We start from the raw sequence: 576,716 nt of genomic DNA, 5'->3' as shown, positions 1-576,716 counted from the left end.
AATAATGATCACAAGAGAATATTTTAATTTTGAGTGTATGTCCTAAACGTTTTCTCTTTCCTTTTCTTTATTCGTTAAATTTAAAAAAGTTACAAAGGATAGATATCTGAAAAACAATAACAATCAGCTCACTGAGCTTCAAAGTTGCTGGAGAGAATGAGCTTTCAGTAAGCTCGCAACATTCTGATGTTCAAAATGTTAAAAACTCTAGGTATTCATTCCAAATTAATTACAATGACGTCAGTAATCTTGTCAGAATACAGTATTAACCGACGTGAATGTCGTGATTAAAAGCAATGCTATCATATGAAACGTTCGATCAAATGAGAAATGGCACAGTTTCTCACTTTCCACGAAGAGTGCTGCGCTAGCATTCAAACAATGCCAAGTTTCAGAGTTAAAACGACGCGGCCGCAGACAGCTGTGAAGACTACTCTGCCGTTTTCCTTTATGTGTGCACACTATCCATTGCTATCAGCGCCTCACAGCAGGGATCGAATAACTGGAATACTATGATAAACCTATGTGTCACGTAGCAGCAGTAACCAGAACGTGTATGAACCAGAAGAAAGGCACGAAAAAAAAAAAAGAAAAGAAAAAGAGTTATGTAACTCTCCAACAACTCCCCGCCAATATTCCGGCAGGCTGTTCTACTCAGGACACAACAGTAATTCCATATTACGGAGATGAGTGGCAGCAGAAGAGACAAAGCAGAATCCAACGAACGTAAGTCAATGTAATGTTATTGTTGAGCAATTTAATGGGCTTTCGATGTCGTTGGTCTTCATGTTTAGTTATTTTCCGATTCTGTGAAATTAAGGCATATAATGTATTTCTCTTATTTTATGACTCCCTCGTGTTTTATTCTTCAAACGATCGTTCCTTTACTACTTGTTTTCTCAATTTTATAATCATCTTCACAATTTTCCTTGTCGATAGGGGCTGCTAACCACAAGGTTTTTCACTCGGGACAATCACGACGAGAAACCTCCAAAATCGCCAGTTATAATAATTTCATGTGGCTATTTCTAGCCGGATGCAGCCCTTGTAAGGCAGACCCTCCGATGAGGGTAGGCGGCATCTGCCACGTGTAGGTAACTGCGTGTTATTGTGGTGCAGGGTAGTGTTATGTGTGGTGTGTGAGTTGCAGGGATGTTGGGGACAGCACAAACACCCAGTCCCCGGGCCACTGGAATTAACCATTTAAGGTTAAAATCTCCGACCGAGCCGTGAATCGAACTCGGGACCCACTGAACCAAACGCCAGCACGTTAACCGCCAGCTGACACGATTAAACAATATTTCCATGGTAGCGATGCTCGGCCTTGATATGGACTAAGCAAAAGTACTCTAAATTAATGAATATTTCTCTTATAATATGTACGATATAAATGACCGGAAAATGTATTATATGAAACTTTTGTTATGCAGTATTTATCGACAGAACCACTAATAATATAGATTTTTGCGATATAAATTTTAGGCCATCCCCTAAACTACCATTTCCATCAGCGTGAATAAAAGTACTTATACCCTAAAGTGTAGCACTTTATTTAAATTCTGTTCTGCCTTTTCTCATGATGCGCGTTCCTTCAGGCAGACAGACAGACAGACAGACAGACAGACAGACAGACATGACCGGAAATTAAGGATTTCATTTCCTTCTTACTGTGGACACGACCGTTACAGAAGTACCATTCTTTTTTAATTCTGAGCAAAGTAGACTACAGACAAAACTCTTATTTTATTTATATAGATTAAACAACGGTCAACTAAGGTGCAATTTGAAATATGGAAATGGCAATAAAATATAAGGTCTTCATAAGCTTGCAATAATTTGTTACAACAAGATTAGACGTATTATATACTGTATAAATAATTCTTATTAATATTCCGGCGTCCGCCTCTGTGGTGTAGTGGTTAGTGTGATTAGTTGCCACACACGGAGGCACGGGTTCGATTCCCAGCTCTGCTACGAAATTTAAAACGTGGTACGAGGGCTGGAACGGGGTCCACTCAGCCTCGGGAGGTCAAATGAGTAGAGGTGGGTTCGATCCCACCTCGGCCATCCTAGAAGTGGCTTTCCGTGGTTTCCCACTTCTCCTTCAAGCAAATGCCGGGATGGTACCTAACTTAAGACCACGGCCGCTTCCTTCCCTCTTCCTTGTCTATCCCTTCCAATCTCCCCATCCCCCCGCAAGGTCCCTGCTCAGCTTAGCAGGTGTTCAGCATAGCAGGTGAGACCTCCTGGGTGAGGTACTGGTCATTCTCCCCTGTTGTATCTCCGACCCAATGTCTCACGCTCCAGGACAATGCCCTTGAGGCGGTAGAGGTGGGATCCCTCGCTGAGTCCGAGGGAAAAGCCAACCCTGGAGGGTAAACAGATTAAGAACAAGAAGAAGAATATTCCGGCACTTTTTCCCACAGCCTGCTGATGTCGTGGGTGCGATCTGTGTGTGCTATGTGGATTTGTCCATTTCTTACGACGGGATGCAATTTTGACGCCTACTGTGAATAGAGGAATGTATTTAACTTTCGCGTGTTTCTGTGGTAGTGTTGTGTGGGTCATCTATATATGAAAAGGGGTGTGCTGGGCCAACACAAGTACTCAGTCTCCAAGTCATTTGGACAAACCGGACGCGGTTAAAATGCTTGAACATGCCGGAAATCGAACTCGGGCCCTCTGTACTGATTGGTAATAGATTTGTGCAAGTTAAGTGGATTGAAATGCAATGTAAAAGTGGTGGGTAATGGTGTGTATCTTCATCAATTGATGTTATTTTACTTTTCTGAACAAATAGCCACATACTGTATAGCCTATATGCAATCTTCATATTCTCCTCCAAATGCAAATACTGAGGTACCAAACTGTTAACAATATGTATGAATGTCCACTCGTCTCATACCAGGGATCACAGGATCACAGATGTTCCAGTACCCTTGATCCAGTAGCTGAAGGAGCTAGATGTTTGGTTGTGAACTAGTGTTATGTGTCTCTTCTCTTTTTTGAGCCATCCGTTGATGAATATTTACGATACAATGGTTTCTTTTGTATTTATAATCTTATATTTATTTTCTATGTGTCATCCGCTAAATAAATAAGTAACCCGTCGCATGTCGCTTCCGTGTGTAGGTCGCCCATGAGCACCGCGCCCACCTGAAGAAGACAACATTAGCAACACTGTAAGCTGCTGTCTGGAATCACTCATTCCACAGACGACATTTAACAATCTGTGTTTGTTAGATCACAACACTGCAAAGGGAAAGAGCAATGGGCTCGGCTTCTCAGCCCAATGACTGTTGACTATTTGCAAATGAATATCAGCGTTAACAGTGTGATGGTAAGGAACTAAATACTGAGCATACCGAACATACATTTAGCCCATGACTAGAAGTTTTTTGCAAGCTGTTTAACTTCACACTAATGCGGCGACGCTGCGGTAAGGAATGGCGTAGACAATGGAAGCAGCCGTGGACTTTTTAAGGTAAAACCACAACGTTTGCCTGGTGAGACATTGGAAAACCGCCGAAGATGTTCTTCAGGGTTGCTGACGGTGGGGTTCTCATCCAGTATCTTAGCTCAGGAATTAAAACTAATAACTACATGAGCCATACCACGTAGCCAACTCACTCTTTCATAAGTGTTGAATCTAGACCAAAGTAGCCTATTTATAAATCTTGGAGTTTTACGTGACTTTTGATATCGTGATCGAAGCCACGATACCTACAGTTTTACGTGAAATCCGAACCAGATGGTCGCGAATTTTCATTTCATAAATATTAATTACATTGCCCGGGATTCTAACCGTGATAGCTTCGATGGCAAGCCACTCGGCTATCCCACGCATAAGTTGTAATGGACGGAGCAAGTGGCTGCGCGGTTTGGATAACGTATCTATCAGCTTGCATTCGGGAGATAGTGGGTTCGAACTCGAATTTCGGGAGTCCTGAACCGAGCTCGATAGTTGTAGTCGCTTAAGTGCGGCCAATATCCAGTATTCGGGAGATAATGGGTTCGAACCACACTGTCGGCAGCACTGAAGATGCTTTTCCGTGGTTTCCTATTTTAACACCAGGCAAATGCTGGGGCTTACGTTAATTAATGTCATGGCCTCTTCCTGCTCACTCCTAGCCCTTTCCTGCCCCATCGTCACCGTAAGACTTATCTGTGCTGGTGCGACGTAGGCCTAGAGCAAAATGATGTTTTTGCGTGGTTTCCCATTTTCATACCAGGCAAATGCTGGGGCTGTACCTTAATTATAGCCGCGGTCCCTTCCTTCCCACTTCTATCCTTTTCCTATCTCATCGTCGCTATAAGACCTATCTGTGTCGGTGCGACGTAAAGCGAATTGTAAAAAAAAAGAAAATAAAAAAAAATATGATTGACACAGAGAAACTATACAACCTTGAAATCTCCATTACAATCTTAAGCTGAATTGGGATTTAAGTAGAAATATTATGATTTATATCATATTTACATAGTAAAACAAAGACGTGTTCGCCTCTGTGGTGTAGTGGTTAGTGTGATTAGCTGCCTCCTCCGGAGGACCGGGTTCGATTCCCGGCTCTGCCACGAAATTTGAAAAGTGGTACGAGGCTGGAACCGGATGCATTCAGCCTCGGGAGGTCAACTGAGTAGAGGTGGGTTCGATTCCCACCTCAGCCATCCTGGAAGTGGTTTTCCGTGGTTTCCCACTTCTCCTCCAGGCAAATGCCGGTATGGTACCTAACTTAAAGCCACGGCCGCTTCCTTTCCTCTTCCTTGTATATCCCTTCCAATATTCCCATCCCTCCCCGCAAGGGTCATGCTCAGCATAGCAGATGAGGTCATCTGGGCAAGGTACTGGCCATCCTCCCCAGTTGTATACCCCGACCGGGAGTCTGAAGCTCCGGGACACTGCCCTTGCGACGGTATAGGTGGGATCCCTCGCTGAGTCCGAGGGAAAATCCGACCCTGGAAGGTAAACAGATTCAGAAGAAAAATAAGAAAACAAAGACATGCACGCATGTGTCATTAAGGCCCTAGGAGGAGAGCAAGATAAAGGATTCCACTAGACTATACGTGACCTCGGCACTAACAAGTGACGTAGAGTGGTTAGCTCTATGTCTTATAGCCTTCCCCCCGAAGAATTAACCTAGTACTCATTTATGTTGTAAACTGAGCGAGCCCCAGAGCTATATTACTCCCAGTGAAGATGGGTAGAGCCCTGCACGGATGTGGATATCCGCGAAGTTAGTGTCTTGGCGGATACACACTGTATGGCAGTGCGGATAATTTTGCTGTAATTTCTAAATAATGACATTTATTGATTTTCACTCAGGTATACTCTTGTTTTATGGGCTGCCTGGCCGAGGCGGTAAAGGCGTGCTCGGTTCCCCCGGAAGGACGTGGGTTCGAATCTCCATCAGGAAGTGGTAAAATTAAAGAACGAGATTTCCACTTCCGGAGGTGCAAATGGCCCTGAAGTTCACTCAGCCTACACCAAAAATGAGCACCAGGTTAATTCCTGGGGGCAAAGGTGGCCGGGCGTTGAGGTAACCACTCTACCCCATCACGTGGCGAGGCTACGAATGGTGGAAGCCTTTACCATCCACCCCTCCAAGGGCCTTCATGGCCTACGGGGATGACTTTCCTATACTCTTGTTTTCGCTTGTGGTTATGCGACCCGTGACACTGGTATGGGAGAATAGTGATATATACAGAGCATTGATACCATAAAGCAGGTGAGACCGCCTAGGCGAGGTACTGGTCATTCTCCCCAGCTGTATCCCCCGACCCAACGTCTCACGCTCCAGGACACTGCCCTTGAGGCGGTAGAGGTGGGATCCCTCGCTGAGTCCGAGGGAAAGCCAACCCTGGAGGGTAAACAGAGTAAGAAGAAGAATATTAGCATAGCTGGCTCTTGTCCTCAGTTAATGGAAGTAACCAATAAAGGCCAATACGTCGGTAGTTGTCGCAAGAGAAAGTCCCTCATGAACCTGTGACTGTAGGGGTTCTGGTGCCAGGTGTCAGGCCTATTGTATTATGTTAACAGATCTATCCGTTTGAATATCATGGGTGCAATATACGTTAGTTAAATATTTACAATATCCGCGGATAACCATTTTGCGGATGCGGATAACCATTCGCGGATGCGGGTGCGGATGCGGAGCGGACGCGGATATTATTTTGTATATCCGTGAAGGGCTCTGGTGATGGGTAGCTCGTGAATGAGTCGTTCAAAATGAAATCTTCACTCCTGTTAAGTGTGAACTGACCGCTCAATTTCAATGAACTGGTAGTTCAAACATTTCACAGTTCTCACTCTTCATAACATTCACAACTCATTTGATTCGTCTGTCGCTCGCTCACTCGCTCTCTTCCTCCCTACCACTAACTACGTCGTCATAAATCTTTCACTCCCAGGCCCATCCTACCCGTCAATTGTGTTCTTACATGCATTTCCTTCTTTATGTGAAACAACTTCTCTGTTTATCTTTTCTTTGTCCCTGTCAAACGTCATCTGAAAGCTGTTAAGTGGGCAAGCCATTGGATGTCCATAATTAAATTGCTCTGCCATCTGTCGGTAATGTGATTAAGTATTATGAAGCTTTATTAAGTGAGACTGTGAACGAAGTCGCTGCTGAATAACATAGAGAGTAGCTTCGTTAGGCTTCATTACTTCATGTACGAACTACTTTATTTGAACGCTTTACAGTAAAGAGTGTAAATGAGTGAATTAGTTCATACGAATGAACTGTCTCGACCCATCGCTACTCCTCAGATGTAGCCATTAGGTTTCTAAATATTTTGCCTTTCTGATGGAGAATCGAACGCATGTCGTTCCGAGTGTGCGCATTTCTCGTCTCGGCAAGACAGGCCTATACACATGCCTTCCAGATTGGTAATATATTACTTTTCACGCTAAATTGTTAGTCATAGAATGTAGGCCTACACAGAAGACCATCATTGGGACTCAGGCTTGTCGATTGCCAGACCATTGACCTGTCATCTGATATCGAATTCAAGATCAAAGCTCTGTTGCGAGAATGTACACAAGCCACTACCACAAATTATTTATAGCAAGAAACAAAACTCCATTTATGATATAGGAACGAAATCAAATGTGTTGCTTATCAGTTAGACTTGGATGTTGGAAGACCTAAAAAGAAAGTCCAAATATACAAGCAAATATACCCTTAAAAATGACTAAATATGAATAAAAATTTCCTAACATGGCCCGAAAAATGACTGTACACGGCCCCTTCAAAACTAAAGATCAGAGTTGTAAAAATTGTTTCTCTAATTTCTTGTCTATTTCTTCTTCTTATTATTTCTAAAAATACGCATTTAAATACAGTCCATTTTAATTGGCACAGCTATCAAACAAATTTTGAGACTGCGTTCGGTAGGCCTACCTTTAAAGTAAGTTCTGTAAGAAGCTATGGAGCATTTTTAAAAGTCGTAATGCAAATACGAGGGGCGTACTATACAGTATTGTTTTATGCTTAATTTTTTTGTAAGTCCGAGCATGGTTCACATTTCACTTTTGAAGGTGGTGACGTGTAATTAGTGCCTTGTTCCACCGTTTGGTAGCAGCACACTCACAGGGGCCAACGAATGCACACGTCATAGCTATTTCATAACAACATTGTCAGCGTGGGAGCAACCGTCAGGGACAGCACTATACGACTTGGTTCCCATGGAAAGAAGGCGTGACCACTGCAGAAATTCATCGGCGCTTGTTGGCAGTCTGTGGGGAACATGCGCCGCCACGGAAAATAGTTTAAAACTGGGTGGAAAGTTGGAAAAGAGGGCGCACTTCGGTGGGCAAGGGAACCAGTTCTGGAAGGAATGTGACAGTGTGAAGACTAGCCAACATTTCCCGGGTCGAACAGGCCATCCAAGGAAATAAATGCATCACATTTACGGAAATGGAGGCAACCACGGGAATAAGCCGAAACACCTTGCAGCGGATCGTGCACGGCCGCTTAGAGTTGGGGAAAGTGTCATCCACGTGGGTGAAATGAAAATGAAATGGCGTATGGCTTTTAGTGCGGAAGTGTCCTAGGACATGTCCGGCTCGCCAGGTGCAGGTCCTTTGATTTGACGCCGTAGGCGACCCGAGCGTTGTGATGAGGATGAAATGATGATGAAGAAACCCAGCCCCCGTGCCGGAATAATTAATCAATGATGGTTAAATTTCCTGACCCTGCCGGGAATCGAACCCGTAACCCCTGTGAACAAAGGCCAGCACGCTAACCACTTAGTCATGGAGTCGACATCCACGTGGGTGCCTAGACCCTTGTCTGCAGACAAAAAGCAGAGGCTTGTAGACGTGCAGAAAACTTTTGCAACACCATGATCAAGATCCAGCCGACTTCATGGCTTCATGCCGACCCCACACTAGCCGAGAGACCACCGCTGCCATTGATCAAATGGGATTCACGGTGCTGCCACACCCACCATACTACCCCGACTTGGCACCAAGTGATTCTCACCTGTTCGGGAACATTAACAAACCTCTGCGTGGTCGCCTTTTTGCGAATTTTTCAGAACTGGACACAGCTGTCAAGGCATGGGTACGCAGCACTCCGAAATAATGGTTTCAGGAGGGTCTGGAGAGAATGACACGTCGATGGAAAAAGTGCATACAGTTACAAAGAGATTATGTTGAGAAGGTGGATGTAACAACTGATGTGTAATGTAAGTTACTTCATTTGGGTAGAAAAAAATAAACTGTAAAACAATATAGTACGCCCTTCGTATATACAAAGCTGGAATTTTGAAAAATAGGTTTCAAGAAAATTAGAAATCAATTCTATATTAACAATGTTAGAACTATAAAGTTATAGCGAAAAATTCGAATTGAAATAGAAACATTAAATTCCTAAACGAATTAAATGTACTTCAGTGCAGTGTCATAAATTACAGCGGCCAGTATCCAGTATTCGGGAGATCGTGGGTTCGAACCCCACTGTCGGCAGCCCTGAAGATGGTTTTCCGTGGTTTCCCATTTTCACACCGGGCAAATGCTGGGGCTGTACCTTAATTAAGGCCACGGCCGCTTCCTTCCCACTCCTAGCCCCTTCCTGCCTCATCGTCGCCATAAGACCTATGTGTGTCGGTGCGACGTAAAGCAAATAACAAAAATTACAAATGCATGTAGGCCTATTTTCTTCGTTCTCCTCCACGGGTGACATTGAACTATAAATATATTATGTCGAACAGTGTGTCAATGTGTAATGAATGAAGAAATTACTTTTTCGGGCCGGATAGTATAAGATATTTTTTAAGTGGCACCTATTTATATAAAAGCAAACGACTTCGAGAAAAAGGATTTCTATTTTCCTACTTTTTACTGTAAATGCACAACCAGAACTGCCGTAAAATCACACATATATGGCTAAAATATGACGGTATTACCAAATATGTTCAAAATATGACCTAATGTAAAAGTAAGGCCAAAATATTTTCTTGAATGGCAAATATAAACCATTCATTTGTGACGAGAATCTCTATAACCAGTTAGGAATGCAAATATGGTAGGGAACAAAATATGACTTTTCATAATCACCCTAGCCGTACTTATCAGCTCAAGTATAAACTTAAATAATATATAATTGACTGTTCCGCACCCGTAGCGGAGATGAATTGCAGCATAAGGGACACAACATACCTCAGCTAATAACAATAGTGAAAATGAAGATCCACAGCCTGTTTACAGTCATTCGACCGGTTCAGGAATGGAATGAATGAAGCCCCTATCTAGCGGCGAGGATAGGAATTGTGCCGGCTGCCGAAGACTGTCGCACTCCTCTGGGGCAATGATTGATGAATGACAGGTGAAATGATATCGGAGAGTGTTCCTGGAATGATACATGACAGGAAAAACCGGAGTAAACGGAAAAAACCTGTCCCACCTCCGCTTTGTCCAGCACAAATCTCACAGGGAGTGACCGGGATTTGAACCACGGAACCCAGCGGTGAGAGACCGGCTCGCTGCCGCCCGAGCCATGGAGACTCTAGCTAATAACAATAGTCAGTCAATGTAATGTTACTCTTGGTAAGTTTTAGTGGCCTAGGACAATGTAGGTCATCATATTTAGTTTTCTTCCAGCTTGGTGATGCTAGTGCTTTCAAGATCTTACGATTCATTTTCGTAATAATAATAATAATACTAATACTAATAATAATAATAATAATAGTAATTGTGCCATGAATTTGATTTCCCTTCTCAATTTATCCTATTTATTATGTCTATTTTAATCTTTACTGATTATTTTATGCATAACTATGGTATTTGTCCCCTTGTGTAATGCCCTTGGGCAAAATGAAATTATGTTCCTAAACTATGGCCCTAGGGTAAAGGAGCTTTCCGCCCTAGGAGCGATCTGCCCTATGCTTCTCCCCTTGTTTCCCTCCCTTACCCCTGCGGATGCGCCGTGCTCTCTTCACGCCGCCTGCGCGGGTCGCCTTGCGCGATTGCCTCGCTTGCCGAGGTCGGGCGGACTCGCTGTGAGCAGCTGTTCACTTCGTGCTTGGCTCTCTTTCTATCTCGAGCACCGCACGGCTCCGTCGAACCCAGGACCGCTTGGGGTATGGGAGGTAGGCGTTTGACTCTTCATTGAATTGTGGATGATGGGAGGACATTTCATTTCTTCTAAGCCCCTTGATGGGCGCTAAAGATTGGTTTAACGCCTTTTAAAGGCCAAGTTGTTTAAAACCTAGCATGTGTATATTAGCAAGTTCTCGGTGAGCCATGCGTTCTGATTCCTGCAGTTTAGAGCATGTTTTCGAAAGTTTGTACCTCCTTGGTAGGTGTAAGAAATGATGTGGGGCAGAGCATTTGCTCTTTTAAGAAACATTTGAAACCATTGAATGGTCGCTAGGGGTACCTTGTGCTCCCCCTTCTTGAGTCACTTGAAGTGGCGTTTTATTGATGATATATATAAACAGAGTTATTTATTGTTTTCGAGTCCACTGTATGTTAAATGGTGAACAGGGCTGGTCCCCTGTGAATTGTACGAGACACGTGTCAATGTAAACCTCAGGGATGTTAGTTTTTGAAACATTTAACATTTTTCCTATTCTCTTCCATGTTTGTTTTCCTTGCTTAATAAATTTTGTTATACTGTTTTCCTGCCGGTTTCACTGTTTTGCCATCTGGGTAGGTTCCATCCTTACATAGTCCAGATCCTATGAGGGCCGCACCTTCTTATGGTTAACCAGAGATAAATTTACGGAACAATAATCATAATAATAATAATGTTGATGATACGCCTCATAGCTACGTTTACGGCTTTCGAAGTTACCGAGATGTCGGAATTTTGTCCCTTAGGCTTTCTTTTAAGAGTCAGTAAATCTACCGACAAGAGGCTGGCGTATATGAGCACCTTCATGTACCAACGGACTGTGTTGAATCGAGCCCACCAACCTGAGCTCAGAAGACCAGCTCTCTACTGTTTGAGCCACTCAGTCCGGCGATTTATATCTCTCCAATTCTTCAAGTAGTCGTTACTTCAGGTTGTTCATCTCCTATCGATTGTAATCTTCATTATATTCCTCGTCAATAGGGGCTAATGAGCACGCAAATCTGGTAGCAGTGCGTTCGTTGGATCTGGACTTGTTGCGTTTAGCCGCGGAATTTGGGCTCGTAACGTTCCTTCCGTTTTCAGGATTTCTTTAGTTGTCGTGTGCCTTGTATTTTTCGCACCATGTCCATTCGAGACATACCTTATCCGGGTTCCCTGCGGAAGGAGGAGCTTTTGTATGAACTTGGGATACGTAACTTTGAGTCAAAAGGCACTGTCAAGGCCGATGAACTTTTGTTACGAAACAACTAAAATAGACCGATTACTGTGCCTCGTTATACCGAAGGTGAGGTCGCTAGTGCGCTGTCCCTTATCCAGGCGAACCTGTCCAATATTGCATCTGTGATGGATTTTCTGGAGAATGACCTGGCGTCTCCTCATCAACTTAAAAGACTACAGGGTAGATTAAATCATTATTGTCAACGAGTGGAAGATTTTCTTACCCTGGAATTGAAGGAAGAAATATCGGGTCAGGTTCTCGAATTAAAGGACACATCAGCTGACCTTTTTAGAGAAAGTCGAGGCCTGGTTAGCTGGGCTATCCATTAAAACAAAGCCCGCTGTTCCCCCACCTGCCCAGGTAGAAGGCGAGTTGAATCAACAAACTCGTAGTGGCGAGCTTGACGAGGAGAGAGCTTCGCTTCCACCGCAGCAGTCTGTTCATTTAAATGCTCCTTCTGATTGTCGCCCGTTGAATCAACAGTCAACTGTGCCATCTTTGAGCTCACCCTTTTCGAATATGCCTCACCCTTTGAATATGATGTTGAAAAGTGCCCCTCGTTACTCAGTAAACTCGGCAAGCGATGTGGTTTCTTTTCTTCGGTTTCTGGTTGAATTTCTGGATCATACCTTAGTGGGTTAACGCATGCTCAAATTCTACAGATTATTTACCCATATACAGTTGGGGCTTTGTCAAATAAAATCGTAAACGCAATTTCGAGCCAATCTTCACTACATCAGTTTCATGCTCATTTATTGGCTCAGTTCATTCCTCCTAGGGCTCTTCATTCGTTAGTCCAGAAATTTTATTTCAGAGTGCAGCGCCTGGATGAATCTCTATCGGAGTTTATTTCGGATATTAAGTTTTATGCCAAGGTTTTCGCGCTGAATTTCACTGAAGAGCAAATTGTGGCTACAACTGTGGAGGGCATTTCTCCTTTATACCGTTCATGTTTATGCTTCGCGTCCCAGCCTCGTAATTTTGACTAGTTAGAAGCGATGGTTGTGTCCGCGGAGGGTTTTCGGCATGCTGATTCACTTCGAGTTGAGAGTACTTCTTCCTTGCCCTGTCATAATTCTGGGTCTTCGTTGGTTAATAAACCTGCCCCATTAAAAAGATGTTCTGGTTGCGATCATCTTCGAAATAAGTGCCCTGCTCGTTCTACTAGCGCACAGGTGTCGGGTGCCAGTTCGTGCACCAGGGTTCAGTCTAGGCCTTCTAATGTTGTATGTTTCAGGTGTGGGGTTCCTGGTCACGTGGTGCGGCAGTGTTCGCGTAAGCCAAATGTTAGCTGACTAGATAGGGAAGCGGGAAGTGTTGGCCTCCCCGATCTATCGCCTGTAGAACCATGTTATTCTCGCCTTTCTTCCGGCGAATATTCTCCTGGGTGCCCTAATCAGTGTTTAGCCATATCTACCGAGGTCAAGGGTTTAGCCCCCTTCGTCAAGGTAGAGATAAATAACGAACCGGTATCGGCTTTTTTGGATTCGGGAAGCGTAGTTTCGTTTATTAGTGAGAAGTGGTTTGCTCTCAATAGTTCTGTTTGTAAATTTTCCGACGTTTTGCCTGTTTCTTTGTCGTTTGTTGCCGCGAATTCTTCGAGAGTTGAAGTTTCCGGCGTGGTAAAGTGCAAAATTCGACTGTCTAATTTTTCCTGGAAATTTCCCCTTTATGTAACTAAAAATTTGCCATATCCTATAATCCTCGGCTCTAATTTTTTTGCGCATACTGGGCTCCTGTTGGATATGCAGGAGGGCTCCTGCTGGTTTAAATTTTGTAATGCTGCTAAGATACCCTTACTATGTTTAATTCTGTTTCTTCATCTGTTGTCTCATCTCCTCAAGACCAAATGGCATTAGACCTTAGTCATTTGCCTGAGGATCAAGCTGAATGTATTAGGGAAATATGTGATGACTTCCCGGACGTTTTTACCGAAGAATTGGGGACGACTAGTCTTTTGGAGTACAAGATCGAGGTCACGGACTCGGTTCCGGTTAGGTCACCGCCCTATCGCTTGGCTCCTCCCAAAATGCAAGCGTTAAAGGAGATAGTTAATAAAATGTTGGATCACGGCATTATTCGCCCGTCGACTTCTGCCTACTCCTCCACCATCTTCCTTGTCCCGAAGCCTCAAGGTGGTTATCGGCCTGGGCTGGACTATAGGGTCTTGAATAAGAAAGTCGTATTGCAGTCAGTTCCTCTCCATGATCTGCATTCTTGCTTCTCATGGTTCAAGAAGGCTAGATATTTTACTGTTTTAGATTTAAATCAGGCGTACTACCAGATTCCATTAGCTGAAGAGTCTCGTCATTTGAGAGCCTTCGCTACGGACTGGAATCTTTACGAATTTTGCCGTTGCCCTTTGGCATTTCCACTGGCGCTGCCGTCCTCACTAGGCTGCTTGATCAACTGTTTTCTGACATCAAGTTCAACTACCTTTATCACTATCTTGATGACGTCGTAATTTTCTCCGAAACCTTCGAGGATCATCTCCGCCATTTGAGGGAAGTATTGTCCCGTCTTCGCAAGGCTGGTCTTACGGTCAAACTTTCTAAGGTATCCTTTGCCAAGCCCCAAATGTCCTTCTTCGGACATATTGTGTCATCCAATGGCGTCTCTGTTGATCATTCTCGCAGAGGCCATTCGCCAGTTCAAACTTCCTCTGGACGTTAAAAGTGTTGCTCGCTTTGTTGGGATGGTGAATTGTTTTCGTAAATTCATTCCAAATTTTGCCAATCGAGCCGGGCCTCTTAACGCCCTTCGACGTAAAGGGGTCAAATTTGAATGGGGACCCTCCCAACAAGCTGCCTTTGATTTAAAGTTGGCCATATCCAACGCTCCGGTGCTGGCTATGCCTGACTTTTCCAAGCTTTTCATTGTTCAGACCGATGCGTCGGCGTCTGCAGTTGCGGCCGTCCTTTTGCAGGACTCGGAATTGGGGAGACGTTCCATTGCATATGCCTCTAGGACCTTGTCTTCTGTCGAAGCCAAGTATTCTGTATACGAGCTAGAAGGATTGGCGGTACTGTTTGCTTTAGAAAGGTTTCGTATTTACCTTGAGCATGTAAGGTTCGAACTCGAGACTGACAACCAGGCTTTGAGTTGGGTTTTAGGGAAACCTAGGAAAACCGGCCGTCTGGCCCGTTGGGCCATTAGGATCTCAGCTTTTCAGTTCAACGTACGTCATATCCGTGGTTCGGACAATGTAGTCGCCGATTCTCTCAGGCGCATGTTTTCGGATCAGCCTAATCAGGAGGGCGAATCGTCAAATTCTGGGGTTCCCTTGTCATTACCCCTAGCGGGGGCTATCTTGTCTGATACCCCATTATTGTATCACGACGTTGCTAAGTTTCAAGTGGAGGACCCTATTTTGGGACCGATTGTTAAAGATCTTAAGGAAGGGAAAAGTATTGATCCTTATGTGTTAAGGAATGGCGTACTGTGTTGTCCCGCCCGTCACGATCATAAAATGAAGTTCGTTATTCCCTCTGTCCTGGTGCCTATGATTTTTAAATACTTTCACGAAACTCCTCTCGGTGGCCACCTAGGAGTATTTAAGACCAGGGAGAAGATTAGGGAAAATTTTATTTGGAAAGGGTTGGACGCTGAAGTACGTGAACTTGTTAAAGCATGTAAGGTTTGTGCGCTCAGTAAGCCTTCTCCTAACACACGTGTAGGCTTACTGTCTTCTAGCCAGGCTACCCTCCCTATGCAGCGTCTCCATATCGATTATGTAGGCCCTTTGCCTAAAACTAGGACTGATGGTAATAGGTTCGTTTTCGTTTGTGTGGATGGTTTTACCCGTTTTTCCTGGTTGATTCCGACGAGGTTAGCCACTTCTGAGACTACTAATAGATGTTTGAAGTCCATATTTTCGTCCTTTGGTCCTTGCCAGTACTTAGTCTCCGACAACGCCAAGGCTTTTACATCGAACCTGTTTAAGAAATTTTGTTTCAGCTTGTCCATTTCTCATGTTACCACATCCCCCTATTACCCTCAACCTTCTTACGCTGAGAGGGTTAACCGAAACGTGCGGTCTGCCCTCATTGCCTTTCACCACGATGATATTTTGAGGTGGGACACGTCGTTGCCATGGCTTGCATTTGTTTTCAATTCTGCGGTACACGAGGCTCATAAATTTTCCCCTACTTCTCTCATGTTTTCTTTCGTCCCTAACTCTCCGCTCACCAACTTGTGGAATATAAATGAGTTATTGCCTTAAAAGATTGACCCCCCTAACATCAGGGCCACTTGGAGGAAGGCTAAACAAAACCTGAAGGTCTCGTATGAGAAGAAACGGGAGCGCTATGATAGGGGGCGCCGTCCTGCAGATCTTGCCGTCGGGGACAGGGTGTTTGTTAAGAATTTTGTCCCGGGGGGGAAGCTTGCTCCTCGCTTTCACGGGCCCTATGAGATTGACTTCTTGACACCAGTCACCTTGTTGGTGAAAGATCTGGAGACGGAGAGGGTGTTCCGAGTCCATTTGTCCCAGGTTAAAGCTGCCTAGTGCTATCTGGGTTTTGTGGCATTTTGTTTGCTATGAGTTTTTTATGTGTTATTCTTTTCCTTGTGTTTACCTTCCCTTCGGTTCCCTTGACACGTGTTCCGCCTAAGGGGGAGCTATTTTCCTCACATTTATTTGAAATTTTGGTAATATGTTAAGCATTGTGAAAGTCCTCCCAGAATCCCCTTCCACCTTCATCACTCCCATACCACGGTCCGGTGGTTCGAACCGCCTCTTGCCTGTATCTCCCCGGTGCTGGGCATGAATTCCACACGTTTGCTGGCGTTTGATTTATTTTACAGTATCTTGGAGTGACCATCTTCGCCCGTGCCTGCATGGGAAGGGCCCCCTGTGTGGGCTGCCTTGGCGTGCCTCGTCTCCAGCTGCCGAGCCTTTCATCGTCTCTTCTTCTCGGACTATGCACTGCCAGCCTACTCTTCACCTAGTGTGTGCAGGTCGCTACTGCTTTCCTCTCGTCATGTGGCGTGTTTCGGCCACAAGAACTGCCCATCTGCCTGGGAAGATATTTTTCGTCGTATTCGTGATGGTTTGTGAGGCCGGGCTGGTCTCGTTAATCTACTGAGACGTTACCTTGTGAAACTATTACTTGTCTACATCCCGGGATATTGTGACAAGAACTTTCGTCTATTGTACTGCAAGATATCTATTTATTAATCTTATTAATTGTAAGGCAAGATTTCTATTATATTATTACTCTCTGTGCAAGTGAATGAACTGTATGGCAAGAATGTTTATGGAGGAACATTATTGGTCACCGTGGTTGGTGTTTAAAGGGGGGAGGTCTGTGCCATGAATTTGATTTCCCCTCTCAATTTATCCTATTTATTATGTCTATTTTAATCTTTACTGATTATGTTATGCATAACTATGGTATTTGTCCCCTTGTGTAATGCCCTTGGGCAAAATGAAATTATGTTCCTAAACTATGGCCCCAGGGTAAAGGAGCTTTCCGCCCTAGGAGCGATCTGCCCTATGCTTCTCCCCTTGTTTCCCTCCCTTACCCCTGCGGATGCGCCGTGCTCTCTTCACGCCGCCTGCGCGGGTCGCCTTGCGCGATTGCCTCGCTTGCCGAGGTCGGGCGGACTCGCTGTGAGCAGCTGTTCACTTCGTGCTTGGCTCTCTTTCTATCTCGAGCACCGCACGGCTCCGTCGAACCCAGGACCGCTTGGGGTATGGGAGGTAGGCGTTTGACTCTTCATTGAATTGTGGATGATGGGAGGACATTTCATTTCTTCTAAGCCCCTTGATGGGCGCTAAAGATTGGTTTAACGCCTTTTAAAGGCCAAGTTGTTTAAAACCTAGCATGTGTATATTAGCAAGTTCTCGGTGAGCCATGCGTTCTGATTCCTGCAGTTTAGAGCATGTTTTCGAAAGTTTGTACCTCCTTGGTAGGTGTAAGAAATGATGTGGGGCAGAGCATTTGCTCTTTTAAGAAACATTTGAAACCATTGAATGGTCGCTAGGGGTACCTTGTGCTCCCCCTTCTTGAGTCACTTGAAGTGGCGTTTTATTGATGATATATATAAACAGAGTTATTTATTGTTTTCGAGTCCACTGTATGTTAAATGGTGAACAGGGCTGGTCCCCTGTGAATTGTACGAGACACGTGTCAATGTAAACCTCAGGGATGTTAGTTTTTGAAACATTTAACATTTTTCCTATTCTCTTCCATGTTTGTTTTCCTTGCTTAATAAATTTTGTTATACTGTTTTCCTGCCGGTTTCACTGTTTGGCCATCTGGGTAGGTTCCATCCTTACATAGTCCAGATCCTATGAGGGCCGCACCTTCTTATGGTTAACCAGAGATAAATTTACGGAACAATAATCATAATAATAATAATGTTGATGATACGCCTCATAGCTACGTTTACGGCTTTCGAAGTTACCGAGATGTCGGAATTTTGTCCCTTAGGCTTTCTTTTAAGAGTCAGTAAATCTACCGACAAGAGGCTGGCGTATATGAGCACCTTCATGTACCAACGGACTGTGTTGAATCGAGCCCACCAACCTGAGCTCAGAAGACCAGCTCTCTACTGTTTGAGCCACTCAGTCCGGCGATTTATATCTCTCCAATTCTTCAAGTAGTCGTTACTTCAGGTTGTTCATCTCCTATCGATTGTAATCTTCATTATATTCCTCGTCAATAGGGGCTAATGAGCACGCAATTTTTTAGCATATAAAAACTATCATGACAACTACTTCCTGCTATATCGCCATTTAGTTTGTTGCCATAGCGGTGGTTCAAATCCCGGTCACTCCATGTGAGATTTGTGCTGGACAAAGCGGAGGCGGAAGAGGTTTTCCTCCGGGTACTCCGATTTTCCCTGTCATCTTTCATTCCAGCGACACCCTCCAATATCATTTCATTTCATCTGTCAGTCATTAATCATTGCCCCAGAGGAGTGTGACAAGCTTCGGCAGCCGGCACAATTCCTGTCCTCGCCGCTAGATAGGGGCTTCATTCATTCCATTCCTGACCCGGTCGAATAACTGGAAACAGGTTGTGGATTCTCAGTTTGTTGCCGCAACGATTGGACGATATTACCATATCGGAGGAGCTCGTCGCTGTCGGATTTAGCAAGAAAACCTAATGAATGTCTCCATTAATTTGGCCCATAGATCGCACGAATAAAATGCATCAGGTATAAAACAATGAATAATGGAATTTCTATCATTTTTGTTACACCTTTATGGATGAAACTATATAATAATAATAATAATAATAGTAATAATAATTTTTTTTGCTAGTTGCTTTACGTCGCACGGACACAGATAGGTCTTATGGCGACGATGGGACAGGAAACGGCTAGGGGTGGGAAGGAAGTGGCGGTGGCCTTAATTAAGGAACAGCCCCAGCATTTGCCTGGTGTGAAAATGGGAGACCACGGGAAACCATCTTCAGGGCTGCCGACAGTAGGGCTCGAACCCACTCTCTCCCGATTACTGGATACTGGCCGCACTTAAGCGACTGCAGCTATCGAGTTCGGCATTATACAGTTTTAATGTGCCGGCTATGATAGTAGAGATATTCATGAATTTAGGTTTTCATTGCTTGGTCCGTATCAACGCCGAGACATGAGAAAGTGGTTAAACAGAATTTCCTGAAAATCGTTATATAATGTCGGTAATTATGGCACTATAGCATGGGCCATAAATTATTTTATTTATGCTGGGTGAAATGGTGAAATGAATGACGTATGGCTTATAGTACCGAGAGTGTCCGAGGACAAGTTCGGATCGCCAGATGCAGGTCTTCTGATTTGTTTCCCGTAGGCCACCTGCGCGTCATGATGAGGATGAAATGATGATGTGGACAACACATAAACTCAGCCCTCCTGCCAGTGATGTTAACGAATTGTGGTTAAAATCCCAGACCCTGCCGGGAATCGAACCCGGGACCCCTGTGACTAAAGGCCAGTACGCTAACCATTTAGCCATGGAGTCAAACGGGTGAAATGGTAGTTTAGGGGGATGTCTAACATTTAATTCCCAAATATATATATTATTAGTCGTCCTATCGATAAATACAATACAATAAATGTTGTACGGGACACAATTCCTATCATAAAGCCTTATACAGTTTTATCGTACCGGCTGTGATAACAGAAATATTCATGATTTAGTCTTTTGTTGCTTAGTCCAAGTCAACGGTGAGGATCGCTGATACGAAGATATTGTTCAATTATGTTAACTGGCGATGGGGATGGATTTCGTCTTGATTGTCTTAAGGCGATAAACCGCGTGGTCATCAGTCCGTATAGGTAAGGAAAATTCTGAAGTTGACTAACAAAATGAGAAAAAATTCATGTAGGTACGTCAGGAAAGGAGGAAGGACTCCATTTACATTGGAAGTCGGAAGAATACCTACCCTATCCGAAGCTCCATAACATTGATTAACAATAACATTCCATTGAATATTGTTTGTTTGTTTGTTTGGTTGGTTGGTTGGATGTGCTTTGTCTGTTCTGCTGCCACTCATCTCCGAGAGGTGGCGTAACTGCTGCAAGCCCACTAGAGCGGTCTGCCTGGATATTGGCGGGAAGTAGCTGGGGAGTTACATAACTTTCGTTTTTAGCATGCCATTCTCTGGTTCATACAAGTTCTGATAACTACTTGTACGTGACACATTGGTTCATCAGAGTATTCCTTCGAGCTATTCGATCCGCTTTAGTATTGCATTCTGAGTAGAATACTGACGTCATTATAATGATATGACCTATGTCGAGTTCAGTTTCATGTTTACCTGTGTATGTTACTGGAAGATGGATGGATGGATGGATGGATGGATGGATGGATGGATGGATGGATGGATGGATGGATGGATGGATGGATGGATGGATGGATGGATGGATGGTGTTAATGAAACTTTGTATTGCAGTTTATAATAAGTTTGAGTATGATCTTAGCTACAAGTTGTGCAAAACGTTCAAGCAGGAGGGTTGCTTCAAAAGGGGCTTAAAGCATTAAACTCGATGTATCTCTCTTACGGTTAGTTTTATCCGAAAATAGTACATGGCGATTGTTTGTTCTATAACCTTTACCGATACAGACAAAAATAAGGGAAATATCAGTGGCAGTCATGTAAAAGGTGAAGTCCAAGAGCCGGTAACTGGCTGTACAGTCTGTAAAGAGAATTGCAATGGAGATCGTTTCAGCAACGTTTTAAAGGCTTTGTACATTTGTCAGTATTCTTTAAATATTAACCCAATTTGTGGTTTTATTTTATACCGGAAGAGATTAAATCATGATCAGCAATAAAGAAAAATACATGAAAGTGCAAAGTGCCAGAAAGAGCAAGGGAACGATACGTCACGACAAGCCGCTGACAGGGAGAGGCATGCCCACTAATGTGACTCAAAATACGGGGGAAAATATGAAGGGTTGGCAATAGTGTAATAATTTTTTTAAGGGAGCCTTACTTTCCAGTGTCGACTCAGTTAAATGTAACTTAAAAGCTCTTCAGTCTGTTGAACACACAAGTTCAATATAACTATTATAAAATAACATATCTGTGCAAAAAAAAAAAAAAAAAAAAAAACATTATTAAACAAGGGATACTATCTATTAATGTTCTTTTGTTAGTTGCTTTACGTCGCACCGACACAGATAGGTCTTTTGACGACGATGGGAAAAGAAAGGGCTAGGAGTGGGAAGGAAGCGGCCATAGCCTTAATTAATTTGCCTGGTGTGAAAATGGGAAACCATGGAAAACCATCTTCAGGGCTGCCGACAGTGGGGATCGACCACACTATCCCCCTGCTTTAATGTTCTTTGTCCAGGTATGTTGTAGAATAATATTTCTATTTTACCTGTGTCCTCGAAAGACTGAACAGCTTTTATGCTACATTCTTTCTTAATATGCTTACCCTCCAGGGTTGGTTTTTCCCTCGGATTCAGCGAGGGATCCCACCTCTACCGCCTCAAGGGCAGTGTCCTGGAGCGTGAGACATTGGGTCTGGGAATACAACTGGGGTGAATGACCAGCACCCGGCCTTTCCTGCTATGCTGAACAGGATGGGAAGAATGGAAGGGATAGACAAGGAAGAGGGATGGAAGCTGCCGTGGCCTTAAGTTAGGTACCATCCCGGCATTTGCCCGGAGGAGATGTGGGAAACCACGGAAAATTACTTCCAGGATGGATGAGGTGGGAATCGAACCTACCTCTACTCAGTTGACCTCCCGAGGCTGAGTGGACCACGTTCAAGCCCTCGTACAACTTTTCAAATTTCGTGGCAGAGCCGGGAATTGAACCCGGTCCTCCGCGGGTGGCAGCTAATCACACTAACCACTACATCACAGAGGTGGACTTATGTTACATTTAAAGTGTAATCTTGCACATCTAAGTGGTTGCCCCGTCGATGACAGGTACCGCAGCTAGTAATGAATAAATAACGTATCTACCTATAATATTCTAATGCCGGGAGTCCCATAAATAAAACTCATTCTTATATGCAATAAAATTAAATTTGCACCTACGCGTTTCAATCGCAAGCTAACTCTCGTTCAAATTTTAACCTTGTATCACTCAGTTGCGCATTAGATTAAAGTAAATACGGTTTCCGGAGATATTTGGAATTGTATGCGAGAGTTAACAATCGTGAGTGCCGTCTACGTCATTGTTGCTCTATGGCAAAAATGCATAAACATTAAAAATACATAGGAAATTACCTTATGTTCAGCTTCAGTGTTTGGATACAGCTAATATCAATGGAGATATTTTAAATTTCCCGTTTTGGCGCCCTTAATATTGCTGCGTCACTGTATTCTATTCAAATAATACACAGCCTATAACTAAAAACTACTCTCCGTTGAATAAAACATCGAGTTTTGAGAAATTCTGTTATTCGGCCTTCTCATAATGCTGCAACAGACAGACACAGAGACAAAAGTTGTCCTGAACCTACTTTCGATTCCTATATGCCTAATCCAAAATAAAAAAGATGTAGGCCTATGAGGCATGATGTTGAAGTGTGCTGACAAAAATTATTTTATTTACACATATGTAAATAGAAATGAGTCAGGCTCCTTGACTGAATGGTCAGCGTACTGGCCGTTGATTCAGAGCACCTCGGGTTCGATTCCTGACCGGGTCGGGGATTTTAACTGTGTGCTGTGAATTCCTTTGGCATGGGGACTGGGTGTTTGTGTTCGTATTAACACACTTCTCTTTTTCTACATACATCACACCACACTACTAACAACCACAGAAATATGCAATAGTAAAGACAACACTCTCCTTAAATTTGGTGTCAGAAAGGGCATCCGGCCGGAAAAATGGATCAAGCCCCCATCACGTGCCGACCATTGGAAAAAAGGTTAAGAAGAAGAAGGAGAAGAAGAAGAAAAGAAGAATAAGTTGATACACATTTAAAAGTGATATTAAACATTAATTGGCTGAAGTCTGCTATATATTATCATGATTACAGACACTCTAAGTCCCTGGTTACCGCATGAACTACACAGTAGTTATTCACCAGTTTCATCAACTGTTTCGCTAAATAAGGAACTCGCTCTCCTGTCGAGCTGCACTCTCCCACTCTTTCTTTTTACGTGTTCTTTAGATTTATTAACTGCGTTCTCGTACATCTTTCTAGGTGGAACTTATTCAGCGATATAAATCTTCTTGAATAGTCTTTTACCGGTGAACAATGAGCAGGAGCTACACCTCACATCCGCTAGTACTGGTCTGAGGGTGAAATACTACGGTGGCCCTAGCCGGCTTTTCTAAGAAGGGCAGCCACTCAGCTATCCCGAGTCGTAGATCTGACAAGCAAAACTATATATTCTGCCCGGCAAATGACCTGTCTTTTAGCAGTGGCAGTTTCAGGTGCCTAAAAACTGGATGGACAGCACATGTGTATATAAACAGAGAAAGGACAATTGCCATAACGAATTTTACGCCCAGTTTGATGTGACATTTTGGAAACCACAATTACGGATTAAGAGAAAATCTATATTAAAACTCCTAAAAATATATTTTTCATACCATGTGGAATATCATATGTTAACGTTCTTCAAAATACTGTAGAAAGTACAACGCGAGTCAAGTCTATTGTTTGAATGGTGGACCCTGAACCGCTCATAATAATGTGCAAATCTAAATATTATTTCAATAAAAATAAAGAATTCTACATAATCTACCTTCTATTTATATGAAATAAAAGTTTTGTTTCTACACTGCTCAAAACTGAAAAAGAATGGTTTTTCTATATCGGTCGTCTCCACTCTAACAAGGAAATGCACATTCATCTCTGTCTGTCTGTATCTATGCGCATCACGAGAAAATGGCTGAACAGAATAATGAAAAACTGTATGTGATGTCGGGGATTGAGCAACTTCTTTCTAGGCTGTAATAATTTTATTCACGCTGAGTGAAATAGTGGTTTAGGGGAAGGCCTAAAATTTGATTCACCGGGTGAGTTGGCCGTGCAGTTAGGGGCGCGCGGCTGTGAGCTTGCATCCGGGAGATAGTGGGTTCGAATCCCACTGTCGGTAGCCCTGAAGACGGTTTTCCGTCGTTTCCCATTTTCACACCCATCGTCGCCATAAGACCTATCTGTGTCGGTGCGATGTAAAAGCACTAGCAAAAAAATAAAACAAAACTTAATTCTCAAATATTTATATTATTATTTGTCCTATCGATAAATACTGCATAACTAAAATTATACAGAATAAAATATACGATCATTTAAGTCTTATACTTTTTTGCCGTACCGGCTGTGATAACAGAGATATTCATACATTTGGATTTTTGCAGTTAAGTCCATATCAACCCCGAGCCACGAGAAAATGGGTAAGCAGTATTTAATGAAAATTAGTATATCAAGTCGGGAATAAGGGAATACAGTTTAGGCTGTAAATAATTGTATTCACACTGGATGAAATGGTAGTTTAGGAGAAGGCGCATATCTTACAACGTGTATACTACTTAACCTAGAATTCTGTACACAATGTAAATTCCTTAGCGGAGCACGGCTACATCAGCTAGGGTGAAATAAAATTATCGGTGTTAGATGGGCGAAATTGTTTCACGTTTTGTTTAAAACCTTCACCTCAACTGATTTGCAAAACCTCCATTTGTACCCTCGTAACGTGAATGACTAAAGTGAAATTGAATAAACGCCATAACCATATCCTTCGCTGTCCAACGGCGCTATCTACTGTGAAGCCCGGATTCTTCAATAGGTTTTCACTCTCTTCTCTTTCTATTCAAAATAGCGTGACATTCAGCATTGCTCATTGTGATTTTACGTATGTTTTAATTGTGTTCTTGACAAAAAAATTCGTTCCACAGTACCACTGGTAAGAGGTAGAATTAACATGATGCACAGTAATTTATTCAGTTCAGGGAATGCCAGTCGAGAAAAAAGTGAAAGCGAAGATCTTCTTTGGGGTGATCACATCAACAAGTTTGTTAATAAAGGTTGCAGGTCTCTTCACATGGTTAAAAGGGTATTTCGGGGATTGTAGTAATGTAAAGAAGAAGGCGCAAATTTCACAGATGAGACATCAATTAGAGTACAGTTCCAATGTATGGGTTCCTTACCAGAATTACGTCTTGTTTGGAGATCTGGGAAAGATACAGAGGGAAGCGCACGATTTGTGCTGGGTGTTTTCCGACAAAAGATTAGTGCTGCGGAAACGTTACAAACGTCGAACTGGGAAGACTTGGGAGTAAGGAGACGAGCTGCTCGACTAAGCGTTATGTTCCGAGCTGTGGTGTGATATTACTAGACGAACAAGCTAGAATTAAGTTTTTATAACTAGGAAAGAACATAAAGTTAGAATTTAAGAGGGCGAAATTGGCGAGTATCCGTCTATAGGAAAAAGAATTAGGGATTGGAATAATAGACTATATCAAGGGAAATATTCGATAAATTTCCATGTTTTTTGAAATCATTTAAGAAAATACTAGATAAATAATTGATAGACAGTCTGCCACCTGGGCGATCGTTGGAGACTGATTATTGTTGATAAAATCAGAAAAGCAGCTTTGGTTATTTTATATTTCAGTTTGTTGCTTATATCCTGGAACTTCTTGTACTGCCGTACGAACTGACTTACATAATCCATGTTAAAGCACCGCAGACTGTATCCCTCGCTGCGCTCCTTATACCGGCCTTGACAATCGCTTGCGAAGCCCAGCATAAAGCTGTAATTGGAAAGTTTCACCACAATGCCGCTGGAGCGCTGGCCTCCTAGATTAAAAAAATATGTTTTCTTCTTTCTATTTTTTCTTTCCTATTTTTTTACTTTTTTACTGATATATTTTTCTTATATTTTTAATTCACTCTTCGTTTTTTCTTAAATTTTCCGTTTAAAACGACACACACACCCATTCCCCGGTCCAGTGGAAATAACCAATTATGGTTAAAATTCGCGACCCGCCCGGGAATCGAACCCGGGGCCCCTTGAACCAAAGGCCAGTAGTCAATGACAGGAAGCTGTATACCGCAAATTGCCTCATTTCCAGTTTTATTTATATTGTTTTGCTGTCGTAAGTTGGCAATATGTTCACAATGAGGTGCTTGTTGGCTTGATATTGAGAGCTGATAGTTATGCGCTAGTGAGTTTAATTTTTTATTGTGTAGTGTGGTGATTATATTTTTTAAATTGTGTCTATAAATCTTGGAATTTGTGACATTATTGTGCGCCTTTTTGTACTTCGAGCAGAAATTTTCTGCAAACAAGAACAAATGTAATGAGTGATTTCTCGCTGTAAGTTCGTCCTAAACGAGAATTTTAATTTATGCGCTAATTGTTTTTTAATGGTGTAGTGGGTGATTTGCTTTTCTTTAACTATGTTTGGAAATACTTGAATATGTATTGCTGTGTGCCTTTTTGTATTTCGTACATGAAAGAAAGAGCAAAGGCACACTATCATTTCACGAATTCTCCGTAGACCAGGACAAAACTACGGAGTGGCTCAAAGCAGTTAGCACTTTCATCCTAGTTTTCCGCTTCCATTTCGGGTCTTTATCTTCTTTCTTTCTTTCTTTCCTTCTTCCTTTCTTAATCGGTTTACCGCTCCATGGTTGGCATTTCCGTCGGACTCAGCGAGGGATCACACCTGTACCAGCTCAAGGGTAGTGTCCTGGAGCGTGAGACTTCGGGTCGGGGTATACAACTGGGAAGGATGACCAGTACCTCGCCCAGGCGGCCGCAACTGCTATGCTGAACAGGGGTCTTGTGTGGGGGTGGGAAGATTGGAAGGGATAGGCAAGGGAAGGAAGCGGCCGTGGCCTTAATTTAGGTACCATCCTGGCATTTTCCTGGAGGAGAATTAGGAAACTATGGAAAACCATTTCGAGGATGGCTGAGGTGGGAACAGATCCCCCTCTACTCAGTTGACCTCCCAAGGCTGAGTGAACCTTGTTCCAGCCCTCGTACCACCTTTGAAATTTCGTGGCAGGGCCAGGAATCGAACCCGGGCCTCCGGGGATGGCAGCTAATCACGCTATTCAGGTACTTTTTACCACGAAATTTTCTCTCGTTCACTAATCCTTTAGACGGAGTCGTATTTGCCATATGACAGCAACAGAACACATTTTTACCCACGATAATCGGAACTTTAACATTTAAACACTGACAAGTGAGAACCATTACTGTTATGACGGTAAGGTCCACGTATGAAGTGTTGTTACCTAAGCAATGAACAGTTTACAATGTATTTACTCAAAATAATTTTCTCTCACTGAACTTTTATTTAAAAATCTTCTTCTTCTTTTTGCTATTTGTTTTACGTCGCACCGACACAGCTAGGTGGTGGGATAGGAAAGGGCTAGGAGTGGGAAGGAATCGGTCGTGGCCTTAATTACGGCACAGCCTGATGTAAAAATAGGAAACAACGGAAAACCCTCTTCAGGGCTGCCGACAGTGGGGTTCGAACCCACTATTTCACGGATGCAAGCTCACAGCAGCGCTCCCCTAACCGCATGGCCACCTCGCCCGGTATTTAAAATTCTAGTGCAAGGTATGAATGAAATGTAATCTGAAACTATATATAACGAAATTAAACCTTAGATTAACATCAGAAGACAAAAATATTGTGGTAAGTCTGCTATGTATCTAAATGCCATGATAATAAAAGCGATTACTGTTATTCCTCACAGTTAAGGAACGTCAGTTGGACTGCTCCATCTCTCCGCAGTTTCATTTTACGACATTATTTTGTCACATATCAATGAACGTAGCCTTTATGAATTATCATTTTAACAGTATTAGTCAATGTAACATACCCTCCTTTATTCCCTAAATTAAAATAAATTGCCAATCGAAGTCAATATCAGAACGTCAGCTGGACTACTCCATCTCTCCGCACTTTCATTTCACGACATTATTTTGGCAAATATCAACGAAAGTGACCTTTAGAATTAATCATTTCAACAGTATTAGTCAATGTAACATACTCTCCTTTATTACCTAAATTAAGATAAATCGGCAATCAAAGTCAATATCTTTTCCATAAAGAAGTATGCATTGCTAAAGCAAAATAGTTAGGCCGCCAGCGCCACGTTTCGAGCTGTGTAACTACTCCGATTACAGTGCGTGGACGCGATAGTTAGGCCGGTAAGGAGCTAGCCAGAGCGATGCATCAAGTCGGCCGTGGTTAAAGAAACGTGTTGTTCTTTGATTAATTACATCAGACGCTCTGCAAAATGTAGGGGTAGTAGGCCTATATCTATATTTTTATTCATTATCACTTTTTAAAGTCTTTTGTTTTTTCTATTCTCAAAGGAACACAACAGACGACCGATATTACAATAGATGAAGAATTGGCTATTTAAAATACTCTGTGGGTAATTGTCTACCCATTTCAGGTCTAGAACCCCTAATGGTGATATATGTTCCCTCTTAGACACTTTATGGATCAGTTGTTGAGTGTCGGTCTCCGGATCCCAAGATAGCGGGTTAAAAACCCGCAGAGTTATATGGATATTCGAAGGGCGGGAAAAGCACATTCGGCACTATATCGTGTGACGTTGGAATGTAAAAGATCTCTCAAACGTAGTGTTTTTCCAACAAGGTTAACTAAAACTCAGTTGTAGATCGCTGAATTGATTTTCAATGTCTCTGTCATCTGGTTGAGAAAAATGAAACCTCGAAACGGACACACAGGCAGGCTAAAATGGCATCAATCAAAAGGCTTGCTCACGAAAGCTGAGGCCATACGATTATTAATAATTGTTAACATATCTTTATCTAAACAACATGCCTGTAGCTTTACCAGACCGTTGATACCGTGATCATAGATACGGAACTTCCAGTTTTACGTAGAATCCGAATAATGTCATCAACTTCATTTGACCGAGCGAGTTGGCAGTGCAGTTAGGGGTGAGCAGCTGTGAGCTTGCATTCGGGAGATAGTGAGTAGTGAGCACTGAAGATGGTTTTCCGTGATTTCCTGTTTTCACACCAGGCAAATGTTGGGGCTCTACCTTAGTTAAGGCTACAGCCGCTTCATTCCCACTCCTAGCTTTTCCCGGTCCCATCGTCGCCATAAGACCTATCTGTGTCTGCGCGACGTTAAGCAAACAAAATCATTTGAACTACGTGCGTTGGGATTCGAACCAAGGCCGCCTTGGTGAGAAGCTACTGACGATGTCACTCGAATATCACGCCCCTTTTCTTCACCTGATGATTCTCCATGGAGATGAAAAGTACTGGAAATTGACCGAGAAAGAGCTGCTAATTTCGATATTAAAGTAAAAATAACTTGTCTCAGTTTATTTACCGTGATTTCAGTCCTGTCTTTTTTCGGAAAATTTTACTTGTTGGACATTGAATATGCACGCAATATTGCTGTCCGCAAACAGGAAGACGTTGAGAATAATGGATGCGCTTAAGACTCTAAAACCAATCCTCCCCATTTCCCATTTCTGGACAGGTTCGTGAACAGTTCTGCCATAAAGACGACCGTTTTAAATCATCATATTTGTTTCGTTAGCAGAGGCATGTTGGATGAATGACATCATCACTGCTTTCTAAATAAGGTGGCCGCAGTTTGGACTCTGGTAATACATGTTGGATTTCTGAAATGCTAATTTGTTTTACGTTTTAAGTCGCCTGAGGTTATGTTTCCACGTAAAATTGACAGTCAAGTGACAAGATCAATATTAATTTTAAAAAATTGCAACCTTGCTTGTTTTATTTCAATTTGAGTTGAAAGAACGAGTCTCTATTAATATTAATAATAATAGTAATAATAATAATAATAATAATAATAATAATAATAATAATAATAATAATAATAAGAGTAATGGCAATTCCTAAATACTGCACCATACATAACTTGCGGATATGAAATAACAGAAATGATTGAGAATGTTAGGACATATCCAGGTTGCTGGAAACAGGTTAATTATATAATCAGCTGTGACCACTTAGGCCTCTTTTCGCAGTCCAGAGGATGATTCTGTGCCAGGACATTAACATTAGATTGCATTATTTCAGTGGATATCATTATACACGAAAGATTTCATAATCATCTATGTGGGGAATGTTTTGCAAATGACTTGTCTTCGACATGTTGGGCCTCTTTCTACCACTGCAGTCAATTGTGCCTTTGAAAAGTACTAGTGTTTGAGATTGTTTACGACCCATTGGGCCTCTTCCTATCATTAGGATAAATCGCACCATCTTGAAGAACATTTCTGTCATTACTGTTTGTTTTTGAGACTGACGACACTATGGTTTATTACAGTATGTACTGAGTGTGTCTTCATCTTGTGAAACAAATTGCGAATGTGTTATCCTCGTTAATCTATTAATTAATTTCTGTTATAGATTATTATTGTGCCGTTGATATAGAGTAATCTATTAAGTGCAAACAAACCGGAAAAATCATACATATGATGAGTGATAACTGTCACCATGATTCAAATTCAAACGAAGCAAGTTTGATTTTCGAGTTGTCCCCTTGCACTTTATTGGTTGTTAGTATTTTAGGAATTGTTTAGAAGAACGTTATTTCTTACTGACAAAGAATGCGAATACTTTAAAAGAATAAAATTTTAAATTATCATATGTGATGAAAGTTCATATAAGCAACATAACATGAAAAGAGATGTTTGAAGATCAGTGTACTACGAGAAAGTCTCATGGAGTAAGAGATCGCCTTTGTTGTATCCCTCTGATGTTCCCCCTCATGCGTAATAATCCATCTCCTTTAAATAAAGCTCCTGCTTCGTTCGTGCCTTTCAGTGAGGTCTCATGAAAACAAATACAGTAGACCGTGTCTTCTGCAGATAACTATATCAGTCCAAAAATGTGTCTGTAATAAGAGATAAAAGCTTAAATATATTTCCTCAAATTAATGAAATTTACAACGAAATTAAAAATCGTAATTTTACCCTAAGGCAGCGAATCAGAAAACATTATTTTATTTTATAATGTTATTATTATTGGTTTTACGTCCGACTAACTACACTTTTTTGGTTTTCGGAGACATTGAGGTGTCCGAGTTTTGTCCTGCAAGTGTTCAATTACGTGCTAATAAACGTACCAACACCGGGCTGCTCCAGGATCGAACTGCCAAGTTTGTCTCAGCAGGCCAGCACTCCACCGCACGAGCTACTCAGTCCAACTGATCTTGTTTTATTCGGCTCGGCGATATTAGAGCACTCGAAATCTAGGATTTCAACCACACTAATCCCCTTTTATGATTCATTTTCCTCATGTTTTTCTTCTCATTTCCGTAGTCATTTTCATAATCTTCCTAATCAACAGGGGCAAATGACTACGTGGTTTTGAACTTTCATAAACAATCACGATTATGAACACAACTATCGTCAGTTAGATCGTTACGGTGACGAAAGAATAATATTTTCACGTCGGTGATGCTCGCCGGTAATGGACTAAGCAATAGAAACTTAAATTCTTGAACTTCCCAATTATTATATCTGGAACAGTAAAAATATAAAGTGCCGGGCTGAGTGGCTCAGACGGTTAAGGCGCTGGCCTTCTAACCCCAACTTGGCAGGTTCGATCCTGGCTCAGTCCGGTGGTATTTGAAGGTGCTCAAATACGACAGCCGCGTGTCGGTAGATTTACTGGCACGTAAAAGAACTCCTGCGGGACTAAATTCTGGCTCCTCGGCGTCTCCGAAGACCTTAAAAAGTAGTTAGTGGGGCGTAAAGCAAATAACATTATTATTAAAAATATAAAGTATGGGAAATTATATTTTCTACAATTATGTTATATGCATTTTAAATAGAACTAATATTTCCGGAGATATAAGAACGTTTGTGAAACAAATAATTTATCTGAACATTTGTATCAAACACAGAAGGTGATTCATGGAATCAAAACAAGAAAAAAATCCATATGAACATATGTCCTACAATGCGCTGTTACTGAGTCACAAGCGACGGAGTTGCAGGACTTACATTGGGCACATCGCAGGAAACGCTCAAAGTGTCCGCCATGAGCAGCCTCAATATAGGCTGGTGAAACCGCTCGAAGATACCTGGGCCTCGTCGGACAGTTGCACAGGCGTTATTGATACGATTTTTCAGGTCGTTGGTGTCGTTAACCGGAGTAGCATTCACCTCACTTTTCATGTGTCCCCACAGATAAAAGACCAGTAGGTTAAGGTCAGGAGACCGGGCAGGCCAATGCACTAGAGCTTGACGCTCCATCATGCAAGCTGAAATGCGCTGGGGCACTATAACGCATAATCCGCATGGCTCGGCGAACTATCAAGGGCACATGTTCCAGAAATACAGGCAGCGTGTCCTTCAAGAATGTCAGATACGCCGGCCCATTCATCACCGGCGGAGCATGTATGGTCCGAACAGTTCGTCTTGGATAATAAGTTACCACATCACACGTCGCTTCCAAAACGCTGTTCGCGATTAGCTACAACCGTACCATGGGTGGGAAAGGTTTTTGGTCTTTTAGTGGACCGAAATCCTTTAGAGTATAGAACGGACAGTACGAAAAAAGGCTAGCTGAAAATAGGAAACCACAGGCATTACATTATCCATATAAGTAGATAAGACCGAACTCTGGAACATGAAAGCCACTTAGAGTGCGGGATAATTAATTGCATGGGATCAACTCATAGGATGATTTAGTATGTAAAAACGGGCTCAGCACTGATAGTTTGTTTATACACTTTCTAATAAGTATATCTCTAAACAGAGAAAGGTTGAAACACGGCTAAGTGTCACAACAATATCTATAAACTAGAATGAAATTGACAAAATATCAAATTTTTTGGATAACATTTTAAAGATTATATACAAATAAATTTTGAATGAAATACATAATTCCCCATAACAAATAAGGAAAGGTACTTCAAAAAACATCCGGATTAAATACTTGAAATGGTAAATTGAGGTGCTGGACTCTTTCCTTCTTCATTTTCCAAATTTCTTATGAGTGGCTCAGATGGTTGAGGCGCTGGCCTTCTGACCCCAACTTTGCAAGTTCGGTCCTGGCTTAGTCCGCAGTCCTCGTGTTGATAGATTTACTGGCACGTAAAAGAACTCCTGCGGGACTAAATTCCGGCACCTTGGCGTCTCCGAAAACCGTAAAATATAGTTAGTGGGATGTAAAGCCATTGTTATTATTATTATTATTATTATTATTATTATTATTATTTTTAATACCTCATGTCATACAGATTTTATGGATGGTCTAGTGAAAGGGCAAGGCCGAGGTACATTAGCTGCTTCATAGACCCACTAAGCTAATATTTACAATAATTAGACTATTCACATATTTACACTCGTACAGTATTTCATTCGCTCGACAACACTTACACTCCTTTCTACTCCCGTTCGTGCACACACAGAGATTTACATTATTTTTTTTACATGTTTTGTGTACTGCGTTAGAGGCGAGGCTTTTATTTTAGAAGATAGCTCATACCAGAGACGTGCGGAGCGGCCGTAGTAACCGGAATGCTAAGAGGTGGTACGGGCAAGTGGAGGGACAAGATTAACGCCTCAGTGGACAGAGCGAAATGACAGGGAAAGGCGGCGAAACGAGTCAAGGTTAACGGAGCCGGGGAGGGATTTTCGAAGGAAGATCAAATCGGTCGTTTTTGACAATGGTTTCTGTTAAGGGGAGTTTAGCCGAATGAAGTTGGGAGCGGTAAGTTCTTAACCTCTCCACCCGACTCAGTATTTTCTGCAGTTTGCTTATATTTACGACTGTGGTGGGACTCCAGGCAGGAAAACCACAGGTTAGTAGTTATTTTATGATATTCTTTTGCAATCTGCTGGGGCGGTGTAAACTTATACAGCTAAGGTAAAACAATTCAAATGTTGTTTATCTTAGAAAATTCGTGAGCAAGGACATCTCTAAGACTGGAACGTGGCAGTAACTACAGTAATCGTACAGCTTTACATATACTAGTACGTAAAACATTCAAAACTCTTAATATTTTGACTAATCTAAATTAATACTCATTTTGACATAAATTAGTGTTTAACTATAAACTAAAACGAAAACATTAATATCAGTAGGTAAGAAATACAAGAGAATTGAATATCAGATTGGTGGTACCAAGCTGGAACAGGTAGATAATTTCAAGTATTTAGGATGTGTATTCTCCCGGGATGGTTATATAGTAAGTGAGATTGAATGAAGGTGCAGTAAAACTAATGCAGTGAGCTCGAAGTTGCGATCAACAGTATTCTGTAAGAAGGAAGTCAGCTCCCGGACGAAACTATCTTAACATCGGTCTGTTTTCAGACCAACTTTGCCTTACGGGAGTGAAAGCTGGGTGGACTCAGGATATCTTATTCGTAAGTTAGAAGTAACAGACATGAATATAGCTAGAATTGTTGCTGGTAAAAACAGGTGGGGAGAATGGCAGAAGGGTACAAGGAATGAGGAGATAAAGGCTAAGTTAGGAATGAACTGGATGGATGAAGCTGTACGCAGAAACCAGCTTCGGTGGTGGGGTCATGTGAGACGAATGGAGGAGGGCAGGTTACCTAGGAGAATAATGGACTCTGTTATGGAGGGTAAGAGAAGTAGAAGGACACCAAGACGGCGATGTTTAGACTGAGACTATTGAAAGATAAGAGTTGCAGAACTAAATGAGGCCACATCACTAGTTGTTAATAGAGGATTGTGGCGACGTTTAGTAAATTCACAGAAGATTGCATACTGAATGCTGGAAGGCATAACGGCCTAAATAATGATGTATGTATGTATTTTTCTGATAATAATGTATTATTCATATTCGAAAAGAACATAAATTGTGCATTTAAGGGTTAAAAGAAGTGTTGCATGGCAAACTTCTCAGAAGGGTGATCAAAAAATTAGTGAATAAAAAAGTCCACCTCATGTTTAGTACATCAACTGAACGATCTTCTTAAGAAATCAAGCTTCATTGACAAAGGTTTGCGTGTTGCATGGTATAGTGTGCCAGCTCAAACCAGGAGACGGTCAACGTCCCCTCTAGTGAGGAATTGGTGCAAATGCATGTCTTGACCTCGGAGTGCGGAGCTTTGCATACAGTAATAAGTGTTGAACGGTGAGCGATGAAGAGAACCAGCCCTTTTGTTTGGAGAATACGGGCAAAGTACACAGAAAAGTGTAGAGCTGGAAAAATTAAAGACTAACATTACCTAACGGAAGTAAGATTAAAAATAATAAATAAATAAATAAATAAATAAATAAATAAATAAATAAATAAATAAATAAATAAATAAATAAATAAATAAATAAATAAATAAATAAGCATAGGCCTTAAAAGAATATTGGTTGAAAAATTAATTAAATATTCATAAGAACATAAATTAAGTTACACAGCCAATCACAAAGCGAACAATGAATCAGAAAGCTGCGGAGGGATCCATTACTCATTCGGAGGACAGTATGACACGGTGAGTAATAATCAATAAGAAAATGACATTATATTATGGGGAGTATGGAGACATGTTTGTCAAAAATGTCCCTGTCCCGAAGTGTTTCATCCTTTTCCAGACACACCAATATTGAAGGTGACCTGCTTGTAATTTTTCCTTAAAACCACGCACCATTACTCCTACCGTTCTTAAGTATCTAACACGGGTCTCCGAGAACGGCAATCAATCGAGTCATGTAGCCATGAGCTTACATTTGCGAGATAATATATTCGAGTTAATCGTTGGCAGCATTGATTATGGTTTTCCATTGCTTTCCGTTTTCATATCAGGCAAGTCCAGGATCTCCACCTCAATGTCTTGACCTCTAACTTTTCAGTTCTTGCCATTTCGTATTCCATCGGAGCCGGAAACCAATATGAGTTAGTGTGATTTTAAACTCGTTTCAAAAACAATGTCTTTCCATAATGAAATATCCAACGTTATGCCAAGTGTTGCAGCGGGCTTATCACTTGAAATACCGCACCTCTCCAAGACGCTGGCTAGCAAACTGTCTAGGAACCATCACAGTCCACCTTTGTAGTGACTGTTACATTACCGACCGCCTTGGCTGTGTGGAAAAGGTCACGTAGCTGTGAGCTTGCATTTGGGAGATGGTGTTTTGGAATCCCATCATTGACAGCCTTGAAGATGGTTTTCACACCAGGCAAATACTGAGGCTGTACCTTAATTAACGCCACGGCTGCTTCCTTCCCACTCCTAACCCTTTCCTGTCCCATCATCGCCGTAAGAGCTATCTGTGTCGGTGCGACATAAAGCAACTTACCCTTATAAAAAAGAAGTTGCGTAGCTGTATGCTAGCATTCAGGAGATGATACGTTTAAACCCCACATCGTCAGTCGTGAAGTGCTTTCCCAATTTCACTCCAGGCGAATGCTAGGGCTGAGCCTTAAACAAAGTCATGGGCGCTTCCTTCCCGGTATTAGCCCTTCCCAATTTCACTGTTGTCGAAAACATATCTGAGTTAATTCAACAATGAATCGATAGCAAATAAACGATTTTTTGTCAGGTTCCTGGGCTGAGTGCCTCAGACGGTTGAGGCGCTGGCTTTCTCTCGCCAACTTTACAGGTTCGATCCTGGCTCAGTCGGGTGGTATTTGAAGGTGATCACATGTCAGTCTCATGTCGGTAGACTTACTGGCACGTAAAAATTTCTGAGGGACCAAATTTCGGCACTTCGTCGTCTCCGAAAACCGTCAACAAGTTGTTAGTAGGACGCAAAAACAATAACATTATTATTATTATTATTATTATTATTATTATTATTATTATTATAATTATTATTATTATTATTATTATTATTATTATTATTATTATTATTATTATTATTATTATTATTATTATTATTATTATTATTATTATGTAATATATGTTACTGTAGTATCTAAAGTTGTGATGGCATTCGTAATTAACTATGACGAAGATCGTCGATGATCGTAAGAATATGAGAAGCCTAGCATTCGCTTGGAATGACATTGCTGGTTGTATCCTGGGAGGAAGGTACTATTTCATGGTCGATAAGTAACATGAAGAGTGATCACAGAGCGCCAACAAGCGGAGCGCACTCTCCTGGGCTGGTTGTTGTGCTCTTTATAACGCCACAGCCTCCCTTTAACGAGCTCACTTTTATCTCCAATCACGGCGGTCGTCTTCCGCTTCAATAAATATTTCATCAATAATCTGCGGCCTTCCAGCGTAAAGGGTCAGATAGCCACTTCCCTCGCGCTAAGAATAGCTCAGTCACACTGTCGCCTTTACGCTTCACAATTTTCCTGTTTTAACCATTGTACAATCTGTTGTGTACCTATTATTAACGGGTTAGTGTTTGTACAATAATTGCGAGAATGACATTCAGCGAGATGAGTTGTAGCAGAAGAGAGTGATGACACCTCAACTAACAACAATACTCATTCAGTGCAATACTATTGTTCACTGGATTCTACAGTACATGCGAATACGCACGCATCGAGTTCGATTTTGCGCCCAGTCATGGAATTGATAATAATAATAATAATAATAATAATAATAATAATAATAATAATAATAATAATAATAATAATAATAATAATAATTGTGTGTGGCATCCGGAGAGGCCTAGCGCAGGCCATTTGAGCTGACGTCTTGTAAAAGACCTGCGCGTCTGTGAGGATTGGGCCCTACGTGTGATGAATTCTAATGCTGAAGACGGCACACACACCCACTCTCCGAGCGATCGGAATTAACCGACGAAGGTTAAAATCCCCGACCCGGCCGAGAATCGAATCCTGGACCCCTTGGACCAAACGCCAGTACGCTAAACAGCTGTGGATCCGGATATGAAATGAAATGAAAAGAAAAGAGATTTTACCAGAATGTGTTCAGTAGTTTTTGACATATGCTGGAACCTACATTGAGACGGTCGAAATTCCCGCTCTATTTTTCCTCTTTCCTGAAATCACCTTAATTTCTTCCTTGCCTTAGAATTATTCTAGGATAACGGCAATTTTTATTAGGCATAATATATTTGCTTCTGCCATCGTTTGTTATTCTATCCAAAGAACAAAATTCCTCTACTTCCTTTAAGACTAAATTTCTAATCTAATATTTCCTGTATCACCTGACTTCGTTCGACTGCACTCGATTACATTTGTTTTTACATTTACTGCATTCTATAGCTTCAGTTGCTTAAGTGCGGCTAGGATCCAGTATTCGGGAGATAGTGGCTTCGAACCCCACTCTCGGCAGCCCTGAATATGGTTTTCCGTGGTTTCCCATTTTCACACCAGGCAAATGCCTGGGGCTGTACCTTAATTAAGGCTACGACCGTTACCTTCACACTCCTAGCCCTTTCCTGTCCCATCGTCGCCGTAAGACCTATCTGTGTTGGTGAGACGTAAAGCGATTTGTAGAAAATATTTCATTGGCAGATTACTTCTTTGTATTTTCAAACTCAATGTAGGCTACACTCCACCAGCCTTCATAGGGTTCTAACGTTCTAGTTGCTACTTTACAGTAGGCCTATGTCCGGCTCCATGGCTAAATGGTTAGCATGCTGGCCTTTGGCCACAGGGGTCCCGGGTTCGATTACCGGTAGGGTCGGGAATTTTAACTATCAATGGTTAATTTCGCTGGCACGAGGGCTGGATGTATTTGTCGTCTGCATCATCATTTCATTTTCATCCCGACGCGCAGGTCGCCTACGGGTGTCAAATCAAAAGAACTGCACCTGGCGAGCCGAACATGTCCTCGGACACTCCCGGCACTAAACACCATACGCCATTTTCAGTATGCCTACATACCTTTCAGAAATGTGTTTTAGTTGAGTGTGTATCCCTTCCATAACACGTATGATTTCAAACACTGATGAAATGAAATGGCGTATGGCTTTTAGTGCCGGGAGTGTCCGAGGACAAGTTCGGATCGCCGGATGCAGGTCTTATGACTTGACGTAGGTGATCTGCGCGTTGTGGTGAGGATGAAGTGATGATGAAGATGACACATACACCCAGCCCCCGTGCCAGCGGAATAAACCAATTATGGTTACAATTCCAGGCCCTGCCAGAAATCGAACCCGGGGCCCCTGTGACCAAAGGCCAGCACTGTAACCATTTAGCCATGGAGACGGACACTACAAACACTGATATGTAATACTGAAGCAAGTTCGTTTATAGTAATGCACCTTTCCTCCCGAATAAGCTCATTAGCTTGATTAGTGTTTGTGAGGGTGATAGAAGTTCGTAGCCGACGATCTTGTGATTCTATCTTCCCTCTGTAGAGGATAGAAATCATTCAAGCAAGCCAGTTCAAGAGATACCCACTTCTCCATACTGTTGTTTGAGTCACTGCAAAATTTGCGATTGTTGGATATCATCTCCGACGAGATATTTGATCATGATGTGTTATATCACGCTTCATCACACTTTCTACTCATTCACCATACTCAGCAGTCCCAAACAAGACTGACGAGGAACGTCCGCAAAGTGCCTCGAAGACTTTGCTATTATACTAAATAAGTAATAAAGTTCATCTATAAGCTATAAGTGTTTATTATTCATGTTCTAGCTGTCCACATTTGTAGTCATACATGTTTATGAGTCTTGATGAATGAATCTTTTAACCATGGAAGGCCAAATTCTCATAATTCTTCTTCTTCTTCTTCCTCTTCTGATGCCGCTGTTGATGCTGCATTTTGATCACACCTTGGTAAGGTGACGGATGCGAACTGTGTCGCACTTCGTCCTACTTAATGACCGGATGCCCGTACTGGTGCCAGTTTCATTTGAAGTCATGTACACTGACTGACAGAGCAAATGCAACACCAAGAAGGAGTGGTCAGAACTTTATGCCAATTGCAGGGTAGACTGACGTCACTGAGGTATGCTCATGATGTGAAATGCGCCGCTGTGCTGCGCACGTAGCGAACGATAAATGGGACACGGCGTTGGCGAATGGCCCACTTCGTACCGTGATTTCTCAGCCGACAGTCATTGTAAAACGTGTTGTCGTGTGCCACAGGACACGTGTATAGCTAAGAATGCCAGGCCGCCGTCAACGGAGGCATTTCCAGCAGACAGACGACTTTACGAGGGGTATGGTGATCGGGCTGAGAAGGGCAGGTTGGTCGCTTCGTCAAATCGCAGCCGATACCCATAGGGATGTGTCCACGGTGCAGCGCCTGTGGCGAAGATGGTTGGCGCAGGGACATGTGGCACGTGCGAGGGGTCCAGGCGCAGCCCGAGTGACGTCAGCACGCGAGGATCGGCGCATCCGCCGCCAAGCGGTGGCAGACCCGCACGCCACGTCAAACGCCATTCTTCAGCATGTGCAAGACACCCTGGCTGTTCCAATATCGACCAGAACAATTTCCCGTCGATTGGTTGAAAGAGGCCTGCACTCCCGGCGTCCGCTCAGAAGACTACCATTGACTCCACAGCATAGACGTGCACGCCTGGCATGGTGCCGGGCTAGAGCGACTTGGATGAGGGAATGGCGGAACGTCGTGTTCTCCGATGAGTCACGCTTCTGTTCTGTCAGTGATAGTCACCGCAGACGAGTGTGGCGTCGGCGTGGAGATAGGTCAAATCCGGCAGTAACTGTGGAGCGCCCTACCGCTAGACAACGCGGCATCATGGTTTGGGGCGCTATTGCGTATGATTCCACGTCACCTCTAGTGCGTATTCAAGGCACGTTAAATGCCCACCGCTACGTGCAGCATGTGCTGCGGCCGGTGGCACTCCCGTACCTTCAGGGGCTGCCCAATGCTCTGTTTCAGCAGGATAATGCCCGCCCACACACTGCTCGCATCTCCCAACAGGCTCTACGAGGTGTACAGATGCTTCCGTGGCCAGCGTACTCTCCGGATCTCTCACCAATCGAACACGTGTGGGATCACATTGGACGCCGTTTGCAAACTCTGCCCCAGCCTCGTACGGACGACCAACTGTGGCAAATGGTTGACAGAGAATGGAGAACCATCCCTCAGGACACCATCCGCACTCTTATTGACTCTGTACCTCAACGTGTTTCTGCGTGCATCGCCGCTCGCGGTGGTCCTACATCCTACTGAGTCGATGCCGTGCGCATTGTGTAACCTGCATATCGGTTTGAAATAAACATCAATTATTCGTCCGTGGCGTCTCTGTTTTTTCCCCAACTTTCATCCCTTTCGAACCACTCCTTCTTGGTGTTGCATTTGCTCTGTCAGTCAGTGTATTTCAACATAGCGTATTTCTGTGGTGGTTGGTAGTGTCGGTCCCGTCATATCTCACTTTATGTATGTATAAATGTGCATCACGAGAAAATGGCTGAATAGAATTTAATTAAAACCGGTATGTAAGGTTGTGGAATAAGGCTCTACAATCTAGGGTGTATATAATTTTACTCGCGCTGGGTGAAACGCCTTTTTGGGAAAGGCCTAAAATTTAATTCTCAAATGATGTTCCTCACGGTGAGTGGAGTGGTAGTTTAGGGGAAGGCCTACAATATCATTCTTATATATATAACTAGCAAGGTACCCGTGCTTCGCTACGGTATTATACTGAAATTTATAATTGAATGCTTATTGTTTTAGATATATAATCCGCCGAAATTCGCGATCTGACACGTTTTCAGCGAGAATCCACCAAAATTCCCGATCTGACTCGTTTTCTATTAGATTACGGCACGTTTCCTCCCATTTTTCAATCTTCCTTTCCAGCAATCGACTTCGTACTTCCCGGGCTAGGCTCAGGTATTCTTCCCGGACACTTGGGTCCGTAAATCTTTGCCATACCGTATTTTCCTATAATCATTTTTAATCTGGATAAAATCCTTCAGGAGATCCGGCGTGGTGTCATATTGGGTGCCTTGGCGGCACTGAACCCGCGGCCGGACTGCATTCTTAGTCATTACCCGTCCAGGAGCCGTTTCCAGCGCGGTCCGCATATTTGACGACGGTCCGGAACATTATTATTATTATTATTATTATTATTATTATTATTATTATTATTATTACTATTATGTGTTGCTGGGATGAATGATGACAGGGAAAACCGGAGTATGCGGAGAAAAACCTGTCCCGCCTCCGTTTTGTCCAGCACGAATGTCACATGGAGTGACCGGGATTTGAACCACGGAACCCAGCTGTGAGAGGCCGGCGCGCTGCCGCCTGAGCAACGGAGGATCCTTATAAGTACATTAAGAACAGTAAAATCAATTGGTCTCACCTCCTTTTACACCCCACCGCCGTTAGTTTTTACTGCCAACCCCCCCCCCAAAAAAAAATTAAAAGAAGGCGTGTTTCTTTATGTTTAAGGGAGATTCCAAACACCAATGTTCACGTCTATTGCCTTCAGTTTTGAGATATAAGTATCCCCATAAATATAATTTACTTTTGTCACTTCATTTCAAACTACTCCCCCCCCCCCCAAGTGAATTTTCCCGCAAAAAATACTTGTTTCTTTAATAGTGAAGGATCTTCTAAATACCAATTATCACGACTCTAACTTCTTCACTTTTAGATTTATGTGTCCTCATGAAAGGAATTCAACTCCTTTACACTCCCGCCCCCCAAGATTTCTTCCCCCCCAAAACGCGTTTTTCTTTGTTTTTAAAGGAGATCCAAATACGAATTTTCACGTCTGTAACAACTTTAGTTTTTATTAGATGTATATATTCTCATACAATTAAAGTCAATTAATTTTTCAATTCTTTCACACCCGTCCCCCCGCTTCATTGGATTTTCCGAGAATACGTGTTTCTTTACTTTTAAAGCAGATTGCAAATATCAAATTTCACGTCTGTAACATCTTCATTTTTAAGATATCAGTAGCCTAATTAAAAGAATTCAACACCATTTTCAGTCACTTTCACCCCCCCCCCTTTCCACCCAAGTGGTATTTCCGAAAATTAAAAATACACGTTTCTTTATGTTTAATAGAGATAATAATGCCATTTTTCACTTCTGTAACATGTTAAGTTTTTTTAGATATACTGTAAAAATTCTCATTTTAAAATTTCACCCCTTTTGGGTTCCCCTTAAGTGGAGTTTCCAAAAACAAATCACCTATGTTTCTTTACATTTACAGGAGATTCCAAACACCCACTTTTACGTCTGTAACATTTTACGTTTCCAAGATAATCTTTCAAAAATTTCACCCCAATTTGTCACTTCTGTTTAACCGCCATTAATAGGATTTTCCAAAAACTAAAAAAATACCTGTTTCTTTATTTTTAAAGGAGATCCCATACACAAATTTTCAGTTCTGTTACATCTTCCGTTTCTGAGATATATGCATCCTCATTAAAGGCATTCAACCCATTTTTTACCCTTTTACACCCCTCCTATTGGGATTTACAGGAAACAAAAAAATACGTGTTCCTTTATATTTAGAGGAGATTCTAACTACCAGTTTTTACATCTGTAAATTTTAAAGTTTTAAGATGTAGACACATTCATTTTTAAAAATTCACCCCCCTTTTCACCCCTCAATATTTGGATTATCCAAAAACGAAAAAATACGTGTTTCTTTACATTTAAAGTAGATCCCAAATACCAATTTTCAGGTCTGTAATATCTTCAGGTTCTGAAATATAAGTAGCCTCATTAAAGGCATTCAACCCATTATTCACCCTTTTACACCCTTCCTATTGGGATTTTCCGAAAACAAAAGAATACGTGTTTCTTCATTTTTAAAGAAGATTCTAAATACCAATTTTTACATCTATAAACTGTAACAGTTTTGAGATAAAAATACACTCATTTTAAAAAATCACCCCTTTTTCACCCCCCATTAATTGGATTTTCCAAAAACAAAAAAATACGTGTTTCTTTATTTTTAAAGGAGATCCCAAACACCAATTTTCAGGTCTGTAATATCTTCAGTTTCTGAAATATATGTAGCCTCATCAAAGGCATTCAACCCATTTTTCACCCCTTTTCACCCCTCCTATTGCGATTTACCGAAATCAAAAAATACGTGTTTCTTTATGTTTAATGAAGATTCTAAATACCAATTTTTACATCTGCAAACTTTAAAAGTTTGGAGATATAGATTCACTCATTTTAAAAATTCACCCCCTTTTCACCCTCCCATTAATTGGATTTTCCAAAAACAAAAAAATACGTGTTTCTTTATTTTTAAAAGAGATCGAAAGTACCAATTTTCAGGTCTGTAATATCTTCAGTTTCTGAGATATAGGTACTGGTATACTGATTAAGGGCATTCAACCCATTTTCCCCATTTTCACCCCTTTTCACCCCTCCTATTGGGATTTTCTGAAAACAAAAATATACGTGTTTCCTTATTTTTAAAGAAGAATCTAAATACCTATTTTTACATCTGTAAACTTTTAAACTTTCGAGATATAGACACACTCATTTTAAAATTTCATCCCTCTTTTCACCCCCTTAGCGAAGGAATATCCAAAATTCCTCTCTTAGCGAGCACCTACATCTTAATATGAATATATCCCCAAAATTTCATTTCGTTACGTCCAGTAGTTTTGGCTCTGCGATGATGAATCAGTCAGTCAGTCAGGACAAGTTATTATATACAGGGTGTTAGGGGTATACGTGCAGATATTAAGCTAGTCGGCAAAGAAAAATACATCTCACAATATATGCTATGTACTTTTTACCTTGTCCTATTAGTTTGCTAATATTTGAGCCAAATATTTCAGGAGCTAATGTGTTTTGAACGGCCGTAGTAGGATACGCCGGTTACGTCATTCTGTCCACGCGTAGTGGAAGTACAGTAGCAGAGTATAGGGCTTGTTGAACCTGTTTCTTATCGCAGCCCAACACATGTTGTTGTGCACTTCCCCTAAAGGCTTGGCAAGTTGGAGAGGTTGACTCACGTGCCTGGCCACTTGCTGTACTCGAAAACCGGTCTAGGGTAGTCTGTGTGAAAAGTACACAGAATTCTTACAGTGACGTCGAAGATCCGTACCACCACATGCATGCGAATCAAGTGTTGTGTAGTTGTGTGTGATTTATAAGACGTCATTGGCATTACTCAGTGACCCAAGCTGACAAAATTAAAGGAAATAGTTAATAAGTAATGAAAAATGGGCGCAAAATTCCTGTGCTGTTATTGCGACACTCTACAATGAACTTCTGACAATAGACAATGCGGGTTGTCTATGCTTATTCATAAACTTTTCAGGTCAATGAAAGGACGGTGGGCACTGAAAGAAAAGACTATAAGTATTCAGTGAAATTGTTATTAATGAGACAAATTTCAGAAACCGTAGTTTCATCCATCGTGAACATTGCTCGAAGGAAAAAGAGCTACTGTGGAATTGCCGCCGGGCATTTGTAATAGAAGGCTTATTCTGCCTTTTCTTAATATGTATACCCTCCAGGGTTGGTTTTCGCTGGGACTCAGCAAGGGATCCCACCTCTACCGCCTCAAGGGCAGTGTCCTGGAGCGTGAGACATTGGGTCGGGGACACAACTGGGGAGAATGACCAGTACCTCGCCCAAGCGGCCCCACCTGCTAGGATGAACAGGGGCCTTGCGGGGGATGGGAAGGGATAGAAAAGGAAGAGGGAAGGAAGCGGCCGTGGCCTTAAGCTAGGTACTATCGCGGCATTTGCCTGGAGAAGTGGAAAACTACGGGAAACCACTTTCAGGATGACTGAGGTGCGAATCAAACCAACTCTACTCATTTGACCTCCCGAGGCATAATGGGCCCCGTTCCAACTTTCGTACCACTTTTCAAATTTCGTGTCAGAGCTCGAAATCGAACCCGGGCCTTCGGCGGGTGGCAGCTAATCACACTAACCACTATACCACACAGGCGGACAGAAGGCTTATTACTGGACAGTAAGTGCCGATAGGTAAAGTGATGACTGTAATGGACCCGCTTAATTAGAACTTCCGTAATCATAATAATAGTAGTACTACTACTACTACTACTACTACTACTACTACTACTACTACTAATAATAATAATAATAATAATGTCTTTACGTTCCACGAACTAATTTTCACGGTTTTCGGAGACGCTGAAATGACAGAATTTTTTACCGCAGTGTTTTTTTTGTGCAAGTAAATCTACAGACACGAGACTGGCTTATTTGAGCACCTTCAAATACCACCGAACTTAGCCGCCATCGAACCTGCCAAGGTGGGATCAGAAGACCAGCGCTCTATCGTCCGAGCTACTCAATCCGGCATTAGAGGTTAGAATAAGTTGGTCGTGTGGTTAGGGGCGCGCTGCTGTGAGTTTGCATTTTGGTGATAGTGGATTCGAACTCCGCTGTCGGCAGCCGGGAAGATGGTTTTCCGTAATTTCCCATTTTCACATCAGGGAAATACTGGGACTGTACCTTTATTAAGGCCTCGAACGTTTCCTTCCCACTTGTATCCCTTTTCTCTCCCATCGTCGCCGTAAGACCTACTTGTGTCGGTGCGACGTAGAACAATTTGTAAGTACATGTTTCGGTAATTCCGGAGACATGTCCGCAATTATAAGATTAATAATAATTCGGACTTGTTAAAAGTTCAGTGTTTTCTGTAGTGTTTTCTGACAGATTACCAGCTACGGAGTTTGAGTGGGGCGTTTAACTTGTATTTTAGTAATAATTAGTAATAATGGACTAACACAGTTTTTATTATAATATTGGTAGGTGGCTTTACGACGAATGCAAGCTGACAGCCGCGCGCTCCTAATCACACGGCCAACTCGCTCAGTAATAATAATAATAATAATAATAATAATAATAATAATAATAATAATAAATGTTTACGTGCCAATGGAGACGCGCGGTTTCGGAATTTTGCCCACGGGTATTCTTTAACGTGCCTGTAATTCTACCGATCAGAAGCGGACGTCTTTGAGCACCTTCAAATACCAGCGGACTGAGCCAGGATCGAGCCTGCTAAGTTCATGAAACCAGAGCTTGAACCGTCTGAGCCACTCAGCCTGGCAACGTTTATTTTGATACGTTTAATAGGCACTGCAAAAGCAGAATGCTTTAATTTACCATTAAACAAGTTCTTTTCATTTGGAAGCACGAAGAGGAGGTACGTTTAATTAATTTATTTTTATAACATGTCCCTTATTGATATGAAGCAAAACGTTCGATGTGCTTTGACAATTCAGTTCTGATACTACTCACTTGGAAATCCTATCCCACGCATTCTTTCGTTTACGTAAGAAACTTTATTTACGTACACGTCAACACGGGGTGTTTCTGCATACGGCGAGTTGGTCTCCCAAGAATCCATGGTATTGAAATCACACTGTGGGAGAATATTTCACGTAAGCAGTTTGACAAATTCACTAGACCTGTCACGTGCCGGTTTGGTCGTGTGCTGTTCCTAGCGACGGGGGTGTTGTGGGACGGGTTCCCGCCCCTACATGAAACCACCGGACTAGAGGTATGAGCTGTCTGTCTGACCTTGACCTGAATAACAGCTGTCAGAGAGGCGAATTATCGTCCGTACTAGTACGCGAGTTACTTCGTAGTAGTACGAGGGCTATTTTTTTTTCAAGTTCCGATCGGTCGCGACAGTCAAACGCCCGCGAATATATGATGAACCGCTGCGCAGATGTGTTGCGCAACGTCGTTGTATTTGAATAATTCCAGTGTATGAATACCACGAATAAAATGTTATGCTGCTAGTGTATCGTGTGGCAGAACAGAACACGGGTCGCCCTCCATGAATCTATCGGAAAAGGCTTCCCAACAGATTGGTGCCGAATCCAGCAACGATACTAGCTGTACTGCAGCGTATTCGCGATGCAAGTTGTGTTACATCACGCTTTCGGAAGCGATGGCCTAAACGGCCACGTGTAATTCTAGACGCGGAAGAAGACATCCTGACAATGGAAATGAAATGGCGTATGGATATTAGTGCCGGGAGATCCCAGGACGGGTTCGGCTCGCTAGGTGCATGTCTTTTGGTTTGACTCCCGTAGGTGACCTGCGCACCTTGATGATAATCAAATGAGGATGAAGACAACACATACACCCAGCCCCATGCCAGGGAAAATAACCATGATGGTTCAAATACCGACCCTGCCGCGAATCGAACCCGGGACCCCTGTAACCAAAGGCCAGCACGCTAACCGTTTTGCCATGAAGCCGGGCATCCTAAGAATAGTAAACGATGACCCCGGGCGCCGTACGCGTAGCATAACACGTGCCGTTGGTGTACCAACTTGGACCATACGTAGGACACTGCATGAAGAACTAGCGCATCCTGACCATATTCAACGGGTGCAGTGTCTTTGACAGCTGATTACCATTTTCTTACGAGTTGATGTACGTCGCCACGACACAGATAGATCTTACGGCGACGACGGGACAGGAAAGGGCTAGGATGGTGAAGAAGCAACCGTGGCCTTAATTAAGGAACAGCACCAGCATTTGCCTGGTGTGAACATCGCAAACCACGGAAAACCGTCTTTAGGGCTGCCGACAGAGGAGTTCGAACCCACTATATCCCACTCATGGGCTGTGGAACATCCATATTCAGTAGTAGAAGGCAATTTCCAGCACCGGTTATGAATTAATACCTGGATGGGTGTAGTAGGAAGTCGGTTACGTGGACTAATCATCTTTTTATTAATGTTACCTTGCTCCTGTAGATACAGTACGTTACTTGAGCTTTCAGAGGACGTATCGCTTCGACTACGCAGAACCACGTGGATTTTACACGATGGTGCAGACATTTCCTCAACGGTGGACAGGACGATGTGGAACTATCAATTGGCCAGCCAGATCTCCAGACCTTATTCCAATTGACTTTAATGTCTGGGGGAACATGAAACACAAACTATATCGAACTGAAGTACCCACTTCGGACGACTTCCGTGAACGTATTGTTTAAGCAGCAGAGGATATTCTGAACAACCCTGGTGAAATGAAATGAATTGAAATGTCGTATGGCTTTTAGTGCCGCGATATCCCAGGACGAGTTCGGCTCGCCAGGTGCAGGTCTTTCCATTTGACTCTCGTAGGCGACCTGCGCGTCGTGATGAGGATGAAATGATGAAGACAACACATACACTCAGCCCCGTGCCATTGGAATTAACCAGTTAAGGTTAAAATCCCCGACCCGGCCGGGAATCGAACCCGGGACCCTCTGAATGGAAGGCCAGTACGCTGACCATTCAGCCAACAAGTCGGTCACAACCCTGGTGTCTTGGCTCGAATGCGTCGCAACTGGATTCGGAGAAGTGAAGCCTGCAGGGAAGCCCAGGGTGATCACTTTGAACAATTGCTACGAGTTTTACTTTGGTACGTCAGATGTTACGCCATTTGTGCAACGTAATGGCTTGGGAGTACAGTACAGTATCGTTATAGTATTTTGAGTCTCGATAGGTCGATATTCTCATAAATCCGAGCAGGGAAACTTATGTACCGGTAACAAAAATTATAATCGAGAGTTTCAGTGCGCGAGTGTGGAAGACGTGCTTATTAAAACGCTAGACATTGACCTTGAACGCATTTCGGCAGTTGCTCAATCCTACACTGCATGTTGTTTTCTTTTTTCTTTTTTTTTTGCTACTTGCTTTACGTCGCACCGATACAGATACGTCTTATGGCGACGATGGGACAGGAAAGGGCTAGGAGTGGGAAGGAAGCGCCCGTGGCCTTAATTAAGGTACAGCCCCACCATTTGCCTGGTGTGAAAATGGGAAACCAGGGAAAACCATTTTCAGGGCTGCCGACAGTGGGGTTCGAACCTACTATCTCCCGAATACTGGATACTGGCCGCATTTAAGTGACTGCGGCTATCGAGCGCGAGTTAAAACAGAAGACACTTTGCGTTTTTAAGGGCCGATGACCTTAAAACAGCAATCATCATCATCATTAACACGTATAAAAATTCAAAAAATGCTTGTTTTATATTCATCACTACTGAAATATGAAAAAAATTCAATCAAATTAGTTATTTCATTCCCACACTCGTAGAGGGGTGGGTGGGCCGTCAGCTATACGTGTAGCTCTTGGGCCATGGAGTAAGGAAGTAGAGTTGTGAGGATGAAATAATTCAAGTTGGACGTATGTCTTGTACATACAATAAATTGAATTGAACATGTTAGTTAATACCTGAACGCACAGAGAGATAACCGCAGCAACAACACGGACCCCAGAGTAGGCCCGCAGAACACACCACCCAGGACAGAGACCCCCCCAAACACCCCGTTTATTGAGTAAATGTTCGTGGTACGATGTTGACATAGTACAATGTTGACATACATACCTGGGTAAATAAATAAACAAACAAACAGATAGAAGTAGTTGGCCTTGAACTTGCTGTGCCGAGTGAGACGAGTTCTTAGTCCAGATATGTGAACAAAACAAGCACTGAGGTCATTGACCATGCTACACTTTTAAAGGCTACAGAGCAGATTAAAGGCGATCTATCACAAGGCCGAACTTAAACATGTAACAGAACGTAAGATGTAACTCTGTCACATGAGAAACGAAACACACCCGGGCTGGGGAAACAAACACAGATCCAGCACTGTCTTGAAGCACAGTACAGAAACATAGAAGTATACCGGCACACGACACAAAAGTTGAATTAAAGACGGAAAAAGTATTGTGTCACATGAAGCTAAACTAAATAATAAAAATAATAATATAAAAATAACAATAATATTAATAACAAAACATCAAATATGAATAACAAGTATACGACTTAAAAGGAGAGTAAAAAGAGGAATAAGACGAAAGTATGAACAGGTGAATAATAATAATAATAATAATAATAATAATAATAATAATAATAATAATAATAATAATCAAACGAGAAAAAAGAGTAATAAGAAGAAGTTCAATATGAGTAGTAGCAATAATAATAAGACTGAATAATAATAATAATAATAATAATAATAATAATAATAATAATAATAATAATAATAATAATAATAATAATAATACCGGTAATGTTATTTGCTTTACGTCCCACTAACTACTCATACTGTTTCTGGAGGCGCTGTAATTTAGTCCCGCAGGAGTTATTTTTACGTGCCAGTAAATCTACCGACACGAGGCTGACGAGCTCCTTCGAATGCCACCGGACGGACCCAAGATCGAGCCTGCTAAGTTGGAAACAAGAAACCAGTGCCTTAAACGTCTGAGCAAGTCAGACTAGCCACTTTTATTTTGCTTTATTTCACCATTACACATATGCTTTTCGTTTGCAAGCACGAAATAATAATGTAATTTTTTACGTCCCAATAACTACTTTGGCGGGTTTTGGAGATGCCGAGGTGCTGGAATGTTGTACCGCAGGACTTTTTTTTAATGCAAGTAAATCTACAGACACGAAACTGGCGTATTTCAGCACCTTAAAATACCCCCGAATTGAGCCTCCATCGAACCTGCCAAGATGGGATCAGAATACCAGCGGTCTATCGTCCGAGGTACTCAGCCCGGCATTAGAGCTTGGAATACGTTGGTCGTGCGGTTAGGGGCGCGAAATTGTGAACTTTCATTGGGAAGATACTGGGTTCGAACTCCACTGTCGACAGCCCTGAAGATGGTTCTCCGTGGTTTCCCATTTTCACATCAGGAAAATGCTGGAGCTGAAGCTCATTTAGGTCACGAACGCTTCCTTCTCACTTCTACCCCTTTTCTGTCCCATCGTCGCCATAAGACCTATCTGTGTCGGTGCGACTTAAAGCCAATTTTGAAAATCATCATAATTAGGACATTATACAACTGTCGAGATCCATAGTTATAAACGATGAGAAGTATTTTCTAGGCAGACATTATTGGCGAGTAGACAATAATAATAATAATAATAATAATAATAATGGTATTTGCGTTACGTTTACGGTTTTCGGAGACGATGAGGTGCCGGAATTTAGTCCCGCAGGGGTTCTATATACGTGCCACTAAATCTACCGGCACGAGTGTGACGTATCTGAGCACATTCAAAAACTACCGGACTGGGCCAAGTTCGAACCTGCGAGGTTGGAGTCAAAAGGCCAGCACCTCAACCTTCTGAGCCACACAGCCCGACAGGAGGCACGAAATGTAGGTACGTTTAATTTATTTATTTGTATAACATGTCCATTATTCGCTTAGGGTAAAACGTTGGCTGTGCTTGCCTAATTCAATTCAATCCCATGCTTGCTTTCGTTGGCGTAAAGACATAGGTTTTCAGGTCATTTCCATACTCATTAGACCACGGGGCTGACGACCACAGATATCCCAATTCCCTAAGTGACGTAACAGCAAATGAACCAGTATTAACGCTGACAATTCGATACAGCTCCAGGGTCCGAAACCGATAATTAGGGTTGTCTGACGGAAACTAAATACTAACAACAAAACCAGTCTGGCGAGAATGTAACGTAACATGGTGAACACCGGTAGCAGCCTTCAGTTGTTATCGTAGTTCAGTTGCTCGTAAACATAAAACCAGTTTGGCAAGTATATTACGTAACATCTCGTGGCATTACAAAGGTAGCGTTCAGCTGTTACAGTAGAACCAGTTTGGTACGGATGGCGTGTGACTTGCCTGTTGTCAACGGAAAGCTATTCATTCGCAGAACGAGGCATACTACCTATTCTAAGAACATTATATCACTTTGCTCTCGAAAATAACTTCCGCGGATTACTAAAAGTTTGATATATAGTGGTTCGTCACATGGTTCTCTATTGCTACAAGGAATATCTGCACGTATACACCTAACACCCTGTATATATACTAGCAAGATACCCGTGCTTCGCTACGGTATTATACTGAAATTTATAATTGAATGTTGTTTTAGATATATAATCAGCCGAAATTCGCGATCTGAATCGTTTTCTGCGAGAATCCGCCAAAATTCGCGATCTGACTCGTTTTCTAATAGATTATGGCAAGTTTCCTCCCATTTTTCAATCTTTATTTCCAGCAATCGATTTCGTACTTCCCAGGCTAGGTCCAGGTATTCCACCCTGTCAGTTGGGTCCCTAAATCTTTGCCATTTTTTCTTATAAGCATTTTTAATATGGAACAAATCCTTCAGGAGATCCGGCGTGGTGTCGTCTTGGGTGCCTTGGCGGTACTGAACCCGCGGCCCGACTGCATTCTTAGTCATTACCCGTCCAGGACCCGTTTCCACCACGGTCCGCACATTTGACGACGGTCCAGAACATTATTATTATTATTATTATTATTATTATTATTATTATTATTATTATTATTATTATTATTATTATTATTATTATTATTATTATTATTATTATTATTATTATAGATGTTCTGGACCCCAGAGCAAGATGCAAGACCGCTACTTGGCGGTAAATTACATCTGCTGCCATTGTTATTGTTGAGAATGTGACCAGCACCAATGTCGCGCGTAGGCAAGTGTGCGGGATTTCTGGCGATACGAATGACATACTTCCGTGCATTATTGACCTTATTGTAGAGGTGAACAATTGGACGGTCAATCTCATTCCTATCGTTTATTTCAAATGTGTTCAAATTTTTATTCATATGCCAGGAGAATCTACTGTAATATAAGAACGTTCTCCGAAGGAAAAGTTGGCTGTTGAAAACGAACCCAGGAAAGATTAAAAAGATCGGTTTATGATCAGAATAAGTACATCGAAAATATACAGCCTGTTTCCAGTCATTCGACAGGGTCAGGAATGGAATGAATAAAGCCCCATCTAGCGGCGACAGTAGGAATTGTGCCGGCTGCCGAAGCACTCCTCTGGGGCAATGATCGATGAATGACAAATGAAATGATATTGGACAGTGTTGCTGGAATGAATGATGACAGGGAAAAGCGAAGTATCCCGAGAAAAACCTGTCCCGCCTCCGTTTTGTCCAGCACGAATGTCACATGGAGTGACCGGGATTTGAACCACGGGACCCAGCTGTGAGAGGCCGGCGCGCTGCCGCCTGAGCAACGGAGGCTCCTTATAAGTACATTATGAACAGCAAAATCAATTGGTCTCACCTCCTTTTACACCCCACCGCCGTTAAGTTTATTTACCCCCCCCCAAAAAAAAATTAAAAGAAGGAGTGTTTCTTTATGTTTAAAGGAGATTCCAAACCCCAATGTTCACGTCTATTACCTTGAGTTTTGAGATATAAGTATCCCCATAAAAATAATTCGCTCTTTTTACTTCCTTTCACACTTCTCCCCCCCCCCTTAAGTGAATTTTCCGGCAAAAAATACTTGTTTCTTTAATAGTAAAGGATCTTCTAAATAGCAATTATCACGACTCTAACTTCTTCAGTTTTTTATTTATGTGTCCTCATGAAAGGAATTCAACTCCTTTCCACTCCCGCCCCCCAAGATGGTTTCCCCCATAAAACGCGTATTTCTTTGTTTTTAAAGGAGATCAAAATACCAATTTTCACGTCCGTAACAACTTTAGTTTTTATTAGATGTATGTATTCTCATACAATTAAGTCAATTAATTTTAGAATTTTTTCCCCCACCCCCTTTCATTGGATTTTCCGAGAATACGCGTTTCTTTATTTTTAAAGGAGATCCCATATACAAATTTTTAGTTCTGTAATATATTCAGTTTCTGAGATATATGTATCCTCATTAAAGGCATTCAACCCACTATTAGCCCTTTTACACCCCTCCTATTGGGATTTACAGAAAACGAAAAAATACTTATTCCTTTACTTTTAAAGGAGATTCTAAATACCAATTTTTACATCTGTAAACTTTTAAAGTTTTAAGATATAGACACATTCATTTTAAAAATTCACCCCCCTTTTCACCCCCCATTATCCGGATTTTTCAAAAACGAAAATATACGTGTTTCCTTATTTTTAAAGTGGATCCCCAATACCAATTTTCAGGTCTGTAATATCTTCAGGTTCTGAAATATAAGTAGCCTCGTTAAAGGCATTCAACCTCTTTTTCACCCTTTTCCACCCTTCCTATCGGGATTTTCCGAAAACAAAAAAAAAACCTGTTTCTTTATTTTTAAAGGAGATTCTAAATACCATATTTTACATCTATAAACTTTAAACGTTTTGAGATATAGATACACTAATTTTTAAAATTCACCCCCCTTTTCACCCCCATTAGTTGGATTTTCCAAAAACAAAACAATACGTGTTTCTTTATTTTTAAAAGAGATCAAAGGTACCAATTTTCAGGTCTGTAATATCTTCAGTTTCTGAGATATATGTATTCTCTTTAAAGGCATTCAACCCATTTTTCACCCCTTTTCACCCCTCCTATTGGGATTTTCCGAAAACAAAAAAATACGTGTTCCTTTATTTTTAATGAAGATTCTAAATACCAATTTTTACATCTCTAAACTTTAAAACTTTTGAGATATAGATGAACTCATTTTAAAAATTCACCCCCCTTTTCACCCTCGCATTAATTGGATTTTCCAAAAACAAAAAAATATGTGTTTCTTTATTTTTCACAGCGATCAAAAGTGCCAATTTTGAGGTCTGTAATATCTTCAGTTTCTGAGATATAAGTACCGGTATCCCGATTAAAGGCATTCAACCGCTTTTTCACCCTTTTTCGCCCCTCCTATTGGGATTGTCTCAAAACAAAAAAATACGTGTTTCCTTATTTTTAAAGAAGATTCTAAATACCAATTTTCACATCTGTAAACTTTTAAAGTTTTGAGATATAGACACACTCATTTTAAAATTTCACCCCCATTTTCACCCCCTTAGCGACGGAATATCCAAAAATCCTCTCTTAGCGAGCACCTACATCTTAATATGAATCTATGCCCAAAATTTCATTTCTTTACGTCCAGTAGTTTTGGCTGGCGATGATGAATCAGTCAGTCAGTCAGGACAAGCTACTTTATATATATAGATAGACTAGCAAGATACCCGTGCTTCGCTACGGTATTATACTGAAATTTATAATTGAATGCTTATTATTTTAGATATATAATCCGCCGAAAATCGCGATCTTACTCGTTCTCTGCTAGAATCCACCAAAATTCCCGATCTATTATTTTACGGCACGTTTCCTCCCATTTTTAAATCTTCCTTTCCAGCAATCGATTTCGTACTTCCGGGGTTAGACTCAGGTATTCCTCCAGGTCAGTTGGGTCCGTAAATCTTTGCCATCTTTTCCTATAATATTTTTAATACGGATATAATCCTTCAGGAGATCCGGCGTGCTGTCATACTGGGTGCCTTGGCGGCACTGAACCCGCGACCGGACTGCATTCTTAGTCATTACCCGTCCAGGAGCCGTTTCCATCGCGGTCCGCAATTTGACGACGGTCCGGATTATTATTATTATTATTATTATTATTATTATTATTATTATTATTATTATTATTATTATTATGTGTTGCTGGAATGGCTGATGACAGGGAAAACCGGAGTATCCGGAGAAAAACCTGTCCCGCCTCCGTTTTGTCCAGCACGAATGCCACGTGGTGTGACCGGGATTTGAACCACGGAACCCAGCTCTGAGAGGCCGGCGCGCTGCCGCCTGAGCAACGGAGGATCCTTATAAGTACATTAAGAACAGTAAAATCAATTGGTCTCACCTCCTTCTACACCCCACCGCCGTTAAGTTTATTTACAGCCACCCCCCCCCCCCCGAAAAAGAATTAAAAGGATGCTTGTTTCTTTATGTTTAAGGGAGATTCCAAACACCAATGTTCACCTCTATTACCTTCAGTTTTGAGATATAAGTATCCACATAAAAATAATTTACTTTTTTTCACTTCATTTCACAATAATCTCTCCTCCCCTAAATGAATTTTCCCGCAAAAGATACTTGTTTCTTTAATAGTAAAGGATCTTCTAAATACCAATTATCATGACTCTAACTTCTTCAGTTTTTGATTTATGTGTCCTCATGAAAGGAATTCAACTCCTTTACACTCCCGCCCTCCAAGATGGTTTCCAAAACAAAACGCCTTTTTCTTTGTTTTTAAAGGAGATCCAAATACGAATTTTCACGTCTGTAACAACTTTAGTATTAGATGTATGTATTCTCATACAATTAGGTCAACTAATGTTTCAATTCTTTCACCCCCCCCCCCCCTCATTGGATTTTCCGAGAATACATGTTTCTTTACTTTTAAAGCAGATTGCAAATATCAAATTTCACGTCTGTAACATCTTCATTTTTGAGATATCAGTAGCCTAATTAAAAGAATTCATCACCGTTTTCAGTCACTTTTACCCCCCCCCCCCCCGCACTCCACCCAAGTGGTATTTCCGAAAACTAAAAATACACTTTTCTTTATGTTTAATAGAGATAAAAAATACCATTTTTCACTTCTGTAACATGTTAAGGTTTTTAGATATCCGTAAAAATTCTCATTTTAAAATTTCACCCCTTTCGGGTTCCCCTTAAGTAGAGTTTCCAAAAATAAATAACCTATATTTCTTTACATTTACGGGAGATTTACACCCACTTTTTACGTCTGTAACATTTTACGATTCCAAGATATTCTGCAGATATAGTCTTTCAAAAAATTCACCCCAAGTTGTCACTCCTGTTTAACCGCCATTAATTGGCTTTTCCAAAAAGTAAAAAATACGTGTGTTTCTTTATTTTTAAAGGAGATCCCATATGCGAATTATCACTTCTGTAATATCTTTCGTTTCTGAGATATGTGTATCCTCATTAAAGGCATTCAACCCATTTTTCACCCTTTTACACCCCTCCTATTAGGACTTACTGGAAACAAAAAATACGTGTTTCTTTATCTTTAGAGGAGATTCTAACCACCAATTTTTACATTTGTAAATTTTAAAGTTTTAAGATATAGACATATTCATTTTAAAACATTCACCCCCGTTTTCACCCCCCAATATTTGGATTTTCCAAAAACGAAAAAATACATGTTTCTTTACTTTTAAAGTAGATCCAAAATACCAATTTTCAGGTCTGTAATATCTTCAGGTTCTGAAATATAAGTATCCTCATGAAAGGCATTCAACCCATTATTCACCCTTTTACACCCTTCCTATTGGGATTTTCCGAAAACAAAAGAATACGTGTTTCTTTATTTTTAAAGGAGATTCTAAGTACCAATTTTTACATCTAAAAACTTAAAACTTAAAATGGTTTGAGATATAGATACACTCATTTTAAAAAAATCACCCCTTTTTCACCCTCCCCCCCCATTAATTGTATTTTCCACAAACAAAAAATACATGTTTATTTATTTTTAAAGGAGATCCCAAACACCAATTTTCAGGTCTGTAATATCTTCAGGTTCTGAAATATAAGTAGACTCGTGAAATGCATTCGACCCCTTTTTCAACCTTTTCCACCCTTCCTATTAGGATTTTCCGAAAACAAAATATACGTGTTTCTTTATCTTTAATGGAGATTCTAAATACCTATTTTTACACCTATAACCTTTAAAAGTTTTGAGATATACATACACTCATTTTAAAATATTACCCCTTTTTTACCCCCCTTAATTGGGTTTTCCAGAAACAAACAAATACGTGTTTCTTTATTTTTAAAGGAGATCCCAAACACCAATTTTCAGGTCTATAATATCTTCAGTTTCTGAGATATAAGTAGCCACATTAAAGGCATTCAACCCATTTTTCACCCCTTTTCACACCTCCTATTGCGATTTTCCGAAAACAAAAAAATACGTGTTTCTTTATTTTTAATGAAGATTCTAAATACCAATTTTTACATCTGCAAACTTTAAAAGTTTGGAGATATAGATTCACTAATTTTAAAAATTCACCCCCTTTTCACCCTCCCATTAATTAGATTTTCCAAAAACAAAAAAATACGTGTTTCTTTATTTTTAAAAGAGATCAAAAGTACCAATTTTCAGGTCTGTAATATCTTCAGTTTCTGAGATATAAGTACCGGTATCCTGATTAAAGGCATTCAACACATTTTACCCCATTTTCAGCCTTTTTCACCCCTCCTATTGGGATTTTCTGAAAACCAAAAAATACGTGTTTCATTATTTTCAAAGAAGATTCTAAATACCAATTTTTACATTTGTAAATTTTTAAAGTTTTGAGATATAGGTGAACTCATTTTAAAACTTCACCCCCCCTTTTCACCCCCTTAGCAACGGAATATCCAAAAATCCTCTCTTAGCGAGCACCTACATCTTAATATGAATGTATCCCCAAAATTTCATTTCATTATGTCCAGTAGTTTTGGCTCGGCGATGATGAATCAGTCAGTCAGTCAGGACAAGCTATTTTATATATATATAGATTATATCAGTTTTTTTTTAAAGCTTGCTTTACGTCGCACCACTGAAAACCGTCCTTAGGGCTGCCGACAATGTGGTTCGAACCCACTGTCTCCCGAAGGCAAGCTCACAGCTGCTTGTCCTTAACCGCACGGCCACTCGCTGTGTATATCAATGTTTTTAGTGTTCCTACTAATACCGACTACATAACAAAAGTTATAGAGAATAAAATTTATAAATTTTTTTTTGCTATTTGCATTACGTCGCACCGGCACAGATAGGTCTTACGGCGACGATGCGATAGGAAATGCCTAGGAGTGGGAAGGAAGCGGTCATAATACAACACACTGCCAGCCACAAGAGAAGCATGTAATGTTGAATACATCCTGCACATTGGGTTGATGTCAGGAAAGACGTCTGCCCATAAAACTAGGCATGATAGGGATAGGAAAGGCCTAGGAATGGGAAGGAAGCGGCCGGGACCTTCACTAACGTACAGCCCCAGCATTCGCCTGGTGTAAGAATGGGAAACCACGGAAAACCATCTTCAGGGCTGCCGACAGTGGGGATCGAACCCACTATTTATCGCATGCAAGCTAACAGCTGCGCACCCATAACCGCACGCCAACTCGCCCGGTAGTACAATTTCTTATCGCTTATTTGTACTGGACCAGCATGGCACATTTGCGATTGCTTTTCTCGCGGAGATATTAACCTGTAGTCTTGTACCTTTAATCAATTAAATATGTTACCTCGACAAATATATTGCCAAAATTTCCATATTCTACATTCCTTATTTCATGGTGTTTGGATGATTTTTCGCCAGTGTGTTATTATTATTATTATTATTATTATTATTATTATTATTATTATTATTATTATTATATGCTTGACGTCGCACCGACACAGATGGGTCTTATGGCGACGATGCGATAGGAAATGCCTAGGAGTGGGAAGGAAGCGGTCATAATACAACACACTGCCAGCCACAAGAGAAGCATGTAATGTTGAATACATCCTGCACATTGGGTTGATGTCAGGAAAGACGTCTGCCCATAAAACTAGGCATGATCCATACGTAATGTCGACTTCAAGTATTTGGAAAAAACCTAAAGTGGAAAAGAAAAGGAAGACTATTACTTACTAAAAGATAAAGCTCCAGGATTTGCTTGGTGTGAAAATGGAAAACCACGGATCTTCAGGGCTGCCGACAGTGGGGTTCGAACCCACTATCTCCCGGATGCAAGCTCACAGCTGCGTGCCACTGACCGCGTAGCCAGCTCGCGTGGTATTATTATTATTATTATTATTATTATTATTATTATTATTATTATTATTATTATTATTATTATTATTATTATTATTACAAGTTTCACCTTTGCTACCGATTAATGAACCTTCTGAACTGGTGCCATCTAGGCTACCAAATTTTGCATTCTGTTTGTGCTGCTGAGTCACAACCAAAATATAATTCTGCTGGACAAATCCTAAGGCTGTGGTAATTAATACTAACCCTGAATAGTCATCGTAGCGGCCTTCGCTTCAGAAGGCCACGGATTCGATTCCAGGACGGATGCGTATTTTAGCGGCGTTTGTTTAATTCCTCTGGCTCGGGGACTGGGTCGTTGTGTTGGTCTTAATACACACTTCTTCATTCGTACATAATGCAGCACACTACCAGCCACAACAGAAGCATGCAATATTGCATACATCCTCTACATAGGGTTCATGTCAGGAATGACATCTGCCCGTAAATCTAGGCTTGAATAGTGCGTAGTGCCCAACTTCAAGAAATTGGAAAAAGGCTAGAAGGGAAAAGAAAAGGTAAACTTCTATTAAAATATGATAGTACAGAACTATAAATAAGGCGTTGGATATTACGTGCGACGCCAAATGTCTCACCAGAGTACTTCAACATGCCACAGTCCTTCAGAAATTGATTAACTCGGCCGAGATAGAAACTCCGTACTTGAAATCAAGGATTTAACACTGTGACATTGGTCTACCGAGGCCAGTGAAAATTGCTTACCGGCTGCAGCACTAAGATCGACCCTTGAAGAAGTACAATGGTAGCTTTACATCGCACAGAGTGTCACTGTGCTATCACTAAGTAAAGGAGCCGGGCTGAGTGGCTCGAACGATTGAGACGCTGGCCTTCTGACCCCAACTTGGTAGTTTCGATCATGGCTCAGTCCGGTGGTAGTTGGAGGTGCTCAAATACATCAGCCTCGTGCCGGAAAAGTTACTGACACGTAAAAGAACTCCCATGGGACTAAATTCCAGCACCTCGGGGTCTCTGAAAACCGTAAATCTAGTTAGTGGGACGTAAGGCAAATAACATTATTATTATTATTACTAAGTAACGGATTTTAGGCACTAATGCAGTAGGTTAGAATACAAACGTATTTAAGCAAGTCGCAAACATCATCTAGCCCGCACAATGGTTCTGTAATGAGATGTTCATAAATATTAGGGATATGGACTATCAGGACCCCTAAAATTTAGAACGGGCTAGATAATACTTGCGGATTGTTTAAATACATTTGCATCCTAACATAGTATGCTTCTTTCACATGATCCAGTGCTTTCCACGCCACTCCACTTCACTCTACCAGATGTGTAGAAAAAGGCCCGTACCATTCACACGAGACACCTCGTGTGGCGCAACCTCCGTCCACTCGCGTCAACAGCAGGCCGCTGTCAACCGGCCTGGGGCGCTATTCCGTACATGCCAACCGACATTGTTCGATATCGGTTACTCGACCTTCCGGCTATGTTCGGCGAGCGCTATTCTGTACTCTTTCTTTACCGACAATAGCAGGTGAAAGCTATTGCTTGGACCGAATGTCCTCGGCTTGTTGAACCATCGTTCGTGTGTTAACGACGGCCGTGTACACTTAATTAGGCCTAAAGTCACATCACACAAAGTCCCTGCGCTCTGCATTTCAGCAAGATCTTGTAAAAGATATATTGGAAGAATGTGATCACTGTATTTTATAGTTTCACACATAATGAATTTTAAACAAATGACCCAACTCTGTGGTTTGTCTTGTCACTTTCAATTTGCCATATTAGCGTTTGTAAGTGGTAGATGAAAGACATTATTGTTTATAAAGATATTTCGTCGGTTAATGACGAGTTGTATTGTATGCTAAGATTAAGGATTGTGTAATACTTTACATTTTGTAGTTGAGTTAAACGAATTAGTTTAGGTAATTGTACGAACGTTAGAAATTGTAAGTTAGGAAATTATACTTTGGGTTAGAACTTGTAAGTGTATATTTTGAGGTTAGGTTAATTACTGAGGGCCTTTTAAATAAATATTGTCCTCTAACTCAAGCATATGGCCAATGCTTGCCTTGCTTTGGATCTCACGAATCTCGAGCATCGAGATTTCAACGGCAAGTAGAAAGAAGAGAGTGGCGAAATAGCCATGACTCATTTTCATTGCACGACCATGATTTCATTGATCATTTTCGATTCCGTCCAGACGCTGCCTTGTACTCAGTAAACGAATCTTTATCAATTTTACTCAGTTTCTTAAACAGTAGGGTATTCATGAAAGGACACAGGCCAGGTAATACACAGGATGAAACTGTCCTTGGAGCTACTTTCAGTAGAGATGTTGCAAAGGAATAGGTAATTACTCAAGATTCCACTACCATCAGTTTATATATTTCTTCTGCAATTAGGGTTAGGGGTAAAGTATAATAAACTTCTATTGTCCAACTATAATAACGTATATAATACACAATTTTATAATAATGCTTTTAGTTTTATCTGCCACCAACTACTTTCGAAGCTTTCGGAGTTGCTGGAATTTTGTCCGATAGATGTTATTTTATGTGCCAATACATAACAATGTGCCACTGGCATATTCGAGAAACTTCAAATACCACTGGACTGAGTCATGATCGAACCTGCCAGCTTGAGCTCAAAAGGCCAGCGCTCTACAACCTGACCTATTCAGACAGATGTAAATTATTTAAAAAAATAATAGATATCTATCACCACATCTTTACATGCTTCGTCATTTGGTAACCTCTGCTCACCAGGCAAATGCTGGGGCTGTACCTGAATAAGGGCACGGCCGCTTCCTTCCTATTCCTAGGCATTTCCTGTCCTATCGTCGCCACAAGACCTATCTGTGTCCGTGCAACGTAAAGCAAATAGAAAAAAAAAGTAACCTCTGAAGACAGGAAGTTATGTAAGATCACTCTCTGCCTGATTTCAAGCTTGGAAGATGAAACCTCAGTCCTAATTATAAAAAGAGGTGTCTACTTCATTTTTATCCTTTTACCCACTCAGTACTGAAAGGCACAAGAGTCTGAAATGCTATGCATTTTACATTGCATTGATACAGATGGCAACGATTATGGGATAGGACAGGACTAGGTCTGGGAAGGAAGCAACCATGGCTTTAATTAAGATACAGCTACGACTGCCTGGTGTGGATTATGGGAAAACAATCTTCAGGACTGCCGACAGTAGATTTTGAACCTGTTATCTCCCGAATGCAAGTTCACGGTAAGTCTGAAATTAAGCAGTGCGAAAAGTTAGGTAATCTGACAGACATATTACATATCGCAATCCTTAGAAAGTTCTGATTAGAGACTAGGAGTTGCCACGTCCTACTGAATGAGGGTACAACAAAAATAGAGGAGGAGGAATAATCACTTTAGTCAAGATATTTACTATTTTTTTCAATTACAGTGAGGAATCGCTCCATATCTATAGACTGATTTCCAATTACTCCAATAAGCCTCTCTGTTGTTTCGTTTTGCAGACGTCCATTTTTCAGCCCGCTGTAGTGCAGCCTTAGCCATAAGCTTTGATGATTCACCAGTCATCTGCAAAGAAAGAAAAATATTAATTTTATTGTTAAAAATCTTTCTTGCTACTGGTTTTATGTCGCACAGACTCGAACAGGTCCTATCCCATTGTTAGCTTAAGATCTGCCTGTGTTAGTATAAAGTGAAACAAATAACAACAAATACCCACATGCCATTACTTACTTGGCAGTAAACTTAAAAAGATGAAATATATTAAGCATTTGCCAAGGAAATCCAATTGGTCAGGTATGTGGACAGCTGGAGTAATAGACATTGGTCACAGTATTTCAATAGGAGAAATCTGCTGTAGACATTAATGGTTATTTATAAATTAATCTCGTTTTGCAGACATAGCCAGTTATTTCCCTTTGAACGGTAGCCTATCTTAGACTTCAAAGGGAAATAATTATAATGAACTGTCCTGGTATCATCGTGTTCACTTGCCAAGAGTGAACAGCATATGTAATAGAGCACGAGCCAACTCTTGATCATACTACATAATGTACAGCGATTCCTTCGTCGTGACGGGTTCTGGACTTTGGAATTCCCTGCCTGTCAGTGTCAGAAATACAACCTCATTACTTAAATTTAAGACTGCTTGCCTAGACTACCTGCTGAATGTAGCTGACTAACTTGTATGACTGGATGATCGAATTAATTTGAGTTAGAAAAGTGTAATGTATTTTTGTGTAGGTTACTATTTACAGTATACTATACAGTACACTATACTATACTATACTATACTATACTATACTATACTATACTATACTATACTACACTATATAATATAATATAATATAATATAATATAATATAATATAATATAATATAATATAATATAATATAATATAATATAATATAATATGTACTCAAACTCTGTCCCAATGATGTATCACTACAGTGGTTAAATGTAAGAGAGGACCATGAGCCCTAACTTTGCCACCTACAAAGGCATAAATAAATAAATAAATAAATAAATAAATAAATAAATAAATAAATAAATAAATAAATAAATAAATAAATAAATAAATAAATAAATAAATAAATAAATAAATAAATAAATACATAAATAAATAAATAAATAAATAAATAAATAAATAAATAAATAAATAAATAATACGTACGTAGCATAAGTAATTGCTTGATATCAAAGTGTAAACTAGCAGAAAATTTGGTAAGGACATAGTAAAAGCATATTTTCCCCTCTTATTGAGGGTCATTTTAGATGGACCACAACCCAACATGTCATCTATTCCCAAACAGGAGAGTTCTCTTTATTCTGGAACTCTTGTAAATATAACTTAAAAGCTTTCCAGGCTGTTGGACACCTACAACATTATAACATACCTGAAAGATGACACCCAATGGTTTTACATGTATATTAGGTGTTGTACTTTGTGTATGACAAAGTTAAAACTTTTAAGTTGCATTAACTGAGTTAACACTGAAAAGCATGGTTTCATTCTTAAAAAACTCTCGTAAATGGAACTTACCATCTGAGTTTTGTTACTGTCTACCTGTAAGACACTAAATTTCTCACGTGCCTACATCAACTGAACTCCAATTCTCTCCCTACTTAGAGTCTTGCGTTTCTTCACAGCTGAAACATAAGACTAATTAAATCCAAGTAAACAAAATATAATGTTTCTAACAAGTATTCTTAACAGAAGCGTACCGCAGTCCAAGCAATGACTGTGCTTGTAGGCCTACCCTGTGTAATAACTTGTGCAATCGCAATCACCTCCGAAAGTGTAATGTTGTTGAGTCATCAGTCCATAGACTGGTGTGATGCAGGTCTCCATGCCACCCTATCCTGTGCTAACCTTTTCATTTCTACGTAACTATTGCATCCTACATCTGCTCTAATCTGCTTGTCATATTCATACCTTGGTCTACCCCTACCGTTCTTGCCACCTACACTTCCTTCAAAAACCAACTGAACAAGTCCTGGGTGTCTTAAGATGTGTCCTATCATTCTAACTCTTCTCTTCTTCTCGTCAAATTTAGCCAAATTGATCTCCTCTCACCAATTCGATTCAGTATCTCTTCATTCGTGATTCGATCTATCCATCTCACCTTCAGCATTCTTCTGTAACACCGCATTTCAAAAGCTTCTATTCTCTTTCTTTCTGAGCCAGTTATCGTCAATGTTTCACTTCCATACAATGCCACGCTCCACACGTAAGTCTTCAAAAACATCTTTCTAATTCCGATATCAATGTTTAAAGTGAGCAAATTTCTTGTCTTAAGAAAGCTCTTCCTTGCTTGCGCTAGTCTGCATTTTATGTCCTCCTTACTTCTGCCATCGTTAGTTATTTTACTACCCAAGTAACAATATTCATCTACTTCCTTTAAGACTTCATTTCCTAATCTAATATTTCCTGCATCACCTGCCTTCGTTCGACTGCACTCCATTACTTTTGTTTTGGACTTATTTATTTTCATCTTGTACTCCTTACCCAAGACTTAATCCATACCATTCAGCAACTTCTCGAGATCTTCTGCAGTCTCAGATAAAATAACAATATCATCGGCAAATCTCAAGGTTTTGATTTCTTCCCCTTGGACTGTGATTCCCTTTCCAAATTTCTCTTTGATTTCCTTTACTGCCTGTTCTATGTAAACATTGAAAAGGAGAGGGAACAAACTGCAACCTTGCCTCACTTCTTTCTGGATTGCTGCTTCTGTTTCAAAGCCCTCAATTCTTATCACCGCAGACTGATTTTTATACAGATTGTAGATAATTCTTCGTTCTCGGTATCTGATCCCTATTATCTTCAGAATCATAAATAGCTTGGTCCAATCAACATTATCGAATGCCTTTTCTACATCTACGAATGCCATGTACGTGGGCTTGTCCTTCTTGATTCGATCCTCTAAGATCAGGCGTAAAGTCAGGATTGCTTCACGTGTTCCTACATTTCTTCTGAAGCCAAATTGATCTTCTCCCAACTCAGCTTCAACTTGTTTTTCCATTCTTCTGTAAATAATACGTGTTAAAATTTTGCAGGCATGAGATACTAAACTAATGGTGCGGTAGTTTTCACACCTGTCAGCACCGGCTTTCTTGGGAATAGGTATAACAACATTCTTCCGAAAATCGGATGGGACTTCTCCTGTCTCATACATCTTGCACACTAAATGAAATAACCTTGCCATGCTGGTTTCTCCTAAGGCAGTCAGTAATTCAGAGGGAATGTCATCAATTCCAGGTGCCTTGTTCCCATTGAGGTCTCTCACAGCTCTGTCAAACTCTGACCTCAAAATTGGGTCTCCTATTTCATCAGCATCAACAGCCTCTTCATGTTCTAGCACCAAATTATCTACATCTTTACCTTGATACAACTGTTGGATAATGCTCCTGCCATCTTTCTGCTTTGTCTTCTTTCCCTAGAAGTGGCTTTCCATCTGAGCTCTTAATATTCATACACTTAGATTTCCTTTCTCCAAAGGTTTCCTTGATTTTCCTGTATGCTGCATCTACCTTTCCCAAGACCATACAGCCTTCGACATCCTTGCATTTCTTCTTCAGCCATTCTTCCTTACCTACCTTGCACTTTCTATCCACTTCATTCTTTAATCGCCTGTATTCTTTTCTGCCCTCTTCATTTCTAGCATTCTTGTATTTTCGTCGTTCATCAATCAGGTTTGGTATCTCCTGAGTTAACCACTGATTCTTAGTTGATCTTTTCTTCCTTCCTAACATTTCTTCAGCAGCCCTACTGACTTCATTTTTCATGACTCTCCACTCTTCCTCTATAGTGTTTCCTTCAGCCCTTTCATTTAGTCCTTGTGCAACATGTTCCTTGAAACAATCTCTCACACTCTTTTCTTTCAACTTGTCTAGATCCCATCTTTTTGCATTCTTTCCTTTCTTCAATTTCTTCAACTTCAGATGGCATTTCATGACCAACAAGTTGTGGAGTTGTGGTCAGAGTCCACGTCTGCTCCTGGGAAAGTTTTACAATACAACACCTGGTTTCTGAATCTCTGCCTAATCATTATGAAGTCTATTTGATACCTTCCAGTGTCTCCAGGTCTCGTCCACGTATACAGCCGTCGTTTGTGGTGTTTGAACCAAGTATTGGCAAGGACACAATTATGATCAGTGCAGGATTCAACCAGCCGACTTCCTCTTTCGTTCCTTTGTCCCAATCCAAATTCTCCTACTGTACTACCTTCTCTTCCTTGGCCTACCACTGCATTCCAGTCTCCCATCACAATTAGATTCTCGTCACCTTTTACATATTGTATTCTATCTCCTCATATATTCTTTCGATTTCTTCATCATCCGCTGAACTAGTAGGCATATAGACCTGCACTATTGTGGTGGGCATTGGTTTGGTGTCTCTCTTGACAACAATAATTCTTTCACTATGATGGTCGTAGTAGCTTACCCGGTGCCCTATTTTCTTATTCATTATTAAACCAACTCCTGCATTTCCCCTGTTTGATTTTGTGTTGATAATTCGGTAGTCGCCTGACCAAAAATCTTGTTCTTCCTACCAACGTACTTCACTTATACCAACTACATCTAACTTTAGCCTATCCATCTCCCTTTTCAGATTCTCTAACCTACCACAACGATTCAAACTTCTAACATTCCACGCTCCGACTCGCAGAATGTCAGTATCCATCTTCCTGATGATCGCCCCCTCTCGTGTAGTCCCCACCCGGAGATCCGAATGGGAGACTACTTTACCTCCGGAATATTTTACCCGGGAGAAAGCCATCATCAGTACATCATTCATACAGAGAGAGCTGCATGTCCTCGGGAGTTAGTTACGGCTGTAGTTTCCCGTTGCTTTCAGCCGTGTAGCAGTATCAACACAGCTAAGCCATGTTGAGTATTATTACAAGGCCGTATCAGTCAATCATCCAGACTGCCGCCCTTGCAACTACCGAAAGGCTGCTACCCCCCTTTCGATGAACCATTCGTTAGTCTGGTCTCTCAACAGATACCCATCCGATATGGTTGCACCTGCGGCTCGGCTATCTGCATCATTGGGACACGCAAGCCTCCCCACCGCGGCAAGGTCACATGGTTCGCAGAGGAGTGTAAAAGCAGACAAAGGTCACTGACTGAATATAGCAGAGTGAATTTTCAATAAAACATTGTCATTTGAGTGCTCCTTATTTTTATCAAACTAAAGAATACTTACAATATTGCCTTGACCCTGAGCTATGAGTAAGTGTTTCTGATGAAGGCATTCCTAAACATACCCTTCCTTCAATTGAATTTTCCAATTCAGGAGGCACCTTTAACTTCTTTTTGTGATTACCTATAAATAAATCACATTATTATTATTATTATTATTATTATTATTATTATTATTATTATTATTATTATTATTATTATTATTATTATTATTGTACCGGGTGGTACACCTCCACGCCGCTAATTCAAACTTTGCGCCAGTTGACACTCCTCTACGAGAGGAAGTCTGAACTTTATCTACTGTGTTAATTATCAAGTTTCTCAGAAGATGTCCCTACTTGTAAATTTTGAAGTTTCTGAACTGGGTCGTTTTCGATGTATTTTTGTTTTGCCTGTAGTAAGAAGTGTGGACATTCTCTTCTAGATGGCACTACTGAAGGACTACAATTATGCACCCTAGTGCGAAGTGAAAGAACTGTGTTTTTTGGAGAAATTTTGAAATCATAAGTTTGTTCTTTGTTAAATTTCTTTCAGTTATTGTTTAAGTTGGCAATATTCACCCTTTCTTTCCGCCAGTTTTGAATTTGACCAATAAGGAATTTCTGTAATTAATTTTCCACCAATAATGTGTTTGTTCCTCATCGAGTGTAGGGATTTTCGTTGTTAGCCAATAAAATGATTGTGGGCGGGTGTTCTAATTCCTGAAACGCCTCGAACTTTCCACGAGGGTATATAAACTGCTGATTTTCGGGTCTCCGCGCCACTTCAGTAACATCTATCAGTGTGTAAAGTACGTAGCAGGGGGCGGGAAGCGCCTCTTTCTTCGGGCAGCAGTTCAACCACCAGGTAATGGCCGTTTAATAACTTCTTTTCTTGCTAGCTCAGCAGTTTAACTCTCGGGGCAGGTCCGAAGCCTTTTACCATGTGACTTTCCCTAAAATGTAAAGACACTTGGTACCAATTCTATCTTTTTAAACTACATATTGGGATAGAGTGTGCTTAACCCTCTCGAGCTCCCACTCATATTCCGTTGAGGTGAACTTATTTTCACAACCGTTTCTTCCTTAATGTAATATAAATTGTCTCCTTCTATAAGTCACCTCTTTAGTATGGGATTAGCCCTTGCAGTAACGGCCTAGTGCCAAGTAGGTTTTATATAAAGTGTATTAGGAGTGCAAGAACGCTCCTCTCAAGTTGGTATTTTAGAGGCCATGTAATTGACCTGTTTCTTTACCGAACAGACCTCAGTAGATTGGGTACTTTTTACCCCTGTGTTATTTGTGTTTGGAGGTCAACTTGAATGTGGAGTTTGGTGTGGCCTTTGATAGGCTTGAACTTAAGAGCGAGTCGCTCTTTCTTAAATTTTGTTTTCTGCGCGCCTCGAGGAGGTTTAACTGTGTAATTGGGAGCAAGTGCTCCTGGGCATGATTGGAGTCTTCTGCCCCTTTGTTGAATTCTGTATATCGTAATGTTGGGCTTATAGCTCAAGAATGGTGTGTCTGGCTCTCGCAGCCCAAATTCTGTAACTCTGTAATTGTACATTATCGATTTGTGTTTCGGCTACTGGGTACCTGTTCTATTTGTTATTTCTTAATCTTGAAAAGAAAATATAACCTTGTTAAATTTTATCTTAACTTTAATTTCGTATTCTGAGACCTGTTCACCCCCGCACCTTCTTTCACCTCTGCTGATCCACCAAACCACGCTAACAATTATTATTATTATTATTATTATTATTACTATTATTATTATTATTATTATTATTATTATTATTATTATTATTATTATTATCATTGTACCGGGTGGTAAACCTCTACGCCGCACATTTGAATTTTCCGCCTTAAAGTACTCCTCTACAGGAGACACAGTGAACTTAAAACTGGACCTACTTAAACCTTTCCTCTGAAGATGTCACTGTGTGAATTTCGACGTGTTTTTGTTTACTATTTATCAAGAAGTTTGGACATTCTCTCATAGATGTCACTGCCTAAAAACTATGATCATGCACCCTGGTGCGAAGTGAAGGAACTTTCTTGGAGAAATTTTGTACTCATAAGTTGTTTTACTAAATTTCGTTCTTTCATTTGTGGGTTGGCAATATTAATATTTCCTTTCCGCCGGTTTTGAACTTAGCTAATCCAGAATTTATGTAATTTATTTTGGACCAATCGTGCCTTTCTTCTTCGATTTTCAGTATACTTTCAAGACTGACCTATAAAGTAAGAGGGTGTGGCTTGATTATTCATGAAAGGTCTCGAACATTCCCCGTGGGTTTATATACTGCTGATTTTCTTGTCTCTCGGCCACTTCATCAACACCTAAGTAAGAGTGTGGACGTGACGCAGGAGGCGGGAAGCACCTCTTTCATCTGGGAGCAAGTCTTCAATAAGGTAATGGCCATTTAACATCTTTATTTCTTGCTAGCTCAGCAGTTTAACCCGCGGGAAAGGTTCGAAACTTTCACCATGTAACCCATCTCTATAAATATGTAAATTTCTACCAGCTTATGTAAAAACTGAAGAAAATTTGTGACAGTAATTCGGGGATAGAGAGTGATTTACCCTCTCGAGCTCCCCTTCATTTTGGTTTGAGGTGACTACGTTTTGGTAACTGAAATTCTTTTCTTAAGCAATGTTCAGATTTCTGTCTTATACGGGTCACCTCCATAGTTTGTCAATAGCCCCTGTTTCATTGGCCTAGTGCCTTTTAGGTTTTAAGAAGTTTCATGTAGGAGTGCAAATTCACGCCTCCATTCGTTTTGTATGTCGGGCCATTTACTTAACCTCTTCTTTTTCTGCTAAGGCCCAGTAGGTTGGGTACAAGATACCCCCGTTTCATTTTGTAAGTTGTGTCTTGAGGGCAATTAATGGTAAAGCCTGGTATGGCCTTTAATAGGCTCGAAAAATTGAGAGCGGGTCAGCTCTTTTATGTATTGTAAACGTGCCTCTGGGAGTCCTGATACTGTAATGAGGAGCAAGGGCTCCGCGTATTAGGGCATTTCTGCTCTTGAAACGAAATTTGGGTTTTGAGCTACCACTCAAAAATTGTAAAACTAAGGGCTTGAAGCCGAAAGGTGTTAAAGATTTAAAATCTGAATTTTTTCCTGAATCTTGTTTTTAATTTGCTATGTAATTGTTATCTCACGAAGTGAGGATTTGTTAACTTGTTGCTGTTTTAAGAATATAACCTTCCATTTCTGTTTAAATTCTTTCTTGACAAAGTAGTTAGACCCATTCACCCCAGTACCTTCTTCCTCCTCTGCTGATCCACCAACCACGGTAACAATAATTATTGCAAATTTCAAATAATGCCCAGAATAAAAACATTTTGCAGTTTGTGAAAAAATTGGCAATTTAGTATCTACCACTTCCAGCAGTAGCGCTGTAGGAGTCGTCACATCTTTCAACATATGCGTTTGAGGAAGAGCCTGTAGAACTGACACATCCCCTGCCTCGAGTTGAATCTATAGTCTCTAAAATACAATATATATTTAAAATCTTTTAAGAATACTATACAAACATGGTTATTACATCTGATGTAAATAGTTATCTCTTCTTCTGGTAAGCTATCACGGCATGCAGATCCCTCCACATACTCAAAGCCAATCACTTCCAACACCGTTAGGTCAATAGCTGTAAGAGGTGTGGCAATGATGGGCTTATTTCCTGTTGTATTTCTCTGGAGTCTGATACTGGCTGCTTTCTTAGAAGCAGAGAACTGAAGATCCCTCCAGGCCTGTACATGAAAACTGTATTAGATAATGATTAAACACAAATATTACTTATAAATGTAACTAAACGTACAACTTGCCACTGTTTACTGTCCTTGACAGTTCCTCTGGGAACACTGTTGAGTATGTCTGTTAAAGCCTTCCACCTTTCACTTAGGCCTCGTTTCCCATATATCGCCAGAAATTTTCCGCTAGGAAAAAGATTGTGGTTCTCAATGAAAGTCACTAGATCTCCTATCTGGCTTTCCGTAGCTCTGAAAGTAATATCCTACTTTGTTTACTCATCATAGCTTATACTGCAATATTTATTAATATCTCATTCTCGTGAACAAAGAGATACCGGTATTGTAGAGAAATTCTACACTTCTTTACAGTAAGCATACCATTATGGCCTGAAAATACACATATTTCCATTACACTGTTGACTGTCATGTCTAAGTGTTCAATTTGCAAGCGTCTATGAATTAACTAAGCACCTCTATACTTCTTAGTTTGCAACTAGCTCTGTAGCTTCGTTTCGTTCCTATTAAAAACTGAACCTAACCATCATAGCTTTGGTCTCCCTCTACTTTTATACAACCGAGTCTATTTTTTTCTAGGCAACATATCCTTGCCCGTTCACCTGAAGAATAAACTAATAATGACATGGCCTCAGAAGGAGCACAAATATGCTACTAGAAAGTTTAATAAATTTAACAGCAATAAAAGACAAATCTACATCAAAACAGACCTTCAAAATCCTATCTCATCAGATATAGATACCCAAAACCTATTACAATTTATGATATCTACATACCGGTACTGTTACCATCCCACAGTGGGGTAAGAAATAGTGTATCGGTATAATCACATAAAAATGATTCGAAGAATATTTAGGGTACCACTGACAAATAACACTAATTCATTCACCAGATTGTAGTAGTTATATAGAAAGGATATGAAACTGGTAGGGTGACACGTAGAGCAGCATCAATCCAGTCTATGGACTTATGACCCAACAACAACAATAAATTCGGTACCGGTGCGGGAGCATCGTACATGCATTAATTTAAAACATGATTTTAAGTGCTTAACCTTACGCGTCTGTTTAAGCTAAGAGCACCGGGCGAGTTGGCCGTGCGGTTAGGCGCGCGTGGCAGTGAGATTGCATCCGGGAGATAGTGGGTTCGAATCCCACTGTCGGCAGCCCTGAAGATGGTTTTCCGTGGTTTTCCATTTTCACGCCAGGCAAATGCTGGGGCTGTACTTTACTTAAGGCCATGGACATTTCCTTCCAACTCCTAGCCTTTCCTATCCCATCGTCCCCATAATACCTATCTATGTCGGTGCGACGAACAGCAACTTGTAAAAATAAGCAATCTTATTCGTGAGAACTACCAGTGTTTTATTTACAGAAGTTAGGTGTAGGTAACAAGGCCGTACTGGTAGCTTAAAAAATCAGTCGTTCAGACTGTTAACATGTGTGCGTCACAAGTTCGAAGTTCTTCTCTCAGAATATCGGTGGAATACATTTTCTCATGTTGGTGTCCAGATGCTGTAAACTTGCTTCAAGGATTGACAACAATTCATCAAACAAATTCCCACTCATACGAAAGTAATTAAAGAAGATTTTTGGATCACTGGTACGTTCATCTAGAAGAAAACGATGAGCTCCTCGTTCTAGGTGACATGAATTCAATGGATGGACCCAATTAACCTTAGTACTTTTCTTTCACCTCTATCTTCTTTTCGTAAGAATATAAATCCCAAGTCTAACGTTCGCTTCCATGGTCCAGATTCAAACTGAGAAGCAAAATATGTGGTGGGGACTAGAAATTGCCGGCAAGTTGCCGGAAGTGGACAGCAAGGATAAACAGTGTCTGAGAAGTGGAGTGGAGTTACGTGGCGTGGCGTGGAAAGCAAGTGGATCGTGTAAAATGAGCCTTAGCGCCTAGAAATCTTTTCTGTAGCTGTCATTCAACTACGCTGGCGTAGCAGGCGGAGAGGCGATACTCCCACGTGGCGTGTCTCAGGTGGCGGATAGTGGAGTCCTAACCGGTTTGTCGGCGGACTTAGCGAAATATGATAGCTCTCGCGGACCATACACGCAACCCTCTGTGGGTGGGGGATGCAGACGAGCTATACACCCACGGTATCCCCTGCCTGTCATAAGAGGCGACTGAGAGTGGCAACCAAGCAATGCTGAATTTTGAATCATGATTTTACGTGAGATTAATACCATCATGCGAGGAACATCACGAGTCGACTTTTCTTGCGATTAACACCAGTATTTGAGTAATAGCATGGGTATGTGGGGGATAACTATGGGTTTACAGTGCCCGTATATAGAATCCGCCACTATAACGGAGGCTCCCATCTGTCCATGTTCGGTTGGAACACCCCAAGAAGAGAAAAGGAGGCTATTTCAGCATCTGGTTGTGGACGTCGTGGGTCTGCGTTCCGAGCAACACCACTATCCACTATGTGAGGAACACCACGGGATAGTACGTGCCCCTGCGATTAATACCCCTATACGAGGAACACCATGGGTTTGCTTTGCCTGTGAGTGGCGCCATTATGTGAGGAACGCCATAGGTCTGCGTTAGGTGTGCGTCGTACATTACCTGTGAGTAGTACCACAATGTGAGGAACACAGTGAGTTTACGTTACTTGTGATTAGTTCCGCTACATGAGATAGGCCTACACCATGGTTCTACTTTACTAGCGATAAGTACCATTACGAGGGGTCGTTGACCTGGATTTTGGACCCCTTTAGACAACAAGCATCATCGATTAAGGATTGTGCTTCGGAAGCAGCACCTTGATCAGTATATAGCATTGTTTTAAGCTAGTTTCTGGGAAGTCGAGGCATTGCGGGTCGTATCCACTGGTTGTTTCAAGTTCTTAACCATTGCTCATGCCTTTGCAGGCAGGACCTAGTGTTTACAGTGCACTATGTCTTCTGGTATGGGCTAGAGCAATTTTGTTACTTTCAGTGATCTGCCTCTGTCTTATCCTTGGCTTTGACAATATGAAAGTGACAGGTATGAGCGATGCTAGTAATGCCATTCCTTCTGCAGCCAGTCCCTGCTATGAATGGTGTGAAAATGTTGCTCATAGGGTCGGTTGGTGCATGCATTTCATTGGGCTTGGCAGACTGATATGTAATAGCTACTTCTGGCTCGGTGAGGAAAGCAACGGGAAATTACCTCACTCCTCATTTCCCTAGGACGCCTCTTCAGTGATGCCTAGGCCATCTATGACAGCTGATGGCAGAGCTGTTGAATCAGTGATTGATTTTGGAATTAGTTTTAACTTTTCATATTTTGAGTTGGATCCGCTGATTATATTACGTTAGTATTCACCCATTCATTCTTCATCATCAAGTTTTGAATACTGGTTAGTGGATGAATTTTGAAAAGTTAAATTGTCATTATATTTCGTCCCACTTCCTACCATTAGGGGCCGATGACCTCGATGTTAGGCCCCTTTAAACTACAAGCATCATCATCATCATCATCATCCTAGCTATCATTATCCTCTAACAGGATAGACTGTGGTATTGCTTCTTCCTTCTACTCAGACAGCTGTTTACCAACGCATTTTCTTATTTTATTTTACTTTTTTTTTACTGCATAGCAACCAAAGTTTGTAACTCCCTGCTTTCTCATATCCGGCCGTTGTGGGTCAGAGTATTAAAAAAACTAAGTACACGTACGGGCATAATAGCTCTGCTTCAAGCACAAAATATCCACTGAACAATGTAAACAATTAAAAACGAACACAAACAAAAATGCGCGTAACAATATCGTTCAAGGATAATGGTTCGTAGCCTGAAATAGAAAGATCAAATACTGTACCTTCCACTTTGAAACGTCCATAAAATAAAATGTCTACAAATATTTTCAATTAGGAAAATCCAGTTAGCCTTTTGAAGTCAAATACTGTAAGTTAGAATTGTGCATAATTCTACTCGTATCTATTTTTCTAGAAATTTCTGAGTATAATGAATTTTGTCCCATGAATTTTGTTCTTTAACGTGCCAATAAATTACATACACGAGGCTGGCGTATTTCAGCACCTCAAAATACCACCGGACTGGGCCAGGATCGAATCAGCCCGGCGTATTTTGTCACACCTTTCATGCCGAAACTTACCTGGAAACTTTGGTGACATAACCGATGTGCTAAAAAAGACGACATGCAAAAGATCAGCTACCTGTATCCACAGCAAGGCGCCAAAATAAACCCCTCATATGATACTGGTCGTTACGGGTTGGATTGTACGGTATAGCCCTCACAGTGGACAAGCCAGCGGTCGAGTGGTGAGCAGAAACTCTTGAGTCATGGTCAATAACACAAGTGAGAAGCCCATAATCAAACCCCGTCATTACAACAAAATATTTTTTTGAGATGTTTGTACCAATCGATTCCTTGCTTCACTCCTTTAAATTTTCACCCTATCAACAAGTTGCAAAACTTGGCCTAACAAGTTCGTATTCTAGAAATAAAAATACGTCCAGTTGCAACAACCGCTATATACTTCCTATCTGCAGATGCAAAATACATTCACATTTTTGAGTCGCTAATTACCTTTACAAAACCTGCTTTGTCCAATGAACAGGCTTTTTACTCCTACTTTCCAGTTTCAAAAGCCGTTAATTCATGAAAGATATGAGGATGTTGTATAATAAGCTGTATTTTCTTTCTTTCTTTCTCTCTTAGACCGTTTACCCTTCAGGGTTGGTTTCTCCCTCGGATTCAGGGAGGGATCCCACCTCTGCCGCCTCAAGGGCAGTGTACTGGAGCGTGAGACTTCGGGTCGGGGGATACAACTGGGAAGTACGAACAGTACCTCGCCCAGGCGGCCTTACCTGCTATGCAGTACAGGAGTTAAGTTTTTGGTAGCTTAACAGAATTTATATTTTTATTCCGTATACTGAAGCCATCAAGGTTCCGAAAGTTCAGTATCGCGCTGCGTGGTATTCAATCAAAATAAAGAGAAGTCTAGTTGATGTTAGTTGGTTTTAATATTATCAACAGCCGTCCAATTAATACAGTGTCTGAACTACATATTGGTTGATATGTTAGAGTCCAATATCTCTGATGGAGAGACGTGAAGCCTAGAGATGTTGTGTGAACGAATCGTGGTTGGCGACTAGTTAATTATAGCTTGATTCAGCTATCTTATATAGTATATTCATCTCTGGATTTACGTGTCAACATCTTACAAAATATGTTATGACAAAGGTGACGTACATTGTCTATTTACTCGGAGATTACAATAACAAGTTACTCATGAGTTGCGCTCAAGGATACGTTGTGACACAATTAAGAAATATACTGTAATATGTTAGGGTTAGTTGTTATTGAAACGAGCCCCTTACCTTATTGACAATTTATATAAGCTTGTCTTATTGATCATTCATATAAGCCTTGTTATGAACCAGCAGGGGGTGAAGTAATTACAATGTACTTCCTAATATTAAGAAAATAAGAAGTTCTGCTTAGAACTCAAATGGATGGACCGTTGCGGTCCTACCTTCGACTACTGGGGTTGGTATACATAACTCCTCCCCACTTAGCGGGTTGTTACCGTCCTCGGTAATATCTATGTTAATTTTTCTTTTCTTAAAATTAGTATAAAGTTTATACAATCTTTTTCTAAAAACTAACAGTATTACACATATTATAATGAGTATAAAAGTTCCACTTACAGCTTGAAATTGTTTTATAGTGGTGTTACCATCAGGGATAGGTTTTAGATCCGGTTTCATTTTATTTACATCAAGGTGGGAATAGTGGACATTTATTTTATTCTTTATTAGAGGATTATTTTGGGTTGACAAAATTGGGAACAAATGGATATAATTCGTTGTACTGTGTTGTAGGGTTATGCCCATACTTGAAATAGGACAAGATTCATTACTATATGTTATATGTGGTCCAGAAAGTTTTATAGTTTTCTGGTAACTAGGACATGTTTTTAATATTATTTTGGGTTCATTATTATAGAACAAAATGTGTTCTTTGTTCAGTGATTGAAACAATTGTACATTATTCTTAATGAAAGCAAATTCACATCCTGAAGTGTTTGTCAGATTACAATTAGTAATTCTGATATTATAGTACGTACATACATAGGATTGTGTATTTTTTACACCTGGTACATTAGACCATTTTAAGGTAGGTCCTTGTAAATAATATCTCTCTGTAGGAATTAATATTAAGTTATTCGTGTTAGGTACAGGAGAGATTGCATACAGTTGATATTGATTGGCATCCGTAATTGGCATTGCTAGAATCACTATCATTTCCTCATTTAGCATTAGAATTTGTGTTTTAGACATTTTTAAGTTTTCAAACTGATGGTAAGGGTGTAACGGACTCTTCACTTCATCGGCAACTACTGTTATGAAATTCGCCACGCACATAACCTCTTTTCTACGATTAGTATGGACTTACCCTCATCATGATATAAACTGCATTTTTTCTCCAACTGGAACTTGCATACTTCTCTGAACTTGCATACTTCATACTTTGCATTAACTCTACTCTATTCATCTTCACCATCTTCGATAAACTAACTTCCTTTTTGCCGGCTGACGTCACGTGACCGCCTGGTTTATTCGCGCATGCTTCACTAATCTCTGGAATCTTCCAGATATATTTCTCATTCTACTCCACACTATAAATACCTGGCCTTCCTCTGGAAATATTGAGATGGACTTAGGCCTGTGTGGAGGGAGCAACATCCTACGTCAACTTCGTCCTTAATTACATGTGCCCAGAAGTCTTCATTTGCGGGCAGTTCAATTTGCTTCATGATGAGGTATGACAAACTGATTTCTTTACTGTAAATACTTTAATTGCATTGGGACAGACTTTCCCTGCAAAATTAAACTGGGAGCATGGCATTTCCAGGCCGAAATTTCACTTCCCCTTTTGTGTTTAAAACTTTTCATTGACGACCTTCGTAACAACTTTCTTTTGAAATGTGCGTGTGGTGTATTGGCAACTCTGCGACTTCTACTGTACACACACTTCTATTCGTTCAGTGCTTCGGGATATTTTGAAACTGGTTCAATGGAACTACATTGTGATTATTCGGCTGTAGAACTACGTTACCTAGTGTTAATCTGTGTGATAACGGAAGTGGTGGTGACCTGCATATGGTATTTGCATTTTGCTCAGATAATTTTTCTGCTGGTATACTCGGATTTGCTAACTGAACATGTTCCCTTTCTTGTCGTTCTGGGTTTCTCTTTTTATTGCAGTATTCATCCTTTCCTTGTTTGTCCCTTTCCTTTCCTGCGGCATTTTCTCTTTTTCCTTTCTTTCTCTTGGATATCTTGTCTCTTTTTTATATAATGAATTTGTAATCCGTGTAAGTGGTTGGGAAAATTGTATATTTGTATAGTCCTCCTTTCATGCAAATTGTCAGAGGTTTGATTTATTATTTCAATATATATATATCTATTTCTAAATTTTATATTGGTTTCTGATCTATTTTCACTTATCATGTCCCTTATTCCTCCTTACATTTTTCTTTAACTTTCCAGGTTATGTAGCATCCTTTCCTTTGCCCAATATCTTGTTACTCAGCAATGCTTGTTGGAGATTTCTAAGACCACGACCTCCATTCTTAATTTGATAGTTACTTCATTGCATAAATCTTACTACTTGAGGGAAACTATTCTTAGATTTTCCCTTAGCACTATTATACATAATATATGTATATTACTCCCATGGGCCCCGTTACAAGGGTCACCATGAATTATTGATTTGGTTGGATAAATTGATCTCAAATGGTTTACAATATTAGTTAAGTCTCTTTGAGAAAATAATTTAACATTTGTCATTTCACTGAATGATAAACTAATCGTCTCTTGAAGCACTTGTACTATTTTATTAAATTTATTAACACTGAATAGAATATATTGCAGATGTTCAAGTATGTTTATCTTGAAGTCTTGTTCTTGCAGGATAGCTTGGATTACCTTCATATTGTTGTTCACCACATTCATTTCATTATAACATTTTTGAGCAATAGAATTGGTAAATGATATTAATTTATTTATATGTTTTATTTCATTACTGTGACTTTGTCTTAATGCTTCTAATTGGTTGTTTAAATTATCTAAATCATCTTGGTCTAGATTGCCTGAGATGAATTTTATTACAGTGCCTAAACCGTATATTAAACCTCTTTTTGTTCTAAAAGTGGTAGGTAGTAATTTATTTAATTCTTTCTCAGATTCTCTAATAGTTTCATTTAGTTCTGTCATTAAATAAGGGAAAGTATTATTACCTCTTTTTATTAGACTATTAGCGGTATTATGAATATTATTAAAAGAACATCTCAAACTAGTGAGGTTGAAATGAAACATGAACTTATGGTAACCATTAATTATTATTGCGGATCCCATTGAGTCAGCATAGATTCCTTGTGTTTTTATGGCCTGGTAGTGGTTGGTGCCATATCCGGTGACGAACCTGGAATAGTAAGAATCCTTTTAGGTTATATATCCCGAAAGTTTCTTACGTGGGTTTTTCCGTCTTTCATTTTGCAGTATACCCTGTTTGCTACATATACAGTATCATTGATCCGATATCTATGATCCCAATTGGAAGAGTTAGTTTTAGTGTGAGTGACTTTTAAGGTCCTCAGTTGATTACCGTGTCTTTCAATGTACTCATTGATTTTGGGTGGAGGGGAGAATATATGGTCTTCTTGGTTGGAGGGCACAGTTTCATTTTCTACATTATTCTGGTATGTATCTGTTCGGTCTCGTTTTCGAGTTGCTTACTCATGTTGAACGAGGCCTAGCTCTTCCCACAGTCCACGAAATGTACTTCAGTAAGTGCAAAGGGAAGGCCAACATAATGTACATTACATACTTCATTTATTCACAAAACTATTTACACTGTACAAAATATACATTAGGACGCCGTGGTCCATGATGTAGCGCACCAAACACAATACCGTCACCCACGCTGGTCCAAGTCTCGGAACTCACTGACGGCGGTGAGGCGCGTGACTCTGTCCCCCTTCCACTGGGGCTGTAGCAGTCTGATTGTGCTGACCTCTTACGAAAAAAACACATGGCGTTCAACATACCGCCACCTAATCTATATATATAAAGTAGCTTGTCCTGACTGACTGACTGACTGACTGACTGACTGACTGATTCATCATCGCCGAGACAAAACTACTGGACATAAAGAAATGAAATTTTGGGGATATATACATATTAAGATGTAGGTGCTCGCTAAAAGAGAATTTTCGGATATTCCGTCGCTAAGGGGGTGAAAAGGGGGGTGAAATTTTAAAATGAGTGTGTCTATATCTCAAAACTTTAAAAGTTTACAGATGTGAAAATTGGAATTTAGAATCTTCTTTAAAAATAAGGAAACACGTATTTCTTTGTTTACGGAAAATCTCAATAGGAGGGGTGAAAAAGGGTGAAAAAGGGGTTGAAAGCCTTTAATCAGGATACCGGTACTTATATCTCAGAAACTGAAGATATTACAGACATCAAAATTGGTACTCTTGATCGCTTTCAAAAATAAAGAAACACATAATTTTTTTGTTTTCGGAAAATCCAATTAATGCGAGGGTGAAAAGGGGGGTGAATTTTTAAAATGAGTGAATCTATATCTCAAAAGTTTTAAAGTTCAGAGATGTAAAAATTGGTATTTAGAATCTTCATTAAAAATAAAGGAACACGTATTTTTTTGTTTATGGAAAATCTCAATAGGAGGGGTGAAAAAGGGTGAAAAATGGGTTGAATGCCTTTAATCAGGATACCGGTACTTATATCTCAGAAACTGAAGATATTACAGACATCAAAATTGGTACTCTTGATCGCTTTCAAAAATAAAGAAACACATGTTTTTTTTGTTTTCGGAAAATCCAATTAATGCGAGGGTGAAAAGGGGGTGAAATATTAAAAAATCTATATCTCAAAAGTTTTAAAGTTTAGAGATGTAAAAATTGGTATTTAGAATGTCCTTTATAAATAAAGAAACACGTATTTTTTGTTTTTGGAAAATCCTAATACGAAGGGTGGAAAAGGGTGAAAAACAGGTTGAATGCCTCTAATGTGGCTACTTATATTTCAGAACCTAAGATATTACAGACCTGAAAATTGGTATTTGGGATCTACTTTAAAAATAAAGAAACGGGTATTTTTTCGTTTTTGGAAAATCCAAATAATGGGGGGGTTAAAATGGGGGGGGGGGTGAATTTTTAAAATGAGTGTGTCTACATCTTAGAACTTTAAACGTTTACAGATGTAAAAATTGGTATTTAGAATCTCCCTTAAAATAAAGGAACACGTATTTCTTTGTTTTCTATAAATCCCAATAGGACGGGTGTGAAAGGGGGAATAATGGGTTGAATGCCTTTAATGAGGATACATATATCTCAGAAACTGAAGGTATTACAGACTGAAAATTTGTAAATGGGATCTCCTTTAAAAATAAAGAAACACGTATACTTTTGCTTTTGGAAAATTCAATTAATGGCGGTTAAACAGGTATGACAAATTGGGGTGAATTTTTTTAAAGACTATGTCTACAGAATATCTGAGAAGCGTAAAATGTTATAGACGTAAAAAATGGGTATTTGGAATCTCCTGTAAGTGTAAAGAAACATAGGTGATTTGTTTTTGGAAACTCCACTTAAGGGGAACTAAAAAGGGGTGAAATTTTAAAATGAGAAATTCTACAGCTTATCTCAAAAAACTTAACATGTTACAGAAGTGAAAATGGTAATTTTTTAATTCTATTAAAAATAAAGAAACGTGTATTTTTATTTTTCGGAAATACCACTTGGATAGTGGGGGGGGGGTAAAAGTGACTGAAAATGGTGTTGAATTCTTTTAATTAGGCTACTAATATCTCAAAAATGAAGATGTTACACACGTGAAATTTAATTTTTGGAATCTGCTTTAAAAGTAAACAAACACGTATTCTCGGAAAATCCAATGAAGGGGATTTGGGGGGTTAAAGGATTGAAAAAATTGACTTAATTGTATGAGAATACATACATCTAATAAAAACTAAAGATGTTACAGACGTGAAAATTGGTATTTTGATCACCTTTAAAAACAAAGAAAAGCGCGTTTTTGGGGGGAAACAATCTTGGGGGGGGGGGGGAGGGAGTGAAAAGGAGTTGAATTCCTTTCATGAGGACACATAAATCAAAAACTGAAGAGGTTAGAGTGGTGATAATTGGTATTTAGAAGATCCTTTACTATTAAAGGAAGAAGCATTTTTTTTCCTTAATATCACTTTGTAAGGGGGGGTGGGTGAAAGGAAGTTAAGTGAATTATTTTTAATGTTATACTTATATCTCAAAACTGAAGGTAATAGACGTGAACATTGGTGTTTGGAACCTCCTTTAAACATAAAGAAACACGCCTTCTTTTAATTTTTTGGGGGGTGGGGGTAAATAAACTTAACGGTGGTGGGGTGTAAAAGGAGGTGAGACCAATTGATTTTACTGTTCATAATGTACTTATAAGGAGCCTCCGTTGCTCAGGCGGCAGCGCGCTTGCCTCTCACAGCTGGGTTCCGTATTTCAAATCCCGGTCACTCCATGTGACATTCGTGCTGGACAAAATGGAGGCGGGACAGGTTTTTCTCCGGATACTCCGGTTTTCCCTGTCATCATTCATTCCAGCAACACTGTCCAATATTTCATTTCATTTGTCACTCATCGATCATTGCCCCGGAGGGGAGCTTCGGCAGCCGGCACAATACCTATAGTCGCCGCGAGATGGGGCTTTATTCATTCCATCCCTGACCCTGTCGAATGACAGGAAACAGGCTGTAGACTTTCGATGTGCTTATTCTGATCATAAACCGATCATTTTTAATCTTTCCTGGGTTCTTTTTCAACAGCCATCTTTTCCTTCGGAGAACGTTCTTAGATTACAGTAGATTCTCCTGGCAAATAAATAAAAATTTAAACACATTTGAAATAAACGATATGAATGAGATTGGCCGTCAAACTGTTCACCTCTATAATAAGGTCAATAATACACGGAGGTATGTCATTCGTATCGCCAGAAATCCCGCACACTTGCCTACGCGCGACAATGGTGCTGGTCACGTTGTCAACAATGACAATGGCAGCAGATGTAATTTACCGCCTAGTAGCGGTCTTGCATATTGCTGTGGGGTCCAGAACATATAATAATAATAATAATAATAATAATAATAATAATAATAATAATAATAATAATAATAATAATAATAATAATAATAATAATAATGTTCTAGACCGTCGTCAAATGTGTGGACAACGCTGAAAAAGGGTCATGGACGGGTAATGACTAAGAATGCAGTCCGGCCGCTGGTTCGGTACCGCCAAGGCACCCAAGACGATACCACGACAGATCCCCTGAAGGATTTGATCCATATTAAAAATGCTTATCGGAAAAGATGGCAAAGATTTAGGGACCCAACTAACCGGGTGGAATACCTGGAGCTAGCCCGGGAAGTACGAAATCGATTGCTGGAAAGAAACATTGAAAAATGGGAGGAAAATTGCCGTAATCTATTAGAAAACGAGTCAGATCGCGAATTTTGGCGCATTCTCGCAGAAAACGAGTCAGATCGCGAATTTCGGCGGATTATATATCTAAAACCATAAGCATTCAATTATAAATTTCAGTATAATACCGTAGCGAAGTACGGGTATCTTGCTAGTTTATATATAAATTACAAACACAAATATTATTAAGAACAATAAAAATTAGCACTCACATTGAAAAGTCAAATGAAAAACAAAACAAAAGGTTTAGCACATGAAAGATTACACCTTTTTACTAATTACACTTTTTTACTATATACAGTTTCAATCTCTTCTGGGAAGACACAAAATTTTGCAATTGGGCGTTTGAAGGTCCCCTTGAGAGTGCGAATAGTGGCAACTCGCACCAAGCCGTCAGCACCTGCGTGCGTATCTACCACGATCCCTGTCTGTCACACGAGAGGTGGCAAGTTGTCTTCCTTGAGAAGAACCAAAGTTCCGAGTTGAAGGTTTATCCTTCCTGCTGACCACTTGGTCCGCTGCTTGAGTTGACATAGATAGTCCCTTGACCACCGCTTCCATAAGTACTGCCCGCAACGCTGAAGTAGTTGCCACCTGGACAGACGAGAACCTGAAACTGTAAGTAAATCTGGCTCTGGGATGGTTGTGAGAGGTTCTCCAATAAGGAAGTGACCGGGAGTCAGGAATGAATAGTCATCAGGATAATCAGACAATTTGGTTATTGGTCTAGAATTCAGGCATGTCTCAATCTGGACTTACAACGTGGACATTTCTTCAAATGTCAGTACAAGATTTCCTGCAAACTTCTTCAAATGAGACTTAGTAGATTTTATGCCAGCCTCTCACAGTCCACCAAAATGAGGGGCATGCGGTGGAATAAAATGCCACTGTATTCCACATTGAGATGCGAAATCATCCACCTTCCTCTGCTGTACTTGAGATCTGAAGACGGTGTGAAGCTCCCGTAGCTCGTTTCTTGCTCCCACGAATGTACTTCCATTGTCGCTGTAGATATTCTGGCAGATACCCCGACGCGATGTAAATCTACGCAGAGCAGCTAGGAATGCATCAGTAGACAGGTCAGAGACAAGTTCAAGATTGATTGCGTTGTTAGTCATGCAGATGAATAGAGCAATATAACATTTTACCTTTGTTTTGCTCTTACGGGTCCCTTGCTTAATGTAAAGTGGACCCCGATAGTCAACTCCGCAGTTCAAAAATGGTCTGTTGGGTTCTACCCTGTGGTGTGGGAGCTGGCCCATGAGTTGAGTTGATGTACTTGCCTTCAACTTGTAGCAAGGGAGACACTTGTGTTATGTGCCTAATGACAGACTTACCATTATGTATCCAATATCGTTGTCTAATGGTTGCAAGCAAAAGTTGGGGTCCAGCATGCAGAAGTCGCATGTGCTCGCACATTACTAACAACCTGGTCACATGATGATTAGGTGGTAGGATGATGGGATGTTTCTGGCTGTACGGAGCTTGAGATTGTTCCAATCTGCCGCCCACCCTAAGCATCTGGTTTGCATCTACAAAGGGATGAAGAGACTTCAACTTGCTGTCCTTTGCGATCGGTCTTCCCAGTCGCAGATCTTGAAGCTCCTTACCATACTCTCGTTCTTGGGCAGTACGAATGATCCTGTGCGATGCCTTTTGAAGTTCTACTACAGTCAGACTTCCCACCTGTCTCCTTGAAGCAGCAAGCCTGAGGTTGTTCATGTATCTCAGTATGAAGGCCGTGACTCTCACCAGCCGTGACCAAGGAGAAAAGCGTTGGACTAAGTCTTCAAGCAAATAACTAACAACAAGTATGCAAACAGCTGGTTTCCGTTGCTCTGCTACATCAGTGAGTTAGGAAGTTTTCTTCATGCCGCTGACAGGCCAGGTTGACGGTGGCTGGTAGAGCCAGTATGGTCCCGCCCACCATAACAGATTGTCTTGAAGAAGATGTGGTACAATCCCTCTCGAAATGATGTCAGCTGGATTGTCCTGTGACGTCACATGGTTCCATTGTTCTACAGATGAAAGTTGTTGTATCTCAGACACTCGGTTACCAACAAACGTTTTCCACGATGCGGGCTCTCCTGCAAGCCAAGCTAGTACTATAGTGGAATCAGTCTAATAGTAGTTTTGTTCAATTTTTAGGTTAAGTGCAGTTCAAATCTTATCCATTAATTTTACAAGGAGTAATGCACCACATAGTTCAAGTCTAGGGAGGGAAATCTGTTTCAGTGGTACTACTCTGGATTTGGAGCTTAACAGCACTACTGTTACATTATCCTTGACATCTATACTCCGCAGGTAAACAGATGCTCCAAAGGCCTTTTTCTGAAGCATCAGAGAATCCGTGTAACTCATATGGTTTAATTTCTCCGTCTCCCGTCACTCTTCGAGGGATGCGATTGTCGTTGAGTGAGGGCAAATGTGCGTGAAACTGTTCCCAAGTGGTTAATAGCTCAGGAGGCAAAACGCTGATCCCAGTCCACTTTCGCCTGCCATAAGTGTTGCAAGAAAATTGTACATTTTATTATTACTGGACCTAAGAGTCCCAATGGATCAAAAATGGATGAAATGCAGGATAACACACTACGTTTTGTCCAGGTTGTGGTCTTTTGGTTGTGACTGGTAGCTACAAACTGGAAGATGTCCTTTAGAGGATGCCACAGTAGTCCCAAGGCCTTAATGGTACCCTCTTCCTTGTCATCCAGACCCCATGGCAGTTGTGATTCTTGGTGCTCAAGAGGTATTTGCTCTAAAAGAGTGGGATGGTTAGCACACCATTTACGAAGAGGAAAGCGTGCGCTACTGAGTAGTTCGATCAGCTCTTGTTGCAGACTGAATGCATCTCCAATGGTATCTGCTCCACTCAGAACATCATCAACATAGAAGTCTGTTCGTAATATCTCCGACGCTCTTGGGTATTGCAGTGCACCATCGTTCGCAAGTTGTACCAAGCATCCTGTGGCTAAAAAAGGCGCTGCTGAGGCACCGTAAGTTACAGTGGAGAGTCGATAAATCTGGATAGGTTCATTAGGAGATGAACGCCATAAAATGCGTTGCAGATCTCGGTCATCAGGATGACCTAGAATTTGCCTGTACATTTTTGTAACATCTGCAGTGAAGGCATATTTATGTGTTCTAAATCACAAGATGATAGAATACAAGTCTTCTTGCACACTAGGTCAAACCATCAGGATATCGTTCAGTGAGTAGTTACTAGTAGTTTTGGCAGAGGGGTTGAAGACGACTCTGACCTTAGTGGTAGTGCTGGACTGCTTAATTACAGCATGATGCGGCAGGTAATATGTTGGCTTATTAGTTTGCGTTGTCACAAGTTGCATGTGATGAAGATCAGCATATTCTGTCATGAATTCAACATAGTCCTTCTTCAAGTCTGGTTGTCGATGTAACCACTGTTCAATTTGACCGAGACAACGAGTGGCGTATTTAAATGAATCCCCAAGTTCCTCATGGTGTGGTTTAATAGGCAGTCTTACAACATATCTTCCGGTGCTGTCCCTAGTGGTGTTGTTCACAAAGTGTTCTTCGCACTGACTTTCTTCCTTAGAACGCGGGGGAGACATATTTACTTATTCTTGTTGCCAAAATCGTTCGACCTGTATGTGCAGTTCATTGCCGCGCACAAGACAAGACATTACTTTCTTGCTGGTAGACTTTAGAGAGTGTGGTGGTATCTTGCCTGATAAAATCCAGCCAAATTCAGTGTCCTGTAGTACAGGATGATTTTCTCTCGTGAGCTGACCACGACGCAGTATGTCAAAAAACACAGAAGCCCCCAGTAGTAAATGAACTTCACCTGGTGTACTAAATTGAGGATCCGCCAATGGAATGTCCTGTGGTAGCTGCCAGTTAGACGTGTCAAGCTGTACTGTAGGGTGCTGACCAGTTATGCGAGGAAGTACAGCACAAACAATAGGGGTAGTATAGTTTGTGACCCTGGATGTAACTTGGATTTGACAGATATGTGATGATTCAGTTGCCATAGTATCACTAATTCCCCTTATAGGCATTGAGTGCCGACTCAATTCAATCCCTAAGCGATCTGCCCAACGCCTGGACATGAAATGCATTTGAGACGCACTATCAAGTAGCGCTCGACACTGATGTGCATTCCCACGTTTGTCTGTAACCACCACGAGAGCTGTTGACAATAGAACTTCTACATGAGTATAGTTGCTCTTCAGGGCACAGTAGGTTTGCTGCCGTGTCTGGTTGGTTTCTGATGTAGTAGAAGCATTGTAGGAAGTACTCTGCTCCTTGTGCAACAGAGTATGATGTCTATTATTGCTGATTCGACAATTTCCTGAACTACACTCCTTTAAAGTATGATTAGCACCCAGACAGTTAAAACAAAGTTTACACTTCTTGGTGAAATCTATTCTATTTCCAACGCTGGCTTCACGAAACTTAGGGCATTTTGTTAGGGTGTGAGAAGCCTTACAAAACTCACAATGAGTTGCTGTTGTGACAAAGGACTTCTTACTGCTCTTATCACCACCATGTTTGGATACGACCTGTTGCTTGTCGCTTTGGTGTTTTTCGGGGTTGATTAGCTCCAGAGTTTGACAACTATTCTCCAAGAAAGCTACTAAATCCTTCAAGCGAGGGAACTTCTTATCTGAGGATTTAACTTCCCACTGTTTTCTTAGACCGAGGCTGATTCGATCTAGCACTAAGCGAGATAACAAAATGTCATGCAGGGGCACATCTATTTCCATTACTTCAATAGCGTTCAGGTTGCTCAGCAGTTGATTTAGCATCACTCTTAAATCCTTAGCTGATTCTGTTTTAACTGACGGAAGATCTAGCAGTTGCTTAACGTGTAGGTCTACAATCAGTTTAGGGTTATTATATCTCTGAAAGATTAATTCCCAAGCTACCTTGAAATTGCTTTCAGTGACAGGCAAGCTTTCAATTAATTTGTGAGGTTCTTCCGATAAGCATGATCGTAGATAATAGTACCTCTGTATGTCTGTTAAGGCATGATGATAATTACTAGGCTCTGGAAGGTATCTCGAAAGTGAATAAATTCAGAAATAATCCCTGTAAATTTTGGCAGTGAAATTTTAGGGAGTCTTATTTCATGCATGCTACTGGTATTTGAAGAACTAGATGTTGCGGGGAAAGTTGCACTCAAATTTGCATTCAACAGAGTTTCCATCTTAGATTCTATTTATAGGATGAGTTCTTCAGTGGATTCCCTATCTGCATCATGAACTTCTTCGGTATCGCTAATTTCTAACTGGGTTTGAACATCGTCATATTCCTCCTTACTTGAACATAGCAGCCTTTGCCTAAATAGAATATCATTCAGATTTGAGCCTTCATTAAATGTACTGACAAAACTAGCTATACGCTTTATACGAGACTTAATAACTGCTCTCATTTTATGAGACCTTTTCGCTGCACAGGGTCCATGGTAAAGAATAACAAGAAATAATGGATATATTATAAAGGACTGGGAATGCCAGACTACTTACAGATCAGGAGGATGTGTCCTTCCACAGCAGGGCTGAAAACCAAAGAGCACTGCGCGGCTGGGCTGCACTCTGGTGGTCACTTCTGGAACTACTGCTACGGATCTGGATTACTACTCCTTGGAATCTCCACCAATTGGGTTGGCAAGACTGTATTCGTCCGCGCAAGATGGCAGCAACACACGCTTCAATCTCGAAGTTTAAAATGAATGAGAACTGTATTAGAACTCAGTTAATCACATCGCAAGTCATTTCATGTAGAAAATGGTTGTGAATCACATACACGGCACGTTAGTTGAAGTCACTCATTTGTACCTTACTGCGCAGTACTTAGCACGTGAGTGGTTGTAAGTTTGGCGGTAAAACGAACACATTCGTACTTCATAAATATAAAAACCAAACCAAACCCCATGGCACTACAGCCCTTGAAGGGCCTTGGCCTACCAAGCGACCGCTGCTCAGCCCGAAGGCCTGCAGATTACGAGGTATTGTGTGGTCAGCACAACGAATCCTCTCGGCCGTTATTCTTGGCTTTCTAGACCGGTCATAAGTATAAACACTTGTAAATAAACTGTAATCACTAATAGGCCTAAATGCGCAGATTATGAGATGTAATATGTAATACCGTCACTGAATCACATCGGGCACCGGAGGACCAAAATGTTCGGTCTCGTTTTCGAGTTGCTTACTCGTGTTGAACGAGGCCTAGCTCTTCCCACAGTCCACGAAATGTACTTCAGTAAGTGCAAAGGGAAGGCCAACATAATGTACATTACATACTTCATTTATTCACAAAACTATTTACACTCTACAAAATATATATTAGGACGCCGTGGTCCGTGATGTAGCGCACCAAACACAATACCGTTACCCACTCTAGTCCAAGTCTCGGAACTCACTGACGCCGGTGAGGCGCGTGACTCTGTCCCCCTTCCACTGGGGCTGTAGCAGTCTAATTGTGCTGACCCCTGACGAAAAAAAACACATGGCGTTCAACAGTATCATCTCCGGGGATGGCTACATTTGAAATTGCTTCGTTATGTGTGTTAATTTCTATTCTAGAGAGTGCATCCGCTACGTAGTTTGCTTTTCCTTTGACATATTTTATGTCAAAATCAAACTCTCCGAGTTTTATCTTCCAACGATAAAGCCTCGAACTGGGTCCTTCAAAGTGAAGAGCCATTGTAGTGGACGATGGTCACATTCAATTTGGAAATGTTTTCCCCATAGGTAGGGTTTGTAATGCTTGCTACTGTCTACTATAGCAAGTCATTTTCTCTCAATTGTAGAATAGTTTCTTTCCGCTTGGTTTAAAGTCCGTGTGTGGAAAGCAATGGGGTGTCCCTTTTGTGACAGAACACTGCCCAAGGCAAAATCTGAGCTGTCCGTGGTCAGAGTAAATGCTTCATTGAAGTCTGGGTAGACTAATACAGGATCATTTATTAAAAGGGTCTTAAGATTCTTAAAAGCGAACTGGTACTCAATATTTTCCGTGTCTACTTTCATTCCCTTCTTTAAGTAGCGGGTCATTGGTTGGGCTACTTTTGAGGAATCCTTTATGAATTTCCTGTAAAATCCTGCTAGTCCAAGAAATTGTTTAAGTCTAGAGTACTGAAATACTGGCATTTGCCAAGATTATCTAGTATTTCTTCAATTCGGGGAAGAGGATATTTGTCTTCAGTTGTTTTAGCATTTAAAGCTCTGAAGTCTATAAACAAGTCTCCATTTCTTTTGTCCCGAAGCATCAATCTTCTTGGGCACAATCCAGACTGGATTACAGTAAGGAGATTCGCTATCAGTGACTATTCCTTGGTCGATGAGTTTCTGGACTTCGTCATTCAATAGTTTCTTTAGAGAGGGTGGATATCGGTAATTCCTTCGATATACAGGGTCTTCGTCTGTAGTGCGAATGAAATGTTTTACTGCACTAGTAAATGTTAAATCGCGTCCTGGGTAATAGAAAACATCTGAGAATTCAGAGCATATTCTTTGAATAGTGCTGTTTTCTAGATTATTTAGGTGTTGTGTGCGAAGGTGTTCTTTAAGATTTCCTTCGGTGATGGAGTTTATTTCTATTGGTTGAATAGAAATGTTTTCGAAAGGTTCCACTAGAACTGGATTTGTGAATTCTCGTTCTAACTGAGTATCCAAGGAATATAATATTTGATAATCTTCCGCGTGTAAAATTGCGTCGTGAAAGTATACGCCATCGTATTCAAACCTAGGAACATATAAGTCTCCTTGTTGAATGTTAACAGGAATAGCAATTTTGTGTGCTTCATTTATAGGCCGGAAACTCTTTTGTTTATTAGAACTATGAAAATAAAATGGTATGTCCTTGTTAGCTAGAGTAACTAGGTTCGATGCATAGTCGATTTTTGCGTCTAGCTGGGCAAAATCGGCTGTACCTATTAAGGCATCAAAGTATTCATGCCATTGCATGACTCTGAAATTTACTGGTGAATTTATGTTATGCTTAGAAAAAATAGGGAATTGCACATTGTCTTCTCCTATGGTTTCGGAATGCACTGATTTAATGCAGAAAGGTTCTTTGAATAAGAATTCTGAAAATAATTAATGTGCTACTTCTGGATTCATTATTGAATTGCAAGCTCCGCTGTCAATTAATATCTTCAATCCGAATAGATTGATAAACGGTAGCTTAGGGGTGTTGCTAATGTGATTCAGGTCTTCGACTTTGATGGCTAGGTAATACGAAAATCCTGATTTTGATCTTTATTTTCGTACTCATTTAACTCATAATGAAAATCATTCTGGTTGTTATATTCGTCTGACTGAGGGTCGAACTCGTCTGTTTCTTGAAACATTTGTTCTATGTAATAAGAAGTTTCTTGTTGTGTGTCTTCGAGTGAGTTCATATTACCTCTTATTGTTGAGACACCAGACATAGGTTGTGGGAAACCTCTGTTAGGAGTGAAACGTCTACCAATATTGCTTGGTGTCGGGTAAGGACGATTTGTGTTTACATTAGTTTTAAAAGGTGCTTGTCTTGTGTCTTGGAGATGTTTGATACTTTGCTGGGTAGCCATTGGGCTAGACAACGTTTGTTTCTGAGGAATGAATTGATTATTCTGTCCCCCTTGAGTGGTGAAGTTAGAGTTTGTAAATGGGTTGTGTCTAGTGTAGTTTAAAGGTGGTGTGTGTTGGAATCCGTTTTGAGGTACTCTATGGGTCTCTCTTAATTGGTCCATATAGTTTTCATGAGCCCTGTCGTTATCATACGACCTTCAATGTCTGAGAGCTTGGTTCAGATCAGTTACAGTGGCATATCTTATTTAGGAGCGATAAGGCTCTAGTATGCCAGCTTTGAACGTGTTTAAACTTAGTTCATCTAGCTCTCTGATTTTTAATTCTAGGATCTGATCTCTATAATTCATTTTGCATAGGCTTTTGCATTGCAGAGTCAATGTGTCAAGTTTATCGTGGTAATCTGTGTATGATTCGCCACGTTTCTGATAGCAATTAGAAATCTCTTGAATTAAGAGTCTTTCATCTTTAACATTGCCATATTTTCGGATTAATTTTTCTTTGAATTTTTCATAGCTGCTGTTAGCATCGAAAGCTAAAATGTTACTTGATTCACCTTTTAATTCCGATTTTACTACGTTAAATAAGAATTCATTTATGATATTAGCATTCGGAGCAGCTGCGGCTCTCCTGTGTGTATTTAAAAATGATTCGCTTCTTGCTATGAAATAGTCTAAGCTGCAAGAAGAATTACCATTGAATTCTGGTAATAATTGTATTTGAGCGTACTCAAGTTTAGATAATAATTCAGTTTGAGACATTTTTAGAAATGTTTAGAAAATTAATTTAGTATTTAACTTGTTAATATTATATAATAGATAATTAATTAATTGAATTTATTCTTTTATTTAATTTATTATTAATTCGAAATTAATGTCACGTTTATTTAAAAGGCAAGAATAATAATTATCATTAATGATTATTTAGTGGCTTCTACTTTGCATTTGAAATGAACTAGGCTGGTTAACAATATTATGGCTCACAAATAAGGTATTACTTGGAGTGGACTTACAGACATGAAAAGATGTTCAGCTTTGACTGCATCCTGCATGAGCTGTGGTAGTCAGGTTGGTCTTCTCTGGTCGTCGTGATGATCCAAAAGGCGCCTGGTCAACGTTGTTGGTTTCACCCGATCGACTGGCGTTGTCAGTAGGCGGTTGTTTCGAAAGGCCCCTTCTTTTGAGGAGTTGTTGCTCGCCTCCGACAGTCTGCGATGATGATGTAGTCGAAAGGCCCCTGGCAGAGTTGTCGTTCTACTTCCTTCAGAGCAGCTTGGCTTTTTTTGTTGAATTACGGCAGAATTGCGAATAGCTAACTTGGTGTCGCTAGTAAAGTCACGAAAGGCTTCCTTGTGAAGTTGTCTGTAATACTTTACTACCTTACTCGTAGAATATCGTGGCTGTTTAGTGTCGCTAGTAGAGTGACGATAGGTCTCCTGTGAGATTGTCAGAACGCTGTACTAGTTACTATCTGGTTGGATAATCATTAGCTATCCCGGACAGGCCTCCAGTAAAATTTTTGGTAGCTTAACAGAATTTATATTTTATTCCGTATACTGAAGCTATCAAGGTTCCGAAAGTTCAGTATCACGCTGCATGGTATTCAATCAAAATAAAGAGAACTCCAGTTGATATTAGTTGGTTTAAATATTATTAACAGCCGTCCAATTAATACAGTATCTGAACTACAGTGACTCGGATAATTATTCGGACAGACATGATTTATTATAGTTTCCTTTGTATTAGTCGTTTCAGTAATAATAAAGCACTCATATAAATTAGAAACAAGTTTCTGTATGGAATATAGAAGCTAAACATACATCATTCTTCTAATGAACACGTTCAATGAAAATATAATCATTAAAAACAAAATCAAAATCAAAACCAATATTGCACAAAATTATTCGGACACTTGCCGTTTTACTTATGGTCCTAAAGGTTCAGTATCTGGTGGGCTTTCCTTTCAATTTAATTACTTCCATGAGTCAACTTGGCATGCTCTCCACTAATTTCCAGATGTAATCGGGTGATATCTTCTGCCACTCTTCTTGAAGTCCATTTTTCAGTTATTCTCTAGATGTGACTGTTGTTTTCCTTATTTCTTTATCCAGTTTGTCCCAAAGATTCTCAATCCCATTCAAGTCTGGTGATTATGGGGGGATGAAGCACCCTTTGCGCTATTAAACAATAACCACACCCTTACATTCCTGGCCACAGGGTTTGGGTCGTTATCTTGATAAAAATTAAAATGTTCACCAATCCCCATCATTCGGCACTCTTTTTCATATTGTCCCTCAGTGTTTTAAGGCATTGAAAGTGGTCCATTTTACCCTCAATAAAAACCAATTCATCAACTCCATTCGCCGACATGCACCCCAACACCATTACCTGTCCACCACCATGCTTCACAGTTGCTTTCAGTTTTTTCTCGTGAAGCTCAGTATTAGGACGCCGCCAAACTGTTATCCTCCCATCAGATTGAAATATGTTAAACTTATTCTCATCAGCAAATATAACGTCATTCCACCACTCATTGTCTTCTTCAACATGCTATTTGGCAAACAGCATTCTCTTTTTTATATATACTTGACTTATGAAGGGCTTCCTTCTTGCAATATGGCCGTGAAAGTTACCTCTTCTGAGCACTCTCCGTATTGTTTAGGGAAGCACTTTCTTTCCGGTGTCTGCAGCAATCTCCGTAGCGAGTTTTGGAGCACTTAACTTGGGTGCCTTTTTAATTTTTCTGATGATATAACACTCTCCCCTCAAAGAAAAAAGTTCTTGGACGTCCCGTATGCGTAGATGTCAATCCTATCTTCCTCCCGGAACCTTTTGATAATATCAGAGACTGTACTTTTCTTCATTTGTAACATTTCAGCAATTTTACGACAACTTTTACATTTAGCATGGTGAAAAGTTACTAGCTGCCGCTGTTCGATTGTGCTCTCTCTTCCTCTGCGGCCCATTTTCACCTACGTTGTACACAGCACTCTAACACACTGAATGTTTACGTTCACACTGTCCGTAGCTCTTTTACATACGGCTTCTGCACGGCAACTGACTTTTGTCCGAATAATTTTGTTGAAGCACATTAACAGCGTTCTGAGGTTCCGGGGTCACTGGTTCTCTCCTGTTTTCTAAAAGTATTCATTTGAACGTCGTGTTGAATCTGTCAAACTGGGTTCTGTCAGAAACTAGATTGCGTGTACGATATTTTCTCTTAAATATAGGGCCAGTGTGTAGCAAAGACTATAATTACTAACGTGTCCGAATAATTATGTGAGTCACTGTACATATCGGTTAATATGTTAGAGTCCAATATCTCTGATGGAGAGACGTGAAGCCTAGAGATGATGTGTGAACGAATCGTGGTTGGGGACTAGTTAATTATAGCTTCATTGCGCTATCTTATATAGTATATTCATCTCTGGATTTACGTGTCAACATCTTACAAAATATGTTATGACAAAGTTGACGTACATTGTCTATTTACTCGGAGATTGCAATAACAAGTTACTCATGAGTTGCGCTCAAGGATACATTGTGACACAGTTAAGAAATATACTGTAATATGTTAGGGTTAGTTGTTATTGAAACTAGCCTCTTATCTTATTGACAATTTATATAAGCTTGTCTTATTGATCATTTATATAAGCCTTGTTATGAACCAGCAGGGGATGAAGTAATTACAATGTGCTTCCTAATATTAAGAAAATAAGAAGTTCTGCTTAGAACTCAAATGGATGGACCGTTGCGGTCCTACCTTCGACTACTGGGGTTGGTGTACATAACTCAAGGACCTTGAGGGGAGATGCGAAGATGGGAAGAGATAGGCAAGGAAGAGGGAAGGAATCGGCAGTGGACGTAAGTTAGGTACCATCCCAGTATTTGCCTCGAAGGGAAGTGGGAAAACATGGAAAACCACTTCGAGGATGGCTGAGGTGGGTATCGAACCCCACTCCCTCTACTCAACTGACCTCCCGAGGCTGAGTGGACTCTGTTCTAGCCCTCGTACCGCCTTTTTTAAATTTTGCAGCAGAGTCGGGAATCGAACCTAAGCCTCCTGGCGTGGAAGCTAATCACGCTAACCACTACACAACAGAGGCGGACACGCTGTATTTATGATCAAGGATGTATATTTTAGAGTAAAAATCATGTTGCATTAACTATGATGTTGGCTACTCTGAACATTTTAAATAGCCGGTAGAAATAGCAACAATGGAAACATCTATTCAGGCGCGAAAACTTGTGTGCTGAGTATTATCACTGGATGTTTTTTATTTGTTATTACTGTACTTTTACAAAGCGTATTTTAGATTAAAATGCTCGACCTTGCCGGCTGAGTGCCTCAGGCGGTTGAGGCCCTGGCCTTCTGATCCCAACTTTGCAGGTTCTGTCCTGGCTCACTCCGGTGGTATTTGAAGGTGCTCAAATACGTCAGCCTCCTGTCGGTAGATTTACCTGCACGTAAAAGAACTGCTGTGGGATTAAATCCCCTACCTTGGCGTCTCCGAAAACCGTAAACGTAGTTAGTGGCCACGGCCGCCTTCCCTCTTCCTTGTCTATCCGTTACAGTCTTCCAATCCCTCCGCAAGGCTCCTGTTCAGCCTGGGCGAGGTACTGGTCCTCCCCCTAATTTAATCCGCCGAACCCAAGTCTCGCGCTCCAGAACACTGCCCTTGAGGCGTTAGAGGTGAGATCTCTTACTGAGTCCGAGGGAAAAACGAACCCTGGATGGTAAACGGATTAAGAAGGAAATATTATTATTATTATTATTATTATTATTATTATTATTATTATTATTATTATTATTATTATTATTATTATTATTACTATTATTATTATTAATAATATTATTATTATTGTTCCGAGGTATCTGTGGAACAGCAGAGGTAAAAGAAGGTGTTGGGGTGTATGGGTCTAACTACACAATCAAAGTTAATTTAAAACTGTAACAAAGGTTATTTTTTTTTCTCTTTTAAAAGAAACAACAAGTAACAAGGTACCAGTACCAAAATTTAAGTCTAGGAAAGACAAGACTGGCGGTATAAACAGAACTTGGGCTTCAAGCCCTCACCTGACAATTCCTGAGCTCTCAGCTCACACAACACGTATTTACCAAAGGGCAGAAATCCCCTTCATACATGGAGCACTTACTCCCAACATTTAATATCATGCCTCTCTGAGGCACGTTTACCACAAATAAAAGAGCTGACCCGCACTCAATTTTCTGAGCCTATTAAAAGCCATAACAGACTTTACTATTAACTGCCCTCAAGGCACAACTTACAAGGAAACAGGGGTATCTTGTACCCAACCTACTGGGCCTTAGCAGAAAAAAACAGGTTAAGTAAATGGCCCACAATACAAAGATGAATGGAGGCGTGTACTTGCACTCCTACATGAAACTTCTTAAAATCTAAGAGGCACTAGGCCGATGAAACAGGGTTATTCCCAAACTATGGAGGTGACTCGTATAAGAAAAATTTTAAGATATTAGAGAAGAGGAAAAAAAACAGTTACCAAACGTAGTCACCTCAAACCAATGTGAAGGGGAGCTCGAGAGGGTAAAGCACTCTCTATTCCCGAATTGCAGTTACAGATCTAATGAAGCTTTTTTACATCAAACAGCGAACATTACATGTCGAAAAGATAGTTTACATTGTCAAGGGCTTCGGACCTTTCCCGAGTGTGAAACTGCTGATCTAGCAAGAAATAAAGATGTTAAACGGCCATTACCTTATTGAAGAGCTGCTGCCTGATGAAAGATGCGCTTCCCGCCTCCTGCTACATGTACATGCACTAGGTTAGAAGTAGATGAAGTGGGCGAGAGACAAGAAAATAAGCAGTTTTTATACCCTCGTGGAAAATTCGAGACCTTTCATGAATAAAACAGCCACACCCACTCACTTTTATTGGTCAGTGTAGACAGTACACTCAAAATCGAAGAAGGACACGACTGATCAAAAATTAATTACAGAAATTCTGGATTGGCTCAATTCAAAACTGGCGGAAAGAAAAGATTAATATTGCCAACCCACAAATGAATGAACGAAATTTCGTAAAGGGAAAACTTATGAATACAAAATTTCTTCAAAAACGTTCCTTCACTTCGCACGAGGGTGCATGATCATAGTTTTTTAGTAGAGACATCTATAAGAGAATGTCCACACTTCTTGATCAATGGAAAACAAAACAAGTTCAAATCCACGCAGTATTGACAAGTTCGTAATCACAAAATTTACGGTAGTGACATCTTCTGAGAAACTTATGAGTTGATTCAGTTTTTAAAGTTCAGAGTTTCTACTGTAGAGGAGGACTTATTGGCGCAAGATTAAAACTGCGGCGTAGGGGTGTACCGCCCGGTACAATTATTATTATTATTATTATTATTATTATTATTATTATTATTATTATTATTATTATTATTATTATTATTATTATTATTATTATTATTGTACCTGGAGGTACACCTATACGCCGCACATTTAAATCTTGCGCCAATTAGAACTCCTCTACAGGAGAAACTCTGAACTTGGAACTTGACCTAATTAAACTTTTCCTCAGAAGAGGTCACTGCCGTAATTTTTTGATTACGAAGTTGCCAGTACTGTGTGAATTTCTACTTGTTTTGTTCTCCATTGATCAAGAAGTGTGAACATTCTCTCATAGATGTCACTGCTAAAAAACTATGATCATGCACCCTGGTGCTGAGTGAAAGAATCTTTCAGAAAATATTTTGTATTCATAAGTTTTTCCTTTACTACATTTCGTTCATTAATTTTTGGGTTGGCAATATTTATCCTTTCTTTCCGCCTGTTTTGAATTTAACCAATCAAGAATTTCTGTAATTAATTTCCAACCAATCACGTATTTCTTCTTCGATTTTGAGTGTAAACTTTGTATCCTCCAATAAAATTATGTGGGGGTGTCTTGATTATTCATGAAAGGTCTCGAACATTTCCCGAGGGTTTATAAACTGCGGATTTTCACGGCTCTTGGCCACTTGATCAACATCTAACTAAGTGTGTATATGTGAAGCAGGAGGCGGGAGGCGCCTCTTTCATCAGGCAGCAGTTCTTCAGCAAGGTAATGTCCGTTTAACATCTTTATTTCTTGCTAACTCCGCAGTTTAACCTGAGGGAAGGGTCCGAAACTTTAATATGTAAGCAACTTCTCTAAAATGTAAGTTCTGCCGGCTAATGTGAAAATCTCATAAAATCTGTAACTGTAATTCGGGGATAGAGAGTGATGCACCCTCTCGAGCTCCCCTTCATTTTGGTTTGAGGTGAATACGTTTTGTGACTGATTTTCTCCCTTCCGTAATGTTTTAAATTTCCTTATTATACGAGTCACCTCCATAGTTTGGGAATAGCCCCTGTTTCATAGGCCTAGTGTCCGTTAGGTTTTAAGAAGTTACATCGAGGAGTGAAAGTATTCGCCTCCTTTCATTTTGTGTTCGGGCCATTTATATATCTGTTATTTCTTTTACACGAAGGCCCTGTAGGTTGGGTACGAGATACCCCTGTTTCATTTTTGTAAGTTGTGCCTTGAAGGCCGGTAATTGTAAGTTTCTTATATTGCCTTGAATAGGCTTGAAAAGCTAAGAGCGTGTCAGCTCTTTTCAAGTGTGGTAACTGTGCCTCTGGAAGGCTTGATATTTGGAGTCGGGAGCTAGTGCTCCAGGGACTGGGGGTTTTCTGCCCTTGTGTAAAATAGTAATCTGTTGTAAGATCGAGCTGAAAGCTGAGGAAATGTAAAGCGAGGGGCTGGAAGCCCGGATTACTAAACTGTCACTAAATTTTGGATGTACTTGCCTTGTATAAACTTTGTACTTGTACCTGGTATGTTATTGTTATCTCAACTAGTGAAAGGTTGTTATATTTCGTTGTTATTGATTGATGAAACTCAAAAAATATAACCTTTGTTAAAGTTTTAAATTAACTTTGAATTGGTAGTTAGACCCATTCACCCCGGCACCTTCTTTCACCTCTGCTGATCCACCAACCACGGTAACAATTATTATTATTATTATTATTATTATTATTATTATTATTATTATTATTATTATTATTATTATTATTATTATTATTATTATTATTGTCTGACACTCCCACGAATCGAGCCCGGCGCTCTCTGAGCTGAAGGATACTATGCTGACTATCCATTAGCCAAAGAGCCGGACTAGAACTATAGTTCAAGAAGTATATAATATACAGTATCCTATGAGCAGTTCTGTGAGGAACAATATGCAGTAGAGCCTTTATAGTCCGACACACATATTATCTGATTTTGTTGGATTGTAGAGATATATCGGAGTACTGGATGTTCAAAGAAAGAACAGAGTTATTTAAACTAAAACGTTTAATTGATTTAAAAATGTTAAAACAATAGTGTGTACTGCTAATATTACATATTAAAAGATAAACAAAATTGTATTTATAAATAGGTATGATATGAACACGGCATTTTACTCAATGAGCAACAATTTATAACCATGATTAATTTATTTGTTTAAAGTCCACCTTCTGCATCAAAAGGTCTATACTGGAAAATAAAATCGTTAATCTTTTGCTTTTAAGGACTGAGGATATGTCACCTGACCGGGGCTCGTTGCGCCGGACTCCTGGACGTGTCGGACTAGCGAGACTCTACTGCATTAGCTCACTTGGCAATGTAATTATTAACGCCTTCACAAATACAGTGAGATTTTATAAATTCTGTAAAATCAATCACTATTGTAACGTGCTCCCTGTTCCTATCATTGTACCTATATTATGCTCCCTCATTCGCTTCTTTCCCTGTCGTTTAATCTGAAGTCTAACGAGGCCATACAATCAATCACAACGCCAGCGTGCAGGATATCGCCAATCAGTCATATTTTTTTGCAAATAAAATCAATAAGGCAATTTATTATCATTGAGTTTTATTTTTATTTTTGCTGCTCTTTTTTAAAGTTGAGGCTGGACTGAATATAGACCCGATAAAGTATTTGCCACCAAATGCCACGTCGCATTAATTGGGATGATTAGTTATGTACAATGATCCCCATGAATCACGGAATGGATTATATGAGGTGACATTTGTTCTTTGGTGCATTTTTGTTCAAGTCGTGAGACTGGCGTTCTAGGGTCTTTATTTGAAATTTAAGTGTTATATTTTTCACTGATCGATGTGGATGCTTGTACTGAATTATGAGGTGACATTTTCCAAACGAGAATTAATTTCCAAGATTACCCGCTCCGTGAATTCTAGGTACGTAGTCATTAGTTTCGATATCACTCAGTTGAATGATTATCTGCGCAGGTTAGAAAATGTTCTTTGAAGTAGGAATTCAATCAAAAACAGCAAATATTACTCGAATTCATTAGTGTTTATTAACATTTAAACGTCGCTCTTATTAGTACAGTCAGACTAAAGAGTGCAAATATTAAAATGGAGTCATTTTAAAAATTCGAAAATATTGAAATAGATTTAAGAGAGCGCCAATATGAAGGTAATTCTTCCTTTCTTTATTTTTTATTCTGCCCGAAGGCAGATCTGAACCTCCTCAGAGGTGTTCCTGAGCCGGATTTTGAGTGCGGTAGGGTGGCCAGTTCCTTTCCGCTCCTCCATTCCCTTACCCCCCACCAACAGCGCGTGGCAACCCATCCAACTCCTGACCACGCCCAATGTCACTTAACTTTGGAGATCTCACGGGATCCAGTGTTTCAACACGGCTACGCCGTTGGCAGTATGAAGGTAAGGTTACGCAATATTGTACTAGCACCCACTGAAAATTTCGTTAATATTCATCATCATCATCATCATCGTCCACCTCTGTGGTGTAGTGGTTAGCGTGATTAGCTGCCACCCCCGGAGGCCCGGGTTCGATTCCCGGCTCTGCCACGAAATTTGAAAAGTGGTACGAGGGCTGGAACGGGGTCCACTCAGCCTCGGGAGGTCAACTGAGTAGAGGTGGGTTCGATTCCCACCTCAGCCATCCTGGAAGTGGTTTTCCGTGGTTTCCCACTTCTCCTCCAGGCGAATGCCGGGATGGTACCTAACTTAAGGCCACGGCCGCTTCCTTCCCTCTTCCTTGTCTATCCCTTCCAATCTTCCCATCCCTCCACAAGGCCCCTGTTCAGCATAGCAGGTGAGGCCGCCTGGGCGAGGTACTGGTCATACTCCCCAGTTGTATCCCCCGACCAAGAGTCTGAAGCTCCAGGACACTGCCCTTGAGGCGGTAGAGGTGGGATCCCTCGCTACGTTCGAGGGAAAAACCGAACCTGGAGGGTAAACAGATACACAGATATGTGTTATGGCGACGATGGGATAGGAAAGGCTTAGGAATTGGAAGGAAGCGGCCGTGGCCTTAATTAAGGTACAGCCCCGGCATTTGCCTGGCGTGAAAATGGGAAACCACGGAAAACCATCTTCAGGGCTGCCGACAGTAAATTAAACAAAATATTCTGTAGTGAATTCCGGAATGACTCCTCATTGGCTGCATGGATACATTATCTTTCGGCTAATTCACCCCGTGGGATGTGTTGCTTATTGGAATTTCAACCCCCTGTTTGACATTGGCTTGAGCAGTTTTTACGATTTACTTTTTTATATTATGGAGCTTCATACCAACGTAAGTTTTCCATCATCTTAATTTAGATTTTCTTTTTGGATTTGGTGTATTTCAGAAATAAGCTTCTCAACTACCATGTGTAGATATTTTAATTTGATGCCACCGAGACTACCTGCGCGTCGATTTCGACTTTCGTTTTACTCTAACCAGATGGCACAGTTGGCTGATCTGTGGCTGAGTTTGACTTAATGTTGCTGGGTGAACAACGAATGTGTCACCCGGGATCATAAACATGCAGACGTCGTAAGATATGGAGTGTGGAATGTACTTTTCTTCCGCCCTTCATAAATCCAGCTACGTCTGCCGTGTTTGAACCCATGATTTTGGGATCCGGAAGGCGATGCTCTACCACTGATTCAATGTGGTAGTTCACCGGTAGGAAATCTAGGTAAATTAGCTATACATTTGAGTAAAACATGCTCGACCTTACAAGGGGGCAATCTCTACTCGTCACCACCGATTTCGCTCAAATTTATGGAACATGCAGGGCTTGGCTAGAAATGAAAGTACCCTAAGTGGGAACTCCAGATGGCCAAGCGTATAGAAAATAAAAATAAAAATAAAAATGTTGAAGCGGCTCTCGCACCGTATAAGCCACTTACGTTACTCCGCACGCCGGGCGTTTTTTGGCGTAGCGGAAAGAGCTCGGGCTGGATATTCGATGGTACTTGGTGCGACTCCCTGTGTGGAGACAGTTTTTTTTCTGTCAAATTTTACATTATCCATTTTCCAATTACACAAAGAGATGAATAATTCATTTTATTTATTTATACGAAAAAGGCATAGAAAAGGTAAAAAAAAAGGGATTTTATTGTCATTGTCTATCTGAGCCAAGAATCTGTTGTTTGTGTACAGCCGCCAGGAGCCACCTTCACTTCTCAGGTGAAAACGAATCTTACAGCGAAACGACTATTCACGTTTATGGCGCATTCCCCAAGGAGGGGTGACAGCCAATAAAGGAGAAAAAAGAAGAATTTCTGTTTGAACACGTCGGAAAGTTCGCGACTCCAAATTCTCTACAGTTGTGCGCTCATTAAAAAAATGACGTCGTATACGCGTTTTGCGTAAGGAAAATAAATTAAAATAAATGAATAATGTAAAAATTGAGAAAAATATTCTCTACACGGCGTGTCGAACCCACGACCACCGAATTACTAGTCCAACCTCTTACCACTACGCTAACCACTGCTCGCCGTGTTCTCTAACGTAAGTGGATTTTACGGTGCGTGAGCCGCGTCAACATTTTTATTTTTATTTTCTATACGCTTGGCCATCTAGGGTACTTTCATATCTAGCCAAGCCCTGCATGTTCTATAAATTTGAGCGAAATCGGTGGTGACGACTAGGGAATGTCCTCTTGTTAGCTTGAAATCGCTGTGTACTTTCAGTGTGGAATATTTGAAGAAGCTAATTCATGTAAACGAAGACCATTATTGGATGATAAGGGGAGAGAACATAACGTAAAGCGTATCTCGCTACCACCAGAGTCTCGCCCGCTTCTTTAATAACACAGAAGTGGTTACATGCTCAATCTCGCCAGGCACTCCGACATCGCTCCGCCTAACTTACCTGCCGCGAGTAGGTAACTGCAGCCCACCTCCTTGTGAAACAAAGAAATACAAGTCAGTGACAGAGTTTATTGAGGTGAATTACACGCTTTCCTTTGATGCGGTAAGTAGGAAGCAAGGTGAACCTTGTTAGAGTTGGCATAAGCGGATTTTGAGTTGCGGGAGGATCTGATAGAAGATGTAATCCATTTCAGCAGAGAAATAATTATATTGGCTCGAGCAGCTGGGTAATGCCAGTCGTCACAATATCGTATACTGAGGGACCGGCTTAAAGTCAATAGGATGAATAAATTGACTAAGAAAACTGAGTTTTAACAACAACAACAACAACAACAACAAAATTCAACGGTATTTTGCAAGAAAGAAGAGTTCTCCCAAAACTTATCTTTCCTGTATGTCGGTCTGTTTTCAGATCAAGTGGAAGATGAGTGGAGTCGGGATATCTGATTCATAAATTGGAAATAACGAACATGAAGCAGCGAGAATGACTCCTGGTACAAACAGCTGGGAACCATGGCAGGAGGGTGCTTGTATTGAGAAGATAAAGGCTAAGTTAGGAATGAACTGGATGGATGAAACTTTACATGTAAACCGGCATCGGTGGTTCGGTCGTATGTGGGGAATGGAGGAGGATAAGTTACCTAGGAGAATAATGGCCATAGAAAATAAGAGAAGCAGATTGTTTTTTGCTAGTGGTTTTACGTCGCACCGACATAGATAGGTCTTATGACGACGATGGGATAGGAAAGGCCTAGGGAGTTGGAAGGAAGCGGCCGCGGCCTTAATTAAGGCACAGTCCCAGTATTTGCCTGGTGTGAAAATGGGAAACCACGGAAAACCATCTTCAGGGCTGCCGACAGTAGGATTCGAACCCACTATCTATCGGATGCAAGCTCACATCCGTACGCCTCTAACCGCACGGCCAACTCACCCGATAAGAGAAGCAGAAGGAGGCCAGGATGTCGATGGCTAGACTCATTTTTCATTTAATTAAAGATGAGAGCACAACGTATAGAAGAGGCAGAGTGCTCACTTCACCTGTTTCAGTGGTAATGTCCCAGAACGGTGCTCGCTGCGCTACACGATAACAGTATTGCGCTCGGCAATGTTAAGTGCTACGAAAAATAGTATATGTTTACGAACAATTTTTGTAGAAACTCGCGGCTTTTTTATGCAATATGCACATATAAACAAATTCCATGCTCTAGACACAGAGAAAGTAAAACCACAGCCTACATAGTATTATCCCGGCAACGATCAGGGAAGGCCCACCAGGCGCAAGCTGTTTTTACAATGGGAAATCATTTTTCCTAAAACGATGATGTAGAGTTTTAATGGGGCTTAAAAGATTTCCTTGAATCTAAATGACCTTTTAAGATCGAAACCACCGAAGGTGTTGTGGAAAATTTCCGGTCAATCCCTAATAAGCTGGGAGGTGTAATTACTTTAGTTATATCTATTGCCATCCTTCTTATTCTGCCTTTTACTGCCAACAATAAATTTCGTGGAATTCAATTCTATCCTATTAACTAAATTTTATTTTGATCAATAGTATCTATTGTAATTCTCTTTACGTGAATTGGTGCTGGACCCGTAGGAGATCCATATATTATACCGGGCCAAATTCTCACTGTTCTATACTTCCTTCACTGGACGAACTTATGCTCCAGTCTCACTTTTACTCCCACTGCTTAGAAAGCATTATTGTATACAAACTGTATTACTGTGGATTCATTCTCGGTAGTCGTTAAATTTTATCCTGTTCCTCATCCGTTTCATCCATACAGACATCTCAGTCGCGTAAAATCCGCCCAAACATGGTCGAAGCTTAGCCATAAGAATTTTAAGAGCCAAATTATTTTATCGTAAAATAGGCCTAAATGGAAAATCATTTGAAACGCCACAAGCCATTAACTAAAATAAAAATGATGGGAAAGATCATTTCGAATGTTCCGTGCTCTCCTGCTTAGTCTCAGAAGATAGCCACTTAATGTCTGTATGCTGAAAGAAAATATGCCTGCAAACTTTGGTATTGTACCAGCTTCTTGCAAAATAAGTCGATACTTCCTTAAGGCTAGCGTTCTGTAAAGTAATTTAACTCATAATTTCACTGATTATTTGTTGGGAAAGTAATTTGTAGTTGACTAAAGTATTTCTCACGTAACTGTAATTCAGCCCAATTACTTTTTCCTTGTACTCCTCCCATCACTGCTCATTATTGACCTTTTAACCCGATACACAACCTGTTTAAAAATTACAAGGCATGACTCCGTGACAGAAATAAGAATGTAGGCCTACTCCAAGAAGATAGAAACTCATTAAAATGCCGTGCTGACTAACAACGGAAGAACAAACTACATGAAATCGTTATGCTGCGACCTAGAATTGTGAAAGTGAGTGCTATCTCGCCAAACCTAGCCTATTTGAAGAGGGTCGTAGAGTAATACTTATTCTTCACAATTATTATTGAAAGATCTCGAGGTTTGAGTGGTGAGCTGACGTTCATAATATTCGCAGATTCAGCCGCGCAAAATGCATAACCCTTTCCTGGCCAGTGGGTGATATAATTCCCACTGACTTTTTTCCGCTATTGGGCCATTGGGTAACCTGATTCCCACATTTGATTTGTGCTGCTATCTGGTATGGACATCAGAAAGTCTAGAAAAGTTCTGCTCTGGTATATTTGCAGTTTCTAGGTTGGTGGATGTGTTTGTTTACATGTGTGTAGTGTAATGGCTGCCAGGAGCGTGCATTTTTGGGAAGTGAAGTGATTTCCTGCCCCAGAAAGATGAATATTAATAATTCTAAACTGTTTACATTATCATAAATTATTATGTAGTGTTTCAGACATAAATTGAGCATATTTTTGTCTCAGTATGGGTAAATAAATAGGATTTATGTAAAGGTGAAACACAGGAACATAAGTTCTTCACCTTGATATGATTATTCATCTCCAGGATTCTTTTGTTATTTTATTTTATTTCATTCTATTATGTTACTGAGTTCCAGAAATTCCATGAAAAGTAAAATGTAATGTATTAGTAGCTTGTTTCATGACAAATAAATGTGTTCAGATTACCTTTCCAATATATAATTGCGGATGTATTATTCGTTTGGCTTTCATTTTGTATACCCCTTATTCTACCTCAAATGATGGTTACAGCTGTATGCAGTGTAAATTATTTATACTTCTGTGTGGTATAAGATGAATGCACATATTCACACTCTATGTCCTGATTTGTGTGTGCTAGCGTTTGGTTATTGGGAAGTATAGTTCCCACATTTTTCTTCACAGTTCCAGTGTTTGAAAAAAAAAATAGCCTCTCATTCCTTGACATTCCATCACTACAAAAACATGTTTAGTTCCCAAAAATTCATTTCATAAATAATTTGGCCAGGAAAGGGATAAACAATAAGCAATGGCCTTCGATTTATTCAGTGTGAAGATCTGAAGGAATATTTTCAATCAAGGGAATGTCACGTGAATATTCACACATTCACGAACGTTAAAAATAAACTGAATATCAGTGCGCAATACGAGGTACCGCATTGGCAACCAGATCAGGTAGCGACCGCCACGCCACAGTTTCGGCCGGACGCGGCGGTGCCTGTTGCAGACAAGTGCACGGGCGCGCGTAGAAGTGATCGCACTCTCTCTTCTGTACGCTACGATATGAGGTATAGGACTAAACGAGGCAACAGGCCTAGTTACAAACATGGTATCTTAAAGACCCATACTTAAGTCACAAAAGCTCGCAGACCGGGCGAGTTGGTCGTGCGGTTAGGAGCGTGCAGCTGTGAGCTCGCATCCGGGAGATAGTGGGTTCGAACCCCACTGTCCGCAGGCCTGAAGATGGTTCTCCGTGGTTTTCTTACCAGGCAAATACTGGGGTTGTACCTTAATTAAGGCCAAGGCCGCTTCCTTCCAATTCCTAGGCCTTTCCTGTCCCATCGTCGCCATAAGACCTCTCTGTGTCGGAGCGACGTAAAGAAAATAGCAAAAAAGCTTGCAGACTGAACGATTTTTTATTTTTCCACAATTTTCTAGGAGCGGGAAGAAAATGGCCCGTAGCCTTAATTAAGGTACGGCCCCAGCATTTGCCTGGTGTGAAAATGGGAAACCAAAAAAAACCGTCTTCAGGGTTGCTGACAGTGGGGTTGTAACCCACTATCTCCCGGATGCAAGCTCACAGATGCGTGCCTCTAACCGCACGGCCAACTCGCTCGGTGACTCAACGATGAAAGATGTACCCATCTCTAATGAAGAAATGTGTACATTTTTAATAATGCTATTAATAACAGCCTAATAATAATAATAATAATAATAATAATAATAATAATAATAATAATAATAATGAAAATTCACAGCCTGTTTCCCTGTTTCCAGTTATTCGACCGGATCAGGAAGGAATGGAATGAAGCCCCCGTCTAGGGGAGAGGATAGGAATTGTGCCGGCTGCCGAAGCCTGTCGCACTCCTCTGTGGCAATGATTAATGAATGACAGATGAAATGAAATGATATTGAAGAGTGTTGCTGGAATGAATTATGACAGGGAAAACCTGAGTACCCGTAGAAAAACCTGTCCCGCCATCGCTTTGTCCAGAACAAATCTCACATAGAGTGACCGGGATTTGAACCACGGAACCCAGCGGTGAGACGCCGGCGCGCTGCCGCCTGAGCCACGGAGGCTCTAATAATAATAATAATAATAATAATAATAATAATAATAATAATAATAATAATAATAATAATAATAATAATAATAATAATAATAATAATAATATGCCAAAAGATGGAAACTGCATATCGACTAACCCAAAATATCTATAACAAAAATTTATCTCCAAGCAAACAAAACTAAGATATTACAATACAGTAATTAAACCAGAATGTCTTTACGGATCAGAGACGCTAATTTTGAACAGGAAAGCAGACATTGAAGCCAGTGAGAAAAAGGAACGCAAAATCATTAAACAAATCTAGGCACGAAACTCACCAACGGACAATACCAATTTAGAGGCAGACAGGAAATCAAATAATATACAATTATTATTCACAGTGACATTAGAAAACCCAGGTTAAGATTATATGGACATATTAAAGGAATGCATCCAGGCAGACTTAACAAACAAATAGGTTAATTCTATGAAAACAGGAGTAAAGCTAAAATAGACTCAAGGAAATGAAAAGAGAAAGCAAAACCGATTTGAAACAGGCAGGAATTACACCAGCAGATGCACAAAATAAGGTAATCTTCAGATCCATTGTACACAAATGGCAAGTTGACCAAGAAGAAGAAAGGAACAACGTGGTCTGAAGACACAAAGGAAGACCACAGTAAAATAATGATTGAAATACTGGTACAGAGGAAGGCAAATCCACGCCTCTAAGTACTTTGCGTAGTCTTAATGGGCTTATAGGCATACATATATGTATAAAAACCAAACCCCATGGCACTACAGCCCTTGAAGGGCCTTGGCATACCAAGCGACCACTGCTCATCTCGAAGGACTGCAGATTACGAGGTGTCGTGTGGTCAGCACGACGAATCCTCCGGTGGTTATTCTTGGCTTTCTAGACCGTACATTTATGTATACTAATAAAAATAAGATATTAAAAACTGAGAATGGAACCAGAATTCAAATCTCTAGGATTGCGTTAATGGGTTATTTGTTTGTAGTGTCTGTCAATTTTCGAAATTGCTGATAAACCACTCCGGGAATTTTGGTGTCAAATCAAAATAATTATTGAGGGAAGGAAAGTTCAGTGACATTATCACTGGTTTCTTACCAAGGTAGTCGTGGTTTTTTGAATCTTGGCCAATGCAAGGAGATTTTTGAAATGCAATGTCACGTTCCTGTGGTTCAGATTCCACGTAAAACTGGAAGTCACCCAACACCAACGCGATGCATCCTTGTGACTTACCGACTGCAGTAAATAATATGAATGACGATCTAGAAAGAATACGTAAGTGGACCGATGACCATGCACTAAAACTCAATGCCCAAACATCACAGTGTATTCTTTTAGCTACCCAAAAACCCCACGCACGCGTCACAGACGTTCATACTCACTCAGTAACATTAAGAGGCACTCAGTTACAATTCAAAGACACAGTTAAGACTTACGGATGATAATGGACAAAAACCTTAGTTGGAACGATAATGTAATAGATTTATGTCAGCGAGTGTTTTATTCCTTACCTTCTTTTAAGAAACTTAGAGATTTACTTCCACAAAATGTAAGAAAACTGCTTATCCAAAGTATTGTACCCTTGGGAATGTCGAATCAGCGGTAATCTTCTCTATCATTCTTCTGTCACGGCGCTCTGTAATAAAATATACTTACCGCTCTGAGAGTCTCATCTGCTTAGGGCGCGATCGGTTCGGTATTCTTCTTCCTCTTCTGGTACATAAGGATACTAAGTACTATGGGTACTATCACTACTAAGTGAGAATGGACCAGCTTAATATTTTTACTGATTTAATTTATTCAAATTGAAATTAATTAAAAATCAAAATAATTTAGTAGGCAAATAAAATTGACTCGGAATGTAAAATAACCATCAATAGCTCGGTTACACCATAAGCAAGAATTCTTCATAACCGATTAATTAAATTGAAATTAATTATTGACACCACAGGTGTGCAATATTGCATAAGAGAACTCTGAGCAGTGTTTACGTTATATTTAGTTTAATTGACAGATATCAAAATATGAAAATCATAAAATGAATTACATTGACTTACGTGAATTGGCACTGCTCCGATAAATAATTAGGAGTTTCCTGAGAATACACCTCAGTTTGGCAGTTTACTGCTTCCTGTTACCTTATTATTATTATTATTATTATTATTATTATTATTATTATTATTATTTAAATTAGCATAACAGTAAATGTGGTCTCAACTGACCACTCATTATCTGGTATCGGAAGGATATTCAAACAAATTTATATTCCTGAGCATTTCTTGATCGCTGTGCTGTCGCCATGGATTCCCTAAGTTAGAAATTGACATTAAGAAATCAACTGAACAGACCTGCCTAACAATTACATGTTATCATTACACATTCAAATGTTTAACCCTACCTAGTTTCCACGATTCGCATACCTTTTTCCCAATTATAAACAAATGTCTTAAGTCTACTGCTTTACACTTACAGTCCTACTTATTTACAATTCTGCAGGGGCTTGTTCAGTGACTTAATTATTAAGCTGCAATTTGCTTGAATACTGTAAGTGAAATGTTGTTTAAAGGACGTAACCAAGATGTCTTCCTCCCCTAAGGTTATTGACCTCGTATTTACATTAGAGCGTGGGTGAATCCTCCCACGACGACTAAATAAAACAAACTACAAAATGAAAGAGACAGCTAAACCTCAGTTATCCTAATTCTACCATCTAAATACACTCCTGGAAGAGAAGACATCCTGTCACATCTAACCTATAGTAATTACTTCAAGCAGCAAGATCAAGTACAAAATTGAGTGTAACTTCCATCTCAGATGCTGAAGGCACTTGTCACTCAAATGACTGAATGTCACCAAATGTTCTACTGATTTCCCTCGTCACAGTGACTATGGTAATATCTCACCGTAGACGAGGTGCTTGACCAAGTCCATTTTCCTCATATCATGGGCACTCTAATAATTTAAAAAAGCAAAGCAAAGCAAAGTCACCTCCATTCAGGCCATGAAGGCCGTTGGAGGAGTGGAATGTAAAAGATTCCAGCATTGTTAACCTCGACACGTGATGGGGTAGAGTGGTTAGCTTTACGCCCGACCGCCTTTTCCCCCAGGAATTATTCTGGTATTCATTTTTGGTGTAGGCTGAGCGAACCTCAAGCCATATGCACCTCCGGAAATGAAAATCTCGTTTCTTAAATTTTACGACTTCCTGACGTGGATTCGAACCCACGTCCTTCCTGGCGAACCGAGCACGCCTTTACCGCCTCGGCCAGGCATCCCCTCTAATAATTTAAACATGCCTGAAACGTCGCTTAACTTCAACATCAAAGAAAATCAGTCTAAAATGAATAGGCCTGAAAATACTTCTGGCTGAAGGATCCTCATAACTTATCCAATGCTCATCCCCCCATGACGAAATTTACGAATGAAAAACCAGTCAAAATTCCTGGACAGAAATAAATAAACCTTATTTAAACTCCGTAGCAATTGTTACTGTGTCACGGATTATTATCATTAATATTCACAGGTGTAATTTTAGGGTATAAAATAATTGGGTATCAATTTAACTCTGCTTCATATCAGAGTATGCAATCTGGAATCCATTCAGTCTCTATTAAATACTCACAGTGCGTCTGGATGTGAGTACGGCGGTCTTATCTTGTGTATCCGAGAATTTTTTAAGCAGACATCCGCCTACCTCTTATACTCAGCGGCTAGTCCCTCTTTGTTTCATTTCTTATTTCCACGTAGATTCTTATTTTTCTCTTATTATTTCATCGAAGCTTCATTAAGATTCTTTCCTTATTCGTAGACATTTACTCACTAGCTCATCGCTTGTTAACCAGGATAATTTCTACTGGTACCTTAACGGTTTATTTCCGCCTCTTGCGGGGATTTCTTCTTTCTCATTTTTTGTTTGTTGCCCGATATTTTCATTTATATCAGACCTCAACTCACTTCTACACATCCGATCGGCACCATATTAGTTCTTCTCAGTGTTACGTAAACAATCCAATACATTTATAATTTATTTCTTACAAGTTCCCAATTATTTTATTACTGCTTGGTCAAACAAATGATGGATCCTCTCAGGGATATCAATATCCACTTATTCTGACCATATGTTGGAAACCTCTTAAAATTACAACTGAGAGTCAGAAAAATCACTCATGCAAATCGCAACGGCATTATTATTATCTGATTTTTAAAAGTTTTCATAAATAGTTATTGTTAATCACGTGGTCGACAAACATCTTGACAAAAATCGTCATTATTGTTGCGATCCATCGATATAAAATTATCATTTGCAACACAACATATTATTATTGTTATTATTTCACTTATTATTATTATTATTCTTAACATGACTTAAAAATTCTGGACACGAATAGATATAAATCTAGATCATTAAACGATACAGTAGACATTCCAACACTTTGCACACAATGAAATAAATAAGCGTTAAGCTAATAGATGAATTAATGTTGGGCCTTCAACATTAATTCACGCCATGTTCGCAATTTATGTTATGTAACCTACAATTTTACGTTTAATGCAATATTAGCTGTCCCTTACGAAACCCTAAAATAAAGCTAAATAGGCATAATTATCTCTAACGGATGACAGCGTGGTCACGTCTATAGTTAATTATTTATACATCAATTAAAACAACATTTCAATAATCTGGTACTTACATTCTTCAAGCTGCATAAGTCAGGCTATCCCATGCGATCCATGGCACCTTCATTGGATCTAATCCATATTAAATATTAACGTTGTCATGATGAAGACTGGTATATATCCAACTTGGCACATTTTGCACTTATGGCAAACACCTTATTTATACACACGAAACACTCTTCTTGAACTTAATTCTAAGCTCTAATATTTTTATTTTTTAACCCACTAATAGGGATGACCTCGCTCTATCGTGACACTGTCCTATATTTACCTAACTTCCTATCAGCTGGCCTGATATGCGTCAAATTAGCCCTCTTAAAATGTCGGTCAAATCTGCTACCTTTTCTGATGGCTAGCTAGGAATTATTCTCACTCTTCATGTTAGCGTTCATTGTCCTCTGCTGGTTTGGCCAAAGGAATGTCCGTAATGAGCTTAAGGACATGCTCCCGGACTGGAAACACAGGTGAGCACTCTCGGGATTTACCAAACTGCTCCCTCTTTACCTGCTGAATGTTGCGTTAGCCTCTGCGGAATGTTATTCTGTACCCCTCACTGTGTTAAAACAAAGTGGCTACTTGTACTTCTCCCATTGACTTATGATATCAACACTGTTCCAGGCAATGACAAGTTAACACGTTAAGAAAGTTCTATACTTAGAGCCTATTTTCTCCACGGCGAGTGAATAAATATAGTTTACTAGCAAGATACCCGTGCTTCGCTACGGTATTACACTGAAATTTAGAACTGAATGGTTAACGTTTCATACATAATCAGCCGAAATTCGCAATCTGACTCGTTTTCTAATAGATTACGGCAAGTTTCCTCCCATTTTCAACCTTCCTTTCCAGCAATCGATTTCGTACTTCCCGGGCTAGGTCCAGGTATTCCACCCGGTCTGTTGGGTCCCTAAATCTTTGCCATCTTTTCCTATAAGCATTTTTGATATGGATCAAATCCTTGAGGCGTGGTGTGTCGTCTTGGGTGCCTTGGCGATACTGAACCCGTGGCCGGACTGCATTCGTAGTCATTACTCGGCCAGGAACGGTTTCCAGCGCGGACCGCACATTTTGACGACGGTCCAGATTATTATTATTATTATTATTATTATTATTACTATTATTATTATTATTATTATTATTATTATTATTATTATTATTATTATTATTATTATTATTATTATTATTATTATTATTATTATTATTATTATTATTATTATTATTATTATTATAGATGTTCATGATCCCACAGCAAGATGCAAGACCGCTACTTGGCGGTAAATTATATCTGCTGCCATTGTCATTGCTGACTATGTGACCAGCACCATTGTCGCGCGTAGGCAAATGCGCGGGATTTCTGGCGATAAGAACGATATACTTCCGTGCATTATTGACCTTATTATAGAGGTGAACAACTGCACCGTCAATGTCATCCCTATCGTTTATTTCAAATGTGTTTAAATGTTTATTTATATGCCAGGAGAATCTACTATAGACTAACCTAAGAGCGTTCTCCAAAGGAAAAGATGGCTCTTGAAAACGAACTCAGGAAAGATTTGAAATGATCGGTTTATGACCAGAAAAACTACATTGAAAATCCACAGCCTGTTTCCAGTCATTCGACCGGGTCGAGAATGGAATGAATGAAGCCCCATCTAGCGGCGAGGATAGGAATTATGATGGCTGCCGAAACCTGTCGCACTCCTCTGGGGCAATGATTAATGAATGACAAATGAAATGAAATGATATTGGAGAGTGTTGCTGGAATGAATGATAATAGGAAATACCGGAGTAACAGGAGAAAAATTTGTCCCACCTTCGCTTTGTTCAGCACAAACCTCACATGGAGAGACCGGGTTTTGAACCACGGAACCCAACGGTGAGAGGCCGGCGCGCTGGCAGCTGAGCTATGGAGGCTCCTAATAAGTGCATTATGGACAGTAAAATCAATTGGTCTCAACTACTTTTTCACCCCACCGCAGTTAAGTCGATTTCACCCCCATTCCCAGAAAAATAAGGCGTGTTTCTTTGTGTTTAAAGGAGATTTCAAATACCTATGTTCACGTCTGTTACCTTCAGTTTTGAGATGTAAGTATCCCCCAAAGAATAATACCCTTTTCTCATTTCTTTTCACAATCTCCCCCACCCCCTAAGTGAATTTTCTGGCAAAAAGTACTTGTTTCTTTAATAGTAAAGGATTTTCTAAATACCAATTATCACGACTCTAGCACCTTAAGTTTTTGAGATATGTGTCCTCATAAAAGGAATTTAACTCCTTTTCCACTCCCGCCCCCAAGGTGTCCCACACCCCCCAACGCGTTTTTCTTGGTTTTTAAAGGAGATCCAAATACCAATTTTCACGTCTGTAACAAATTTAGTCTTTATTAGATGTAAGTACCCTCATACAATTAATTCCATTAATTTTTCAATTATTTCACCCCTCCCCTCTTCATTGGATTTTCCGAGAATACTTGTTTCTTTGTTTTTAAAGCAGATTCCAATGCTAAAGTTCACGTCTAGAACACCTTCAGTTTTTGAGATATCAATATCCTAATTAAAAGAATTCAACACCATTTTCAGTCACTTTTACCCCACCCCCACCCACCCAAGTGGTTTGACCGGAAACAAAAAATGCACGTTTCTTTATTTTAATAGAGATAAAAATTCCATTTTTCATTTCTGTGATATGTTCAGTTTTTGAGATATACTGTAGAAAATCTCATTTTAAAATTTCACCCCCTTTTTAGTTCTCCTTACGTACATTTTCCAGAAACAAATCATCTATGTTTCTTTACGTTTACTGGAGATTCCAAATACCAATTTTTACGTCTGTAATATTTTACGTTTCTGATATATACTGTATATATAGTCTTTCTAAATATTCACCCCAAATTGTCCCTCTTGATAAAACCCATTGATTGGATTGCCCAAAAACAAAAAAATACGTGTTTCTTTATTTTTAAAGATCCATTCAACCCATTTTTCACCCTTTTTCACCCCTCCTATTGGTACTTTCACAAAAAAAATTACGTGTTTCTTTACTTTTAGATATGACTAGCTGACGTACCCGTGCTTCGCTACGGAATTCTACATTGTAAACAGAATTCTCTCTCAGCTGATAGTGGACTCTCTAAAATGTAAAACTTTGAATAATAACTTTCATTTTCAAGCCGTAGCGAAGCATGGATATCTTGGTAGTTTATATATATAAGAAAATATAAAGGTCCAATTATACTCCATTGATGAATTCCCCTCTTACTTATTGCAGGGTCAGACATAGGTTCTCCTACTCTAATTCTCTGAGTTCTATTTTCTAGAAATATAGCCACCCATTCAGTCACTCTTTTGCCTAGTCTAATTGCACTCATTTTTTGCCATTAGTCTTCCATGATCTACCCTATCAAATTCCTTAGACAAGCCAATCGCGAAACAGTCCATTTGATTTCCTTATACTAGATATCTGCTATATCTTGCTGGAATCGTACAATTTTAGTTTCAGTGGAATAACTTTTCCTAAACTCGAACTGCCGTCTATCGAATCAGTTATTAATTTCGCAAACATGAATAATATAATTAGAGATGAGAATTTGCCTTCTTGCCTATTTTATTCCTGTGTTCAGAAACGTAGGCTTTTGATATATAAATCCTTTTTAGTGTCTTTTAGATAGATTTGGTTGGTTTTGTTGTGCCTGTAAGTGATTTTTTTCAGGGCTTTGTGCCTGTTTGGAGTATAATTGCCTATTTGACGCCTTTTGACTATATTTTAAAGAAGCCGATTTTGTTCCAGTACATTATATTTTAGCTGGTATGCTCGACAGACTTAACTTCTCATTTCTCAATATATTTACCCCACGAACAAAAATGGGACTTCTCGGACGTCACCAGGAGTAGTAGTTGGGAAATTTCCATCAGGAGAAACAAGGAACAATTTGATATCAAAGCCTTCAGCCCCTCCTACCTCCTAAGACATATGCGAGAACCAATCAACGTCGAACTATGCTGCACAACCCATAACCCCTATACCTCCCTCTGGATGTGAACTTTGTGATTTATTGTGAAGAAAGAGAAGAAGAAGAAGAAGAAGAAGAAGAAGAAGAAGAAGAAGAAGAAGAAGAAGAAGAAGTGTGTCTGCGGCAATAGCCAAAGAAAAATCGTCGAAATCCTACTGGCTGAAGCAGTGGATCACGAGTATCCCAGTTTCACTACGGATGGAAGGGTAGTCTTCCGCCAAGCTTGCTGTTAGGAGGTAGGCTTGTTTGTCCCTTTTTTCTTCTTTTTCCTGTGATTGCATTTCATTGTAGCATTTATAGGCCTATTGACATATGTATTGTGGCAAGTTGTATTGTTGCAATGCTGTATTGGTCGTGAACTTTCAATATTCTTTATTGCTAAAATGTAAATAATCATTTCATTACTGAACCAGAAGTTAGAGCGTTGGTGGTCGCTTGTCTCAGAGTGGATGAAAATAAAAAATCGGTATTTTGAACTGTGATTGATTTCCTGCGAAAATAGAGATTTACAACTGAAATGAATTTAAAAAAATATCGTGACTAAATTTCACCAGCGCTATGTGTAGGCTATAGTGAACCTTTTTATGCTTCCGCTAAGCCTTCGTGAAACATAAGTTACAGATCCAATATGGCGCGGCTAGTACGAGTCAGATATGCTAGACATACAACATGGCACAACTCGGATGATGTCATAGCGTGTTTCACAAGGCTGCCAAGACTATCTTTACAAGACCTGGCCAGTGAAAATACCGTTGGTCTGGATTGGTGAGGTCCGGTTAGTAACCGTTGTGCTGGGCGGCAAGTAAGGAGAATCTGGGGGGCGTAAGCTCCCAGGTTAAGGCCGCGAAGCGGCCAACAAGCCTCTAGCATCCCCTCTAGGGTCTTGCTGAATTGTGACAAAAATTAAGGTTATGGGCGCATGCCACGATAGTTTCAAATTACGCGGTTTTCTAATTTTCGTTGAGGGAGAGGGGGCGGTGGGGGTGGGGGTGGGGCGGCAGCCTTGTGTGCACACATGATGCAGGATTTATTGCAGGCAACAGAACGTAGTGTTTATGACAGCTGACCCGGCTGACCAGCCAGCGAATAGCAACAAATAAAATGTTCACACATCTGAGATTTATAGTGCCTCCGTTTTAATTTTTGTTTATAAGTAAGGATACAGCCAGGAACAGATTGGTGGGTCGCTAGCAAGCATAAAGGAAGGATCTCTCCTGTACGCTACTCAGGTACCGTTTCACGTCGTTTTTATTATTTTTTCACCCGGTGAACTCGACACGATACTGCCAAATTGTAACTGAAAAATCTTTGATGACGTATTTCCATGTAAATTATGAATTCCCTTGTTCCTACTTTCAAGTCTTGTACTTCTGGAAACATCATCTCTAATAGTCTTTTTCCTTCTTTTTCTGAACAAATGCATGATATAAATACTAAGCATTATTGCCAATTAGCCAACTGTAGAAATGTAAGACATAGGAACGTTGTAATTTAAGTCAATGTTGTTGTTTTTCAGATCAAATATGAAAACAGTACCATATAGATCAACATAGAAATACTGCGATGCATCTAACACGAGTACAGAAAGCTGTATCAATGTAACCTTTCTACCAGTCCACTGTGAACAGCGACCAACAACAATTTTCTTTAGACTTATGCACTGCAATGGTGGGAGCATAAACTGGAGCACCTTCAAACTTCAACAAGCTGCCGGGAGCAATCACTGAGTTGGAGAAGAGTAGCATGCACCTGGTGAAGCCATTTAGGATTGTGAAAGAAGTCAGGGGAAGTTTTTACCGAACCTCCGCGAAGGTCAGCGAAAAGTTCGTTAGGTCCTTCAGCGGAATCCAGGATGGAAAGCGATGGTTAAAATTAACCAGGGTGCTACGAGATGAGGTAAATTGAAACAATAGAACTAAGGCCAGATGAAGTGGCTTCATTGAAGTTTTGTCCGATCACTTCATGTGATGTTGAGAGATCTCTCTATCAGTACAAAACATTTTGCATGACATGAGAACAAGACTGTTACCGGAAAACATTGAAAAGTTGCTTGTTGTAAATGCCTTTTATAGTAATTGAGTGTATTATTAAATTACAAGTAATTTTTTCTTGCCTATTTTGTTGCCTATTTTACACGTTAGTGCCCATTTACATGCACGGGGGCTACTATAACAACTATTCATTCGTTTGGCAAAGCTCCTTCATGCAAACAATAATCAAATAAGTACTTCAGGTATGGTACTATATCTCAACCCATTGTCTTTAGTATATCCCCAGAAATCTTATCTTTTCCAGCTCCTTTTCTAGTTCTCAATTTTTGTATCTTGTTGTAAATGTCGTTGTTATCATGTGCAAATTTTAATACTTCTTTAGTATTAGTCACCTCCTCTATCTCGACATTATCCTTGTAACCAACAATCTTTACATACTGCGGACTGAAAACTTCCGCCTTTTGAAGATACTGGCATACACACTCCCCTTGTTCATTAGAGATTCCTGGAAAGTCCTTCTTGGAGCCTGTTTCTACCTTAAAGTACCTATAAATACCTTTCAATTTTTCACTAAAATTCAATTCCTTCAATTTCTCCTTACTTCCACATTAATTTTTAAATCTAGTTTTTTCCAACCTGCTCCTCCTTTTTTGTGTCTTTATTTCTCTGTTATAGTATAGTAGGTCCTTACCATTTCTTACAGCCTTTAAATGTACAAACCTGTTTTAACATTCGTCAACAATTGCTTTAAATCCATCCCAGAGTATGTTTACGTTTTTATTTACCGTTTTCCACCGATCATAGTTACTTTTTAGAACTCCCTCACACCTGTTTATCAGCCATATGGTACTGCTTATTAGTCCTACTTTTATGTCCTTCATTTCTATCACATTTATTTTTAACTACGACAAAACAGCTTCGTGATCTCTACATTAATACCATCTATTACTTCGCTTTCTCTATAGAGCTCATCTGGTTTTTCCAGCACCACGTCCAGGATATTCTTCCTGGTTCCATCATTTTCTGAATCAGCTCTCCTTCCCGTATTAACGTATTTGCCATTTTTGGACATGCTTCTTATCGTTAGAATTACCTTCCCAATTGACATTTGGTAAATTAAGATCACCGGCTACAATGACGTTCCCTTCCATATCGTTTCCCACATAGCTGATTATCTTATCAAATAATTCCGAATCAGCGTCAGCGCTGTCCTTTCCCGGTCTGTACACTCCAAAACTCTCATGTTGCCTTTTATCTTTAGAGATGAGCCTCACACGTAGAATTTCATGGTTGCCATCTTTAATTTGTTCGTAACTTACAAATTCTTCTTTCATCGGAATGAATACTCACCCTCTTACCATTTCTATCCTATCTCTACGATTCACACTCCAGTTACGTGAGAAAATTTCTGCATCCATTATGCCATTTCTCAGCCATGATTCAACTCCTGTTATAAATATCTGGTAAGTGTATATCTATTAAATTACTTAATTATATTCCTTTCTTTACAGTACTTCTACAGTTCAGCGGTAACATTTTTATGTCATCCCTACTTGATTTCCAGATCCCTGTACAGTTATCACCGCTCCCTAGGCCACACCGTCTCCCTGAATGTACCTCTCTATAACATCTCTAAATAAATTTCCTAACTTATACGTACCTATACGGTTTAAGTAAAGGCCATCTGAGCTTAGATTCCTATCTCCTGTCCACCCATTATGATCTAGAAATCTCACTCCCTGTTTTCCACATACCCATTCCATAGTCTCATTTAAATCCCCAATTACTTGCCAGTCAGTATCCCTTCTACACAATATTCCACTGATAACAATCTCCGCTTCCTTAAACTTCCCCGTGCTGCATTTACCCTATCCCACACATCCCCAACTATGTTGGCACATGTACCTGCTTGCCTTACGTTGTTGGTGCCAACGTGAAACACTACCACCCTCTCCCTTCCCTCCTCGTTCTTTTCTAATTTCCTCAACATCTGCTTTAAGCTAATTCCTGGATAATGCCTGGCTACACCCACAGTTCATACACTTGCACTCCTTAACAATTATTTACGGAATAATGGAAATTTAAAAAAAAGTAAAATAACTTATTCTGTGCACAAGAAATGAAAGGAAAGGAATATTGTCTAGGATAGTACACAAAGATCACACGGCAATAAGATTATTTATATACTACATTACAATATTACTCAGTCTATTATATTTTTATCCTACAACACCCTAACAGGAAGAAAACTGCCCTTAATTACTGAATACCGAAAGGAATACACAAGAATTACACAATTCTAAACTGCAGTTAAGCCTAACCTAATTACAACAACAGAACTGTAGTAAGAGCGTCTCTGGAGAACATCTACTACACAAATATTTCACAATGATAGAATAAGTACGCTAATTTCGAATAAGATACTACAATACACTACAATAATTTTAAAACTACGTTCAGACGTATCCTAATTACAATGGGTTATTGCTAAGCACAAACAGAAATGTAATTTGCAATTAAAGTTTGAAATTCCCAAGAACTATTCAAGGATTACCAACAAATTTAAAAGCGTAAAGAGATTACAATTAGTAATATTTTATCCTATTATGCTCTAACAGAAATGAAAACTGCCGTTTGGTTAAATGCTGAGGTATCGAAAGGGTTACCATGCACAAACATATACACGAATATAGCAGGCAAGATACTATATAATATATCGTACCTATACTAACATTCTCAACTGAAATATGGTTTGTCTGTGTGATTGTTACAGCTGGTGATCAATGTTGTCATGGATCAATTCCCATAAAATGCATACCGGTATGAGATTAGGATTCTATAATCATGGCGTCTACAGTAGGTTCAAACAGCAGACTTACTTTGCTTCTGTTTGGAAAGTTTTCAAGTGCGTATACATGTACTGTATGTTAAGTACACAGTCTGAAGGCTGGTTGCATCCTCAACAGCTCAGCCATCAGCTGTCACATATGGCTTAGGAGTCACCAAGCTGACATACAAGGGAGACGGGGAGTGACGTAGTTTTCAATTGCTTTCCTCCCCGAGCTAGAAGTTGCCCTTACATATCAGTCTGCCCAAGTCCAAGCACACACCATCCACTCTATGAGCAACGTTTTACGCCATTCATAACAGGGATTGGCTGCATAATAAATGAATCGCTAGCATCGCACAAACCTCACTATTATCTTCTCAAAGGCAAGGATGAAGGAAAGTAACAAATTTGTTCTAAGGTGCTCATGTTGTCCATTTCGACCCGCGAGCACACAGAATATAAGTGGGCGGGTGAGTAGGCGAACGATCAGTGTTTGCACTTCAGCAACACCAACGTTATGGCTACGTCACAGGCCGTGAAGATCAATGAATGTTGGACGTACATTTGAGTGTCAAGGGAATAGTGTTTTCTTTTAAATACTAGTGGAGAGAAATCCAGGCCGTTTTCAACATAACTCACGTTGTAAGAAAGTAGTTACTGCATTTGTGTTCTGCTTACGAATATTGACCGGGGTTTATAAGTACTTCAAAATATTTTGGTACTCTGCTCAATGAATGAATATTTTCACTATTGTATTTTATGGGGGTAAGCTTTAGAAATATTTCTAGTATAATAAGGAGAAAAGGGGATAAGCTTTGGCTTCTTGTGTTTCAGTTTAAATGATCTGATAAACTCATCAACAATTCAATCATTTTTACCGGGAGTAACATTAGTTAGATTATTTACGTGAAGGAACACTATACATAGTATATCTACTTATAATTTCATTTACAGTGTTGTTCTACTTGAATAGTAAATATTAAGTCTTCACTAGTGATAAAACTTCGCTACCTATTATCAACAGACGCCTGATGATACACTGACTGACAGAGCAAATGCAACACCAAGGAGGAGTGGTTCGAAAGGGATGAAAGTTGGGAAAAAACAGAGTCGGCACGGAAGAATAATTGATGTTTATTTCAAACCGATATGCAGGTTACACAATGCGCACGGCATCGACTCAGTAGGATGTAGGACCACCGCGAGCGGCGATGCACGCAGAAACACGTCGAGGTACAGAGTCAATAAGAGTGCGGATGGTGTCCTGAGGGATGGTTCTCCATTCTCTGTCAACCATTTGCCACAGTTGGTCGTCCGTACGAGGCTGGGGCAGAGTTTGCAAACGGCGTCCAATGAGATCCCACACGTGTTCGATTGGTGAGAGATCCGGAGAGTACGCTGGCCACGGAAGCATCTGTACACCTCGTAGAGCCTGTTGGGAGATGCGAGCAGTGTGTGGGCGGGCATTATCCTGCTGAAACAGAGCATTGGGCAGCCCCTGAAGGTGCGGGAGTGCCACCGGCCGCAGCATATGCTGCACGTAGCGGTGGGCATTTAACGTGCCTTGAATACGCACTAGAGGTGACGTGGAATCATACGCAATAGCGCCCCAAACCATGATGACGCGTTGTCTAGCGGTAGGGCGCTCCACAGTTACTGCCGGATTTGACCTTTCTCCACGCCGACGCCACAATCGTCTGCGGTGACTATCACTGACAGAACAGAAGCGTGACTCATCGGAGAACACGACGTTCCGCCATTCCCTCATCCAAGTCGCTCTAGCCCGGCACCATGCCAGGCGTGCACGTCTATGCTGTGGAGTCAATGGTAGTCTTCTGAGCGGACTCCGGGAGTGCAGGCCTCCTTCAACCAATCGACGGGAAATTGTTCTGGTCGATATTGGAACAGCCAGGGTGTCTTGCACATGCTGAAGAATGGCGGTTGACGTGGCGTGCGGGGCTGCCACCGCTTGGCGGCGGATGCGCCGATCCTCGCGTGCTGACGTCACTCGGGCTGCGCCTGGACCCCTCGCACGTGCCACATGTCCCTGCGCCAACCATCTTCGCCACAGGCGCTGCACCGTGGACACATCCCTATGGGTATCGGCTGCGATTTGACGAAGCGACCAACCTGCCCTTCTCAGCCCGATCACCATACCCCTCGTAAAGTCGTCTGTCTGCTGGAAATGCCTCCGTTGATGGCGGCCTGGCATTCTTAGCTATACACGAGTCCTGTGGCACACGACAACACGTTCTACAATGACTGTCGGCTGAGAAATCACGGTACGAAGTGGGCCATTCGCCAACGCCGTGTCCCATTTATCGTTCGCTACGTGCGCAGCACAGCGGCGCATTTCACATCATGAGCATACCTCAGTGACGTCAGTCTACCCTGCAATTGGCATAAAGTTCTGACCACTCCTTCTTGGTATTGCATTTGCTCTGTCAGTCAGTGTATGTTTTAAATTCTGTGTTCAGAAACTCAATGAACAGGGAAAGTTATATAGCATTACAACAATGTGGAAATCAACCATTTGGCTCTTTTTTAATGAATAAAATGCTATTTGTTCGGGGCATCGACCTAAGAAGATCTTTCGCCCCTACTTGCACCATATGTGAGGTACCTGCCTGTATTATGTAAATGGCGGAAGTGTAACGTGTTGAATGTGCGAAAAGGAACATAAAGGACGACACAAACACCCAGTCCCCAGGCCACGGATATTCATCATTTACACTTAAAAAGCCCTGAACCGGCCGGGAATCGAACCCGAAGGCGGACGCGTTTCCCCCTACACCGCGGGTCCGGACACAATTAGGCCCTATATCTGTTAAAGTACGTAATATATTTTGTACCCATACTGGGTCATTAAGGGCAACTATTACATAATTTGGTTTCACAAACAAATGTATAGATGGAATAGTTGGATGAGAAACTCCAGAAGTCACTTACCAGGTTTGAAGTCTCGTCCTCCCTACTTTCATTTCGTCACCGGCTGAACTCATAGCATACGGGCAATGGAATCTTCGAAAAAGAAAGATAGGCACTAGATAAAATATAACGAAAGTAGGATTCTATCACGTGAGAGGAATACACTAAATTTATTAAATGAGAAGTGTCTTCGTTGAAATATTATCTGCTGAACATTATATTTATACTGATAAATAACACGAGATGGTGCCATACTACAACATATGAACAAGAAACAGTCAAGAATAATGCAACAATTATATAGTATGCTTTCGTGTCCTTGTAGTTTATTCATAATTGAAGTTAGTCCTCGTCATACATCAAATCATTCGATTATATTCTTTTCATGGTTTAAAAAAGTACGTTTTATTTAAAACACGAGATTGCATCGCCGTATATCAAACACATGGTCCATTTGACCACAACAATTATATATTTACACTGAACACATACGTGTATCCTGGGTTTACCTAACAAATTAAATTCAAAGAAAAATCAGCCAACGCTGGAATCGAACCCATCACCATAGAACACTTTGGGAAATAATAAAACACATAAACACATTGCATAAACATATCAAACTTATATCACACAACAAATCTCGAAGATTATGGCTTAACCAAGCCATGGTATCTGGTAAAATTCTTCGCTCCAACATGTGTCGAACACGGGTACTTTAGCTTCCAGGGCAAAAAATTATGAACTCCAATCACTAGTTAATTCAACGCATGACATGGAAAGGGATCTATCCCTCGCAAAAATCAGAAAATTATCCGCATTATTTATAACGTATCATTAGAATGAAATTGAGACTGCTCTGGTGAATGAAAAGGTTCTCACCAGCAAACATTAACCTGCTGGAAAACGACAAGCATTCCTCCGACCCTAAGTCCACCCAAATAAACCTGTCAATCATGACAACAGCTGTGTGACCAGCTCTGTGGCTACAAACACATTGAAATCGCCGTTCTTTCTTTCTTTCTTTCTTTCTTTCATTCTTATTTTTCTTTCTTTTATATATCATTTCGGCTTATTCTCAAGTACGTATTCATTTGAGAGCCATTACTTCTTATTAATTATTATTTGGCTATATATTCAGCCCGATTCAATAAACCACAACAGCCACAATTATTATTATCTTTTATCATTCCAACAACACAACACGTTACAACTTCAGCCTTCCATGTCATACCACCGCATCTCAAAATCCGATTTATTAATTCACAGAGAAGACTCCGTTATTACAGGTTATTTAATTCTACTCGCATATCTCTATAGTTCGCAAAATACCTCGGTCCGGGACATCTTCAATCATCAACTATTTTCATACAGGATTTATAATACCTGAACCACCCTGAAGCGAACATACAGTTTATATTCAAGCTACTATAAAAATTTTTACCAGATAATAACATTACGAATAAATTATAAGTTTAGCTAAATCGCTATTCTTCCCAAATACGTGCTTCATATACACTACGAATTTAAGGGGATCTATGTAATAATTCATGCAAATAGACCTGCTAAATATCAATGATTATTTTTAAATCATTTTAAAATCCTAACTACAGTAAAATAATAAATCTTTCCCAGTCACACACGTATGGTGTTCCCTACATTTAAGTGAATAATTATACATTTTAATATTTACAAAATAAAAACTGCTACTGGCATGCAAATCTCGTGGTTTATGTATTCAAATAGGTACTTATCACATGCTGGGTATGGTTTGCCGTCATCTCGAGGTATATCTTAGGTTTTTACTCCTTCATGATGAGCGGTCTTCTCTCTGATAGCCCTTGGTTCCTCTCCATACTACCACGATCCAAGTCTCGAACTGTGGTCTTCTTAGTTGAGTCTCTGGATGTTCGCCGTAGAAATGACTGCAGGCACTTAGGCGCTATTCTTTTAGGGTCCAAATCTTGGGTTCGACGATCACTCACGAACATACAGGCAAAATGGGAAATCAGTTATTGAACACTGTTTATGTACTTTCAAAAGAGATCTACTGCTGGCACTATACACCGATAATTTTAAATAGATCAATGCAAATAGGGGCAAGTTTGTAGAAATCACTGTTCATTTCCCCATTAATCACACAGTCTATCACCACGAGTGTCCATGGAGTATGCAAACGCTAAAATTTGTCAGGAACAGTTATTTAATTTTATTGAATGTCACTCACTCGTAAAATGCTTTGGATCGGTTATTACTGATTATTGAATATAATTAACTGTCTCACTACCTCTAAACAATCTGACCGGGCGAGTTGGCTGTGCGCGTAGAGGCGCGCGGCTGTGAGCTTGCATCCGGGAGATAGTAGGTTCGAATCCCACTATCGGCAGCCTTGAAGATGGTTTTCCGTGGTTTCTCATTTTCACACCAGGCAAATGCTGGGGCTGTACCTTAATTAAGGCCACGGCCGCTTCCTTCCAACTCCTAGGCCATTCCTATCCCATCGTCGCCATAAGACCTATCTGTGTCGGTGCGACGTAAAACCCCTAGCAAAAAAAAAAAAATAATAAAATAAACAATCTGACGCGTTTGCCCTTTCACTGATGATTGCACCATGAGCTGCAACTGACTGTTGTTAACCATTAGAACGTTAAATATTAAAATAAGGCTTATATTCACTAATAATGTATATTGTCTGGTACCACACGGCTTATTCCGCGATATCTTGCTTCGCACTGATGTGTCTTTCTTCTATAATACAACATTTCATAAACTGATATCAACCGGGCGAGTTGGCCGTGCACGTAGAGGCGCGCGGCTGTGAGCTTGCATCCGGGAGATAGTAGGTTCGAATCCCACTATCGGCAGCCCTGAAAATGGTTTTCCGTGGTTTCCCATTTTCACACCAGGCAAATGCTGGGGCTGTACCTTAATTAAGGCCACGGCCGCTTCCTTCCAACTCCTAGGCCTTTCCTATCCCATCGTCGCCGTAAGACCTATCTGTGTCGGTGCGACGTAAAGCCCCTAGCAAAAAAAAAAAAAAAACTGATATCAAAGTTCACTCCTAACGTGTTAATACCGCAGCTACACAAATGACAATGAGATACTGTATCCAGGTCCTGGCTCTACTTATAGCCTCCGGACAAATGATCAGGCGGGAAAGTAAATTATGCCCCTGCTGAATTTGAAGGTCCGGTAATCGGAATCTTTCAGCGACGTGAAAACACTCAAATTACAGCTTGTGACCTCTACTTTTTACTGGCCGCATATAGAACTAAAGCGATCAGTAGGTCATTCACAATCTCAAAAGCGTCCTTTTAGAAAATCGCGTGTCATGGTTCATCACGCAAGTTCTCCCTCTTTTTTCCACACGTTGTCAGATTTCAGCAGTCGTCTTTACTCTGCGTACTGCTATATGATAAGCGTCATTACCGATCCACTATTCAAGTATTGCATTTATATGCATCAACAATTAGCATTAAACACATCGGTTCGAATGAGACCTGACTCATAATTTTCCAAAAATTTTTTCAGATGAAGGTGTTCTTATTCTTACTCTTTTTAGTAAATTATAGTGAAGTGGCACCAGTGAATGCGGTGTTGAATTAGTAGAGGACATTTGTTTCTCAGGGGTTAACACACCTTAACTCAGCCCACTCTCCGACAACCTACATCTCCACGCGTGGCGTCATCTTCCCTTCTCGCTTCCTCGGAAGGAGAGCGCGATTTCAAGGTTCAGCGGTACTGCGCTATCCTTTTCTCGTTACAGCGCAGAAAACTGCTCCCTTCGGGCTGGGGTATCGCAAATCACACCCCGGTTCGGCATGTAGACTGCTAATTACTACATTATATGTCACAGAATGTTGCGGAAAGCGGCATATATAATTGACTAGACCTCCTAACATGCGTATGGCATGGTGATGAACGGTTACAATATATTACAATTAACTTTAAGTTTCACCGACACATATAAGTCTTACGGTGTCAACGGGATAGGAAGTGGATAGGAGTGGGAAGGAAGCGGCCGTGGCCTTAATCAAGGTACTGCCCTAGCTATAAATATATCACGTTTTACTAAATGAATAACAGGAATTGTACTGGGATGTAGAATAAAGAACTGCTTTTAATCACTTCTGATTAATTCTTCTGACTCGGGGAAGGAGTGAATGTGTCCGTCCCAACACTCTCCTCATCATATTTAGACAACATACCACACTACCAACCACCACTGAAATACGCAATAGTGATTACACCCCTCCATATAGGGTTTTTGTCAGGGAGGGCATCCGGTCGTAAAACAGGGCCAAATCCACATGTGCGACGCAGTTCGCAACCGCGACCCCACAGGTGTGGGAAAAAGCGGTAGGAAAAGAAGAAGAAGTACAAAAAGGAACCGCTCGATTAAATTCCGGCACCTTACAGACTCCGAACGCCGTAAAATTAGTTAGGGGACGTGAAAACTAATAACATTAAATATTATTAACAGGAATTTTACTTTTCTTAGCGGAAATTCTGTCACTTCCATTCAACAAATTGTTAATCGTATCTTTCAACCATTAACCTCATGTATTTATACATTGAAATATCGAACATGTACATGCCAGTTTTCTTTTAAATTGTAGCTATAGGAAAATAAAACCATGTCTATTAATATCGAGCGAAGTATAAATCCAACCCGAATACTTTTAAAAGGCTGACGTTTCTTGAGATTATAACATATTTCAAAAATAAGTATTCTACTCCAGGCAACATTTCGCTGAATGCTGCGAGGAGAGCTGCGCAGTCACAATCGAACGTCACTGCTCCAAGTGTGTTCGCTCTCTGGCTTGATTGTTACGTACGCTTGGTACGTAAGCTGTCCGTATTTCAGACAAGCGAGCCCGGCTGCACTGGCTACCCTCAGCCAATGCCCATCTGAGCACCTCTGTTCTAGTCCAGACGTAGTGCACCGTAACCGCTGAGTTTCGCCAGCGAAGGCACAAATCAAAGAATTTGTTGACATATATTTCAGGAAATGTGTAACTTAGGAAAGTATTTTGAAAAAAGCGTATTATCATTGTTGATATCTGATAATATGGGTGAAGAACGAGAAGAAGGGAGCTAGTTGCTTTACGTCGCACCGACACAGATAGGTCTTGTGGCGACGATGGGACAGGGAAGGGCTAAGAGTGGGAAGGAAGCGGCCGTGACCTTAATTAAGGTACAGCCCCAGCATTTGCCTGGTGTGAAAATGGGAAACCACGGAAAAACATTTTCAGGGCTGCTGACAGTGGGGTTCGAACCTACTATCTCCCGAATACTGGGGTGAAGAACAGTCTGGGGTTAGATCATATTTAAGTCGCACCGGCACTGATAGGTGTTATAGCGAGGAAAGGGCTAGGAGTGAGAATAAAGCGACCGTGGCCTTAATTAAGGTACAGCCCCAGCACGTGTCTGGTGTTAAGATGTTAAAAAAACGAAAAGCTATCTTCAGTTCTGCCGACAGTGGGGTTCGAATAAACTATCCCCCGAATGCAAGCTGATAGCTACGTGACCAAAACCTCATAGCCACTTGCTCGGTTGTTGGATTATAGTGGGTGTGTCAGGACTAGATATTCAGCAAGTGACTTGTAGTTGAGAAATGCAGTGAATGAAACAAAGTTTTAAATTTGTGTTTGGGGGCAATTACTATCTGACGGCACAAACCTTGGAGGGTGAAGGAAGGTTTTGGACGGGATAGCTACGACTGTGCTGTTGGGAGTGAAATGAAGTCTGTGTCACACTAACGAAGTCGCCAACTATCCTTCTCAGCATCTTCCTTAACCCTGCAGTACGGGCACTAAGTCTCAATGACTTTTTATTTTTTACTTCGGACACCCTTCCGAAGCCCCCAGGCCCCGCTTGGTGATCAACACAAGCTACATCGCCTCCGACATGCTGTTAATTCTAAGAAGAGAAAGAGACAGCAGAGCGGTTTTGTAAGTTGTGGCACTAAAGGAAGCATCGTGCTTGTTGCTACATCAAACATGTTACTAGGCAGATTTGTTATTAGGTTGTGTGGTATTGGAGGTGGTGTCCGGAAAAGTGCGAACACGGAAATTTGTGAACACATCATTAAAGTGGAAATTTGCACACACTAGGGATTATTACTACGTGACCAGAATTTTCCAAGTCTTGATACATATTTCGTTGTCGGAAATTTGCGAACACTATCTTCAAGAAAGGAAACAAGACATGTAATATAAGCGATCCCTGTAAAAAAAATCTTTACCGGGCGAGTTGGCCGTGTGGTTAGGGGCGTGCAGCTGTAAGCTCGCATCCGGGAGATAGTGGGTGCGAATCCCACTGTCGGCAGCCCTGAAGATGGCTTTCTGCGGTTTCCCATTTTCACACCAGGCAAATGCTGGAGTTGTACCTTAATTAAGGCCACGGCCGCTTCCTTCCCATTCCCAGGCCTTTCCTGTCCCATCGTCGCCATAAGACCTATCTGTGTCGGTGCGACGTAAAGCCCCTAGCAAAAAGAAATCATCATGGCAGGATTGAATGTATATAGGACTCTCAATTTGTATAAATGTAAATATTATTCAGGCCCTCCGCCTACTATCTTAAATTAACATTAAACGTGTGCAACTCCACAAGCTTCAAGAAAAGTTTCGTTCTATTTCATGTACATATTGTATAAAAATGTTGAAGCAATAAACTTTTATGTTGTGCCTTGTATATAAAGTTCCTTGTATACAACACAACAAAATTGGCGACGAGGAAAATTCCCAGGTAGGTACCGCCAACACATCAATATTTGCGACGAGGTAAAGCTACAAGAAGGCACGCCAATATCAACAATATTGGCGACGAGGAAAAGTTACCAGTGCATACCGCCAATACACCAATATTAGCGAAAAGGAAACGTTACGCGCAGACACGCCAACAATATTGCCGACATGCAAACGTTCCAAGTGGTTACGCCATATCAACGAAATAGCTACGGGACACAAGTTAGCCACGCCAACACTCTGCTTACATTTCCTATTTGCAGTGCCATTATTCCCAGTGTACGCCCCGTTCGAACTGAGGACATCAGGCCAACATTTCACGGCTCGCACGCAGCACCTGTTCTCCACTGCATTCTCGCTGCACTCTCTTTATCTCTCACTCCCAGGTGTTTGCCCTACACGCTGCTTCGAAAGTCGTGCTCCCTGTCTCATCTGTCAACATGGCTACTAGAGAGCAATTAGCGGCTATATTGCAGGCTTTGCAGCAGCAACAACAGCAATTCATGTAACAGCAGCCGTCCGCATTGCTTACAGCCATACAGGCTCTCTCTTCATCCGCACAAAACACCACCGTTCCTCCATTTTCTGCCTTCGACCCCGAGAAAGAAGAATGGTCAGTGTATTAGCTCGACTTCAACAGCATTTTATCTGCCACTCCATTACGAATGAGAAGCGCCAACGAGCTCTTTTTGTCAGTTCTGTAGGAAATACTACCTGCGAATTACTGCAAAAATTAAGCACCGAAGAGCAGATCTCGGAAGTTCCTTTCGCACAGCTCCTAGCTCACATAAATAAACATTATACTAAGGATCCTCACATCGTAGCAGCTCGCTACAAGTTCTTTCAATGTAGAATGAAGCCGCACCAGACTCACACAGAATGGATTACGGAACTACGTGGTCTCGCCAAGCATTGCAAATTTACCTGTTCTAAGGATGGTTGTAGCACGCCCTACTCTGATTCACTCATTCGGGACATGGTTATTCTCCATACTCCCCACGACAATGTTCGTTTCGACGCTGTCAAGAGTAGTAACCCTTCTTTGGATGAAGTACAGCGTATTGCCACAGTCTATGAAATGACTACCAAGACTGCAGCTGACATAGCTACCAAACATGAAGTCGCTCACGTCAGTCATACGGCTCGCCAGCATTCTGCTCTTTCGAACCGCCAGGTCAGCTCGCTCCCTGCCAAGCGTTCCCGACAGGTTCATTCTCGCTCTTCTCCGAAGACACGCATTCCTAAGAAAACTCCTCAGCTCCTGCCTTCCTGCAGAGGATGATTTAAGCATCACGAACGTCGTGACTGCTGCTTCTTCAAGTACACCTGTGATCGCTGTCATAAAGTCGGACACATCAAGACTGTCTGTCAAAGTACGTCCTGCCCTGCTAGTACTAATCCTACGAAGAAATCTATTCAGAAGACACGACAGGACAAAGAAATTGAACAAATCAACCTCATTCTTCCTACAAGGAATTCTAGTAAAATCATCATTCCGATCGCTTTCCCAGATCACTCTACTGATTTTCAGGTAGATACTGGTTCGCCTGTCTCCATCATCAATATGGCTACATATCACAACTTCGGTTCGCCGTCTTTCCTTCCTGCTGATGTCCAACTTGTTACTTTTAACAAGAAGAAAATTGATATTAAGGAAAAAATCACTATTCCAGCAAGGTATAAAGATATTCATAAGGTCGTTACCTTACTAGTGGCCAATAACTACACTGCATCTAATATCCTAGGCATGGATCTCTTCAATTTATTCGGCTTTCAAATGCATGACAACGTCAATGTAGTCTCCGCCTTACAGCCTACCTCTGATGTCACCGATCTCCTAGAGAAATTTCCTGAAGTGTTCGATTCTACCTTAGGCACGGCCCAAGACTACACAGCTCATATACAGCTGAACTCAGGAGGCAAGCCTCGCTTTTTCAAAGCACGTCCAGTCCCACTGGCACTTCAAGATCAAGTTACTCAAGAATTACAGCGATGGATAGCAGCCGGTATAGTAGTTCCCGTCACTTCCAATAAATGGGCTACTCCACTCGTCGTAGTTAAAAAAGCTAATGGCAATATCCGCATTTGTGGTGATTTTCGCTCTACAATCAACTCACAGATTGAAACCGATGTTTTTCCGATTCCCCGTCCTGAAGACTTATTTCGCCGTTTAGCCGGTAGACAGTTCTTCTCTAAAGTGGATCTCAAAGAAGCTTATCTCCAGCTACTTTTAGACGATGAATCCAAGCAGTGCCTCACAATGAATACCCCTCTTGGACTTCTACAGCTCCAGCGCCTACCTTTCGGTGTCTCTTCCTGCGCTGCGATTTTCCAGCGATATTTAGCACAGCTTACCGCCTCCATTCCCGGTTGTGCTAATTAACTTGATGATATTCTTGTGACCAGCAAAGATCATCAAGAACACCTGCATAATCTGCGCCTACTCCTCACCACATTGAAAGAAAATGGCCTACGTGAAAATCTCGCTAAGTGCACATTCTTTCAACCTCAAGTTCAATACCTAGGCCATATCATTGATAAGAATGGCATTCGACCTAGCGAACAGAACGTCTCTGCCATTATCAACATGCCCGCGCCGCAGAACTTCAAGCAGCTCTAATCCTTCATAGGAAAAGCGAACTATTACAACAAGTTCATTCCCCGCTTCGCTTCAGTAGCAGCTCCTCTGAACGCCTTACGCAAGAAAGGTGCTAAATTTCATTGGTCTCAGCAATGTCAACATGCCTGGCAGACTATCAACAAGGCTCTTGTCCACGCTGTCAAGCTGACTGATTTGCAGCCCGGTAAGCTCCTCACTCTCGCCACGGACGCATCTGATTATGGACTCGGCGCCGTTCTCTCCCAGAAGGATCGTCACGGAAAAGGACACCCTATAGAATTCGCTTCCAAGACACTCAACGAACATCAACGTCACTACTCTCAGATAGAGAAAGAAGCTTTAGCTATTATATTTGGTATTCGCCGTTTCAACGAGTATCTCTATGGCAACCATTTCCTCATAATTACTGATCACAAGCCTCTTGTTCACTTATTCCATCCTGGTAATAAGATCCCTGAACATTCTCTAAGGAAACTTCAGAGATGGTCCATATTTCTTTCTGACTACTTCTATCAGATTGCCTATCGTAACACATCCCAGCATTGTAATGCTGATGCTATCTCTCGCTTACCTGTAGGTCCTGATACTACTTTCGATTCTCAAGAATCTGAATGTCTTCAGTTAGACATAGAACTTGAAGACACAGTCTCCAGTTTTCCCATAGACGCTACTTGCATCGCCAAAGCGACTGATAAGGATAGTACACTAGCTACAGTTCGTACTAATATCCGCAACGGTTGGCCTCTTCAAACCAAGCTTCCTACCAGCCTTGGACCTTATCATCGTCTCACGACTCGTGCCGGAGTAATCCTATTAGAAACTGGCACCCTATTCCGAGTTGTTATCCCACTTAATCTGCGCACACAAGTTCTCGACTTGTTACGTGAAGGTCATTGGGGAATATCACGCACCAAGCAACTCGCCCGTCAACACTGCTATTGGCCCGGTATTGACGCCGACACCGAGAAACTCATCCGCCACTGTTACCCGTGTCAGGTACATCAGAACTCACCGTCATCTGACCTTGCTCCATCGCCTCCTGCTACTTCTCGTTGGGAAAGAGTACACATGGACCTCGCTGGACCTTTTCTCAACTCTATGTGGCTCATAGTGATATATTCTCTATCCAACTTTCCTTTCGTCCTAGAAATGCATTCTACTACTACAGAAGCTACCATTCGCGCACTTCAGAAGATTTTCACTACTGAAGGTTTACCTCAAGTGCTCATTTCAGACAATGGACCCCAATGTACTGCCACTAACTTCCAGAACTTCTGTGCTCATAATGGCATTCGGCATATTCTGGCACCGCCTTTTCACCCTCAATCTAATGGTGAACCTGAACGTTTTGTCCAAACTTTCAAGAAAAGCATGAAGAAAGCTGTATCTTCAGGTTAACTAAGGATTAGGCATTGTTGCAACTCCTAGGAAGATATAGGACTCTGCCTGGTACCGTCAACCTCACTCTAGCACACAAGCTCCATGGGCGCCCTCATCGAACTTTGCTTTCTTTGTTGCAGCCTCTTCCTGCCCAGCCGCAGCGCTCACAACCGAAGTTCAACGCCGCCGACAAAGTATATGTCCGGACTTTCAACTCCAATCCTCCAAGGATACCTGGTATCATCTGCCGTACCTTGGGCCATCGTCTCTACGACATCCAGACCGCCGAGAAACGCATCTGCCGCCACCAGGTCCAGATACGCCTCCGCTATCGTCCATCTCCTTCTGTTGATGCCCTTGTAGCACTTCAAAAATCCATTGCAGACCGAGCTCTGGACCATTTAATCAACATGGGTTCTTTTCAGGACGATTCTACGCTCCTTCGCCCAGACCAGGCTCCGGACAACACAGCAGACACGGCCGACTATCCAGTCCAGCATCGCTGCCGCCGCCAACGCCGTCGCCGCTTCACGCCGTACCGGCGTAATTAGGAGGAGAGGGTGTTGTGTATGTCCTCCGCGCCTACAAGCGCCGCAGCTCGCCCGACATGGATGTTTCCAGTGACCACGAGGCAGAGTGCAGTGCGCTGACGTGATCGTCTGTGACGTCAGCCAGCGCTATAAAAGGAGCAACGTTTCTCGCCTCTCCAGGACTCCTACAGTGTCCAACGACCAGACTACACCGCAAGTCAGGCACGGAGGTACCCTCTTAAAAGTGTTCTGAACAGGTGGACTGATTCCTGGCCGTGAGGTTTCACCTCTGGACATTGCCTCATTCATCCTGCATCCCGTAGCCACGTCGACCACCCATCCAAGCATTCTGCTATTCACACAACTCCCCTACAGTGCTCCGACTGCAATCATGGCATTCTGCTATAGATGAACATAAACGCAAGTTCCTTGCAAGTTATACGCCTCCTCTTAGCATTCTGCTAATACGAACTCTCTCTACAAGTTCCACTTGTTACTATACATGACCGATAGTTTTCGACTACCAAGAACATTCTCTCATTTGAACAGACTGTCTCATCAAGACAAGATTGAATGTATATAGGACTCTCAATTTGTACAAATGTAAATATTCTTCAGGCCCTCCGCCTACTAACTTATATTAACATAAAACGTGTGCAACTCCACAAGCTTCAAGAAAAGTTTCGTTCTATTTCATGTACATATTGTATAAACATGTTGAAGCAATAATCTTTTATGTTGTGCCTTGAATATAAAGTTCCTTGTATACAACAGTCAACATAGTATATTACAATACATATAAATCAAATACAATACACTGCGCCCTGGTGGGTGTGTGATAAGCGTTATGCAATTGTAATTATATATGGAGGAATATATATTTCAATTTCAGAAGCGAGAAGATCGTACTTCGAATATTATAAGTACAGGCCAGGTCGATAGGATGTTGTGAAATCTACACCAGACTGTTGTCTCCACTTAGATTAACAAAAACAATGAACGGCAGAATTAGAATTCTCAGAAATTGTGACAACGAGGAAAGAGAGAGGATAATTTGTTGCCAAAGTTTTCATAGCCCCGGGTAGAATAGGTAGTGGCAACATCGCAAAGAGCCGGGTGCAAATTTCTGAGAAACGATGGCAGGGTATCTCCATGTATTAGCGGGAGTTGAACGCGGAGTTGGCACTGGAAGAAAAAATATGAGCCTTCCCGGTCCCGTGGTTTAGGTGGACCAATGGAAAAATTCACTTGACCAAAGCAAGGCGACAACTTCGTATTGTAAGAAGCACTAGCGAGGCTAACTCCGCGGATTAAACTGATAGAAGGGAGTGAGTTATCAATTCAGAATAAGGTGGAATTTAGGAGCCTCACTATATTATAAAACTTATAAAAAGTTAATAATTGCGGGAGATTGCATGGTGTAATTCTGAGAATTCATGGACGCTATTCGATGATTGGCTACCGGTCAGGGACGCCACAATAGAGCGCGAAATCCTGAGCCGGGATACGGCAGCTAAATTCGCAAATATATCACTTACCAGCGAACGATAATAGTTGAGAATTGGTATAGAGCCTTTGAGAACATAATTACATCATTGGATATCATATTTAAGCCACGGGCCGAAGCGCAAATTGTCGTATGTGGGTATCGGAACTGAGCGTCCCAAGATGACCTCCGGTGAACTCGGAAGAGAAGGGATACAAGTATAAATATGAGGTCGTGGACAAAGACTGACAACTACTTCTGACAAAGTGTTCGGGCTGATACCACGCCTGGGGTGCGTGACAACTTCTGATATTTTGTTCGAGCCGTGATTACGCTAGGGTGCATGTGTATATGTACTCGTGGAGAAGTGTTCGAAGTATTAGAAACGTAGCACAGTAATTCGTGACGTGTAGTGGTTCATATTACAGTCTTGAACAGTCTACTAGCAGGAAGAGTTCCAATATTCAGAACTCATTAAATTAAAACCTACGAATAGGAGTGTGAGATTATACAAAATAAATTAGGGAGTACGTGGTGTGAGAACGATCACGAGTGTTTGATGTATTTCACCTAGTAAACAGTCGATTATAAACGGATACCTGGTCAGCTGTGTGAACGCGTGACGGAAATTCAAGTGCGCGCACGGGCCGTTGTAAAGGGGATCCCGAGGTATTCTATGTTGCTAGTGTCCGGGAAAGGAATGAAGAATGTATATCTACATTAAGTGGGCTAGATACAAGGCCGAGAGTGTAAAATTTGTGAGTAGAATTTAGGGTGGAAATTATTCCAGAGTGCAACAGTTATTTTATTTGTTTTTATTCAAAATGTGTAAAGTTGAAAAGGGTCAAGGATTAATTCTTCAAGTTGGCATGAATACCAGTGGAATGCAGTGCTAAAAACCGGAGGGGCTAGGCCCCTTGTCCGGTTTTAGCAGACTGCAAGGGCAGAGATGAGTAACCTTTTAAAATATTTGTAGATTGCTATCGTTAGGGGGAGGAAATCATATTAATTTATCATGTAACTTAATTGTAAAACGAGCCGTTTCCGGCTCGTATAAATTCAAAGATAGATAGACAAAGGGACAAATTAATATGTACATAATTAGATCAAGCACTCATCATAATTTTGATTATTAAATAGAGTATAGTAGGGTTGATTTGTTCATTCAAGTGCTGGAGTTGTTTGATATGATATGGAGCACGTTTCACGTAAAGGTAACGTTAATATTCATTTAGAAGTGCTTCCAAAGTGTTTTTCCGTTATCGGATGTTTTATAGATATTAAGGCATGTTGTTAAGATAATCCAGAGGTAGGGTTGCCAAGTGATTTAAATTATTGTGGGACGGAATGAAGTCCATTGATTTGTTTGTAAATATCGCGAAGTTCGCCAGTGGACAAAATAATAATAATCTGTACAAGTGTCGAAGTAGTTACATTAATATTGGGTAATGTGTAAAGGCGTGTTTAATAATAATCTTTGAGAATAAAGGCACGGGCCTAGTTGGATAGAATGATTGCAAATCAAAGTAATTTAACTGTGGAGATATTATGTGGTATGTATAATCATAAATAAATTTGGTAGAAACGAGATAGGCATTTGGATAATATGGTCACGCTATGTTTGGGGCCCAGAGTGATTTGAGCCAAAAGTTGAGATTTGGAGTTTTGTGGGACAGAAATCCGGCCCGAAATGAAAGTGAATTGTACTGATGTTGATGAATAAATAGATGGATCTTAAGGCCTACATAGAGGTTGTATTTCTATACCGGTTTATTGAGTGGCAGAATAGAGTCCACACACCGAGGGTTAATTAGCGAAAATGTTTTGATTTGAAGAGTTCCGATGGATAAATGGACTTCAAAATGGAAAAGGAAGGAATAATTTAACACTTGCAGAGATTGGAGGTATTTGCCCAACTGCGAGGTGTTATGGGATTTGAGAATTGTCTTAGGAGCATATGGTCTCCATGAATTAACGACAGTACGAAAATAAGGGTGCGGGTTCGAACACAATTATGTCCCGACCGATGTGAATTCGGATCTTGGTGATTTCTGTTTGGGAGAGAACGTATGTGACTAAATTATAAAGATGGGGAATAAAAATAAAGATTCTCGAAAGCATAAGAATATTAATAATAATGATATTCCAAGTAAATCATGTCTGGATTGATTAGTGCCAAAATAAATCGGAATTGTAAAAGGGTTTATGCGTTAAACATATTAAGAGTGGACTACCGTGTAACAAGCGAAATGAATTTTTTAAATTAATAATAATAATAATAATAATAATAATAATAATAATAATAATAATAATAATAATATATTTGAAGGAGAAGAAGAAGAATTTACTTTTTTATATTTTGGACATAATAATGATGTTGGGAGTTGAAATGAAAAATTTGAGATTTTTAACTAATAATAATAATAATAATAATGATGAGAATATTTGAAGAAGGAGAAGAAGAATAAAGAGGATGCTACTTTTTTATTTTTATTTTTTTGACGAGAATAATAAGAGCGAGAAGTTGAAGTATTATAGCGAGGATGATTACGGGTTACGATAAGCACGATTTCCGCTATTAATAATAATGTTGATAATAATAATAATAATAATAATAATAATGATATTTTTATATTTTTATTTTATTTTATTATTTCGGATGCTGATGATGAATGATACTAGGGAAGTCAGCTGTCGAATTAACGTAATAATGTCAAGTGTTGTGAATAATAAGTTAAGTTAATAGTTGTAAAATGAAGGCAAATCCCTACATCTGGACCATTAGGTTATAGTCTCTTTGTCGTTTCCTTCAACTAACGATTAGCATATCTTGGTTAGGAACCCGGGGAGAGTTTGTAGTTTCCCGGGTTGGTCTCATCTCAATCAAAGTGGAGGCGATAACATGGTCCATGTGATCGCGCCTACTTAGCCAACAGGTAATTGGTCCACGACTAAACATGGTCATGGTGGTAACGAAGGTATATCTGATACCTTCAGATATCAACGGTTCCACCACCCAAATGGAAGGGTGGTCAAAAGTGATAAATATTATGTAATCATTTTTCAGGAATAATTTGCCAAATTACCGGCAAATCAAGGGTCAACAGATTTAGATTGTGTGTAAAAATTATTTTGCATTCTTAAATAAAATGCTCCTTTAGCATTTGCAAGGAAACAGTTCCAGATTCTTGTTCTTGTAGAATAGTAAACCCTTGGTGACCGTTTAAATATCCGTCCCCATTCCTAGGACGGAGCTTTCATAATTTCCCTTTGATCTGAATATATATATAATTTGTGTGTTTTATGATGAGCCTTAAAGTTAAAGATTAGAGTGTCCCGTTCAACCCTGTAGTACTGATTGGATGGCGCCCTTACATTTAGTTTGAGATCTTATATCTCAAAATATTTTTTTATTGTTTATGAGTTGCGATAGATTCGGACCGTAACACTCCCTGAGATAAATGCTGGTTGGGACTCAGGCTTTGAGCGGGTACAGTACATCAAACGAGAAGATTGGTAAACAACAAACACACACCTTTTGTGAGTCAATGTAGAACTGGAGTATTCTATACCAGCGAACACAATATACTATACAATAAGTGAATAAAGGAGCGAGAATTTACATCCGATACACATTCCCTGCCTACAATCATACACACCAACCAACCAGTGTCACAGTAATAGGAGCTCAAGAAGTAAGAAATAACACAAGCTAACCCATATAACTCGTCCACCACTGTGTACGTTCGCGTAGGAAAATGACACTCTTGTGACAGAGAGAGAAGTTGTAGTAGTTAAATTATTCACAGAGTTGCATTGTTAGATGACTGCTACCAGGTTATTAATAAATTACCCAATATAGAGCTTCTTCTGGGGGGACGCGAGTGCTTTTTATACACTAACACTGATGTCTGCGAAGAGCTCTTTTTTGGTGTAGTGTCTTTTGGCTTGTAACACACAATGTACATAAGTGCCTAAGAGGAGCACTACAGTATTATTTAGCTGAGCCGGTCGCAAGTGGGCTGATTTATGATATAATATAGTTTCACTTTAAATTCACTCCACACTTGTTGGGTGACGTCACATTCCGTCAGTCTATGTTGGATTGTATCCGTAGGAGCTCGACAAAGTCCACAGGTGGCGTTGTCCTGCATATGGATGCGATGGAGTATGCTATTTGTAGGAATGATATCATGAACTACCTTAAACCACGTATCACATATTATTTGAGGGAGAATGCGATTTGAGATATTCCACCAGACTCGGTACCAGTTTATTAACATCGCTGTCCGAACTATTTTCGGGGCTTGATACTGCTGTGTATACACATACGTATACAGTTTCTTCTTTGTTATGTCTGGAGACAGGAGGAGACCACGGGGAACGTAGCACATCTCACATCGCATATACCGCGCATGTGGCGCGTGGTGGTGGATATCGTAAAATGCTGGCGGGTTCTTAACCTCTTCCGGGTTACACATTCCCAGTAAAAAATTGCCGGATCTACGGTTGTCTGCTGCTTGCATCATTCTGAGATTCCGTAACAAGAAGAGCACTTTACTTTTAAGCTGTACATCAATAAGACCAAGACCTCCTTCAGATTTAGCTAGCATGAGTGTAGGTGGTGCGACGCGGAAGAGTGGTCCTTGCCAGATATACCAGCCTACTGCTGAAACTATACGGATGCCAACTACTCTTGGCACTGGTAAAATTTGGCTTAAATACCAGTTTTTGCTTAGACTATACATATTGGCATATTGCACTCGTTGTAACACCACGAATTTATATTTAACTTGGTGCAGTACACTTCTCACCGATGCAAGGGCAAGGGACCAATTTTCTTGAATCATCTGATGTATGCCATTACAGAACAGGATGCCGAGTATCTTAATCGCATCAGTTATCTGCATCCATGAAAGAACATTTTCGGAAGTCCTGCTTCGATACCCTATCCGAGTAGTTTGTTTTGGAAGTTGAGATGTGCACCGGAATATTGTCCATAAGTGTCGAGCTCGGTGAAAAGACGCTGGTAGTCAGCATTGCGATCCATAATTAATGTGACATCGTCAGCGTAGACAAAGACGTCGATCATACCAGGGGGGGGGGGAAGGTACGAAATACATTGACAATAAAGGGTTCCAAGGATAGCACAAAAAGCGTCATCGATAAGGGACAACCTTGCCGTACTCCTCGTGTCATTTTGATAGGGTTTGAAAGGTAACCGTTCACAGTTACTTTAGAAGAGCCACCAGTCAGTATCTTAGCCATCAGAGTGGTAAAAGGCATAGCGAAACCTAATGTTTTAAACACTTCGATCAAATAACCATGGTTAACTTTTTCAAATGCGTGATCAAAGTCCAACGAGAGCAGCTGTCGCCGTTGCTTCTCTACGAGTGACCTACTAATAATATCGCGAATGGCACAGACAGTGTTCAAAATACTTCTTCCCTGAACAGCTCCTGACTGTTGGCTGGAGATTACGTCTGCTAAGAAATTGTTGAACCGTTGTTTCAAGCAGCGAGTAAGTAACTTGTAATCAAAGTTGAGGTGTGTGATAGGTCTAAAGTCGGCTGGAGTCATTGGTTTCCCTTTCCTTGGCATTAGAACTATTTGACCTTCCTTCATCTTTGTAATGTTCCTGTCAGGTTGTAGGGCGTTATTTAGTATCAGCACAAGTTCGGCTTTGATGATTGGCCATAGCTGTACATAGAATTCCTTCCCCAGTCCATCTATTCCTGGTGATTTATCGGATGCGCTCTTCTTTATTGCTTGATATATTTCGTCTTCCGTTAACTCAGCCGTCAGACTGTCTTGTTCACGGTGCTGAATCCTTCCACGAATTCCATCGAAAAACGTGTGTCGGTGATCAAGATGGGTTACCTCGCCTTCTCCATACAAGTCTTGCAAGAAGTTTTCAAGTGTTGATTGTATCTGTGGGTGGTCTTGAACAATTTTGCCGTCCTGGGTAGTAAGCTGATGAATATACACTGACTGACAGAGCAAATGCAACACCAAGAAGGAGTGGTTCGAAAGGGATGAAAGTTGGGGAAAAAACAGAGACGGCACGGACGAATAATTGATGTTTATTTCAAACCGATATGCAGGTTACACAATGCGCACGGCATCGACTCAGTAGGATGTAGGACCACCGCGAGCGGCGATGCACGCAGAAACACGTCGAGGTACAGAGTCAATAAGAGTGCGGATGGTGTCCTGAGGGATTGTTCTCCATTCTCTGTCAACCATTTGCCACAGTTGGTCGTCCGTACGAGGCTGGGGCAGAGTTTTCAAACGGCGTCCAATGAGATCCCACACGTGTTCGATTGGTGAGAGATCCGGAGAGTACGCTGTCCACGGAAGCATCTGTACACCTCGTAGAGCCTGTTGGGAGATGCGAGCAGTGTGTGGGCGGGCATTATCCTGCTGAAACAGAGCATTGGGCAGCTCCTGAAGGTACGGGAGTGCCACCGGCCGCAGCACATGCTGCACGTAGCGGTGGGCATTTAACGTGCCTTGAATACGCACTAGAGGTGACGTGGAATCATACGCAATAGCGCCCCAAACCATGATGCCGCGTTGTCTAGCGGTAGGGCGCTCCACAGTCACTGCCGGATTTGACCTTTCTCCACGCCGACGCCACACTCGTCTGCGGTGACTATCACTGACAGAACGGAAGCGTGACTCATCGGAGAACACGACGTTCCGCCATTCCCTCATCCAAGTCGCTCTAGCCCGGCACCATGCCAGGCGTGCACGTCTATGCTGTGGAGTCAATGGTAGTCTTCTGAGCGGACGCCGGGAGTGCAGGCCTCCTTCAACCAATCGACGGGAAATTGTTCTGGTCGATATTGGAACAGCCAAGGTGTCTTGCACATGCTGAAGAATGGCGGTTGACGTGGCGTGCGGGGCTGCCACCGCTTGGCGGCGGATGCGCCGATCCTCGCGTGCTGACGTCACTCGGGCTGCGCCTGGACCCCTCGCACGTGCCACATGTCCCTGCGCCAACCATCTTCGCCACAGGCGCTGCACCGTGGACACATCCCTATGGGTATCGGCTGCGATTTGACGAAGCGACCAACCTGCCCTCCTCAGCCCGATCACCATATCCCTTGTAAAGTCGTCTGTCTGCTGGAAATGCCTCCGTTGACGGCAGCCTGGCATTCTTAGCTATACACGTGTCCTGTGGCACACGACAACACGTTCTACAATGACAGTCGGCTGAGAAATCACGGTACGAAGTGGGCCATTCGCCAACGCCGTGTCCCATTTATCGTTCGCTACGTGCGCAGCACAGCGGCGCATTTCACATCATGAGCATACCTCAGTGACGTCAGTCTACCCTGCAATTGGCATAAAGTTCTGACCACTCCTTCTTGGTGTTGCATTTGCTCTGTCAGTCAGTGTATTTCTGTCGCCCCCTGCGACATTCTCGAACGAAGTGATATATGGAAGGAGCCTCTTCGCTGTTATAATGGTTGTCTCGAGCGCGAATTTTCAAACCTAATTGGTATCTCCTGTGCAGTGTCAATAGCTGGGCTCGTACCTGCTTAATGCGCTGGTACGTTCGCGGGTTGGTAGGATCTGCAGTATAGAGCGGCCGTAAACATCTGTAATAAAAGTCCGTAGTCTTGTTGAGTAGCCGTCGACGTTGGGAACTGTATGCCTTCAATAACCCTATTGTTCGAGGTTTAGCATATAACAACCACCAATCTATATATATATATAAAGTAGCTTGTCCTGACTGACTGACTGATTCATCATCGCCGAGCCAAAACTACTGGACATAAAGAAATAAAATTTTGGGGATATATTCATATTGAGATGTAGGTGCTCGCTAAGAGAGGATTTTTGGATATTCCGTCGCTAAGGGGGTGAAAATGGGGGTGAAATTTTAAAATGAGTGTGTTTATATCTCAAAATTTTAAATGTTTAGAGATGTGAAAATTGGTATTTAGAATCTTCTTTAAAAATAAGGAAACACGTATTTTTTTGCTTCTAGACAATCCCAATAGGAGGGGTGAAAAAGGGTGAAAAAGGGGTTGAATGCCTAATCAGGATACCGGTGCTTATATCTCAGAAACTGAAGATATTACAGACCTGAAAATTGGTACTTTTGATCTCTTTTAAAAATAAAGAAACACGTATTTTTTTGTTTTTGGAAAATCCAATTAATGGGAGGGTGAAAAGGGGGTGAATTTTAAAAATGAGTGAATCTATATCTCCAATCTTTTAAAGTTTGCAGATGTAAAAATTGGTATTTAGAATCTTCATTAAAAATAAAGAAATACGAATTTTTTTGTTTTCGGAAAATCGCAATAGGTATCGTGAAAAGGGGTGAAAAATGGGTTGAATGCCTTTAATGAGGCTACTTATATCTCAGAACCTGAAGATATTAAAGACCTGAAAATTGGTGTTTGGGATCTCTTTTAAAAATAAAGAAACACGTATTTTTTTGTTTTTGGAAAATCCAATTAATGGGGGGTGAAAAAGGGGTCATTTTTTAAAATGAGTGTATCTATATCTCAAAACTTTTAGTGTATGGATATAAAAATTGGTAGTTAGGATCTCCTCTAAAAATAAAGGAACACGAATTTTTTTGTTTCCTGTAAATCCCAATAGGAGGGGTGTAAAAGGGTGAATAATGGGTTGAATGCCTTTAATGAGGCTACTTATATTTCAGAACCTGAAGATATTACAGACCTGAAAATTGGTATTTGGGATCTACTTGAAAAGTAAAGAAACACGTATTTTTTCGTTTCTTGGAAAATTCAAATATTGGGGGGTGAAAAGGGGGGGGGGTGAATTTTTTAAAATTTTCAAACTTTAAAATTTACAGATGTAAAAATTGGTAGTTAGGATCTCCTCTAAAAATAAAGGAACACGTATTTTTTTGTTTCCTGTAAATCCCAATAGGAGGGGTGTAAAATGGTGACAAATGGGTTGAATGCCTTTAATGAGGATACTTATATTTCAGAACCTGAAGATATTACAGAACTGAAAATTTGTATATGGGACCTCCTTTAAAAATAAAGAAACACGTATTTTTTAGTTTTTGGAAAATCCAATTAATGGCGATTAAACAGGAGTGACAAATTGGAGTGAATTTTTTGAAAGGCTATATCTACAGAATATTTTGGAAACGTAAAATGTTACAGACGTAAAAAGTGGGTGTTTGGAATCTCCTGTAAATGTAAAGAAACATAGGTGATTTGTTTTTGGAAACTCCACTTAAGGGGAACTCAAAAGGGGTAAAATTTTAAAATGAGAATTTTTACAGTATATCTAAAAAACTTAACATGTTACAGAAGTGAAAAATGGTAATTTTTTATCTCTATTAAACATAACGAATCGTGTATTTTTAGTTTTCGGAAATACCACTTGGGAGGTGGGGGGTGGGTAAAAGTGACTGAGAATGGTGTTGAATTCTTTTAATTAGGCTACTGACATCTCAAAAATGAAGATGTTACAGACGTGAAATTTGATATTTGCAATCTGCTTTAAAAGTAAAGAAACACGTATTCTTGGAAAATCCAATGAGGGGGGGGGGGGGGGCGGGGGTGAAAGAATTGAAAATGTAATTGACTTAATTGTATGAGAATGCATACATCTAATAAAAACTAAAGTTGTTACAGACGTGAAAATTCGTATTTAGATCTCCCTTAAAAACAAAGAAAAACGCGTTTTGGTGGGGAAACCATCTTAGAGGGTGGGAGTGTAAAGGAGTTGAATTCCTTTCATGGGGACACATAAATAAAAAACTGAAGAAGTTAGAGTCGTGATAGTTGGTATTTAGAAGATCTTTTACTATTAAAGAAACAAGTATTTTTTGCGGGAAAATTCACTTGGGGGGGGGGGGGAAGAGTAGTGTGAAATGAAGTGAAAAAAGAAAATTCTTTTATGGGGATACTTATATCTCGAAACTGAAGGCAATAGACGTGAACATTGGTGTTTGGAATCTCCTTTAAACATAAAGAAACAAGCCTTCTTTTAATTTGGGGGTGGGGGGTGGGGGTGGCGGTAAATAAACTTAACGGCGGTGGGGTGTAGAAGGAGGTGAGACCAATTGATTTTACTGTTATTAATGTACTTATAAGTATCCTCCGTTGCTCAGGCGGCAGCGCGCCGGCCTCTCACAGCTGGGTTCCGTGGTTCAAATCCCGGTCACTCCATGTGATATTCGTGCTGGAAAAAACGGAGGCGGGACAGGTTTTTCTCCGGATACTCCGGTTTTTCCTGTCATCAGCCCTTCCAGCAACACATAATAATAATAATAATAATAATAATAATAATAATGTTCCGGACCGTCGTTAAATGTGCGGACCGCGCTGGAAACGGCTCCTGGACGGGTAATGACTAAGAATGCAGTCCGGCCGCGGGTTCAGTGCCACCAAGGCACCCAATATGACACCACGCCGGATCTCCTGAAGGATTTTATACATATTAAAATGATTATAGGAAAAGATGGCAAAGATTTACGGACCCAACTGACCAGGAGGAATACCTGAGCCTAGACCGGGAAGTACGAAATCGATTGCTGGAAAGGAAGATTGAAAAATGGGAGGAAACGTGCCGTAATCTAATAGAAAACGAGTCAGATCGGGAATTTCGGCGGATTATATATCTAAAACAATAAGCATTCAATTATAAATTTCAGTAAAATACCGTAGCGAAGCGCGGGTATCTTGCTAGTCTAATATATCTCGATAGTGGTGTATAAGTCGTTTCTATCTTTTACATTTAGTGGAGAAGCGGTCCTGTAACTCCTCTTCACGCAAAATATTGCAGTTTAATTTCCATGTACCCCTTCCACGTGCCGGCCCCATAGCCGGCTGTCTGACCTTACAAATATAAGCACAGTGATTCGAAAATTCCACCGGGCATAAATCAACTTCACGCAGCTCGTCTTGTAAATGGGTACTTATGTAAATGCGGTCCAAGCGAGATGCTCCCATGTTGTAAAAATATGTGTAGCCAGGGCTGTGGGGTTTCTTCAGTTCCCACGTATCTTTCAATTGTAAACCTTGTATCAGCGCAGCTAACGCAGGGCAGCCCTGAAAGTTAACTGTTTGGTCTTTAGGCGAAATTGCTGCATTAAAATCGCCTCCAAGGATCATGTTACCGTTAAATTGTTGAAGAAGGGGTAAGATTTCTGTCGTAAAAAAGGTCCTTCGATCGAGTCTTGCGTTTGAGCTTGATGGTGCATAAATATTCACTATTAATAGATCGTTAATACGAATACTAATTCCGCGAGAGTTTAGAAGCAGAACTGGATCGGTGTATTGGATGTGGTCTTTGATGTATATAGCAGTACCACGTTCGTCTTTGTTAACATTTAAGATTTTCTCATATCGAGGTATTGATTGCCAGTCCTCCGTAGCTACTTCTTGAAGAAGGGCGAATATCAACATCCTGGTCACGCAGAAGTTGCCGGAACAGAAGTTGCTTACTAGGAGCATGGATACAGTTTATGTTAAGTGATTATATCGTGTAAGTCAGCAGCATGATCCTAAGAGGGACCATTGTATGTCGTCTTCCTAATAAGTATGGGAAAGGAAAGTGGCGAGTATTCGTCGCAGTCTTGGACCGTTGTGTTTATTGTTTACTAGCTGGCGTCCCATTCAGTAGTGTTGTCTTTATTGTATAGGTTGACAGCCTCATCGTTCGAGGTGATATTCCTGATCGGGCTAAAGAACAGAGTGGTCAGGGGGGGGGGGGAGGGAGAAACTATCTTCTTTCTGCAACTCTACTCCCGTGTGGACGCGGATCTCTTGTCGTGTAGGGCTTATGGTTTCTTCCCGTGAGCGTCGTTGTGTTTTTAATTTTGGTGTGATTTTCGCCATGGCGGCATCTTTTAGTGGTAGTTCATCGACCTGTATGCTTGCTGGGGTCCCTGACCCCGTGTCCTGAGTTTCCAAAAGCGTAGAGGTATCGTCTTCTATTTCTGCAACCCACTGCATGCTAGTGGTCACTGGATCGGGAGTGGAGTTCTGACTCAGGGGTGAGACATTTATGTCCGCCCAACCAGCTGTCTCTAGTACCGTAGCAGGTAATACATTCTCCACGTCAGTGTTGGTAGGTGCGCTGCTAGTTCCCTGTTGAATGTTGTTTATAATGAAGCAGTCTCTTCTTACAAGGCTGTCTATCTGTGGCTGAGTATTGGCAGATGTTTGGTGCTGCTCATGTGTGTCCATCTTTGACTTTTATGTTTGTGGCTGTGTACATATTACAGTTGGGGAGTCGACCCGGCTGACTGGTGTCTGCGAGACGACAGTGGAGTGGCTAGGTGAGTCATCCCTCTGTTGTTGTTCTGCAACTTGTGGTTGGACCGGGACCGAGCTTTCAACGTATGTGATACTTGCGGACATCCGGTCTGACTCTAGTGCAGCCAGGGAGTCACTGTGACATTCATTATTGGCAACTATCTCACTAAGGAGTCTAGGCCCAGATTTAATTTCTTTCTCTCCGCGCCGTATGGGACAGTCCTGTCTAAAATGATGTGTAGCATTACAGAAAAAGCAGGATTTCGGTTGACCTTCGTAGACTACCTGCGCCCTGTATCCCCCTATAGATACAATGGGAGGTAAGGTTTTTTTAACTCTATGAGCATGGCCCTAATTCCACTGTATATATCTATATCTATATCTATATAAATAAAATTGTAGGGGGTCCGATGTCTGTAAATTCTTTTGTTTTGCCAATTTCTCAGATATTTATCCGTTTTAGGTCAACTCAAGACCGAATCGGTGGTTTTTACGTTTCGAAACGGCTAGATAGATCTCAACAAAACTTCATATTTAGAGTACACTCATCCCGTGGAAGTTTTCGATATGCATGTCGTTTTAAAAACTTTGAAAACACGGGGGTTTATAATAAAACCAGAATGGTTTTTCCACCATCACGTCGAAACGGCTGGGTAGATCTCAACCAAACTTCATATTTAGAGTATACTCATCCCGGGGAAGGTTTCGATATGCATATCATTTTAAAATCTTTGAATACATGGAGGTTTATAAGAAAACCAGAAGGGTTTTCCTCCATTTTCTCTTATACTATTGATTTTCTGTAAACTTAGTTTACCGTACGTGAAACGCCTCTTCATTATAAACAACTTTCGTTATGTTCATAATTTACCTTACTCTTCACATGACGGAGAAATTTACAATTTTCCGCTGGTATTGAGTCGTTGTTCCTTGGGTAGAAGGCAAGATAGGCGTCAATCGGCCTATCTGCGGGATATTGGCGGAATACCGTTGGATGTTATAACCGCCCTCGAATAGATTAAGTAATAACACCATTAGTCATCTTCTTATTATTTGTTTACCTAAGAATCATTGGACCTAAATTTCTCCTTTGTTATCGTTTTATTATATCCATAACTCACACTAGCATAATTTATTGAGGGGCATTTGATTTTCCAATACATTCACTTGGCATTTACATATTCGTCTTTATCCGGCTGTCCTCAGTTATAATCCAATTTCTATTACTTTCAACTTTCTTAACTGTATTATTTTCTTCCTTAATTACGCCGTATGTACGCGAGTGCTACAAACTACTGGATGTATTTCCACCAAGACTCATATTTAGAATACACCTGTCCTTGATAGGTTTTAGGGCAAATATTGTTTCTAAATCCCTGAACTGACTGGGGGTTTATACGAAACCGAAACAGTGATTTTGCACTTCCACAAAATATACACAACCAAACTTAATGGAAATCTACATACCTTGGTAGAAATTAATTTCTAAACCTTTTTTCTCATGTGCATCATTTCGATACGAGGATTAATAAGGGAGATATCATTAACGGACCGTTTTTCTGTACAAGTCCCATCGGACTTAACTCACGAGCGGGTGCGTGTAAAGCGTATTCCTTACAACTTGAAAACTACTGAAGACATTCGAACCAAAATGTATATTTAGCATCCACCTGTCCAAAGGTAGGTTTTAAACGTAAATAACATTTCATGTTCCGGAATGAACTGGCGGTTTACAGGGAACCGAAGTGGTGATTTTACTCTTCCACAATATATACAGAACAAGACCAACCTGACTGGAAATAGACCAAACGTGATGGAATTCCACCTCTAAACCTTTTTTCTTCATGTGCATTTTTTCGTCAGGAGGAATAATAAGGGAGATACCATGAATGGTCAGTTTTGCAGGTTAAGTCCAGCGGACATAGCCCAAAAGGTGTTTTACATGGAGCAGATTCCTTATCTATATAATTTAAATCGTAACGACTGTGTGCCTCTACATGACTATTTTGGCGAAATTTTCGTACAGCTTTCCGTTTAAGGGGTAATAATGACTATCTCCATAATTTTTGGTTTAGTTCCCTGAAAGTCCTAATTTTTACCCGCCTCGCCCAAAATCCAGATTGCGGCATAATCTGCCAGAAGAAAAAGAAGATAATTGAAATTTGACAAAATTATACATTTTAGACTGTAACGAACGGAAAACATCCTAGATCATTAAATTTTTAAGTTTTTATCCCCGAAGAATATCGAAATATGCAGACAATTTTAATGATGGTGCAGACCTTCGGAAATTCCTATCACATAACGGATTGCACAATCTCCGTTCAATTTGGAATGATCTACAACTTTGGTCTTATGACATTTGCCGCATCTCTATCCCTTTTACGTTTGATTTTTCTCTATTTATCGATGTTAAGTCAATTTGGAATTTTCACATGCATAATTCATACTTTCAATTACTTATATGAAATACAGAATCATGAAACTCTTCACGAAAATTGGCCCACCCAGTAGCCATATGTGAGCCAAATGCTATGTATGTAGCTGTCACATAATTATCAGAAAAGTAATGTAATGTGAGATAATCTTACAAAACCATTACCCAGTTCCACGTTTCTAACTCAATCTGACCCAAGAATTGATGACATATCATACGACCAGCCATTTAGGCCACTAAATCCGGCGTGTCTTATGGTATAATTCTTTGTCGATATGACGTACGTTTAGCAGCAGTTAATCTGTAAATGAAGGTCTTCAATATTGTAAACACGCATATACTTTCGTATGTCGACCTATATATATTCACTGATGTCGATTTTTAGTGATCGAGAAAGGGTGGGTCTGCTATTGTAACCAGTAGTCCCCACACCGACTTTGACTGGCAGTAGGAAAGGGTTCCTTCTCCAACTCCTGTGTAACTGTCATTAGTAAGGAAGGCATACAATTGTAATGAATAGTTCCCTTCTCGATTTGACTTGCACAAGGCAAGTGAGCATGCAGTTTTGTTTAAAACTCCCCAACCCGATTGTGTTTGGCAGTAGGCAAGGGTCCCCGCCATTATAAAGAATTGTCCTCATCTAAAATGTGACTGGCATTAGGGATAATGGCCTGCTATTTTGATGGAAACTCACCAACTTGATGTGACTGGCAATAAGCTGGCTGGCAGTAGGAAAATGGGCCTGGCATTATAATGATAACTGCACAACTCAATTTCGAGTGATATTAGGGTAATTGCATGCCATAATTGAAACTCCTCAACTGTAATCTGTCTGGAAGTAGGAAAGGGGGCTGCCATTTTAACGAAAACTCCCGAAATCGATTCTGTCCGCGTAGTAGGCAACGGAGCCTGCAATTATAATGTAAACTTCCCAACTCGATTGTGAATGCCAGTAGGCAAGTGAGCCTGCCGTTATATCACAAATCCGTAACAAACACTTTACATTGGAAACAACGTACGGGGACCTCCCCATGCTCCTTCCCGGATAGCGCTAAGGGGCATGCAATTTTAAAACAATCTTATTTACTGCATGTACACTATTTACTTCGATATTCGAATACAATGTATAATACCGTAGCGAAACACGGGTACATTCGCTAGTCTATATAAATAAAAGGTAGGGGGTCCGCTGTCTGTAATTTCTTTTGTTTTGCCAATTCTTCAGATATTTATCCGTTTTAGGTCAACTCGAGACCGAATCGGTGGTTTTTACGTTTCGTGTCTGTTTGTCTGTCTGTCTGTCTGTTTGTCTGTTTGTCTGTTCTACCATCACGTCGAAACGGTTGGATAGATCTCACCCAAACTTCATATTTAGAGTATACTCATCCCGGGGAAGGTTTCGATGTGCATATCGTTTTAAAATCTTTGAATACACGGGGCGTTTATAGGAAAACCAGTATGGTTCTTCCACCATCACGTCGAAACGGCTCGATAGATCTCAACGAAACTTCATATTTAGAGTATACTCATCGCAGGAAAGGTAGTAATATGCATACCATTTTAAAATCTTTGAATACACGGGGGGTTTATAGGAAAACCAGAATGGTTTTTCCACCATCACGTCGAAACGGCTAGATAGATCACAACCAAACTTCATATTTAGAGTATACTCATCCCGGGGAAGGTTTCGGTATGCATATCGTTTTAAAATCTTTGAGTACACGGGGGGTTATAGGAAAACCTGAATAGTTTATCCACCATCACTTCGAAATGGCTGGATATATCTCAACCTAACTTCATATTTGGAGTATACTCTTCCCGGGCAAGGTTACGATATGTATATTATTTTAAAGTCTTTGAATAGACGGGGGGTTTATAGGAAAACCAGAAGGGTTTTCCTCCATTTTCTCTTATACTATTGATTTTCTGTAACCTTAGTTTACCGTACGTAAAACGTCTCTTCATTATGAACAACTTTCTTTATGTTCATAATTTTCCTTATTCTTCACATGACGGAAAAATTTACAATTTTCCGCTGGTATCATGCTCTGCAGTGAGTGACCGACAGACCGACAACGAACCTACAGGTTACCATGGCAACGTCTCTGACTGCATGCCAGCAGGGAAGTAAAGTATTACCATTTTCCTCATCATGCTTTTAAATTCGTCGTTGTTCCTTGGGTAGAAGGCAAGAGAGGCGTCAATCGGCCTATCTGCGGGATATTGGCGGAATATCGTTGTATGTTATAACCGCCCTCGAATAGATTAAGTAATAACACCATTAATCATCTTCTTCTTATTTGTTTACCTAAGAATCACTGGACCTAAATTTCTCCTCTGTTAACGCTTTATTATATGCATAACTCACACTAGCATAATTTATTGAGGGGCATTTGATTTTCCAATACATTCACTTGGCATTTACATATTTGTCGTTATCCGGCTGTCCTCAGTTATAGTCCATTTTCTATTACTTTCAACTTTCTTAACTGTATTATTTTCTTCCTTAATTACGCCGTATGTACGCGAGTGCTACAAACTACTGGATGTATTTCCACCAAGACTCATATTTAGAATACACCTGTCCTTGATAGGTTTTAGGGCAAATATTGTTTCTAAATCCCTGAACTGACTGGGGGTTTATACGAAACCGAAACAGTGTTTTTGCACTTCCACAAAATATACACAACCAAACTTAATGGAAATCTACATACCTTGGTAGAAATTAATTTCTAAACCTTTTTTCTCATGTGCGTCATTTCGATACGAGGATTAATAAGGGAGATATCATTAACGGACCGTTTTTCTGTACAAGTCCCATCGGACTTAACTCACGAGCGGGTGCGTGTAAAGCGTATTCCTTACAACTTGAAAACTTTTGAAGACATTCGAACCAAAATGTATATTAAGCATCCACCTGTCCAAAGGTAGGTTTTAAACGTAAATAACATTTCATGTTCCGGAATGGACTGGCGGTTTATATTGAACCGAAATGGTGATTTTACTCTTCCACAATATATACAGAACAAGAACAACCTGACTGGAAATAGACCAAACGTGATGGAATTCCACCTCCAAACCCTTTTTTCATGTGCAATTTTTCGCCAGGAGGATTAATAAGGGAGATATCATGAATGGTCACTTTTGCAGGTTAAGTCCAGCGGACATAGCCCAAAAGGTGTTTTACATGGAGCAGATTCCTTATCTATATAAATCAAATCGTAACGACTGTGTGCCTCTACACTGACTATTTTGGCGAAATTTTCGTACAGTTTTCCGTTTAAGGGGTCATAATGACCATTTTCATAATTTTTGGTTTGGTTTCCTGAATGTCCTAATTTTTACCCGCCTTGCCCAAAATACAGATTGCGGCATTATCTGCCAGAAGAAAAAGAAGATAATTGAAATTTGACAAAATTATACCTTTTAGACTGCAACGAACGGAAAACATCCTAGATCATTAAATTTTTAAGTTTTTATCCCCGAAGAATATCGAAATATGCAGGCAATTTTAATGATGGTGCAGACCTTCGGAAATTCCTATCTCATAACGGATTCCACAATCTCCGTTCAATTTGGAATGATCTACAACCTTGGTCTTATGACTTTTTGCCGCATCTCTATCCCTTTTACGTTTGATTTTTCTCTATTTATCGATGTTAAGTCAATTTGGAATTTTCACATGCATAATTCATACTTTCAATTACTTATATGAAATACAGAATCATGAAACGCTTCACGAAAATTGGCCCACCCAGTAGCCATATGTGAGCCAAATGCTATGTATGTAGCTGTCACATAATTATCAGAAAAGTAATGTAATGTGAGATAATCTTACAAAACCTTTACCCAGTTCCACGTTTCTAACTCAATCTGACCCAAGAATTGATGACATATCATACGACCAGCCATTTAGGCCACTAAATCCGGCGTGTCTTATGGTATAATTCTTTGTCGATATGACGTACGTTTAGCAGCAGTTAATCTGTAAATGAAGGTCTTCAATATTGTAAACACGCATATACTTTCGTATGTCGATCTATATATATTCACTGATATCGATTTTTAGTGATCGAGAAAGGGTGGGTCTGCTATTGTAATCAGTAGTCCCCACACCGACTTTGACTGGCAGTAGGAAAGGGTTCCTTCTCCAACTCCTGTGTAACTGTCATTAGTAAGGGAGGCCTACAATTGTAATGAATAGTTCCCTTCTCGATTTGACTTGCACAAGGCAAGTGAGCATGCAGTTTTGTTTGAAACTCCCCTACCCGATTGTGTTTGGCAGTAGGCAAGGGTGCCCGCTATTATAAAGGAATGTCCACATCTAAAATGTGACTGGCATTAGGCATAGTGGCCTGCTGTTTTAATGGAAACTCACCAACTTGGTGTGACTGGCAGTAAGCTGGCTGGCAGTAGGAAAATGGGCCTGGCATTATAATGATAACTGCACAACTCAATTTCGAGTGATATTAGGGTAATTGCATGCCATAATTGAAACTCCTCAACTCTAATCTGTCTGGAAGTAGGAAAGGGGGCTGCCATTTTAACGAAAACTCCCGAAATCGATTCTGTCCGCGTAGTAGGCAACGGAGCCTGCAATTATAATGTAAACTTCCCAACTCGATTGTGAATGCCAGTAGGCAAGTGAGCCTGCCGTTATATCACAAATCCGTAACAAACACTTTACATTCGAAACAACGTACGGGGACCTCCCCATGCTCCTTCTCGGATAGCGCTAAGGGACATGCAATTTTAAAACAATCTTATTTACTGCATGTACACTATTTACTTCGATATTCGAATACAATGTATAATACCGTAGCGAAACACGGGTACATTCGCTAGTCTATATAAATAAAATAGTAGGGGGTCCGCTGTTTGTAATTTCTTTTGTTTTGCCAATTCTTCAGATATTTATCCGTTTTAGGTCAACTCGAGACCGAATCGGTGGTTTTTACGTTTCGTGTCTGTTTGTTTGTCTGTTTGTCTGTTCCACCATCACGTCGAAACGGTTGGATAGATCTCAACCAAACTTCATATTTAGAGTATACTCATCCCGCGGGAGGTTTCGATATACATATCGTTTTAAAATCTTTGAATACACGGGGCGTTTATAGGAAAACCAGAATGGTTTTTCCACCATCACGTCGAAACGGCACGATAGATCTCAACGAAACTTCATATTTAGAGTATACTCATCGCAGGAAAGGTTCTAATATGCATATCATTTTAAAATCTTTGAATACACGGGGGGTTTATAGGAAAATCAGAATGGTTTTTCCACCATCACGTCGAAACGGCAAGATAGATCACAACCAAACGTCATATTTAGAGTATATTCGTCCCGGGGAAGGTTTCGATATGCATATCATTTTAAAATCTTTGAGTACACGGGGGGTTTATAGGAAAACCTGAATAGTTTATCCACCATCACTTCGAAATGGCTGGATATATCTCAACCAAACTTCATATTTGGAGTGTACTCATCCCGGGAAAGGTTTCGATATGCATATTATTTTAAAGTCTTTGAACAGACGGGGGGTTTATAGGAAAACCAGAAGGGTTTTCCTCCATTTTCTCTTATACTATTGATTTTCTGTAACCTTAGTTTACCGTACGTGAAACGTCTCTTCATTATGAACAACTTTCTTTATGTTCATAATTTACCTTACTCTTCACATGACGGAGAAATTTACAATTTTCCGCTGGTATCATGCTCTGCATTGAGTGACCGACAGACCGACAACGAACCTACAGGTTACCATGGCAACGTCTCTGACTGCATGCCAGCAGGGAAGTAACGTATTACCATTTTCCTCATCATGCTTTTAAATTCGTCGTTGTTCCTTGGGTAGAAGGCAAGATAGGCGTCAATCGGCCTATCTGCGGGATATTGGCGGAATATCGTTGTATGTTATAACCACCCTCGAATAGATTAAGTAACAACACCATTAATCATCTTCTTCTTATTTGTTTACCTAAGAATCACTGGACCTAAATTTCTCCTCTGTTACCGCTTTATTATATGCATGACTCACACTAGCATAATTCATTGAGGGGCATTTGATTTTCCAATACATTCACTTGGCATTTACATATTTGTCGTTATCCGGCTGTCCTCAGTTATAGTCCATTTTCTATTACTTTCAACTTTCATAACTGTATTATTTTCTTCCTTAATTACGCCGTATGTACGCGAGTGCTACAAACTACTGGATGTATTTCCACCAAGACTCATATTTAGAATACACCTGTCCTTGATAGGTTTTAGGGCGAATATTGTCTCTAAATCCCTGAACTGACTGGGGGTTTATACGAAACCGAAACAGTGATTTTGCACTTCCACAAAATATACACAACCAAACTTAATGGAAATCTACCTTCCTTGGTAGAAATTAATTTCTAAACCCTTTTCCTCATGTGCATCATTTTGATACGAGGATTAATAAGGGAGATATCATTAACGGACCGTTTTTCTGTACAAGTCCCATCGGACTTAACTCACGAGCGGGTGCGTGTAAAGCGTATTCCTTACAACTTGAAAACTACTGAAGACATTCGAACCAAAATTTATATTTAGCATCCACCTGTCCAAAGGTAGGTTTTAAACGTAAATATCATTTCATGTTCCGGAATGGACTGGCGGTTTATATTGAACCGAAATGGTGATTTTACTCTTCCACAATATATACAGAACAAGAACAACCTGACTGGAAATCGACCAAACGTGATGGAATTCCACCTCCAAACCCTTTTTTTCATGTGCAATTTTTCGCCAGGAGGATTAATAAGGGAGATATCATGAATGGTCACTTTTGCAGGTTAAGTCCAGCGGACATAGCCCAAAAGGTGTTTTACATGGAGCAGATTCCTTATCTATATAATTTAAATCGTAACGACTGTGTGCCTCTACACTGACTATTTTGGCGAAATTTTCTTACAGATTTCCGTTTAAGGGGTCATAACGACCATTTTCATAATTTTTGGTTCGGTTTCCTGAATGTCCTAATTTTTACCCGCCTTGCCCAAAATACAGATTGCGGCATTATCTGCCAGAAGAAAAAGAAGATAATTGAAATTTGACAAAATTATACGTTTTAGACTGCAACGAACGGAAAACATCCTAGATCATTAAATTTTTAAGTTTTATCCCCGAAGATTATCGAAATATGCAGGCAATTTTAATGATGGTGCAGACCTTCGGAAATTCCTATCTCATAACGGATTCCACAATCTCCGTTCAATTTGGAATGATCTACAACCTTGGTCTTATGACATTTGCCGCATCTCTATCCCTTTTACGTTTGATTTTTCTCTATTTATCGATGTTAAGTCAATTTGGAATTTTCACATGCATAATTCATACCTTCAATTACTTATATGAAATACAGAATCATGAAACTCTTCACGAAAATTGGCCCACCCAGTAGCCATATGTGAGCCAAATGCTATGTATGTAGCTGTCACATAATTATCAGAAAAGTAATGTAATGTGAGATAATCTTACAAAACCTTTACCCAGTTCCACGTTTCTAACTCAATCTGACCCAAGAATTGATGACATATCATACTACCAGCCATTTAGGCCACTAAATCCGGCGTGTCTTATGGTATAATTCTTTGTCGATATGACGTACGTTTAGCAGCAGTTAATCTGTAAATGAAGGTCTTCAATATTGTAAACACGCATATACTTTCGTATGTCGATCTATATATATTCACTGATATCGATTTTTAGTGATCGAGAAAGGGTGGGTCTGCTATTGTAATCAGTAGTCCCCACACCGACTTTGACTGGCAGTAGGAAAGGGTTCCTTCTCCAACTCCTGTGTAACTGTCATTAGTAAGGGAGGCCTACAATTGTAATGAATAGTTCCCTTCTCGATTTGACTTGCACAAGGCAAGTGAGCATGCAGTTTTGTTTGAAACTCCCCTACCCGATTGTGTTTGGCAGTAGGCAAGGGTGTCCGCTATTATAAAGAAATGTCCACATCTAAAATGTGACTGGCATTAGGCATAGTGGCCTGCTGTTTTAATGGAAACTCACCAACTTGGTGTGACTGGCAGTAATCTGGCTGGCAGTAGGAAAATGGGCCTGGAATTATAATGATAACTGCACAACTCAATTTCGAGTGATATTAGGGTAATTGCCTGCCATTATAATAGAAACTCCCCAACTGTAATCTGTCTGGAAGTAGGAAAGGGGGGCTGCCATTTTAACGAAAACTCCCCAAATCGATTCTGTCCGCGTAGTAGGCAATGGGGCCTGCAATTGTAATGTAAACTTCCCAACTCGATTGTGAATGCCAGTAGGCAAGTGAGCCTGCCGTTATATCACAAATCCGTAATAAACACTTTACATTGGAAACAACGTACTGGGACCTCCCCATGCTCTTTCTCGGATAACGCTAAGAGACATATAATTTTAAAACAAATCTTATTTACTGCATGTACACTATTTACTTCGATATTCGAATACAATGTAGAATACCGTAGTGAAGCACGGGTACATTCGCTAGTTATAAATATAGGTGGAGGACAACCTCTCATTCCGGATTTCACTTACTTTGCCATACTTGCTAAGGAAAGACATTATTCTTTCATCAGGCATTTCTGTGGGGAGGTTCATTATTCTCACTAATTTGCTATCCACGTCTGCACATGTTATCACCACATCAGATATAGAGCCATTAAAGTTTCGTACCTGTGAGTGTCCATTGGTCGTGAGTAGGAACTTCTCTATTAACAGTTTACTGATTAACTTGATGTAGACTGCCGTTTTCAAATTGTCAAGTTGTATGGCCTCCAGTTGGTCGACATTCAACTTTAAAGTTTGCTGTATCCACTCGTGTATTTCCGCAGGGCCGGGTTTATTTGCCTTGTCAGGGAAAGCACATTTAATTGTATTTTTCCGGATGAAGTTAGTTGCCATTTTCAGTTTACGTAATTACACTATAGAATAATAGAACACTACACGTCACACGCAATGAGGCAGAGTCGCGCGAACAGCCTCCTGCCACAGCTCAAGCCGGACTCGGTTGGCGGGAGGCAGATACAGCGCGACGGACCTCCATCCTCTCTGCCCGTGCCATGGCCCCGTATACTGGGAAAATGCTATGCTATGAGAGGCAGGTTGGCTCACACCGGCGCCTCCCAGGTGCCGTGCAAGCTATGTGCTGGGTTCACCAGAACAGCGGTTGAAGCGTACCTGGAGCCCACAGGTAACCTGACGGTGACCCCACCTCATACCGAGGAAACACTTCAAGAGATGTTGAGGAGGGGGTGGGAGCATTTGAATCTCACCTGATTGCCATTTCCTGTTGAGGTCCTCTCTTTGTTGATTCCTTGTTCGACTGCCTCCTTGGGTGCAGTCGTGGGTTGTGGATCCTTTAAAAAATGCTATTTGTTCGTGGCGTCGACGTATAGAGATCTTTTGCCGCTACTTGCACCATGTGATATGAACCTGCGTGTAATTGGAATGGAGGAAGTGTAGAGTGTTGAATGTGAGGAAAGGAACGTTAAGGACGACACAAACACACAGTCCCCAGGCCAGGGATAATAATCATTTACAATTAAAAGCCCCTGACTCGGCTGGGAATCGAACCCGGGGCCACCGGGTGATAGGCGGACGCGTTGCCTCCTACACCGCGGGGCCGGACTGGCTCTCTCCTAGGTGGGAACCTTTTGGTTGGAGGCAGATACAGCCCAACGTACCTCCTTCCTGTCTGCCCGTGCCATGGCCCCGTATACTGGGAAAATGCTATGAGAGGCAGGTTGGCTCACACCGGCGCCTCCCAGGTGCCGTGCTTTCTCCTAGTGGGCCGGCATCTTCTTCCTCCTGGTGTGAGGGCAGCGTCTTCTTCTTGATGACGGTCTCTACTTGCCACGGGATCAGACATCGTCCTGGTAGTGCCCCTCCTCCCGGCCTGGGGGCCGTGAGGGCACGGGCAGTCCCGTTGTAGCTCTGTAATCACACAGACCCATGCCACATATTTTTATACACGTTGGGAGAATGGAGGTGGTTGCTAACCTGTTTCTCTGTGTACCTTCCCCTCTCCTTATCCAGTTTGAGCTCGTACTATTGGGGTAAATAATAGCCATTTGCGGGTGTCAGATTTGGCACCGGTGGTCGTGTACACATCTAACTTCTATCAAATTACGTCTACGCGCACTAGGGTCTTAAAAATCATGTTTTAATTTTGATTACTTTCTTTTTGGAGGGTTTAATAGGGATTGTTATATTTATATTTTATTTAGTAAACTATGACCAATGAGGAATAAAGTGAGCGTATAAGGGTGTTACTTGAAGAAGACTGTGAAATTGATTTAGAATCAAACCCTGAAGAATCGGACAAGGAAGAGGAAGATACAGTAACTAACCATATGTTCAGAAAAGACAATAAGACCCAGTACTGTCGCAAATTTTGTAAGACGTTTTTATTTCTAATTCATGCTATATTTTCAGGCCAGGGGGTGTCCAGTTTCTAAAATATTGTAGTTTATGAATAGCAAATTCAGTTATAGAATGTCAAGCCCAGAGTGATTATTCCTGAAGGAAATATTTTGCATTTTGATTTTTAAATTATTATTTAATAGCAAATAATTGCAAAAGCCAGAACTCAGTACTTTTTGATGTGTGGTAGAGCCCAGCACGAATGCGGATATCCGAGGAAAAAGGGGACAAACTGTTGAAGATACCATACGACAATTCCCGTGAACTGGGATGTGTGATAGGAAATGTTTAGACAGTATGGAAACATTCAAAACATTTAGGACAGACCGCAACTTAACATTTTTTTACATTTAAATTTGTCCTCTTTGAGCACATTACACATCTTATTCAGTTTGCCATTGGCCCAACAATAAAATGATCAATATTGTCGAACCTTACTTCTTTGAGCACTCGCGAAGCTACACATTTTGGCGAGACACCGGCTTTCCTTCCAGAATTATACTTTGAAAAGTACGCTTCAACAATATACTGTAAGAATTACAACAAATCATGAGAACGTGTCCATGCTTGCACTGATGGGAAACAGTACCATCTGCCAGTCCCATTTCTTTTACCTGACTCCTGGTCGGTAAGCAGCCACATTATCGTCTAACCTGTCGACTCCCCCCATTACGTATTATATTTATTGCCACAGACAGATTGAGTTACCATAACTCTTTTCTTTAAATGATTACACAAACGCTGGACTTGATCTAGAGGATGAACACCAACTTTAGTTGATGCAATAGTTACCACATTGTTGTCGTTGTACCGCACTAGCGTAACGCCGCTGACTTTATCGGTAACTTCATTGTATGAGCCTCACTTCATTTTTCTCTCTACAGCTACATCAATCACTCGGTATTTCCTAATTGTACCAGTACAATCATGGCCGAGATTTCCCATTTCCTCTAATAGTTTTGTTGAAGTAAAGAAGTTATCTATGAAAATACTATAGGTTTTTCCTTTAGGGAATTTTGACACTAATGTCATAACAACTGATCTACCAGCTCCTAAATGAGGCATCTTATTCTCCCTTATATGGTATCCCATAGACAAAATATCCGAGACGAGTACACATGGACCAAACCTTGTACCCAAATCTGACAGGTTTACCATGTATGTGTTGTTTAGCAAAATGTCTGCCATAGTACGGCACCATAGATTCATCGATACTTAGGTTAGCATCATTCGGAAAATATTTGAGCCATCTCATATTTAGTTCACACCATAAACGTGCTGCTTTGGCAAACTTATCACTTTTATCTGAGTGTTATCACATATATGAAAATAACATTTGATATCCCTAAATCTGTTTCTGGACATAACTGAGGGCACACCTTGATGATGAACACCACTGAAGGTTTCCGATAACATTCTGTAACGGCTGTAATTGCAAAAACCCATTAGGAGAATTATAGCTATAAATAAAAGGAATTTCAGCGGGCGACGTTTCCCTCATGAAGTGCATACATATTTGTAAAAGAACTAATTATTCCGACAACTTCAGTATCGGAAAATAATTCATAAAGTTCAAATGGTGTCAAACTATCGTTCAAAAAAATAAGCAAAGTCTTCTCCCTATCTCCGAAAAATCACAAATCGGCTTTTGACCAGTCTCCGTCTTTTCCTCTGTCTTTCGTCTTACATCCACTGGATTTCTTCATCTCACGACCGCTAGCATTATCACTTACCGATACTTTATTCTGAGGAATGTAATTTAGTTTGCGACTCTTTGAACTTGATTGTCCTGGACTAACACAATCTTGAAGTACACCCCCAGCATCTCCACCAGTGTAAATATCAAGTTTCTTCAATCAAACACCAGGCAATATCCTCGCTGCTCGAAGTTCAGCTGAAGCTCGTAGTTGGTTCTCCGTTAAGTTGTTAGTGGTAAGAGGGCCCTCTTCCTCAACCCCGCTGTCTTCATCGCTTAGAAGGGGATTTTCAGGTGGCGATATGAAAATATCACCACTAACAATATCAACATTTTCCAATATTGAGGTTATGTCATCTTCTGAAAACCTATAAAAATTACATATATTATAGTAATATACAATAATTACAGATGACTGAAGACCAAAGGAATTAATTTTTATTGTGTTTTGTAAAAGGAAAGGTACTGGTCCCTCCCGTGCCCGCTGTCCTTTTAAATGGACACCTATATAAATCACTTAATTAATCCAAAGGTACCAAATATTATTAACCAGTACTTGTTTTAATTAGTAAGGTCATGACTCTAAACTACAAACTAAAACTTATAATTGTAGAATTAAGAGAAATAACGAAGATATTACTTACCAATCCCGACTTTCCATAGCGCGCGAAATATCTTCACATTTAGACACGTATACTGACACAATAATGGTGCTCAGTAGATTGGAGGCGGGTTCTGCGCTCTCGGTCGCACCAACATAAACCCTTAAAATTATATTTCCCTAAATAAGTTTCAAAGAGCCTTTTCTGTCGTGTGAAATGCTTGGTGTCCTTTTAAAAGGACAGTGGGAAGATATAGTATTATACACGTTAGACTATACTGTATAGGCCTATCACTTGACGCACACCTCATCTCTTCACAGGCTTCTTCCCGTCGCCAAATTTAGAGTGACATTTTAACCTTTGATATCTTAAGCCGCAATACAGTTACAGTTACTACGAGCCGACGTGAACACTCCCGTAGCAACTAGCGAAGTGAACTATTGTCCCCTTTTCACAAAATATAGGGATGTGCAACTAGCGAAGCCGCTGGAAACAATCCCACAACGATTCGGGGGAACATCCACTCTTTCAACTGAAACCCCAATTCGCAATAGATACAGCACTGATGATTCTCCAATTCTCAATTCTGCAAGTCATATAAAACCATTATAATGACTAAGGATGTTCCCTCGTAATCAAATTTTATAGTACTACAATAACACCTAGCAAGTGGCTTATCAAATACGACATTATCCTGTGTATTATTCAAGGTAACATAATTATATTTTATACGTAAACAACTGGTGCACAGCTAATTATTTAATCAAACACATTTTAGTACGAAGAAAATATTTTAAGACATATTAGTGATATTAAGGGGACAGTCTGGAGATAAAAATTAATATTTTGGTCAGTTTGGCAAAAAAGAAAAAATGTTATGGCTGAAATTGAAAGGAGTGAGTTTTTCCTTTTCTGTCACAAAATTATTCCGTTGAATTCAAGCAATTCATCACTTTAATAATGCTTTGTTTGTCGGTTTGCACACAGAAAAAATGGACATGGCGTCTGCCGAACTGTATTTTCCCGCTAATTATAATTGTACATATCATTCCCATTTATCTCCCATAATATTCCGCAAATTATAACAACATATATATTACAACCTTCCAATGTATGTCAGGATGAAGTCGGTAAATACACTGGAAGTTTATGATGAAAATAATGTCAATGAAATCTTATGTCCGATCATCATACGTCCAGGAGTGTATGAATTCAGGTGATTTGTCTAATTATATGAACGATAGGCGGCAGATTGAAGGTATCGGCGAAATGATGATAAGCTCTAAACCCCGTGGTGCCTCGCAAAATGTCAGTAAATAATAAGACGTTGTGGATCACAGTGTAGAACTAAATAAATATTACACGTTCCTCAAGTAAAACTTGCTAAAATGTGTATAAATGGCGGAAAACATCATTGTAGACAGATACCGAAGGCCATGGAAATGTATTGAATTAATCGGAATAAGCAGAGTTCATATGTGAGGGCCATACCTTGCTCATCTAGTCTCGTACGATTCAACGATCGAAATTGAGGACGAAATTGTCGATTAATAACCTAAAATACGATGCAGTAAATTGTTAAACGAGTTCCTTTGCCGACACAGATGATTTGTACGGGATCACTACGCATTAAGTGTCATGTGTTTTAATTGTCAAGAACATATGGGAGCTGGAAGTACAGAAGAATCCTAAAATGCAAACAGTCTGTAATTATTATATTGTAATGTAAAAATTTGTTTCCTGATGAGGGTGATTCTCAGTCTGGTTGTATCTTGGAAGGATCAGAGCTACTGAATACGCAGAGAGAGAGATTGTATAAAGCTAAACATAACCCGATATTGGCATATCATAGAGAAATAACATATTGTAAAACAAAATATATTTTGTTCTGACAGAACGTAAAGACAAGTGTGTTGCTCGAACTTTGTAATTATACTAATGCATGTAACCTTATTCTAATAGGTATTTTAAGTTTCAGGTGACATGGAATCAATGAATATTGGATGTGGTTATGAAATGACAACTGATTCCAACATGAGCAGTTAAAATAAAGGGACCTCAAAGGATCTGGCGAGAGATATGATGGATGGATGGATGGATGGATGGATACCAATGGCTGATAAAATATAAGAACTGGAAGACGAGAGGTGTCATCGTCATGGAGCTCGACTAAGGATGAGTACTTGAATATTATCTCTCTATTCCGCAAGTAGTTGCTTTCTTAAAATGTAGAGTAGTATTTGATTTATGACATGTAATTTTACGACTTGAAGGCGACCGTTCCTTTCATTAATCATTGCGTTGCTTCAAACAAGAGGTTGCATCTGGTGTGGTAGTTCAGTTTATGTTGCGATATAATATACGATAGGTCGTGTGATTTTTTTAATGATTTTCTGGCAAGGTTATACGAAATGATTTTGGCATCGAAGGTGCTTGTGTCGTAATGGTGTCATTGTGAAGATTGTTCATTTAATTCGTAGCTTGAAATACCTCTGAAGAGCCTAATAATCGTGTTGTGCGCAGTTTTAAGGTCATTAGTAATCATGTGCTTGTACAGGATACAGTGTTCGAGAATGTAATCGCGATGTTATCGTGGTGATATTGTGTTAATACGGCAATAAGGTTAGTAGTCTTCGACTTGAAATGCCTGAATAGATTGTTTAAAGGTAATGTGGATTCGCTGTGCATGACATTTGAGTGATATGATGAGGTGTTTAATATAATAGGGTCTTTGAAAAATATGTACATGGTTAATGAAATGTGAATTGCTATAGATGTGTCATTGGGATTGCGTATTCTTAGGATGATGCGATATGAAAGTCCTGGTGAAGGTTATTATGTTAGGAATTGAGTCGGTCATGCGTGTGAATTTTAATGTTGTTATGATGAATGAATATTTGTTTAGGCATGAAGCCGTGTTTAGAATGATTCTTAAGATTTTGTTTCGAGAACACTGATAGAATGGTCGTCAATCTTATTCCAATTAAATACAAGGTAGACAAGCGCGCTCAGTATTAATGGGAACGTTTAGGATCTTCACGAAATGAATAATGTCGTATGACTTCGGATCACGTTAAAAGGATATGATCTTCGACGGTGAGTAAATCAATTCTTTCTGCTAGTCGTATATTTCTGTAGATCATTTGAATTGGTGCCTAGAGCTGAAGTAGTTATTCCGGGCTGAACTTCGTAGAAGACTCCAGAGATGCAGAATCAACGTAGTTAGAGAAGATTATTGTAGATGTTGCAATATTTCTTGATGTCTATTATCTAGGTGCAGACGTTGGTGAATGTCCGAGAGGATCGAACTTATTTCTCACTTGTATCATGTTGATGGATGATGTATTATGGTGTAATCCCATGTCATTCGAACGTTTTCTTGCATGTGCGATGATTATGAACATAACTTATTGGTGTTTTCAAGTTGTTAAGTAGAATTTTCCCGACAATTAATGCAATGATTTAAATAAAAAATAACGAAATATTGAGACATATTTGAGTAGGAATAATTCTTCGATACGGGCGATTTAGCAATTCCCAGTTACCTGTTTGAGAAATGTGTGATGGACGATAAGATTTATTTACATTAAGCCTTCAGCACTAGGACACTTGTCTCTTTTATTTTCGATTTTAACTGATGATATTGTGAATATACATTAACAAGAGCAGGAAGTTAGGCATTTTATTTTCTGATTGACGTAATGTTCAATTTTCTATGTCCGTTTGTGTTGCTTCAATTTAATTATTATGTAGTTGTCATTTGAAATTATTTTATTAATCATTACACGGAAAATCCTTCCATAAAAATATTCTCAGCGTTCTCATTTGTCGTAGTATAAGGAATATTAAGATAACTACTTAATTTAGGATAGAAACAATAATCAATTTTTCATGTCAAATATGCCAATATCTTAAATACTTTTGATATCCATTTATGGGATAATTACCTAATTTAAGGTAGAAAATAATGATCACTCCTTCACAACAACCGTACCAATATCAGTCCACCGTAAGACCTGTGACCCAACTCGTCGAACTTGCACGTCCCTAGAGTGGAGTTTTCATGGATCACCGACTATTTTTCTTGCAGTGGCGTAACCCAGCATTAAGAATCCCGAAATGAGATATACATGAAAGGTCACAATATGGTATGTGCATCACAGCTATATTAGGAAACTTGTGTATGGAATTTTTTTTCAGAACTTTTCAGGTAGTAGGGAATCCAAACCCAAAATTTTAGAACATAAAATTTACAAAAAACATCAGTAAATTATATCTCCTTATATAAATTATGAACAAAAATCATTACCAGTGTTTTTAAAGAAATATTATCTACTTAAATCCAAATTTTTATTAACATCTCAAATTTCATGAAAAATGGAATAAAAAATTTCAAAAGTAAATGTTTTCAAAAAGTAATTTTTGGAAAACTGTTAATTGAATATGAAATACATTTTCGTGATATCCCTACTTTTATTTAGGTGATATTCCCACAATTTTTCGTGAAAATCCATGCATTTGGTAGAAATATCTGTTTATCTTCAGACTGTCCCCTTGATTAACAAGTGATCTGCGCTATTTTAGTATTTAGGATTGTAATTATATGTAGCTGAAGATGGCCTATATAGAAGCCGATACTAGTGGTCTTACTTGAAATATAAATGTAAATACTTTTATATACGTAGTGTATTAATTAAGTGGTAACATCCCATTCTTGTATTTGGATTCGCCCGCATTCAAAACTCATTTTGAAAAGCTATAATCTTTAGTTCTTTTTACCATCTCCATGTGGTCTATAGCTTCATACTTTTCCATGAAGTGTTAAGAAGGAGGCCATTCGTAAATTGATACGATGGCAAAAATAGCTTAGGTTTAGTTTTGATTAAAACAGGTGGATTTATGATACGAGGAAGCTGAACCACAAATCTTCCCTCTGAAGTGCGAGAAGTAGTTTGCTGGAAAAGCTGTTCATGGATTACCTCCTGAACTCTATACTTTGGAATCTCTGAAGAACAATTTTCCAATTTCCAAAATCTTTCCAAGTTACGCTGGTCACTAGCAGTGATGAAATGGCATTGAGACTTCCTGTGAAAATACAACCTAATTTTGTTTGGCGTGCAAGGATATTAGGTAAAATTCTAACGTTTTCGGATAGTAGCATTTTCCAGAAAACGTCAGAACTTAAGAGAAATCCCACTGGATCACTTTTGAAACAGGTAGGGTCAGCTAACTTAACATGAGATGGAATAATCCAATTATGTGCGTTAAAGGAAGAAAGAGGCTTATTATTGCTTATGACGTCAATAGCTAAGCAATTTAAATTGAAGATGACGTTATTTCCCATTGAATCTTTAACACAAATTCTTACGAAATTAGTTGAAGGAGGTTTATTATTATTAATGCCTGTAACTTCGACATCAGTAGGAATTTTTTTCCAAACCCAATCGTCTTATTAGACTTTCACTTATGAAATCATGTGTAGCAGCATTGTCCATCGACCACTAGAGCGTTTCACCATAACAATGGTTGCGGACAGCAAAACTTGAGAACCCCTGATGGAAGACGCCCCTTGGGTTAGCGTCTGCGCGTTATTAGATGGAACATTACCTTAACTATACTCACGCGTGCCGTAATTGGGGCGGTTATTATTATATCTATGTATTAAGGAATGGTGCTTTGCACCACAATGTTTACAGGAGTTTACAGAATTACAATTATTGAATAGGTGATCCCCAGATAAATAATTGAAACGCAGCTTATTAGTTTGAAGCATTTTACTCCTGTCATCTATGGACAATGCCTTAAATTGAGAACAATGATACAAGAGGTGGTTTCCAGAGCAACATGAATATTTAGAAGGTTTAGTTTGTGCAGTTAAAACCTGAGTTTTAGGGAAGTATTTAAACTTACAAGCCTTTATGAGTATGCTCAGATTTATTAACCGAACTAAAAGATTGGTTACTCATCTGAAAAGCAACATCTGAAAGAATCTGACACGTTTGTTTGAGAAACTGGACTATTGCATTATAAGTGATTACTTGTATGTTAGAAGTTTCAAGTTCTCAAGTTCTTAGTGTCTCTGGATCAAATTTAGAATAAATTCAATACACTAGGGAAGTGTCCCACTATTGAACTGGTTCATTTAGGTTTGCTAAGACCTTAACATGCAACTCTACAGTGTCCAATAGTGCTCGAAACGTTTTTACCTTATCTGCCTTGGTGGAGTCTTAAATGAGGGTTTACATATCGCTCTTTTAATAAGTCCAGGGCAATAGAATAGTCATCACTAGTAAAAGTTAAAGACTCAATAAGCTTTAAGGCAGAATCTTGAACAGAAGAACGAAGATAATGGAATTTTTGAATGTTGGGAAGTGTTTCGTTTGTGTTGACTAAAGAGTCAAATAATTAAAAAAAAGTATCCCATTCTTCTTCGCTTCCATCAAAATGAGGAAGTTGTATTTTAGGTAGAGAAACATGGGCAGAAATGTAAGTGGGTTTCACTAAACCGGAATTAGGAGTAGAGTTTGATAATTCTTCCTGTTTTAGAGCTTGAGTAACTCGCCTAATAATTTGCACAGCCTGGGCGTGACCTTCAAAATATAAGTTATTCACCTCCTCCCTGTCCATTGCCTGCTCGGGAGACTGAATTTCCAGATTAGTCTGATTTCATCATATCGACTATAAGCTGCCTCATAATTCTCCAACCTTTGAACGAGATTTTCAATATTGTTAGTTTCATATTCCCATGTGGAAAAGGAACTGACGAAACAAATTGAGCTGACCCTTGTAAGCAGCGCGATCCCGAATCAGTTTGTCCACAGGCAGCGTTCTGGCGTCCGGAACTGGGGCAACTGCAGGATGCATCGGCAACTAGTAGTAGATTGAATTTACAAGAAAAACCTGAAACAGTTACAAGTTGCAATTAATATTGCTCCAATAACAAAATCTGCTGTCCCAGGTTTAGGAAAGGATCAAAAGTTTTTGGGGAAATAGAGAGAACAGAAAAGCGGGTTATAAGGAACAGCAGTTGTACAATTTATTTTAACAATATTAAGAAAAATAAGAATAAATAAGAATAAATAATCACATTAAAGGAAGCAAAAATTTTACAATCCTTAAAGGGAGATAAGTGCGTGAACTTGAGCTAAAAAGCCACGTTAAAAGTGTATGAGACTGGTGTCTTACTGAAACTAGAAAAATTCTGCATAAGCCGAAAGAAATACATAAACTACATTGTAGGCTGACTAATGTCAAACCATAATTTAAGTTAGAAATGTTTTGATAACAAGAAAATAATAAAGTTAATTAAATATTACAAGAAAACGTACAGTTTAAATAGAGAAAAGAATATTGATTAACAAAAATGCACAAAAAGAATTTCACTAGATTACAAGCTCTTGCAGAGAGAAGATTTGTAGCACTCCTCCAAGGAGAAAAAGTTCAGCAAAACTTTAAAAACCAGATGAAAGCATTTAGGGCCTTCAGCCAAAATATTTCGATGACTAGTAGAAAAAACCCGGGTGAACAGATCTTTACTGGCGGCTAGACAAACCGGCCGTCAGCAATGTTTTAAAAAGAAGAGCCATGAGTTCTTAGTGCTACTGGCGAATACGAAGGAGGGCAAACGAATAAATCGCCGTTAAATGCAGAGTACAAACTGCTATGTGATATGTTTCGGCGTGGAACGTGAAAACTCTGCCTCGCAGGTGGCAAATGTAGTTTAGGTTAGCTGCTGCATGGCATGTTGGCGTGACTCAGAGCTGCAGCAAAAGCACGCGTATGCGGTTGGCCTTCTGATGGCTGAGTGCAAGCTAGCAAGTCTGGTGCTAGCATTATGCAGAGGGATGGAACGTTCTCGAGGCGAAAGACAAAAAATAGCCCAGGAAATCTGACAATTACGTTACTTCAGAGAATAATAACAGACTGCAAAGAAATAATACAAAACAATCCGAAAAATGTCCTGAAGGAATATTAGTAATAAATAACATTCAATAAATAATTTAGAAAAGATTAAATAATAAATTAAAAAGAATAACCGATCAAAGGGAAGGCAGTGGCGAAAGGTTACATCATCGGTACCAATCAGCGTGAAAGTTGCCGATGACGTATGCATATCCAGGTGATAGTAGCCAATAAGAAAATTAGGAATTAATGACCACAGAGTCAGAATACCAGCCAAGAAAACACAGGAGATCGTTTTCATTAAACCTGCGACATGAACACCCGCCAAGGGTGAACTTATACTCTTCCAGATTGAAGAGCTACTTGAATTAGGTGCAAGTTCAAGGTAAGATTAACATCAATAAATAACGAAGTTGATTAATAACGAGAAGTACCGAGATTTTAAAAGTGTGAATATAAATTTATCATCAAACTGCGAGTACTTTCATGTGAGGAATGAACCATATTGTATTCCAGTCGAGTTAGGAACGCATGTCTGTAAAGAATGTATTATTTATTATAAAATAAAAGCTCTAGTGACAAGCTTTTTATATGTATTTACAAAGAGAGAACCATACATAACAAGAGAAAGAACAATTTTGAACAGTAGTTTTAAACATTAGACAAGTAATACGTTTTGAATTCTTAAAATACCGTGTAACAAGAGATTGTGTAACATTGGCGGAATTTATTTTTTTTATCTGGTTTATTCTTTTCTCAAGACAATGCCAGAATTCATATTTCATATGGAATTTGGATGAATAATTAAGAAAATTCAAGAATTCTTGCAAACATTTTTGGCGCTGCTTCGTAGTATTACTATGATTTTATTTATTTTGTGTGGCGTTCACAGCCTGGTGCAGCCTTTGTAGGGTAGAGTTTCGCATGAGAGTGTGTTGCTTATACCTTGAAAAGGAAACTGTGTGTTGTTGTAGGCTAGTGTAGGAAGGTGTTAGGCGAGTTACAGTAATGTTGGGGATGGGAACAAACGCCCTGACCTCAGCCAAATGAATTGGTTAAAACATATCACGGTTTAAGATTAGCGAGCCTGCTCTTTACCTGGAAGACAACGGTTCAGTTTCCGGCCATATCATGGATTTTTACCAGAATGGGAGGGCTGGCTGAGGTCCACTCAGCAAACGTGAGAACAATATGAGTAGCTATCTCACAGTGAGATAGTGGACCCGGTCTACAAAGCAAAATTACGGCCGGAAGGACTCACTAAGTTAACCCCGTCATCTGTAGGCCATTGGACTGAACAGCGGTCGTTCATCATGGCTGTAGCGCGGTGGGATATTTGTTTGGCTTGGTCAGAATTTGTAAGCTACGAAAAAGTTAAAGATGACAAATATGAAATTCAAGGTGTAGGCTCATTTCTAAAGATAATAGGCAACTTGATGTATTTGGAGTGTACAGACCTTGAATGCGTAGCGCTGACGCTGATTCAGAATTATCGGATTAGATAATCAGCTATTTGGGAGACTACATGGAAAAGAATGTGATTGTAGCGGGTGATCTCATTTTATCAAATGTCAATTAGGAAGGTAATTCGAACGACAGGAAACATGACCAACAAATATCAAATAAGTTAACATGGGAAGGACAGCTGATTCAGAAAATGATGGAAAAAACTACAGGGAAGAATATTCTGGACGCGGTGCTGGTAAAACGAGATGATCTCTATAGAGCAAACGAAGTAACAGATGGTTTTTGTGGCCAAGAAGCTCTTTTTGTCGTAGTTAAAAATAAATGCGATAGAATGGAAGGTCTTAAAAGTAGGACTAGGCAGTAGGCCGACCATATGGCTGATAAAGCAGACATGAGGGAGTTTTTTAAAAGTAACTATGATCGGTGGAAAACGGAAAAAATGCAAACAGACTCTGCGATGGGTTTAAAGCAATTGTTGAGGAATTTGATAACAGGTTTGTACCTTTAAAGGTGGTAAGGAATGGTAAAGACCCACTTTATCATAACAGAGAAATAAAGAGACTAAGATGGAGAAACAAACTGGAAAGGCATAGCGTTAGAAATGGCTGTGGACGTAAAGAGAAACTGAAGGAACTTACTAGGAAATTGAATGTAACAAAGAAGTCAGCTAAGGATAACATGAAGGCAAGCATAATTGGCAGTCATACAAATTTTAGTTAAAAACGGAAGGGTATGCATAGGTATTTTAAGTCAGAAAAAGGTTCCTCGGAGGACATTCCTGGAATCATTAATGAAAAAGGAGAGTGTGTATGTGAGGACCTTCAAGAGGCAGAAATATTCAGTCAGCAGTATGTAAAGATTGTTGGTTACAAGGATGATGTCCAGATAGAGGAGGTGACTAATACTAAAGAAGTATTAAAATTTACCTATGGTATCAACGACATCTACAATAGGATACAGAAGTTGAGAACTAGAAAATCAGCTGGAAATGATACGATTTCTAGGGATATACTAAAGAGAATGGGTTGGGATATAGTACCGTACCTGAAGTACTTATTTGATTATTGTTCGCCTGAAGGAGCTATACCAAATGAATGGAGAGTTGCTAAAGTAGCCCTGTGTGTAAAGGGAAGATTGATAGATATAAAGCTGAAAATTACAGGCCAGTCAGTTTGACATGCATTGTGTGTAAGCATTCGGAAAGCATTGTTTCTGATTATATTAGCCATGTTTACGAAAGTGGTTCGATAGAAGACAGTTCGGGTTTAGGAGAGGTTATTCCACTGAAGCTCAACTTGTAGAATTAAAACAAGATATAGCAGAAGTTTTTGATTCAGGAGGTCAAATGGACTCTATCGCGATTGACCTATCGAAGGCATTTGATAGGGTGGATCATGGGAGACTATTGGCAAAAATGAATGTAATTAAACTGGACAAAATAGTTACTGAGTGGGTTGCTATATTTCTAGATAATAGATCTCGGAGAATTAGAGTAGGCGAAGCTTTATCTGACCGTGTAATAATTCAGAGGGGAATTCCTCAAGCCAGTATTATTAGATTTTTATATTTTCTTATATGTAAAAATGATATGAGTAAGGAAGTGGAATCAGAGACAAGGCTTTTGCGGATTATGTTATTCTATGTATATAGGGTAATACGTAAGTTACAATATTGTGAGCAACTTCAAAACAACTTCGATAATATTGTGAGATGGACAGCAGGCAATGGTTTGATGTTAAACGGGGTTAAAACTCAGGTTGTGGGTTTCAGAAATAGGAAAAGTCCTCTCAGTTATAGTTACTGCTTTGATGGGGTGAAAGTTCCTTTTGGGGATCACCGTAAGTACTTAGGTGTTAATATAAGGAAAGAACTTCATTGGGATAATTACATAAATGCGGTTGTAAATAATGGGTACAGATCTCTGCCCATGGTTAGGAGTGTATTTAGGGGTTGTAGTGAGCATGTAAAGGAGAGGGCATATAAGTCTCTGGTAAGACCCCATCTAGAGTGTGGTTCCAGTGGAGGGGACCCTCACCATGATTACTTGATTCAAGAACTGGAAAAAATCCAAAGATAAACAGCTCGACTTGTTCTGGATGATTTCCGACAAAAGAGTAGCGTTGCAAAAATGTTGCAAAGTTTGGGCTGGGAAGACTTGGGAGAAATGAGACGAGCTGCTCGACTAAGTGGTATGTTCCGAGCTGTCAGTGGAGAGGTGACGTGGAATATCATTAGTAGACAGATAAATCTGATTGGTGTCTCTCTAAAAGTAGAAAAGATCATAATATTAAGATTAATTTGGAATTCAAGAGGGAAAATTGGGGTAAATATTCGTTTATAGGAAGGGGGTTTGGAACTGGAATAACTTACCAAGGGAAATGTTCAATAAATTTCCAATTTCTTTGAAATCATTTAAGAAAAGACTAAGAAAACAACACATAGGGAATATGGCACCTGAATGGCTGCCCTAAATGCAGATCAGTAGGGATTGATTGAATCGAGCTTGGAACCCTGTTGTCCGAAGGTCCGAAAGTTGACCTTTTAAGCAGGGATATGATATCTGTGAGCACTCAAGGTCTCATGCCCTTGATGGGGAATTAGCCCTTATCGTTATCAAGTCTCAGTTAATGTTAAATACAGGGATGTAGATTCGTGAATTAACACTGGCATCTTTCGGACGAGAAAGATGTTGAACACCACCGCATGTCAAGTACAGTGGAACAATCATATCTACTTTAATTCTACTGCTCTTCCACAAACGCAGTTCATGCATTCCTGTTTTAGGTACTGATTTGTGGTTTCCTAGTAGAACGGTGACCCAATAAATCCCACTTCATCACTCTGCGCTTTCCAGTGAAGACATAAACATCCGCTCCACAGTGTTGCCTCAATTAGCAGTAATTTGTCCAGTCGACTTCCCAGGATCTGATATGGACTGCCCCTTTATAATTCTGTCAACGTCGGTGTTGTTTTATTTGGTCGTCGTCGACTAGCCTTGTCCGTGGCCACGGACTCTAAGCCAGACATTCGCTAACCGTCTGGATATTCCAAAATCAGAGCTTCCCCGTCTGACTGCATTCATCCTCTAGAGTCTGTCTTACCGTTTAATTGAGGTAGACAATATTCTTCACATCAAGGTTCAGTTGTATGAATTTTATACGAAATTCTGCACAGCTGTAGTGAAAACATAATCTAGAACTGAGTGGATCAAATAAAAGAGCCCCGGGTATTCTGACACCAAGGAGGAGGATTTGATCACAGCTCAATACGCTGGTATTTGAAGGTGCTCAGATAAGCCTTCCTGACGTCGATGGTTTTATAGAAACTTAAATGGATCCTATGGGCTATGGGACATTTCCGGCACTTCCGTGCCCTTGAAAGCCTCACAAGTAGTTAGTGAGAAGTATGATCGATAACATCGTCATCATCAGCATCACCACCATCATCTCAATGTCAGGAAGTAAGAATACTTAGGGAAGTATGAATATATTTAACATGGCTTGACTAAATATGTGAAATGATTTTTTAATTCTAATTTTGTTACGTTCCATTAACTACTTTTTCGGTTTTCGGAGACGCTGAGAGGCCAGAATATTCTCCCTATGGAGTTCATTTATGTGCCTGTAAATCTACTACAGTGATACGAGGCTGATGTATTTGAGCACTTTTATATACGGTACCACCAGATTGAGTCGGAATAGAACCTACCAACCTGAGCTCAGAAGATCAGCTCTCTACTGTCTGAGCTACTCAGCCCGGAGAAATGATGTTTCATATCTATGTTACTAGTAAAGCCTTAACGAGGAAAAAGTAAATCCGTTTAAAATTGTTTTCACAATTTGTCAGAGAATATATAGGATTAGTGATTGGTTACTACTCGGAAATGGACTTCTGTAGTAGAGGTATCGGGTTTCTATGCCAGGCTCTGTCACAGATTTAAAATCTGGCATGAGGGATGGATCAGGGTGCATTTAACCTCGTGAGAGTTGCTGAGTCTACCTCGAAGTACATTTCCATAGTTTTTCACTTCACCTTCAGACAAATATCGGGATGGTACTGTACCTGACATACGGCCACAGCCACCTCCTCGTAAATCACTAAGCTGTCCCTTCTTAATCTCTATTCCTGACAAAAGCTCCCATTCGATCTAGTGAAGGGCCACAGTAGGGTGGCCAACTCTGAAAAAAAAAATTACCAACAGCCTCCTCCAACTTCTTTTGATACAAGTGTTTGCAATTCGGCCTGTAGGTAGTTGAAAACACAATGTTTGAAATGAAGAAAATAGTTTTGTAAATTCACTACACGGAATAACAAGCTGGCAAACATGGTCGAAGAAATGAGAAACTAGTCAGTATTCAGCATTTTATTTTTACAGTTTACTATATGTCGCATCGAAACAGATATGTCTTATGGAGACTATGGGATAAGAAATACACTGACTGACAGAGCAAATGCAACACCAAGAAGGAGTGGTTCGAAAGGGATGAAAGTTGGGGAAAAAACAGAGACGGCACGGACGAATAATTGATGTTTATTTCAAACCGATATGCAGGTTACACAATGCGCACGGCATCCGAATCAGTAGGATGTAGGACCACCGCGAGCGGCGATGCACGCAGAAACACGTCGAGGTACAGAGTTAATAAGAGTGCGGATGGTGTCCTGAGGGATGGTTCTCCATTCTCTGTCAACCATTTGCCACAGTTGGTCGTCCGTACGAGGCTGGGGCAGAGTTTGCAAACGGCGTCCAATGAGATCCCACACGTGTTCGATTGGTGAGAGATCCGGAGAGTACGCTGGCCACGGAAGCATCTGTACACCTCGTAGAGCCTGTTGGGAGATGCGAGCAGTGTGTGGGCGGGCATTATCCTGCTGAAACAGAGCATTGGGCAGCCCCTGAAGGTACGGGAGTGCCACCGGCCGCAGCACATGCTGCACGTAGCGGTGGGCATTTAACGTGCCTTGAATACGCACTAGAGGTGACGTGGAATCATACGCAATAGCGCCCCAAACCATGATGCCGCGTTGTCTAGCGGTAGGGCGCTCCACAGTTACTGCCGGATTTGACCTTTCTCCACGCCGACGGCACACTCGTCTGCGGTGACTATCACTGACAGAACAGAAGCGTGACTCATCGGAGAACACGACGTTCCGCCATTCCCTCATCCAAGTCGCTCTAGCCCGGCACCATGCCAGGCGTGCACGTCTATGCTGTGGAGTCAATGGTAGTCTTCTGAGCGGACTCCGGGAGTGCAGGCCTCCTTCAACCAATCGACGGGAAATTGTTCTGGTCGATATTGGAACAGCCAGGGTGTCTTGCACATGCTGAAGAATGGCGGTTGACGTGGCGTGCGGGGCTGCCACCGCTTGGCGGCGGATGCGCCGATCCTCGCGTGCTGACGTCACTCGGGCTGCACCTGGATTCCTCGCACGTGTCACATGTCCCTGCGCCAACCATCTTCGCCACAGGCGCTGCACCGTGGACACATCCCTATGGGTATCGGCTGCGATTTGACGAAGCGACCAACCTGCCCTTCTCAGCCCGATCACCATACCCCTCGTAAAGTCGTCTGTCTGCTGGAAATGCCTCCGTTGACGGCGGCCTGGCATTCTTAGCTATACACGTGTCCTGTGGCACACGACAACACGTTCTACAATGACTGTCAGCTGAGAAATCACGGTACGAAGTGGGCCATTCGCCAACGCCGTGTCCCATTTATCGTTCGCTACGTGCGCAGCACAGCGGCGCATTTCACATCATGAGCATACCTCAGTGACCTCAGTCTACCCTGCAATTGGCATAAAGTTCTGACCACTCCTTCTTGGTGTTGCATTTGCTCTGTCAGTCAGTGTACATCTCCTTAAACCTCACCGTCTAAGAGGTCTGCCTCCTCCTTTAGGGGAGGAATTGAAACATTTTAGTAGAAGCAGTAGGAGAGGGTTAGGAGTGAGAAGAAAGTGGCCGCTGCCTTAATTAAAGTACACCTTCTGTATTTACCTAGTGAGAATTTGGGGAACAACGGCAAACCGTCTTCATGACTGCCGACAGGTAGGGTACGTACCGACTATCTCCCGAATGCAAGAAAACAGCTGCGTGATCTTAACGGCATGACGAACTCTCTCGGTCAACTTTTTATTACTGGGACTACAGCCGTTAACTGTTATTTACTCTTCATTCTTACTCCTTAAACATTCTCAAAGCAGAGGAAGGTAATTGTATTTAAATTCCTTGAAAAATATTGGAACGTAAAAACAAGTTAGTCACAAAAACGTCACATTATGTGTGTGCTGTGAAACCCACTTCCAAAGCGTAATGGTTGATGCCGTTGGGGGCCCGGGCTCGATATCCGGCACTGCCAAAAATTTGAGATTGGCAGGACTGGTTTGTGGTGAGAATTATACATGCAACTCACCTCCACAGAAAGTGTGCCTGAAAAGAGCTCCACTATAGCTGGACAAGGACACGAATTTACATATTGTTTTAAATTTTAAACTAAAAGATTATATTGGAATTCCTTTTACATTCTCAACAAATGTGTAAAATATTGGTATAAGTAACTGTCATCTTGTACACAGTTCGGTTTTGATTAATGGCACACACAGACGATTTCGTCCATCAGTCTATAAATTGTTTATGACACTGAAAACACGTTCAACAAAAGCAATACTGACTGGGATAGCAAAATCTTGTTGAACAATTGCTTGTACTTGTGGTGATTTGAATGATGAACTTCCACGCTACAAGCTCATTAGGCGTACGTGAGGCAGAACTGCGCTCTCCTCGTTAGTGACCACTTGTCGGAGCTCGGTGAGTTAATCTAGCCTTTCTAAGCTACGTATGTTAGTCGGTAATTTTTAGCAATTTTAGCTATATTTTCAAAACAGTTGAGGTACCTTTTGTGTTTATGATTTGGCAACACTGCGTGTATGGCATCCTCTGGCATTGTTTAGGTCTCAGACACGTTATGGCATGCTTGCAATCAGTTGATTGACGCCATTTTGATGAGGAAGGTCCCATTTCATCTGGGTAACTCTAACTCTAACAAAGCCCGGTAGTGCCGGTGGAGGTTGTGGATGATCAAAAACAGTCGTTTGGAACATGTTCCATGCATGCTCAATGCAGTTTATTTCCGGTGAATTCACTGGATAATGCATATGGTTGATACTCATCACACTCATGAAGTTCCTCACTGATGCATCTCGATGAAGGCGAGCGTTGTTGTCGACGAAAATTAATTCAGTGCGATATTCCTCACTAAAGGGTTTGTACGGTACAAATGGTCGATGGATTTCATTGGTATTCTGCTGGGCAGTAGGCGTCGCACGAAATTGTATCAAAGGTGTACGATGGCCATGTAAAATCCCTGCCCAAAATGTCACCCCACCACCTCAAAATGCATTCACTTCTTGAACATACTGGTACTTACCATCGTGTCCACACCTTTTGTATTGAACCCATGACCTTTGTGCCCTAAGAACATTATGCATAATATGACAATTAAACTTAAAGTTGGATTCTTGATAGCATGGATTTGACACGTGACGAGGGGGTGATTACCTTCGGTCCCACGCTCTGGGGTACGTGACGTCAACCACACGTGTCGACGGCGGAAGAATCTCAAGTCATTTTTATGAACTATTTCAAAGCGCGTGTACACGGCGTGACCACGCCAAGTCAAAAAAATATAGTGCCTATCAAAGGAGGTCAATCATCTCACAAATCGAACCCGTAAAATTTTTAAATGTCCATGAACACTACCGCCAGAAATGTAGCAAGCATGTAGTCACTTTCAAAACTCTTGAAATTGCAGTTTAGGTAAGTCAGAAAATTTAGAGAAATTTTCTTGGCGGCAAAGGGAGAGATCCGAAGAGAGGGGGTAACTGCTATAAATATGAAGGGACGCCATGACGAAGCTTCCTTCTCCGGCATTTGTGATACAAAGCGGACAAAATTGTTGAGCTGCTCTGCGAAATCAAATCAACGAAAGTAGACTGAGTTCGGCTGCAGATTTTAGCCATTGCGGCTAAGTCTTGACTCCATGGGGAGATAGTTTTCTTGAGAGAAATAACTGTACCAGATAGGACGGTCAAAGTACTGAAATATTCTAATGTGATTAAGTAATTCGTGTGCGGGAATAATTACAATCCATCGTGTGCGCTCCGCAAACAAGTGAAGGGTATTTCTTTTTTTTATGCTTTATTCCAGGAAACCTGAAGAAACATAATGAGATGTACAGCCATGAATGTAAAGATGGCTAAATAAAATGCCAGGGTCACAGGTGAGCCCTAAGATGAATACTGGCGTGACGACATGAGGTACGTGACTTCCCATCTTACTACCTCTTATATCTCGTATCGTGATTTCTAAAAGTGTATTTGAATGGGGATATACGACGCAGTGGTCGCCCTACTAAGTTTTGTAAGTGTGAGAGTACGACTAAAAGAGTCATTTGTTTTATTTTCCACTTGGATAAAATTTTGAAGTCTTGCGAGTGCCATATAATGTTGTAAAAAGTTATTGAATAGGGTTCCGAAGTGATATCACGTCCAATGTAGATCGTCATCCGTGTGAGTGTACTGCCTATATTTTGTGATGTCAAAGTAAGATGTTCATTCGACGTAAAATTCTTCTGACTGTAATTTGACGTTAATAATAATAATCCATGGTTACTCATTTTCAATCGAGAGGAAGAGCGCTGTCGGGTGAGAGCCAAGGGAGATGAATTTGGTCACGGAGAGAAACGTTCTTTTTAATGCCCATTTTAAACTGTGTCTGACTGACAATAAAAGATCTAGTAGAATGTTTCAGTCATTTCTCGTAAAAATCAAGTTATTAAATACGATATCATTTATGCGAAGTTATTCATGAGTAATGCATTGTGCGATATTAGATGTCGGAATTTCTAGTGAGGATTTTATTCCAGTTCTTTGTCGATGATAATTGTGGAGCTGGGAAACAGAGGTTAGTTTTGTGAATCAGGTTGGACCTGTCATTGAAGCCGGGACACTGAAGCCCGAGGAGTGTTTTATATGAGTTGAGATGAGATGTGCGAATCAGGTTAGAGTCCTGTCATTGAAGCCGGGATATGATAGCCCGAGGAATATTTATAATGTTGAGAATGGAAAGAAATTCATAGAAATCTATAGCGGTATCAATTGGCGACGCGTATAATTAGTGTGGGCACCTTGAAGCATAATCTGTGCATTTTGTTGGTTAGAATATCGTATTTGTTTAATTATGTCGGCAGAGTTTTAAAGGGAACATTTTGAGAAGTCAGTCAACTGTGAATAAACCAGGTGGTTCCTGTAACTGCCAAGCGAGCGAGGGGGGTGAGACACCTCAGCTATCTAACGGGACAGGCTTGGTATTGAGACTGTATTCTCGGCCAGGGAAACGTTAAAATGCTGGATTTAGTTGAAATTTCATAGCCGGTAATGATCTAAGTATTGTGAAATACTGTAATTGGGGACGTAATGAACATTTGAAATCACGAACTTTGAGTATAAGGAACAAAGTAACCCAATTTCAGGGTCGTCCAAAATATAGAGCGATGGTCGTGATGATCGATTTGTCTGTGAGGGGTGTGCAAAATTCATAATGGTAATGACGAGATATGACATCGTAATTATATGGCGAGTTGTTTGGTTTGTACGTAGATTATTAGGATATCCAAGTGTTAAACGGTTAGGATTAGATTAGATTTTTAAGCATGATATCACGAGATGAGATATATAGCTGGACATGAATGATGTAACAAATTCTTTTCCAGCCAGATAAACATCGCAATATTGAATTCACATCACAGCTGTGTAGAAATTTGTGAGGAAACCAGAGTCCGCGGAGATAAAATTTGTTGTTTGTTAATATTTCGTTAAATCATTTAAATTTATTAAATTATTAAATTCAGTGAAACCGCATTTTGAAATAACTTTAATCAAGCGATTAACTTGGAGATGCATTCTGGAAATTTTAATTTGTTGTCTGGGGAATATTAAAAAATAAAGTAAAGATAAAAGGGACATATCCGAAGGAAATGGATTTTCTGCCACAAAGTTTGTGAGCATTGTTGTTGTTGTAATTATTGAACTTTGATTGATTGAGCAGTGAATGTGCTGGGGATAAGTAAAGTGGAACTTTGGTCATCAACCGATGTAACTTAATTGTGTTTAGCCTTCAGCTCAAAAACTTGGATGGTCAGGGGGTCATCAACCTCAGTGACTTAGATTAGGGCCATATGCCATTGTAGCATCATTTCCTTGCGGTCATCATCCACAATGACTTTAAAGTAACTTAGAAGATTAGATGTCGGTCCATGACATAGACGCAGGTCACATCGATTCAATTAAGGGTCCATGCCGTAGAACCACTGTGTGGCACACACCGATTGGACGGCCTTAATTATAACCAGAGTCCAGAATTCGTGTTACGAGGGCTGGACCATAACGAATCACTATGATGGTCCATGTGGTCTCACATGGAAGCCGAATTTAAGGATTTCCAGACTTTCCTTTCTTAAATGATTAATAATTGAGATAATGGTTTCTAGTAAGATTGCCCATCAGGCAGTTACGTTAAAGTCTCACACCAGTGTTCTGACATTTATGTAAAAATGATTGTGGTGTCCAGTGGACACAATTGACTATGACATCGTTGACAAAGTAAATTACTTCATTTCCCTGAATAAATAGGAATCTATTAAATAGACCTTTCATTCCAGTAGATAGATTAGAATTAATGAACCCTACCTTTACCTCAGCAAGTGACGAAGAACCCGAAACGACCCAAGAGACAGATCTCATGAACTTTGCTGATAGGTAAGGAAGGTAGGTATCCCTCAATAAGGACCTAAAGGGTTCAGTATCGGGCCTAAGTAATATCCCTTTTTTAAATGTAAACATGACATTGCACCATTCATCCATAACCAATTAAGGTGTTGGTACCGAGCAAGTGGCCGTGCGGTTAGGGTCGCGCAGCTGTGAGTTCGCATTCGGGAGACAGTGGGTTCGAACCCCACTGTCGGCAGCCGTGAAGATGGTATTCCGTAGTTTCCCATTTTCACACCGGGAAAATGCTGAGGCTCTTTCTTAATTAAGCCCTTTATGCCCTTTCCTATCCCATCGTCGCCATAGGAACTATCTGTGTTGAAGCAATGTAAAGCAAATCAAAAACAAAGTAAAAAATAGGTGTCAAATGGCCCATCTTGTCTTCTCAACAAGATGACGATTCTCTAGTGGAACACTTCGAATGACCTTAATTGTGTATTATGCAGCCGATTGCGTACATTATGTGAAAATACACCGAGATTGATAGCTGCCGTCGCTTAAGTGCGGCCAGTATCCAGTAATCGGGAGATAGTGGGTTCGAGCCCTACTGTCGGCAGCCCTGAAGATGGTCTTCCTTTGTTGCCCATTTTCTCACCAGGCAAATGTCGGGGCTGTACCTTAATTAAGGCCACGGCCGCTTCCTTCCAATTCCTAGGCCTTTCCTGTCCCATCGTCGCCGTAGGACATATCTGTGTCGGTGCGACTTAAAGCAAATAGCAAAAAAAAAAAAAGTGCAAGTACATGGACCAGTTGCCCTCAAGAAGCAATCTCGTACATGTGCACATGAGTTTGGTCTCCATTGCACTGTTTCACGGATGTACCTGTCTTAATGTGGTGTTGTCACTCTCGGTAGACCTTCCCTCGGTATGTCAGTGACATTGTTGGTCTCCTGGTACCTTCGCCTCGTGTTTTACACTACACTTTCAGTAATCCGTACGATGCGTGATACTGGTGCTTGTGTACGTCCACCCTGAATCAATGGCACAATTCGGGCTCAGTCAAACTGGGAAATACTCATGAAACGTAAACGCTAGCTGAAGCTCGTTCTCTGCTGTATACACTACTAGCAGTCTTCACCTGAAATGGCATAGTTCAAACCAGGCTCATCACAGCGACATCTGCTGCATTGTAAACACGCAATTTAATTGCTTTTGTGTATAAAGTAATCTGTACCACGTACAACAGGACTACATACACCCCACCATATAACGTGCCTAATCCCACAATATTCCCGATTCATTTGAGATGTATGAATGCTGTGAGTGTCATACCTCTTTTCTATAACTAAGTTCTATATTACCCAAAATTTATGTAAGTTATATTATGTTTCATTTATTGCAGAATGCAAACAAATTTGTAGCTTTACCTGACTGATGATATTGTGATCATAACCATTAGAACTTCAGTCTTACGTGGAATCCTAGCCATAGAGATGTTATGTTGTATTTAAGAAACTGCAAATGTATTGGACGAGATTCGAAACCCGGCCTCTTGGGGGCAAACCAGCGACTCCGTCATTTCGCTATCACGTCCTAGTTAATTCTTTGTATTGCAGCTGAAATACGCCAGCCTCGTATCGGTAGATATAGTTGCTCGTACAAAAATTATCCTGCAAGTCAACATTTCAGGTACTTCAGTAACACCAACAAACATAGAGTTAATTTGTGGGACGTAAAATCTATTGGGATGCTCATCCTGATGCCAATCGTACACGTAGGTATGTATTCACTATTGTGAGCTTCTGTGTTAGTTGGTAAAGTATGGTGTACCGAGCTCGATAGTTGCAGTCGCTTAAGTGCGGCCAGTATCCAGTATTCGGGAGATAGTAGGTTCGAACCCCACTGTCGACAGCCCTGAAAATGGTTTTCCGTGGTTTCCCATTTTCACACCAGGCAAACGCTGGGGCTGTACCTTAATTAAGGCCACGGCCACTTCCATCCCACTCCAAGCCCTTCCCTTTTCCATCGTCGCCGTAAGACCTATCTGTATCGGTGCGACGTAAAGCAACTAGCAAAAAAAAAAAAAAGTATGGTGTGTTTAATGTTAATGAAGAGAAGAGACAACACAAATACCCAGTCCCTGAGCCAGAGGAATTAACGATACACTGTTAAAATAATTGGCCCAGTTCTGAAGTGAGACAGAAGCCCTCTGAACCGAAGACCAGTACTCTAACCATTCAGGGGAGACGGACCATTATTATTATTATTTATTAATCATAACTGTTACCAGTACTATCACTGAAAGAATGTCCGGCTCCATGGCTAAATTGTTAGCGTGCTGGCTTTGGTCACAGGGGTCCCGGGTTCGATTCCCGGCAGGGTCGGGAATTTTAACCTTAATAGGTTAATTTCGCTGCCACGGGGGCTGGGCGTATGTGTCGTCTTCATCATCATTTCATTCTCATCACGACGCGCAGGTCGCCTGCGGGTGTCCAATTAAAGGACCTGCATCTGGCGAGCCGAACTTGTCCTCGGACACTCCCGGCACTAAAAGCCATACGCCATTTCATTTCATTTACTGACAGAACAACATTCCTAATCATCATCACTTTGCAAAAGCAAAGTTACCTCCGTCCAGGCCATGAAGGCCCTTGGAGGAGTGGAAGGTAAATCTTCCACCATTGTTAACCTCGGCACGTGATGGGGTAGAGTGGTTAGCTTTACGCCCGGCCGCCTTTGCCCCCAGGAATTAAACTGGTACTCATTTTTGGTGTAGGCTGAGTGAACGTCAGGCCCATATGCACCTCCGGAAGTGGAAATCTCGTTTCTTAAATTTTACGACCACCTGACGGGGATTCGAACCCACGTCCTTCCGGACGAACCGAGTACTCCTTTACCGCCTCGGCCAGGCAGCTCATCACTTCATAAAAGTGATTTTAATCGTTACCTAACAATCGGTCGTTTACTGGCAGCCATGCTGTTTACAAATTAATCTCGAAGTCGAGAGATAGACCACTTAATATTTTTTGCTAGTTGCTTTACGTCGCACCGACGCAGATAGGTCTTATGGCGACGATGGGACAGGAAAGGGCTAGGAGTTGGAAGGAGTCGGTCGTGGCCTTAATTAAGGTACAGCCCCAGCATTTGCCTGGTGTGAAAATGGGAAACCACGGAAAACCATTTTCAGGGCTGTCGACAGTGGGGTTCGAACCTACTATCTCCCGAATACTGGATACTGGCCGCACTTAAGCGACTACAGCTATCGAGCTCGGTCACTTAAAATTAATATTACCATGCGTATTATAAATATATAGTAGCAAAGAGTGTGGAGCCTCCGTGGCTCAGACGGCAACGCGTCGGCCTCTCACCGCTGGATACCGTGGTTCAAATCCCGGTGACTCCATGTGAGATTTGTGCTGGACAAAGCGGAGGCGGGACAGGTTTTTCTCCGGGTACTCCGGTCTTCCCTCTCATCTTTCATTCCAGCAACACTCTCCATTATCATTTCATAGCATTTATCACTCATTAATAAATCACCTTGGGAGTGGCGACCCCATTGTAATAACAGTCTATATATGTTTCATTCATTCCATCCCTGACCCGGTCAATGCCTGGAAAACAGGTTGTAGGTTTTCATTTTCAGTAGCAAAGTGTATATAAATGGGAGGCAGAGCGTCGCTATACGAATTACAATTGCGGCTCTCTCTGCCATCTCTTGAGGGTTAGTTAATTTACGTAGTAAAGTGAGACAAAAGAACAGTTCCTTTGTCCGGCATTCGCTCCACCAAGACGAAGCATGGAGCGCTTCTGTGGCTTGGGTCCAGTCAACTAGGTGAAACAACAAACTAATAACACAGAAATGGCCATGGAATGTTAAGCTCTCGTAGGAGCAAGCTCGTGCTGATGATCTTGCCAATATTCTGCTCCAGCGAGTGAATGCACTGCAGGACACGTCGTCATCTCTATATTGTTCTGTGCTCGTTTATATTTGCTTACTACTCGCTTGGCTCAATGATGCTGTTAGGCGCATCGGGAACATGGCCTAGTAAAGAGGAGGGGCTAGAATCACATTCTCGGTCGATCTAACTATGGAAGTGTTTGGCGGTGATTGCTTTCGTATTAAGGGGATTATCAACCATCCTAAGCGAGGCTTTCTGTGATTTCCACTTCCACTCCAGGGTATGTCAGGACATGTACCTAACATGGACTTAATGGTCGATTCTTTCTCAATCATAGCCAATATTGATTAATGGCAAATACACAACGCAACACAGACACACATCCACTCCGTTTATCGAACACATATTTTTAAACAATACCTTTCCATACTTTATGTGGGGGTCAACAGAATATCCTCGCTCAGATTTTATTTTGGCCATTGGCTTAAGGCGAGGTAGATATCCTTCCTGACGTCACGCAGTGGCCCTATTTACAATTTCACCCTGGATTCTAATCCGGGGCTCTCTGGTAGGGAGACGATTGGTTAGACTACTTTGGCATAACACATTCCAGCAAGTTGGAAAATATGTACTTAATGCTATCAATTCCACAACGTCGGAAAAAAGAGGATCCTATAACATCTCTGAAATTTAGCAACATTGGATATCATTGAGGGCAGAACTAAGTGCAGTTAGCAGGCATGAATTAGTCTATATGTCTTAAAGTAAATGAGGATGGTTGCCTAGTTGTACTTCCTCTTAAAACAATAATCAGCACCACCACTCTTAAAGTAAGTAGTTTGTCCATTATACAAAATACGGACGCAACTGGATCTTCAGCCCGGAAGAAGAACCGATGAACTCTACACACAGTGGGAGATTCACGTCTAAGATACGGTTATAACATCTTTGAAATTTCCTCCATTCTGATATTCGCAAGCGATTCTTCAGTCGTCCAGAATATGTCGTGATGGAATGATCGTTTGGAAGTTCCCGAGGTGGGCCCCCAAAGCTCTGAGAGTTTGTCACCGTCGTCGTAATTTGTTTACCCTCCAGGGTCGGTTTTCCCTCCTACTCAGCGAGGGATCCCACCTCTACCGCCTCAAGGGCAGTGTCCTGGAGCTTCAGACACTGGGTCGGGGATACAACTGGGGAGGATGACCAGTGCCTCGCGCAGGCGGCCTCCCCTGCTATGCTGAACAGGGGTATGCTGGTGTGTGGTTGGCCATTTTTGTTCTGTACTTAACATCTCTTCAACACGTACTAATTGTACGTAACACGACCTAATAGGTTGAAAGTCGGTTTCGATCACATTAATTCACTTTCATTCAGAAAAAGTAAGCAAAATTGTAGTTTTATGTGACTTGATGCTCTTTTAATAACCACATAACCTACAGTTTTACATGGAACCTAAACCACGCGGACGCGATTTCTTTAAAAAAATCTCACATGCATTGGCCAGTAGTCGAACAACCGCCGCTTTGGTTAGGAGCCACTGGGCTACCACGGCCTGTAATTTCTATTCTCTGCGGTATTGTTTGAGGCTGAATGTACCTATTCCAGTCTCATAAAATCTGTTTTAAATTCATGTCAGATTTGGTAATCGAAAGCAGAAATCTTTAAAGTAAAATCTTGGACCGCTATATAGGAAGAGGGATGTAGTAAGACGAGAATGGGTTGTTGTACCAAGGAGTCTCTAACTGTAAACCGCATCATTAGAAGTGGAATGGTTTTACTCGAGTGTAAACTACATGGCCATATGCTGCCCATTTCATTGCGGACAGCCGTTGGAATGTCTCGTGCATACAAGCAACACTCCCAAGTCCACTTGCCACGTGATTCAAGTGAATGTTTAAGGCTAAGTTATCTGAACACCGGGGATCGTCTGTTTCGTGTTAAAGCAACTCATTCCATTGTGTGGTCTGCATTTGCTGCAAAGCCGACTGGCTTTATACTAAGCTATTTCACGGAATGTTGAGACGCACTGTAAACCGTCTCACCACTTCCTTTTAACATGTTTTGGCTTTCGGTCTTATTCAACCGTGCAGCCAACCTCTACATATATTGCTTCTTATACTTGTGAATACAGCCTCCGTGGCTAATGTGGCAGCACGCCGGCCTATCACCGCTGCGTTCCGTGGTTCAAATCCCGGTCAGTCCATTTGAGATTTGTGCTGGACAAAGCGGAGCGGGACAGGTTTTTCTCTGGGCACTCTGGTTTTCCCTGTCATCTTTCATTCCAGCAACACTCTCCAATATCATTTCATTTCATCTCTCATTCATTAAGCATTGCCCCAGAGGAGTGCGACAGGTTTCGCCAGCCGGCGCAATTCCTATCCTCGCCGCTAGATTGGGGCTTCAGTCATTCCATTCCTGATCATGTCGAATGACTGGAAACAGCCTGTGGATTTTCATCTTTCATTCACTTGTGAATACAGCATCTCTCTCCCTCTGTATATATGGAGGGAGGTCGGAAACAACGTGAACCGTGTATATGAGCATTAGATGAGTGGTCATTCTGATAAATAATTTGAAAACAAGCGATATCTCACGCCGTTGACAATCTGAAGTTAGCCGATCAGATGGCTCCGCGGGTGAATTCAAAAGGGCTTTGCCAGAAGGTGTTGATAAATATGCCCGTGGCTTCAGATCGGCTTGAGAGCAACAACTGAAGAAAAACTTTGCCAAGGGAGAAATTTGAATACGGTCCTCCGAGCTGACAGGATCGCGCCATAGCCAGTGCGCTACTGTCACACCAGCTGAAACCCACGGTGTGTTTGTTTGATGCTGATTTCTCGGCAACACCGCATCGCAAGGTCCATTTGAATATGGCCGCGAAGTGATTTGATTGGCCAACTTCAGCAGCTGATAAAATGACTACGGAACGAGATAACTATTTTCTTTTTCAAATTATTTATCAGTATGACCTCCAACATTCATATATGCCATTCGCATTGTTTAGGACAACTTCATCTGTCTATCTATCTATCTATCTATCTATCTATCTATCTATCTATCTATCTATCTATCTATCTATCGATAATAACATGTCCTGACTGACTGACTGACTGACTCATCATCCCCGAGCCAAAACAACTGGACAGAACGAAACGAAATTTTGAGGATACATTTATATTATAGCGCTGTTGATAAATAAGGGATAATTTTTGGATATTCCGTCGACAAGGGGTTGAAAAGAGGGGTGAATTGTTTAAATGGGCATGTCTATATCTCAAAAACTTAAAAGTTTACATATGTAAAAATTTGTATTCAGAATTTCCTTCAAAAATAAAGAAACACGTATTTTTTTGTTTTTGGAAAATTCCCAAAAGGGGAGTGAAAAATGGGAAAAACGGGGTTGAATACCTTTTATGAGGATACTTATATCAAAAACACTGAGATGTTACAGACATGAACATTGGTAATTGCAATCTTCTTTAAAAATTAAAAAACACTAATTTTTTGTTTTAGGAAAATCTAATTAATGAAGCGTAAACAGGGGAGAAAAACGGATGAATTTTAAAAAGATTATATCTACAGTATAACTCAGAAACCTAAATTGTTACAGACATGAAAACTTGTAGTTGAAATCTCCTGTTAAAGAAAAGAAACGTAGATAATTTATTTTCGGGAAATCCATATTAAGAAGAACTGAAAAAGGAAGTGAATTTTAAAATGAGAATATCTACAGAACATATCATAACCTTAACATGTTACAGACGTGAAAAATGGTGTTTTTAATCTCTTTTAAAAATAAGGAAATATGTATCTTTTGTTCTAAAAGAAAACACTTATGGGGGCGGGGTAAATAGGATATAAAAAGGGATTGTATTGCTTTTATTAGGATAATGTTATCTAAAAATGAAGATGTACACAGGTGAAAATTGGTATTTGGAGTCTCTTTTAAAAATAAAGACATGGGTATTTCTTTCTTTTCGGATATCCACTTAAGGGGGGAGGGGGTGAAGGAATTGAAAAATTAGTTGAATTCATTGTATGAGGATACTTATATCTGAAAATACTAAGGATGTTGCAGACGTGAAAATTGGTATTTGGAATCACCTTTAGAAATAAATAAACACACATTTTGGGAGAAAATCAACTTGTTGGTGGGGGGGGGGGGAGGAGGATATGTAAAAGGAGATGAATTATTTTTATGAGGATACATATATCTCAAAAACTGAAGATGTTACTGTAGTGGTCATTGATATTTGGAAGCTCCTTTAAAAATAAAGAAACACGTTATTTTGATTTCGGAAAGTTCACTTTAAGGGGGAGGCTGGAGGGAAGTGAATGAAATTAAATTCTCTTTATCGCGTTACTTATACCTCATAAACTGAATGATACAGACGTGAAAATTGGTATTTAGAATCTATGTAAAAACAAGGAAACACACATTTTGGCGGGGGGGGGGGGGATCAGCTTAATGTGGGTGGGAGGCGAAAAAGGAATTGGATTATTTTTATGACGATACTAACATCTCAAAAACTGAAGATGTTATAGACACTAACATTTGTATTTGGAATCTTCTTTCAAAGTAAGGAAACACGCATCCTTCTGTTTTCCGAAAATCCTCTTAAGGGGGGTGGGGTGAATGAATGTAAAAGTTAATTGTTTTCTTTAATAAGGGTACTTATATCTCAAAAACTAAAGATGTTACAGACATGAAAATTGTTATTTTGAATCTCCTTTAAAAATAAAGGAACGCGTATTCTTTTGTTTTCGAAAAATGAATTAAGGGGGTGAAAGAATATAGAAATGTTTTGAATTATTTGTATGAGGATACTTATATCTTAGAAAACTAAAGATGTTAGAGACGTGAAAATTGATATAAATCGAATCTTCTTTGAAAATAAAGAAATATGTATTTTTTGTTTTCGGAATATCGACATGGGGGGGGAGGGGTAGGGTGAAAATAATTAAAGGATTTGAATTCAGATTATCATGACACTTATATCTCAGAAACTGAAGATGTTACAGACGTGAAAGTTGACAGTTTGAGTCTCCCTTAAAAATAAAGGAACACATATTTTTTGTTTTCGGAAATTCCACTTAGGGAAAGAGGGGTGGAATGAAGTGAAGAAGTTGAATTCCTTTATGATGATACTTATATCTCAAAAACTGAAGATGTTACAGGCGGGAAAACTTGTTTTTGGAATCTCCTTCAATAAAAAGCAAGTATTTTTTGTTTTCGGAAAATCCACTTAGGGGATGAAAACAATTGAAAAAGCGGGTGAATTTTTAAAATGAGTACAGGTATAGATGCAGTATATGTTAAAAACGTAACATGTTACAGGCGTGAAAATTAGTATTTGATATCCCCTTTAAAGATGAAAAACGTGTCTTTTTTCTTTTCGGAAAACCCACTTACGTTGGGTGGGGTTGGGGGTAGGACAGTAAAGGGGTTGAATTCTTTTTATGGGGATACTCATATCTCAAGATATTACTGATGTGGAAATAGGTACTTGGAATCTGTTTTAAAAATAAAGAAACAGGTATAATTTTTTCAACTTGTGAGAATACTGTTTTTCAAATGTAGAGTTCTATGTCGTATGGTCATGAAAATGAAATGTCGTATGGCTTTTAGTGCTGGGATATCCCAGAACGGGTTCGGCTCGCCAGGTGCAGGTATTTCTATTTGACTCCCGTAGGCGACCTGCGCGTCATGATGAGGATGAAATGATGATGAAGACAACACATACACCCGGCCCCCATGCCATTGGAATTAACCAATTTAGGTTAAAATCCCCGACCCGGCCTGGAATAGAACCAGGGACCGTATGAACCGAAGGCCAGTACACTGACCGTTCAGCCAACGAGTCGGACTCGTACGGTCATCTTAGCCCCAAAAGGCTATAGCACAAACGTGGTTTACAAAGAGTTTCTGGGATAAATGAAACCCATGTTTATGGTGAGTTTTTATACTTTATTGACTTTCAGATAATGTCTTAGTACAGTACTGAGGAACGATTACTTTTTATTAATTACGAAATCAACGCGAGCGAAACCGCGGGTAACTGCTGTTTCACCAGCCCCTTATTTTTTCGGATATAGGCAACCCAAATAACACGTGTAAGCTAAAGATCCTATTGATTTAGTTTTATGAACGCCAAATAACTTGACATTTTCCTCTCCTTCTGTGTGTCATCATTGTAAATTGATCCATGGATCTAGCAAAGGAAGAACTTCCTTTCTTAATCTGTTTACCCTCCAGAGTAGGTTTTTCCCTCGGATTCAACGAGGGATCCCACCTGCACCGCCTCAAGGGCAGTGTCCTGGAAGGTCCTGGAGAGTGAGACGTTGGGTCGGGGGATGCGACTGGGGAGAATGACCAGTACTTCGCCCATTCGGCCTCACCTGCTGTGCTGAACAGGGGCCTTGGTGGGGGATGGGAAGATTGGGCGGGATAGACAAGGAAGAGGGAAGGAAGCAACCGTGGCCTTAAATTAGGTACCATTCCGGCATTTGCCTGGAGGAGAAGTGGGAAACCACGGAAAACCTCTTCCAGGGTGGCTGAGGTGTGAATCGAACCTACCTCGAACCCCGTTCAAGCCCTCTGTCCGAGGAATTGTTCAGATCGCCAGGTTTCGATTTGACTCCCCTAGGCGACCTGCGCGTCATGATGATGATGATGATGATGAAGACGACACATACATCCAGCCCCCGCGCCAGAGAAATTAACCAATGATGGTTACATTTCCAGAATCGAACCCGGGACCCATGTAAGCAAAGGCCAGCACGCTAACCACTCAGCCGTGGAGCCGGACGGCCAATCCCACTGAAATGCAAGCATGGACCATAGCGGTGTGGGTAGGTCTATAAGAAACTGCAGCGCCTTGGGGCTGGACGATGTAAATGAAGATAAGAGGATCTAGGCAATACAAAACATTGTATTATTGCTAGATGTTTACTGTTTAGTGTGTTTTCTTTCTTTTCTTTCTCTTTGGTTTTCAACTATTTAAGTACAAGAATAAATACGGTAATTAATTTATAGTAACAATGAATAATCCACAGGCTAGCGATAAGATATCTATTAGGTTCAACCTTTTCAACACTAATGAGGTACGTGTTTATGTTACAAATACCTTTTATTCAACTTGGGGACCGGTTTCGACATATATAACATCATCATCAGCCATACAGTCACAAATATATAAGCCGTTACTCATCTGTTATGACACATGGTGTGAATGGTCAGTTACAGATTATGTCTTTGCTTATATATTTGTGATTTTATGGCTGATGATGACATTATATGTATGTCGAAACCGGTCCCCAAGTTGAATAAAAGGTATTTGTAACATAAACATGTACCTAATTAGTATTGAAAAGGTTGAATCTAATAGATATCTTATCGCTGATCTCAGTTCAGTACGAAAACATTAATGAAGTTCATATCTTTAAATAATCCACAGGCTGTTTTCATTCATTCAACCGGGTCAGGAATGGAATGAATGAAGCCCCCATCTAGCGGCGAGGGTAGGAATTGTGCCGGCTGCCGAAGCCTATCGCACTCCTCTGGGGCAATTATTAATGACTGAGAGATGAAATGTAATGATATTGGAGAGCGTTGCTGGAATGGAATATGACAGGGAAAACCGCAGTACCCGGAGAAAAACCTGTCCCGCCTCCGCTTTGTCCTGCACAAATGTCACATGGAGTGACCGGGATTTGAACCACGGAACTCAGGGGTGAGGGACCGGCACTCTGCCACCTGAGATACGGAGACTCTAATTTATAGTAGCAATAAATGTAGAAAACAAAATTCTTGAAGATAACAATTATCAACAAAATTAATACCTCAGAGCACTAGAAATTTGAATAGATATATTTTAGTTCGCACTTTTAAGAGAGAAACAGGACTTTGATGCCTTCAGGTACCGATCGAGCACAGTGTCAAGTTTCAAAACTCGTTACCTTTTCAACAAGATAAGGAAAATAAATGAAATGCCACTTTAAAAATGTTGTGTTTGTCCTCCGCGCTCAAGCGCCGCGCCTACAAGCTCCGCAACCCGCCGCGTCACCGATGTTTCCAGAGCCTACGAGAGGACTGCACTGCGCCTGGCATGCTCGTCGGTGACGTCAGCCAAGCGCTATATAAGGAGCGACATTCCTCGCCTTACCGAGGACTACCCCAGTGTCCAACAGCCAGCCCACACCGCAAGTCAAACACGGAGGCATTCCTCTTAAAAACGTGTCTTGAACAGGTGGACAGATTGCTGGTTGTGAGGTCTCACCTCCGGACATTGCCTCATCTTCCCTGGTTCCCGTCGCCACGTCGAGCCCCGAGTCAAGCATTCTGCTACACTCCCAAGTCCTCACCTGTGCTCCGACGACTGTCTTGGCATTCTGCGAATTAAGATATTGATGCAAGTTCCTTGCAAGCCGAAGTCCAATACCAGCATTATATTAACGCTACTCTCTCTACAAGTTACATTTGTTATTCCACAACATATAGTTTTCGACTATCTAAGGACATTTCCCAGTGAAATAGACTGTCTCCTCAAGACAGGTGTGAATGTGTACATAGGACTCTCTCTTTGTAAATATATATTTGTGCCACAGACTTTCAATCTAGCATTTAACAACTATATTAACTGCGTGGAATCAATGAAGCTTCAAGACAAGTTTCACTTTATTTCTTGTAAATACTGTATAATACTATTGAAGAAATAAACTTTATGTTGTGTTACTGTATATTAAGTTCCTTGTATACAACAGGTAAAACAATTGAAAATTAACAGCAGCAGAGCTCATATTACAACAGGCCGTAATACCCTATATCCAAGAATAAAGTAAAAAATTGAAATTTAGGAAGAAAGCCAATAATACCAAGAGAATAAGGAAATCGAACACCTAATCCACTGCCCTCGAGAAATTACGTGACAACAAAGTATAACGGGGCATAAATGCCCAGTGATGCAGAGGTTAAGCCTATACTACACTTTGACTAGGATGAAGGGAGAAAGTTATCATAGAAAAAAGCTACATACGATTAAATTTAGAAACTAACAGTTGCAGAGACGAAAATATAAAGATTAAATATAGAAACTGCCAGTTGCAGAGACGAAAAGTTGATGATGGGAAACGAGGGTTCACATTCGTGCTTCTTTTAGAAGTTTATAGCCATAATCTGACGCCTACATTTCTCCTGGGAAAAAGAAGTAAACTGGAGAAAATCTTACATTATTGAAATAAGAAACATTGTAAGATCACACGAAGGATCTCAGTCAGCCATTAGATTTTAAGGGTTATATTAAAGAGGTAGCCTAGTCCTTACCTCCCAGCGGCCAGCCACCCGACCTAGAGAGGTCTGTACTCTAGCAGACGATAATCAGTAAAACATCAGGAGCAACACCTGGCTGCTGCCTAGGTGGAGGTAGTGACAACTTACGGAACGGAGGAGTACCAACTCTAAAGAAACACATTGCTCTGCGATCGAAGAACATAGGTGCCTATGGGGCGGGCAGAGAAACATAACTAAGAATACTGGAAGAAGGACACAGTTCCACGGTCACCGCTTGTGCAGTGCCATTAGTGATGGACCCGAGGGTGAACTAGTTTTGACATTTGAGTCACAGTGCCACTAGCGTACAGAGGAATGACGCTACTTAAGTAGCACGCGATTTGAAGTTCTTACGAAGGAGGGGCTAAGCGATTAAAATTGAGAGACCGAGCAAGTTGGTCATGCGGTTTGGGTCGCGCAGCTCTGAGCTTGCATTCGGGAGATAGTGAGTTCGAATCCCACGATCGGCAGCCCTGAAAATGGTTTTCCTGAGTTTCCCATTTTTACACCAGGCAAATGCTGGTGCGATAACTTCCCAATCCTATCCCTATCCCATCCTTACGTTAAGGAATTCCTTCGATGAGTTAGTGCGACCTTAAACAAGTCGCAAAATAAAACAAAGAATTGATAACATATCTGTGCAGTATTGCGAGTGTACGATTCGTTATATGCAAGTGACAGAAGACATCTAAGCATGGCATGTTAATGATACTATAACACCATGGAAAAGAATGTGAAAATGTCAACTGTTGGCGCTAATCAGAACTGCGTGCCCCTTCTTAGATGAGCACCTCAATTATTATTTGAGACGAGCCTGTCGTCAGGATTCGCACAAAGTTTGCAGACCATATCCTCATGACAGGGGTTCGGAAGCCCGGTGGACTCCACTGATCCTCACGGTTTACCGTACTCGGCATTAAATGTTAAACCAAATTACATCAGCAGCTTTTTATAGCTTTGATATTTTCGTATTAGTGTATAAATACATTTACGCACCTCCACAGTCGCTATCATAGATTGTGTCTTTCCCGCTACCTATTCATTGACTTTTATCACATAAGACCACGGCCGCTTCCTTCCCACCCCTAGCCATTTCCTATCCCATCGTCGCCATATGACCTATCTTTGTCGGTGCGTTGTAAAGTCTTTTGTAATTTTGCAATGTTTTAAATCACGTTTTAAATCAAATTTATCGGCCTCCAGTTTGATCGTTATATTTACAATGTCTTTACCTTTGCATATTTAATCCAACTTTAGAACGTATGACCTAACCTCCAAAAGCTTTGTAACGTTACCCTCTGCTGTGTATTTGTGGATGACCTTCCGATTCCTTTATCCAGTTCAGACTACCTTTTCTTCGTCCCTTCTAGGTTAAGTTCAAGTCTTGCTATTGCAAGACTAGCCAATTCTACTTCATTTTTAACGGCTTTGATCTGGCCTCTTAACCTTGGATATGATCTTCCATTAGTTGCGTTGAGGGTGCTGTGCCAACCCTCCACTCAATTCATGGTGCGATGCCTTCTCTTGAAACAGTTCCATATCTTCTGAAGTAGGGACTGGCTGTCCAGCCATTGTTCAGCGACAAGGTCCCAAAACTGTGTGGTCAGGAAAAAATGCAGATAAATTTCATGACTCAACATAATATTTTCATTCAGACGAAATATAGCGAAGAGTGGATACCATTGATTGAAACGTTATACTTTTAAATTTTGTGATAGAAGAATCGATTACATCTTAAGGAATAACCTAACACTGTCGTTTTGTGAAATTATTTTAAATATATCACGAAGGAAGGATTGCAACAACTATCGAGGTATTTCATTGATTAGTATACCAGGCAAAGTATTCACAGGCATCTTGGAAGGAAGGGTGCGATCAGTCGTTGAGAGGAAGTTGGATGAAAACCAGTGTGGTTTCAGACCACAGAGAGGCTGTCAGGATCAGATTTTCAGTATGCGCCAGGTAATTGAAAAATGCTACGAGAGGAATAGGCAGTTGTGTTTATGTTTCGTAGATCTAGAGAAAGCATATGACAGGGTACCGAGGGAAAAGATGTTCGCTATACTGGGGGACTATGGATTTAAAGGTAGATTATTAAAATCAATCAAAGGCATTTATGTTGACAATTGGGCTTCAGTGAGAATTGATGGTAGAATGAGTTCTTGGTTCAGGGTACTTACAGGAGTTAGACAAGGCTGTAATCTTTCACCTTTGCTGTTCGTAGTTTACATGGATCATATCCTGAAAGGTATAAAATGGCAGGGAGGGATTCAGTTAGGTGGAAATGTAGTAAGCAGCCTGGCCTATGCTGACGACTTGGTCTTAATGGCAGACTGTGCCGAAAGCCTGCAGTCTAACATCTTGGAACTTGAAAACAGGTGCAATGAGTATGGTATGAAAATTAGCCTCTCGAAGACTAAATTGATGTCAGTAGGTAAGAAATCCAACAGCATTGAATGTCAGATTGGTGATACAAAGCTAGAACAGGTCGATAATTTCAAGTATTTAGGTTGTGTTTTTTCCCAGGATGGTAATATAGTAAATGAGATTGAATCAAGGTGTAGTAAAGCTAATGCAGTGAGCTCGCAGTTGCGATCAGCAGTATTCTGTAAGAAGGAAGTCAGCTCCCAGACGAAACTATCTTTACATCGGTCTGTTTTCAGACCAACTTTGCTTTATGGGAGCGAAAGCTGGGTGGACTCAGGATATCTTATTCATAAGTTAGAAGTAACAGACATGAAAGTAGCAAGAATGATTGCTGGTACAAACAGGTGGGAACAATGGAAGGAGGGAACTCGGAATGAGGAGATAAAGGCTAATTTAGGAATGAACTCGATGGATGAAGCTCTACGCATAAACCGGCTTCGGTGGTGGGGTCATGTGAGGCGAATGGAGGAGGATAGGTTACCTAGGAGAATAATGGACTCTGTTATGGAGGGTAAGAGAAGTAGAGGGAGACCAAGACGACGATGGTTAGACTCTGTTTCTAACGATTTAAAGATAAGAGGTATAGAACTAAATGAGGCCACAACACTAGTTGCAAATCGAGGATTGTGGCGACGTTTAGTAAATTCTCAGAGGCTTGCAGACTGAACGCTGAAAGGCATAACAGTCTATAATGATAATGTATGTATGTATGTATGTATGTACGAAGTTTCTAGACTTAAGTCGCGCTGTTCTCCCCACAACTTTCATTTGAAAATGACATACAACGAAGTAAATCTTTATGGTCTATGATTCTAACATTTTATTAATAATGCTATTTCCTTTAGTCCCACTAAATATTTTTACGGTTTCCGGAGACGCCGAGGTGCCGGAATTTAGTCCCGCAGGAGTTCTTTTACGTGCCAGTAAATCTAGCGACACGAGGCTGACATATTTGGGCACCTTCAAATACCACCGGACTGAGCCAGGATCGTACTAACATTTTATTTGTAATCAAACTAAATACTTTAAAAATATTTCGGAATTTAAAAACAAATATTGGTTTTGTCTTATAAATAAAATAATTGTTCATTATAAAATTATTATTATTTTCGAGGAGGTTGGTAATGTCCAAATAATTATTAATTTCGTGTGACTATTTCTAGCCGAGTGCAGCCCTTGTAAGTCAGACCCTCCGATGAGGGTAGGCGGCATCTACCATGTGTAGGTAACTGCGTGTTATTGTGGTGGAAGATAGTGTTATGTGTGGTGTGTGATTTGCATGGATGTTGGGGACAGCACAAACACCCAGCCCCCGGGCCACTGGAAGTAACCAATGAAGGTTAAAATCCCCGACCCCGCCGGGAATCGAACCCGGGACCCTCTGAACCGAAGGCCAGTACACTGACCATTCAACCAACCAGTCGGACAATGTCTAAATAATCATCTGAAACCTTTTCTTTACACAGCGAATCTCCGAAAACCGTGAAAGGAGTTAGTGGGGCATTAAAGCCAATAACATTATTATTATTATTATTATTATTATTATTATTATTATTATTATTATTATTATTATTATTATTATTATTATTATTAGACAGTGACTTTCATATACGTACAGCCAACCCTCGTCAGCATTTTCCAGCGTGAGCAAGCTAACGCTCCTCACATTCAGACAGTTTTACGGACCTTTTGATCATCCTTCCATTGAGTTGTGAGCAAAATATTCTAGACATACCTTCACAGATATTAAGGCATGTGGAAAAAACAGCCCTATACCTTTGCCATCAAATAAACTTCATTCAAAGCTCAAATAGCTTCAGTTTCGGAGTGAACATTCATTGTCTTAGGATTCCACACTGGGACGTCTAACACTATTATTCTGAAGAGCCTGACGTAAGTTACTGTCTTCTTGTTCGGGAGCAGAGTTAAGACAGCTGGAACATCGGTAGTTTATTCGCATGTGCTGCCTAGGTCGACATAAATGGTATAAATTTGCCAAAATTATGTACTGGAATACTTGAAGGTTCCATCCATGAAAAACAACGTTTTTCTTTCAATATTTCCTTTCCTCTGCTGCCTGCAATATTAGTCTTCTATTCGGGTGTTCACCATCTGTCATTTGACAGCTATGCCCGTCAGACATACGGAGAGTTTCCTTGATGATGGTCACTTCTTCCGAATAATTTGGTCCTTTCTGTGTGTCCTGAGCTTCATTGCGGTTTCATTATGGAGAGCTCTGTAGGTTTGTAAGTTTGGGCAGCCGAGTGATTAGCTCGTAGCCTTTGTTTTTCAATACTTCCAACTTCTACACGTATAACTAAAACAAAACAGAAATTTATATAAAATTTACTTTAATTTTCGACGTATAAATTATGAAAAAGGTATGTTTTAACATTCTGCTGCTAAATGCTTAGAAATCAAATACTTTTAAGAAGACAAGCCTCTGGAGACACACACATCACATCTTAAACAATATTGGAAGATAATTCAAACTTAAAAAAACATCATTTAACACAAAATCTTACATACCTGACGTACTGGTACATTGTCGTCCTTGCGGCTTCGCTCCCTCCAAATGGCCACAGCCCTCCTCACATCCAGCGCTGCTTCATCATTCTCAATAATTCATTATTTTATTATTTTATTATTCATTATTTTAGTAACAAATCTTTCACTATACTTTTCTTCCTTTCATCTTTTTGACACACAACCACATCACTAACAAATGTGTTTTCCATTAGTCGCATGGAGCCATATTCCTAATACACAGTTCAAAAACATCAGGGGAACATGTTTTGTAACGTCTGGTATGTGAAAATTAATTTGGCAGATGGGGTTCCAATGGTCGTACAGCATACCTCGAGACCTTAGCGACTCAGGGTATGTCAAATCGAAGCTATATTACATCTGTAGGCGTAGCCAAGCATTAAACTGTCAGGTGTCACCTCAAAACAAAGTGAATAGCGGTGCGACTGTGCGTCGTTGTGAGGTACACAGAATACTGCGGCCATTTGAGCACGTTGTACGTAAACCAGCACATCCCATGAGACATCCTGACGAGGTTCAAAGTGCAAGGGGCCGTCACTTTGATCCAGAAAAGATGGACTTTTCGTCGTGTTGCTGCGGATCTTAATAATAATAATAATAATAATAATAATAATAATAATAATAATAATAATAATAATAATAATAATAATAATAATAATAATAATAACAATTTCGTGTGGCTATTTCTAGCCTTGTAAGGCAGACCCTCCGATGAGGGTGGGCGGCATCTGCCATGTGTAGGCAACTGCGTGTTGTTGTGGTGGAGGATAGTGTTATGTGTGGTGTATGAGTTGCAGGGATGTTGTGGACAGCACAAACACCCATCCCCCGAGCCACTGGAATTAACCAATGAAGGTTAAAATCCCCGACCCGGCCGGGAATCGAACCCGGGACCCTCTGAACCGAAGGCCAGTACGTTGACAATTCAGCCAACGAGTCGAACGTGGATCTTAATGTATCTCCGTCACTTATTCAACGATTGTGGAATCGCTACCATGAGACAGGCCAGTTCATAATGAGGGTTGGACAAGGTCGTGGACGCATGACAACCCCACAGGATGACCGATATATGACCATCTGTGCTTTGCGGTGTCGTTCAAGAACTGCCAGAGAACTGCAACAAGACATCAGTTGGGTCACTGGAGTCACGGTGTCTGACCAGACAGTAAGGCCGCTATTAGCCGTGGGCGACTAGTGGCGCAACTAGTTGCGCCACTAGTTGCCAGCGGATTTAAGTACCGGGCGATCAGTGGCGCAACTTGTGAATACTTGCTCGGTTCATACCGGGGAATAGCCAGTTGAGAGAATGGCGTCCTACGAAGAACTTCTTCTTCTTGAGCATCTATTAAAAAGGAAAAACCGAAGGGTTAGGAAAGTGCGGAAACATCCTATATTTGTTTCTCGGCTGACTAGAGGATTATATTATACATTGTTTGACGATCTAAATGGGGATGACAGTAAATTTCATTTTGCGAACTGCTTGGCCACATAAAAGAAGAAATAACGGGAAACGACATACGACTAAACAAGTGTTTCCCAGTTGAGCTGTAATTCACTAATAGAGCCATATAATGGACCAATGGTACTTGTAAATGTAAACGATTATTGAATTTATATGGGCATTACATACTGTGTTTCCATATAAGAGTAGTAAACGTTTTATAATACTCACACACCGGGAGAGTTGGCTATGCGGTTAGGAGCGCGCAGCTGTGAGCTTGCATCCGGGAGATAGTGGGTTCGAATCCCAGAGTCAGCAGCCTTGAAGATGGTTTTCCGTGGTTTCCCATTTCCACACCAGGCAAATTCTGGGGCTGCACCTTAATAAAGGCCACGGCCGCTTCCTTCCAACTCTTGACCCTTTCCTATCCCCTCGTCCCCATAAGACCTATCTGTGTCGGTGCGACGTAAAGCCTCTAGCAAAAAAATATATATATAATACTCACCTCAAGTTCTTTAAAATGCTGTTCCAAGAATTCAGTGTTTTTATTTTGTCAGTGTAGGCCTAAGCTTCAGTTCTGGAATCCCAAGTGACCGGTTTTCATTCTAAGTCAAAAATGGTCTTCATTATTTATTTGACTTTCAAATTATTTTGCCATCTCCTTCATTTGCTGTTGTAGTTTATTTGATGTCTCCATCTTCAATAAATAAACTATCACAATAAGTAAAATATTCACTCTGCCACAGCATGATACCAAACAAGGTAATGAAGAAAGATAATGGTTAGGTGGATCGCTGATTCAATTGCGTTCCATCGTCCGCATTACGTCAAGCTGGTGTGAGAACACGAACTTGAGTGACGTTTCCGTATGCGCGGAGAGGTACATCCGGCGACTAGTTGCGCCACTAGTCGCCCACGGCTAATAGGCTACATTTACTGCAATGCCCCGTCACGCAGTTGAGCAACTAAAAGTCGCCAGAGCAGTCGCCGGCTCAGATGACGGCCGGCAACTAGTTGCTCAGTTGCGCCACTAGTCGCCCGCGGCTAATAGGCTCCATTTGATCCAATGGTCCGTGACTCGCCAGAGCAACTAGTTGCGCCACTAGTCGCCCACGGCTAATAGCGGCCTAAGGAACAGGTCCTTACGACCCAGACGTCCTGTTGGAGTGTCCGGTTTAACGCAGCAACATCGCGCAGCTCGCCTTCTGTTTGCCCGTACCCACGTCAACTGGAAACTTCGCCAAGGGAGACCTGTGTTGTTCACAGACGAGTCCCTGAACAGCATGATGGACGTCAACATGTAAGGAGACGCCGTGGTGAGCAGTACATGCCAAATGTTGCCCAGGAAGGTGACCGATTCGGACACGGTTCTGTTACGGTGTGGGTTGGCATCAGTATTGATGGCCGTACGGATCTTGTCCACCACAGACTCTCCAAGACCTCAAACAGGCTCTCATTGAAGAATGGGACCTGGTACCGCAACGTGACCTCCGATGACTTATACGGAGCATACCATGTAGGTGCCAAGCTGTGATGAATGCTCGTGGAGGATATACACCATATTGAAGCTCTCCAACTGTGATAAAAATCCACCCTGGAGGACTATTATCACTTTGTTTTCGCCCCTATTTTGACATATCCGTTTGTGTTCTGAAAATGAAAGCGAATCCATCGATGTTCTTTTGTATACTTCAATGGTAAAGAATAAATGTTTAGTTGGTAATATACCTGGGTGTGAGGTATTGTTTTGTGGAGCATGGCATACGTTCAAAAACATGTTCGCCTAATTTTTTTGAACTGTATATATAAAGTAAGGTTTACCTCACTTCGTCGGCGTTTGCAGAGTAGGCTCCGGTCTACTTGTGGCCACGGCTGGTCGATGGTCCGACTGCTCTGTGTTTCGACCGACCAATCGAGTAGGAGAGGGGTGGCCACGGCTCTACCGTGGCTCTACGCCTCTGTAGTCGGGAGATGGCGAGGGTCTGGTCCCTGCCGTCTGCTGTCCTGAGAATAGTTTTTCATATTTTTCAATTCTGCTGCAGTAAGGCGAATTTCGGGATAGTTTTTAGTATAGGCCATGGCCACCAACCATCTCAGCTTCAGCATAAAACTCCTTCTCCAATACAAATCTCCTGGCTGAGAGACGGCGTCATCATCTGAAGGGCCTTGCCTCCCCCTTCAGGGGAGGAATAAAAACAAGAATAGTAGTAGTAGTAGTAGTAGTAATACTTACCTTACTTATTTGAAATAAAGTCCATAATGACCCGGAATGAATCGAAGTTGGATACTGAATGACGAATTATGAAAACATGGGGTAGTATTTATATCTCAAAAATGTGTGCTGCATTCTCAAACATGGGTTTTCAAGCGAGCTGTCACAATTAGGCAGCATGCCGTCGCTGATGGGAAACTCAGGACAAATTTATATTTCGTCACTAATGTAACACTTTATGATCACTTAATGATCCGCCGCTAATGGGAATCTTCACGAACGGGAAGACATCTCACCGCTAGATGCCACTGAAGAAATATATCCAAAGTGTAGCCTAACTGTAGGGGAAGCCTGTTCTACATGTCACAGGAAACATTGGCGTACGGCTGTAGTGCCGGGAGTGTCCGAGTTCAGGTTCGGCTCGCCAAGTGCAGGTCTTTTAATTTGAATCCCGTAGGCGACCTGCGCGTCATGATGATGATGAAATGATGATGAAGACGGCACATACACCTGTCCCCGTGCCAGCGGAATTAACCGACGATGGTTAAAATTCCCGAACTTGCCGGGAATCGAACCCTGACTCCTGTGGCCAAAGGCCAGCACGCTAACCATTTAGCCATGGAGCCGGACACAGGAAACATTTGGTGACTATTTATGGAGTAAACTTTTAACAGGCATTGTATGTTTTCATATTAATTCCTGAATCTATGGATTATTTTATTATCTGAGTCAACGTATAAAGCAGAGTTCTTACAAGCATTTGTGAATCAATTATCAGATTTATGAGCACGCAGTGAAGTTCTATGCATTATTAATTACTCGTTTATTACATTATGAAACCATTCGGTGGCTAAGCATAAAATAATGGCCATGATGAGACGAAAGGTGCTTACAACTATTACTTTCAGGTGGATAAATGATACTGTTGACAGCGAATAGGCTATGTATAACTGAAATATAGGACACATATTGTGAGAAAATCTTGTATTTGAACATCAGGCTCCAACGAGATTGAATAATCTGTCTTTAAATTAGTTAAGTATATCGTTAATACGTCACTTTCAGATGTCACAGCTGAACTTCACAAGTGCAATTGGTCACTTCTAAATCGTAGAGAAATCAAGTTAGCAAAGTGGCAAAATATTTCGATTCACTGACTGATAGTGGTTGCCTCGATTGTTGCGTATAACGTAAGGATGAAAGCTGAATACCAACTTTAAGACTTTGATTCATTATTAACTAAGATCTATGAAGCGGAGTTCCGTAGTCGTTAAATATTGATAATGTTGATTGGACCAAGCTACTTGAGATTCTATAGGTGATCGGGATCAGATACCGAGAAAGAAGAATTATCTGCAATCTCTACAAAAATCAATGTGCATTGATAAGAATTGAAGGCCATGAAAATGCAGTGACACTAAAGGAAAGAGTGAGGCAAGGCTGCAGTTTGTCCCCTCTCCTTTGCAATGTTCATATACGATAGGCGATAAAATAAATAAATAAAATGCAGACTGGTACAAGCAAGGAAAGTCTTTCTTAAGAAAAGAAACTTGCTCACTTCGAACATTGATATAGTAATTAGAAATATATTTTTATTAACTATTAGTTATTAATGACATCGCTTTCGTCTGGAGCGTGGCATGTATGGAAGTGAAACATGGTCGATAACTGGCTCTGAATGAAAGGAGAATAAAAGCTTTTGGAATGTGGTGTTACAAAAGAATGCTGAAGGTGAGGTGGATAGATCGAATCACGAATGAAGATATGCTGAATGGAATTGGTGAGAGGAGATCGTTTTGGCTAAATCTGATGATAAGAAGAGATAGAATCATAGGACACATTTTAAGACACCCAGGACTTGTTCAGTTGGTTTTTGAGAGAAGTGCAGACAGTAAGAACGGTAGGGATACACTAAGGTATAAACATGACAAGCATACTAGAACAGATGTAAGATGCAGCAGTTATGTAGCAATGACGAGGTTAGCACAGGATAGGGTTGCATGGACAGCTGCATCAAACCAGTCTATTGACTGATGACTCGAACAAAAACATCTCAGTCTAAAACGATAATAATATTGGTTTTTCACCACGCTAACACCTTTCATGGTTTTCTGAGACGCCAAAGTGCCGGAATTTTGTCCCATAGGAGTTCTTTTACCTGCCCATAAATCTACCGACAAGAGACTGACGTATTCCAGCACCTCCAAATACCACCGGATTAAGCTGGTCCGAACCCGGCAGTTTGAGTTCAGGAGGCCAGTGTTCTACCGGCCGAGTTATTCAGCCGGCGGTTCAACTTTAAAGTGGACTTTAAACCTCTCTGTGAAATTTCAGTGTCGGTATATACCTAGATTTTAGAATGTACTTGGCTCCATCATGTCAACGGAAGCGGCGGAACATTTTGTAATAGTAGTTACTTTAAAATCTTGTGGTAAATTTGGAGAGTAGTGGCATGACCTGTTCTGGGAGAGGTAGTTAAACGATACCTAGCTGACAACATCATTCAGATGACTCCAGTACAAAATTCAAACCTGAGCAAAACTGGAATACGTGTCACGTACTCGAGACGGACTGATCCATCTTTCATTTTATGGTCGGTGTCTCCGTCGTATTTTAAGCGAGGATATTCTTTATTACCCCAACGAATGCGTGACTACACCGCAGAAGTATCGGCGTGACCGTGATCAAGAACCGAGAGATCCAGGGATGTCGAATCCAATAATTTACAAACTACAAGGTGAACTGAGTGTTACTAGTGTGATTCTGTCTCCCAGTGAGAGGCTAGGCTTGCTCAATCTGCAGAAATAATTCTCGTTAACTTCAGAATTATACTCCTCACGCCAAGAGATGAGTTCTTTGTCCTCGATATTGGTAAGCGTTTCCCTCTATGCAGGAGTCTCTCCTCAAGCTATAGTAGGTGCAAGCGTTAATGGCATATAGAAGAGGTGTAAACAATTCAATAATTAACATTCACAAAGTAAGAATATTACCTGTATAATTTTGATACTGATTTTATGCACTGGGCTCACGCCCGAATGCGTATACCTACTTAAATGTTTAACACCGCACCGTGCAAACACTGGCATGGTTATTCCCTTCATGCCTTTAACTCTGCAAATGTTGACTATAAATGTCGATATTGAAGCAGAAGTCCATTCCTCGCGCTAGGAGACGTACATTTCTTTGTCAGTAGTGAGAAATATTTCCCTTCGAGCAAAACTCTATCTCTCACGCTGATGAACATGGTGGTATACATACTTATCTATATATCGTGTCCGCCTCTGTGGTGGTTAGTGTGATTAGCTGCCACCACCGGAGGCCCGCGTTCGATTCCGGCTCTGCCATGACATTTGAAATGTGATATGAGGGCTGGAACGGGGTCCATTCAGCCTGTGGAGGACAACTGAGTAGAGGGGGTTCGATTCCAACCTCATCCATCCTCGAAGTGGTTTTCCACTTCTCCTCCAGGCAAATGCCGGAATGGTACCTAACTTAAGGCCACGGCCACTTCCTTCCCTCTTCCTGGTCTATCCATTCCGATCTCCCCATCCAACACAAGGACCTTGTTCAGCAGAGCAGGTGAGGCCGCCTGGACGAGGTACTGTCCTCCTTTCCAGTTGTATCCACCGACCAAAATCTGACGCTCCAGGACACTGCCCTTGAGGTGATAGAGGTCGCATCCCTCGTTGAGTCCAAGGGAGAAACCAACCCTGAAGGGCAAACGGATTAAAAAAGGAAAAAAAGAAAGAATGATCAATATTTCATGACACAAAATAAGAGATTTTCTGTACATTTCTCAGAATTAAAAGGAATGGTATTTCTGTATCTCGTGTCCACGGAAAGAAAGAAATCTAGTTTTCAATTTTCGGTTTTTCTCTGTCTGTCTGTCTGTCTGTCTGTCTGTCTGTCTGTCTGTCTGTCTGTCTGTAAACACATGACGAGAAAATGGGTGAACAGAATTTCATGAAAATAGGTGTGTAAAGTACCCTCGGGCACTGTCAACTATCAAATCTCTGACCAGGCCCCAGCCAAGTGAACTATTGCGAGACTTGACATGCAAAGCGCATGTTCCCAGCCCATGCAATACCCGTTTCTTGTCTGTGTGTGTACCTACTTCTGTAAGATACGTGTTCTTGGTAACTGTGCTCGTTTTACGGGTTCATTTGCAGTACCCATAATGAATTAATAGTGGCGCTCACGATTCCTGCTGTCGTCTATCCCGTAACCAAACATCTCGTTATATTACCCTGGTTTAGGGAGCGGGACCGATATATTTCAGAATTTTAGTAAACGCGGCGGCTTGCATGAAACTGGATCTCAAAGGGTGTGTGGACCACCCGATATAATCCAAGTTCTTGAAATGATCCACCAGTTTGTATTTTGTATTTGCTACTTAACATTCAGTCTTCCTAGGATTGTTTCCAAATGACATCACTTAAGACTTTGAAATGGTAAATTCACACTGCCCTCGCTGCACCTCCTTACAAGCTCCAGAATATCAGATTGCAGGCTTTCAGCACTCTCCGCATTAGGACCAAGTCATCGGCATAGGTCCAACTGCTTGCTAAATTTCCACCCAACGGCATCCTTTCTTACTTTTTCTTAAAAACGCATTTCAGCAAATGATCCATGTAAATTATTAAGGGCGAACGACTACTAATAGCCCTAAATTTATCACCTACTTTATCTTCAAAACGAAACTCATAAAATCGGTAAACATGGAAGTAAGAAATAACAAATGCTCTATGGGCAATATTTTCATTGAAGTTGACATCCTATACACTCCTCTAAAATCTCCAGCAGTCCCCGAAATTCACTGAGCAAAGAACTGAAAATATCTTCTGAGCCCTACTATTCAGTGAGATCGGTGCAGTTGACGGCTAGCAATCGCTTCTATGTGACAGGAAGCCCATGTCCGTTGTTGAATACGGGAACACGAAATGAGGTGAAATTTAGAAGCAATGGGCATTCCAGTCGATTCATGAGGCACTCTTACACCAAATTAGCACACAGTTTGCACAATTTGTTGTCTACTGTTATGCTGTCTATCGCAAAATAATTCCTGGCCTCTTTCCAATTTCTTGGTGTGGAATCGCGTGTGGATTTGGCCCAGTCCTAAGGCCGGATGCCCTTTCTGATGCCAACCCATTTGTTTTCGCTACTACATGTTTTTGTGGTTATTAATGTGATGTGTTATATGTAGATATGTACTGGGACGAACACATATATCCAGTCCCCGACCCGGTTGGGAAGCGAACCAGGGCCCTCTGAACCGAAGCCCACTACGCTGACTATTCAGTCAAGTAGTCGAACAAAAAATATCTTCACCTTATCGCAGCTATTTCCGTGGTCAATGGAGTCACTTAGGCTCAATTTGTTTAGGCCGGGGGTATAAGGCCGGATACACTTCCTAAAAACACGTCATTTTTGGGATGAAAATCTCGCACCAAGATCGATTGGGTTTCGAACCTCACCCTTCCGGGTGGCAATCCAACACGTAAACTACTGAGCTAAACATTCAATAATTATAACTGACGAACAACAACAACAATAATAATAAAATATAATAATAATAATAATAATAATAATAATAATAATAATAATAATAATAATGCCCGACTCGTTGGCTGAATGATCAGCGTACTGACCTTCGGTTCAGAGGGTCGCGGGTTCGATTCCCGGCCAGGTCGGGGATTTTAACCTTCATTAGTTAATTCCAATGGCCCGGGGGCTGGGTGTTTGTGCTGTCCCCAACATCCCTGCAACTCACACACCACACATAACACTATCCTCCACCACAATAACACGCAGTTACCCACACATGGCAGATGCCGCCCACCCTCATCGGAGGGTCTGCCTTACAAGGGCTGCACTCGGCTAGAAATAGCCACACGAAATAATAATAATAATAATAATAATAATAATAATAATAATATCACCGAGCGAGTTCGCCGTTCGGTTAGGGTTGCGCAGCTGTGAGTTTGTGTTTGGGAGATAGTGGGTTCGAACCCCACTGTCGGCAGCCCTGAAGAAGGTATTCCGTGGTATCCCATTTTCACATCACGCAAATGCTGGGACTGTACTTTCATTAAGGCCTCGGACACTTCCTTCCTACTCCTAACCCTTTCATGTCCCGTCGTCCCCTTAAGACCTATCTGTGTCGGTGCGACGAGAAGTAATGCCAATAATAATAATAATAATAATAATAATAATAATAATAATAATAATAATAATAATAATAATAATAATAATAATAATAATAATAATAATTGTACCGGGGGTACATCTCCATCCAGTTTAACTGTACGGCTTCAAGAAGGTCATCTGTGCGGTGAATCCTAAACTATGTATCTGAAGATACTGAGACCTTTAATATTTAGATGTCTCTACTAACGGCTTATGTGTCCCCTCCGGTAGGAGGACGTACAATTAATTTTTAAGGGAATTTTTAATTTTTAATAATGGTAAACCTTATGTGTTTGTAGATTGTTTCATTATGTGCTAAGGTTATCAACACTTCTACGGCTGCCTACTTCCTTCGTTATTAACCAATCCGGAATTGTGTATATTTCTCTAGCCTATTAAAATTGGGTGTGTGTACTGGAATTCTGCCTAGGTCAAGAGAGTTCTGGAACATTCCCCTCTGAGTTGCTATAAAAACTGGGGGCTTTAAGACCGTATTGCCATCTTCAGTTCTCCGGTCTAGTGTGTGTGTACGACGTAATAGGAGGCACGCAGGCCCAACAACTCACGGTAATGGCAGACATCTCATAGCATCTAATAGCTCCAGGCAGTTAACTTGAGGGGAAGGTTTCAAACTTCTTCTTCAATCAATCAATCAATCAATCAATCAATCAATCAATCAATCAATCAATCAATCAATCAATCAATCAATCAATCAATCAATCAATCAATCAATCAATCAATCAATCAATCAATCAATCAATCAATCAATCAATCAATCAATCAATCAATCAATCAATCAATCAATCAATCAATCAATCAATCAATCAATCAATCAATCAATCAATCAATCAATCAATCAATCACTACTGATCTGCACATAGGGCAGTCGCCCTGGTGGCAGATTCCCTATCTGTTGTTTTCCTAGCCCTTTCTTAAATGACTGCAAAGAAATTGGAAATTTATTGAACATCTCCCTTGGTAAGTTATTCCAATCCGTATGTCCCTTCCTATAAACGAATATTTGCCCCAATTTTTCCTCTTGAATTCCAACTTTATCTTCATATTGTGATCTTTCCTACATTTAAAGACACCACTCAAAATTATTCGCCTAAAGATGTCCTCCTACGCCATCTCTCCACTGACAGCTCGGAATATACCACTTAGTCGAGCAGCTCGTCTCCTTTCTCCCAAGTCTTCCCAGCCCAAACTTTGCAAAATTTTTGTAACGCTACTCTTTTGTCGGAAATCACCCAGAACAAATCGAGCTGCTTTTCTTTGGATTTTTTCCACATCTTGAATCAAGTAATCCTGGTGAGGTTCTCATACACTGGAACCATACTCTAGTTGGGGTCTTACCAGAGACTTATATGCCCTCTCCTTTACATCCTTACTACAACCCCTAAATACCCTCATGACCATGTGCAGAGACCTCTACCCTTTATTTACAATCATATTTATGTGATTACCCAATGGAGATCTTTCCTTATATTAAGACCTGGGTACTTACAACGATCTCCAAAGGGAACGTTCACCCCATCAATGCAGTAATCAAAACTGAGAGGACTTTTTCTATTTGTGAAACTCAAAACCTGACTTTTAACCCCGTTTATCATCATACCATTGCCTACTGTCCATCTCACAACATTATCGAGATCATTTTGCAGTTGCTCACACACTTCTAACTAACTTGTTACTCTGTACAGAATAACATCATCTGCAAAAAGCCTCATATCTGATTCCACTTCTTTACACATATCAGTGATATATATAAGAAAACATAAAGGTCCAATAATACTCATTGCCCCTGTTTAAATTGTCATTATTTAGGGACGAGTGTGTAACAGACTGCCGAGCAGAAATGACAGGAAACACAATTTTTGAGGTTAATCTAGGGTAAATTTGGTAAGAAGAGTGTGCCTTTGAGAGGCTGGACATTAGTAAAGTTTTGGAGCTCAGTCCCCTAGAATGTAAGTGAACGGAGCAAATATGCCCTTGTAAAATATTATACCTTCTCACTTGTACCCGATATTTTGACCTTAAGCCATTATTATTGTGGGAGCTAACGAGCTATTTGTTGTTGCTTATTCAGAGTATCTATCAAATTTTAAACTAAAAAATGGGAAGATTTAAAATTTCAAAATTGGGTACTTTAATTTATGCTCTTATCTTTTCTCTGCCCACCCATTCACCCTAGCACCTTCTTACACCTTTGCGTTCCATGAAATCCCCGGAATAATAATAATAATAATAATAATAATAATAATAATAATAATAATAATAATAATAATAATAATAATAATAATAATAATAATAATAATAATAATAATAATAATAATAATAATAATAATATGACTCCAGCTCCCTTGTGTAGGCATTTCTATTTGACGCTACTGAATGCCTGCGTGTCAATTTCAACGTCTCATTTCTCCCTAACAGATGGTGAAGGAACATAAAATCAACTTTGCGACCTATTTGAAAAGTTTTAGTTGCTTTTACCTGTAAGCAAATGTGTCACCAGAGATCGTTTACATGGAATGCCGAGTGGACTTCTTTTCACCCTTCGAAAATCGGACTTACTCTTATTCCACTGATCCACAAAGGCAGCCGCACAATAAAGGGGACGCTTCGAATAGTAAGGTTATTTGTTTTACACCCCTCTACCCATTTTCAAGGTTTTCGGAGACATCGAGGAGCCCGGATTATGTCCCATAGGAGTTACTTTATGTGGTGGTAAATCTACCGAAGCGATGCTGAGCTTCGTGACATACCACCGGCATCGAACCCACCAACTTGGGCTATTTGACTGCACTGCTCGATCTCTCAGCCCTGCGGGCACTCTTTGATATTCCGTGATCTCCCTATGATGTTTAGAGGACTACATTCAACGAGAACCCCCTGTTGACGGGATTGTGGTTTTCCCTTAGTTGACAAACCGTATAAGCTGGTACTATTGATAAGTATTTGTAATTAATAGTCCAGCAGAGAAATAGGGACGCATCTCCTTTGTTAAGGTGCATTCCCGACCTCAAATATTCTCACTCTCTTTCCTTCCCATTAGAATAAATTTGGTTAGGAATTTAACCGTGATTTGACTGCAATCAGATCTGCCTTGTTAGACATGAATGGATCTAACAGCCTATAACGATTAGACCAGTGACCTGGCGAGTTCATTCTAATCGAGTAGGTTCATGTTACCGCTCGGCCGGTACAGTTGCCACATACTTTACACAGCATTCATACCTCACCTGCAGCCATTAGGCCTCGTCCATAACGAAGCACCGCACCTTCCGCACTGAACTGTAAAATGATAAATGGTAGCCGTCACAACAGAGTAGCGAACTTCACACTAACCTCAGTACCATGCTACGCCCCAATCCTAACACCGCACCTGCAAATTGATCTTCCATTTACTTAGCTTAGTACCTAGCAGCTCATCTTATTGATTTTATTGGGAGTTGCCGAAGATCTTACGAATGTATTGAACACCAATGAATAGCCATAGAAAAACAAAAAACAAAAAAAACAAAAAAAATACCCAAGGCACTTAACGCCCTCGAAAGAGCCTTTTCCTGCCCAGCGACCGCTGCTCAGCCCGAAGGCCTGCAGATTACAAGGAGTCATGTGTTATTCTGGGCTTTCGAGACCGGGGCAGCCATCTCACCGTCAGATAGCTCTCCAATTCTAATAACGTAGGCTGAGCGGAACTCGAACCAGCCCTCAGGACGAAAGAAAAATCCCTGACCTGGCCGGGAATCGATACCGGGGCCTTCGGGTGAGAGGCAGGCACGCTACCCCTACACCACGGGGCCGCCAATGAATAGTTATACATTGCTGTAATTAATTTTGTCTAGGATGTAATAATTGTCATGTTCATATTATCAAAATGATGCTGTCTTAAATCACTATACTCGTGATAAAATTATCTGCATTGCTGTCGGTTTTGTTTTAATGAATGAGCTCCAGCCTACTGTAGGATTAATATACCATAGTAGTATAATACAGGGATTCGGCGGCCACCACCTCCTACGGGCTTCCAGGGCTCCCTCCACCACCCGCGGGAAATTTGAATTTTGGCGGGAAATTTGAATTTTGGCGGGAAATTTGAATTTTGGCGCGAGATTTGAATTTGTAAAAACAGCCACGTGCTTTTTGACAGCTGTCATCGACAACAACGCATCGCTAACCTCACTGCTGCCATCTTGACGGGCCTAAAGCTCAGTAGTGCCAACTTAACCTAACTAGCGCGAGGTAAACAAAGCCACGTGTTTTTTGACAGCCACGTGCTTTTTGACAGACAACAACGCATCGCTAACCTCAGTACTGCCATCTTGACGGGCCTAAACCTCAGTAGTACCAACTTAACATAACTAGCGTGTGGTAAACAAAGCCACGTGCTTTTGACAGCCACGTGCTTTTTTGACAGCTGTCATCCGCCATCTTTAAACCACAGAGCACTGTGCTGCCCTCTTTATCGTAGTAGATGTAAATTCGTCACCTGTCATCGGCAGTGCTGCCATCTTGGCGGGCCTAAACCTTGGTGCTACCAACTTAACCTCATTAGCGTGAGATAAACAAATCCACGTGCAGCTCTCATCCGCCATCCTTAATCCATAGAGCACAGTGCTGCCCTCTTTAGCTACTTACCTTTGAAATGTGGTACGTCACAGGTGTCATCCGCCATCTTGCATCCGAAACCTCAGTGGTGCACTGTTTAGCTAGATACATTTGAAATATAGTGGCGGCAAATTCTTTATGCTCTTGTTTGGAAACAAAGCCACGTGCAGCTGTCATCCGCCATCTTTAATCCAGAGAGCACCGTGCTGCCCTCTTTAGCTACTTACCTTTGAAATGTGGTAAACAAAGCCACGTGCTTTTGACAGCCACGTGCTTTTTTGACAGCTGTCATCCGCCATCTTGCATCGCAAACCTCAGTGCTGCACTCTTTAGCTAGATACCTTTGAAATGTAGTGGTGGCAAATTCCACGTGCTCTTGTTTGGAATCAAAGCCACGTGCAGCTGTCATCCGCCATCTTTAATCCAGAGAGCACCGTGCTGCCCTCTTTAGCTACTTACCTTTGAAATGTGGTACGTCAAAGCTGTCATCCGCCATCTTGCATCGCAAACCTCAGTGCTGCACTCTTTAGCTAGATACCTTTGAAATGTAGTGGCGGTAATTTGAAAAATTCTTTATGCTCCTGTTTGGAAACAAAATTATGCGCTTTTTTGTCAGCTATCATCCGCCATCTTTAATCTAGAGAGCACCGTGCTGCCCTCTATGTGGTGGTGGTAAATTCTACACGCTCTTGTTTGGAAACAAACCCATGTGCTTCTCTGACAGCTGTCAACCGCCAGAGAGAACCGTGCTGCCCTCTTTATGCCGGTGGCAAATTCTACGTGCTTTTTGACAGCTGTAATCCGCCATCTTTAATCAAGAGAGCACCGTGCTGCCATCTTTAGCTAGATACCTTTGAAATGTGGTGGCGGTAAATTCCACATGCTCTTGTTTGGAAACAAAGCCACGTGCTTTTTGACAGCTATCATCCGCCATCTTTAATCAATAGAGCACTGTGCTGCTATCATGCGGGTAATTTCGTTGGCCGTCATCCACCATCTTTAATCTACAGAGCGCCGTGCTGCTCTCTGTAGTAGCGGGCAATTTGAAAAGTTCTGTTACTTGTCATCCGTCATCTTTAATCAACAAAGCATCGTACTGCCATCTTTAGCTAGATACCTTTGAAATGTGGTGGCGGTAAATTCCACGTGCTCTTGTTTGGAAACAAAGCCACGTGCTTTTTTGACAGCTATCATCCGCCATCTTTAATCAATAGAGCACTGTGCTGCTATCATGCGCGCAATTTCGTTAGCCGTCATCCACCATCTTTATTCAACAGAGTATCGTGCTTTTATATCTAGCTACATACATTTAACATGTGGTGACGGCAATTTGAAATTCTATCTAGATACCATCTTTAATCAACAGAGCACCGTGCTGCTATCCCTTTGAATTGTGGTGACGGATAATTTGAAATTCCGTTAGCTATCATCATTAAACATTAGTGCATTCGCTAACCTAACCTCTCATCTACTATCTTAAAGGAGACTATACGACACCTCCTCTACCTCCTCCTCCTCCCCTACCACCCCCGCCTCCTCCTCCTCCTCTGTCAAGGCATAACTTTATCGAACACGCATCGCGAAGGCAAGAGTGTGCAGCGATATGCATGTTTAGACTTGCGGATTACGAAAGAAACATAACAAGACTTGAATCGAACACTGCACTCGATGTCGTTAACTTCAACATGTGATTAAAACATTGTCTGGTGTGTTCAGAACACTACATAAGTAGAATCGAACGCTGTACAACATGCTAGGGGAGACCTTTGTTCTAAGAAAATCAGATTGAAACATAGCAAGACTAGAATTGAACACTGCACTCGATGTCGTTAACCTTAACATGTGAGCAGAACATTGAGCGATGTGTTCAGATCACTAAACAAGTAGAACCGAACACTGTACAACATGTGAGGGGATACCTTTGTTCTAAGAAAATTAGATTGCAAAATAACAAGACTAGAATCGAACACTACACTCGATGTCGTTAACCTTAACATGTGATCAGAACATTGATCGATGTGTTCAGATCACTAAACAAGTAGAACCGAACACTGTACAACATGTCAGGGGATACCTTTGTTCTAAGAAAATTAGATTGAAACATAACAAGACTAGAACCGAACACTGTACAACATGTTAGGGGATACCTTTGTTCTAAGAAGATCAGATTGAAACATAACAAGACTAGAATTGAACACTGCACTCGATACAACATGTGATCAGAACATTGGTTGATGTGTTCAGATCACTAAACAAGTAGAACCGAACACTGTACAACATGTTAGGGGATACCTTTGTTCTAAGAAAATTAGATTGAAACATAACAAGACTAGAATCGAACACTGCACTCGATGTCGTTAACCTTAACATGTGATCCGATACAACATGTTAGGGGATACCTTTGTTCTAAGAAAATTAGATTGAAACATAGCAAGACTAGAATCGAACACTGTAAGAACATTGTTTGATGTGTTCAGGGCAAAAGTACAACTTCAATGATTTACCTAGTGTAAAAATCAAAAACACACACTGTGCATATATCGCATAGCTATCTCGCCTATCACTTGCCTAGTATGAAAATCTAAAACACACTGTGCACATATCGCATAGCTAACTCGGCAACACTTCAAATGATTTGCTTAGTACGAAAATAAAAAAATCTATACCGCGTAGCTAACTCGTTCATCGCACTGCTAAGACGCTTAGTAATTGCAAATACACTGATATATGTCATACGAAAATCAAGAGAGCACACTGCGTAGCCAACTCGCTCGGTCACTCGCTTAGTAATTGCAACACGACTAGAACACTGATACACGTTACTCTTTTTTTCTCGAAACACACACACACGGATAAGAATGTTGCGAGATACTACATACTTACATGTTTTTTAAAAAAATAGGGGGATGAAAGATCATAAATTATATGTACACATGTTGTCTCCTCCAAGTTGTAAGACGAAATAGACGCAGTACTGCGAGTTTCCGCTATAGCTGGCGAACGGAAGTAGCATGATATCTCAGCAAAAAAAAAAAAAATACGCGTGAGCTTGCATACACGCAAGTCAGACACAATGATGGATACCGCGATTCAAATCCTGGCAACTTATGCCGTCAGGAAGGGCATCCGGTGAGCATCTAGCTGTAAATCCCCGATTCTCGTGTTAAAAAGAGCATCTAGTTGTAAAACAGATGCTTAATCCGAGTTCTTTGACGTCAGGAAGGGCAACCGGCCGAAAACAATAGTGTATGATGTAAGAGGCTAGATACTGCCAGTTTTGCGTCAGGAAGGGCAACTAGTCTTAAAACAAAATCTTGCGATTTAAAATCTTAGTTTTGCGTCAGGAAGGGCATCCGGCTGTAAAACAATAGTTCATGATACAGCGATTTAAAATCTAAGAAGAGCATCTAGCTGTAAATCCCCGATTCTCGTGTTAGAAAGGGCAAGTAGTTGTAAAACAGATTCTTAATCCGAGTTCTTTGATGTCAGGAAGGGCAACCGGCCGAAAACAATAGTGTATGATGTAAAAGGCTAGATACTGCCAGTTTTGCGACAGGAAGGGCAACTAGTCTTAAAACAAATTCTTGGGATTTAAAATCTTAGTTTTGCGTCAGGAAGGGCATCCAGCTGTAAAACAATAGTTCATGATACAGCGATTTAAAATCTAAGAAGAGCATCTAGCTGTAAATCCCCGATTCTCGTGTTAGAAAGGGCAAGTAGTTGTAAAACAGATTCTTAATCCCAGTTCTTTGACGTCAGGAAGGGCAACCGGTCGAAAACAATAGTGTATGATGTAAGAGGCTAGATACTGCCAGTTTTGCGTCAGGAAGGGCAACTAGTCTTAAAACAAATTCTTGCGATTTAAAATCTTAGTTTTGCGTCAGGAAGGGCATCCGGCTGTAAAACAATAGTTCATGATACAGCGATTTAAAATCTAAGAAGTGCATCTAGCTGTAAAACTCCGAATCTCGTGTTAAAAAGAGCATCTAGTTGTAAAACAGATTCTTAATCCGAGTTCTTTGACGTCAGGAAGGGAAACCGGTCGAAAACAATAGTGTATGATGTAAGAGGCTAGATACTGCCAGTTTTGCGTCAGGAAGGGCAACTAGTCTTAAAACAAATTCTTGCGATTTAAAATCTGTAAAACATATTTTTATTCCCAAGAGAATCGAACCCGAGACTGCCGGGTGAGAGGCAAGCACACTAAACCAAACTGTAGGCTATGGGTTACCTTTTTCTTGTTCTACAGTCTTTGAAGTTGTATCGGCGCAGTCATTCAGAGCGAGGTACGGAATGTATGTGTTGGCTGAAATTGTACACGCATCTTCCGGCTGTAGTAAACTTGAACGAAGACACTGTGTGCTGATAAGCCACTTGTAACTCACGGAACGTCTTCTTAGCTGTGTGTAGCATTTAGCCCGTGTAAGTTCCTAACATAAAATATCATGATTGTAGGGAGAGGTTAAAACACAGTGCCAGCATATAGCCTACCCCTATCGAAAGAGCCTGCACGGTGCTGGCATATAGGCTACTCCTGTTGAAGGAGCCTGTACAAGGTTTAACACCCCTCCATCAACAGCCCTTACTTAATGCTGGCTTTTTGCATGCCCTCGAAACTACCTAAGAATGTAATATACTACCGTAGGGAGAGGGTAACACCCAGTGCCGGCACATAGCCTACTCCTACCGAAGAAGCCTGCACACAGCTTAACGCCTCCATCCAACAGATGAATCATCCTCAACATCTTGTACTCACAATCATTTCCGAAGGAGTCTGCACAAGGTTTAACGCGCCCCCATCAACAGCCCTTACTTAATGCTGGCTTATGCACACCCCGCCCCTTAGATCATACACCATAGTTTTACGACCGGTTACCCTTCCTGACTAGGATTTTAAATCGCAGTATACGTGACAAATCAGTTGTAGCGGGTTTTATAACTAGATATCCCGGTACCGGCACATAGCCTACTCCTACCGAAGAAGCCTGCACAAGGCTTATTGCCTCCATCCGACAGATGAACCACCATCAACGTCTTGTACTCAAAATCATTTTCGAGGGAGTCTGCACAAGGTTTAACGCCCCCTATCAACAGCCCTTACTTAATGCTGGCTTTTTGCACACCCCACATCTTAGATCATACACCATAGTTTTACGACCGGTTACCCATCCTGACGAGGATTTAAATCTCAGTATACGCGACAAATCAGTTGTAGCGGGTTTTATAACTAGATATCCCAGTGCCGGCACATAGCCTACTCCTACCGAAGAAGCCTGCACAAGGCTTATCACCCCCATCCGACAAATGAATCACCCTCAACACTCTTCAATCATTCTCGCTACTTCGGGAGATAGCAGGTTCGAACTCCTACTGTCGGAAGCCGTTAAAAATAGTAAATGCTAGGCGAGGGACCTGCGCGATCGTCATAACATGATCTAGCCGGATGCCCTTCCTGACGACATACGTTGCCAGGATTTGAATCGCGGTATCCATCATTGTGTCTGACTTATGTGTATGCAGGCTCACGCGTATTTTTTGGCTGAGAGATCATGCTACTTCCGTTCGCCAGCTATAGCGGAAACTCGCAGTACTGCGTCTATTTCGTCTTACAACTTGGAGGAGACAACATGTGTACATTTAATTTATGATCTTTCATCCCCCTATTTAAAAAAACATGTAAGTATGTAGTATCTCGCAACATTCTTATCCGTGTGTGTGTGTGTTTCGAGAAAAAAAAAGAGTTACGTGTATCAGTGTTCTAGTCGTGTTGCAATTACTAAGCGAGTGACCGAGCGAGTTGGCTACGCAGTGTGCTTTCTTGATTTTCGTATGACATATATCAGTGTATTTGCAATTACTAAGCGTCTTAGCAGTGCGATGAACGAGTTAGCTACGCGGTATAGATTTTTTATTTTCGTACTAAGCAAATCATTTGAAGTGTTGCCGAGTTAGCTATGCGATATGTGCAAAGTGTGTTTTTGATTTTCATACTAGGCAAGTGATAGGCGAGATAGCTATGCGATATGTGCACAGTGTGTGTTTTTGATTTTTACACTAGGTAAATCATTGGAGTTTTACTTTTGCTCTGAACACATCAAACAATGTTCTTACAGTGTTCGATTCTAGTCTTGCTATGTTTCAATCTAATTTCTTAGAACAAAGGTATCCCCTAACATGTTGTATCGGATCACATGTTAAGGTTAACGACATCGAGTGCAGTGTTCGATTCTAGTCTTGTTATGTTTCAATCTAATTTTCTTAGAACAAAGGTATCCCCTAACATGTTGTACAGTGTTCGGTTCTACTTGTTTAGTGATCTGAACACATCAATCAATGTTCTGATCACATGTTGTATCGAGTGCAGTGTTCAATTCTAGTCTTGTTATATTTCAATCTGATCTTCTTAGAACAAAGGTATCCCCTAACATGTTGTACAGTGTTCGGTTCTAGTCTTGTTATGTTTCAATCTAATTTTCTTAGAACAAAGGTATCCCCTGACATGTTGTACAGTGTTCGGTTCTACTTGTTTAGTGATCTGAACACATCGATCAATGTTCTGATCACATGTTAAGGTTAACGACATCGAGTGTAGTGTTCGATTCTAGTCTTGTTATTTTGCAATCTAATTTTCTTAGAACAAAGGTATCCCCTAACATGTTGTACAGTGTTCAGTTCTACTTGTTTAGTGATCTGAACACAAATATTAATGTTCTGATCACATGTTAAGGTTAACGACATCGAGTGCAGTGTTCAATTCTAGTCTTGTTATGTTTCAATCTGATCTTCTTAGAACAAAGGTCTCCCCTAACATGTTGTACAGCGTTCGATTCTACTTATGTAGTGTTCTGAACACACCAGACAATGTTTTAATCACATGTTGAAGTTAACGACATCGAGTGCAGTGTTCGATTCAAGTCTTGTTATGTTTCTTTCGTAATCCGCAAGTCTAAACATGCATATCGCTGCACACTCTTGCCTTCGCGATGCGTGTTCGATAAAGTTATGCCTTGACAGAGGAGGAGGAGGAGGAGGCGGGGGTGGTAGGGGAGGAGGAGGAGGAGGCGGGGGTGGTAGGGGAAGAGGATGAGGAGGAGGAGGTAGAGGAGGTGTCGTATAGTCTCCTTCAAGATAGTAGATGAGAGGTTAGGTTAGCGAATGCACTAATGTTTAATGATGATAGCTAACGCAATTTCAAATTATCCGTCACCACAATTCAAAGGGATAGCAGCACGTTGCTCTGTTGATTAAAGGTGGTATCTAGATACCACATGCTAAATGTATGTAGCTAGAGATAAAAGCACGATGCTCTGTTGAATAAAGAGAGTGGATGATAGCTAACGGAAGTTTTTTTCAAATTATCCGCCACCACATGTTAAATGTATGTAGCTAAAGATAGCAGTACGATGCTTTGTTGATTAAAGATGACGAATGACAAGTAACAGAACTTTTCAAATTGCCCGCTACTACAGAGAGCAGCATGGCGCTCTGTAGATTAAAGATGGTGGATGACGGCTAACTAAATTACCCGCATGATAGCAGCACAGTGCTCTATTAATTAAAGATGGCGGATGATAGCTGTCAAAAAAGCACGTGGCTTTGTTTCCAAACAAGAGCACGTGGAATTTACCGCCACCACATTTCGAAGGTATCTAGCTAAAGATGGCACCACGGTGCTCTCTTGATTAAAGATGGCGGATGACAGCTGTCAAAAAGCACGTGAGTTTGTAAAGCACGTGGAATTTGCCACCGGCATAAAGAGGGCAGCACGGTGCTCTCTGGCGGTAGACAGCTGTCAGAATAGCACATGGGTTTGTTTCCAAACAAGAGCGTGTAGAATTTACCACCACCACATAGAGGGCAGCACGGTGCTCTCTAGATTAAAGATGGCGGATGATAGCTGACAAAAAAGCGCATAATTTTGTTTCCAAACAGGAGCATAAAGAATTTTTCAAATGGCCGCCACTACATTTCAAAGGTATCTAGCTAAAGAGTGCAGCACTGAGGTTTGCGATGCAAGATGGCGGATGACAGCTGTGACGTACCACATTTCAAAGGTAAGTAGCTAAAAAGGGCAGCACGGTGCTCTCTGGATTAAAGATGGCGGATGACAGCTGCACGTGGCTTTGTTTCCAAACAAGAGCACGTGGAATTTGCCACCACTACATTTCAAAGGTATCTAGCTAAAGAGTGCAGCACTGAGGTTTGCGATGCAAGATGGCGGATGACAGCTGTGACGTACCACATTTCAAAGGTAAGTAGCTAAAGAGGGCAGCACGGTGCTCTCTGGATTAAAGATGGCGGATGGCAGCTGCACGTGGCTTTGTTTCCAAACAAGAGCACGTGGAATTTGCCGCCACTACATTTCAAAGGTATCTAGCTAAAGAGTGCAGCACTGAGGTTTCGGATGCAAGATGGCGGATGACATCTGTGACGTACCACATTTCAAAGGTAAGTAGCTAAAGAGGGCAGCACTGTGCTCTATGGATTAAAGATGGCGGATGACAGCTGCACGTGGATTTGTTTATCTCACGCTAGTGAGGTTAAGTTGGTAGCACTCAGGTTTAGGCCCGCCAAGATGGCAGCACTGCCGATGACAGGTGACGAATTTACATCTACTACGATAAAGTGGGCAGCACAGTGCTCTGTGGTTTAAAGATGGCGGATGACAGCTGTCAAAAAAGCACTTGGCTGTCAAAAGCACGTGGCTTTGTTTACCACACGCTAGTTATGTTAAGTTGGTACTACTGAGGTTTAGGCCCGTCAAGATGGCAGTACTGAGGTTAGCGATGCGTTGTTGTCTGTCAAAAAGCACGTGGCTGTCAAAAAACACGTGGCTTTGTTTACCTCGCGCTAGTTAGGTTAAGTTGGCACTACTGAGGTTTAGGCCCGTCAAGATGGCAGCAGTGAGGTTAGCGATGCGTTGTTGTCGATGACAGCTGTCAAAAAGCACGTGGCTGTTTTTACAAATTCAAATCTCGCGCCAAAATTCAAATTTCCCGCCAAAATTCAAATTTCCCGCCAAAATTCAAATTTCCCGCGGGTGGTGGAGGGAGCCCTGGGAGCCCGGAGGAGGTGGTGGCCGCCGAATCCCTGTATTATACTACTTACCATGTACAATAAATTCAGGTATTCTTGGGATACCGGTAAACTCGTGACAAGCAAGTGGCAGCGCAGTTTGGGTATCGTACAGATACTCGAAAAAGAATTCGTACACTTGAAAATGCTAACTATGTATACATTCATGGCGTCTCTGGCTAAATATATTGATATGCATCGGGATTGTAGGGATTATTATAGAACGATACGTAATGTCTTAACGTCGTTTTCCCCATTTCATTGCATTAAGAGGTTTAGATCGTTGATTTTGCAGGTTGCGTATGTCATTACGCAGCTCGTAGAAGTACTCATACCGGGCGAGTTGGCCGTGCGCGTAGAGGCGCGCGGCTGTGTGCTTGCATCCGGGAGATAATAGGTTCGAATCCCACTATCGGCAGCACTGAAGATGGTTTTCCGTGGTTTCCCATTTTCACACCAGGCAAATTAAGGCCACGGCCGCTTCCTTCCAACTCCTAGGCCTTTCCTATCCCATCGTCGCCATAAGACCTATCTGTATCGGTGCGACGTAAAGGCCCCTAGCAAAAAAAAGGAAGTACTCATATTAGAGCTGGGAACGGAGCAGTTGCTCCTATGATTGCAATCGGTAGTGCGAGTGCAGCGCTCCCTCTGGTATTCTCTGGTAGTAAACTGTTGCTTGGAAACCAATCGGTGTTTTCGGTGGGCGAGCGGAGGACGAGCGGAGGATGGAGCAACAGTACTGAATGTGTGCCTCGCTTGCCGTTCCATCCGTGGTGCGCAACGAATGTGCTAGCGACATAGTAAATACTGCTTTATAAGTATGATGAAGGCGAATACATGAAATATACACATTCTCATTTATCGTTCGTGTTTCGCTTGTCGATTACTTTTGTAACAATTTGCTTTACGTCATGCCGTCTTATGGCGACGATGTGATAGGAACGGCCAAGGAGAGCATTTTCTAGGCGTGAAAATGGAAAATGACGTAAAACCATCTTCAGGGCTGCCGACAGTGGGGATAGAACTGACTTTCATCCGGGAGATAGTGGGTTCGAATCCCACTGTCGGCTACTCTGAAGATAGTTTTCCGTGGTTTCCAACTTCTCCTCCAGGCAAATGCCGGGATGGTACCTAACTGAAGGCCACGGCCGCTACCTTCCCACTCCCAGGCCTTCCCTATCCCATCGTCGCCATAGGATTTATCTGTGGCGGTGCGACGTAAAACAAAACAAACAACGTATCCCCGACCCAACGTCTCACACTCCAGTACACTGTCCTTGAGGCGGTACAGGTGGGATCCCTCTCTGAGTCCGAGGGAACACCCAACCCTGGAGGGTAAATTGATAAAAAGATTATTGTTATTATTATTATTATTGTTATTATGATTATTATTATTGTTGTACTCCCATAATCACTTCTATGGTTTTATGCGACGCTAAGATGCCGGCATTTTGTCCCACAGGAGTTCTTTCATGTGCCGGTATACCTGCCGACACGAGACTCTCGTATGTGACCACCTTCAAGTACCACCGAGCAAAGTCGGAATTGAAACCGCAAGCTTGAGCTCAGAAGGCTCTACCGTCTGAACTACTCAGCCCGATACAGCATATAACCAGTTCCAAGCAGTTCGTACTCTTCAGTAAAAATTGAAATGGCGTATGACTTTTAGTGCCGGGAGTGTCCGAGGACAAGTTCGGCTCACCAGATGCAGGTCTTTTGATTTGATTCCCGTAGGCGACCTGCGCGTTGTTATGAGGATGAAATGATGATGAAGTCGACAGATACACCCAGCTCCAGTGCCAGCGAAATTAACCAATTAAGGTTAAAATTCCCGACCCCGCCGGGAATCGAACCCGGGACCCCTGTGACCAAAGGCCAGCACGATAACCATGTAGCTATGGAGCCGGACGTACTCTGCCGTAATAAATGAGCTACGAGTATAATTAATGTAAGAGCATCGTATATAATACATGTTTACATGCAATGGAATATAATTATTCCTTAAACTCTTTTACTATTAATAATATTGTAAATGTATTTGCAACGGTATAACATATGCCAATATTCAATCCACCTGTACCTATTGCAAACTGAATGTCAGCTGATTCACAGCGTAACAAATAATGCGGCGATCTTGAAACGACTACAGCATTTGAACGACAAGCGTATGGGAACACATGAATCTGTGGAATTAGTAATGAAATCTAAATTGTAATTCCTCCTAAGATCACCGTTACAACATTGCCCACATTAAAGCATTTGAATTTTCCGCCAGTGAATTCAATCGGAGGACTACTGGAGGTCTCCGGGGGACGAGCGAAAACAACTGCTCCGTTCCGCTCCTACCGTTTCCAGCTCTAACTCGTATACCAAGAAACAGGTCTTTGTAGTCACATGCAGGGCCTTTCCCAGGCCCGTGTACATGCAGTGGCACTCGAATACTACAATCGACGTGCAATCGCTGTGTAAGCCTGCAGTTGACGCGAAGTCCAAACAAGCGCAATGGGGCGAAAAGGGCACGAAACAACACAAGGGGAACGGAAAATAATTATCAAGCTTCACAATGAAACAAAGTCCTTGTCTGAGATTTCAGGAATAATCAATCGACCTCGGTCGACAGTTCAATCCATCATTGACAGGTATTGCGTGGCTAAATTGTACGGAACAGGCCCAGAAGCGGTCGTCCCCAAGTACTGTCTCAGAGTGACAGGGCGTTTATTGTTCGAACTGTGAAAAAGTATCCGAAATCTAGTACCCATCAGATTGCTGCTGAGTTGGAGAAGCGGGGCAAAGGTATGTACGGATACTGTGTGAAATACTTTGAAAACAGCAGGGTATAACGGTCGAGTGTATAGGAGAATTTTTTTGTTTGTTAAAGGAACCGCAAGAAACGTCCAGAATTCGATTTAAAACATGTGGATAAGACGGACAAATTTTGGAAACGTGTGATTTTCATAGACGAAAGTAAATACAAGGTATTTAGTTCCGTTGGGAGAAGATTAGTGTGGCGAAAACCGAACACAGGAGTTGGACCCGAGAAATCTCACTCCTACAGTCAAACATGGAGGAGGCTCCGTTCTTGCCTGGGGCGGGGGGGGGGGCATGAGTGCTGACGGTGTTGGAAATTGGTGTCTTATGGATGTAACCGTCAATCACAAATGCTACATAAATATTCTCAAAACACATCTTATACCCAGTGCTAGGAAACTGGTTGGAACATAATTTCATGTTCAAGATCCAAAACACACACCACCCATAATACAAAGATGTGGATACTTTACAATGTGCCAATGCACCTTCCTACACCCCCTCCCCCTCAGTCCCCCGATATCAATCAAATAGAGTAAGTATGGGAGCTATTGGACAGAAAATTACGATCCAGGGTAATCTCCAACAGGAATGATCTCCAAATTGCTATACCGGAAGAATGCAACAACTTTGCGTCATCGGTTACCGAGAATTTCGTTGCTTCCATCCCACGACGAATGCATGCATTAATATCGGAAAAGGGGAACCCGATGAAGTATTGAAAAGTGAACAAACGTCTCGGACTGGGTATGGTATACTGATACTTTTTCCGTGTGTAATTCTTAACAGGGAATTCGGATGTCTTTTTTGTTTCAGACGTACCATCATATTGTAAGCAATTCTTGATGGTAATACACTGACTGACAGAGCAAATGCAACACCAAGAAGGAGTGGTCAGAACTTTATGCCAATTGCAGGGTAGACTGACGTCACTGAGGTATGCTCATGATGTGAAATGCGCCGCTGTGCTGCGCGCGTAGCGAACGATAAATGGGACACGGCGTTGGCGAATGGCCCACTTCGTACCGTGATTCCTCAGCCGACAGTCACTGTAGAACGTGTTGTCGTGTGCCACAGGACACGTGTATAGCTAAGAATGCCAGGCCGTCGTCAACGGAGGCATTTCCAGCAGACAGACGACTTTACGAGGGGTATGGTGATCGGGCTGAGAAGGGCAGGTTGGTCGCTTCGTCAAATCGCAGCCGATACCCATAGGGATGTGTCCACGGTGCAGCGCCTGTGGCGAAGATGGTTGGCGCAGGGAAATGTGGCACGTGCGAGGGGTCCAGGCGCAGCCCGAGTGACGTCAGCACGCGAGGATCGGCGCATCCGCCGCCAAGCGGTCGCAGCCCCGCACGCCACGTCAACCGCCATTCTTCAGCATGTGCCGGTGGCACTCCCGTACCTTCAGGGGCTGCCCAATGCTCTGTTTCAGAAGGATAATGCCCGCCCACACACTGCTCGCATCTCCCAACAGGCTCTACGAGGTGTACAGATGCTTCCGTGGCCAGCGTACTCTCCGGATCTCTCACCAATCGAACACGTGTGGGATCTCATTGGACGCCGTTTGCAAACTCAGCCCCAGCCTCGTACGGACGACCAACTGTGGCAAATGGTTGACAGAGAATGGAGAACCATCCCTCAGGACACCATCCGCACTCTTATTGACTCTGTACCTCGACGTGTTTCTGCGTGCATCGCCGCTCGCGGTGGTCCTACATCCTACTGAGTCGATGCCGTGCGCATTGTGTAACCTGCATATCGGTTTGAAATAAACATCAATTATTCGTCCGTGCCGTCTCTGTTTTTTCCCCAACTTTCATCCCTTTCGAACCACTCCTTCTTGGTGTTGCATTTGCTCTGTCAGTCAGTGTAAATAAATAACATTCCAAACTATGCAATCTGTGTTTAATTGATATTACCTTTTGATATTTGCCCCTAAATCTACGCACATGTACGTCCCGTTCTCGCATAATGTGACGTGTTCTAATACTTTATCGAGTATCTGTAGCTATCAGCTTGCGGTAGGTTCGAGCCCCACTGTCGGCAACCTTGAATATGGTTTTCTGTGGTTTTCCATTTTCACAACAGCAAAATGCTGGGGCTGTACCTTAAATAAGGCAACGGATGTTTCCTCCCCACTCCTAGCCATTCCCTATTCCTTCGTCCCCGTAATACCTAACTGTGTCATGACTTTACGTGAATAGACAGAAGTTTGAAATTGCATCGATATATGACAACATGCCGCTTACAGGAAGATTTGTTCCACCAGCTAGTGGCAGTGTTAGCATTTGTGCGAGCTGTTGTGTGAAAGGTGAGTAAAAATATGTTCATTAGATATATATTGTTTGTTATTAGTATTATCAAAACTTCCCATGCAGGCACTGACTATTAACTTATTAATTCAAAATTTTCTATACTAGTAGAGCATACTTTGAAGTTTATACCGGGTTATTCAGCTACGTTCTCCACCTCAAATAACTCGTGAACGGTTAAAGGAATTTACATTGTTTTCACTTTCTTTGCCAACGGCCGTAGCCGTGTTGAAACACCGGATCCCGTGAGATCTCCGAAATTAAGCAACATTGGGCGTGGTAAAGATTTGGATGGGTTGCCACGCGCTGTTGGTGGGGGGTAAGGGAATGGAGGAGCTGAAAGAAACTGGCCACCCTACCGCACGTAAACTCCGGCTCAGGCACACCTCTGTGGAGGTTCGGACCTGCCTTCGGGCGGAATACACCCTTACCTTACCTTACTCACTTTCATTAATGGTACCAAGGGGTTCACAATCGAACTTACAGTACTTTTTCGTGGCTTCTTTCTTAAACGGAACTACACTGTTTTCTATGCAAGCCTTAAACTTAAAAACATTACAAATTCAGCACACACACACTGGGCGAGTTGGCCATGCGGTTAGGAGCGCGCAGCTGTGAGCTCGCATCTGGGAGATAGTGGGTTCGAACTCCACTGTCGGAAGCCCTGAAGATGGTTTTCCGTGGTTTCCCATTTTCATACCAGGCAAATGCTGGGGCTGTACCTTAATTAAGGCCACTGCCTCTTCCTTCCCATTCCTGGCCTTCCCTGTAGCATCGTCGCCATAAGACCTATCTGTGTCTGTGCCACGTAAAACAAATGGCAAAAATATAGATTCAGCACAGAGATTATTTTGAAAATCGGACAAGTACTTCTCGAGAAAATCAAACGCGCTTCGTTTCCAGCTGGTGACTGCCCTGTTCGATTTGCGCTACGTATAAACATGAGCTAGCTGTTAACACAGAGAGTTGCTTCACCTTTTTCTGACAGATAGGTATTATCTGTACTGTATGTATAATTTAACACCTTCGATATCGCAGTAGGTGACAGGTAAATGAAAAACATATACGCGATTGGTTTTATAAGACGACATTATTATCCTGACGTGACATAAAACCACACTGGACCGTGCGAGCTAGCTACGCGGTGTGGCCGATTTTTGGTGCGAGTGGACTCGCATGATGCGTGCGCATGTTTGGCCCGCCACTCGCATCATGTGAACAGTTCATGCGAGTCCAGTTGCCTAAGTTTGAGAGAAGCGAGTCAACTCGGACCGTGCCCAACTTTCTACAAGCGAGTAACAAATTCAAGATGGCGGAAAGCTTGAAGACGGTGCAAGGAAGGAAGTGGAGCGATACGCAGACAATAATACTTGTACAATTATACGAATCTGAAGAAGTGTTGTGGAATGCTAGGTTTCCCAGTTATAAAATAGAAGATGCCAGGGATTCAGCGTTGCTACGGATTGCTGAAAAAATGAATATTCCTGGGGTAGGCGTCGAAGAAATCAACAAAAACTAAAAACATTCGTAGCACGTACAGAGAACTACTATTAAAAATTAAGAAATCCAAGAAGTCAGGCACATCACCGGAAGAAATTTATTCACCGACAATGTAATGGTTTAACATCGCTGATAGATTCATGAAAGGAGTAATGAATACGACAATTTCACCAACTTGGTAAGAGTGTGATATTTATTTATTTACCGGTATTTATTTATTACTCCGTTGTCGTCTATCATTTATTAAAGGGTCAAAGAATATAATACCTACACTGTAATCCATTCAATATTACCGGGCTGAGTGAATGTTTAACAATGTATTATATTATTTGCGACTTAATAATTGATACATGCGAACACACTATGATGTGCATCATAGATCGCATCCAACACAGCCGACACAAACGTGGATATTGTAGTCTTTGGAACTCGATATAAAGATTCCAAAGATCTGAGACAGTCAGAAGTCGCCAAGTACCGTAGTGTAACCTGGAGTTTCAGACGGGCAGTTGAAGCCGCTTTCATATTTGTGTTACGTTTCTGTATTTGTACTTTAATCATCCGTAGAAGTTGATCGAACTGGACAGCTGTGAGTCGTAGTGTGACTTTTCAATGTGTTTTCACCCCCCTCTAGAACTTCACGTAAAAAATGTGTCGACGCACCGAATGCACTACGTCATGCAATCCACTCTCGCGCTCACATTACATTTTCTTTTCTATTTATTTTTACAACACTATTTACTAACTCGGCAATTAACATATCAGCAACCTTCCGAGGTCCGCCAACTTACTTCAGACGCGAGTACAACGTCGTGTGAATACCCATTATATGCGAGTAGCTGGCCAGAAGATGCGCACGCATCATGCTAGTCCACTCGCTCCGAGTCCACTCGCACCGTGTGAACCCAGCTTAAGCGTTTGGGAGATGGCAGTTTTGAATCCCACTGTTGGCAGTCCCGAAGATGGTTCTCCGTCGATGGCCATTTTCACACCATTTTCACTTTTATTAAGGCTATGGCCTATGCCTTTCCGGTCCTAGTACTTTTCTAACCCATCATAATCGAAAACCCGCCTGAGTTATTGCTAACACTAGAAAAAGAGAAAACCATACGTGTTTGACGTCACGAAGGACATCTTGTTGTAAAACATGAGCCAAATCCAGATGCGTGACACGAATCGCAACAAATTTCCACCAAGTTGTGGGGAAAATTGGCAGAGAAAGAAGGAGAAACATTAATAAACAAAAATAAAGAGAGGCCTAATTTGAATGTTTTGAAGTAATGGAGGTAGTGGAAGTGAGTATTATGTGAATAAGAAGTATAACTAGTACAACTTGGCAACCACCTTTCCTAACACTTCAGATTGAAAAAAGAGTGGTTCAATTCTTCCAAGAATGAATGAAAAAATAGATCGGCCACGGAGGCTGTAAAAATCAAGGCTCCCTAGGCTTCGCGGACCAAATACCGTCGAGATGAAAAAGAAGAAGAGTTGTCTAAGAGAAGTCGGTTATGAAAGGAAAGCCTTCGCATATCCGCTTTTCTTTTTAAGTTACCTACGGGGGTATTAAAGGTGTCAAATCATACCTTTTATCATAGTATATTTATGAACACAGTGCAGAGAATAGCTAATGTATCTGTCAGAAGAATGTGAAGCAACTCTCTATGTCAAACAGCTAGCTCATGCCTCATGCGCAGCGCGAATAAAACAAGGCAGTCCCCAGCTGGCAAGTGAAGCAAGTTTGAATAAATTAAATTTTGTCAGGAAGTTCTTGTCCGATTTTGAAAGTAATCACGGTGCTGAACTTATACAGTTTTCAGGTTTAAGGATGTGTGTAGGAAAGAGTCTCGTACTATTAAAAACACGAGGTTAGTACCATTACCTCAGACGATATTGACGCTATGAAAAAGTACTGTAGGTCTGATTTTGAGCCCCTTGGTACCATTACTGAAAGTGAAAACAGAATGTCGGTATCTTGCACGGTTCACCAGTTATTTCTGGTGGACGACTTAGCTGAATAATCCTGTCTGTTGTTACTTTTATGGCTAAACTATTATAACTACGACCTCGATAACCTTACATTCCGAGGTCAAATCTTCACACAATCTCTGGCTCTGCCATTTTGCTACGTTCATTTTGAAGTCTATATATATTTTAGAAAGGGATTATAAATAACGAAACCGAGCTTGATAGCTGCAGTCGCTTAAGTGCGGCCAGTATCCAGTATTCGGGAGACAGTAGGTTCGAACCCCACTGTCGGCAGCCCTAAAAATAGATTTCCGTGGTTTCCCATTTTCACACCAGGCAAATGCTGGGGCTGTACCTTAATTAACGCCACGGCCGCTTCCTTCCCACTCCTAGCTCTTTCCTATCCCATCGTCGCCGCAAGACCTATCTGTGCCGGTGCGACGTAAAACAACTAGCAAAAAAAAAAAAAAAATTACAACGAAGATGTAGGATTGAGAGAGCACCTTATGTGAGTCTGTCCGTCCGTATTTCAACCCTATCCCCAACCCCAAAATTAATTTACCTCAATTCAAAACGCATGAATTGATTTCAACACAATTTTATCATTCTCAGTTATTTGTCAGATTCCGGGCAAAATGAGTTCCGAAAATATATATGACTTTTCCTTAACATCCGAACCTAAAGCAAAATCTAAAAATATGCCTCAACATCTGGCTCCTTCAAACAGATATGAATCATATAATCAATTTCACCTACGATAATTCCTTCCAAACACCACAGGCTATTAAGCGTACTATCATTACTGTTCGAATAACTCCACGTCCAATAGTCAGCTACCAGTGTAATAAATTTAGCACATTGATCATACTAAGTAAAACAAATTACGTCACTCTGTACGTTGAGCATTACCACCCTTGTTATGCTATTTTATCGTGTAAATATAGGACTTAAAAGATAGGAAGAACATTGTAAACGTATCTGCAATTTATGGATACATGTAGGATTTAAAATCGTTTTTCAGTGTTTCATTTAAGTAAAATTTAATACTTTCCAAATTTCCTTTCCGCTATTTTTCACAATGTTGAACAGTTGAATTTGGAACGTGTGACGTAATCTGCATCTCATTTTGTATGATGTTAGTAGGCCTACCAAACGAAAACATTGTCTTTTTAATTGCTTCTTTGTTCGGCTACTGTAGTAGGCCTACATGTTGTAGTAAAACAATACAGGGAGAAGAATAAATACAATATTGGCCCACTAGGGCCCCACTTAACTGATTTTCCGGGTTAACCGAGTCGCTAAAAATCGTGTGCAATTGTGTTTATGTGGGAGCACCAGAAAAGCATTCCTGAAATACCGGTATTTTTAACGATCCCTTCCGTTGTACAGTATTGATAAACATTAAAACGGGAGAAACACTAGCATTTATATAAATATACCAACAGCGACGCACATTAGTGTATTTGTTCTGGTCTAACTGTCATTTATCATTGTACCATTTCTCAGTGAGGTGTATCCGAGTTCACGTCGAGCGCTCAGCTGTACTAATACTAAAATATTTTCATTCCTCCCCTGAAGGGGGTGGCGGGCCTCTTAGACGGTAACGCCGTCTCTCAGGCCAGGAGATTTGTTACAATGAAGGAGATGCACAGAGAATGTGAGGGGTTTGGCGGCCGTGGCGTATACTGGGAACTGTCTCGGCATTCGCCTTAGTGCAGGAGAATGGAAAACCACGGAAAACCTTTCTCAGGACGACCGAAGTTTGGGGCCAGCCGTGAGGTCCAGCACTGTCCCGTCTCCAGAATGCAGAGCAGTAGAGCCACGGTAGAGCCGTGGCCACCCCTTCTCTGCTCGGTTGACCGGTCAGAGTGCAGAGCTGTAGGACCACGGACCAGCCGTGGCCACTTGTCGGCCGAGACCCACTCTGCATCCAGTATCGCTCTTATGACAACAGGGTTGCCAAATTGAACGGATCTGTTCAACAGCATCACGGTAAAATGGCGGCACATTAATTTGTGAAATTCAGTACTAAAGCTCAAGACAAAAAGCGGAAGAAACTAACCTACAAATTAATTTTACGAACAAAAGGGGATGGGGGATTTACAGGGGCTATTTTTGGTTTGTACGGAATCAGAGGTAAACTACGGCACGTAAAACACCTCAGCACTGAAGTGCAAAAGATCACAGTATTAATGTTAAAGAAAGAAATCACACACGTAGACTTATCGCATAACTGTCACTCAACACAAGACAAGTACGCACTGATTTAAAGCCTAAAAACACTCGCGGAACAAATAAATACTGTAGATGAGTTCACTACAAAAGTAAGCTGCCGGGTGTTTACGGAGTGAGGGACTACAGGATGCTTGTAGCAGAGCAAAAAGGAAAATGAAGGAAGGCAACGAAGCGATAGCTATTTCTACCATTGTGCTTCCTCCCTACAAATGTATTAATGAATATAGAAATGTTATGTAGTTATTTTAATAGCTTACGGGCAAAAATGGCTCATCCTTTTTATTTATCTTTCATAATGCATTTTAAAATACAGTTTAATATCCTATAATCACGAGGAATGATGTGCGTCACAGAAGGGTGTGTGTTCACTCTTTGTAGGTGCATAAGAGCAATACTGTTTTCTTAACGTGGAATGGTCTGTAGTACAGTGTTTACATGTTTAATATGTCTATGTATTATTAGCATTTATTTATCTGCTGGTAGCATGTTGACTGCTTTTTCTTTCCCTTTTGTTTCAAATACCAGTTATATCAGTTCGAAAATATCGTTTGTGTGGATGTAATTTTCTATGTGGCACCTGACACGGGTCAGGTAATTAATGTTTCCTTGCAAACATGCTACGGGAACATTCCGCCGATAAGTTCGGACTTTGCTTTTAGTGCCAAAAGTGCAAAAAAAAAAATTCACAACAACCTGGTCGCCACAACATTCACTAATACCCGTAGTCATGTCAGCAAGTGATGAAGAACCTGCAATCTACCATGAGATATAAGGCTCCTAGCCAGGTAAAATATAATTGCTACATGGCCACAATTAAGAGTTCAGTATTTACCGCCGGATGCCCTTCCAGGCGCCAACCTCAGTTGAGGAGCTGATGAAAATGAAATGAATGTTGGTGACTTAAATTGGGCAAGGAGGAACTTTCAAGGCATTTTCCTGGAAGTGAAAACGGGAAACCACAGGAAATTATTCTCAGGATAGTGAATGATAGGGTTCAAACCCGAACGGCACCCGAATGCAGAGATTGGCTTCTTAAACGGTAGCGCTTTAACATGCGCGGCCACTCCACTTGGTTAATTTATGATACACTATAGTTTTAGAAAAGAAACCCTTAAGTGTTAAATGAACAACTTACCAAATATATGGGATAGATTTTTGAATGATCAAGTTTAAACTAGGCCTATATACAGGATATCAACAGAAATTCAGTTTCTCCTGATCCTGCTGAAATTACTGAACTCCATTCCATATTTTCCTGACGGTACACACAACTGTAAAATTAAGCATCCTGTAACAGAACTTCACATGAGATATTCTTTGAAGATACTAACATTTTGCACAGTTATTCAAGAGGATATAAATAATCCCGTTATTGTAATTATGAGGTATATTTTTGAACTGCCTCTACGCGGCTGCAATAAATTTCATTGTGATTCCCGACCACAAATATATTAAATATAATCAAGTTGTGAATCAAATGGCTAAACAAGCAACATGGGGAGTACAACCACCAAATGCCATTCAACATTTGCCAGACCACAATACCAAATTCAAGAGGATAGATTTAGAATGATTATAAGTTTACAGTTTGGCGAGTTTCATGCACTATAAAATAGTGAAGTTCATCACAAATTCACACCTTTATTAAATAGAACATCTTGAGAAAACATGGATTTGTTTTCCTTCTACCAACTATTCACCTTACGCCTCAGAAACAGTTAATCTCATAAATGGGAACAATGTCAGATCAGGTGTAAAAAAATGCAAGTTATATGTATATGTATTTTTCAAAAGACACCATTTCAAAAACCGTAAATGAATTCAAGGATCCTGAATTTTTACAATTTAGACGATGATGACAGAAAACATAAATATTATTGTACAGAAAGGAAGTACTGAACGATTCATCTTTTAGCAATAGTTTAAGTGATGATTTAAAATTCTACACCTCTTGATATTTGAAATCCCATGCAGAGAGATGACTACAATATCTACTATGTATCTTGTATCGGTTTAGACGATTGTGTCTCTCAAGATAATGCCGAATGTTTATTATGCACTTGTCAATTCCGTATTGCAGTATGGAATTATAGGATGAGGTGGGGCACTGGACAAGTCTATAATCCTTCTATTCTTTACCCATAAGCAGACACTAAAAGCTATACATGAGAAATCTTTTCTCCTTTTACTCTGATAAAATTTTCAATTTAGCTCATGATTTAAACATAAGACAGTTATACGCAAAAAGTTTTGATAACACACATCGTAAAGAACTACCACAGATTCCAGGACCAGAAACGTACATGTCATAGCACTAGACTACAAAACCTCCCACAACTTGTCCCACTTGACTCAGTCGAAGGCCTTTTTATAATCAAGGAAGCAAATATAGGCAGGGACACAGAATTTCAATTATCTGCCTCATGTTTGTTATTGACTTTCGTGTACTTTTAGCTGCCACAAAACCTGATTGTTCAGCAGAAGTCTGAGACTGAGAGAAAGATTTTAGTCGTTGATTCATTATGTACAGCAGGACTTTGCTAGCATGTGATATTAATGCTATGGTGCGGTAATCAGAACAGTCCCTAACTGGCATTTTTTTGTGAAAGGGAATGAGAACAGATGTAGTCCAGTCTTTATGCCATTCTGCAGCTTTCCACACTTTATTACATATTGAATGTAAAGCATGGAGGCCTTCTTCTCCCATTAGTTTCAGCATTTCTCAAGTAATACTGTCTATGCCTGAGGTATTGTTATTTTCCAAATGTTTGATGGCGTTCTCAATTTCATTAAATGGGGTAGCAGGCTCTATGTCACATTCCTAGCATTTGTTCTCTTCTCTTATGCTTACCTTTGCAGTGTAAGGTTTCGCAGTGTTGTTTCCACCTGGCTATTGCTTCTTTCTTGTCACCAATTACATTTCCCTCTGCGTCGTCAATCACCCATGTACGTGGTTTGAACTCTTGAGTGATGTTGTTTATCTTCTTGTAAACGTCACGTATTTCATTTAGCTTGTGATGGTGGTCTATTTCATCACATATATTGGTTAGATACTGTGTCTTGTTAATTCTGAAATTACGCTGTATTTTTTGGCAAAGTTCTTTATATGTTTCCTCATCTTCCGCAGTTTGTATACCACATTTCTTGAACGTGCTCCTTTCTTCAGTGCGTAGACTTTGAAATCCAGGGACGTTTTGCTTGAGGGGTCTTAGGAACTGACAGAGCTGCTGTAGGTAGGCCTACATTAAAACTTTGTACATTCATTCAGTAGCTTAGCCCTGAGACACAGTTCTCACTCTGTTCTGAAGAAGGGCCAAGAAATGACGTACAGAGCATGCTTTTTGGTATAGGCAGATGACATAGATGTTAGGCCTTTAAGCAGCAAGCATCATCAAGCAGATTTTAGGTATTTGTCGGCATACGTCCGTAGAGCATCACGTCTTCTAAACCTGGTAGCTATCTCTTTCGAGAAAAGAAAGAAAAATGTTTCTAGTACAGTATTTTGAAATCTTTTGTTTTGAAACTCGACATAGATAAAATGTACCTTTATAAAAACGATGCCTCCAATTAAACAAAAATATCGAAAATATAACCAAATATGACCTTATTTCACTAATACGACTACAATATAGTCAAAATATGCAATATAAAATTGTTTTAAACGGGACAGGGACCCATCATACTCAGTTATTTGTCAGATTCCGGGCAAAATGAGCTCCGAAAATATATATGACTTTTCCTTAACACCCGAACCTAAAGCAAAAGCTAAAAATATGCCTCAACATCTGGCTCCTTCAAACAGATATGAATCATATAATCAATTTCACCTACGATAATTACTTCCAAACACCACACGCTATTAAGCGTACTATCATTACTGTTCGAATAACTCCACATCCAATAGTCAGCTACCAATGTAATAAATTTAACACATTGATCATACTAAGTAAAAGAAATTACGTCACTCTGTACGTTGAGTATTACCACCCTTGTTATGCTATTTTATCGTGTAAATATAGGACTTAAAAGATAGGAAGAACATTGTAAACGTATCTGCAATTTATGGATACATGTAGGTTTTAAAAACGTTTTTCAGTGTTTCATTTAAGTAAAATTTGTACATATATAAAATCATGATTACGTTTTACGAATAACTTTTTGAATGGTGAAGGGAAAATAGGTGAATAAAGCAAGATTAAACGGGTACCATATTTTCACTTCACAATAGTCCAATTTCTAGCACTTGTTATAGAAGTGACTTTAAGATGTAAGTCATGTATACAAGCTGAAATATAGATTAAACTATTGTAATTGTGCATAATGCTAATTAAAATAAATAAATAAATAAATAAATAAATAAATAAATAAATAAATAAATAAATAAATAAATAAATAAATAAATAAATAAATAAATAAAATAATGTTAAGAATAGAATTTGGACATGCACTGTATCTCGAGAAAGTAGATAGTGATTATACTTTAGGCAGTAACAAAAAAGCTCTTAACCTCGTAATGGAGGGGAGCCTTTCAATTTAAGAGCAAATATTATTAATTTCCTGGACTTGCTTCTGTACAGAATTAAAATAGACGGATGCATACGACAAAGTACTTTAGATACTTCGTTTCATGATAGTTGTTTGCTAAAACTCCTTTGTGTAACTTGGGAACTGCCATATTGATTACTGGTAGACAGTAACAACTAAGAATCTTCGGAACGAGGTTATCTTCTCCCTTTGGAGGCGGGAAGTGTAATATCTCTCCACTCCAGGTAACATGATCTCTGGGACTAATTACTTTGAGCATCTCACACCAACGTTTAATTTCATTTACTTACCAAAGGAATCGATCTCACATTCCAGGAGGCGAGTCTGTCATTTATGTCCGTGAAATTGCTTTTCTCTTCGCCGCAATTTTGTCCTCCAGCAGTTCATTTTATGCTCGTTAAAGAGGAGCAGTGTAGATAGGAATGCTGTGATGTATCCTAGTGTATACATTTTAGTCATGAATTAGTGATAAAGGCCAAATATTAACGCAATAAATGCATATTTTGACCATGTTTATGGGAAACTTTCCTGAATATTACTACTCATTCCTTATAGCAGTTTCTAAGCAAATCCTGTTAATCTGTTAAGAGAACCCTTCAATGGTTTTCGAGTTTGTGGTTGTTGCTGTTGTTGTTGTTAATTTAGTACACCAGTCAACAAGCTTTGAACTTTCAAATAAATTGGACGAGTGGTAAATTTTATAATATAAAAGCACCTTTTGAGTAAGAGTAAAACATAGATTCAGATATATATATTATTTAGAATAGAGCTGTCAAACTGGAATAAAAACTTAAGTGAACGAGAGAAATTAAGTAAATAACCAAGGCATGGACTAGGCACATCATGCACAGTGTAATTTATGGCTAAACTTTTAATTTTCCTTAAAATGACGAACTGCCCAATTAATTGAAGGGGTCGCGGCAAAAGAGTGCCAAGCAACATTTTTGACAAAACTGAGCTGTCGGTGCCATTTGTTGAGGATTATGATAAGCTATCAGTAAACAGTGGAAACTTGCATAGAAACACATTCAAGTGGCACTGCATGTGACTTTCATATCGTTGCCCCCAACAGTTCTTAGAAACACACGGAGCAAAACAGTGTCAAGCAACCAGGAGACGCAGATTACCATGGATTGTAGGAGGAAGCTTGTGTTTTCGAGTGATTCTGAAGAATATCTCAGTGATCCTGATGTAGAACCTGACTATCTTCCTCACATAGCATGTGAAATTTCCTCTCAAAGTGGAAGTGAGGTAAGTGTTGCTTGGCATTATTTTGACCATAACTAAAATTTCCGCCATTGTTGCTGGGGTTATGTAACTTATTAAGTCATTAGGTTATGTTTTAGGAACCGGTATAACACACTCTTGGATCTATAGTAAGTGGCTTTTACAGTTCAAAGTTTACTCTGGTTAGCTTAAGGCCTTTGTTGACCAACATTCACAAATATGCATTGTGTGGCTTGGCACTATATTCTTCCAATTTTAAATCTGTTGCTGTCAGTCATCATTTTTCTCAAGAAAGGTTACATTGTCACTTGAGACCAGAGGTTTATACAAGTTAACAGAAAAACTAGTGCATAATTTTGCAGCACTCTGGTTAAAGTATCGTTATTAGTTACATAACAGAGTATACAACATGGGTATTTCTCGTACTAAGACTTGGTGCTTTGCACTGTTTAGGATATCCTGGATCATTCAAGGGTACCGTTACATTCTCCTGAGAAAGGCCCGAATTCTTGGAAGAGAAATACACGTATTAAGATACAGATGAATAAGAAGAGGCGAAACGAAGGAAGAGAATATGTAGCGCGTAAGACCGGAAAACTTGTTCCAGGAGCAAAAGTTGGAGAGCTATGTCGCTGTCCCCTGAGATGTTTTGAACTTGAAGAAGAACAGATATTGTCAATATTTAATGGGTTTTGGGATCTGGCTGATTTTGATAAGCAAAATGCTTATTTATTTGGATGTATTGGAGCTATTCCTGTAAAAGGGAGATACAGGACACCTGAAGGAGGGCTAAGCTGCGGAAATTGTGGACATACAATGTAGGCATTCATGACTGTGGTAAAGACTTAGTGTGCATGTTTTTGTGGGATGAGAGTACTGTAGGAAGAGGCAGTGACGAAAAAGGTAGTGCAGTTTTGAAGTATCTGAAAACAAACGCCGTCGATGCTAAAAAGCTTGTGATTTTTTCTGATAACTGCGGGGGCCAGAATAAACCTGGAATATAATGGCACTCTGGCCTTATATATTCATATTAAACGATTTAATGAGATCGAACACTGGTTCTTAACATCTGGCCACACATTCTTGCCATCAGATAGAGACTTTGTCAAAATTGAGAAGTACCAACGAAATTAACCGTCTGTGTGCGACGCTGCCGACTAGAAACGTATCATTCAAGAATGTGGGAGAAAGAAGAAGTTCAGTGTAACAGACATGAAACAAGACGACTTTTATGACCTGGCAGCACTAAAAGTTGGACTCCTGATCACCAGTAAAAAAATGTGTAAGTGACATGGAGTTTAAATTCACAGACGTAATTTGATCAAATCTGAAGCAAGTAATCCATGGTTTATCAAACTAAAAACAAGAGTGAATATGGGTTTTCAAGACTGTAGCGTGCGAAAAAGAGGCAACACCACAACGTTGAGCTTGAAACGAAAGTTCACTACTGTGCGAAATATAAAGAAAAACAAACTGCAAGATGTGTTGAAACTCCTGGACTATGCCCCAACTGTCCATCACCAGTTTTATCTGAGCTTGATTCCTGATTCTGAAGACACTAATGAAGTTGAAGAAGTGTAGGAAAGGAGCAGCTGATCTGTTAGTTTTAATGTTATGCACGTGCAGTTGTAAGTTCCTAAGTTCCATATTTTGAAAAGAACATAATAGTTGAAAGATACAAACAGACCCTTTTCCGTGACGGATTTATGTTGATTTATTCAAATTTCTTTCCAGTTGCCAGTTCTACCCCGATTTCCCGATTTAAATATTATTCGTGGAAATTTTATTTTAATTGAAGATTGGTGTTAGTTTTCATTTCTGATTAAAATAGTTGAAATATCGGACATTGTTTCATTATCATAAAGTAATATTCCTAAGATAAGTGTCACTCCCATTGGGGGAATAATGTGCCAAGCCACAGTATTCTGTGACGTGGTATTAAAATTATTGACTTTTTACTCTGCAAATAGCAGCCCAAAAGAAATTATGCCTGAAAATCACATAAAATGAAAATTACTAAACCTTTCAAAGCTATTAATACATCATTCCCGTGAATGGTAAGATTTCATGATTTGAACAAACTTTCTAACTGCTCTCCCTTAAAGTTAAGAAAATGTTGCTTGGAACTCTTTTGCCCCGACCCCTTCAATTAGAACATTAAAAATATGACCGATTGGAAACTCCAAGATTTGACATTAATTCAAACTACACAGCAATTAACGTTGCCTTCTAAACATATCAATGTCCTGTATTCTTATCTACTGAACGTCACATTCATTCAGAGAGGTTTTCGAGGACGCAGGAATGAGTAAGGGCTTCGAATGAGAAGGCAACGGTTGTGATCTTGAAGGGACACGAGCCTTGGAACACTGAGAAGAAACCTTCTGTTCGATGCCAGTGAAAAATAGTCACATGGAATATGAAGGGTCTTTTATCACATGGAAACCTACAGCGTGTTGAAAATCAAAATGGAAAATCACAGCATTCAAAATACTGTGTCTGTCCGAGAAGCATTGTCGAGGAAATGGATTGTTCAACACTGTCAAATGTAGCATGGCGGACTTCCCGGAATGCGAAACCAAAGTGCAAATGACTTTTCTGTCATTGTTCCCATATTACACATTAACATTTAATTTAATTAGTGCTTGTCCATGTAACACCATGACGTCTCTATACACTTCAAATGTTTCCACCGGCACCTCTTGCTGACAAAGATGATACCGTGAAATTCTTTGGTGAACTATACCGGTAATATTCAAATTTTTGGTCGGCGCAGCCACAAAATCCAATCGTTTTACCTTCGTACCCCTGAAGTACGAGTTTACAAGATAATATCCGAAATAAAACAAAATTATTTCTGGATGCCAAGTAATATTAAAAATAACCATCATCGACATCATCGTCATCGTCATTTTCCGCATGTTTGCTCACGGTCCCTGCACGTGGGATTTAAGGTCGCATGCCCTTCCTGACACCACGAGATTTTCAACTGAAAATCCCACCCCGACAATACCAGGAATAAGATAACGGTCATCGGACTGACAGGCAAGCAACTAAGCCACTTCACCACCCTATTCTCAAATAATAAAAATAATGTATTGTGGGCATATATAAGAGCCTCCCTGGCTCAGGCGGCAGCTCGCCGACCTCTAACCGCTGGATACCGTGGTTCAAATCCCGGTCACTCCGTGTGAGATTTGTGCTGGACAAAGCGGAGGCGGGACAGGTTTTTCTCCTGGTACTCCGGTTTTCCCTGTCATCTTTCATTCCAGAAACACTCTCCACATCATTTCATTTCATCTGCCAGTCGTTAATCATTGCGCCAGAGGAGTGCGACAGGCCTCGGCAGCCGGCACAATTCCTATCCCCTCCGCAAGTTGGGGGTTTCATTCATCCCATCCCCAGACCCGGTCATTGACTGGGAAACGGGTTGTAGGTTTTCATTCATCAATGTAATGTATATGATCGTCGCTGGGCAAAAGAAATCTCGTAACTCCTTCGGAGTAAAGTTTACATTAGTAGTTCAAAACTGAGCGGTCAGCAGTGGCCGAAGAAGAGTTACTGTTTTTTTTCATTACTTTGTAATAGCTCAGTTATTTTGCAATTGGAGTCTTCCATTCCCTTCTCGGGCAATGCCGCAAGAAACGGTTTTCTCGATAGTGGAATTACGAGATTTTTATTGCCTAGCAGGGATATGTACACGAGTATTATTAATGCAACAAGTACTATGCACTATATTCGCTGCTACTGAAGAAATGAAGTGAATGAGTGGATTTCGAAAGAAAATTAAAAAGAAGAACAATACAGATTAGGTCAATGGGAGGTACAAACTGACACATATTTTAGAATGCATAGTTCAGAAATGGGACTCTGTGTACTGGTAGACAAAAACACTGAATCAAAGCAAGACTTTATTGAAAATGAGCAGGCTCAAATCTTTTATGAACTGCTCACTGAAAGCAGAAGCTACGATGAATCTGCGTACCCCCAATGGTACGCGTATGTCACTCTCAATACCACTGAACTAGATGATGTGGTGAACAACTTCTCGAGCAAGGAAATAATAGTGGTTTTTGGTGATTTCAATCCAAATATCCGCGCAATGGCCACCCTTTGAAGTATTCAGGAATACTAATGAGGGTAATGACAAATATCGCATTGGCAAAAGAAATGACAGTAATTTTATATAGAACATCAGTTATCTGTAAGGAGTATTATTTTTTTCAACAACATTACGCACATGATGTTCACGTGGTGAATGTTACTGGAATCAAATATTCTTCGCAATGATCAAACGCCGCTGGAGATCTTCTGTTATTTACTTTCATACCTAACGAGGAGTTTACTGTATAATAGACCATCAACTATTGTTCATGATTTATAAACTATGATCCAGAAAAACGCGTCATGTGTCGTGCCAGACGAAAATGCTGAATGAAGACAATCGTAAGAAATCTGGGATGAAAATACAAATTGTCATTGAAAATACCCGAAAAGCATCAAACACAGTAGAGTACACATGGGAAGTTTTCATGAATATATAGTGACAACTGAGGTGAATTTTTTCCACAAAATAGAACCATCGGGAATGCCGGATAAGATATCGCACGCGCCATATAAAAACAGCAGAAACAGCTGGAAAGGTATGGGCACTGGCTGCTCATCCCAGGGTCATAAACGGGCATACCCTGGTGATATTTCGAAAATTAAAAAAATTAAGTTAATAGGCAAGGAAATATAAAGAGTAAAAAATAAGACGATTATGAATGAGAAATGTTTACAACATTAAGTTTATTTAAACAGTTGACAGTACAAAAATAAAGAAGTATCAAAAATAAATCATTGTCATAATCACAGACTCAATTGACATGACATTCACACTAATACATCCACTCGGATATTGAAAAATTCCGTTACTCTGCCAAATTTTATTGTTCAATTGAGCACAAATGCGTCACTTCTTTGAATATGTTAAAATTGGTTTAATTTTAATCTCGTTTGCACTCATTAATTCTTTAACACTATGAAAACACTCCCTCAAAATCTTGAAATCCTAAGAAACATCGAGTGGTTTAAGTTTTGTTCACATTACTTTAAAAATACATTTTCACGGGCTATTTACAAAGAAAATATACCCGACGTAAATCATTAAAAATCATTACAATTTGTTTTTTCTCTTGTCGGGATTCATTATTTAAATCATTAACGTCATTATTGAGAAAAATAATTGATCTGTAGGATCTGTTTGAAATTAAATCATCATTTAGCCGAATTATTCCTCAGATTTATTAATTCGAACCGAACAAATACTGAACGAGTACATCAGATTTAATTCACTGACATTAGTAGATCTAATTGGAGCCTCCGCGTCTCAGACGGCAGCGCGTCGGCCTCTCACCGCTGGATACCGTGCTTCAAATCCCGGTCGTTCCATGTGAGATTTGTGCTGGACAAATTGGAGGAGGGACAGGTTTTTCTCCGGGTACTCCAGTTTTTCCTATCATCTTTCATTCAAGCAACACTCTCCATTCTCATTTCATAGCATCTATCAATCTTTAATAAATCACTTTGGGAGTGGCGACCCCATCGTACTAATGGCCTATATCTGCTTCATTCATTCCTTCCATGACCCGATCAATGACTGGAAAACAGGTTGTAGGTTTGCATTTTTAGTAGATCTAATTAAAAATTCAATCACATAAACAAACAACCAACAAGTACATCTACGTTGAAAAAACATCACACTAATAATAAATTTGTAGCGAAGGGCCCTACGTGATATAAACAAAATACAATCCCCCAAAATCTTGTAAATACACCGGCTTCATTGCAGTGGGAATAAAACCCCTGCCGCCCAGAATTGTCAACCACATGGAAATGAGTTCACAATCGACAAAATATAATCAACCGCAAATCAGAACTTGCGTTGTCATACATACAAAAAAAAAAATACATATGAGCACATATAAAAATAATCCATTGCAGCATCGATTAATGGGGAAATTCCGAACCGTGACCTGTCGAGAATCGAAATGCGTTCCTTCTGGACATCTGATGCAATGCACCTAAAATTTCGTAACTATCTAACCAAAAAGCGCATTCCAAATAATGTTCCGTAACAAATGACGCTAGTGCTGTGTGCCTCTCTCATCCGTCTAATCATTTATGAGATTTACATTTACCGAGCTCGATAGCCGCAGTCGCTTAAGTGCGGCCAGTATCCAGTATTCGGGAGATAGTAGGTTCGAACCCCACTGTCGGCAGCCCTAAAAATGGTTTTCCGTGGTTTCCCATTTTCACACCAGGCAAATGCTGGGGCTGTACCTTAATTAAGGCCACGGCCGCTTCCTTCCCTCTCCTAGCCATTTCCTGTCCCATCGTCGCCGTAAGACCTATCTGTGTCGGTGCGAGGTAAAGCATCTAGCAAAAAAAAAAAAAAAAAAAAAAAAAACGACATTTAAATATTTGGTATTCTTCTAAGAACCTGTTCCAACGTGCCAATGCTCTAATTCAGATACGGTTGTGAGGGAACTGCATTATCAAGAGTATCACATATCATTCGACACTTCACTGATACTAAATCACACGGGCCGCACGTTCAGACTGACTCCTTGACACAGCAAATAAACATTCCTTAGTCTTCATTAACTAGGCCTACCTTGGCACTTCTCGAATTATACTGGTTCATATCTCACCAGGGCTACTATTTCATTCGTAACATCATCGTAACCTGTAATACACAATTCTTGTCCCACGTCAAATGCATGTGTCTTATCGTGTCTTTCTTATATTTATCATTTATCGTCTTTGCCTCTCACTTCCGTTCTATTGGTTAAAGAAAAGACATCCCTTATCAACTAATGAAATGAAAAGCTACAATAATCACTTCCATACAGCACTATTATCTGGTCTCGACTCTCGTTAAATTAACATCTAATTCTAAGGATTCTAATAAAAAACTGCTGATGATGATTGCTGGTTCGCTTCTATGTCACGTCTCTCATGAGTTTCATCGAAGAAAGTAATATTTCATACACTACGCGCAACTAACTTCAGTATGCCCATGCAAATTTACGTTAGTGTACTGACTGCCTTCTAATTTTATTTCCCCATTACAATAACATACGCTGATATTTCCTTAACACGGAAGATTATTTCTAACACAAGCTCGGGAACGTATTTTTAGGATAAGACATCATTACTCTAGAACTATTTACACTAAAATAAACATCCCCAAGGCATTAGTACCACAAAACTACTTATTCTAAACTAGCTGACCCTTGCTACATAATTAATTCAAATAAATTCAAACGTCACATGCAATAAATAACTGTATACAAATTAACATGACGACCAGCTGTTATTGTTCGCAGATTAAATCAAATCAGATTTACTCATCCTTTTCCACGTCGTTCCATGATTCAGCAATTTAGGCCATTAGGTCAGCCCAACTATGCCACGCTTACACCATCATGATACTGTTAATGCTCCAATCCTTAGAATTCCTCTCCATGGTCAGCTTCCGACGTACACTGTCCCGCAACGACACGATTCACGACAAAGTTTTGCAGTTCGCGTCAAGCACAAGACGAAATACACTGAGCATAGGGAAAAGAGACAGTAAAAATTATCACTCAGCACAGACAAATACACAGTATAATTCCGTCTGCATACTAGTTCAGTCCTGTAGTCTATTCATCTCCAGAATCTAGTACAATAATACAATACACTTTATTTTCCTCCAGATCTACATTATATGTATTGATCCATTAATGGAGAAAAATAACATGTCGACCTAACCAAGCTCAATCTTTCTAACTCCACATACTCTACAATAGGAGAAGGAAAAATAATACACGCAAATAAACAGAGAATGAACAAAACTAAATTAATAATAATAATAATAATAATAATAATCAAACGAAAAGATACACGGTACTCGTTGGACATGACATGGGGTCCATCGACTACTCTGGAAACGTGACCCCCAAAGTAAGGGTCCCACAGTAGTCATCCTCAGCCCCTGCATGCCGCATCCAATGCCCTCCCCTGTATATGCAATTTAAATAAAATATACCTAAAACGTAATAAAGTTGAAATAAAATAAACGGCATTACGAATGTCAAAGATCTTCTTGTTCCTCCTGACTAGACACGCAACCTTTCAACAATCCATTCCTCCTACCTCCGCGTGTGTGTACCTCATTCTGCTTTCGTTGCAACTTTATCCTTGTACTGGTTCTCTGCTACTACTCATCATATTTAACCATGCTTAATCTCATTTAAATACCAAACCATTATCCACATTAAGTTTTGCCATCACGTCTACCATACCAAAATTTACCAACCCTGTCTATTTAATAAACACAATCATTCCTTACCACACATATTAAATTCACTATTCATATCGAACACAGTTAACATACAAATAACATAAAATGTCCATATTCCATCACTTCTCCATCTCCACACGTCAGCAATAAATCAACACACTTCATTACCTTCCAAAAACTTCATCCAACTCCACAATAATTCATTTACACTTAACACTCCAAATCAATTCCAAATTACCTTACTACATACCAATTACAAGTTACTCCATTAATTCATTATACCTACTATACCAACACATACCATCATCACTATCAAATTCACTATACAGACACCTACCTCCAACTCCACTTCATACCAATCAAATGATACACATATTAGACCAGACACATACAGATACCTCATGTCGAACATATTCCGTTCATAAACACGTTCATCATCTCCTTGAACATAACCATCAGTCGAAATAACTCCATCTCATCACCACCTCTCCTGTCAGCCAAACGTTCTTAAATTTCAAACACATATCCATCTATTATTGTCGTACCATCTCTATAAAATAGCTGCTCTTTTCTCCCCTATGCCACCAAACCTGCCTCTTAATACACACCTTATCGATCATTCATCTTTATGCTTTATATACAACACACTAGACATTTCAAATACAATTACCTCTTACCAAACATATACCCTTCAAAATCACGTTCATCATCTCTCTAAGCATATACACATACCACAACTTACCATAATGACATATCACCAAATCTACCCCTTATGCATAACAATCTAATTTCACTACTCCCAAACTCCACATTAAATTAGAATTACATGACATCCTCACTCTTAGCTCACATATCCTTCAATCACAATCACTATTAAATCCACTCACCCTAATAATTAATTATACCCTCACATTTTGTCATCTACAGGCAACCACCTCACTTCTCCAAATATAGAGTCACACTCTTATTTTATATTCACTAGACCTTCCAATTCTCTTTCCTCTCATGCCACCACTCTTTCCTTCACACGAACTTAACACTCCCAAATCAGCTCCAATATACCTTAGTTAACACTCACTACACCAATCATTTCAAAAGAAAACCATTTTACTTACTACTGCTACTTGTCTTTTTGCTTCTCGTAATTACTCCTTCGTTATTTTTGCTCTTTTTACCACATATCTCCTTCTAACTCAAGCTTCTCCCTTTAGCCAAGGCACCTCTTACTTCTGCTTCTTCCGTCAAACCATTATATTCGTTTCGTTTAAGTCTACCCGTTATTTCCTGTGTCTCTGATTCCATCTCCCCTTCCCGTATCCTCCTTTCTTCTCTCGCGCTGACCTCCATCACTAGTTCATTTATTACTTTCCTGACTTCTTCCATCCTCCTTCCATTTACTTTTTCCTCTGCTCTGTTTACGATCGCTTCGAAGGAATCACTTCTGCACGGTGCTCCTCTCTTGATGATATGCACATTTCCCACACGAACTCCCTCATCTGCACTCGTTTCTTCCTTGTTTAAATCTTCCTCCATAGATAAAAGTTTCGACACTCCCCAATTTTGAGACCATTTTCCATTGGACACCACCAGCACTTGGCCACTAATATAAGCTCTCATCCCTTGAAGTCTTGTCCTAATGATATGTTTCTCCAAGATTTTAAAATTTCTATTCCCATCTCTACCCCAGTCTTTCTTAATCCACATTTTTTCTTCCCGTAGGTTTCCGGCATTTCTGAGTACTATGTCTACCATCAGTGAAGGTAGCAACGTGACCTTCATAGGTCTGCACCCCCTCAGCCTTCCCATCCGCTTCACGTCATCTTTATCGACCTCACTGAAGTAGATTTTCATTTTTTGCTGTATAACATCTACCACCTTGTATAATATGTCCACTTTAGACTCATTCTTCTCTTCTTGTACTCCAAAAATAAAAATGGCTTTCTTCGTGCTTTCATGTCTGTGGACTTCAACTTCTCCTCCTCCACAAATATTCGGTATGTTTAAAATCTTGAAGAATGACTTGTGGTTCAATCTTAAGAACGTATAATTAGGTCATATGTATTTAAAGTTTAAAACATGAGATCGGGATAACAGTTTATGTTATCCTTTGAGGATAAGAGTCTATAAAATTCTCAGATTTCGTCATCTTGTTGATTGTAACATTACCTTAGACGTACCAAATGTTTTTAAATATTTAAGGGCAAACGTATTCTACCATAATTTTAAATGAATGTATTTTTATCAACTTTTACACTATTAATTTCTAGTTAATAACGCACGCTACCAATGATTCTGCCTTCTATGATATTAGTAAAATAAGTTTAATATGGTAAAATACACAAATAATTTTTAAGTCATTAGTTGTAAACATAAACCAACCTTTGAGATTCTAGATTGGCTGATGATGCTCTATAAGGGAGAAAAACATGTCAAGCTTATAACTTTATATCAATGGTGAAACTCTAAATGTAATAACATTTTAATGTATTGGATAGGTGGTTTATAATAAAAACATTGTTTATTGTAATTAAACAGACTTTCAATACGGATTAAAACATGAGGTTAGTTACTTGTCATTATCTATGCCTACAGAAATGCTCAGCGCCCTAATTCCACGTTTTCTGACGGCACTCTTAAAACGCGACTGATCCGTTCAATTCAAACCATCAGAGTAATCTCTGGTTATTGCGTGGCGTCATCCGTTGCTTGCTTGCTTCCTGGTATATATATTAGGGCTTCCCCTTAACATTTCACCATACTTCCTATCTCTGATTATTACATTTTTCAACTCCACAATCAGCCATTATATCTTAACTTAATTTATACATGATTATATGTGCCTTATTTAAATTTTATAATCCTTTCTTCTGGACTTCAACCGTCCTTTGTAGTGTATTTGTTTTTAGTTCTACTGCTATCATACCGACCATGCATTTGCATGTCGATCTGTTATTCGTTGATTCAAATTTTCCTAAGCTTCTTTTTCTACTGAAAGGAAAGTTCTAGTGACATACGTGTTGCAACATCTGTCAATCCTTTACACGTGTAGCTCTGGAGACATAATTCGGCTTGCCGCATTTCTGCACACATCCTGTTCCAGTACAGAACATTCTTCCCCATATCCCATTCTCATGACATCTTATTTATTTACCAATGACATTGAAACCAGACGGTTTCACTATATTTGTGAAGAAATCGAGGCGCATGATAATCGTGACGAAATACGTGACCTTTACCGCAAAAGTTACGGCTGTCTTCAAACACATTTAAACCCAAACTGTGGTTAATAGGGGATGACGTTTATTATAAAATTCACGACTTTGAGAATGTGTTAAATAGATTGAAGGAATGCTGAGAGCACCTCTGCAAAGAGAATACATTACAACCAAGGGTGATCCTCTGACATGGGTTTGAAATAGAGCCAAACATCCTACCTCAGGAAATGGAACAGGCAATTGAATCGATGAAGTTGCACAAGGCATCTGATCCATTTGGCGTAGCAGCTGAACTCCTGTAGGAGACGGGTGGCATAGGTGTGCAGGTCGTCACGGTCATTTGAAAAAATCTGGAGATATGGCGTTTGTCAAGCTGAATGTGTTGCATACATCTTTGTCCCTCTGCACGAGAATGTTACCACGGCCAAATGTGAAAATTAAAGGACGCTGGCCTTCATTTTTCTTGCAAGTAATATATTTAAAGAGAAGCTTCAAGCTTCCTTTGCTTCACAGATTCCCCCTGATCAAGGTAGGATTGTACGAGAAAAAGTAACAAGGGAATACATATTAAAAGGGAATACATATTAAACATCCGTTAGGTGATTGAGCAAATTAGAGAATTTCAAGTTCCTCGGATCATCTGCTTTTTAGACCAGTAGAATGCCTATGTTCTGTGGGATAGAGTGTGACGAGATTGATCGTAAATAGGAGTTACTGCAAATCTAGTTTGACTGATAAGCAATTTGGTTTGAAGCGAACTCAGCTATGGTCAAAATAAGTGATCTATTGCCTGAGAATTTCAAGATCCGGAACGATGTCTGTAGACTGTATATTTTCTCCGGTACTCTTTCGTATCTATGCCGAGTACATCATGAGAGTTATACTTGAGAAATGGGATAGTGATTTCCTGTGGGTGGTAAGAAGATATCCAACCTAAGTTATGCAGGAGATGCTGCCTGCATTCATCGCCACTGATGACATGGAAATTACTGAGAGTTTCTCGCGTTGTAGCAATGAGACTGAAATAAAATACTTATTCATTTTTACTGTTGTAAGTGGCAGGATTCTTACTCTTTAAAGGCTTGAAGGGTGCCAGCATTTAGAACAAGAAATTTTCCGTGTAAAGAGCATGACGATTGCGCAAACTAACTGCAACAGCTGACAGCAATAATTATGATATTAAAGTTGATGCTTCCACGGCCCATAATAGTAGACACGATGATAAGCTTTGTGGCTCTTGCCGTGTCAAGAAAACGTTGTTCCGCGTCTTCCGATGAAAATCTTATCTGTTCATAACTTAACAGGACTGTGTACCACAATTACTGCCTCACCAGCGGTTGAATAGTTGGGCAAAGAATCATCAAAACAGAATGATTAAATTAAGGCCTTTTGAGCTTCTTTATGGTATAAATGGCCATCAAATTGTGCTAAATGATGAAGAGTCTTAATGGCAAGGAAGGCTGAGTGTTTCAATCCGTGACCGTTTTAGGACGGAGTACTTTGATGTTTCTGTAGGATGATCACGCCATAGAATTCTCTGTAAATCTTGTTGGGCAGGGTCAGTCAAAATTTTGCTTGCACATCTGTTGAATATCAGTCATGACAGCAATGGGGAACAACCGAAAAGTCAGCAAAACGGTAGAACGATCAGTCAGGATATTAGGACCTATAACAGAGTACTTTTATTTTTGATGTAATATCTGAAGCAATCCGTATTCGGTCAATTTGTAGCCGTTAGGTTCTTCAGACTGCGGAACTAATTTTGAATACATAAATCAATAAACTACCTGGAAAGGAAACATACGGTAACAGAATTATGCCTAAAAACAACTCACTAAATCTTCCTTTTCTGTTGCCATATAATTTCTTTTTCAATTAGTTACATATTACTTATTCAAAATTAGTTTCGGTATACTGAAAGAAAAAGTTCTTTTATATATATATAAAGTAACCTGTCCTGACTGACTGACTGACTGACGGATTCATCATCGCCGAGCCAAAACTACTGGACATAAAGAAATGAAATTTTGAGGATACATTCATGTTAAGACGTAGGTGCTCGCTAAGAGAGGAATTTTTGATATTCCGTCGCTAAGGGGGTGAAAAGGGGGGTGAATTTTTGAAACGAGTGTGTCTATACCTCAAAACTATAAAAGGTTACAGATGAAAAAATTGGTATTTATAACCTCCTCTAAAAATAATGGAACATGTATTTTTTTCCGGAAAATCCCATTAGGAGGGGTGAAAAAGGGTGAAGAAGTGGTTGAATGCCGTTAATGAGGATTCTTATATCTCAGAAAGTGAAGATATTACAGACCTGAAAATTTGTATTTGTAATCTCCTTTAAAAATAAAGAAATGTGTGTTTTTGGAAAATCCATTTAAAGTTGGGTGAAAAGTGGGGTGATTTTTTTAAATGACTTTATCTATATCTCAAAACTTTAAAAGTTCACAGATGTAAAAATTGGTATATAGGATCTTCTTTAAATATAAAGAAACACGTATTTATTTCGGAAAATTCCAATAGGAGGGGCGAAAAAGGGTGAAAAAGAGGTTGAACACCTTTAATAAGGATAAAATATCTCAGAAACTGAAGATATTACAGACCTGAAAATTTGTATTTGGGATCTCCTTCAAAAATAAAGAAGCAATTATTTTTTGTTTTTGGAAAATCCAATTCATCGGGGGTGAAAAGGGGGGATGAAATTTAAAAATGAGTGTATCGATATCTCAAAACATTAAATGTTTACACATGTAAAAATGGTATTTACAATCTCCTTTAAAAATAAACACGTATTTTATTGTTTTCGAAAAATCCCAATAGAAGGGGTGAAAAGGGGTGAAAAACGGGTTAAATGGCCTGAATGAGGATACTTACATTTCAGAAACTGAAGATATTACAGACGTGAAAAATGGTCTTTAGGACCTCTTTTAAAAATAAAGGTTTTTGGAAAATCCAAATAGTGACGGGTAGTGAAAGGGGGGTGAATTTTGAAGATGAATGTATCTATATCACAAAACTTTAAAAGTTTACTGTTGTAAAAATTGCTCTTTAGATTCTCCTTTAAAAAGAAACACGTTTTTTTCGTTCTTCGTTGAATGCCTTTAATGAGGATACATATATATATGAAACTGAAGTTATTACAGACATGAAATTTGGTATCTGGTATCTCCTTTAAAAATAAAGAAACACGTATTTTTTTTCTTGGATAATCCAAGTAATGGGGTTAAACAGGAGTGACAAGTTGTGGGGAATTTTTAGAAAGACCTTATCTACAGTATATCTCAGAAACGTAAAATATTACAGACGTAAAAATTGGTGTCTATAATCTCCTGTAAAGGTAAAGAAACATAGGCGATTTGTTTTCGGAAAATCCACTTAAGGGGAACTAAAAAGGGAGTGAACTTTTAAAATGAGAATTTCTACAGTATATCTCAAAAGCTGAACATGTTACAGAGGTGAAAAACGTTATTTTTTATTTCTGTTAAAATTTAAAAACGTGTACATTTTGTTTCCGGTAAAACCACTTTGCCAGGGGGGAGGGTAGATGTGACTGAAAATTTGGTTGAATGCCTTTAATTGGGATACTGATATCTCAAAAACTGAAGATGTTACCGACGTGAAATTTGGTATTTGGTGTCTGCTTTCAAATTAACGAAACACGTATTGTCGGAAAATCCAATGAAGGGGCGGCGGTGGTGTAATCATTGAAAAATTTATTGAATTCATTGTATGCAGGTACTTATATCTAATAAAAACTAAAGTTGTTACAGACGTGAAAATTTTTATGTGGATCTCCTTTAAAAACAAAGAAAAACGCGTTTCTGGGGTGAAATAATCTTGGGGGGTGGGAGTGAAAAGGGGTTTAATTCTATTTTGAGGACACATATCTCAAAAACTGAAGGTGCTAGAGTCGTGATAATTGGTATTTAGAAGATCCTTTACTCTTAAAGAAACAAGTATTTTTGCCGGAACGTAGACATAGGGATGGTGGGGGGGGGGGGGATATCGTGAAAAGAAGAGATAAAAGTTAATTATTTTTATGGGGATACTTACATCTCAAAACTGAAGGTAATAGGCGTTAATATTGGTATTTAGAATCTCTTTTAAACATAAAGAAACATCCCTCCTTTTAGTTTTTTGGGGCAGTGGTAAATCAAATTCACGGTGGCGGGGCAAAAAAGGAGTTGAGATCAATTGATTTTACTGTTCATAATGCACTTATTAGGAGCCTCCCTGGCTCACGTGGCAGCGTGCCGGCCTCTCCCCGCTGGGTTCTGTGGTTCAAATCTCGCTCTCTCCATGTGAGATTTCTGCTGGACTAAGCGGAGGCGGGACAGGTTTTTCTCCGGGTACTCCGGTTTTCCCTGTCATCATTCATTCCAGCAACACTCTCCAATATCATTTCATCTGTCATTCATTATTCATTGCCCCAGAGGAGTTCGAGAGGCTTCGGCAGCCGGCACAATTCCTATCTTCGCCGCTAAACCGCTGACTCTGTCGAATGACTGGAAACAGGCTGTGGATTTTCAATGTACTTATTCTGATCATAAACTGATCATTTTTAATCTTTCCTGGGTTCGTTTTCAAGAGCTATCTTTTCCTTTGGAGAACGTTCTTAGATTACAGTAGATTCTCCTGGCACATAAATACAAATTTAAACACATTTGAAATAAACGATAGGAATGCTATTGACGGTGCAATTGTTCACCTCTATAATCAGGTTAATGCACGGAAGTATATCATTCGTATCGCCAGAAATCCCGCACACTTGCCTATGCGCGACAATGGTGCTGGTCACATAGTCAGCAATGACAATGGCAGCAGATGTAATTTACCGCCAAGTAGCGGTCTTGCATCTTGCTGTGGGGTTCTGAACGTCAATAATAATAATAATAATAATAATAATAATAATAATAATAATAATAATAATAATAATAATAATAATAATAATAATAATAATAATAATAATAATAATAATAATAATAATAATAATAATAATAATAATAATAATAATTATTATTATTTATTCAATGGAGCACCAGCTCCGTACTCACAATATGAAGCCTCCTATAGGCACTTTTACAATACTTGAAAAGAGCTGACGTGCTCACAGTGTTCCCAGCCTACTCAAGGCAACACAATGTGAAAATCTAATAATCACTGGCCTTACGAGGCACTGATTAAAAATAGCAATCTTATTACACAGAGGTATCTAGTACCCAACCTACGGGGCCTTAGTGAAAAAGAACAGGTTCAATAAACGGCCCGAGTACAACTGGAATGGAGTGAAACATTGAGCTGTCCCCCAAAAATTTACAGACCTATAGGTCACTTGGCCAACGAAACAGGGGCTAATCCCAAACTACTGAGGTAGCGCGAATGGAGATATCTTCAATATATTGGAGAAACAAAATGCGGTACCTCAAATCAAGATGAAGGGGAGTTCGAGAGGGTATATCACTCTCTATCCTTGGTTTACAGATAAAGATTTATGAAATTTTACATGAGCCGAAAGTAGATTTACATTTAGAGAAGTTAGTTACATAGTTAAAGTTTCGAACCTTTCCCTCGGGTTAAACTGCGGAGTTGTTAAGTGGCCATACCTTGTCGGAGTACTGCTGCCTGATGAAAGAGGCACCACCCACCTCCTGCTTGACACACACACACACACACACACACACACACACACACACACACACACACACTTAGTTAGATGTTGATCAAATGGCCAAGAAGCGCGAAAATCCGCATTTTAAAAACCCTCGGGTAAAGTTCGAGACTTTTCATGAATAATCAAGACACACCCACAGATTTTTATTGGTAAAATTTGAAAGTTGCCCTCAGAATCCAAGAAGAAATAGTGGATTGGTTGGAAATCAATTACAAAAAATAGGTATTGGCTGGATTCAAAACTGGCGGAAAGAAAAGATAAATATTGCCAACCCAAAAATAAATGAACATCAATTAGTAAAGTAAAAATTATTAATTCAAAACTTCTTCAAAAATGTTCTTTAACTTCGCACCAGGGTGCATGAGTATAGTTTTCTAGCAGCGACATCTATGAGATAATGTCCAAACTTCTCGATAAATGGTAAGCAAAACACGTAGAATTCCATACAGTAGAATTTAATACTGGAAGCTTCACAATAACAAAATTACGGTAGTGACATCTTCTGAGTAAAGGTTTAAATAGGTCTAGTTTCAAGTTCAGTGTTTGTCCTGTAGAAGAGTTCTTTTAGGCGCAAGATTTAAATGTGCGGCGTAGAGGTGTACGTCCCGGTACAGAACTCCCCCCAAATGACCTTCCAGGGTGTGACACAGAAGAATTTTGAAAAATATATTATTTAACTTTGAAGAGAAAAACATTTCTAAGCTTTTTTAAGTAGTCGGGTAGCAACTACTTAAACTTCAGCTTTTGGGGTGTCTTTGTTGCCGCAGAATGTGAAATAATTATGAATATTTTTGACGGCAAGTCCTGCCGCCGCTGCCGATATCCAGTTGTGGTCGCCCGGACCTCTCAAGTACCCTCAGATACACCTCTCACTCAACTATGAGAGGGGTAGTCGTGGTGAAGGACGCCGCAGATCAGAAGTGTATTTACAGTCCCCAGATGAGTTGGCGGTAGGAGCGCCGCCCTTTAGCCTTTGCCGGGAGATGGACTCCGGCGCTCCGTACACAAGTAGACATCACGGGAGTGTAGTGGGCCCGTACCCCACCTCAGTGGTGGTACGGCGACGAACGGCTGCGGGGCACTGAAACAGAAAGATCTCGGTGACAGAAAAGTGTTGTTGGTGACTTGAGAATAGAGGGTACGATCTTAATTGGTGATGCTGAGGACCGGGCGGCGGGTAAGTTTTTTCGTGCCACGGTGTGGATATGCGGGAGGCGGGTGCTTGGTAATGTCCACTCAGGAATGGACAGCAGGAAATCCGGAGGGAAAGACCGTACATTTAGTATACATATAGATATCAAAATACAAGCAAAGTGCAGAAGGCCTTAGATTAAAAGTAAATATAACCTTCTAAGCTCCTGCTAAAGTTCAGCGGCTATGAACAAAAAAGAAAGAAAAGAAAAAACACAAACGAATTTTACAGGCTTAACCTGGGAGAAGTGGGCCCTAAAGGTCCTCTCCGTGGCAGGATTGCTCACTAATAAGGTAACCAGTGTCAAAAAATCCAAAATGATGCACGGCCCATGAAATCTGGGGGGGGAAGCTTGCCCGCGGGAACAAAGTTTCTTATCATGACTTTATCTCCTACTTTTAGATTGGTACCTTTCCCTAACCTTTTCATGTGAGGCCTTAAGATCGGCCTTAGCCTTCTTCTTACGATCTCTAATATTTCCGGGTTCTATTGTCTCATGTAGAATATCACTAAGAGACCAAAGGTTAGAGAGCGGCGAATTAGGGACAAATTTAAACATCAAAGAAGCAGGAGTGAACTTATGGGACTCATGAACCGCCGAATTCAAAGCAAAGGCCAACCAATGCAGAGACGTATCCCACCTGGAATGATCATCATGATGATAGGCAATTAGAACCGATCTCAAATTACTATTGACCCGCTCAGCCAGCGATGGTTGAGGATAATACGCCGATGTGGTTACATGTGAGATGGACAGATCAAAACATAATTTACGGAAGAGATTGGAGGTAAAAGCCTTAGCATTATCAGAAACTAAATATTGACATGGACCAAAAGAAGCTAAGATGGTATTTAAACAAGGAATGGTGGACTGAGCGGTAGCCAGCTTATTCGGAAATAACCAGGAAAATCTTGCGAAACCATCTACACATACGAGAATTAATTTGTTGGCATTCCCCTTTGATTGGGGGAAGGGTCCTACGTAGTCGATATAGAGGCGTTCCATGGGGCGCGACGCTTGATGAGAAGATAGAAGACCTAGCTTCGTGGACAATGTGGGTTTACTGAGCAAACATGATTTACAAGCTTTCACTAATTCTCGAATTTCACCGTCCATACCTTTCCAGATGAACGTCTCTCGGATCTTTTCTCGAGTTTTGAAGATTCCTAAATGCCCCCCTAATGGAGTCTCATTGTAGTACTTGAAGATCATGAGTACAAGAACAGCTGGAACTACTACTTTCATCTTTTGGTCATGCCTCGACGGGCAGCATAAAACTCCACTCCTCAAAACATAAGGAACGGCATGTTCTCCAGATGAAAGGGTTTCCATAATAGGAGCCAGCACAGGATCTTCACGTTGATATTTTTTGAGATCCCTAAACAACATGGGGGCATTAGTTAGGATGACATTAATGCCCGAAGGTATGGGCGTGGGAAGAGACGAACTATCTTCCAATTCGGAGGTCTCCACATTATGAGCAAACATGCGGCTTAGTCCATCCGCAACAACATTTTCAGATCCTCTAATATGCCTAACGTCAAACTGGAAGGCCGAAATCCTGATTGCCCATCGGGCTATACGACCAGTACGGCGCGGCCTAGCTAAGACCCAGATTAAGTCTTGATTATCTGTTTCCAAGTCGAACTTGATATGTTCCAGATAGAGGCGGAACTTCTCTAGTGCAAATAAAACTGCCAAACCCTCAAGTTCATAGATGGAATACTTGGCTTCTTGAGCCGATAGTGTCCTAGATGCATAGGCGATAGGTCGCCTTCCGAGTTCAGTCTCTTGAAGAAGCACCGCAGTCACCGCCTACGACAACGCGTCGGTTTGAACGATGAATTTCTTCGAAAAATGGAGCATAGCAAAGACAAGGACGTTGCAAGGAGCTAATTTCAGGTCTTCGGAAACGGCTTGTTGAGAAGGTCCCCAGTCAAATTTGACATCTTTCCTACGAAGTACGTTCAAGGGCGCCGCTCTGTGAGCGAAGTTAGGAATAAATTTCCTGAAGAAATTCACCATGCCGATGAACCTGGCAATACATTTGGTGTCCTTAGGAGGTTTGAAATCACGGATGTCCTGTGTTCTAGAATGATCAATAGAAACACCATCGGGTGACACAATATGCCCTAGAAATGACATGGACGGTTTAGCAAACGCTACTTTAGATAACTTCACAGTGAGCCCTGCTTTACGAAGGCGATTAAGGACCTCTTTCAGATGATCTAGATGTTCTTCAAAGGTCTCAGAAAATACGACGACATCATCAAGATAATCGTATAAGTATTCGAATTTGATGTCGGAGAAGACCCTATCTAGCAGTCTCGTGAGCACGGCTGCCCCCCTAGAGAACACAAAAGGCACGCGGTTGTACTCGTACAAGTTCCAATCCGTGGCAAACGCTGTTAGATGTTTTGATTCTTCAGCTAGAGGGATCTGATTATACGCCTCATTAAAGTCTAAGATGGTGAAGACCTTAGCTTTCTGAAACCATGAAAAACAAGAGTGATTTAAAGCCCTATAGTAAATCACAGGCCTGAAGCCGCCTTGGGGTTTCGGAACCAGGAAAATAAGCGATGAATACGCCGACTTAGAGGGTCGAATTATACCATCTTTTAGCATTTGATCGATGATCTCCTTGAGGGCCTTCATTTTAGGTGGAGATAACCTATAAGGTGAAAACCTAACGGGGATCGAATCCGTAACCTCAATCTTTTATTCAATATGGTCAGTAACACCAAGAGTATCGGAGAAAACATCCGGGAACGACTGACACAATTGACGAATACTCTTAGCCTACTCCTCAGGTAGATGTCTAAGGTCGAACAACATCTCATCCTGGGTAGGCGAAACCGATGAACATGACGCAGAATTACATTTAAGCAAGGGAATTTTATCATATTTGGCAAATTGGAAAGTGCACGACTTGCTCTGAATGTCGAGCACTAGACCAGTAGAAGGCATGAAGTCTGCTCCTAATATAATTGGGCAAGACAAGTTCTTAGCTACAAACAATTTAACTTTCCAAGTAAATTTAGAAATCCGAATTTTGGCAAAGATGAAACCTAAAATTTCTAATGGAGAAGAATTAGCCGAAACGCAGTGAACCGAAGACGAACAATAGTCAGGAAATTTACAGACAGACTTTAATTTTGAATACCACTCAGCCGAAATAATGGAACAAACACTCCCTGAGTCTAATAGAGCGTTAACGGATTCATTATTCAGCTCAATTTTGAGAAAAGGTACAAGTGCGGGGGTCTCCGCCGCAATTCTAAGACATTATTTCGGGCATTCAAATGCTGGGTTTGAAGAACTGCTACGCTGTTCTGAGCCTTCGGTGGTTTTAACCGGGGCTGAGCCATGTGGAGATGAATTGGCGGACTCTGCCGATGCCACTAGTCACTTTCGATCATTCGAATTGGTGGATGTTGCACCGGAAGTTGAACAGGAGGGGGTGCTATTGGCATTAGGACAGTTCTTGGGGAGGTGATTAAATGAGCCACACATGAAACGTCCTTGTGATGACCCTGCTCCATTCTTTGTACCATTGGATTTAATCAAAGGACACATGTTCCGGAGATGATCTGCCGACCCACAAGCATAACATTTGCGGGTTGTGAAAGTTCGGCGCGGAGGAGGCCGATGGTTACTCGAAGACGGAGGGGGTTCTTTAGCGACTCGTAAGGTGTCGGCATACCTAACTCCTTCGGCTGAGATAGCCATCGCCTCTAACTCCGCAGAAGTTTGCGGACGCGACGCAAAACACAAATATGACCTATAGGGTGGGGAAGTGCCTTCCACAATGGTCTGCACAATTTGATCTTCAGGGAAATGAAGAGAAAATACCCTTGTGTAAAACTTAATATCTTGGATGAAGTCTGCCAAGTTTTCATCCAGTCGCTGTACTCTGCAATAATATTTTTGTATTAAGGAAGACATGGCTCGAGCCGGAATGAAATTAGCTAGCAGATGGGCGTGGATGTCTTCTATAGACAATTGTTCAGCAATTGCTTTAACTATCTTATCCGAGAGGACGCCTATGGAGTACGGGTAAATAATTTGAAGGATTTGCGAAGGAAAGAGAGAAAACACTACAGCGTGATCTTGAAATTCAACCAGAAACCTTAAAAATGCAATTACATCATTGGTAGAATTAATGGAAAACTTGGAAATTCCCCTAAGCAACATAGCCAAAGGGTGAGGCAAAATACTAAACGCAGGTGCCATAGTGGGTAACGGCCAATGAGGTGGAGAAGCTTCGGAGACAGCATTATTAAAAAAGAAAGGTAGAATTGAGATACGACGATCAGATTCATTTCCTAATAGGGCAGGAGATTGTTCCGTAACTACCGATTTTCCGCTTTCTGTATTCTTGGACGGGTCTTCTTCCCTTACGATGTTTACAACAGTGGCTTGGTCGGTTTTGGGAGTAGCAGTCCCAGTTAGCAATTGACTAACTTTACTGGACATATTGGACAGGTGTTCAACAAGATTACTTGCCTCCTTACCCTGAACTTCGTTTAATTTAAGAGACAATAAATCGTTAACTCTATGGTAAAAATGAAACAATCTAACGTGCACTCTTTTAAGTTGGTTAGCAGAAGGATCACTCACTTCAAGAAAACTAACTACAGAGGCTAGCTCAGTAGTGTTGTACGTGATAGTGGAGAGAGCCTCATCAATGTCCTTCTAACGCTTCATACGCATTTATGTCCTCGTAATTCACATTTTCTACTTCACTCAAATCTAAATTCTATTCGTTCCATCGCCCCACCTTTCTTTAATCAGCTGCTTGGATAAACACCGGACGACAAATTTCCGTGTACTGGGCAGTGTACTGGAGCTTCAGACTCTTGGTCGGGGGATACAACTGGAGAGAATGGCCAGTATATTAATATATTATGATTATTATTATTATTATTATTATTATTATTATTATTATTATTATTATTATTATTATTATTATTATTATTATTATTATTATTATTATTATTTCAACCCAGATGTGTACATTACAATATTAGAAATTTATCCTGGCATATTAATAACATGATTGTCTCAATATTTTCTTACATAATGCACTATAATAATATAATGGCGTATGGTCTGCGGAGAGGCGTGGTGCGGGTCTTTTTCTTGTAGATGGCCTATTAGGCGACCTGCGTGTCTGTGAAGATGAGGGCCCTACCTGGAATGATTTCTAATGCTGCATACGTCACAAACACCCAGCCCCCGAGGTATTGGAATTAGCCAATTAAGGTTAAAATCCCCGACACGGCCGGGAATCGAACCCGGAACCCTCTGGAACAAAGGCCATCATGCTAAGCATTTAGCCATGGAACCGGACACATAATGCACTGCTACACAATTATCATAAAAACCAACCAGACAGCCGTGAGTGTAACATGGTACATGTTACAAACTGTGCCTTTCTTCAGTTTCATTTCGTAAATCAATTCCTTGTACGTCGATCACTTACACCAAATATAGTTCTACTTTCTGCTTCTTCCTCTTTTTCTTTACCTGTTTACCCTCCAGGGTCGGTTGTTCCCTCGGCCTCGGCGAGGGATCCAACCTCTACCGCCTCAAGGGCAGTGTATTGGAGCTTCAGACTCTTGGTCGGGGGATACAACTGGGGAGAATGGCAAGTACCTCGCCCAGCTGGCCTCATCTGCTATGCTGAACAGGGGCCTTTGAAGGGATAGAGAGATTGGAAGGGATAGATAAGGAAGAGGGAGGGAAGCGGCCGAGGCCTTAAGTTAGGTACCATCCCGGCATTCGCGTGGAGGAGAAGTGGAAAACCACGGAAAATCACTTCCAGGATGGCTGAGGTGGGAATCGGACCCGCCTCTACTCAGTTGACCTCCCGAGGATGAGTGGACCCCGTTCCAGCCCTCGTACCACTTTCTTTTTTTAATTTCGTAGCAGAGCCGGGAATCGTACCCAGGCCTCCGTGGGTGGCAGCTAATCACACATACCACTACACCACAGAGGTGGACCTCCTTTCTGCATTACCATTTAAATACCCATCTATTATATCTCCTTCCATACTCTCTTATGTATACCCTCTAATGTGATCATTTTATTCCTCATCATTAACTTCTTTACCGGGCGAGTTGGCCGTGCGCGTAGGGGCGAGCGGCTGTGAGCTTGCATCGGGGAGACAGTAGGTTCGAATCCCACTGTCGGCAGCCCTGAAGATGGTTTTCCGTGGTTTCCCATTTTCACACCAGGCAAATGCTGGGGCTGTACCTTAATTAAGGCCACGGCCGCTTCCTTCCAACTCCTAGGCCTTTCCTATACCATCGTCGCTATAAGACCTATCTGTGTCGGTGCGACGTAAAGCCCCTAGCAAAAAAAAATCAGTAACTTCGGGAGGAACCGATACTTGCACAACGATTAGAGGTCTCGCATTTGATGCAAATAGCGCTCTTATTAGCCTATGCGTGCATGGATGACTCACCTCCGAAGAAAATTCCGCGTATGGCATGTAAGGAGCAAATATACAACATTTGTACGTCCTTCTTGTTAATCTTTTCTGAGTACAACAGTGTGTGCCCGTCAGACGATTTTGTCTCATCCTTGTTGTTAATCTTTTCTGAGTGCAACAGTGTGTGCCCGTCAGACGATTTTGTCTCATGAAATGTATTTTATTGATTTCTGTGAAGGTTCCGATTTCCAGCCTGGTCTGCGCTTATTAGGAATTCTTTGAGCCTGTATAATTACTGCATTGCTGCAGTATTGAAAAATAACAGTTTGAGGGATAAATTGAGAATCATCGCAGACTACCCGACTGTTTGATGTGGAAGTTTGTGTACAGAGGTTACTGTCTAACGTGTTCAGTGTGGTAGTTAATCGATTGAAGACTAAAATAAAAATATCTTCCCAAGGCTCCAAAGACTTCAAAATAGCGTACTTGTGGATAAATCATGAGCTCGATAGCTGCAGTCGCTTAAGTGCAGCCAAAATTTAGTATTCCAGAGATAGTGGGTTCGAACCGCACTATCGGCAGCTCTGAAGATTGTTTTCTATGGTTTCCCATCTTCATGCCAGGCAAATGCTGGGGCTGTACATTAATTAAGGCCAAGACCGTTTCCTTCCCACTCCTAGGTTCCTCCTGTCCCATCGTCACCTTAAAACCTATCTGTGTCGGTGCGACGTAAGGCAACTTGTAATTAAAAAAAGAAAGGAAGATCATGTTGCCTGTTACCATTTCTTAATTGTTGATTTATCTGTCTTATAACACAGGCCAGATTAACGTGTAGCTTTAACTAGAGTCTCATCTCGTTTTGACTGCATGGAAGTTGTTGAAGTATATATGGTCTTCAGCCGTGACCTTTGAAACACAAGAAAAGAGTTTGGATGCTGTGAAACGTGTTACAGATTCAGTCATGCTGCATTACCACTTTCTGATTCAGTTCGGAAGGTAATGGTGAACTACCTCGTTTCTCATTTTGTCTCGTAGGCCTACGCCTCAGTTTGTACCACCATAGGATTTTCGGAACAGTGTAATATCCGGTGCTGTTTGAGAATCCAACAAGCCTCCAAGCTGATGGATGAACCATGAAGTTAAATATTAATAAATTCTCTGAAATACGTCTTCATTGTATGTGCATTCTCCTGCCGAATGGATTACCCTCCATGTCCAGGAAGGCCCTGAAGGAGACCATTAGTTTCCGAAATCAATCTTCACTTGCAAGGTAGCTGATGCTGAAATTTGGCAATCTCTTCTAACCCCGATATCACACGTTGCATTGCATTATCAATAAAACTTTGTCCTGTTTGTTGAGCTCTACCAGAACTGTATTCGTATGCAAAAGAATAAATTCTTCCCGGCATTTCCTTACAGTTTGTTAAATTCTGAGGGTATAGTGTCTAAATAGAAATTCAAGATCTATCAATATTAACTTATTTTAATACATTCAAGAGCCACCGTGGCTCAGGGGTCTCTCACCGCTGGATTCCGTGGTTCAAATCGCGGTCACCCCATGTGAGATTTGTGCTCGACAAAGAGGAGGAGGGACAGGTTTTTCTCCGGGTACTCCGGTTTTCTCTGTCATCTTTCATTCCAGGAACACTCTCCAATATCATTTCATCTGTCAGTCATTAATCATTGCCCCAGACGTCAGGCTTCGGTAGCCGGCACAATTCCTGTCCTCGCTGTTAAGATGGGGCTTCATTCATTCCGTCCCTACCCCAGTCGAACGACTGGAAACAGTCTGAGTATATATTACGTACAAGTCAAAGGTGAAATCTACTTTTATAGAGAAAAGTCGGCCTATATACGATTGAAACGAAAATAGAACAACATTATATCCGTAAGCCGCTATCCGGAGTTTCAATCTGTACTGCAGCTATGAATATTTCTACCCCTTTTGGATAGATGGTCTGAGATGCACAAACCATGACTTTCAGAGTAAGAGCATCTGATGTGTCTCTTGCGTGCTGTTCTAGTCTGATGTTCCCACGTGCTCGTGACTGCCCACCGACCGTTCATACCCGTCGCTCTTGTCCTTCTTTGTCACTGTAAACTTTTCCTTAAAGAAGCGTCGACGGTGAGCAATATTTTCTGATACAAAATTTGAGGCATTACTTGGTGTAATGTGTTGTAACTCTTTCACACCAAATGTCGAAACATTAACAGAAAAGAAGGACGAAAAAAAGACGTTAAAATTAAATCGCGAGTTTTCGTAGTTCTCTATTTCCCCAGTTAGGGTACTGGTACTCGCATGTGATAGTTTATTCTGTCATTATGTTTTCTTGTTTTTGTTTTTATCATTATTTATGTTCTGGTAACTGTTTTATTTTGCCTATTACGACGTAGACTAATAAGAGGTAGCTATTACTGCACGTCCTTCGGACAGTGATATTTGTCCTTTATTTCTAGGTTCAACATTGGAAGGTATGTACAATTGAGCACGTAATATCATGTAAACATTTGTGTCCAAATATTTTTCTTATTCACGAACACCACACTCCTATTCGTTACAAGTGCCGTTCATCACCATGCCCGTTATACTACATCTTTGCACGTAAGGCAGCTCCGTACTTCGTTCCGTATCACATGGTGGCTCCAAGAGTACAGCGAGACCTGCTTTCGCGTTTACGCCCCCCCCCCAGCTTGCGCTTTTTAATTAAAAACTGCCTAAATTATCCCTTCGAACCACAGAATAATGACTGGTCATCTGCTGTATATAAATATCATCCTATTTATATGATACCATAGGAAGGTATTTTACTATTTGATCATCGAATAGTAGGAGGAAAACTATAGTCGTAAAAACCATTGTTGGGAGTCCTGCTGTAATCCTGAATTAACGAGCTATGCTTCGAATCTGGGTTATGAATAGTCTATACTTGACTCGTGTAATAGAAAACACTTGTTCATTTTTAACATTCCACAAACACAAAACACATGCAGGTTTTCGACGACAGTTTAGGGAAGGACTAAGACCGCCATCTTTTTCTCTCTGCATACAACTTCTGTCCAGGATGTCCTCCCACTTGAGACCTCTCTCCTCCACATCTGATCTCACTGTGTCTATCCAGCGTTTCCGCGGTCTTCCCCTCGGTATTTTTCCTTAGAGAGTAACATCGAAGTATTTTCTGGCAAGTCTCTATCGCTTCATCCCATACCACTAAAGTCCACGTTTTTTTATTGCATTGATAATAGGGAGCTCAACGCCAGCTACCTTCCTGTTTACTTCATTCCTGATTATGTTCGAGTAGTTTGATTCAGAGTTCTAATGAAACTCATTTCTGTTGCCTGAATTCTGCTGTCGTCATTGTTTGGTAAAGTGCATGCCTCTAAACCGTACAGTATGTGAGAATCGGTACGAAGTAGGTGTGGTACAGGATTGTTCTTGCGTTTTGTGGTATTTTGCAGTCCCAGAGTAGATTTATGACTTGATTGTAACAGTTTGGTGCTTTCTGCGTCCTGCTGAGTATTTCCTGCTTGACAGTATTGTCTCTGGACATTGTGCTTCCGAGGTACTTGAAGTGAGAAACTGATTCTAGTTTTGCACCTTCCAAGAGGAGGTTTGAGTTTGATACTTTCCTGTTGATGGTCATTTCTACAGTCTTTGTATTTCTTATCTTCATATCAAATATATTGAACATATTGTTCCACTCAGTCAGTTTTTCTGTACTTCAGCTTCTCTTTCTCCCCATAACAGCACATCATCAGCAAATACCAGGGCATTTGGCCTGCTGTCCACTTCCTTGATAGACTTTATGATCTTGTCCATTACTATTATGAACAAGAGTGGTGATAGGGCACTTTCTTGTTGGTCATCTCCCTCTGTCTCAATCCATTTTGACATTCCATTGCTTATCTGAACACAGATGTAGTTCTGGCACGCAATCCAGTGGTTAGAAATTGTACTCAACCACCTTTTCTACTGTTCCGGCAACATTCTGATAGTGAATTGGGCGACTTGCGTGTCTGAGTATGAGATTATAATGATACTGAGGTGAATAGAGGGTGAATCCCGGTGTCGGCACATAGCCTATTCCTGTCGAATAACACCAAGGAGTCCGCTCAAGGCTTAACGTTGTCATCCGACAGAAGAATCACCATCAACATCGCAATATGCCCTTGCTACATATGGACGCTGCGGATAGGTCTGGTATTGAATCCAGGCATTTGGCACGCAACATATTGATCAGAAATCGTACACCACCTGTCCTACCTTGACCGAGCTCGATAGCTGCAGTCCCTTAAGTACAACCAATATCCAGTATTCGGGAGATGATGGGTTCGAACCCCACTGTAGGCAGCCCTGAAGATGGTTTTCCATGGTTTCCCCCCAGGCAAATGCTGAGGCTGTACCTTAATTAAGGCCACGGCCGCTTCGTTCTCACCCCTAACGCTTTCCTGTCCTATTGTCGTCATAAGACCTATCTGTGCCGGTGCGACGTAAAGCAACTTATAAAAAGAAAATATCTTACCTTGCCGGCCAATATTTTGATGATGACCATATTTTTTCATTAATGGGACTCGAACCGGCTAATCACGGTTTCAGACCATAAATATTTTATTTCTGAAAAATGATGGGCCATCGGGCAGGCACATTTGCCTCGTGCGAAAGTGGAAAACCCCCGAAACCATTTTAAGAGTTGCCGAGGGTTAGCTTCGAACCCATTATCACTCGGATACAATATTATAGCTACGCGACCCACATCACGCTGGCAACTCGCTCACTAGAGCAGCACGAAAATGATCTTCATTGATCGCTAACAAGACTTCTCTCTCCCTCTATCATACAAATGGCGAGATAGATGCCGGTACGGATCTCTCCAGTAACTGCCATTGTGAAGGTATTAAAAGATGGGCTATACATTCTATCCAAGGATTTAATAGTAGTATTTTAACATGTGCCTGAATAATGGTACAGAAAATGGATGACTTGTGGTGATTCATCAGTTTTTTGTGAAAAGACTGTTAGCATCTGGATTCCAATATCATGGCTTCAAATCCGGATAAACGGATTTTTGAAGCAAGGAAGCTTGTAACAGGCACGCCGATTTCGGGTAATTATTGGGCAGGGGGCGGGGCCATGCTGAACATGAACACAGGCATGTGAAATGAGGAACAACTATTAATGCAAACAACAATATTCTCAAACAAACAGAAAAGAACAGGACAATAAAAGAGCTTGTTTCTCAAATACATTTTTGAACAGTCCTATGCAGGGAGTTTTCAATAATATTCACAAGTAAACAGAAAAAGAGGACTTGATTCATAAATACAGTAAATATTTTGAAGAAATGTTTGATTTACGAAGTTATCTGTACTAAAATTTTAAAGAGAAAAAGATGTATATGTTTCTATATTAGTTTGTAATGGATAAACTCAAAAACTACTGAACCAATTTAAAAAATTCGTTCACCTATAGAAAGCTACATTACCAACGAGTAACATGGGCCGTATTTTATTTTCAAAAGTGTTCGACATCCTTACGATAATTGAAAAATCTATCTATCTATCTATCTATCTATCTATCTATCTATAAATATATAAAATAACATGTCCCGACTGACTGACTGACTGACTGACTGACTGACTGACTGACTGACTGACTGACTGCCTTCCTGACTGACTGACTGACTGACTGACTGATTAATCATCGGCGAGCAAAAACTACTGAACATAACGAAATTAAATTTTGAGAATACCTTTATATTACAATGTAGATGCTCAGTGAGGGAGGATTCTTGGATATTCCGTCGCCAAGGGGGTGAAAAGTGGGGGTGAATTTTTAAAATGAGTGTATCTATATCTCAAAAACTTAGCAGTTTAAAGACGTGAAAATTAGTATTTTGAATTTTCCTTAAAGATAAAGAAACACTTATTGTTTTGTTGCCGGAAAATTTTCTTAAGGGGTGTGATAAAAGGTGAACAACGTGTTGAGTACCTCTTATGAGGATACTTATATCTCAAAATCTGAAGATGTTACAGTCCTGAAAATTGGTATTTGAAAGCTCCTTTAATTATAAATAAAAAAGTATTTTTTTTTGTTTTTGGAAAGTCTTCTTAAGAGGGGATAAACGGGAGTCACAAATGGGGTGTATTTTTAAAATGCGTATATCTACTATATATCTAAAAATGTACCATGTTACAGACGTGAAAACTGGTATTTGAAATCTCCTGTAAAAGTAAAGGAACACCCATAATTTGTTTTCTGAAAATCCACTTCAGGGCAAGTGTTAATGGGGGTGAATTTTTAAAATGAGCAATCTGTAGTATATCTCAAAAACTTCACATATTACAGAAGGGAAAATTGGTATTTACAATATCTTTTTTAAAATAAGGTGACACATGTTTTTGTTTTCGGAAAGAAACACTTAAAGGGGGGTTAATTATCTGACAAAAGTTGAATAATTTTTATTAGGATGCTGGTATCTCCTAAACTGAAGATATTACAGGCATGAAAACTGGTTTTACGAATCTCCTTTTAAAAAAAAAAAACTATTTTTGTTTTCGAAGAAAACACTAAGGGGGGGGGGTTAAAATGCCTGAAAAGTGGTTGAATTAACTTCATTAGGATACTGGTATCTCCAAAACTGATGATATTATAACGTGAGAACTGGTAATTGGAATCTTCTTTAAAAATAAAGGAACATGTATTATTTTGTTTTCGGAAATTGGCGTCTCCGAAGACCGTAAAAGTAGTTAGTGGGACGTAAAACAAATAACATTATTATTAGTTTTCGGAAATTTCACTTAAGGGGGTGGGTTGGGTGAAAAGAACTGAAGAAAGTGTTGAATTATTTTTATGAGGATATTTATATATCAAATGCTGAGGATGTTACAGATGTGAAAATTTGTATTTGGATCTCCTTTAAAAGTAAAAGACCACGCATAATTTGTTTTCTGGAAATCCACTTAAGTGGAAGTGTTAAAGGGGGTGGATGTTTAAATTGAGCATGTCTACAGTATATAAAAAAGTTACCCCATATTACAGGCACGAAAATTTGGTATTTTTAATCTATTTTAAAAATAAAGTAACATTTTTTTTTCGGAAAATTCACTTAAAGGTGTTGTAAAAAGGACTGAAAAGTGAGTTCAACTCTTTCTATGAGGATACTTATACCTCAGAAATTGAAGATGTTGCAAACATGAAAATTTATATTTTGAATGAAAATCCACAGCCTGCTGCCGGTCATCTGACAGGGTCAGGAATTAAATGAATGAAGACCCCATCTATCGGCGAGGATAAGAAATGTGCCGGCTGCCGAAGCCTGTCGCACTCCTCTGGAGCAATGATAAGTGACTGACAGATGAAATGAAATATTAATGGAGAGTGTTGCTGGAATGAAAGATGACAGGGAAAACCGGAGTACCCGGAGAAAAACCTGCCCTGCCTCAGCTTTGTCCAGCATAAATATCACATGGAATGAACGGGATTTGAACCACGGTATCCAGTAGTGGGAGGCCGGCGCGCTGCCGCCTGATCACGGAGGCTTCTGTATTTGGAATCTTGTTTTCGGAAAATCGACTTATGGGGTTGGGGTGGGTGAAAATAACTGAAGAAAGTGTTGAATTATTTTTATGATGATACTTACATATCAAATACTGAAGATGTTACGGACGTGCAAATTGGTACTTTGATCTCCCGTAAAAGTAAAGGAACAGGCATAATTTATTTTCTGAAAATCCTCTCGAGTGAAAGTGTTAAAGTGGGTGAATTTTTAAAATGAGCAATATCTACAGTATATCATAAAAACTTACCACGTATTACATACATTAAATTTGGTATTTTTATTCTGTTTCTAAAATAATATAACACGTATTTTTTGATTCGGAAAAGACTCTTAAGGGGTTATGGTTGTAAAAAGGGATGAATTCTTTTTATGAGGATACATATATCTCAATTACTGAAGATGACACAGATATTAAAATTTGTATTTTGAACCTCTTTTTTAAAAAAGAAACACGCATTCTTTCGTTCTCGGAAAATCCAATTAAGTGGGGGGAGATAAATGAATTGAAAAATGAGTTTTTTTTTTAGGTTACTTATATCTCGAAAACGAAGGATGTTACGGACGAGAAAATTGGTATTTGGAAAATCGTTTAAAAATAAAGACACGCATATTTTGTAGCGGGGGAAGGGGGATCAACTTAAGGTGGTGTAAAAGAGTTGAATGATTTTTGTGAGGATACAAATAAGAAGTGGAATTAAAACAACCCCTAAGGGGATTTTGTCTCGGGGGTGAGGATTGATGACAAAAATATGCATTTATATGAAACCGTTTGAATTATGAAATTGAAATTTAAAATATCCTAGGTGTTAAATAACAGAAGATTTGAAACAAAATTAACCGCTCAGAGACTGCAATGGGGGTTAGGATCCGAAAACAAATGTACCTATTTATTCCTTCTTCCGAATCGGTTTAACGTACGAAGACAAAATTCCAATTCAAAATCCTAGGTGTGAAGCACGAACTATCTTTAACGTTCCAATCCTAAATTGTTAAATGAGGTTAGCTCCGTAAACGAAGGTATTCATTCCTCCAAAACTGTTTGACGTACAATGTTGTAAATTTACGAGAAGGGTGTTCTTTTATATCCTTGGTGTAAAATATCGTATACTTCAAAATATTTATCTCCTAAGGGGTTTAGATGGTGGTCGACCCTCAAAAACACAATATCCATTCTTCAGAAACCCTTTCAGACACTAATTTACTTTTTATGGGGTGGGAGCGAGGGGGCAATGAGATATAAAAATAATCGAAAATAGTGTCGAATCCATAGTTTTCGCGGTCGCTGAGATGAATAGTGGCAGTCCGGATTCTAAAGTCCAAGTTCAGCCACCTTTGTGTTGGGTAGCGAGGGGGGGGGGAGTGGGGTATAAAAAGAATCGAAAATAGTGTCGAATCCACAGTTTTGAGGTTCGCTGAGGTGAATATTGCCACTCCACAATTTTTTAAAGTACAAGCGAGTGAGATATAAAAATAATCGAAAATAGTGTCGAATCCATAGTTTTCAGGGTCCCTGAGATGAATAGTTACATCCGGATATTTTATTTCTTAGGGATTGGGGAGTGAGGAGGTACAATAAAAAATAATGTCGAATCGACAGTTTTTGGAGTTGCTGAGATGAATAGTGACACTCCGGGATCTTTTTTGCTAGTTGCTTTACGTCGCACCGTCACGGATAGGTCTTACGGCGACGACGGGACAGGGAAGAGCTAGGAGTTGGAAGGAAGCGGCCGTGGCCTTAATTAAGGTACAGCCCCAGCATTTGTCTGGTGTGAAAATGGAAAACCACGGAAAACCATCTTCAGGGCTGCCGACAGTGGGGTGCGAACCTACTATCTCCCGAACTGGATACTGGCCGCACTTAGCCGGGATTTCTTAAAGTCCAAGTTCAGCAGTAGTGAGATATAAGTTAAAAATAAACGAAAATATCGTCGAGTCCGAAGTTTTTTCGGGTCGCTGAGATGAATAGTGACACTCCGGATTTTTGGCATGGAGGAGAGAAAGGGTGAGAAAATAAAATGCCCAAAATGACCGAGATTATGAATGTATGTGTGTTCCAGTGAATCTATGACCAAAATTGATAAAAGTATGGCTTACTATCTAGAAGAATCCTGTGGGGGTAAGAGACCCATGGACCGCTGGTTTAGGGGTAAAATGTGAAAATACCGGGCGATTTGGCCGTGCGATTAGGAGCGCGCAGCTGTGAGCTCGCATCCGGGAGGTAGTGGGTTCGAACCCCACCGTCGGCAGCCGTGGAGTTGATTTTCCGTGATTTCCCATTTTCACACCAGGATAATGCTGGGGATGTAATTTAATTAAGGCCACGGCCGCTTCCTTCCCATTCTTAGGCCTTTCCTGTCCCATCGTCGCCATAAGACCTATCTGTGTCTGTGCGACGTAAAACAAATAGCAAAAATGTGAAAATAATCGAAAACATCTGATATTTGTGTCAAATCCATGGTTTTCTGCGTCGCTGAGATGAACTGTGACACTCTGGATGCCGTTGAAGACGAAGTTCAGCACCAGTCGGCAATGGGGTGAGAACGGATGAAGAAAAGATAATGTCCAATGTGACCGAGTTTACGGAAGTATGTGTGTATGTTCTAACATATCTTTCAACCAAACGTGGTACGTATATGGCATACTATCTGGAAGAAATTTCTGTTGGGGCAAAATACCCCTAGCCCCCCTAGGGAAGGAAGAGAATAAGTCCATGTTCAGCACTCATCGGCATAGAGATGAGAAGGGATGCAAAAGAAACTGTCCAAAATGACCGAAATTACGGATTATGTGTGATTCTTCCAGCATAAATCTCATAAAAAATTGGTGTACATACAACTTACTATCTAAAAATATACTTTTGAGGTAAAACACTCTTAGGGGCGCGGGTGAAATATACAAATAAATAAAGGAAAATGACTGATATAAACGAGGAATGCATTGTTTACGCGGTCGCTGAGTTGAACTGTGACGTTCTGGATGGTTAAGTCATACTTCAGCTGCAATCAGTACGGAGGTTGAGTAGGGGTGAAAATGGATATAAAAATAACCAGGATTATGGATATATGTGGGTATGTTCCAGAACAGCTCCCAACACATACGACTTACCATGCGGAAAGAAATATTATGGAGATAAAACGTACCAACCACCGCTGGGAATGGGGAATGAAAGGGGATGACATATAAAAATAATGGAAAATAACCTATGTTAATGCTGAAACCACTGTTTATGTGTCCCTGGGACGAATTGTGATGCTCTGGATACCGTTCAAGTCCACGTTCAGCCTCCATTGAGACGGAGGGCTGAGAGGGGATTCAAAGTAAATAGTCTAAAATGATCGAGATTAGAGTTGAATCCACTGCTTTTGGGGTTTCAGGGCTTATTGATGACAGTCTCAATGACAGTTGAAATCGTGAGCATCATATGTACAGCTCGACGGGTAAATAAACATAGTTATCACTTGGTATTTTTTGAAAGGATCATATACTTCTCGGTCAATTCGAGCTTCCACAAGGACAAATTTTTACTCGAAAAGTAAATAATCTAAACCTTGAAAGCAAACACATATAAATAACTCTAAAACTGCATAATAGGTTGTCAAATATCAACATCTTGAAATTGAATTCTATAAAAATTCACTTTACACATAACTAACTTGTAATTCAAATTTTAAAGGTAAACGTTAAAAAACTATCCGTGCAAGGCCGGGATCTATAGCTAGTCAAAAATAATCAAAAGTAAAATTAAAAATATAATTTACTTCATAAAAAACTTTTTCTTAATAAATATCCTTTACTGTTGAGCCCTTATTAAGGTGCTCACTTTTCTGCTGTACAATAATTGATTGAGAGTACAGTGAACATTCATGTTATTATGTCCGGGAAATTTCGAGTGACCAGGGCATATGCTTCATAATTCGACAGGAAGTTTGGCGCCGGTGGTCTATTGTCAGCAGGCTAAATTAAGGAAGAGGGTTGCTATCTGGCGCACACACGACCTTCACGTACACGCTTCAGAACAAGGGAACGATGGAAGACGATGGCAGAGACAAACGGACGACATTTCGACAGACCGACACGAGGTAAGAATGTCATACGGCCTAAGTTTAAAGTAAGCGTAGGTGACATCATTATTTGAACCAATGGAAAGGCAGCATCATTTCAATACTGGAAATACATTGGTTAAAACGAGAGATGTGCTCTGAACGAGCGTAGGACAACGTCTGTGGAGGCGAATCAATAAAAGTGACCAGCACGTGGGCTATCTGTCGATTCGGCAGGAGTCTTCGAAGTAGTCAAGTCCCAAGAAGAGGCATCTATTTACCGCGTGTGCCAAGTTGGAGAAGTCAGGTATTATAAGTTTTGATCGTGTGTCGGGACATTCTAACACTAGCTCTATATGCTCAGACTTTACTTAGTTATTCATCATTAGAAGCAAGCTAAGTATATTGTAGGCATGGGACCTGTAAGAACAATGCCGCCTAGATAACAACTCGATCATTACGTACTAACATTTCTGTGTGGAAGTGAACTTGATAAATTCGAAACTTTAATGTCTGAAAAAATTAAGTTGAAAGAACAATTTAATATGAACATTTACACGCCTTTCATGTTGATACCTGGGTAGAGTGAAGCAGATTTTCATAGGACACAAACGCGTGATACCCAGCACAGTTTCTAGCCCAGCATTGTGTACTGTTACCATATGCGTAGTTGTGACATAATACAAAATTAACATAGTAACGATGTTAGATAAGGAGTGAGTTGCCGCGCGGTTTAATGAGAACTGGTTTTCACGGTCACGGGAAATACGACCACCGTGTGTTGTAAATGTGTGTGGCAGGTGGCATTGAACCATTTGTAATTCATGAAGAACGGAATGTTGTAGTCAAGTTCCGGACCGACAGAAGCAGCAAGACACCAGGAACCTGATTTCTATGCCAGGATGGAGATCCACGGACTGCGCGAGTTTCAGCTTTAAGATATCACATTGACAATGTCTGGCTAAGAGGAATGGGGGCCGGCTGGCCGAAAGCACGCGGCGGGATCGACACAATACGAGTATTAGATTCACAGTGTCATGATGTACTTGTGCACGTGTTTTAATATAGCAAAGGGGGTAGGTTCAGTATGTTTAGCTGTTTGTTGGGAGGACTTCGTCCTATCTCAGTAAACTGTAGGGAAGCTTGTACATTTAAATGTAAAAAATTGTAAAGTACATGTGGACCGACTGCATGAGGTCACAGCTTGCCTTTCTATTATCGTGATTCTATGACTAAGTGGTTAATGTTATTTTTTAAATTCAGTTTCTTGCTTTTAGCCATATTTCGTAATTTGTTTTTTATATATGTTTATATATGCTTAATTGTAGATGTAAAAGGGATTTAAAGTAAAGTTAGGGAAGACTAGATTCATTAGATAATGGGATTTCAAAGTCTGCGAGAACATGCCGTCACATTTTTCCGATTTATTAAATGAAGTGTGGATGAGAATGTGTGTGTTAGTGGAGCTTGGATCCACGACCTTTGTTAGTGTCGTCTTCATGATTCTTTGAATGTAAATATGAGTGTACTTTGTGTCGTCAAGAGCTCGTCGTCAGTATTGGTGTACATTTGTGACTGGTTCACAATTTCCTGGATCGCAATTATTCGTACTTCAAGTTCCGAATATTAGAGTCAGATTTCTTTATTATTATTATTATTATGATTATTATTATTATTATTATTATTATTATTCGTAGATGTACTAGAAGAAGTAGTAGTAGTATCTACGTCCAATGGAAAAATCATGGGAAAAGGCGAAAGCTAGAGGCCGCATAGCTCAACCTGTAAAAAGAAGTGCCACCCTATGCTAGAATGTCTGTGGTTCAGACGGTCGATGCGCTGATTTCCTGAGTCCAAGTGGACAGTTCGATCTGGGCTCAGTTTGGTTGTATTTGAAGGTGCTTAAAAGCTTCAGGTTTAGTAGCTAGTAAAAATTCCTGCTGGACAAAACTCAGCGCCTACTTGTCTCCGAAAACAAAAAGTAGTGAGGAGAAAAACCAATAACATTATTTATTATATCAATAGCAAGCTTGTACACAATGACGACCCGCACTCTCTCGTAACAACTATTGAAAGTACGGAAGAACAAATCAAGAACAACTGCCAAACTTCAAGGCCAACTAGCAGCGAACGTAAGCGCATTCTAGTGGACATTCTGCGAAATGAAGGAAGCCAACAAATTACAGTTACCACCGAATCACTAACGTTAATCAATCCTATGAACACGCATTTCTTTACCCTCTGTGGCTCAGGCGACAGTGCGCTGGCCTCTCATTGCTGAGTTCCGTTGTTCAAATCCCGGTCACACCATATGAGATTTGTGCTGGACAAAGTGAAGGCGGGACAGGTTTTTCCGGGTACTCCAATTTTCCATGTCATCATTCATTCCAGCAATACTGTCTAATATCATTTCATTTCATCTGCCAGTCATTACGTAATCAATGTTCCAGAGGAGTGCGATGGGCTTCGGCAGCCGGCACAATTCCTATCCTCGCCGCTAGATTGCGTTTTCATTCATTCCATCCCTGACTCAGTCGAATGACTGGAAAGAGGCTGTGTACTTTCATTTCTTTTCTTGAAGACTATTTTTCACTTCTCGGTGAACATGCAGAGAGTTGCGCTAAGGTAAATGGAAAATGCATTTATTGCATTTTATACAGAGACCATATAAGGAAAGAAGGATGAGCTGATCAAACAAGAGAGGCATCAGCCTATCATGGAAACATCCATGTACATCGTCCATGAACATGAAAACTGTCGTCTTCAGAATAGCATAGAATACCTGAAACTTTCAGCGTGGACACCGATGACTGCATACAGGAGATTGCCTCTCGGATCATTGAAGGTTCCGAACCCTCACAGATCGAATATTCGCATAGAGTTGGAGTGAAAGATTGTAACAAACTTAGGCTGGTCACTGTGAAATTTATCTCATATACAGACCGTAATGTATTTTCGGATTAACGAGACTGTTCAGGAAGAGCTGAACCTGAAGAAGGCGCATCCTTATACTCATTTTAAAACAGATATTAAATCAATTTAGACGATGTTCATGCATGTTATAATGATCGTGCGCGCTGGTGATATGAAATATCGAATGACGACTGTACGATACATCGAGGAACTGAAGAAGTGGTTCCTGGCTCCACAGCAATGACAGCAGCAGGATGTCTGATATTCTATTGCTGAAAGCATCTCCTTATTATTGAAATTTCTTCGAACTAAGAAAAAATGTAAAGAAGATACTGATGAGGAAAACAACTCAAAGAGAAAAGAAATGGCGCACACACTCTTTGTAATGTATTATAACCTGCCAAGCTCTTGGTTCAGTTCAGAAGGACTTGACGTTCTTTCATTATGTGCTTTGAGTGTTGTGTATTCTTGAGAGTTTTACCAAACACGTTCTTCATTTTCTGTTAACGCTGCAAGTCAAAAGTTTTCTTTGATCATTTTGTGAACTCTGACGAGACGTCTCTGTGGAATGGAACTCATATCTTTCGATTCGGAAGCTTATGCCTTTCACACCAACGAGAAATATATTTTACATTGTTCTGCTGCGAACCAGATTTTGCTTTAACAGCTAATAACAAGCATTCCACTTACATGATGTGCGATGCTTTCGACGATATCAACAACATTGTACACTCTCGACGTCGAAGTGTAATGGGTTCCTCGCTAGCATTTGAAACATGTTTTATCTTTTACGTCGCACCTACACAGGAAGTCTTATAGCCTGGTAGCAATAGGAAAGGGCAAGCCGAGGACAGGGAAAGCTATCGTTTTATACAAAAGCTAGAGGCAAGCATTTATACAAGTCGACGTACATATTTGATAGTGTACCGTCTCTGCACTGTCACGGTGGATCAGTGGTATAATGTCGTCCTCCGGATCCCAAGATAGCGGGTTCAAACCCGGCAGAGGTAGTCGGATTTTTGAAGGGCAGGAAAAGTCCATTCGACACTCCATGTCGTACGATGTCGGCATTTCAATGATCTCTGGTGACACATTTGGTGTTTACCCGACAAAATTAATTAATTCTCAGCTATAGACGCCAAGAGAGGTTCGGTTTACTTACTCTGCCATCTAGTGGGCTTAAAAAACAGAACGTAGAAATTGACGAGCAGACACCCAGATGGCGTCAAATTGAAATGTCTGCACACGGTATCTGAGGCCGTACGATTTTATTATTATTGTCCTCCAAAGGAGGTTTGCAGTGGTGTCTAAACGGGTACACTAAAGTTTTGACTTTGCTCTCCCATGTCCTAAAACGGAATGAATCTGTTCTTTTACTCTCAAGTATGCACGATACGTCTGGAAAAGACAATGAAACACAAAAAAGAGGAGATCATAAAATTCTACAACTACACAAATGGAGCAGTTGACAGTCTAGATCAAAACTGAGCCAATTATTCGACGGCTAGCGTACCCAGCGGTGGGCAATGGCTTTGTTTTATACCATGCTTGATTTTGCTGGGGTAAACTGTTATATCATCTACTATTCAATTAACATATAAAATGCTAATTCACGTGGTTTGTTTCTGAAAAATTCAGGTGTACAACTCGTTATGCAAAATATTTTGCAGCGAATTGATAATAATCGCTTACCTGTGGAACTTCGACAGGTGATGAGTCGAATTTGTGGAGTTCAGCTTTCTGATAGGGGCGACTACGACCCGATTTCTACACGAAGAGGAAGAGGTGCTATTTCCTCCAAAATGGACAGGAAGACAAAGGAGTCTTGTAAAGCATGCCGGCGACCTATGTGTGGAATGTGCAGCGTGCAATACTCTCTCAACTGCCATCCAAAATGACTATTGTTGAGAAACTAAAAATGTAGCACCTAAACCAAGATTTTCTTAAACTTTCAACACGATATTATTATTTCATTAATATGACTGTAAAATATTTTAAATTTGCTCAAAAAATCCATTCCATTTTGAAGAAAAGTGAAATGCTTTTCTCTGTGACTGCAATTTACACAGTGGTACACTTTTTCAGAAAACGACTGTCACAAACTATAATTTTGTGTGGAAAAGTGCTTAATGTATTTCATAGGTAATCAATGTGTGTAAAATGAAATAGGAGTTTCATTTATCGCTTTAGATTTGTTAGAAAAGGAAAATAACTTTCTGGATCTTTAGACCCGTACCATACCAGTTGTGTTACAAAAATCCGCCATACCTGCTGAGGGTTATTATTATTATTATTATTATTATTATTATTATTATTATTATTATTATTATTTTCGACTCTGTGGTGTAGTGGTTAATGTGATTAGCTGCCACGCCCGGAGGCCTGGGTTCAATTCCCGGATCTGCCACGAAATTTGAAAAGTTATTTTTTGCTAGTTGCTTTACGTCGCACCGACACAGGTAGGTCTTATGGCGACGATGGGATTGGAAAGGCCTAGGAGCTGGAAGGAAGCGGCCGTGGCCTTAATTAAGGTACAGCCCCAGCATTTGCCTGGTGTGAAAATGGGAAACCACGGAAAACCATCTTCAGGGCTGCCGACAGTGGGGCTCGAATCCACGATCTACCGGGTGCAAGCTCACAGCCGCGCGCCTCTACGCGCACGGCCAACTCGCCCTGTAATTTGAAAAGTAGTACGAGGGCTGAAACTGGGTCTACTAAGCCTCGGGAGAACAACTGACTAGATGGGAGGGTGTGTCGATTCCCACATAAACTATCGTCGGAGTGGTTTTCCGTCGGGGTCGGAAAAGAACAAGAGTTGACAGGGGGAGATCAGATAGTATAGACGAAAGTAATGAGTCTTGCACAAGTAAGTAGAAGCACTGCCAGGACTCAGCTCCGCGCTCCCAAGTTGTGAAAGTTACCACCGAAAATTCTCATGTTTAATCCTATAATATACAGGGTGTCCCAGGAGGAATGGTCAATATTCAGAGATATGACAGGAACGATCATTTGAAGCAAAAACTTCATATGGACATAAGCTCTATCCGATACAGTTCCGAGATAGAACACATTTAATGTACATTTGTTTTTTGACTAGTCGCGCGCGAGTATCTCTTTCACCCACCCAAACCCTTTCACGTTGAATCCTGGCCCAACCTACCTCATCGCTTTGAATCTCTTTGCACGGGATGACTTTCTGCCATTAAACTGAATGCGCAGTTGTCCATGATTTGTTGTGAGTGAAATAGTGCGAGTGATTGAGAGTATTTCAGTAAAACCAGTTAACTGTGTTTGTACACGCGCTGGCTAAAATGCCACACCAATGAAGAATATGTGTATGTATACGGTTTCGATGTTAGTGCTCCTGCTGTTGTCGAGTATTACTGTCGACGCTTTCCGACGCATCAAATTCCTGATCGTAGAGTGTTTATCAGAGCTTTCAGCTCATTGCGTGAAACAGGCATTGTTCTAAGTTCCCATTTTACCTCTGAACGTGTAGTTCAACACCTCGTGCAGGAACAGCAACACATTGTTGAAATGATGCAGCGGATCAGCACACGGCGACTTTCTGCACTAGCCCAAAAACAAATATAAATTAAATGTGCCCTATCTCGGAAGCCATTCGGAATGTCCATATAGTTTTAGCTTAAAATGATCTTTCCTATGATATCCCTGAATATTGACTGTATAAAGAGGACTTCTCCGACAGTAGAAAGGAAAAAATTGACATGCCGTACGAATTTTTAAAATTCGTTTTTATTGCGTTCACCCAGGTGTGCATTTGAAGCTTAAAGCCAGGTGCAGGTCTTTGAAGCTGACTCCCGTAGGCGACCTTCGCGTCGTGATGAGGATGAAATGATGATGAAGACGACACATACACACACTCAGCCCCCGTGATAGTTAATATTTCCGACTCTGCCTGGAATCGAACACGGGACCCCTGTAACCAAACTTCAGCACGCTAACCACTTATCCATGGAGCCGTACGTTGCATTTGTAATAATAGCATGGCACTTAAGATTGAGCTCTCACAATCTGCTAGATCATCTTCCTGTATAGAGACAGATCCTTTTCACACTAACTAAAGGTAAATATTCCATCGCCCTCCTCTGGACAAAGCTTTCCGTCAGCAGTGAATATTGCGACGGCGAACTATACGTTGTACGACACTTTCAGCAACATTATACTTCCTGTGATATGAGTTCCCCCGAGTACTCGTGTCCACCGATTACGAAACATGCAAGGAGAAACACTGTTAAATAACTTTGGCGCAGTGTTTCTTAAAATGCCAAGAATGGCGTCGTATTATTTTTATTATTGCCTTGCATGACTTGGATTTTATTCGCATACTAGAAGATGAAAGACTTCATCGAAGTACTATTGAAAACTGTTTATCTGGAAAATCGTTTGATGCTGTGCCAAGAGCATGCAAATGTATTTTGAAAGTATATCAATTTAAAACCTCCCACTGCAACATTTGGAGTAATATTAGCGATCACTCACGCTAAGCCGCGCCTAAAGCGCTCTGGGGATGCGAACAAATAATGTATCAGTTCCGGTCGCCAAAATCATCAGGAGATACTACAAGAAGACATAAAATTGCTGTTTCTTTCCCGGCTTGGCAAGCTTCTTCAGAAGAAAGCTTTTATTGCTGTCTCGCTATTTCCGATGCTACGTATACGTCACAATGAGCTCCAGAGGTACTAGCCTGAGGGAAAACTAACACGGCTGCAGATATCTAGACACTATTTATTAACATTTCTTTCAAATGTCAGGTGAGGAACTGAATGAAACATTACTATATAGGTACTTTGCAATGCAGCTTTAGACAGGAAAAATCATACTAAGTAATTTTAAGGCAATATTTTATAACAATATGAATTTAAATTTTGGTTCTACAACTAAATTATCATCCTAGTTAATTAATATACTGTATGTATGCCTCATTGTCGCCTATTACTTAGACATATTATTCTGTCGTAACTTACCGTCTATCAAGTCTAAGGTGTATTAACATTAATATTTTAAACTTTCATCACTAGAAGAGAGAATTTGGAGTGACTTATAGACTTGTATATATGTGTTGGGGTAGGATGGCTTCCTCTTATGCGGTGCACTGAGTTCAATTACTGGCCAGTCCAAAGTTGTTAATTATATACTGAGGGCTGTAACGACGTTCAGTCGTCCTTGTGGGATCAAATGAGGATTTTTTGAAATGAGATGTATCACGCTGTCTAGGTGGGAGTCCAGTATCTGTAAGATACCTGGCTGGGCAGCAGTCGTCTTGGAAAGCCAAGCCCCAAGCATTGGATGTATTACCCAGGGCTGTTTTATATACCAGTCGTGAGTTGTCGGGGTAGCACGCTTGTCACTTACTCGAAGCTCAGAGTTTCTATTACCGGATAGTACAAGGATTTCAATTCTGGATTGAGGACTGGAATAAGTTTCCATCAATCTCGTGATATCAGAAGAGGAGCTGACTGATATGAGATGCATGAAACTCGATAATAAAACGATAAACCAAACAATATGACCAATGAGGTTTCGCGCTGAACGAGCAAGTTGGCTGCACAATATGGGCCGAGAAATTTTTAACTTGTATACGGGAAATGGTTGCTTTCAAACCCTCCGTCGGCAGTCTTGAAAGTGGTTGTCCGTGGTTTCCCATTTTCACACCAGGCAAATACCTGAGCTGTACCTTATTTAAAACCGTCGTCACTTTTTTCTCAACACCAGATCATTCCCACCCCGCCGTCACTGCAAACCTATCTGAGTTGACGCGACGTTATTCTAATACCTGGGGTCGGTGACCTTAGACGTTAGGCCCCTTTAATCAACAAGCATCATCATCATCATCATCATCATCATCATCATCATGTATCCACTAGCTAAGAAGAAATATTCTCGCTAACCACTTGACACTCCAGTATCTGCATCTTATCTAGTTGGGTAGCAGTCGTTTTGGCACGCCAAGATACTTCATGAGCTGTATATACCACAGGTGTCCGTTTGGTTTCTAAACTTGCAGACTTTGTGGACGGTTAGGGGTGCGCAGCTTTGAGCTTGCATTCGGGAGACAGTGGGTTTCTTAACCCACTGTCGGCAACCCTGAAGATGTATTTACGTGGTTTCCCATTTTCACACCAGGTAAATGCTGGGTATGTGCCTTAATTAATGCCATGGCATTTCCTTACCACTTCTATCCCTTTCCTATCCTATCGGCACCATAAGAACTTTCTGTGTCAGTGCGACTTAAAGCATCTTGTAAAGGAAAAAGACAGTAGAAATATCCATACTTACTCTCGAAAGTAGGAAGCAGGTATTCATATGTCCCTGAAATTGATAAATCACCCGAGGCTGCTTTACGAGTAAAACAACATGAGAACATGTCACTGTTTTTTCGTACGTTAGTTCCTTCTACTGGATCAGCAAAATGGATAATGTACTGAATGTTCAGCTGAAGTGAAACTTCCTCATAAAACTTCCTTGTATTAATGTATCATCCTCTGAGTTGGGCATTTAGTCCAACATTTTTTTTATGGCAGTAGTTCTCATATAGTGGCACGCGTACCACTAGGGGTATGCCTGAGACTTTTTGTGCGGTACGCAAACAGCCGTCAAAGAAACGTTTGAAGAAATATGAAAGTATGGAAAGAAATACGTGGAAAGTGATATATATTTACTTTGAAAACTCCTCATATCGTTGACCATGCCATCAGGCTTATGATCCGGTTTTTTTGCTAGGGGCTTTACGTCGCTCCGACACAGATATGTCTTATGGCGACGATGGGACAGGAAAGCCCTAGGAGTTGGAAGGAAGCGGCCGTGGCCTTAATTAAGGTACAGCTCCAGCATTTGCCTGGTGTGAAAATAGGAAACCACGGAAAACCATCTTCAGGGCTGCCGATAGTGGGATTCGAACCTACTATCTCCCGGATGCAAGCTCACAGCCTCGCGCCTCAACGCGCATGGCCAACTCGCCCGGTAATCCGTTTTTCAATAATGTATCTGCCAAGGGTGAATTTCCATCCTTGGTGTACCTAAATAGTAACTATGGTACAAGAGGAAGCTAAGTTTTGAGCCACACCTCTATTGAAAGTTACACCTAGAATACCATACATCAGAAAAATGTGCCCTTTGTTTGTTGTGTTTGTTTGTTTGTTTGTTTGTTTGTTTGTTTGTTTGTTTGTTTGTTTACACTTTGCTTTACGTTGCACCAACACAGGTAGGTCTTATGGCAAGGATTGGACATAAAAAGGGCTGGGAAAGGGAAGGAAACGACCGTGGCCTTAATGAAGGTACATCCCCAGTATTTGCCTAGTGTGCTAATGTAAAACTACAGAAAACCATCATCAGGGCTGACAACAGTGGGGTTCAAACCCACAATCTCCCAAATGCAAGCTGACAGCTACGTGACCCAAACCAAGCTGCCATTCGCTCGGTTTTAATTATTTGTAATGTCTGAATTGCAGAATTAAGATTTAAAAATATTCTTTCCTAGTACTGATTATGATATTGTGGCTACCATCTAGTGTTTTGTGAAACGTCCATATAAACAGGGAATGCTGTGTTATCTCATTATCATTGCATAATGATTGATGAAAACCGACAACCTGTTTCCCAGTCATTGACCGGGCCAGGGATGTAATGAATGAAACATATATAGGCTGTTATTACAATGGGGTCGCCACTCCCACGATGATTTATTAATGAGTGAAAAATGCTATGAAATGATAATGGAGTGTGTTGCTGGAATGAAAGATGACAGGGAAAACCGGAGTACTCGGAGAAAAATCTGTCCCGCCTCCGCTTTGTCCAGCACAAATCTCACTTGGAGTGACCGGGATTTGAACCACGGTATCCAGGGATGAGAGGCCGACGCGCTGCCGTCTGAGCCACGGAGGCACTCATAATGATTGATAAAGACACAAAATCTGAAATTCCTTGTGGTGTGTCATCAATATTTCATTTCAAGAGCTTGTCTTATTTACGATGCATATTTAAAAGAACATTTTTAATCAATGAAAAGTTCGTTAATAAATAGGCAGGTACTCATAATTTTTAAACCTATCATTCAAGGATTTATTTTCTTGGGGGTTCATTGAACGTTTAATCATGAGTGAGGGGATACAATTATACAGATTTTGAGTACCTCTGTTCTATGGCATTATATACTTTTATGTTATTATTTTCTGAAGAGGAACTTAGTTAATTATCGCCTCATGTCGGCCAGATTCACCTGAGGAACGGCTAGATGAATGATTTGTCACCCGATGGGCCGCCATCATTATTAATGTAGTCTAGGGAAAGAAGAATGTAGAACTGCCTGAGTAGGCAAGTAATATTTTGTTCCATGAGTTTGAATGTTGCGTCATTCAGGTGAGGGGAGGGGAGGAAGAATGAGGAGGTAGGAGAGTGAAGGATGTTCTTAATTGGTGTCAATAAGGGTAGGGTGGAGCGAGGATAACTTTTTATTAGGCTGTTACAGCCTACTAGTAAACAGATAGTGTTCAAAACTTGTTATGTCTAAATTAAGGGAAACTGTTGCTCACTATTATTGTTACTGTAATTTCACAAGGCGTGGTTGTCACCAGCCCCAAGTACGTCTGCCAGACATGATCATTTCTACTGTCTGTACTGCTCACTACTCTTTGACCTCCCAGGAAGAAAAAGAGTGGGTGATGTGCTGCGCAAGAGCAACCAAACCGTTTTAATCCTAGCTAGGAAGGGAGTCGACAGAGTGACTACTGGTATCCAGGAGTTTGTTATGATGATGGCCTAAGCCGTTGTAACGTTTGCGGCTATGTGAGCGCCTGGAATGCTGATATCGACACAATGTAAGTTCCATATGTCCAAATTTTAAGCATGCCTGGGGTGGTAGTTTTCTCGCTAGTAAAGATCATTTGTAAATGCAGGGTTTACTGTTAAATGTCAGCCAGATTGGAACAGATTTGTGTTTTATTTCATGCAGCGTAAATATTGTTCGGGGCTGTCTGCATCTTCGAGCCTTTTGTCATTATCTTAAGTTAGTTAGATGGTAATAAGGGATTGTTAGGATAGATATAGGAGTGAGTATATTTCTTTTTTCAGTGTATTCCATTTTGTGTGTGATATAGATGAGATATAAGGCCATTGTTTTTATAGGCTGCACGCCATTAGTATTCGTATGGGTTAATGTGTTCGTAGCAGCAATGCAGATTTTTATTTTTATGCATGGAGCATGTTTTTCAGGCGTGATCAACCAGTCTATATTGATCTGCATTTAGGGCAGTCGCCCAGGTGGCAGATTCCCTACCTGTTGTTTTCCTAGCCTTTTCTTAAATGATTTCAATGACATTAGAAATTTCAATGAAGCAGAGACCAAGGAATCTCTCGACGTTGCCTAGGTAGAGTCTTATTGTTACGCAAGGAAGCCAGGTTATGCGGGAGGAACGAACAACGGATCTGATATTTATAAAGACAGATGGTCACTAGATTATAGGGGAGATTCGAACCACTGAGCTGGTTGGAGGAAGGCTCGAGGAGCCTGGATATAGAGATAAATGATAAAAAAGGGGAGCATTGGAAGACTGCGTTACTTAAATAAGGCTAGATGTGCCCGTATTTAAGACTAGAGGGGAGAAATGAACCCGTGTACTGCCAAGTGAATGGCCCGTATTTGTCTTACAGTCATGAATAGTGCTGCGTGAGAGCAGCGTGAAAGAGGCTTGCGGCCTTATTTGACGGCATGAAACAGAATGAGATATGGAATAGAGACCGCGGTTTATTTTACGAGATGTTAGCAGTGGTTACAGCTGTGTAATTATGAGAAGGAAATGTGGGTCTCAAATTAGTGAAAGTGCAGCATTGTGACAGACAACGTTAGCCACCTCGCCGAGAGTAGTTGAATGAACCGGCCATCTCCTTGTTCTCATGGAGGTCGTTCTCAGAAAGTAGTTTGCCCGATCACGTAAAGCCTGCATTCCATTGCGAACCAGGGAGAACTTTTTCTAGCTCACAGCTATTCCGAGCACATGGAGAGTGACGTTGGTGACACACCTCCGCGTGTTACTTGGTGACAAAACCCCTACGCCTATGTTTCATTGGTTTTCGATCCCAATAAACCATGTCAAGAAGAAGTGTATATATATATATTGAAGTGTTTTATTCCAGATTCCTTTACGTGTGGGTTTTATTTCCATGTATGTTTCCTTCAGACGCTATTTGTGTTCCCTATTGATGATTTATTGTTCGATTTATTTGTCTGCTGTTTGTACTTTTAATTCTTTGATATGTGTGTCAATGATATCTGCGTTGTGTAATTTTGTTTTTAATTTTCTCGAAAAAAGAGATTTATTGTTGGCTTCTGTGCTATTCAATTTGAATACGGACGGCCCGTGTATTCGTGCCTGTGTTAGAGATAAGTCTAGACAAGCTTTGGACTAGCCTTGATTTAATGATTGATATCAGTTATTAATGTTGTAAATATGTAAATAATGGATCAAATACTAATGTGATTAACTTACTACGGCGGGTATTTAAAGACGGTTTAATGAACGAATCCCAAATGGGATTAGAACATAGAGAATATAGTTTGCGTTAATCCAATCCAAGAGCCGTGTCATTTGTACCTCATCGACCGGTGAATTGCCGAGAACGGAGTTTACGTTCGTTGAAGTAGTTGCTAGTGGACAGAAAATACTTATGGGAGTGGTTTACCGACCACCTAAAGTATCTTACTTGACCGAGTTTGAAACGCACCTACTTAACTTGCTACCAGCCTATCAACATATCATTATATTAGGCGACTTCAATACAAATCTACTTACGAAGAAATACGATACTAAGAAACTAGAAGACTTATTTTCCTCATGTGACGTGACTATCCTTCCCTCTGACCCTACAAACCATGTACGTACTGCCAACAACATTTTCCACACCTTAATAGATCTCAAAGTAACAAACAATCCTCAGAAAGTGGTATCCCACGGACAAATTTCAGTACCGGGAGTGTCCACCCACGATCTTATATTTCTTGCGTACTCACTTCGCGTACCAAAATATAAACCTAAATATTCCATAGAATAGCATTTTAAATCTGACAGACATTGATGAAAAAATAAATACATTTAATTCGTTAATACACAATCTATACAACAAACATGCACCGAAAAGACAGATCAGAACATCCCGCCAACCTAGTCCATGGCTAACCCCCGCAGTTAAAAATATGATGTCTCAACGTGATGCTCTTTAACGACATTTCAAACGTACTCAGGACCCAAATGACTATGAACAGTACAGAATAATTAGGAATAAAACTAAACAAATCATCCGTAACCTTAAATTTAAATATGTTCGCGAATCAGTAAGTAACCTAAATACGGCTAGTGCCTGGAGCCATCTCCGAGCCATGGGCATAGGAAAAACACATGAACAGCTTCAGGTACCTGACATTCCACTCGACGATTTAAATGAGTATTTCACGGAAGAGAGAGCTCAGTCTAATCCGCTTAACAGACCACACGCAAATAACGTCCCAACACCTGTCCCACAAAATCGCCCCTGCTTTGCCTTTCGTATCGTCAGTACTAATGAAGTTAAGAAAGTCTTGTATTCTATTAAATCCAAAGCAAGCGGTGTTGACGAAATTCCTATTACTTTCATACATAATATTATTGGCGCTATTCTACCCATTCTCATCCATATTTTTAATCACTGTCTCAAAAACGGCACATTACCGACAATTTGGAAGTACGCCAATGTAATTCCACTTCCTAAAAACCCAGGTTCGAAACTCCTATCCGATTACCGTCCCATTTCGATTCTCCCTGCTCTCTCCAAAGCGTTAGAACGGATGGTACATGCGCAAATATTGGAATACCTTCAGGCTCACTCTCTTCTTGACCCCCTGCAATCTGGCTTCAAGCAGGGTCATAGCACAGCCACTGCCTTCCTCAAAGTGACTGAGGACATCAGACAAGCAATGGACGAAAGAAAAGTGACAATACTCACACTCCTTGACTTCAGCAGTGCTTTTGACACGATAAACATCCAGACATTGCTGATGAAGCTCAAATCGTTCTTCGGTAATACTGCTTTAAAATTTTTCACCGCATATCTCACAGATCGTATGCAACGTGTTACAGTACAAGATACTGCTTCTCAGTGGCGACTCCGGAAGGCAGGAACCCCCCAAGGTTCTGTTCTTGGCCCCCTTTTGTTTGTCCTCTATATAAATGATATCACCTCTAAAATAAAGTACAGTAGATATCACCTCTTTGCCGACGACCTCCAGATTTACTGCCACGTTAATATAAATGATATATCGAATGCAATAGGAGATATTAACTCTGACCTTCAACAACTCAGTGTGTACGCCAATGAAAACTCTCTCCTCCTCAACCCCCAAAAAACTCAAACAATTATTATCGGTTCTCAGAAATTATTAAACATCATGTATAAAAATTATGCTATTCCTCCGGTGACATTAAATGCCACCGTAATCCCGTTCAGTAAGGAAGTGAAGAACCTAGGTATGACCCTAACTGAATCTGTTGACTGGTCTGCACATGTAAGAAATACATGTAGAAAGATGTACGCGACGTTACTCCCTCTAAAACGACATAAGGACATTTTGCCACATGATGTAAAGATAAAACTACTCCAAACTTTGATACTACCAATACTTGACTACTGCGACATTGTCCTCATTGATGCAACCCGTGAGCAAACTATGAAACTTCAACGAGCATTGAACTCTGGTCTTCGATTTGTTTTTAACTTGAGTTACGATGCTCACATAACCCCTAACTACACATTTCTTTCCTGGCTGAAACCCGAGAGGCGACGGAAATTCCATGTACTTACGTTGATATATCGAACTCAGAAGGAAAATGTACCCAAATATATCTCTTCAAAATTCCATTTATTATCCTCATTCCATAATCGTAACACTAAATCTGGTACTTCCCTCGCTATTCCAGTCAACCACTCATCAATATATAACAGATCCTTCGTTGTGGCTGGGTCACGACTTTGGAATTCACTCCCAGCTGATGTCAGGAACTCAAACTCAATGTCGAAATTTAAGACTGCATGTAGAGATTACCTGTTGAATACCGCTGATTGTCTCGTGTGATTGTTTCGTGTGTATGACGACGTATGATAGGTTGTGTGATTATTATTATTATTATTATTATTATTATTATTATTATTATTATTATTATTATTATTATTATTATTATTATTATTATTATAGTGTAATGTACATAATTTTAGCTTCTTACTCATGTACATAGATCAATTTTATGGCCATACTTATATTTCCATTTACTTTATTACTTATTGTGTTCTCTTTTGCATTGCTTTTTTCAGTTTGTATCTTACTTTTTCATTATGACTTTGTCTCTCATTATCTATACGCTCCAAATTTTATTCTATTTTGTTTGTTGAACTCTGCTTTCTTTCTTCATTATATGTTGTCCAAATCTGTAATTTTTAGCTTATCTTTGATTTTATGATAGAATAGTACATTTCTTTTATATATGTATTATCTGTAGATTAATTATGTGGTTAATTGTAAGAGAGGGCCACGAGCCCTAACTTCGCCACTGCTAAAATAAATAAATAAATAAATAAATAAATAAATAAATAAATAAATAAATAAATAAATAAATAAATAAATAAATAAATAAATAAATAAATAAATAAATAAATAAATAAATAATGTATTCATCCCAAGTCACTCCAAAGTAATATGTTTGTGTAATTCGGGCTGTGACCCGCTTTATTGTAATTTTTGCCTAATGTATATGTGACATAATGTGCACGGCACTTATCTTGTTTTTGTGATGGCCATTTGGCTTTGTTTGTGTTTTTCAATTTCAAAACCTTTTTAAATACAAGACTGAATGAATTCATTCCTAAAAAGATGGTAAGGAATAACTACACCGCGACTGTTAGGTAGCTTAAACGTAAGATTAGGAGAGCGTTCAACAGATGAAATAATAATGGTGCGTGCAAAACGGAGTATAGAAATTTGGTGAAGCTTTTGCTAGCAGAAAAGAAAGTGGCTGAGGAGAAGTATCTTGACGATATCCTAAATGAAAATCGAAATTTCTGGAACCCTTTTTTATATATACGAAGATTGAAGTGAGAGAACTAGTCAATTCTTCCTCTTTGTATAGATGGGGATTTATTGGCGACAAAAGATATGGATAAAGAGGAAGCATTAAATAAGCACTACGGAAAGGATTTTAATCCGGTCGCAGAGTTATTCAGGGACAATTTTCCTAAAAATAATATTGATTTCCATTTTAAAGCTGCATCATTGCGTAAAGGTCCTTCTAAACTCAGAAAAGGTAAATCTTGTGCGCCAGATGCTATTTCCGGAGAGGCACTTAAACTCGGAGGTGAAGCGATCCTACCATACTTAATAAGAATCTGTAACATATCACTAGACAATACGAAGGTTCCAGAAGATTGGAAATCGGCTATTGTAGTTCCTATTCACATAGGGGCTGACAAGAGCGACTTGAATAACCACAGACAGTAAGTTTGACGTCAATTGTAAGCAAACAAACGGATCAATTAATAGTAGATTATTAGAGGTTAAAAAAGGGGAATCTTCTGCAATGATATTTAAGGGGCAGAATGGTTTTAAGGTAGGCTTCTCCTGCGAAAGCCAGCTCTATTCCGTATGTCAAGTTATATTGTTTAAGCTCAACGATGTGTCAAGGATTGATGCAGTAGTAATTGATTTTGCTAAGGCATTCGATTTGTGCCACATGATATCCTGCTTAACAAGTTAGCGCATACGGTTATTGGCGTCAGAGTTGAGAAATGAATACGAGAGCTCCTCAATGGATATAATAATAATAATAATGCTATTTGTTTTACGTCCCACTAACTACGTGTACGGCTTTCGGAGACGCCGAAGTGCCGGATTTTAGTCGCGCAGGAGAAGATTAACATGCCAGTAAATCTACCGACACGAGACTGACGTATCTGAGCACCTTCAAATACCACCGGACTGAGCCAGGATCGAACCTGCCACGTTGGTGTCAGAAGGCCAGCGTCTCAACCGTCTGAGTCACTCAGCCCGGACCTCAATGGAAGAACTCAGAGGGTGCGCATGGGAGAAACGCTAACTTCTCCAATAAACGTTACGTCTGTTGTGGCTCTGTGTAGCGTTATTGGACCAATTCTTTCCATACTTTTCTTGAAAGATATGACTGATTCGGTAAAATTGGAAGTGCGCCTCTTTGCTGATGATTGCGTCATGTACCGGGAGATAAAGACAGAGGAGGACTAAATATTGCTTCAGCAGGATTTAGATACGATTCAAAATGGACGCGTGAAAATCAAATAAATATCAACAGTGGAGAAAGAAGGAAATGGTGTTTCAGTATAAACAAAATGACAGGAAAGAGGGGTTACGGACTAGGAGGGGAAAGTGTTGTTGAAGTTGATAGTCGTAAGTACTTAGGTGTTACTATAGAGAAGACTTAAACTGCTCAGAACAAGTGGAAAATGTAGTTAAGAAATCCTGGAGATCGTTACATTTCATTATGCGGAATATCAACTAAGTTAAATGTCCAGAAACCAGCACACGTATTTGGGCAAGTTTTCCTTTGTAAACGGGGCCGTAAGGAATTGGAATAAATTACCTGCAGCAGTCTTGGTTATATTCCATTCCGGTATCAAGTCATATAAGAAGATAATTAGTTCTAGTGTAAAGTGAAAAGTAAAAGTTTAATTTACGGAAACCGAATTTGTGATTTTCTGCTTGTTTTAGAATGTTAAACTAGTAGATTTCTTGTAGAATTATCTTTCTAGGGAATTGATTGTTGTACTCATGTTGTAGTAGTTGTTGTTGTTTTGGGTTCTTGTTGGGTAATTACCTATGTTCTTATCTTTACTTTATTATCACTTGTAATGTTAATCTAGTAGCAAGATCACCCTATATTATTGTAAGCTGTAATGTAAAAACCTGGAAATAATTAAGTTGTATGTGAATTTGTATATGATACTGGGCTCAGAATGTTAAACTAGTAGTATTTCTTGTAATATTTCCTTTGCATGGATTTGCTTGTAGTTTCTGTTTTTGTTTTTGAGTAGTTATGTTTTTAACTTTACATCATTTTCACTCTGATGTTAAGTTAGTAGTAAGATCAACCTATAGTATTGTAAGCCGTAGTGTCAAGCACTGGAAATACCGTACTTAAGTTGTGTATGCAATTTTATATGATGATTCTGGATTTAGAATTTTAAATTAGTAGTATTTCCTGTAGTCTTTTATTACCATGGAATTGCTTTTTGTACTCCTGTTGTTGTTATTGTTGTTGTTGGGTAGGTATATTTTAAGTTTACATTATTATAATTTGTAATGTTAAGCTAGCAGTAACCTCCGCCTATAGTATTTTAAGCCGTAGTGTTAAGCACTAGACATACTTAAATTGTGTATGACATTTTATATGATGATGCTGGATTTAGAATATTGAACTAGTAGCATTTGTTGTAATATATTCTTTCCATGGAATTGCCTGTTGTACTTTTGTTGTTGTAGGCTACATCTGTTTTGTTGTTGTTGTTGTTGGGTAATTATGTTTTAACTTTGCCTTATTATCACACTACTGTACGTAACCATTCCCACCGGGATATTTCCCAATTTCGATGTATTTGTTAATAATAATAATAATAATAATAATAATAATAATAATAATAATAACGTGCTTTTAATTCTAGGAAGAAAACGAGACGGCAGGGTGGATTGGGAACATGTGATAGTGAAGCATCTGCCTATCCCCGTACTCTGCATCCTACCAGGCCACATAAGGTGATGCGGTAACATAGTTGTGTAATCGGGTAGTAATGTTCAGGACAAAACTGCGTAGGCAGAAATAGATAAATGCCTACTGTACATGTAAAACCCGACAAACTTTAGGTAGCATATGCAAGGATGTGGCCTGAAAGGTTCCAGATATTAGCGAGGAGAATGTATCATGCACAAATCTTGTCCATTTTCCTGCAATGTTCGTTTGGTAGGGTGATCAGCCGTCTTAGTACTCCGGGATTCCGAGCGCGGGTTTAGTAGCGCCCTCGTTGTGGGACTTCAGGGTAAGTCCCACCGTCCAGCTGCCATTGCTCCCTGGCGCTACACCTCCGTATACGGAGAACGGAATACAATTACCCAAGCCTGCAAAGATGCAAGGGGTGTTAACTTCTACTTCTTCCATTGGGTCTCCCGGCGTTACGGTGGTGTTCACTCATGTCACTCTTGTTCTAGGATCTAGACATACAGACATACATGGAGAAGCAATGATTGATTACAAGTGTTGTTCACAGGTTCACAGGCTTTGGATTGCGCTCTCTTGTCGCCGAAGGCCAACCAGATGAGATTATTATTATTATTATTATTATTATTATTATTATTATTATTATTATTATTATTATTATTATTATTATTATTAACAAATACATCGCAAATGGGAAATATCCCGGTGGCAAGAGTCACTTACAGCAGTGTAATAATAAAGTAAAATTAACATAATTACCCAACAACTACAAACAAACGAAGAAACAAACAAACAGATAAACAACAAGAGTACAACAAGCAATTCCATGGTAAGAAAATATTACAAGAAATACTACTAGTTTAGCATTCTAATTCCTGCATCATCATATACAAATTCACACACAACTTAAGTATGTTTTCAGTGTTTAACACTACGGCTTACAATACTATAGGTTTACCTTGCTACTAGCTCAACATTGTAAGTGATAAAAAAAAGTGACGTTAAACCATAATTACCCTACAACATAAACAACAAGACTACAACAAGCAATTCCCTGGAAAGAAAACACCGGTATTACAAGACATACTACTAGTTTAAATTTCTAAATCCAGCGTCATTATATACAAATTCACAAACAACTGAAGTATTTCCAGTGTTTAAGAATACGGCGTACAATACTATAGGTTGAATTTACTACTACCTTAACACTGCAAGTGATAATAAAGTAAAAAACATAACTACCCAACAACTGCGACAGTGTGAGGACAAATAGCAATTGCATGACAACAAAATTACAAAAATACTACTAGTTTAATATTCGAAATCCAGCATCATCATATACAATTTCATACACAACTTAATTGTTTCCAGTTTATTAACACTATGGCTTACGATACTATACCTTGAGCTTACTACTAGCTTAACACCACAAGTTATAATAAAGTAAGATTAAAACATATTTACCCAATAATAACTACAACAACAAGAGTACAACAAGCAATTCTATGGAAAGAAAATATTATAAGAAATACTACTAGTTTAACTTGCTAAATACTGCATCATATAAAATAGGTTGAGGTTACTGCTAGCTTAGCATTACAAGTGATAATGAAGTAAAGTTAAAACACAACTATACAAAAACAACAACAACAACAAGAGTACAACAAGCAATTCAATGGAAATAAAATATTACCAGAAAGTTTAACATTCTAAATCCAGCACCATTCTATAATTATATACACATACGAATTCACACGCAACTTAAATACTTCAAGTGTTTAACACTACGGCTTATTATACTAAAGGATGAGATTACTACTAACTTAACGTTATAAGTGATAACAAAGTAAACTTAAAACATAACTACTCAACAACAACGACTACAACAACAGGAGTACAAACAGCAATTCCATGGAAAGAATATATTACAAAAAATATTACTAGTTCAACATTCTAAAACCAACATCATCATATAAAATTTCATAGGCTACATAAGTATTTCTAGTGCTTAACACTACGGCTTACAATACTATAGATTGATCTTACTTCTCGCTTAACGTTACAATGCTAATAATGTAATAAAGTTAAAACCATATTCACCCATTAACAACAACAAGCAAGTCCATGGAAAGAAAATATTACAAGAATTACTACTAGATTAACATTCTAAATCCATTATCGGCATATACAAATTCACATACAACGTAAGTATTCCCAGGTTTTAACACTACAGCTTAATAGAGTGTGGGCTGCCATTTCTTCACTCACGTCCCTGTAACAACAACATAAATAAAAATAATAACTACAAGTACATACCTGTGTTCTTTTAGTGCTGTCTGGATTTCCGTGCTTAGTTTGTTTTTCATTTCTCTGTCGAAATCGTACACGAGATACTGCCGAGTACGTGAAATAACAGCAATGTCCGGTATTTCTGATACTTGCCTTCTCGGAGCTAGGAATGTGGGTTACTTGGTCGCTGCTACTACGTATTCATGAGCTAACATGTGCTCATAAAATGCGGCGCCTTGTTTACTAGGCCGTAGACATCCCTAGCTTTCGTGTTTGGAGCTGATGCCTTCTCCAGTTATTGTGTTTCTAGCTAACCCTAGGCGTAAATCAGTGTCACCCTTGTTAGTGGTCTTCACGGAGAGTATGCTGCGATGACATTAACTAGTGTCCCACGCACTAGCAAGCGTATTATGTATGCTTTCATTGCGACTTAGAGTTCTAGGATTTCAAGTTCCCTGTGTTTTAGGTCCTGTCTAACTAGAACTGACATGCCACTCTTTGGCTGTTGGTCTGTCGTACCTGTGTACTTTATAACCTTTTATTGTGAGTTTCGTGCCAGAAGAGAGAAATGTGCCACATATATCACATGCTTTATGAGGAAGGCTTCAAGTTATATTTTCTTATTTTGAATTTCTTCGCAATTCTAAATTAATACCGGTACTCGAAGTCCCTGTGTAGTTTGTATATTATTATTACTCGTGTTTTGTGCAGCCATTTTAGTACATAGAGATGAATGATTCGATTAGGCTTACTAAGAACCTCAGCCACTTGAGAGCCTTGTCCTCATCTACCTTCTTTAGAAAACTGAGAATGGATGTGAGTAGGATGCTGAGTGGCATATTTATGCCTAGCGACTTCAGAATATCTTCGACTACGTGGGTCGTTTTGACTTGAAGGTCCCGTGGGGTTTGTAGCTGTGGGTGGGATTTGGGTTCAGCGGGCTCAAAAAGCCAGTGCTATGCCGTGCTGATCTTCAATCTCAATCGAAGACTGAGTTACAAGAACTTATTCTCTCTCGCGTCACTTGGAAGAAACGTAGATCGCGGCAGAATGAACTCGTCTGCACTTCCATTATTATAAAATCTTCATAATGAAAATATTTAGAATTACTTGAAAGTTTGTCGTTGTCTGTCTCCCTCCCGCACTCATTAACACACCGCACTCTGCTGCCTCGTATATACATTCTTGAGTGCACGCGAAAGTATTCCACTAGTTCTGTGGAGCAACATTCCCTTCATTAATCTTCTCAAGTACAGCTCTCTTTTTCGTATGATACCAGTTAGAAACGATTTTCATGCGGTATATTACCTAGAGCAAGCGAGCAAAATTTTCCATCGGCAGGCTAAGAAGCTCAACCGCGAGAGCCCGGCACTGAGCGAAAGTTGGCTACATTGATGCCTGCCCAGACCGGTGGAATTTGAAGGTTCTCAGATACATCAGCCTCATTTGATTAGATATACTGCACGCAAAATAACTCCTGTGAGGCAAAATTTCGGTATCTCCGGAAACCGCAAAAGTAGTTGGTAGGGTGGAAAACCAATAACATTAAATTGCATAATTATCATTTTCTATCCCATTAGTTATTTTTCTTAGCCATCTTTGCAGTGTAAGACAGCGTGTACTGGGCTGAGTGTTGAAATGGGCCGAAATCGGTCTCGGGAAATCAAGAGGGGAAACTGTCTGAAATGAAAGACGGCGGACCTGGTCAAGAAAACTAAGTGGTACGGGTGAGGAAATCCTTATGCTAACCACGTGGTCCTGAAATGTCTACAGAACCTATGCTTGAGCAGCCGAACTACCTAATACACTTCATGGGAATACACTGGCCAGGGGTTCGTTCTATTATTCATTTATTTAACTGTCTCAAGGGCCTGTTTGTGGCTCTTCCTCCGTTATCTATTTTGCTCTAGGACGCAACGTTTTCCAGATATCTGACTCTTTGGCATTTATGCCCTCAAATTTGTCGAATCGAAACGTTGTTTCTAGCACATTTTGACATATACCTTAGCAAGAACAGATGAAGTTACGAACGTTTCTCAAAAACACGCATTACTCCATCACATTCCACGCACAGAGAGAAAACACAAACCGTGGTGATTCAATCACCCTACTACGGGCTGGCGTAAGGTAGGGCAAACGGTACGGAGGTGGAGGTGTAAGTCGACGTAGGCGGCTCGATTTCATCAGAAATATATCAACACATTGTCCATATGAACCAAGCCTCGGCCGCTTCCTTCCTTTTCACTGACTATCCCTTCTAATCTCCCCACTCACCCTGTATAAGGTAAAAAGATAGGTTATACGCTTTTTGTGTTAGTTTACTGTCAACCATCAAGCGGTTCACATCGTGAGGAGACCTCTCGTCCTAAAGCAACTATAGGCTACTTTTCTTGTCTACACAGCTTTCTTTTTACATTATATATTGTACCAGGAAAGGCATAGGTCCTGGCACATGTAAATTAAAAATTTTATTTCCAGCATACTATTCCATTCCGATACGAGAACAGCTGTGTGAAAGAATGTTCTAGTACCTACCACACTTCACGAGCAAGTCAAGCAAGGTCAAGTGACGTCACTGCCGCTCGCAGCTTACTTCCCCTACAGACGTTTCTAGACGGTTTCATGAACTTTTTAACGCCTGGACCGATTAAAATGTGACCAACGCTACATTGTAGCCCACATTATAGAAGTAAAACCCTGCAAATTTCAAGTCAATCCATCCAGTAGTTTTGAAATATAACAATTTAAAGTTTGGGAAGAATGAGCACTCTTCGTCACCTGATTCCTAGCGCCGCCCATCTGGCGGGGATATATATGCCACTGGGCCAAGGCCATGGGAGTGGCGAGTACAGTCTGTCAGTGCAGTCTCGTCAGTGAAGAAAATATGCTCCGTCGCGTTTCGCGAGGACGTAGTTATGGCCATGAACGAACGCCGTTGAACTTGTAAGGAAAGTCGTACCGTACTTGAAGTTCTAACGCGCCGCGACGACGGTAAAATTCTAGACGTTTCCGGAATATAACACCTATGAAATTATTAACTGAATAAAACTATAATTGGAGTAAGAATCCAAGTATCTGATATTTACGGACTAGTACACGACATTGTGGACTTTATTGATTTTGTGTAATCGTGAACTATGACGATATCTTAAATTATCATGTGTGGCAAACAGAAACCATAATTTACGACAACTTTAATCATTCTAGGACATATTTCTTTTAAGGCAGTATATCATTGAAGTGTGTGTAACTTTATTCTCTCAGTAGTCGTCCCATAACAGGACAAGACTTTACTATTTTTCCTAGTAATAAAGTCAGTGAACATTAAGAAATTTTTATAGTAATATTAGATAATTCATGCTAGTGTAATATCAATACGACCATAAAATCATCTTAATCTGCCAACAACAATTGTTCAGAGACTGTGAATTACATTTTCAAGTGTTTGAACGGTGCTTACTACGTCACAATCATACTTCCAGACGTTATCAGTGACGATTATAAACTGTGTTTTATGCAGCAAGGACTGTAAGTATTAATTTAACATCGTTAAATTAGAGGATGAACTGAACTGTGTTTTACAACAGTGAGTGATAATAATATCCGTGATTACTAAATTTAATAGTGCCAATTGAACTTTCCGTGTGCTAATATCACCTCCAAGAGCAGCGGAAATCTTGGTGAAATACTACAATCCTGCAACATCAAACATTATTTCTTCATCTATGGTACCTGTTGAGGGACGTCGACGTGGTCTCTTCGTGGAACATCGCCGAGTTCGAGTCTCCGTCCGCACTCCGCGGATAGTTCCAGACACCAAGTCTCCACTTTAACATTCGTAAGCAGATATTTCTTTTCTGAGTGAGTAATCACTAACTGACTGATCTTTTGCAAAGCTATTAATCCAGAACAGTGATATCATCAGTGCTTCGTGTGAATAGTATTTCATAATTTTCTCATCATTTCTAAGAAGTTCACATTTTGTGATAAATTTATTTTCAAATTTAATAATTAATTCAAATTCACGTTACCTAGAAGAACTTTAGGGTTTTTAAGTATTTTATTATCCTTACTTTCAATTCGAACAAACTGAGAGACACTCAACAAGAATTTAAATTTTTTATTCATCTTTTCCATAATAAGTGTGTGTGTTCATTCTTGTGATTTAAGACTTAGAAAGATTCTAGGTGCAAAATTGATACTTTGTGTTTTCATGAGATTTAGAAAGACTGTAGGATATTGATGTCCCATGAAGGAGTGATATTTTTTTGATATTTTCAAACTGACTTCAAGAAGATCACAATCTTTGATTTTGACAAATATTGATGAGCGATTTGGGTCCTACATTAAGATTGCGGGGTGATATACCTTTTAATACTATTAATACATTTTTTAGAAAAAGTATAACCACCTATTATTCGCCCTGCGATTCTACCCTTCTCTGTATCGGCTCCAAGAACATCGTACACTACCTGAGATCCTTCTCATGCCCAAAACCCACAATCATTTCCTGGTACAATATGTATAGAGTAGCAAGTGTCTAGTAGATTTAGAATCTAGAAGAATCTGTTAGCAGAAGATAAAATCAGTCATGGAACAACCCATTTCTAGCTATATTTGCAAAGGATGTGGAAAACCATTTCCCCGAGGCTATCACGAGAGGCGTCATCAGATATCTTGTAGGACAATTTTTCAATGCAAACATTGTAGAAGAGAGATCAAGAACGCTTACAACACTCAACGTCACGAAGCGGCATGTAATGTAGCTTCATCAATAAGAAAATATAAAGAGCTCAAACGTATTCAAGCAAATACTGATTTATTTTTTAAAAGTAAACCTCTGCGAGAGAATTTTAATTCTCCTTGTTGTCTAGGCCTGATACAAGTTCTGTTACAAAGCACACATCTCGAGATAAAGAGAAGCAAGGTGATGATGATGACGACGACGAGGATAAGGATGCTGATGATAATAGTGATTATAAAGAAAAAGAAGGAGGAGAAGAAGAAAAAGAAGATCTCAATGTTTCTTTGCCATTAGAGTTTTATGATTTTACTTCATTTTCTAAGCCTACTATACATTCTGTGGCCGTGCAAGGTCAAGTAGAGGAAGATTTCAACGATTCTCTACTATCAAAACAAGTTAAGGTTTTACCTGGAAACGCTACTGAAGAAGCATGCATTACACCAAAACAAGTCCCTACCCATCAACCGTCTGCATGCAGTCTGAAAGTTCACAACAAGCCTCTGTTACCCCATGTAGACGTAAGGTACTATAAAGTCCCCAAACAACTCGTAAAATGTTTGCAACTGTTAAGAGCCTATTAAGATGCTGGTTACACAGAGTACAAAGCAGATATTTTTGAAATAGTGCAAGAATTACGCCGTGCAAGTGTTATTGAGTAATAGCTTTTCAATGTGAAGACCTTACCTGTAAGCTCTCTCTCGACAGCACAACAGGCTAAACACCTTCCTACATTCCCAGCCCTCCCACCCTCACCCTCACCCTCACCCTCACCAAAGTCATCTTTCTGTAGCATGTAGTGGATCGAGTAGCTTTACTGGTACCGACCCTTTTCTAACATTCTCTCTTCCGTAGGGTGTTAACTCTGCTTCTAGCTGTAGAGCCGGTTTCAAGCCCAGTTAAAGAGAGGAGAGGCACCCTAAATATTAGAAAAATGTATGACTTTAGCCCTTTAGCCTTTCAGCCCTTTAGCCCTTTATGCCTTTCCCCTTTAGCCCTTTACCCCTTTAGCACTTTTGCCCTTTGCATTTAGCCCTTTTGCCCTTAGGCCCTTTGGCCCTTTTTGCATTTCGTCCTTTTGCCCTTTCGCCATTTAGCTCTTTTGTCCTTTATGCGGTCGCACCCTCGCATAGGTAGTAGACTACTTGCTACACTTCTGCAAGACAGGCTTGAAACCTCTGCTGATGTATTAATGGCGGTTTCTACCTTCTAACATCCCGGTTGGCTTGTAACCCTAACATCTGCATACCTCCAAGCTTTAACTGGTTGATGTTAGAGCTCTCATAGAGCGAGTGGAGTACTGGCTACACCACCATAAGACGAGATTACAACCCTCACTCTGATGTTAATAACGGCTTCTACCTTCTAACATCTCAGTTGGCTTGTAACCCTAACTACCTGCATACCTCCAAGCTTTGAGTGACTATCTTTCCTCTAGAGCCCTAGTGCAGCTCTTCCCGGGTTAGTCCTATCTGAGTCTATGTATACGCAAGAGCCCATGCGCTAGACTGATGTTAGGAAAGGGATCCGATTAGGAGGATGAAACCCCCGCATTATTCCAATGCGCGAAAAGCCCTAGCACAGTTCTCCCCAAGTATGTGCCTTAAAAGCCCATGTATCACCACTAGCTCCTGTGCTAGACTAAAGTTATGAAGGGAAGCTGGTTAGAAGGATGAGCGATAGCCCAGCTCCTTAAAGTTAGTCTAATGCAACCAATGTGCAACTGCTATTTTATCTAGTAGTCCCTGCCTCAGTTCCTACAATTTAGGCGATAAAACTAATGGGCCATAAGTTACAAATTGGAAGCCCCTGAGGTAGCTCTCTAGAGTTCGGTTCATGAGAATATAGTACTGCAGCCATCTTGCATAGTAGCCCTTGCCTCAGTACCCGAAGGTTAGGCTGGTAAAACTAGTAGGTCGTAAGTTACAAGTTGTTATCCCCTGAGGCAGCTCTCTAGTTAGGTCTATAAGAATAGAGTACATCAGCTACCTTGCATAGCAGCACTTGCCTCAGTTCTCGAATGTCAGGCTGATAAATATAATAGGTCATAAGTTACAGGTTGTGAGCCCCTGAGGAAGCCCTCTATTTAAGTCTATACGATTAGAGTACAACAGTCATCTTGCATAGTAGGCCTTGCCTCAGTTCTCGAATGTTAGGCTGATCAAACTAATAGGTCATAAGTTACAAGTTGTGAGCCCCTGAGGCAGCCCTCTAGTTAGGTCTATACGAGTAGAGTATAGCATCCATCTTGCATGGTAGCCTTGCCTCAGTTCTCGAATGATGGGCTGATAAAAGTAATAGGTCATAAGATACAGGCTGTGAGCCCCTGAGAAAGCCCTCTATTTAAGTCCATACGAATAGAGTATAGCATCCATCTTGCATGGTAGCCTTGCCTCAGTTCTCGAATGTTAGGCTGATAAAAGTAATAGGTCATAGGTTACAAGTTGTGAGGCCCTGAGGCGATCCTCTAGTTTAAGGTCTATACGAATAGAGTATGACAGCCATCTTGCATGGTATCTCTTGCCTCAGTCCCCCGAAACTTAGGCTGTTAAATCTAATAGGTCATGAGTTACAAGTTGTGAGCCCCTGAGGGAGCCATCTAGTTAAGTCTAAACGAATAGAGTATAGCAGCCATCTTGCATAGTAGCCCTTGTCTCATCCCGAAAGTTTGGCTGATAAAACTCATAGGTCATAAGTTACAAGTTGTGGGCCCTCTGTTTAAGTCTAAACGAGTAGAGTATAGCAGCCATCGTGCATAGTAGTCCTTGCCTCAGTTCTCGAAGGTAAGGCTGATAAAACTAATAGGTCATAAGTTACAACTTGCGAGCCCCTTTGGTAGCTCTGTCGAGTTAGGCTTATTCCAGTCTCAGCTAAATACACTTCTGTGCTAAGAGATGCTGTAGTATTACAAAGCAGAGTTGTGTTCAAAGTCGAAGAGTCGAAGCCTGCTCGGGTCAGATATTTCATTCATGTCAGTTTGTAACCGCTTGCGATCTCACACTTCAGACTGTTATACTGGCAGCTGTGTTCAAGGATGTTGCTTACATAGCATAACCAGGTACACCATCAGCAGTTACCTGAAGCCTCGTGACTATGAGTAGAAGATTGTCCTCAAGTCAGAAGAGTTAAAATCTACTACCCAGCCAAACCCTCGATTCCCTATTCAGAGAAAGTTAAACAAATGTAATTAATACCAGACTCAGCTCAAGTTCCTCTAGCCGCTAAAACACGCTCGGAAGTATTCTATCATTCTCCGACCTATCTTACATCACTCCACCGAGAGCCGAAAGTTAGGAAGGGCATCCGTTTAGGCGGCTAGAACCTCGAATTAGGCCAATACGTGAAAAACGCTAGCAAAGCCCACTCCGGGTTAGTGCCATAAGAGCCCATGTATACGCAGGTGCCCCCTGCAGCGGCCATCTTGCCTCGGGGGCCCTAGCAGAAGGAAGTTGCACATGGCCGCCATCTTGGGCATTATTCCCTAGGCCATCTCCTTAAGTCCAATATAACCACCTATCCTCCCCAGCGCCAGCTTTCTCCATAAGAGCCCATGTATGGCCGCCAACTTGCACAGTAGCCCCCGCACCAGCTCCCAGGAATTAGTCCCATAAGAGCCAGTGTATAGCCGCCATCGTGCGCATTAGCCCCTGCGGCAGCTCTGTCGTTTTGTACTGCTCATCTCCGATCTCTTCCTCGTTATCTCTCATTAAAGGAATATCATTAACTCCTAACACATCCAGATGCATCCTCTTTGCTGACTCAGCCAGTTCTATTTCTTTATTCCGTAAGCCTCATTAATATCGATAGCTTCCCATCGAATTTTATTCCGAACGCCAAGTTTTTCCAAGAAATCTTTCACTTGTCAAATGGGAGTGGACAACGTTACTCCGACAGGTCCTAGACTTGCCTGAAGCTTTCTGAGCGTGCTCAGTTAAAATTGCATGAAGCAGGATGCTACCCTCACTTACATATAGTCCCAGTGAGGAGCTCTATTCTAAGTAAGTGGAAGGTAAAGAAGCACATTAAGAAGGCAAGTAATAATATGATGGAGCAAGGAATGTAGGAAGGAAGCTGTGAAAAACACAAAAACAGGAGACGGAGAAAAATCTAGAAGGAAGTGACGAAAGTAACACGTAATATTATAGGAGCGATAGGAAACGGACGGTGTAGGAAATGTGATAACTTATGATAAGCAATTAATGAGTTGAGGTGTGTGGAAAGGAAAACGAACAAGGAAGGTATGAAATAAATATATTCAACGGGATAGAAATATCGAAACTGCAAACGAAAGTAATATGAAAGAAAAGAAATGTAGAAAAAGAGGAACAAGCGTAACAAAGGGAGTGAAATGAAAGTGAGAAGCTAGGAAACAGTAAACTGCCGTCCCTATCACTAATGAGTCAGTCATTTTAAATTAATTATCAGTAATTATAACAGTCGCTACGTGGAGACAATGGTTGGAGAGTCACCTGTTCTTGGAACTGACGAAGACAAGTAGCATACCTCACCCACCTTCGCAACCGAGTGCTTCATGATAGATTTAGGAACTTGTAATTTTCAGATTTCCAATCCTTACACTGAAAACGCATGCGCGCCCCCTGACCACTAACATGCGCACACAGCCTAACTCAGTCCTCCGCAAGCTTTTTATCGCACTCCCCATTCTGCGGCGTAATATTCCTTGCGCTTCCTTTTAGTCTCCCTTCCTTCTCTCCCTCTCACTACTCATTAGACTGCACAAAATTCCGGCTCACGAGAATTTCCTTTATAAAATAATAATAATAATAATAATAATAATAATAATAATAATAATAATAATAATAATAATAATAATAATAATAATAATAATAATAATAATATTTGTTGGCCTGTGACAGTAAATGATGCTAGTTAAAACATAGAATGTGCTCTTCGTGCTTCCTTAGGAACTGTAGTATGTTTTAGTACGAATTTACATTTACTCGTGACGCTTAGAAAGTCGGTTGGGTGTTTTGTCTGGAAAGGTCTTGTAAGACTGATATTTTTAAGACTCTTGTTGGTTATAATATCCAAGCAAAGAACACACTGTGGGTGTTCCTGGTTATTTACAATTAGATTAATGAAAAATACTTTAGAATAATAGTCTTGTTATTTACACACTATTGTTTTTGTCGAACAATTAGCCTTATCGACGAGTTCGACTCATTGGCTGAATGGTCGGCGTTGAGACCTTCTGTTCAGAGAATTCCGGGTTCGATTCCCGGCCGGGTCAGGGATATCAATCGTCTGATTATTTCTTCTGGCCTGGGAACAGGGTGTCTGTGTTTGTCCCAGAACTTTCCCCTTCATATTCAGACAACACACTACACTACCAACCACCACAGAAACACGCAATAGTGATTACATCCATCCATACAGGGTTGGAGTCAGGAAGGGCATCCGGTCGTCAAACAGGGCTACATGCATATGTGCGACACAGTGTGCACCCGCGACCCCACAGGTATGGGAAAAGCAGTAGAAAAAATGAGCCTTATCGGCGAGGGCTAAAGCAGATACAGAAATTGAACACAGCTAAATTCGCATCCTGTTTTTATTCGGAGGGGCTGCCTGGCCGAGACGGTCGGTTCGCCCGGAAGGACGTGGGTTCGAATCCCCGTCAGGAAGTCGTAAAATTTAAGAAACGAGGTTTCCACTTCCGGAGGTGCATATGGCCCTGAGGTTCACTCAGCCTACACCATAAATGAGTACCAGGTTAATTCCTGGGAGCAAAGGCGGCCGGGCGTAGAGCAAACCACTCTACCCCATCACGTGCCGAGGTTAACAATGGTGGAAGCCTTTACCTTCCACTCCTCCAAGGGCCTTCGTGGCCTGTACGGAGGTGACTTTGCTTTGCTTTTGCTTTGCTTTGTTTTTATTCGGTATTTTCATGGGAGAACAGGCACTCGACGAGACTCTTTCTTGGGTTCGCTCTTTACAAGTGTGAATCAGCCATGAAGATGGATTTACCACTAAAAATGGTTTTCTACCCCTGCTCAGAACGCGCAGAAATCCACCTGCACAGCACAGTGTACTGTTCACTCGCACTGACTGACAACGAGTTTTAAGCTGAGGAAGAGCATTCTATTCTATTCTACTACTACTGCGCCGAGCGCATAAGAAAACTCCAGCCAGCTCTTATCCCAGGGTAATTATCGTAGTTATATTTTTACGTGAATTCAAGAAGACGTAATCAAATATCTCGTCGATTTATCATACCTATCGATTGACGTCTCCACCTAACGTATCACTTCAAAATTGGAAATAGTAGATGAAACTATATCTTAATTCTAAATTTTATGGTATTCCAGCAAACTATGAATAACACCTCAATGTATCTTAATTATTATACTGTAAAATAAATGGATTGAAGATCCAAAATTAATTAATTAAATTTATTTTAAGAGATCAATCATTGACATATCATTGTTATATTCGTAGCTTGTTACATTAATTTCTTATTGAAATGAACTAATGTTCTTTTTTCACATTAAATTTCATAAATAAAAGAAAACAATGGAATAATTGCAAATGATCGTGGTTAAACATTTGGTTAAGTTAAGCAATTAATCATATCACCATATATTCTTGATCATTCTATTTGTAATTCTTCTTTTATTTCTTACGTCAGTTATTTTCCTCAATTTATATACGTCGCTTCATAAAAACTAGCTTAAGGAAAAAGATTGGTTTCATGTGTGCGTATCAAACATAGGCTAATATTCATTTAAGATAATAATATTAATTATCATTGCATCATGTGTTAACTTAGTCTCCAACTTAAAAAATAAAATATCGTCGTTGCCGGGACAAAACCTCCTAAGTGAAATATTTTATCTCAGAACTTTGGCCGGTAAAGTTCTGTCATCAAAGGTGCAATATTGTGTGACTGTGCCTCATAAAAGGCTTCTGACAAGTTCACCTGCATACACCCCAGCATCAGTGGGTAGGGTCTGACACATCACACTCTGAAGATTCTAGTGCCAGACCTAAGACGAAATGCTGGTTAATAGAGCAAACGCCTGAAAAGCCATACATCTAATTTTTAATCTGATTTTTGATATGCTCTATTGGTGGAAAAATATCTAATTCCCTCCATGGGAACTTAGAATTTCCATTTGGAATTGCTAGGCGGGCAATAATTCCATTGTGGAGTTTTATCTCCCGTATGCAGTTATCAGACTGTGCCTCATAAAAGGCTTCTGACAAGTTCACCTGCGGATATTCGTTATCCTCCTACTTTTCCCCTACTTATGTCTATACATACCATTAATATTCGATTTTCTTTTATATATATATATATATATATATATATATATATATATATTGTACACGGCCTAAGAGCTACTTTGTATAGCTGACGGCCCGCCTACCCATAGGGTAGGAATGAAATAACCTTCTAATAAATAAATAAATTCACCTGCGGAGCTACTACTTATTTAACCGCCGGTAACCCTCCTCCTTATGATATTACTCGGTATATTGATAATCATTTCCGCGATTATATTATAGTCTGTGATATTAATATCACCTCATACACCCTTACGGCTCTTACTAACTTTAATACTCTTTGCGCGAATATCCGGGGTAATCGCATTCCTTTCCCCTTCCCTACCCTACAACGATCAAACACCACACCAGACGTTCTTATCCTATCTCCTTCTTTTTCTCTATCTCCGATTATTGATAAATGTTTAGAAATCGGTAGTGCCTCATTACCATACCCGGTGTCCTCCCCTACCCTCATTCTCCCCCACCCCACCCCCCTCCTACTAGACGCTACAATCAGACTAACTGGACAGCATATCGACAGACTATAACAGACCAGAACTCCCCCTCCCCTACTTCCTCCCAGAATCTTCTCTCTCTCATAACGCTCCTAGAACATGCACTAATTACAGCTGATCACTTGCACATTCCTCGACGTTCCTATCATCCTAACAAGCCCCTATTCCTCAAAAAGGACTACAGTTATTGCATTTAGCACATGACCTGTATCATGGTGGTGGAAGCCTTTACCTTCCACTCCTCCAAGGGCCTTCGTGGCCTGTACGGAGGTGAATTTGCTTTGCTTTTGCTTTGCTTTGTTTTTATTCGGTATTTTCATGGGAGAACAGGCACTCGACGAGACTCTTTCTTGGGTTCGCTCTTTACAAGTGTGAATCAGCCATGAAGATGGAACCTTACGACATGCCCGTTCCTATATCAAAGCTATTAAGCGAAATAAATGGACTACAGCTTGTACTGAACTCTCCGACGAACAGAACTCTCGACGTTTTTGGCACACATTCAAACGTTTGACACTGCACACAAAATCCCACCCCACCTAACCCATTCATCACCTTCGGCACCCCCCTACTACTGATAAGGAAAAAGCTGATTTGTTTGCTGACCACTTTTCCAAAGTCTTCTCTCCCTCCTTCTCCCCTACACTCTACCATCCTGATGAGCCCATAATTAACCATTATAGTCATCCAGATCGTCCTGAACTTCAACCCTCCTTTCATCATTATCCTAATATTGATTATACTCACCCACTCAATTCCCCTATTACGCCTCATGAAATCCGCACTTTCCTTAAACATCGGAAAAATACTGCCCCCGGATCTGATTCCATAACCTACCGTCACATCCGTGAAGCTCCACCCATTCTCTTCGATCTCCTTAGTTCAGTCTATACTACTATGCTCTATACAGGTATTTATCCTTCTCATTGGGGTCGAGCTAACGTACTTCTCTTCCTCAAGCCTGGCAAACCTCCTTCCGATATTTCTTCCTATAGGCCTATTAGTCTTTTACCCGTCTTATCTAAGATTTTAGAAGCTCTCTTATCACGTCGCATATCTCGTTATCTTACTTCCCTCAACCTCCTTCCTATCTCCCAAGCCGGATTCCGATCAAATTTCTCAACCCAGGATCATTTACTTCATATTACGTCATCCCTAAATTCATTTTTACGCCCCCGGAAAACTGCTGCACTGGTGTGTCTTGATGTCCATAGAGCTTTTGATACTGTGTGGCTTACTGTTTAAATTGCTCCATCTACCGCTTCCTCTTACTCTTATTCGTTTTATTTATCACTATCTTCGCTCCCGTACAGCTCGTATCTTAATTCATGGCACCTCCTCTTATATTTTCCCTATGACTTCCGGAGTTCAACAAGGTTCTCCACTTTCACCTTTGCTGTATATCCTTTTCACTCATGATATTCCCCATCCTGATCCTCCCCTCCGCCTGTATCAATATGCAGATGATCTAGCTATTCTTGCCCTTTCCACCACGACTAACACATTAACTACTCAACTCCAAGCCTACATCACTACTCTCGAAACCTGGCTTCAATCCTGGCATTTGTCCGTTAATCCTGTTAAAACTCAATTTATAGTTTTCCGTAAAAAATCCCGTCTTTGCCGCCCCCGGCATCGAGTTCTACTAACTATGTACAATACACCCTTTGCGGAGACTAATCTATTAAAATATTTAGGCATTACCTTTCAAAATAACCTCCAATGGAACCATCATCTTGATAATATCTATAAAAAGGCATTTTCTCGCTTCCGTGCCCTTCGTTCGCTCACTGGGCTTACCTGGCGTCTTCGACCCTCCCATATTATCCATATACACACATCCTTTATCCGCCCTGTCGTCACCTATGCCTCCCTGACTTGGTTGACTGCTCATGTTCGACAGTATATTCAGCTCTTGAAACTTGAGAGACATGCTCTACGAATCGCACATCGCCTCCCCCTTGACACTCCCTCTGCTAACTTTCAAACACTTTATTCTTTCCCCACTATCCTTGGTCACCTTCACTCTCTACACCTCAACCATCTCACTAAAGGTACCTGTAATCACAATCCTATCATCACCGAAGCCTGTCCGAAGCTGACGCCATTCTTAATGACCGTCGCACACTTCAGATTTCTCATCTCTTTCCTCCCCCATCACATAGCTTCCCCCCCCCCCCACCCCACTCTTTCTCCACCACTGTCCTGTTACAAGCTAAAACTGTATTTTTCAATTCTATGATGCTCCTGCGCACAGTGGTGCAGCCTATATTTCTGCAGCACGACCAGTGTCTGTCCATTGTTTTGTTATTTTATTATTTATTATTTTATTTGTTATTATTATTATCATTATTATTTTAATCATCACAATATTTTCTCTGTTTCTACTCTGGCACAAGCAAACGGACTTTCCGTCCCATTAGTTCTTAACTTGTGTTCATTATTATTATTATTATTATTATTATTATTATTATTATTATTATTATTATTATTATTTATGTTTTCGTCCGAAGTGATAACATATTGTATTATGTGACAGTGTTTCCGTTTCGTTTTTCTGCAGTGCCACAAGGTAATGCGTGTGCTTCTAATTTCTGTTTGGTTTTTTTTCAGTGCATTTATTCGTGCCGATTGACATTCTACCTGCGGCACGTTCTTTATTTACGTTACGTGGACTTGCTTAAGCTAGCAATTGGTGTTCTTGAACGTTATTCAACCGACTTTTCTTCCATATTCTTTATATTCAGTGTTGTCTTTCCTTTCTTTCTGCAATTTCGTCTGTTATTTGTAACAATTGTCAGTGCACGTTATATTCATTTCCTACTCGGTATGTTGTGAACTTGACTAGTGCAGTGCTTATGTTGTCAGTGCATTGACGCCCAATGGACTATATGAACTCTTGCTCCAATACGCTACGATGCAAACATGTTTCTCTTCGTTGTATATTAAATCAATTTGTTATCCTATTCTGTACCTATCTGTATAACTGTGTATCCTAATCGTTTTCCTCCTACTTTTCCCCTACATATGTCTATACATACCACTAAACATTCGATTTTCTTTTACATATATATATTGTACACGGCCTAAGAGCTACTTTGTATAGCTGACGGCCCGCCTACCCATAGGGTAGGAATGAAATAACCTTCTAATAAATAAATAAATCACCTGCGGAGGACTACTCTCTCTCAAGATCCTTCTCCTCATTATTTTTGATTCGGCCGGGTGACGTCACAACTTCACCATCGCACCCAGCCGACCCAACAAGCATATCGGCCAGACACCTAGTTGGAAGTCGGCTATAGACAATGTTCTCCTGTATTGTCCTGGACGTCCACCATTCCATCTAGGAAAAAACCATCCTCTCCGATCCCCGCAAGACGGTAGTGTACAGCGCAATCAGACTCTACGAAGGCTCCGCTCCAGCACCAGAGGTCCTACTATTTCTCACCTCTCCAACCGACCGTGACCATCTTCTCGCCACTGGTGCCCATATTCACAGCCGTCTTCATCGCGTGGAACCCACTCCTAGCCAAGTTCTTGAACAATTACCGGACTACTCATCTGATCTTCCTGCATCTGATGCTTCTACTGCTGCTTCTACGTCATCTCCCTACCCCACCCCGCCACAACCATTGTCCTCTCTCTGCATCACTTCTACCGCCACGATCACCATCACCACTATTACCACCACCATCTCCTCTGTTCACAACCCCATCACAAACTATCTCACCACTTCGGTTACTACCCATCCCACCCCTATAATGATAACTACTGTCACCTCCCTTCCCAACCTTACCCCATCAAGCCAACAAGCAGCATCTGAACCGGCCACCGACACGACGCCAACTTTATCGCCAGCTTACACCTGCGTCATTCGAGGAGTGGACCCGCTCTTATCCACGGATACCATCGTCCAAGCCCTTCGCCAGACCGGAACACCAGTGCGCCGAGCAACCCGGATCTTCAATGCCTCAGGACCTACGTGCCTTGTTCGACTTCATCTACCGACTCCGGACACTGCCCAACACCTCATCGACAACGGAATTCATCTCCACGGCCGCCTTCATCAGATTGAACCCTCTCGTTCTTCTCCCCAAACTTCCACCCGCCCTCCCACACCTCGTCGCCGTCCCCGGCCAGCGCCACCTTTCCTTCCACCGAGTCCACACATCCGTTTTTACCCGCCTCCACCCGATCTCTCTCCCCCATCACCAGCCCTATCAAACCCCCTCCATATCTTACTCACTTCACTGCATCATTTCTCTTGTATCTTCCACAACCTAGCCCATTCTTTCACCCCTCTCACACACCCCTCACTAGTCCCACAGCCTTTGCATTATTTCTTTACCCCACCATGCTACCCTACATGTTTATAATGCAGTGCATAATCTTTGTAACATGCCACAAACGAAATTGTAAATCTGTAACACCACTGTTAAAATTTTTCTGTACTTCCTATTGTAAACCCCTTGATTTAATAAAGCACCTCGCCATCTCCTACACATTCACATCCTTTACCCACCTCCTTCTTCCGTCACATCTCCCCAACCTGCCCGCATCTCTTGGCCAGAGAGAGGGCGACACCCTCTAGGTGGCCCGTTCCACCCCTTCAGGGTGGGAATGAAAGCATTTGATAGATATTCACCTGCATATACACGGTCACACTACGAACAGGGCTTCGGTGACAACCCTTTTTCACATTTCCCCGCACTTTTTTCGGCTGGGTGGCGCTCTTCTCTGCTCAGTCGGCCCAAGAACAATCAAACGGGCAGACGCATAGTTGGCTGTCGCCTCCCCTCTCCACCATGCACTCCTGCCTCATCAAGGGCGTGGACACATCTCATTCTCCGAGTTCCATCCGTGATGAAATTCGCCGCAATGGCACGTATGTGGACGCAGTTCTTCGCCTCCAGGATGGCCTCTCCGGACAACATTCTCCAGATGTCGTCGCCTTCTTCCGCTTTCCAGGCCCACCGCTCGGCATCATTGAAAATGGCATCCGACTATGTGATGCAGTCTACGCTGCAGTCGCTACTCCGGAGCATCTCCTCCAGCAAATGCTTCCCCTTCCTGACTTCCCCATCTCTCCTACCATACCTCCCATCGTTACCCACTCCACCCCCACATTTACTACTACTACCACCACCACCATCACCACTTCTGTCCATTCTGCTCCGTCTACTTCCACCTGCACTGTTTCGTCCTGTCACCCCTCTTCTATCATGTCTGCCCCCGTTCTCTCCCTCCCTGCTCACTCCCAACCGCCCCCTGCTCACTTCACTGATGCCACTGTCGCAGCTCCGCCTCTCTCCCCCAACACTGCACACTCCTCGGTACCAGCTCAAGACCGGCCTTCGTCATCGAGCTGTGTCATCCGTGGCCTGGACCCAGCACTCACCGAGCATGACATCCTGGCTGAACTGACCTCCGCCGGCGTTCCAGTCCGTCGAGCACTCCGCATCTTTAACTCCAACGGCCCGACCTTCATGGTTCGTCTCCAAGTCTCCTCCACAGCCGACGTCGACCACCTCATCACCACCGGCGTCCGATTTCGCGGGCGAACATATAGAGTGGAGCCTTCTCGCTCCCCACCCCGCCCCGCTCGTTCACCTCCTCTTACCACTTCTCCTAGCCCACCGTCCACCCCGCCACCCACGCCGCCACCGCAAGCGGTCCCCTTCACAGCTCCGCAACCTCACTTCTTCCTACCACCCCTCCCGACCCTGGACCTCCTCCGCCTTCTTGCCACCTCCCTTACCAACATTACCACCTCCCTTTCCTACCTTCTCTCACAATACTACACCCCACCTTACACCCAATTTCTCCCCACAAAATCTATGTAATACGATTATGTCTGTAAATAAATGTCATTCTCTGTAACGCGCGCCCGAGATACATCAGTTTTCAATAAAGTCAATAGTCCCCCTTTTCCCTGCTGTTCGTAGGGGTTTGCCTGTGCGGGGTGCTTTGCGGGTTTCGCCCTGGATTCCGACTTGTTGTGCCGGTGCCCTTACGCTAGATTCACTCATTCTTTTCCCCTTCTGGTGTGTACAACGCACGCCCCCTACATTTTCTCCTTTCTGTAACAATTTTTCCCTCAACACGGCCGAGAGCTCCTTAGTTGAGCTGATGGCCCGCCCCTCCTCCTCTGAGGAAAGGGAATGAAATAACTTGTTTTCGCTTCGCTTCACCTGCATACACCCCAGCATCAGTGGGTAGGGTCTGATACATCCCACTCTGAAGAGTCTAGTGTCAGACCTAAGACGAAATGTTGGTTAATAGAGCAAACGCCTAAAAAGCCATACATCTAATTTTTGATCTGATTTTTGATATGCTCTATTGGTGGAAAAATATCTAATTCCCTCCATGGGAACTTAGAATTTCCATTTGTGTGCCAGTTGTCAAGGCATTCTCGCTCTTCATAACGTATGTGCTGCGGGTCAGTATATCTCCAAAAATACACTGACTGACAGAGCAAATGCAACACCAAGAAGGAGTGGTCAGAACTTTATGCCAATTGCAGGGTAGACTGACGTCACTGAGGTATGCTCATGATGTGAAATGCGCCGCTGTGCTGCGCACGTAGCGAACGATAAATGGGACACGGCGTTGGCGAATGGCCCAGTTCGTAGCGTGATTTCTCAGCCGACAGTCATTGTAGAACGTGTTGTCGTGTGCCACAGGACACGTGTATAGCTAAGAATGCCAGGCCGCCATCAACGGAGGCATTTCCAGCAGACAGACGACTTTACGAGGGGTATGGTGATCGGGCTGAGAAGGGCAGGTTGGTCGCTTCGTCAAATCGCAGCCGATACCCATAGGGATGTGTCCACGGTGCAGCGCCTGTGGCGAAGATGGTTGGCGCGGGGACATGAGGCACGTGCGAGGGGTCCAGGCGCAGCCCGAGTGACGTCAGCACGCGAGGATCGGCGCATCCGCCGCCAAGCGGTGGCAGCCCCGCACGCCACGTCAACCGCCATTCTTCAGCATGTGCAAGACACCCTGGCTGTTCCAATATCGACCAGAACAATTTCCCGTCGATTGGTTGAAGGAGGCCTGCACTCCCGGCTTCCGCTCAGAAGACTACCATTGACTCCACAGCATAGACGTGCACGCCTGGCATGGAGCCAGGCTAGAGCGACTTGGATGAGGGAATGGCAGATCGTCGTGTTGTCCGATGAGTCACGCTTCTGTTCTGTCAGTGATAGTCACCGCAGACGAGTGTGGCGTCGGCGTGGAGAAAGGTCAAATCCGGCAGTAACTGTGGAGCGCCCTACCGCTAGACAACGCGGCATCATGGTTTGGGGCGCTATTGCGTATGATTCCACGTCACCTCTAGTGCGTATTCAAGGCACGTTAAATGCCCACCGCTACGTGCAGCATGTGCTGCGGCCGGTGGCACTCCCGTACCTTCAGGGGCTGCCCAATGCTCTGTTTCAGCAGGATAATGCCCGCCCACACACTGCTCGCATCTCCCAACAGGCTGTACGAGGTGTACAGATGCTTCCGTGGCCAGCGTACTCTCCGGATCTCTCACCAATCGAACACGTGTGGGATCTCATTGGACGCCGTTTGCAAACTCTGCCCCAGCCTCGTACGGACGACCAACTGTGGCAAATGGTTGACAGAGAATGGAGAACCATCCCTCAGGACAACATCCGCACTCTTATTGACTCTGTACCTCGACGTGTTTCTGCGTGCATCGCCGCTCGCGGTGTTCCTACATCCGACTGAGTCGATGCCGTGCGCATTGTGTAACCTGCATATCGGTTTGAAATAAACATCAATTATTCGTCCGTGCCGTCTCTGTTTTTTCCCCAACTTTCATCCCTTTCGAACCACTCCTTCTTGGTGTTGCATTTGCTCTGTCAGTCAGTGTATTATCACATAGGAGGTTTTGCCCCGGCAACGACGATATACATCATAAATAACCAAACATATTCTCGACTACATCGAAAATTCAACATATGACGTTATGCAACTCAACTAAATATTAGAGAATACCATGGTTAACGATATCAAGTGAATCTTATTCACTTGAAATTACTGGTAAGAAGAAGCATAACTATCAAAACCAGTCAGAATATGTGACTTTATAATAGGAATACTATGCGGGATAATAATTTAAATCATTTAAATAAATAAATAAATAAATAAATAAATAAATAAATAAATAAATAAATAAATAAATAAATAAATAAATAAATAAATAAATAAATAATTCTCATCAGGACTCATTTCGGTTATCTATTCCTGTCACACTTTTGTATAAGTATCACGCCATTTTGTCATTATTGTATGATATTGATTCCCAATCAAAGTCCGGCTCCATGGCTAAATGGTTAGCGTGCTGGCCTTTGGTCACAGGGGTCCCGGGTTCTATTCCCGGCAGGGTCGGGAATTTTAACCATCATTGGTTAATTTCACTGGCACTGGGGCTGGGTGTATGTGTCGTCTTCATCATCATTTCATCCTCATCACGACGCGCAGGTCACCTACGGGTGTCAAATCGAAAGACCTGCATCTGGCGAGCCGAACATGTCCTCGGACACTCCCGGCACTAAAAGCCATACGCCATTTCATTTCCCAATCAAAGAAAGATCGTTACTGCCTCACAAATACAATTGATCCGAGCTCGCGTTAATATTATCTACTTTCTCTTCAAATAGTTCGTCTACATTCATTACATCATCGTAGCAACATTCTCATATAACGTCGTCATCTTACCATTTCACCACATATCTCCTCCAATTATATCAAGTACTCATCTCATATACTGTAACTTATATCAAAGCGAAAAATAACTTCATTCTTAATTAAATATATCATCGGATCACAAACTTCATATACAACATGAACGTGTCTTCTATTTGCCTTCATATCTAACCTCATTTCAATTATTCATGCCAACATATAACCTGCACATATTAAAGTAATATCCCACCTTTCACCTAAAATCCTACAGTATTCTATTCCTAAACACTTCATATACATCATGGCATATTCCGGTATAGTTTTTTGATATCATTGAAATAACACTGTCACATATAGTCACTTTCCCTAACCAAAGACGATCTAATTTCTTATGAAGAATACCTATTTCCATCATATTATCGCAAATTATTAAGTCGCTCGCGAGATTCATTTCGAAGACACAATCGCCCTATCATGTATTCATCAAATGCAAGCGCCATATAAAATAAGACGATAAATAATAATAATAATAATAATAATAATAATAATAATAATAATAATAATAACACATATTACCTAACAATCTTATTGAATTCTCTACGAAACATCTTTTTCCTTTAGCCATCGGGATTATGTTGTTTCTGGTTCACCATCAGCATCTGTGGTTAGTATCCATGGTTCACCGAAAGCCATCGAGACATTGCCGGGAATGTCGCTTTCTTCTGCCGTCCTCTTACCTGGATTGACCCCGGAGACTCCTTAGAAACTCATGGTGGGCTTGTCTTGTGCATTAGAAGAATCCAATGTACAGATGAAATCAGCTGAAACATGATATCGTAGTCGAAGCCTTCTAACATTAGTATGTCATTAATAGTTAAGTTTAATATAGGCTTCACCGGGCGAGTTGGCCGTGCGGTTAGAGCGCGCGGCTGTGAGCTTGCATCCGGGAGATAGTGAGTTTGAATCCCACTGTCGGCAGCTCTGAAGATGGTTTTCCGTGGTTTCCCATTTTTACACCAGGCAAATGCAGGGGCTGCACGCTAATTAATGTCACGTCCACTTCCTTCCCACACCCAGGCCTTTCCTATCCCATCGTCGTCATGAGACCTATCTGTGTCGGTGCGACGTTAAGTAACTAGCAATAATATAGGCTTTTCTTTGTAAACTATGTAGACCTTCAAAATATCTACTGTAGCCTTAATTTCTTAGCCTATATTTACTACAATTGCCAAATGAATTGATCTTTAAAACTGTTGCGTTAGCTCGAATTTCTCTTCTCTTATTGAAGGCCTAGTCCCTCTTCTTAGCGTTTGGCTTATAACTTTTGCTATATCTTACGTATTTCACGAGAATATTTTCTTAATAACGTTGCATTTATACGTAGTTTTCTCGTATACATGTGTCTAAGTTCTTCTTTCTTTACTTCTATATAATTCTCAAAGTTATATGGCGTGGCCTGCTTCTTGATTGATTGTGTCCGCTTTCTAGAAGTGTCTGTTCATTTGTAATTTTTTGTGTACTGTTAGCGTTAAGAATTCGAACTCTATTTTGTCATATGCACTGCCTTTATGATCGTGACCGTTTCGTCTTTGCGCGATACCGTACTTCTTTGACATTTTATAACTTCATGCGTTGTATTTAATTTCGTTACCGGTAATCGCGTGCAAATCGCCTCTACCAAATTACTCCTAGAACAATGAAATAGCACACTACTACTGAAATGTTTTAATTCCTCTCCTGAAGGGGGAGGCGGGCCTTTTAGACGGTGACGCCGTCTCTCAGGCCGGAAGATTTGTTACGGCGAATGAGACGCTCGGACAAGGTGAGAGGGTTGGCGGCCGTGGTCTATGCTAGGAACTGTTCCGGCATTCACCTGAGTGCAGGAGAATGGATAACCACGGAAAACCATTCTGAGGATAGCTGAAGGTTGGGGCCAGCCGTGAGGTTCATCCCTGTCTCGTCTACCGAATGCAGAGGCGTAGAGCCACGGTAGAGCCGTGTTTACCCCTCCTCTGCTAGGTTGGTCGGTCAGAGTGCAGAGCTGCCGGACCACGGACTAGCCGTGGCTACTTATGAGCCGAGACCCACTCTTTATCTACCGACCTTCTATTCCATCATCATCATCATCATCATAAGGTTGGTTCATTCCCATTCCTCAAGAGAGGAGGGGGCGGGCCACCAGCTCAACTAAGGAGCTCTTTGGCCATTAGGAAAAGAAAAGGAAAAAAGAAATAGACATTATTATAGAAAGTATGTATTGTACATACCGAAAAGGAGAGTATGAAATAAGTGGCGCAGGGGACCGGGACGACAAGTCGGGACCCAGGGGAGACCCGCAAAGCACCCCGCACGGAGAAAATCCCCGCGAACACCGGAGAAAAATGAGACAAGGAGTTTATTCATTGGAAATTATCCCGGGCGCGTATGTGAATAAGATGTTACATAGAATTACAAAAGTACATTAGAGATATTGAGCCAGAGAAAGAGACGGGTTCATTGAAATAGGGAGGAAGAAGCGGGAGAGTATTGTAAGTTACTGAGGTGTAAGAAGAGGGGGTTGCGGAAGAAAATGAGAGTATGGAGTAGGATAATATTGTAAGAGGAGATAGTAGAGGGTAGTGGTCATATTAGTAACGGAAGTGGCATAGAGACGGAGGAGGTCCAATATCTGGAGAGGGGGTAGGACGAAATTCTATTCCAGTAGTATAGCGAGGTAGTGGCGGTAAAATTGTCAAGTGGCTTATTGTTATTAGGCTACAATGGATGGAATTTGGCGCCACGGTTCGTATCCGAAAGGAAACTGGGGTAAATGCTGCGGTCAAAGGCATTTGACAGCACCTATCTTCGAACTCGTGTTGGCACGGCTGGTCAGCTCTTGTGAAATTTCTGAGGAAGTATATTAGTTCTGAACAGGAGTGGAATAGCTTCTTTCCTGGCTTACTGTACTGAGAACCTGAAGACAGCAACCATTATTAAAAAATGAGATGAAGTTTGTATCGTCATATCAGCTTCCGATCTTAGACAATTAGACGCTCCCCTTAGATTCCTCTCTGCGCTCCCCAATTTGTGGAGTAGGCCTACTGGTCTAGAGGAATGCAGGCACTGTACTAGTTTGCGAATCAGAGGTTCCTAAATCAATTTTAGGATGGAATAATTGTAGTTACACACATTGCACGGGCCCTTTAATGACATAGGTACACGTACGATACACGAAGTTGCTGACCAGTGATACTTCAAACCCCTAACACCTGCATACTGTTTTTGTGCAAGGGTCCAAAATTCTTCGAGTGGTATTAACGCGCACGCACTAAGAAGGCTATGCAGACGCCCTACACGGAACAAAATGCTTGATCCCCGAGGAATTAAGAGCGAGCCCTACATCGAGTTAACGTGCAATACACTATCTTGCGTTCTGACAGCGCGCCGGGGAAAACTTGCTCTCATATATCATCTCTCTAGCTGAGCAGCGTACCAGATAGGTCAAGAAAGAGGGAGAAAAACGCATGGCTTACTTCGGTGACACTTTCAGGATGTGAAAAATTATTATACAACGTCGTCTCATGCTGAGACTGTCTTAACTTATTAATTAATGTTAATCAAAACAAGAAATTATTGCAATACCACTACATCCTCACAGATGAGAGCTGACACACGTTTCCGTTGTCCCTACGTTGTTCTACATCATTAAATGAGCCACGTTCATTGAATTCACTCACTACCATCTCAATAAATTCGGGGATCACTGTGGCGTATTTCTCAAAGCTTCCTCCCTAACTACTACTACTACTACTACTACTACTACTACTACTACTACTACTACTACTACTACTACTACTACTACTACTACTACCCATCATCATCATCATCATCACAACAACAAGCTATCCTCACCATTCCCATTAATTTCACGGTTTTAGCCTAACCTTGTCCTTTCACGAGCCTTCCTCATCTGCCTGTTAGTTGGTAGACCAGCAAGTTGATTTGGGCTAGAACACGGTTGTCACCATTTATGATATAAATGAATTCTACCAATCGTTCCTACATCAGTGTATGGTATCCATTATATTTGTCACACCCACTAGTTGCCGGATATCTATATTCCATTGCCGATCCAAGAAAGTGAAGCTGACCAAAGCGAAAAACAAATCCTCTCAATCAATCAATCAATCAATCAATCAATCAATCAATCAATCAATCAATCAATCAATCAATCAATCAATCAATCAATCAATCAATCAATCAATCAATCAATCAATCAATCAATCAATCAATCAATCAATCAATCAATCAATCAATCAATCAATCAATCAATCAATCAATCAATCAATCAATCAATCAATCAATCAATCAATCAATCAATCAATCAATCAATCAATCACCGCTGATCTGCATTTAGGGCTCTCGACCAGGTGGCAGATTCCCTATCAGTTATTTATCTGGCTTTTTCTTTAATGATATCAAAGAAGTTCGAAATTTATCGAATATTTGCTTTGAAAAACTATTAAATCCCCAATTCCTCTTTCTATAAACATATATTTTCCCCAATTCGATCTCTTGAATTCTAACTTTATCTTCATATTTTAAACTTTCCTACATTTTTAAAAATCCCAACAACCTTATTCGTTCATTAATGTCATTCAGTGCCATCTCTGTGCTGAGAGCTTGAAACACGCCGCTTAATCAAGCACGTCGTCTCTTAACTCCATCTCTTACCTGCCAAAAGTTTACATTTTCATAACACTACTCTTTTATCGAAAGTCATCCAGAATATATCGCGCTGCTGCTTTCCTTTGGATTATTTCCAGATCTCGAATTATAGAATCCTGATACACTGGAATAGACTGGAATCTTACTGTAATTAGCTTCCTCTGCGGATCAGTGGTAGAATGTCTGCCTCAAGATCCCGAGGTAGCCAGTTCAAAACCCGGGCAGAGGTAGTGAGATTTTTGAAAGGCGGCAAAAGAAATCCATTCGAAACTCCATATCGTACGATGTCGGCATGAAAATGATCTCTGGTAACTCATTTGGTGTTCACCCGACAAAATTAATTAAAACTCAGCCATAGACGCCCAAGAGAGATTCGGTTTTCTCTGCCACCTAGCAGACCTAGAGTGAAACGGAAGGTCGAAATTCACAAGCAAGCAGCCAGATGGCGTCAAATTGAAATGCTTGCTCGCAATAGCTCAGGCCATACGATTATTATTATTATTATTATTATTATTATTATTATTATTATTATTATTATTATTATATAATTGGGGTCTTACTTGTGATTTGTAAGCCCTCTCCTTTATATCCTTACGACAACTCCTAAATATCCTAATAACAAAGGGAGAACGTTTATTTTCAATTCCGTTGATGAAGGCCTCTCTTTAAATCAACTGTAATATACTCACAGAGATCTTCATGAGGTATTTTCACCCCATTAACACAGCAATTAAAACTGAGACGATATTTCATCTTGGTGAAACTTATACAGTACAATGAGGTTTTTCATCACGTTTACCATCGTACCATTGTCTGCTGTTCATCTCACAACATTGTCGGGGTCCTGTTAGTGTCGTTCAAATCCTTGTAACTTATGTATTACTCTATAGCAGGGTCAGCCAACTGCGTGTACGTGTGATGTCAGGTAACACGTCACACACTCTGCTCGGGCAGTGAAACGAAGTACTTAGTACAGTAACTGAGAAGTGAAGGCTAGAGAAACGAGGGAAATCACAACGTCATTCCTAAGGGGAGGCCCAAGGGATGCAGGTAGTACAACGCGGTTATGTGTAGTACATATTTCTCTCCATATAATTTATTGTAACGTAACTTTGTTATGAATTAACATAAAAGTTATAAAGCAACTTTATTTCTACATATACAAACTAAACTAACTTTTTCCGGTGAGTCTTCGGAACTGATATTGAACATAAAATTGCTGTGTTTTACAATATCACCCGCTGTAAAATATAGTGCTAATAGTGAGAAACAGCACAGTTTTACAACAAAAATAGTACAGAGAGTAATCTCTAAACTCAAAACATACGTTTTATCTCATGGTATCGATACTCAGTTGCCACTCGTGGGTTTCCTTGATTTTTGTAGTCTTGTTCCGTTTACTAATTTTGCAATATTTGGAGTTAATGCTTGAGGAAACACTAAGTTTAAGAGCACACTTAAAATCGTGATCTGACAACTGGCTTCAATGTTTTGGTTTTGTTGATTTAAAATAGAAAAGATTCGTTCACAGGCATACGTGGAACCGAAAATACTCAACATTCTCGCTGCAAACCTATGCAAACGGTAAAATCCTTTTTAAAAAATATTATGAGCCCAACTACTTCAGAATTGCGCCCTAACATAGACGGTGCACCATCTGTTGCTACTGAAACTAGTTTGTTCCATGGCAAAGAAGCATTTTCAACAACACTTACAATGCAGTTGAAAATGTCGATGCCTTTCGCGGTATTCTTCATAGGCACTATATCCAGTATTTCCTCCCAAATTGTAAAGTTTTTGTCAACCCCTCGTATGAAAACGGCTAGCTGGGCCGGTTCAGAAGTATCTGTACCCTCGTCAATTGCTAATCAGTATGTCCCGAAGCTTTTTGTCAGTTCTAATAACTGTAAGAGGACATCATCAGATAGGTCTTGAATTTTTGTCGACACTGTGTGCGCGGACAAGCTGGTAGCTTCGAACTCTTGAATGATATTTAGACAAAACTCCTCACCTGCTAGAATTAAACATTCCTTTACAAATTCACTACCACTGAACGGTTTAAGTTTCTTTGCAATTAAATATGAAATTTTATATGTCAGTCGAACTGCTGACTCACTGATCGAATGCTCGACATGGTTATTTAATTTACCTTTTAGTTCTGTAAATACACGTACGCTTACCTTGCCTTGATACTGATCATAATCTTCAGCGTGATACAAACTGTAGCGACAATGTAAATTATATATTTTTACATACTGTAGCTCTTTTCTACAAACGAAACAATTAGCTGTAGCAAACCTATCATTTTCAACAAATAAATATAGATCTTCCCATAAAGATAAAAAGATCGGAGGCGCAGATAGCTTCTCGCACCGTGATGTGCCCGATTCGTCCATACTTATGTACTGTACCATTAACACCTTCGGCTGAGGATATTGATAGGTATGTCAAAATCATAGAAAACCTTTTTTCGGAATTTGATCCTAGATTTAACAATTTGGAGTGTCTGGAAACTTATATTTAACATTTAACCACGCCATTTTCAGTTGTTGCAGATAACGTTGATCTAGACCTACAGTTAGAGTTATTAGATTTACAGTGTGATAGAGAACTAAGAGATATATTTTTAAATAAGCAAGATTTGTGTGCTTTTTTGTGAAAAGTGTCTATAAAAGCCGTAGCCATCAGCATGTATGGAACTTCACGTGTTTACTACAAAGCGAGGCTGTCTCTTCGTCTCCAGTCTATGACAGCGGCTCCCCACCTTCTGCGCTCTTACGTCACATGGTTTCTCTGACGTCACACGGTCTCTCTTACATCACACGCCAGCCAGTTGGCCGACCCTGCTCTATAGGGTATAACATCATCTGTGATTCCTGTTCTTTTACCCATATCATTTATATACGTAGTCTACATGTAAGAAAACAAAGTTACAGAAATACTGCCTTGCGAAAATCCCTATCTTCATCATTACAGGATCAGAATATGCTTCAACTACTCCAATTGTCCGTGTTTTATTTTCAAAAAATGCAGCCCCAATTCGGTTACTCTTTTGTCTAGTTCAATGTACCCCATGTTCGCAAATATTCTCCCATAATATACCTTAGCCAAAGCCTGAGATAAGTCAATAGCGATGCAACTTTCCTGAATCTGAACTATCTGCTATGTCTTGCTGGAATCCTGCAAATTGAACCTTACTTGGATAGCTTTTCCTAGACCGGAACTGTCTTCTATCAAACTAGTTAGAAAGTTTCCAAATGTGTCTAATATAATCTAATACAATTCTTCTCCAGAGATTGATTACAACGCATGACTCCCCTGTAATTATCTGCTTTATGCTTATCACCCTTTCCTTTACACATTTGGGCTACTACAGTATACTAACCCTCCATTCTTTTCGTATAGCTCCTTCATGCGAACAGTAATCAGATTTGTAATTCATGTATGATATTATGTCCACCGACTGGAGTTGCCACGCATGCTAACGTGCGAGGGCTATGAAACCAAGCTCTGCATTCGGGAGATGCATGGGTGGTCCTGATAATGGTTTTCAGTCGTTTCCCATTCAGGCAAATGTCGGAACAGTTCTAATTCATAGTCCACAGCCAATTCCTTCTAACTCCCTACCCAATTTTCATTCCCAATCATTCATTCATTTTTTTCGTTAGCTTCTCAACTGAAGTTGGTGTCAGGAAGGGCTTCCAGTCGTAAAAACAAGGTAAACAATTTAATCTCACCTCATCCGCATTAAGAAACGAAACTAAAGGGAATACAAACAAACATATGGTAGTATGTCCCGAACCTATTGTCTTTGCGAAATCTTTAAAAGAAACTGAATGTTATTTCATGTACCGGTAATCTTTGAAAATAACTTTGCTATATATATTCCGACATTCATTAAAATGTTATTATTCTTGCAAGTCGTTACTGATTTAAACATCTGTGTTCTTCTCCTAATATTTTCATTAGAAATATTATTTATTTATTTAAGAGGTAATGAAGTGCCAAAATTATTATGCTCAAGGTGTTATTTTTCATTCTGTATTTGCTTTCAGTGTATTTGAAGCAAATTTAAGAGAATGCATTAAATCGATTGTTGTTTAACAATGTTATCTGCCTTCTAACAATTTATTATAGAAATGGTTCTCATGACTTGACAACTAAAACCTCAACACTTGTCAGTTTTTCAATTGTCATCGGAGTTATTCTCGGATGGCTGTAATTGTGTATCTTACCCATACATTTTTCTGATTTATTGTTGACTTTGTTGTCATTCAACGCAAACCGGTTTAATCTGCGTAATTTTCGAGTGTTATAAGTGCATCGTGTACATCAGAATTTGACGTGGGTCTGTATTAGTGGAGCTTCTGCCAGTGTCCTGTACTTTTCGAGATGATGAGGAAAAAATTTGACTTATCTTTTAGAAAATTTGAAATTATAAAGATATCTTTGGAAGAAAAAATATACTCCTAGAGGCATATTGCAAAAAATACTTTAATTTCTTTCAAAATCTGTGAGTAATATTAAGAAAAAATGTGAGAAGACGAAGTGTTGAAAGAAAACAGAGTCGGAAAATGTGGGCGCAAGGAGATACTGTAACAGGAAGACCCGTACTTTAGTTCAGTGGAGAGCATGAAGGGCGTGTACGGTCCATGCTCAGAGAGTCGGAAAGAGATGGATAGTGAAGTAAGTTCTTATTAAGTGAAACTTGATGTTTATTCAAAAACAGACAAATCATATCACCTTTACAGACGAACAGTTGGAGTTTGAATGTCCAAGTAGAGCTGGAGAGAGGTGTCGCCCCTCGGCGTCGGCGTCAGTGATGGACGTCGTCCTTCGGCGTCGGTGATGTCCACCATTGTTGAACTCCTTCCCCCTCACCATAGAACTCCCCTCAGCACCATGGAAACACATTATTCCACGGTGATTGACGACCTCGATTTCGGATGAGACTCGAACCTGGGAGTCTGACGTCTGGAAATGTCTGTGAGCAGCGTTGAACCCATAATTCTACGGAGAGAAAAATATTTTTTTTTTCAATATTTATTTGTATCAAGAAACTACTTTTATGTTTGAGGGCAGCCATGTTGCGCTCCTAAGAGCCCCGATGTCGCGTAGGAAGGATCTCGCTCACGGCAAGCTCGTGAAATACCGGGACGCCTCGGCGGAACTCGAGTGCCCGACAATTCTTTAAATTCATGGAATTCTATACAACGAGGGATTTTGGCAATACAGTAAATAAAGAAAGAAATAAGTTAAATTATTCGTACACCCTACGTGAAGACAGAGCCCCCAGGGAAAAACATAAATGCAGTTAAGCCTAAGTACATGTTAGCGTCAGATCAGTGAACCAGCTACACGTGCCAAGGTCAGGGGATGAAGAAAACGCGCGAAACGCACGGGCAGAAATAATTTATTTCCCCTGTTGTGAGTGCGGTAAAATTATAAGATTAACATCTAAAATAAGTGCAAGCCTGTCCGGAAGTCTGGGACAAGTCTCATCAAAATCGGTCTATAGGACGCAAAATTGGCAGATTACACAATCAAGCTTAATAGTGGGGATAGCGTCCCTCCTGAGATTATAAAAGAAACCTCCCCCACCGTATATTTTTTCAGTGTCGATCTGGAACTTGAAGCCGCGGGAGCTAGTGCCCGTCGTCATTGGAAATTCGCGCCAGATTAATCGACAAATAATTAAATACATGTCCGTGGCTAAGGTCCACATACTTGGTTAAGAAGAGAAGGTGATTGGAAAGTTTGAACGTTTGCCGATGAACTAGGAAAGTGTAGGCGTTGGTTAAAATATTCACAGCAGATTTTATTTATATCATCTCATGTACGTTTGAAAGTGAAGAGGATTGGGGAAGCTATTCAGAGTAGTTCTGCTCCCTTTATCTGTTGAACACCTGTTCTATTGGAGTAACGGAGAGAGACAACTCTGGGAACGATCCAGACAGTCGTAGAGGGCAGCAGAACGAGGGAAGTTCGTGGTGTCAATTACAGAGGAAAGTGCGTGATTTTATGTGGTAATTTCTATATCGTGTGTGAGAAGGGTAGTGTTTGTAAGAGTGAGATGTTAGAAATGATAATTTTCTTTGTGAAAATGTACGGCTAAGGAGTGAGGTCAGCTGGTGACAATGTAACCAGAATGCTGGGAATGTCACCATTGTGCAGGTCTGTCTATTTTTATATTATGTTGTAGTTAGTTCTACGGTTCTGTCCCAACAAATTTTTCCAGATGATTGTCGAGTTGATATTTATAATTATCAGGCGAAAGGTGTTGTAATTTTTGGTCAGCGTATGAAACTTTCAGTGTGTAAATTTCATGTCAAGAAACGGTAAAATGCGACGCTTAAAATTTGGTGTTAATGTTCGATGAGATATTGTCCAAAGCGTGGAATTTTGGGAAGTTATAAGTTATAAATTAGTCGTGGCGAATATATAAATTTCAAATATCAGTTGAATTCAGAAATGTTTGTCGATGATAATAATAATAATAATAATAATAATAATAATAATGTCTACCGCGGGATAAATAAATTTTTCTATGTTAAAAGTGCATTTAACCAGTATATTTTTACAAGGATCGCAGGCACATTTAGATAATTTCAGTGAAATTTGGTAGAGTTACAGTTATTCATGGGAAGGACAATTTTGAGACATCGTGTATTTCAATGATACGAAGAGTCGCGGTGTGCTCTTGGATTCTCGAGGTTTGAAAGTCGTAATAACATTAAAGCAAGAGATGTGTTTTACAGTGGTTGTTGTTTTCACCAGGGGATTGAATTATGAAAAAAGGGTCTTGGAAATAAAAGAAAAAGGGATTGAGAGCGACGAATTTATATGTATCTGGAGATGAGAGAGATGGATGAAATGAAGCCTGGATTTTAAGTGATACCGCTGGAATAAAGCGAGGAGAATGAGTGTGAGACAGGCTATATTTTTGCAGAGGAAGTTTTTAAGAAACAGGCTGTATTGTTTTCCGCTACCAATCCGAATTTGAGACGACTACTGTGTGAAGCACCGTAAATTTCTAGTAAGACCCCAAGTGAAAACGACTCTAGTAAAAGATTAAAATCTTGGTAGTAAACGTCCAGCGATGTGTTACTTAAAGCCCGTCTGAATATTAAGATAATGCGACCTCAAGGATAAAGAGCACTTTGGACACACGGTTGGGGTGTATTGAATTTGTTCACTGGATATGTCATTGATATAAATAGTTGGAATTGATGATAGGCGATTTGAGAGTTTCGAATGCGGTAGTGATGATTATTATTTTGAAGGCATCCACTATGGTAAACGTGCGTTGGGAATTGTCATTGCTTCCCTAAAACTTCAGTGCACAGGCTGAGATTGTGTTTGAGGTGGAGAATCGTTCGTCACGTATATTTATTTTCGAGTTCACGTATTGTAACGAGGTAAAGACTTACTGTATTTTTTGACTTGCATTCGTTTGATAGTAAGAGACGTGGTTCCGTCGTGTGGTATTTGTCTGACCAGGTTTAGTATTGAAAGTCGGAGTTGTTTGAAATTGCTAGTTCGCCTGATATGTTAAGGGAGGCGTAGTACGACCCACTTTGACGCCCGACGATAGGATTAGGACGTCACATGTTATCCTTGGAGTCACTGATGATGAGACGTCCTAGTTCACGCCCGACGATAGAATTTGGAAGGTATCATGTACATAGTGATTAGTGTTAGGAAGTACAGATTTCAAGTGAGCCCGACGATAGGTCTGGGATGGTAGCTGTACACACTCAAGTCTCAGTATAGATGTTTCTTTTATTTTTTTTGTTGAAGTGGCCTGGAGGAAGGTAGCATCTACAGTAAATATGAATTATGAAGAGGGTCAATGCGTAGTTCTCCTTGAGATAACGGGACAGCTATCGGCGGCTGAGGGTTGCCCAAATGTTGGATATCAACCTGATCTAGATTAATTATATTTTACTGTAATTCTCCGCGCGTGTTGAGCTTTAATGACTTCGATATGTTAATTTATTTTACGGACTTAATTGTTTTATCGTTTTGACGTCCGTTTCGTTTGATAGTGTGCATATTGACACTCAGTGTATTAGTGTGAGACTTGAGTTGCGAATGCGGTTTCGATTCGTCAGCCAGTGACAATATTTTATTTTCAATCTTGTCGTACTTTCATTTTTATTCATAGTTGAAGTAAGTAAGTAATCACTTTATAAGTAGTGTGTTGGGACAGACAGTAAATAGATAGATCTGTACTGGTAGCATTGTTTTTCAAGGGAAAGAATTCCTTAAAGTTGTAGTAATTTTTAACGTGGACTGGTAATTTTATTTAGCGTAACAAAACCATTTCTAACCTGAAAATCGGTTCGATAATAATACTTTTCAAGTGACTTTCCACTTTTAATTAACTTCAGTGTTTGGCATTTCTTCTAAATGCATGACGGATAAGTGTTTCCTGCATTTCGCAGTTTTGTTCCTTTAGAACGACATAACGTAGGATCCTCACGGGTCATGTTGTTGTTAGTTCCTTCCGAACAGCTGTTTTGGGTGATGCACATTTAGCATCGGGATTACCTTATCACTTAAGGGTTCATGAATGACAAATACATGGTGGAATTTTATTTCAATGGTGAATAATGCTGTTAATTCGTAGTGAACACCATGCTTTCCCATAATATTTCGCAACCTATCCAAAGCAACTGATAGTCAGTTTGGTTCGATTAAGGGTCCATTCGGCGGGTGTTCCGTATCCGTTAAGGGTATTCGACTGGTGGATAACCTTAAATGAGAGAAAATCAGGCGTTCTACTTGTTGAAAGTCAGATTTTCTACGGATCGTGTGGATTAACTCTCAGTTCTCGTTTGGAATAATAGGTGCCCGGTTTTCAGGTCTTCCCTTTTCCAGTTTTTCAGTTTCGCTGTCCACTAATATATTAACTTCTCCGAAGCAACTCTTCGATATTGTAAGAAACAAATCAACGTTATGTAATGTGACTGTGTTTGAAACATTCAAAAATCAATAACTTATAATTTTTTTTTAATTTCAAGAATGCATATTAAATTCATAATGTTATCGTGCTATTTCAATTTAATAAAAGTTAGTAAGCACATTTTGCTCCTCATTTCAAGTAGTTAGGCTCTCTTCTGAACCCCATCGTTTGGTTAAGATCGTGACCGAATTTATTCCCGCAACGACCCATGATTTAAGAGTTCTAGATTGTTCTACTGTAGCAGCCGTGGCCGACCAACGATGGAATGGTAAGTTCAAGGGTTCAGTCAGAAATGTCGCACCAACTGTGGGGCTTTAGTCACGATAAGGAGGATGATAATATTCCACGTTGGAGGACAGTAAGAATGTCGCACGTTTGGGCCTCAGTAAGAAGTTGCGGCCCAATCGTGGAGCTTTAATGTCACGATAACGATGAGGAGCCCAAAGTCACGATAACGATACGATGCCACGATAACGATAATGGAATTATACATTGAAAATAAATGTTGGGAAAATATAAAATAATGTTGAGGCCTAAGCCACATTATAAATAATACAAGCGGGTGAGAACTATGGCTTAGCCACAGTTAAACGAATTATGCCCAATGAGAGTGCTAGATATTATCACGTTTAACGAAGAGCGTAACTACTTGTAGATAATAATAATAATAACAGTCACAATGCATTTTAGGAAACCAGTACTTAAAGCTTTATTGAAGCTTATGTCATGTTGCCAATATAAATTTTGGATGTGGTAACGCTGAATTACATTCAAAGTTTACGCGTTAGCATGTTCTTTATTTACTTAATCTACGGAAGCGAAACTATTTGGGATATTTATCCAGAGTAACTTATTAACTTCAGGATTTTCTTTTCATTAAACAATTTTGTGATACCAGCCACATAAACAAATTTTTATAAGACAACTGTTGGAATGTTGTCAGTTTCGGTATTAAATTATAATAGCGTTTGTATGTGAAAACGCAGTAGACAGTGAATTCGTTCCTTAGTAGTTGGAGTATTCTGGTTGCATCAACAGCCAGCGTATTCATTATTGTATTCTTTGTGGTATTGTGATATGGAGGATCAGGCGGTGATGGAGATGCTAAAGCAGGTGAGGGAGGACATGAAAGTCCAAAATAAGATGGAGGGTGTATTTAGAAAAATGATGGAAAGTTTGGATAATAAGATGGAAGGTTTAATGGAAGACACGAAAATCCAGAATGAGAATTTGAGGGAGGACGTGAGAGTTCAGAGTGATAGTTTGAATAGTTTGAGGGAGGACAGGAAAGTCCAGAGTGAGAGTTTGAGAGAGGACATGAAGGCTCATAATGAAAGTTTAAATGGTCAAATGGAGGATATCAAAATTCAAAGTGAGTGTTTGGCGGATAAATTAGGTAAGATTCAGGACACTAGTGAGGAGTTACAGTCTAGTTTGAAAGACACTAGTGACGAGTTAAAGAGTAGTAGTGAGGATACCCAGGATAGGTGTAAAGAGTCTAGTGATGAGTTGAAGGCTGGATTGAAGAACGTAGTTCATGAGACACACACTATTTTCACCGAACTTAAAGAGGAATATAGGGGTGAGATAGGTAAACTCAACCAGCGTTTTGATGATAGCCAAGTGGAAATTAGGAATGAAATTGATAAACAATTTGCGGAAGTGCAGGTCAATTTAAAGAACGATTTTGATAAACAGTTTTCCAAAATCCATGACAGTTTAAAAACCGATATGGACAAGCGTTTTGACGAAAGCCACGACATGTACAGGAGGTTATGCGATAGTCAGGAGGAGATGAGGAAGGAACTTGACAAGCATTTACTGGAAAGCCAGGCAGCGCACAAACAGCTGATCGACAGTCAGGTCGAATTTAAGGACGACATTACACAACAGGTCGTAGAGATGCGGGTTTCCATTGATAAGGAAAAGGGGAAAACGCTAACCATAATAGAAGAACAACGTCAAATACTATCAGCGGACATTAAGTAACTGAAATACAAGGTAGATAAAATTAGTGTGGAATTGGATAGTCAAGTATTGTCAAAAACAGAAACCATGGAGAAGAAACTGTTGCAAATTAATGAGGAAGCAATTAGTAAACTCCAAGTGGCTAATGAGGACTCCGAAATTTTAATTAAGGAAATTCAAGAGGAGTTAGTTGAAATGAAAAATGAACATACCCGGGAATTCAACGACAGGCAAAATAGTATAGAACAGGACTTAAGGGAAATCACGTCAGCTCAGGAAGAAACGGACAAGAAAGTTGGGTTCATTAAGAGCGAGGTGAGCAGTTGGATTAGCAGCGTGGTAGATATGCAGTCCAAGGTGGACAAAGTACTGAGTCAAACCTCGACAGCAGTTAACTCTGACCTCAGTGGTCAATTGCCAAATATCAGTCATGTAAATAACAACGGTCAGAGCTCGAATTAAGATACCAGTCGATCTCAAGGCTCAGGGGTCACAAACGTTATTAACATGATTAAGTTACATGAGGACCAGCCTAAGAAATTTAATGGAGGTCCACATACCACGCCGAAGGGATTTCTTAAGGATCTCAGGGAGTACATCCGGGACGCCAAGATTCCTGAGGAATGTCAGTTAAGGGTAGCTGAAAGATACTTAGAGGGGGCACCACTTTTATGGTTCAAAGGCTTCCGATACCACTTTGACACCTTTGATGAATTCCAGAGGGCGTTTCTAAATAAATTTTGGAGCACGGAAATTCAGCAAAGTCTCAGATTAGAACTATACTCACGCCGCTATACTGCAATAGGCCCTACTAAATTCAGCGAGAATTTTATTGCTCAGATGGTAAAGTTCAGAGAACTTGAGGCGCCGCCCTCGGAGCAGGAATTGGTCCAGGCCATCCAAAAGCAGCTACCTCCCGAAGTACAAAGGATGCTCATTGCATCAAAGGTAGAGACCCCCATGTAAGCAGAAATGATCCTTAGGCAACTGGATCATACCCATAATCAAGTAGCACCCAGAGGGGGACGATCGCACGAGCAGCATGTAAATACCGTTAGCCAGGTTCCAGAGGGAGGTCAAGAGGCACCTGAGCAGGGGACGCCACAGCCGACTGAGCGGAGGCGTGAGTTTCGTAATAACTGGGAACCCTCGCATCCACGAAATGAGGATTGGAAAAGGCGTAGGGGTAATTGGAATTATCCGCAAAGGAGGAACCCTTACTGGAGGCGATATGATGGGGGCGGAGAAAACCAGAGGAATTTCAGAAATGGATATAATAACCGCAGGGACTGGGGAAATAATCGAACCCAGAACTTCCGCCGTGATGATGATGAAAGATACCGTGAACGTGTTCAGTACACCGACGGGTTAAGGAAGGACCACGAAAGGGAAAAATGGAAGGGGGCTATACAGCGCCAGGAAGTCAACACCGATTGTTTCGGGGCTGAAAGTCTGGAATTCCAGAAGGCACATAGGCAAGACCAGCGAAACTCCGCTCTGAACCCATTTGCGCCAAATTTTGAGCAGGAGTCAATGTCGGCTCTTGATAGACAAAGAACAACTTCAAATTCCCAGTAGGAAACATTTCAGAATTTTCATCCCAGATTCTGAAGGAGAGACAACCAAATGACGCACGTATCATCAATAACAGCAAGAGACAGACTCCTAGCAACTTCCAATTAAATGATGACGGCAACCCAACAAGAAATTTTAAAGGTTTACCATAGAGCAGAAGAAAGAGTCCCACTACAGGATGACGCAGCCTTACCAGCTGGGGAAATGGTCACCGAAGAAGAAGAAGAAGAAGTAGAAGAAGAAGAAGTACAACCCATAAATATGATCGTCACGTCAAGAGGAAGATATGTCGAGGCACCACTACAAGAGCAGGCAAGCAGCTGTAGTAATCAAGAGGAAGACGCTGAATGTTTACAATGTTCGTTCTTAAGGGAAGACTTTATTGATGACATCTGTAACGCAATTCTATTGTTGGAAGAAGAAAACAGGGAAATACGTCAAAGTAACAGAGCCCTACGTCAAGAGAGAGATCGACTGAGAAAGTTTACGTAGAATCATGGTTCGTTTGTATCAAAATTCCCATGTGCAATTCAGAATTTTGAAGGAATATATATGTTTAAATGTTTCCCCTTTCTGGGTAAACATTTCGTCGTTGTAGGTGGATTATGAACCCATAATTATACGGAGAGAAAAATATTTTTTTTTCAATATTTATTTGTATCAAGAAACTACTTTTATGTTTGAGGGCAGCCATGTTGCGCTCCTAAGAGCCCCGATGTCGCGTGGGAAGGATCTCGCTCACGGCAAGCTCGTGAAATACCGGGACGCCTCGGCGGAACTCGAGTGCCCGACAATTCTTTAAATTCATGGAATTCTATACAACGAGGGATTTTGGCAATACAGTAAATAAAGAAAGAAATAAGTTAAATTATTCGTACACCCTACGTGAAGACAGAGCCCCTAGGGAAAAACATAAATGCAGTTAAGCCTAAGTACATGTTAGCGTCAGATCAGTGAACCAGCTACACGTGCCAAGGTCAGGGGATGAAGAAAATGCGCGAAACGCACGGGCAGAAATAATTTATTTCCCCTGTTGTGAGTGCGGAAATATTATAAGATTAACATCTAAAATAAGTGCAAGCCTGTCCGGAAGTCTGGGACAAGTCTCATCAAAATCGGTCTATAGGACGAAAAATTGGCAGATTACACTATCAAGCTTAATAGTGGGGATAGCGTCCCTCCTGAGATTATAAAAGAAACCCCCCCCACCGTATATTTTTTCAGTGTCGATCTGGAACTTGAAGCCGCGGGAGCTAGTGCCCGTCGTCATTGGAAATTCGCGCCAGATTAATCGACAAATAATTAAATACATGTCCGTGGCTAAGGTCCACATACTTGGTTAAGAAGAGAAGGTGATTGGAAAGTTTGAACGTTTGCCGATGAACTAGGAAAGTGTAGGCGTTGGTTAAAATATTCACAGCAGATTTTATTTATATCATCTCATGTACGTTTGAAAGTGAAGAGGGTTGGGGAAGCTATTCAGAATAGTTCTGCTCCCTTTATCTGTTGAACACCTGTTCTATTGGAGTAACGGAGAGAGACAACTCTGGGAACGATCCAGACAGTCGTAGAGGACTGCAGAACGAGGGAAGTTCGTGGTGCCAATTACAGAGGAAAGTGCGTGATTTTATGTGGTAATTTCTATATCGTGTGTGAGAAGGGTAGTGTTTGTAAGAGTGAGATGTTAGAAATGATAATGTTCTTTGTGAAAATGTACGGCTAAGGAGTGAGGTCAGCTGGTGACAATGTAACCAGAATGCTGGGAATGTCACCATTGTGCAGGTCTGTCTATTTTTATATTATGTTGTAGTTAGTTCTACGGTTCTGTCCCAACAAATTTTTCCAGATGATTGTCGAGTTGATATTTATAATTATCAGGCGAAAGGTGTTGTAATTTTTGGTCAGCGTATGAAACTTTCAGTGTGTAAATTTCATGTCAAGAAACGGTAAAATGCGACGCTTAAAATTTGGTGTTAATGTTCGATGAGATATTGTCCAAAGCGTGGAATTTTGGGAAGTTATAAGTTATAAATTAGTCGTGGCGAATATATAAATTTCAAATATCAGTTGAATTCAGAAATGTTTGTCGATGATAATAATAATAATAATAATAATAATAATAATAATAATAATAATAATAATAAAAATAATAATGTCTACCGCGGGATAAATAAATTTTTCTATGTTAAAAGTGCATTTAACCAGTATATTTTTACAAGGATCGCAGGCACATTTAGATAATTTCAGTGAAATTTGGTAGAGTTACAGTTATTCATGGGAAGGACAATTTTGAGACATCGTGTATTTCAATGATACGAAGAGTCGCGGTGTGCTCTTGGATTCTCGAGGTTTGAAAGTCGTAATAACATTAAAGCAAGAGATGTGTTTTACAGTGGTTGTTGTTTTCACCAGGGGATTGAATTATGAAAAAAGGGTCTTGGAAATAAAAGAAAAAGGGATTGAGAGCGACGAATTTATATGTATCTGGAGATGAGAGAGATGGATGAAATGAAGCCTTAATTTTAAGTGATACCGCTGGAATAAAGCGAGGAGAATGAGTGTGAGACAGGCTATATTTTTGCAGAGGAAGTGTTTAAGAAACAGGCTGTATTGAGGCAGGCTGTATTGTTTTCCGCTACCAATCCGAATTTGAGAAGACTACTGTGTGAAGCACCGTAAATTTCTAGTAAGACCCCAAGTGAAAACGACTCTAGTAAAAGGTTAAAATCTTGGTAGTAAACGTCCAGCGATGTGTTACTTAAAGCCCGTCTGAATATTAAGATAATGCGACCTCAAGGATAAAGAGCACTTTGGACACACGGTTGGGGTGTATTGAATTTGTTCACTGGATATGTCATTGATATAAATAGTTGGAATTGATGATAGGCGATTTGAGAGTTTCGAATGCGGTAGTGATGATTATTATTTTGAAGGCATCCACTATGGTAAACGTGCGTTGGGAATTGTCATTGCTTCCCTAAAACTTCAGTGCACAGGCTGAGATTGTGTTTGAGGTGGAGAATCGTTCGTCACGTATATTTATTTTCGAGTTCACGTATTGTAACGAGGTAAAGACTTACTGTATTTTTTGACTTGCATTCGTTTGATAGTAAGAGACGTGGTTAAGTCGTGTGGTATTTGTCTGACCAGGTTTAGTATTGAAAGTCGGAGTTGTTTGAAATTGCTAGTTCGCCTGATATGTTAAGGGAGGCGTAGTACGACCCACTTTGACGCCCGACGATAGGATTAGGACGTCACATGTTATCCTTGGAGTCACTGATGATGAGACGTCCTAGTTCACGCCCGACGATAGAATTTGGAAGGTATCATGTACATAGTGATTAGTGTTAGGATGTACAGATTTCAAGTGAGCCCGACGATAGGTCTGGGATGGTAGCTGTACACACTCAAGTCTCAGTTTAGATGTTTCTTTTGTTTTTTTGTTGAAGTGGCCTGGAGGAAGGTAGCATCTACAGTAAATATGAATTATGAAGAGGGTCAATGCGTAGTTCTCCTCGAGATAACGGGACAGCTATCGGCGGCTGAGGGTTGCCCAAATGTTGGATATCAACCTGATCTAGATTAATTATATTTTACTGTAATTCTCCGCGCGTGTTGAGCTTTAATGACTTCGATATGTTAATTTATTTTACGGACTTAATTGTTTTATCGTTTTGATGTCCGTTTCGTTTGATAGTGTGCATATTGACACTCAGTGTATTAGTGTGAGACTTGAGTTGCGAATGCGGTTTCGATTCGTCAGCCAGTGACAATATTTTATTTTCAATCTTGTCGTACTTTCATTTTTATTCATAGTTGAAGTAAGTAAGTAATCACTTTATAAGTAGTGTGTTGGGACAGACAGTAAATAGATAGATCTGTACTGGTAGCATTGTTTTTCAAGGGAAAGAATTCCTTAAAGTTGTAGTAATTTTTAACGTGGACTGGTAATTTTATTTAGCGTAACAAAACCATTTCTAACCTGAAAATCGGTTCGATAATAATACTTTTCAAGTGACTTTCCACTTTTAATTAACTTCAGTGTTTGGCATTTCTTCTAAATGCATGACGGATAAGTGTTTCCTGCATTTCGCAGTTTTGTTCCTTTAGAACGACATAACGTAGGATCCTCACGGGTCATGTTGTTGTTGGTTCCTTCCGAACAGCTGTTTTGGGTGATGCACATTTAGCATCGGGATTACCTTATCACTTAAGGGTGTCATGAATGACAAATACATGGTGGAATTTTATTTCAATGGTGAATAATGCTGTTAATTCGTAGTGAACACCATGCTTTCCCATAATATTTCGCAACCTATCCAAAGCAACTGATAGTCAGTTTGGTTCGATTAAGGGTCCATTCGGCGGGTGTTCCGTATCCGTTAAGGGTATTCGACTGGTGGATGACCTTAATTGAGAGAAAATCAGGCGTTCTACTTGTTGAAAGTCAGATTTTCTACGGATCGTGTGGATTAACTCTCAGTTCTCGTTTGGAATAATAGGTGCCCGGTTTTCAGGTCTTCCCTTTTCCAGTTTTTCAGTTTCGCTGTCCACTAATATATTAACTTCTCCGAAGCAACTCTTCGATATTGTAAGAAACAAATCAACGTTATGTAATGTGACTGTGTTTGAAACATGCAAAAATCAATAATTTAGAATTTTTTTTAATTTCAAGAATGCATATTGAATTCATAATGTTATCGTGCTATTTCAATTTAATAAAAGTTAGTAAGCACATTTTGCTCCTCATTTCAAGTAGTTAGGCTCTCTTCTGAACCCCATCGTTTGGTTAAGATCGTGACCGAATTTTTTCCCGCAACGACCCATGATTTAAGAGTTCTAGATTGTTCTACTGTAGCAGCCGTGGCCGACCAACGATGGAATGGTAAGTTCAAGGGTTCAGCGTGGAATATTTAATTAGCATTTATTCCACTAGAATCCAATGCAGGGAGTAGAGTAATGTATGGCCTTCGCACAGAATGTCAATAAAATCTGATACGACACTTCTCTACCGCACTGCACTAAAGATTGTTGCACGACAATGTTAGTAAAAATCACAAGTTCCACAGTTAATAAGGTTGGACGCAAACACTTCGAAAAATTTCTAATAAATTCAGAATCACAGTTTGTGATGATAAGGAAAGTTAGCTCTGTTCAAAATATGAAAGTAATCATCGTCTGATACACTCGTCGACGAACTTGAAATGAATGGTGTAACACAATATCTGGAATCTTCTATGACTTTGAGGTTCACCTTTACGAAACAAAATCGACACCTTCACTTTGGCAGAGTTCAACGAAAAATAAATTAAGTCACTCGGACACAATCTCACGTAAAGGTTGAACACGATAAAGTGAATGTACAGTTTATGAATGCAAGTTAGAGCACACAATCTTATGAAAAGAAATTAAGTTCTTTCACGAAGGCACAGTTTTAATTGAGCACAGTCTTATAGAAAGAAACTAAGTTCTTCACGAAGGCACAGTCTTATGAAATGAGACGCACAGTTTTATGGAAAGAACCTATATTTCACTAAAATGCAGTCTTTATGAAGTGAGATGCGCAGTCTTAAGGAAAGAAATTAAGTTTCCCACTAAGGCACAGTCTTTATGAACTGAGCTAAGAACAGTCTTACGAAAGACATAGTCATTCGAGAAAAGTTCATGCGGAAGAGTCCCGTAAAATGAATTAATGTACAGTCTCTGCGAACTGAAATGAAATTCACAAGTCACTACGTGATTGTTAAAATATCAATCATCTAAGACCTTTCAGTTCGGCACTTTTACGAAACCGATTCCATCACTTGTATTACTGTTTGAACAACTTAGTAACTGTCAATAACTAGAGATGTTCTATTTCCTTCAATCTTGCGCGAAGGTAAAGTCCTACGATCGTACTTCTGACACTTTGAATTTCGAACTGTATCACTCACATCCTGTCATCGGCACCCAGTCGACCGGGCGAGTTGGCCGTGCGCGTAGAGGCGCGCGGCTGTTAGCTTGCATCCGGGAGATAGTAGGTTCGAATCCCACTATCGGTAACCCTGAAGATGGTTTTCCGTGGTTTCCCATTTTCACACCAGGCAAATGCTGGGGCTGTACCTTAATTAAGGCCACGGCCGCTTCCTTCCAACTCCTAGGCCTTTCCTATCCCATCGTCGCCATAAGACCTATCTGTGTCGGTGCGACGTAAAGCCCTTAGCAAAAAAAAGGCACCCGGTCGGACAGAGTAACAATCTCGAGTACAATTTCCACAGCTGGCCCACACGACGTGGCAGCTGACACACACACACACACACACACACACACACACACACACACACACACACACACACACACACACTGAATTCTACTAGGCCAGCACGCTTCTTTTATACCTGTGGGTCGGACGGCGAGATTTCAAATACAAGATACTTCAACCCTTAATAACTTGGCCATCCCTCCGCCGATTTGATTGAAACTTGATGCATTAGCATCTCTTATTGGGATCTACATGATGACGTGGTTAAAATTTTGATCAGACATTCCATTCCACAGGCAATGAAACGGAAGCAATGGAATGTTCTATCGTGACGTCACTTGGCCTTGGCTGGCTCCCCACAGCGAGCGATCACCTGCTTCACTGTCACATCCGCTGTCTGCGCGCTCGGTGGCATTTTCAAACCAGTACAGACGGGTGTTAGCGCGAGCTGAGCAAGAAATACTTTGACGGCGAATGCCGACTGGGCATTCCCGTCTCAATACTTTCACCTCGAGTTTTCAGAAAATTGAAAAATATGACTCTAGAAAACAGCAAATAGAGATGCAAGGAAATGTGCATGAAAATGCATGAAATAGAAAAGCATATTTCACCCCGAGACAACTTCGAAGATTCTCTTCTTTCCTTTCCTAAGAAATGAATAGGACCGGGCGAGTTGGCCGTGCGGTTACGGGCACGCAGCTGTGAGGTTGCACCCGGGAGAAAGTGTGCTCGAATTCCACTGCCGGCAGCCCTGAAGATGGTTTTCCGTGGTTTCCCATTTCCCACGAGGCAAATGCTGTACCCTAATTAAGGCCACGGCCGCTCCCTTCCTTCTCTTAGGCCTTTCCCATCCCATCCACAAGACCTATCTGTGTCGGTGTGACGTAAAAATATTTAAAAAGAAGAAATTATTAATAATTTATTATCTCGCATTTCCCTTTAAAACACGAATCATAACCATCACATCCATCACCGTTCATCCACCAACATCACAATACGAAATCAATAAAGGAGTCAAATTATTCTTATGATACTTTTTTAACTCTTATTCAGACAATATACTTGTATCGCTATTCGGAGTCTATCCGGCTCCTTGGCTGAATATTCAGCCTTCGGATCACAGGACTCCAAGTTCAATTCCCGTCTGGTCCAGGGATTTCAACTGCGTCTGGTTACTTCCTCTCTATTGCGGACCGAGTATTTCCGATTGTCTTAATACTTATCTTCATTTACACATAACACACCACACGACCAATCACCACAGGAACAAGTAATGGTGAACACATCCCACTTCACAGGATTGTCAGCAGAATGGGCATCCGGACATAAAACCGGGCTTAATCTACATTAGTTCCGACCCAAGATAACTCGGGAGGAAGGACAACAAAGAAAACAGCTATTCTGAGTTTTTTCTTCTATACGTTTCTTATACTCTCCTGAAGCGACCGATCGGTTTCATTGGACCGACGTTGGGTGGTCATGATTGGCTCGAAGATGAGACATACTTGACCTTGCTAACATCATACCTTCGGGTTCAGCACAAGAGTTCAGTAAGAGAGGTCAGGTAAAGATGAAAGTTGACAGCCTCATGCAAGTAAGCAGCAGCAATGCTGCCGGGCTGAGTGGCTCAGGTGGTTGAGGCACTGGCCTGCTGATCCCAACTTGGCAGGTTCGATCCTCACTCATTCCAGTGATATTTGAAGGTGTTCAAATGCGTCTGCTTCATGGCGGTAGATTTACTAGCACGTAAAAGAACTCCTGCGGGACCAAAGTCCGCCACCTCGCCATCTCCGGCAACCGAAATAGTAGTTAGTGGGACGTAAAGCCAATAACATTATTACTATTATTATTATTATTATTATTATTAGAAACAATGCCAGACTCAGCTTTGTGGCCCTTAATAGTCGCATCTTACCCCATGAGTCAAAATTCTCAAGTGGTGAGTTTTTCTGCGCTGACACGACTGAAAATTGTAGCAGTATTAGCACATTATAAGTAAAGTTTAACCCTCATTTACTCGGGATGAGTAGCTCAGATGGTAGAGCGCTGGCCTTCTTAGCCCAACTTGGCAGTTCCGATTCTGGCTCAGTCCGGTGGTATTTGAAGGTGCTCAAATACGTCAGCCTCGTGAAGGTAGGTTTACTGGCACGAAAGGAACTTCTGCTGGACAAAATGCCGGCTCCTTGACATCTCCTAAAAACCGTAAAATAAGTTGGTGGGACGCAAAGCCATTATTATTATTATTATTATTATTATTATTATTATTATTATTATTATTATTATTATTATTATTATTATTATATAAGCCGTATTTAAGGAGATATTGTCAAAATCCGACCGTACGCCGGTTTTGGAAGTATTGCTGACAATACTATGAAAATCCACAGCCTGTTTCCAGTCATCCGACCGGGTCAGGAATGGAATAAATGAAACCCCCATCTAGCGGCGAGGATAGGAATTGTGTCGACTGCCGAAGCCTGTCGCACTCTTTGTAGCAATGATTAATGAATAACAGATGAAATGAAATGATATTGGAGAGTGTTGCTGGAATGAATTATGACAGGGAATACCAGAGTACCCGGAGAAAAACCTGTCCCGCCTCCGCTTTGTCCAGCACAAATCTCACATGGAGTGACCGGGATTTGAACCACGGAACCCAGCGGTAAGAGGCCGGCGCGCTTCCGCCTGAGCCACGGAGGCTATTTGACAATAATAAATGGCACTACATTTAGACTTACATAATCTAATTTTTCATCATATAAGACTTCTTCAAAATTGGAGTAGTCGTTGCATAGTAATTTCAGCTGGAGGCAATAACTTACTTTTACACTACTTGTAATTAGTAGCAAGACATTGTCGATCATTGTGATCATTTCGTTATATTATACCGAATTATTCTTGAAGGAATTAACAATAACACAGAATTAACTGTTAAGTAGTTGTTGAAGGAGTATTGCAGATAACTGAGAGTTCACAGACTGTGACTTTACCACACTAGATTAATAAAAATAAATGAATAAACTGGGCAGAGTGTCTGAGATATTAGAGCGCTGGCTTTCTTAGACCAAGTTGTAGGGTTCGATCCCAGCTCAGTCCGGTGGAATTTGAAGATGCTCAAATACACCAGCGTCGTGTCAGTAGACTTACCAACATGTAAAGGAGCTCATGCGAGACAAAATTCCGGGACATGCGGGGACTCCGAAAACCGTAAACGTATATTAGTTGGACGTAAAGCCAATAACATTGTTATTAATAGTAAAGCAAGTGATAGCTTAGTGGCATAGTCGCTGACACTTCGCTAAAGCGGCCGCTTTTCGAACCCCTAGTTCATGCATGCAGGATATATGAAATGAAAGTCCATGTGCATGTGGTTTGGACTCTACAATAAACTGGAGGTCGCGTGGCTATTAACACGAGATCGGCAATCACGTAACATCTTAAGTTTCTTTGCTTACTACTACTATCACCACCAATACCGAACAAGTTGGCTGCGCGATTTGGGCCGTTGAGCTGTTAGCTTAACTTCGGGAGATGGCGGTTTCGAACCCCACTGTTAGAAGCCCTGAAGATGGTTATCCATGGTATGCCATTTTCACACACGGTACACACGGCTGTACCTTAATTGCGGCCACTGTTGCTTTTTTCCATTCTTCTCTCTATCCAATTCGTTTGTTGCCGAAAAGACCTGTCTATGTCGGCGCAATCTAAAACCAAACAAACACTCTACTACTACTAATAATTATTATAATAACTGTTGTTGTCTTTGTTGTTGTCTTTCTGTGCACCGGATTCGATCCCGGTTGATATCAGTGACATTTAGGTGTGTTTAAATGCGACAACTCTCAAGTCTTTTGATCCCATCACATTAAATAAATTAGTTCAAATATGATGTTGGACAAAATTGTGACCTCCGTAAGAAGTTTTCCTAACAGTTAAGGAACCACTTTCCAGACAGAACACCTATATTCTGGCGTCTATTAAATATTGTATAGTAATTGGAAGAACATTTAGCAAATAACAGTTAACTTCCTTAGAGAAGCCTAAGTATCGGTGATATGCCCTGGAAAGTGATTATTTAACGTGTCGGCGAAACTACTTACGAAGATCTCTTAGATTTATAAGCACCTTTAAGTACGTACTGACTGTGCCAGAATTCGTTTCCTCAATCTAGGGGCCAGGGACCAAACAAAACCCATCACACTACAGCACTGACGGGCTCCATGACTAAATTGTTATCGTGCTGGCCTTTGGTCACAGTGGTCCCGGGTTCGATTCCTGGCAGGGTCGGAGATTTTAACCATCATTGGTTAATTTCGCTGGCACGGGGTATGTGTCGTCTTCTTCATCATTTCATCCTCATCACGACGCGCAGATCACATACGGGCGTCAAATCAAAAGACCTGCCCCCGGCGAACCGACTATGTCCTCGGATATTCCCGGCACTAAAATCCACACACCATTTCATTTCATTTCATTTCATTGATGGGCTTTGGCCTACCAAGCGACCGCTGCTTACCTAAAAAAAACTGTGAATTACGAGGTGATGCGTAGTCAGCGGTGCGAATTCACTCATCCGTTATTCGTGGTTTTCTAGACGGGGAACTGCTATCTCACCGTCAAACAGCTCAGCATTTTGAATCACTTATCGTCTCTGCGCCTACGAAAAACACTGTGTGATAGTATTGTAGTATTGTAGGAGATATACTGACCCGCAGCACATTTATCTTTGAGAGCGGGAATTCAATGGCATTATTCGCACAATACGGAACCTTAAATGACAGAACCCTACCGACCAAAGTTCTAATCTGCAATATGCAATAATGAACCAACTCAAGATGCAGCTTTCGAGCTACAGCTATTTTAACAGATATTATAATTTCAAATAAAATTCTACTTTTATATTCTACCAAAATGAATTATTGCATTACTAACAATCTCTATTGGTCTTTCAGATCCATTGTGTAGATCTCATCAGCGTTTGACCCATACCGAGTTGAAGGCCAAAGTTTACGTTTCGATATTTCTTATTGTAAAATTGGATATTGGCAACTTTTTCCTATCTGCCTAGTCAGAACGATAGAGAAGAGAAGCAACATTCGTCAAACTTAAATCACTCTAATTCCAACCCATATTTAACACTTTATTACTGCGAAACTGAACCCTCAAGACACTATGTGTGAAATTTCAAAGTTAACATGAAAATGTATAGATATTCGCACATTGACTTTTCATTCCAAGGCAACGTCAAGGGGACCATCGATGCCGTTAACATCATCCAGAATGTTAGAATCTGGAATTTGAAATATAAAAGTTTAGAGTTTCCCGGTTGGAGATGCATTATTGACTTTATGTCATGATATTTTGGCACTGCCATAGGTTTACCATTTGGCCATATAGATGCCAAGGGTGCTGATAGATCTGGAGAAGACATTGGGTGGCGTGATGTACGTTTGTTGATATTTACCTTAACGAAGTTTTCACTTAAAAATCAAATATGGCTTGTCCTTTTATAATTATTATTTGACGGAGGTGCAACCAGTTCATTTTGACATGTCCTGCTTTCTGCGATGTAAATACAAATATGTTTTATGTTGAAAATGGACTGTTCTACTTCTAAAGTGCCTAATACATTTTCTTTTGTTATCCTATGGATACGAAGCGGACTTTCATCAAATCACAATGAAATGAGTTATTTTCCTTTGGTTGACATTACTATAGAAACAGTATGTTGTATTAAACAATAATATAGAAATACATTCCTGTCAACAAAGAACTGTATCTAAAATCCTGTAATTTAGGTAAAAAAGTCAAATATGTAAACTGATTACTTGGATGTGGTTCTCAATTACAAAGCACTGCAACATGGACTCTGCAGTAAGATAAATTACTATATTCAGATGTCTTGGTTTCGGAGTGTTAGCAGCATCATACTGGTTCACCAGAGAACACAATTTTGCAACACAGCATCTTTTAGAGGGCAGCGTATTGCAGGTACGAGTTGGTTCAATTTATAACATGCTGCATACATTCAGGCACATTGTTACTTAGAAATACAGAAATCCGATAAATGGTGGGTGTTTCCGTATTGCAAAAGCTCATTCAATTGTGCCCACGTAGGTTGGGTGGATCTAGAATCGGCCCTCATATCCAGATCAAAATCCCTAACATAGCATTGGAACGAACCTGGATCCTCTGGTAAGATGCACCTCACCACCCCTAGACCACAGGGTCAGCCTAGGGTGAACGAGTTGAATATATGACTATCAGCACCATACAAACAGGCTAATTAGTCTAAACTTCACTACAGTAAAATAAATTTTTTCATTCAGATGTCGTGGATTCAGAGTGTTAGCAGCATCATACTGGTTCACCAGAGAAAACAATATTGCAGTACAGTAAGTGAATTTTCGCTAAACTAGGCATCGCTTATGATATTTGACTCAGCATACAGCACCAATTCTGACAGCATCAGCATGGATAAAATAAAGAATTCGATGTTTATTTAGGAGCCCGGAAACGGTACTTCTATGACCTTCCATATAATTACTCTCACTCCCGAGGAGTAGATGTTGGATTTACTGCAGTAGTTGTACTTTCTTTGTCTCTATGAATCACAACTTCCATCTTCTTTATCCCACTTTCCTAACAAGCTTAGAGAAATATACCCGTCAAATGAACTTTCTGCCAACAGTTGGACAGTTTACATTAAGCCAAAAACTTCTTCTTGCCGCTGGATTCCTCATATGTTATGTTACAATTCGCTTTGTTCTTGTGTAGTATGGTAAATTTATAAATTTACTAACCACCCTCACTTTTAACCCTCACTGCTGGTTTATTTAAATGAATGAAGGCGTTAAATCAGAGTAAAGAAAGCACAAAACATTCCTTGCAGTTATTTGAGATTAAAAAGGTACTAAAAGGGATAAACTCTTAATTAACAACCAAATAAGACGGGGTGTTCAAGCAGGTTTAATTTCATCTGTGTACGTGTTGAAGTTCGATCAACTATGAGTTCCTCCTATTTACAGTAGAGGCCACATATCAAGTCCTTCAACAACCTTAAATAAGACTAATATTTTATTCATAAATGAAGAATCAGGCCAGATATTTTCTCGTGCAGTAATTCAGAAGACTACCTTCCCAACGTCAGCGGATGAGAGAATCGGATATGTGAAGTCAGAGGAATTATAAACTCAGTCTGGACACTTGTCAGTACCTTAAGAACTGTGCTTTAATTCTATTAATAAATTATACGAAATTATTATTATTATTATTATTATTATTATTATTATTATTATTATTATTATTATTATTATTATTATTATAAAAATAGTAAGGCCTTTCCCTAGTTGTAGGCATCCCTTCTAGCGCCCGTAAATAGTGAAGTCTCACCGACACGGGCTTAAATAAATAATGATTACCTAAATTTCATATTCATTATTTTTTTTTCTAGTTGCTTTACGTCGCACCGACACAGATTGGTCTTATGGCGACGATGGGACAGGGAAGGGCTAGGAGTCGAAAGGAAGCGGCCGTGGCCTTAATTAAGGTACAGCCCCAGCATTTGCCTGGTGTGAAAATGGGAAACCACGGAAAACCATTTTCAGGGCTGCCGACAGTGGGGTTCGAACCTACTATCTTCCGAATACCGGACACTGCCCGCACTTAAGCGACTGCAGCTGTCGAGCTCGGAATATATTCATTAAAATATGTCACTACTGTTGTTACTGAATGCCACCGAGTGTCATGGATTGTATTCACCTTAGTTGAGATATTCTTTTCTGGGTTTGGCACGTACTGGCTTGAGTCATTTGTTTCTAAGTTGCCACCACTGCCTGTTCATTTCTAAACCAACCAATCAGCACCCAGAACGTCCCTATAAATCTAATTGGATCTGGGACTGTGCGATGTGAAATGAAGTTCTCCTCCCATGGAGTCCAAGGACGAGGCTGGGGCAGCAGTAATATAGGCAGCTAGTGGACCTAAAATGTGAAAAATGTGAACGTATCTGCGTGTGACGATGGGAAGATACCAGCGTTCGCCTCTAGCATGTAAAAGCTAGGGGTGTGCTGCGATTACCTTTAGATTTTAAATAGGGTTCTTATTTTCTAGTATGTATGTCTCTAGGCTGCCTGCGTATGGAGTGTAAACCCCCTAGTGGGTACTATGCAATAAATTACACTGACTGACAGAGCAAATGCAACACCAAGAAGGAGTGGTTCGAAAGGGATGAAAGTTGGGGAAAAAACAGCGTCGGCACGGAAGAATAATTGATATTTATTTCAAACCGATATGCAGGTTACACAATGCGCACGGCATCGACTCAGTAGGATGTAGGACCACCGCGAGCGGCGATGCACGCAGAAACACGTCGAGGTACAGAGTCAATAAGAGTGCGGATGGTGTCCTGAGGGATGGTTCTCCATTCTCTGTCAACCATTTGCCATAGTTGGTCGTCCGTACGAGGCTGGGGCAGAGTTTGCAAACGGCGTCCAATGAGATCCCACACGTGTTCGATTGGTGAGAGATCCGGAGAGTACGCTGGCCACAGAAGCATCTGTACACCTCGTAGAGCCTGTTGGGAGATGCGAGCAGTGTGTGGGCGGGCATTATCCTGCTGAAACAGAGCATTGGGCAGCCCCTGAAGGTACGGGAGTGCCACCGGCCGCAGCACATGCTGCACGTAGCGGTGGGCATTTAACGTGCCTTGAATACGCACTAGAGGTGACGTGGAATCATACGCAATAGCGCCCCAAACCATAATGCCGCGTTGTGTAGCGGTAGGGCGCTCCACAGTTACTGCCGGATTTGACCTTTCTCCACGCCGACGCCACACTCGTCTGCGGTGACTATCACTGACAGAACAGAAGCGTGACTCATCGGAGAACACGACGTTCCGCCATTCCCTCATCCAAGTCGCTCTAGCCCGGCACCATGCCAGGCGTGCACGTCTATGCTGTGGAGTCAATGGTAGTCTTCTGAGCGGACGCCGGGAGTGCAGGCCTCCTTCAACCAATCGACGGGAAATTGTTCTGGTCGATATTGGAACAGCCAGGGTGGCTTGCACATGGTGAAGAATGGCGGTTGACGTGGCGTGCGGGGCTGCCACCGCTTGGCGGCGGATGCGCCGATCCTCGCGTGCTGGCGTCACTCGGGCTGCGCCTGGACCCCTCGCACGTGCCACATGTCCCTGCGCCAACCATCTTCGCCACAGGCGCTGCACCGTGGACACATCCCTATGGGTATCGGCTGCGATTTGACGAAGCGACCAACCTGCCCTTCTCAGCCCGATCACCATACCCCTCGTAAAGTCGTCTGTCTGCTGGAAATGCCTCCGTTGACGGCGGCCTGGCATTCTTAGCTATACACGTGTCCTGTGGCACACGACAACACGTTCTACAATGACTGTCGGCTGAGAAATCACGGTACGAAGTGGGCCATTCGCCAACGCCGTGTCCCATTTAACGTTCGCTACGTGCGCAGCACAGCGGCACATTTCACATCATGAGCATACCTCAGTGACGTCAGTCTACCCTGCAATTGGCATAAAGTTCTGACCACTCCTTCTTGGTGTTGCATTTGCTCCGTCAGTCAGTGTATAAAGATGTACGAGTGTATACCCTCCTTTCCCTTATTCACATCCGTTTTCTGGTGACTTGGCTTTTGCAATCCCTCCGCATGTTATACATTGTTTCTCACGCACTCCACAAGCCTGCTTCTGAAGTTCCCCACAGCGTGATGTGCCATACCTTCCAGTGTCGCCAAAATTTCGTGACGAATTCATTCCTTGAGGTCATTCTTTGTGCGGGGTTTGGCCTCATAAATATACCATTTCAGGTAGCCCCAAAGAAAATAGTGATACGCACTGAGATCGGGCGAACGATCAGGCCATGGAGCATCACTACGGAGGGAAAGGACCCGTCCAGGCAACATAGGGCTTAAAACAGCCTTTGAAGCCCTAGATGTGGATGCTGTTGAACCATCTTGTTGGTACTCAATTTGACCAGCATCACTGTGGAGTATGTATAGTTCTGGCGCCGGAAAGTTGCTTAACATTGCAATGTACCTATCAGAATCCACTGTAACGGCATGACCATCCTCATCGAAAAAATATACAGAATTATCCCAAAACAGCTCACAGCAGACCACACAGTCACACGTTCACTGTGAAGGGGACGCTCGTGCAGGATGTGTGGATTCGTGTCTGATCAGTATCGAAAGTTCGGCTTACTCACAAAACCGGAGAGATCATTTCTAGCATTTTCGCTGAGAAAACTCTTCGATTTTCGCAATCACGAGGATTCAACTTCTGCTCAGCCACCAGATTGTAGAGCAGGGCCTCTCAGGGTGCATGCGCGTGGTGCATGCTCTGTGCACGGTGCAAAAGACGACTTCGCTTGGTTGACCAGAGTGCAGACCCCCCCACTCCTCTCTCCCTACACCTGTCTCCCCGTTCGGCCTGTCCCCGCGTTCCTCACCTTCACTGCTGTTTCTCCCCCACTGCGAAATGTTTACGTGTGGTGAGCGGAGACGCACAGTTGTATGGGACAAGGTTACCAGTGTTATTAAAAAATTTAAAAAAGTGAATTAGAAATACACATACATATTCGAGAGGAATGTAAACATAATTTTCAAGAAATGCAGAACCCGTAACCAAAATGAAAATGCTACAGTACTGGAACAAACCTCATTTGTGGATATAGAATGCTCTTCTTCAAGCTGTTTCAACTTCCTTAATTCTTTCTCTCTGACGCCTCCTATGATTTCACAATAATTTTCCGAATGTAGTCTGTTGTAGTGTCTTTCAATAGACGATTTTCTTACGCACGTAATTATCGTCCCACAGATTAAGCATTTGGCGTTATCGTCACGACAAACAAACAAAAAAAAACAAAAAAAAAATACGGAAGTTCCCAGTTCGATTGAAATGGACTTTCGGAAGTCTTTGCTTTCTTCGAAACAGGTTGCTCCATTATTATGTTGTCGTGCGCTTATCTATTTCACTGATAAACACGTCGTCTACCACCAAACGCTTCGTCGCTCTCAGTACACTACACCATCCGAGTCAAGCCGAGTTGAGGCGAAGCGTACAGATGCACAGTGCACAGAGCCTATGCACCGTGCTCTGCACGCGTGAGAGTTTGGGCGTTTGAGAGGCCCTGTTGTAGAGGGTAGAACTTCAGATCCATATGCATGATTCACCTCGCTATCCATTCAGAAAGACTCAGAGCAGTGACATGACGGTGTGATGTTCGTTTAGGGCTATTCTGAAATGCTTACCTCACAGCCGGGATGTTCTTGGCATTCCTGTTGATTTTCGTTTCGATGCTGATGCTTCTATTCTAAAATTGTTAACCCACAGCAATATCGTGTTGCAGCTAGGAACTCGGCCATGTCGACCCAGAATGTTTCCGGAATATTGCCTGTGTAGCAGTTAAAGAATTACCTGTCTTAAAAATACCTCAACAGCAAACCCCCGATGCGTAGCGTTCTACGGCTATATCAAAAATGAAATGGCATGGAGAGTTGAGCTTATCCCCTCCACCACCGTCAAAGTATTGTGAAAGAAGTTTCAGTGTATTAACCTTAATGTATCTTGTACAATCAGACATGTTTGTAGAATTCAGTCATATTATTTTCAGTAAACCATACCACAAAATATTATGTAATTCTTTTTTAATTTCCTGTGGCTATTTCTAGACGGATGCGCCCCTGTAAGGCAGACCCTCCGATGGGGGTGGGCGTCATCTGCCATGCGCAGGTAACTGCATGTTATTGTGTAGAGGATAGTGTTATGTGTGATGTGTGAGTTGCAGGGATGTTCGGGACAGCACAAACACCCAGCTCCCGAGCCATTGGAATTAACCAATGAAGGATAAAATCCCCGACCCGGCCGGAAATCGAACCATGGACTCCTCTGAACCGAAGGCCAGTACGCTTTCCATTCAGCCAATGAGTCGGACATGTACTGTAATTTATTGATATGTGGAGTATTTTGATACATTTAATTGAATTAATCATCAGGGAAATTAAATGTGATAAAATAAGCCTAATCCTTATATACAGTAGTAATATACTTAATATTTAGTGCTAATCTTTACTGAAAAAATATTAACAGAAGTATACAAACGTATATGATTGTACAAGACACATTAAGGTTAATAAACTCAAACTTCCTAAATAACATTTTGTAAGTGTAAAGTGTAAAATCACAATTTAATAAAATTAGATCTTATTACGTCCTTCTCTGTGGTGTAGTGGTTAGTGTGATTATCTGCCACCCCCAGAGGCCCGAATTTGATTCCCGGCTCTGCCACGAAATTTGAAAAATAGTACGAGGACTGGAAAGGAGTCCACTCATCTCCAGGAGGTCAACTAAATCGAGGGGTTCGATTCCAACCTCAGCCATTCTCGAAGTATTTTTCCGTGGTTTTCTACATCTTCTGCAGGAAAATGCCGGGATGGTACCTAACTTTAGGCTACGGCAGCTTCCTTTCCCCTTCATTGCCTATCCATTCCAATATTCCCATCCCATAGAAGGCCCATGTTCAGTATAACATGTGAGGCCGCCTGGGCGAGGTACTCTTTCTCCTCCTCAGTTATATCCCGACCAAAAGTCTCACGCTCGAGGGCACTGCTCTTGAGGTGGTAGAGGTGGGATCCTCTGCTAACTCCGAGGGGAAAAACCAAACCTGGACCATAAATGGATATGGCGTATGGCTTTGACAGTAGTGCCGGGATGTGTCCGAGGAATTCGACAGGTGCAGGTCTTTTTATTTGACTACCGTAGGCGACTTGCGCGTCGTGATGAGGATGAAATGATGATGAAGACGACACATGCACCTAGCCCTCGTGCCAACGGAATTAAGCAAAGATGGTTAAAATTCACGACATTGCCGGAAATCGAACCCGTGACCCCTGTGACCAAAGGGCAGCACGCTAACCATTTAGCCATGGATCCGGAGACCCTGGGCGATAAAATTATACAATAATAATAATAATAATAATAATAATAATAATAATAATAATAATAATAATAATAATAATAATAATAATAATAATAATTTTTCACCATCAAAGGCGAACTAGAATAACACAGAACAATATGGTAACATGAATAAAAGGAATTGAAGATACACAGTTGCCTTACCACTGCATGATTTTATGCTACACTCTCCCAGCGCGTTGTCAAGCAAGCGGGTAGTCAAGCTAGTCAAGCTCTCTACAATGGCGTCATCGGTCGTTAAGCTGGTGATGACTAGTCTAGTGTGCCGGGCTGAGTAGGTCAGATGGTAGAGCGCTGGCCTTCTGACTCCAACTTGGCAGGTTCGATTGTGGCTCAGTCAGGTAGTATTTAAAAATACTAAAATACGCCAGTCTGGTGACGGTAGATTTATCTGAACGTAAAATAACTCCTGCCGGACATAATTCTGGTACGTCGGTGTCTCCGGTAAACATTATAGTAGTTAGTAGAACGTGTAGACATTATTATTATTATTATTATTATTATTATTATTATTATTATTATTATTATTATTATTATTATTATTATTATTATTATTATTATTATTATTACAGGATACTGTCTCCTAAACACCACACTCACTAACACAGAGCTTCGATGCTGAGTAAAGATTTTGCTGCTTCGATCTCCGAGCTGACAATTTATGCAAACATATTCGAACATGCTCCTTCCTGCATTGTACTCCAGAACGTCAAATATCGCTCTGAAGAGCTGCATTGTTTACTGATATGAGACTCGAAACCTCGCATATACAGCAGCTACTGTAACTGTCTCTCTCGACATTCGTCACACTTGTTTCAGTAAAACGTTGGATTAGTTTCTGTTTCATATCCATAACAATAATGTTATTGTTTGTCGGCAGCCCTGAATATCGTTTTCGGTGGTTTCCCGTTTTCACACCAGGCAAATGCTGGGGCTGTACCTTAATTAAGGCCACGGCCGCATCCTTCGTACTCCTAGGCCTTTCCTACCCCCATCGTAGCCATAACACCTTTCTGTGTCGGTGCGACGTAAAGCAAATTGAAAAAAAGAAGTGATTAAACCCCACTAACTACTTTGACGGTTTTCGGAGACACCGAGGTGCCGGAAGTTTAGCCCGCAGGAGTTCTTTTACGTGCAAATAAATCTACCGGAAAGAGGCTGACGCATTTGAGCACCTTCAATACCAACGGACTTAGACAGAATCCAACCTGCCGAGCTGGGTTCAGAAGCCTAGCGCCCCAACCGTTTGAGTCACTCGGCCGGGCTATTTCATATTCACTTCAAACCCATATCCGAAGGATTACAGACTAAAACACCACCACTAACACGTCAGTGGTACACGTTATCAGAAGTATTCCCTGCTCACAGAGATTTCAAATCCTCGTAATGAACCCTTGACTTACCATTCCATCATTGGTCGGCCACAGCTGCTACAGCAGAGCAATATTGAACTCTTAAATCTTGGGGTCGTTGCGGGAATATTTCGGTCACGACATTAACCAAACGATGGGGTTCAGAAGAGAGCCTTACTACTTGAAATGAGGAGCAAATATGTGCTTACTAACTTTTATTAAATTCTTTATGGCACAAAAAAAATTATTAAAAAAAATTAATTATTAATTATTAAATGTTTCAAACGCAGTCACATTGCATAGCGTTAATTCATTTATTATAATATGGAAGAATTTTCTTCGGAGAAAATAGGAATATCATAAATTGGTGGACGGCGAAACTGAAAAAAAAGTGAAAGGAAGACCTGAAAAATCGGGCACCTATTAATCCAAACGATAACTGAGAATTAATCCACGCGATACGTGGAAAATCTGACCTTCAGCAAATAGAACGCCTGATTTACTCTTAATTAAGGTTATCCACCGGTCAAATACCCTTTCGGATAAGGAACACCCGCCGAATGGACCCTTAATTGAACCAAATTGACTATCAGTTGCTTTGGATAGGTTGCGAAATATTATTGGGAAGCATGGTGTTCACTACGAGTTGACAGTAGCATTCACAACTGAAACAAAATTCCACCATGTATTTGTCATTTCATGACACCCTTAAGTTATAAAGTAATCCCGATGCTAAACGTGCATCACCCCAAACAGCTGTTCAGAAGGAACCAACAACAACACGATCCGCGAGGATCTTACGTTACGTCGTTCTGAAGGAACAAAACTGCGAAATGCAGGAAACACTTATTCATCACGCATTTAGAAGAAATGCCAAACACTGAAGTTAATTAAAAAGTGGTAAATCACTTGAAAAATATTATTATCAAACCGATTTTCAGGTTATAAATGGTTACGTTACGCTTACTAAAATCACAAGTCCACATGGTAAAATAAAACAAATTACAGAATTCTTTCCTACTTAACAATGACTACCATCACAGATCCATCTACTTATTGTTTGTCCCGGCACACTACCCACAAAGTTATCAATTGACCAAACTCAACTACGTATAAAAATGAAAGAACGACAAAGATTGAAAATAAAATATATTACCGGCTGACGAATCGAATCCGCATTCGTAACTCAAGTCTCACACACATACGCTGAGTGTCAACACGCATACTGCCAAAGCAAAAACGGACGTCAGAACGACAAAACAATTAAGTCCGTAAATTAAAATAAAATACTGAAGTTAATTAAACTCAAATACGCAAGGCAAACTGCAGTAAATATTCAATCACCGCTAGCTCAGTATCCAATATTGGACAACCCTCATATGCCGATAGTTGTTCCATAATCTTAAGTAAACACCTTCCAGCTGTTGAGGGCTGCACACAAGCTTGGCCTCGTTATTACCGAGCTAACCCTCTTTACATTGCGTATACTACTGCGTATCCGCGTATCTAAGACTTGAGTATGTACAGCTGACATCCCAGACCTATCGTCGGGCCTACTTAACGTCTGTACACCCTAACACTAAACTCTATGTACACATACTTTCCTAATTCTATCGTTGAACGTGAACTAGCACATCAGGCGAAATCGTAATTTCAAACAAACTCTTAAATATTTCGGCTGTAAATCTGGTCGAGACTAATAGCACACAAGGAAACAACTCTTACCACAGAATGAGCGCAAACCGGGAAATTGCCACGAGTCCCTGTCTTGTTACTAAAACGTGAAATTGAAATATAAATATCACGTTGCGAACAATCCACAACTCAAGCACGATCTCAGCATGCCCAATGAGTTTAGAAAATAATAATGACTTCCAAAACACGTCTGACACTACTTGACTATCGCCCAACAATAATCATCACCATCGCAAAAATTCATACTGCAGTTTTGGGGTGAAGCCCTCAAATCGCTTACCGTCATTTTCCAAATATTCATATCCATGACTATCCAGTGAAACGAAATTCAATAAATTTACACAGCCAAACATATTACTTTAAAAACGTCCAATATCTCATCCCACGATGTTTCCGATTTAATGATAAGTTACCGCCTTGTAATTTATGAACTTTACTGATTGGAAACTTGTCATTACAGTCAAATAACACCAACCGTGTATTCAAAATGCTCTTCTATCCTCGAGGTCATACTATTCTAACTTTCATTATACTGACTTTACGTAACTAGTCACTTAATTTTTACTACCAAGATTTGCAATCTTCACCAGAATCGTTTTTCACTTGGGATCTTACTTGAAATTTACTGTGCCTCACACAATAATTCTCAAACCACCCTTCTCCAGGTCCCAGCTTTCGGATTGTTAGCGGAATATACTACAGCCTCCCGCATAAATCTCACATTTAATATACAGCCTGTCTCAAAAATACTTCCTCGGCAAATATAGTCTGTCTCAAAAATTCATTCCCATCGCCTCCTCATGGCGGTATTACGTAAAATCCAGGCTCCCTTTACCTTCAACATTTCTACAACTCTTATCTCCACATATATAAATTCTTCGCACTCAATCCATTTCTTAAATTTCAAGATCTTCTCGTGACAAACAACTTTTATAAAAATATACCCTTTTTTTACTGTTACTACAACTTTCGGACCTCGAGAATACAACAACACACCGTGATTTTCCATATCATAGACATACACGATGTCACAAAATTTTTACTTCCCTTGAATAAAACATAACTTTATCGTATTTCAATGGAATTTTCTAGACACCCGCAAACCTCGTAGAACATACTTGTTAAATTCACTTTTAACATAGGAAAATTTTATCCCGCGGTAGATATTATTATTATTATTATTATTATTATTATTATTATTATCATTATTTCGACAAAAAATTTCTGACTTACACGATATTCGAAATTATGACATTCGCCACGACTACGTTATCGTTACCACCTGCCTAAATTTCCTCAATTCGGACAATATCTCAAAGAATATTAACACAATATTAAAACGTCGCATTTTATAGTTTCTTGATGTGAATTTTACAACACTAAAGATTTTCACACGCTGGCCAGAAATATAATACTTTCGCCCGATCATTTAAAATATCAACCTAACATACGCAATGAAAAATTGTAGGGACAAACAATTATCTAACTACAACAATAATACAAAATATTCACAGACCTGCGATCGTAGCCATCGTCCTGGATTCTGGCTTCATCAGCCAGCAAACCTCGTTTATTTTAGCCTCCTATGGCTATATGGGATTTCTTCTGTTATTTATACAGATAACTTAAATTACACAACACTCTACAACGCACTTTCAAAACGTTTACCAGGTGACGAGCATTCTTCTCAAATGATCACGTCCACTGCGTTTGCAAGACTGTCCCCTTCCCACCCGACTATGGCCAGGTGTTCCAACAGATAAGAAACCAGACACAGTAGCTAACTTCAAACTCCTCTTTAACAGACACACACTGAATACCAAGAGAAATTCAATTACTTCTAAACTTTCAAAGTTTCCATTAGCGGCAGCTCAGAAAATTTCTATCATCTTCCTTTTCTAACAGTATTTTTGAACCATAGTCACGAACATGTAATATGTTATTTGGAGACCAAATTTTTACACTTTTCTGCTGACGAGTGACGCGGGCTCCGCCGCTCCAGTAACCAAACAGAGACTGTCAAATATACGGAGGGAGATTTCTTTTATACTCTATGGGACGATGCTACTCACACCATGAAGCTTGTTTGTGTAATATGCTAATTCCGCATCCAATAGACCAATTTTCCTTAAATTTGTTCCATATCTTCGGACAGACTTAACGATTTATTTCGGTGTTAATTTCATAATTTTCCCATACTCGCAACAGGCGAAATAAATTATTTCAGCCCGGGCGTTTCGCGGGTTTTCTTCATCCCTCGACCTTGGCACGTGTCGCTAGTCCGCGGGTCGGACGCGGATTCGTCTCTAGGCTTAACTGCATTTATATTTACCCTGGCGGTTCTGTCTTCACATAGGGTTTAAGAATAATTTAGATTATTTATTTCTGGATTTACTGTGTTACCAAAATCTCTCGTTACGAAGAATTCCTTGAATTTGAAAAATTGTTGAATATTCGAAGTCCACCGAAGTGTCCCTGCGTTTCACGAGCTTGCAGTCGGCTCGACACGGGGAGCTCGTTCCCACGAGACAGCCAGACTCATGAAATGCAAACATGGCCGCTCTCAAACAAGTAACTTTTATTTGATATAAATATTGGGAAAATAAGAAACATTATTTTCTCATCGTAGAATTATGGGTTCAGTAATATGAAATTCAACGAAAAATAATTTCGAGGTTGTTTTAAGAAACTATGAGATACGATCGAAGGTGATCCTCTGAAAAGACAATTAAGAACCATATTGCTGTTGGTTTTAGTGCGTATCTGTATGCATTCGTGCAAAAATTGTTTAAATCCCATGCTATTTTAGAGTCTACGGTAGTGTGTGCAACCTCAGTCTAAGATATTGGTTTTCCTAGAATTTGAATTACGTAGCAGGCCTATATCAGCCTTTTTTAAATGAGTGTGAAAGGAAAATATTGGCTATGCAACATGCAAATCAACTCATTGGACGAGAAGTACCATGTATTTCTCTTCTCCTTCTTCTTCTTCTTCTTCGTCTTATGACCCTTTTTAGGCTACGATAAATCAACTTTGGTTACTTTTCTTTGCATTTAACTTTCTTCGTTTCCAAACTTCCTTCATTTTCTGAGAATGTTGTTCCATTTTCTCTTGAGTCCATTTTCTACCAATTGTTAATTTTTTTTTCTCTCCTTAAATCCTGCCTTTAGTGTTACTTCTCTGAAATGTGTTGTGTTTTCTATTGTATCTATTTTAATTCCAGCGTTTTTCATATCCTTTTCAGTTTCAATGAACCATGTTCGCTTGGATTTGTAACTGCTCAATAAGTTGAAGATTTGTTTAGTTGGTCTATTGTTATTCATTCTATAAATGTGTCCAAAACACTGGAGTACTTTTTTCTCATTACAGTTGTCAATTTTCAAATTTTAAATTTAGCTCTCTGTTTGATCGTAGCCTGATTTCAGCATTGTTCTTTCTAGAGGTCCTAGTATTTTTCTCAAAATTATTCTCTCAAAGTTTTCTAATTTTTCAAGATCCCCAATTCTTGTAAGTTTAACAGTTTCTGATTCATATAAAATTTTTGACCGGACCATTGTTTGATAATGTATTTATTTCAAGTTCCAGGATATAGATTTCTTAATGTATAATCTTTTGTCATATGAAACATCCTATCATTTTGTTTACTCTTATATCGATGGCTACATTTCTTTTGTGTTATTATTATTATTATTATTATTATTATTATTATTATTATTATTATTATTATTATTACTATTGAAACGTATAGCCTAGAATATTTTACCATGCTGACTGCAGATGAAGTAGCGAGAGAGTGTGTCTGTATCTCACACGTCTGACAATGAGTTAGAGATTTCTTTCCACTCGCTAAGGTGACTATCTCCACTCTTAAGCATTTGAAGAACAATGAAGAAGGGGGAGCAACATCCACTCCACGAGTTGGCTGAGTTTGCTTTTCATTAGAATGACACCATCGCCGCTAGAAACAACGGTTACGTTTGAAGGTCATGAAAACTAAATGAGAATAAATAAGGCAGTGTAGCGATCGCAGCTCAACTTCGTTACAAAGTTTAACTTCTCCAGCATCGTGAACTCCCTAAAGGAGCTTCGCCATTTACTTTGAAGTACTACTACGATATTCTTTCCAAAGGGGAATAAGTTCTCTGCCATGCCTTGTTCACAGCTCCGTGTTCTGTCCGGTGGCAGTAAACAATATTCCGATTAAGAGCTTAACGATGTTTTATCTAGTTGCTTTACGTTGCACCGACACAGATAGGTCTTATGGCGACGATGGGATAGGAAAGGCCTAGGAATAGGAAGGAAGCGGTCGTGGCCTTAATTAATGTACTGACCCAGCATTTGCTGGTGTGAAAATGGGAAACCACGGAAAGCCATATTCAGGACTGCCGACAGTGGGGATCGAACCCACTATCTCCCGGATGCAAGCTCACAGCTGCGTGCCCCTAACCACACGTCCAACTCGCCCGGTAACGAAATATTAATTAAAGTTTGATGTTGTTACTGATTCTGCACGAATCAGTTATTTTGAAAACCCTGTTGTTGTTGTTTTATGTGAGGAAATGAATGTTGCAACGTAGGCTGATCATAGAAATACCGCAAGTCCGGTGTATAGAATGGATGTCGATTTGAAAATTTGGAGGATATTTACCCAAAGAAGGAGAAGATTAATTATTCTGGAAAATGATATATGATTGGGATACCAAAGAATGAAAGATGGACTGGAAAGGACGCATTTCAGAAACATTTTGTGTCCTTAAACATTTTCATTCTGAAATAACCTATCTCAGTAAATTTTATTGCTAACTGAAAATTAAATAATTTACTTAGTAAATGAGCAATAAAATTCTACATATTATAGTGATAAATATACGTCGACATATAAATGGAACCTGCATGTACTCAAATGTAACCATCAGATATTCTTCACTAATTTGTGAAATCCCGACAAATCGTGAAATTTTAAACCACTCTAGCTAAAATCGTAATATTTTATACCAGTCCATTACACGGTTTCATTACTTTTTTGTAAGTTTCAGAATAAATTATCTGATAGATATACACTGCATTACAAATAATTCACAAGTCTCCGTGGCTCAGGCGGCAGTGCGCTGGCCTCTCACCGCTGGATACCGTGGTTCAAAATTACCGGCCACTCCATGTGAGGTTTGTGCTGGACAAAGGTGAGACAGGACAGGTTTTTCTCCGGGTACTCCGGTTTTTCCTGTCATCTTTCATTCCAGCAACACTCTCCAATATCACTTCATTTCATCTGTCAGTCATTTATCATTGCCTCAGAGGAGTGCGACAGGCTTCGGCAGCCGGCACAATTCCTATCCTCGCCGCTAGATGGGTGCCTCATTCATTCCATTCCTGACCCAGTCGAGTGACTGGGAACAGGCTGAGGATTTTCATTTACTAATAATTCAGTCTTGTTTCTTTTATACAAAGTTAACAATTTTCGACTTGTTTTAAAAACAACCAACACGTTTCGGGACTTTATTTTACGTAACTACCCAGTGAATCCTTGTGTACTTGTAGGACTGTTATTGTGAGATATGTGGTAGTGTGTGTGAGTGAAATTACTTAGGACGAGGACAATGTCAGATTGCCGGAGTCCTATCTCGGCATTCTTATGGAGTGAGTTTGGAAAAAATTATCGGTGTCACGGCCGGGATTCGAATCTCCAATCTTCGAATGATGCAACGTTCCGGTGGTGAGCGCAGAAGGCGCTCGCGCCAGCATGTTGTCGGGTACACTTCCAGTATCTCAGTGATCTGATCCATGTTTGTATACCACGGATTTTGTATTCTATGTTATCGTCGCTATCCAGCGAGCCTTTTTGTTCATCCGGCAAAGACTACTCATCGTATGTTCCACTTAAATCCCCCACTTCATGCAAGTACCAAAATTTTTCAACAGGCCCTTACATCATGCTGTTTCAACAACTGCCTACTGCGTTGTTCATGTTTTCACCAATGGTTTGACCAATGATTTTTGTACAAATTATTGATGACCTTTCTTCTGAGTGAAGAAATAAAGAAAGAAAGAAATAAAGAAAAAAAGAAAGAAAGAAAATGTAAGCGTTTGAAATGTGGGGTTATAGAAAAGTGCTGATGATCATACTAAAAATGCAAAGATGCTGACATATCCTCCTGAGACCCGGGCTTTGGAGTTTTGCAAGATTTAACTTAAACTAGGTCAGGGGCTAAGGAATGAGTTAAATAACACAGAACAGGCACCTTTTAAAAGAATATTACTAACTTGCGCAAAATCATAGGTATAGTATACTTCAAGACTCAGGTCATGCAAACCTATACATGGAAAATCAATGAGGGACTTAGATATTCATTACACTGATTTGGTTTAACATTTAAGTTTTCAATTCGTTATTTCACACTTCTTCAGGCCGATATATAAACCACTTAATTAAATAATTAAAATGATTACGTATCGATTAATTAATAATTAAATATTGATTATTTTGAAGTTTGTCAGCGTTTTGTTCGGTACACAAGTTTTTCACAGTGTTTTTCACTCACAGAATGTATTACTTGCGAAAATCTGTAAAGAAATTCCATTCTGCATTTAAACAGAGAAACACATTGCACTCTAAACATTTTTCACGGCACAGTTTCTTGCAACGTGGAAGTACATACTTAAGAAAATTTTTCAGTTTTGGGATTTCAGGTAAATGAAGTGCACTTATTTTACTTTGAACTCTGTTGGAACAAGAATGACTATCGTTCTGTGCCTTTCTGATGACACTTCAACTGTTGAATTTTCATCACCACTGCTACACTCGTTTCCTCCGTGGCTACTCTGAAGGGTAATTTTTTCTCCCAACACATTTTGAATGCACGCAACTGTTTTATTGATTTATTTGGAACATTCCCCTCCTGGAGATCACTTAGGTATTGTAACCAAGCATTGCTTACAGTCATGTCCGTAAAATTTAGCATTGCGCGTATTGTCCACTTTTTAGTACGTGCGCGCATTGGTCAATACGAGTTCATTCGGTCGGCTAAGTCAATTCCTTCCATATTGCTATTATATTCACCAACAATAGCAGGTCTTTCTACCTCTATAAATTTCCCTTCCTTTTTTGACCATCTCTTACAAGTGTCTGAAGGATCAACAGCGACTTTGTTCGATGAAAGAATAACTGCCAGTTTCTGGTCAGCTCTAGAGGGTAACTCTTGAACCTCTCCCTTCTTTAGCCATGTATTTGTCGGATTTTAGCCTAACCGACTTAGGAATTCTATTGCTCATCACTGTACCAGTCGACCTGAACTCGCGTTCAAAGAATTGGTCAGCTAGTTTTGGAGATGTGAAGTATCGATCATGATAAATCAAGTTTCCGGGATGCAAATTGTGAACAAGTGTTAAAACAGCTGCCTCGCCAAGACCAAAGGACTTCAGCCGATCAGAAAATGTTGTTTTACCCTCGTAACGCAATAAATCGCATACTATGCCGTTTGGACTCGCCAAGAAAAATATCTTTAATCCTGCTGGATTTGGTTTTCCCTTCACATACTGCTTGAAAGTGCAGTGTCCTTCGAAAGGCACAAACATATCATCGACTGCCAAATCTGTGAACGGGGCTGCTGCAAACACCCTTGTCTAACACGTTCAAGTAGTGGACGGACTTTCAACAGCCCACCAGTATCCCTGACATCTTGAGATATTTCGTTATCGAAAACAACATTCAGGGAATACCTGATTTTGAAATACCTATCCCTTGACATTGCATTACAAACGACGAGTATCCTGTATTGACGTTGCCAGTACATGCGCATACTGGAATATAGCAAGCAAGCCATTACCATCGACATCCCAAGCCAAGTTTTGATTTCACCAGCTGATGTAGGTATTGATTTTCTGTTCACAAAAGTTAATGTTTGGTTATTTTTATCAACTAGCAGTTGAAATAGAGGTTCATCAATATGTTGAAAAAATGTACTTAAGTTCATCCCAATCATCAGTATCTACCGTGTCGTATGGAACAATTATTGTGAGAGGGGCCGGTGGGTGAAATGCTCTGCGAATCTGACACTCCATGAGGATATTCATCTTTGAAAAAAGAAAAATAATTTCACTAAATTTTAAATGTTAACTTAGGAGCAAAATGTGTCGATGTACACGTCAATTATGTATAATTTAATCTATCAAGAAACCAACTTACTTCTTCAGCGGAGCTCTCACTGGATTTGCAATGAGCAGTTGGTCGTGGTATGAAAGGAAAATTTGTGGTATTGCTCATTTACTCATCATCAAACTCAGATAAGTCAATATCTGAACCATCAAGACAGCTTAAAGTCTAAACTATAGCATGTTCATCGGGTAACTTAAAAAATAACAAAGTTCATAAAAAGGACAATTTCATAGAACTATGTCCATGATGTACCAAACCATGCATTAAAGGCAATAACTGCATAGTAAGTATTATTCCATCATTAGGGTTGTCGTTGTATGTTATTATCAATAAAAATTCCCTGACATGAGCTGTCTTGGTTAAGATCTGGGGTATACCTGGGTACTATACTATACCCACAATTGTATATAACCGTAACATATCATTCTAAGGAAAATTGGGTCTTAAATACATTCCATATTATTCACTAACATGTGTTCTTTACAAGCCTATTAAACTCTTGGTTAAGAAAAGCATATATCTTTATTTACTTCTTAAATATCAGGATCTCTCGAAGAAGTAGATGCACTGGATTCCGACATTTTACACCCGATGCCCTGTAGTGAGCATATAGTTTTTTCTGCACTGATAGTTCGCACTAGCTCCCACAGATGTCGCCATGTGTTAGAAATGTAGCAAGCGATAATAGAAGAGGCCACATCATGCCTCAAACTGAGGTATATTATGCTATACAGGGGGTCTCAGGAGGAGGGTCTCTGCTATACAATAAACAACATTCTGTAACTTTATTATTGCATTGGATCCTTGATATTCAAATTTTTTTACGGTGTATAGACAAGGTACTTTATATCATTGGTTCTGCAAATCTATTTGAGATTTTGAAAGTGATCAGGATCAAATACTCAGAAAGAATGGTTGTCAATAGTTTCTACAAAGATATGTCAGCATCTCTGCATTTATAATCTGGAAATAAAAAGTTTTACAAACTCAAATCTTTCCCTTCCAATATCTAAGGCAAAAAGCAGTTAATAATAACAAGTTTACAATTTGTTCCTTTACTGAAGCTTGTCCCTTCTTCCTTCTGCCTTCGTACCATATACGACCTCGCCTGGCATTGGTCAGGACTCAGACACCCTGTGGCATAGTTAACTCCAGGCCCAACACAGTAGGTAGCGACATGTACAGTATTATCCTGCTTGTGTGGGTTGGGGTGGTAGAATAACACCCACAGTAACACCTGACGGTTTCAGCCTGTCCTACGCATGTTCGCTGCAGTTCATTTCCGGTGAAATAGCTGGTCAAATTATGTGGTTGAAGCCCACCTCTCTCATTAAGTTCCTCACTGATGCATTTCGATGAGGGCGAGCATTGTCGTCGACGAAAATGAATTCAGCACCAAACTCATCCCTAAAGGATTGCACAAATGGTCGAAGAATTTTATCAGTATACCACTGGGCAGTTTAAGTCCCTCGCATTGGTATCGAAGGTGTACGAGGTCCATGCATAAACCCAGCCCAAAACATTACACCACGAGGACCAAATTCTTGCACCTCTTGAACATGCTGGTGCATTCCGCCGCGTCCTTTATGTATCCACACTCTTTATCGTCATGTATCTGGCTTATGTGGTATCCGTGTTTTATCTGCCAACATGACGGTACGCCATCATCCAACCTCCAATTAGGATGTTGAATGACCATCTTCTCCTCTCAACACGATGACGATTCCTTAGTGCATCACATTCAATCGGTCAAAATTACATTAATTGAGCACAATGGAGCCGACTGCGTACAGTTTGTGCAGATTCACGGACCCTGATTGCCCTCAAGAATTCATCTCATAACCATTATGTGGTCGAATTTGGTCTCCTCTGCGCTGTCACGCGGGTATACCGATCTTGACGTGGCGTTTTCACCCTCGGTCAGTCAGTCACATCGTTGGTCTCACGGTACCTTTTCCACGTTTTGACACTGGAATTTGGTTAACTCCTAAGATGCGTGATACTGGTGCTTGTGTATGTCAATCCTGAATCAATGCCACAATTCTGGATAGATCAAACTGAGAAATACGCATAGTATTTGAGACGTAAACACTAGCTAAAGTTTGTATTGCACTGTTTACACTACTACTAGTCTTCACCCCTGAAACGGCATAGTTAACCCCAGGCTCACACGGACCGTAATCAGCGACATCTACCGTATTGTCTTCCCTGTGTTTGTGTGGGCGGTAGAATAACACCCACGGTAAATCCTGCCTATAGTAAGAGGCGACTAAAAAGGGCCCAAGGGACTCTTAATTTTGGATCGTGGGTTGGCGACCAGGTGGCCCTTAGCTTAGTCTTGGAATTACTTCCACTTCCTTGTGCCAGGCTCCTCACTTTCATCTAACCTATCCAATCTCCCTTGGTCAACTCTTGTTCTTTTCCGACCCCGACTGTATTACGTGCGGAGGCGTAGGGAGTCTTTCATTTTCACGCCCTTCTTGGCTCTTGTCTTTCCCGAGCCGATAGGTTCATTTTTCGAACCGTCGAACCCCTGCAATGCCATTGTTTCCCTCTGATTAGAGTTAATAGAGGATGCCTGCCTAGTTGTCGTTCCTCTTAAAACAATAATTGTAAACGAGCAATTGAATTTCTTGTGTGTATACAGTGCTCTCTACCACTTACAACAACAGGAATACACACGCTTCACCACATAACGTGCCTAATGCAACATTATTCTAAACGTTTTGAGCTGTTTACTTCTGTGATTGCCATGTACGTGGACTTGCCCTCCGTAAGATCACACATAGTGTTACTTCGCGTTTCCATACATTTCATTGGAAGCCGTCTTCTTGAAATTCGGCTACGACGTCTCTGCATTCTTCTCCATGCAACATTTTAACACGTACTGTTCAGAAAAGAAGGGTACGGGTAGACCTAGGCATGAATATGACAAGCACATTGGAGTACTTATAAAGATTAGCACAGGATAGGGGAGCATGAGAGCTGAATCAACCCAATCTAAGGTATGATAGCTCAAATTGCCAACTAGTATTTAATTAACTAAAATTAGTTGCCATTGGAAAACAAACCTCCTTACCAATGAAAGATACTTAGAGTCGTGATATACTAGTTATTCTTTCTCTAACTGTCCACATTCTCTTGTTTGTTTTCTGTATTAGATTATGTACTGTATCCTATTATACTATAAATCGATTTTTAGTTAGAAACTATCGTATTACTGTTTTCTATTGAAAATTCTTCACTCCTTTTGGTTCTTCTCAAGTGATATTGAAATGATCTGAATATGGTTTACGACTTTGAATATTCACGAATATTGTTCTTATTTTCGCTTCTTTCCTCGTGAATGAATTTGTGTACGCGATCATTCTAATAAAAGTCCCTTTATTACAGCTTGTTAAATTGTGTCAGAAGCAAATGCCAGATATATACTTTGAATGGAATTCAAGATCTCTCATCTGACTATGTGCTCAAGTTCATTAGCACCTTCTCTCTATTGTTACGAGTTTTATCGTTAGCTGTATTGTCATATTAATTGTGTTCATGCTGCCTTGTTCGCATTTTACCGTAACTATCCGTATCGTGATTAGAGTCATCGTATTGTCTACAAAGGTGAAACAGTGAACTCGTGACTGTTTGTGAGCGATTTTATCCGGTTTGTGGGTTATTCATACACCCTATGAGAAGTGAAACAAAAGAAATAATAATAAAAATAACGATAATAATAATATAGACAAAAGATCAACACCCACATGTTTTGCCCAAGAAACCGACGGCAAGAAATTTTAAATAAAAAACGCGTGGACGCAAGAAAGACGACAGGCCGATAGCGAAAGGATGAGGAAGTTTTGGGAAGGTAAGAAGAATAAGAAGATCAAGAATACCAATGCTAAATAATAATAATAATAATAATAATAATAATAATAATAATAATAATAATAATAATAATAATAATAATAATCTTCTATCGATTCTCCCATATCTGTGGGGTCTCAGGTGCGAACTGTGTTGCACATGTGGATTTGGCCCTGTTTTATGGCCAGATGCCCTTCTTGATGCCAACCCTTATGGAGGGATAAAATCACTATTGCGTGTTTCTCTGGTCGTTGGTAGTGATGTGTGAATATGAAGAGGAAAATGTTCGGACAAACAAAAACACCCACTCCCCGGGACAGAATAATAAATCAGACGTGCTTAAAATCCCCGACCCGGCCGGGAATCGAATCTGGGACCCTCTGAACCGAAGGCCTCAACGCTGATCATTCAGCCAGTTAGTTGGATAATAATAATAAAAAGAATAATGATAATTGTTGTGTGTGTCCCCCGCCGCCTGCAAGCTCCACAGCCCGCCCAGCATCGACGTTTCGAGAGACCACAAGGTGGACTGCAGCCGAGGCCGACGAGAAAGACAGGCCGCGGCGCGCACGTCATACACTGAATGTCACGTGACTTGGCCGGTCTTGCTGTAGAGAATGCATCCCCAGGTTCACGCGAGAGACTATCTTACCGTGGTAAATAAAATACATTTCAGCGTATTTCAACCTACTAAAATAACACTACTGAACTACAGATCAAATGAAACATCTCTTACTATCCTTGGTTGCACAAACACTAAAAATCTTACTCAGGTACAGATATGCACACTCAATAATGTTAATGGTTAATGTACAAGAAATCCTATATTCACAATGACATTCATGTACGAAATATCTTATTGAATCCAGGGTGAAACGTAGGCCTACTCTAAGCTATTTACAAGCCTTACATTTGTACCACTCCATACCTGGCTTCAGTATCATATCTAATACGTAAATTTTGCTACCTTCGTGGAAGTTACCTTGGAACCAACTTATTCATTTAGAAATTAAATAAAACAGTGTATCTTACTAGCCTTGGTTGACAAAATCTAAACATCTTACTGCAGTAAAGAGATGTACACTCAGATAAGTAAAATGTTGCTAATGAAAGTGGTTAATGTACAATTAAGCCTAGATTTACAATAACATTCATGTAAGGAATATATTATTGAATCCAAGGTGAAAGGTAGGCCTATTGTAAGTTATTTACAAATCTTATATTTGTTCCACTCCATACCTGGCTTGAGCATCATATCTAGTACTTAAATTTCGCTACCTTCCTGGAAGTTATCTAGGCCTATTTTAAGCTATTTACAAGTCTTGAATTTGTTCCACTCCATACCTGGCTTCAGCATCATATCTAATACTTAAATTTTGCTACCTTCCTGGAAGTTGTCTTGGAACCACCCTATTCAATTAGAAATTAAATGAAATGGAGTGTATCTTACTAGCCTTGGTTGACAACATCTAAAAATCTTACTGCTGTAAAGAGAAACACACTCAGATAAGTAAAATATTGCTAATGAAAGTGATTAATGTACAATTAAGCCTATATTTACAATAACATTCATGTAGGCCTAAGGAATATCTTATTGAAGCCAAGGTGAAAGGTAGGCTTATTGTAAGCTATTTTCAAGTCTTATATTTGTTCCCTTCCATACCAGGCTTGAGCATCATATCTAATACTTAAATTTTGCGACCTTCCTGGAAGTTATCTAGGCCTATTTTAAGCTATTTACAAGTCTTCAATTTGTTCCACTCCATACCTGGCTCCAGCATCATTTACTAGCCTTGGTTGACAAAATCTAAAAATCTTACTGCTGAAAGAAATGCACACTCAGATACGTCAAATGTTGCTAATGAAAGTGTTTTATGTACAATTAAGCCAATTTTTACAATAACATTCATGTAAGGAATATCTTATTGCACCCAGGGTGAAAGGTAGGCCTATTGTAAGCTATTTACAAGTCTTACATTTGTTCCATTCCATACCTGGCTTCAGCATGATGTATAATACTTAAATTTTGTTACCTTCCTTGAAGTTGTCTTGGAACCACCCTATTCAATTAGAAATTAAGTTAAATAGAGTGTATCTTACTAGCCTTGGTTGACAAAATCTAAAAATCTTACTGCTGTAATGATATGCACACTCAGATACGTCAAGTGTTGCTAATGAAAGTGGTTTATGTACAATTAAGCCTATATTTACAATAACATTCATGTAAGGAATATCTTATCGAATACGGGATCAAAGGTAGGCCTATTGTAAGCTATTTACAATCTGGTTTCAGCATCATATTTAATACTCAAATTTTCATTTTCATATATCTGTAATTAAATAGGATATGAATGCATTACCTCTAAATCGTCAGCACTGGTGTTGTAATTTATCCAACTCGTGTACTGCAGCCCAACATTGCTGAATGATGTGAACAACGTTGAGGTTATATACACATTTTTGTAAATTAATACTTACTTACACTTCTGCACACAACACTATGAATGTAAGGAACTGTTGCACAACACCAACATATTCACATAAACACAAAATCTCCGTTATTTCCTTCCATAATCCACAATAAACTAGCAACAACACCGGAAGAACACATGTAATAACCGGCTTCACTCTACCATTGCTGGGACTGGACTTGTCACGTGACTTTAACGGGCCGCGGCCTGCCTCTCTCGTTGGCCTCGACTGCAGCGCACTGACGTAATCGTCTGTGACGTCAGCCAGCGCTATAAATTGAGCGACGTTTCCGCCTCTCCAGGCGAGAGGACGAGTTCGACAGCCGTAGTGGAAGGACGTGTTCCTCCCGCTCGCTCTCTCTCTCCTCGCCAGGCGCTCTGTACTTTCCCAGTACTAGTCAGGCAGCTGTACTTGTTAGTACATCTTCGAAAGAGCATTCGTCAGAGCTGAGCACTTTTCAGTGCTCGCTATTTCTCTTTCAGGAGCTTTATTTTCAGGAGGACCAGGATGGAGAAGCCGACCCTACCAGTGAGACCGGTCCACCACGACTACGAGGCAGCCTTCGAGAAACTACAAGACGCGCTCTACACGATGGAAGCCCCCCACTATGAACGCCCGGGGCTGGTGGTGTTCAACCGGTGGGGGGAGGACAACCACCAGGGGACGCTGAGAGTATTCGACCACCTCAACGCGATCGCGGAGTCCATCGGGGAGCCAATCCTGCAGATCATAGGCCATATGGTCCCTGCCTGGGCGATCATCATTCGTCCTAATGACGCAGCTGGCTTCAAGGTCTACGAGGAGCGCGCGTCCCAGGAGTTCCAGGTTGCCCGGCTACCAGGACTCAGGGAGCATCTGGACGTCTCAGGCTACCAGGAGGCAGCCATACAGACGGAGCCGAGGACCGAGTACGACGGCGGCGCACCCGAGCGCCGCGACGGCGCGACCTCAGTTGGAAGGCTGTACTGTACCAAGTACACGCAGACCAACAAGGCCGCCAACCAGGATCGTCGACCACCAACCAAGGCGAAGTGGTCGCAGACGCAGGCCTACCAGGAAGGGCCTGTTACCCGGGCGCAAGCCAGGAACGCGCCCGTGATGGTGGACAGCAGCACAGCAGTGGAGAAGGACGCCCCCTGGCGTTCTGAGACTGCTGCCCAGGCCCAGCCTGCCTGCACGTCTGTCGAGCCACAGACCTCGATATGCACCCCTCAGGACCGGGAACGCAGTCGAGTGTTAGCACCGAGCGACGCGCCGCCGCCAACCAGGAGATGGAAGATGACGGCGACGCAGCGGAGCCACCAGCTACCCCGGGGTCACCAGGCCGGGAGGAGGGCCACCAGGACGAGACCTCTTCCCCTGCCGAGAAGCAACCCCAGGAAAGAAGAAGAAGACGACGCCGGACCAGGAAGCAGAAGGCGACGCCGGCCCACCAGGAGAGGGCCGCCTAGCCGCAACCCAGGACTGCTCCCAGGACAGCAGTCTGCCGAGGAACAAATCAGGAGAGGACCTCAGCGGGTAGCTGCAGCCAGGTGAGATGGAAACGTCCCCCTCAGCAGCTCTTGCAGTGTTTCCGCTGTCTGAGGTGGGGCCCCCGGCAGGAGAGCTGTGGGCTCCAAGTGAAGTGCAACCGTTGTGGGGGTGATCACCACTACACGGCCTGCGTGACACTTAAGGAGGCGGCGGTTTGCGCCAACTGCGTGGGGGGCCACCCGGCCTCCCATCGCAGTTGCCCAGTCTACCGGGCCATGGCGCGGGCAGAGAGGAAGGAGGCCCGGCGTCATGACCCACCCCCTTCCAGGAGGCCCCCGCCTCGGCGGGCTTGGCCTCATTCTCCGGGATCGGAGACTGGGTACGAGGGACCCCAAGGAGGTGGTGCGGTGCGGCAGGCCCTAGTGGTACTTGACGCATGGCTCCGCAGCCGGCAAGGCCCGCGCTAGTCACGGCAGTGCCCAGACGGACTGATCCCCTGGCAGATGGAACGGCGAGACTATGGTTCATGGCTAGCTGGTGCATGATACCTCTTCTCAACTAACACTACCACTGGACCTTTCCCAGTCCACATCCTTGCATGTGCTATCACAAAATGTCTGGTTTTACATGTAGGCTCTTTCTCTTTCTGCCTATGTGGTTTTTCCCTGACCCTTCAATACCACACCTCAACACTACCTTACCAATACAAACTCTTGCCGTGGTAGCGAGTCTAACTCGGAAACCGTCAGATACTCCTTGTATCACTTTCCCACTCTTCCCTGCTATCTCTTTCTTCTTAGAAATTAATGGCATGTCGGAGGCCATATAGATTGAGTCGATGGTCACGGCGGGGGAGCGGGCTACGGGGCCCCCCCGTAAAAAAAAGCCTCTCCAGGCACTCACACAGTGTCCAGCGATCAGACTACACCGTATGTCAGACACGGAGGTACCCTCTTAAATTAAGTGTTCTGAACAGGTGGACTAACTCTGGTCGGGAGGTGTCACCTCAGGACTTTGCCTTATGTATCCTGCCTCCCGTATCGCCGTTGTGCATCCTGTCCTAGCATTCTGCTACTCATGAACTTTAACACAACTTCCCTGCAAGTTCTTCGACTTCAATCCAAGCATTCCGCTACTCATGAAGTTTAACACACCTTCCCTGCAAGTTCTACAACTCCTAACTAGCATTCTGCTACTACGGACTTTTTACAAGTTCCACTTGTCATTCTACCAACTACAGATAGTCGTCAACTATCACGGACATTAATTCAACCGAGCAGCCTATCTTACCAAGATAGAACTCAATGTACATAGAACTATTATTGTGTATAACTGTAAATAATTTTCAAACCCTCAGTCTACTAATTTATGTTATCATTGAACGTGTGCAGCACATTAAACATCAAGACAAGTTTCATTCTTTTTGTGTACATACTGTATGAAATTTCCAAGTAATAAACTTTTATGTTGTGCCTTGTATATCAAGCTCCTTGTACATAATAATAATAATAATAATAATAATAATAATAATAATAATAATAATAATAATAATAATAATAATAATAATAATAATAATAATAACATTATACTCGTACATGAGCGGAGTCAACGTGCGTGTTAACGCGCTACGGCTATAGAAACAAGCTCTGCATTTGTGAGATGCGTGGGATCGGACCCCAACGTCGGCTTCCCATAGAATGTTTTTCTGTGGTTTCTCATTGTCACTTCCAGAAAATGCTGGGATAGTTCCTATTGATAGGCCACAGTCGATTCCTTCCATCTTCTTACCCAATTTCATTTTACCATCATTAATTTAGTCTTCATGAGCTACTGAAGTAAGGTTGGCGTCAGGAAGGGCATCCGCTCGGAAATACATTCCATATAACTTCACCTCACCTCATCCCCGACCCCGTATCAAGCAACGCGACTAAGGGTTGTAAGGCAGACCCTCCGACGAGAATAAGCGACACCCTTAAAAATTATTATTGATTACACAGAAGTACTGTCCAGTGAAGTATCGGTTTCCAGCAAATTAAAGGTTAATGACTTCTGATGTGAAAATCATTTCAAGTACCTTATTCAACTAGAACCTCTATAAATTCCCGTTATTTCTCCTAGAAGGTTTGAAATTCAAGGCGATAGCATCGTTTTGTACACTTCATTTTCTGCTCATTCAACTGGATAGGCAGCTAATTCATCTGTACATTGTGGCAATACTGTAACAGAACCAGAGGACATACTACATAATTAGGTGAACATTTGTTTGTTTCTAAATCAGTTCCTATATGGGCTAATATTGTAACGAATGTCAGAAAGCTAATTACTATTCGGGAGCAAAATGATATTAAATACCATTCATTTGATCGGTGGCTCATTTTGGTGTAGTATAAAATGTATAGCAAACATATTTATTAGAGGGTCCACTTTCATTGCGATGTAATCGCCTGGTATTTAATCTAATAAACGTTTACTTTTCAAACACATTTTACGAATTTTAGACTTATTTATAGCTGTGACAAAATGCTGACTTATATGTGGTGTTCAGTAATGGCATTTGAACGTCTGAGTGTTATGAAAGATTTTTCTCATGGGGTCATTTACGTTGTAACAACATTTTCTGGTCTAGCGAGCAAAGCAATGAGAAGTACTTCTCTCTGTATTTTGTCTAGTGCGCCTCATTTTAGCAAGCCATCCGTTCTTTTGCTGCACTATAACGGCATAATTTTCGGTGTTCCTATTTGAAAATCTAGTCAGTGTCCGAGCTGATGACCTAACAGACGGTTGTACTTTACCGGCCTTCTCAACCACTGGCCTTCTGAGCCTAATTTGTGTATTCAGTCCCAGCTCAGTCCGGTGGTATTTTAAGGAGCTTAAATACGCCAGCCTCATGTTAGTAGATCTACCGGCACGTAAAGGATCTCCTGTGTCACAAATTCCAAGCACTTCGTCGTCTCCGTAACCCGGGAAAATAGTTATTGAGACGTAAAACAAGTGTAGTTCTTCTTAACTGCGTCAGTTAATTTAAATACTATTAGGAGATTTCTAGCCTCAAGTTGAAACGACTTATAAAGGGCACAGTAATGTATTATATCCTTACTGATTGAGATCTTTCCAACGATTCAAGACTTATCTTGGAATTTCATCGCAATTCTAGTTCTTGAGTACGGCATATTTCACCACCCTAGCACTAACAATCTAGATATAAACACATTGCTACTTTGTGAGTTACCTCAAAGAAGTAATTTACAAATTAAGTTCGTGTCATTCCATGAACTTCGTTATTCAAGAAAAAATACCGAGGTCGGTTCATAAGTAATTACAATTGAGTTATACCGTCCGATAACGCTGCAGCAAGGGAAATCTATCATGTGCGTCTCAATGCTCGAATGAAATGGAGTCGGGATTCGGGAGCCAACGGGAGGGGCATTCGAAGTGTACACAGTAATGCAGTATTTTGTTATTCTCAAACTGAACACAAACGTAAAAAAGCAAAGTAATCTCCGTACAGGTCATGAAGGCCCTTGGAGGTGTGGAATGTAAAGGCTTCCACTATCCGTAACCTCGGCACTTGATGGGGTTAAGTGGTTAGCTCTACTCCCGACCGCCTTTGCCCCCAGGAATTAACCTGACACTCATTTTTAGTGTAGGCTGAGTGAACCTCAGGGCCATGTGCACCTCCGGAAGTGGAAATCACGTTTCTTAAATTTTACGACTTCCTGACGGGGATTCGAACCCGCGTCCTTCCGGGCGAAACGAGCACACCTTTACCGCCTCGGCCAGGCAGGCCCTGAACACAAACGTGCATTACGTAATAGTTTCCTAGTGTAGCAGTACTGGCAACGATGGGGAAGGCATTGAACGACATCGGTAGTGTTGGTTACGTCAGTGTGTACCACTTGTTACCGATGTGAGGTTGCGATGGCCAACCCGCCTGCAAAACGCATCTTACATAAAGGCTTCTTCAGTTTCGGAATGAGACCAAATTAGTATGGAATGAGATTTGGTGAATATGGAGGATGTTTTAAGTCCTCCCACCGTCATCGGTGTGTCTGTGTGTTGCAGAAGGAATTTCAGATGATTTGAATTACAATTTATTATGCAAGTCCGCCTCTGTGGTGTAGTGGTTAGCGTGATTAGCTGCCACCCCCGGAGGCCCGGGTTCGATTCCCGGCTCTGCCACGAAATTTGAAAAGTGGTATGAGGGCTGGAACGGGGTCCACTCAGCCTCGGGAGGTCAACTGAGTAGAGGTGGGTTCGATTCCCACCCCAGCCATCCTGGAAGTGGTTTTCCGTGGTTTCCCACTTCTCCGCCAGGCGAATGCCGGGATGGCACCTAACTTAAGGCCACGGCCGCTTCCTTCCCTCTTCCTTGCCTATCCCTTCCAATCTTCCCATCCCTCCACAAGGCCCCTGTTCAGCATAGCAGGTGAGGCCGCCTGGGCGAGGTACTGGTCATACTCCCCAGTTGTACTCCCCGACCAAGAGTCTGAAGCTCCAGGACACTGCCCTTGAGGCGGTAGAGGTGGGATCCCTCGCTAAGTCCGAGGGAAAAACCGAACCTGGAGGGTAAACAGATGATGATGATTATGATGATTTATTATGCAAGCCATGTACACCGGACTCAAAGTATGAATTTCTGTTCAAGGTGGACACAGGAAATGGTTCGAAATGAAGTGGGTAGAGTGATTTTCATGGATGACATATAGTGATAGAGATGAAATGAAACGGCGTGCGGCTTTTAGTGACGGGAGTGTCCGAGAACATGTTCGGCTTGCCAGGTCTTTTGGTTTGACACCAGTAGGCGATCTGTGCATCGTGATGAGGACGAAATGATGATGAAGACAACATCAGTGATGGTTAAAATTCCTACCCTGCTGGGAAACGCACCCGGGACCACTGTGACCAAAGGCCAGCACGCTAACCATTTAGCTATGGAGACGGACAGTGATAGAGATAAAGGTGCATATTGTAACGTTTGTGTAATATTTGGCAATAATTAAAGGGTGACGAGTGACCAAACTCTAGGAACTTTCTAAAGAAAAACATTTTGTCTCTATAACAATGCCGTTAGTGAAGCAAATCATAATTCGTCTGGCCATTATCATAAAAATGTCTGTAGTAAAAGCTAGTGTTTTTAATAAACTATGGAAAGCAAATGTCATAGTTTATCAGTGCAAGTTGACTAATATACGAAGGAAATAGGTGAATGAAACCTATTCCGTCTTATTCCTACAATGAAAACGATACTATTGTGTGGACAAAATACTTCTCTGAGAGATCAAAGAGGTGACGAAATAATGTTGGGTTCATTTATGGGATGTGAAATGGAAGGGGATTTCCGTGCAACTGTTATTTTTCGAGTAGATACTGGTGATGAGGTTCTGAAAGAACATTTGGAAAACGTTCCCAGAAATGCAACCCAATACCGAAGTTGACATAAAATTATGTAATTCAGTGTTGTAGAGATGTAATAGTAGACAATATTGTTAGCCGACGGGGCAACAGAACGGATATTAATACCTGTGAACAACGTAGTGCATGAACAAAGCAACGTGTGAAAGGAAGACTTTGCTGGCTTTGTGAATATTAATGATGTAACACGAGAAGGAATAGCAGACACTATTATGACTAAGCTTCACAATATTGCCTTGTCAGTTCAAGACACAAGGGGATAGGTATATGACGGTGGAGCAAATAGGGCAGGAAAACATACTGTGGTACAAACGCGCATCCTCAAATTGCAACCATTAGCACCGTACAACAATTGATTCTCAAGGCTTCCACTAAATAGGAAATAGGGCATGTATTCGAACCAATTAAAGAAATGTGTAATTTTGTTGGAGAATCATGCAGAGAAATAGGCTACATTATTAGTAGCAACAATTCAGACAATCTTCCCTGAAAGCAATGGCAAAACTTAAGTCACTTTATGAGACGAGGTGGATGGTAAGCCATGATTGTGTAATGGTTATTGAAAGTGAACGAATTCCTTGAAGAAAATATTCATAATAGTTAATAAACAGCGTTTATTTTGGCTAACGGAGTGTCTTCTGCAGTTAATCAATTGTTATTTTATTGTGGCATTGGAAGTAATTTTGGAGATACTTTGTATCCTATTGACACTCTCTCCTCAATTATATGATCTTTCACTTGATTTGCTCAATCCAAATAAAATGGCTCAAAACCGAGCATATGGTTGTGTGGTTTGGGTCACGCAGCTATCAGCTTGCATTTTGGACATAGTGGTTTCAAACCCCAACTTTGGTAGCCCTGAATATGGTTTTGCGTGGTTTCCCATTTTCACTCCAGGGATATGCTGGGGTTGTACCTTAATTAAGGTCAAAATCGCTTCCTTTGCACTCCTAGCCTTTCCTATCCCATCGTCGCCAAACGATCTATCTATGCCGGTAAAGCAAATTATAAAAAAATGAAGAGGTATAATCGATACACTTGCAAAGGCAGAACAGTATTAGAAAGACAATTTTCATCTCTTTACTCACGGAGTGCCAGTTCTTCGTATTGTAAATCATAAAATTCACGGAGTCAATCCAAAACGCAAAGATCCCGAGACACATTTTTATGACCCAGTGTATGTGCCATTTCTGGATCACGTAGTGTCAGAGTTGACCGAACGCTCCTCAGAAGAGCTCGAGAAATGCTGGCTTTATAATGTCTCATACCAGCTTTCTGTTCAAGTCTTGCTGCTTATATTGAAAACATTGTCACTGCCTCAATGAAGTATTGGGTTGATTTGTCTGACACAGTAGACGCTTTAAGGGGTGAAATACATATATGGAAAACGTAAGTTAATTACTTACTCCTGGACGCTACAGCCCGTGGAGGGCTTTGGTCTCTCGAACTATCGTAGCCCACTCCTCTCGGTCGGTCGCCTTGCTTCTCCATCTTCTTACACCCATCTTCCTGAAGTCCTCCTCCATATCATCCAGCCATCTCTTTCTTGGTCTTCCTTTCAGTCGTCTCCCGGCTGGTCTACCCTGATATACTTTCTTAACTGCTCTCTCTTCAGGCATCCGCTCCACATGTCCTAGCCAGCTCAGTCTACTACACTTGATATCCATCACAATACCTGGTTCCCTATATAATATCTTTATTTCCTCATTCCTCTTTATCCTCCATACCCCATTATCATATACGGGTCCATATATTCTCCTTAATATCTTTCGTTCCCATCTCCGGAAGAGTTATTCATCTGTGCCAGTAAGAGTCCATGTCTCTGATCCATAAATCACCACTGGTTTCACTATGGTTCTATACACTTTAATCTTCAAATTCCTACTAAGTGTTCTTGTTCTAAAAACCTTGATTAATAAAAAATATCTTCGGTTGCCTGCTGCTATTCTTGCTTTTATCTCCTCTCTTATATCATTGTCTGAAGTAACCAGTGATCCGAGATACCTGAAACACCTATATTTTTCCTAGTTTTTTCCATTCAGTTGTATTGTGGGTTCTCCTGTAATTTCCGTAGACCGAGATACGAAATATACTTTGTATTCTCCTGATTCACCTGAAGACCTATTTCCATAGCTGCTCTTTCCAACCTCCCCAGGCCTTCCTCAAATTCTTGAAATCTTCGTGCCATCAGATTTATGTCATCTGCATAGGCTAGATTCTGGCTCAAACGGTTGAGGAGGGTTCCTTCTGGGTTACTAATTACTGCTTTCCTTATGACGTTTCTTTCCAGGGCTATGTTGAACAATAGTGTTGACATTACGATCCCTTGGCTTAGACCCTGTACTACTGCAAACTCTTTAGTTATATTTCCTCCAACTTTAACCACACCTCTTGCATCCTTCAAAGTCATTTTGATAAGTATGATAATTCCAAAGTCTTTCATCACTTTATACAGCTTTCCCCTTATTATACAATCATATGCCTGTTTAAAATCCACAAATAATTGGTGGATATCTACGTTGTATTCATAACATTTTCTCCATTAACTGACGTACCACAAATATTTGGTCCGTCGTGGATCTATTTGGTCTAAAACTGCATTGATAATCCCCTATTATTGCTTCTCTAAGTGGTGCTACTCTCCCAGCCAGTATCTTGGTGAACGCTTTATAGACTATACTCAATAGTGCTATCCCTCTATAGTTGTTACAACACGTTTTGTCATTCGTTTTATGTATAGGGCAGATTATTGCAAGATTCCACTGTTTAGGCATCTCCTCTTGTTCCCAAATCTCACAGATTAGCTGATGTAAGTGATGTGTGATTTGGTCTCCTCCATTCTTAAGCATTTCGGCAGTAATATTATCAATCCCGGGGGCTTTATTGTTCTTTAAGGCTTTTATGGCCTCATACACTTCCTGCCTATTTGGTGATGCTACGATTGTTTCTTTCCTCGACTCTGAAGGTTCCTCCCTTTCATCTTCTCCCCACCACCAGTCTTGGTTTTCATGTTCGTCATTGGGATTAAGTAATTCCATAAAGTATTCGGCCCATTTATCCAATATTTCTTTTCTTCCTCCAATCAGATTTCCTTGTTTATCCTTACAGAACACTGTCCTGGGCTGAAAGCCTTTCCGTTCCGCCTTCGCTTGTGCATAGAAACTCCTTATATCCCTGTTTTTCTCTTGCGCCTCAAGTTCCATTATCCATCTTCTTTCATATTCTCTCTTCTTTCGTCTACATATCCTATTTGCTTCTACTCTCTTCTGTCTGTATTCCTCTGTATTAGCTCTAGTGTTCCTGTTGAGCATTCCCTTTTGCGCTCCGTTAGTCTCCATTACTTTATTTCTACAATCCTCGTCAAACCAACCTGGTATCCGTGTCTTCTTCTCTTCACCTAGTTGTTCTGCTGTATTATGCAATACCTCTTTTATAATCTTCCATTTCCCTTCAATATTTTCTTTTTGCCACTCTGTTTCCTTACCTTGAAATTGTTCAGTTATCTTTGACTTATATCTCTCTTTCACTATTTCATCCGTTGTAAGTTTTCTACTGTCATACCTCTTCTGGATTTTATCTACCTGTGTTCTTCTATAATTAGCTATTCTCTGCCTACACTTTATACTTACCATATAATGGTCTGATTCACATTCTGCTTCTCGGCAGCTTTCCACCTGCATTATATCTGAAGCATGTCTTCTGTCAATCAGCACATGATCTATCTGACTCTGTGTGATACCATCTGGTGAACGCCAAGTAGCCTTCCTCACATCTTTCCGTTGTAGCCAGGTACTCCTAACCACCATTTCATTACTTATGGCAAAACCTATCAACAATCCATTATCACTGGAATGCTCATGAAGGCTCTCTTTCCGAATTGTCCCTCTAAAGGCTTCTTCACTTTCTACCTTAGCATTAAAATCACCTAAAACAATCTTAGTGTCCTGTTTTGGTATCCCATCTATTACCTGCTCCAGTTGGCTATAGAATTCCTCCTTATTTTCTTCGTCCGCTTCCTCATACAAGTGTTGTATTGAAGAACCTGCCTTTCATCCTCAAGCTGCTCATTCTCTCATCTATTGGTTTAAAATCCATCACCATAGGTCTAAGTCTGTTATCAATCAAAAAGCCTGTGCCTCCACCCTTACCAATATTACTTCCACTATACATCAGTGTGTATCTTCCACTCTGAAAGGTACCACTCCCTTTGCATCTCACTTCTTGTATGGCCGCAATGTTTATTTTGTACCTGCCCATTTCTTCCTTCAGGGATTGTAAGGCACCTGCCTTTACATTCCAGGTTGCAATTGAAATGTCATGTTTCCGTTTGCGAGTACCTTCTCCATGCCTATTTCGTCGTCGTCGATCAGTCCGGCTATTCCTTTCGAGTTCCGAAACAAGTAAAGTTTTCACGGGATGCAGTTGTTAGCCCCATGCTCAACCCTCAACCTGGAGGACCAGGGACCCTTCTGTCTGGGTTAACATACCATAGCCGAGGGTATCCCGTTTTAAGGCACCGGATACTCGCCCTCATCCATCTCCCGAAGGAGTAGGATTTGCTGGTATCGTAGGCAGAAAAACCACCAACTTGAGCGTTTCTCAGTATTTCCCATGGGCACCCACTCGGCATATGTACTCACACTCAGACTCATCTACCAGCCATTGACCCTCCTCCTTTATCCAGGCTTGGGACTGGCGCTGGGATTTCCGTGGTATCTCCCAGTGGCGTAGTTATAAGGAAAACGTACTGGGATGAAAAATCAAGCAGCGATAAACCAAAAATACCTGTTGACTCTTTTTCATTAGCTGGAAATGGATACTACCCAAATACACAATGTCGTCTGCAAATACTTGCTATTCTACATTATAACGATATGTTCTGCTGAAAGACCGTTTTCTACTCTTAGAAGAGTGAAGATTTTATCTTCGTTCTACAATGAGTGAAAACTGATTGAATGTACTGGTTCTTCTGCATGCTCATCGGCACATTCTTAAATCTCCATAAGAAGTTACTGACATCGCCTTCGATTGGGATTAATTCATATGTACACTAGTTCTCTTTTAAATCATTTTATAAATGAACAACCATTATTACGGTATATCGTTCTTGCGAGGAGACTAATAGGTTGTTTTGAAAATTATTTTTCTAGGTCATAATATTTTGTGGTGAACTCAGGCAACACTTGTGAAACATTGCTCGTGAAAAGCTGAGGTAAAATCACCGTATCTATAGTACATACCTTTACAAAACGAACGTGACGTATTTGGAGGCAACAGCGAAATACAGTATGCCCGCCAGCGAGTTTCTATCGGCTGATATTTGACGCCTAGTGCTCCAAGTTGCCAGCATAGGTTTTGTTTCGTCATTTTTCCATGAGCTCTTGCGTGTATTGATGTTCCACGTGCTGTTCTTTTCGACAGTGTTGCCACTGAGTTTTTATCGTTTTTGTTATTGTTGTTCGCTATTTTATAGTTCTATTTTGGTTGTTATATTATTCTCGTTTTTGTAATATAGTAGGTAGGCAACTACAACTAAAGGGGTCACAATTCGCAGCCAGGCGAATGAAATGGTTTCCGCCACTAGACAGTATTTTGAGAAGTTGAGAGAAAGTATACAACGTTTCAACTCACGTTTGGCCCCATTTCATCAAGTCACCGAGTGAACTTCTGCAGTCCTTCAAATAAGCAGGACTACAGACCGGAATATAACTGAGGAGAAAGAATAATCTCTAGAAAGTGGTTCACACTGATCTTTCACGATAAAATGACTAGGCGACGAAGCCCAACCGTCACAAATTTGGATGCATCACAGGAAGATGAATTCTACCATCAAAAAGCTTCTCGTGTCCCTTGCTAACTGTGACTTGTCCCAATGGCTCTCTTCCTATTTAAATGAAGTGCTGCCATAAGACCTATCTGTGTCGGTGCGACGTAAAGCAAATAGGAAAAAAAAAAGAATTAAGTGCTGCATAATGTAAGTTTGAAGTATCCCACGATCAATGTAAGGGAAGTGTTGTTGGAGAAAATTGGTATTGTTGCTTTGCGAGGGGTTCTTCTGGAGAAAATCAAGAGAGCTAATTTAATGACATCAGTTTTCATAAATGAGACATGAGTCAACCGCAACTACATTCTCTCTAAAGGATAAGTCAGATGACAGGCTCCAAGGTACCAAGTCCGTGTCTGCTGGAAGGGGAGGAAGGTGCTGGAACGTCAAATGATATTATAAATTATTTTCTACATTTCAGATCACGTAATACAAGAGGATCTGAACAAGTGAAGGACCATAGAACTTTCTACAAGTGGTTTGAAACTCAGCTGCTTCCTAATATAAAACAGAAGAGTGTCATCGTATTAGACAATGTGATTGAGGAATCACACTGTCCAAGTCGATAAAGCATTCACAATGGCCTTCAAGAAAACGAAAAATGTTGACTGGCTTTTTCATAATGGTTTTCATACAGACTTCATTACATAAAAAATGGAATTCTGCTCTCTTTAACTAAATAACCACGTGGATGAAGTCGCCTAAAATCATGGTCACAGAGTCATCAGAATAGCCCCACATATCACGTTCACCTTAATCCAGTTGAACTATTATGGGGTCAAGTGAAAGGTTATGTTACTAGAATCAACAAAACATTTGGAATGACCGGGGTGAAAAATTCCTTAAGGAAGGTTTCATCCAGCCTCCACCAAAGGATTAGGTCAGTGCTGCGCAAAATGTACAAGAAGGAAATACGGAAGGCAATGGGGTGAGAGGGAATTAAAAAAAATGATGTAGATGAAATGACTATTAATGTGAGCAGTTCATTCACTTCAAACTCCGAGGGGCACAGCTAGTGAAGGAGATATAATTCTGAATGGATCAAATCCCTTGCCATGTGATTGAGTTTTTAGTTGTTTCACTGATGGGTAATGAACCGCAAGAATTATGTACCGGTGCAATTGTTTTATGTCACAGGGTTAACCCTTTAATGCACAAAGTAGGCCTCAGAGGACCGTCACCTCCAACCACTTTCAATGTATCTGCTATTTCTCACCGTGTGAACTTGTGGCTATGTGGCGTCCCCATCTCCATATTGTCACGAATAACGCCTTGAACAGGAGTTCCAAGCATTAGCTTTTTCATTGTTTACTGAAAACAAAATCATTACTGACACGTTAATTTGTATGTGGCTTTCTGAATTTTGTTCAGCTCGAGAAAGTATAAGGAGAGGGTAGCGATACCACGACCAGAAAACTAGTTGTTTCAAAATAGGCACCTTCGATTTCTATAACTAACACAAAGTTTATGTGACGAAAAATATGGCTTCCGATTGAGACAGCTAAATAATATACGGAAAACACATCGTCAAAAATTACTAGTGTTTCTCCCCAGTGCGGCTTGGGCTCATTGGTTGGATACCGCAGCTTCTCAAGACACTGCCCGGCTAGTAAACCGATAGCGACACGATTACTGCTACTACTAAAATATTTTCATTCCCCCCGCTGAAGGGGAAGGCGGGCCTCTTAGAGGGTGACGCCGTCTCTCAAGCCGGGAGATTTGTTACGGTGAGGGAGATGCTCGGAGAGGTTGAGGGAGTTGGCAGCCGTGGTCAATACTAGGAAATGCCCCGGCATTCGCCTCAGTGCAGGATAATGGAAAACTACGAAAATCATTCTCAGGACAGCCGGCGGTTGGGGCCAGCCATGAGGTCCAGCCATGTCCCGTCTCCCGAATGCAGAGGCGTAGAGCCACGGTAGAGCCGTGGCCACCCCTCCTCTGCTCGGTTGGCCGGTCAGAGTGCAGAGCTGTTTTACCACGGACCAGCCGTGGCCATTTGTCGGCCGAGACCCACTTTGCATCTATCGACACCACCGCAAGCTATCCTGTAATAAGCACAAAGCAGTACCGACGTGCAGTACTAGGCGAGAATTGTACCTCCACTTGCTCTCTATATGCCCTCCTGGGTCACCATAACCAAAAATATTGCTTCCGATTGAGACAGGTAAATCAAATCTCCTTCTTCTGCTTCTATCGCTTTTCCCACACCTGTGCGATCGTGGGTGCGAACTGTGTCGCATATGTGGATTTGGTCCTGTTTTATGACCGGATGACCTTCCTGACGCCATCCATATATGGAAGGATGTAATCACTATTGCGTGTTCCTGTAGTGGTTGTTCGTGTAGTATGTTGTCTGAATATGAAGAAGAAAGTATTGGAACAAACACAAATTCCCAGTCCCCGAGCCAGAAGAATTAATCAAACAGGATTTAAATCCCCGACCCGGCAGTGAATCGATCCCGGGATTCTCTGAACCGAAAGCCTCCACGCTGACCATTCAGCCAATGAGTCGGACAATAAAATTCATTCACAATAACTAAATACAATCCAGTGGAACAGGCAACGCCGTATCACGCACAACTTCTTGTAGCTCCACATGGCAATGATGGGCATTTCTGCCGCGACGAACTGTAATTTCTACGTATGACCGCTGTTACGCTTTACTCCATCCTGGAGTATGACCGGACACTCACTGGCACCTAACCACAATCGTTTCTAGACGCGAACGGTTGATGGCTCTTTGTAGTATGTACCACTTCGATTTCAGCTTACAGGTGCCGCCGCTTATTCGAGCGATGCAAAACCGCTGTTATGACTTCTGAAACGAATTGCAGCATTGTGGCTTATACAGAACATTGTGAGCGTTATCCCACCAAGACAAGTGGTGCCCGGCAAGATGGAGTACCACATTGTCATTGGGACGAGTTTTTCAAGCATATTGCTCGGCTTACTTTTTTTCGGCCCTGTGGCATGTCAAACAGCTACTAAGTTGAGGTGAGCCAAATTAAACCAATTTGCAGATCTCAGTGAAGGATGAAAGTCTGTAGATGAACCGTTGATCGACCCTGGGACTTCATGGTAAGAGATGGACATGCTACGCGTACGGTATGATGCAGACGATCGTATTATCCCTTGACCCTAAAAGGAAGGTAGCAGCAATCACGTCGAAAGTATTGTATATTTCCTAGTGAATATTACTGACTGGACGTTTGAAGCCCTCTCACCGGCTGATTTTGTGTAGTGAGTGATATGTTAACAGCCTATTCGCGCCAAGCCACTGCTCGACACCATTAGCGACGTTGACACGTTTATTCTTCTCCAGTCTAGATATCGTCACGAAGAACAGTAGACATCAGGTAGAGCGACAATGTAATCTTCAATAATGTCGTTCTGTACTTTACCTCCAAACATGTTACCAAGGTCTCCACATTCTGGTTCACATGTACATTCGTAAATCCGAAATATCATTGTTGGCACGTGCACAAGGCGCTTGACAGAGAGAGACATTCTCATGCAAAATACATCAAGTTCTTACCCTTCTTTCAGGCTTTTTCGCAATGTATTTGGTGTTAATACTTGATATACACTACACCAAGTTTTAGGGTCAGATGTCCTTCTTGACGCCAAACTTATGTGAAGCGATGTACGCATTGTACCGGGCGGTACAACTCCACGCCGCTAGTTCAAATATTGCGCCAGTTGAAACTCCTCTACAGGAGAAAGCCTGAACTTTAACAAACTGTATTAACTCAACGGTTTCTCGGAAGATGTCACTACTGTAAATCTGGTAATTTTGAAGTGTTCTGAACTGTGTCTATTTCGATTTGTGTTTGTTTGCTCCGTATCAAGAAGTTTGGACATTCTCTAACAGATGTCTCTAACAAAACTATGATAACGCACTCTGGTGGAAAGGAATGTACTCTTCTGAAGAAATTTTGTATTCCTAAGTTTTGGTTTTACTAAATTTTGTTCTGTGGTTTGTGGGTTGGCAATATAAATCCTTTCTTTCCACCTGTTTTGATTGTAGCCAATCAAGAATTTCTGTAATTAATTTTCCACCAGTAAGGTGTTTCTTCCGCGTCTTGTGTATTAGTTTTTGCTGTTATCCAATAAAATTTTGTGGGCGGGTTGTTATCATTCATGAAAGGTCTCGAAATTTCCACGAGGGTATAAAAACTGCTGATTTTCTGGTCTTGGGGCCACTTCAGTAACACCTCTTCTAGTGTGAGAATGTGTAGCAGGGGGCGAGAAGCGCCTCTTTCTTCAAGCAGAAGTTCTTCAACAAGGTAATGGCCTGTTAACATCTTTATTTCTTGCTAGCTCAGCAGTTTAACTCCCGGAGAAGGTTCGAAACCTTTAAAATGTAATCCATCTTCCTTAAAATGTAATTACCTTTTTCTATCTATGTAAAAACTACTATTTCTTGAACTGTAAAGCGGGGATAGAGAGTGCTTCACCCTCTCGAACTCCCCTTCATTTTGAAAAGGAGGTGACTACGTTTTCATAACCGTTCTTCTCTTCTTTAATGTAGTAAGTTTTCTCATACGTGTCACCTCCCTAGCTTGGGATTAGCCCCTGTATGATCGGCCTAGCGCCACATAGGTTTTAGACAAAAACATTGTGTAGGATTGCAAGTTATCGCCTCCATTCAATTTTGAATTTTGGGCCATTTATTAACCCGTTTTGTTTTCCTTCCTGCGAAGGCCCAGTAGATTGGGTATTAGGTACCCCTGTTTCACTGTATGTGTGCCTTGAGGGCAGTTAGTGTAAAGTCAGTTTATGGCCTCTTAAATAGGCTTGAAGACTTTGAGAGCGCATCTGCTCTTTCTTGTGTGTGAAACGTGCCTCTAGGAGGCTTAACATGCTAATTGGGAGCAAGTGCTCCTTGGCATGATTGGGGTTTTCTGCCCCTTTGTGTGAACTGGGTACATTGGTAAAGTTGGGCTCATAGCTCAAGGATTGTAATTGTGGGGCTCGAAGCCCAAAATTTGTAACGAACTGTAATCTGTAATTTCTTAATTTGTTGATCTGTACTTGGTACCTGTTATACTTTGTTATTTGTTGATTTTGAAAAGAAAATATAACCTTTGTTAAAGTTTTAAATTAGCTTTAATTTGGTAGTTGAGACCTATTCCAGACCGCACCTTCTTTCACCTCTGCTGTTCCACAGATACCTCGGAACACTCATCATTGGGTGTTTCTGTGTTGGGAAGTAGTGTGGTGTACTGTGTGTATATGAATCAATCAATCAGTCAATCAACATTGATCTGCATCTAGAGCAGTCGCCCAGGTGGCGATTCCCTATCTGTTGTTTTTCTAGCATTTTCATAAATGATTGCAAAGAATTTGGAAATGTATCGACCATCTCCCATGGTAAATAATTCAAATTCCTAACACCGCTTCCTATAAACGAATAGTTTCCGCAATTCATTCCATTGAATTCCAACTTTATCTCCATACTGCCATCTTTCCTAATTATTAAAACCCCACTCAAATTTCTTCCTCTACTAATATCATTCCACGTCATCTCTCCGCTGACAGCTCGGAACATACCACTTAATCGAGCATCTCGTCTCCTTTCTCCCAAGTCCTCCCAGCCCAACTTCGCAACATTTTCGTAACGCCACTCTTTTGTCGAAAATCACTCATAACAAATCAAGCTGCTAAACTTTGGACTTTTTCCAGTTCTCGAGTCAAGAAGTCCTTGTGAGGGTCAAATACACTGGTACCATACTCTAGTTGGGGTCTTACCAGATACTTATATACCCTCGCATTTACATCCATACTACAATCCATAAATACTCTCAAAATCGTGTGCAGAGAGCTGTACCCTTCATTTACAGCCACATTTATAGGATTACCCCAAGAAGATCCTTCTTTATGTTAACACCTAGGTACTTACAATGATCCCTATAAGGAACTTTCACCCCATCAACACAGTAATTAAACCTGAGAGGACCTTTCCTATTAGTGAAACTCACCACCTGACTTTTAACCTTGTTTATAACCATATCATTGTCCGACTCGTTGGCTGACTGGTCAGCGTACCGGCCTTCGGTTCATAGGGTCCCGGGTTCGATTCCCGGCCGGGTCGGGGATTTTAAATTTAATTGGTTAATTTCAATGGCCCAGTGGGTGGTGTTGGCGCTGTTCCCAATATCCCAGCAACTCACACACCACACATAACACTATCCTCCACCACAATAACACGCAGTTACCTACACATGGCAGATGCCGCCCTCTCATCGGAGGGTCTGCCTTTCAAGGGCAGCACTCGGCTAGACATAGCCACATGAAATTAATTAATCATACCATTGCCTTTTGTCCATCTCACAAAACTGTCGAGTTCTTTTTGCAGTTGCTCACAATCTTGTAACATATCTATTACTATATACAAAATAACATCAACCTCAAAAAGCCTTACCTCGGATTACAGTTCTTTACTCATATCATTTATATATATCGATATCTATATCTATATATAAAAGAACATGTCCTGACTGACTGTCTGACTGACTGAGGGATTCATCATCGCCGAGCCAAAACTACTGGACATAGAGAAATGAAATTTTGAGGATACATATTACAATGTAGGTGCTCGCTAAGGGAGGATTTTTTGATATTCCTTCGCTAAGAGGGTGAAAAGGGGTGTGAATTTGTGAAACGAGTGTATCTATATCTCAAAAGTATAAAAGGTTACAGATGTAAAATTTAGTATTTAAAACCTCCCCTAAAAATAAAGAAATACGTACGTTTTGGTTTTCGGAAAATCCCAATAGGAGGGGCGAAAAAGGTTGAATGCCTTTCATAAGGATACTTATATCTCAGAAACTGAAGATATTACAGACCTGAAAATTTGTAATTGGGATCTCCTTTCAAAATAAACAAACAACGTATTTTTGTGTTTTTGTAAAATCCAATTAGTTGAGGGGTGAAAAGGGGGGCGAATTTTTAAAATGATTGTATCTATATCTCAAAACTTTAAATGTTTTCAGATGTAAAAATTGTTATTTACAATCTCCTCTAAAAATAAACACATATGTTTTGTTTTCGGAAAATCCAAATAGGAGGGGCAAAAAAGGGTGAAAAAGGGATTGAACACGTTTAATGAGGATACTTATATCTCAGAAACTGAAGATATTAAAGACCTGAAAATTTGTATTTGGGATCTCCTTTAAAAATAAAGAAAAGAGTATTTTTTTGTTTTTGGAAAATCCATTTAATGGGGGGGAGTGAAAAGCGGAGTGAAATATTAAAGTCAGTGTTTGTATATCTCAAAACTTTTTAATGTTTACACATATAAACATTGGTATTTACATTCTCCTTTAAAAATAAAAAACACGAATTTTTTGTTTTCGGAAAATCCCAATAGCAGGGGAGATAAGGGTGAAAACGGGGCTGAGTGCCTTTAATGAAGGTACTAATATCTCAGAAACTGAAGATGTTACAGACCTGAAAATTTGTAATTGAGATCTCCTTTAAAAAGAAAGGAACACATGTTTCTTGCTTTTGGAAAATCCAATTAAAGGGGGGTGAAAACGGGGCTGATTTTTTAAAATGAGTGTAACCATATCTCAAAATTTTAAAAGTTTACAGATGTAAAAAAAGGTATTTAGGATATCCTTTAAAAATAAAGAAACACGTTTATTTCGGAAAGTCCCAATAGGAGGGGCAAAAAAGGGTGAAAAACGGGTTGAACACCTTTTTTTTGCTAGTTGTTTTACGTTGCACCGACACAGATAGGTCTTATGGCGACGATGGGACAGGGGAGGGCTAGGAGTGGGAAGGAAGCGGCCGTGGCTTAATTAAGGTACAGCCCCAGCATTTGCCTGGTGGGAAAACACGGAAACCATTTTCAGGGCTGCCGACAGTGGGGTTTGAACCTACTATCTCCCGAATACTGGATACTGGCCGCACTTAAGCGACTGCAGCTATCGAGCTCGGTTGAACACATTTAATCAGGATAAATATATCTAAGAAATTGAAGACATTACACACCTGTAAATTTGTATTTGGGATCTCCTTTAAAAAAAATTAGATGAGTATTTTTTTGTTTTTAGAAAATCCAATTTATGGGGGTTCAAAGGGGGGTGAAATTTTAAAATGTTTGTATTTATATCTCGAAACTTCCAATGTTTCCACATGTAAAAATTGGTATTTACAATCTCTTTTAAGAATAAAGAAACACGTATTTTTTTCCGAAAATCCCAATAGCAGGGATGATAAGGGTAAAAACGGGGTCGAGTGCCTTTAATGAGGATACTTATATCTCAGAAACTGAAGATATTACAAACATGAAAAATTGTATTTAGGATCTATTTTAAAAATAAAGAAACACGTAATTTTTGTTTCTGGAATATCCAAATAGTGAGGGGAGGTGAAAGGGGGCGAATTTTTAAGATGAGTGTATCTATATCTCAAAATATTAAAAGTTTACTGATGTAAAATTGATATTTAGAATTTCCTTTAAAAACAAAGAAACACGTATTTTTTCGTTCTCCGAAAATCCCAATAGGAGGGGTGAAAAGGTGTGAAAAAGTGGTTGAATGCCTTTGATGAGGATACATATATCTCAGAAATTGTTATTATAGACCTGAAAATTGGTATCTGGTATCTCCTTTAAAAATAAAGAAATACGTATTACTTGTTTTTGGAAAATCCAATTAATGGGGTTAAACAGGAGTGACAAAATGCGTGGAATTTTTAGAACGACTTTATTTACAGTATATCTCAGAATCGTAAAATATTGCCGACGTAAAAATTGGTATTTAGATTCTCCTGTAAAGGTAAAGAAACATAGGTGAAGTGTTTTCGGAAAATTCACTTAAGGGGAAATAAAAAGGGAGTAAACTTTTAAAATGAGAATTTCTTCATTATATCAAAAACTTAACATGTTACAGAAGTGAAAATGGAATTTTTTTATCTATATTAAAATTTAAAAAAAAACATGTACTTTGACGAGGGCGGTGACAGAAAATGGGGTGGAATTCTTTTAATTAGGATACTGATATCTCAAAAACTGAAGATATTACGGACGTGAAATTTGGTATTTGGTATCACCTTGCAAAGTAACGAAACACGTATTCTCGGAAAATCCAACGAAGGGGCGGGGGTGGGGAAATAATTTAAAAATGTATTGAATTAATTGTAAGCGGATACTTATATCTAATACAAACTAAAGTTGTTGCAGACGTCAAAATTTTTATGTGGATCTCATTTAAAAATAAAGAAAAACGCATTTTGGGGGGAAATAATCTTGGGGGGCGGGAGTGAAAAGGAGTTTATTTCCTATATGAGGACCCATATCTAAAAAACTGAAGATGCTAAAGTCGTGATAATCGGTATTTAGAAGATCCTTTACTATTAAAGAATCAAGTATTTTTGCCGGAATGTTGACTTAGGGAGGGGGAAGGGGAATTGTGAAAAGAAGTGAAAAATGTTAATCATTTTAAGGGGATACTTACATGTCAAAACTGAAGGAAACAGACGTTAATATGGGTATTTAGAATCTCCTATAAACATAAAGAAACGTCCCTTCTTTTAGTTGTTTTGGGGGGAGGGGTAAATCAAATTAAGGGCTGTGGGGTGAAAAAGGAGTTGAGATCAATTGATTTTACTGCTCATAATACACTTATTAGGAGCCTCCGTGGCTCAGGCGGCAGCGCGCCGACCTCTCCCCGCTGGGTTCTGTGGTTCAAATCCCGCTCTCTCCATGTGAAATTTGTGCTGGACTAATGGGAGGCGGGACAGCTTTTTTCTCCGGGTACTCCGGTTTTCCCTGTCATCATTCATTCCGGCAACACTCTCCAATATCATTTCATTTGTCATTCTTTAATCATTGCCCCAGAGGAGTTCGACAGGCTTCGGCAGCCGGCACAATTCCTATCCTCGCCGCTAGACAGCTGAGTGAGTGGAAACAGGCTGTGGATTTTCAATGTACTTATTCTGATCATAAACCGATCATTTTTAATCTTCACTTGGTTCGTTTTCAAGATCCATCTTTTCCTTTGGAGAACGTTCTTAGATTACAGCAGATTCTCCTGGCATATAAATAAAAATGTAGTCACATTTGATTAACGATAGGAATGCTATGGACGGTACAATTGTTCACCTCTATAATAAGGTCAATAATGCACAGACGTATATCATTCGTATCGCCATAAATCCCTCACACTTGCCTACGCACGACAATGGTGCTGGTCACATAGTCAGCAATGACAATGGCAACAGATGTAATTGACAGCCAAGTAGCGGTCTTGCATCTTGCTGTGGGGTTCTGAACGTTAATAATAATAATAATAATAATAATAATAATAATAATGTTGTGGACCGTCGTCAAAATGTGGGAACCGCGCTGGAAACGGGTAGTCGCCGGGTAATGACAACGAAAACAGTCCGGCCGTGGGTTTCCAAGACGACACCACGCCGGATCTCCTTAAGGAAATGATCCATGTTAAATATGCTTATAGGAAAAAATGGCAAAGATTTAGGGACCCAGCTGACCGGGTGGAATACCTGGACCTAGCCCGGTAAGTACGAAATCGATTGCTGGAAAGGGAGATTGAAAAATGTGAGGAACTTCGCCGTAATACCTCAGAAAACGAGTCAGATCACGAATTTCGGAGGATTATATATAAAGCGCTAAGCATTCAATTATAAATTTCAGTATAATACCGTAGCGAAGCACGGGTATCTTGCTAGTCTATATTGCACCCATAAGCGAATTTACCTAATTAATTTACAAATTAAAAGTTGAATATTTCGCATATGGGATACTACAGGAGGCTGTGAAACTAGCAGTCACAAAGGAACTTTCTGGCGCCAGTCAGACGGCGAGTAAAATCCACAAAACTCTCCTTAGAGCACGACCAACTTGTAAACCACCCTGAGTACTCCTTCCAATAAATTTTATGACACCGCCTAGGAGTGGCGACTTTCTGTTGGTTCTCACGAGAAAATCACGCGTCGAGGCCTGACCTACTTAGCTAGGACAAAAGGGACAACGACAATACCCACCAATCCTTGGGAGGAAATGGAAGCATCCACGCTACGAAGAGCGCGAAAGTCTCAGCCAATCACAAAATTCTAAATTTGAATTAACTTTCACAGCGGGAATCTACAGGCAGTATTTCGCTATCTGAAGCCCGGTGTGGTGGTGAAGAACAGTGTCCTGATTTCTTTATAATATTTGGAAAATTATCAGTGCGAATCTGTGGTTAATTAGTGCCTAATTAATAAAATGTAACTTCACACGGAGGGGTAAGTGTGCCCAGAAGAATGAACTGTCATGGCAGGATGGAGCCATTCACCGGAAGAAAATAACACCAGTGACGCGTGCCGTCGTGTGGATTATCCTGTGATCATTTCCCACGACGCAATATTACATGTAAGTCAGACCGAAATTAGGGAGTTTTGTACATAAATTTTGAAAACCTTAACCTACGGATGTAAGATAAAGTGCTCCCGAGGGCTAGATCATTACGCCACATCCCTTCCACGGAACTATTTTCTAGGTGGGGGGAGAACTCTTTACAAAACCCAGCGACCAGGGGGTAGAATTCTCAGTGTTTCTTGAGTTTCTCAGTGTGTCTTCAGAATTCTCAGTGTTTCTTGAGTTTCTCAGTGTGTCTTCAGAATTATCAGTGTTTCTTGAGTTTTCGCAGTGAAACTTCAGTTTGACAGTGCGAATCAGAGCGACAGTGTGACAGAGAGTGACAGCTAATTTAGTTAGTCAGCTTTACTTTTGGCTGGTAAGAAAGTGATTAGAGACACATGTAGGCATTTTGAGAAGGCCTTGTATTATTTCACTTGGGAGAGTAACATTTCAGAAATGAACACTTTAACAAGCTTTTGCTATTTATGCAGAAACAACAGACAAGAGCTACACTTTCAACACTTGGCTTAAATAAACTCACATTACGAGTCGAGAGGAACAAATCCATGTTTTCAGCATAATTACATAAAACCTCTCTAACCCACGGGTAGTTTCACATTTGTTATAAGCATAAATTTCTCCACAACATTGGAACTGTATTTAGCTTGCTTTTACCATTTAATAAACTGTTTGGCAAGCGAGATGTTTACGGGGAGAAACTTGTAAAGGCAGGCGGGGAGGAGAATGACTTTTCTTTAATGAAGGCCGCAGTGGCAGACCTTGAACAAACAGTTATGTCCCGTTGGGGTTAATGTTCGATAAGCTGTGTGTGTAAACAAAAGCTGAGAGACCGGTGTGTAGACCAACAGGTGATTTCCAGGCAGGTAGCGAGACGACCGTCTAACTTCACGACAGGAGTCTGCAGTGGCATCGTCTAACCTTCACTGGAGTGCGAGAAATGCGAGTGTTTTATGTCAACGTAAGCGTGTGTTACGCCATGGCAAACATGTGTCAAATTTGCGTGTGTAAAAATTTGGAATACCACATCAGCTTGAAGATGGAATTCTAAATTCACCATGACCGAGGCCGGAGGGTGAGACAGCATGCCTCCATCACACAGGTATGAGCATCAATAAATAATGTAAATAAATATGTAGGACCGTGACTAATCGATGATCAATGTAGTTTAGAGTATTAGGTAGGATTGTAAATAGTTCACATTTTTTTAAATAATTATAATAATAATCATAATTATAACTATAATAATAATAATAATAATAATAATAATAGTAATAATAATAATAATAGGGTTATTTGTGCACTTCGTTTAGGTAGATGTTGTTTGCGTGTTCTGTAGTATGTCACTTTGACAGTTTAGGAAGCTATGATATTTGATCTATGAGTGTAATGCCGTTTTATAATTAATTATAATATTCATCATGTTATTATATCGTTGGTTTTGAGTCATATTTGTTGGAGTTTTGATCTTGTAAACGCCGCCTAGATGATTTTAATGTTTATTTTTGCTATTTTGCGCTTACAGCTTGTTTTATGTTGTGTATTTTGCGACGATTTTTGGTAGACGCGAGTATTTACTTCCGTGTAGTTGCGGTTACACATCTTTCAACATCTGTGTTTTGAGAGGCAATCTCGCCACTTTTTATATAGAAACAGTGAGTGCTAGGAAGCCATTGATGAGTCAGCTCTGATATTTTGTGATATGTGAAGCAGAGAATGATCAAGAGATCGAGCTAGATGATTAATATCCCTGATGATCTACGTTGATAATGGAAATATGATATTTGGACCATGTCATGAACTGTCGTAAGAAGTCGTAATATGCACGACAGATATTTTGCCCGCCGGATACGAGCGAGGCCGTGTTGTGAGAATAATGAGTAACAAAGACATCGAGAATTAATGAGCAAAGAGAATTGTGAAATGAGTAATTTAACCAAGAGTGTTAAATGTGTTACGACAGGGGTTATGTTTGTAGGCAGAAGCCTGTATTTGTTTAAATAATTCCAGGGAAAGTAGATGCTCGGAAAATATGCTAGCCATTGTACAATGTGAGCAGAGCGACGAGTCAATGTGTTTTTTTTTTTATAATCATGTAGAGTCATGGATGACATGAAATAACAGTAATTATTGTCCACAAAGGTTAAATAGTATCATGGCCAGACATTTATCGTCTGAGGTTAGAGATTGCCGTCAAATTCACCATATTTATATTTTGCTACTCGCAGCGGGGTATATTTTTATGGAGACTCTGATTTTATTTTGCGCATTCCATCCTTATTAATTTCCAGTAGGCCGCGATGGTGGGATCTAGTTTTGCTTATTTTATTTCGTTCTGAGTGTACTTTATTACCGTTTATTTGTAGGACGTAAGCGTATGTGAATTATTTATATTTGATTTGATGTAAATAGATAGGTGTAGATAGGCTAGTTTTGTTTTCTGTATTTTCTTTGTCGGAGCAGTGTTTCTCCATTTAACAGATTTAATGATGTAAATAAGATTTCAGATGTTAGGTTAATGGATCGTCGATTAGGTCACAGTCGAAACGATAGTAGTGGTATGCTCATACCAGGCATTTAAGTAATTACCAAACTTTTTTTAAAATCCACTACATTTTATTTAGAAAGGAAGCGATCTTTAATAAACCAGTTGTATGAAACTGCCGCAATGAATGAGGTAAACAAGATGGCATCTGCCTCCATCTAGTGGTGGTACCACAAATAATGAGTTGATAATGAAATGCAGTTAGCGGCAAATTCAATAGAAATTTTAATGTACAAGGATCGCTGTCATTTGAAATGTTAACATCAGGCACTTGGTCTAATCTTTTGGATTATTTTTAAGCAGTCCAGTCTATCACAGATATGCAAGTGAAGTTTTAAAAAGTAGACGAGTGGTTGTAACACTCAGATTGAAGTTTCAATAATTTATTTTGTTTAATCATGAGGTGTTTGAGTAAGACAATGGTTATGTAGGAAATGAAGGGTGATGTTCATGGTTGTTTTTCTTCGAAGTTTTCCTTATGTGATACACTTGGTTAGTGCAGTCCATGATTTTTTTTTAAAGTGGGTGTTTTCCCAAATGAGCCACATGTGATAAATATTTGATAACTCCTATGAGTCAGTGGATTGATGACGTAACTAAATATTTTATTATGATTCAACTATTTTAATTTAGTTTGAGAGATATTTTCTACGTAATAATTCTGTATTTCAAGAAGGTGGTCTTTCTGACCAGAGTTTTAAATTGATTCACGTTATCAACTTGAAGACAGTGTCAACATAGTCTGGAATATATTTTAATTAATGTGTTTGACCTTCAGTCAGTTATTAGGCAGATAATGGTGTTTTGTAAGGCAGATCCTCAATCTTTAATTTTCTTAGTCTCATTTATTTCATTTTGTTTACATTTGTTTCACTAGTTCAGTTTACGTTCGTTTTCTTTGGCACTTTGCATTTTTATTCAATAAATCAGTCTTTTATTTAAATTTTAAATTCAGTCTTTGGGTACCGTCATTTATAGTTAGTTTACCCCTCTTTTCATTTCCTCACTCCTTGATCGGCGGGTGGCCTCTCTTCGGGGATAGCGGACGGTCACGACTGAGGAAGAAGAGTCTACATGCAGCGGTGAGTATGATTTACATGTCATTTATTACAGGAGCAGCCGGCGCACAGAAGAAGGAAGAGTTCACCGCAGTTGTTGCCTTGAAAAGGGCACAATATATATAAAATAAATTGTCCTGACTGACTGACTGACTGACTGACTGACTGACTGACTGACTGACTGACTGACTGACTGACTGACTGACTGACTGACTGACTGACTGACTGACTGACTGACTGACTCATCATCGCCGAGCCAAAACTACTGGACATAAAGGAATGAAATTTTGGGGATGCATTCACATTAACATGTAGGTGCTCGCTAAGAGAGGATTTTTGGATATCCCGTCGCTAAGGGGGTGAAAAGGGGGGTGAAATTTTAAAATCAGTATATCTGTATCTCGAAACGTTAAAAGTTGACAGATTTAAATATTGGTATTTACAATCTGCATTAAAAATAAGGAAACACGTATATTTTTGTTTTCGGAAAATCCCAATAGGAGGGGTGAGAAAGGCTGTAAAAGTGGTTGAATGCCTTTAATGAGGATACTTATATCTCAGAAACTGAATATATTACAGACCTGACAATTGGTATTGGGGATCTCCTATAAAAATAATGAAACATTTATTTTTTATTTTTGGAAAATACAATTAATGGGGAGGTGAAAACGGGGTGATTTTTTAAAATGAGTGTATCTATATCTCAAACCTTTCAAAGTTTACAGATGTAAAAATTGGTATTTAGAATCTCCCCTAAAAATAAAGACACACGTATATCTTGTTTTCGGAAAATCCCTATAGGAAGGGTGGAATAGGGTGAAAAATGGGTTGAATGCCTTTAATGAAGATACTTATATCTCAGAAACTAAAGATATTACGGACCTGAAAATTGGTATTTGGGATCTACTATAAAAATAACGAAACATGAATTTTTTTTGTTTTTGGAAAATCCAGTTAATGCGGTGATGAAAAGGGGGTGAATTTTTAAAATGAGTGTATCTATATCTCAACACTATTAAAGTTTGCAGATGAAAACATTGGTATTTAGAATCTCCTCTAAAAATAAAGGTACACGTACATTTTGTTTTCGGAAAATGCCAATAGGAGGGGTGAAAAAGGCTGAAAAGGGGGTTGAATGCCTTAAATGGGGATACTTATATCTCAGAAACAGAAGATATTACAAACCTGAAAATTGGAAATGGGATCTCCTATGAAAATAAAGAAACATGTATTTTATGTTTTTGGAAAATCCAATTAATGGATGTTAAACAGAAGTGACAAATTGGGGAGAATTTTTAGAAAGACTATATCTACAGTATATCTCAGAAACGTAAAATGTTACAGACGTAAAAATTGGTATTTGGAATCTCCTGTAAAAGTCAAGAAACATAGGTGTTTTGTTTTTGGAAAGTCCACTTAAGGGGAACTAAAAAGGGGGTGAAATTTTAAAGTGAGCATTTCTACAAAATATCTAAAGAGAATTTAACATGTTACCGAACTGAAAAATAGTATTTTTATCTCAGCTAAAAATAAAGAAACATGTACATTCGCTTTTCTGAAAAACCAATTGGGTGCAGAGGTAAAAGTGACTGAAAATGGGGTTGAATACTTTTAATTAGGATACTGAATTCTAAAAAGATGAAGACATTACAGACGTGAAATTTGGTATTTGGAATCCACTTAAAAATATAGGAATATGTAACTTTTTGTTTTAGGAAATTCACATAAGGTGGGGGAGGGAAATTAAAAAAATAGTTGAATTATTTGTATGAGGATACTATTATCTGAAAAATGAAAGATTTCGCAGACGTGAAAATTGGTATTTGCAATCTGGTTTAAAATTAAAGGAACACGTATTCTCGGAAAATCAAATGAAGGGGGGGGGGGGGGTGATGGATTTGAAAAATTAATTCAATTAATTGCATGAGGATACTTGCATCTAATAAAAACTAAATATGTTACAGACGTGAAAATTGGTATTTGGATCTTCTTTAAAAACAAAGGAAACAGCGTTTTCGGAAAAAATCATCTTGGGGGGCGGGTTGAAAAGGAGTTGAACTCCTTCTATGAGGACACATGTCTCAAAAACTGAAGATTTTAAGAGTCGTAATAATTGGTATTTAGAAGTTTCTTTACTATTAAGGAAACAAATATTTTTAACGTAAAATTCATATAGGGTGGGGGGGGAGTGTGAAAGGAAGTGAACAAAGTGATTATTTTTATGGGGGATACGTATATTTCAGAACTGAAGGTAACAGACGTGAATATTAGTATTTTTAAACTCCTTTAAACATAAGGAAAGCCGTGCTGAGTGACTCAGACGGATGAGGCGCTGGCTTTCTGACCCCAACTTTGCAGGTTCGATAATGGATCAGTCCGGTGGTATTTGAAGGTGCTCAAATACGTCAGCGTTGTGTCAGTAGATTTACTGGCACGTAAAAGAACTCCTGCGGGACTAAATTTCGGCACCTCGGAGTCTCCGAAAACCGTAAAAGAGTAGTTAGTCGGACGTAAAGCCATTAACATTATTATTAAACATAAGGAAACACGCCTTTTTCTCGGGGGGTTGGAGGGGGGTGTAAATCAACTTAACGTGGGTGGGGTGAAAAAGGAGTTGAGACCAATTGATTTTACTGTTCATAATGTACTTATTCTGATCATAAACTCATCATTTTTAATCTTTCCTGGGTTCGTTTTCAAGAACCATATTTACCTTTGGAGAACATAAAGTTAAATTACAGTAGATTCTCCTGGCATATAAATAAAAATTTAAACACATTTGAAATAAACGATAGAAATGATAATGACCGTGCAATTGTTCACCTGTATAATAAAGTCAATAATGCACGGAAGTATATAATTCGTGTCGCCAGAAATCTCCGGCACTTGCCTACGCGCGACGATGGTGCTGGTCACATGGTCAGCGATGACAATGGCTACAGATGCAATTTACCGCCGTGTAGCAGTCTTGCATTTTGTTGTGGGTTCCAGATAATCAATAATAATAATAATAATAATAATAATAATAATAATAATAATAATAATAATAATAATAATAATAATAATAATAATAACCTAAATTCAACTAACATACGCAGCTTAATAATAATAATAATAATAATAATAATAATAATAATAATAATAATAATAATAATAATAATAATAATAATAATAATAGTAATGTTCTGGACCGTTGTCAAAATGTGCGCAACGGGTCCTGGCCTTGTAATGACTACGATTGCTGTCCGGCCGCGGGTTCAGTACAGCAATGGCACCCAAGAAGACACCACCCCGGGCCTCCTGAAGGATTTGATCCATATTAAAACTTCTTATAGGAAAAGATGGCAAAGATTTAGGGACCCAACTGACCGGGTGGAATGCCTGGACATAGCCCGGGAAGTACGAAATCGATTGCTGGAAAGAAAGATTAAAACATGGGAGAAACATTGCCGTAATCTCTCAGAAAACGAGTCAGATCACGAATTTTTGCGGATTCTCTCAGAAAACTATTTAGATCGCGATTTTCGGCGGATCATACATAAAACGTTAAGCATTCAATTATAAATTTCATTATAATACCGTAGCGAAGCACGAGTATCTTGCTAGTATATGTATAAAATAATTTGTCGTAACTGACTGACTGACTGACTGACTGACTGACTGACTGACTGACTGACTGACTGACTGACTGACTGACTGACTGACTGACTGACTGACAGATTCATCATCGCCGAGCCAAAACCTCTGGGCATAAAGAAATGAAATTTTGGGGATACATTCATATTAAGATGTAGGTGGTCGCTGAGAGAGGATTTTTGGATATTCCGTCGCTAAAGGGATGAAAAGGGGGTGAAATTTTTAAAATTAGTGTATCTATATCTCAAAACTTTAAGAGTTTACAGATATGAAAATGGGTATTTAGAATCTTCTTTAAAATTAAGGAAAGAAGCATTTTTTGTTTTCGGAAAATCTCTATAGAAGGTGTGATAAAGGGTGAAAAAGTGGTTGAATGCCTTTAATCAGGATACCGGTACTTATATCTCAGAAACTGAAGATATTACAGACCTGAAGATTGGTACTTTTGACCTGTATTATAAATAAAGAAACACGTATTTTTTTGTTTTGAAAAATCCAATTAATGGGTGGGTGAAAAGGGGGGGGGGGTTAAATTTAAAAATTAGTGTATGTATATCTCAAAACTTTGAAAGTTTACAGATGTAAAAATTGGTATTAGGATCTTCATAAAAAATAAAGGAACATTTATCTTTTGTTTTCGGAAAATCCCAATAGGATCGGCGAAAAGGGGTGAAAAAGGGGTTGAATACCTTTAATGAGGATACTTATATATCAGAAACTGAAGATATTACGGACCTGAAAATTGGTATTTGGGATCTCCTTTGAAAATAAAAAAACACGTATTTTTTGGAAAATCTAATTAATGGGGATTAAACAGGAGTGACAAATTGGGGTGAATTTTTGGAAAGACTGTATCTACAGTATATCTCAGAAACGTAAAATGTTACAGACGTAAAAATTGGTATTTGGAATCTCCTTTAAAAGTAAAGAAACATAGGTTTTTTTTAGGAAACTCCACTTAAGGGGACCTAAAAATGTGGTGAAATTTTAAAATTAGCATTTCTACAGTATATCTCAAAAACTTAACATGTTACCGAAGTGAACAATAGTATTTTTTATCTCTATTGAAAATGAAGAAACATGTATTATTTTTGTGGAAAACTACTTGGGTGGTGGTGTTATAGTGACTGAAAATGGGGTTGAATTATTTTAATTAGGATAGTGACCAGGGGCGAAGCGTCAGGGGAGACAGGGTAGACAGTGTGTACCCTTAAAATTTTGTGAACGAGAGACTGTCTAGTAAATTCAATTATTCTTATAGAACATTACTTATTTCCAAATACAAGATATTATTGTATTCCCCGCTTTACTAATTTTCGACTCACTTCGGCAACGCTCTGGCTCTCGTCAGTTATATGAAGCACGTAGACAAAAGTAGACGCTGTCCATTCTGTGTATTTTCCCTTTTATTCTCAAAGCTTTCAGATAGAGCAACACTAACGCTATCTGTAGGTGCTGACTGTGGAACTATTACTTTCCTATAGCGAGAATGCTCCGCCCAGTAGACAGACTCTCTTCTTGCTCTCATTGGCTAGTATTTGGACCTCAGTTATAAAGGTGCTCTTATTGGCTACCATCTCAGGCATGCTTTAAATATAATTAATTTGACTTTACTTTATTATAAGACACGTCTAAAAATAAAATACTGATATAATAATATTCAAATACGAAACATAGCAAACTTATACCTAATGAATGAATGATAGCACCAAAATCTTTCAAGTACATCACTATGCATTTTCTTGCCCGCCAATATTTGTTACGGTACGGCATTATAACGGAAACGAACAGTTACAGTTTCAAAGTTACGAATGTGGTGTGAGACGTGAGAGCAAGGTGGCTAATAGGGTATGCGTGTGCTAGTGTCTTATAACAAAGTGATAGGCCTAAGTGTTAATTTTTCATTATACAGTAAAGGAATAGTGAATAGTTACTGGTGATAAAATATGAAGTGCAATTATTGTTTTCTCGTATGGCAGTTTGTGTTTATTGATGAAAGGCCTATCATGGCTTCTGAATTTAACATCCTGACTTCGATTCAGTTGTGTACTTACTTAACAATGGTATTTCCTCCTTGTCCTTAGAACAAAAGAAAACGATAAAAACTTTACAGAAACGGCCTGACCTAACATTATCACAACAGGACGGATAATTTGTTCGAAAATATCAGAAAAGCTGGTATGATAAATGTACCGGGCGGTACACCTCCACGCCGCTAATTTAAAATGTGCGCCAATTGAAACTCCTCTGCTGGAGGAAGTCTGAACTTTATTGACGGTATTAATGTTCAAGTTTCTCAGAAGATGTCACTACGTGGAAATTTTGGAGTTTTTGAACTGTGTCATTTTCGACGTATTTTTGTTTTGCTTGTAGTAAGAAGTGTGAACTTTCTCTTCTAGAGGACACTACTGAAGATCAACAATAGTGCACCCTAGTGCGGAGTGAAAGAACTGTTTTTTTGGAGAAATTTTTATTTCAAAAGTTTGTTTCTTGTTAAATTTCTTTCTGTTATTGTTTAAGTTGGCTGTATACCCCTCTCTTTCCCCTCGTTTTGTATTTAGCCAATCCCGAATTTCTTTAATTAATTTCTGACCAATCCGATGTATCTTCCCCCAACTGGGATATGTTGCTGTACCCTACCCATTAAAGTGATTGTGGGCGGGTGTTTTCTTCCCTAAAACGCCTCGAACTTTCCGCGAGAGTATATAAACTGCTGATTTTTGGGTCTCTGTGCCACTTCTGTTCCATCTTTCAGTGTGTAAAGTACATAGCAGGGGGCGGGAAGCGCCTCTTTCGTCGGCAGCGGTCAACAACAAGGTAATGGCCGATTAATAACTTCTTTCTTTGCTAGCTCAGCAGTTTAACTCTCGGGGCGGGTCCGAAGTTTTTCCATTATGTAACCTTCCTTAAAATGTAAAGAAACTTGTATCTATTCTATCTTTTAAACTACATATTGGGATAGAGAGTGCTTAACCCTCTCGAGCTCCCACTCATATTGTTTTGAGGTGAACTTATTTTCTCAACCTATTCTTCCTTAACATTATGTAAATTTGTTTCTTTTCTAAAGTCACCTCCGTAGTATGGGATTAGCCCTTGCATCAGTGGCCTAGAGCCAAATTAGGTTTTGAAACAAATACATTAGGAGTGCAGATCGCCTCCTCTCAAATTGTTATTTTAGAGGTCATGTAATTACCCTGTTTCATTTAATAGACCTCAGTAGGTTGGGTATGTTACCCCTGTGTCTATGTCCAGAGAGGACAACTTGAAGGTGGATGTTGGTGTGGCCTTTGAGAGGCTTAAAGTTTGAGAGCGTGTGGCTCGTTCTTGAAAATTAAGTGTTGTAAGCCTCGAGGAGGCTTTTCTGTGTAATTTTGGAGCAAGTGCTCTGGAACATGAATGGGGTTTTCGGCCCCTCTGGTAAAACTTATTTTGGAGTAAAGTTGGGCTAATTGCCCTAGAAGTGTGAATTCGGGGCTCGAAGCCCGAATACTGTAAATACTGTAATTGCACCTTTTGTCGCCTTGCTACTCTGTACCTGCCGTAATTGTTTTTTCTTAATTTTGAAAAGAAAATATAACCTTGCTAAATTTTAAATTAATTTTACTTTCGTAGCTTGAGACCTGTTCACCACCCCGCACCTTCTTTCACCTCTAACTACCACAAAAACACGGTAACAAGTGGTAGCAGAGCGTGGTTGAATGGGTCTCAATTTAGCCCCTTTTTGACGGCTAAACATTGCTTTGATTCAAACTCTAACAATTTTCTCAGTTGCTGGAATCTTCTGATTTTTTCAAAATTGTTCTGTCATCATGCCCGGCCCTCGCGATGTTCTCCATCTTAACTATTTGCGCAAAGAGGAGTTGATCTATGAGTTAACTATCAGAAATGTGCAATCTGGAGGCACGGTTGCGGTAGACACAAATAAGCTTAGAGAGTCCCTTGATTTGCCCATTTCCATCCCCACCTTGGGAGAGAAAGAAATTGACGACTCTCTTTCCACGATCGTCGAGAATATTACTGGGCTAGCATCTGTAGTTAGCTTTTTTTATGAAAATGATCCTTCTCCTAATCAAATTAAGCGTGTGCAAGCCAGGCTGTTTCATTTTTCAAACAGAGTTAACGATCTGTTGTCTCTAAAGCTGAATGACGTTCAGAAGAAGGAAGCTAGTACGCTGCTTGAAAATATTTCTGAATTATCTAGCAAGGTCACTCAATTGTTAACTGGGGAGGTTCCTCCCAAAAGCGATCTACCCACCACAGTGAATGTAGGTAGCGAGGAAGAGCCTCCTAAGGGAGAAGTAAATAGGAAAACCATCGCTGCTCAAACAACCTCTGCCCCATGGGACGAGTCTGAACGCCGTAACTCATTAAATAATGTACGTTCTGAATTAACTTCCTTGCCACTGAAACCTTCACCTACTATGTCACCCGGGTTCAGCAGTTTGCCTCATCCATTGGCAATGTTGCTCACAGGTATCTCTAAGTTTTCCGTTAATACCACCAGTGAAGTAATTTCCTTTTTAAGATTTTTAGTTGAATTTCAGGATCATGCCCTTGTGTTTTCTCTTTCTCCATGTCAAATTTTGTAAATCATCTATCCTTATGCAATTGGTATTCTCTCTGACAAAATAGTAAGAGCCATAGCCGAACAGTCATCTATTGAAGATTTTCATGCACACTTGCTTGCAAATTTTATTCCCGCCCGCGCGAGGTCATCTCTGATTCAGAAGTACTATTATCGAGTACAGAGATTGGATGAAAATCTGGCTGATTTCATACAAGACATTAAGTTTTATACTAGGGTGTTTGCCCTTCATTTTCCTGAAGATCAGATTGTACAGGCTATTGTAGAAGGAATTTCACCACCCTATAGGTCATATTTGTGTTTCGCGGCGTGCCCGCAAACTTTCTCCGAACTTGAAGCGTTGGCCGTCTCAGCGGAAGGAGTGAGATACGCCGATTCCTTGCGTGTCGCGAAAGAACCCCCACCTTCTTTTAGTAATACTCGGCCTCCACCTCGCCGATCAGTCACACCTCGTAAATGTTATGCTTGCGGGTCGCCTGACCATCTTCGCAATAAGTGTCCACTGATCAAGTCTAGTAGGGCAAATAATGGAGCTGGTTCATCACAAGGCTGTTTTAAATGTGGGGCTTTCTCACATATCGCCAAGAATTAACCAAACTCAAATAGCACCCCCTCCTGCTCAACTTCTGGTGCAAATTCCACCAATAACAATAATAAAATGTTACTAGCGGCTTCGGCTGAGTCGACTAATTCTGCTTCCCAAGGCTCAGCCCCTGGCAAAAAAGTCGTGAATTCAGGGAACGTTCAATTTGCGAATCCATCTTTCGAATGCCCCAAAGAGTGTCTTAGGATTGCGGCGGAGTTAAATAACGAGCCTATAACCGCTCTATTAGATTCAGGCAGTGTTTGTTCAATTATTTCGGACCAATGGTATTCAAAATTGAAGTCTGTTTGTAAATTACCTGACTATGGCTCATCTACTGTTCAATATGTTTCGGCTAATTCATCTCCATTAGAAATTCTAGGTTCTGTACAGGTCAAAATTCGTATTTTTAAATTTACATGGAAAACCAAACTGTTTGTGGCTAAGCACTTGTCTTGCCCCATCATACTGGGAGCGGACTTCATTTCTCGCACTGGTCTTGTGCTCGATCTTCAGAGTAAGTCGTGCACATTCAAATTTGCGTCCAATTGTAAAATTCCCTTATTGAAATGTAATTCTGTATCATGTTCATCTATTTCGCCTACCCAGGATGAGATGTTGTTAGACCTTAGACATCTATGAGGAGCAGGCTGATAGTATTCGGAAATTATGTCAGTCATTTCCAGAGGTGTTCTCTGATACTCTTGGTGTTACTGACCTTATCGAATACAAAATTGAGGTCACGGATTCGATTCCTGTCCGTTTTCCACCTTATAGGCTATCGCCACCTAAAATGAAGGCTCTGAAAGAAATCATCGATCAGATGTTGAAGGACGGTATTATTAGGCCCTCTAAGTCGGCGTATTCGTCACCTATTTTTCTAGTCCCGAAACCCCAAGGAGCCTCAGGCCTGTCATTGATTATAGGGCTCTCAATCGGAAGGTGGTGTTGCAATCTGTGCCCCTTCCTGACCTTCATTCTTGTTTTTCATGGTTTCGTAAGGCCAAGTTCTTTACTATCTTGGACTTGAATCAGGCCTATAATCAAATTCCCCTTGCAGAAGAGTCTAAACATCTTACAGCGTTTGCCACGGACTGGAATTTATACGAATACAACCGCGTGCCTTTCGGGCTCCCCACGGGAGCAGCTGTACTCACTAGGCTGCTAGATAGGGTCTTCTCCGACATCAAATTTGAGTACTTGTACCACTACTTGGACGATGTCGTCGTTTTTTCAGAGACTTTTGAGGAACATCTAGATCATCTGCGAGAAGTTCTCAATCGCCTTCGTAAGGCTGGGTTAACTGTCAAGTTGTCCAAGGTTGCCTTTGCTAAGCCCTCTATGTCATTCCTAGGGCATATTGTGTCACCTGATGGTGTTGCAGTCGATCATTCTGGAACACAGGCCATCCGTGATTTTAAACCCCCTAAGGATATCAAAGGTATCGCCAGGTTCATTGGTATGGTGAATTTCTTCAGGAAGTTTATTCCTAACTTCGCTAATAGAGCGGCGCCCTTAAACCTTCTTCGTAGGAAAGGCATCAAATTCGAGTGGGGACCTTCTCAACAAGCCGCTTTTGAAGACCTTAAATTAGCTCTCTGTAATGCCCCTGTACTTGCTATGCCTGATTTCTCGAAGAAATTCATCGTCCAAACCGACGCGTCGTCGTCAGCAGTAGCTGCAGTCCTTCTTCAAGAGACTGAACTAGGGAGGCGACCCATCGCCTATGCATCTAGGACTCTATCGGCTCAAGAAGCCAAGTATTCTATCTATGAGCTCGAAGGGTTGGCAGTCTTATTTGCCTTAGAGAAGTTCCGTCTCTATCTGGAACATGTCAAATTCGACCTGGAGACAGATAATCAAGCCTTAAGCTGGGTCTTAGGTAGGCCGCGTCGTACTGGTCGTATAGCCCGTTGGGCCATCCGTATTTCTGCCTTCCAATTCGATGTCCGGCATATCAGAGGTACCGAAAATGTTGTCGCTGATGGACTCAGCCGTATGTTTTCCAACGACGTCGAGACCCACGAACCGGTCGACAGTTCATCACCTCCCGAGTCCATACTATCTGGTGTTAATGCCATCTTAACAGATGCTCCCATGCTCTTTAGGGATATCGAGAAATACCAACGTGAAGATCCGATGCTGGCTCCGATAATGGAAACCCTTTCTTCTGGGGAACATGTTGTCCCTTATGTTCTGAGGATTGGTGTTCTATGTTGCCCTTCGAGGCATGATAAGATGATGAAGGTTGTCGTTCCAGCTGTTCTTGTGCCTATGATCTTCAAGTACTATCATGAGACCCCATTAGGAGGGCATCTTGGTATCTTTAAAACTCGTGAGAAGATTCGTGAAATGTTCATCTGGAAAGGTATGGACGGTGAAATCCGTGAACTAGTGAAAGCTTGTAAATCTTGTTTGCTTAGTAAACCAACCATGTCCACCAAGGTAGGCCTTTTGTCTTCTCATCAAGCGTCGCGCCCCATGGAGCGCCTGTATATTGATTATGTAGGACCCTTCCCCCAGTCAAAGGGAAACGCCAACAAGTTCATCTTTGTATGCGTAGATGGTTTTACAAGATTTTCCTGGTTATTTCCGACTAAGCTGGCTACCGCTCAGTCCACCATTACTTGCCTAAATTCTATTTTTGCTTCTTTTGGTCCGTGCCAATATATTGTGTCTGATAATGCTAAGGCGTTTACATCAAATCTTTTTCGTAAATTCTGTTTTGACTTGTCCATCTCTCATGTAACTACTTCTGCTTATTACCCTCAACCATCTCTGTCTGAACGGGTTAACCGTAATCTCAGGTCCGCGCTTATTGCCTATCACCATGAAGATCATTCCAGGTGGGACACGTCCCTGCATTGGTTAGCTTTTGCTTTGAATTCGGCGGTTCATGAATCACATAAATTTACTCCAGCCTCTTTGATGTTCAAGTTTGTTCCCAACACGCCGCTCTCTAACCTCTGGTCCCTGAGTGACATTCTACCTGAGACAATAGATCCGGACAACATTAAAGATCTTTGGAAGAAGGCTAAAGCCAATCTTAAAGTGTCTCATGAAAAGGTTAGGGAAAGGTATGATCGTGGACGGAGACCCACCCCTTTGAAGGTAGGTGACCAGGTGATGGTCAAGAATTTTTTTCCCACGGGCAAGCTTGCCCCCCGGATTCCATGGGCCGTGTGTCATTCTCGATTTCCTTACGCCGGTTACGTTGTTATTAAGCAATCCAGCCACCGAGAGGATATATAGGGTTCACTTGTCGCAGGTGAAACCTGTATAATTTCTGTGTTAACTTGCTTCATATAATCGTGAAAGGAATATGAAGGTTATATTTTTTTGAGTTTTCATTTTTAAGGCATTCTGCCCCTTCTATAATATTTTGTTTCATATGTAAGTTTTTGTAAACCTTCCCCGCACGGTTTAACTGCCGTCCTATCCTTGCCATGGCCATTACCACGCTCCCGTCTCCTGCTCCACTACACACAGTGGCTCGCATCTGAAATAAATTTCTGCACGCCGCTGGCCCGTCAACCTCTCCACAAGCCTGTGCCCTCAAAAAAATGATGATGGTCCAACAATTCTGCCGCCTAGCTTTAATGTTTCAGTGCCCCTGCAGCCGCGCGGCGCTGTACCGCTACTGGAATAGAGGATGGGCCCCCTCTCTTCCAGCGAGGTCGACCAGTGTACGGCGAGCCGGAGCCCTCCTCCCGGCCAAGGCTGATGTGCGGCGCACGACCTGCTACTGGCCCGCAGCCTGTATATGTTCACCGCGGACGCGGCGTGCTTCAACACCTCTACTCCTCTCATAGTGCGGGTACTTGAGGGGTCCGAGCGGCCTCCTCTGGACGCAAGGTGCAACGGCCGGTCTGGCCATCCAACTTAATCAACATCAACTACATGGAAATTTACTATTAGCAATTACTGCACTTGGGAATTCAACAGCAATATTTAGTGGACCTTGCAAAATTTTTCTTCACTTTCAAGTATTAAAAGTTTATCTTCTGAATTCAAATTCTATAAACATAAAAACTCTACTTCACCAAGTTACAACAAAAATTTTGAAACTGAATCAAATCATATTAAGAAAATCTTATAAATACTTCTGCAATTAATCTCCATATCAACATCAAAACTTGGACCTTGTTTTCAAACAAATTTCATGTGTCACCCCTGGAGGAACTTTTGGGGGGGGGGAGGTCTATACCGGGCGGTACACCTCCACGCCGCTAATTTAAAATGTGCGCCAATTGAAACTCCTCTGCTGGAGGAAGTCTGAACTTTATTGACGGTATTAATGTTCAAGTTTCTCAGAAGATGTCACTACGTGGAAATTTTGGAGTTTTTGAACTGTGTCATTTTCGACGTATTTTTGTTTTGCTTGTAGTAAGAAGTGTGAACTTTCTCTTCTAGAGGACACTACTGAAGATCAACAATAGTGCACCCTAGTGCGGAGTGAAAGAACTGTTTTTTTGGAGAAATTTTTATTTCAAAAGTTTGTTTCTTGTTAAATTTCTTTCTGTTATTGTTTAAGTTGGCTGTATAACCTCTCCTTCCCTTTGTTTTGTATTTAGCCAATCCCGAATTTCTTTAATTAATTTCTGACCAATCCGATGTATCTTCCCCCAACTGCGATATGTTGCTGTACCCTACCCAATAAAGTGATTGTGGGCGGGTGTTTTCTTCCCTAAAACGCCTCGAACTTTCCGCGAGAGTATATAAACTGCTGATTTTTGGGTCTCTGTGCCACTTCTGTTCCATCTTTCAGTGTGTAAAGTACATAGCAGGGGGCGGGAAGCGCCTCTTTCGTCGGCAGCGGTCAACAACAAGGTAATGGCCGATTAATAACTTCTTTCTTTGCTAGCTCAGCAGTTTAACTCTCGGGGCGGGTCCGAAGTTTTTCCATTATGTAACCTTCCTTAAAATGTAAAGAAACTTGTATCTATTCTATCTTTTAAACTACATATTGGGATAGAGAGTGCTTAACCCTCTCGAGCTCCCACTCATATTGTTTTGAGGTGAACTTATTTTCTCAACCTATTCTTCCTTAACATTATGTAAATTTGTTTCTTTTCTAAAGTCACCTCCGTAGTATGGGATTAGCCCTTGCATCAGTGGCCTAGAGCCAAATTAGGTTTTGAAACAAATACATTAGGAGTGCAGATCGCCTCCTCTCAAATTGTTATTTTAGAGGTCATGTAATTACCCTGTTTCATTTAATAGACCTCAGTAGGTTGGGTATGTTACCCCTGTGTCTATGTCCAGAGAGGACAACTTGAAGGTGGATGTTGGTGTGGCCTTTGAGAGGCTTAAAGTTTGAGAGCGTGTGGCTCGTTCTTGAAAATTAAGTGTTGTAAGCCTCGAGGAGGCTTTTCTGTGTAATTTTGGAGCAAGTGCTCTGGAACATGAATGGGGTTTTCGGCCCCTCTGGTAAAACTTATTTTGGAGTAAAGTTGGGCTAATTGCCCTAGAAGTGTGAATTCGGGGCTCGAAGCCCGAATACTGTAAATACTGTAATTGCACCTTTTGTCGCCTTGCTACTCTGTACCTGCCGTAATTGTTTTTTCTTAATTTTGAAAAGAAAATATAACCTTGCTAAATTTTAAATTAATTTTACTTTCGTAGCTTGAGACCTGTTCACCACCCCGCACCTTCTTTCACCTCTAACTACCACAAAAACACGGTAACAAGTGGTAGCAGAGCGTGGTTGAATGGGTCTCAATTTAGCCCCTTTTTGACGGCTAAACATTGCTTTGATTCAAACTCTAACAATTTTCTCAGTTGCTGGAATCTTCTGATTTTTTCAAAATTGTTCTGTCATCATGCCCGGCCCTCGCGATGTTCTCCATCTTAACTATTTGCGCAAAGAGGAGTTGATCTATGAGTTAACTATCAGAAATGTGCAATCTGGAGGCACGGTTGCGGTAGACACAAATAAGCTTAGAGAGTCCCTTGATTTGCCCATTTCCATCCCCACCTTGGGAGAGAAAGAAATTGACGACTCTCTTTCCACGATCGTCGAGAATATTACTGGGCTAGCATCTGTAGTTAGCTTTTTTTATGAAAATGATCCTTCTCCTAATCAAATTAAGCGTGTGCAAGCCAGGCTGTTTCATTTTTCAAACAGAGTTAACGATCTGTTGTCTCTAAAGCTGAATGACGTTCAGAAGAAGGAAGCTAGTACGCTGCTTGAAAATATTTCTGAATTATCTAGCAAGGTCACTCAATTGTTAACTGGGGAGGTTCCTCCCAAAAGCGATCTACCCACCACAGTGAATGTAGGTAGCGAGGAAGAGCCTCCTAAGGGAGAAGTAAATAGGAAAACCATCGCTGCTCAAACAACCTCTGCCCCATGGGACGAGTCTGAACGCCGTAACTCATTAAATAATGTACGTTCTGAATTAACTTCCTTGCCACTGAAACCTTCACCTACTATGTCACCCGGGTTCAGCAGTTTGCCTCATCCATTGGCAATGTTGCTCACAGGTATCTCTAAGTTTTCCGTTAATACCACCAGTGAAGTAATTTCCTTTTTAAGATTTTTAGTTGAATTTCAGGATCATGCCCTTGTGTTTTCTCTTTCTCCATGTCAAATTTTGTAAATCATCTATCCTTATGCAATTGGTATTCTCTCTGACAAAATAGTAAGAGCCATAGCCGAACAGTCATCTATTGAAGATTTTCATGCACACTTGCTTGCAAATTTTATTCCCGCCCGCGCGAGGTCATCTCTGATTCAGAAGTACTATTATCGAGTACAGAGATTGGATGAAAATCTGGCTGATTTCATACAAGACATTAAGTTTTATACTAGGGTGTTTGCCCTTCATTTTCCTGAAGATCAGATTGTACAGGCTATTGTAGAAGGAATTTCACCACCCTATAGGTCATATTTGTGTTTCGCGGCGTGCCCGCAAACTTTCTCCGAACTTGAAGCGTTGGCCGTCTCAGCGGAAGGAGTGAGATACGCCGATTCCTTGCGTGTCGCGAAAGAACCCCCACCTTCTTTTAGTAATACTCGGCCTCCACCTCGCCGATCAGTCACACCTCGTAAATGTTATGCTTGCGGGTCGCCTGACCATCTTCGCAATAAGTGTCCACTGATCAAGTCTAGTAGGGCAAATAATGGAGCTGGTTCATCACAAGGCTGTTTTAAATGTGGGGCTTTCTCACATATCGCCAAGAATTAACCAAACTCAAATAGCACCCCCTCCTGCTCAACTTCTGGTGCAAATTCCACCAATAACAATAATAAAATGTTACTAGCGGCTTCGGCTGAGTCGACTAATTCTGCTTCCCAAGGCTCAGCCCCTGGCAAAAAAGTCGTGAATTCAGGGAACGTTCAATTTGCGAATCCATCTTTCGAATGCCCCAAAGAGTGTCTTAGGATTGCGGCGGAGTTAAATAACGAGCCTATAACCGCTCTATTAGATTCAGGCAGTGTTTGTTCAATTATTTCGGACCAATGGTATTCAAAATTGAAGTCTGTTTGTAAATTACCTGACTATGGCTCATCTACTGTTCAATATGTTTCGGCTAATTCATCTCCATTAGAAATTCTAGGTTCTGTACAGGTCAAAATTCGTATTTTTAAATTTACATGGAAAACCAAACTGTTTGTGGCTAAGCACTTGTCTTGCCCCATCATACTGGGAGCGGACTTCATTTCTCGCACTGGTCTTGTGCTCGATCTTCAGAGTAAGTCGTGCACATTCAAATTTGCGTCCAATTGTAAAATTCCCTTATTGAAATGTAATTCTGTATCATGTTCATCTATTTCGCCTACCCAGGATGAGATGTTGTTAGACCTTAGACATCTATGAGGAGCAGGCTGATAGTATTCGGAAATTATGTCAGTCATTTCCAGAGGTGTTCTCTGATACTCTTGGTGTTACTGACCTTATCGAATACAAAATTGAGGTCACGGATTCGATTCCTGTCCGTTTTCCACCTTATAGGCTATCGCCACCTAAAATGAAGGCTCTGAAAGAAATCATCGATCAGATGTTGAAGGACGGTATTATTAGGCCCTCTAAGTCGGCGTATTCGTCACCTATTTTTCTAGTCCCGAAACCCCAAGGAGCCTCAGGCCTGTCATTGATTATAGGGCTCTCAATCGGAAGGTGGTGTTGCAATCTGTGCCCCTTCCTGACCTTCATTCTTGTTTTTCATGGTTTCGTAAGGCCAAGTTCTTTACTATCTTGGACTTGAATCAGGCCTATAATCAAATTCCCCTTGCAGAAGAGTCTAAACATCTTACAGCGTTTGCCACGGACTGGAATTTATACGAATACAACCGCGTGCCTTTCGGGCTCCCCACGGGAGCAGCTGTACTCACTAGGCTGCTAGATAGGGTCTTCTCCGACATCAAATTTGAGTACTTGTACCACTACTTGGACGATGTCGTCGTTTTTTCAGAGACTTTTGAGGAACATCTAGATCATCTGCGAGAAGTTCTCAATCGCCTTCGTAAGGCTGGGTTAACTGTCAAGTTGTCCAAGGTTGCCTTTGCTAAGCCCTCTATGTCATTCCTAGGGCATATTGTGTCACCTGATGGTGTTGCAGTCGATCATTCTGGAACACAGGCCATCCGTGATTTTAAACCCCCTAAGGATATCAAAGGTATCGCCAGGTTCATTGGTATGGTGAATTTCTTCAGGAAGTTTATTCCTAACTTCGCTAATAGAGCGGCGCCCTTAAACCTTCTTCGTAGGAAAGGCATCAAATTCGAGTGGGGACCTTCTCAACAAGCCGCTTTTGAAGACCTTAAATTAGCTCTCTGTAATGCCCCTGTACTTGCTATGCCTGATTTCTCGAAGAAATTCATCGTCCAAACCGACGCGTCGTCGTCAGCAGTAGCTGCAGTCCTTCTTCAAGAGACTGAACTAGGGAGGCGACCCATCGCCTATGCATCTAGGACTCTATCGGCTCAAGAAGCCAAGTATTCTATCTATGAGCTCGAAGGGTTGGCAGTCTTATTTGCCTTAGAGAAGTTCCGTCTCTATCTGGAACATGTCAAATTCGACCTGGAGACAGATAATCAAGCCTTAAGCTGGGTCTTAGGTAGGCCGCGTCGTACTGGTCGTATAGCCCGTTGGGCCATCCGTATTTCTGCCTTCCAATTCGATGTCCGGCATATCAGAGGTACCGAAAATGTTGTCGCTGATGGACTCAGCCGTATGTTTTCCAACGACGTCGAGACCCACGAACCGGTCGACAGTTCATCACCTCCCGAGTCCATACTATCTGGTGTTAATGCCATCTTAACAGATGCTCCCATGCTCTTTAGGGATATCGAGAAATACCAACGTGAAGATCCGATGCTGGCTCCGATAATGGAAACCCTTTCTTCTGGGGAACATGTTGTCCCTTATGTTCTGAGGATTGGTGTTCTATGTTGCCCTTCGAGGCATGATAAGATGATGAAGGTTGTCGTTCCAGCTGTTCTTGTGCCTATGATCTTCAAGTACTATCATGAGACCCCATTAGGAGGGCATCTTGGTATCTTTAAAACTCGTGAGAAGATTCGTGAAATGTTCATCTGGAAAGGTATGGACGGTGAAATCCGTGAACTAGTGAAAGCTTGTAAATCTTGTTTGCTTAGTAAACCAACCATGTCCACCAAGGTAGGCCTTTTGTCTTCTCATCAAGCGTCGCGCCCCATGGAGCGCCTGTATATTGATTATGTAGGACCCTTCCCCCAGTCAAAGGGAAACGCCAACAAGTTCATCTTTGTATGCGTAGATGGTTTTACAAGATTTTCCTGGTTATTTCCGACTAAGCTGGCTACCGCTCAGTCCACCATTACTTGCCTAAATTCTATTTTTGCTTCTTTTGGTCCGTGCCAATATATTGTGTCTGATAATGCTAAGGCGTTTACATCAAATCTTTTTCGTAAATTCTGTTTTGACTTGTCCATCTCTCATGTAACTACTTCTGCTTATTACCCTCAACCATCTCTGTCTGAACGGGTTAACCGTAATCTCAGGTCCGCGCTTATTGCCTATCACCATGAAGATCATTCCAGGTGGGACACGTCCCTGCATTGGTTAGCTTTTGCTTTGAATTCGGCGGTTCATGAATCACATAAATTTACTCCAGCCTCTTTGATGTTCAAGTTTGTTCCCAACACGCCGCTCTCTAACCTCTGGTCCCTGAGTGACATTCTACCTGAGACAATAGATCCGGACAACATTAAAGATCTTTGGAAGAAGGCTAAAGCCAATCTTAAAGTGTCTCATGAAAAGGTTAGGGAAAGGTATGATCGTGGACGGAGACCCACCCCTTTGAAGGTAGGTGACCAGGTGATGGTCAAGAATTTTTTTCCCACGGGCAAGCTTGCCCCCCGGATTCCATGGGCCGTGTGTCATTCTCGATTTCCTTACGCCGGTTACGTTGTTATTAAGCAATCCAGCCACCGAGAGGATATATAGGGTTCACTTGTCGCAGGTGAAACCTGTATAATTTCTGTGTTAACTTGCTTCATATAATCGTGAAAGGAATATGAAGGTTATATTTTTTTGAGTTTTCATTTTTAAGGCATTCTGCCCCTTCTATAATATTTTGTTTCATATGTAAGTTTTTGTAAACCTTCCCCGCACGGTTTAACTGCCGTCCTATCCTTGCCATGGCCATTACCACGCTCCCGTCTCCTGCTCCACTACACACAGTGGCTCGCATCTGAAATAAATTTCTGCACGCCGCTGGCCCGTCAACCTCTCCACAAGCCTGTGCCCTCAAAAAAATGATGATGGTCCAACAATTCTGCCGCCTAGCTTTAATGTTTCAGTGCCCCTGCAGCCGCGCGGCGCTGTACCGCTACTGGAATAGAGGATGGGCCCCCTCTCTTCCAGCGAGGTCGACCAGTGTACGGCGAGCCGGAGCCCTCCTCCCGGCCAAGGCTGATGTGCGGCGCACGACCTGCTACTGGCCCGCAGCCTGTATATGTTCACCGCGGACGCGGCGTGCTTCAACACCTCTACTCCTCTCATAGTGCGGGTACTTGAGGGGTCCGAGCGGCCTCCTCTGGACGCAAGGTGCAACGGCCGGTCTGGCCATCCAACTTAATCAACATCAACTACATGGAAATTTACTATTAGCAATTACTGCACTTGGGAATTCAACAGCAATATTTAGTGGACCTTGCAAAATTTTTCTTCACTTTCAAGTATTAAAAGTTTATCTTCTGAATTCAAATTCTATAAACATAAAAACTCTACTTCACCAAGTTACAACAAAAATTTTGAAACTGAATCAAATCATATTAAGAAAATCTTATAAATACTTCTGCAATTAATCTCCATATCAACATCAAAACTTGGACCTTGTTTTCAAACAAATTTCATGTGTCACCCCTGGAGGAACTTTTGGGGGGGGGGAGGTCTATACCGGGCGGTACACCTCCACGCCGCTAATTTAAAATGTGCGCCAATTGAAACTCCTCTGCTGGAGGAAGTCTGAACTTTATTGACGGTATTAATGTTCAAGTTTCTCAGAAGATGTCACTACGTGGAAATTTTGGAGTTTTTGAACTGTGTCATTTTCGACGTATTTTTGTTTTGCTTGTAGTAAGAAGTGTGAACTTTCTCTTCTAGAGGACACTACTGAAGATCAACAATAGTGCACCCTAGTGCGGAGTGAAAGAACTGTTTTTTTGGAGAAATTTTTATTTCAAAAGTTTGTTTCTTGTTAAATTTCTTTCTGTTATTGTTTAAGTTGGCTGTATAACCTCTCCTTCCCTTTGTTTTGTATTTAGCCAATCCCGAATTTCTTTAATTAATTTCTGACCAATCCGATGTATCTTCCCCCAACTGCGATATGTTGCTGTACCCTACCCAATAAAGTGATTGTGGGCGGGTGTTTTCTTCCCTAAAACGCCTCGAACTTTCCGCGAGAGTATATAAACTGCTGATTTTTGGGTCTCTGTGCCACTTCTGTTCCATCTTTCAGTGTGTAAAGTACATAGCAGGGGGCGGGAAGCGCCTCTTTCGTCGGCAGCGGTCAACAACAAGGTAATGGCCGATTAATAACTTCTTTCTTTGCTAGCTCAGCAGTTTAACTCTCGGGGCGGGTCCGAAGTTTTTCCATTATGTAACCTTCCTTAAAATGTAAAGAAACTTGTATCTATTCTATCTTTTAAACTACATATTGGGATAGAGAGTGCTTAACCCTCTCGAGCTCCCACTCATATTGTTTTGAGGTGAACTTATTTTCTCAACCTATTCTTCCTTAACATTATGTAAATTTGTTTCTTTTCTAAAGTCACCTCCGTAGTATGGGATTAGCCCTTGCATCAGTGGCCTAGAGCCAAATTAGGTTTTGAAACAAATACATTAGGAGTGCAGATCGCCTCCTCTCTAATTGTTATTTTAGAGGTCATGTAATTACCCTTTTTCATTTAATAGACCTCAGTAGGTTGGGTATGTTACCCCTGTGTCTATGTCCAGAGAGGACAACTTGAAGGTGGAGTTTGGTGTGGCCTTTGAGAGGCTTAAAGTTTGAGAGCGTGTGGCTCGTTCTTGAAAATTAAGTGTTGTATGCCTCGAGGAGGCTTTTCTGTGTAATTTTGGAGCAAGTGCTCTGGAACATGAATGGGGTTTTCGGCCCCTCTGGTAAAACTTATTTTGGAGTAAAGTTGGGCTAATTGCCCTAGAAGTGTGAATTCGGGGCTCGAAGCCCGAATACTGTAAATACTGTAATTGCACCTTTTGTCGCCTTGCTACTCTGTACCTGTCGTAATTGTTTTTTCTTAATTTTGAAAAGAAAATATAACCTTGCTAAATTTTAAATTAATTTTACTTTCGTAGCTTGAGACCTGTTCACCACCCCGCACCTTCTTTCACCTCTAACTACCACAAAAATACGGTAACAATAAATATCAATGATTGTGTGGAGCTGGTAAAGGTCGTGAACCAAAGTTATTGTGTTTTTATTGCTTGATGTTTGGCGTTGACGGGGAAGATTCTTGTCGAAGAATGGGTGTAAACTCCATAAATAATTTCGAGAAAAAAGCATCTGAGAATCATAAAAAGTGCGCCGAGAAATTGCACATGTTGTGGCGGTGCCGTATCGATCATGCCGTTTCAGAGGAGGCCATTAAACACAATCAAATGGTTTCTAAACATAGTAAAATTGTCAGCAGATTAGTAGACGTTGTTTGCCACTTAAGTAGTCAGGAATTGCCGTTCACGGGTCATCGAGAAAGTCAATGTTCTTCTCTAATATGATAAAATAGTCTTAAAAATATCTGTCTACCCCCTTATTTAGCTCACGCTTCGCCACTGATAGTGACATCTCAAAAGCTCAAAAGTGAAATTGGGCATTTGAAATTTCCTTTTAAATCAAGGAATAAGTATTCTTACTTGTCGGAAATCCACCTAAAAGGAGGAGGGAAATTGAAAAATTAGTTGAATTATTTATATGAGGATACTATTATCTCAAAAACGAAAGATTTTGCAGACGTGAAAAATGGTATTTGGAATCTGCTTTAAAATTAAACAAACATGTATTCTCGGAAAATCCAATGAAGGGGGAGGGGGTGAGGTGAAAAATTGAAAAATTAATTTCAATTCATTTAAACACATTTGAAATAAACGATATGAATGCTATTGACCGTGCAATTGTTCACCTCTATAATAAGGTCAATAATTCACGGAAGTATATCTTTCGTGTTGCCAGAAAATTTCGCGCATATGCCTACGCGCGACGATGGTGCTGGTCACATTGTCAGCAATGACAATGGCAGAGTCTGTAATTTACCGCCAAGTAGCGGTCTTGCATCTTTCTGTGGGTTCCAGACAATCAATAATAATAATAATAATAATAATAATAATAATAATAATAATAATAATAATAATAATAATAAAATATGTTCTGGACAGTCGTCAAAATGTGCGGACCGCTCTGGAAACTGGTCCTGGCCGGGTAATGACTACGACTGCAGTCCGGCCGCGGTTTCAGTACCGCCAAGGCACCCAAGACTACACCACGCCGGATCTCCTCAAGGATTTGATCCATATTGAAATGATTATATGAAACGATGGCAAAGATTTAGGGACCCAACTGGCCGGGTGGAATACCTGGACATGGCCCGGGAAGTAGGAAATCGATTGCTGGAAAGAAAGATTGAAAAATGGGAGAACTTTGCCGTAATCCCTCACAAAACGAGTCAGGTCACGAATTTTGGCGGATTCTCTCAGAAAACGAGTTAGATAGCGAATTTTGGAGGATTACATATAAAACGTAAAGCATTCAATTATAAATGTCATTATAATACCGTAGCGAAGCATGGGTATCTTGCTAGTATATATATTTATAAGAAAACATAAACGATATATTAAGACGAAGACAAATACTCAGTCCCCGAGACAGGTGAATTAACCATTGATTACATCCTCGGCCTGGCCAGATAACAACCCCGAACCCTCTGAACCTGTTGACTAGTACGCAGACCATTTATCCAACGACCCGGACGATGAAAAATAGACTCTCTGATCGGTCAAATACCTGTTTACAGACACCCAAGATCGTTCTTATCTCTAGAGCGGTGCCTTTCGTGTTAGAAATCAGTGATATAAATGACGTGGCTTTACGAATATCGTACCTATAACTTCAGGAAAAGAGAAGAATTTACATTGAAGGGGATTACTGCCTTTCGTGATTATGTGAGGAAGAATCAATTATTCTGTGAGTTCATCTATACGGTAGAATATTCAACGTTCTCTTTAATTCCTTTCTCTGTAGCGTAAGGTGCACTGTGCTGTGGAGTGGTGTTTGAACGCGAGAAGGGATTTTGTCAATGTTGGAGGTAATTAAGGGACTTAGAAGCGAAGGAACCGCTAGCTTCTTGAGCCCCAGGAGAACAGGACAGGAGAATCTTCCATTTCAGGAAAGTGTAAGTTAATTGCTAATAAATCCATTAGAGATCATCAACATGGTAACAAGATTCTCACGCGGAAATTCTCATGATAACATACCTTACAAGGAAGCTCCTAGTTAACTTCTTACTTTTTTCCTGTTGTTATGGTTACGTGTTTCTCTGGGGAGCCAGGGAAAGGGAAATATTTCTGGACGTTATTGCTTTGTTCTTCTTCATCATCATATTCTTCTTCTTCTCCTTCCTAGCCTTTTTTCCAATTACCTGGGGTCAGCACTTTGTGTTTTTGTTTGCTAGCTGTTTCACGTCACACTAACACAAGTCCTTTTGGCGACAATGGGATAGGGAATGGCTAGGACTAGGAAATAAGAAACTATGTTGTAAGTGAGGTACAGCCCCAACATTTTTCTGATATGAAAATGGAAAATCCATCTTCCGGGCTCCCGATAGTGGGGTTCGAACCCACCATCTACACGGCCCAAACGGCGGCTGCCGATTCTCTCGGTAAGCCCACTTTAATTTGGACTGCATTTCCTGACTCCAACCCGGTGTAGAGGGACGTATTCACCATTCCGCTATTCTGTGGTGATAAAGAGGGCTATAAAGAGCCAAAATAGGCCCCATGGCTGGGATCAACGGGTCCCCTTTCCAACCATCTGTACGTAAATATGCATGGCTAAATAATCAAAATATTTACTACAGACATAACACAAATGGCGAAGTTAACAGTACTTGTTTCATAAACTAGAAACTAACGTATGTCTATATGTTATGAGTACATTATTTTTAAAAAGAAATCTACATTTGAGTTTTCTTGCATTTTGGTTCGCGATATACCCTGTTATTTCAAACAAAGGCTAAATGTTAAATGCTAAAAATCACTGATGCAAAACCATAGTGTTTGATCATTGTCATACTGAAAAAAGTCTCATGCATAAACATTCTTATCCACATTCATTGTGCGCACGCGTTGAGAAGGCCTACATAACGCACTGAACTCTAACTTCACATTTTCTGCTACTGAGAATTTTCCCTTGCAGAAAACACATGTGGCAGGATTTCCGGTTCCAACAGGCATTTGCAAATCAAAGTCACTCGGATGAATTAAACCAGGTTCATTGTCTGATTCCTCAGAATCTACTTCCAATCTGTTATCAGGTCAACGTATTTTCTCAATGGAGATATTTTTTCTTTAGTCTGCTTCTTATTCTCAACAAATTCCGAACACCTTGAGTTTAATATCACCCGAGACTCGCTAAGAATCTCCTTATAAGTGGAACCGGTAATTATAATTGTGAGTTTTAACAGTTCCATATTAGTTTCTGAAAAGCTGGATGTCCTAGTCTGCTTTGAGGACGACCCCGCACATAGTTTTGAATCCTGATCATCTTTATGTTCAGCTGACTACTAGCCCGGAATAATACTGGGTCAACTGTGGGTGAACCTCTGCCGAGCTGAGTGGTTCAGATGGTACAGCGCTGGCTTCCTGAGCCCAAGATGGCGAGTTCGAAACCGGTTCCGTGATACTTGTTCGAATACGCAGCCTCGTGTCGCTAGATTTACCGGCACGTAGAAGAACCTCTGCGGGTTCAATTATGATGAAGCTTATTTTGAAAGATAGGAGTTAGTTCTCTAATTAAATTATCGAGCCAGTAGGCCGTGTGGTTAGGCCCACGCAGCTGTGAGCTTGCATCCGAGAGATAGTGGGTTCGATCCCCACTGTCGGCAGCTCTGAAAATGGTTTTCTGTGGTTCCCCATTTTCACACCAGGCAAATGCTGGGGTTGTACCTTAATTAAGGCCTCGGCCGATTCCTTCCCACTCCTAGGCCTATTCTGTCCCATAGTCGCCATAAGACCTATCTGTGTCGGTGCGACGCAAAGTAAATAACAACAAATAGGCAAGAAAATTTGAAGTTGTGTTCGTTTTGTTTGTTTTTCTTGGTTATGTATTTAAAAACCCGGTAAGTTGTGGAGCTTTTATTAAGTTTTTCATTCTGTTGAAGCACAAAATGTAACACTTATAACATAACTCATATTTCGATGTACAAGGTATCCTAAGATTCTATCAAATCGCGTTTAAACATGGTTGTATACGAATATGCAGACCGTTATTGACATTTTAATATATTTGGGACAATATTCTGAACTGAACATAAATACAGCTCAGGTTCCATAATTCCGTTATCTCCGGTGTCCGAGCTTGGAGTGATTTCAGGTCATTGGCAGCGATTGTGGCTTGCTATCACAAATCTATCTGTAGGCATGTTAGAGGAATCCGGAAAGGGCGGAGGAGAGGTGTGCTCTATTCTGTGGAAGAAAAGAAGTAGTAGGTGGCTGTAGCCCATTTGTCTATAAGTGTATACTTATTGAACCCTTGACCTTTGAGTCAAAATAATTTTGAGTCTTAAAGTTACCATATGAGGCCCCATTTCAATAGTAGTGAGAAGCTCGAATATATATTTATATAGCAGAGGCGACACGAGGCAAGAAGATGGCTACCTTCTTTCCCACGCTTTGAGATGTGACGTCATCCGCACGCTTCGAAGGCGGGTGAATACACAAGAAAGTTTTGGTTAAATAAGTATATTTAATAAACGAATTGGCAGTGAACGTAGTATAATGAGTGTAAGACAATTGGTCTTTGCTTAGACATATTTGAGATTGCTAAGCCATTACCGTGAATATTTCATGAAAGACGCGTGTGTCTATTTAACCCACCCCACGTCGTCAGAATATAGTGCCGATCAAATGAGGTAATTTAACCAGTTAATTTGGTACGAGAGAATTTTAAATGTTCATTAACAATGCCACTAGCAAGTTAGCAAGTACTTGGTTACAGCAAAAACTGTTTTAAATACATTTCCACAAAGTCGGAAAGAGCACGCAAATTTTCTTGGCGGCAAGAAAAATATGCGTAGGAGAGGGGACAGAAATTATAAATAAAGGGGGACGCCATCTTGAAATCACCCTACATTGAATCATTGAAGCTCGCAAGAGAAGGTTATACTGTTAAGTAAATCGATCGTCGAGAAATATAATAAGTGCAGTGAAACATAGATATTTGGCCGATGTGGCTGGGGTTTTGAATCCAAGTGGAGATAGTTGTTCATCGCAGAATTAATCAGATGTAAAGTCGGTAAAGATACCGAAGTAGTAGTAGTGAAATTATAATAGATTGTGTGGTAAATGAAAAGTATTTCGTGTGCGGGCAACAGTCCAATCAGTCGAGTTTGGTCAGCGAAGATACCGAGTGAAGGGTATTCCTATTTTTGTGCTTAATTTTCAGGAAAGAAACATGAATAAAACCAAATGTGAATCCAGAATTGTTAAAATGGCAAAATAAATATCAGAGGGTTGCTGGTGAGCCAAAATGGAAGCTGACGTGCAGTTAAGGTAGGTTAAATACCAAGTATCACCGCCCATGCATCTGTTTTATGACATCACACTTATATATATTTTAATGGGTATTTATGACGCAGTTTGCTCACCCATTTGTTTCGTGAATGTCAGAAATATGACGAAAGGTCATTTGTTTATTTTTTACGCTTGGATAAATGTTATAAATTATTATGAGTGTCATGTAATGTGTTGTAAATAGTCAATAATGAGGGTTACGAAGCGATATAACGTCCAAAGTAGATCGTCATTTCCGTGAATTTATTGCCTGTATTTTGTGGTATCAAGTTAATATGTTTTTATCTGACGTACAATTTTTCAGTTTGAATTATGACAGAGGTGGTGTAAGACATCCGTGGTTACCCAGTTTCAATCGGGTGTAAGCGCGCTGTCGTTTTGAGTAATGCAGATCAGTGAATATTTATCACAAAGGGTACTGCTATTCTATATCCGTTTAAGCTGTGTCTGATTGACAATAAATAGCAGTAACGTTTGTCAGTAATTTTTGCGAACATCCAGTTAAAATTCTAGGTCATGTTATGAGAAGTTGTTCATTATTAAAGTATTGTGCGTAATTATGCGTCTTGGATTCTAAGGATTATTATTCTATTCTTTTTTGTCGTTGAGATTTGCGTATGAGTTGAGGTAGGATTTATGAATCAGGTGATTGGAAGCCTGTAATGATGCTGGGATTTCTGCGTGACTCCGAGGAAGATATTTGTATAATGTTTGAGATGAAAATCGTGAGAGAATCTGCGGAAGTGTTAATTTGCGACGTGTATAATTACTGAATGACATCTTAAAGGTAAATCTCTTTGCAGATCTGTTTGGGCCAGGAATGACGTATTTAGAATTTTATTTGCGAAGTCGAAGATTTCATTCTGTCAAGAACAGTTAAGCGTGAACATATAGGACAGGTGGTTTATTTCACAGCTATGACAAGGAGGGTCGCTTGTGTCCCATACCGCTAGCTGATCGAGGGTTCGCCGCTCGGAGATAACGGTATTTGTGCTGCCTGTTACGTGTTGAAAATTAGATTGTGTTCTTTAGAATGGAGATCGTAAATGTGCTAGAACTTGTCGAAATTTTCATCCGGGAGTAACGTGTAGGTTATTAAATAATGTTAATTTGTTTAACAGAGATCTGAATGTATATTTGAAACCACGAAGTTAGACTATAATGAGCGAAGTCAGCCAATTCCAAGGTGTCCTAAAGTAGAGTGTTGGTAGTAGTTATTGATTTATTTTTGACGGGTGTACAAAGCTTTATCAAAATGTCATGGTTGGATATGACATAGTAATTGGCTTACATATGCATACTATTGTACTTAAATTATTAGGGTTATCCAAGTATTAATAATTGCTAATGTTAGACTAAACTTATAGTGTGATGTCATGAAACAAGATATAAATGATGTAAATTTTCTTCCAGCTGCACGATAACAAACTACGATAAACCTTATAATGGAATTATAAATAATTACGTCAGAATTTGAGTAGGGACTTGTTAAAGAAACCATTCGTCTGCGGAGATAGAATTTGTTATTAAATAAGATTCATAAAGTCATTTAAATTTATTAAATTATTAAACTCAGTGGAAACCGTATTTGTGAAACAACTTAAAACCAAGTGAATAACTTGAAGGTGTATTCTGGAAATCTTAGTTTATTTTTCTGGGAAAGTTCAAATATTAACGTAACGCTTAAGGGGACTTGTCCGAAGGTAATGGATTTTACTGCCACAAAGTATTGTGAGCGTTATTGTTGTTGTATTAGTTGAGTTTGATTGATTGAGCATAACATTTGCTGGGATTAGTAAAGTGGTAACCTTGGTTATCAACCGATGTAACTGAATATTGTTTAGCCTTCAGCTTAGAAACTTGAATGGTCATGAGGTCATCAACCTCAGTGACTTAAATATAGGCCATATGCCACTATAGCATCATTTTACTTGCGATTACAATCCACAATGACTTTAAAGTAAATTAGAAATTTAGAGGTCGGTCCATGACGTAGTCGCAGGTCACATCGATTCAATTAAGGGCCCATGCCGTACAACCACTGTGTGCCACACACTGATTGGACTGCCTTAATTATACCCGGAGCCTAGAGTTCGTGTTACGAGGGCTGGACCATCACGAATCATTATGATGGTACATGCAGTCTCACATGGAAGCCGACTTTAAGGATTTCCAGACTTTCTTTTCTTCATTCATAATTTGTGACAATGGTTTCTAGTAAGGATACCCATCAGGCAGTTAAGTCAAAGGCTCGAACCAGTATACTGCTCCTCTGCGTTGTAATTATTGTTGCATTGATTGGACATGATGAGTACAAGTTATATGATGATTTCTAAAATTTTCCTCGTTATTTCTTTAATAAACACAAAAATAGTTCTGGAGTAGATCTTTCATTTAAGTAGCTAGAATAGATAAATTGAAACCCCACCTTACCTCAGCAAGTGACGAAGAGCCCGTAACGACCCAAGAGACAGATCTCATGCTAACTGCTGATAGGCTTTTTTTTTGCTAGGGGCTTTACGTCGCACCGACACAGATAGGTCTTATGGCGACGATGGGATGGGAAAGGCCTAGGAGTTGGAAGGAAGCGGCCGTGGCCTTAATTAAGGTACAGCCCCAGCATTTGCCTGGTGTGAAAATGGGAAACCACGGAAAACCATCTTCAGGGCTGCCGATAGTGGGATTCGAACCTACTATCTCCCGGATGCAAGCTCACAGCCGCACGCCTCTACGATGCTGATAGGTAAGGAAGGTAGGTATCCTTCATGGACCACCAAGGTTTCAGTATGATAGAAGGAGAATACATAGCTAAGAAGGCTTGTATAGGATTGTGCAACGCTCACCGCTATGTAGATTAGTGTTTAATGGTTGTAATATACACACAACGTTGGTATATAGGATTTGTGATGCATGATAATGAGTTTTGGACAATTTATGTCCATCAACCACTTAAAGAGTACTTTGTATGACTATGTCTTTAGTAAGGAAAGACTCGCAGACAATTCAGTCCTGTGTAGCAAGCCACTGCCTAAAATCAAGGGGTTTACTACATACAGGAAAACCTATGCCTTCTTAATCAAGACCTAGTGTTCTCCGTGTCTTCTGGTATGAGCTAGAACAAAATTTTTACTTTAATGAACCTGTCCCAGTCTCCTCATTAGCTTTGACGACATGAAAATGACCGAGGTATGAGTGATGCTAGTAATGGCATTCCTTATGCAGGCAGTCCCTGTTATGAATGGTGTGAAAATATAGTTCACAAGGTCAGTTTGTGCATTTAATTTGGTGGGCTTGGAAGACTGATATGTAATCACACCTTCTGGCTCAGCGAGGGAAGCAACGGGATACTACCTCACTCTTCATTTCCCTAGTACGCCTCTTCAGTGACACCTAGGCCACCTATGACGCTTGATGGTGGAACTGTTGAGGATCAAACCAGCCTCCGGGCTGAGCACTTAACATACATACAGGGGTAACCTAATCCATATTCCTAACAAAATACAGAGAAGAAAACATAAATCACCTCCAGTATTACGTGTTCAAAACATGACTGCACTCTGCCATACCAGGAGGTGCTGTTTGTTTACGTCCGAAACTCTGGCTTCCGTTCCTATCACCAGGAACAGTTGCGCACAAAATCTTTGACCGCTCAGTTAAGGGCTGTTTTCCTAGAGACAGACTTGTTGCGTCGCGTCGGACGCACCTCGCCCAGCGCAAAACGCCCTACGCCAGCGACAAACGCTCGGCGTGTTAGGCCAACTGTTTCTGAACGACTTATTGCACCACGCCCAGCGTACTATTTTAATTCAGAATTCATCACGTGATATCACCAGCCACTTCATAGTTGGTATGCATGCACAGATTGGCCACAATGTCGTTTCAGTGCTGCGGAGGTTGAATAATTAATTAGTGGCCATCCAATTCTGTGTAAGCTGAAGAACCCGGAGTACAAAAATACCATAAAAAAGAAATGATTAGGGCAATTTCGGCAATATGATCAACAAAACAAATAACACGTACAGGAAAAGAAATGTTTTATTGACTGTGCGTAACATGAAATAATTCATTATTGTTTATTATTATTATTTTGTGCACAGTAAAACAAAAGAATGGATATAAGTAAACTTTAGTATATTTTTTGTTGAATATAGGCCTAGGTAGTAATTATTATTTTTAACGTCTGTTTTTGTTGAAGTCTAAGAAATAGTGTGCTCAAAGATCATCTGAGTCACCGAAGAGAACAAAATGTGCACTCAATTCTTATGCTGACTTGAAATTATTATTATTATTATTATTATTATTATTATTATTATTATTATTATTATTATTATTATTGGATACGTTGTTATTTGACTTTATCATACTCATAACGGTTATTTTATCGTTATCATTATTGTAACTTTTACCGGCTCGAACATTATGTAATTGATTTTCATTGCAATAATGAAATTCACTTCTATTTTTGTTAAAGAATTTTGAACACAGTTTAACGTCTCGCGCGCTGACATAAATAACAGACAATTTACCTCCGCAATGGAATGACGACAAGACACAGCTTCGTTATCGCCACATAATTAATTTTTCTCACGCACACATTCAACGGAATGTTGTGATTTATTAGTTAATTAATATAAAGGGACAAGCCTTTACATCTTTAACTACAAAAGCATAACATTTGAATTAGACAGACCTGTAATTGTGCTGCTTGGCATGGTATTATCTTTGCTTCGTCTTGAGCCAGCCAACTCTGAACTTAGCCCCTCATAATTTCAGGACACATTTTTCGCTTAAATACAACCACATACATACACTGATTCTGCACTCGTCTTGAAGCAACACACGCTGATTTCCTTTATGAGTTTTAACTTATCATTTTATTCTGTACCCATATACGACAATCCTGCCTGCTGTCATTTCTTGATGGATACAGTACTTTTGCATCCATCTCTTGGCATAGGCCAGAGTAAAGTGTAGCTTCCACCGAAGTCCTAGTCAACATCCATGGCTGTGACAATATGGAAGTTGCTGGGGGTATGGGTAGTGCTGAGTAATGACATTCACAGCATGACTAGTGCATCTGAATGTTATGAAAGGTGCTGCTCATAGGGTCAGTCGTGCTGCAGTAGTACTTTCTGACCCAGTGAGGCAAGCAATGGCAAACTACCTCACTCCTCATCTTGCCTAGTACGCCTCATTTTGGTGCTGCCATTGGTTTTTGGGGTTTCCTTATAACCGCATAACCTTTGGTGGTGCTATTTGAGGATCCAACCAGCCTCTGGGATGATGACCTAACAGACAGACAGATACGACAATTAAACCACCCAGCCTCGTGTCGAGAATCCAACTGATGCAGTTTGTGGAAAATTTCCAAATCCTTTTCCACCAGGTGTCCCTCAGATGTGTATGACCGTGAGATAGAAGATCGTCTGAGTCACCAAAGCGAACAAAATATGCACTGTTGAAATAATCTATAAATCTGCTTCTTACCTGAAATTCTTCTGATTTTGCTAAATCACCTGTCCCTGCAAGAGTGATCATGTTGTTCGTAGAGAAATCCTCTTTATGGAAATTATGCGACACGTTCATGGCATTGTGAGCTGAATAGTATTCACTCCTCAGAGCATATTTTGTTAACAACAACACACAGTAACAGTTTCAGGTTTCAAATTGATAGGCTTGCAAAGAATTCGGAAATGTGTGCATATGATTCCGAAGGCATCCTCAGATACTCTTTTTGCTCTGCTCAGTTGATAATTGAAAGTTGGTTTATACCCATTTGCCGTTAACTTCAGTGAAAGGCCCAGTTTCTCAGTAGGTGATATCGGTGACTTGATTAGATTGTAAGTTTGCACTGAAAGGTCTTCGATGAGACGCAAAATGGAGGCGAATTTCTCACGGGAGATTCTGAAGTAAGTTTTAATTTTTCCATCAAATGCTTTGTAATCAGCAATTCAAATGCTCCTTCGTCGGCTCTTTTCTTGTACATCCCCTCTTCCAATCTCCTTATTTTCGACCACCCACTAAGCACGGACTCCTCCTCTTCAACTACCATCTCCTTATCAAGCAACAGCAACATCGCTAGTACTTCCCTTTTCTTTAGATGAAAAAGATCCGTCACACTGGAGAACACAATACTACATAGATCGTAACACGACTGACAACCTAATGCGCTCTCTAGGAAAATACTCTACTTGAACGTTTTACGTTGCGCTGGGCGCATTACGTTTACCGAGAGCATAACGTCCGGCGCGACGCGATAATCCTGCCTCTAGGAAAACGCCCGTTAGTAAAACGGCCAGTCCTTGGTGATGCAGCTGTTCCTTTCACTCTAACGTTCTGTGGTTTTATATTTATTGTATTGCTCGTTTCTTCATCTTTATGTATAGGTAGTTTAGCGCAGGTTAATTTACAAGTCACAAAATCTTGTCTAAAATTCATGTTGTCCTGTCAGTAGTGATAGGCTCGTATGATGATTGTACTCGGTCCATTGATATGCCAGCAGCATGTTCGGTTGTCCTGTACCCACTGCGACAAACAAATACTAACGTCTTCTAACCTAAGTGCAATCGTTGAGTAAGTAGACTACTACAGTCGACGGAGGAACTGAGGGGGATTGGACGGTAAATGCCGTAACCTCGACACTAAGTAGGGTAGAGTGATTAACTTTCTGGATCGCCGTCTTTTCCTTAGGAACTAACTTGGTACTCATCTCTCTTGTACAATGGAGTGAGTCCAAGGGCCATATATAATTCCAGAAATGGTGACTCGATATTCTGACGAGGAGCAGAATAAGAACCGTTGTTTGATCAGCTTCATATATGCAGATTTTTTTTTTTTTGCTAGTTGCTTTACGTCACACCGACACAGATAGGTCTTATGGCGACGATGGGACAGGAAATAGCTAGGAGTGGGAAGGAAGCGGCCGTGGCCTTAATTAAGGCCTGGTGTGAAAATGGGAAACCACGCAAAACCATTTGCAGGACTGCCGATAGTGGGGTTCGAACCTACTATCTCCCGAATACTGGATACTGGCCACAATTAAGCGACTGCAGCTATCGAGCTCGGTATATGCAGTAATTAGACGGGATTTATAGGCAGGATGTTCCCAAATAAAGAACAGAAATAACGTCAACCATTACACTAAGAATGAGCTCAAGAACTGAAACAAGTTGCCGTCAGTTTGTCGTGGTTACTTGCTCCTGAAGGAACACTTGCAATAAGAAGTTGTTCGTCAAGCACCCGGTAACGATCCTTAGAATGACTCCTTCCAGTCTGCGGGGTTGACTCGCAATGAACTTGAACATTAACAAAATTTGGGTAGAAAATTAGCGGTGGACTGGGCCAGATTACCAAGTAAGTACGTACTGTATGCACCTGAAGAGAGAATTAGAATAACGACATTCTATGTACGTTGTCGGATGGAGGAGGGGAGGGGGTGGGGGAGATGGACTAGAAGACAGCTGGTATTGAGGAACAAGCAGATTGCACTTGATTTTGCCTCCACTAGATATACGAAACGCGTCAACTCATTATCTATGAAGAGACCATATACCTGGCCATTTTTTCTTCAAAATAAGTTGAGTATAACTTTAATTATATGAAGCAGTGTAAAAGCCAGATAAAATTAGTAGTGTACTATAGATGTAGATCAAAGTAACGATAATTTATTGTGGGAAGCTTCATTATGTGCTCTGAACAGATTGCAGAACAGATGTGATAAGAAATGATTGTGAGAACGTATTTGAACCATCAGCCCAAAGCAAGACAGACCTGACGGTCTTCGGCCTACAAGGTGACCGCTGTTCAGCCCGAAGACCTGCAGTTTATGTGACGCATGATCAGCACGACGAATAATATAGGTCGTTAATATTGGCTTTCTAGACCAATGCCGCTATCTCACCATCAGATAGCCACCCCAATTGTTCTCACGCAATCTGAGTAGACCTCAAAACAGCCGTCAGATCCAAGTAAAAATGTCTGACCCGGCCATGAGTCGAACGTGTGGCTTCCGGGTAAATGACAGGCATGCTACCCCTAGGTTGGGGGGCTGGGTTTTTTTCACTTCACTTTAGTGTAGTATTTGATTGCCGAAGCACCGGGCGAGTTGGTGTGTGGTTAGAGGCGCGCGGCTGTGAGCATGCATCCGGAAGATAGTGGGTTCGAACCCCACTGTCGGCAGCCCTGAAAATGGTTTTCTGTGGTTCCCCATTTTCACACCAGGCAAATGCTGGGGCTGTACGTTAATTAAGGCCTCAGCCGCTTCCGGCCAACTCCTCTCCCTCTTCCCTCTCCCTTTGTCGCCATAAGTCCTTTCTGTGTCGGTGCGACATAAAACAAATAGCAAAAAAATGATTCCTGAAGGATTCCTAACAGTTACAGTAAAGGCGTGATCGGTTCACCGGAGAAATGTAGAGGGGCTGGGGAAGATGATCGTGCGTAGAGCTAGCCACTCTATCTCAGTGCCGATGTGCGAAAAGTAGAAATCCTAACCTTAAACTCCTCCAAGGGATTTCATGGCTTGTTCAGAGTTAGTTTTGCTCTTTCTCTTCTTCTTTTTTATATTTAATCGCCAGATTGAGCAAATTTTGTCTAGATAATTAAAAAAATTGTCTCAGAATCTTTCAAATGGAAATTACCAACCAATGGTTGTTTATGCTGAGAAACACTTCCTTAGAAGACGTGGACAAAGACAGCAAAAGAAGGACGACCTCTGACAGACTCACGAAGTTTGGCCAAGGGATTACACCGAGGCAAAATATGACGAACCTCGATGTACTGATAACAATAATCCGATTGATACACAGATCATTCTGTGCTTTCCTGTTGAGTACAGCATGACGATTTTCATAAAATTAGTATATGTATATTCTAGTTGCAACAGATGGGCACAACGTATTTGGTTATGAATATTAACGGCGGAGAAGAATCGTCACAATATTTGAGCACAGTTCCTTCATTTAATCGACAAATCTAACATAAGTTTATTGTTACCAAAATTTCATTGCTCATAGAAAGCGTAATAAACTAAAGATTGGTTGTACGTCAGGCTCGTTATGGTCCCAAATATTGATCCTCATAATTAATGTTGCGTTGCGCCTGCGTGCATAGTTAATGTGACACAGCTGCGTTCAAGCACGAGATATGTAAGCCCAGGTTTTAGCAGGATGGCCGCATAATATCGTCGACAGCAGAGCGAGTTTTACATGCGCTTGTTGTTGTCACGATGAACATCGCCTAGGATTATGATACTACTACTACTACTACTACTACTACTACTACTAATAATAATAATAATAATAATAATAATAATAATAATAAAATACCGAGCGAGTTGACCGTGCTGTTAGGGTTTCGTAGCATTGAGAGTGCATTTCTATTCGAGAGATGGTGGGTTCGAATTTCATCATCGGCAGCACTGGAGATGGCTTTCCGAGGTTTCCCATTTTTACACCAGGCAAATGCTGGGGCTGTCCCTAAGTTAAGGCCATGGCCACTACCTTCCCAGTCCGAGCTCTCTCCCATGATTGCGTCACACAGAACCTTGTATATGTTAGCGCAACTTTAAGCCACTAAGCTAGAGAAAGAGTAATTATAATTATTATTATAATTATTATTATTATTATTAGCCTATTATTAATTATTATTAAGGTGATCCTTGTTCTACCTTGCATGTGGCTACCTCACGGATTCCAATCCAATTCAGCGCCTGTCTTGCAATGATATCTTATGTTTTCTCAGAATGTGACCAATCTTCCGCCATTTTCTTCTCATTGTCTCTTACTAAATGGAATTCCGCTTTGTGGCCTCAGAATGATCTTTGCTTGAGGTAGGCCTAGGCTATCATATAATTATCATGTATCTCAGGCAACCACTTATTAAGATTGGTAGCTTTTCGGTGGCGTCTTTTATCACTTCACCAGGTCTCAGATCCGTACATTAATAAAGAGATCCTGTAGTGCAGGAAATTTACCCCGAAAAGGAGGTCCTTGACGGAATAGTAAATAACTAACACTCGTCTTATATTTCAAAAAGACACTCTTGCATGCCGGTTGACCGTACCGGGATTTAATTGTTTTATTTGTTTGCGAGCTGTTTAACGTCGCAAGAACACAGATTTTCGGCAACGCTGGAATAGGAAGTGACGCTCGACTGGGAAGGTAGTGGCCATAACCTTAATTAAGGTGCAACCCAGATATTTTTCTGGTGTGAAAGTGGGAAACCACGGAATTATATTTTTATACGTTTAGATCTATTGACGATGAAGTTTGAACTCACTATCACTCTACCTATCTATCTATCTATCTATCTATCTATCTATCTATCTATCTATCTATCTATCTATTTGTATTTTTGTTTGTTTATTTGTTTTTAAGTTATCAGCCCGAAGGTTGGTTTTATCCTCAAATAGCATCGCGTAAATTTATGCGATTATGTCGGCGCCAAAATGAGGCATGCGAGGCACGATAATTAGTGAGGCGATTTGCCATTGCTTTCTCCACGACTGACCCCATTGGTGACACCTTTCATAACGCCCGCTTTCGTAGCCTAACTTCAGCACTGTTATCTGCTGTCCTCAGTGGCCCGGGTTCAATTCCTGGTACCACCAGAAATTTAAGAATGGTAGCAGCTGGTATGTGGTTAAAATGGTACAGGCAGCTCACCTCCATTTGGGGGTGAACCTAAAAAGAACTGCATCACCTCAGGTCGAGGACACGAGCCTACTTTACCTTTCATAACACTCAGATCGTACTCCAAACGTCAGTACTGCCGGGCTGAGTGGCTCAGACGGTTGAGGCGCTGGCCTTTTCATCCCGACTTGGCAGGTTCGAACCTGGCTCAATCCGGTGGCATTTGAAGGTGCTCAAATACGTCAACCTCGTGTCGGTAGATTTACTGGCACGTAAAATAACTACTGCGTGACTAAATTCCGGCACCTCCGCGTCTCTGAAAACCGTAAAAGTAATTAGTGTGACCTAAAGAAAAAATTGTAATAAATAATGTCCAAATTATTACACATTGATTAGTCGTGAAGGTATAACGTGTTATGTTTTCTCAGTACAAAGACCACTGAGGAAAAGTGTACATATCCTTAAAAACTTAAAGGTCGTACGCTGCGAGATCTGTTATGTTATTGTTGAAGCTCAATTACGTCATCATTAGCTTCTCATGAAGGCGGCTGTGGTTCGAATCCCTACTAAAAATGTGAGAGTTTTAAATGGTAAGTGGTTCAAAATATACATAAGATTATAGGTAAGGCAAAGCCATCTCCATATACTCCATGAAGGCCCTCGGAGGAAGGGAAGGTAAAGGACTTCCCTATGCACCATATGTGATAACTTGTATACCGAGCTCGATAGCTGCAGTCGCTTAAGTGCGGCCAGTATCCAGTAATCGGGAGATAGTGGGTTCGAGCCCCACTATCGGCAGCCCTGAAGATGGTTTTCCGTTGTTTCCCATTTTCACACCAAGCAAATGCTGGGGCTGTACCTTAATTAAGGTCACGGCCGCTTCCCCCCCATTCCTAAGCCTATCCCATCGTCGCCATAAGACATATCTGTATCGGTGCGACGTAAAGCAAATAGCTATAACTTGTATAAAATAGAACTGCAAGAAGGATGGGTGCAAGTACAGATGCATGTGGGCGAATGTGTATGCGTGCGCGTGTGGGAGTGGTTGTGAATGAGTGTGTATACAGGGGTATGAGTGGGAGTATAAATGGCTGGGTCTTCTTACTCTAATATTTTCAGGATAAATCAAGATAATTATTAATTCTAAGGGTACAGCGTTTGGAGTGTAAATATGTAAATTTAAAATTGTCTACTCAAGTTTATATGTAAATATTCAGTAGAGTTTATGTACACATGTGGAGATAGAGGCACTTACGTGTATGTGGAGCTTGCACTTTCTCCATCTACCACCCTTAATTGTACATGTACAATGTAAGGAAAATAAATAATAATAATAATAATAATAATAATAATAATAATAATAATAATAATGCATAACATCGAGAAAATGTGGGATTGAGTGTTTGCGCCTGCTCAACTTTTCATTCAGGAATACGTAAATTTGGTACTCATTTATGGAGCAGGCTGAATGAACTTCAGTACCACGTGCCTCTTCAGAAGTGGAAATTGCGTTTTTCAATTTTGCGACTCCCTGATGTCGACCGAAGTGAATCCAACACGCCTTTACGCCTTCGGCTAGGGAGCCATAACGTCTGTGGGTCCAAAGGCTAAACGTCACAAGGTCAACACACTGCACTACCTAGCGAGTTGACTGCGTTGTATGAGTCGTGAAGCCGTAAATGACAGTTTTAAACCCCACCATCGGTTGCTCCAATGATATTTGGCGTTGTTTCCCATTTTTACACCAGGTAAATGCTGGGGACTGTACCTCAATTAAGGTCACAATTGCTACTTTTCCATGCGAGCTATTCGTGCGGTTAGGGAAGCGCAGCTGTGAGCTTACATCCGGAGGTAGTGGGTTCGAACCCCACTGCCAGCAGACCTGAAGATGGTTTTTGGTGGTTTCCCATTTTCACACCAGGCAAATGCTGTACCTTAATTACCGAGCTCGATAGCTTCAGTCGCTTAAGTGCGGCCAGTATCCAGTATTCGGGAGATAGTAGGTTCGAACCCCACTATCGGCAGCCCTGAAAATGGTTTTCCGTGGTTTCCCTATTTTCACACCAGGCAAATGCTGGGGCTGTCCGCTTCCTTCCCCACTCCTAGCCCTTCCCTGTCCCATCGTCACCATAAGACCTATCTGTGTCGGTGCGACGTAAAGCAACTAGCAAAAAAAAAAAAAAAAAAAAAACCTGTACTTTAATTAAGGCCACGGTCGCTTTCTTCCCACTCCTAGGCCTTTCCTATCCCATCGTCGCCATAAGGCCTATCTCTGTCGGTGCGACGTAGCCTAAAGGAAATTGAAAAGAAGACCTTTCCTATTCCATCGTCGCCGAAAAACCAATCCGAGTTAGCGCGAATTTAAACCACCAGGGAAGAACTTATTCTTCAAATTCTCACTTGCATTAACCGGGATTCAACCACGACCACTTTGTGGGAAGCCAACGGCGATATTTCTAATATCTCGCCTTCGAATTTATTAACGATACAACAATAGCTTTGCCTACAACTGTGGTGTGCACTGATCAATTTTAGCAACACAAAGTGTATAGGGCACTGTAGAAAATACATTCGGCTCATAGAATAAATGCTATCAATTAGTGTCGGCGCACAGCTATGTGGAAATTTTGAATTGACAGAATGACATGAAACGGGCACCTCTACGAAGTGTTCTGAATGAAATATCAATTAACTGATCAATGAACTTCCAGAGTGGCAGTTAAATGAAATACCGGTACGTGCTTACGCTGCAACGAGCCGCACTAAAGAATAGACTTCTGGGCAATCGGTTTCAATGAAACTTTCTGAACAAAGGAGAGAAGTCTTCAAAGAATTCAGTCCCGTAACAACACCCAGTGAGCAGACATGTATAACGTACGTTGTGTTACCAAACTCAAGTGCAGTCTTCTTACGCTACATTGCCCACATCAGTGAACTTGGCCCTGTTTCACGGCCGAATATCCTCCCTAATACCAAACCTACGTGCCGGGGTATTTCATAGTTGTGTGTTTATGTGGTGTTTGGTAGTGTGGGGTGTTGTGTGCACTTATTAAGATAAGTGTGTCGAGACAAATACCCACCCCACGAGCCAGAGGAATTACCTGCGACAAAACTCCCCACCCTTGACCGAAATCGAACCTAGAACCCGACGGACTTAAAGTCGGGATACTGTCCATTCACCACGGAGCAGGACACAGACTGAAAAATAGTGAAAGGTACATTTTTGTTTGGATAAACATATAAAAGCACTCAAATATATTACAAACCAAACCACTTAATAGGCACAAGATGCAAGTACGAGGATGGAAATTTTTCAACGGTACATTCTTAACTCCGAAGAAGAATGTGAAAACGTTCACTCTCAAAGGAACAACATTCTTAGTGAAATGGCTGGGTCGGGGGAGGCAGTTGGTGATAACAGCCGCGAAGGAAGCGGTTGAAAGCGCTCCGTTCATTTTTTTCATTATTTTCATATTTACGTCTCACTGACACAGATAGGTCTGGGATAGAAGTGGGTAGGAATAGATCGCGGCGTTACGTGAGGTACGGCCCCAGTATTACCTGGTGTGAAAACTGAAAACCATGGAAAACCATTTTATTTACAAGTTGTTTTACGTCGCACCGACACAGCTAGGTCTTACGACGGCGATGGGACAGGAAAGGGCTAGACGCGGAAAGGAAGGGGCCGTGGCCATAATTAAGGTATAGCCTCGTGTGAAAATGGGAAACCACGGAAAACCATCTTCACGACTACTCAGAGTGGGGTTCGATAATAATGCTATTTGCTTTACGTCCCACTAACTACTCTTTTACGGTTTTCGGATACGCCCAGGTGCCGGAATTTAGTCCCTCACGAGTTCTTTTACGTGCCAGTAAATCTACCGACACGAGGCTGACGTATTTGAGCACCTTCAAATACCACCGGACTGAGTATTTGAGCACCTTCAAATACCAGCGGACTGAGCCAGGATCAAACCTGCCAAGTTGGGGTCAGAAGGCCAGCGCCTCAACCGTCTGAGCCACTCAGCCCGGCCAGTGGGGTTCGAGTCCACTACCTCCCGAATACTGGATATTGGACAAAGCCATCTTCAAGGCTGCTTGGCAGAGGGTTTCGAACCCTCTGTCTTCCGAATGCAAGCTGACAGAGGTTAGTAGTGAAAGCTGATCTAATTTAATGAATTATTAGCATCACTATATTTCAGCCCTCAACGTTGAAGATTTGATTAAGATTCAAAGCAGCGAGCGAGTGTTAACAGGTTTGTTTTGTAATATGCTTTGTTTTTATTTTGATTATTAAAATGATTATTTTAAAATTATTCCTTCTAAATCATGTTTCTCCATTCGTAAGTACCGAGCTCGATAGCTGCAGTCGCTTAAGTGCGGCCAGTATCCAGTAATCGGGAGATAGTGTGTTCGAGCCCCATCGTCGGCAGCCCTGAAGATGGTTTTCCGTGGTTTCCCATTTTCACACCAGGCAAATGCCGGGGCTGTACCTTAATTAAGGCCACGGCCGCTTCCTTCCAAATCCTAGGCCTTTCCTATCCTATCGTCGCCATAAGACATATCTGTGTCGGTGCGACGTAAAGTAAATAGCAAAAAAAAAAAAAAATTGTAAGTATTATTAAACTATTTTTTGTTTGGCATTAATATTTATATTCCTATTATATTATTATTTGCGGTGTCTGCTGGATTTGATTATTTTTTATTTTAAGTGTGAGGGAAAAAATCGACTGTACACTCAAGCCAAGTAATGATACCAGCAATATGTTCACGAAAAAGGAGTTCAAAACCGAGTCTGCAGTCACACTCTCTTTCTCACTCATCCTCTCTGTCGGCACTCCGATGTAACCCCACTGTTCTATTTCTCACCACTCCAACTCCCCTCACACGCATTTGTTTGCCACGAGTTTCCGACTCCATATTACTACTGCTACTGTTAAATGGTTATACGTCCCACTAACTACTTCTGTGGTTTTCAGAGGCACCGAGGTGCCTCAATTTTATCCCACTGAGCCGGGATCGAACCCGCCAACTTGGGCTCGGAAATCCAGCGCTTTACAGTACGACCCACTCAGCCCGGTGGTGTTGTCCGACGTCTTCGTCACGAGTAACCTCAGTGGGGTCCGGCCCCGCCTGTCAACCGGCGGGCCCGGGTTCCATTCCCGGCCGGGTCAGGGTTTTTAATTGTACATGACTAATATCCCTGGCCTGGGGACAGTGTGTTTGTGTCGACCTTAATGTTCCTTTCCTCACATTCAACACTTTACACTCCCGCAATTTCCAAATACATGCAGTTTCATGACATATGGAGCAAAGTAGGGGCAAAGGATCTTTTTAGGTCGACGTCCTGAATAAGTAGCATTAAAAAATCTCAATGGTGCTGTCGGTTAGTCGCCGTGCTATTCTCAAGATGGCACGCCCGATACTGGATGAAGTCAGTGACATTAAGCGGAGTACTAAATGAGGTATTGGTCAAAATGTCAATTTTTAGTTTTTATAGAATACTAGCAAGATACCCGTGCTTCGCTACGGTATTATACTGATATTTATAATTGAATGCTTAACGTTTCATATATAATCCTCCGAAATTCGCGATCTGACTCGTTTTCTGAGAGAATCCGCCAAAATTCGCCATCTGACTATTTTCTGAGGTATTACGGCAAAGTTCCTCACATTTTTCAATCTTTCTTTCCAGCAATCGATTTCGTACTTCCCGGGCTACGTCCAGGTATTCCACGCAGTCAGTTGGGCCCCTAAATCTTTGCCATCTTTTTCTATAAGCATTTTAAGTATGGATCAAATCCTGAAGAAGATCCGGCGTGGTGTCGTCTTGGGTGCCTTGGCGGTACTCAACCCGCAGCCGGACTGTATTCGTAGTCATTACCAGGCCAGGACCCGTTTCCAGCGCGGTCCGCACAATTTGACGACGGTCCAGATCATTCTTCTTCTTATTATTATTATTGTTATTATTATTATTATTATTATTATTATTATTATTATTATTATTATTATTATTATTATTATTATTATTATTATTATTAGATGTTCTGGACGCCACAGCAAGATGCAAGACCACTACTTGGCGGTAAATTACATCTGCTGTCATTGTCATCGTGGACAAAGTGACCAGCACCATTGTCGCACGTAGGCAAGTGTGCGGGATTTCTAGCGATACGAATGACATACTTCCGTGCATTATTGACCTTATTATAGAGGTGAACAATTTGACGGTCAATCTCATTCCTATCGTTTATTTCAAATGTGTTTAAATTTTTATTTATATGCCAGGAGAATCTACTGTAATCTAAGAACGTTCTCCGAAGGAAAAGGTGGCTGAAAACGAACCCAGGAAAGATTAAAAATGATCGGTTTATGATCAGAAGAAGTACATTGAAAATCTACAGCCTGTTTCCAGTCATTCGACATTGTCAGGAATGTAATGAATAAAGCCCCATTTAGCGGCGACAATAGGAATTGTGCCGGCAGACGAAGCAATCCTTTGAGGCAATGATTAATGAATGACAATTGAAATGAAATGATATTGAAGAGTGTTGCTGGAATGAATGATGACAGGGAAGATCGGAGTATCCGGAGAAAAACCTGTTCCGCCTCCGTTTTGTCCTGCATGAATGTCACATGGAGTGACCGGGATTTGAACCACGGAACCCAGCTGTGAGAGGCCGGCGCGCTGCCGCCTGAGCAACGGAGGCTCCTTATAAGTACATTATGAACATTAAAATAAATTGGTCTCACCTCCTTTTACACCCAACCGCCGTTCATTTTATTTAACCCCCCACCAAAAAAAATTAAAAGAAGGCGTGTTTCTTTATGATTAAAGGAGATTTCAAACACGAATGTTCACATCTATTACCTTCAGTTTTGAGATATAAGTATCCCCATAAAAATAATTCACTCTTTTTCACTTCCTTTCACACCCCCCCCCCCCCAAGTGAATTTTCCGGCAAAAAATACTTTTTTCTTTAATAGTAACGGATCTTCCGTTTCTGATTTATGTGTCCTCATGAAAGGAATTCAATTCTTTTTCACTCCCGCCCCCCAAGATGGTTTCCCCCCCAAAACGCGTTTTTCTTTGTTTTTAAAGGAGATCCAAATACCAATTTTCACGTCTGTAACAACTTTAGTTTATACGAGATGTATGTATTCTGATACAATTAAGTCGATTAATTTTTCAATTCATTCACCCCCCCACATCGTTGGATTATCCGAGAATACGTGTTTCTTTACTTTTAAAGCAGATTCCAAATATCAAATTTCACGTCTAGAACATCTTCATTTTTGAGATATGAGTAGCCTTATTGAAGGAATTCAACACCATTTCCAGTCACATTTACCCCCCCCCCTCCACCCAAGTGGTATTTCCGAAAACTAAAAATACACGTTTCTTTATATTTAATAGAGATAAAAATACCATTTTTCACTTCTGTAACATGTTAAGTTTCTTGAAATATACTATAGAAATTCTCATTTTAATATTTCACCTCTTTTTAGTTCTCCTTAAGTGGAGTTTCCAAAAACAAATCACCTATGTTTCTTTATATTTACAGGAGATTTCAAATACAAAGTTTTCACGTCTGTAACATTTTACGTTTCTCAGATATGCTGTAGATATAGTCTTTCAAAAAATTCACCCTAATTTGTCACTCCTGTTTAACCGCCATTAAATGGATTTTCCAAAAATAAGAAATACGTTTTACTTTATCGTCAAAAGGAGATCCCATATAAAAATTATGGTTCTTTTATATCTTCAGTTTCTGAGATACATGTCTCCTCATTTAAGGCATTCAACCCATTATTCACCCTTTTACACCCCTCCTATTGGGACTTCCAGAAAACAAAAAGAAACGTGTTTCTTTAGTTTTAAGGAGATTCTAAATACCAGTTTTTACACCTGTAAAGTTTTAAGATGTAGACACACTCACTTTAAATATTCACCCCCCTTTTCACCCCCCATTATTTGGATTTTCCAAAAACGAAAAAATACCTGTTTCTTTATTTTTAAAGTAGATCCCAAATACCAATTTTCAGGTCTGTAATATCTACAGGTTCTAAAATATAAGTAGCCTCATTAAAGGCTTTTAACCCTTTTTGCACCATTTTCCACCCTTCCTATTGGGATTTTCCGATAACAAAAAAATACGTGTTTCTTCATTTTTAAGGGAGATTCTAAATACTAATTTTTTACATCTATAAACTGTAAAAGTTTTGTGATATAGATACACTCATTTTAAAAATTCATCCGCTTATCACCCCCCATCAATTGGATTTTCCAAAAACGAAAAAAATACATGTTTCTTTATTTTTAATGTAGATCCCAAATACCAATCTTCAAGTCTGTAATATCTTCAGCTTCTGAAATATAAGTAGCATCATTAAAGGCATTCAACCCATTTTCACCCTTTTCCACCCTTCCTATTGGGATTTCCCGAAAACAAAAAAATACGTGTTTCTTTATTCTTAAAGGAGATTCTAAATACCAATTTTTACATCTATAAACTTTAAAAGTTTTGAGATATAGATACACTCATTTTAAAAATTCATCCCCTTTTCACCCCCCATTAAGTGGATTTTCAAAGAAAAAAGGCCTGTTTCTTTATTTTTAATGGAGATCCCAAGCACCAATTTTCAGGTCTGTAATATCTTCAGGTTCTGAAATATAAGTAGCCTCATTAAAGGCTTTCAACAGCTTTTTCACCCTTTTCCACCCTCCCTATTGGGATTTTCCGAAAACAAAAAAGACCTGTTTCTTTATTTTTAAAGGAGGTCCCAAACACCAATTTTCAGGTCTGTAATATCTTCAGTTTCTGAGATATATGTATACTCATTAAAGTCATTAAAACCCTTTTTCACCCCCTTTCACCCCTCCTATTGGGATTTTCGCGAAAACAAAAAAATTGTGTTTCTTTATTTTTAATGAAGATTCTAAACACCAATTTTTACATCTGTAAACTTTTAATGTTTTCAGATATAGGTACACTCATTTTAAAATTTCACCCCTTTTTCAACCCTTAGCGACGGTATATCCAAAAATCCTCTCTTAGCGAGCACCTACATATTAATATGAATATATCACCAAAATTTATTTTATTTATGTCCAGTAGTTTTGGCTCGGCGATGATGAATCAATCAGTCAGTCAGTCAGTCAGTCAGTCAGTCAGTCAGTCAGTCAGTCAGTCAGTCAGTCAGTCAGTTAGTCAGTCATATAGATTAATATTTGGAATTTCCTCTTTAATTTGATGTATGTTTAATTTATTCTGGATGAATGCAATTGTTTGTAATTTTAAAAAATATTATTGCACAAGCCATTTCTCCAGATTTCGTGAGCACTTCTTCAGTTAAGACAAGATGTATCCGGAACTATTTGCTCTAGTAGGCGGTAGTTAATATTGACTTATAGTAAACATCCCGCTGCATAAGTTGGCTACATTGGTTGTTACAGTATGCTTCATATCTGGTGTTTGTGTAGTAAGAAGCATGATAGCATCCATGTCTTGTAAGTTGCACTATACTTTCAAGTGTGATTTCTGAGCAACTGCATTGCTTTACGAATGTTTCCCATTTTCTCCGACCGGACGAGTTGGCCGTGCGGTTAGGGGAGCGCAGCTATGAGCTTGCATTCGGGAGATAGTGGATTCCAACCCCACTGTCGGCAGCCCTGAAAATGGCTCTCTGCGGTTTCTCATTTCCACACCAGGCAAATGCTGGGGCTATACCTTAATTAAGGCCAGGGCCGCTTCCTTTCCCACCGAGCTCGATAGCTGCAGTCGCTTAAGTGCGGCCAGTATCCAGTATTCGGGAGATAGTATGTTCGAACCCCACTGTCGGCAGCCCTGAAAATGGTTTTCCGTGGTTTCCCATTTTCACACAAGGCAAATGCTGGGGCTGTACCTTAATTAAGGCCACGGCCGCTTCCTTCCCACTCCTGGCCCTTCCTTGTCCCATCGTCGCCATACGACCTATCTGTGTCGGTGCGACGTAAAAAACAACTAGCAAAAAAAAAACTTCCTTCCCAGTCCTAGACCTATCCCATCGTCGCTATAAGACCTACCTGTTTCGGTGCGACGTAAAGCAAGTAGCATTTTCTCAGAAACTACTTAAGGTACAGCTCTGAAATGTGTACCTATCATAAACAGCATTATTGTTTACATATGGATCCGCAATGGTAGATATACCGCACACAGTTTGATCATAAACCTTTTTTTTAATAAATACATTTAAAAGTTTAAGAACTTGATTAAGAAATCCATATCATGATTTCTAATTAAGGTAGAACGAAGAAGGTAGATCAGTAAATGTATTAAATATGAATCTACAGTATATGCTATCAAAATTTCGTATTATTACCTTGGACAGTTTCAGAGAAACCACGATGTAAATATGTTAAATCTAACATTATTTGGATACGCTTCTGATACTCCCCTTACGAGTGTTTAAAGGCGAAAGCTCCATCTCATTGGCTTCCTCCATGTTATGGAACTCTTGAGGGACGGAATTCCGTCATTCATAGACCTCTTCAAATCTCCAGTAATAGAAGAGATATTAAATACTGTACATAATGTGTGTTTCTGTGGTGATTGCTAGTATGCTGTAATGCGTGTTGTGTATTGGGACAACACAAACATCCCGTTCCGGAGTTAGATGAATTCACCAGACTCGGCTAATATTACCGACCCGGCTGGGAATCGAACCCAGGTCTCTGTGAACAAAATGGCGCGACGCTGATCACTGAGCCGAAAGTTGGACAATTTGTGCAGATTGTATAATCCTCGAATATATTGCTTAATGAACAAGGTTGTTTAGCACGGTATTATCTTTATTCTCAGATCAAGACAACCGATAAACGATTCTCGCGCTGCGTACAGTAATTCAACATTGTTCTTACTAAATTTTACTTGTGAGTGCTTTGGTGAATAAACGTCTTCTCCTGCAGCTCTGCTAAGATTAACAGATATCTAAATTGCGTGCCAAAATGTTGACACAGAAATAATTCTTTCTTCGCTGAATCCGAATACTTCACTAGTTGATTTCCTCGCGTGTGTAGCTTTCGACAGTGCCGTTCAGCATCATCAGCTAATAATGCGCCAACGATGGAACCGTTTAGAACCTGTTCTAAGAAAATGAGATATTGCATATTTTGGTACCTGTTCGATGTTTACATGTGTCGCTATCTGTGAGAGTAATGAAGAACCTCTTGTAGTTAATCGATTGGGACTGCACCAAGCTCGATAGCTGCAGTCGCTTAAGTGCGGCCAGTATCCAGTAATCGGGAGATAGTGGGTTCGAGCCCCACTGTCGGCAGCCCTGAAGATGGTTTTCCGTCGTTTCCTATTTTCACACCAGGCAAATGCCGGGGCTGTACCTTAATGAAGGCCACGGCAGCTTCCTTCCGATTCCTAGGCCTTTCCTATCCCATCGTCGCCGTAAGACATATCTGTGTCGGTGCGATGTAAAGCAAAAAAAGGAAAGAAGAAGATTGGGACTGCGAAATAAGATTGCTCTCTGTACAGTATTTGTATTGCTCGAATTACTTTCAGGAATTGCGTGATTCGCTACGGAAAGGAAGCATTATTTTTATTAAGAGTGTAAAGGCTGCTTGAAGTATTGAAGAGAAGAATTTCCCCTTGTAATCAGCATAATGATCCTATCTGCAAATATGGAATTGATTAACTGAATTGCATTCTGTAATTGACGTCTTTCTGATCAGTTCTCAATATATCGGTCAGCGGTTGCCCAGTGGGCTTCGGCTGGTCCGATGGCTCTGCACTCCGAACGACCAACCGGACAGAGGAGGGGGTGGATGCTGCTCTCCCGTGGCTCTACGCCTTTGTATTCGGAAGACGGAGACGGGCTGATCCCCACCGTCGGCTGTGCTGAAAATGGTTTTCCATTCTCCTGCACTAACGCGAATGCCGGAACAGTTCCCAGTATAGGCCACGGCCGCCAACCCTCTCACCTTCACCGCACATCTCCTTCACCGCAACAAATCTCCTGGCCTGAGAGATGGCGTCGCCGTCTACGAGGCCCGCCTCCCCCTTCAGGAAGGAACGAAAATATTTTAGTAGTAGTAGCCAATATATCACCGAGCAGAGCGGGTTTCTGCCCAACAGCGGCTAGTTTTACTAACCTTGCAGTTCTGCATTCGAGAGATGGACGGGCTTGTTCCCATAGCCGGTTGTCCTGTCAAGGGTTTTTCATGGTTTTCCATTCTCGTACACTATGGCAAATCCCGGGACAGGTCCTTCGACCTCTTCAGGTACAAATTATATTTCTCTCATTATTTTGTTGATAAATATTTGTGTGGTAGAAAATTAAAAATTTGACGGTATTTCATAGAATATTAAATTTAGTGATTACACACCCAATTTGAGCATTTCTGCATTTTGTGTGGTCTTCAACCCCCCCACCCCCCCCCTTCTCCGTACCTCAAATTACTGTATGAGGCCCACATTTTTAGTAGTAGTCAATATATTTCAGAATATCGAAAAGCTATTCAACTGCTGTAGTTCTAGTAATGCTGAACTATTTTAAGAGTATTGATTCATCCTCCATTCTGGTAGAAGACTGGCTTGTTAACTTACAAATATTTATTTTAGACCATAACACTCCACAAGCAGTTTGCGGTGATTGTCTGACCGGCCTGATGGAAATTTGCGTATGATAGTCCCAATGTTTCGGGATAGTTCTATTTCATCGCTAAACAAATATTTAAATGTCCGTGGAAACATTATTTAGGTCATAATTTGTCTCAGTATCAAGTTTATGGGCTAACACTATAGGAGTCTTATGGACTTATAGTTTGCTTTACGTCGCACCGACGCAGATAGGTCTTATGGCGCCGATGGGATAGGAAAGAGCGTGGAATGGGAAGGAATCGGCCGTGACCTTAATTAAGGTACAGTCCCAGAATTTGTCTGGTGTGAAAATGGAAGCCACGGGAAACCATCTTCAGGGCTGCTGACAGTGAGGTTTGAATTCACTGCCTCCCGAATGCAAACTCACAGCTGCGCGCCCCTAACCGCACGGCCAATTCCGTCGGTATTTTCATTACTATTTACGACATTCAGTTAATTCACATAGGTTTGCAGACTGGAGGCTTAAAGTCTTAACAGTCTACAGTGAAGATGTATGATAGTAGTATAATTGGATGGTTCTGCGGCACCTCCGCCGCCGCACGCCTCCGCCCGCCTCCTCCTCCTCCGCCGCCTCCTCCGCCGCCGCCGCCGCCGCCCGCGGGAAATTTGAATTTTGGCGGGAAATTTGAATTTTGGCGCGAGATTTGAATTTGTAAACAAAGCCACGTGCTTTTTGACAGCTGTCATCGACAACAACGCAACGCTAACCTCACTGTTGCCATCTTGACGGGCCTAAACCTCACTAGTACCAACTTAACCTAACTAGCGTGAGGTAAACAAAGCCACCTGTTTTTTGACAGCCACGTGCTTTTTTGACAGCTGTCATCCGCCATCTTTAAACCACAGTGCACTGTGCTGCCCTCTATATCGCAGTAGCTGCAAAATTCGTCACCTGTCATCGGCAGTGCTGCCATCTTGACGGGTCTAAACCTTAGTGCTACCAACTTAACCTCACTAGCTCGAGATAAACAAATCCACGTGCTTTTTGACAGCCACGTGCTTTTTGATAGCTGTCATCCGCCATCTTTAATCTATAGAGCACAGTGCTGCCCTCTTTAGCTACTTACCTTTGAAATGTGGTGGCGGATAATTTGAAAAATGCTTTTCGACAAGCAGCCATCTTTAATCCAGAGTGCACCGTGCTGCCATCTTTAGTTGAAGTGTGGTGGCGGCAAATTCCACGTGCTCTTGTTTGAAAACAAACTCACGTGCTTTTTTGACAGCTACCATCCGCCATCTTTAATCAACAGAGCACAGTGCTGCCCTCTTTAGTTTGAAATGTGGTGGCGGTAAATTCCACGTGCTCTTGTTTGGAAACAAAGCCATGTGCTTTTTTTTGACAGCTGTCATCCGCCATCTTTAATCCAGAGAGCACCGTGCTGCTATCATGCGGGCAATTTCATCACCTGTCATCCGCCATCTTTAATCCACAGAACACCGTGCTGCCCTCTTTACGGTTACTACCTTAAGCATGTAGTAGCGGGCAATTTGAAAAGTTCTGTTAGCTGTCAGCCGCCATCTTTAATCAAGAGTGCACCGTGCTGCCATCTTTAGTTGAAATGTGGTGGCGGCAAATTCCGCGTGCTCTTGTTTAGTAAACAAACTCACGTGCTTTTTTGACAGCTACCATCCGCCATCTTTAATCAACAGAGCATAGTGCTGCCCTCTTTAGTTTGAAATGTGGTGGCGGCAAATTCCACGTGCTCTTGCTTGGTAAACATAGCCACGTGCAGCTGTCATCCGCCATCTTTAATCCAGAGAGCACCGTGCTGCCCTCTTTATCGTAGTAGATGTAAATTCGTCACCTGTCATCCGCAGTGCTGTCATCTTTAGCTAGATACCTTTGAAATGTGGTGGTGGATAATTTAAAAAGAAAAATTCTACAGCAGCCATCTCTCGGCGCTAATTGCATAAGATGGCGGCTATACATAACTCCTTAAGTGTGCTTACGCAAGATGGCTGCTATACACAGGTTCTTATGAGACGCCCTTGGGATGCTTGCGCAAGATGGCAGTTATACATGGCTCCTTATGAGATGCCCTAGGGATGCTTGCGCAAGATGGCGGTTGCTCTTATGAGGCGGCTTAAGGGTCCTTGTACAAGATGGCTTGAGACGCCCTAAGGATGCTTGCGCAAGATGGCGGACACAAGATGGCGGCTATACACAACTCCTTATGAGACGCTTTAAGGGTGCTTGCGCAAGATGGTTGCTACTCTTAGCTTAGAGGCTAACGTGTCGTGCTAGTTCGATTCATTAAATTTAGGGCTTAAATGCAAAATGTTAAATATATCGAAAACGGTGCACCGTAGAGCAAAACGGACAAAATTTTTCTGCTAATACCTAGGTTCGCAGTATGAGGAACAAGTAAAACATAGTCTAATGATGGGATCAACGGTTCGGTTCCTACTTAGGCCCTTTGGCATTTGCTCTGTTTTAGCTTGTATTGAAGCGAGTCTTCGTAACATGATCAGGTCTAGCTATTGTAGAGAGTATAACGTACCGTGCAGGTTCGATTCATTAAATTTGGAGGCTTAAATGCAAAATGTTAAATATCTCGAAAACGGACAAAATTTTTCCGGCTAATACGTAGGTTCGTAGTATCAGGAACAAGAAAAAACATAGTCTATTGATGAGATCAACGGTTCGATTCCTACTTAAGCCCTTTGGCATTGGCAGCTATCCATTTCTACAAGATGATGGCTGCTCTTATGGGACACAAGATGGCTTGAGACGTCCTAGGGATGCTTACGCAAGATGGCGGACACAAAATGGTGACTATACATAGCTCCTTATGAGACGGCCTAGGGGTGCTCGCACAAGATGGCGGTTACTCTGATGAAGAAAGCTACCTTAGAGGCTACTGCGCAAGATAACAGCTGCTGTTATGCATGCGGTGGAGGGCAATTTGAAATTCTATGTGCTTAATCAACAGAGCACCCTGCTGCCCTCTTTAGCTGAAATGTGGTGGTGGATAATTTGAAAAATTCTTTTGACAGCTATCATCTTTAAAAACAATGGCGACTATACATAGGCTGTTAAGGCCTTATCATTCTCCTCCTCCTCCTCCTCCTCCTCCTCCTCCTCCTCCTCCTCCTTCTCTACCTCCTCCTCCGCCTCTTATGTCAAGGCATAGCTTTATATCGAACAAGTTTAAACCTGCATCGCGAAGGCAAGCGTGTGCAGCGATAACATTATTGTACATGTTTAGACTTTCGAAACATAAGAAGAGTAGAATCAAACGCTGTACTCGATACGACATGTGATCAGAACATTGATTGATGCGTTCAGAAAACAAAATAAGTGATCAAGACTAGAATCGAACACTGTACTCAATACATCATGTGTTTAGAATATGTCATGGGATACCCTTGTTCTAAGAAGATCAGATTGAAACATAACAAGACTAGAATAGAACACTGTAATCGATGTTGTTAACTTCAACATGTGATCAGAACATTGATTGATGTGTTCAGAACACAAAATAAGTGATCATGACTAGAATCGAACACTGTACTCGATACAACATGTGATCAGAACATTGATCGATGTGTTCAGAACACAAAATAAGTGATCAAGACTAGAATCGAACACTGTACTCAATACAACATGTGTTTAGAACATGTTAGGGGGTACCCTTGTTCTAAGAAGATCAGAATGAAACATAACAAGACTAGAATCGAACACTGTAATCGATGTTGTTAACCTCAACATATGATCAGAACATTGTTTGATGTGTTCAGAGCAAAAGTACAATTTTGATGATTTGCTTAGTGTAAAATCAAAAACTATGGAAACACACTGTGCACATATCGCGTAGCTAACTCGCTCAGTAAGCAATATTGCAAAACTACAACTTCAATGATTTGCATAGTGTAAAAATCAAAAACACACTGTACCCATACTGCGCAGCTAACTCGCTCGGTAAACGATATAGCCAAAGTATAACTTCAAATTATTTACCTTCTATCATTCGTCTTGTGTGTGAAAATCAGTCGAACAAGTTATCGCATAAACATGGCTGAAAAAAAAATCGTGATAGGGTATGGAACCCAGAGGTTACATCTTATCAGAAGGGGCAAAAAGGATGAAAGGACTCTTCCTCCTCCTTACCGCACATTCCTTGTAGGGCTAATTGGCTGAAGGGCTAATGGGCAAAAGGGCTAATGGGCTAAAGGGCTAATGGGCTAATGGGCAAAAGGGCTAATGGGCTAAAGGGCTAAAGGAGCAACAACCTCATCGATCGCTATCAGCAAGAACGCTTGTACTTTGTTAAGCGTAGAAAATTAATCTTTATTTGTAAATGGTTTAATGTTCATAACAAGGAGTGGAACCTAGGGGTTACGTCTTACGTAATAAAATCCCCGAGGTGCGACGAGTTTCGTTTTTTTAACTAGTGTTTGGAACACTGAACTTTTCAAGATGGCAAGAGTGAGGTTAGCAATGTTCTGTTGTTGGATTTTAAATTCCGCACTACAACATGCATAAGGTGGCAGCCTTGAGGTTTACTGCCGTAAAGATGACAAGAGTGAGGTTAACAATGTTCTGTTGTTGGATTTTAAATTCCGCGCTCTAACATGCGTAAGGTGGCAGCCTTGAGGTTTACCGCCGTAAAGATGGCAGCAGTGAGGTTAGCGACGCTCTATTGTCCTTCAAAGTGAGGTTAGGGTTCGTCAAGAAGACAGCTGTCAAAAAAGCACGTGGCTATGTTTACCAAACAAGAGCACGTAGCCGTGACGTCACGGTCACGTAATCAATCCTTAGCTCGACGTCGTTAAGAGCAGTATTAGGGTTAGCTATGCTTAAAAGTCTTGGGAACAGAGCAGCAGTATGAATTGCTATGTTTCAAAGCGTGTACACATGACCTATCGATTTTACATGCATCGACCATCGAACTAAACTTCATCCGCTAGATCGTGCTGCTATCTTAGCATTACTTTAAAGTACAATGAACAGCCATGTTTCAAAGCGTGTACACATCACCTATCGATTTTGCACACATCGACTCTCGTACTAAACTTCTTCCGCTAGATTGTGCTGCTATCTTAGCATAACCTTAAAGTACAAAGAATAGCCATGTTTCAAAGCGTGTACACATTACCTATCGACTTTGCATGCAACAAATATCGTACTAAACTTCTTCCGCTAGGTTGTGCTGCTATCTTAGCATAACTTATACACATGAACTTAAAGTACAAAGAATAGCCATGTTTCAAAGCGTGTACACATTACTTATTGATTTTGCATGCATCAAATATCGTACTAAATTTCTTCCGCTAGATTGTGCTGCTATCTTAGCATAACCTATACCCATGAGTAGTATATTTGGATGGTTCTGCGGCACCTCCGCCGCCGCACGCCTCCGCCCGCCTCCTCCTCCTCCGCCGCCTCCTCCGCCGCCGCCGCCGCCCGCGGGAAATTTGAATTTTGGCGGGAAATTTGAATTTTGGCGCGAGATTTGAATTTGTAAACAAAGCCACGTGCTTTTTGACGGCTGTCATCGACAACAACGCAACGCTAACCTCACTGCTGCCATCTTGACGGGCCTAAACCTCACTAGTGCCAACTTAACCTAACTAGCATGAGGTAAACAAAGCCACGTGTTTTTTGACAGCCACGTGCTTTTTGACAGACAACAACGCATCGCTAACCTCAGTACTGCCATCTTGACGGGCCTAACCTTAGTGGTACCAACTTAACCTCACTAGCATGAGGTAAACAAAGCCACGTGCTTTTTGACAGCCACGTGCTTTTCGACAGATTTGTAAACAAAGCCACGTGCTTTTTGACAGACAACAACGCATCGCTAACCTCAGTACTGCCATCTTGACGGGCCTAAACCGCAGTAGTACCAACTTAACCTAACTAGCGCGAGATAAACAAAGCCACGTGCTTTTTGACAGCCACATGCTTTTTTGACAGCTGTCATCCGCCATCTTTAAACTACAGAGCACCGTGCTGCCCTCTTTCGTCACCTGTCATCGGCAGTGCTGCCATCTTGACGGGCCTAAACCTTAGTGCTACCAACTTAACCTCACTAGCTCGAGATAAACAAATCCACGTGCTTTTTGACAGCCACGTGCTTTTTTGATAGCTGTCATCCGCCATCTTTAATCTATAGAGCACAGTGCTGCCCTCTTTAGCTACTTACCTTTGAAATGTGGTGGCGGATAATTTGAAAAATGCTTTTCGACAAGCAGCCATCTTTAATCCAGACAGAACAGTGCTGCCCCGGTGACGGCAAATTCCACGTGCTCTTGTTTGAAAACAAACTCACGTGCTTTTTTGACAGCTGTCATCTGCCATCTTTGAGCACAGTGCTGCCCTCTTTAGTTTGAAATGTGGTGGTGGTAAATTCCACGTGCTCTTGTTTGGAAACAAAGCCATGTGCTTTTTTGACAGCTGTCATCCGCCATCTTTAATCAACAGAGCACTGTGCTACTATCATGCGGGCAATTTCATCACCTGTCATCCGCCATCTTTAATCCACAGAACACCATGCTGCCCTCTTTGTGGCTACTACCTTAAGCACGTAGTAGCGGGCAATTTGAAAAGTTCTGTTAGCTATCATCCGCCATCTTTAATCAAGAGAGCACCGTGCTGCCATCTTTAGCTAGATACCTTTGAAATGTGGTGGTGGCAAATTGAAAAATTCCACGTGCTCTTGTTTGGAAACAAACTCACGTGCTTTTTCGACAGCTACCATCCGCCATCTTTAATCAACAGAGCATAGTGCTACCCTCTTTAGTTTGAAATGTGATGGCGGCAAATTCCACGTGCTCTTGTTTGGTAAACATAGCCATGTGCTTTTTTGACAGCTGTCATCCGCCATCTTTAATACAGAGAGCACCGTGCTGCCCTCTTTATCGTAGTAGATGTAAATTCGTCACCTGTCATCCGCAGTGCTGCCATCTTTAGCTAGATACCTTTGAAAAGTGGTGGCGGATAATTTAAAAAGAAAAATTCTACAGCAGCCCTCTCTCGACGCTAATTGCATAAGATGGCGGCTATACATGACTCCTTAAGGGTGCTTACGCAAGATGGCTGCTATACACAGGTTCTTATGAGACGCCCTTGGGATGATTGCGCAAGATGGCAGTTATACATGGCTCCTTATGAGACGCCCTTGGGATGCTTGCGCAAGATGGCAGTTATACATGGCTCCTTATGAGATGCCCTAAGGATGCTTGCGCAAGATGGCGGACACAAGATGGCGGCTATACACAACTCCTTATGAGACGCTTTAAGGGTGTTTGCGCAAGATGGTTGCTACTCTTAGCTTAGAGGCTAACGTGTCGTGATAGTTCGATTCATTAAATTTAGGGCTTAAATGCAAAATGTTAAATATATCGAAAACGGTGCACCGTAGAGCAAAACGGACAAAATTTTTCTGCCTAATACGTAGGTTCGCAGTATGAGGAACAAGAAAATCATAGTCTAATGATTGGATCAACGGTTCGGTTCCTACTTAGGCCCTTTGGCATTTGCTCTGTTTTAGCTTGTATTGAAGCGAGTCTTCGTAACATGATCAGGTCTAGCTATGGTAGAGAGTATAACGTACCGTGCAGGTTCGATTCATTAAATTTGGAGGCTTAAATGCAAAATGTTAAATATCTCGAAAACGATGCATCGTAGAGCAAAACGGACAAAATTTTTCCGCCTAATACGTAGGTTCGTAGTATCAGGAACAAGAAAAAACATAGTCTAATGATGTGATCAATGGTTCGATTCCTACTTAAGCCCTTTGCCATTCGCAGCTATCTATTTCTACAAGATGGTGGCTGCTCTTATGAGAAACAAGATGCCTTGAGACGTCCTAGGGATGCTTACGCAAGATGGCAGACACAAAATGGTGACTATACATAGCTCCTTATAAGACGGCCTAGGGGTGCTCGCACAAGATGGCGGCTACTCTTATGAAGAAAGCTAGCTTAGAGGCTACTGCGCAAGATAACAGCTGCTGTTATGCATGTGGTGGAGGGCAATTTGAAATTCTATGTGCTTAATCAACAGAGCACCCTGCTGCCCTCTTTAGCTGAAATGTGGTGGTGGATAATTTGAAAAATTCTTTTGACAGCTATCATCTTTAAACAAAGGCGACTATACATAGGCTGTTAAGGCCTTATCATTCTCCTCCTCCTCCTCCTCCTCATCCTCCTCCCCCTACTCCTCCTCCTCCTTCTCTACCTCCTCCTCCGCCTCTTATGTCAAGGCATAGCTTTATATCGAACAAGTTTAAACCTGCATCGCGAAGGCAAGCGTGTGCAGCGATAACATTATTGTGCATGTTTAGACTTTCGAAACATAAGAAGAGTAGAATCAAACGCTGTACTCGATACGACATGTGATCAGAACATTGATTGATGCGTTCAGAAAACAAAATAAGTTATCAAGACTAGAATCGAACAATGTACTCAATACATCATGTGTTTAGAATATGTCAGGGGATACGCTTGTTCTAAGAAGATCAGATTGAAACATAACAAGACTAGAATAGAACACTGTAATCGATGTTGTTAACTTCAACATGTGATCAGAACATTGATTGATGTGTTCAGAACACAAAATAAGTGATCATGACTAGAATCGAACACTGTACTCGATACAACATGTGATCAGAACATTGATCGATGTGTTCAGAACACGAAATAAGTGATCAAGACTAGAATCGAACACTGTACTCAATACAACATGTGTTTAGAACATGTTAGGGGGTACCCTTGTTCTAAGAAGATCAGAATGAAACATAACAAGACTAGAATCGAACACTGTAATCGATGTTGTTAACCTCAACATATGATCAGAACATTGTTTGATGTGTTCAGAGCAAAAGTACAATTTTGATGATTTGCGCAGCTAACTCGCTCGGTAAACGATATAGCCAAAGTATATCTTCAAATTATTTACCTTCCATCATTCGTCTTGTGTGTAAAAATCAGTCGAACAAGTTATCGCATAAACATGGCTGAAAAAAAAATCGTGATAGGGTATGGAACCCAGGGGTTACATCTTATCAGAAGGGCAAAAAGGATGAAAGGACTCTTCCTCCTCCTTACCGCACATTCCTTGGCTAAAGGGCTAATGGGCTAAAGGGCTAATGGGCTAAAGGGCTAAAGGGCTAATGGGCTAAAGGGCTAAAGGGCTAAAGGTGCAACCTCATCGATCGCTATCAGCAAGAACGCCTGTACTTTGTTAAGTGTAGAAAATTAATCTTTATTGGTAAATGGTTTTATGTTCAGAACAAGGAATGGAACCTAGGGGTTACGTCTTACCTAATAAAATCCCCGAGGTGCGATGAGTTACGTTTTTCGAACTAGTGTTTGGAACACTGAACTTTTCAAGATGGCAAGAGTGAGGTTAGCAATGTTCTGTTGTTGGATTTTAAATTCCACGCTACAACATGCATAAGGTGGCAGCCCTTGAGGTTTACTCCCGTAAAGATGGCAAGAGTGAGGTTAGCAATGTTCCGTTGTTGGATTTTTAAAATTCCACGCTACAACATGCATAAGGTGGCAGCCCTTGAGGTTTACTCCCGTAAAGATGGCAGCAGTGAGGTTAGCGACGCTCCATTGTCCTTCAAAGTGAGGTTAGGGTTCGTCAAGAAGACAGCTGTCAAAAAAGCACGTGGCTATGTTTACCAAACAAGAGCGCGTGGTCGTGACGTCACGGTCACGTAATCAATCCTTAGCTCGACGTCGCTAAGAGCAGCATTAGGATTAGCTATTCTTAACAGTCTTGGGAACAGAGCAGCAGTATTAATTGCTATGTTTTAAAGCGTGTACACATTACCTATCGACTTTGCATGTATCGACCATCGAACTAAACTTCATCCGCTAGATCGTGCTGCTATCTTAGCATGACTTTAAAGTACAATGAATAGCCATGTTTCAAAGCGTGTACACATTACCTGTCGATTTTGCACGCATCGACTCTGGTACTAAACTTCTTCCGCTAGATTGTGCTGCTATCTTAGCATGACTAAGATGCATGAACTGAAAGTACGAAGAATAACCATGTTTCAAAGCGTGTACACATTACCTATCGACTTTGCATGTATCGACTCTCGTACTAAACTTCTGCAGGTAGATTGTGCTGCTATCTTAGCATAACTTATACGCATGAACTTAAAGTACAGAGAATAGCTATGTCTCAAAGCGTGTACACATTACTTATTGATTTTGCATGCAACAAATATCGTACTAAACTTCTTCCTCTAGATTGTACTGCTATCTTAGCATAACATATACACATGAACTTAAAAGTAGAAAGAATAGCCATGTTTCAAAGCGTGTACACATTACTTATTGATTTTGCATGCATCAAATATCGTACTAAACTCCTTCCGCTAGATTGTGCTGCTATCTTAACACAACCTATACGCATGACCTTAAAGTAAAAAGGTGTGTACACATCACCTATCGATTTTGCATGCATCGAATCTCGTACTGAACTTCGTCCGCTAGATTGTGCTGGTATCTTAGCATAACTTATACACATGAACTTAAAAGTACAAAGAATAGCCATGTTTCAAAGCGTGTACACATCAACTATCGAATTTGCATGTATTGACTCTCATACTAAACTCCTTCCGCTAGATCGTGCTGCTATCTTAGCATAACCAATACGCATGACCTTAAAGTAAAAAGAATAGCCATGTTTCAAAGTGTGTACACATTACCTATCGACTTTGCATGCAACAAATATTGTACTAAACTTCTTCCGCTAGGTTGTGCTGCTATCTTAGCATAACCTGTACGCATGAACCTAAAGTACAAAGAATAGCCATGTTTCAAAGCGTGTACACATTACTTATTGATTTTGCATGCATCAAATCTCGTACTAAATTTATTCCGCTAGATTGTGCTGCTATGTTAGCATAACCTATACCAATGAACTTAAAGTACAATGATTAGTCATGTTTCAAAGCGTGTACACATCAACTATCGAATTTGCATGTATTGACTCTCGTACTAAACTCCTTCCGCTAGATCGTGCTGCTATCTTAGCATAACCAATACGCATGACCTTAAAGTAAAAAGAATAGCCATGTTTCAAAGTGTGTACACATTACCTATCGATTTTACAAGCATCGACTCTCGTACTAAACTTCTTCCGCTAGATTGTGCTGGTATCTTAGCATAACCTATACGCATGGCCTTAAGGTACAAAGAATAGCCATGTTTCGAAGCGTTTACACATTACCTAATGATTTTGCACGAAACGATTATCATACTAAACTTTTCCCACTAGATTGTGCTAAAATCATGTAAGTGTGCTGCTATCTTAGCATAACCTATCGATTTTACATGCATCTACTATCGTACTAGACTTCTTCCGCTAGAGCATGTAGCAATCGCTTTTGTGTATCCCTAACCCATGTGCACGAACTTAAAGCATAAAGATGAGCTATGTTCTAAAGCGTGTACACATCACCTATCGATAATATATGTATCGAATATCGTACTAAAGTTCTCCTGCTAGAGCGTACGAGTATCGCTTGTGCGTGCACGAACTTAAAGCATAAAGAATAGCAATGTATAAAAATCTTGTAAACAAAGCAGCAGCATTACGTATAGTCAAGATTAAATGCGTGCACACATCATGTATCCATGACGCACACAGTACTAAACTTATTCCATTAGAATGTACAAAGTTCGCATGTGTTTGTGCTGCTATCTTAGCATAGCATATGTGAATGAACTTAAAGCATAAAGAATAGTGATGTATAAAAATCTTGTGAACATAGCAGAGTGTTAACTACGTAGGTGTAGACATTGAACTTTGCATGCTGAGGCAGCATACTACGTGACCGTGACGTCACGACCACGCGCTCTTGTTTGGTAAACATAGCCACGTGCTTTTTTGACAGCTGTCTTCTTGACGATCCCTAACCTCACTTTGAAGGACAATGGAGCGTCGCTAACCTCACTGCTGCCATCTTTACGGCGGTAAACCTCAAGGCTGCCACCTTTTGCATGTTATAGCGGGGAATTTTAAAAATCCAACAACGGAACATTGCTAACCTCACTCTTGCCATCTTTACGGCAGTAAACCTCAAGGGCTGCCACCTTATGCATGTTGTAGCGTGGAATTTTAAAAATCCAACAACGGAACATTGCTAACCTCACTCTTGCCATCTTTACGGGAGTAAACCTCAAGGGCTGCCGCCTTATGCATGTTGTAGCGTGGAATTTAAAATCCAACAACAGAACATTGCTAACCTCACTCTTGCCATCTTGAAAAGTTCAGTGTTCCAAACACTAGTTCGAAAAACGTAACTCATCGCACCTCGGGGATTTTATTAGGTAAGACGTAACCCCTAGGTTCCATTCCTTGTTCTGAACATAAAACCATTTACCAATAAAGATTAATTTTCTACACTTAACAAAGTACAGGCGTTCTTGCTGATAGCGATCGATGAGGTTGTTGCACCTTTAGCCCTTTAGCCCTTTAGCCCATTAGCCCTTTAGCCCTTTAGCCCATTAGCCCTTTATCCTATTAGCCCTTTAGCCAAGGAATGTGCGGTAAAGAGGAGGAAGAGTCCTTTCATCCTTTTTGCCCTTCTGATAAGATGTAAACCCTGGGTTCCATACCCTATCACGATTTTTTTTCAGCCATGTTTATGCGATAACTTGTTCGACTGATTTTTACACACAAGACGAATGATGGAAGGTAAATAATTTGAAGATATACTTTGGCTATATCGTTTACCGAGCGAGTTAGCTGCGCAAATCATCAAAATTGTACTTTTGCTCTGAACACATCAAACAATGTTCTGATCATATGTTGAGGTTAACAACATCGATTACAGTGTTCGATTCTAGTCTTGTTATGTTTCATTCTGATCTTCTTAGAACAAGGGTACCCCCTAACATGTTCTAAACACATGTTGTATTGAGTACAGTGTTCGATTCTAGTCTTGATCACTTATTTCGTGTTCTGAACACATCGATCAATGTTCTGATCACATGTTGTATCGAGTACAGTGTTCGATTCTAGTCATGATCACTTATTTTGTGTTCTGAAACATCAATCAATGTTCTGATCACATGTTGAAGTTAACAACATCGATTACAGTGTTCTATTCTAGTCTTGTTATGTTTCAATCTGATCTTCTTAGAACAAGCGTATCCCCTGACATATTCTAAACACACGATGTATTGAGTACATTGTTCGATTCTAGTCTTGATCACTTATTTTGTTTTCTGAACGCATCAATCAATGTTCTGATCACATGTCGTATCGAGTACAGCGTTTGATTCTACTCTTCTTATGTTTCGAAAGTCTAAACATGCACAATAATGTTATCGCTGCACACGCTTGCCTTCGCGATGCAGGTTTAAACTTGTTCGATATAAAGCTATGGAATGACATAAGAGGCGGAGGAGGAGGTAGAGAAGGAGGAGGAGGAGGGGGAGGAGGATGAGGATGAGGAGGAGGAGGAGGAGAATGATAAGGCCTTAACAGCCTATGTATAGTCGCCTTTGTTTAAAGATGATAGCTGTCAAAAAAATTTTTCAAATTATCCACCACCACATTTCAGCTAAAGAGGGCAGCAGGGTGCTCTGTTGATTAAGCACATAGAATTTCAAATTGCCCTCCACCACATGCATAACAGCAGCTGTTATCTTGCGCAGTAGCCTTTAAGCTAGCTTTCTTCATAAGAGTAGCCGCCATCTTGTGCGAGCACCCCTAGGCCGTCTCATAAGGAGCTATGTATAGTCACCATTTTGTGTCTGCCATCTTGCGTAAGCATCCCTAGGACGTCTCAAGGCATCTTGTTTCTCATAAGAGCAGCCACCATCTTGTAGAAATAGATAGCTGCGAATGGCAAAGTGTTTAAGTAGGAATCGAACCATTGATCTCATCATTAGACTATGTTTTTTCTTGTTCCTGATACTACGAACCTACGTATTAGGCTGAAAAATTTTGTCCGTTTTGCTCTACGATGCATCGTTTTCGAGATATTTAACATTTTGCATTTAAGCCTCCAAATTTAATGAATCGAACCTGCACGGTACGTTATACTCTCTACCATAGCTAGACCTGATCATGTTACGAAGACTCGCTTCAATACAAGCTAAAACAGAGCAAATGCCAAAGGGCCTAAGTAGGAACCGAACCGTTGATCCAATCATTAGACTATGATTTTCTTGTTCCTCATACTGCGAGCCTAGGTATTAGGCAGAAAAATTTTGTCCGTTTTGCTCTACGGTGCACCGTTTTCGATATATTTAACATTTTGCATTTAAGCCCTAAATTTAATGAATCGAACTATCACGACACGTTAGCCTCTAAGCTAAGAGTAGCAACCATCTTGCGCAAGCACCCTTAAAGCGTCTCATAAGGAGTTGTGTATAGCCGCCATCTTGTGTCCGCCATCTTGCGCAAGCATCCTTAGGGCGTCTCAAGCTATCTTGTGCAAGGACCCTTAAGCCGTCCCATAAGAGCAGCCGCTATCTTGCGCAAGCATCCCTAGGGCATCTCATAAGGAGCCATGTATAACTGCCATCTTGCGCAAGCATCCCAAGGGCGTCTCATAAGAACCTGTGTATAGCAGCCATCTTGCGTAAGCACCCTTAAGGAGTCATGTATAGCCGCCATCTTATGCAATTAGCGTCGAGAGAGGGCTGCTGTAAAATTTTTCTTTTTAAATTATCCGCCACCACTTTTCAAAGGTATCTAGCTAAAGATGGCAGCACTGCGGATGACAGGTGACGAATTTACATCTACTACGATAAAGAGGGCAGCACGGTGCTCTCTGTATTAAAGATGGCGGATGACAGTTGTCAAAAAAGCACATGGCTATGTTTACCAAACAAGAGCACGTGGAATTTGCCGCCATCACATTTCAAACTAAAGAGGGTAGCACTATGCTCTGTTGATTAAAGATGGCGGATGTTAGCTGTCGAAAAAGCACGTGAGTTTGTTTCCAAACAAGAGCACGTGGAATTTTTCAATTTGCCACCACCACATTTCAAAGGTATCTAGCTAAAGATGGCAGCACGGTGCTCTCTTGATTAAAGATGGCGGATGATAGCTAACAGAACTTTTCAAATTGCCCGCTACTACGTGCTTAAGGTAGTAGCCACAAAGAGGGCAGCATGGTGTTCTGTGGATTAAAGATGGAGGATGACAGGTGATGAAATTGCCCGCATGATAGTAGCACAGTGCTCTGTTGATTAAAGATGGCGGATGACAGCTGTCAAAAAAGCACATGGCTTTGTTTCCAAACAAGAGCACGTGGAATTTACTACCACCACATTTCAAACTAAAGAGGGCAGCACTGTGCTCAAAGATGGCAGATGACAGCTGTCAAAAAAGCACGTGAGTTTGTTTTCAAACAAGAGCACGTGGAATTTGCCGTCACCGGGGCAGCACTGTTCTCTCTGGATTAAAGATGTCTGCTTGTCGAAAAGCATTTTTCAAATTATCCGCCACCACATTTCAAAGGTAAGTAGCTAAAGAGGGCAGCACTGTGCTCTATAGATTAAAGATGGCGGATGACAGCTATCAAAAAAGCACGTGGCTGTCAAAAAGCACGTGGATTTGTTTATCTCGAGCTAGTGAGGTTAAGTTGGTAGCACTAAGGTTTAGGCCCGTCAAGATGGCAGCACTGCCGATGACAGGTGACGAAAGAGGGCAGCACGGTGCTCTGTAGTTTAAAGATGGCGGATGACAGCTGTCAAAAAAGCATGTGGCTGTCAAAAAGCACGTGGCTTTGTTTATCTCGCGCTAGTTAGGTTAAGTTGGTACTACTGCGGTTTAGGCCCGTCAAGATGGCAGTACTGAGGTTAGCGATGCGTTGTTGTCTGTCAAAAAGCACGTGGCTTTGTTTACAAATCTGTCGAAAAGCACGTGGCTGTCAAAAAGCACGTGGCTTTGTTTACCTCATGCTAGTGAGGTTAAGTTGGTACCACTAAGGTTAGGCCCGTCAAGATGGCAGTACTGAGGTTAGCGATGCGTTGTTGTCTGTCAAAAAGCACGTGGCTGTCAAAAAACACGTGGCTTTGTTTACCTCATGCTAGTTAGGTTAAGTTGGCACTAGTGAGGTTTAGGCCCGTCAAGATGGCAGCAGTGAGGTTAGCGTTGCGTTGTTGTCGATGACAGCTGTCAAAAAGCACGTGGCTTTGTTTACAAATTCAAATCTCGCGCCAAAATTCAAATTTCCCTCCAAAATTCAAATTTCCCGCGGGCGGCGGCGGCGGCGGAGGCGGCGGCGGAGGGGGAGGCGGGCGGAGGCGTGCGGCGGCGGAGGAGGAGGCGGGCGGAGGCGTGCGGTGGCGGAGGTGCCGCAGAACCATCCAATTATACTACTCCCGTGAACTTAAAGTACAATGAATAGTCATGTTTCAAAGCGTGTACACATCAACTATCGAATTTGCATGTATCGACTCTCGTACTAAACTTCTGCAGGTAGATTGTGCTGCTATCTCAGCATAACTAAGACGCATGAACTTAAAGAACAAAGAATAGCTATGTCTCAAAACGTGTACACATTGCCTATCGATTTTGCAAGCATCGACTCTCATACTAAACTTCTTCCGCTAGATTGTGCTGCTATCTTAGCGTAACCTATACGCATGACCTTATGGTACAAAGAATAGCCATGTTTCAAAGCGTGTACACATTACCTATCGACTTTGCATGCAACAAATATCGTACTAAACTTCTTCCGCTAGGTTGTGCTGCTATCTTAGCATAACTTATACACATGAACTTAAAGTATGAAGAATAGCCATGTTTCAAAGCGTGTACACATTACTTATTGATTTTGCATTCATCGAATCTCGTACTAAATTTCTTCCGCTAGATTGTGCTGCTATCTTAGCATAACCTATACCCATGAACTTAAAGTACAATGAATAGTCATGTTTCAAAGCGTGTACACATTACCTAATGATTTTGCAAGCATCGACTCTCGTACTAAACTTCTTCCACTAGATTGTGCTAAAATCGTGTAAGTGTTCTGCTATCTTAGCATAACCTATCGATTTTACATGCATCAACTATCGCAAGCATAACTAAGACGCATGAACTTAAAGTACAAAGAATAGCCTTGTTTTCAAAGCGTGTACACATTACCTATCGATAATGTATGTATCGAATATCGAATATCGTACTAAACTTCTTCCGCTAGATTGTGCTGCTATCTTAGCATAACCTATACGCATGACTTTAAGGTACAAAGAATAGCCATGTTTCAAAGCGTGTACACATTACCTATCGACTTTGCATGTATCGACTCTCGTACAAAACTTCTTCCGCTAGGTTGTGCTGCTATCTTAGCATAACTCATACACATGAACTTAAAGTACAAAGAATAGCTATGTTTCAAAGTGTGTACACCTCACCTATCGATTTTGCATGCATCGAATCTCGTACTAAACTTCTTCCGCTAGATTGTGCTGGTATCTTAGCATAACCTATACCCATGAACTTAAAGTACAAAGAATAGCCATGCTTCAAAGCGTGTACACGTCACCTATCGATTTTGCATGCATCAAATATCGTACTAAACTTCTTGCGCTAGATTGTGCTGCTATCTTAGCATAACATGTACGCATGAACTTAGAGTACAAAGAATAGCCTTGTTTCAAAGCGTGTACACATTACTTAATGATTTTGCATGAAACGACTATCGTACTAGACTTCTTCCGCTAGAGCATGTAGCAATCGCTTTTGTATATCCCTAATCCATGTGCACGAACTTAAAGCACAAAGAAGAGTTATGTTCTAAAGCGTGTACACATCACCTATCGATAATGTATGTATCGACTATCGTACTAAACTTCTCCTGTCAGAGCGTACGAGTATCGCTTGTGTGAGCACGAACTTAAAGCATAAAGGATAGCAATGTATAAAAATCTTGTAAACAAAGCAGCAGCATTACGTATAGTCAAGTTTAAATGCGTGCACACATCATGTATCCATGATGCACACAGTACTAAACTTATTCTATTAGAATGTACAAAGTTCGCATGTGTTTGTGCTGCTATCTTAGCAAAGCCTATGTGCATGAACTTAAAGCATAAAGAATAGTTATGTGTAAAAAATCTTGTGAACATAGCAGAATGTTTACTACGTAGGTCTAGACATTGAACTTTGCATGCTGAGGCAACATACTACGTGACCGTGACGTCACGACTACGTGCTCTTGTTTGGTAAACATAGCCACGTGCTTTTTTGACAGCTGTCTTCTTGACGAACCCTAACCTCACTTTGAAGGACAATAGAGCGTCGCTAACCTCACTGCTGCCATCTTTACGGCGGTAAACCTCAAGGCTGCCACCTTACGCATGTTAGAGCGCGGAATTTAAAATCCAACAACAGAACATTGTTAACCTCACTCTTGTCATCTTTACGGCAGTAAACCTCAAGGCTGCCACCTTATGCATGTTGTAGCGCGGAATTTATAATCCAACAACAGAACATTGCTAACCTCACTCTTGCCATCTTGAAAAGTTCAGTGTTCCAAACACTAGTTAAAAAAACGAAACTCGTCGCACCTAGGGGATTTTATTACGTAAGACGTAACCCCTAGGTTCCATTCCTTGTTATGAACATTAAACCATTTACAAATAAAGATTAATTTTCTACGCTTAACAAAGTACAAGCGTTCTTGCTGATAGCGATCGATGAGGTTGTTGCTCCTTTAGCCCTTTAGCCCATTAGCCCTTTTGCCCATTAGCCCATTAGCCCTTTAGCCCATTAGCCCTTTTGCCCATTAGCCCTTCAGCCAATTAGCCCTACAAGGAATGTGCGGTAAAGAGGAGGAAGAGTCCTTTCATCCTTTTTGCCCCTTCTGATAAGATGTAACCCCTGGGTTCCATACCCTATCACGATTTTTTTTTTCAGCCATGTTTATGCGATAACTTGTTCGACTGATTTTCACACACAAGACGAATGATAGAAGGTAAATAATTTGAAGTTATACTTTGGCTATATCGTTTACCGAGCGAGTTAGCTGCGCAGTATGGGTACAGTGTGTTTTTGATTTTTACACTATGCAAATCATTGAAGTTGTAGTTTTGCAATATTGCTTACTGAGCGAGTTAGCTACGCGATATGTGCACAGTGTGTTTCCATAGTTTTTGATTTTACACTAAGCAAATCATCAAAATTGTACTTTTGCTCTGAACACATCAAACAATGTTCTGATCATATGTTGAGGTTAACAACATCGATTACAGTGTTCGATTCTAGTCTTGTTATGTTTCATTCTGATCTTCTTAGAACAAGGGTACCCCCTAACATGTTCTAAACACATGTTGTATTGAGTACAGTGTTCGATTCTAGTCTTGATCACTTATTTTGTGTTCTGAACACATCGATCAATGTTCTGATCACATGTTGTATCGAGTACAGTGTTCGATTCTAGTCATGATCACTTATTTTGTGTTCTGAATACATCAATCAATGTTCTGATCACATGTTGAAGTTAACAACATCGATTACAGTGTTCTATTCTAGTCTTGTTATGTTTCAATCTGATCTTCTTAGAACAAGGGTATCCCATGACATATTCTAAACACATGATGTATTGAGTACAGTGTTCGATTCTAGTCTTGATCACTTATTTTGTTTTCTGAACGCATCAATCAATGTTCTGATCACATGTCGTATCGAGTACAGCGTTTGATTCTACTCTTCTTATGTTTCGAAAGTCTAAACATGTACAATAATGTTATCGCTGCACACGCTTGCCTTCGCGATGCAGGTTTAAACTTGTTCGATATAAAGCTATGCCTTGACATAAGAGGCGGAGGAGGAGGTAGAGAAGGAGGAGGAGGAGGAGGAGGAGAATGATAAGGCCTTAACAGCCTATGTATAGTCGCCATTGTTTTTAAAGATGATAGCTGTCAAAATAATTTTTCAAATTATCCACCACCACATTTCAGCTAAAGAGGGCAGCAGGGTGCTCTGTTGATTAAGCACATAGAATTTCAAATTGCCCTCCACCGCATGCATAACAGCAGCTGTTATCTTGCGCAGTAGCCTCTAAGGTAGCTTTCTTCATCAGAGTAGCCGCCATCTTGTGCGAGCACCCCTAGGCCGTCTCATAAGGAGCTATGTATAGTCACCATTTAGTGTCCGCCATCTTGCGTAAGCATCCCTAGGACGTCTCAAGCCATCTTGTGTCTCATAAGAGCAGCCACCATCTTGTAGAAATAGATAGCTGCGAATGCCAAAGGGCTTAAGTAGGAATCGAACCGTTGATCTCATCATTAGACTATGTTTTTTCTTGTTCCTGATACTACGAACCTACGTATTAGGCGGAAAAATTTTGTCCGTTTTCGAGATATTTAACATTTTGCATTTAAGCCTCCAAATTTAATGAATCGAACCAGCACGGTACGTTATACTCTCTACCATAGCTAGACCTGATCATGTTACGAAGACTCGCTTCAATACAAGCTAAAACAGAGCAAATGCCAAAGGGCCTAAGTAGGAACTGAACCGTTGATCCCATCATTAGACTATGTTTAACTTGTTCCTCATACTGCGAACCTAGGTATTAGGCAGAAAAATTTTGTCCGTTTTGCTCTACGGTGCACCGTTTTCGATATATTTAACATTTTGCATTTAAGCCCTAAATTTAATGAATCGAACTAGCACGACACGTTAGCCTCTAAGCTAAGAGTAGCAACCATCTTGCGCAAGCACCCTTAAAGCGTCTCATAAGGAGTTGTGTATAGCCGCCATCTTGTGTCCGCCATCTTGCGCAAGCATCCTTAGGGCGTCTCAAGCCATCTTGTACAAGGACCCTTAAGCCGCCTCATAAGAGCAACCGCCATCTTGCGCAAGCATCCCTAGGGCATCTCATAAGGAGCCATGTATAACTGCCATCTTGCGCAAGCATCCCAAGGGCGTCTCATAAGAACCTGTGTATAGCAGCCATCTTGCGTAAGCACACTTAAGGAGTTATGTATAGCCGCCATCTTATGCAATTAGCGCCGAGAGATGGCTGCTGTAGAATTTTTCTTTTTAAATTATCCACCACCACATTTCAAAGGTATCTAGCTAAAGATGACAGCACTGCGGATGACAGGTGACGAATTTACATCTACTACGATAAAGAGGGCAGCACGGTGCTCTCTGGATTAAAGATGGCGGATGACAGCTGCACGTGGCTATGTTTACCAAGCAAGAGCACGTGGAATTTGCCGCCACCACATTTCAAACTAAAGAGGGCAGCACTATGCTCTGTTGATTAAAGATGGCGGATGGTAGCTGTCAAAAAAGCACGTGAGTTTGTTTACTAAACAAGAGCACGCGGAATTTGCCGCCACCACATTTCAACTAAAGATGGCAGCACGGTGCACTCTTGATTAAAGATGGCGGCTGACAGCTAACAGAACTTTTCAAATTGCCCGCTACTACATGCTTAAGGTAGTAGCCGTAAAGAGGGCAGCACGGTGTTCTGTGGATTAAAGATGGCGGATGACAGGTGATGAAATTGCCCGCATGATAGCAGCACGGTGCTCTCTGGATTAAAGATGGCGGATGACAGCTGTCAAAAAAAAGCACATGGCTTTGTTTCCAAACAAGAGCACGTGGAATTTACCGCCACCACATTTCAAACTAAAGAGGGCAGCACTGTGCTCTGTTGATTAAAGATGGCGGATGGTAGCTGTCAAAAAAGCACGTGAGTTTGTTTTCAAACAAGAGCACGTGGAATTTGCCGCCACCACATTTCAACTAAAGATGGCAGCACGGTGCACTCTGGATTAAAGATGGCTGCTTGTCGAAAAGCATTTTTCAAATTATCCGCCACCACATTTCAAAGGTAAGTAGCTAAAGAGGGCAGCACTGTGCTCTATAGATTAAAGATGGCGGATGACAGCTATCAAAAAGCACGTGGCTGTCAAAAAGCACGTGGATTTGTTTATCTCGAGCTAGTGAGGTTAAGTTGGTAGCACTAAGGTTTAGACCCGTCAAGATGGCAGCACTGCCGATGACAGGTGACGAATTTTGCAGCTACTGCGATATAGAGGGCAGCACAGTGCACTGTGGTTTAAAGATGGCGGATGACAGCTGTCAAAAAAGCACGTGGCTGTCAAAACAGCACGTGGCTTTGTTTACCTCATGCTAGTTAGGTTAAGTTGGTACCACTAAGGTTTAGGCCCGTCAAGATGGCAGTACTGAGGTTAGCGATGCGTTGTTGTCTGTCAAAAAGCACGTGGCTGTCAAAAAACAGGTGGCTTTGTTTACCTCACGCTAGTTAGGTTAAGTTGGTACTAGTGAGGTTTAGGCCCGTCAAGATGGCAACAGTGAGGTTAGCGTTGCGTTGTTGTCGATGACAGCTGTCAAAAAGCACGTGGCTTTGTTTACAAATTCAAATCTCGCGCCAAAATTCAAATTTCCCGCCAAAATTCAAATTTCCCGCGGGCGGCGGCGGCGGCGGAGGAGGAGGCGGCGGTGGAGGAGGAGGCGGGCGGAGGCGTGCGGCGGCGGAGGTGCCGCAGAACCATCCAATTATACTACTTATGATGTTATCAAAATAATACAAAACGAAGGGATAGGCTAGTCCTGAACTCGTGGAGCAAATTCTGGATCATTATTGCTTTATTTTGTATGCTTCTCACAACGAGTGCACTGTATGACGTGTTCCTTGAAACGGTTCTTCCCATGTGAAGCAACTTCAGTGCTAGGTCTCGCCAGTTCCGACCCTCCCAGTTCGAGGCACCTTTATCGTATATCCCTTACTACACTAATTTACAAGTGGTTTTGAAGATGTTGACAAAGTTTCATTTTTCATGAATAGCGTACGTCGATAACTGGTTTCATTGTTTTTCGTTATCCTTCATACAAAGCCGAACATTCACATTTGCTTCTTTTTTATTGTAAGTGACAGTAGGCATTACGGCGTCCAGAGGTTGCATAAATTCACCAAATCTGCTTTGCTGCGTGTGAGGCTATGTAACAAATAAATCCAATATGTGCCATATGGTGCATTTGCACTAATCTTAAGTTATTCTCATTAGTTCTCAATGTAACAATCACTGCTCTAGTGAAACTTCTATCTGTGAGATGTTTTCCTTGCTACAATGTTAAAAATATGCAAATGGTTGATATCATACAACTCCATAACGGTTGTTATTGAGGCAAATCAACATGTTTCAGTTGTCTTAGAACGCGTTTTGGATACTAAGGTATCCGCAGAATGCCATCCTTTCAATGATCAATGCTATCACCATACTGTCATTGGTCACAAGCAGTTCTATCAACCGCACAGCCTGGACCGTACAAATTCGGCGTTTAGCACTTCCCGCGCGGAGTACGGTCCTACTCATGGACGGCATTAATTATGTCCGGTCTTGCAGAAATTTTGTAGTGAAATTTATGTTTAATGTTTAAAAAACTGTAGTTGAACATAATGAAAAAAGGGGGATTAAAATGATGTCTATCTCCCATTTCCCCCCATTTCCAGTGCAATCTCTTTATTTTACTCCTCTGAACTGAACATATCTTATCTGCTAGTCAACTTTGTGATTTTTGCTGACTGAACTTTTATTCATGGCAGTAAAATCTCCATCAGATTGCTCTGACTGCCTGACTTTTACCGCATTCCAGTGCCGATTGTGAGAATGTGCACAGTAATACCGGTTTATAATCAAAGTGAAATACCGAAATCAACTCGGTCGACTTCGACAGTTAATGCATGTGTTCTAGGGACTTAGTGTATACAAAATGATGGATCCGAATGCGAGAGTTTCGCACCGACTAAGAATAAGTTGAACTCAATGACCAAAGGTTCTCTTCAGTTCACTCTACCGCTCGAGCACAAAATCACAAACAGCATGGAGTGACAACGCCCCTTTTGGAGGTTGAAACTGACAGACTCACATTTTGATGTTTGACAAATCAGCGAGTTTATTTGCTATTTCTTATATTATTATTATTGTTATTATTATTATTAGGCTATTATTATTATTATTATTATTATTATTATTATTATTATTAATCACTGAAACCTCCGCGGCTCAGGCGGCACCGCGCCGGCCTCTCACCGTTGGATACCGTGGTTCAAATTCCGGTCACTGGATGTGAGATTTGTGTTGGACAAAGCGGAGGCAGGACAGGTTTTTCTCCGGGTACTCCGGTTTTCCCTGTCATATTTCATTCCAGCAACACTATCCATTAACATTTCATCTATCAGTCACTTATCATTTCCCCAGAGAAGTGCGGCAGGCTTCGGTAGCCGGCACATTTTTCCTATCATCGCCGCCAGATGGGGACTTCATTTATTACATTCCTGACTTGGGCGAATGCCTGGAAATAGGCTGTGGATTTTCATTATTATTAATCACTCATTTCAGAAGTAACAACGTAGACAATAACACGTAATGGAATGAAATGGCGTATGGCTTTTAGTGTCGGGAGTGTCCGAGGACATGTTCGGTTCGCCAGGTGCAGGTCATTCGATTTGACTCCCGTAGGCAACCTGCGCGTCATGATGAGGATGACATGATGATGAAGACGACACATACACCCAGCCCCCGTGCCAGAGAAATTAACCAATGGTGGTTAAAATTCCCCACTCTGCCGGGAATCGAACCCGGGACCCCTGAGACAAAAGGCCAGCACGCTAACCATTTTTTTTGCTAGGGGCTTTACGTCGCACCGACACAGATAGGTCTTATGGCGACGATCGCTAACCATTTAGCCATGGAGCCGGACACAATAATATGTAGAGGGAAATAAACGTATCGTAGATTATGTATAAAAATAAAGCGATTACATAATATAATTTACGATTCCCCGGGCGTATATAGGTCCATTTTTATCTAATAAATAATGTTATTTGCTTTACGTCCCACTAATTACTTTTACGGTCTTCGAAGACGCCGAGGTGCCGAAATTTAGTCCCGCAGGAGTTCTTTTACGTGCTAGTAAATCTACCGACACGAGGCTGTCGTATTTGAGCACCTTCAAATACCACCGGACTGAGCCAGGATCGAACCTGCCAAGTTGGGGTTAGAAGGCCAGCGCCTTACCCGTCTGAGCCACTCAGCCCGACCGTTTTTATATTACGTGCGGTTTTTGCGTCTTCTGATACTGGAAATATCGGTCTCAAGTTACTCGGAATATTCAACAAGGACAATGTGAGCAAGAAGGCAAGCAAGCTTGCAGTTTTACTGGCCTATTTACATCGTAATCTCAGCCATAGGGCGTCCAGTTTTACGTGGAATCAGATCTACAGGGACATGATTTTCCGTTTCAAAAATTTTACAAGGTGAGTCATGTAGTGTGCCTCTACAGGAAGTTCCATATACAGGATGGTGGGAAACAATGTGAACCGGCTATATCAGCTATATCTCACAAACGATTCTAAAAAATGGAATATCTCACGCTATTGTCATTTTTCAGCTGCTGAAACCAGCCAATCAGATCGGTTCAAATGGGCTTTCTGAGACTGTGTTGCAAAATCTCCACCGGCTTGGGAGCCAAGCCGAGAAATCAGCCTCAAATAGAGCATAGCGTGAGTTTCAGCTGGTGTAACAATACCATACTTGCTATGGCGTAATCCAGTCAACTCGGAGGTACGAATTCAAATCCCTATCCTGGCGAGATTTTTCTTCGATTGGTGCTCTCAAGCCACGTGCAAGTATATCAACACCGCTCCGCAAACTCCATTAATTTCGCCCGCGAAGCGACATGATTGGCTAACTTCAGTTGCTGACAAAATGACAGTAACAGGAGATACTGACCTCTCCTTTTCAAATTAATTTTCAGTATGAGCTACAAAGTCCATGTTGTTTCATACCGCCCAGTATAGTCCTTCAACATGGCCGCTTTTAGGCTAGTGGATGAGGTGCAGCAGCGCAAGACTGGGTTTTGTTATTTAAAAGTTTGGGATCGGAACAAATGGAAGTCCTAATGGGCTCACACACCACTCTCACTCGAGAGCAGGGTAGGAACACACACCTGAGCCCCGCTCATTGCAATGTCACTTAACGAGGCAGCTCTCCAATTCTAGCATCTCTTTCCTGGTGACCAGTACGGACGGGCATTTTTATATAAATATTATAGGAGTCACCATTGGAATTTATTAATCGATGAATTGTCAGGTTACTATTTTAATATTAGCGTTTCATTTATTTCCAGTTAAATCTTAACATTCACTATATGAATGGAGTTAACATATTTTTTTCCATGTAACTCTCATAACGGTCACCGCTTAAATTTATTAATCGTTAAAATTTGTTTAAAGTTACTGTTTTAAGATTAACGCACCGAGCTCGATAGCTGCAGTCGCTTAAGTGCGGCAAGTATCCAGTATTCGGGAGATAGTGGGTTCGAACTCCACTGTCGGCAGCCCTGAAGATGGTTTTCCGTGGTCTCCCATTTTCACACCAGGCAAATGCTAGGGCTGTACCTTAATTAAGGCCACGGATGCTTCCTTCCCACTCCTAGCCCTCTCCTGTCCCATCGTCGCCATAAGACCTATCTATGTCGGTGCGACGTAAAGCAACTAGCAAAAAATAATAATAAGATTAGCGTTTTAGTACATCCCAGTTAACACTCAACGTTCACTGTAGAGATGAGCTTGCAGTTTTTCTTTCCATGTAACGCTTACAATGGACACCGTTACAATTTATTAATCGTTAAAAGTAACTATCACTCCGCCTCTATAGTGTAATTGTTAGTGTGATTAACTGCTATCCCCGGTGGCTCGGGTTCGATTCCCGGCTCTGCCATGAAATTTGAAAAGTGGTGTCGAGGCTGGAATGGGATCCACTCAGCCTCGGGAAGTCAAATGAGTAGAGAAGGGTTCAATTCCAACCTCAGCCATCCTCGGAATGGTTTTCCCTTGTTTCCCACTTCTCCTCCACGCAAATGCCGGGATGGTACCTAACTTAAGGCAACGGCCGCTTCCTTCCCCATTCTTCCAATCCCTCACAAGGTCCATGTTCAACATAGCAGGTAAGGCCACCTAGGCGAGGTACTGGTCCTCCTCCCCAGTTTTATCCCCGACCCAATGTCTCACGCTCCACGACACTGCCATTGAGGCGGTATAGGTGGGATCCCTCGCGGAATCCTGGGGAAAAACACCAAGCCTGGAAATTAAACGCGCAATGAAATGAAAATGAAAAGTAACTGTTTTAATATTAATTTTGCAATTTATATCACTTAACTTTTAACCTTCACTTCGCTGGAACATCACCCATCGAAGTTGGAACTGATGTCCTCAGTTACAATTAAATTGTTATAGCGACGGACTGTTCCTGTCGATTAGGCTATCTACTTTTAACAAATTTCTCTTCATTCCTTGTGAAACGAATTCACAAACAGCTGACTGGATTTACTCTGGACTAATGTAAAAAAAAAAAATATTACAAAGGTGTCAAAAATGATAGGCTATCTCTTTTTAGGATCGCCCAGCGCTACTAAAATATCGTCGTTGCCGGGACAAAACCTCCTATGTGAAATATTTTAGCTTAGAACTTTGGCCGGTAAGGTTCTGTCATGTAAGGGGCAATATTGTGCGACTGTTGTCAAGGCATTCTCGCTCATCATAATGTATGTGCTGCGGCTCAGTATATCTCCAAAAATATTAACACATAGGAGGTTTCGTCCCGCAACGGCGATATAACACCTTAGTGTCAACAGTTTTATCTATATTTCTATACCTTAGATGTAGTCCTAGGTCAGTGAAACTTCTGAAACTTCTTGCCAAATATACTAATCATTTTAGTTTCAAATAAAAGAGCATATTCTAACAAAATATCTTAATTATTACAATGGCGGAATTTTTCTGCTTGAGCGTAATGTAAGACATAGAATGTTGATTTGTGTTTACTTAAAGAGGAATGGTAATTCGTTAAAGGTAATACAAACGAGATATAAATTAGTTCTACTAACTCTATACTCTGGCATTTGATTGAAACTCAACGTAGTGGTAATAATACAGGGAGGCATATTGAAGCTGTAATTAAATGGCCCTCTAGGTATCTAGCGAAAATCACTATTATTTGTTTTACATTCCACTAACTACTTTGACGGTTTCCGTAGACGCTGAGGGTGCCGGAACATTGATCTACAGAGTGCTGGCGTATTTGAGCGGATACCATTAGACGGGCTGTGAGCCAGGATCGAACCCACCAATTTGGGCTCGAAGGTCAGGGCCTTTAGCGTATGAGCAATTCACCCGGATTGTCTAATGCTTTAGCAGCCCAAAATATTAATGCCGTTCGTGAACTTACACGATAATCAAGAAGAAAAAATGCAATGTTCAGCGCTACATGAAAGAAAGAAAACAAATACTGTGGCAGTCATAGTAACGACTGCGATGAGTAATGAGTTATTTCATGTTTCAGTTATATTCTTAACTGATCAGACTACTCTAACTAGGAAAAATAGAACTGCTTAGTTATTTTTCATCTATCACTAGTGCACATTTAAATAATGAGAGTTTTTCTGTATCAATCCACCATTGAAATAATTATTTCTGTACATTACATTAATGAAAAATATTTCATATCATTAAGTAACTGAATGTACTGTACCGCATCTGACCTGTGAAACATAGCTTAACCATTCATGTATACTCTCCCAGTTGTTTAAACAAGGTGAGCCATAATCAGGGTTGCGTACGCTTCCGGGTGATTCCTAAGGGTCACAGTACATCCGCCAGTCTTGTTCCATTACACAGGGCTTACAGCTGAGAGGCAGATATGCAGCTATTACACTAATTGAGGTAATATCAGAGTAACAAGTCAACAGGTATGATAACTACGACGTCATGATTATGCACACACTACCATAATGACATGGTTAATATTTACGAAATATAATAATAATAATAATAATAATAATAATAATAATAATAATAATAATAATAATAATAATAATAATAATAATAATAATACTTTCTTTGTGCAATTACATTTTGGCAATATTGCAACTTTAAGGACGTCAGTAGTCCGCACTTTTGACATTTGGCAGAAAACTGGCTGAAGTAAATTGAAACCTGCACATTTCAGTTTTCCCCTTGAACTTTATTGATCGCGATGCAAAATACCAAACGAATTGGAAATTGGTACCACTTAAAAGAAAATGGAAGTGTTTTATATGATGGAGTTACATCATCTCGAGGGATTACGTCTTTCTGCCTATTTTGAATGCACAGTGCACTGATCGACCGTTAGGAAGCAAAATGGTGGCTATTCCAGTCCACGCTACTAATATAATACGAAACCCTAACTTGAAGCACTTTTGTATTAAGCATCGGTATATATGAGGATTGTCTGTCCAAACGGCGCTATTTCCACCCTATTCACATTAAGAATGAATGTGTAGTAGATAGGTGGAATTCTTACAATAAAATAAATGTGTACTGTATTGAATAGGCGGAACTCTTTCTTCATTTGAATTATAATTATCTTCAATACGGACCACAATGAAAACTATAACTTTATGTCTACCATATGAAAGTTGAGGAAACGTAAGGAGACGTATAATAAAAGACACATGGAACGTACCCATGATCGAGTATGGTACTACTTTTAAGGAATTAGATCATTCTGGTCTGGATTGCTCATGGCTTTCGATAGTATTCAACTACTGCGTTGCATGTGGACGAAAACTTGAAAAAAATGAAGTGGAAATAGCACCGTTTGAATAGACAGTCCTCATATACTGTACAGTATATGTTTTTTTCAGTGCCCATGGTACCATCGATGAAAAATGCATTCTTGACATTTGTGTTGTTTTGTTGGAGCACATCAAGGATTTCATTAATATATTTGAAAGTTGCTCATGGTTTGCCTTGAGCACAATGTCCGCCAAATCAGAATTAAAAATTGGCATATTAGCTGTTTGCTAGTAGTAAAGGTAAAATACTTCAGGTTTCCATGACAGTACATTATGACACTTATGGACGCATTTTCCTAAGTACCGGAATGGAAGAAGTTCATAGCCTTAGTGTTAAAATTACGAAAGGGGGAAAAGAAATTTACATTTCTCCGACATCACCTCAGGCTAGCAAATAAAGGGGAGATACAAAGAGACAGCAATATTTCGATTAATAGCTTCTTCTCAACTATACTAGACTTAACTAAAGTTGGCGTCTGACAGGTAAGGTTTGAGCGAGGAGCACTGCACGTGTTATTTCACGATGTTGCCACCTTCCAGCATTCCTTTTTACATGCTCTTACCCCTCGCTTCCGGCTCACTTGTTCCCTCCGTCAATTCTGATCGCTGTGATCTGTTGTGGACTACCTGGCCAGGCGGTGTCGTCCCATTTGCGATCACTCTTATACAAACAATCAGGTTATCAGTGACAGTGACAGGTTTGGCAACTCCCAGCAAGACGAGCTGCCCTGAAGTTTTATCTCCAAGACAACCGCAGTCGCCCCACCCTCGTTTCCATGGCAACCACACAGCCACTCCCTTTATCCCGCCTCGGCAGGCAGTAAACGGACCTCCCTCTAAGAAATGTCAGACACCAACTGTTATTATTAGCAGTATAAGTGACTCTCTGCAGCACAACACAGACTGGAGCAGATGACCAGGAAGACATCCGACTGCGCATGCATGTTTGCCCCCTTCCACTTCCCCTCTCGCACCGCATCGCGCATCTCGCCTCAGCGCTCTCAAGGTAGAGGTGGCTTGGAAGTACTGGCGAGCGTTTTAACCAATCAGTATGGTATATTTGTCTATGATAACTTAGAAATGTACAGCAAGAAATTGTTATGCTTTCAAAGACACGCTGCAAATCTACAGGCCAAGAGCTTTCGTCACAATGCTTTACGATGTCAATCGGTTCAGCCGTTCTCTCAAACTCGCTGTAACAGAAATCAGCATAGTATTTCAAATATATAGATAAGAATAAGAATAAGAATAAGAATAAGAATAAGAATAAGAATAAGAATAAGAATAAGAATAAGAATAAGAATAAGAATAAGAATAAGAATAAGAATAAGAATAAGAATAAGAATAAGAATAAGAATAAGAATAATCACGGCACTTACAGGAGAAACTGCACAAACAAACTACACAGAAAATGTGGGTAATAGATACAGACGTACCAAACTCTCATAACATGAAGTAAGATCCAAGAAAAATCCAGGAAATACATGGATCTGGCAGGAGAAATCAAACGCGTCTGAAAACAGCAAACAGTTAATGTTATTGCAATTGTGATCTCAGCAAGCGAAGTCATACCAAAATAACTACAGACTGCTTTACACCTACAGAATGTACTCTTTGAGAAACTGCAGAAGGCTGTTGTATTGGAGAGCTGTAATTTAGTTAGAAAATTCCTAAATCAGTAAGACTTGTTCTGTGTAACCACCGAAGTTTTGCTGAAATACAATAAATAAATAGAGAAATGAAGGAGGAAAGAAAGAAAGAAAGAAAGAAAGAAAGAAAGAAAGAAAGAAACAAAGAAAAATAAACAAGATAATAATAATTACACGGGTTGGTACACCTCTACGCCGCAAATTTGAATTTTCCGCCTTAAAGTACTTCTCTACTGGAGAAACCCTGAACTTTAACAACTGAGCTAACTCTACTGTTTATCAGAAGATGTCACTGTGTGTTTTTGATTTGCTTTTGTTTTTCATTGATCAAGAAGTGTGGACATTCTCTAACAGATGTCTCTACCAAAAACTATGATAATGCCCTCTGGTGGGAAGGAATGAACTTTCTTGGAGAAATTTTGTATTCATAAGTTTTGTCTTTACTACATTTTGTTCTGTCATTTGTGGGTTCGCAATATTAACCCTTTCTTTCCGCCTGTTTTGAATGTAGCCAATCAGGAATTTCTGTAATTAATTTTCGGCCAATCGGGGCTTTCTTCTTCAATTTGGTGTGTAACTGTGAACTTTAGCCAATACAAATTTGAGGGCGGGTTGTTATCATTCATGAAAGGTCTCGAACTTTCCACAAGGGTATAAAAACTGCTGGTTTTCTTGTCTCCGGGCCACTCGTATAACATCTTTTTCAGTGTGTGAATATGTAGCAGGGGGCGGGAAGCGCCTCGTTCTTCAGGCAGCAGCTCTTCAACAAGGTAATAGCGTTTTAACATCTTTATTTCTTGCTAGCTCAGCAGTTTAACTTGTGGGGAAGGTTCGAAACCTTTAATATGTAACCTATATCTTTAAATATGTAAGACTTTTCAATCCTTGTAAAAACTTTACATAACTTGAACTGTAATTCGGGGATAGAGAGTGCTTTACCCTCTCGAGCTCCCCTTCATTTTGAAATTGAGGTGACTACCTTTTCGTGACCGTTTCTACTCTTCCTTAATGTGTTAAAGTTTTCTCATACGAGTCACCTCCCTAGCTTGGGATTAGCCCCTGTGTAATCGGCCTAGCGCCACTTAGGTTTTAAAGGTGTCTTTAGGAGTGCATGTAAACGCCTCCAGTCCTCACTGTATTTTGGGCCAGATTTTTGTTCGACTTCGGTTCAATATGTTTCGGCCAATTCATCTCCTTTAGAAATTTTAGGTTTTCTATATGCCAAAATTAGACTTGCTAAATTTTTCTTGGAAAATTAAACTGTTGGTGGCTAAGCACTTTTCTTGCCCCATTATATTGGGAGCGGACTTCATGTCTCACACCGGTCTTGTGCTCGACATTCAGAGCAAGTCGTGCACTTTCAAGTTTGCTAGTAATTTCAAAATCCCCTTGTTAAAATGTAATTCTGTGTCGTGTTCATCTGTTTCGCCTACCCACGATGAGATGTTGTTAGATCTTAGACATCTACCTGAGTACCAGGCTGAAAGTATTCGTAATTTGTGTCAGTCGTTTCCGTACGTCTTCTCCGATACTCTTGGTGTTACTGACCTTATAGAATACAAGAATGAGGTTACGGATTCGATTCCAGTCCGGTTTCTACCTAATAGGCTATCTCCACCCAAAATGAAAGCTCTGAAGGAGATTGTCGATCAGATGTTGAAGGATGGTATAATTCGACCCTCTAAGTCGGCGTATTCCTCGCCTATTTTTCTTGTTGCGAAACCCCAAATTGGCTTCAGGCCTATGATTGACTACAGGGCTTTAAATCGAAAGGTGGTGTTACAATTTGTGCCCCTTCCCGAACTTCACTCTTGTTTTTCATGGTTTCGTAAAGCAAAGTTCTTAACCATCTTAGATCTTAATCAGGCTTATAATCAGATACCGCTAGCAGAGGAATCTAAACACCTGACAGCGTTTGCCAGGGATTGGAACTTGTACGAATACAACCGCGTGCATTTCGGGCTCCCCACAGGAGCAGCTGTGCTTACGAGACTGTTGAATAGGGTCTTCTCCGACATCACATTCGAGTACTTATATCATTATCTGGATGATGTAGTCGTATTTTCGGAGACGTTTGAAGAACATCTAGATCATCTGAAAGAGGTCCTGAGTCGCCTTCGTGAGGCAGGGTTAACGGTGAAGTTGTCCAAGGTTGCCTTCGCTAAGCCTTCCATGTCATTTCTAGGGCATATTGTGTCGCCCGACGGTGTCGCTGTAGATCATTCTAGAACACAGGCCATCCGTGATTTCAACCTCCTAAGGACATCAAAGGTATTGCTAGATTCATTGGCATGGTGAACTTCTTCAGGAAATTTATTCCAAATTTTGCTAATAGAGCGGCGCCCTTGAGCTTACTCCGCAGGAAAGGCGTCAAATTTGAGTGGGGGCCTTCTCAACAAGCCGCTTTCGAAGACCTCAAATTAGCCCTTTGTAATGCCCCTGTCCTCGCTATGCCCGATTTCTCTAAGAAATTCATCGTCCAAACCGACGCGTCGTCGTCGGCGGTAGCTGCAGTCCTTCTTCAAGAGACTGAACTCGGGAGGTGACTCATCGCCTATGCCTCTAGGACATTATCGGCCCAAGAATCCAAGTATTCCATCTATGAACTTGAGGGTTTGGCTGTCTTATTTGCGTTAGAAAAGTTCCGCCTTTATCTGGAACATGTCAAGTTTGACTTGGAAACGGATAACCAAGACTTAAGCTGGGTCTTAGCTAGGCCGCGTCGTACTGGTCGTATAGCCCGCTGGGCCATCAGATTTTCTGCCTTCTTGTTTGATGTCAGGCATATAAGAGGAACGGAAAATGTGGTGGCAGATGGACTAAGCCGTATGATTGCCAATGACGTAGAGACCCCTAAACAGGTTGATAGTTCTTCACCTCCCGAGTCCATACTACCTGAGGTTAATGCCATTCTAACTGATGCTCCCATGCTCTTTAGGGATATTGAAAAATATCAATGTGAAGATCCTCCGCTGGCTCCGATCATGGAAACACTTTCTTCTGGGGAACTTGTAGTCCCTTATGTATTGAGGAATCGTGTTTTATGTTGCCCGTCGAGGCATGATAAGATGATGAAAGTAGTGGTTCCAGCTGTTCTTGTGCCTATGATCTTCAAGTACTATCATGAGACCCCATTAGGGGGGCATTTAGGCATCTTCAAAACTCGAGAAAAGATCAGAGAGATGTTCATTTGGAAGGGTATTGACGGAGAAATCCGTGAATTTGTAAAGGCTTGTAAATCTTGTTGGCTTAGTAAACCCACCATGTCCACTAAGCTAGGTCTATTGTCTTCTCACCAAGCGTCGCGCCCCATGGAACGTCTTTACATCGACTACGTAGGACCCTTCCCCTATCAAAGGGGAACGCCAATAAATTCCTTTTTGTGTGTGTAGATGGTTTCACAAGATTTTCCTGGTTATTTCCGACTAAGCTGGCTACCGCTCAGTCAACGATTTCTTGTTTAAATTCCATCTTTGCTTCCTTTGGACCTTGTCAATACATTGTGTCTGATAATGCTAAAGCTTTTCCCTCCAATCTCTTCCGTAAATTCTGTTTTGATCTGTCCATCTCTCATGTGACTACTTTTGCATACTATTCTCAACCATCTCTAGCTGAAAAGTTCAATCGTAATCTGAGGTCGGCTCTAATTGCCTATCATCATGAAGGTCATTCTAGGTGGGACACGTCCTTGCATTTATTACCCTTTGCTTTGAATTCGGCGGTTCATGAATCTCATAAGTTCACTCCAGCTTCCTTGATGTTTAAGTTTTTACCCAACACGCCGCTCTCTAATCTCTGGTCTCTTAGTGATATTCTACCAGAGACTATAGATCCAGACAATATTAAATATCTTTGGAAGAAGGCTAAGGCCAATCTTAAAGTTTCTCATGAAAAGGTTAGAGAAAGATATGTTCGTGGACGGAGGCCCAGCAATCTAAAAATAGGAGACCAGGCGATGGTCAAGAACTTAGTTCCCGCTGGCAAGCTTGCCCCCAGATTTTATGGGCCGTGCACAATTTAGGATTTCCTAACCCCAGTAACATTGTTAGTAAGCAATCCAGCCACCGAGAGGATCTTTAGGGTTCACCTGTCTCAGGTGAAACCTGTTTAAATTACTTGCTCATTGGATCTTTAACTCCTTGTAAGAACCCCAAAGGTTATATTTTTCGGTTTTATTTTTAAGACTTTCTGCCCCGTGTTTGTCCATCTACCTTGTATAGGGGAGAGTCCTACAGTACCGGCCGGCTCGCAGTACCGGCCATTGTTGGTTCTCGTTTTAGGTGCTATATGGCAGTAGCTTACAGGTGGCATATGAAGGATGCTACATTCCCGCGTCTCATATTTTGGGAGTTTCGTTTAGCGTTAAATCTTGTGTGAGATGTGAGTGTTGTACTTCGGCCGGCTTACGATCGCGCGCGAAAAGTTATTTTCAAGTCCCAGGTACTGTATTTCCAGGTAAGCTGTTGATTTTGTTTTTACTTATATAGTATATACATTCCTTGAGGACGCTATAGCTGGTAAGAGTTTCACGACATCGTTTATTAAGCAATATCTAGTTGGGGAAGTTCCTTCACATGAGTGTCGTACAGTACCGGCCATATGTCTTCCAGTACCGGTCAATTGGACTTTTAAAGAAATTAAATGATATCCACTTCTTATCACTTTCCATAGTGAAATGACAGAGAAAGGGGGTAAAATAAAATGAAAGTGGATACGGGACGGGATGAAGTTGGCACTGAACTAAATTATTTCTAACAAAATGACTGCAAGGTAACCTGCTGAGGCTTTTTGTGCGCCAAGAAGTACGTTAGGAGAACGTCTGAGAGCACTTAGAGTGGGTGTGGCTGTGAATCTAACTCCTCAGATGGGAAGAATTAAAAAATCCGTCTATTACGATATGTAAAATCAGTTGGTTACGAATACGAAGGATCTAGAACATTTTCATGTCCCTGGGCAGGAAAAAATGTACAATTAGCATTCGCTTTGGCCGAGCATTCAAAAGTACCTCACCAATTCAACAAAGAAAACAAAACTGCCGGAAAGCAGTTTTATTATGATTATTATGTAAATACTAAGGAAATGGAAGAAGACACATCATGCATTATTTGTTGTGAGTCATTGGATCAAGAATGGGTGCAGTGCACCAAATGCAAAGACTGGGCGCATGTTGGATGTGTAGACCACGGGAATATTTTGTATTTTATTTGTAATTATTGCAAAAAATAAACCAAACTTGAATTTAGTGGATGTCAATTCCAATAATTATGTGTTGTCGAGTTCTTTCTGTGTTTGTTTAATATTAGTAATGTATTAGACATATATATCTTAGAAAATAGTAACTGGCCGGTACTGGAAGAAGACTTTTGTAGTCCTTGGAAATTAAGCTTGGTTGCATTTTTAAATACTATTAACTTTTGGTAAGATTTTACGGAAATCACACCCTTACATTGAAAAAGCATTTAGTAAAGTACAAGCTTATTGTACGAAAATCTCATACCGTAGAGCATTTTACTTTTTATAGGGGAAAAAGTTAAGGTGGCCGGTACTGTAGGACACTCCCCTAACTATGTAAAACCTTCCCCACGGTTACTCTGCTGTCCTTGCCCAACGGCCACTACCACACTCCCTTCTCCTGCTAAACCACACCAGTGGCAATAAAAATAAAATAAAAATTTCCACGCCGCTGGCCCCTTAGCCTCACCACCAAGACAGTGCCCTAAAACATTAATTTCCAATAAAAATTCTGCCGCCGAGATCTTACTGTTGCAGTGCCCCCGTAGCCGTGCGGCGCCGTACCGCCACTGAGGTAGGGTACGGGCCCACTCCACTTCAGTGATGTCAACTGGTGTATGGCGCGCCGGAGCACTCCTTCCGGCCAAGGCTGATGTGCGGCGCACCAACCGCAAGCTGCTCGAGGACTGTAAACAAACTTCGCATCTGCGGCGTGCTTCATCACGACTACCCCTCGCATAGTGGCGGGAGAGTTGTATCTCAGGGTAATTGAGGGGTCCGGGCGACCTCGGCTGGACACTGGCAGCGGCGGCTGGTCTGGCCGTCAGAATTACCACCGTATACATTGCTGGTTACGGCAACAAAGGAACTCTAAAGTTGGTGTTTAAATAATTTCTACAAATCCACTTAAAAAAAAAGAAAACAGTGAAAATTTTCCTTTTGGTAACGTCTCCAAAATTCTTCTGCAAATCAATTTCAAGCATTAATACCTCTTCCAAAATCTTTTAACAAAGCTACTGGCAAGGAATCGGGAAATGTTGATTAATTCTTGATCAAACACAAAAGACTTAAAAAAATTTCTTTCTTCAAAATTCATCTGCTATACAAAAAAACTGTTTCATCGATTAATGTGCTGTCAATATTTTTCCACACATCTAATTGCAAGGAAGCTGGAATCCAATTGATTTCTCAATCACCAAATATGACAAAAAAGAAAGTTTTTTTAACCTTGTTAAAGAACTTCTTCTGTGTCACCCCTTGGAAGGACTTCTGGGGGGGGGGAGGTCTGTACCGGTTCGTAAACCTCTACGCCGCACATTTGAATTTTCCGCCTTAAAGTACTTCTCTACTGGAGAAACCCTGAACTTTAACAACTGAGCTAACTCTACTGTTTATCAGAAGATGTCACTGTGTGTTTTTGATTTGCTTTTGTTTTTCATTGATCAAGAAGTGTGGACATTCTCTAACAGATGTCTCTACCAAAAACTATGATAATGCGCTCTGGTGGGAAGGAATGAACTTTCTTGGAGAAATTTTGTATTCATAAGTTTTGTCTTTACTACATTTTGTTCTGTCATTTGTGGGTTCGCAATATTAATCCTTTCTTTCCGCCTGTTTTGAATGTAGCCAATCAGGAATTTCTGTAATTAATTTTCGGCCAATCGGGGCTTTCTTCTTCAATTTGGTGTGTAACTGTGTACTGTAGCCAATAAAAGATTGAGGGCGGGTTGTTATCATACATGAAAGGTCTCGAACTTTTCACGAGGGATTAGCCCGGTGTAATCGGCCTAGCGCCACTTAGGTTTTAAAGGTGTCTTTAGGAGTGCATGTAAACGCCTCCAGTCCTTACTGTATTTTGGGCCAGTAACTTAACCTGTTGTTTTCCTTCATGCGAAGGCCATGTAGGTTGGGTACAAGATACCCCTGTTTCTTTGTAAGTGTGCCATGAGGGCAGATAGAAGTAAAGTTTGTTGTGGCCTTTGATAGGCTTGTAAAATCGAGAGCGGGTCTACTCTTTCTTGTATTTTGATGGGGGCCTCTAGGAGGCTTAATGTGGTAATTAGGAGCAATTGCTCCTTGGTATGATGGGGTTTTCTGGCCTTAAATCAAATGATTTCCTCGGCAAGGTTGGGCTGGTAGCTCAAGGAATGTAAAGTGGGGCTTGGGGCCCAGGGCTTGTAACGAATATTGAACTTGTTCTTTCATTTGTAAAATTATTCTTGTACCTGATTTTTCCATTGTTATTTCACCTAGTGAAAAATGATTAATTGCCTCTAAATCTTGTTAAGTTTCGATATCTTTGAAAATATAACCTTTATTGAAATTTTAGGTTAATCTTTTGGCCGTGTAGTTAGACCCATTCCAACCCGCACCTCTGCTGTTCCACAGATACCTCGGAATAATAATAATAATAATAATAATAATAATAATAATAATAATAATAATAATAATAATAATAATAACCTGGGCCTATGACCTAGTCTGTAAAGTCCCTTTAAACAACAACAATAATAACCTGACCCAGAACCGCTATTTAACTCTGTTACCTTGCTGTACCTAGCCAGTATTTCCAGTTTCACCCGTAAACTGATTTCCCAGTGGTCGACAACCTATATTTTGGGCCCCTTGAAAAAGTAATCATCATCCAAGAGATTTCATTTTGTAAATCATAAGTTATATCTTGAATCTCCAAACCAAAATGAGTTTAGGGTACGGGAAATATTCCTTTCTCTTTCAGGTACTTATAATTTCTGTCATTTCCTTAAACTTCCAGATCCTTTCGTGGATTCATTTCAGTTTTTGTTGATTTAAACAATCGACGTTTTTAAATGGATATCCTCTAGTCGAACTCGTTACAGTTGGCATATTAACGAAGTTTCCTGTATGACATCATTAATTATTTCAGTTAGTGCAACAGGGTATTAACTTGTTCTCAAACAGCAAAACCACGTGATGACAAATTTAAAACGTCATCCAATCTTTGAATAAGGCTATAAACGAAACATAAGAATACACTTTCCACAAGATGATGGTTTAAATCCAAATCCTTAACTGTGGGAGTTCTTCAAAAAAGGTTTTCGCTCCTGGGCTAAAAAAAAGTCAGATGCTGTAAATTCCTTAACTTGTCATTGGAGACCTACAGCCATTCTGTTTGAAAAGACAGGAAGGAAAAACGTTAAGAATAATTTTCTTTAGTGATATTAGAAGATTGTGCTTTTTTTTTTGCATTCACCAAACAGACAAGTATTTTATTGTAACCTGTTTGATGAAATCACTGTTAATATTACTAATATGAAGATGATCAACTATTCTGAGAAACTTTTTAAATTCCCTATTTACCGGGCGAGTTGGCCGTGCGGTTTGGGGCGCGCGGCTGTGAGCTTGCAACCGGGAGATAGTGGGTTTGAATCCCACTGTTGGCAGCCCTGAAGATGGTTTTCCGTGGTTTCCCATTTTCACATCAAGCAAATGCTGGGGCTGTACCGTAATTAAGGCCACGGTCGCTTCCTTCCACCTCCTAGGCATTTCCTATCCCATCGTCGCCACAAGACCTATCTGTGTCTGTGCGACGTAAAGCCCCTAGCAAAAGAACATCCTTACTTCCATATATATGTTGTTGTGTAGGACTGTAAAATTGGAGGTTTCCTGGACTTATCAACTCATTTCCTGTTTCACTTTGACTTGCCAAATTACTCCCTGGTATAGTAATATATCATGCGGCCCGTCAGCTTGTTCTCCAGTTCGATTATGTCACCTATAAGTACTCACATTCAGGCACTAGGTGGCATCATATTGCTAGAGTTGACAAAACTGGACTTATCTTCTTCTCACCTACCTACTAGAAGGTTTCAATCCATACGCTGATTGGGTATGGCAGTCCTCCTCTCTCTCTCAGGCCAGAACATGTGTTGTGGTGAGTTGAGAGGGGACCAAGGACCAAGGGGAATGTTTTCATTCCCTTTCCCTTCGGGAAGGGGCGGGCCACCTAGAAGGTTACGCCTTCTCTCCGGCCAGGAGATTTGGCGGGTTTTGGGGATTTGCATTGTTGGGAAGATAAAAGGGAGGAGCTTTTTTTTTTTTTTTTTTTTTGCTATTTTGCTTTACGTCGCACCGACACAGATATGTCTTATGGCGACGATGGGACAGGAAAAGCCTAGGAAGTGGAAGGAAGCGACCGTGGCCTTAATTAAGGTACAGCCCCGGCATTTGCCTGGTGTGAAAATGGGAAATCACGGAAAACCATCTTCAGGGCTGCCGACAGTGGGGCTCGAACCCACTATCTCCTGATTACTGGATACTGGCCTCACTTAAGCGACTGCAGGGAGGAGCTTTGATTTGGGGATTTGGAGATGGGGCCTCTTGGCTAAGTGGTGTAGTTCTGCTCTTGTGCTTTTTATTGGTTTTCATTACATGGATTTTACAATGGTTTTCCTAAATACATTGATTGGTTACAAGTTACATGAGTTATCATAGATTCATTGATTGGTTACAAGTTACATGAATTATTATTGTAGTCTATTTTGAGGTACGGTTGTTTGGAAGGAATAGAAGGATGATTTGCTGGTAGAAGGAAGTGATATTGACTAGGGAAGTGAGTAGCAGTAGAAGAGCTGGGAGTTGTTGTGTGTGTTAGGTGGGATGGAGGGACGAGGATGATTCTGAGAGGGGTTAGGTTTAGGGTGGGTGGGTTGTTGTGAGGGAGAGCGTGATGGTTCCACCCGGTGTTGCTTCCCGAAGAGCTGGATCCCGTGTTGTATGAGACGATGGGTTTCTTCGGGAAGCTGGAGTTGGAGCCATACCATATAGGTTGGCCCGGCTGCGTTATGGATCCTTGATGCTTTTATCGGCTGGAGTCCCGTTCGTCGTATTTCCTGGATTATGAGTTCTGGCGGGATAGCTGGATTAACGCCTCGGATGACGCAGTTGTTGCTGGGCTCTGGTGCTGGTGGCGGCGGGGTTGTTCTGTTGGGCTCGGACTCGGACTCGGGAGCTGGTGGCGGTGGTGTCGGTCTTCCTGTTTCCATGGTGATGTTGTGGGTTTCTTCTTCAATCGGTGGCCGGGTTGGACTGGGGAGGGTAGAGGTAGTGGGAGACATCATGATGGGGGAGGAGTGGGCCATGGTGGTAGTGGTTATAGGGGTATAGGGAGAGGTGCGGGAGGGAGTAGTAGCAATGGTGGTAGTGAACGGATGGGTTGACGGCTGGGGTGGTGGTTTATATGGAGGTGTCCTTGTTGCTGTTTGTGGTGGCTGGTGGGGTGGCTTGGATCCCGGATCCGGTCCGAAATCATTTTCCATATAGGGTGGACATGGCTCTGCGAAGTGTGGTTTGCCATTAATATAGATGCCAAATCTTATGGCCGTTTGGACGGCACGTTCTGTGGCAAGCTGGATGAGGACTCGGTCGGTGGGTACGAAGTTCACCTGGATTCTGCTTAAATTTGTCACTGGAACTCCTTCGTTCTTGAGATATGTGAATAAGGCTGCGTCAGTGAAGGAGATATCTACGCCTGGTAGTATACAGTTAGGCATTGTAGGGGAGGCTGACTTCCAGTTTGGTGCCTGGCCTCATTATGTTTTAATGGCACGGCTAGGGTACGAAGATAGAGATGTAGTGTTCCCTAGCCGTAGTAAAAACAGCGTAGATCGAATTCCGAGGTTGGAAGGGCGATCCGCAACCTTGTCCCACAAAAGGAACTGTTGCGGCTTTTGCCTTAGTAAAGTGAATGGAAAAAAACAGAAAGCCATTCTTAGAAGAGCCGATGACAGAACCAGCCCACCGCCTGCGGAATGCAGGGTCTGTATCAAGCTGTAACTGCTCGGTGTCTAGTTCATCCTCTATGGTCTACAAGTACACTAGTACTATGTGTGTACGTAATACATACAGTAGGTTACAAGGGCCGAAAGTGAGGTTTTAGGAATAAGTTGTGATGTACGAATACGTGAAATACTTTAATCAATTTACAATATTTTATTTCATAATATTTTGAATTTCTTTATTTTTATTTCAGTAACATTAAGATGATGTTCACTTCTGAGTCCAGAGTATGTTTGGTTCAGAGCCTATTATTCAAACAGTGGGCGCTATCCACGAATGGATCAACAGCATTCAAGAATCAGGCGATAGATATATTGACTCATCCACATGACACAGTGTAGCCATTTGGGTACTGTTTTAAATGCACTGAACCGGGCTGAATTGCTCAGACGGTTAGGGCAATGGCTTTGTGAGCCCAAGTTTGCAGATTCGATCCTCGCTCAGTCCGGCAGTATTTGAAGGTGATCAAATGCGTCAGCCAGTATCAGTAGATTTACTGGCACGTGGGACAAAATTCTGGCACCTAGGCATCTCAGAGAAACGTAAAAGTAATTAGTGGGACGTAAAGACATTAACATTATAATTAAAATGCACTGAAAATCGTTTCTGATGGTATGTTTTTATAATGATTGAAATTCAAATTGTGTTGGTACACTTGAGGCATTTTTCTCCTTAAATGTGGTGATTCAGAGAAGGAGGGATATAACTGCTGATATCTATGCTTGTTTCGTAATGTACAAAAAACGATTTTTGATTGTGTCAGGTATGAAAACCGGATAAAGATTCTGAGATGTGCCGGTATAGACCGTAACGATCTACGCATAATCAGTAAACTATACTGGAATTAGATTGCAGATATCAAAACCGATCAAGTAACTTCAGAAACGGGTTCAATCAGAAAAGATGTTCGACAAGGTTGTGTATTGTCCCCTCTTATGTTTAACATTAAATTCTGAGGCAATGTTTAAGGAAACGCTGACAGAATATAGCGGGTGAAGGTAAATGGGAAAGTTATTAATACAAGGTATGCAGAATGCAGATGGCTCTGTTGTCATTGCAGATGAGCTACCGGCCGTTCATTGCATGATATATCGCTTAGTTCAGCATAGTGAAGAGTTTGACTTATGTTTTAACCCTTCCAAAACAGAAATGACCACATCTAAGAATTATCCCTTTCAGTTGAAGCGGCTTCAGTTCCGCATTAGTGTCTGCTCTGACATGTCAATAAATAAGCCGCAAGCCCAAACGCTCGCTGCCGGTCGGGTAGAGTTTGAAAATTCGGGATGCTTCTCGTACGGCCAATTGTACGTTGCTTGATTCGAAGTCAGATTTTCTATTTCTCTCCTTTTTATACATGCGCCACTGTTATATGGAGGATCTTTAGTCAAGATATGCCCCTTCCACTAATAGAAATAATTATCTTGAAATTGCTAGTTGTACTCGCAACCTATTTCACACCCTCACTACTTCCACTTTTAGGTTACCGGTAATAATTTACTTACTAAGGACCCTGTTTTTTACAAACAAACAAATATATTCGTAGCTTACTACACTCAGCTACGAATGAGGATACTTTTCTCTATTTATCTGAACCTACTACATGTCCGACCTCTAGAAGACAGGCTCGCTGCTTATATTACTACGTACAGTTGGTTCAGCCATTACAAGTTTTGTTACTAGCTACAAGAACATATTTCTTTATAGAGGCCAAAGGGAGACTCTAGTACTTTCCATTTCCAGATCATTTGGGGAGCCTGCTCCATTGTTAGTCAGCTCCCGTCTTTCTCTAGCAACTATCTTTTTGCGAGCTACAGCAATTCGGCTGGATTATTGTTTTGGTCTCTGCTGGCCCTCCCTATATGTTACCCCTCCGCCGACATTGTCGTCTTTTAACAGCCCCCATGCAATCTCGGCCTTCATTGTCACAGTACAGTAAATAATGAAGCTGATTTTGGGTAAAAAATGCAGTAGCAACGTATGCATATACAGAGTCTCTCATTATAAACCCATACCGAACGCACGGTGTTTGAACCCTGCGCTACGGCAGCTGCCTCAGCCGAACTTATGTCGAACGCGGCCGCCCCGCTTTAAGCGTGTATATAATCTTGTATGAAATCTTACCTTATAAAAAACGCTGGAAGTGTCATCCTTCCTGTGTTATAAAGGCATTGTTCCTGGTAACCCATTCTGGCTGACGCGGGTGAGTTCTGCCACTGTAATGTTTCTGATTTCATTGGTAATGTTTTCTTTCAATTTCTCCAATGTGTTAGGATTTGTTCGATACAATTTTTCTTTAAGTTTACCTTGAAAGTCAAAACCACACACTGCATTTACTGTTGTCTCATAATTATATAGGCCCAATCTTCCTATCATTATGAGGGACTTCATAAAGCCCATTATGATTTTCTGCACACCAGTAGCCAAAGTTATGACTGTTTACACTACCATTAAGACGAAACCAGGCTGCATCCGAAAACGACACAAGCTGTAGGTCGAATAAACAATAATTCAATGATGCAAGATACCACTCACAATATCTCACACTTGTGGCTGGATCAGCAGGTTTTAAATAATGTTAAGACTCTTCGTGTGCGCGCATGTTTTTTATTGAGCACTGAGGAAGTAGTTTGAAATTTATTTACAACTAGCAGGATACCCGTGCTTTGCTACGGTATTATACTGAAATTTATAATTAAATGCTTAACGTTTTATATATAATCCGCCGAAATTCGCGATCTGACTCGTTTTCTGAGAGAATCCACCATAATTCGCGATCTGACACGTTTTCTAAGAGATTGCGGCAAAGTTCCTCCCATTTTCAATTTATCATTCCAGCAACCGACATCGTACTTTCCTGGCTAGGTCAAGGTACTCCACCCGGTTAGTTGGGTCCCTAAATCTTTGCCATCTTTTCCTATAAGCATTTTTAATATGGATCAAATCCTTGAGGAGATCCGGCGTGGTGTCTTCTTGGGTGCTTTGGCGGTACTGAACCCGCGGCCGGACTCTATTCGTAGTCATTACCCGTCCAGGGCACGTTCCAGCGCGGTCCAGACATTTTGATGACGGTCCAAAACATTATTAGGCCTATTATTATTATTATTATTATTATTATTATTATTATTATTATTATTATTATTATTATTATTATTATTATTTAAATCTCATTCCAATCGTTTATTTCAAATGTGTTTAAATTTGTATTTATATTCCAGGAAAATCTACTGTAAACTAAGAACGTTCTTCAAAGGAAAAGTGGTTCTTGGATACGAACCCAGGAAAGATTAAAAATGATCAGTTTATGACCAGAATAAGTACACTGAAATTTCACAGCCTGCTTCCGGTCATTCGACCGGGTCAGGAATGGAATGAATGAAGCACCCATCTAGCGGCGAGGATAGGACTTGTGCCGGCTGTCGAAGCCTGTCGCACTCCTCTGGGGCAATGATTAATGAATGACAAATGAAATGAAATGATATAGGAGAGTGTTGCTGGAATGAATGATGACAGGGAAAACCGGAGTACCCGGAGAAAAACCTGTCCCGCCTCCGCTTTGTCCAGCACAAATCTTACATGGAGTGACGGAGATTTGAACCACGGAACCCAGCGGTGAGAGGCCGGCGCGCTGCCGCCTGAGCCACGGAGGCTCATTGTAAGTACACTGTGAACAGTAAAATCAATTGGCCTCACCTCCTTTTTCACCCCACCGACGTTAAGTTGATTTACCTCCCCCCCCAAAAAAAAGAAAAAGAGGGCGTGTTTCTTTATGTTTAAAGGAGATTCCAAATACCAATGTTCGCGTAGGTTACATTCAATATTGAGATATAAGTATCCATATAAACTTAATTCACTTTTTTCACTTCCATTCACACGCCCCCCCCCCCTTAAGTGAATTTTCCAGCAAAAAATACTTGTTTCTTTAATAGTAAAGGATCTTCTAAGTGCCAATTATCACGACTCTAACATCTTAAGTTTTTGAGATATGTGTCCTCATGAAAAGAATTCAACACCTTTTCACTCCCGCCCCCCAAGACGATACCCTCCCCAAGCGCGGTTTTCTTTGTTTTTAAAGGAGATCGAATTACCAATTTTCACGTCTGCAAATATTTTAGTTTTTATTCGATGTAAGTATCCTCATACAATTAATTCAATTAATTTTTTAATTCTTTCAAATACCCCCCTTCATTGGATTTTCATAGAATACGTGTTTCTTTACTTGTAAAGCAGATTCCAAATAACAAATTTCACGTCTGTAAGATCTTCAGTTTTAAGATATGAGTATCCTAATTAAAAGCATTCAACCCAATTTTATCACTTTTACCCCCGCCCCCACCCAGATGGTTCTTCCGAAAACTAAAAATACACGTTTTATTATTTTTAGCAGAGATAAAATATACCATTCTTCACTTCACTTTAGATATACAGGGTGTTAGGTGTATACCTGCAGATATTTCTTCTAGCAATAGAGAACGATGTGACGAACCACTATACATCAAACTTTTAGTAATCCTCGGAAGTTATTTTCGAGAGCAAAAAGATACGATGTTTTTAGAATAGGTATTATGCCTTGTTCTTGTGAATGAATAGCTTCCCTTTGAGAACAGGCGAGTCACGCGCCATTCGTGCCAAACTGGTTTCTGTTTATGTTTACAAGCAAGTGTAGTACTGTAACCGCTGAACGCTACCTATGCAATGCTCGAGATGTTACGTAACATACTTGTCAAACTGGTTTTATTTTAAGAGCAACTGAGCTACGATAACAGCTGAAGGTGTGTATGCCATATTACGTTACATTCTCGCCAGACTGGTTTCGTTGTTGTCAGTATTCAGTTTCCGTCTCAGGGGCTTCAGCCAACCCTGGTCATCGGTTTCAGACCCTGTAGATGTACCGCATACTCAGCGTTAATACTGGTTCATTTGCTGTTATGTCATTTGGGGGATTCGGATAACTGTGGTCATCAGCCCCGTGGTCTAGTGAGTATGGAAATGACCTGGAAACCTGTATCGGTGCGGGACCTGTACGACTGATATAATTATTGGTTGGGATAAGCGCGCCGGGACGTGAAATACGGTACGATCCCCGTTGTGCATTGCGTAAAGGTAGAAGAAAGATGGCAGTTCCTTACGCCAACGAAAGCAGTCATGGGATGCCCATATGAGTAGCATCGTAATTGAATTATCGAAACACATCGAACGTTTAGTTTCAAAGGAATAATGGACATGATATACAACTAAATAAATTAAACGTACCTATATTTCGTGCCTCCTTCCGGGCTGAGTGGCTCAGACGGTTGAGGTGCAGGCCTTTTGACTCCAACTTCACAGGTTCGAACCTGGCCCAGTCCGGTGGTATTTGAATGTGCTCAAATACACATCAGCCTCGTGTCGGCAGATTTTCTGGCACATAAAAAGAACTCGTGCGGGACTAAATTCGGGCACCTCAGCGTCTCAGAAAACCGTAGTAGTTTTTTTGCTATTTTGCTTTACCTCGCCCCGACACAGGTAGGTTTTATGGTGACGATGGGAGAGGAAAAGCCTAGGAAGTGGAGGGAAGCGGCCGTGGCCTTAATTAAGGTACAGCCCCGGCATTTGTCTGGTGTGAAAATGGGAAACCACGGAAAACCATCTTCAGGGCTGCCGACAGTGGGGCTCGAACCCACTATCTCCCGATTACAGGATACTGGCCACACTTAAGCGATTGCAGCTGTCGAGCTCGGTGTAGAAGTAGTTAGTGGGTCGTAAAGCACTTAACATTATTATGATTATTATTATTATGATTATTATTATTATGTAATTAAAAGCTGAAATACGTGAAAAAATAGTGAAATATGCGTGGTATAAGAGGAAACAAGATGAAATATATGTCACGTGAGTTAGCATCGGTCGCAGTAGTTACCTAGAGATTACTATGCCTAGGACGAGAACCAGGTCAAGCTCGTGGGGAAGAGTCAGCTGTAATCTCGTATTGTGTATAAACATCAAACATACACGTCAACAAATCTAAGAAACAAAAACAAGGTTACACGTTAGAGCCATGTAGCTATTAACCTGAACGCCAGGCCGACGGTCGCTTTCATGAGTACAGATGAGTTATCAAATTATACACAATCCACAGATGTCGAACGTATCTAAGAAGATTCCGCCACAACTATATTACATTTTACTATGATGGTGCTAATAACAAATCGCAGCAGCTATTGGCTTTACGTCGCACCTACACAGATAGGCCTTATGGCGACGATGGGAGTAGAAAGGGCTAGGACAGGGAAGGAAGCGGCCGTGGCCTTAATTAAGGTACAGCCCCAGCATTTGCCTGGTGTGGAAATGGGGAACCACGGAAAACCATCTTCTGGGCTGCCGAGAGTGGGGTTCGAACCCACTAATTCCCGAATAATGGATACTGGCCACACTGAAATGAAATATCGTATGGCTTTTAGTGCCGGGAGTGTCCGAGGATATGTTCGGCTCGCCAGAAGCAGGTCTTTCGATTTGACACCCGTAGGCGACCTGCGTGTCGTAATGAGGATGGAATGATGATGAAGACAACACCCACACCCAGCCCCGTGCCGGCAAAATTAACCTATGATGGTTAAATTCGCGACCCTGCTGCGTATCGAACCCGGGACCCCTGTGATCAAGGACCAGCACGCAAACCATTTAGCCATGGAGCCGGCCTGAAAGCCGGTGATGTTGTGGTACATAAGCACCTGCATCCACGACCTGCGCGTCGTGACGAGGATGAAATGATGAAGATGGCACATACACCCAGTTCCCGTGCCAGCAAAATTGACCAATTAAGGTTAAATTCCCGACCCTGCCGGGAATCGAACCCGGGACCCCTGTGACCAAAGGCCAGCACGCTAACCATTTAGCCATGGAGCCGGACTTAAGCGACTGCAGCTATCGAGCTCAGTAAATCGCAGCAGATTACGCTACTGCGTGTTAAGGTGATGTCGGTAGAATACAGTATACCTGTTAAGACATAAGGCTGCAGTAGAAGAAGTGGAAGAAGAAGGTAACGAGAGCCATATAGTCAAGCAGTACAGAGCCGAACAAAGCGCACATTAGTGACACAGACATAAGAGTGGCGTGGTCGTAGGAACTACAGTCGCATTAGTAACACTCTGTTGTAGAAAAATTATGAACTAACATACAGTACGGCCTCCGTAATTCCAGGTGAACGGTAACGAGACTATCTCTAATAGAAAAGTACCGATTTACGAACGTACAGGAAAACGCCTGTGAACAAAAAAATGTACCTATGTTAAACATTACAGTACAACAGTTTAGAAACCAAAACATACAGATTGCCTTACACTAAAATAAATTTTAAACTTTCTTTTGTAAATTAACAAAACACTCTAGGCAACCTTCTTAAGTTAAATGTTAACTTATAGTTCCTATTTCAGTAATGATGAATATAAAACAATTATTTTATTGAATATTTATACGTGATGATGATGATGATGATGATGATGATGATGATGATGATTGCTGTCTTAATGTCATCGGCCCTTAAAAACGCAAAGTGTCTTCTGTTTTAACTCGTAGTGAATAAGAAACAAAATATAAATTGCTCGAAGCCTTTCCCGATAGATTCATGAAGGGCGACCCGTGTTCTGTTCTGCCACACGATACACTAGTAGCATATCATGGTATTCGTGGTATTCATACACTGGCATTATTCAAATACTATTACTGATGCTACTACTACGAAGAAACTCGCGTACTAGTACGGACGATAATTCGCATCTCTGACAGCTGTTATTTAGGTCAAGGTCAGACAGACCGGTTTCATGTAGTGGCGGGGAACCCTTCGAGCCACATCCCCGTCGCTAGGAACAGCAGACTACCGAACCGTCACGTGACAGGTCCAGAGCTTTTGTCGAACTGCTTACGTGGAATATTCTCCCGCAGTGCGATTTCAATATCATGGTCTTTTGGGAGTCCAACTCGCCGTATGCAGAAACATCCCGTGTTGACGTGTACGTAAATAAAGTTTATTACGTCAACGAAAGAATGCATGCGATAGGATTTCCAAGTGAGTAGTATCGGAATTGAAATGTCAAAACACATCGAACGTTTTACTTCATACCAGTAAGGGACATGTTATAAACATAAATTAATTAAACGTACCTTCCTTTCGTGCTTCCAACCGAAGAGAACATGTTTAAATGTAAATGAAAGCCTTCTACCTTACTGCTGATTTTGCAGTACCTATTAAACGTATCAAAATAAACGTTGCCTGGCTTAGTGGCTCAGACGGTTCAAGCACTGGTATCATGAACTTAGCAGGCTCGATCCTGGCTCAGTCCGCTGGTATTTGAAGGTGCTGAAATACGACCGCTTCTGATCTGTAGATTTACAGGCACGTTAAAGAATACCTGTGGGCAAAATTCCGACACCGCGCGTCTCCATTGGCACGTAAAGATGATGATGATTATTATTATTATTATTATTATTATTATTATTATTGGGCGAGTTGGCCGTGCGATTAGGAGCGCGCAGCTGTCAGCTTGCATCCGTCGAAAAGCCACTAACAATATTATTATAAAAACTGTGTTCGTCTATTATTACTAACTATCATGTAAATAAAAGTTAATCGCCCCACTCAAACTTCGTAGCTCGTAATCTGTCAGAAAACACTAAAGAAAATAGTGAACTTTTAACAGGTACGAATTATTATTAATATTATAATTGCAGACATGTCTCCGAACTTACCGAAACATGTACTTACAAATTGTTTTACGTATCACAGAAACAAATAGGTCTTACGGCGACGATGGGAGAGAAAAGGGATACAAGTGGGAAGGAAGCGTTCGAAGTCTAATAAAGGTACAGTCCCAGCATTTCCCTGATATGAAAATGGGAAACTACGGAAAACCATCTTCCCGGCTGCCGACAGTGGAGTTCGAACCCACTATCACCAGAATACAAGCTCACAGCTGCGCGCCCCTAACCGCACGATCAACTTACTCTAAGCTCCAATACCGGTCTGCGCAGCTTGGACGATAAAGCGCTGGTCTTCTGATCCCACCTTGGCCGTTTCGATGACGGCTCGGTTCGGTGGTATTTGAAGGGGCTGAAATACGCCAGTCTCGTGTCTGTGGATTTACTTGCATTTAAAAAAGTACTGCGGTACAAAATTCTGGTACTTCAGCGTCTCCGAAAACCGTGAAAATTAGTTAGTGGAACGTAAAGATATTAGTAGTAGTTGTAACATTATTATTACGGAAGTTTTAATTAAACGGGTCCGGTACATTACCTATCGGCACTTACTGTCCAGTAATTAGCCTTCTGTCCACCTCTGTGGTATAGTGGTTAGTGCGATTAGCTGCCACCCCCGGAGGCCCGTGTTCCATACCCAGCTCCGCCACGAAATTTGAAAAGTGGTACGAGGGCAGGAACGGGGTCCACTGAACCTCGGGAAGTCAAATGAGTAGAGGTGAGTCGATTCCCACCTAAGCCATCCTGAAAGTGGTTGGCCGTAGTTTCCCACTTCTCCAGGCAAATGCCAGGATGGGAGCTAACTTAAGGTCACGGCCGCTTCCTTCCCTCTTCCTTGTCTATCCCTTCCAATCTCCCCATTCCCCCGCAAGGCCCCTGTTCAGCATAGAAGGTGAGGCCGCCTGGGCGAGGTACTGGCCATTTTCCCCAGTTGTATCCCCAGACCCAATGTCTCACGCTCCAGGGCACTGCCCTTGAGGCGGTAGAGGTGGGATCCCTCGCTGAGTCCGAGGGAAAACCAACCCTGGAGGTTAAACAGATTAAGAAAAAGAAAAATAAGCCTTCTATTAGAAATGCCCGGCGGCAGTTCCACAGTAGACAGAGCTCGATAGCTGCAGTCGCTTAACTGCGGCCAGTATCCAGTATTCGGGAGATAGCAGGTTCGAACCTCACTGTCGGTGGCCCTGAAGATGGTTTTTTCCGTGGTTTCCCATTTTCACACCAAGCAAATGCTGGGGCTGTACCTTAATTAAGGCCACGGGCGCTTCCTTCCCACTCCTAGCCCTATCCTGTCCCATCGTCGCCATAAGACATATCTGTGTCGGTGCGACGTAAAGCAACTAGAAAAAATCCACAGTAGCTATTTTTCCTTTGAGCAATGTTCACGCATGGTTGCAACTACGGTTTTTGAAATCTGTCTCATTAATAACAATATGACTGAATACTTACAGCCTTTTCTTTTAGTGTCCACCGTCCTTTCCATTTACCTGAAAAGGTTATGAATATGCATAGACAACTCGCATTGTCTATTGTCAGAAATTCATCGTAGACTGTCGCAATAACAGCACAGAAATGTTGCGCTCATTTTTCATTTAGTTATTAACTATTTCCTTTCATTTGGTCAGCTTGGATCACAGAGTAATGCCATTGACGTCTTCTAAATCGCACACAACTACACAATACTTGATTCGCATGTATGTGCTGGTACGTACCTTCGAGGTCACTGTAAGGATTCTGTGTACATTTAACACAGAGTACCTTAGATCGGTTTTCGAGTACAGCAAGTGGCCTGGCACGTGAGTCATCCTCTCCTACTTGCCAGGCCTCTAGGGGAAGTGCACAACAACATGTGTTGGCCTGCGATAAGAAACAGGTTCAACAAGCCAAATGCTCTGCTACTGTACTTCACTACGCGTGGACAGAATGACGTACCCGGCATATCCTGCTACGGTCGTTCAAAACACATTAGGTCCTGAAATATTTGGCTCAGTTATGGGCAAACTAATAGGACAAGGTAAAAAATACATAGCATATATTGTGAGATGTGTTTCTCTTTGCCGGCTAGCTTAATATCTGCACGTATACCCCTAACAGCCTGTATAGTAGAAATTCTCATTTTGAAATTTCACCCCCTTTTTAGTTTCCCTTAAGTGGACTTTCCAAAAACAAATCACCTATGTTTCTTTACTTTTACAGGAGATTCCAAACACAAATGTTTACGACTGTAACATTTTACGTTTCTGAGATATACTGTAAATCTTTCTAAACATTAACCCCGATTTGCCACTCCTGTTTAACCCCCATTAATTGAATTTTTCAAAAACAAAAATACGTATTTCTTTATTTTTAAAGGAGATCCCATATACCAATTTTCAGGTCTGTAATATCTTCAGTTTCTGAGATATATGTATCCTCATTAAAGGCATACAACCCATTATTCACCATTTTCACACCTCCTATTGTGATTTTCAGAAAACAAAAAATACGTGTTTCTTTATTTTTAAGGGACATTCTAAAAACTAATTTTTACATACGTAAACTTTTAAAGTTTTGAGATATAGATACATCCATTTTAAGAATTCACCCCCCTTATCACGCCCCACTATTTGGATTTTCCAAAAAAAAACGTGTTTCTCTATTTTTAAAGGGGATTCTAAATACCAGTTTTTACATCTGTAAACTTTGAAAGTTTTGAGATATAGATACACTCATTTTCAAAATTCATCCCCGATAATTGGATTTTCCAAAAACAAAAAATATATGTTTCTTTATCTTTAAAGGAAATCCCAAATACCAATTTTCAAGTCTTTAATATCTTTAGTTTCTGAGATATAAGCATCCTCATTAAAGGCATTCAACCCACTTTTCACCCTTTTTCACCCCTGCTATTGGGATTTTCCGAAAATAACAAAATGCGTGTTTCTTTATTTTAGAAGGGGATTTTAAATACCAATTTTTACATGTGTAATTTTCAAAGTTATGAGATATAGATACACTCATTTTGAGAATCCACCCCCCTTTTCACCCTCCCATTAATTGGATTTTCCAAAAACAAAAAATATGTGTTACTTTATTTTTAAAGGAGATCCCAAATACCAATTTTCAGGTCTGCAATATCTTCAGTTTCTGAGATATAAGTATCCTCATTAATGATATTCAACCCATTTTTCACCCTTTTTCACCCCTCCTATTGGGATTTTCCGAAAACAAAAAAATACGTGTTTCCTTATTTTTTAAGAAGATTCTAAATGCGAATTTTTACATCTGTAAACTTTTAAAGTTTTGAGATATAGATAAACTAATTTTAAAATTTCACCCCCCTTTTCACCCCCTTAGCGACGGAATATCCAAAAATCCTCTCTTAGCGAGCGCTTACACGTAATATGAATGTATCCCCAAAATTTCATTTCTTTATGTCCAGTAGTTTTGGCTCGGCGATGATGAATCTGTCAGTCAGTCAGTCAGTCAGTCAGTCAGTCAGTCAGTCAGTCAGTCAGTCAGTCAGTCAGTCAGTCAGTCAGTCAGTCAATCAGTCAGTCAGTCAGTCAGTCAGTCAGTCAGTCAGGACTAGTTATTTTATATATATATAGATTTATTTCTTTACAATTACGTGAATGTCTGCTTGTATAGGTGGTTCTTCACCAGGAAATTGCTGTACAAATGCATCGCGTACCCGTTGAGCCGTTGACATTTACCTACGTAAATAACTGTCTCGCCATGTTAACAGCTGAGATTCAGACTGGCGTCTGCTAGGTCAAACACGTACACGCTCCTTGCAAGGTAAAAAACTACGCGCGCACCTCCCGTGTTGCTTGTTATGTCTCGGAGAGTAAAAATGCCGCTGGACGCTCTGGGTTTATACGAGAGACCCTGTATACTAAACTGTTTATTATAGAATCAATGTACGTATACAGGCCTCCAATGTAATACTCTGCAACATGTTTGACCCGTTTCCGGATGTATGGAAGGCGCCGGATACCATTAACAGTGTGCCACCTTTCTTGATGTCCGCGACGGAGCTCATTACCGCATGAAGTGTCCGGTTCCATGGTTAAATGGTTAGCGTGCTGGCCTTTGGACCGAGGGGTCCCGGGTTTGATTCCTATCAGGTTCGTGAATTCTAACCATCATTGGTTAATTTCGCTGGAACAGGGGTTTGGTGTATGTGTCGTCTTCATCATTTCATCATCATCACGACACGCAGGTCGTCTACGGGAGTAAAATCAAGAGACCTGCACCTGGCAAGCCGAATATGTCCTCGGACACTCCCGGCACAAAAAGCCATACACCATTTCATTTACCGCGTGAAGTATGGCATCTCGTGTACGGAGACACCTCCCTTAGAGTGGTACCTTTACTTTGGGGAATTGATCAAAGTCACAGGACTCATGTCCAGTGAAGAGAGTGGATGCTCCAGGACATCCCACTTCCACCGTACCAACAATTCCTCGAGGGAAGCAGCATTGTGAAGGCGGATATTCTCGTGGAGGTCAATGGGTGGATGTGTTTGGAAATGGGGGTCATTTCCAGTGCAGCGCAGGACGATAATGATGATCCATAAACCTGTGGTGGTATGCGGCATTCACTGTTTGGTATGTCGTACGTCACCTTCGAAGACATCACTATATGGTGGTCCGGTTTGACACCACAAATTGACGGCTTCGTACTCGTTCGTCTGCAGGTTCTGCAATAGCGCAGCAACGGGCGTTTCATACCTCCACGTTCCCTCTGCATGTGCTGTCAAAAACAGCGCCCTCACTTATTCCCACGTAAAGTGACGACAGTGTTGCCACTAATTTCTTTATAGTCCACGTATTAGTGGAAACCAAAGTCTTCCCTATAATTTGTTTTCGGTAAGATTCATTAGAAGCATGTGAAAATGGGGCTAATTTTAACTATAACTAGGAACATGAAAAATCCGAGCGAGTTAGCCGTGCGATTAGGGGGCGAACAGCTATGAGCCTGCATTCGGGAGATAGTGGGTTCTAACCCCACTGTCAACAGCCCTGAAGATGGTTTTCCGTGGTTTCCCACTTTCAGACCTCGCAAATGCTGGGGCTGTACCTTAATTAGGGCCACGGTCGCTTTTTCCCACTCATAGCCCTTTCCTATCAAATCGTCGCCATAAGACCTCTCTGTGTCGGTGTGACGTTAAGCCATTTGTAAAAACCGCCATTGCTTTCCTCGCTGGACCAGAAAGTACTATTGCAAACCGAATGACCCCATAAGTTACAACTTGTATAACACTTGGACCCTAGCCGTGCTCCGAATAGCATTACTCACCATCATTCATACCTCAGCTGCGTCCATACTCACAGTCATGTGGCACTGAGACTTGTATTGGAAAATAAATTTACCCCTGGACTGTACCAAAGGACAGTTGAAGAAATTCATAAAGAAATAGCAACAGGCAAAATTCTTCTTCTACTTATTACTATTATTGTCCGGCTCCATGGCTAAATGGTTAGCGTGCTGGCCTTTGGTCACAGGGGTCCCGGGTTCGATTCCCGGCAGGGCCGGGAATTTTAACCATAATTGGTTAATTTCGCTGGCACGGGGGCTGGGGGTGTGTGTGTGTTGTCTTCATCATCATTTCATCCTCATCACGACGCGCAGGTCGCCTACTGGAGTCAAGTCAAAAGTCGTGCACCTGGCATGCCGGACATGTCCTCGGACAATCCCGACACTAAAAGTCATACGCCACTTCATTTCATTGTTATTATTAGAGCCCGGAAATTAGGCAAAACACCTTTTTTAATGGATATGTCGAAGTGTCACACAGAGACAAACATGTTTCCGTACGTTTGGAAACATTCATTATTTTGCCTTATTTTTCCATTTTAGGTACCGTAGCCTATTTGATAGATTAATGCCTCTTTGCCCATTTTAAGTTGTTGTGAACATTGCTACGTACTTGCTACCTAAAATTAAATTCTGGTGGTGATTACTGTTTTAAGAAGATGAGAAACGTGGTAACCATCCTCTACTAACAGTAATGAAAAAGAAATTGGATGAGGCCCGATACTTCCAAAAATGAAGGTATCGGCTAAAGAAAGGGAAGGACCACGAAGGGCATGAATATGAAAGACTCCCTAAGCTTCGCAAATCTAATACCGTCGAGGTCGGAAAAGAAAAAGAGTTGACGAAGGGAAGACAGACAAGAAAGGTAAGACCGAGGAACGTGACACAAGTAAGTGGAAGCAATGCCAGACCTCTCTAGAAGAACCGTGTTCGCCAACCCTCACTCCAAAGATGATAGATCCTAGTCCCCTTTCCATTCGCCTCCTCTTACGACAGACAAGGGATACCGTTGACGTTATTCTATCATTCCCACCCACAAGGAGATGTAAGATTAAGTACCAAAATGTGAAGCAGATGTGTGTTTCGTAGCTTACATTAAAGCAACTATTAAAGTGCCTATTTTTGTCATTATAAATGCCTAATTTAATTACCTTACTGCATATTTCCTAAATGTTAAGTGCTTATTTGCCTGCCTATTTTAGCTAAAATAAATGACCGAACTACCCGGCTCTTCTTCTTCTTCTTCTTCTTCTTCTTTTATGACCACATAGGATCACTTTAGTCAGTCCGTCGTTCAGGTCTCTTTGAAGGGATTGTTCGGGCTTTGCGGTCCTCCCAGTACTTCTTCAGACGCTCCGATCTTCGTGCCCTTTCCTCAGTTGAAAATGTGCGTGTTGTTGGTTTGTTTTGTGTAAGGGTAAAGCGGAGGTTTGTATTCTTGAGTTTTGTATTCAATTTTATCTTATTTTTGGTGTCTTCTGTTGTAAGGCCTATTTCCTTCAGATCCTCTCTTACTTCTCTGATCCATTTACATCCTGTTGTGGTATTTTTTGAGACGAGATTGTGTTGTACTAGTTGTTTCAGAAGTCTCGAGTCCTGCATCCTCATGATATGTCCAAAGAATCCCAGTCTCCTCTTACGCATAGTATCTGTAATGGGTTCTAGCTCTTTGTACACGACTTTGTTAGGTATTAACCGCCACTGTCCATCTTTCTGATATTTTTTGTTGATACAGGTTCTTCCAATCCTCCTTTCAATTTTCTGAAGTCTGTCAGTCTTTGATTGTTTATTCAGGTAAAAGAGTGTTTCTGCTGCATATGTAGCTTCCGGTTTTATAACTGTGTTGTAGTGTTTTATTTTTGTATTTATTGATAGACATTTCTTTTTGTAGATATCCCATGTTAATTTTTGTGCTTTAGCTAATCTATTTGTTCTTACTTGGATTGAGATTTTTTCATTTAAGTTATGTGTTATTACTTCTCCAAGATATTTAAACTGAGTTACTATTTTGATTTTATTACCATTTATGGTGACTTCTTTTAGCTGTGTTGGTTTTTGGGGCATAATTTCTGTTTTTTCAAATGATATTTTGAGGCCAATTTTATTTGCAATGTTTTGAAGTTCTGATATCTGGGTTTTTGCTTCTTTTATGTCCACTGCTAGTAATGCTAAATCGTCAGCAAAACCCAGGCAATTTGTTTTGATTTTTCGGCCAATCTTTATTTTGGGGGGACATTTTCTAAACCATTCCCTCATTACCATTTCTAGAGCACAGTTAAATAATTGTGGTGAGAGCCCATCTCCCTGCCGTAGTCCAGTTTTAATTTCAAATGTCTCTGATGTTTCACCCCTAAACTTCACTTTTGACTTGGTATTGGTGAGAGTCAATTTTATCATGTTTATTAATTTGGGGTGTAGTCCAAGGTGTCTTAAAATTTTAAACAGAGATTCTCTATGGATGCAATCATAAGCTTTCTTGAAATCTACAAATGTTATCACCATATCTCTGTTTCTTCTCCTGTTATAGTCCATTATCAACTTAAGACTCATGATCTGATCAGGACAGCTCCTCCAGGGTCTGAAACCTCCTTGATATTCTCCTAGTTCTTTCTCAAGTTGTAAACTTATCCTATTAAGGATGATTATTGAAAATATTTTGTATGTTATGTCTAGGAGAGAGATTCCCCTGTAGTTATTAGGGTCGGTTTTGTCCCCTTTTTTGTGCAGAGGATGAATGAGGGCTGTTGTCCAGTGTTCTGGTAGTTCTTCTTTAATCCAGATAGAGACAAGTTGTTGATGGAGGGCAACTTTTGCTGAGGTTCCTGCATATTTCCAGATTTCCGCAAAGGTCTGATCTTCTCCTGGCGCTTTGTAGTTTTTTAATTTATTCAGAGCTTGGTAGACTTCCTTTATTGTGGGGGGATTGATGTTTTCTGGTGATGTTTTTATCGGGGTGTTGGTGTCCAAATGAAGGAGTTCTGTAGGTTCCTCACAATTTAAAAGCTTGTTGAAATGTTTAGCCAGAATTTCTGCATTGTCTTTATTGTTATGGGCCAGCTTACCATCTTCATCCTTCATCAGTAGGGTCGGGGGTTCATATTTTTGGAGCTGCTTTCTGAAGGTTTTGTAGTAGTCCCTTGATTTAGTTTTACTGAACTGTTCTTCAATTAACTGCAGGGTGTCCTTATGATGTTGTCTTTTTATTCTTCTTAAGACTTGGGTAGTTTCTTTTCTCTGTTTTACTAGCTTTTGATAGGATATTTCTGTCTTTTGGGACTGATGTAATAGCCATGCCTGATGTCTTTTCTCCACTGTTTCATCACATTCACTGTTCCACCATTGGTGTTTTTTACGTGGTTTAATTGGAGCTAGGTCTTCTGCAATTTGTTTAAGGTTGTGTACTAAGTCTTCAAGTTTGTCTGTGATTTTTATTTTTTCAGTTGCTTTCTGGTAATTTTTGTTGTTGATTAGCTGGGAAGGATCTATTTTTCTTTTAGTTTTAAGGGCTTGCTTTTGTTGTCTCCTCTGGGGAGTGAGTTTAATTTTAATTTTAACTACGTAGTGATCTGAACCTGTGTCTATTCCTCGGAGGACTTTGACGTTATAGATCTCTTTGTGGTGGTATTTGTCCATGCAGACGTGGTCCAGTTGCCATTCTCCTTTAGTGTAGTCAGGGTGTTTCCATGTTTTGAGTTTTTGAGGTTTCCTCTTAAAACATGTAGATTTTGAGATTAAATTATGGTTTCTACACAGGTCAACTAGTCTCTCTCCATTTTTATTTGTTTTCTTGTGTGCTGGCCATTTTCCGATGATGTCACGGTATTTTCTTTCTCTGCCTAGTTGAGCGTTGAAGTCGCCTATTAATAATTTTATATGGTGTTTGGGGATGTTATCTATGGTCTGGTCCAATAGGTCCCAAAATTCTCCTGTTTCCTCCTGGTCTTTTGAGGAGTTGTTTTTATCATTAGTGGGAGCATGGGCATTTATTATAGTATAGATTTTATTAGATGCCTTTAAGGTGAGCGTTGAGAGTCGTGGAGACTGTGATCTGAATTCTTGAACTGAGTTTATTATTTTAAGGCTGACCAAAAATCCTGTTCCAAATTGTGGGACATTCTTCATCACTCTCTTCCCGGGTATACCTTTATAAAGTCTGTACCCTTGAGATTCCAAGGCATCCTGGTCAGTGTTTCTAATTTCCTGTAATCCCATGATAAGAATTTTGTGTTGGTCCATTATGTCGGTGATCACTTTTAGTTTACCGGTTTGCATGAGTGAGTTTATGTTGTGTGTAGAGAAGTATGTTATCTGCTTTGGTTTGATTCTTGATTTTGTCTCATTCGTGTATGTAGTACTGGGGTATTTCCGTGCCTCCGACTTCACGGTATCTTTCAGGTGGCAGCCCACCGTATCCGAATGCTGCCTTCTCTGAACTCTTGGTTCAGCCGGTGGAGTATTCCTTAAAAGACCTTCCATGGTTGACTGTCAAGGTGTCACCTGTGTGGGACTAGGTCCCGAATTACAACTCTGGATGTGATCCAGTGAGGTGATAATGAGGCCGCTCCTCTGGAGTACAGACGCCTTGTGCAGCCGCCCCTAACCTGGAGAACAGACGCTGCATAATGGATTCCAGTGGCATTTCCTCCACTGTGGGGACCATCACCCCACCCAAAGGGGCTCATTCGCCCGAAGCCGTTGGCCCCCTTAGGGAGTCAGGTTATTTCCCGCCGCCCAACACTCGGCGTTGGCAATTTTACAGCTGGGTGCCAGACCAGCAAACCCTCCTCCTTTCTCATTCCGGACTTGGGACCGGACAATGGCGGAGTTACTACCCGGCTCTAATTATTATTATTTACCATTTCTAAAACACAGTTATTCAACACGATTTTAAGTAATATATTCAAGGATTTTAACAATACAGCTAACAGTACGAGTGGTCTCTATAGGGGGAAATGTAATTGGCTTTGGTGTTAATCTCTGATAAACAGAATATAGATCAATCTGAGGGGAGTTTATTCACGCGTGTTTCAGCTGTCAGGGATTTTCGCTTATTCAGATTACGGCAATTGTTTCTTGTTTCAGACAAGGAATTGTGTTTGTGTAGTCACCGATGAACAATGTGTGGTCGTGTGGTTGCCTGAGAGGATTCTGCGTCACGAAAGCATGATAAAGTGAGTGAAAGGTTCCAACTGGGCACAAAAGCCATTGAATAAGCCTTCATTTGTTTCCCTGCTAGGAATGCTTTCGAGTACTCAAACCATTTTTACGGTTAATTAAAGGGTCGATATAGGCCCAATGAAGTACATATTCGCATTTTTCGGACCCTTAGACCACGATGTTTATAAGAGTTTTGTTCGAGAGATAGTGGGTTGGAATCCCATCATCGGCAGCCCTGATAATTCATTCCGTGCATACCCAATTTTTACACCACGCAAATGCTGGGACGGTACCTAATTAAGGCTCCGGCAACTTCCTCCTCTGGTTTTCCGTGGTTTCCCCATTTTCACACCAAGCAAATGCTGGGGCTGTACCTTAATTAAGGCCACGGCCGCTTCCTTCTCATTCCTAGGCCTTTCCTATCCCATCGTCGCCGTAAGACCTATCTGTGTCGGTGCAACGTAAAAAAATATCAAGAAGAAGGCAAGCTTCCTCCTCAGCCCCAGCCCAGCCTTTTGTCATTCCATCATATCTGAGTTAGTTCAAAGTTATACAACTAGGAAAACAGAAAAGTACATACGTACATACAAAATCTGGCAGGAATTAGCGTTTAAGTTTGCCGACCTTAGTGGCGCAGTTGGTTAGTCACTATCCTTCGTAGATAGAGAGCACGATCCTGGCTGAGGTTCCTGGCATTTAAAGGTGTTTACATACAACACTTTTACACTTAACGACATTATGGAATACAGGTTGGATTGTCTGATTGTTACAGATTAATGATGATGGTGAGAACAGATAATATTACAAGTTGTTGGCTAATTTCGTTTCGGATGTCACTAAATATATGTGTGTCATAATTTTGATCCTAATGATAATAAAAACAAGTAACATAAAACGTAAGATGCCTTATTAGTTTCAGTGTTACGCAAATAACTGATGATTTAATTTACTGACTGCATTTAACACTAGTACGAATTAAAAGAAACAATTAAAACTACGCCATCCATTATCTAGTTCACCTAAATTTTCATACAAGCTGGCCACGCATTTAGGAACTGTAAAAAAGAAAATATTTGTTATATTTCTGTCTGATGTTGTAATAATACATAGTGAGACATAGCTCGTAAAAAGAAACGAATGATGACTGACTAACTCTACTTGATTGCTTATTTGCTTATGTATAGTCCCATTTAATATTTTATCAGCAATCTGTTCAATGAGTGTTTGGAGGAACCAAACTCCAAAAGGCACTCAATTTCATTGAACAAATGAGTCTACCGAATTGTCCATGCTGCCTGATCACAATGAGCAGAAACGAATCTGCACAGATCAAGCAGGTCGGAAACTCGAAATTTAAGTGCTCGCTCATTGGTGCACTGTTGCCACACCCGTTGGTTCTCCGTACATCTCTTTTGTACAGCCACTGCATTAACACTCGTAACACACACACGTGAAGGAAAGACAAACATCAACTCACAATTTGATAATCACTGAGTAACTGGACAATTGAGTAAGTGTATCACTACACGACATCTGTACAAATCACTTCACTGTAGCTTCAGGACGGACAGTATAGTAGTATAATGGGAGAGTTCGGGCGCCTCCTCCTCCTCCCGCCGCCTCCTCCGCCGCCGCCGCCCGCGGGAAATTTGAATTTTGGCGGGAAATTTGAATTTTGGCGCGAGATTTGAATTTGTAAACAAAGCCACGTGCTTTTTGACAGCTGTCATCGACAACAACTCTTCGCTAACCTCACTGCTGCCATCTTGACGGGCCTAAACCTCACTAGTGCCAACTTAACCTAACTAGCGAGAGGTAAACAAACCCACGTGTTTCTTGACAGCCACGTGCTTTTTGACAGACAACAACGCATCGCAAACCTCAGTACTGCCATCTTGACGGGCCTAAACCTCAGTAGTGCCAACTTAACCTCACTAGCATGAGGTAAACAAAGCCACGTGCTTTTTGACAGCCACGTGCTTTTTGACAGATTTGTAAACAAAGCCACGTGTTTTTTGACAGCTGTCATCGACAACAACGAATCGCTAACCTCAGTACTGCCATCTTGACGGGCCTAAACCTCAGTAGTGCCAACTTAACCTAACTAGCATGAGGTAAACAAAGCCACGTGTTTTTTGACAGCCACGTGCTTTTTGACAGATTTGTAAACAAAGCCACGTGCTTTTTGACAGACAACAACGCATCGCTAACCTCAGTACTGCCATCTTGACGGACCTAAACCTTAGTGGTACAAACTTAACCTCACTAGCGTGAGGTAAACAAAGCCACGTGCTTTTTGACAGCCACGTGCTTTTTTGACAGCTGTCATCCGCCATCTTTAAACCACAAAGCACTGTGCTGCCCTCTATATCGCAGTAGCTGCAAAATTCGTCACCTGTCATCGGCAGTGCTGCTATCTTGACGGGTCTAAACCTTAGTGCTACCAACTTAACCTAACTAGCGCGAGATAAACAAAGCCACGTGTTTTTTGACAGCTGTCATCCGCCATCTTTAATCTATAGAGCACAGTGCTGCCCTCTTTAGCTACTTACCTTTGAAATGTGGTGGCGGATAATTTGAAAAATGCTTTTTGATAGCAGCCATCTTTGAGCACCGTGCTACCCTCTTTTGTGGTGGCAGGCAATTCCACGTGACAGCAGCCATCTTTAATCAAGAGAGCGCCGTGCTACCCTCTATGTGGTGGCGGCAAATTGAAAAATTCCACGTGCTCTTGTTTGGAAACCAACTCATGTGCTTTTTTTGACAGCTGTCATCCGCCATCTTTAATCAACAGAGCACAGTGCTGCACTCTTTACCTAGATACCTTTGAAATGTGGTGGCGGCAATTTGAAAAATTCTATGTGCTCTTGTTGGGAAACAAAGCCACGTGCTTTTTTGACAGCTGTCATCGGCCATCTTTAATCAATAGAGCACCGTGCTGCCCTCATGCGGGGCAATTTCGTCAGCTGTCATCCGCCATCTTTAATCCAGAGAGAACAGTGCTGCACTCTATGTGGTGGCGGCAAATTCCACGTGCTTTACAAACCTATGTGCTTTTCTGACAGCTGTCATCCGCCATCTTTAATCCAGAGAGAACAGTGCTGCACTCTATGCGGTGGCGGCAAATTCCACGTGCTTTACAAACCTATGCGCTTTTCTGTCATCCACCATCTTTAATCTAGAGAGAACAGTGCTGCACTCTATGTGGTGGCGGCAAATTCTACGTGCTCTTATTTGGAAACAAATTCTACTCGCTCTTCAGCTGTCATCCACCATCTTTAATCAAGAGAGCACCGTGCTGCCCTCTTTGTGGTGGCGGATAATTTGAAAGAATTCAGCAGCCATCTTTAATCCAGAGAGAACAGTGCTGCCCTCTTTAGCTACTTACCTTTGAGGCGGTTAATTTGAAAAATTCTTTTCGACAAGCTGCCATCTTTAATCCAGAGAGAACAGTGCTGCCCTCTTTAGCTACTTACCTTTGAGGCGGTTAATTTGAAATATTCTATTTAACAAGCTGCCATCTTTAATGAAAAGAGCATCGTGGTGCTATCTTGCGGGTAATATTTTACGTCACAGCTGTCATCCACCATCTTGCATTGCTAACCTTAGTGCTGCCCTCTTTAGCTACTTACCTTTGACAAGCTGTCACCTGCCATCTTGCATCGCAAACCTCAGTGCTGCACTCTATGTGGTGGCGGATAATTTGAAAAAATCTTTTTGACAAGCAGCCATCTTTAATCAACAGAGCACCGTGCTGCCATCTTTAGCTACCGCCATCTTACATCGCTTACCTCGCTGCTGCACTCTATGTGATGGCGGTTAATTCGAACAAGTTTAATCACGCATCGGGGAAAGCTAGAGTAAGCACGTGCTGTTGTGATGACGTCATTGTGCATGTTTAGACTTGTCCGTTTTCTTAAGAGTAAGTCGATGTAAAGGAATGTGGTAGCGGTAAATTCGAACAAGTTTAAACATGCATCGGGAAAGCTAGAGTAAGCACGTGCTGTTGTCATGACGTCATTGTGCATGTTTAGACCTGATCGTTTTTCTTAAGAGTAAGTCGGTGCAAAGCAATGCAATAAGTACAACATTTTTTGAATGCGATCAAATATTTATTTACAAATGTACTACAACAGTGTTCGTTTTTGCTGCTGACAAGGTTGGTGTGCTTCTTAACAACGTACGCTTCTGAAATGCCTCCTGCAACATTCAAATTAAACAAAGCATTTAGAAATATATTATACTAAGTATGTTATGCTTTACAGAGAAGATCATATACTTCTTACCTTGCTGTTATTCCTTTTCGGAATCATCATCATCATCATCATGAAGTAGTAGAGAAAGTTCATTCATACACTGTGTACCGTGTTCAATCCTCGGATTTGGTCCATCCCAATCATCATCACCATTTTCTCCTCGATGCTTGTAATGTCGTTCACAAGTTCTGCATAAAGCTACTTCGATTGACATCTTACTGTGTAGAGGAAGGATGTCCCAAAAATTATGTACGTAAGAGGCAGCGTACGTATATAAAAATCCTGGTGGTAAGTATTGAATAAGATGTTTCGGCATCGACGATCTACGTTTATAGAACATCTTAATAGCCTCACTCACTCGTGAAACATAAATAAGATGTTGCGTATGAGCATGCAAACAGCATGCACATTTACAGTTTTGTTCCATAGCGTACGATGTCGAAGCACACACTAATGAAAATGATAAAGATCTATTCTTATTTATAGTCTCGTAACAATATTCGTTAGCGGATGGTAAGTAACATCACTCATATGAATAATAAGACAATAGGCTGCTGTGTTAGCAGGAATGTTTTCAGATGTTTCAAATTCTAAACGAATATCAATAGATCAATATCAATAGATTCTTCGTGATAAGAGCAGTCTATAACTACAATCGGTGCTTTATTTTTAAATTCTTGAGGTGTAAATAGCGGACGATCTTCTTTCTGATAATACGATGATTGAAATTTACAAAACATGTCATAGAGCATCCCAAACTTATTTTTCTCAAAGTTAATGTCGATGTTTTCGTAGGGATACGTAATTCCATTGAGATATAGTCTAACGTGTCTTAATTTGCAGTGATCAAACAGTGAGCTATCTTTTTCGTGATTGAATTTACGATTAGTTTGAAATCCAAACATAATGTACAAGGGCTTCTCAGTAAAACGTGATGTTTTAACAGCCCAGCTATGCTTGTTTGTAGGTGGTAACACAGGATATTCATGCAGCTCCCAACTTCTAAAACGTATAGGTAATGGTGTATCATTTTCTACAATCTTGAGCAATCGAAGTTTTTCACGATCAGATAAGGTTACATGTGGGATCCGCCACAGTATGCGATGCAGTGTTATTTTCGATTCTACAGGTGTTTCTACTGCTTTAAGAGAATTGTAATCACTTCGATCACGGATTAGAATAAGCTCTTGTTTTACGTTGATTATAATACGTGTAAAGTCTTCTGCGAATCCAAAAATATGTTTCAGTGATAACATACCCGTAAAAGTTCCATCCTCATTAATCATCCAGTTGTTAGTAGCTTTTGGACACCATCCAGCCATCCGCAAAAGATTACTTTCTTCATCACAGAAAGAAGGGTAGAGTTTCATTGCGCTTGTAATACCAACATTCTTCGTTCGATCTATTTCAACATTATTTACTTCATATCGCGCTTCAGAAAAGAGAAAAGCTAGAGCATGGTTGTTTAGTTGTGAAGTGCTTGGTCCACTTCCATCAGACTTTTCTAATCGTCCTTCAATATAGAGGTAGCTTTCGTGCGGTAAGGTGTAAACATCTTGTTGATTAATAATAAAATGAATTTCATCATTGTTATTTAATCCAAACGTAAAAGGTTGATAGGAATGAAGCTCACTTCGTACTACACCTTCACGACTTTCTACTGTATTCGTAATGTCTAGCATTTCTTCCATTCTGTTGTAGTAGTGTATATCCTAAATCTTGGAGTATCTGCTTATGGGTATCTGTTAACTCGATGAGTCTCTGCACACATGTAGTATGTCTTCGGAATGTACACCGTGTTTTATAGATGGTTTTCATACTGGTTTAAGATGTAGTTTGTAAGCTACGTACGCGTGCTGATCTAAATGAATAAGCTGATTATGTTTATTTACAAGTCTAAGAGTAATGTTGCTAATGTGTTTTACAGACACAGGATGATAAAGAACTACTGCTGGTTTCTCACAAATAGTATATCCACGTTCCTCTGTAACAATAAAGTCATGCAGGACGTGCGAAGGTTGTAGATTACTATTCAAGTCTGTAATAATATTACAAGTAATGTTCACATTATAATCATCGAAGAGTTTTATAGGTTGATCAGACTCGTAACGTACGTTCGGTAGGAGCTCCCTCGATGAAAATCCAAGCAGTGGTCCAATCGAATCAGGTTGTGATTTGAAGTCAATCTTAAATGATGATTCAATAACACATTTATGCGTAATGTTGCTTATAGTGATTGAGAACTTGTAATTATGATTACTAAAACTATCTTCCCCAAACTGATCAATTAACGTACTTTCAATATAGTCGTGAATATCATCTACTGTATAACTACCTGAGGGTAGTGTTAGCACATACTCATCGTAATAGAACTTGTTTAAACCATCACGCACATTATAGATTTTATTGTAGCTTTCAAACGATACTAGTCCAAGACTATGCGGCTGATAAGTAAGTTCGATTGGCGGATTAAAATAGATGGTTGTTTCAGGTCCTTCTCCACGTACAGCAAACGTTCTTTCACTGTTCGTCATCACGTAGACACTAATACACTTTCTCTACTGTCTGGGTTTGATATAAGAACATAAGACATAATCGTCCGCACATGCGTGTATTAAAGTTTTGCACACGGTTTTTATTGTAAACAATGTCTGCACTGCTTCCGAAATAACGTATGAGCTCAAAAGGAGGAGGTAAATCTCCATAGCTATCAAAATACCATACTTTAGATTTACGTTTTACATAAGCAACGTAATGAGTTCCAGGTCCACGACTGTCGTCCAAGTTAATTACGGCACTTTCACGTTCACGTGGACGTGCTGTTAGTTGATCGCGCATACACACTCCTCGAAAATAATGAATTCCTAGTTGTTTAGCAAACGTAAAAACTTCATCATGCGTTAGAGCTCGATATGGCAGTGCATTCAGTAGACGTTTTTTGGAGAAATGTAGATACCAAGCCCTTTCTTGTATGGCGCTAGCTTCATGTACACACCTTTGCCTCGTAACGCAATTGCCTCCATCGTCTTGTTATGACGTTCACTCTCTTTCAACTGTTGTTTCGCTTCTTCTACAGCTTTGACAGTTCTCGCTACAGCACTAGCACCACCTAGCAATGACCCTAAAGCTGCTAAGCCAGCAAACAGCGCAGGAAGAAATCCTCCTCGTTTTGGTACAGGAATAATTCGCGCACGTTTACTAAATATTGCTCTGCACTTTGGAGAAATTCTCGCTCTTGCTGCGCGTAACGCCTTAGTAATAGCTACACGAGGATTGTATTCCCCTCGAATAGCTTTTTGCGCAGCCTTTATAACATCTTTCCATCCAACAGTTTTTACTTTCTTCTTCTTCTTCATGTCGTTTGGATATCGTTGTTTCACCATGCTGGACACGACTTTACTAGTCAAGAGCAAATCATAAACTAACCGTTGCCTCTTGTTTCGTTTAATATATATATTACTATTACGTACTTTATGATTCAGTTATCATGAAGATTATAAAGCAGCAAGACACGCTACCTGTTACCGACATTGTACCACATCTCTTACCTAGTTCTAGTACAACTACAAGAAAACGTCATGGAACGTTGTTTCCTTTTACTGTCCGATGTATTATATCAGGTCCGTCGGGATGCGGTAAAACAAATCTTTTACTCACACTTATTACTTCTGTAAATGGTGTACGCTTCGAGAATATTTACGTTTTCGCAAAGTCACTCTATCAGCCGCTATATACTATTCTACAAACTGTAATGCACGATCTAGTTAAAGATGGAATAAGATATTTTAAATTTAATTCACATGAACAAGTACCATCACCAGACGATGTGCTTCCTAATTCTCTAATGATCTTTGATGATGTTGCAACAGAACAGCAAAACGTTATTCGTGCATTCTTTAGTATGGGTCGGCATAAATATGTTGATTGCATCTATTTGTGCCAAACCTATTCTCGTGTGCCTAAGCAGTTGATACGCGACAACGCAAATGTTATTGTGCTTTTTCGGCAAGATGAGCGCAACATGCGACATGTGTATAACGATCATGTTAACACTGATATGACATTCGATGACTTTAAACGTATGTGTGCTAAATGTTGGTCATTACACCGTTACAGCTTTTTAGTTATTGATAAAGAAAGTGATGTACAGCATGGACGATATCGCATGGGTTTCGATCATTTTATATGCATTAACACAGAATTACAGTAACTACTTGATTAAAAACCACCATCATGTTAACATCTAGCAAGGAGATCACAAAACATATCATCCAAGCTCGAAACAATATTCGACGGAAATTTAAAGAGCTTAAACGTATTCAAGCAGACACGGATTTATTTTTAAAAACACAGCTAAGTACACCACTCAAAGAAATTTTTAATTCTACTTCATTACCGCAGCCTACTTCAAGTTTTGCTTCTATGCAAACATCATATCATAAAGAGAAGCATGAAGAAGAAAAGCATGAAGAAGATACGGAAGAGAAGAAGCAGGATGTAGATCAAGAAGAGGAAGATAAGGAAGAAGAAGAAGAAGAAGAAGAAGAACTTAATGATGCATCACCATCTAAGCGTGTTGAGTTTTTAACTACAGATGTTATTGCAGAAACACCTACTACATCGACGCAAAATCTACCATCTTTGTCTGAGGTGATGATTACACCAGAGTATCGCAATCAGTTTAGAACTTTTATTCAAGATACCTACGGATCTCTCTTTGCACCTTATATAGAAAAACTTTTTACAGGACAAACTGACACTACCTATGGTATTCGCTACGAAGATGACTGTTTCCGGATAGGAAATTCAAATGGTAAGATTAATAGCAACAAACTCATTGTAAAAGGTGTTACCTATAAACCTACGAAAGGACTCTTAGAACTTCTTTTCTCACGAATACCTGACAAGGATATAATTTTACAAGATGATCTTAAAAAGTATAAAGCAATACTTTTTGCTACTGATGCAACACGACGTAATTACAAGAGAACAGAAGCTGTAAATGCGAATAAGAGTTACAAGTATCGTGAGTTTATTTCTAATCTGTTTCCGACTGCACGTAGTCTAGACGTTATCTACAAGCCTTTGTTGCCGTATGTGGATGTAAGATACTGGAATGACCCAAACTTACTCGTTGAACGATTACAACTTTTAAGAGCATCGCAAGAGGCTGGTCACACTGGTCACGGATCAGAAATTCTAGAAATAGAAAGAGAACTACGTTATGCCGGTATTATTTTGTAATGGCTCGTCAAGAGAAGATCTCACCTGTAAAGGTAAACATCGCGCATGAGTTACATAAACCAGCACGTCGCACCTACTGTCGCAGACGCGTTATTACACGAGGAAAAGATGATCTCTGGCAAGCAGACTTAGTAGAAATGATTCCATATGCTTCTAGTAATAAGGGCTATAAGTATCTACTTACTGTTATCGATGTGTACTCAAAGTTTGCTTTTGCACAACCCGTGCGTTCTAAAACAGCAGCTCAAGTTAAAGAAGCATTTAAACATATTGTTGAAGAATCGAAACGCTGCCCAAGGCTTCTTCAAACTGATCAAGGTAAAGAGTTTTACAACAAGGATTTTTCTTCTTACCTCAAGTTACTTGGCATTCAACACTACTCTACGTTCAGCAATCTCAAGGCGAGTGTTGTAGAACGCTTTAATCGTACACTCAAAACAATGATGTGGCGAGAATTTACAGCGCAAGGTTCATATCGTTGGATTGATCTGCTACCTAGACTTTTATCTACCTACAACGATACACCTCATCGCACTATCGGAACAAAGCTACGTCTTGTTACAAAGAATACACCTCGTCTAGATGCTATTCATCTTGTAATCAAAACAGCTGATCCACGTCGCTATCGCTTTAAAGAAGGTGATTTCGTTCGCATCAGCAAACACAAGTCTATCTTTGCGAAAGGATACACACCTAACTGGAGCACTGAAATTTTTCAAATCAGAAGTGTTAAGCTTACTAATCCAGTTACGTATTTACTCCGCGATCTCAGAGGACAGCCTATTGAAGGAGGATTCTACATCGAAGAACTGCAGAAAACAAAATATCCTGATCACTATTTAGTTGAACGTGTTATTCGACGTCGTGGTAATAAACTGTATGTTAAATGGCTTGGTTTTAATAACAGCTTTAATTCATGGATTAATAAAGAGGATGTACTTTAAATCTTATGTGTGTGTTTTCTTTTAATCCTCTACGTTTCCTTTCTTCTAAGTCACTAGGACATGCTGTAGGATTAAACAACACCTGTAATATGTTTTGACAATTCATATTTATTTTAGACTATATACATACATTTTTATCCTTTGTTTATGTTACGGTCTTTGACACTCAGTTTTCGTTTTATTGCACCAACAACGACAAGTGCTGCTATATTCTTCTGAGCAGCTAAAGCACTAGGTAATAACACATACACACACAGCATAACTTTACGAAGCAGATTTTAACAGCTACACTCTATGCAGGCAGCATGTAACTACGTATCAGGCGAATGTGTTCTAGGGCTGCAGGGGAGATGAAGCACGAAGAAAAGATCAATCACTCTATTGATGAGTCCACGCCCAACATGCTTCCTCATCTTTCTCCCAGCACGTTTCTTCACCTTTTCCTTGTTTACTCTCTCTACAGCCATGATAAGTGTTTATAAGCGAAGACAACTCGTTAGTTTTAGGTCCGTGATACAGTTTAATTAGTTGACATGTACGGCACTGTCTCACAGAAGGTCTTCTAGCTAAACTCACGTGTTCATGATGTAAACTACACGTTTGAAGCTCTGACAAAACAGGATCTTGAGTCCACTCACGAGGCACCTTTTCCCAAATCTTCTTTACAGCATTCGCAGCTACATTAACCAAAAATGCCTTTGGTAATGCATTTAACTCTTCTTCAGTAAAAGTGTTTAGTTTCTTTTTGCATGCATAAAACTTTACGATCGCCTTTTCAACTGCGTTACACTTAGTATCTGTTAGAAATGACATGATGTCTTTACTCTACAAATGTTTCTTTTACACTAAGGTTATTTCGACACTGCACTTTACATATGTTGTTCACTTCCCGGCATGCACTGCGACATAACCAATCAAAGAGCATACCTACATGTTGTAAAGACTGTTTACTTGTTTCTCTGCTATGCTCTTTCAGAAGAGTTTTAAATGATGGGCACCCCAATTCATGCATGTCGATAACTTCACACGATGATGGTAGAAAATCACGCAACCATTCTTTCTTTTCACAACCCTTTAAAAGAACAAGATCTGCTCTTGACAAATGTGCATTCATCATTAAAGGTAGAAAACGATAAGGTATTCCTTTTTCTTCCCACTTCAAACCTAAATTGTTTTCAATCCACTGAGTCTGCTTTTTATCTTCATCTGTTTGCAAACAGTAAGGGAACGGTGGACTAAATACTAAACTAACAAGTTTTGGAGCCCACAACACACTGCAATCTAACACAGCCACCTCTTTAAACACAAATTTGTTTCCATTTACTTTAAAGCCTTGCACATCAACTATTAATGTTTTCGTCATGTTTGCACTCTACACTCTATCACTGTTTCTCGAAGACTAAACCTTTTAGTCAACGAACGGGTTTAAACATGCACAATGACGTCATCACAACAGCACGTGCTTACTCTAGCTTTCCCCGATGCGTGATTAAACTTGTTCGAATTAACCGCCATCACATAGAGTGCAGCAGCGAGGTAAGCGATGTAAGATGGCGGTAGCTAAAGATGGCAGCACGGTGCTCTGTTGATTAAAGATGGCTGCTTGTCAAAAAGATTTTTTCAAATTATCCGCCACCACATAGAGTGCAGCACTGAGGTTTGCGATGCAAGATGGCGGGTGACAGCTTGTCAAAGGTAAGTAGCTAAAGAGGGCAGCACTAAGGTTAGCAATGCAAGATGGTGGATGACAGCTGTGACGTAAAATATTACCCGCAAGATAGCACCACGATGCTCTTTTCATTAAAGATGGCAGCTTGTTAAATATAATTTTTCAAATTAACCGCCTCAAAGGTAAGTAGCTAAAGAGGGCAGCACTGTTCTCTCTGGATTAAAGATGGCTGCTTGTCGAAAAGAATTTTTCAAATTAACCGCCTCAAAGGTAAGTAGCTAAAGAGGGCAGCACTGTTCTCTCTGGATTAAAGATGGCTGCTGAATTTTTTCAAATTATCCGCCACCACAAAGAGGGCAGCACGGTGCTCTCTTGATTAAAGATGGTGGATGACAGCTGAAGAGCGAGTAGAATTTGTTTCCAAACAAGAGCACGTGGAATTTACCACCACCACATAGAGTGCAGCACTGTTCTCTCTAGATTAAAGATGGTGGATGACAGAAAAGCGCATAGGTTTGTAAAGCACGTAGAATTTGCCGCCACCACATAGAGTGCAGCACTGTTCTCTCTGGATTAAAGATGGCGGATGACAGCTGTCAGAAAAGCACATAGGTTTGTAAAGCACGTGGAATTTGCCGCCACCACATAGAGTGCAGCACTGTTCTCTCTGGATTAAAGATGGCGGATGACAGCTGACGAAATTGCCCCGCATGAGGGCAGCACGGTGCTCTATTGATTAAAGATGGCCGATGACAGCTGTCAAAAAAGCACGTGGCTTTGTTTCCCAACAAGAGCACATAGAATTTTTCAAATTGCCGCCACCACATTTCAAAGGCATCTAGCTAAAGAGTGCAGCACTGTGCTCTGTTGAATAAAGATGGCAGATGACAGCTGTCAAAAAAAAGCACATGAGTTTGTTTCCAAACAAGAGCACGTGGAATTTTTCAATTTGCCGCCACCACATAGAGGGCAGCACGGCGCTCTCTTGATTAAAGATGGCTGCTGTCACGTGGAATTGCCTGCCACCACAGGTATCTAGCTAAAGAGGGCAGCACGGTGCACAAAGATGGCTGCTGTCAAAAAAGCATTTTTTCAAATTATCCGCCACCACATTTCAAAGGTAAGTAGCTAAAGAGGGCAGCACTGTGCTCTCTGGATTAAAGATGGCGGATGACAGCTGTCAAAAAACACGTGGCTTTGTTTATCTCGCGCTAGTTAGGTTAAGTTGGTAGCACTAAGGTTTAGACCCGTCAAGATGGTAGCACTGCCGATGACAGGTGACGAATTTTGCAGCTACTGCGATATAGAGGGCATGACAGTGCTTTGTGGTTTAAAGATGGCGGATGACAGCTGTCAAAAAAGCACGTGGCTGTCAAAAAGCACGTGGCTTTGTTTACCTCACGCTAGTGAGGTTAAGTTGGTACCACTAAGGTTTAGGTCCGTCAAGATGGCAGTACTGAGGTTAGCGATGCGTTGTTGTCTGTCAAAAAGCACGTGGCTTTGTTTACAAATCTGTCAAAAAGCACGTGGCTGTCAAAAAACACGTGGCTTTGTTTACCTCATGCTAGTTAGGTTAAGTTGGCACTACTGAGGTTTAGGCCCGTAAAGATGGCAGTACTGAGGTTAGCGATTCGTTGTTGTCGATGACAGCTGTCAAAAAGCACGTGGCTTTGTTTACAAATCTGTCAAAAAGCACGTGGCTGTCAAAAAGCACGTGGCTTTGTTTACCTCATGCTAGTGAGGTTAAGTTGGCACTACTGAGGTTTAGGCCCGTCAAGATGGCAGTACTGAGGTTTGCGATGCGTTGTTGTCTGTCAAAAAGCACGTGGCTGTCAAAAAACACGTGGGTTTGTTTACCTCTCGCTAGTTAGGTTAAGTTGGCACTAGTGAGGTTTAGGCCCGTCAAGATGGCAGCAGTGAGGTTAGCGATGCGTTGTTGTCGATGACAGCTGTCAAAAAGCACGTGGCTTTGTTTACAAATTCAAATCTCGCGCCAAAATTCAAATTTCCCGCCAAAATTCAAATTTCCCGCGGGCGGCGGCGGAGGAGGCGGCGGGAGGAGGAGGAGGCGCCCGAACTCTCCCATTATACTACTCAGTATGTATGCGTAATGTGCAAGAAACAATTCTAAGTATCATACATAATTTCAATGCAGCTGCAGGTACTATGAAAATCTATGAAAACTTTCTACGTTCAAGAGGCGATCGTTATTAGACTGTAAATTTATATGTATATAAAAAAATGACCCAACTGACTGACTGACTGATTCATCATCACCGGGCGAGGTGGCCGTGCGCGTAGAGGCGCGCGGCTGTGAAGCTTGCATCCAGGATATAGTAGGTTCGAATCCCACTATCGGCAGCCCTGAAAATGGTTTTCCGTGGTTTCACTCCTAGGCCTTTCCTATCCCATCGTCGTCATAAGACCTATCTGTGTCGGTGCGAGTAAAGCCCATAGCCAAAAAAAAAATATTCATCATCGCCGAGCCAAAACTACTGGACTTAAAGAAATGAAATTATGAGGATACATTTATATTAGGGTGTAGGTGCTTACTAAGGAAGGATTTTTCGGGTATTCTGTCGGTAAGGGGGTGAAAAGGGGGTGAAATCTTTAAATGAGGATATCTATATCTCAAAAAAAAGTTTACAGACGTATAATTTGGTATTTGGTATCTCCTTTATAAATAAAGGAACGCGTGATTTTTGGTTTCAGCAAAATCCCTTTCAGGGGGTGAAAAAGGGGGAAAATTGGTTGAATACCTTTTATGAGGATACTTATACCTCAAAAACTGAAGATGTTACAGACATGAAAATTAGTATTTGGAATCTCCTTCAAAAATAAAGAAACAAGTATTTTTTGTTTTTGAAAAATCCAATGAATAGCGGGTGAATTGGAGTGACAAACCGGGTGGAATTTCAAAACAACATATCTGGGGCTACAATATATCTCAAACACTTAACATGTTACAGACTTGAAAACTGGTACTCGGAATCTCCTGTAAAAGTAAAAAAAATATACATAATTTGTTTTCGGAAAGTCCAGTTAATGGAACCTGAAAAACGGGGTGAATATTTAAAATGGGCATATCTACAGAACATCTCAAAAACTTAATATGTTACAGATGTAAAATTTGGTATTCAATCTTTTAAAAATAAAAAAACATGTATTTATTGTTTTCAGAAGAAAGCACATACGGGGCAGGGGATGTAGAAAGGACTGAAAAGGGGGTTATATTTTAATTGGGATAGTGATATCTCAAAACTGAAGATGTTACAGACGTGAAACTTGGTATTTGGAATCTCCTTTAAAAATAAAGCAGCACGGCTTCTTTTGTTTTCGAAAAATCCATTTAAGGGAGTGAAAGATTTGAAACATTCCTTGAAATATTTGTATGAGGGTAGTTACACTATATCTAAAAAGAATCTAAAGATATTACTGACGTTAAAACAGGTAAGTGGAATATCTTTTAAAATATACAATCACTCATTTTTTTGGAAAATCAACTTGAAAGCGTGGGGGAGGAGTTGAATTAATTTTATGAGGACAAATATATCTCAAAAACTGAAGATGTTACAGTCGTGATAAATGATATTTGGAAGATCCTTTATAAATAAAGAAACACATTTTCTTTGTTATCGGAAAATTCACTTAATGGGTAATGTGAAAGGAAGTGAAAGACGTTGTATTCTTTTAAGGAGAAACTTATATCTCAAAAACTGAGGGTTACAGACGTGAAAATTGGTATTTGGAATCTCCTTTAAAAATGAAGAAAGACGTACATTTTTTGGGGGGTGGATGAATTTAACGGCTGGGAATGGGGTGAAAAATGAATTGTATTCATTTTATGAGGATACTGATATCTCAAAAAATAAAGATGATACAGACATAAAAATTGATATTTGAAATCTCCCTTATAAATAAAGAAAAACACAATTTGAGAGGGGGCGAAAATCAACTTGGGGTTGGGGGGTGAAAAAGGAGTTGAGTTCTTTTCATGAGGATGCATAAATCTCTAAAACTAAAGATGTTACAGTCGTGATAATTGGTATTTGGAAACTCTTTTATAAATAAAGGAACGCGTATTTTTTATTTTCGGAAAATTTACTTAAGTAGGAGAGTGAAAGGAAGTGAAAGAATTGAATTATTTTTATGGAGAAACTTATGTCTCGAAAACTGAAGGTTACAGGCGTGAAAAGTGGTATTTGGAATTCCTTTAAAAATAAAGAAAACACGCATTTTTGACTGGGGATGGGGTTGGGGGTGGTGGTGATCAAATTAACGGGCGAGGGTGGGGGCGGCTGAAAATGAGTTGAATTATTATTATGAGGATACTTTCGTCTTAAAAACTGAAGATGTTACAGATATGGAAATTTTTATTTGGAATCTTCCTTCAAAGTAAAGAAATAATTATTCTTTTGGCTTCGGAAAATCCACTTACCGGGGGAGGGCGTGAATTTATAGAAAAATTAGTTGATTTCTTTGTAGGAGGATACTTATGTCTCAAAAACTAACGGTATTACAGACGTGAAAATTGGTACCGGTATTTGGAATTTCCTTTAGAAATAAAGAAGCACGGTTGAAAATAAGTAAAGAAGGAGTTGAATTCCGTGCATAAGGATAGTTATATCTTAAAACTGAAACTGTCACAGACGTGATAGTTGGTGTTTTGAATTTCCTTTTCAAATAAAGAAACACGTACTTTTTTATTCGGAAAGTTTGCTTAAGGGAGAGAGAAGTGGAAAGAAGTGAAGAAGAATTTAAATTAATGTTATCTGCTTTACGTCCCACTGACTACTCTTTTACGGTTTTCGGAGACGCCGAGGTGCAGGAATTTGGTCCCGCAGGAATTTTTTTACGTGCCAGTAAACCTACCGACACGAGGCTGACGTATTTGAGCACCTTCAAATACCACCGGACTGAGCCAGGTTCGAACCTGCCAAGTTGGGGTCAGAAGGCCAGCGCCTCAACCGTCTGAGCCACTCAGCCCGGCAAGAAGAGTTTGAATTATTTTCATGAGAATACTTATATCTCAAAAACTTAAGGTGTTACGGACGCACAGACGTGAAAACTTGTATTTGATATCTCCTTTAAAAATTATGAAACAAGTATTATTTTGCTTTCGGAAAATCCATTTAAGGGGCTGAAATGAATTGAAAAAGCGGGTGAATTTTTGAAATAAGTACAAGTATATCTACAGTATGTGTCAAGAACTTAACATGTGAGAGACAAGAAACTTGGTATTTGGAGAGGTCTGTGCCCATTGCATTTTCGGACGTGTTGCAAAATGGCGTCCAGAAAAGGTATAGACCACTCAGACCAAGATAGTATACAAGAAAGTCTTGACATATGAATACATTAGGAGGCCATGATTAACTTGGATCGTCTATTTTAAAAGGCGGTGCAGAACAGAGCAATGTCAGGGGAATTGTTTCAAGAAAACATGTAAAGTAATACATTATTAAAAATATATATTTGAAAAACTGAACTCGAGACGAGAGGAAGCAAACTGCTGTTGCTGCATCGAAGAAGAGAAATAGTCAAGATTTTGAAGAATAACTGTTGTGAATTAAGAGAAGACGGCAAGATACTTGCTGAAGCCCTGTAAAAATATAGGGACAGCGTAATATACGAGAATTTATAAAAATACGTACGCTGTTAAACCCGATGCGCAAGATTAGCGATACATCGGAACTCATTAATTAGAAGTTGTGAAAGAAGAGAAGGATAGAAAAGAATCATTCCTTCAGAAAAAGTATCGAGGAAGGAGTTGAATTTTCAGAAAACAAATAATTTTAAAATAGAAGAATTTTCTGGGACGAGACTGAAGATCTTACGCAGATGTAGAGAATTGGTTAACTAGAACACAAGATAAAACTAATAGAATATTGTAGAAAAATGTTATTCTAAGAAATTCCTAAAATGAACATTTACTTGTCGACATTATTTGATCATATGGGCAGCTATACCATGAAGAAGATGTCTTGCTAAACTCGAGATGGACCAACCTGGAGGGAGATATGATCCAACCAGCAGACCCTACCTAAAATGAGATGAGGAATCAAGCCGAACCTCGGACCATGGCCAATGGACCAGCGATGTCACGAGGAGGAGGGGAGCAACTCTCAGCTGATATGATGAAAGACGAGCTAAGTGTTTACCATAAGTATAATAATTCTTAATTTAGCTACGCATATGCATTAGTATAAAGTATTCTAAGTGTGAGATATTTAAGAGTCAAGTGATACAGTGAAGTGAAATGTGTTACATGTAATCTGCTAATACTATATTAAGTTAGCATATAATTAGATTGACATCTCGTGGAGAATGGCTATGCATAAAATAAGTGAAATACCAGGGTAATCGAATATACGAGAAGGAAGAAATACTATCGAACAGCTGAATATAAGGATTAGCGTATGTTAAATATTATCTGCGGATCTCGTGAAACCATTCAATCAATGATTACGTCACAGGTGGATCGCATGAGAGGAAGTGAAATATATAGACGAGTTATTCCTTGTCAAGTAATATTGTTAAAAGCACGAACGAAATATTTAAAGTTAAGCATCGTAATATTGGAAGAGAATTGATCTATTTAAGGGAGCATTTAAGTAAAGAAGAATGGTACGCCTTAGTAATTGCATTTATTACGGAAGAGGTTATGAATGATGAAATATGGTATTAAGAAAGACGAAATGGAATTGATTGAAGGTTTAATAGTGAAGAAGGAAGTTATATGAAATAATTTGTGTATGATAATGTTTCGGTAATTATAAGACGGATATATGGATGGTAGATGCTAAGATATTCATATGCTGGATCAATTAGACGATGCAAACACAAGGAAACATATACACCGTGGGAATGACACAGAGTAAGGTATGAATGGTGGATATGTGTACGTATAGTTGAGATTAGAGAGTTAACGTAACGTCAAATACAGCTGTTAATATTAACACATTTATGTCTTATGACATATTCTCGTAACATATGTGAAGTGAAAGATGTGTTAAGCCAGTACAGATATTAGAAGTGACGCAGATAAATAGTGCCGAGATATCATAACGTAAATACTTATGGAATTACTGGCACATATGATATATTAAATATAAGCCTAGTGAGTGGATGCATATTGAGCCGTATAGCAGCAGATTAAGAATTATTTGGATAGAATAGTGAGGTAGATTATTTTATATTGTGAGTGTTGTCTTATAATTCATGTAGTAATTTTAAATGAGAAGCTAGTAAATTAGGAGCCGAGATTTAGAAGGCAATAGGGATGGAAACCTTAGCCCGTCAGTTGTCATAAAGCATTTCTTCGCCAGGGAACAACTTTGATAACGAATTCAGATAGCAAAAAATTAAATTTTGTCAATTGTAACAAAGTGATTGTATTATAGTAATTGAGTTGAATTGTTTAATTTTCCTGTAAGCTAATTAATTACTTACATAATAATTGAATGATTGATTTAATTCACAAACATGATTATATGTGAGGAAGTTAAAGTTCATGTCAGAAACAATAAATTCAATCTATTATTTTATTTTATTAGCAATGTAAAATATGTAAAATGTAAAATATTAGGAATTATTATTGATTTTAACCATCGATTATGAAAGTTCTTGATAATACGAGTTCTCAATTCTTTAATTTATGGTTAATTTAATAAATATTTTCTCTTATTATTTTCTTATTAAGTGAGTGATAATTTGTAGCAGTTGAGTATAGATAGAGTTTGTAAGACGTTTCTCATATGATTTGCGTCGGAGTTAAGCAGTCAATGATAGATTTATTCTTGAATGCGATAGGATGGAGACGTTCATAGATAATTGTCGCGAGCGGTCCCTACCTTTTTCTCTGAATTGAGTTAATCCTAGCCAAGAAGCCAAATTGAATATTTTTCTTATGAGAAGAAATACCCTGAGATTACATCTGGCTGTCGGGAAATTTTAGCTGTGTCGTACCTGGACGCGGGAAGGGGGCAGTTCTTTAAAAATACAGGAAGATGTATGTTTTTGTTTTCGGAAAAGGCACTTAACGGGGGCGAAAGGTAGTTGAAAATTGAGTTGAATTATTTTATAAGGATACGTATATCTCAAAAATAAAAATATTACGGACAGGGAAATTCGTATTTAGAATCTCCTTTATAATAAGAAACGTATATTTTTCAACTTCAGGCAAGACTGTTTCTCATATGCACAGTTCTGTGTCGCATGGTCATCTTAATCCCAAAAGTCAATACAAAAACGTGATTTAAATAGAGTTTCTGGTGTAAATGAAACTCTGTTTTTCGGTGAGTTTTTATACTTTAGGGATTTTCAGATAATGTCTTAGTACAGTGCCGAGGAACGATTACTTTTCTCAGATTACGTAATCGACGCGAGCGAAGTCGCGGGTAACTGCTAGTTATTGCAATATATGTCAGCAAAACCCTAAGTCGTTCATCATTAAATATTGCCTGAGCTACAAAAATCAAGTTTCAACTTATGAAATCATACACTATTTTGATATAATATGTATTCAGAAACCTACCAAGAACCAGCAGGTAAAAATAAATTATATCCCAAACTTCCTGTATATGTAAACAGCTGCACAGCCACGGGAACTTAAGAGGTCCAACGCCCCCCTCCCATCCCACCACCACAAAGGTAGATGGTTTCCTATTCTTTCAGCTAATGCCTGTGACAAATGCAAGACGATTTTTTCACTTTTAAGCGGACAGTTTGTATGATTGCATATGATTTTAGCACTTATATCCCTCAACAGATAAAATATCTGGTTACGCCACTGCATATGTAAATATATTTCAGTTGGCTTAAATAAGAATGAGTTGCTCAGCAGCCAACCTCAGGTACGTTTACTGCCTTATGTCGTGACATGCTGCGCTATGGTATGTTTTGCAAGATAATAGGGTCTAATAATAATAATAATAATAATAATAATAATAATAATAATAATAATAATAATAATAACAATAATAATAATAATTCGGGGAATAGCTCGTGGACTGGTTGTTTGTACCTAACATATATGCTTGCCTCCATTGATTTTTCTTTATTATTATTAGAACATTTTTGTCTTGTATTTTCGTCGTCAAGAAAAATATTGGACCCATCCTATAATAAGTGAAAGGTCATCAAGGGGACAATTTGTGTGCTACACAGTCATCTAAAAGACAACCATGAATTTGTTTAAGTATTACTGGATGTCCATGACCTTATCTGAAATGCTTTTCTGTTTGTTGCATATGCTCTCAATAAAAGAAACACAACGTCTCCTCCAACACAGCGCCGGTTACTGACAACAACGCATGACTCCGTTTTTGAAATCTTGGTCCTTTGTATCGTAAAGGCATGGGCACTTTTGCACCTCCAAAATGATTAATTCCCTGTCTAATTCCATTCTGTAAAGTGAAAGTACAAAACGAACGTTGATGGACCACACGCAGTATTCAAACAAGAGCACAATACCGCAGCGTCTTCTTCCGGCAAGTGTGGCCAGGCACCGAATGGCAAAGCACGCAAACCAAAAGGACCTGGGCCCATTCAGGAGAGGTTGACGTTGAAGACGCGCCTTGTCTCTTGTCCCACGACGGAAAATCACTCTGTGTGCGACCCGTCCCGTCCAAGTTAGTGCTGTGAATTTTTGACGTGAGATTTCACGCAGTAAGGCAAGTGTGGCCGTATCCTCATGGTGTGCATTCTCCGTTTGCGGTCGGTCGAGGAAAGGTAGCCGTGTACCTATGTCCTACTCGGCTACCTGTCCAACCGCATGACGCTAGACTGTCTAAGCGAACACTCGTAGTCGCTGCGACATTTGCTGCGAGCATGGAACGGGGGTCAAAAGGTACGGTGAAAGCAAAACTTCAGAAGAAGGAAAACTGGATTACAAATGAAATAAGAAGTGAAAAGTGAAGTGTCGGAAAACTTTTTCGTAGAAGTAATAGCTGCGAATAGTCAACATGTAGAATATGTGTCCTGTGAGCGTTATGTTTCTTTGTTGAGGTTAGCATCTTATTACCTTACATAGGAGAACATACGTGTCTAGCATGTGGCCTAATGCATTGTGCCCAACAAATAATGTACCACATGATATCAAACAAAACAGTACACAAAAGTGCGTCAAAATATGTGCACCAGATCTTCTCTTGACGATTGTTTCGGGAATAGAATTCCAAGATCTGTGTCAAGAACTTGGTAAAGTTTGTGCAGATTATGGACGAATAAACGTTGCTGACACCCTTCTGTCTTCATCCCTCGCCCCAATTCAACAATTCACTAAACATTAAAGTGCAAGCCGCGGAGGTAGGACCTAAAATGTTGCTTGAAATGTTTCGAGCCGCCGAGAATGCACCTGTTTCTGCCTTGACAATCAATTTAGTAGCAACGAGAACGCGATTTTTAAGTTTCAGGTCTTCTTCAATAAGGCAAACGATAATAGTAAGGTAAAGTACTGTATTTTCTTGTACGGATCCGTGCACATATATGCTGTCCGTGCACATTCTCGGCGGGAGGGAATAGGAGCTGAGCGTATGAAGAAAATAACCTTCGTGACCGATAAAGAAGCAAATATTTAAAAAGCTCTTGAGCTCTAGCACCAAAATCCGTGCACCGCGCACTGTCTCAACACAGTGCTTCGACATGTTCTCCGAGACAAATTCATGACGAAATGAAATGTGAAATGAAATGTCGTATGGCTTTTAGTGCCGAGATATCCCAGGACGGGTTCGGCTCGCCAGGTGCAGGTCTTTCTATTTGACTCCCGTAGGCGACCTGCGCGTCGTGATAAGGATGAAATGATGATGAAGACAACACATACACCCAGCCCCCGCGCCATTCGGGTTAACCAATTAAGGTTAAAATCCCCGACCCGGCCGGGAATCGAACCCGGGACCGTCTGAACCGAAGGCCAGTACGCTGACCATACGACCAATGAGTCGGACAAAGGATCACCTAACTGATGACGATTCCATTGCATGGTTGAGAAATAACAGCACATAATATCCTAGACTTACTCTGACAGCGAAGAAAATAATGCATTTTCCAGCCTCCAATGCGGCAAGTGAAAGAAATTTCAGTTCTGCGACTTAATCAGTGACAAAACAAGCTCGCTTAATCCAGACAGATTAAATGACTCTCCTGTCTTGAGTCATCCTACCCTAAAACAAACAATATATATATAATTACAAGTTGCTTTACTTCGCACCGACACAAATAGGTCTTACGGCGACAATGGAATAGGAAAGAGCTAGGAGTGGGAAGGAAGTGGACGTGGCCTTATTTCAGGTACAGCCCCATCATTTTCCCCGTATGAAAATGGGAAACCATGGAAAAATATCTTCAGGGCTGCCGGTAGTTGGGTTCGAACCCACTATCTCTCGAATGCAAACTCATATCCGCACGGCTAGGGGCGCGCAGCGTTGAGCTTCTTGAATGTATGAAACGATGTGAAAGCATCAACAAGTTAATATTCTGTGTCTACAAGTTGGGCTCAGAGTGTTTATAATAAGTTAGATTTGTAATTAATTACTTCCAACTGTAAAGATCCATACATACTTCGTATTTGCATGTATCCAAACTTGTATAGGCAGCTACTCCCCTTTCTTCGCTCCTTTCACGCTTTTTCGTCGTAACTTCGTTGATACACTTCGTAGGCTCACAAGCGGTCTTAACTCTACCTACATGCTGCTAGACAACCCGCTCAACATCGACCTTAATATGGTCGACCGCACGAGGGTGGAATGAGCGTGAGCAAATGCAGTGGATAGTTTGCAGACCTCTAACTTCAGTGGAGTGAAAATGGGGATTCATGAAAATCCATCCTGAGGTTTGTCGTTGGTGGGAATGAAACCCACCACCTCCTGAATACAAGCTGCCAGCTGCACGAAAGGAACCACTCAGCCAACTCGCTCGGTGATTTCTAACTATGCCAGGGATTCGAAGTGGCTTAACTTAAGCTTTTACTTCAACTCGAGGCCTTGATGGTAACATGGTAACTCCTTCTAAACCATTTCCTAATTCCTATCCTTCATAACAGCCGACGGGAAAAAAGGGTCAGTCCTTTTCCACAGCTGTAGCGAAGATTCCGATCGCGCCTCAGGCTTCGGAACGCTAACTGAAGGTAGTACTGAGGCGATATTCCCACTTATTATTATTATTATTATTATTATTATTATTATTATTATTATTATTATTATTATTATTATTATTATAATAGATGTATCAGAATACATATACTTCACGTTTCACAAGTAACGTATACAACTACTCTACATCATTTCTCGGGCCTATGCTGACAATTTCTAACACCTAAGGAACTGAAAATGAAGCACATGGATTTCAACATTTTCAGTCCTGCTCATTTACACTTTCACTCACTCTGCCAGGTCATTTCTTAAGTTTAGATTATGATACCTTCTCACGCACATACTTTCTGCTATGCTAAGTCTAATGCATCAATAAATACATTGATCTGTAAATCAATCATTCACTCACATGCACACTCATGTATTCTGTAACTCAAGAACTAGGGATTAATCCACACTGTACTCGATTTGAAATTGGAAGGATAAAAGTTACGAGCATTTACTGCCAATGTGTTCCATAATCTTGTGGAGTGTCCATAAAAACTCTCTTAAGGCAGAAGTACTAGTGAAGGGCGGGACGAGGGCTATTCCTGGTCTCCAGTGAACTGAACGATATGCCAATGATGAGGGTAAAAGAGGTCAACTCTAACCGAGCCAGCGAGGAGTTTGCGTAGAGAGGCCAGTCAGTTTATTTGCTCCAAGGCTCAAACAAAGAAACGCGTACTTTGTGGTACAATCGTGGACGAAGCGAAAATTGCTCACCTCTACATTTCTGATCGTTTAACATGAATCTTCCATCTCTCCTCTCGTACCCTTATCCGCCTCAGCGAGAGTGCTTCTTTTATGAGGAACGCGCCATTAAGTTGGAGTTATATTCTCCAATTTTTCTTCGTTTCTAGGTATGCACAAATATTGACAATGATCTACATATAATAATTAATGAAATGAACCAAATCAACAGAAATCAAAATATGAACTTAGGAAAGTAAGAAAAGCAAAATTGTATAAAATAATTGCACTTCGTATTCGTATGCTAATCGAGGGTAGAATGTTATACAGAGAGTAAATGAAATAAGGTACTCTGTCTAATAGGTGATGAAAGAGACTATTCTAAACTATTTATGCAAAACCATTGCCACAAATATTTAAATTTAAAAAGAAATACTAAAAGTCATTGTTTTAGGTTTCAGTAACACTTCAGGCGGCAGGAGCAGACTAAGTCCGCTGTAGCTACATGGGGTTGGGGCGAGGCAAGTTGTCGTGTAATCCAAGCAGGACTTCGCCTCTTCTTAGGGATGAGGAGGGAAGGTCGTCAGCTGAACGTCTTGTAAAATTCATACGTAAATACGAAGAGGGAAATGAACCCGTAATCTTTCGATTACCGGACTCGGCCACTGCACACTGAGCCACGGACTCGCTTGTTGTTTTGTTAACCTTTGGCAGATATCTAGTATCTCACCCAATGGCTTTGGGACATTCATATTCGAGGGTTCACTTTAGCATAATATAAGCATGAAGAAAGGAATCTGCTTGTGAGAAGCAGTTACCAGTCACTAATTGGTGAATTTGCCAAGTAGCAGAGAAGAGTACTGAAAACCTTTGACTTTGGCAAGGTTATTGGTAGACGAAAAGAAAAATGGATTTCCTGTGCTTTGAGAAGAAATAGTATGATTTCCCGATAGAACTCACCCAAATGAAGTTCGATGTTAACAAAATTTGTCAGCTTGCTCAGGCAGCAATTCCTAAAAATTTTAATATCAAATTTTAGTAATATTTTCTTAACTTTCTTTCTTTCTTTCTTCGACCGTTTACCGTCCTGGGTTGGTTTTTACCTCGGACTCAGAGAAGGCTCCCACCTATACTGCCTCAAGGGCAGTGTCCTGGAGTGAGACAATTAGTCGGGGATACAACTGAGGAAAAGGACCAGTACCACTCCTCGGTGGCCTCACCTGCAATGCTGAACACGGTCCTTATGCTGTGTGGGAAGATTGGAAGGGACAGGGAAGAAAGAGGGAAGGAAGTGGCCGTAGCCTTAAGTTAGGTACCATCCCGGTATTTACCTGGAGACGAAGTGGGAAGCCACGGAAAACCACTTCGAAAGTGGCTGGAGTGAGAATCGAAACCCCTCTACTGAGTTGACCTCCTGGGGCCGAGTGGACACCTTTCCAGTTCTCGTACCACTTTTCAAATTTCATCGCAGAGCCCGGGAATCGAACCTGGACCTCCGGGGTTGGCAGGTAATCACACTAACCACTACACTGCAGAGGCGGACGTTTTCTTTATTTACAGTCTTATTTACTACAGTGTTTACAAAAGAAATTTACGACTGAGCAAGTGGCTGTGCGGTTTGTGTCACGTAGCTGTCAGCTTGCATTCAGGAGATAGTGGGTTCTAACTCCACTGTCGACACCCCAGAAGATGGTTTTCTGTCGTTTCCAATGTTCACACCAGGGAAATCTATGTCGGTGTAACATATTCCAAATTGTAAAAAATGTTACGTTCCGTTCCTGTCCGTTTTCCTTTTCTTTTTTTGATGCAGCCCCATACACTTGACCTCGTTTCCACATATTTCTGTTAAAATTCACTACATCATTTGTTGGAACTCTAAAGTAGTGGTCATCAGTGTTTCTTTTAAATTACAGTACAGAGATAAAGATGTACATTAATTATTCAAATTTCCATAAGTAGGAAACTCGCATTATACATTGCCTATAATGCCTGTGTAATACTACACAGTTACAAATTAACTTCGTGGCATAGAAGCGTTACATTCGATGTGGAGAGGCGGGCGCTTGTAAGGGAAACTAAAGTTTGGTCACATGACCCTCAAGATGGAAGAACCAAAATGGCAGGTAAGTATACCCATGTTATACAGCCTTAACAGGGTGCTCTCATCGCCCGATATTCTTCAGTGGGTACTGCACCGACGATAACATTAGCAGTGCTGGCACATTGCATTTGTGATCATTGTTGTCCATACTCGAGCAATTTCATTTGATGTAGTGTGCGTCCAATTCACACCTCGTATACAGGTGTCCGCTGCTGCCGCACTCTAATAAATAACTGAATCAACGATTGCTGATAGGACTTAAGTCCACTTTTTATGAAAATGAGTTAAGACCATTTTCAGAACCCCTGAAGATAGACTCATTAATGAGCACAGAAAGGAACCCGAGTCCGGCATGTCTAATGTATTAAATGCTACGCTCATTTTCCTCTTGAGTACTGTAGTAGTTTTCTGCAATCAATTGTTGGCATCCACGTAAATTAAATTATTCATTGTCTTATAATAATACTCTGTTCCATTGTTGGTATTTCTTACTTTGTAATTTAATTGTTAGTTATAATTCTATTTCAACAGGTGATCGGTATACAATAGTGCTAATATGGAATCTAGTAGTGGCAGTAACGGAGAAGTTGTAGTGAAAAATCGTAAAGGAGTTATTATTGATTCATCAGAATATAAAAAAATTAGGTACAAGTTGCTAAAATAAAGGGGATATAAACATACAAACCATGCCGGTAAAACGGTGCCTGTAAATAATTTTGGAGAGTCATGTAATTGTCAATTGAACTATTTCTTGAAAATAAAGGATGCTGATCGGGAACACGTGTTATGCAAGTTACATGAAATTTCAAGCAAAGATGAACACGATATTTTCCTTCAAGGATCGATTGAGTGTAGTGCTGTGCATCGATATCGTTCAAGAAAAGAGGTGCAACGAAGAAGACCACAACTTTCAATTACCATTGCCTTGTGGGGAACATTAGAATGAAGGTATGTCATAAAGCCTTTTTATTCGCTTTATGGGGTTATTGAGAAGAGGGTAAAGAGGGTAAGGGTATTGTTGCTTCAAGGTAAAACCCCAGAAGACAAAAGGGGTAAGAACAGAAGTGGTAACGCCATTTCTACCGAAAAGGTAGCTGAGATAAGTAAGCATATTGGCCCATTCCATGTGAAAGAAAGCCATTATTACGATAGGCAGTATAAGTATCTAACTGCAGACCTTACTGTCAGAAGTATGTAGAACATGTTTAAGATACTGCACCCTAACACAAGTATAAAATATGAGTGTTACAGTAAATTTTCAAAGAAAAATTTGATCTGAAATTTGGAAGATCGCAGGTCGATCGATAACTGTTGTGCATTTGAGCAACTAAATATTAAATTAAGATCTCGACGATGTAGCAAAGCGTGTTGCCAGCAGAAATAATAGTACATAAGTGGATGGCTAAGAAACTCTATAATGCCTTACAGTTTTCAGAGGATCTTAGCGAAAAAGACGAGAACAGTTTATCCCTTAGTATTGACTATATGGAAAACTTGGAATATCCTAAAATACCAGTTCAAGACTTTCCACAAAAAAGCCGAATGGTTTTGACCTACCGAGGAACCTCTGGTGCCGTATCAACAGGTTAAAGACTGGACATGGTTGTTGCAATTATTTCAGGTACACGTGGGGTTGGATCACTTCACCAATGTGTGATTGTAACCTAGAAGAACAGACGCTTGAGCAATCGGTCCAACGCTGTCCTCTTCATTCGTACCCTGGCACTCCTGATTCGCTCTCACACCCAGTTTATCTGAATGGCTGAGAAGGATGGACTTTAAAGTTTGATTTTGCCTTGTATATATATATTGTATGTCCGCCTCTGTGGTGTAGTGGTTAGTGTGATTAGCTGCCACCCCCGGAGGCCCGGGTTCGATTCCCGGCTCTGCCACGAAATTTGAAAAGTGGTATGAGGGCTGGAACGGGGTCCACTCAGCCTCGGGAGGTCAACTGAGTAGAGGTGGGTTCGATTCCCACCTCAGCCATCCTGGAAGTGGTTTTCCGTGGTTTCCCACTTCTATTTCAGGCAAATGCCGGGATGGTACCTAACTTAAGGCCACGGCCGCTTCCTTCCCTCTTCCTTGTCTATCCCTTCCAATCTTCCCATCCTCCGCAAGGCCCCTGTTCAGCATAGCAGGTGTGGCCGCCTGGGCGAGGTACTGGTCATCCTTCTCAGTTGTATCCCCGACTCAGAGTCGGGCAGTAGAGGTGGGTTCCCTCGCTGAGCCCGAGGGAAAAACCGATCCTGGAGGGTAAACAGATTACGGTACGATATATATTGTATAAAATCACCATACGATTAAATAAATAAATATACCATGAAGGATCAGCTAACAAAGGACCCAATGAAGGTTGCATTTTCCTTTGGCTTTATATACAATATCATGTCCCGAAAAAAAGTTAATATGCTGAATATATTTACTGATAATTGCCCCGGCCAGGATAAAAATTACTCAATGCTGCGGTTTCTTCTCCCATTAACTCATTCTGGAAAATGTCAAGAAGTTAAGATGTCCTTTCCCATACTAGGAATTTCATATCTCCCTTGTGACCTTGACTTCGGGGTCATTATGAGAAAACTAGGACGAGCTGACAGTCTTTATCTTTATACCCTGTGTAGTTCCATAGAAATGTTTGTTCATGCCAATGTTAATGGAAAATTTATAGTAACAGAGATTGAAGTGAGAGACATCACAGATTTCAAGTCCTGGTGGACAAGATGGTATAAGAGGATTTTTGTTTCACTAAAAACATCCCAAAGAGGCATGCCAAGAGATATAACGGTGAACTTTACCATATCTCACTTTCACCAGTACGAATTCTGTTCTGATAAGAAAGGCATTGTCGTGGCATGTCAATACATCAGAGGATTATATTCTCATACATTCTTGTTACGATTACCAGAGCAACAAATCAAACTACCTACTCAGTTTCCCTATCCTAAAAACTATGTACCCATTAATACCAAAAAGATCTCAGATATAAAGAAGTCAGTCCTGTATGTTCCAGAAGACGAAGAACCCCAACAATTCTGGCGCTCTATTCTTCAGTGGCTAACAGTGGAATAAACAATACGCGGGTGAATCATGCTTGGCTGCTGTAGATTTGTTCTTTTTTGTACTAACGATTTATATTGGTGTTTTTATATTCCTCAAATTTTGTAGGAAATATTCAAAATTAGGCATTCCTGTGTCAACGTGTTTCTGTTCTAGATAATACTTGGTATTAGAATTGCATTTTGTGTCCATTTTGAATTAAAGTTGGTATCAATATTGAAAAATAAATATTTTATTCTGTGTGTTGTGGACAAAAGTGACTATTAACGTTAGAGAACAATGTGTTGAATTAGCTACATTGTTAAAAAAGGATTTATTTATGGTTGAATAAATTGTAATTGGATATTTCATGACACTTTTGTCTTACATAATTATCGAAATGATCGGTTTAAACGGTTGACGGCTGTTGATTTCAAAATGGTCTCAAGTCCAGCAGTTTTAAATTTAATAGAACATACATTATACATGAAATTACTATTATTTCGTGTGTTATCATTGAGATATATGTATATTTTTAAACTAATAACAAAAAAAATGTAATGTGACACAGAAATTGCTAAACAGTTAGTTTTGTCAAAAGCAGTATTTCTGGACTTAGGCTCTTTATGCAATCAACGATTCAACTGTGTCTCGATGCTTGCTCGTTAGCACAGAATGTGCTGACCTCGTACTCTCCTCACTTTACCTTGAGTTGATGCTGCGTGATCTAGCGCATTCAGTCAGGACAAGGCTGTAGGAGAAGCCCTCACTTGGTCGTCCCAGTTACCCTCATATCATCGATCATCGATATAGGTACTCATGGATTAGGTGCGTAATTCTTTGTTCTTAACGAATCAGGTATCACCCACTTGTGGAACGAGGCATTATAAGTTTTATGGCATTTCCGTGCGCCGTTCGGTCAATACCACGTGACTCTTGGCAATTTAGTTCCTAGAACAGTTTGAGGAGGGCCATCTAGTTCGACATATTGAGATCTGAGATTGGCTTTCCACATTTTCGTGATTCTGAAAGGCATTACCATTAGCATTGTACAATTTTTGGGACACAGTTCTCAGGTTATTCAGTGATTGCAAAAGCTGGTCGGACAAACCAGGACCTCCCTTTTCTTCATAGATTTTCGCCATTTCTGCGAGTATTTTTTTCAATTGTACATGGTGATAATATCTCGTCCTATGTTCCCTTGTTGTAATATGTGAAAACATTAAAATCAGGTATGTCCTCGCGAATATGCAAAATGGTTCCATAGATGTATAATACAATTACGCATATTTACTATTCGGTATCCAGGTACGTTGGTTGGGGAACTAACTTGATTTTCCTCAGACAGGTAGGTTTCTTGCAATGTGATGAGATCAGTTCAATTTTAAAGAACTAGTCTACTTAGATTCTTGCATTTTTCATATGATATTATTTCATTGTTCAGCTGCAGAATGCGAACATAGAGCCCTACGTATTACATCCATTAGCTCTGAAAAGAGCCGACGGGATATTTTTCTAGACCAGAATTACCGCGATAGATACTACTCTGGTCAAAAAATATTTGGTCACTTATTTATATGTTCATCCCTTCATGATACGCCTATATACTGAAATGAAAAAAATTGATGCAGTGAAAACAAACTCTATTCTTTTTAGCAATTAAAAATTGGAATGGAAAGTGCTCTTTGAACACTCAATACACGACGTCATTTTGTCGTAAACAGAGTCGTTGGGTGATATTATTAAGCTTCTTAATAGGGAGTATTGCCACCTTTCAATTGGTAACAGTCTAATAACGTCTTTTCATGGTTATGATGGTTCTCATGCAAAAATCTGTACTCGTGCGTTCGTGCGCTTGTTTAATCATGCACGAATATTGAGTTCTATCCAACTTGCCTCACGTGAGAAATCACATGTGGCACTAAGATCTCGTCAATCTATCATCAAGCAGTTGAGGATCCACTGCGATTGATCAGGAGATCGTTTTTATGACAAGACTTCTTTCTGCCCACACCACAACAGATCCAACTCCATAAGCAACGGCGGATTGTACAGCCGTCGGATTAAACCGCTCCTCACGTCCTCTCCAGACTCGCAGGCGAATGAAACGGAATTTCATTCTAGAAGAGCAAAGGATTTCAGTACCTTAGATGCCTTTATAGATGACCTCTTGCAAACTTCAATTTCTGCCACGATGTCGTCTGTCCTGTGCGGTTAATTAAGCAGGTCATCGGGATCTAAAATTGACCTCTCGAAACCTGGTCCTAACTGTTTGGTCACTAACTTTTTCTAGAGAAGCCTTCTGTAGGTCCATCTGTAGTGCTCGTGCTGTAATTTAGCGATGTAGGAGAGCTAGTGGACGCACAAAAGATCCCACACTGGGGTTGTTTTCCTTTGGCTGTCCAAGCCCCCTTGGCAAACTCATTTTTTCAGAAGATCACAATAGAAAATCTCCGATTTGTACAAGTGAGTACATGGTATCGACTGCAATGCGCACCCCATAATTTAAGTATACAGGATTCGTCTGGGTCATGGCAGTACTCGGTATTACACACCTTATGGTGGTATCCTTGTACCGCGATCGATTTAACAAAGTGTTGAAGATCTTGGTTAGTGCTTGTCTAAGTCCTCCGCTGTATAAAAGTCGGTCCAGATTTCATTTATTTTCTTCACTCTGTCCTGCATTGGTTTCTCCCAGGCGTCTGTGAATGGTATCCCTCTCTTCATCCGGAGATCCTCGATGAAGAAAGTCTCCTTGGCAAGTTTATAATGCTAGTCAAGATTTTACGTATTTCGATATCCCAAGGGTAGCTTTCAGAAAGCGCGACTTGACTGATTCGAGTGTTCGCAAGTCCGCCATGTTCAGCTTCTCGCAGATGATTTCTTTTAGGTCTTTTAGCGTAAAACAATCTCATAGTGTTTCCCAGTGAATGCTTCGTGACTGTTTTAATAATAATAATAATAATAATAATAATAATAATAATAATAATAATAATAATAATAATAATAATAATAATAATAATAATAATAATAATAATAACAGCCAGGCTCAGTTCCTCAGACGGTAGAAGCTTCTGTGCTCAAGTTGGCAGGTTCGATCCTGGCTCTTAAAAAGCCGTCAGAAACAATCCGACTGATTCCGGATCGATCCTGCAAACTTCGGATCAGTAGGCTAGGACTTTATCGCCTGAGCCATCCAGCTAGGGCGGAAGGAGGTATTTTGAAACAATATTTACAGTTATGCAGGGACTCGTGGTTGTTATATTCACTTAACCAACATCGAAAATGCGTATAATATAAATTTTGGCGAGTAAAGGCTGACCACTCAATCCCATTGCCTGCTGAATGTATTGACTGGGAAGCTGAAATTCTCGGAGGTTCTAGGAGCATATCCCAATAATTATTTCAGCTGTTTGGAATGTGCTTCCTTCATATGTTTTTCGCCAAAACAATACGCGGAAAATGCAGGTTCCTACTTTCTATCATACCTTGGCTATACGCTTTACTACTACACTGCGTTTCTCTCTTAGAATAAATTTCCCGTCTATGAATAAAATAACTCAGGAGAATGGGCTTTGTTAACGTTTGCCGTGATGTGTAGCTTTTATGACATTTGGAAATCTAAATATAGTCTACATCCCAACTGTAGCCTTAGCTTAGGGTACAAGGCGTCGACTGCGATATCACAGACTCCTAGGCTAGTGGCTGTGCAGTTTGAAACACGTACCTATCAGCTTCGACCCCACTGTCGGCGGTTATGAAGATTGTTTTTCGTGGTTTCCGATTTTAACATCAGGAAAATGGTGTACCTTAATTAAGACCACCTGCGGTGTATTCCTTCCCATTCCAAGCCCATCGTGGCGGTAAGACCATTCTGTGTCAATACGACCTAGAGCAAATTATAAAAACCCAACAAAAACCAGAAAAACAAAACAAGATTCCTAGTCTGAATGCAATCACAGGTAATCAAATGTGTGTGTGTGTGTGTGTGTGTGTGTGTGTGTGTGTGTGTGTGTGTGTGTGTGTGTAGTGGGTGCGATATCCGAGCGATATCACTGGGTTCTCATCACGGGTTCACCACGGGAGGCGAGTGTCGATTCTCAAATCTTCTTCCTGGCCTTTCCTCAATTAATTGGGGCTGAAACTTACTGTAGTTTTGGCTCAGTTTTATGAACGCCTGCCCTTTCTGAAGCCAACCCATTGTGAAGCGATAGCCGATTCTCGTTAATGTATGCTATGTGGTATTCTTCAAATGAAAATTCATGCTCCTGTAGTTCCGATACCGTGCTAAGATGTGGGGGTCTCGTGGGTTTGATCACGATATCAACAGTCATGAAAAACTACAAGCTAGCTTGCCCATCCGGAAAACTCAATGTTCTATTTTTCATTCTGGGTTATCAAGTAAAACCCATTGAGACAAGAAACAAATAAGGAGTGCTGATCTCCATTCCTACCATTCATAAAACGGTGTTTCACATAGCTGCGTGACATTGTCACTGGCTCTTCACCAAGACGAGGGTTGTTCGAAATCCAGTATTGGAATATGGTAGTCGCATCCCTGTGATTCAGACTTCACGTGAAAGGAAATAGTTTGCTGTTTGTGTGTATGTGTGCTTGTACAATATTTATTCTTCTTATCCTTGACCTTTTCCCAATTTTTGCGTTAGCAATCTGAATGGATTTGGTCCAATTTACGGCCGGTTGCACTTTCTAACACCAACCGCACTGTGGAGGGATGTATTAATTGTTGCATACTTTCGTGGTGGTTGATAGTGTGGTGTCGTAAGTACATAAGGATACGCATTTGAAAACACAAACACCGAGCCTCATAGCCAGAGGAATTGATCACACTGTGTTAAAATCCCCATCCCGACCGCAAATCAGACACGGGGCCGTCTAAACTGGAGGCCAAACTGCTGATATTTCTGTAAAGGAGCCAGACATTGTAAAACATTTCTTTAGAAGTTGTTTTACGTCGCACCGACATAGATAGGTCTTATGGTGACGATGGGACAGGAAAGGGATAGGACTGAGAAGGAAGTGGCCGTAGTCTAAATTAAGGTACACGCAATATATTTTCATGGCGTGAACATGGAAAAGCAATGAAAACCATCTTCAGGGCTGCCAGAAATGGGGTTAGAACCCACTATCTCCGGAATAGTGGATACTGGCAACACTTCAGCGACTGCAGCTATCGAGCTCCGTCCATTGTAAAACGTATTTCACGTATTCTAAATTTAATATAATGTACCATTTTAGCTTTCGCCTAGAATTATGGTGGGGAAACTAGGGTTAGGACTCTAGGATGCTGAAAAGAGAATAGTGTTCAACTGGGTTACTTGAGGTAGTGTGAAGTCATCTCAGTCCCTCAAACTAACCCGAGATGGGAGACCAATCCGGGAGAAAAATTCGAGCCGATCAATCGGGAATGTTCCATGTTAACATATTAATCATAGCAGCAGTCATCTACTTCTAGCCCTACATGAAATCAGCAACACTCTTCTGCGAGCTATATGGAGTTTTTAATACAAATTGTACTTGCTTTACGTCTTATGATCTACTTTTACGGCTTTCACAGAGACTGAGGAGCTAGATATTTCTCCCACGGGAGCCCTTCTACGCGCCGGCATATCTACCATCTGGCATATTTTTGAGCATCTTCAAATACCACCAAACAGAAGAAGTTCGAATCCATCGACTTGGACTCAGAAATCCAGAGCCCTACTCTCTGATAACGGCTGAAGGTTCACCTATGAGGCTTGAAAGTTTAGTTAATCACACCGAAGAGAAATTGTGAAGATAATTTATTCTTGGTAACACTGAAAATTGGCTAGCATATTAATTAAATTTTAAAATGTTGAGTCCAGCAGTTCACTACAAGGCTGAAGAGAAGCAATATAATTGCAAAACCGTGGCAAAACGCTCACCTTCAGCTTGCAGCTGACTGCTAACAATACATTGGCATGTGCAGCTCATCAACAAGGAAAAATATCCTCAAAGCAGAAAAATAGAACAATGAGAGTAACGATCGTCATTTATACTGCAGGTCCTCCTGTTGTGTAAATCGATGGTTTCTGTGCTTCTTCTCTTTTAATGAATGTGATGTTGTGTTGCTATGTGGTACATTCATTTTGATATGCTGTGAAAACTCAAGTGTAAATATTCGTAGTTGTGATTGTGGAACTTTAATTTCATGCATGAATTTAGAATCAAGAGTACAGTACAAAAGGCTTTTTAACTTACCATCTTCTGGCCATCCGTGACAACGTCCATGACTCCATGTGAAGCAAGAAATCTGAATCGTAGTTAACTCACGGTAGGATAGTCATATCCTTTTATTCTCACTCAGGAGCTAGAGCGAATATCCATTTACTCAAGTATTAATCAATAATGTTAAAAAATACCAAGTTTAAACACGAGCACATCCTATGCATTGTATTCCACATTTACTTATATTGTAACAAAAGGGGCGGAGAAGTTTGTGACTTTAACAGTGGATTTTAATCAAGGAGATCGAATTTCGAATCCCGTCCAACGCATTCGTAATTTTCGAAGTTTATCTCGTCCGTGTGGTTAACACATAAAAGTGGAAGTTCTATGCCTATATCATGGATCAACAATCACGTAAATGTGCATGCTTACTTCCTTTAGCCTGCCTGTTGTGACAAAAACTCATGTTGGCCAATATTATTTACGTTCACGAATAAGTTTTATAAGAATGATGACTAGCATGTTCTAACCCAGTAACGCATCATCTGGCTGATGCAACTCCAACGGTTACCTATCTTTGAAACAGTTTCCCATGATTCCCCCTTTGAAACTCCCTTACTTTTCTGTTGTTCATGTTGCCGCTGCTGCTGCTTCACGAAAGCGGATTGACACACCATAGTCAACATATTCGTTTGAACTCATTCTGGAGGAGATTTCGACAAGCCCTTCCACTCATGCTGCGCTAGTGAAATTCCTGATATCCACACTGATTACGCGTGGCGGAAAAGTATTTTGGTGGCGGGGGGCGGCATTTTCGGGGTGCCAGGCTAACATACTCCCATCTTCGCCGGATGGAAACTGTTTTTTATTTGACAAGGTGACAGTGTCCCAGAAATAATTTCGAGGAAGTTATTCATTCGAGAGCGAAGGGAAATTCTGCATCCCAATGATCAGCGGCTAGGGATTTTTCTACTACCAGCTACTGTATGGGCAATTTCAATGACCAGCCCAGTCATTTAAATGCCGTGATGTTTCATACTCCGGTTGTAGGCCTACTTCATGGAGTATTCTTGATCACTACCCTTAAGGTACTGAATTTCAAAATATCAAATTTTGTGCGAACTTTCATGTTTGCACACGACGTAGTGATAATAATAATAATTTCGTGTGGCTATTTCTAGCCGAGTGCAGCCCTTGTAAGGCAGACCCTCCGATGAGGGTGGGCGGCATCTGCCATGTGTAGGTAACTGCGAGTTATTGTGGTGGAGGATAGTGTTATGTGTGGTGTGTGAGTTGCAGGGATGTTGAGGACATCACAAACACCCAGCCCCCGGCCCATTGGAATTAACCAATTAAGGTTAAAATCCCCGACCCGGCCGGGAATCGAACCCGGGACCCTCTGAACCGAAGGCCAGCACGCTGACCATTCAGCCAACGAGTCGGACGACGTAGTGATGGGCAGCGCTCTCGCTCGAGACTCTCGAGACTGACGTCACAGATCTCGAGATTCTCGCGAGAATCTCGAGCCCGATTCTCCTGTACTGCAAGCTGTGCGACGTCCCAGTAACTACGAGTATAAACTGATAGTACGTCATCAGCATTTATTGCGTGAAATAACGTTCTCATATGGAAACATGTGAGCAAATACAGTTTGTCAATAGCCTGGAAAAGTACTGCATGTTCATCTATGAACCCCTTAATACCATTAACGAAAGTGAAAACAGAATGTCAGTATGTTAAACTATTCACGACGTATTTGGGGTGGGCATCTTAGCTGACTAACCCTGCATAATTTGTGAATAACTGCAGATAGGATGTACACCTACTTGGATGCTAGAGTAGTGCATTATTCGAACATGAGACGGGGAACGATGTACTTTGCTACATATGCAACCACCATTACCCGTGAGTGGAACGTGTAATCTAAAATGCTCGAGTTTTCTCCAATAAATTCTTTCCACAGGGGTGATGGCGAACGCTCTCGAGACCGATTTTCGTGTGTTGCGAGCTATGCGACGTCCCAGGAAGTACGAGTGTAAGCTTGATAGTTATCATCAGCAGTTTTCATATGGAAACGTGTGTGACGATTTTTTTTGTCAAAAGCCTAGGAAAGCACTGCATGTTGAACTATGAGCTCCTTAATACCATTGACGAAAGTGAAGACAGAATGCCAGTATCAAAAAACTGTTCACGAGTTATTTCAGGAGGAGTTCTAAGCTGAATAACCCGTATAATATTTTTAATACCTGTAATTAGGATGTACACCTACCTGGATGCCTCACAATCGTTGTCGGCAGGGTAGCTTCTTGTGATTCAGACCGGGCCGGAGGTGTTCTGTAACGATTCCTCTTCATTGATATTATGTGTTTATAAGTACCGGATCATCCCAGAAGTATTTCTGCCGACGTATTTTACTTCTATTGAACAAAGAACGCAGCGGACTTTGCTATGTGGCGTATCTTCAAAATAACCTACATCCACGACTTACGTTGCGTTTGGACATCGTCTTCAAGTTGTCACGTACCATACAATTGGACACCATTTCATATTGCACCGTCATATACCGAAGTACCTAATCATTATTGTTACGAAGATATTATGGAAAGCAGTGGGGAAAAAAGGTGCGGGAATGAATGCGTGGATACACCGAAAGTATCTTTGCTCTATCAGTTAACACTTAGGAATCTATTTTCGAAATTTCACACTTTCCAGACCCAGCAATGGCACAACCAACGTTTAACAAAATTAAGCAGTATTCACTGTCCTAACTGCTCAACAGTCTGATACCTTTAACATGAAATAAATGGAGTTAAACACAGGTAAAAAGTACCCATTCTAGATGGCCTCTAGTAAAAACAAATGTTTAAATTACTGGCCCAAGGAACCAAAATGGTAATGAGACCAACCTTTACACTCCTAGAAATGTACATTAAATGCATAGAAACATATTTGAGCTTATGGCCCGTCGTTACAGAGGCTAAGCTTATACTACTGAGATGACTAGATGGAGAAAAATATTTAAGTTACAGAAATTACAAGATAGAAAAGGCCATAAAAGCATAGTCACCTCAAAATCAAGTTGAGAGGGAATACGAGAGGGTACCGCACTCTCTATTCCCTGATTTCAGATAAGTTCTTTCGGCCTGATTGAAATTTTTATTTAAAGCTTGAGATTTACATTTTTAGGAAATAAAGATACATAATTAAGTATTTGAAACCTTCATCTCAAGCTAGCGTTGAAAGACTATCAGATTTTAAACTAGATCTGCCATTACCTTGAGCTGGTGGACCTCCTGAAGATGGACGAGGCGCCTCTGTCTCCGTTACGAACACATACTAGACTGTAGACTGGAGCGATCACAAGGACAACTTGGTCCGAAAAGTGCCAGATTTTATAGTAGAGGGGAAAGTTCCAAAAATCTCTAGCCCTAGCGTCCGACACACCCCCAATTGACATTGGATAATCAAATAAAAATCAGAAAGTTCCGATTGGCCGAAAAGTAAATGTACAAGTTTTTCATTGGCCAACATCTTAAGTTGTCGGGACGAGACAGAAGTGTTGTAAATATTAGCACACCGAAAACAAAGTGTACCGGGCGGTACACCTCCACTCCGCTAATTTAAAATGTGCGCCTGTGGAAACTCCTCTGCTGGAGGAAGTCTGAACTTTATTTACCCTATTAATTTTCTAGTTTCTCAGAAGATGTCACCACCTGGAAATTTTTGAGTTTGTGAACTGTGTCATTTTCGACGTACTTTTGTTTTGCTTGAAGTAAGAAGTGTGAACTTTCTCTTCTAGAGGACACCACTGAAAAACTACAATAGTGCACCCTAGTGGGAAGAAAAATAACTGTTCTTTGGAGAAAATTTTATTTCAAAAGTTTGTTCTTTGTTAAATTTCTTTCTGTTATTGTTTAAGTTGGCTGTATACCCCTCTCTTTCCCCTTGTTTTGCATTTGACCAATCCCGAATTTCTGTTATTAATTTCTGACCAATCATTGGTATCTTCCCCCAACTTGAATATGTTTCTATACCCTAGCCAATAAAATGTTTGTGGGAGGGTGTTTTCTTTCCCCTAACACCTAGAACCTTCCGCGAGAGGATATAAACTGCTGATTTTTGGGTCTCCGGGCCACTTCTGTTCCATTTTTCAGTGTATTAAGTACATAGCAGGAGGCGGGAAGCGCCTCTTTCTCCGGCAGCGGTCAACTATAAGGTAATGGCCGATTAATATATTCTTTCTTTGCTAGCTCAGCAGTTTAACTCTCGGGGCGGGTGCGAAGCGTTCCACCATGTAACCTTTTCCTAAAATGTAAATGTAACTACTCTTTTCATCTATTCTCTGGGAAAGCTACATTCTGGGATAGAGAGTGCTAACCCTCTCGAGCTCCCACTCATATTGTTTTGAGGTGAACTTATTTTTCTCAACCTATTCTTCGTTAATGTAAAACAAATTGTTCTCTTCTTAAGTCACCTCTTTAGTATGGGATTAGCCCTTGTATTAACGGCCTAGCGCCAAGTAGGTCTTAATCTAGTGTATTAGGAGTGCAAGTTCGCCTCCTCTCAAATTGTTATTTTAGAGGTCATTTAATTAACATTCTTTTCGTTTAATAGACCTCAGTAGATTGGGTATTTTACCCCTGTGTTTATGTCCGTTGAGGACAGCTTGAAGGTGGAGTTTGGTGTGGCCTGGGAGAGGCTTAAATTTGAGAGCGAGTGGCTCTTTTGAAAATTGTATGTTGTATGCCTCGAGGAGGCTTTTCAGTGTAATTTGGAGCAAGGGCTCCTAGGTATGAATGGGGTTTTCTGCCCCTCTGTTAAAACTTGTGTTTGGGGTAAAACTGAGCTGATTGCCCAAGCATTGTGAACTCGGGGCGCGAAGCCCAAATTCTGTAAATATTGTAACTACCTTATTTTGACTTGCTATTCTGTACCTGCCATGCTTGTTACTTATTTATTTTGAAAAGAAAATATAACCGTATTAAATTTTAAATTTACTTTACAGGCACTATAATTTCGTAGCTTGAGATCCATTCACACCCGCACATTCTTTCACCTCTACCTACCGCTAAAACACGGCGGTAACACAAAGTATAATCAATTCCCTTTAGGAAACCTTAACATACAGAATTACTCTTGAATTTTAAAATTTCATCTTCACACCAGAGGGCACAAGATAAGTTTATAGTAGCGACATTTGTTGAAAAATGTTCAAACTTCTTGTACTAATTTCTGCAAGTTTAATATTTGAGATGGCATTCTCCAAGGCGCTTAATTTAAATGCGCGGGGCGGGTGTACGCCCGGTACAATTATTATTATTATTATTATTATTATTATTATTATTATTATTATTATTGTTATTATTATTATTAACAAATACATCACAAATGGGAAATATCTCGTTGGCAATGGTCACTTACAGTAGTGTAATAATAACCAGTTTACTGATGTGGGCAAGTTTCCCTTCTTAAACGGCACCATACGGGATTGGATTAAATTACTTGCAGCAGTCTTTGATAGATTCCTTTCCGGTATGAAATCGTTTAAGAAGATGATTAGTACTAGTGTAAAGTGAAAAGTACAAGCTGTAAACTACGGACACTGAATTTGTGATTTTCTGCTGGATTTAGAATGTTTAACTAGTAGTATTTCTTCTAATATTTTCTCTCCATGAAACTGCTTGTTGTACTCTTGTTCTTGTAGTTATTGTTTGGATAATTATATATTTTACTTTACTTTATCATCACTTGCAATGTTAAGCTAGTAGTAACCTCAACCTATAGTATTGTAAGCCGTAGTGTTAAGTACTGGAAATACTTAAGTTGTGTGTGAATTTGTATATGATGATGCTGGATTTAGAATGTTAAATTGGTAGTATTTCTTGTAATATACTCTTCCCAAATGGAATTGCTTGTTGTACTCTTCTTGTTGTTGTCGGTTAATTATGTTAACTTTACATGGGGCGCGAAAACTCTGTAATATTGTAAGGAATTATTTCCTTCGTCACCGAAATATCGGTAACACAAGCAGTGGTTATAATATGATATTGAATGTGGGGTCTGATAACGACGTACCTATCGAAAGAATTGGAGCAAACTCAAGCATTTTAGATTACACATTCCCCTCATGCGTAATGGTGCTTGCATATGCAGCAGGGCGTACCTTGCCTTGTCTCGAGTTCGAATAATGCACGCCTCTAGTATCCAGGTAGGTGTACCTACAGCAGCCCTCAGTTTCTGTACTTAGCCTATTCATTCGTGTACTTTCCACTGTATACAATGTCGGAATGTAATTATGTTATACTGTACTGCGTCTAAGTAGAGCTCGATAGAAAAGAAAAAAATGAAAACCCTAGTCGCATGTTGACACGTATTTACGGGATGGAGAAGGTGCGTGGTTTTCTATTCGCATACTCGGCGCAAACAACATTCAGCTCCGTCTACCCATAGGCCCACGATAAGCTGCTCGCCACATAATGCGGGGACTACGATCTCGAGATCTCTCGAAATTTCTCGCGGGAAGTAGTGCCTGCGCTAGTCTCGAGAAATCTCGAGAAATCTTGAAACCTGTCTCAGACTGCCCATCACTAGTGAAGAGCTATCACCTGACTGGCATATATGATAGTCTACTTGCGAACATTCAATCAACCCCTTAGAAATATTTTACAAAAGACATAATATCAACACCATTATCCATTAAAATGTTTAGCCGCGAAATAGCTGTGAATGGTTCGTATATGTAGCTGATATGTGTTAGTTACTAAAACTCTTCTGGGATTTCATTCTGTAGGTAGCTCTTCAAATTCACTGTCACCGTCATCATCCACGTGCAACTGCATTACGACAAATTCATCACCCGGGACGTCATTGAGCAATGCCTCCAGTACATCACCCAATTCCAAACTTCACTTATAGGCCGTAGCTGCTTGTTCTTTTCACAACACACTTATTAACACTCCTAAGACGTGCTTAGAAACACAATGAGCCGTCTCGAATGCTCTACCTCGACCTTTCCTCAACAAATAACAGACACATTGTCTGCACGTAAGCAGGTGGATGTATGTCCCTTTGCGGTATACTTCATTTATCTACCATCTATAGGTTAGGAGGATAACTACGACAAAGTACGAGGTTTGAAGTCTCTTTAAATTTCGTTAGCCCAGAGAAAGCTTATTAGACTTAGTTCGGATACGGTCACTCACAAGCGAAATTCACTATTCGACTTAGGCCGGATATGAGGTTGAACGTGTTAGCTGCTCGGCGACCGTATATCCCAGCAACAGTTACGGACCGTGCAATCACGTACGGGGAGATCCATGTTGCGCTTCACAGTGCTTGGCAAGCGGAATGGATTATCTCTGATGGCTTTCAGAATAGCTTCGCGCTTCTTCTCGGTCAATTTTCTGGAACGAACTGCCTTGGTTTTTGTCTTCAAGCCATCCTCTCTTCTCCCTTGGAATTGGCACATTCAATATTCCACACACGCTTCTGATCTACTGTCTGCACCGAAGATGTATTGGATCAGAAATAGCATGGTCGCATACCCGCATACCCGTAATACGTCCGCTAGTTTCTTCAGATATATATGGAAGGGTTCACAATTACAAATGTCTCACTGCGCAAATCCTCCATTCTCGTCCAGGCAGGCGTTCGTACCCACAGTGAGATTGTGACGTTCCCACTTTGCCCACAGATGTATGACAAATTTATAACGTGGCGGGTCACTTCAATATTAAAATAAATAAATGATATGTCATTGTTTCTCCAGAAACAGTATCCCAAGGGCGCCAGTCTTCAAGCTTATGGCTTGAAAACAAAAGTAGATAATTAGTAATAATAATAATAATAAATACAAATACGTAATGAGACTCAAAAAACTCCCAGGGGTGGGGTGAACGGAACACAAATCATTAAGTACACTAACTTGGAATTTAAGGATCATTAATAATCATTTCATAAAATACAAATTAAAACAGCTATTTATTAAGATGAAAAACGTGACGTAACGGCGTATTAACGAAATCTGAACTTACGGAAGCAAAAGAAAAAGTGAATGAAATTAACTTTAAGAAAATGAACTGTTGCGCGAAGACTTGCAGTAACTTATGCCATAAGCTCACCATATGTAGACTCTGTTGTCTTGAAGCTGAAGATGGGTGGATCTCTCGTACAGGCTGCCTCATCTGTTGTTGGATTCCAGTCCTACATCCACATTCCCTGTCTTTAACACTTCCTATTGTACTCCTTACATAAAGTCGTAATGAGTCCTAATTTTAAGTGCAAAACCACCATGGGTTATGTTCATGGAGAGAATACCTTCGTATTCTTCCGTATTACGGAACAGTAGCGTAGCTAAATTCATAATAAAAGCTCTCCTCCCCTATACCAGTCAGAACCGGTCTCCCGTTGACTACCTTTCGTCATTGAGATAACAAGTCCCAATGAGAGTAACTTTTGAGTAGAATATACTCAGATGCGAAGTGAACTAAGTTAAAATCTTCTCCGATGTGTAGACGTAGAATCGTAGTAAGGGTATCTTCCAAGCGTGAGAATCAGAATCAGAATGTCCGAAACTCAATGTGAATCTGAATGTGAGAATGAGAATCCTAAGTGTCCTCTCCAGCCCTTGTCGGTGGTATATATCGGTTCAAAAGTCTCCTTCCATCAGCCATATCACATGGTCCAGTAGGATTCGAGGTCCCATCCCTTCTCCGATGTATAGCTGTGCGTCCATCACGTTGCTTCATTACGTTCATTCACATAGGCTGAACTTTCCCGCTGAAATAAAGCGTCTCGAAGCTGAGTTTGAAAAGTGGGTGTTAATAATGTATCAACTGTCTTTTCATGAGGTGGAGAGGGTAAGGTCTCTCGTAACCTCGATGACGTACTTTTCCTGGTACTGGGCTGAAATTAGCCTGCTGACTCTGGTCACCTCACAACGGCTATTGGAAAATTTACTGCAAGTTATAAATATGCGTGATGTTGAAATACTTTACCCAATAATTTGTTCGTTCAGAATACGTTATAGCCGCGATACAAAGAAATGAAATGATGATTGAAATGGATGATAAAAACCCTATATATACACATATTATTTTAAAATGACATATCAGTGATTAAATATATACATCTTATCAATTAAATATATAGTTCAATAATTAAAAACATTCAGTGATGTCCCAAACATCACAAGATCAGGGGTACATTCAATTTAGAGGTAAGATAATTATTTGTCCTTGTAGCCTCCGTGGCTCAGGCGGCAGAACTTCGGTCTCTCACCTCTGGGTTCCGTGGTTCAAATCCCGGTCACTCCATGTGAGATTTGTGCTGGACAAAGCGGAGATGGGGCAGGTTTTTCTCCGGGTACTCCGGTTTTCCCTGTCATCTTTCATTCCAGCAACACTCTCCACTATCATTTCGTTTTATCTGTCAGTCATTAATCATTGCCCCAATGGAGTGCGACAGGCTTCGGTAGCCGGCACAATTCCTATCCTCGCCGCAAGATGGGGGCTTCATTTATTCCATCCCTGACCCGGTCACTGACTGGAAAACAGGTTATAGGTTTTCATTTCATTCACAATTATTTATCCTTCAGTATACATACTTCAAGCCGGCCACGGGGTAGCGTGCCTGCCTCTTACCCGGAGGCCCCGGGTTCGATTCCCGGCCAGGTCAGGGATTTTTACCTGGACCTGAGGACTGGTTCGAGGTCCACTCAGCCTACCTGATTAGAACTGAGGAGCTATCTGACGGTGAGATAGCGGCCCTGGTCTAGGAAGCCAAGAATAACGGCCGAGAGGATTCGTCGTGCTGACCATACGACACCTCGTAATCTGCAGGGCTTCGGGCTGAGCAGCGGTCGCTTGGCATGCTAAGGCCCTTCAAGGGCTGTAGTGCCATGGGGTTTGGTCTGGTTTATACATACCTCAATTCTTATATCCGTTCTCCATTGTACTGCCCAATAAACCGTTAATCTACTTCTCTTCTTGGATAAGAATGGTTTCCCTGAGGCTGAGTACATACTGATTTTCTATTACAAACCAGATTTAGGTTGATGCCAGAGTAGGGAATTGAAGTCAGGTCAGCCAGTTCGGTAGCTACTGTGTTAGATGTGGGGGTCGGCATACGAATTATGGATTCGTTATTCATCCATATGTTGATATATTTAAAAGAGTGATTAAAGGCAAGACTGTCTGAAAATTATAAAGATGATCAACGTATGTTAAGAAGGAAGCCGTATATTCCAGTGTCTACTTGGTTAATGTAAGTTTAAAGCTTTTAAGCCTCTCGAAAACGCTAATAATACATGTAAAACTGTAACATACCTGTAAAAAGGATATGCACTATTAACAAAGGATGGCATGTTTCGATCTAGAAGAAACTCCTCATATTCTATCAAATTACTTTAAATCATGCGCACACATGTCCATATTGCTCAAGTTGCGTAAATTTGTCAGTGATTGAGAGTTGGTGATGTTATGATCAAGTATTAACAAATAATGACAGTAGCAGTATTCAGCCGTCACCTTATTAACTTTTAGAAATGATTCTGTACTTATCTAAGCTGCTAATGTATAGCCCGTCACCTTTAACAACCGCTTCAGGACTAAGGAGGCCTTGGCGTGTAGATAAGCATAGGGGTGAGTGGGCATTGTGGGCATTGCAGTCCATTCCGCGGCGAGGGGAAGGGAAGTAGGAGACCGAGGGGAGAGTTATGGGCCATGATTTGTCCATTGGAGAAGGGAGGGTTATGTTGCTACTTCATGTTATAATGCAGTTTTGTGTGTTAGGGAGTAGATGCAAATTAATAATTTTGATTAAATGAAAGCGTTTAATTGAAATGAAGGTTGTATTGTAAGACAGTGTTTATAGCGAGTGGCGAAAGACGCTGCGTAAATTCAGAGAATTTACTACAGATAAGAAAAACCTAATCCACATTCCAGACATTTAAGCCAGAGATTTCCTCATGTGGATTCATTAAGCGCTAATGCAAAAAGTGTAAATGTTGTTCAGAAGTAGGGCGAAGAGAGGTGAATGTTAAGAAAAGTGTTTAATCATTCGGTCGGCTTCGTTGGCTGTTCTGTGATTTAAAATTCGATTGCTTCTTCAATATTCAAAGCATTGCCTTTATTTTTTTGTCATAGAAATGGTGTGAACTGTCATATATGTGCGCTCTGAAAGGCTGAATGCCGATTGTGTCTGATACCATTTTTGTGTTCTTTGTATCTTGCGTGGAAATTACGCATTGTTTGGCCTATACATATGTGGCATTGCAGTTAAGTTCTTGGCCCTTGATTGCATTAACTCCTGACTTGGAGAAGAGGTCTTTTATTTAGGTTGCATTTGCTGATTTGTTGTTCGTATTGAAGGCCAGTTTTAGACATTGTTTTTTTGAAAATATCAGCTACCTTGTATGTGTTCTTGTTCACGTAGTTGAGAACAATGTGTTTTTCTCTTTCACATGTGGCTTTTCCTTAGTTTATTTAATAGTTTATATACTGTGTCTGGAGGGTGGGTGTTTTCTTTCGCGATTTGTTTTATTATTTGTATTTCTCAATTTAAATCCATTATGCTCAATGGTATTGAAATTGCCCTTTGTATCAATGTATTCAAAACTGCCACTTTGTAAATGTACGCGCGCTCGCGTACGCGCGCGCGCGCGCGTGTGTGTGTGTGTGTGTGTGTGTGTGTGTGTGTGTGTGTGTGTGTGTGGATGAGTCGATTCGTTGTCAGTAGTGTGTGATACCCTTGTGGGTTTCTGCATATTTGGTACTAGGAAGTTACCCGTGCTTCGCTACGGCTTTAAACTGAAAATTATTATTCAAAGTTTTCATTTTGGAGATTCCACTTTCAGCTAAGCCTGTAAAATACGCCCTCAGCACGTACGTGAACTTTTTTGGTGGAATGATTATTTATATTCTGATCTAACACTCATTTGAACCCCATACGGAAGAATTAGAATGTTTTAAACCCTATGTTATTTAAAATCTGGGATGTAAAAGCGACCAACCTGCGCAATTTCGATTTTGTACGTCGAAAACTAATGGGGGAATATATACCTTTTAAGGGGTGAATATTTTTAAATATTTACTAACATCTGGAGTAAAGAAGACCAACTTTCATAAAAAAGTAAGTTAGTGCCTGAAAGGGTTTCGGAGGGTCAACCGCCGTCTAAACCCCTTAGGGGAGAAATATTTTGAGATATACCATATTTTACACATAGGAAATAAAAGAACACCCTTCTAGTAAAATTACAACTTTGTACGGCAAAGAGATTTGGAGGGATGAATAATTTCGTTTACGGAGCTAACCACATTTAACACTTACGGTTGGAACTTTAAAAAATATTCCCTACTTCACACGTAGGATTTGGAATTGGAATTTTGTCTTCGTACGTTAAACCGTTTCGGAGGAAGTAACGCGCATTTTTGTTTTCGGATCTCAACCCCCATTTACTCTCTGAGCAGTTAAATTTGTTTCCAACCTTCTGTTATTTATCGCCTAGAATATCATTTGGAATGTTAACTTCATAATTCAAACGGTTTCATGTAAATGCATATTTGTGTCAACATTCCTCAACCCAGACCAAACCCCATTAGGGGTGTATTATTTTAAGTCCACTTATTATTTGTATCCTCATAAAATAATTCAACTCCTTTTACGCCCCATTAAGTTAATTCTACCGCCCCTCTCCCGCCACAAAAGGAGTATGTCTTTATTTTTAAAGGATATTCCAAATACCAATTTTCACCTCCGTAACTTCCTTCGTTTTCGAGATGTAACTATCCTCAAACAAAGAATTCAACTCATTTTTCAATTAATTTATCTCCCCCTTCCCCTTAATTGGACTTTCCCAAAACAAAACAATACGTGTTTCTTTTATTAAAAGGAGATTCCAAATACAGATTTTCATGTCTGTGTCATTTTCAGTAATCTATATATAATTATATAAAATAACGTGTCCTGACTGACTGACTGACTGACTGACTGAATGATTCATCACCGCCGAGCCAAAACTACTCGACATAAAGAAATAATATTTTGGGGATACATTCATATTAACATGTAGGTGCTCGCTAAGGCAGAATGTTTGGATATTCCGTTGCTAAGGGGGTGAAAAGGGGGGTGAATTTTAAAAATGAAGATAATTATATCTCGTAAACTTAAAAGTTCACAGACGTAAAAATTGTTATTTGGTATCTCCTTTAAAAATAAAGAAATACGTATTTTTTTGTTTTCGGAAAATTCCGTTAAGGAGGGTGAGAAAAGGGGCAAAAATTGGTTGAGCACCTTTTATGAGAAGACTTAAAAATTTAAATTTGGTGTCTCCTTTGAGAATAAAGAAACATGTATTTTTGTGTTTTTGGATAATCCGATGAATAGGGGGTGAACAGGAGTGACAAACGGGGTGAATTTTTAAGAAGTCTATATCTGCAAATTATCTCAGACACGTAACATACTACAGATTTGAAAACTGGTATTTGCAATTTTCTGTAAAAGTAAAGAAACATACATATTTTTTTCGGAAAATCCACATAAGGGGAACTGAAAAAGTGGGTGAATTTTTAAAATTAGTGTATCTACAGTATATCTAAAAAACTTAACAAGTTGCAGACGTGAAAACTGGTATTTGGAATCTCCTTTATAAGTAAGGAAACTCCTATTGTTTGGTTTTCGAGAAAAAACCCTGAAGGGTGGGGGGGGGAGGTGATTTAATTGAAAATTTAGTTGAATTGTTTGTATGAGAATGTATGTATATATACCAAAAATCTAAAGGTATTACACACTTGAAAATTTGTATTTGGAATCACCGTGAAAACTAAAGAAAAACACATTTTTTGGATGGGGGTAGTTAACTTAATGAGCTGGGATGAAAAAGGAGTTGAATTACTTTTATGGGAATACTTATATCTCAAAAACTGAAGATGTTAGAGGCATGAACATCTGTATTTGAAATCCTCTTTCAAAGTAAAGAATCACGTGTTCTTTTGTTTTCGGAAAGTCCACTTAAAGGGGGGTGAATGAATTGAAAAATTAGTTGAATTCTTTGTGTGAGGATACCTATATCTCAAAAACTCAAAATCCTAAAGACGTGAAAATCGGTATTTGGGATCTCCTTTAAAAATAAAGAAACTCACACTTTTCGAGAGGGGGGAATCATCTTAACTGGTAGGTAGGGGTGTGGGTGAAAAAGGAGTTGAATTACTTTTATGAGTATACTTATAATCTCTAAAACTGAAGATGTTACAGACGTGAAAATTAGTATTTGGAATCTCCTTTAAAAATGAAGAAACAAGCATTAGTTTTTCTTCGGAAAATCGACGTAAGGGGTGTGTGGTTGAGAATAAGTAAATAAGGAGGTGAAATATGTTTATGAGGATACTTTATCTTAAAAATTGAAGCTGTTACTACGTGAAAGTTGGTATTTTGAATTTCCTTGGAAAATAAAGGAACACGTATTTTTTTTTTGTTTTCGGGAAGTCCACTTTTGGCGGGAGAGGGGTGGAATGAAGTGAAGAAGAAGAATTTGAATTATTCTTATGAGTATACATTTATCTCAAAAACTGAAGGTGTTAAGGACTTACAGGCATGAGAACTGGTATTTGGAATCTCCTTTAAAAATAGTGAAACAGGTATTTTATTGTTTTCTGGAAATCCATTGAAGGGGCTGAAAAGAATTGGAAAAGCGGATGAATTTTTAAAATGAGTACCGGTATATCTACATTATATGTCAAAAACTTAACATATTAGAGACAAGACACTTGGTATTTGGGAAGTTCTTTAAAAATACAGGAATCTGTATCTTTTTGTTTTCGGAATAGGCACTTAACAGGGGGGTGAAAAGAAGTGAAAAATAGTTGAATTATTTTTTATGAAGGCACTTATATCTTAAAAACTGAAGATGTTACAGACGTGAAAATTGGTATTTGGAATCTCCTTTAAAAATAAAGAAACATGCATTTTTGTTTTCGGAAAATACCCATAGACGGGGATGAGGGTGGGGGAAGGACTGATCAAGCGGGTGAATTCTTTTTATGGGGATACTTATGTATATCTCAAAAACTGAAGGTGTTACAGATGTGGGAATGGGTATTTGGAATCTTCTTTAAAAATAAAGTACATGTATTTATTTTTTCGACTTTAGAGAAGAATGTATCTCACAAGTACAGTTCTACGTCGCATGGTCGTCTTATCCCCAAACGGTAATACCAAAATGGTTTTCAAAGAATTTCTTTCTACTGAGCTCGATAGCTGCAGTCGCTTAATTGCGGCCAGTATCCAATATTCGGGATATAGTGGGTTCGAACCCCACTGTCGGCAGCCCTGAAGATGGTTTCCCGTGGTTTCCCATTTTCACACCAGGCAAATGCTGGTGTTGTGCTGTAATTAAGGCCACGGCCGGTTCCTTCCCAGTCCTAGTCCTCAATTTTGGGTGAGTTTTTATACTTTAAGAATGTTCAGATAATGTCTTAGTACAATGCCGAGGAACGATTACCTTGATCAAATTACGAAATATACGCGAGCGAAGCCCCTGGTAATTGCTAGTTATATATATATAGACAGATCACATACAATGTTTTGTAGGTAATCCTGTATGCATATCCCGTTATTATGAAGTATCTACGGTACACAGTTGCGCGAGTGATGCTAGTAATCACCAGTGTCGACTCTTTCGAGTTCGGACTCATACTCGCTTCGTATGTGAAGTCTCGATTCCGCGTGATGTATCACTCCCGAGTGCCACGAGGAGCCAATTGGTAAGCGGATGTTAAAACATTGCGAAAGAGCAGTAGAATACTAGACCTTAAAAATACTATAACGATTATAACAAATTTCATGTAATGCAGGTGGAAGGAATATAACAGGTAACTGGTCCAGTATCGTTAGAGACTAATCTAATAATTACACTGGCGGAATAAAATATCCAATCACAATGAAATAAGGAATGTGGAATAAGGAAATTTTGGAAATATATTTGTCGAGGTAACATATTTAATTGATTAATGCTACACGACTACAGGTTAATATCCGCGCGAGAAAAGCCATCGCAAATGAGCCATGCTGGTCCATTTTATAACTGGTGTAATCGCCTGACTGTTGAACGCAGGCATGTAAACGTGCATGCATTTTGTCGCACAGGTGCCGGATATCAGCTTGTGGAATGGAGTTCCATACCTGTTGCACTTGGCAGGTCAATACAGGGACGGTTAATGGCGGCTGAGGATGACGCTGGAGTTGTCATCCAATGATATCCCATACGTGCTCGATTGGGGACAGAACGCGGGATGGAGTAGGCCAAGGAAAAACGTCGGCACTGCAGAGCACATTGGGTTACAACAGCTGCATGGGGGCGCGCATTAGCCTGTTGGAACACCCCACCCCCAGGAATGCTGTTCATGAATGGCAGCACAACAGATCGAATTACCAGACGGACGTGCACGTTTGCAGTCAGGGCGCGTGGGATAACCACGAGAGTGCGCCTGTGACATAGGAAATTCCTCCCCAAACCAGAACTCCCTGCGTAGGTCCAGTGTGTTGATGCCGCAGACAGGTGGAATGCAGGCGCTCACCTGGCCTCCTTCTAACCAACACACGGCCATCACTGGCACCAAGGCAGAACCGACTTTCATCGGAAAACACAACGGACCTCCACTCCATCTTCCATCTTGACACCACTGAAGGCGGAGGTTTGGGGTAAGTGGAATGCATGCCGCAGGGCGTCCGGCTCGGAGATGTCCTTGAAGTAAGGGATTTCGAACAGTTCGTTGCGTCACGGTGGTGCCAACTGCCGCTCGAATTGCCGCTGCAGACGCCGTCCGATGAGCCACAGCCATACGCCGAATACGGCTGTCCTCACTCTAGGTGGTGCCACGGGGACATGCGGAGCCTGGTCTTCTTGCGAGCATACCTTCCCGTCACTACTGCCGTCAGCACGCATACGCAGTGGAGACATTCCTGCCAGTCGTTCTGCAGTGGCACGGAAGGAAATACCACCTTCACGTAGCCCTATTATACGGCCTCGTTCCACCTCAGCGAGATTTTCATACTGGCCCCTTCGTCGTCGTAAAGGCATTCTTGACCCACTCAATGTCACTCCGTCCAATCTCGCAGGTAACTCTCGCTGTCGAACAGCACAGTCCGGTATGAAGCAAACGTGATGCGGCCGCTACTAGCGCCACCCTAACGCCATTTTCGGGAAATTTGAATCAATGTCATCTTTCAGATGCATAAACACACCCAGCACAACCTCTCCTTGGTGTTTGGATATTTATTCTGCCAGTGTTGGCCGTAACACGTTATTATATTATATTATATTATATTATATTATATTATATTATATTATATTATATTATATTATATTATATTATATTATATTATATTATATTATATTATATTATATTATATTATATTATATTATATTTGGTGAAATCTAAGAACACCACTTTCTCACAAAATACAAGTACATGTGTAAAATAGGCGGAGAGCATTATCTGTTGAAGTGAACCTGCATAATTATGCCATGCACTCCAATGCAGTGCCTGTACCTGCATCATCCCGGTCAAATTTACGAAACAGTTGTAATGCGTCAAGTAAGAAGACCTGTAACAAATTTTGCAGAAATTAATCGTGATCTCTAACCATGCCTTTTTTTTTTTTTTACAAAAGGCTTTGCGTCGCACCGACGTAGATAAGTTTTATGGCGACGATTTCATAGGAAAGGCCTTTGAGTAGAAAGGAAACGTCCGTGGCCTTAATTAAGGACAGCTCCAGCATTTGCATTGTGCGAAAATCGGAAACTAAACCGCAGGGACAACTCGCTCGATGCCTTCATTACTGACAGTTACGGAGAAATTACTGCCATTCAGTCCTTCAGAACTTATTTTTATTCTGCCAACATGAATTGGTAAGACGAATACCAAATTACAGCGACATAATGATGTTGAAAATGATTGCCGGTTCCTTGGCTGAATGGTCAGCATTGAAGCCTGCGGCTCAGAGGGTAGCGTGCTCGATTATCGTCCGAGTCGGGCAATTTAACCTCGTTTGGTTAATTCATCAAGCTAAAGGACTGGGTGTTTGTGTTAGTCTTAAAACACCATTTTTGTCATCGACACACACCAGACCACTCTATCAACCCCCACACAAACATTTAATCGTGAAAACATCACTTCGCTTCACATAGGGTTGGCATCAGGAAGGCATATTGACCCAGGTTACATGGCACCACACTTCGAATGTACCTTGGGCATATCAAGTGACCACTGCTCAGCCTGGAGGCCTGCAGACTGAGGTGTCGTGTGGTCAGTGCGGCGAATCCCAGGTTTGCCTCATCTCATCGGACTCCGAGCAAACAGAATGAGGATAAAGATGAACTGTAATGTATACAACTCGTGCGGTGGTAATGAAGACGACGAGCACGGCAAATATTTTAATACTTGATTTGATTGATATTCCAGAAATTATAATGTGGTTCTCTTCCTTCATATTTCCAAGTACAGGACTCGGCTCTACTCCATCCGATCTCCAGCCCACCACTAAAAGTATCCTTCACGCTTCGATGAATGATAAAAAATATTGTTGGTTTTACGTCCCACTAATCGGGAAATGGTGGGTTTGAATCCCACCGTCGGCAGCCATGAAGATGGTTTCCTGTTGTTTCCCACAGTACTTGAATTAAGGCCGCGGCCGCTACCTTCCCAATCTTAGCCATTTCCCATCCTTGCGTTGCCAAAAACCTTCGATGTGATAGTGCGACTTTAAACCACCAGTAAAAAATCCGGCGATCTACTTTTTACGGTTTTCAGAGTCACTGAGGTGCCGGCATTGTGTCCCGCAGGAGTTCTTTAACGTGCCAGTAAATTTACAGACGAGAAGTTGACGTATTTGCATACTTTCGAATACCACCAGTCTAAGCCGGGATAAACCCGCCAATTTGAGCTCAGAAGGGCAGCGCTCTATCGCCTGAACTATCCACCTCGAAGCTTCAACATATGAGCTAGGGTGAATGTGCAAGAGAAAGGTAGGACATTTCAATTTAAGCATCTCATATATTACTTGTTCCGTATTGACTTCACAGTAAAGAAAAATGTATAATTTGCTCTTTTGCTAGTTGCTTTACGTCGCACCGACACAGACAGGTCTTATGGCGACGATGGGACAGGAAAGACCTAGGAATGGGAAGGAAGCGGCCGTAGCCTTAATTAAGGTACATCCCCAGCATTTGCTTGGCGTGAAAATGGGAAACCACGGAAAACCATCTTCAGGGCTGCCGACAGTGGGGTTCGAACCCACTATCTCCCGGATGCGAGCTCACAGCTGCGCGCTCCTAACCGCACGGCCAACTCGCCCGGTAGAAGTATAATTTGTCCACCTTCATCAATACAATAAATGTTAAGTAAAAAAACACATTAAATGTACATGCTTCGGCCCAATTCGGCCTTCTTCAGCCTTGAATAGAAACATAGAATAACCAAGAAAAAACACCCCAATTAAAGTCCATATGAAATAATTAATCTTGTAACGTTTTAACTTGTAACGCAAAAACAAACATAACAGAAAAGAAACATATAAAAGCATAACTTATATGCAAATACATACTCTTGAAGTCTTAATTACCGGGCGAGTTGGCCGTGCGGTTAGGGGTGCGCAGCTGCGAGCTTGCATCCGGGAGATTGTGGGTTTGGACCCCACTGTCGGTAGCCCTGAAGGTGGTTTTATATACCTGGCAAAAGCTAAGGCTATACCTTCATTAAGCCCACGACCGCTTCCTTCCCACTCTTAGCCCTTTCCTATCACAATGTCCTCGGTGCGACGTAAAACAAATTGAAGGGTACACGGGAAAAAGGGGGAATGTCATATCTTCTACAAACTGAGATAATTAAATTTAAAAGTTTCAACCTTTAATACTGTCTACAATAATATATGTACATAAAGTATTATATTATGTAACGTTAACCTAATGTATTGGTATTGTAAATAGATAATAATGAAAATATGGAATTAAGTTTTATAATTGAAAAAAAAATGTAAAATGAAGTAAACGCACATTTGTCACGGAAATAAAGGGGAATGTCACTTTTAACAAAACCTAACAAATAATAACCTGTCAATTAATAGTGAGGAAGTGTATCAATGAATGATCTTCCCTCTGGTTCACAAAATGATCTAAGGACTCGCAGATCAGAAAATTTTGCTGTAGAGATTGGATGTAAACCTGAAATAGAAATAAATTACATACTTAAAATCTCAATCTTGCCAGCATGTTTGTGAATGTAGAGCAACATCATGTACACTAACTCTTGCACTTACGATCATAAGATGCCTCTGGAAGAACAAACTCAGTAACTGGTGTTTCTGGGAAGCATTTACAACAGGTCGTTCCCAATGGCCATTGTAACTGTCTGTGTATTCCAGGAATCGTGGAGGCTCAATGGAGATGACAAATTCCCTTATAGGTCTTGTTTTAAAAGGGCAAACGTTTCTGCACAAGGGAATAAAAAACCTGGTCCACAGACGAATCATTGGTTGACCAACTTCGATTACATGGAAAGGGAAGGGCTTATTTCTGTCATTTCTAAAATGATCCGCCCAGTCTTCTGGCATTTCAGCTGCAAATTTCTGATTAATTAGTGCCATGTTTCTATCGCACTTTAAGTTCGAGTGCCCACGAATTGGAAATACTATTTTCACAGACGCGAGGCGTTTGGCATGATGTACTATAATGTGAAGAAATCTGAAAACTGTCCAATTCTTGTTCTGTCCACATGCAGAATCACAGAAGATTGTCAAGTGTTTTATCTCGTCCCCAAGTTCACAAAATATAAAATGACGTAACACAGAACACACTTCATCTGCTGCTTTATGTGCAAATGTCTCTGAGTATGTATAGAATACCGAGTGTCCACTAGACAAAACATGAATATTGAAGGAGAACAGTGACAGCTGTCTACGGTAATCACGTCGTTAGTGGATAAATTAGGTATGCATAAATTCTTTTGGAAATCCATCGCTATTGCCACTTACCAAACTGACATTCCCCCTTCGTTTCTTATTCTGTGGTGACATTCCCCTTTCATCAATTGTACATCTATTCCTAAACTTGTTATATTTCCGTGACAATTCCCTTTACTTGGTTGTACATTGCCTTAAACTATTCTCCAGAC

Source organism: Anabrus simplex, chromosome 2 (assembly GCF_040414725.1).
Source record: "Anabrus simplex isolate iqAnaSimp1 chromosome 2, ASM4041472v1, whole genome shotgun sequence".
NCBI lineage: Eukaryota > Metazoa > Arthropoda > Insecta > Orthoptera > Tettigoniidae > Anabrus > Anabrus simplex.
Note: the sequence above shows the minus strand (reverse complement) of the source record.